This window comes from Macaca thibetana, chromosome 3, assembly GCF_024542745.1.
Source record: "Macaca thibetana thibetana isolate TM-01 chromosome 3, ASM2454274v1, whole genome shotgun sequence".
In the NCBI taxonomy this organism is placed as follows: domain Eukaryota; kingdom Metazoa; phylum Chordata; class Mammalia; order Primates; family Cercopithecidae; genus Macaca; species Macaca thibetana.
In genome coordinates, this window is record NC_065580.1 from 117854336 (window position 1) to 118431051 (window position 576716).

Genomic DNA, 576716 nt, shown 5'->3' on the forward strand with positions numbered 1-576716 from the left:
AAAAAATACAAAAAAAAACTAGCCGGGCGAGGTGGCGGGCGCCTATAGTCCCAGCTACTCGGGAGGCTGAGGCAGGAGAATGGCGTGAACCCGGGAGGCGGAGCTTGCAGTGAGCTGAGATCCGGCCACTGCACTCCAGCCTGGGTGACAGAGCGAGACTCCGTCTCAAAAAAAAAAAAAAAAAAAAAAAAAAAAAAAAAAAAGCCCCTCCTCTGCAGAGGGAGCCTGGAGGCTGCTCAGAGGCCGTTGCACAGAAATGAAAATGTACTAATGTGTACACACACACACACACACACACAATGGAAAATTATTCAGCTTTCAAAAGGAGATCTTGTTGTTTGCAACAACGTGGATGAACCTGGAAGACATTTTCATTAAAAAAAAAAAAAAAGAAATGCCAAGTTAGACAGACCAAAACACTAAATATGCTCAAGGATCAAAATATGACCATGACACTGTTGCCATTCTGCTCTGTTTTCTTTCAGTCTCCTTGTAAATGCTTTGTACAATGGTCCCCCCTCACCTGAGCAGCATAACTTCCAAGAACCGCAGTGGATGCCTGAAACTGTGGCTAGCACCAACCCCCATAGAAACTATGCTTTTTTCCTACGTACACACCTATGGCAAAGCTTAATTTATCAATTAGGCACAGTAAGAGATTAACAACAATGAATAATAATAAATAATAGAACAATTATAACAACATATGGTAATAAAAGTTATGTGAGGCCGGGCGCAATGGCTCACGCCTGTAATCCCAACACTATGGAGGCCAAGGCAGGTGGATCACCTGAGTTCAGGAGTTTGAGACCATCCTGGCCAACATGGTGAAACCCCGTCTCTACTAAAAATACAAAAGTTAGCCAGGCATGGTGGCACACGCCTGTAATCCCAGCTACTTGGGAGGCTGAGGCAAGAGAATCGCTTGAACCTGGGATGTGGAGGTTGCAGTGAGCCGACATAGTGCCACTGCACTTCAGCCTGGGTGACAACAGCGAGACTCTGTCCCAAAAAAAAAAAAAGTTATGTGAATGTGGTCTCTCTCAGAATGTCTTGTTATTTCATAATTGTTTCATCTGTTCTTGGACTGCAGTTGACTCAGGGTAACTGAAACGCTGGAAAGCAAAACGGGAACTACTGTACACATAAATAACATGAATATATATCACAATTTCTTTGTCCATTCATCTGTCAGTGGACATGGAGGTTGTTTTCATATCTTGGCTATTGCAAATAATACTGCAATAAAGTTTAATGGAGGTGAGGGAAAATTCTCTTCCTCCTCAAGTCAAGTCTCCCCAAGCCAGGTCTCCCGCCCTCTACCTGCCCCTACCTGCCCCAACCTGCCCCAGGAGGTGAGCTGCCACTACTGAGAAAGAGAGCCATCGCCTGCCTCCTGCCTTAACCCCAAACCAGAAACTGTCCTCCAGACTGTGAGAACTCTTCCTGTGTCCTTCCACCTCCACCAGAATCAGTCAGAAAGGGGCTCCTTTACCTTCCCCTTAGCCGGGGCTCCAACCTCACCACTCTTCACTCTTAGTTCTTCACTAAGTTCCTCTCCAAAAGACTCTCCCCTATAAATGTGTTAACTGCACCAACATGATCTGAGTACCCACAGACCGGATAGGTCATGGTGTGGGCTCCCTGTGTGTGTTTCTCTGTGGAATATTCTTTTTTTTTTTTTTTTAGACGGAGTCTCGCTCTGTCGCCCAGGCTGGAGTGTGGTGGTGCAATCTTGGCTCACTGCAAGCTCTGCCTCCTGGGTTCATGCCATTCTCCTGCCTCAGCCTCCCGAGTAGCTGGGACTACAGGTGACCGCCACCACACCCGGCAAATGTTTTGTATTTTTAGTAGAGATAAGGTTTCACTGTATTAGCCAGGATGGTCTCAATCCCCTCACCTCTCCGCCCGCCTCGGCCTCCCAAAGTGCTGGGATTACAGGCGTGAGCCACCGCGCCCAGCTCTCTGTGAAATATTCTTAGGGAACTGCCAGCTGCAGGATGCGAGCATCTTCAACTTTCCTAGATGTTGCCAAACGACTATGCCCCGGCTACATTAACGTAACGCTCTACCAGGGTGTTTGGGGTTTATAGAATTCTTATAGGACCTGTGGTCTTGGACACTAGCTAATCAGTTGATACAGAAATAGTGCCATGATCTAGGGGCATGCTTAGAATCTGAAAAGGTAGATTCTGGAGGAGAGAAGCAGTTCTTTGTACCGTACGGACAGACGTAAGGAATTCATTACCCAGGAGGTCATGTGGGTCGACAACATAAATAGACTCAAGAAAGATGAAGACACTCTCAGGACTGATCCATGAGCAGCCGGGTCATTAGGAAGAGCTGAGCTCCTCTTTATGCCTTCTGTGTTTATGTTTCCCATTAAAAACACATTTTCATTTAAAAAAAATTAGAAATACCAAGTTATATACAGTACAAAATTAAATCTGTCCAAGTATCAAAATACGACCACCAGTGCCATGTGTTTTTTGTCCAGTCTCTCTGCAAATGTTTGTTTAATTGAACCGTTGTATGTAAACAACTTAATAACTTGCTTTCTAATTCAACATTAGATCATAAATATCTCGCCAGAATATTTAAAATTCTTTGTGACCATTTGTAAAAGGTTTAAAACAGTCCAAAGACAGATTATTTAGTAGCATACTGTGATGAATAACTTTGTACTGTTTTCGTATATTTACAGTTGTTTCTTTTGGTCATTTAAAAATGTATATTAAGCATTTTGTTTTTGACACGGAGTCTCACTCTGTCACCCAGACTGGAATGCAGTGGCGCAATCTCAGGTCACTGCAACCTCCACCTCCAGGGTTCAAGCAATTCTCCTGCCTCAGCCTCCTGAGTAGCTGGGAGTACAGGCATGCATCACCATGCCCAGCTAATTTTTTTATTTTTAGTAGAGACAAGGTTTCACCATGTTGGCCAGGCTGGTTTCAAACTCCTGACTTCAAATGATCTGCCCGCCTCAGCCTCCCACAGTGCTGGGATTACAGGTGTGAACTACTGTGCCAGGACTCAGAATTTTCTTCAGTAAGATTTGGTGATATGGATTACTGGTTAAATGATCTAAACATCAGGTTAAAAGGCATGGTTATCTCTTATGGTTCTTAGTACATACTGCCTAATTGCCTTTGAAAATGGTTGTATGGCCTGGCGCGGTGGCTCACGCCTGTAATCTCAGCACTTTAGGAAGCCGAGGCAGGCAGATCACGAAGCGAGGAGTTCAAGACCAGCCTGACTTATATGGTGAAACACCGTCTCTACTAAAAATATAAAAATTAGCCAAGCGTGGTGGTGCAAACCTATAGTCCCAGCTAGTCGGAAGGCTGAGGCAGAAGAATCCCTTGAAACCGGGAGGTGGAGGTTACAGTGAGTCAAGACTCCAGCCTGGGTGACAAAGTGAGACTCGGTCTCAAAAAAAAAAAAAAAAGAAAATAGTTGTACCGATTTATAAGTCTACCAGCATCATATGTGTTTCCCTGATTTTACCAGTTTTAGGTATTATATTATTTTTAAAGTTTTGTTAATTTGATAGACAGTGAAATAACCTAATCACTTTAATGTTTATTCCTTTAATCACTAGAAGGGTTGAACATTTTCACATGTGCATGTTCCCTAATTCTTTTTCTTCTGTTGGGAATTTTCTGTGCCTATGGCTCACTTGTTTACAGGATCTTGTTAATTTTCATAATTTATATGAGCTCTTCGTGTAACAAAAATACCAAGCCGCTAACTGAACGCCGGCACTGTGGCTGAACAACAGCACACGTGGTTGGCGCTGCCGGTTGGCCTCACCCAGAGGAAAACGTCCATGTACTTCTTTCTGGGTCGTCCTCTCCTTCCTAGGGCTCTCTCTGCATCAGAGTCACCCTTTGTGAGCGGGGTCATGTTTGTTTTACTTTTCACAACAATTTATTAAAATAAATGAGTCTGTTTTTACTGACAGCCCACTTCCTCCCTTTTCCCCCAAGGAAAACACAGAGACGGCAGATCTGGCGTTGGCAAGGAGCTCTCCTGGAGCTGGCTGTGCCTGGAGACCCTCCGCAGCTTGTTAATCAGCCCCAAACGAGGTGCCAGCGCCCAGATCCCGGGCTGTCACACCGGCAGAGTCAGGTTACAGTGGCAGGGCAGCCTGGACAGGGAGCCCTGGACGCCCAGAGGGGTGGAGGTGGAGGTGGTGGGTGGGGGTGGGGGAGCTCTTCGTGCCTGGTTGAGGGGAATGATGGATGGAAGGGTTTAGGAAGAGATTAGTGGCTATGGGACGCGGAATGGCCTCCTTTCTGCGTGTTGCCGCACTTCAGAAAATACTCCCACAGGCTGGGCGCGGTGGCTCATGATTATAATCCCAGCACTATTGGGAGGCCGAGGTGGGCGGATCACGAGGTCAAGAGATCGACACCATCCTGGCCAACATGGTGAAACCCCGTCTCCACTAAAAATACAAAAATTAGCTGGGCAGTGCCAGCTACTCAGGAGGCTGAGGCAGGGGAATCGCTTGAACCCGGGAGGCGGAGGTTGCAGTGAGCCAAATAGTTCCACAGCACTCCAGCCTGCGTGACATAGTGAGGCTCCCAGTCTCAAAAAAAAAAAAAAAAAAAAAAAAAAAGAAAGAGAGAAAGAAAAAAGAAAATACTCTCACATGATCCTTAAGACCACCTTGTAAACTGGGCTATTCGATCCATTTCCTGGGTGGGGAAGCTGAGTCTCAGGGAGCAGGGGTGCATAGCCCACCATCTCAGAACCAGGGATGCGCCCAAGCAGGGACCTGGTCCAGCTGAGCCTTCTCAGGCCGGCAAAAGAGAGGCTGCACCAGGGCGATGTTCATAGGCCTGAGAAGACTGAAGCTCTGGACCCATGGTAGTAATATCAAAGGAAGACAGCACGCTGCAGCCGGCCGAACCCTAAAGTGTTCTGGGTGAAATTTCTCATTTCCAGTCCAAAAGTTTCACCCGTTTTGTATAGAATGAAGCAAAATAACTAAGAAATTCTGGAAAACTGGTTTTATTGAGGATAAACTTCATTCATAAATTCATCCATTCAGCAAATGATGATTTTTAAATGATACATTTTACAGTAGCACACAGTAATATTAACTTTTTGTGTATAGTTCTATGAATTTGGGCACATGTATAGATTTACATGACCACTATGGCAATCAGGATACAGAAATGCACCTGACCCTTAAACCCCCCTCACAATATCCTTCGGAGGTACCCCTACCCCAATCCTTGGCAACCACCGAGCTGTTCTGTGTCGCTATAATTTTGTCTTTTGCAGAATGTCATGTCAATGCAATAATACCTATTGAGACTGGCCTCATTCACATAGCATAATGTCTTTGAGATTCTTTGTGCTGCATATAGCAATAGTCCTTTGCTTTATAGAGCTGATAGCATTCCATTGTGTGGAAGTAACACCCTTTCAACCGCTGGAGGACTCCTGTCTTGTTTCTAGTTTTTGGTGATTATGAATAAGGCTGCTATAAACATTTGTGTCAGGCTTTAAATACCCTAAATTTCTTTAGGTTATTTCTTTAAGGTAAATGCCTAGTAGTGGGATTGTTAGGCCATATGGTAAATGTATACTTAACTTTATAAGAAAGTACCAAATTATCTTCCAGAATGGCTGTACCATTTTGTATTCTCACCAACAACATAGAGTTGTCAGTTGTTCCACACCCTCCCCAGCACTTGGTATCGTCAGTATTTATCCCAGCCGTTCTAATGGGTATGTAATACCCCACTGTGGTTTAATTCACATCTCCTTAATGGCTGATGATGTTGAACATCTTTTTATGTGCTTATTTGCCACCTGTAGTAAAAAGATCTGGATATTTTGGTGAAGTAAAAAGACCTGGGTACTTTGCTGAAGTATCCAGGTCTTTTTACTACTTTTCTTTTTTTTTTTTTTTTTTCTGAGACGGAGTCTCACTCTGTCACCTAGGCTTGAGTGCAATGGCACAATCTTGGCTCACCGCAACTTCTGTCACTCAGTTCAAGCAATTCTTCTGCCTCAGCCTCCCAAGTAGCTGGGATTACAGGCACCCGCCACCATGCCCAGCTAATTTTTAGTATTCTTCATAGAGATGGGGTTGTGCCACGTTGGCCAGGCTGGTCTTGAATTCCTGACTTCAGGTGATCCACCCGCCTCAGCCTCCCAAAGTGCTGGGATTACGGGTGTGAGCCACCATGACTGGCTGTCTTTTTACTTCTTTTCAGTTGGGTTGTTTGCTTTCTTTCTGTTGAGTTTTGAGAATTCTTTACACATTCTGGAGAAATTTGCCTGATTTGCAAATGCTGGTTGATGGTTCCCAGGTGCCAGAGCAGTGCTGGGTATGGAAGCTGTAGCCCAAGTGAAGATGGCCTGCAGGAGCTTCCAGACAGGGTTGAGGCCAGCCAGCCAGCCAGCAACTGTTACCTCTGAGTGGGCTGACAGCACACAGGCCATGTCTGCTGCAGACTTGGGTGTCCAGCATGACTTTCCAGATGAGGTGTTCCTGAGCCAGGGTTTATCCAAACTCCTTGCCCGGTTGTCTGTGGTTATTACACTTCCTTAGGTCCCATTGGTTCCTTACCCCACTCTGGCCAGGCTGCACACTCACCCGTCCTCCATCGCAGTGATCCACCTCTCACCTGGGCAGGAATCAGTGCTCAGCCCTTACCTGAGTGCACTGTCAACAGCACCCCACTCCATGTCTGGCTACGCCCGTCCTGGCACACTTTCTTTCCCAGGCTTTCTTCCCTGCCCGCACACCCTCCTGGTGCTTCTCCCACCTCCTCTGTTGCTCTTTCTGCATCTCCTTTGTAGGAGGCGACGGTCTTCTCCAGAAGAACCCTGAATGCACAACTGTACCTAGATTTCTGTCTTTAATCCCCTACTCTATTGTCTCTCACTCCCCTAGGTCATGTTGATAAGAACCATGTCTTTAAACATTAGGAATGTGTTTGGTTGGACCTCTCTCCTGCTTCTTGACACAGGCACCCAATAGCCTACTCTGAACCTCTGAGTGTCAAATGCGATGGCAAAGAGAGCTCCCGATTTATCCTGCTGAGCCTTCCCCAGCATTCCATAATCTTAGAATCAGATCAACTTCTGTGTTCTGTGTTCCTTCCGCCCCCGTATCCAGTTCACTCTGTGGGTTCTAATTCCACAACGCAGCTTGAATAGAGCCACAACTACTGCCCTAATCCAGCAATGGTCACCTCTTGCCTGGGCTACTGCAAGAGCTGCCTGTCTTCCTCCACTCTTGATTTTTTTCCAGCCAAGAGCCAGCGGCAACATGCATATCTGCTCTGATTACATCTCATTATACATGGCTTCCCATCATCCTAGTTTTTTTTGGTTGTTTTTTTTTTTTTTTTTGAGATGGAGTTTTGTTCTTGTTGCCCAGGCTGGAGTGCAGTGGTACGATCTCAGCTCACTGCAACCTCTGCCTCCAGGTTCAAGTGATTCTCCTGCCTCAGCCTCCCGAGTAGCTGGGATTACAGGCATATACCACCATGCCCGGCTAATTTTTGTATTTTTAGTAGAGATGGGGTTTCCACCATGTTGGCTAGGCTGGTCTCGAACTCCTGACCTCGGGTGAACTACCTGGTTGGCCTCCCAAAGTGCTGAGATTACAGGCGTGAGCCACTGCGTCTGGCCCCATCACCCTAGTATTCTTATCCTTTCCACGGAGGCCCTCTGTGATCTGACCCTGGCTAACCGTTCTCTCCTCCCATTTTTTCTTCTCCGTTCTCCCAGATCTTCATGCTACTGCCTCCTGTTTACAAAGTTTTTACTCAAATGTTTCTTCATGTTACTACTGTGGCTACCCTTGGGAAATCTCTATCCCATTAACCATTTTATCTTCTTCATAAAATCTGTAAGGTCCTGGAAGCATTCTCTTTGTCTGCTCGTAGACTTATTGACATGCCTCTTGCTTGTTTCTCCCTACTAGCGTGTCTGTTCTATGAGGCAGGAGCTCTGCTTGGTTCGCATGGCATCCCCAGCTGCTAGTACAGTGCTCCACATGCAGTTGGTGCCCAACACACACCAGGAAGAGACAGTGCCGCTGGTGGGTCCCAGTGGATTACTATGTCTGGATCCTGGGTAATAGGGAGGGGGGAAAGGAAAGCCAGGTTCTGGTGTGAAGGGCTTAAAGCAGAGTATGAAAGTCAGAATTTTATTATTGGAAATTAACTCTGGATACTGATTGGAAAATGGATTGGAGTGGCAAGATCTGAGGAAAGGAGACAAGTTAGGAGAAACTTATACAATTCCAGGGGAAAGGTTGTGCTGCTTTAACTGTAGTATTTGAAATAAAGACTAAGATGAGGGGGCAGAGTCCAGAAATAACAAGGAAGATATATCTATGGGATATTCTGGGTAAGAGATATGAAGTCAAGGATAACACCCAAGTTTCCTTCTTGCCAAATCAGGGTCACAGTGGTGCCCATCCCTGAGGGAGATGGCAGGAAGAGGGAGAGGATGAGTGGGCCTAGGAGGCAGGCTGGCGGGGATTCCCAGTGGGCGTGAGGGTTCCCAGCCAAGCAAGCAACTCTGCCCAGCGGCCCATGAACAGGAAGGGTTACTCAAGGGCAATTGATAGGTTATATATTTGATCTAGCTTGGAGGATATTAAATCTTATATTTATAGGGAGAATTTTAAGTACCTGATTCTCTTAGGGGGACAATACATTCCTTAGAAATAGCCTCTTCCCATATTCTCTCTTTTTTAAATTAATGGACTCATTTTTCTTTTTTAGCCTATTGCTGTGATTGATTACACTAATTGATTTTTGAATGTTGAACGAGACATGCATACCTGAAATAACTGCCTTTTGGTCACAGCATGTAATTCTTTTTATACATTGTTGGATTTGATTTGTTAATATTTTGATTTTTGCATCAATGTTTACAGGAGATATTGGTGTGTAGTTTCCGTTCTTGTAATGCTTTTGTCTGGTTTTAGTATGAAGGTAATGCTGGCCTCATGAAACGTGTTAGGAAGCATTACCTCTGCTATTTTCTGGAACACATTATAAGGAATTGGTGTAATTTTTTTCTTAAATGTTTAGTGAAATTTACCAATCAACCATCTGGGCTCAGCGATTTCTCTTTTGGAGGTTATTAATTATGGATTCAATTTATTTAATAAATATAGGTCTATTTGGATTATCTATTTTTAATGAGTTTTGATAGATTCTACCTTTCAAGAAATTGGTCCATCTAAGTTATCAAGTTTGTGGACATAGAGTCGTTCGTAATATTCTTTTACTGTCCTTTTAATGCTCATGGGCTATAACCTGTTTCAATCACACCACTAATTTTTTTTTCTTTGTAGGTGCTGCATACTAATTTGCTCTTTTGCTTGCCTGTTTCATAAATATTGATGAATACCTGTTGGGGTCAGGTACTGTGTTGGGGACTGGGAATCCCAATAGCTGTCTAGGGTGACTTATTGACATGCCTCTTATTTGTTTCTCCCTACTAGCATGTCTGTTCTATGAGGCAGGAGCTCTGCTTGGTTCGGTAAGCAGCCCACTGGAGAGTGGGCTTGGTGGTCAGGAAGGTATTCTGGAGCTAGAGCTGTTCTTTAGGTAAGGCAAATCTGGGTTTGCAGTTTTGTTCTTTGGTGTGGGGGTCTGCAAAACCATTGCAGCAGGTGGTTGGAGGGGCACCAGTGACATTATTAGCTATGGCTACTCTCACTTTAAGACAGTGACAGAACATTAGATTTACAGCAACATATATAGGGATAATCCAGTTTAATTGATTAGAACAATGCAGATGAATCTGCAACTGAAACGCTGGGTAATGGAATTATTGAAAGGGATAGGAAAGTTTATCTAATACGATTGACAAATGGGCTTCTTTATTGTACCTGTTGCACGTTTCCTTGGTTGTGAACAAAAGCACCACCAACCCTGTCTATATTCAGTGAAATGGGGCTTATACCAACCCTGGGGGCTCACAGAACCAAGAAGTCTCTTATAATTAACATGAGGTTGATAGTGGGCTGGATGGGCAGGACCCGAGGGCACAGCACTCTTTCTTGGAGTGAAACCGCAATCGTTTCCATTTCTTTGTACTGCCGTTCAAGATTCAAATTCTAGGGGGGGATATCCACTTGGGGGTGCGCTCACCTCTTACATAGGAGACAGTGGCATTTCTGATTACAGTCTGCCCGATTCTACCCAATGGCAAAGAAGTCAAACTGGATCTATGATTATTTCTTTAGGATATGGTTTTTATTTATTTATTTATTTTTAGTTTTTTAGATGGAGTCTTGCTCTGTCACCGGGCTGGAGTGCAGTGGTGCGAACTTGGCTCACTGCAACCTATGCCTCCTGGGTTCAAGCCATTCTCCTGTCTTAGCATCCTGAGTAGCTGGGACTACAGGCGCGAGTCACCACGTACAGCTAATTTTTTGTATTTTTAGTAGAGACGGGGTTTCACCAGGTTGGCCAGGATGGTCTCAGTCTCTTGACCTTGTTATTGGCCCGCCTCAGCCTCCCAAAGTGTTGGGATTACAGGCGTGAGCCACTGTGCCCGGCCTCTTTAGGATATGTTTAAGCAGGTATAATTACTGAATCAAAAGGAATGTCTGTCTTAGATTTGCACAAGGTTTTGTTGAGGGGTGAGTGTCATTTCAGAGTTTCCTGGGGAAACATGTTCACCACCTAAATGTTGGAGATAATTATGGCAAGTAGTATTTTAAGCTTTTGAGATAAAATAATAGTAATCGTGATGTAAAAGAATCCCGTCAAGCAGTGCTAGCTGTTCTGTTGAATTTCACTTTCCATTTTGAAACCAAGTATTTGAGCTCACTTTCTTGGAATTGGTTACTGTGCCTTGGGGCAGAACGGCACATAAAGCAGTCAATGTTGTATAAATATACTGCACAGCTTCATTGCAGAAACCTCATCTCGGAGGAGGCACAGGTTTTCCAGATTGAAAGATAAATTAGAGACGCGACAGGAGGTGGCCTTCAAAGATGTGGTTCTTGTGGTGGGCTATACCACAAGGAGCTAGAGCAAGCAGAGAAGAGCAGACGATTAGGAAAACATGGAGGGACAACTGGAAGAGAGAACACGTGGTCCTGGGGAGGACGGTGATGAGGACAGGGTAAACTCCTGTGGGCCTACCAAGAACCTCTAGGGATCTCTAGGTCACAGAAAGCTGCCCTCTGCCTCAGATGAGAAGTGTCCTCCCTGGAGGAGGCTCTGCTCATGAGGTGGTGTGGCTGATGGGCCCAGGTGACACCAGACTCTCTTGCTGTAGATACCAACCCAGATTTACTGGGGAAATGTACAAGCAGAATTGGCAAGAAAATTAGGTGCTCTTTCCTCCAGGAACTTATATAACAGGCTGGGAACAGTGGGGATAACCTGGGGTCCTGGTGGGAAATGGAAGCCATGCACACCCCTTTCCCACGGAAGGAGAAGGAATCCTCCACCCCTGCTTTGTGTCAGCGAGCCACAGAGGTGCCAGCCGGCTGCTCCTCTACCACCTCTGTGTGACAGGAGCCACTTCAGATCCACATTCAATGGTAAGAACCAAGATGAACAAGTTGATTGGAACTACAGGACTCTACTTCATTTCTTTTCCTAGAAAGGATTTGATTTAATGTTTATTTTTTTCTCAATTTTTTTGTTTCAAAGCTTATAAAAACATTGAGAGGCTGATACATGAATACCTATATAAACGTCACCTGATTCACCAAATATGAATGTTTTGCCATATTTGTGCTCTCTCTCTCAATCTCTTTCTCTTTGTCTCCATCATATATATTTAAACATATTTTTACTGAGAGATAATAATTGTACATATTTCTGAGCTACATGTAATATTTTGCCACATGTATATACAACATGTAATAATCAAATCACACTAATTAGGATATTCTTCACTTCAAACATTTATATTTCTTTGTGTTGGGAGCATTTCAGATCCGCACTCTAGCTATTTTGATACGTATTATAAATTATCGCTAACTGTAGTCACTCTACTGTGTGATCAAACACTAGAACTTATTTCTTCTTCTACTGTATTTTTGTACTCATGAACTGACCTCTCTTCATCTTTCCCCTCCCACTACGCTTTCCAACCTCTAGTAGCCCCCATTCTACGCTCTATCCCCGTGAGATTCACTATTTGTTTTTTTTTTTTTTTTTTGAGATGGAGTCTTGCATGTTGCCCAGGCTGGAGTGCAGTGGCACAATCTCGTCTCACTGCAATCTCCGCCTCCCATGTTCAAGCAATTCTCCTGTCTTGGCCTCCCGAGTAGCTGGGATTACAGGTGCCCATCACCATGCCCAGCTAATTTTATTATTTTTAGTAGCAACAGGGGTTTCATCATGTTGGCCAGGCTGGTCTTGAACTCCTGACCTCAAGTGATCTGCCCACCTCGGCTTCCCAAAGTGCTGGGATTACAGGCGTGAGCCACAACGCCTGGCCGAGATCCACTTTTTTAACTCCTACATATGAGTGAGAACATGCAATATTTGTCTTTTCGGGTCTGATTTATTTCATTTAACATAATGATCTCCAGTTCCATCTGTGCTGCCACAAATGACAGAATTCAATTCTTTATAATGGCTGAATAATATCCCCTTCTGCATATACACCACATTTTATTTATCCATTCATCTGTGGATGGACATTTTGGTTGATTCTCTATCTTGGCTGTTGTGAACAGTGCGACAATAAATATGGGAGTGCAGATACACCTTTGATATTCTGATTTCCTTTCTTTTGAATATATACTTAGCAGTGGGATTGCTGGATCATATAGTAGTTCTATTTTTAGTTTTTGGAGCAACCTTCATAAGTTTTCCATAGTGGTTGTACGAATGTACATTCCCACCGACAGTGTACTAGTGTCCCTCCTCTGCATCCTTGCCAGTATCTATTATTTGTTGTCCTTTTGTTAACAGACACTTTTAAAAATTTTATTTATTTTATTTATTTATTTTTTGAGACGGAATCTCACTCTTTCACCCAGTGCAATGGAGTGCAATGGCATGGTCTTGGTTCACTGCAACCTCCACCTCCCAGGTTCAAGCGATCCTCCTGCCTCAGCCTCCCAAGTAGCTGGGATTACAGGCATCCACCACCATGCTCGGCTAATTTTTGTATTTTTAGTAGAGATGGGGTTTCACTATGTTGGCCAGGCTGGTCTTGAACTCCTGACCTCAGGTGATCCGCCCACCTCAGCCTCCCAAAGTGCTGGGATTACAGGCGTGAGCCACCATGCCAGGCGGATAACAGCCATTTTAACAGGGCTGGGCAGATATCTCAACATGGTTTTGATTTGTGTTTCCCTGACGATTAGGGATATGAAGTCTTTTTCCACATGTGTTTTGGTCACTTGTATATCTTCTTTTGAGAAATGTCTATTCAGATCATTTGCCCATTTTTCAACCAGATTTTTTAAAATGTATTTTTTGTTTTATTTTTTCTGCTATTTGAGTTGTTTGCGCTCCTTATATATTATGGTTATTAATCCCTTGTCAGATGAGAAGTCTGCAAATATTTTTTCCAATTCCATAAGTTGTCTTTTCACTTTGTTGATGTTTCCTTTGTTGTGCAGAAGCTTTTGGCTTGATATAATTTCATTCGTCTACTTTCAATTTTGTTGCCTGTGCTTTTGAGGTCTTAACTAAAAAATGTTTGCCCCGACCAATGTCCTGAAGCATTTGCCCGTATATACATGCATATTTTTGAACCATTTAAAAACAGTGGCAGACATCATAACACTTCACCAGTAAATGCCTCGCCAAGAACATTCTGCTATATGACACGGAGCCATTATTATGCTTAATAAGAAACTTACTATTGATTCAAATGTTTTCCTTTGTCCCCAAAATGTCTCTTACAGATTTTTTTTTTAGACAGAGTCTGGCTCTGTCGCCTAGACTGGAGTGCAGTGGCATAGTCTCAGCTCACTGCAACCTCTGCCTCCCAGATTCAAGCAATTCTCGTGCCTCAGCCCTCTGCGTAGCTGGGATAACAGGCATGTGCCACCATGCTCGGCTAATATTTGTATTTTAGTAGAGATGGAGTTTCGCCATGTTGGCCAGGCTGATCTCGAACTCCTGACCTCAGGTTATCCTCCCACCTCAGCCTCCCAAAGTGCTGGGATTACAGGCGTGAGCCACTGTGCCTGGCCTTCTTATAGATTTTTAAAACACAAAATCCAATCAAGTGTCTTACGTTGCATTTGATTGTCATGTCCCTTTAATCTAGAACAATCTTCTCTATATTTCTGTTTTTCACTATTTTGTTTTTGTTTTTGAGACAGAGTCTCACTCTGTCACCCAGGCTGGAGTGCAGCAGCATGATCTTGGTTCACCGAAACCTGTGCCTCCTGGGTTTAAGCGATTCTCCTGCCTCAGCCTCCCGAGTAGCTGGGACTACAGGTACCCACCACCACGCCCAGCTACTTTTTGTATTTTTTAGTAGAGACAGGGTTTTGCCATATTGACCAGACTGGTCTTGAACTCCTGACCTCAAGTGATCCTCCCACCTTGGCCTCCCAAAGTGCTGGGATTATAGGCGTGAACCACCTTGCCCGGCCCATGATTCTGTTTTTAAACAGTCAAATTTTAAGCCAGTAAGGAGATCATTTATGGAGAAATCAACTATGTGCCAGGAGTTTTGCGTATCTTAGCACAATTTTAATGGTATATTTTGACATTTGTTTTCCAATTACCTACCTCACAAGAGGTAGGACCCATCAGGGCAAGAGTTATGGCGAAGAATAAACTAAACTCAGACCCTAAACTCAGTCCCTACCTTGGTGCTTACTTACCAGGCGGTAAAGACTGCTTGTTGTAAGAATGATTTCAGTTGATTCCTATAAATGATATACTACTATCTGATTTCCAGGGTGTGGTGGGGAGTACCAGATTTACCCAAAGTGCTAAGAACTGGTAAAATAGGGATTCATATCAGGACCTCTGATTACAAGCCTGAATCTGTTCAACTTGAAGGCAGCCCATCTTCTCAGAACTTTCGTTTCCCCACAGGGAGATTAAGGTATTAAACTATCTCACCATGAAGATGTATCGCAGTTCTTGATGTGCTGAAAGTCTGAGCATTCAGGAGCTCCAGTGGGATCAGGTCCTTAAAGCAGCATGGCCTAGAAAAGGACATGTCCAGACCCTGGCCTCCCATCCCAGCTCTAGCGTTTGCTGTCCGTGGTCATGGGCAAGATGGTAAACCTCACGTGGGAAGAGTGAACAGTATCTACCTAGTGGAGATGAAGGAGGAGAAAATGATGCCAAACAACCAGCATGATGCCCTGTTCAGGATGCCCGAAGTGCCTGATGAATGAGGTGGAGATGGGGGAGCCGTAGCCTATGAGGGCAAAGGGCAGAGCAGGCGAGGATGGAGCAGAAGTGACATCAGAAGAGTTAGGAAACAGCCAACACTTTCTGCTCAGTGAGAGCTCTTATTTCTTATTTAAAAAAATATTTCCAAAAACGAAGGCAAATGCCCTGCCTCCTGTTATGTGCTTTGGCCTTTGTTCCTCCTGGGGGCTTGCTGCCTCTGGGGTTCAGGGTATCTGAAGAGTTCAGACAGCATCGTTCAGAGCCAGTAGAGGACCCCAGATGTGACCCTGGAGCTCCACACTGTAATTTGCCCACACCATGCCCTGCCTGCCAGCTTCAGTCTCCGCCCCAGACTGTGGCTCAGAAAATACATAACAAAAAGATACTTGGCATAGTTCTGGAATGACCAGGTGGAAAGCTGAAACAGACTGACGGACTGACTTTTTCAATTCTCGTTAAAGAATTAAATGGATCAGAATGTGTGTGTCTTCCAAGTTTCAGGCAAAATAAAATAGATTACTTTTAAAAGAAAAAATATTTTTGGTTGCTAAGGCCATATATCTAGATCAAAACCATCCTGGCTTCATAAACTTTAAATTATTTTAGATTTCAGAAAAACATGCTTCAGTCTGATGGTGAGAAAATGGGAATTTCACACGTGTGCCTAATGCTATAACAAACTATCTAGAGAGAAAACCGTAATGATTCCTCCTGAGAATGGAGGTGAATGAGACTTCTTTGAAAGTAAAACCTACAGTGGGTGTCCCCACTAGACGAAAGAGAAGCCCAAATATATACATATATATGTGTGTGTATATATATGTACGTGTGTGTATATATATGTGTGTGTGTGTGTATATATATATATGCATATAATATGTATTTTTTTCTTTTTTTGAGACAGAGTCTTGCTCTGTCTCCCAGACTGGAGTGCAGTGGTGCAATCTCGGCTCCACCTCCCGTGTTCAAGCAATTTCTCCCGCCTCAGCCTCCCAAGCAGCTGAGATTGCAGGCCTGCACCACCATGCCTGGCTAATTGTTTTGTATTTTTAGTAGAGACAGGTTTTGCCATGTTGGCCAGGCTGGTCTTGAACTCCTGACCTCAAATGTTCCACTCACCTTGGCCTTCCAAAGTGCTGAGATTACAGGTGTGAGCCACCACGCCTGGCCACAGTATTTTTAAAGCCTGGTTGGAGAGTTGACTGGGCAGGAAACCACCTGGATATGCCACTGTAAAACCTCAGGCGGAAAACAAGGTGGTTGAAGCAGGTGGAGGCAAATGGTGGGTGGCCGGCAGCAGGGGTTGCTTCACTGATTGGATCTCGGGGGAGAAAGTGGCCAAGGATGGGAAGTCCAGGACGAACCGGGACTCTGGCTTGAGTTGTTGGATGGATGGTTGGGCCAGTCGCTGTCATAGGAAACTCAAGAGTTAGGGGGACACTTTGGGGGAAGTTACTTAGTCTTTTGATACCTTAGCTTCCTCTGCTGTAAAATGAAGAAAACATCACATACCTGACAGTTGAAATAAACATTGGAAAACTTTATAAAACATCTGAAAGTGCCAGGAATGGAGACTGTCATCAGAAATGCTTTTTCCCACTACGTGTCTCATGGCACTCCTGTTTGCAGGCGCGGCGGCTCCTCCCACAGCCAGGCACGCTCGCCCACACTGCATCAGAACATCTTGTTCCTGCAGGATGGCCCAGCCCTTCGCTGGCTGCCCTGCGGACCACGGGACGGATCACCATCACTCTCACCCACAAAGCTGCTGTTGGAATGCAGGCATTTGATGGTGTGTGGGAAGACAGTATTTTTACACTTTTCTCAGAAATTGGTCAAATTCTTTTTGCTCCTTGCTATTTTCCCCCTTCTCCCTCTCCCCTTTCCCTTTTCTTCATTCCAGCAATAGCTAGATCTCTACTACACCGGAGAAAGGACATGACAGTGGCAAAGCGAAACAGCACACAAGCAACAACAAAACTCCTGAGCCTGGCTGGCTTTGATTTCCCAAAGCAAATCAATCAAGGAATTAAGAAGGCATGAGAAACATAGAAACACACACACACACAATCTTTACTACCTGTGAGGAGGATTGTGAGGGAAAAAGAAAAATATACCCCTCTGTACCCCACGGGTTATGGAAAGAAGTGACAGAGGTGAGGAGTGTGTGTGAGAGAGACAGAGACAGAGAGACAGAGACACAGATAGACAGAGACAGAGACAGAGACAGAGACAGAGATAGACAGACAGACAAAGACAGAAGAGACAGAGAGACAGACAGAGAAAGACACAGAAATAGAAAGAGAGACAGAACAGAGAGAGACAGGCACAGACACAAGTGTCTCCTGAGGTTGGGCCTCTGAGTCCTGCTCGCCGGGGAGTACTCTAGAAAAATGGCAAGATCTCAGGGACCTTGGTGTGTAGATGACTGATTGCCAAAGCAGGAGCTCTGGTCTTCGGCCAGATACACCGAAGCAGCCAAAGAGTCAAGGTTCCCTCTGGGCCGTGCCCTGGGGGTGAGGGGTGTAGGAAGTGCTGCAGCTGGGTGTGGTGATCCTCTAGGGCTCAGGAGAAGTGACAGACAGAGAGCCCAGCAAGCACCCACAGCCTGAGCCTGGCGTGTCCATTGGTGTGACCAAGACCTGTATCGAGAAAGGTGAAGGTGCACAATGAACTCAGACTTTATCTGAAAAGGGGTAAGATCCATTTCAAAATTGGAAGTGGGGCTGATTTGAGAAAATCTATTTTATGAGAATAAACTGATGATGAGATATATTCTATAGATACGGTTTTCCTTGACTTCTAAGAGAACAGATACACAGAAGGTAATTAGTGAGTTAGAGTTGTCTTTTGATTTTGAGAAAATGATACGACAATTTATATTTGTCATAGTCTTGCCTTCTTGCTCCACCAGGGGTCACAGCTGACCTTACACATTTCGGGGTGTGGACACAACTTTACCACTCTTCCAAGGACCAATGTAAAGCCATCCTTTGCTTACTGAAGACTCCCCCAACCAAATCCACGTGTTACCTGTGCCTCATCCATCACTGGTTAATTACTCTGATTTAAAAAAAAAAAACCAGTGATTTGATGTTTCCAAGGAGCTTCATTAGAATGAGAAAAAATTATATTTACCAAGGAAAGGAGGAAATGGTTGAATAAAAAATATGACAAGTAATTTAATTTTAGGTCAATGAATGCTGCACTGTGATTCAATTCTGACACATGAAACAAATAATGAGATGATCAAGCCCTCTTCTTCCTTGCAGAAACCCGCTAATCCATATGAATGGTCTGTTGTTCACGAGCATCTGGTTCCCTTAATGACCTGCGGCCTGTTTACTCCATGGGGAGAATCTGGTCCTCAGAGCAGCTTCAGGGTCCACGCACATTACTGGACATCCACAATGCATCACAGAGTGTGGTGCAGCAGTATGCCACGTGAGGATTTTTTAATCCTCGAAAAGTTGGGTGAAGAGGATAAGGTTTTTCGTATAAGACTGCAGGCCTCAAAAAGTTGGAAAAAGAGCACATTTAGAGAGTCCCAGAGCTGGGATTTGAACCCCTGTGCTTCTGATTCTAAATTGCAAGTTCTTCCCACCACGCTCATGGTGACCTCTAGAAGGCGTTAGTGAGGTGGAGATGTACCCGGTAATCCTGCCAGTGTATCTGTGCACTGAGTCTCTATTGCTAGCTGTCCTTCTTGGCATCTTATTCAACAATAGCTACTATAAGGGGAGAAATAGTCTTATATTTTGCAAAAGAACTCATATGGCCAATTCATATATGGCCAGTTTACTTAAGAATGAAATACTGACTGGGCACAGTCGCGCATGCCTGTAATCCCAGCACTTTGGGAGGCTGAGGTGGGTGGATCACCTGAGGTCAGGAATTTGAGACCAGCCTGGCCAACATGGCAAAACCTCGTCTCTACTAAAAATACAAAAATTAGCCAGGTGTGGTAGCAGGCACCTAAAATCCTAGCTACTTGGGAGGCTGAGGCAGAAGAATCGCTTGAACCCAGGGGACGGAGGTTGCAGTGAGCCAAGATTGTGCCACTGCACTCCAGGTTGGACGGAGAAAAAAAAAAAGAATGAATTACCAGGCTCTAAAAACTTATCAGATTTTTTTTTTTTTTTTTTAAGACACACTTGATGCTAAGGAAATTGCAACAACACAATGTCCTAATACACTGTTGATAAGATTAAATTTTTTTTTAAATTTTTAATTTTTGTGGGTACACGATAGGGGTATATATTTATGGGGTACATGAGATGTTTTCATACAAGCATGCTATGTGAAATAGGCACATCATGAAGAATGGGGTATCCATACCCTCAAGCATTTGTTCTTTGTGGTATAAACAATCCAATTATACTCTTTTAGTTATTTTAAAATGTACAATTAAATTATTATTGACTATAGTCTCCCTGTTGTGCTATCAAATAGTAGGTCTTATTCATTCTTTTATTTATTTATTTATTTTGGTACCCATGAACCATTCCCACCTCATCTCCCCAGTCCTCTACTACCCTTCTCAGCCTCTGGTAGCCATCCTTCCTGTTCTCTACGTCCATGATTTCAATTGTTTTTGATTTTTAGATCCCACAAATAAGTGAGAACATGTGATGTTTGTCTTTCTGTGCATGGCTTATTTCACTTAACATAATGTCCTCCAATTTCGTTCCATCCATGTTGTTGCAAATGACAGGATCTCATTATTTTTGTAGCTGAATAGTACTCCATTGTGTATATGTACCACATTTTCCTTATCTGTCCATCTGTTGATGGACTGTTAATTTGCTTCCAAATCTTAGCTCTTGTCAACGGTGCTGCAACAAACATGGGAGTGCAGATATCTCTTCAATATACTGATTTCCTTCCTTTTGGGTATAGACCCAGCAGTGAGATCGCTGGATCATAGGGTAGCTCTATTTTTAGTTTTTTGAGGAACCTCCACACTGTTCTCCATAGTGGTTGTACTAATTTACATTCCTACTAACAATATACTAGTGTTCCCTTTTCTCCACATCCTCACCAGCATTTGTTATTGCCTGTCTTTTGGATAAAAGCCATTTTAACTGGGGTGAGATATCTCATTGTAGTTTTAATTTGCATTTCTCTGATGATCAGTGATCATGAGCACCTTTTCATATGCCTGTTTGCCAATTTGTAAGTCTTCTTTTGAGAAATATCTATTCATTTCTGATTTTTGATTTGGATTACTAGATTTTGATTTTTGATTGGATTATTAGATTTTTTTCCTGTTGAGTTGCTTGAGCTCCTTATATATTCTGGTTATTAATTCCTTGTCAGATGGGTAGTTTGCAAATATATTCTCCCATTCTGTGGGTTGTTTCTTCACTTTAAGAAGATCGTTAATTGCCTTAATCATTCTAAAAAGTGATTTGGCAAATAAGTGTTGAATTGTGTCCCCCAAAATGTCTGTGTCCAAGTCCTAATCCCTTAGTTCCTCAGAATGCAACTGCATTTGGAAACAGGTTTTTGAAGATGTGATTAAGTTCAAATGAGGTCATACTAAAGTAGAGTGGGCATCTAATCCAATATGACCAGTGTTCTTATAAAGAAGGGGAGATTTGACCAGGCGTGGTGGCTCATACCTGTAATCCCAGCACTTTGGGAGGCCGAGGTGGGTGGATCACGTGAAGTCAGGAGTTCAAGACCAGCCTGGCCAACATGGAGAAACCCCATCTCTACTAAAAATTCAAGAAAAAAAATAGCTTGGTGTGGCGCCGAACACCTGTAATCCCAGCTACTTGGGAGGCTAAGGCAGCAGAACCACTTGAACCCCGGAGGCAGAGGTTGCAGTGAGCTGAGATCGCGCCATTGCACTCCAGGCTAGACAACAAGAGTGAAACTCCATCGCGAAAAATAATAATGATAAATACATAAAAATAACAAAAAGGGTAAATTTGAACTCAGACCTGCCTAGAGGGAAGACGATGTGAAGAGACACAGGGAGACGATGGTTGTCCTCAAACCAAGTAGAGAGGCCTGCAACAGATTCTCCTTCAGCCTTTAGAAGGAGCAACCCTGCCAACACCTTGTTCTTAGACTTCTGTCCTCCAGAAATTGTGAGACAATACAGTTTTGTTGTTTAAGGCAACCAGTTTGTGTAACTTTGTTCTGGCAGCCCGAGCAAACCAATACAACAAAATACACACTGTATTGAGCACCTTAACATTGGCAATACCATTTGGTACAGGAACACCTTGCCTTTGGTTGCCACCTAAGAAATCATGCGTATTGACATGGAATTACACAAAAAGTATATTTAGCTAGTTTTTCTTCAACATGCTATTGCAAGAGGGCAATTCAAAAATCCTCCCAACTCCCAGCTGATTTCTGAAAGTTCTCTGGGAGCCTGCGCATCAGCCATCAAAACACAGCTTGTCATCTTTTTCTTTCCCTTTGGCCTCCTTTAGTGAAGTCAGCTGCCTGAGGCTGGGCAGAGGTGCCTGGCACTGCCTCTGGTTTGTGGGGGCGGTGTCATGCTTATTCTACTGGATATCACTGTTCCTGGGCCCTGCCACCGCTCTCAGCCCTGGTGCTGTGGATTCTGTTCATGAGAGGGGCTGAAGCCGAGCCTCCCTCTCAGGCCCAGATCTGAGTCTACAGGTCAGCTGGGGCTGGGGCCTCGCAGTAGCAGGTGGTGATAGAGGATATGTCATCATCGCAGTCACTGAGGACACTGGTTCTCATAGCCCAGCCTCTGTGCCTGGACCTCAGTTGTAGGCCTGGCCCCCTTGTGCTCTCCCTGATGAGAATCTCCAGGCCTTGAGCTACCTGACTCTTCCCAGTTGGCCAGACATGTCCCAGTGAATGATCATCATCCTGCTCGCATCTCATAGCCAGCCGATCAGTCTGTTCACCCTCCACCTACTCAAGTACAGAGTGGCACATCCCAAGCAACAATAGCATGAGAAATTCCACCACTTGGGGAGGGCAGACCTGGGACAGACTTCTTTCATTTTCTGATCTGCTTTTGCCAGGTGTCCTCTGTAGCAAGAGGCAGGACAAACAGTGAGGACTCCACCAACACTCACCGGGTGACCCCTTTGCTTTGGAAACTCACTCAGGGTGAAAGGAATTCCGATTTCAAATGGCATCTCTTTGTGTGGCCTGTTTGAGGCACCACACAGACCTTGCTGCAGCAGCTCTGTTGACCGCTGACCCTTGGCCTGCTAACTGAAACAAGGTGAGTATTTCTAAGGCTGTCCTGGCCAAGGGAGGACCAGAGAATAAATGTGGACCTATTTACATTCTCTTTTCCCTGAAGGTGATAAATGGCTTCCCCCATCCAAACCAGGCCCCTCTAGGGCTTTTATTTGCTATTCTGGTTTTAAAAGGCAGGCAGAGAATGTATTGAGTATCTTTCAACTGTTTACTAGCAGAAGGGAAAAGATCAGATTACCAGCTCAGAGTGATTCATCTTTTCTCCCAAATCAAAGCCATATGCACACAGAGTCTGTGTACACATTAGTTCATTTCATTCATTCATCTGGGTCAGGAGAGGGAGATCAGGGACAAAGGCCCTGCAGAAAGAGATGGAGGCATCAGGTCACAGACAGTGAGCAGCATGGGTCTTTTCTCTGCCTTCGCATTAGGACTTTAATGTTGTTGGTTTTTTTTGTTTGTTTTGTTTTGTTTTTAAAAAAAACAAAACTGTCTCTGATTTCTTGTCAGGTCACTTAATGATTTCTTTTCCCCAGGTTTCTGGTATAGGGGATGTTTTAATTTGAGAGAAGTTTCCACGTACAGAAATGCATTATTTGTCCGGGTGCGGTGGCTCACACCTGTAATTCCAGCCCTTTGGGATGCTGAGGTGGGTGGATCACGAGGTCAAGAGATCGAGACCATCCTGACCAACATCGTGAAACCCTGTTTCTACTAAAAATACAAAAATTAGCTGGACGTGGTGGTGCATGCCTGTAGTCCCAGCTACTCGGGAGGCTGAAGCAGGAGAATCTCTTAAACCCGGGAGGTGGAGGTTGCAGTGAGTCGAGATCACGCCACTGCACTCTAGCCTGGTGACAGAGCGAGACTCTGTCTCCAAAAAAACAAAAAAACATATTTATAACTTTGGAAACATTAAGCCTCCAACTATGAGAACCAAGATTCTTTTTTTTTTTTTTTTTGAGACGGCGTCTTGCTCTGTCACCCCGGCTGGAGTGCAGTGGCCGGATCTCAGCTCACTGCAAGCTCCGCCTCCCGGGTTCACGCCATTCTCCTGCCTCAGCCTCCGAGTAGCTGGGACTACAGGCGCCGCCACCACGCCCAGCTAATTTTTTTGTATTTTTTAGTAGAGACGGGGTTTCACCGTGTTAGTCAGGATGGTCTCGATCTCCTGACCTTGTGATCCGCCCGTCTCGGCCTCCCAAAGTGCTGGGATTACAGGCTTGAGCCACCGCGCCCGGCCCCAAGATTCATATTTAAAGGGAAATGTGAGGTAATTCTGTGACTCTTAGACAGACTGATGGTACAAAATGGGAAGCTACATCATCACCGATATTCTGAAATTATGGATGACTTCAAATATCCAGAAAAGCATAAAAACAACATAATGAACACCTATATTCTCACGCACAAAACTGTAACATTTTGGCAGATTTGCGTCAGTTTTTTTTTCCCCTTAAGAAACAACACACACAAGGATCATGGAAGCCCCTCCATGTTTCCCACCCTGTCCTTAAACTGACGTTTTTCATTCCCAGAATGACACTATATTAATACTACAGATGAATGGCTCCATAAACTGTATATAGCAAAGTACTGAACTTTTGTTGATTACATCACTCTCTAACAAGCTTTTTTTCACTGAACATTATGTTTTTGCAATTTAATAATGCCAACAGATATAGGTACATTCATTTAACTAGTGTATTGCATTTCATTTTGTTACCAAACCGAACTGGGGACACTCATCCTGGCATAGCAAAGCCAAACACTGACAGTGGGATTTGCAGTGAAAAAAAGTGAGGCATGTATAACAGGCACCAAGCAAGAAGAACCAGATAGCTCACGCTTAGGACCTAAACTCCCGAATGCCTTGAGTGTAAGGGTTTCTAAAGGTGGGAGGGCAGAAGTTACAGGCAAAGTCATAAATCAGTACATGGAGGTCTTACATTGGTTTGGCAAAAAATGGTGGGATATCTTAAAGTGTGGGGCGAGGCACAGGTATTGGGTAGATTCAAAGATTTTCTGCTTTGCGAACTGGTTAAGGGAGTGAAACTTTGTCTAAAGACTAGGGGTCTGCAGAAAGGAATGCTGAGCTCTGACTTGTAGGCATGACTTCCTCCAGACTGCTCAGGAAGAAATTCAGAGCAAAAAATGGCAGTCAGAGTTCAGTCCCCAGTTCCTCTGTTAAGGTGTATGTGCCAACAAATGTCATTTTCCATTTGGTGGGAGTCCAGGTTTCTTAAAAACAACTCAAGGATATATATTAAGATGTTGTCTTTAGTTTCTATGGGGAACCAAACATTTGGTGGCTCTAACTTCCTTGGCTATTGTCTTCAGCTATTGTTACCTTCTTGCTTATCAGGTTGCTCACTTACTCCTCAGGGCTAGCTAGGTGCCTGGAATTTCCCTCAAAGGAACTCAAGATTTTTCTTTATTTCCTTGCTTGGTTGGGAGGGTGGTAGGCCCCTCAAAGGGATTCCTCCTCTGTCTCCATTTCACGTGAATCATACAATTTAATCATGATGATAATGGATATTTGGGTGGCTTCTGTCAATAACTGTGAAGAGGCTGAGATTTCACTCACTACTTACAGATTCAAAAGTGAGGCTGCGCCGGGCGCGGTGGCTCAAGCCTGTAATCCCAGCACTTTGGGAGGCTGAGACGGGCGGATCACGAGGTCAGGAGATGGAGACCATCCTGGCTAACATGGTGAAACCCCGTCTCTACTAAAAAATACCAAAAACTAGCCGGGCGAGGTGGCAGGCTCCTGTAGTCCCAGCTACTCGGGAGGCTGAGGCAGGAGAATGGCGGGAACCCGGGAGGCGGAGCTTGCAGTGAGCTGAGATCCGGCCACTGTACTCCAGCCCGGGCAACAGAGCGAGACTCCGTCTCAAAAAAAAAAAAAAAAAAAAAAAAAAAAAAAAAAAAAAGTGAGGCTGCTGCCCCAGTTTCATGGATGCTGGCAGAAGACTTAAGATTTCTGAATCAGAGACAAAAGACTTCACTTATTATTCACAGATAAAGCAATGGCCAGTGTCAGTGTATTTGCACTGGTGCCCCAAGCCCTGATACCCACGGGGTGATGCAGAGACCCCATGACTCCCGCACATGCACTGGGTCAAGTCACAGTGGAGGACCGCTGAGCTAGGGCACCGCGTGGGCCCACAGCAGGCAGTAGGCAAGCCCTCTCCTTTGAGGTTCCTCCCTGCAACTACGACCCTGAAAAATGGATCCGGTAAAGAAGAGTCAAGGCTTTACAGTCTTGGTGCACCCAGTAAGACCTGTAGGAGAACAGTAAGCCTGTGGAGGACTATTTCTTCCAAAAGTTTCCAAGTGTTCGCTCTTACAGATGTATAAACAATACTGCCATTTGTCTCCTTGCACAGTACATCTAAGAAGCAGATTTGCTTCTTGCCAAATTGTTTCCCTCAGTGATTTCAAGAACTGACAATTCCCAGGCGCATATAGGAATTTTCTTGCATCTTCATTTCATGACTAACTCTTGTGTTGTCAGACACTTTCATTTGTGCTAAGCTGATAAGTGTCAAACGATGATGCAGGCTATTCATTATGTGCGTCCTTGATTACTGATGAGTTTGAGCAATTGTCATTTGTTGGATTGATTGTTCAATTTCCTCTTCTGTCCTTGGCCTTTTCACATATTTTGCTTTTTTTGGTAAGTGTATTCTTTTCAAACTGATTTTTTTGGTGTTTTTTGTATATCCTGTGTACTAATTCTTTGTCATTTATATGCATTCACAATATCTCCTTTCACTCTATGGCTTGTCTTCTCAATTTGTTTTTGGGTTTTTGTTTCAGAGAAAATTTTATAAACTTTAAATAATAAAGTTTATTTATTTTTAATTATTTTGCTTTTGCTTTTGCAACTTGTTTAAGAAACCCTGTCCTACTTATAAATAAGGCCATAATTATTTCTCTTATTTTATTTATTTATTTATTTTGAGACAGAGTCTCGCTCTGTTGCCCAAGCTGGAGTGCAGTGGTGCGATCTTGGCTCACTGCAGCCTCCGCCTCCCAGGTTCAAGCGACTCTCCTGCCTCAGCCTCCTGAGTAGCTGGGACCACAGGCGTGCACCACCATGCCTGGCTAATTTTGTATTTTTGGTAGAGATGGGATTTCACCATGTTGGCCAGGATGGTCTCAATCTCCTGAACTCGTGATCCACCCGCCTCAGCCTCCCAAAGTGCCTTATTTTTCTTTTAAAATATAAAACTTAGGCCAGGTGGGTGGCTCACTCCTGTAATCCCAGCACTTTGGGAGGCCGAGGCCGGTGGATCACCTGAGGTCAGAAGTCTGAGGCCAGCCTGACCAACATGGTGAAACCCCGTCTCTACTAAAAATACAAAATTAGTGGGCATGGTGGCACATGCCTGTAATCCCAGCTACTCCGGAGGCTGAGGCAGAATTGCTTGAACCCAGGAGGTGGTGGTTGCAGTGAGCCAAGATAGTGCCACTGCCCTCCAGCCTAGGCAACAAGAGTAAAACTCTATCTCAAAAAAAAAAAAAAAAAAAAAAAAAAAAAAAAAAAATATGAAAGTTTTGGTTTTTTTTTCATTTAGGTCATAAATACATGGGGAACTTAACCTCTTATGCAGGGTGACGTATGAATCTAATTTATTTTTACTTGAGGACAACCAGTCATCTCACCAACTTTTAGCGGATGCTCCTTCCTTCCCTGCGGACATGTAAAATATTCATTCCGTCATATCATATATCACTTTGCCAGTTGCTCAGGCTGAAAACCTTGGGGCTATCCAGACTCTCTTGTGCCTGACATCCAATCCATTAGCAAATCCTGACAGCTCTACCTTAAAACAGACTTTCTGAAGCCAGCCATTCATCACCCCCTCCAGCACTGCCACTCAGGGCCAAACCACCGTCACCTTTTGCCTGGACTACTCTATGGCCTCCTAATTAGTTACCCCTTCATCTCTTGCTCCCCTACAGTTTTTTGTCTACATAGCAACAGAGTTATGTCTTTTTTCTTTCTTTTCTTTTCTTTTTTTTTTTTTTTGAGAAGGAGTTTCGCTCTTGTTGTCCACACTGGAGTGCAGTGGCACAATCTTGTCTTACTGCAACCTCCACCTCCCGGGTTCAAGTGATTCTCCTGCCTCAGCCTCCCGAGTAGCTGAGATTACAGGCATGCACCAACACGCCGGGCTAATTTTTGTAGTTTTAGTAGAGATGGGGTGTCTTCATGTTGGTCAGGCTGGTTTCGAACTTCCGACCTCAGGTGATCCACCTGCCTAGGCCTCCCAAAGTGCTGGGATTTCAGGCGTGAGCCACCACGCCGGGCCGAGTTATGTCTTTAAAAATACATTTGATCGTGCTTTTCCCTGTTCACATTCAGAATAACATTCCCAATCTTACTATGTCTATAAGACCTCCTATGTTCTGGTTGCTGGTTGCAGTTTGCACCTCATTTTCTACTGCGCTTTCTCTCTCTCTTGCTGTGTTTCAGAAACACTTGCAATTCCTTGCACACTGACTGTGTTCCCAGTTCAGGCCTTTGCACTTACTCTTCCTTCTTCCTGCTATTTCTCTCCCCTCAGAGAGCTGTACAGCTTGCTTGAACCTCATTCAAGGTTTCTGTTCAAACATCACATTATCAAGAGGGGCCTTCCCTTTTAACCCTCTTTAAAATAGAGCCCTCTCTAATTCACTTAATTTTTCTTCATAATATTCACCACTGTCCACGATTGCAGTATATTATTTTTATTACTTGACCCACCCGCTAGAATGTAAGCACCCTGAGGGCAGGCATTTTGTTGGTTTTGTTCTTTGATCTATTCTCAAAGCCAAGAATAGAGCCTGGGACACAGTAGAGTTTTAAAACATGACAAATAAATGGATGAATGAATGAATGAGAAAGCAAAATTTTCCATCGGGAAAGATAAAATCTTTTGTGGTAATAGTTGCACTGAGTTGAGATCTAAGTCTTTCCATTTTGCTATCATTATAAAAATGATCTTAGCTATTCTTGGCCCTTTCTTTTCTCATTTGAATTTTATGATCAATGTATCAAGTTTCACATAGACCTGCATTGAAATTTTGATTGGAAATGCACTGAATTTATGCATTCATTTGACATGAACACCATCCATAAGTATGGGATGTCTTTCTATTCAGGTTTAAAGTTTTTCAATAAACATTGGGTGTTTTTTTTTTTTTTTAAATAAAAAGTATGCACATGTTTTCCTAGATTTACTAGGTACACTCATAATTTTCTTTTTGTTGTTGTTCCCCACACTGAATAAGATCTTTTCCTTTTGCATTTTCTAATTGTTGGTGTATAGGAACAGTATTCAGTTTTTATGTCAATCTTCTAAGAAGTTTTCTTAGTTGACTGTCTTGAGTTGGGGAGGAGGGTAGGCAAGTATGTCGTTTGCAACTGAGGACTGTTTGTTTGGTTTCTTTGTCTTCTATTCTTATCCTTTCTGCACCTTATTCCATTGGCTTTATCTTACTGATTGATTGCATTTTTTGTATTACATTGGTTTTCAACCTACAGGATACATGCAGAAATAGCAAACATCCATGTCCTGTCCTCTGTTTTCCTAGGGATGCTTCTAAGACTGTACTATTAAGCATGATGTCTGCTAATTTTGGAGGATAGCCATCTTGGTTTCCTTACACAGGTTTTATTATGAAATGATGTTGAATTTTATGAAGTACTTATTATTTATTTATTTGTTCATTTATTTATTTATTTTTTGAGATGGAGTCTCGCTCTGTCTCCCAGGCTGGAGTGCAGTGGTGCAGTTACTGCAACCTCTGCCTCCTGGGTTCAAGCAATTCTCCTGCCTCATCCTCCCAAGTAGCTGAGACTACAGTTGTGGGCCACCACGCCCAGCTAATTTTTGTATTTTTAGTAGAGACGGAGTTTCACTATGTTGGCCAAGCTGGTCTGAAACTCCTGACCTCAGGTGATCCACCCACCTCAGCATCTCAAAGTGCTGGAATTACAGGGGTAAGCCACTGTGCCTGGCCAAGTACTTTTTTCCTGTAATCTTTAATGTGGTGGATTACATTAACATATTTTCTGATGTTAAGTCATTTTTCCATCTTCAGGATAAAACCCCACTTGTTACCACATGTTAGTTTTATACACTTCTGAATTTGATTTGTGTTTTAAGATATTTGAAATTATGTTTATTAGTAAGATGGGTCTATCATTTTTGTATGATGCTTTTAAGTTTTTAAAAATCCAGATTATACTAGTTTCATAGAGCAAGTTGCTAAAGTTTACCTCTTTTTTTAATTCTCTGGGAGAATTTGTATGAGATAAAGAGATCTGTTTTTTGAATGTCAGGTAAAATTTGCTTGTAAAAATGCTTTAGAAATTTTGAGTACCATTAGATTTCCAATTCTATGTATTTAATGTCTATGGTTTACATTTCCAATTTTCCTTGTCAAATTATTTATATTTTCTAGAAAATGTCATTTAAGTTTTCAAATGTATTGAAATAAAGTTGTTCATGGGATTATCTTACTAATTTTTTAATCTTTATGATGTCTGAATTTGCTGTTTTATGCTCTTTTTTTTTGTTATTTTTCTCATTATTTCTAAATCAACTCTGCTAAAATCTATCTGCTTTAGTGTTCTTTCAAAAAATCATCTTTTGATTTTGTTGAGTTTCTGAACTGTTTCATTGTTTTTTATTTTTGTGCTTATATGTTTAAGTTTTATATTTCTATGGGGTTTTGTTGTTTGAGTCTCGCTCTGTTGCCCAGGCTAGAATGCAGTGGCCTGATCTCGGGGCAGTGGCGTGATCTCAGCTCACAGCAGCCTTCACTGCCCAGGTTCAAGTGATTCTCCTGCCTCAGCCTCCTGAGTAGCTGGGACTACAGGCACACATCACCATGCCCAGTTAATTTTTGTATTTTTGGTAGAGACGGAGTTTTGCCATATTGGCCAGGCTGGTCTCAAACTCCTGACCTCAGGTGATCCACTTGCCTCAGCCTCCCAAAGTGCTGGGATTACAGGCCTGAGCCACCATGCTGGCCATATTCCTATGTTTTTTATGTTTATTCAATTTATCTTCCTCTAAGTTCTTGAGTTGCATATTAAGTTATTTATTTTTAAACTTTCCTGGTTTTAAATAAATACATTTAAAATATAATTTTCCTTCTAAATACTGATTGAGATGCATCATATAATTTAGTTTGCATTGTAATTTTTCTCTGTAATTCATGAGTTTTTTCAGTTATTTAAAATTTTCAGTGATAGTCTGTTTTAAAGTTATCATTTTACCTTTTGTATATCTAATTGGTCACATTGTGGTAAGAGAATCAGTTCCAGAAAACATCAGTTTCCTGAAATTTTGTTCAGAGTTCTTTCTACAAGGTGTCATGTGAGAAACTCCTTTTCAAAATTAATGCTGGACTGTGAGCTCCGAAATCCACATTTGTTCATTCGCTGCAGTGTTCTGAGCAGCCTGGGCAGCGCCTAGGGGTGCATGCCCAATGGTGTGATGGCAGACAGCGTGTGTTTTCCACTGGAAAGCTCTCTGACAGCAAGGGCTGTGTCTGCCACAGTCTTTTCTTCATCTTGGCCATCAGCAGCTTAACTTCATGATTAATTTTCCTCCTGGGGTCATTTGCTTTTCTTTCCATGACTTTTTATTAACTACCGTGTAGTCTGGACATCCTTCTTTATATACTGTCTTGATTTAGTTTTTTTAATGGAGAGAGGCCAGGTAGAAAGGGAAATAGAAAAACAGAACTCACTCCCATTCACAATGAAAGTGTTTTTTATAAAAACAAAAATAAAGCCTTAAGCAATTTTTCCACTTGTCTTATATGTGACTGTACAACCAGATTCCCAGAAAATGTCCCTGTTTTTCTCATTCCTCTCCCTGTGGTGTGGAAACAGGATCCCAGGTCTAAAGGACGAGAACTCTCAGGGTGAAGGTTAAAACTGGATGGAGGGAGCCCAGTGGCATCGGCTGGCTGCACCCTGGTGGGTCACACAGCTAAGTTCAGCAAGAATAGAATTTAATTACATATTCTACACAATGGGATGGAATGAAAGACCCTTTTGAGGAAATAACAGTTTCTCAAAGAAGTGGAGAAATGCCCATGGGAGAAGCACACTCAGAGCAGGCACAGAGTGGATAGATTTCAGAAGGAATTTGGCTGTCACTGGTTGGAGGCCAGGCCACTCCCCTCTGAGCAGGCTCTGACAGCAAGGAGCTGCTAAGACCTGGATGTGTGGTGAAAAAACAAAGCGGTTGTGCAGAATTTCACAGTTAACAAATCACCTTAATACAAACAATCTCATGAACTCCTCTCATGCCTAAGGGAAAATGTTAATTGTGTTTATTTTGTGAAGTTGCATATTAACTCAGTTTCTCTGAGCCCAATGTGAGCCCCAAACTGTATAAAAACATGCATTCAGCCCCTCTACCACCTCTATGCAACTTTACTTGCTAAAAATGTGTGACATTCCAAAGTTCTGAAATGGCCAGGGTGACCTGTCATTCCCAACCATTGCTAGAAATCAACGTGACCCATGAGGACAAATGCAGCAATTGATACAATAACACCCCCATTTCTCTAGGTTTGGTTTGACAGTTCCTTTCACGCCTACCCCCTTGGGTTGGTTCCCTAATCATGTCCCCCTACAGAACCTTCTCCAAGGTCCACTTGCCCTACTAAGGACTCACATGGACTGTGGATTGGAGAGTCAGCCAGTCACTTACTCCCTGTGTGACCTTGGGCAAGGTGCTTAACCACCCTTGGACCTCAGTTTACTCATCTGTGAAATGGATGATGTGGTGAAGAGCGAATGAGCTGAAGTGGTCGCCCTTAGAAGATGCACTGGCACATAATGGCATTTCCCTTTCCATAGCAGCTACTTGCCCTCTTTAGCCTCTGTTTCTTGTGAAATGGGGTTAGTAAAAGCTGTGCCCCGAAGAGCTCTTGTAAAAGAGGGAGGCTTCTGTGGGAGGCAGGACAATCGCTCCTCCCAAACCTCCACTGCCTGACCCTCGGCACTTATGTTTCCTACCTAACAAAGGGGATAAGGCTGAAGATGGAATTAAGGCTGCTCGCCAGCCACCGTGAGATGAGGGATTATTCTAGATTATCCAGCGGGCCCAGTGTAACCACAAGGGTCCTTATTAGTGGAGGCAGGAGGCAAGAGTTGGTGTCAGAGCGATGGGATGTAAAAAGAACTCAACCTACCATTGCTGGCCTTGAAGATGGAGGAAGGGGCCATGAGCCAAGAATTGCAGGCGGCCTCTGGAGGCCAGAAAATGCAGAGAAATGGACTCTGCCCTAGAGCTTCCAGAAGGAACATTGCCCTCATGGCAGCTTGATTTTTGTTCAGTGAGACTCATTCAGACTTCTGGCCTACAGAACTGTAAGATGATACATTAGTGTTGTTTTAAACACTAAGTTTGTGGTAACTTGATGCTGCAGCCTAGCAGGGTGCCTTGCTCAGGTAACCTCCCATATGTGACGCTGTCACCATGTTCATTACCATCACCATTGTGGGCCTAAGGTATACAGAAGTGAAAGTTATCCCAAAGGTTCTCACAGTGGCTCATCCTGTAACGCAGCCTCATTTTAAGACTGTCTGATCTCCATGATATATCACCTCCTCATCCAGGCCACCAGGGCATGTGAGAAGAGCCACTCATGAGGCTCCTCAAGCGTGCTTAACCCCGTCAACCTGCGTCCTGTGTGCTATGGGAAAGGCAGCAGCCCGCCAGTGTTGCCTCTGTTGGGATTGGTTCTATCCTCCCACACAGAACTCACTGCTGGCCTTACCGCTTCCCCTCCTGAAACAGCTACCTGTAAAAAGGGCATGGGTCTTGCTTTCTTTATATTTTTCAAAGCTCTTTGAACATGGTGAGTGCTCCATGAAAGTATTTGGAATGAAAAAATACACGAAAAGAGTCTGTCAAAGCATAGCTGATGGAATGAAACAAGATATCACTGGATGAAGATGTATGTTGTGATGCCTTATATATTTATTTATTTATTTTTGAGATGGAGTCTTGCTCTGTTGCCCAGTCTGGAGTGCAGTGGTGCAATCATGGCTCACTGCAAGCTCTGCCTCCCGGGTTCCCCCCATTCTCCTGCCTCAGCCTCCTAAGTAGCTGGGACTACAGGCACCTGCTACCACACCCTGCTAATTTTTTTTTGTATTTTTTAGTGGAGATGGGGTTTCACCGTGTTAGCCAGGATGGTCTCGATCTCCTGACCTCGTGATCCACCCATCTCGGCCTCCTAAAGTGCTGGGATTACAGGCGTGAGCCACCGCGCCCGGCCTGTGATGCCTTATTACTTCACTGGGGAAGGGAGGAGTCTTCTCCAAGCCACCCACCCACCTGGCAGTCCTGGCTCATGCAGAGGTCTCCAGTCTGGATGAGCTCTCACTGTCCGTCAACGTGGAACTGGGGCAACATCCCCCAAATGAGTTAGCCTCCCAATCATACAATTTACTCCCTGAGGAGACCTGTACATTCTCAAATACATAAACGCACACAGAGAATTCGTATTAGCTTCAGTCAAATCAATGAGACAGAGATGCCATGTGCCATCAGGCACTGTGCTACATGCTTTAAACAAACTCTTTGAGGTGGGTTCCATTATACTCCCATTTTGCCCATGAGGTAGTTGTGGATTAAGATGACTGTGCACCTTGCTCGGTTTCTACATAATAAATGATTACACTGAAAATCTTTCCCAGGTCTGCTTGCCAGACGCTCTCCCCCTGTCCTTTCCCAGTGTGCAGCCCCAGGCCCACGGGGAGGCCACAGCACGGTGTGTTTCCATGATGCTGGAGGCACCTCCATCCCATCCATCCACTTCTACCCACGTCACTGATATGCACGCCAAACCAGGCATTTTGAAACTATTTAGAATCCAAAAATATAGCACGCACTCCAAACTTAATAATCTCCTTAGCTAATTCTGATCTGAGCATGTAGGTTTTTAAATGGATTCAAAAACAGCAGCCCAGATGACTTCAAAGTTCAGTTTGAATAACCATTTTATATTGAATTAGTACATCAGGAAAAATGAGTTATTAATCTAGCAAGATTCAATTGTTAAATTTACAAAATAAGGACTTTATTTCAAAAATCTTATTTAATTATTAGAAAGTTATCCTGGTCTCTTTCATCACTTTTATTAGACCTAAAAGAAATTTCACAAGATACAAGGCTTTTAATACTCAGATTCAGTAAAACAAACAAATAAGACAATACGTAACTCTAGGGAAACTGGCAAATGAACCATTTGGGAGAAGGCTGGAGTTAGAATCGTGTCCCACATCTGAACTCTCTGAATGGTGATTATGAGTAACAGTCTGATGACAGATGAACCTTGATTTTCATCCTGGTTTCCCATTTACTTGTTGCATGGACTGGAAAAATTAACAAAACTTCTTCGTATCTCAATTCTTCTCACCTGCAAAACCAGGAGGTCTGCTAAAATTGGCTGCTGGGTGGGTTAAGCAAAACGGGGTCCGTAGTGCCTATGCAAGGTACCAGTCTCCTCAGAAGTCCTTGATGTCTGCTGGTTAAAAAGAAAGAATGAAAAACATACTGAAACAAATTTCAAATCAACCTGATATAAGTAGCAGAAGGAAAAATAAATCAGTATTTATATGTCATTGGGATGAAAAAAGGTTCTATGAAGCATAATCCCAATGGTGAAAGCTGAGAAGTGACACAGGTTATGGATAAGGTTTGAGACATCTATAAAATCAAAACAGAAGTTCTGTCCTTGAGAGACAAGATAGCATAGTGGTTCAGAGCTGGATTCTAGAGCTTGTGTGCCTGGGTTCAATAGTAGCCTCGCCTGTTCACAGCTGTGTGACCTAGGACACATTATCCTCCCTCTCAGTGTCTCATTTTGCTCAATCTTCAATGGAGCTAATAATAAAATATAGTTCACAGGGTTGTCATGATGATTAAAGTCATTAATACTTCTGAAGAATTTAGAACAGTGCCTGACTTATGGAAAGTACTAATTTAAATAATACGTATAAAACAACATACACCAGCTCCTCAAACAGCATTGCTTTGTTCAATGTTGTTTTGTTATAATCCTGATGAGGAGAAAAGTTAGTTTTGTTATATGTTATTTCACTTAAAAATCATGATTTCCAGGTAAGTGTCGATGTACTCACTCTTACTACATATATAATATACACATACACATATATATGTGTGTATTCATATATATACAATTTGTTAGCTGTCAATATAAAAAATTAAAAGTAAAAAATAGACTATTTAACAAGTTTACATTCTTATTTTAAAGGGTATTGCAAAATCAGACAAAAGGCTAAATATTCCAGTTGAAAGCTAGGCCACATAAATGAACAGACTATATATATTAATATATTATATTTTTTATATATAGGCATATTTATATATGTGAAGGTCAGCAAACATATATAAAAATACTAAACTTCACTAACCAAAGAAATGTGAATTTCAGCAATGAGGTAAATAGTAATTTATCACATCAGTCTAAGACATAAAGGAAAGAGGATCCCCAGTATGAGCCACTGTTTTTGGGGGAAAGAAACCTCCCTCCTTGCTGGTGAGAGAGTAAACTGAAAAAATACTTCTGGAGGGCAACTTAAATTGAGGCCTAGCGTTCCATTACTGGAACGCTAAGCATGTGGGAATTGTTTACATCCTATTGCTCAAGGTCATCGCCAAAATCTGATTGCAAAAATTCAAAAAACTGCAACCTCAGGCATAAACGGGTTAACAATAATTATCAAAGTCCCAGCTTCAAAATGCATTCTGCCTGATCTTGCAGGGTTTTTAAATTTTTTGTTCCTAAGAAAATAACTGGACAGGTGAGCAGCTATTTGCTGTGCTGGTGGTCAAGCAGGCGCCAGTCTCTGCTGCCCCACCGCACAGTCACCACCGCTGAGAGCCATGTGGGATGGCAGAGAGAGGGTGACAAGGACCCCAGGGCAAGTGTGTGGGTGCACTGCGGTCTTAAGACTGCTCTTCTAGTTTTGCCTTATGGCCCTTGTTCTTCCTTAGAGATGGATGAATGTCTCTGGGCGAGGAAAAGGAATGACAGCCAACAAGTTTGCTCAGGATTACTACTTTTTAAACAGCTTTATTGAAATATATTTGACAGGCTGGGCGCAGTGGCTCATGCCTGTAATCCCAGCACTTTGGGAGGCCGAGGCGGGTGGGTCACAAGGTCAGGAGATCGAGACCACTTGGCCAATATGGTGAAACTCCATCTCTACTTAAAAAAAAATACAAAAAATAGCCAGGAATGGTGTGGGCACCTGTAGTCCCAGCTACTCAGGAGGCTGAGGCAGGAGAATCACTTGAACCCGGGAGGTGGAGGTTGCAGTGAGCCGAGATGGAGCCTCTGCACTCCAGCCTGGGCAACAGAGTGAGACTCCATCTTAAAATAAATAAATAAATAAATAAATGAAAATAATGTGTATATATATATCATATATATATTTGACAGATAGTAAACTGCACACACTTAAAATATACCATGTGATATATGCGTGTGTGTGTGTATATATATGTGTGTGTTATGTATATGTATATATATAACACACATATATATAACTGTAAAGCCATCACTATAATCAAGATCATCACCCCAAGTTGCCTCAGGCCTCTTTGTCACGCCTCCCTCTTGCCCAGTCCCACCCTCACCCTCAGACAGCCAGGATCTGCTTTCTGTCACTCTCTATTACTTTTGCATTTCCTAGAGTTTTCTATGAATGGCAGCATTGTGTAGGTACTCTTTTTGGTCTGGCTTCTTTCACTCAGCATAAATATTGTGAGGTTGTAACTATATTTCATATATTCAAAACATTAGGTAGAGATATGGACGCTATATTTTAAAAAGCAAAACTTTCAGAAACGAAAACTGCAATGTGTGAGAAAAATATGCTGCATGGGATTCAGGGAAGGTCAGATATTGCAAAAGACTCGTGACCTTGAGGATACAGCAATTTAAAATATTTAAAATGAAACACGGGGAGAAAAAAAGATGTTTTAAATGAAAAGAACACCAGTGAAGCTGTGGGACAACTTTAAGCGGCTTAATACACTTGCAGTTGAAGCCAGTGAAAGTGAGTTTTCTGATCTTGATGAAAACTATAAACCCCCAGATCCAAGAAGCTCAGCAAAAGCCACACACCATAAACATGAAGACAACTAAGACACCAAGACACATCATAATCAAATTGCCCAAAACCAGAGACAAAGAGAAAATCTTAAAAGCAGCCAGAGAATGAAGACACTTTATATACAGAGAATGAAGATAATGTGATGTGAAGCAAAAACCAAGAGAATTGCAAGAGAAATGAGCAAAGCCACACTTATAGAATGTGATTTCAGCACCCCTCTCTCAGTGATTGACGGGACAAGTAGGCAGAAAGGCAGCAAGTGCCGGGCAGACCTGAACACCACCATCAGCTAACTTGATCAAGGTGATATTTACAGAACACTTGGTTCAGCAACAGCAGAATACAAATCTTTTAAAGTTCAAATGAAACATCTGCCAAGTTAGATCATGTTTGGGGCCATCAAAACAAGCTTCAATAACATTCAAATGATTCAAGACACAGGATGTTCTCTGACCACAACAGAATAAAATTAGAAATCAGTTACATAAAGACATCAGGAAAATCTCAAAATACATACAAACTAAATAATATACTTCTAAATCACCCGTGAATCAAAGAATAAATCAAAAGGGAAGTTAGAAAGTATTTTTATCGGAATAAAAATGAAAACATATCATTTTCATTCGGGGATAAATACTAACGCAGTACTCTGAGAGAAATCTGAAGCACTAAATGCCTATATTAAAAGAAGAAAGGTCCTAAATGACCTCAGCTTTTATGTGAAAGACTATAAAAAGAAAAACAACTTAAACTCAATGTAAACAGAAGAAAGTAAATAATAAATAAATAAATAATAAAAATCAAAGCAGAAACCAGTGCTATAGAGAACAGAAAAAAAATAGAGAATATGAATGAAACTAAAAGCTAGTTCCTTGAGAAGATCAATTAAATTGATAAGCCTCTAGCCAGGACGATCAGAACAACAACAACAACAACAACAACAACAACAACAACGACGACGACGCAAATTGCCAATAACAGGAATGAGAGAGGTGACAACACTACACTTCTTACAGATAAGGGATAAAATGGAAATATTATGAACAACTTTATGCCTATACATTTCACAACTGAGATGAAGTAGAAAAATTCCTTAATGATATACATTACCAAAGTTATCTTAAAAAGAAATAGATAAGCTGTATAGTCCTATACTTATTTAAAAATTGAATTCATAGTTAAAAAGTTTCTAATAAAAAACTTCAACTCTAGATGGCATCTCTGGTGAATTCTATCAAACATTTAAGAAAGAAATAGTTTCGATTCTAGTCAAACCCATCCAGAAAACTGAAGCAGAGAGAGTATTTCCAAATTTATTCTAGGAGGACAGCATTATCCTGATATTCATATAAGATAAAGACATTACAAGAACAGTAACAACAAAACAAAATTCAGGGTCCCCCATTGTCACTGGCTGCTTCTCCCTTGAGGAATTCTCCTCCAGGTCTCTCAGCTCCAGCTCTGATGCACCCTGATTTGCTCTAGCAGCTGACTGAGCCTGGCCCCAAGCCTAGCGCATCTCCACACCTGTTTGCTCATTTGCTTTTACTGGATTGTGAGATGGTTGAGGAATTTTCTTCTTCATACCCCAGTGCTGAGAACATAGTAGGTATCTGGTAAATATTATAGGATTCAGTTTTGAAGCTGGGAGATAGGTTGAACGTAAGTGTTAGCAGAATCCAATTCAACCTGGAATGCTGTGATAAACATATGAAGTCTAACAGGAATAATAATTAAGAACTGTATTTATGACCACAAAATAAATAGCACCATTATGGAGAGAAAGGTACAGGAGCAAAGACATTGCTTAGCAATAAAATTTAAGGACGGAACAGGTTGGGAGGTGTTAAGACCTCCAAAGATCCTACTGGTTGCCACTTAAATTTTTTTTTTTTTTTTTTTTTTTTTTGAGAAGGAGTCTTGCTCTGTCACGCAGGCTGGAGTGCAGTGGTGCAATCTTGGCTTACTGCAACATCCACCTCCCAGGTTCAATTGATTCTCCTGCCTCAGCCTCCCGAGTAACTGGGATTACAAGCATAAGCCACCACGTTCGGCTAATTTTTGTATTTTTAGCAGAGATGGGGTTTTGCCACATTGGCCAGGCTGGTCTGGAAACCCTGGCCTCAAGTGATCCATCCACTTCAGCCTCCCGAAGTGTTGGGATTACAGGCGTGAGCCACCGCACCCGGCTGACACTTAAATTCTGACTATCCCAAATGATAAGTCTAAATTAATCATGATAATTCCATTTCACCAAGATTAATTTAGGAATGAGTTTGAAGGAAAATATTCTTGGGGACTTCCTGAAAAAGTTTCCTCATATCTCATGATAAGACCGAGGGAGATGGTCTCTTCCTTCCATGGACATTTCATCTCTGGATGTGATCCCTGGACCTGTAGCAGATATCCTGCAACCAAGCAGGGTGTCCTCCATCCTGAGGCAAAGCTAGCGCAAAGCTAGCACACAGCAGAATGCAGAGATGGCATCTGTCCCACCTCTCAACTTCTGGTTTTGTAGATAACATATTTCCTTGCAGTTTCAGTCAATTAGGGTCATGTTTTACATTATTTATAGTCAAAACCATTGTCAAAGGTTATAAATAATAATATAATTGGGGGCTGCATTAGTGTCAGTATAGTTTCCAAGGCAAGTGTGAAGCATGAGAAATTATTTGGTAAAAGCCATGCTGCTGCTATAACACAGAGCCCACAGATTCCTTAGAGCAAAACAGGATCAAGGTTTATTTCTCACATAAGCAAGAGAAAGTTGGCACAGTTCCCATCTTAGAAAGGCAGCTCTGCCATCTTCAGCACAAGGCTTCTTTCTAACCTTGCTCCAGGTATCTCTTACGCTTGGGAAAGAAAAAAGAGTGTGAGGTCGGGCGTGGTGGCTCACGCCTGTAATCTCAGCACTTTGGGAGGCTGAGGAGGGCGGATCATGAGGTCAGGAGATCGAAACCATCCTGGCTAACACGGTGAAACCCCGTCTCTACCAAAAATACAAAAAAAAGGCGGGTGTGGTGGTGTGCACCTGTAGTTCCAGCTACTCGGGAGGCTGAGGCAGGAGAATGGTGTGAAACCGCGAGGCGGAGCTTGCAGTGAGCAGAGATGGCACCACTGCACTCCAGCCTGGGCGACAGACAGAGACTCCATCTCAAAAAAAAAAAAAAAAAAAAAGAGCGTGAAGAGGTGCCTGCCCGATGCCTTCAGGAGCAAGTTCAGAAGCAGGGTACATTGCTCTCTGTAGGGGCTATGCGGAGCTGCAGGGGAGGTGGCCTCAGTGCCTGGGCAGTAGCTGGGGCCTGGACAAAGCTTGGGCAGTGAGGGAGAGACAGAGATGGGTGCTGGTAGCCATCAACATTTAGCACAGCACATATTTTTCCTAATCGTGGTACTCCTGGACTATTGTTTATCATTAAGAGTAGATGCAAGAAGTACAAACAAGGCCTGAGGAGAATCACCAGGAGCCAACCAGCAGATGAGGTGACTCAAAGCCACGTCATGGGAGGATGGTGGCGGTGGGGGTTGATGGGGCTTAGGCTGGGGAAGGAAGACCACCAGCGCTGCCAAGGCGGGAGGAAGAACACAACACTGCCTCACATATGTGAGAGAAGTGGTTAAATGATTAATTTTGATTCCGGGGAAAATTCCTTCCATCTGGTGGAGTTTACAGAGCAGGTTACGGCTCAACATCAGACGGAAACAAAAGAATGATAGGGTGTTGAAGTCACTCATGATTAGAATAAAGAAACGCCAGTGAGTCACTTGGAGATCATACAGACCTGGTGGCTCATCAAGGAGGTATTATAGCCCACAGACAGGTGAAGATGAAGAAAACATTTTCCCTTACAAACAATAATGCACCTGTATTTGATCTGCTGGAAAGGTCTTTGACCTGTGATTTACCAACTTCCAGTGTGCTTCAGTCTAGAGATAAGGGCAATTGAAATGAGACTACGTATTACTGATATATAGGAGAGTTGTGATTTTAAAAGTCATCCTCATCTTGTATGAGATTCTTAGTCTCATAAGAATTTCAATTTCAGGGCTGGGCTTCAGCACACGAATGTCTTCTCTGACCCAGCATACTGTGGAACAGGCTTGGACACTGACTTCCCACTGACCTCAAAGGCAGTGCTCTTCTTGAACTGGACTTACTTCAAATGCAAAGCAGAACTTTTTATTCTGGAAAGAATTGTGCCCACAGAACAGACACTGGCAATCACATCCTTTTTAAAAAACGATGTTCAGCTAACAGGTTGTTGTATTAGTAACTAAACTAGAAGCTCTTGTCCTATGGAGAGAATCTCAAGTCTTTGAAAACATATTCTCTCCTACCCTTCCCTCAAGTCATTTATCTGCTCTGAAGAATGCCAAAAACACACCACCGTGCCCTGCCCAGCGCCACACACATTTCCACTTATTTTTTAGGCTAAGCAGCAAATATGGATCCAAAAGTGGAAGAAATCAGACACTGCTGATGGCAGACGTTTTGCCAATAGGTCAGATGGCTGCATGGTTTTTATCAAGCAGGCCCCATCACCTGAGAGCAGAGATCAAATGATCAAGGTAGTGTGTGTGGACAGCTTTTTACAGCCACTGGCAGACTCAGTCTCCTTTGTCAGTTTCTGTCTGGGATACGATGCTGTTCAAAATGCTGACGAGCCTTTTGTGGTTAAATTATGCTGAAACATGGTGTGTTTTGAGGAGCAAGTTGTCAGCCAGCTCAATGATACCATCAGTGGGAGTGGTCCGTAACTCAGGCTCAGCTCCCATATCTCTGTGTCTTGGTCAGATTCTCTTCCACCCACATTTCTTGCTAGTATTCTCTACGGAGATATTTGGTTACTGATACAAACATATTACTCTTGTCCCAAATAACTCAGATGTTTTGAGCTTCTGAGAATGGCTGCACCTTTACAGAGTCTAAGATGACACAGGCTCTTCCCTCCACCCCTATTTGGGTTTTAGTCCAGCAGAAACTGCGAACATATGGTGCGGGGCCCACAGATGAGGCCAGAATCTCATTAGGTAGAAATCTGAGCAATTCAGGATGTCCAGCTACTGCAGGAGCTCAGATGCCTTCATGCTTTGGAGCTTTCATTTATAAAAGATACTTGGGGAAAGGATAAACCATGGGCTGGGTGGGAGAAAGGAGGTGTCCAGGAAGAGCACTTGTTATGCACATTTGTGACTGGACTATTCTCTTGTTTGCTAGAAAAATAATTAATATTTGCACTGGTTTTTAAGTTATTACCATTTTCAACTTATTGTAATTTTGTATGCTATAACAATCTTGTTACTGTTTAATTTTTTTTTTTTTTTTACTTTGAGATAATTGTAGATTCACACACAGTTGTAAGACATAATACAGAACACTCCTATGTACCTTTTACCAGGTTTTCCTCAATGGTCACATCTTGCAAAATTGCAAAACAATATCCCAGCCAGGACATTGACATTGATAGAATTAAAGTAAAGAACATTCTATCACCAAGATCCCTTCTGCTGTCCTTTCATAGATGCACCTAAGCCTTCTTCCTTCCTTCCTGACTCCTGGCAACCATGAACTGCTTCCCATGTTTATAATTTTGTCATTTTAAGAATGTTATATTGGCCTGGCGCGGTGGCTCGTGCCTGTAATCCCGCATTTTAGGAGGCTGAGGTGGGTGGATGGCTTGAGGTCTGGAGTTTGAGACTAGCCTGGCCAACATGGTGAAACCCCGTCTTTACTAAAAATACAAACATTAGCCAGGCATCGTGCTGTGCACCTGTAGACCCAGCTACTTGGGGAGGCTGAGGCATGAGAATCACTTTAACCCGGGAGGTGGAGGTTGCAGTGAGTCGAGATTGTACCACTGTACTCCAGCCTGGGTGACAGAGTGAGACTCTGTCTCAAAAAAAAAAAAAAAAACTTATATAAATAGAATAATATAGTATGTAACCTTTTGAGTTTGGCTTTTTGCACTCAGCATAATTCTCTGGAGATTCACCCAGGTGGTTGTGCGGATCAATACTCTTTTTGTCTTCATTGCTTAGTAGCATTCCATGATATGAAGGGACCACAGTTTGTTTAACCATTCACTCAGTGAAAGCTATTTCCAGTTCAGAGGTGTCACAAATAAAGCTGCTGTGAACATTCATGTGCAGGTTTTTATGTAAACCTAAGTCTTCACTTCTTTGGGATCTATGATCCAGATAATTTCTGGGCAATAATTTTCATGTTTCATTTTATAAGAAACTGCCAGACTATTTCCCATAGTTGCTGTACCATTTTACATTCCTACCAGCCATGTATGAGTGATGTGGTCTCTGCATTCTTCCCAGCATTTGGTGTTGTCACTATTTTTTATTTTAGTCTTTCTAAGGTATGTAGTGATATATCATTATGGTCTTAATTTTCATTTCCCTAACGGCTAGTGATAGTCACATCTTTTCATGTGTTTGCCATTTGTACATCTTCTTCAGTGAAATGTCTGTTCATTTTTTTTGGTCCGTTTTTTAATTAGATTATTTGCATTTTTACTGTTGAATTCTGAGGCTTGGCTTCTTTATATATTATAGATACTACTTCTTTGTTGACTATGTGATCTGCAAATATTTTCCTCTAGTCTGTAGAGGATTGTCTTTCCATCCTCTCAACAAAGTCATTTGCAGAACAAAAGGGTTTTTTTTTGTTTGTTTTGAGACAGAGTTTCAATCTGTCGCCCAGGCTGGAGAGCAGTGACATGATCTTGGCTCACTGCAAGCTCCACGCCTCCTTGGGTTCACGCCATTCTCCTGCCTTAGCCTCCCAATTAGCTGGGACTACAGGCGCCCGTCACCACGCCCGGCTAAATTTTTTGTATTTTTAGTGGAGACGGGGTTTCACCGTGTTAGCCAGGATGGTCTCAAGTTCCTGACCTCGTGATCTGCCCGCCTCAGCCTCCCAAAGTGCTGGGATTACAGGCATGAGCCACCGCACTCTGCCAGAACAAAACTTTTTAATTTTTAAAGTTCCAATTTCTGATTTCCTCCTGTTTTTTCCTCCCCCAAATTTGACAGTTCCATGTTTTGCATAAAGCATTCTTCGTGATCCATTTTGAATTACTTTTGTATATGGTATGAGGTGTAGGTCCAAGTTCTTTTTGTTTTCTTTTGCTTTTGGATATTCAATTGCGTCAGTAACATTGTCAAAAAATGCTATTTTTCCTTCAATGAATTGCTTCAGCACCTTTGTCAAGATGAGTCTGGCATATTTGTGTGAGTCCATTCTGGGATCTCTATTTCTGGGATCTATTCTGTTCCAAGGATCTTTGTCTCTTCCCCTCTGTCAGAACCACATGGTGTTGACTGCTGTGGCTGCATAGTATAGTATAACCACCTTCTGTGCAAGGCATCCAGTTCCTTCCCTCTCCACTCTGCCCTACCATCCAAGAAACCAGCTGCCTATGAGAGTTATAAATTATGTCACCCACAGCTTTTGAAAAAAGACACTCAACTTCTGCAGGGTGCAGGGTGTTGGTAGGTCCTTTAAAGGTCAGTGCATATTTCTCAACTTTAATAATTATATTTCCTTACTCCTGCCTGGCAACAGGACCAGGATGTTTGTCAAAAAAATGCAGTAACTTATGAAAGTAGAGACTGCAAGGAGGCCCTGGCAAGCACAAATCTCTGGAAAATTATTCAACTCAGGACAGTTGCAGCAGAAACTTTCCTAAGGTCTCTACTTTTTCAAGGACAAGGGCTAGAATTTCAGTAACACTTAAATTGATTCTAAACTAGCAAGAGAAGCCAGGAAGAAGGTCACCATGAGAAAAGAGTTCCTTCCTACAGTCCCAGAGATTTGTACAACCTCATTCTATATTTACTTGAATTCTGAAGATCAGATAGAATAAATTCCCACACCGGTATAGTGAATGATGACATTGGTACACCCATGTGTGCTAGCTGTAACTTGGATCCTCTGTCTTGCACTCAAGAAAAGCCTACTGGGATACTGGTTGAGTGAACATGGCTTTGTAATAGGGAAACCCTTGGATCTGCTCTAATTTTTCATCTCCTTGGTCCTACTTAAAACCAATTAATTGTCAAGCCTTTCAACTATATGTTGAGTAATAAATTATTCAAGACATAGCTAAGAGTGCAAAACCAGTGGGAACTGCTGTGCTAGATTTTACCAAAGATAGACACGCACTCCCAAACCACTGGGGAAATGGATTCGATCTTTACTAAAGGTGTTGTGCTGGTGACATAGATGAGGCATGTCTTTGGGATTATTACGTGATTTTATCCCTTGAGAATGAGTCACTTACCCAAGGAGGAGGCAACAGGAGCTCTTGACCTCAGAGGCTCTCCTACCTTCCTGCGTTCTGTAACTTAGAAAGCCAATGGGAGTATACATTCATAGCTATATAGTATTTTAGGGAAGACCCAATCGTATTTCTATTTAAAAGTACTATTTAAAATGGCAAAAAAATCATCTTTTGTTATTACTTGATCTTTTCCACAGTCAAAGAACTCAGATAATCTACTTGTTTTATAATTTTAATGATAATCAACATATACTAACATACAAACATCATTCTTATAAAAGCATTTCTAAATTAAGATCTCTATGGAGTAAAAAAGAAGAGTTTGCTAATTTTTTGAGTATTTTGTTTTACTTTTGTCAGATGAGTAAAATTAAAGTTTTCAAAAAGCTGGAGTTAATAGAAAACTATAATACGTGTTTTCAAATATTTACATTTGCTTAAATGTATTTGTTATGGATTGAATTGTTCTTCCTCCAGAACAAAAAAGGATGTTAAAATGTCAACCCTCAGTACCAGTGAATGTGACCTTATTTTGCTGATGACCAAGTTAAGATAAGGTCATTAGGGTGGGTCCTAATCCAATACGACTGTGTCCTTATAAAAAGAGAAAATTTGGACACCTAGGGAGAATGCCCTGTAAAAATGAGACTTACACTGCCCCAAGCCAAGGAGCTAAGGGAAGCTGGGAGAGGCCTAGAACAGATCATTCGCCAGGGCCTTCAGAGGGAGCATGGTCCTGCTGACACCCTGATCTTGGACTTCTGGCCTCCAGACTGTGAGAGAATAAATTTCTGTTTGTGGCACTTTGTCATGGCAGCCCTAGCAAACTAATACAGTATTTTACATATTCTTTTGAGAAATAATTGTAGTTTGCAAGACTCCAAATTGAAAATAGAAACCTCAAAAAGAAGCCAGCTGACAGTGTATTTTAGTCCTTGAGAATTCAAGTTTCTTGAACCCTGCTAGGAGACAATTTGGCTCAAGTAAATGGATTATGTGTTCACAGTCATACAGAAGCCCTGGTTTATATCCTTAGTGCCTCGAGTGCCATTCTAGCACACATCTAAATAAAAGGGATTAACAATAATATTTCAACTTCATTGGAGCTATGTCTGCCAGGAAGGAATGAATCAGCAGCCACAGAAACATTCCTGCTTGTGAAGTCATCCCAGGAAGACTTAGTATAATCCATGAAAGCAGAGAGAATTCATTTCACAAGGCTGTCTACTTCAACATTTCTCTTTAGGTTTTAAAGTTATTCTCACTTCTAATATATTAAGTATTTGTAAGCCATATCTAGTTCTTTTAAATTTAATTAGCTTTTCTCGTGATGTCCATCATGGGAAAAATTCCAAGACATACTTAGAAACATAGAAAAGCTTAGAAAAAACAGTAAGAACCATTAAAACAAATCATATCTCACAGCCATGACTCTAGCATTTTGTCATCTCTTTACTTGAGTAATACAATAGCTTCTTTTTTTTTCTGAGATGGAGTTTCACTCTTGTTGCCCAAGCTAGAGTGCAATGGTGCTATCTCGGCTTACTGCAACCTCCGCCTCTCGGGCTCAAGCGATTCTCCTGCCTCAGCCTCCCGAGTAGCTGGGATTACAGGTGCCCACCACCATGCCCAGCTAATTTTTTTGTATTTTTAGTAGAAACAGGGTTTCACCATGTTGGCCAGGCTGGTCTCGAACTCCTGACCTCAGGTGATCCGCCTGCCTCAGCCTCCTAAAGTGCTGGGATTACAGGCATGAGCCACTGTGCCCGGCCCACAATAGCTTCTTTTTAAAAGCGTTTCACTTGGAAATAATTTTAAACTTAAGAAAGTTACAAGAATAATTCAGAAGCATTCAGCTACCCTTTCCAGAGCCACCTATTAGAATTTTCCCATGCTTACTTTATTAGTTGCCCTTTTCTATCCATATACATCATCTACCACTTCTTTTTGCTCACTAACCAGTTCACTAAATATTTACTGAGTGCTGGGCTCTGTGGAAGCCACAGTGGTGGAGAGAAAGTCATGAGAACTCAGCTAGCAAGGGCAGAACCAGGATGTGAGAGCAGGTGAAAATGATCATTTTTAGTTAAGTCCAGGAATATACTGGTCCTTAACATACTGAATGAAGTCTGGGAATTATGGAGTGCATTCTTCCTGAGCATATTTCATTTGAACTTGATGTTTGCATCCTTACTGACCCCTCTCGGCTTCACATGAAGAAACACATCATAACATAGGTCCAAGTGGATACAAAAGTTGCTCAGGTTTTTGTCCATAATTTTGAGATTTGTATTTTCCAATTCCAGGAATATAATGTTTTCTGAGTGAACATAGTTCACTTTCAAGTCAATGTTGCTCATCTTTGGATCCCCAGCCTCTAGAATTGTGCCTGGCACAAAATTACTTGAGGAATGCATGAAACGTGAAACTCTTACTAGTCTCTATTAAAGCTATAGAGAGCACTTACAGCATGCAGACACAGACTCCTTTAACTCCTTTACCTCTCTCAGCGGTCTCATGGGAGAGGCTCTACTAGTGTCCTACTTTTACAGAGTAGGATGTAAAGACACAAAGAAGTTAAGTCGCTTTCCCATAGTCGCCCAGTCACGCTCCACAGTTGCTCCACCCTCAGACCTGCCTGACTTCCATGTTTATCAGCAGGAGTTGGGGCATCTCTAGGGCATCATACTTTCTGCATGTTCAGGCCAAGTTGATATTTCCTTTTTTTTTTTTTTTTTTTTAAAGGGAGTCTCACTGTGTCGCCCAGGCTGGAGTGCAGTGGCGCAATCTCAGCTCACTGCAACCTCTGCTTCCCAGGTTCAAGCGATTCTCCTGCCTCAGCCTCCTGAGTAGCTGGGATTATAGGCACCCATCACCACACCTGGCTAATTTTTGTATTCTTAGGAGGGATGGAGTTTCACCATGTTGACCAAGCTGGTCTTGGACTCCTTACCTCAAGTGATCTACCTGCCTCGGCCTCCCAAAATTCTGGAATTAGGTGTGAGGCACTGCGCCTGGCCAATATTTCCTTTTAAAAAGCCTCTTCTAGCCTGTTTCTTCCTCAAGGATTCAAACTTAGTGTTCAGATACATTGCATTATCCATTAGAAAATACTGGAGTCAATGAAGATTCAGTAAGTTTACAGGACCCAACTATAATTACAAAAACTTCCAGATTTGAGGGAGTTCAGTAAATTTCTTTGACAGTCACCTGTGATGGGGGCTACGTAAATGCATTGGGAAAAGCTAAGTATTCTAAATCTTCTCATTATTCTACAAACTGGCAAGTTAAGGGAAGAAGCTGAGATAAAATTCACCCTCTCAATGGCTTCCTGCTCCTAAGTAACACTGACCGGCAGAGTTCAGAGCACAAAGCTTGCTGAAAAGAGTGGCTGTGGACTGTGGCACGCCAGTCTTCACAAATTATGTTGGAGACCCCAAATGTGAAAGGGAACGCAGATTTTCCACGGTTATAAAAAACATCTCACCTTCCTCCTGGCAGGTAGGTGCTAAGGAATTACACTGAAAAAAATAAAGACAAAAACCCTCTAGGACAGACTCTGTGCTCTGAGGTCAGGCACTCTCCTCTGGATGTTCCTGCCTTACACAGTGGTATTCACAAAAGCAAATCAAGAGGAAGATATGTGGAGGAAAAACCCTTCTGACATCTCTAAATTGCATCCACTGACTAGTGGCCCAGCCAGCTCCTGTAAAGTGGTGAGTCATCGCAGTAGAGAAGAGGCCCGAGCAGGGAGCAGGGAGCAGGGCAAGAGCTCAGAGGTCCTTCTGCGCAATCAGCAGCAGCCCCCGGCTGGGAGCTCTCCTCGGGGTCCAAGGCTACATAGCTGAGAGGCCACAGAGTGCCAAGAACCGTTAAGGGGGCCGAGCTGGCAAGGGGGAGGAGGTGGGGGCTGGCAACTCACCGCATTTTGTTGCCATGAGTCACTTAAAAAGTACAAAGAACAGTATGATTTGTAGGTGGTTATTGATAGCTCCAGGCATCCAATCCTTCTAGTTTATAAAGATACAAATCTTAATTATTAATGGTTAAGATGAAGAAACAAATGCCTTGAAGTTAGGAAATTCAAACGAATTGTTTCCTCAGATCCCCTCACACAAAAGAGGGTCTGTTCTGTAAAGTCCAGTTTGCTTGGCCTATTCCAAGACCAATGACATTCCTGGTTCTTTCCCAGGGAGGCCAGCTAAACTCATGTTGCAGAAACTTGAGTTCTGTAGGCAGAAACCCACCTGGGAGCCAGGTGAGAGAGACCCACCCTTGGCAGCATTAACTTTTTGCCAAACATACTTTTGATAAATACCCCATAAAGTGATAGTCCAGAAAGCATTGTGTTTTCCTGTGGAATGAAACCAAAGTTAAGACTGCATTGCTGCCAAAAACGTCCCACTCACACACAAGAAGAGTAAGTCATAAGGGCAAAGACAGCACTTACAAGCCTCCAACATCATTTGAGGGAAATTCTTTTCTCAGCCATAGGAAATTAGTATAGATTACTATATATTATAACTGTATAAGGACTCACAATAGTGTGTGTTGTGTATATAAAAGACAGCCCAATTATATTATAAATTTAAAGTTCTTGCTAGCTCTATGAGCTATTAAATATATAAACAAATTAAGTGGGTTTGTAGGAAAGAGATGAGGCATACCCCTTTAAAATGCCATGGTGGGACTTTGTTTTCATTTTTTTTTTTTTTTTTTTCCTTTTTTGAGACAGGTTTTCACTCTGTTGCCCAAGCTGGAGTACAGTGGCATAATCATGGCAAACTGCAACCTTGACTTCCCCAGCTCAAGTGATCCTCCCACCTCAGTCTTCCAAGTAGCGGGGACTAGAGGTGTGTGCCACCACACCTGGCTAATTTTGTATTTTTTGTACAGACAAGATCTCATCATGTTGCCCAGACTGGTCATGAACTCCTGGGCTCAAGTGAACCTCCAGTCTCAGACTCCTAAAGTGCTTGTGTCGTAGGCGGGAGCCACTGTGTCCGGCCTGTTGTAGGACTTTTGAATTGACAATCTTTTTGTCCTTAACTTTAGTAGTAAAGGCTCTGATGTTGTATTATTAAATATAATACTGGCATTTAACTTGAGCTATATTCCTATTTTTTAAAAAAAATCACTTTCATTTTTATTAAGAATACATTTTAAAAATTAGGAATGAATGTTGAATTTTATCAAATGCAGCCATGGAAAAAATAAAATGATAGTTTTTTCCCTGTTTGGTGAAGGTTATTAATATAGTCTTATTTTATTTCATTTATTTTTATTTATTATTTCATTTATTTTTATTTTATTCATATATTTTTATTTTGTTTATTCTATTGCACAGGCTGGAAATGCAGTGGCGTGATCTCTGTTCACTGCAACCTCCACCTTCCAGGTTCAAAAGATTCTCATGCCTCAGCCTCCTGAGTAGCAGTGATTACAGGCATGCACCACACTGGGCTATTTTTTGTTGGCCAGGCTGGTCTCAAACTCCTGGCTTCAAGTGACCCACCTGCCTTGGCCTCCCAAAGTGCTGGGATTACAGGTGTGAACCACCACACCTGGCCTATATATATATATATATATATATATATTTTAATTTTATTTATTTTTTATTTTTTGAGATGGAGTCTCACTCTGTCACCCAGGCTGGAGTGCAGTGGCAGGATCTCGGCTCACTGCAAGCCCCACCTCCTGGGCTCACACCATTCTCCTGCCTCAGCCTGTAGCTGGGACTACAGGTGCCCGCCACCACATCCGGCTAATTTGTTTTGTATTTTTAGTAGAGACGCGTTTTCACCATGCTAGCCAGGATGGTCTCGATCTCCTGACCTCGTGACCTGCCCACCTTGGCTTCCCAAAGTGCTGGATTACAGGTGTGAGACACTGCGCCCAGCAAAATACCACAAGATTTTTTACAGGTATTGACAAACTGATTCTAAAATTTATATGAAAAGCAAAGGAACTAGAATAGCCTAAACAATTCTGAAAACGATGAGCAAAGTCAGAGGATGGACACTACTAATATATTTTTAATATTAAAACATTTATATCCTGATTTAATACTCATATGATCATGGGATATAATTTTCTGAATCTGCTGCTGGATTCTATTTGTTAATGTTTTATTTAGATTTTTGATATCAAAACTCAATAAGACTGACATTGACACTGTAATTTTATTTTTAATTTGGAATATTTTTGTCCAGTTTTTAGATTAATAAATTGCTTGTTTCATAAAAACACATTCAGAAGCGTTTCTTCTGTCTCTGCTGTGGCACAGTTTGAAGATTGTTCTGGACTTACGTGCTTCTTAATAGTTTGGTGTATTTTCTCTGTAAAAACATCTGCGGCTGGTGCTTTTGGAGGGACAGAACTTCAAATACTGTTTCAGGTTTCTGTCTCTACTCAAGTCAGTTTGTTGCATAATGAACACTGACTGATAAGTGTTCTCTCCTTCCAAAATTTTATAATTTATTTAATTTCCTTGAGGTTATTTTCTGTTTCTCATTTTTATATGAATTGTACTCACTCTGTTCATCATATTTAGATATGTTAGCCAATAATTTGTCAATTTAGTTGTTTGTAAAAAGAATCATCTCTTGGATTACTTCATTTTGCTGTTGAGTTCATTAAATTATACTTTCATCCCCTCAACTTCTTTCCTTCTGTTTTGTTTAGTGTGTGTGTATATTTGTGTGTGTTGTGAATTTTTCCAATTTGAGTTGTACACATACTTAGTTTACTTTTATTTGTTGTTGCTCCACATTACATACCATGGGTTTTCATCTGTCAGTGCTTTCTGCGAAGCACTAATTAGCAGTATATATGGTCCTTTGTTTTAATCCTATCATTAAAAAATAATATATACCTTATGGTTTAAATATAAATACATAAAATAATCTTTCTTCTAAAATTTTTAATTAAATTCTTTTTTTATGTTACAAATATAGTAAATACTATCCCATCTTTTTTTCCTCTATATAAATCCTCTATTTTATTCATTTATTTATTCATTTATTTTTGAGGTGGAGTCTCACTCTGTTGCCCAGGCTGGAGTGCAGCGGTGTGATCTCGGCTCACTGCAACCTCTGCCTCCCAGGTTCAAGCGATTCTCTTCCCTCAGCCTCCCGAGTAGCTGGGACTACAGCTGCATGCCATCATGCCCGGCTAATTTTCTGTATTTTTAGTAGAGACAAAGTTTCACTGTGTTAGCCAGGATGGCCTCTATCTCCTGACCTTGTGATCTGCCCGCCTAGGCCTCCCAAAGTGCTGGGATTACGGGCGTGAGCAACTGCACCCGGTCGAATTTAATTTTTTTTTTACAAAATTGGTCATTATATTTTCTTTTCTTAAAAATTATGTTTTTCCTATCATTTGCCCAATTTTCATATGCATATTTAAACGGTTTTTTATAATTAAAACAATAATAATAGTTGCTAAATACCTTAAATTATTTTAAATCACTTGGAGGTGACTTGGTTTTTGGGGGTAGGAGGTATCTGGGTGTCAGTAAGATTATCTTCTTGAAGTCCAGTGACTTTATTAGGGTGTGTTTTAGTTTAGTTTTTTTTTTTTTTTTTTTTTTGAGATGTGGTCTCACTCTGTCACCTAGGTTGGATCACTGCTCACTGCAGCCTCTACCTCCTGGACCCCAGTAATCCTTCCATCTCAGCCTCCTGAGTATCTGGGACCACAGATGTGTGCCACCACACCCAGTGAATTTTTTTTTTTTTTTTTTTTTTTTTTTTTTGGAGATGGGGTTTCACTGTATTGTTCAGGCTGGTCTTGAACTCCTGGGCTCAAGCGATCCTCCTGCCTTGGCATCCCAAATGCTGGGATTATAAGCATAAGCCACTACAGCCACTCATGTTCTAGTTTTCTTGTTTTTTTTGTTTTTTGTTTTTTTTTTTTTGAGACGGAGTCTTGCTCTGTCGCCCAGGCTGGAGTGCTGGAGTGCAGTGGCGCAATCTCCGCTTATTGCAAGCTCTGCCTCCTGGGTTCATGCCATTCTCCTGCCTCAGCCTCCCGAGTAGCTGGGACTACAGGCGCCCGCCACCACGCCTGGCTAATTTTTTGTATTTTTTAGTAGAGATGGGGTTTCACTGTGTTAGCCAGGATGGTCTCGATCTCCTGACCTCGAGATCTGCCTGCCACGGCCTCCCAGAGTGTTGGGATTACAGGCGTGAGCCACCGTGCCTGGCCCCCATATTCTAGTTTTAATCGATGTGAATCCATTTCTTCCCTGGGACACAGTTCCTTTTTAAATATATAGGTCTATATCTCTTTTCCAGTAAAGTCTTTTAAAATTATATTTAAACATTTTTTTTTTCTGTTCAAATTTTCTGGGCTTTTTTAGGGGAGACACTAATTATAGATACCCTTTCCATGTCTTATGCACAGTCTTCTGGGTCTGATTTCCATGTGTATTAATTTTCCTAAAATCAATTTTAACTTTTTTTTTTTCCCAGAATTTTCTCAAATATGTCATCCACATAGTTTATTCTCTTTTCTGTGAATCCATTTGCTTTATTTTATTTTCCATTTCTTTCCTCAACTCTGTTAATTCATTGTCTTTTTATTTCATCTTAGTATTCTTTCATCTTGACTTCAAACTGTCATTTCAAAGAAACATTTTTTTTTCCATTAATTTACCTTTTGTGTGGAGAACATCTCGGTTACAATTTTTATCTGTTGATGGCAAATGTTTTCAAAGTGACACTTCATCTTCACTTTTGGTCATTTGTACATACTGCTTTTTCCTGAAGCAGATTTGCATAGATCCAATAATTAAATAATTATTTATTATTATTATTACTTTTATTATTATTACTTTTATATATATTATTATATAAATTATATAAATTATATATATATTATTATATACTTTTATTATTATTACTCCTCTCTACATGTGGAAGTTCATCTTTTCATAAAGGTGTTATTCCCTGGGTTGTTGTGAATTAGGGCCAGAGAAGAGCTGGGGCAGACAGCTTGTAGCAGGTACTTCATGTTCTCCTCTGCCTTCAGAGAGCTCCTTCATTGCCACTCAGCCATGTGAACATGACTGCTATGGGCCAGCAGAGTATCTCTCTGGATCTCAGGGAAGTTACCACTGCAAGCTATTTATCGACAGGGCACAGCAATCATTTTTCTTTTTCACTATGTACCTGGCACGTGGTATGTCTCTTTGTGTTGATTTTTTTATAGTTTGCAAGTAGTGTGACTCTAGGTCTGTGAATCACCAATAGTTCCTCCTCTAGGCAGCCGCATCAACACACAGCTTCCTACAAAGATGGCTTCCTGCATGTTTTGTCCTTCAGTCCTCTGTCCCAGGAACTCTGTGGCATTGGGGTTCAGGGAGATTCCTCAAACTCTTTTGTGCGCTATAATCTTTTCTTCCAAACCAGGGGTCTTTTGTTGGTTCCTCCAGACACACTGTCTGACTTGGAGAATTCTGTGTGCTCTTGGAAATAGTAGCATCTGGGCCGGGCGCGGTGGCTCAAGCCTGTAATCCCAGCATTTTGGGAGGCCGAGACAGGTGGATCATGAGGTCAGATCGAGACCATCCTGGCTAACACGGTGAAACCCCGTCTCTACTAAAAAATACAAAAAACTAGCCGGGCGAGGTGGCGGGCGACTGTAGTCCCAGCTACTTGGGAGGCTGAGGCAGGAGAATGGCGTAAACCTGGGAGGCAGAGCTTGTAGTGAGCTGAGATCCGGCCACTGCACTCCAGCCTGGGCAGCAGAGCGAGACTCCGTCTCAAAAAAAAAAAAAAAAAAAAAAAAAGGAAATAGTAGCATCCTATCTCCTTTTGATTTAATTTTTACTGTTCTTGGCATCCATTGTTGGGATCACTGGTTATATTCTGGGGCAGATTTCTGTTTTTTCATTTCTGGGAAGATCCAGTTTCCGTTTCTGTTTCTCAATCTCCTTGCTGATTTCAGTTGTAATCAGAAATAAGGGGCAGGTAGATACTTATGCTACCATTTTAAACTGGAAGTCACATCATGCACTTTATTAAGTGGTTCTTTAGTTTTGGCCAGAGCATATCTTATCAGCAGTATGATCCCTAGAGAATATTTATGCAAATTGACCTTATAATTTGGAAAAACAAGTATTCCAAAACTCCTTTAGAACTTAAATTGCTATAAAGAAAATTGACATAAATAATTTTGCATGGTCTTACCTCAGTAGCTTGTTTACTAGAAATGTCCACCAAGGGACTCTCTTCTGCCCTTGCCTCCCCTGTGCTGTTGGATATGTTTTCCAGAAGAGGGAGTTGTAGGCTGTCGGACAAACCATTAATCTTCATCAGAAGTTCATCTAACAGATTTGCAAATTCATCCAAGTAGTAATTCTGAAGGGAAGAAAGTTAGATTAGTAAATGCATTCAAGAATCTCATTATCCCTCTTCCCTCATTATGCGAAGCATTTGGGGTACTATCTGTAGACAATATTGGGCTATGTTAGGAAACATACTGACCCTGCCTGCAGTTAGAAGACCTGGGTGCTAGACGTGCTCTTGTGTCTCTATATCTCAGTGCTTCGATAATACTGTACATATACATATATGCATGTAAATGCTACAGTTAATAATGCCTACATAAAAAATTATTGAATGGATTTAAAGGCAATAATGCATAGTGCTACTATGGGAAAATGAGGTCATTCTTTCATCCCTTCAACTAATAAGTCTTTATTGAACACTGTTAAAAAAAATAAGGCAATAATGAATGGGGAAGCACATGACAGAGAGTAAAGCCCTATCAAAATGTACAGTACCGTGATTTTTTTTTTTTTTTTTTTTTTTTGAGACAGAGTCTCACTCTGTCACCCAGGCTGGAGTGCAGTGGCACAATCTCAGCTCACTGCAAGCTCTGCCACCCGGGTTCACGCCATTCTCCTGCCTCAGCCTCCCGAGCAGCTGGGACTACAGGGGCCTGCCAACACACCTAGCTAATTTTTTTTTTTGTATTTTTAGTAGAGATGGGGTTTCACCGTGTTAGCCAGGATGGTCTCGATCTCCTGACCTCATGATCCACCCGTCTTGGCCTCCCAAAATGCTGGGATTACAGGCGTGAACCACCGTGCCCGGCCAATACCATGATTATATATGACCACCTTCAGAACCTCACTCGATGATGCTTAAATATCAACCGATATGGTTTGGCTGTGTCTCCATTCAAATCTCAACTTGAATTGTATCTCCCAGAATTCCTATGTGTTGTGGGAGGGACCTAGGGGGAGGTAATTGAATCATGGGAGCTGGTCTTTCCCGTGCTATTCTTGTGATAGTGAATAAGTCTCACGAGATCTGATGGTTTATCAGGTGTTTCTGCTTTTTCATCTTTCTCATTTTTCTCTTGCCGCTGCCATGTAAGATGTGCCTTTCACCTTTCACCATGATTCTGAGTCCTCCCCAGCCATGTGGAACTGTAAGTCCAATTAAACCTCTTTTTGGGGGCTGGGCACTGTGGCTTATGCCTGTAATCCCAGTACTTTGGTGGTCTGAGATGGGTGGATCATGAGGTCAGGAGATCGAGACCATCCTGGCTAACACGGTGAAACCCCGTCTCTACTAAAAATACAAAAGAATTAGCTGGGTGTGGTGGCGGGCACCTGTAGTCCCAGTTACTCGGGAGGTTGAGGTGGGAGAATGGTGTGAACCTTGGAGCTGGCAGTGAGCCAAGATCATGCCACTGCACTCCAGCCTGGGCGACAAAGCAAGACTCTATCTCAAAAAAAAAAGAAACAAAAAACCTCTTTTTGTCCCCAGTTTCGGGTATGTCTTTATCAGCAGCTTGAAAATGAACTAATACACTAATACAGTAAATTGGTACCAGTAGAGTGGGGTGTTGCTGAAAAGATACCCAAAAATGTGGAAGCGACTTTGGAACTTGATGACAGGCAGAGGTTGGAACAGTTTGGAGGGCTCAGAAGAAGACAGGAAAATGTGGGAAAGTTTGGAACCTCCTAGAGACTTGTTGAATGGCTTTGACAAAAATGCTGATAGTGATATGAGCAAAAAAGTCCAGGCTGGGGTGGTCTCAGATGGAGATGAGGAACTTGTTGGGAACTGGAGCAAAGGTGACTCTTGTTATGTTTTAGCAGAGACTGGTGGCATTTTACCCCTTCCCTAGAGTTTTGTGGAACTTTGAACTTGAGAGAGATGATTTAGGGATCTGGCAGAAGAAATTTCTAAGCAGCAAAGCATTCAAGAGGTGACTTGGGTGCTGTTAAAAGCATTCCATTTTAAAAGGGAAATGGAGCATAAAAGTTAAAAAAATTTGCAGCCTGACAATGCAGTGGAAAAGAAAAACTCATTTTCTGGGGAGAAGTTCAAGCCAGCTGCAGAAATCTGCATAAGTAGCAAGGATCCTAATGTTAATCCCCAAGACCATGGGGAAAATGTCTCCAAGCCATGTCAGAGACCCTCATAGCAGCCCCTCCCATCACAGGCCTGGAAGCCAAGGAGGAAAAAGTGGTTTTGTGGGTTGGGCCCAGGTTCCCCGTGCTGTATGCAGCCTAGAGACTTGGTACCCTGTGTCCCAGCTGCTCCAGCCATGGCTGAAAGGGGCCAATGCACAACATGGGTTGTGGCTTCAGAGGGTGGAAGCCCCAAGCCTTGGCAGCTTCTAAGTGGTGTTGAGCCTGTGGATGCACAGAAGTCACAAATTGAGGTTTGGGAACCTCAGCCTGGATTTCAGAAGATGTGTGGAAATGCCTGGATGCCCAGGCAAATGTTTTCTGCAGGGGTGGGGCCCTCATGGAGAACATCTGCTAGGGCAGTGTGGAAGGGACCTAGTGGAGCTGTGAGAAGAGGGCCACCATCTTCCAGACCCCAGAATGGTAGATCCTCTGACAGCTTGCACTGTGCACCTGGAAAAGCCACAGACACTCAATGCCAGCCCATGAAAGCAGCCGGGAGGGAGGCTGTACCCTGCAAAGCTACAGGGGCAGAGCTGCCCAAGACCATGGGAACCCACCTCTTGCATCAGCATGACCTGCATGTGAGCCCTGGAATCAAAGGAGATCATTTTGGAGCTTTAAAATTTGATCGACCTGTTGGATTTTGGACTTGTATGGGGCCTGTAATCCCTTTGTTTTGGTCAATTTCTCCCATTTGGAACAGTTGTATTTAACCAATACCTGTACCCACATTGTATCTAGGAAGTAACCAGCTTGTTTTGATTTTACAGGCTCATAGGCAGAAGGGACTTGCCTTGTTTCAGATGACACTTTGGACTGTGTACTTTTGGGTTAATGCTAAAATGAGTTAAGACTTTGGGGTACTGTTGGGAAGGCATTAATTGGTTTTGAAATGTGAGGACATGAGATTTGGAGGGGCCAGGGGCAGAATGATATTGTTTGGCTGTGTCCTGATTCAAATCTCAACTTGAATTGTATCTCCCAGAATTCCCGCATGTTGTGGGAGGGACCTAGTGGGAGGTAATTGAATCATAGGGGCTGGTCTTTCTCATGCTATTCTCGTGATAGTGAATAAGTCTCACAAGATCTGATGGTTTATAGTGGGTTCCCACTTTTGCATCTTGATCATTTTTCTTCTGCTGCCGCCTTTCACCTCCCACCATGAATCTCAGGCCTCCCGAGTCCTGTGGAACTGTAAGTCCAATTAAACTTCTTTTTGTTCCCAGTTTGGGGTATGTCTTTATCAGAAGTGTGAAAACGAACTAATACATCAGCCATGGAAGAAAGTGAGTATTCAGTGTGCAAACACCTGGTTTGATTTGTTTACATTCATGTCTGGGGTGACCGACTCAAACAATGCACCTAAGGCTCCATGGTTTGGATAGGAGTTTGGGTTTGATAGTAGGCACCAAAAGCAAATGACTAACTCAGGGGACAGAATACAGCATGTTTGTGTCCTGGGGAAGACCATAAACTCTGTCTTTCCAACTGTACAGGTCATTATAAGGCTATAGTGAGTTAATGCAGGAGAATGTGCTTGGTAATCTGTAAAGTGTTTTAGAATTGCAAGGGAAAATTCCATGAGTTGCACTATGATTGAGACTAATTCTGTGGCTTTGCAATGAGATTTGGCATGGAAACATACTCATGCTTTGATAACTGACAGCAAAGTTCTGCAATGAAACCATCATCTTGAGTGTGTGCTATCATACTCAGTAATCCAAGATCCCACAGCTTACGTGATACTCAACCATCTCAGCCTCTTCCAGCTTTGGTGTTTCCAGTCTCAGAAAGGTGAGGGTCTTTTCCCACATATAAGCAGTGACATCTTTAAGTCTCACAAGAGATTTACTTTGAAAATATTTTCTTTTTCGGGGCAAAGTCATGAGAAAACCTCTAAGCTAGGAAAAAGAAAAAAATAAAGACAAATTTCATGTTAGCAACCTAAATAAAGAGCCTCGTTAATGTGATAATCTATACAATGAAGATTATATCTGATGATGCTACTTTATGACCTTTTGGTAAAATAGTGATTTGTTGGTTAAAAAAAAGCAAAATCAGGAAAATACCTCTCCTGAATTGAACTAAATGGCAGTAAGATGATCTCAGCAATGGAAATTCATTGTATTATAAAGGTTGTTTTCAGAATCTAACTTTGAAGACTGAGATTATCAACGCAATGTACATGCCTGTATGTAAAGTCTGTGTCTCAGTTTCGGTGTCCCCTGGTGAGCCATTCTGAGCTGCGGGTGAGCCTCAGGGGAGAGGCCTGTGCCTGTGCCTGGGAAACCAGAAAGGGTCTTGGGTTCAGCAACCTGTTGTGCCCTCAGCGTGTGCTCTATAAGCCTCCAGGTGTTTTATTTCTTCACTGCAGACTGTAAGCTGTTAGCTCAAAAGCCTACTGTCACCAAATTCGAATTTTTACACATCCAATTATTTTAAAAATAACCCAAACAATTTTTTAGCCACGTAGAACCTGTCAGCTTTACACACCCTGCAAAACCTCAGGGGACAGCAGTTACCCACTGATAAGGTTATAAGGCCTCAAGCCGCCACTGGCCTCAGGAGCTTTCTGACCCAGAGCCTCCCCTCCATGCTGCCAAGCAGCATCCTCTAAGGGGTAAACTCCCTCTCTGCTGCCCCTCTCCCCTGAGATCTCCCTTGTTCTTCCTCCTTTATGGATTGTTCTTGGCCCCTACACTGTAAACCTGTGGACTGTTTCATAGCATGAGGGAGTTCCCCCACATGGAAACACTTCAAAACATTACCCAAATAAAGCTTGTGTGTGTTATCATCTCTTGTGGTCATATGTGTGTTCTTGATTGGTCCCCAAATCTCTCGAACCCCTCACAAAGTTTCAGAACTCTGCAAAGATGCTCAGGAGCCTGAAAGGGTAGGCCACTGGTGTGTAAGTCTGAAGCCTCCCGGCTTTACCAGCAAAACAGCCACGGGGGATAGCAAGGCCTGACTCTTGCACCCAGAGACCTCAATGCAATATTGCCTGCCTGTCTCAGAAGATAGCATCCAGGTGCCTAAGCATGATATTCAAGGCCCTTCATTCCTGCCTCTAACCATCCTTTTCAGCACATTTTCCACTTGACCTAGAACTCCAGCATGGCCCTTCCTGCATGCCCCCTGTCTAAAATGCTGCTCTCAGCAGTTGTCACCATGAGTGGAACTCCTTATCAAGGCTCCCTCTCCTGCTGTGTGAAGATTTCCTGGTCTCCTTAGGAAGAATAAATGAGTCTCTGATCTAAGTTTCTTGCTATTTGAGGACACTTCTAGTTAGGCTTTAAAATTGCCTATAATTGTGTAGGATCTGTATGCTGAGAACTATAAAACAGTGATGAGAAAAAAATCAAAGGCTACCTAAATAAATGGAGAGAAATACAGAATTCTAGGATTGAAAAAACGTAATATTATTAGGATGACAATTCCCCCCAAATTTGATTTATACTTCCACAGTAAGTTCAATCAAAACACCAATGTGATTTTTAAAAAAGATACTAACAAGGTGATTCTAAAACTTACATTGAAAGGCAGAAGAGCTAGAATAGCTACAAGCAAAACAGAATAAAGCTGGAGGACTCATCCATGCTACTTTAAGATTTGCCACAGTGTGATCAAGACCTCGTGGGACTGGCTAAAGGAAAGATCAATGGAGTAGAACAGAGAACCCAGATATAGATACACACAGTTGATTGCTTTTTGACAAAAAAGCACCTGGAGGCTTATAGAGCACATGCTGAGGGCGCAACAGGTTGCTGAACCCAAGACCCTTTCTGGTTTCCCAGGCACAGGCACAGGCCTCTCTCCTGAGGCTCACCCACAGCTCAGAATGGCTCACCAGGAGACACCGAAACTGAGACACAGACTTCACATACAGGCATGCACATTGCGTTGATAATCTCAGTCTTCAAAGCTAGATTCTGCAATTCAATGGAGTAAATATTCTGTAAAAAAATTGTGCTGGAATAATTGGATATTCATTTATAAAAAACAGGAACTCTGTTCCATACCTCACATCTTACATTAAAATTAGCTCAAAACACATGATTAACCTAAATGTAAAACATAAAACAATAAAAATTCTAGAAGAAAGGCCAGGTGCCGTGGCTCAGTCTGTAATCCCAGCATTTTGGGAGGCCGAGGCTGGAGGATCATGAGGTCAGGAGTTCGAGACCAGCCTGACCACCCTGTCTCTACTAAAAATACAAAACTAGCCGTGCGTGGTGGCACACGCCTGTAATCCCAGCTACTCAGGAGGCTGAGGTAGGAGAATCACTTCAACCTGGGAAGCAGAGGTTGCAGTGATCTGAGATCACGCCACTGCACTCCAGCCTGGATGACAGGTGAGACTCTGTCTCAAAAAGAAGAAAATTATAGAAGAAAATAATAGGAGAAAATATATGTGACCTTGGGTTTGGCAATTCATTTGAGCCAGGGCACCAACAGCAAAATCCATAAAAGAAAACATTGAAAAACTGGCCTTTATCAAAATTTACAACTTCTGCTCCGTAGAGATGCTGTTAAGAGAATAAAAGGAGAAGCTACATATTTATAAATCACATATCCAATTTAAAAACGGTATTCAAAATATAAAAATCGCCATAATTGTTTGTATATGCCAGTCTTCCCCTCTGGACTGTGAGCTCCCTAAGGCAGGAACTAGTTATTATCTTTGTTTCGCCATTGCCTAAATATAATGGGCATTCTTTAGATTTTTGTTGAATGAGTGAGTGAATGAACAAATGATGGATGGTGGATGGATGGGTGGACAGGTAACTAGTTTGGTGAGCAGGTGGGTGGATGGGTGATCAATGGATTTATGCATTCATGGATGAGCAAGAGTGGGGAGCTAGGATCACTGATAAAAGCAAAGGGCTTGGGCCTGAGTGTTGTCAAGGTGTGAACATGAACAATCACTTTTAGTTTCCCTCTAGCTACTAAACTAGAGTACCGGTAGACTTTTAAGGATTGTAGAGAATTTTTATCCACTTACAAAGCTTGAATATTCAATTTACTGCACTTGTAGTGGGCTCTACAATGTGTCAGAAACTACTGACACACCACACCAATATGCCTGCTAGGAATGTGGCTACAGTTCAAAAGGAGACCAAAACCAACAGCACAGGACAATGGGTGCAATGAGGAGGCATGCTCAGAGCCTTCGGGGCTCCAGGGGAGGATCGGTGCTGGCAGAGCTTCTGGAGGGAACACCACACTGACCCTGTGTGGAAGAAGAAGCTCTTCTTCCGTTGAAGGAGTTTAAGCCATGTATGACATGACTAGATTTGCCAGTGGCAGATCACTAGGAGGGCGTGAAACAGGGAGCCGTTCCTCCTTCGGCCCCTAGCCTGGAGAACACGTCCAGTGGAGGGTGGCTGATGGGAGTGCAACTCTGATAAGATGGAAAGACTGAGAAAAGGCAACAGATACCCCTGAGGCAGTGTGAGATTGCAGATGAAGTTCAAAGCAAGAAATGATGTGATTCAGTGCAGGGTGAAGGGGGCCAGGGAAGCTTCCTGGAGGAGGTGGCACCCTGGGGTGGCTGCTGTCGTGCTGGACTGTTCTAGAGTAAGGGAGAGTCAAACCAACTGTGTTTGACTGACCTGACCTCCCAGGGCAGGTGAGCTGGGCGGCAGGGATTCATTACCATGAGATCTGGCCTGTGTTGCCTGGCCCTGTCCACGTGGACCAGAGTGTCACTCCAACAGCAAACGAAACTTTTACAAACCATGACTTGAAAGTTGGGGACGTGTTTACTTACCATTCCAAAACACAATGTGGCAGAGACTGTTAAAAGGATGCCAAGGTAACAAGCCATGGCCCGCTGGTCAGACTTGGAAAGGCCAAGGAGGGAGTCTTTTTGGCTTCTGGGAAAATGAAATAGCAGCCCGGGGAAGGCGTCTGTGAAGGTACCAGGTGGTAGAGCCCACATAGTGAGCAGAAATCGGCGCAGGTGGGAGAGGGCAGCCAGCATCAGGGCCCCCGCCAGCTGCAGAAAGAAAAGCCAGAGAGCACTGACCTCATCACCTCTTCTTAGGAGTGGAAGACTCAACTTCCAAATGTTGAAAATAGAGACGAACTTGGAGGGGCAGTTTTGGGAGTGTGGATCAACCACGTCATCCCTGGTTTTGAACCCAAAAGGTGGTGTCGCCCTCTCACCCCTCTCCCAGGCCTCCCTCCTCCCACCCCACCAGCCCCCCACACTGTGGCTGGTCCTCCTCCTCCCTTTCAAGGGCTCTTCCTGCCAGTGCCACTCTCCTCTCCTCAGCTGCCTCCTCTCCTGTGGTGACAAGCAGCCTGCTCCCCTGGCCTTTGGGCCCCTTAGGAGGCCATGGTTGCCACGAGGAGGCAGCTCCCTCATCATCTTTATGTCCCCTGCACCTGGCCAGAGCTTAGTAAACTAAACCCCTTAGGAAGCATCAGGAGAGCTTTCCGATTTTGATGTAAATTTGGTTCAGGTTAAGTTTCATGGTCCTGGTTGTTCTAACAGACTGGGAACTTGGCCTGGGATCTAAGGGGTTGTGTCATTGGTATTGTTCATGCTTCTCACTCCATCTGTTCCAACCAGCTCTGGTGCTGACAAGTATTTTCTCAGCCTGGATGTCAGACCATCAGGCGGTTGTCCCATAGGTCCACACAGGACTGTGTGTGTAGACTGCGGACGGGCCTGCAGAGAGGCCCTACCCAGCTGCAGCTATAGTCACGGGCTGCGTTCTGTGTGGGTCCTTGCCGGATTCATGTGTAACCCTGGACAGGTACCCAAAGACTCCCCTATGAATGCACTGGGACTCATTTTAGTATTACTTACTCCACAAGTGAAATCAGACATCAGTGGAACTCAGAAGAAAGACAGCACAACCTATGAGTCTACAACTGGACAAACTGAGCTGTGTGGTCTCCCGGTCTCCTCTTGATGCCTATGCATCTATACTTGCTGCAGTTAGAATTCTGCTACTTAATTTGGACATAAATTATTTATATTCTGGGCTTTTGTTTCCTTACATAAAAGCATTTTTGCATGTTGGTAAATGGTCTCAATAATGACTAGTTCAATCGCTCCGTAAATTCTACACGTATATAATCTCAAAGGCCAGCAATAACCTTCAGGGCAAACATTGTTAATGCTTCTTCTGGAGGCAGAGGTTGGGCAACTGGTCGGTGCTCACAACAGTGAGTTAGGGCGTGGGACAGCCGGGTTCGAATGCCACTCTCTCTGACTCTCAGGTTTGTTCTCTCTGCGCTGGTTTGCTGAGAGTGTTCCTCCACTGCAAGGCGATTAAGGTTTGGGGAACCCCTTCCCTGGAGCAGGAGACCTGGTCTCGGTGTCCTGTGTGGCCTGGATGCTGACAGTCAGAGCCTCCTAACTCAGGGCACTTGGCCAAGACTCTCCCTTGGCCCTGATTGCAATTCTGTGCTGTACTAGGGCCTGTCAGGTTGGAGCAAAGCTCTTTCCCTGCTGCGACCAGATCGGAATCAACAGCGCTCCAGGAACTTCATCAGGGCTCCAAGCTGTACTCCAGACCTGTTGATGTGGGGCTTCACCCTCCAGACCAGACTTCAGGGCCAGCCCTGGATGAAGACTTGGCTGTGCCCTGGGGTTTGAGCCAGGCAAACCTGAGAAACTTCTAAGAAGAACCGTGCCTGCCCATAGATATCTTGGTTATGATAGTTAAATGAAGTAATCTATGAAAGGCCCAAAGTGCCATTCCTGGTACTTAGCGAAAGCTCAGTAGGTGTTAATAACTACTTATATTAGTCATAATGACATGCTGTTGTAAGGTATAGTACAGAGCAAGTGTTTCATAAGTCACGATCATTGTTGTCATGACCGTAACTTACTATATAACTATTGATATCAGTTATCTAAAACTGTAAGGCGTTAGAAGACTGGAATTCTAGACGGTGTTTACCTTGAGAGCAGTTTGTTTTTCCCTTGAGAAAGGCTGACAAGAGTACACAGATCAATGGTTTACAAGGGAAATCACATGATAAAGGGGAGAGTTCTTACCACTGCTACAAAGATGCTGGGGAGCGAGTGGCGCGTCATGGAGGAGCAGGATGCCATTGTGTTTCGAATGCCAGGAAGATAGATGCATTTTAATGTGAAAAGGAATAAGAGGATTCCCTGGAGCCATCGAGCCCTCTAAGACAGAAGAACAGAGCAGTCAGTGTGTCATGCCAGTCACTGAAAGGTGCAGACATATTCACAGCTGTCAGCCGTGCATAAAGAGTTCATTGGATTTGATGATGTTATATAGACCCATGAGTCTCCAAGGAACATCAAGTGCAGATGTCTGCAGAGGAGAATGAGTTGGAACTAAGGCTAAATACAAATCATAACGCATTTTGAGAAGTCCTGCTCTGAATTCTGGCCTGGCCATTTCTTTGAACACCAGGATGGAGCAGGTCTAGCAGGCACACACAGATGGGACTCTGTCCACCCCACATCTGTTCTCCCTGTCTGCGCTGCAGTCTACTAGGCTATAAGAAAATCATTACCACGGAGGGGGCTCAGAGAAGTATTTAGTGCATGCTTATTTCCTTCCCCTCGGTTACATGTACAGAATAGGGCACCAACACTTTCCAAGTAGGTTTTTAAAAACGTAATCCTCGCAAATATGGGAGGTACTCCCCTTTTACAGCTCTAGAGTCTACGGCTCAGATAAACAGTGTGAACAGACAAACATAGTACAACTGGAGGCACGGCAGACCCAGGGGCAAACAGCCTCCTGGACTCGTCCACATTCACAAGGCCTCTAGGAAGGCTCCTCCCTTCTCCCCTCCCTACCAGGGACTCATGGGGAAAGTACTTCTGTGTATGATCTCATATGCTCTCACCAAAATTGTAAGGTCAAGAGAAAAGAAATGACAGCTGGATGGTTTAAAATCTATATGGGCAATGAATCAAGGTTTTCTGTTTGTTTTATTTCCTCAGTAACTGGGACAAAGTCAACAATGACTTCTGACAACCAAAACCTAGAGAAGCTGTGAGTGGCTGTCACCGCTCGGGTTCCTTCAGAGCAGGCAGGGCCACACATAGGAGAATGGGGATGAATAGGGCTCTAGCCAGCACCAGCCAAGAGAAATGCAATGCAAGCTATGGGTGGAATTTTCTAGTAGCCACGTTTTAAAGAGTACAATTAAACAGAGTAAATGTATTTTATAATATATTTTGTTTAAATGAGTTCATGTCAAATCATATAAAAGAGCATCATGTCAATATGTAACCAACATAAAAATTATTGAGGTATCTTACATTTTTAATTTTTTTTCTTTTTTTTTGAGACGGAGTCTCGCTCTGTCACCTAGACTGCAGTGCGAGTGCAGTGGCGGGATCTCAGCTCACTGCAACCTCCCGCCTCCTGGTGAGTTCAAGCAATTCTCCTGTCTCAGCCTAATGAGTAGCTGGGACTACAGGCATATGCCACCACAGCGGCTAATTTTTTTTGTATTTTAATAGAGACAGGATTTCACCATGTTGCCCAGGCTGGGTTTTTTGTTTGTTTGTTTGTTTGTTTGTTTGTTTTTTGAGACAGAGTCTCGTTCTGTCACGCAGGCTGGAGTGCAGTGACGTGGTCTCCATTCACTGCAAGCTCCGCCTCCCGGGTTCATGCCATTCTCCTGCCTCAGCCTCCCGAGTAGCTGGGACTACAGGCGCCCACCACCACGCCTGGCTAATTTTTTGTATTTTTGGTAGAGATGGGGTCTCACTGCGTTAGCCAGGATGGTCTCGATCTCCTGACCTCATGATCCGCCTGCCTCGGCCTCCCAAAGTGTTGGGATTACAGGCGTGAGCCTGGGTGCCCGGCCTGCCCAGGCTGGTCTTGAACTCCTGAGGTCAGGCAATCTGCCCGCCTTGGCCTCCCGAAATGCTAGGATTATAGGCGTGAACCACTGCACCCAGCACATTTTTAATTTTTGTACTAAGTTTATGAAGTCCAGTGAGTATTTTACACCCACAGCACATCTCAGTTTGGACTATCCCCATTTCGAGTTCTCAATAGCCATCTGTGGCTAGTGCTGACTATTGGACAACACAGCTCTAAACTTCTGTGGACAGAGTGAAAGGGCCCCTTTCTTGCCCGCATCTGACTGATGGATGCCATAAAGCCTCCTGAGTAATTCACCATTATTAGGACTTTCATTATGGAACATCTGCTAGGTGCCAAGCTGTTCCAAGGATATGTTTGGATATGCATGTACAAATACACAGACAGACAGACACACACACACACACACACACACACACACATTCAAATCCTGGCAAAACCCCCAAGGTGTGTATCATAGTTCTACGTTATTAAGACTTGAAGAAAGTTAAGAAACTTGCCCAATGGCACATGGTCACAGCGGAGCTGGGAGTGAGTTTTAGGTCTGCTGACTCTAAAGCCTGTGCATTTTCATTTTCACATGCTCAAGTCATAGCTCTTTAATTCTGGGTGTTAAATTCCATCATCAGAAAGTCATTTGTGCTTATCTTGAAGATGACTCGTTCTTCCAGCACCTGGGATGCAGCCTACATCGAAGTCAGAGCTAAATTCCTCTAACTGTCTCTACAGAGAATAATTTGATGAACAGCACAAGAGGTGCCCACAGAAGTGGAATCAGGAGGGAAAGCCATAGTGTGGGCAGAGGCCAAGGTGCCAGAACAGAGATGGGCACACGAGGGCACCTCAGAGGACAAACATTGTCTACACTGCACATTTCCCAAAAGCTGGCCCTGAACACACAGCAACATAGCAATAGAGCTGAACGGTGTGAGATATAGGTTCCTGCCTTGAGCACTCCTGGGCCAGGACAGTGTGGAACATGTCCTCAGAGGGCCGTTCCATTGCATTAGAGTTCTGTGCTTAGGAATGCGGCTACCCAGGACCCCAAGACCAGAGGCCAATTCCAGTGCAGCTCCTATGTCAATGTGAGTGACCTTGTGCCAGCTGCTTAACCTTTCAGAGCCTCGGTCTAGAAGGGTGGCATATTAGTCCTGTTTCATTAGATGGTGGGATAGCTTAACATACACGTGATTATATAGAATTTAGGCAGTGCCTGGCAGGAGCAAACCTCAGTACATGTAGGCTCTTCTCAGAAGCTAATTGAGGAATTGGAAATTGGCACCTGCCCTAGACAGGATCCCCAGGGAAGAAGGACTCTCCCCACGTAAGTTTTTCTGGCAGGGGCAGGGAACATAATGAGAAAGATAGGACATCAAGGGGGAGAAAGGGATATAAGGATGAACTCACTTCCCAAGGCCAGAAGTCAGCAGGAGGCTATTTACTCCAGGTCACCAGGTCAGTATGTAGACCATATTCATGTTTGCCCTAATCATGCTTCTAGAAAACCTCTCCTGCCACATCAGGTGAAAAGAACATCCTACAAAGTGTTTCACTCTGCCCCACCTTCCTGAGGCCCACACCTGCTGGCCAATCAGTGACTAATCAGATGCTCTTGTAAGCTGTGCACTGAGAGAGAGAAAGCTGGCCACCATCTGTGGGCCTTTAAGCACAGGCTAGGCAGTGCCAGGTGTGTCGGCATTGCAGCCGCCAGGGTCATGCAAGGCCACAGTTACGTGGGTAAGCCACGTAACAGTAGGAAGTGGGTTGACTAGCAGAGCTATACTGTAAAAGGTAGACCAGGAAGCCTGCTGTCCGTCCCAGGGAGTGATGCCAATAAATTAAGCAGTTAGTCCTCATCAGGCCCTAATATTGGTAGCAGGTGAGCAGTAGTGAACAAACTAGATACATTCTCTATTTTGCAGCTTCCAGCCTTGTGGGGGAAGACAGTAAACCAAATAATTGCTTAATGCAGATTTCATTAGATGCAGATAAGTGCCTGCAGAACAGGTCCCTAGTTGGCCTTGGCCAGGCCACCTCTTCCCCTTTTCTTGCTTATAGTTCTCACAATAACTGTTGAATTTGCTAAGAATGCAACATCCAGAGATAAGGAGGAACTACATGGAACATCGTGGGCTCTGGTCATGTTCCTCTGAGAAGAGGATGCCCTCTAACACTTTAGCACAGCATGTTATGTTCCCCCAGCTTATGAAACTTCAGGGCAGGCGACTTTCCAGGCTCTCTGAACTGGTGCAAGTGGGACACTCATAGACGGGACTCTGTCGGGACACACACAGACGGGACTCTGTCCACCCTGGTCAGCTTTCCTGAGCTGGGGGCACCAGCTCACCATGCAGCCCAGGCTTCTGATGTTCCTGCCAATCTGTGAGTGACAGTTGCTTTGCTTTGCATGTGCAAGTGTTCTGTTTCATCAGACTCATGTATTCTTTTACTTCAGGAGAAAAGCCAAATCTTCCGCTTGGGCTCCTTTAGAACCTGTTTCTTTCCTCTAGCCTAGGGAGTTTCTCTTACTTGCAACAAAGTAAGAGTCTGCAAAGGAGGCAGGGACTGGGGCACTGGTGGAGGACGCAGAAGTGTAGCGGAAATGAGCCTCATCCTGCGTGGTTCTCCTTACACAGAGGACAGGAGCCAAGGGGTGAGAGGGAGGTTGTGGGGGAGATGGATGGACTGTGGGGAGAAGGGGCCTGAAGCTGGAGGGGAACTGGCCCTTGTTCTCTAGGTCGCTATAGGACTCACCCAGCCCTGGGGGTGGCCCTGGGGCCTTGACCGCCCTCTAAATGGGAAAAGGAGGGCAAGGGGGGTAGGGGAGGGGCTAGTTCTGAGGGCAGCAGGGTAAGGAAGCAGAATATGTGGGCTCATCTTCCACCACCACAGCACGGCAGCGTCCCATACTGTTGTGGGGGGATCCTGCCCCGTCTCATGGGCCCCCTCCCCGGGGCTCGTCCAGTCCCATCTGTGCTCATTTGCCTGCTTCTCCTCGTAGGAGCTCCCATCCTGTGGGGAACCATTCCCTGCAGGAAGGGCCGCCTAGGGTAAGGAGGTGCAGGGACTTTGAAACCAGACTTCCCTCTGTTGAGGGACCTGATGCTTTCTGTGAGCCTTGGTGTCTTCACTTGCAGAGTGGCTAATACTGCCTGCATTTATGACTGTCGCCAGGACGAAGAGAGAAAATAGTGTGTCTAAGCAAGTCAGCGCTAGCCTCCTTTCTCCACACTGCATCAACAACTGCTTCCTGTGCCCCTTACGGTCCCCTGGAAGCACTGGGGAAATTCCAGGCTCTTGAGTTCTGCTCCACGCAGAATCCACACACCCCAGTGTTCAAAGCACGTCTCAAGTTCTCCAGGCCCTTCACTGACTGTCCTGGCCAGTCCCATCTGCCAGCTCAGAGCATCATCTCTCAATATGGAACAAATCTGTTATCTCGCACCTTCTAGAGCTTGTGTGACCTCTGCCTTTTGGATGGCATCACAGTGCATGGCCTCTATCTGTATGGCCCTGAGCACACTATGTACCTGATTCCATGATGTCATAAGGGTGAGGTCCATAAAGGCTTGGCAAAGTCCTCTGTGAAACTGGTCAGTGACGTCTCCAGCAAGAGTAGCAAGGTGGCTGGAAACTGCATAGTAGGTGAGGCTCACTCCAACCATGGAGAGCTGCAACATCCAAGAGAAAGGCCCTCAGATGGCTCCTGAGGAAGGGCTTACCTGGCATCCCATGTGACATGCATTGTAAGTTACAGTGATGCGTTGCTTAACGACAGGGATGCCTTCTGAGAAATGCATCGCTGGCCGGTTTTGTCCTTGGGGTAACATTATAAGGTGCACTTACACAAACACAGACAGTCCCACACACCTAGGCTATATGAGACAGCCTATTGTTCCCAGGCTACAAACCTGTGCAGCGTGTTCCTGTACTGAACACTGTAGGCAATCGTACACAATGGTAAGTACTGGTGTATCTAAATATATCTAAGCATAGAAAAGATACAGTAAAAATATACTACGAAAGGTAAAAAATGGTCCACCTGTATCAGCACTTACCATGAATGGTACTTGCAGGACTAGAAATGGCTCTGGGTGAGGCAGTGAGTGAGTGGTAAGTGAACGTGAAGGCCTAGAGCATTACTGTATGCTAATGTAGACTTTAAAAACACTGCACACTTAGGCTACACTAAATTTGTAAACACATTTTTGTTTCTTCAGAAATAACCTTAGCTTACTGTAACCCTCTTACTTAAAAAAATTCTAATTTTTTAACTTTTTACTTTATAATAATACAGCTTAAAACACAAACACACTGTACAGCTGTATAAAAAATATTTTCCTTATATCCTAATTTCAAAAGCTTTCTTCTATGTTTAAAAGTTTTTTTTAATTTTTATTTTTAAACTTCTTTACTAAAAACTAAGATACAAACAGACATATTTAGCCTAGGCCTACACAGGGTCAGAATCAAGATGTCATTAGGTGACAGGAATTTCTTAGCACCATATGATCTTACGGGACCACCGCCTCGGCTGAAATTCGTGTGGTACATGATGGTGACTGTAACAACACTAAATGATGCCTGATCTCAAATGCTGTTTTGAGATTAACACGACAGAGGGAGAAAACTGCAATAATGTTAGCAGTAGCTAGTGCATCATCAATTTCTTATTTAAATTATTTTTTCAAGATATACACAGTTTATTGTTATTTTTCAAAAGAAAATGACACAAGAGAGGCTACCTCCAGCCAGTTCCTTGGTTTTCGCCAGTAGCTGAGGAAGCCCTTATCCATCATATGGTAGAGTTGAACACAGAGGTGGACCAGGCTGAGCGCCAGGAAGACCAGCTGGTGGAGAGAATGTAAACAAACAAGATCAACACGAATGCTGATAAATTGTTTTCTGAAGGTCTAAACCTGTGAGCGGCTCCCCTGCCGATCACCTTTGAGTAGCCAGGATGCAAGCCCATTTCCTGTTCTGCAGAGGTTTAATCCTAAACTTGCTCTTCGGTAGGCACTTGGGGTGGTTTGGTGCCTCTCCACCAGTCAAGCACTCACAGAAACTCCATGCCAGGGGTTAGAACCCGAGATGGTCTCTGCACTCAGGGAAAGCATGGAATACGGGCATCTACAGCCACTAGGTCTCCCGACCGCCATGCCGATCCTCCAGGCCTTCCTTGGCACCACTCAAAAGAGTGAGTTTCTGTGTACATGTGAAATAGATAACATACGAACTATATATGCATATATATTAGTTTTCTCAGCCAAGTAAAGCCTTCTTTTAAAGCTCCCTTATAAGCACTTTCTTAAAGTTCTCTACGTGGTTCTCTCTCCATTGGTGAGTTACCTGTTGATTCATGCCTTCAATCACTAACCCAAACTCAAATTTAGTTATGGATTTGCAAGTAACTGAAGCACATCAGCACGGCTTTATGCATCTTCTCTGTCCTCTGTTGGAGTTATGTGCCTTGTGTCCCATTGGCCTGCTGTAAGGAGCTACACACATAATCAGAGCAGGGTTCACTTTTGGGTGCTGCAAGGTGTTTAAAAGCAGTGCTGTGCTGTTCTCTATTGGAGCCTGAAGCAAAGAAACTATCAGGAAAACTGATCCTGCCGTTGTCTACAATTGCCATATTTTGTCCAATATGATGTTTTAATATGAATTCTGATGTTTATAAATATTGCACCAGAATACTGTTTGCCGTGATTACCAAGTATTTGTGGTGCCCCTTAAATTGGATGCCTAAGGTAAGTGCCTCACGTGTCTCCCCCAGGCAGACTCTGACCAGTGGCCCAGGCTCCCACCATCTGTTCCACCCACTCCAGCGCAAGCTGAGCTCTACGCAAATCACAGCCTTTACTGGGTCACTGAACAGTCCCTAGAGTCTAAAACCTCTTGGGACTCTCCTCTCTTCACTCCTAAGGCAAAGTAACCTTGACCTGAAGAGTCAGCAGGACTTAGTTCTTCATAGCAGAAAAGTCAGCTACAGGCAGAAAATCAGGAAAGTTCCCAAGGAATAACTCAGAGTGACTTCTGATGTTTTGGATTGTTCAGTGAAAATATGTGGACATATTCCATCTCACCAAGACCCTGGGTACTATGGACTGAAGTTTTGTGTTCCCTTGAATTCGCCGGTGGAAGCCCTAACTCCCAGTGTGGATATACGTGGGGAAGGGGCCTATAAGGAAGTAATCAAGGTTTTTTTTTTTTGAGACGGAGTCTGGCTCTGTCGCCCAGGCTGGAGTGCAGTGGCCGGATCTCAGCTCACTGCAAGCTCCGCCTCCCGGGTTTACGCCATTCTCCTGCCTCAGCCTCCCGAGTAGCTGGGACTACAGGCGCCCGCCACGTCGCCCGGCTAGTTTTTTTTTTTGTATTTTTTTTTAGTAGAGATGGGGTTTCACTGTGTTAGCCAGGATGGTCTCGATCTACTGACCTCGTGATCCGCCCATCTCGGCCTCCCAAAGTGCTGGGATAACAGGCTTGAGCCACCGCGCCCGGCCAGTAATCAAGGTTAACTGGGGCCCTGGTCCTATAGGATTAGTGTCCTTACACAAAGAGACCCTAGACAGCTCGCTCTTGCTCTCTTTCCCTGTGTATACCCACAAAGAAGAGGTTCTGTGAGCACATCGTGAGAAGGTGGCCATCGCCCAGGACTAGAGCCCTCGCCAGAACTTGACCAGGCTGGGATCTTGATCACGGAATTCCAGCCTCTGGGAGCGTGGGAAATAAATGTCTTTTTTTTTTTTTTTTTTTTTTTGAGATGGAGTCTTGCTCTGTTGCCCAGGCTGGAGTGCAGTGGCGCAATCTCAGCTCACTGCAACCTCCACCTCCCAGGTTCAAGCAATTCTCTTGCCTCAGCCTCCCGAGTAGCTGGGATTACAAGCACATGCCACCATGCCCAGCTAATTTTCATATTTTTTTTTTTTTTAGTAGAGATGGGTTTTCACCATATTGGCCAGGCTGGTCTTGAACTCTTGACCTTGTGATCTGCCTACCTCGGCCTCCGAAAGTGTTGAGATTACAGGCGTAAACCACCGCGCCTGGCCATAAATGTCTCTTTTCAAAGCACCCAGTGTAGGCTATTCTGTTATAGCAGCCTGAGCTAAACCCCCGGGGGAATTTAAGCATCAGGCCCAATTCCCCCGTGATGAATTTGGTACCTCAAGACAGCTCTATATTTGCCCTTGCCACACATGTGAGGATTGGTCTCCCCACTGGGGGTCTTCTTCGTCTCGTGCCCCAGCACTTAGTGTGATGCCTGCCACATGAAGAACATGTGACAAAGAGTGTGACGGGAGGGGTGGGTGGATGGGTAGGGAACTAGTCCTGTCTGGTGGAGACGCCCAGCCCAGGTGAAGCCCCATCTCCCTGTGCACCTCCAGTAGCCCAAGAGACAGGTCAGCTCACCTGGGGAAGCACGATGTGGTACTGCAGGGCTGAGTCACTGTGGAAGATGCTGAATGACTCCACCAGGGATGAGGGGACGAGACTCCCCGTAGGGAGGATCTCCACGCTCAGGGACACGCTGGTGAAGAGTTGGGTTGGAGGGTTATAGAGGGTGAAGTGCACAGACACAGCCCTGGTGCTGTGGTCAATCCATGTGCTGGCCCTCAGTCGAGACAGGGCTGTGTGGGCTTCGGGCCTGTAAAGCAGCACACACTGGGGTAGGGCAGGGCAGGGAGGAAGGCGCAGAAGTCCACTGAGGCTCCCAGCTGCAGGTCCCATGCTGGGAACACCCCATGCAAGACTTTGCAAGGACACACAGTGCCTGGGGCTTCAAGGAGCAGGACAGATGGCCCTCTGTATCTAAGGGACCTCATCAATAGCCCTCTGTCCTCTCTCCTTGCCCCACCCTCTTCTCTGCAGCAGCTCAGGGGACCCTCAGGCAGGAGGGACCTGGAGAACGGAGGCCTCAATTTCCCACCCCACCCCATGTGAGGCAGAGATGCCCAGTGTCTCTCCCCAGGGACTCTAGAATATTCATTTATTCTTTTTTTTCTAGAGACCCCATTGTTTGGAACAGACAAGCTGGGGGAAGGCAGTTACTAAATACTAATTTGTATTTAGTAACAATTAAATCATTTCCTTTTTAAAGAGTATTACTCAAAGGCACACATTACTGTAACTGTCTAGAGCTCCCCGTTGGTCTAAGACCATCCGTGTTACTACTGGGTCAGCACATCTCCAACCCAGTGTGAGGTGCATGCTGCTCGGGGAGCCCCAGGCGGCTGTGGGCAACAGTGTGCCTGGCTGGATGGGGCAGGCAGCTTGACCTCAGACCTAGCTGCAACATGGGGTCGTGCTTGTTACGCACTTGAACCTCCACCCCTCACCCTCAGGACGTGGGAAAAGTAGCACGGGGCCTACTCCACAGAGCTGGGTGAGGATTAAATGAGACCGTAAACACCCAGCTTGGCACAAGGTCAGCACGCAACAAATGCTCCTTATATTCCATGAGCTCCAGATGTTCTAGCAGTCACTTTTTGAAAGAACGTTTGCTCTGTGCTCTCCCACATGAAGGCCTGAGCCTGTGTGACGCTTCTATCATTCACAACAATGACAAGTCTTGCTGGAGCTCCTGGCAGTGGTGCGCTGACCTCGCGGGCCTGTCAGGAGGCTGCACCTGCTGCAGATGCACCGCGTCCAGCAGGCACCCGAGCAGGAGTGGCGGCAGCAGGCAGGATGAGCACCGGCCCTTTGAATCTCACTGACCTTGTTCTGCCCAGGCTGAGCACACAGTCCTTCCTTGCCCCATAGCCCCTGGGACCATTCAGGGTCATGTTTTGGTTCTCTGGGTCTATCAGGTAGGGGTTCTCAGGGCCTCCACCTTTGGGGCTACATGTAGGAATAGAGTCTTCAGTGGGTGCTGAAAATGGCCTGGGAGGCTGTAGAACAAACCAGCAGTCAGAAGAAGACACAGATGCTATTCCCAAGGCCACCTGCAATCCGGGATCTCCAGGCCTGGCCGCCTGTGAACACCTGCTCTGTCCTGCAACATGGTGCCCTTCTCTCCTCATAGGATCGTTCTGCAGCCTGTTTCATGGTTTACAGACTCTAGCTCAAGCTACAGGATCAAGGTTCTACCCATGGAAGGTTGGCGTCTGAGGTGTGTATGGGTCTAAGGCTTAGAGCACTTGAAGACTTCCCCATCATGAGATGCCAGGTAAAATGCCCATCCTTCTAATGGGGAGGGCACACCCTCCCCATTAGAAAAGGATATGTGAATATTCTATTTTTAGATTGTTTGATTAAAAATCCTAGTTTTGCCTAGAATGCCAGCCTCTAAGGCCAAAGAGTGAATTGAATAAATCTGCAGCAGAACGCCAAGGAAGAGGCTTTGGGAAAGGGTTCATAAGGGGTAAGGAAGGAAGGGCGAGGCTCGCCCTCTCCCCAGCCCCGGCACTGCCAATTCCAATCACCACCGAACTCTCCGAGAAGTTCAAATGATCTGCCAGGGTCCCGCCCCAATATTGCCTAGACTTCTCTAGTTCCATTTATTTTTGGGAGCAAAAGGAAAAGGAACATCTTACCTTGCATAAATGGCTAGGAAAAACTTTTAGTTGCTTAATTACAGAACTGCCTATTAGATAGCATTTTCCTCCAAGAGCTCCAGGCTGAAAGGAGAAAAAAGATCATGAGGACTGGGTGTGCTGAGGACTTCAAACCTCCTCATCAAGCCGCGCTCAAAAGGCGTGGGGATGCTCTGGGTAACTCCACCTGCTACCATAGAGGTCAGAGTTTTACTTTCCTTCCAACACCATTTTAGGGATATAACCAACATTCTAAGAAGGCAGCAACAACCTCCCCAGGCTTGTCCTGGAAAAGGGTTAACATTCAAATGATGTCCGTAACTTGCATCACACGAGAATGCTCTCTTTTATTTTTTTTGAAAGTTTCTCCAGCATCATAAACCCAAGAGACTATATAGAATACAACAAAATAAAATTAGAAATAAACTGCTCAAGGAATGTGGACAAATATATAAATATATTTCTCTCTCTTTTTTAAATTTAGAGACAGAGAAAAGCTCTGTCACCCAGGCTGGAGTGCAGTGGTGCGACCTCAGCTCACTGCAACCTCCACCCACAGGGTTCAAGCAATTCTCCTGCCTCAGCCTCCCAAGTAGCTAGGATTACAGGCACGTGCCACGATGCCCGGCTAATTTTTGTATTTTTAGGCTGGAGTGCAGTGGCATGATCTTGGTTCACTGCAACCTCCACCTCTTGGGTTCAAGCAATTCTCTTGCCTCAGCCTTGCAAGTAGCTGGGATTACAGGCACGCACCACCACACACAGCTAACTTTTGTATTTTTAGTAGAGACAGGGTTTCACCATGTTGGCCAGGCTGGTCTCGAACTCTTGATCTCGTGATCCATCTGCCTCGGCCTCCCAAAGTGCTGGGATTACAGGTGTGCGCCACTGTGCCCAGTGTATTTCATTTTTAAACGTGGGAAAGGGGTTGAAAATAAAAGATGAGCAAGGAATGGGATTATGCAGAATGCATATTAACTTTTCAGAACTTGGGATCAGCCTCACCTCTTTCTGGAAGCTTCCTTGCACTTCCTCTGTTTTGGTGTGGTTCTTGTGTTTCCTTGTCAGGGTAGTTAGCACACGGAACTAGAATCTTCTATTTCCTGACCTCGCACCCCATCAGCCTGAGGGCTCCTGAGGCTCTGCCATAGCCCCTGTGTCTATCTCAGGCCTGGGAAGCACAGGAATCTGGAGAACCCCTGTGCAGCTCAGCAGGGTGTAATGGGATGGGGCCAACAGGTTCCGGCAGGAAAGGAACAGGATGCTCTGCTGGGACCCGCTGGAGAGCCACTGGCCTTACACCTGCATGCTCATTCAAGAACCTACGCAGTGCTGCAGTTCAGTATTAGTGACTGTTTCACCCACTTCAAGATGGCTTTTCTGAGATGAAGAGGAGATGGAAAGCTCACCTGAGCCCCCGGCACACGGGTTGTTGGGGAGCCTCCCGGGTACAGGCTGTCCAGAAGTGTGGTCAGACTCCAGTCCCACCAGTCAGTGATGTTTCTCAGGCCACCAAAGGAGTTTCTGGCATTTCTTAATGCAAGAACAAAAATAAAAAGTTGCTTCTGCATCAACAAGAACATTTAAACGTGAGAAAAAAAGCATGTTTCCTTGCCAATTTTTCTCTCATTCAGATTTCAGGTACTCCGCAGGAATTAAACTAAAGCTGCCTGCAGCGTGAAGCGTGAAACCCTAGAACTCACTTTGCTCCTTAGTAGCAGGAGATAAGAGAGAATGGTGGATGAAGCACTTGTTCATTTGCTCACTCAGTCAGTCACTCAACAAACATTACCATGCAACTACTAGGTGTCAGGCACTCTTCTAGGCACTGGGAAACAGAAAATCAATTATCTGCCCTCCTATGGGGAAACAGGCAACAAATACGATAAATAAGCAAACATATACTATGCTGTGACAAATATGAAGGAGGGAAAAAAAAAAAGCAGGAAAGATAGGCAAGTGGTGGGGTGAGCAGGTGTTCAAGCAGCCATGGAAGGCTTCAGTAGGTGGTGACGTCCAGCAAAGACCTGAAGGTGAGGGTGGAGCCTGTGGTCATCTGAGGGAGGGTATTCCAGGCAGAGAGGACGGTGAGGGCTTCCACAAGCCTAAAGGGTGGGAAGGTGTGGGGGCCACAGGGCTGGTGCAGAGGGAGCACCGGGGCTAGGGTAGACAGGGGAGGCTCTGGGACACCCAGACCAAGACCCAGTCCTCTCTCTGCACTGACTGCCGACTGGGCGCAGCGTGTGACTGTGAGTGGCAGATGTGAAGGCACAGATGAAGTGCAGTGTTGGCACAAACACTAGTCTGTTTTCTTTCCAATTAACTTCTTTATTATGCTTACAAATAGGCTTCATTGTTTTCCACCAAGGAACTGATTTAAAGGAGCATTGAAATAATGTCAAATGAACAAAATTTATCATTTTTAGTTTGCTCAGACACTGCCATAAAGCCACATGCATAGGCCAAGGCTGCACACGGCAGCGGCAGGGTGTACATTTGGCTCTGAGCTACAGCCAGAGGCAAAAGAATAAAATCAAGTGTTCCTGAGAGAAAGCAAAGTACCTCTCACCTAACTCTAAAAACCTTTCTCATACATGGCTTCCCATGAAGAGTCACTGAAGAATGGAAAGGATGGGGTGCTCATCAACATGCCCTGAGCAAACAGAAATGGCTCTGATGTGGCTGTTTCATCCTGGTTTCTCTCCACAAAAAGGGGAGACCAAAATAGTTCTCGGGAAAAGGAATTTTGTCCTAAGGTGAGAAGAAGTTAGAAAGAAGTACACACAATTGAATGCCTGGTCAAGCACCAGATCCAGATTACTCCAAAGAATGAACACACTGTGAGTCATTCAGATGATGGCCATGGCTTTGGTAAACGAGGCCTGAGAGCAAAGCTGGGCTGTAGACAGCAGGCCTGGAGCTGACTCTCATTGTGAGAGCCAGTTTTGCACAACTCCTGCCAACTCCATGTTCAGTGATGTCACACTGGTGGTGTAAAAGACCATGGTGGTTCCGGGCACAGTGGCTCATACCTGTAATCCTAGAACTTTGGGAGGCTGAGGCAGGCAGACCACCTGAAGTCAGGAGTTTGAGACCAGCCTAGCCAAAATGATGAGACTCCATCTCTACTAAAAATACAAAAAATTAGCCGGGCGTGATGGTGCATGCCTGTAATCCCAGCTACTCAGGAAGCTGAGGCAGGAGAATCGCTGGAACTCAGGAGGCGCAGGTTGCAGTGAGTCAAGATCATGCCACTGCACTCCAGCCTCAGGGACAGAGTGAGCCTTCATCAAAAAACAAACAAACAAACAAAGCGAAATGAAACAAAACAAAAAAACCATGCTGGGAAGATTTACACCATAGAAATTGGTTGGCAAATGCTATAATTTTGCAGATAATTTAGAAAAAGTTTTTTTAAAACCTGATAGTCATGACAATAATTGGACAATATTAAAAAAATCAAAGACAAATAAATGTCATCAGTATATACAGTAATAAAGAGATGCAGTAGCCTCAACCAATAATCTATATATACTATAAATGTGTTCAAAAATTTCCATATGGCTGGGCACGGTGGCTCAGGCCTGTAATCCTAGCACTTTGGAAGGCCGAGGTGAGTAGATCACTTGAGGCCAGGAATTGGAGACTAGCCTGGCCAATATGGCTAACGCCCCGTCTTTACTAAAAACACTAAAATTAGCCAGGCATGGTGATGTGCGCCTGTAGTCTCAGCTACTTGGGGGGCTGAGGCAGGAGAATTCCTTGAACCCGGGAGGCAAAGGCTGCAGTGAGCCGAGATCACATCACTGCACTCCAGCCTGGGCAACAGTGAGGCTCTGTCTCAAAAAAAAAAATTTCGATAGCATGTATGAGTAAAAGTCTAGTGAATTAATTTATCTGACTGGTTTTATTTCCTTTTTCTTACAAAGAAATGATCTCTTATCCTTTCAAGTATTTGATCTTTATTGGTTTGTACATCTCTAGAACTTAATCTTTGCAGGTCTTTTATTGGGTACTGGTTCTTAACTCTGGACTTCTCTACAAGTTTTGTCAAACTATCAAATGCAGAGCAAGTTGGAGGCCTGCCAGAGCACCCGGAGGATGGAATGAAGCAACAGAGAGGCATCAGGAAAGGAGAACACAGATGGAGACACAGGTGGGAGGCATAAGGTGAGCAGATACATCTCTGCAAATATTCATGCCAAAGGAAAGAATGAATGAACCAGGGGGCAGAGAGATGCAGTGAAAGGGCGGGAGGGTAGGAAAGAGGCAAAGGATGGCTGGAGGTGAGTTTTCAACAGAGGAAAGTGTTGAGCTTCTGCTGTGGGAAGCAAGATGGTTTGACAGACAAACATTGTACATTTATAGCAACTAATATGCTCCATATTCTGTGTTTTTAAAGAATAAAGTATAGACATTATAGCCATGCTGAGTTTGTACCACTTTCGGGGAAATGGTATCACTTCTTGACACTTGCTTCCCTATTGGAATAACATCAAGAAACTAAAAAAGCCCTGAAAATAACCCAAAGCACCCAATGGCCAGACTGTAGACATCTCACGCCTCATTCCTGGCACATCCAAAGTGCAGGTAGTGAACCCAATGAGCCAGGAGTATTCTGGCCCTGTCTGTATTAATTACCACAATTACATAAAATAAGCCCACAAAGCTGGCTAAACAATGCAAAAGATAAAACCAGCTGCTTACATTTATGGCACTTGGATAGAACGCTTGCTTCATTGATTGGTGCTTTATTTGCTGGTTTATTTTTTGTTTTATGTATTTTTTTTTTTTGGAATTTCATGAAGTATTTCATAAGTCCAGAAACACTTCAAATACAACTTAAATATGGCGAAATCCAAGAATGCAATGACTTCTTAAGACATAAGTACTCAGTAGTCCAGTTCCCTCCCTTTACAGATGAAGGTGCTAAGTCCAAGCACTTGCCAGAGTCACCTAGCAACCAAACATGAGTTGGGGCCCTGATCTCTGAACTCTGTTTCATCCATTTCCCCTCCTGGGCTTACTTAGCTTCTCTATCTGGAATGCTAGTAAATGCCAAACCCTCAGTTGTTGATGTTTCAGGATTAGGTATTGGGGGTTAGGTGGTGAAATGGAGAGGGTCCACTTTAAACATTCCATTACCAACTGGGACACACAAATATCCCTGCCTGGTGGCCAGAGCACCCAGAGGCAGTGGGCTTTTGCATCCTTGTGGGAAACATAAGGTCTATGCAAATCCACAGGAGTTGTGGAGGTGGGCACATCAATCTCATCCGCACCTAAGATCTCACAAATATTATCTCAGCTGCGATATTTCTGATTTGACTATCAAGAAGCAACAATTCACATGAGAAATATGGCAAATGATGTTGACTTGTGAAATGTGAGATAAAAAATAAACTAGCAAAAGTCAGAGGTTTTTCATGTTTAGATTTCCATTTTCAGAGAGGACCAAAATTATCACTTTGTTTTGCACACAGCGCCACCTACTGGCACAGGCTTGCACTTGCACAGATAGGAGGGCTGAAAAGTTGGTCGTGGATGGAAATAACTGCTTGTTTCACAAATGAGGAGGCAGAAAATTCCACTTAATTTCACTACTAGAATGCTCAGCAGAAAACAAAAACAAAAAAACTTGGATTACTGAGCTACAGAACACCCAGACTCATAGCACTGGGACTTCCAGGACTTACCTTATGAGTGGTTCACAACGCTGACAAAGGGGACAATATCCATTAGCCATTATCTTGCTGCATATGAATAACCCTCTCTCTTACAAAAAATAAAGATAGATGTGTTCTGAAATAATTGATAAAAATTAAATGGACTTTCCAGCCACTCACTTCTGCCAAAAAATCTCACCAAAACGTATTTATATCAAATTGAATTACTTAGTCAAAGGCAACACACTCATAGAGCTGTTGCATAAATGCGTCTTTAAATATTCACCAGAGTAAAATAAGGTAACTCCTGGAACACACTGAATTATTGTATTTACCAGCATTGCAATCATAGCGAAGAACCAATATTATTTCATATCATGCACTTTAGAATTCAAAGCCACACTGCCTTGAAAGGACTATCAGACTGACTATTTGTGGCAGGTAAAAATAAAGCCTAACCATGGATTCAAGAACAACTCTCAACAAAAAAGGAAGACTACATTAAATGCACCTGTTGGTGACAATATGCATCCCAATTTTAGAAGCACTGAGACATGGAAAAGAAATAGGACACAACAAAATGCTATCATGCTTGCCTCTGCCTGGTGGCATCACGGAAATTTTTCTGCTTTTCACTTTTCAGTTCTGCTAGATTTACCTATGGTCAGCATCTACTACTTATAGAAAGAAGGAGGAAGTAGCAAATGAGTAACTGGAGAAATGATCAAGAACTTGAGAGGTGTTAGAAATTGTTTGAAGGCCGGGCACAGTGGCACACACCTGTAATCCCAGCACTTTGGGAAGCCAAGGCGGGTGGATCACTTGAGGTCAGGAGTTCAAGATCAGCCTGACCAACACGGTGAACCCCATCTCTACTAAAAATACAAAAAAATTAGGCGAGCGTGGTGGCACATGCCTGTAATCCCAGTTATTTGGGAGGCTGAGGCAGGAGAATTGCTTGAACTTGGGAGATTGCAGTGAGCTGAGAGCGCGCCATTACACTCCAGCCTGGGTGACAAGAGCAAAACTCTGTCTCAAAAAAAAAAAAAAAAAAAAAAAAAAAAAACCAAGAAAAAAAAAAGAAACTGTTTGAACTTGAATGTCAGTTATTATGAACTGCAACCATAGGCTTTGGCAGAAAACTGATGGCTCCAGCAAAAAAGAAACTGCAAGACCCTGTTTTGGTGCAGAACTTAAAATTCCTTGAAATATCCTCGTTTCACTATTTACCCCAAAGAAAATGCTAAGAATGTATCCAAAGTCTGCGAATGGAGGGGGTTTTATTAATACCAGGGAAATTGTGACAACCTTCCTTATATTTCATACGTGGGTTGTGAAATATGGGGAAGGTGCACACAGGCTATGGACTAGTGCAATGGCCCCAGATCTAGAGGAGTTACCCAAACCTCCTACCTTGTAAATTCTTTCCGGATAGCTTGATTGAGGGAGTATTCATCTTGAGAAAACCTCCCATACATTATACCCAAAAGCAGAAGAAGCATGAGGATGTCCATGGAAATGTCTCTGTAAGAAGAGTTTTTAAGTTAGCATCCATACAGACCCTGTATGTAGGTATCTGAATGTTTCAATCTGCAATTTTTCTTTTGAGATGGAGTCTCACTCTGTCACCCAGGTGGGTGCGCGGTGGCGCAATCTCGGCTCACTGCAACCTCCGCCTCCTGGGTTCAAGCGATTCCTCTGCCTCAGTCTCCCGAGTAGCTGGAACTACAGGTGTGTGCCACCACGCCTGGCTAACTTTTGTTATTTTTAGTAGAGACGGGGTTTCTCCATATTGGTCAGACTGGTCTCGAACTCCCGACCTCAAGTGATCTGCCCGCCTCGGCCTCCCAAAGTGCTGGGATTACAGGCGTGAGCCACTATGCCGGGCCAAAAGATTTTAAATGAAACTCGGCTTTTAAATCCCTGGGAGGAAATTTTTGTATAAAGTGTGAGGTGTGTGTTGGGGTTTATTTGTTTATTTATTTTGCATATCAATATCCAGTTTTCCCAGCACCATTTTTTTTTTTTTTTTTCCGAGACAGAGTCTAGCTCTGTCGCCTAGACTGGAGTGCAGTAGCACAATCTCGACTCATTGCAACCTACCCTTCCCTGGTTCAAGTGATTCTCCTGCCTCAGCCTCCTGAGTAGCTGGGATTACAGGCACCCACCACCACGTCCAGCTAATTTTTTGTATTTTTAATAGAGATGGGGTTTGACCATGTTGACCAGGCTGGTCTTGAACTCCTGACATCAGGTGATCCACCTGCCTTGGCCTCCCAAAGTGCTGAGATCACAGGCATGAGCCACCATGCCTGGCCCCCAGCACCATTTTTAAAAGACTATTCTTTTTTCATTGGATCATCTTTGCGCCTCTGCCAAAAAATCAGTTGAGCATATTTGGGTAAGTCTATTCCTGGGTTCTCTATTCTGTTCCATTGATTTGCATGTCTATCTGTCCCCAAACATCATGTTGCCTTGGTTTCTGCAGCTGTATAGTATGTTTTAAAGCCAGATAGTGTCTGTCCTCTGACTTCGCTCATCATTTTCAGAATTGTTTAGGCTATTCTAGTTCCTTTGCTTTCCATATAAATTTTAGAATCAGTTTGTCAATATCTGTAAAAAAGCTTGTGGTATTTTGCTGGGCATAGTGGCTCGAACTTTGGGAGGCCAAGGCAGGCAGATCACGAGGTCAGGAGATCGAGACCATCCTGGCTAACACGGTGAAACCCCATCTCTACTAAAAGTATATATATATACTTTTATACATATATATAAAAAGAGCCGGGCATGGTGGCGGGTACCTGTAGTCCCAGCTACTCAGGAGGCTGAGGCAGGAGAATGGCGTAAACCTGGGAGATGGAGGTTGTAGTGAGCTGAGATCGCGCCACTGCACTCCAGCCTGGGCGACAGAGTGAGACTCTGTATCAAAAAAAAAAAAAAAAAAAAAAAAAAAAAATCTTGTGGTATTGCATTGAAACTGCAGAAAGAATCAACACCTGAACATTACTGAGTCCTCCAATCAACGCACACAGTCTATCTCTTCATTTATTCAGATCTTCTTGACTTCCTTCATCAGAGTTTTGTGATTTTCAACATACAGATCCTGCACACGTTTTCTTAGACTTACGTCCATGTACTTAATTTATTTGGTGCTGTTGTAAATGGCATTCCTTTTTAAATTTCAATTGTTCATTGCTGGTACATAGGAATATAATTTACTTTTGTATACTGACTTGTCTTGCAAACTTGCTAAATTCACTTATTAGTTCCAGAACGCTTGTTTTTGTAAGTTATTTGGGATTTTCTGCATAGACAATTTATGTCATTTGCCAATAGATGGTTTTATTTCTTCCTTTCAAATCGATACGTTTTTAATTTCTTTCTCTTGCCTATTGCATTGGTTAGGACTTCCAATGATGTTCAATATGTGTGATCAGAGAGGACATTTTTGCCTTGTTCGTTATCTTAAAAAACATTCAATGTCTCTCTATTGATTGATGTTAGGTGTCGAGTTTTCATAAATACCCTTTATTAGTTCAGGGAAACTCTTTTCTATTCCTACGTCTACTCCTAGTTTGCTGAGAGGTTCTTTTTTTTTTGGATGAATTAATGTTGAATTTTATCAAATGCTTTTTCTGCCTCTATTGAGATGATCATATGGCTTTTCTTAGTCTGTTACTATGACAAATTGCATTAATTGCTTTTCTCCTCATGTCTCTTCCAGTCTATGGGTATCATCTCTATTTATTTTTGCTTCTTTGCAATCCATTTGTTGAGCATGTTCTCAGAGTCCTGCTTTTCGATGGAGGTGTCAACATACTCTTACGGTAAACTACAAGTTGGCAAAATCATTTCATCAGATTAAGATTGGACTGTTTTGGGTAGGTTGCCTCATAGATGATGGTGTTTTCCCACCAGCAGACACAGAATGTCTGATGTTTCTCTCTCCCTCCTCTCTTTTATGTTGACCACTGTTAATGAGCAATGCCTAGATTCATTACTTCATTAAAACTGCAAAAATGGTCAGGCTCTAATTCTATTGCCTAGTCCTCATTCATTAGCTGGAATTCCTCTCTAAAGAGAAATATCCCCCCTCCTGTGATGTGGTTTCCCAGGGGTACAGTTTGTATAGGAAAGGCAGACTTTCACTGGCTTTTATCAAGTTGGTTTCTGGGTGTCCACCAACACTGATCAATTACATTGCGGGTGTTGTTACCAGCTCATGGCTTTAGATAGATTTCATGAACTTCAATTCAGTAGTTTCTAATCTTGATATCTAATTACCCCATGTTTGACCAATCTGAACCTCTTTAAACTGGCTTCTTGGTCCTCTGACAATGACTCCAGCAGTTATTAATTGCTCCCTTGCTTAAGAAAGATTCCAGGCTCATCTTAAACATTTTCCATCACCGTCTTCAAATCAGGAATCCCAGTGACTCCTATTTCTTTTTGGCAGACCAAATCTAGGTGTTAAAAGTGTGTGTTGCTTCTGGGCTGTTTCTAGGTCTTTTCTTGCTGGAAAGATCTAGAAAAATATATATATATATTTTCCTTAAAAAAAAAAACCCACATGATTCCATACCTATACTTGCAATTCAAATTCAGGACTACAGAGTTTTGACTTCCTTGAACTCAGATCCGTACCTTCTTTCTCTCACATCAAGAATTCCACTTTTAAAGGACACCAGGAATGACAGAATTAGAAAATAACAGAATTCTTCATTTCCTTTACCGCACAATAAATCAACAATGAGAATAAAGATACTAACGCTCCACTAACAATACGATTGGTGAAAACAGCTTTAGGGTGTTTTCCCTTCGTTCTTTTCTGTACTTAGAGACTAGGCTTATAAATTCGAATTTTTAACCTTAACACAGATTTTTAAAAATCGTATTCCTTCTCTCCCCATAAGTAACTACTAATATTTCCTAAAGGTGCCTGGATTGCCTTTCCCTTGTTTTATTTAGGGTGAGCAGATCCACAGGCACGCATATTCATGTCCCCTTTCATTAAGCAGTGGGCAGCACAGCACGCCTGCTTTCCTCCACCCGGCTTCACTCCTGCAGTGACTCCTACAGGCCTCTCCCTGGGAGTCTGGAGGGATAGTCCTCATGCTTCTACATAGCTGGACACTACTCCACTGTGTTCCTGTCCCTCCAGCAAGACATGTGCGTTCTTTCCAGGCTATTCTCATTACAAAAGTTCCCACACAAATGGCTTTGTGCATGGGTCTGCTCATGTTTTCCTTAATGTGTCTTTAAGAGCGATTCTAAGAACTGGAGATGCTGGATAAACGGTAAATGAATCTATCGTTGTGTAGAGACTTCGAATTTCCCCCATAGTGGCCGTACCATTTTGCATTCACACCAGCACTGTGTGAAAGTCTCTATTTGCCATGGCCTCACTGACAGAGTATGCGGCCACATTTTTTTTATTTTCACAGTTTAATTTGCAATTCTCTTACTGTAAGTGAAAGAGCCATTTGAATTTCTTTTTTTCTGTGAACTCTCTGTTCACTTTTCCAGTCCAGTTTTAGGTTTTAAAGAGTTGCTGATCCCTTAGGCTGGGAGTGGTGGCTCATGCCTATAATCCCAGCACTTTGGGAGGCTGAGGCGGGTGGATCACTTGAGTTCAGGAGTTCAAGACCAGCCTGACCTACATGGAGAAACTCTGTCTCTACTAAAAATACAAGAAATTAGCCAGGCATGGTGGCACATGCCTGTAAACCCAGCTACTTGGGAGGCTGAGGCAGGAGAATCGCTTGAACCTGGGAGGCAGAGGTTGCAGTGAGCCGAGATTGAGCCACTGCACTCCAGCCTGGGCAACAAGAGCAAAACTCTGTCTAAAAAAAAAAAAAAAAAAACAAAGAGAGAATATTAAAACTTTGTTACAAATATTTTTTCTTAGTTTGTCGCTGTCATTTTATTTTACAAATTTATTTTCTTTTAATGTAGGAGTTATTTTTTTCTCTTCAAGTTTTATGTAATCCAATTTATTTTTATTTTCCCCTTTTGTGTCTGGATTTTGAGTCATAGGGAAGTTTTCCTCAGTGAAATCTTAGAGAAACTTAAGATTATGCCTAAGTGTATTTTGTTGTATTTATTTTATTATTTGCTTTGTTGAATATGGTCTTGTATTAAATCTCTGACTTTTGCTTGTATATAAATATGATATTGGTTTTTGTCTTTTAATTTTGTAACCTAATACTTTACTAGTTTTTCCTGTTTCCTAGATGCTATCTCTGGGCCTGTTCTGCTTGGTTTGGATGCTTCCCCCAGCAGTGCTCCAAGCCACTCCACCCCAGAGGGCTATGTCCTGGCAGAGCTGGGTTTGGTTAGTTCTGAGGGCTGAGCTGGCCCTCACTCACCTGTAAACGTGACTGTGCAAATTCCTCCCAGATGTGCCCACCACCCTCCCAGTGAACAATACCTACAGGAGCTTGGGGTTCTCCTATTCTCAGATACATCATGTACCCTATCCTTCCCTCCACCATGTTCTGTAGCTGCTGAGCTACAGGGTGGGTGCACTCTCTGGTTGGTTCCCACCTGAGTGCCTTTGGGGGTGTGTGTGGTGGCGGCGGCCAACTCATGTAATTTTGTTGTGCATGTTTTCTATGGGTTTTGTTTTTGCTATCCTAATTGCTCTATTTTTATGAGGAGATTTGGTAAGAGTAAAAAACTTGGCCACCGCTCCATCTTCCCGGAATTCCTCTCCCATTCTCCTTTAAATGTGACATCCTAACACAACCACAGCTCTTTTCCTTGGAAAGGGATGTGAAAATATTTAAGGGGAAGCTAATGGTGTGCCACATGGTATGAAGGGATTGTTTTTTAAGGAAGATGGTTGGAGGTGCTTCTATCACATGCCATTTTTTAAAAACTATCAGAAATTCCCAAATCCTTGACAAACTACACCAGAAAGATTTGCAGGAGACCGAATTTGTGTTTCGAATTTGAAGAGGGATTTTGGCTAGCATTTAGAGAAGGCTCCTTGCAGTGGCTGCCATCCAGCACCACCATGATTGGAGGGGGATGGTACCACTGAGAGAAATGTGTTGGAGGTAGAAGTTGGAGAGCTTTGCCACAGCATGATATTTATTAAGGTTTGTATTTTATCTAAAAAAATTTAAAATATGTTATGAACACCAGCTGTGCATATCTGAATATTAAATATTTTAAAATACCTGTCACTGGGCTAAATCCATGCCCTAAGAAGAGGTGTTGCATTTATCTTACAAGCTTCCACATCCCTGTGTGTCCCAGCTGGAGAAGCAGAAGCCCTAGACCATGTGCTAAGCACACGTATGGGTGGGATGAAATCCAACTGTGTGTGTGAATCTATGCTGGATGCATGAAGCTGAGGCCCAGAGGAGGAAGCTTTCTTAATCAATTTCTCATCATGGGCAAATTGTGGAACTGAGTTTTCTGACTTCAATTCTGTTTTCCACCTAAATGGTCTCCCATCTCCTGGGATGCACGTCTCGCGCCCTACCAGGAGGCTTTCTTAATAGCATCAATTTCTCATCATGTTTGGAACCTGAATTCCTCCCATCTGCTGGGCAGCACAGGCTGTTACATAGATAAGGATAGCTCTGGGGACAGCAAGGTGGTCCCCACCTCCACTCCCGACTCCTCGAGGAGAACAATCTCCCAGGAGGACCAGCAGCAGTGGGGCACCCCCTCCGAGAAGGGAGCTGGAGTGGAGCAAGCCCTCCCAACAGAGGCCGCCACCCACCTCAGGGCAGCCTGTGTGCGACTCTCTCTCCTCATCCTATCTCTGGTGACCCTCAGATGGGCCTTGGAGGGTGGATGTGCCCAGCGCAGGTGGCGAGCTTGTTGTCGGGCAGCCAAGACCTGTCAGGGACAAGAGCCCGGTGAGCCGTGGGCTGTCGGGTGGAAGGAGAGAGGCCCCTGGTGCTCCTGCCAAGCCAAGGAATGCGTCATTGCTGTGCTGTACATTCAGCCTGGCATTTGGGAACAAAGAGGCACTTTGTATGAATAACATAGACCAGGTTGTTGGGGAAGGGATCAGAGACGGGGGGTAGACCCATTTTTAAAAATCTGCTCATGTCCCAGGCAAGCTTTTTTGGCAGGGATTGCAGTTGGGCTATTACAAAGAGCTGCTGTACACGAGGGGTGTGTCTACTACTGCCAAATTACAGCAGCAATTATCTTGGGCACGGGCACAGTATTTTCTCTCAGAGACTTTCAAGGTATGAAAAAATCATTTTAAAGTATAGTCTTAGCAAGAAATGACCTTTCTTTTCTTTCTTCAAAAATCATTTTTACTTTTATACTCTGTTCATGCACAGGGCATAACAGTAGCCAGATAAATGAACTCATTTAGGTATTCATTCATCAACACACATTCACTGGATCAGGCACTGGGGACATCTGAGGAATCAGAGACAGTCCTTCCTCCTAGAGACTTGGGCTTCTAGGAACTTGACAGCAGGGATGCAAACAATATAAAGCTGCACATGCAGGGTGTTGGGAGTTAAGTGACTCCCTTCGGCTGTTGTGCCGTTCTGAGAAGGGAACATGTGTGGCCGAGAGATCCGTGGGGAGGCTTGGGTGTGGGGGGCATCCCGATTCTAAGGTGCTAATGAGCCATGCGTAGGTTTGGAGATGACACAGCCTGGCCCTCAGGATTAGGCTGAATTCATCTGAAGGAGCCTCACCCCCAAGGCTGGGACGATAGAAAGAAAATGAACAAACTTGCAGCACAGCAGGGCATAGCTGCCCGAGGGGAGAAGAGGAAGGACAGCCTTCGAAGCACAAAGGAAAGCTGAGATCCAACAGGTATGAGGGAACCAGGGCAATGCTGCTTCTCAAGAGCTAAGGTGCTGCAGGGCGGGGGTGCAGGAGGAAAGGGCAAGGTGGGCCAGGTTTGGGCCCCAGACTCCCCTTTATTGCAGTATACCTTGGGCCTAATTGTTTCACATCATCTTTAAATGGGGTGCAGTGATGCTGCCTAATTCATAAAGTGTTATAAGGAACAAATGATATGACAAATGTAAATACAATGTAGATGCAAAATAGCACAATGACTACATAACCTGTGTGCACCACCTATCTTCAGCAGCAGCAGCCCTGGTTTCAGGCAGGGCTGAGAGGCCTCAGACAGGTCCTCAGACATGAAGTTTATCAGGATCCTTTGCGAGGAGGAGGGCGGAGATGAGCAGAGGCCCAGACCAGGGTCTGACTCTAAATGAACTGGGATTGGGTCCTTGGTCATAAGTGACTTGTGATTATTACAAGAGTACAGAATCGCACATGCATTTCATGTGCACTTAATCAATGAGCCTGTGAATTTCTTTGCAGTGGCCAATAGACCTTTCTCTTCCTTCACATCATTCACACTGCCCAACAGAATGCTACACATACAATAGGCAAAACCGAATAAAAGAAGGAAGAAAGGGAGGGAGGAAGGGACGAAGGGATGAAGTCAGGGAGGGAGGAATGATGGGGAGGAGTACCTTTTCTGCGGGTCCACTGAAGGGCAAATGGCCTAAAAGTTCTCCAAAATCATGGCCAAGAATTAGAGTTCTCATTTGCTTCAGTATTTTAAAATATGCTAATTGTCTTGATGCTCTAACTTCTTTAGGATGGGAGTGAAAAAAAAAATAAGTCCTATGTGTTCATCTATCATATATGTGTGTGCAAAGAAACATAAGAAATTAAGACATCCCATGGGTCTCCAAAGATGCAACCCAATTTGAATTCAAAGCCTACATTCAGATATGAGTGATAGAACATAAAGCAGTTTTTTAAAGCTCAATTTGCACGGCATAGGTCATTTTTTTACTTTTTCAACCTCGCCTGCACAGTCAGGAATACTGCAGCTTGAAGAGAAGCGGAGGCGAGTCCAGGAACGTTCTGCCAATTCAGAGTCCAGATCCCTGGTAGCCTCACGTAAAGACTCAGTAAAAAAGTGGTTGTCAGCTCTTCTTTTCCAAGCAAAACCCAAGGCCATGAGGCATACCTGGAAGGAAAAACATGACAGAGCAGAGAGCCACCCTGTGCCCGTGTTCGTTCCACACAGAGCTGTCCCCCTGTCCCCTAATCATGAACAGGACTCCATCTCCCAGTTTTAAAGACACCAGTAGTCACTGCCTTGGATTCCCAGCCCAGCTACTCACCAGGTGTAACCTCGCCCAAGAGACCTAAATTCTCTGAGGCTCAATTTCCTCAAATGAAAAATGTGGGTTAAAGTGGTTCACTTCTCGAAGATGTTTATGAGGATTAAAGAACAGGCCCATGTGCAGCTTAGCACAGAGCCTGGCTCCTGGTTCTCTCTCACCACAATTGAAATCAGGGTATAAAGAAAAGTCATACACCACCAAAATGAAGCCTCTATTTCCCCTTCCCGTCTAGGTCCCCTCCTGATGGAAGGCACTTCTACCATGGAGGATGTTTCTTACCATAAGCGGCTGGGTGATGAAAACACAGCAGACCACGGAGAGGGACAGCAGGTGCAGCCACCGTACACACTGCTCCTGGCCAAACCTGCCCCCAGGGAAAGTGTGGTGGTCAGCACCCTCTAGGGCAGCAGGCCACCCAGCAGTCATTGCTGCCTAAGCACAGGGACACTGCCTGATGAGGGCCCATGGCCTCGCCATGGCAGGAAGCCAGCTGTGGGAGTGGTGCTGGACGTGGGCAGTGTCTTTCTGCTCATCGGAGGGGAACCCCTGTCTGCTAAGAGGACATTGACCTCCCTGAAGCTGCCGAGTGGGAAAGAGAAAGGAAAACCCAACAGGCAGATGGAACAGAGCACAGAGAGGGGAAGGGGGAAGAAAACAGGTTGGGCTATAATAATAATAACAGCAGCAACAACAACAAAGCTGGATGCCAGCGGGCACTCCGCTGGGGCAGGCATGATGCTAACAGGACAGCTTTCATATTTCAGCTGCTCCTCCCCAGGCCCTAAGAATTAAGCTCTCTGATGTTCCTATTTTACAGATGAGCAAACGGAGGCACAAGAGAGGTCTAAGTACCTGCCCATTCTCACAGAGTGATTCAACATCTACAGTTGAGATGGAAGAGACGGGAAGAAAGGGCCTTAGCTTTGTGGCTACTCTTTGTGGTTTATGAAGACGTGGGCCATGGAGCCACACTGAATGACCCTGCGGTCTCCGATGGCGAGTCCAAGCTGGACGGGAGCCAGAGAGGCAGCATGTGCCGGGGTGACAGGATCAGAATCTGTGACACATGCATCATAATCCCTGTCCCAAAGGCATATGCTTTTTCAAATGATGGGAGACCATGAGCAGCATATTCTAGCCAGAGCTCCTGGCTGGGAACTGGCTCCTCTCAGGAGCTCGGCAGCTGGTTCCTTCCTTCCTTAGGCGGGCGTCCTGCAGCTTCTTGTTTAATATCTGGACTCCATCCAGGCCTTCTGCCGTGGCAGGGCTGACCAGGCCAAGCCACCCATTGGGATCTGCATATGATTTTATTTACCCCAGGAGGTGGGAGGGAGAAATGAGGGAGAAAATAGCAATAGCGACATCTGGAGCCTGAATCCGATGAGTTCCCAGAAATGCGGGGATTTATTTACAAATGCGAGACTTTCCATCTGAGGACCTGAGGATGTTTGAAAACCTCTACAGCTTACCTGTAGCCTAGAAATCCTGTCCCCAAACTGCAGGCCAGAGAAGTGGTCCCACAAATGGCCCACACTGCAGAGCTCCACCAAGGCTGAGGGGCCCTCGACCACCAGGGCATTAGTCCCTCCAAACCACTGTTGGGTGCTGCGGAAGAGTAGGACAGAGACGAGGCAGCTTAAGAGACCTTGGCATCTCTATCACGCGGAGTGTGGTGGTGAATCTTAGGCATCAACTATATTGGGTTGCAGGGTGCCCAGGCATTTGGTTAAATGTGATTTTTGAGTGTGTTCGGGGTTGGGGGTGTTTCCAGGTGACATTAACATCTGAATCAGCAGACTGAGTGAAGCAGAGGGCCTTCCTAGCCACAGGCCTCCTCCAATCCCTTGAGGTCCTGAATAGAATGCACAGGCTGAGAACAAGGGAACTCCTGCCCGACTGCTGAGCTGGGACATTGGTGCTCACCTGAGGGTCTGGGGTGGCAGTGGGGGTGGGGAGCAGCAACTCCTGCCTCGCTGTGCCCTCAGAAGGCTTTTGGGGGCCTCTTTTTCTGAACAGACCTATGGATCCCCAACATCAGAGGCAGAGGGATCAGTTTCCATTTCAGACCCCAAACAACTAAGCAGGCTGACCTGAGATCTGAGGGTCTGCCCTGATTTGGATCAGGTCCCACACACCACGAGGGACAGGGCTGTGACTGGTCCCCTGTGGTTTTCATCCTTCCCTCTCTGCTGTGTGATTTCCCCAGGGCCAGGTACAGGACCATAGGGTTGCCCTATATAGCTCTTCATACCTCCAGGTGCAGCCATCTCAGCCCATTTTCTAGCGACTGCTCTTAGAGGCAGGATGCCACGTCAACCTAGGGCAATCGAGCACAACACCTTTCAACAACTAAGGAGCTCTTGCTGGGAAGCTGGTATTAGGCAAACCGAGGGACACTGGCTGAACATAAATCAAGGAAGGTGAGCTGTGACTGGGACAGTGGTGTCGTCCTGAGCCACACCTCCTCCAAAACCTCATCGGTGGCTGGTCTGCCAGTGTGAGCCTTGTACTCCTGAGTGCTCCCTTCCAGCCCAGGCCATGTGTCCAGCTTGTCTGGGAGGGTCGCTGGTCCTTGGGATGAGTTTCCCTTCTGATCTACTGCTGATACTTGTGCCTACACTGAAGGCTTACCCGCCTGAAGCCTGTTCACTCACAGAAAGGATCTTTTTTGTGCCCCACTGTGTTAGGTGCTGTGCAGCATGGGTCCAACCAGACATAGCTGCATGCACAGACCTTGCCAGTCACTGTGAACAAGCACCTGAATCCAGTACACAAGGACCTGGGCTGAGCTGGAGCCTCGATTAAACCATCTGCTCACGTACCACATGGCTCCAGGATCCCAAAGTCACACACCCCTGCCAGGCCAGGCCCACCACAGTCTCCCCTTTGCCATGATTTGGCTGCCCTCCTAGGATTGCAGCAGGATTCAATCTCCCTGGGCACGGCCCTGGTTGTTCTAGGGTAATCCCTGCCTCTACCAGTTCACTGCTGAGATTCCAGCATAATTGGAAGCTGGGACTATCATTCACTGTCATTGGCATTAAAAAATGCAAAGCTTCACATTCCAGAATACTTTAAAAAGGTTATGAGCATATTACTGACTTTAAAAAAGATCTGACCATGTTAAGTACCTGCCAGAAAGCACCAAGACTTTGGAGGAAAGTTGGACGCCTCAGTTTTGGGTGGGCCCATGCCTGGTTTTCAGATGAGACTAGAGTATTCAGTGACATTTGGCCCAACTGTGGCTCTGCTTGCCCCACCTCTCCCAATGGCGGCAGGTCTGCTGGACTGGCAGGAAGGGGGCTGTGGTTGCGAGCCAGTTACCTTGAGTACAGGGAGGGCAGCAGTGGCTCTTCCCCATCAAAGCAGTCCCGCTGTGGTCAGCCCCGTGGGCCTCCAGCTTAGGGGCTGGACAGGCTGTGCCATCATCACTTGCCGCCTTCCTTTGGGCCCTGCCACTCCCAGAGACAATGGCTGATGCAGGATGCTAGAATGACAAGGTCATGCCAAGGTTAATGTCTCCACAGACAGGGCTTCACACATGATGCTCAACAGTGGTGTGGCTTGCCGCCTTCTCAGAGGACGGGCCTGACATGGGCAGGGTGTGGTGCTCAGGCCTCTAAAGAATTCTGAGGGAGGAAGCACAGGCGGCCTGAGAGCCGGCTCCTTCATACCCCTCGGAGGACGGTGGCCGCGCCTGGGGAAATGTTGGTGGCCTAATAGCAGCTCCATGCGGTCAGGGTGATTGCACCTGGTTCTCTGGGAGGCACGACCCTGCCACAGAGGGGAATTCAGCCAAGAGCAACTGGTTGAACAAAGCCTCCAAGTGGGGAGGGCGCAGAGCTCTGGCATGGTATTTGGGGCATAGGGGGCACACTGTGTTTCAAGCAGCGGCTCGAGAGTACCACCCTCAGGAACAGGAGCGGCGGAGCTGCCACCAGGGAGTTAGAACCTGGCAAACCCGGCATCGTGTGTGCCCTCATGTGTCCCACAGAGCAGAATCCCACATAAGCAAAGGGGCAGTCACACCACACAGATCCGAAAAGCACTATAGCAATGGGGTACCGCAGCGGTGCCATTAGAAGCTGCCCTTCAACTGCCCCATGTCACAGGCTTCTTTGAGACCTGGAATAGAGCTCCCAGCACTGGGGCAGCTTCTCTGAGCCCCCTCCTCACAAGGAGGTGGAGAAGCTCACAGAGCGATCACCCCGAGCCTTGCTGCTCCACAGTGTCTCTCCCACGGTCCTGCCGGTATTTACTGAGTAGACACACGGGGCTTTCCGAATTCTGCTGGGCTGCGCTTCCTTCCTGTTTCAGGCCTCTGCTGAGACCCTTTCTCTCTGAGCCACCTGGACAGCCGGGCTGCTGTGGCATGTGTCCTGGGAAACAGACCTCCCTCTAGGGAGGACGGCCCCCAGCCAGCACAGCAGGTCTTGCATCGATCTTTTCTTGTGTCCATTTCACCTTGGGCCTGACCCATCCATGGCCAGACCATAGCCAAGGGAGGATGCCAGAGAAATCTAATTGCTCGCATTTCATGCTAGAGGATTAGCTGCTGCGCGTAATGGTTGATTTACCTTGCATGGCTCCTGTGCGTCTGGTATCCTTCGGCAGGAATTAGGACCTGATTCAAAAAAATAAAAGTCCAATGTATGATGTTTTGGGATCATACATTTAGACAGGGATATGTTTAATGATTAGCAGGGATACTTCTTTCTTCAGCAAATACTCTTCCTTCCTGACTCAGCCAGAATGAGTACTTCTGAGAGAACAAGACTAGAACGAGGACTTTTGTTGATGCTTCAGTCCTGGTATTGGCTTGGGCAACCCTCACACCCACTCGAGGCTGCCTTAAGGAAACATGGCAGCTTGAGAAAAATGTTTAATTAATAAAACAAATGGCACTAGCAACTAGAAAATGGATTCACTATCCATCTGACAAAGACCTACTTTACTTAGCTGGTGAAAAGTATTTATATATCACTCCGAAAAGAAAGGATTTTATAAGGTTCATATAAATGTGGGAAAAGAAAGTGGACAGACCACAGAAAATAAAATGACTTTTAAACACATGAAATGATGCCCAACATTACTCATAACAAACATAATGCAAACTGAAAGCAGAAGATACAATTTCTACTTAGTACATTGGTGCAAAAGGCACAGCCCCACGGAGAGTTTCTGAGAGTTTTAATACACATTTACCCTGGGGTGCCTCGGCCTGTGCTTCTCCTCTAGGCGGGCAGTGTGGCTCTGCTCGGGCAGGCCCCGGGGCTTCCTGCAGAAGGAAAGAGGTGGTTCACCAAGTGTGTTCCCCAGCAATGAAGGGGCTGCTCAGGAGAACAGGGCCATGAGGACAAGTCGCAGGTACCTTGCTGAGCCTGAAGAGCAGGGACAAGAGCTGGGCCCCTGGAGAAGCCAGGAGGGTACACAGGAGACCCACCCGGAAGGATCCAAGGGTGGGGCTGACATCCAACTGGGGTTGCAACAAACCAACAGCAGCCGTTACATCAACCTGATAGGAGTCCAACTTAAAACAGTCATGGTGTAATTACAAATATATGTAATGTGAATACATACATTACACTTAATAAAAGTGCTCTCTTCATGAACCATGAATTTTAAGTTACAATTCAATTGATTGATTGATTGATTGAGATGGAGTCTTGCTCTGTCACCCAGCCTGGAGTGCAGTGGCAAGATCTCGGCTCACTGCCACCTCTGCCTCCCAGGTTTAAGTGATTCTCCTGCCTCAGCCTTCCGAGTAGCTGGGATTACAGGCACGTACCACCACGCCCAGCTAATTTTTGTATTTTTAGTAGAAACAGGGTTTCACCATGTTGGCCAGGCTGCTCTCAAATTCCGGACCTCAGGTGATCTGTCTGCCTCGGCCCCGCAAAGTGCTGGGATTACAGGCATGAGCTACCACCCTGGCCACAATTCAATTTAAATACTGCATCATGTTAAATATCGTTCTAAGAAAAAAATAGATCTATATATAGAACTGATATGATGGATACAAGCAGAAGGAATCCAGCAAAGGCTTCTTATACCCCAGGAGTGAAAAAAAAACACACGCAATCATTTTGTTTCTTCTTATACAAATCCTTTTGGATTGAACAAATGCTTGCCACGCACCCACTCTCTACCAGGCACGTGCTCCATGGATTGAATCATGGCTACAATCCGGCAAGGCATCAACACCCACAAGGTACCAATGAACAGAGAGAAGTGGTCAGTGGCCCAACGTCAGACAACATGTCAGCCTCAAAGAAGAGACTGACCGTAGGTTTCCTCACCACGGGCCCTGGTCTATTTCCGGCTGGACAGAGCTGTTCCCTTCCTGCTACTTGATGATACTTGTTTATCCTCTTTTTACAAATTCTATGCATTGTTATTTTTTCAATCTCACCAATCCATAATTGTTATTGGATCTCTCTGATACCTGGTGTCATAAAGGAGCCACTATGCCTGGCTGTCACATGGATGGGTCGCTGGCCCCCTCCTCGGAAACGGACCTTGTCACCACATTCTCCAGGCGCACCACGACCCAGCAGTGAACCCGGTGGGCCAGGTGCATGAATGGCCATGATGTTGTCATAGTAAACACGTCAGTTTTCCCTCAGCCCACGTCCTGCTGTGTTGTTTTTCCTCAGGAAAGGGACGGTCTCCATTTTAACTGCCGACACTGATTTCGAAGTAATTTACTACATCTCATGAGGAACAATCTGACCAGAGTTGCCAGTGCAAACTGGCATCTTGAGGGAAAATGTGCCCATCAGAATGGCTCTGTGTTCTTTTGTCCAGAGGACTTGTTCAAAATCTAAATGAATTGCCAACTTAAAAAAAAAAAATTCAAGATCATTCTCAAAGACAACTGACTGCCAGGCTCTCTGGAAAAGTTCTACTGCTGGGCCTGGGCACGAGCTCCCACAGAGCAGCTGTCCACCGAGCCAGCAGAGTCAGGGCTGTGCAGGCCCACCCAGTGCCACACCGGGCAGAGCCCTCCTGCTCCTTCTCCGGTCCCCAGGCAGCCAGGCTTGCTTCCCCTGGTTTACACTTTTCTCAGAGGACTGTGAGCTTTGTTGATTTCTTAGGCAAAAAGGGGCCACAGTGTAGTCTGGGATCTGGAAGCTGCTGTAAGGAAAAGCAACGGCCCTCACCTGCTCTTGCCCTCCAGCAGCGACCAGGGCAGTGAGACACGCGTAGACGCACAGCAGGGTGAATGACACGGTGAGGCGTGGTGTGTGCAGGTAGCGGCTGGAGGAGGGCCTGCTGTACACCGACAGCCAGATGTGGAAATCCTCCAGGTACTCTGTGAACTTGCAATAGAAAAGCTGAAACGGAAAGCAGGAGAAGTGTTCCCTGACATGGGCATTTCTGTCAATAAAGCAAAGTCCTGACTGTTAAACAGCGATCTTCTGAGCAGAGACGGCGAGCTTTCTGGCTCTTCCATCCCAGCTGCTTAGCTGTGTATCAGGTGGGCCGTGGTGCAGGTAGACGGCACTGCACTCCCCACACTCGCTGGCTCTGCTATCCTGGCTGGTTAGCTGGGTACTAGGTGGGCCGTGGGTGCAGGTGAACAGCACCTCACTCTAGGCCTCTGGAAGCTGCTCCTCCTTCTGCCTCCTTGGCAGCCCCCTTGCTCCAGCCACACTCCCATCATGCTGGACTCTGGCCCACCTGGCCTTCCCCTGGCACCTCCTGAGCTTTGGCACATGCTTCTCCCGGCTTCACTTGCCTGGCTCTCAAATGCCTTCACGCCCAGCCTCCGGAGACCTTCTCTCCAGAGCTTCTGATCAGTCTCTCCTTGGTTCTCCTGCATGTTCCTAAGAGACTTCTTAAAACCCCGCCACTCTCAGAACTTTCCGGGGCAATATGCTTAATTTCAACTGGACTTTGAGTGCACTGAGAGTGGGGCTGAGTCGCCTCCACCTCTGTCCTCAGTAGCCCACAATGTCTGGCACACAGCAGGAGATGAGTTGCTTAGGAATCGCACTGAATTTTAAGTTCCAATTCAATTTTAATAATGCTTGGGGCTCAACATTGTTCTAGAAAAAACAAAATTATACACAGAACTGCAACTGCTCTTATGGAATATGAGCAGAGCACAGATACAAATACCAGAAAAATCAAGAATGTATCTTCTTTATGTAACTGGATTAGCCAACAAGCAATGCTCGATTCGCAGCACACACAAGTGCTTATACGTGACTAAGTTAATAAGCCTACGTTTCTCACAAAAAGCTGTCAAGCACAATAGCTTAAGGATAAGTGATGTATGTCTCCCATTGTTAACTACAGTTCCCGAGCTAAACAGTCATTCTCACAAGGAAACAATCATCTAAGGGGAAGCCCCAGTTTTAGATGTTGAAGAATTTCCACATGCTGTGACTGATTGAAAACTTGTTTCAAATCCTTTATGATCATGTTTCTTACTAGCTTAGCAATATCTCAGGCCTGAAAATGCCAAGGTCTTGAGCCTGGGCCTCTCATCAAGGCAGGTGGCAACAGGGCAGGTTGGAAAGAAAGCCTAGTGGCCTGGCAAGGTCCGGCGACACTGGGGACTGTCTGAGTTCACTGGCTCTTACCACTGTTTGAGACCCAGTTTCAGGAAGTGCTCATCAGGAACAGAGAGTCACACATGAAAGTTCCCACAATGTTGTCCATTACCATAATAAATGAAAGAAAGCTATACATGCCCAACAGGTCTTCAGCAAATGGTCATGCGCAGTGGGCCATTATACAGCCCTGAAATGATGTTTTAAAAATTCATGAAGAGATCTACTCTAAAATGTTGAATAAGAAAGTGCAAAATGCAGCCGGGCACGTTGGCTCACGCCTGTAATCGCAGCCTTTGGGAGGCCAAGGCGGGAGGATCATAAGGTCAAGAGATCAAGACCATCCTGGCCAACATGGTGAAACCCCATCTCTACTAAAAATACAAAAATTAGCCGGGCATGGTGGCATGTGCCTGTAGTCCCAGCTACTTGGGAGGCGGAGGCAGAAGAATCACTTGAACCTGGGGGGCAGAGGTTGCAGTGAGTCAAGATCATGCACCCCAGCCTGGCAACAGAGCGAGACTCCGTTTCAAAAAAAAAAAAAAAAATGATTATCACAATTGTATGAAATTTGTTTGTATATAGGGAAAGATGGAAAGGACATGCAAAAACCACAACTTCTATGGTTAGTTTGTGAGGTTATCTGTTATTTTGTCACTTTGGCCATCTCCTGCCATCCTGGCCATGATCACATCTGTACCATATCTGTAATTACTCTATTGATAGTTATCTAGGTTGTTTGGGACACACACAGGGCACTGAATAGTCTTTAATTACGGGCCTCTGGACATCACAGACCACCAGAACCATAAATTCCAGAAATTTACATTCTTATTACAATTACAGAGAAGCATTACTGCAATAATTAATAATTGGGAAGGGTAATTAATCCATGCTTGGATGGCCACTTAATGAATGTATCATTTAATATTTTGATATATTGGTAATTAACTAAGAAAAGAGGAATACACTTTAGAGGAGTTGAAAGACACAACTGTGGCAAGCGAAGCAGAGCCAGGTGCCACGCTCTGCCAGTCGGCCAGGTGCGCCATGAGAGGCCACCTGGAGGGGGCCTACCTTCCGGAAGCCGAGTCCCCCTTGCAGACAGGTGAGCTCCCGCTCCACGCGACCATCATGCCTGCCGGCAGACAGCCAGCACTGGGCAGGGAAGAACCAGCCCTGTCCTGTGCGCAGCTCCTTCACTATCACGTGGCTGATGAACCAGCCTGGAGAAGGCCCACGGCTGTCGTGCCAGAGGCAGATCTTCCTCAGCAGGCCCAGCTGGGCAGGAGTGCTGGAGGCACATACAGCAGCGTCTCATCAGCTGGGAGGGTGACAGTGTGGTCCTGGCATCCCATCAGCCCCAGTGCTCACCCTCAAGGCACTGATGGCCCACAGAGGGGGGATGGGACATGTCAAAGGTGACTGACATGCAGAGTGACATGTGAAGCCCCCTGGAACCCGACCAGAGGATGGGAGATCCCACCACGCACAGTGACCCTGCACTCAGGCCTTCAATACCCACCAGCTTTCCCAAACCAAAGTCACACAAATCTCGTTCATCTGTTTGTCTCTGGTGTGGATTAAAGTTAACCTTTTCTCTCTTAATGAAGACATAATACTCCAAACCAATAAATATCATGCATGAAATTTACCAGGAGAAAAAATAATTTAGTTCAGTCCTTTCATATTTTCTAAAACGCCAGGTGCTTGCATCCTATCTTGTTAAACTCCCTCTTTCTCCAACCCCACCATCTTTGTGACACCACGTGTCCTCGCTCTTCCAAACTGGGGACAAACCTAATTAAGGTCAGAAGGTTTAGTGTCATAGAAAACACTGATTATGAACTTTACTAATATGTAAAATCAGTAAGTCTTCTTCCCCCACCCTCCTTTCTTCCTTGCCTCGCATAAACCTATTGTTTAATCTACTCAGAATAACAAACTGTAAAAATACATCATAAAATTGTTTGTATATAAATTGATGCTCACTATTAGAGACCAATGTTATATAGTCTGTTTTGTATTTGTGATAAGGCTGCACTAATTCTGATTGGCCTCTCTTTCCCAAATCTAGCAGTGAAATATTTTGGAATACCTCAGGATAAAGGTGTGTCTGGAATTCCTTTCAAACAGGGGCTTCTCTGGACAGGAGAGCTCCTTGGTTTCTGACAGTCCGTTGTCACCACATAAAACAATGTACACCTCAAAACAAAGAACAGGGGTGGGAACTCAGGCTGTTTCACAGCAGACGCCATGCAATGCTGGGCAGGGCTTCCTCGCACTTTCTCCCAGCGTCTTACCCTTCCACAAAACCACCTGCATGGTGGAGTGCCACAGCCTGGAGCCAGGGAATGAGAGGACACGCCCAGTCCCAGACTTCCCTGGAGAGAGCAGAGGAGGGCCTTGAAGTGGAGCCTGGTAGAATTGGCCATTTCCTCACCTTCTTGATCTAGAAAAGCCAGATCCCAACTAGGTTTCGGGAGGGCGTTTGTTTTCTCATGAGAGCAGGAGAGCACCACGGTGGGTACGCCATTTTCCTCCCTGTGGCTTGGCAGGGAGATGCCAGAGCAGCCTAGACCCGGAGTAGGGTACCCATGCACCTGCAGGCATACCCTGGGGAGGCACACATCAATCTGGCTGGGCTTGTCATTCCTCACTGCTGTCTTCTGTCACACAGAAATGAACAATTCTGATGTAATGTCACTTATCAAACTTTCATTTAAGAAAGAAATTTCTGTTTCTGAAATCCTTCCTTATTCCAAAATGTATATTTTCTTTGACTAGTTTCTAAACTTTGTGTTTTCACCTTTCTCTCTCTAATGTTCTGGAGTTTATTTTTTGTGTGTATGATGTAAAGATTCAATAGTACCTTTTTTCTACAAGGACAGCTATTGTTCCAAAATATTTTTTAAACAGTGCCCCCTTTCCTGTGGTTTGTAAGACCTCTAGTCTCCCCCAGAAATCCCTCCTCAGTACCTCTCCTGAGGTCACGACATGATCTCAGGTACTACAGTTTCAAAATAAGCCTGAATATTGGGTAGGGAGTCCCTGCCCTGTTCTTCTCTTGAGAGTCGGCATGACTGGTATTGCAATTCTCTTGTATTCTTTTCCACCTGAATTTTAGGATCAGTTTTCCAAGTTCCACAAAACACCTTCCTAGAATTATGAATAGATTTAATTGGATTTAACCTGATTATGCCTTAGGTTTTCATCTGTAAAGTGAGTATATTAATAGAATTTCATTCACACTATTATTATTAATGTTATAGATTAATTTGGGAGAAATGACAAAGGAAAATTGGCTTTCTCATCCATAAACATAGCTCTTTAGATCTCTTATGCATATTGGGGATAGTTCTTTCATGATGGTCTTGTATGTGGGGTTTGATGAATTCACTTCTAGGCACCCCACCATTTTTTACTGTGACAAAGAGGTTCTTGTTTTCAACTCCATGCTATAAATAGTCATTGCTGTTTTATAGAGATTATTTTGATGATTTTTTCTCAATCAAAAATTCAGCAAGTTTCTTAAATGCTATTAGTGCTAATCATTAGCGTGAACTTGCTTCTTCATTTGCTGTGTAGACAACCTCATCCTGTGCGAAGAACCATCTCTTGGCCGGGAACGGTGGCTCAAGCCTGTAATCCCAGCACTTTGGGAGGCCGAGACGGGTGGATCACGAGGTCAGGAGATTGAGACCATCCTGGCTAACACGGTGAAACCCCGTCTCTACTAAAAAATATAAAAAACTACCCGGGCGAGGTGGCGGGCGCCTGTAGTCCCAGCTACTCGGGAGGCTGAGGCAGAAGAATGGCGTGAACCTGGGAGGCGGAGCTTGCAGTGAGCTGAGATCCGGCCACTGCACTCCAGCCTGGGTGACAGAGCGAGACTCTGTCTCAAAAAAAAAAAAAAAAAAAAAAACCATCTCTTTCTCCCTTTTGGAATCTTATATTCCTGTTTTATTTCTTGCTTTATTGTTTTTACCAGGATTTCTAGCACAATGATAAATTGCAGTGCTGACAGCAGACATCCCTTAGAAACCATCTAAAGCTTCACCACTAAATCTTCCTTTGTTAGGTTAAGAACATTCCTATGTGTATGCATTGCTCATGAATATATACATGTATGTTTATCTGATAGACAATTTAAATATACAGTTGGTAGATGAAGGGTTTATGGTAAGGACCACATAAGCTTTAAAAATGTGTCCCCATCTATCCTACTACACTGTGGCACCCCATCTCATTCATCCTCCCATCTAACTCTTTCTCATCCACACCCCAATCCTATGGATTCCATAAAGTAACCACGGTTCCCTTGGGAAATGGGAACGTGAGTTCCAAGGGTAGAGGGAGCCTCCCTCTCTTTGAGGGATTTGTGTTGCACGCACTTCGAATTGCACATGGCTCTGCCCAGGCTCCATTTCCGCCCCTGCAGACCTCACCTCCACAGCTCACCGCGGCACCGCTGCTCCACTGGGCCCAGTGCTGGACTATTTCCTCCTCCTCCACCGCATCCTGCTTCCCACCCCACCTTCATCCTCCACCAGCTTCTCTGGGACTGTCGTTTTCTGCCCCAAGCTCAGAATAGTACGTCTCATTCTCAGAGTCTCAAAGATCCACTCAGAGACAGAACAGATCTCCCCGGGCTGCTTTCCACAGTGGAGACAGAAGGAGAAGGGACTGGAACAGCGGCAGAAGGTGAAGGGGTCTGTTCTTCACCCTGACAGACGTGCAGGCTGAGGGAGGGCCCTGTAAGGGCAGGCAAGCCTTGCCTCAGCAATGAGATGGGCCTGCTGTGACAGGTAACAGACAGGGACGCCAAATCACCAGATCCTCACTTCTGATGCTGACATTGCTTAGACACCATCAAAGAGTACCCCCAGATGCTCGAGCTACCTTTGAGGTCAACCTGGCCGGAGCTCGGAAGCCGGTGTCAATGACGACCGCATACAGCTGGTGGCCTGGCAAGGGGGCTTCTTGCAGAAAGATGTAACCAGATTTCTTTTTTTCATGATGATCTACTTGTCTGCTTTTAGCAACCAAAAATCCATAAAGAACCAGAGAACCCATAATAAAAATACTGGGAAGCAAGTTTTCTGGGTGGCTATAAACGAAAGGAGAGATATAAAGAAAATTGCTCATGAAAATAGACATATAGGAAAAGACTGATTGCCACCCCTAACCCCTTATACACAAAAGTCTCTGCTGGGCTTCATTGATACGTTTTTACACTTGCTGGAAGCTGAATTGGGAGGGCTTTGAAGGCAGGGAACTGGCCCATGGTCCAGCGAGCAGCACCCCACAAGCATGGACTCCAGAGTCAAAGAAACCTTGTAATGGACCAGCCTCTGTACCAAGAGGCTGTGCCATGCTGGCTCTGAGGAACTTTCATTGTGAACTATGGCTAAGAATGCCAATCTCACTGCTATTGTAAAGATTAAGCAATATAAATACACACAATTCTTGAAACATACAAGTGGCATTATGTTTCTCCCTCTCTCCCTCTCCTGCTAGCAGAACAAGGCTAGGAGATGTTGGTGATGTTTTGGAGCCCCTGCCTGTGCCTCCCACTGCCCCTGTGGATGCTGCTGCTTGTTCCCTACCTGCAGCCTCCACCTACCTGTTCCCAGCCACCAACACTGGCTGGGGAGAGATCACTGAACCCCCACAGATCTGTAGAATGACGTTCATATCAAGCTGCTGTCCTGGGACTCTAACCTAACTGGAGTCTCATAGATTTCTGATGGGATCTCAGAGGGTGGGCACCAGGGTCTATGCCACATGGGGATGTTGCCCGCCCCATCCCCTGCCATTCTGCGCTTTGATTTCATCTGAGGATTGGGCTCTGTTCTTAGTTTCTCACCTGCCCTCTTTTTCCCCACCAGGATAGAGCCTGTTCAGAGCTTTGCCCCATGAGCTCTGCAGGGTGCTCACATCCTTCCACCTGGACAATACTCTGAAATCTTCAAGATTCTGGCCAGATATCCCACTTGCTACTGCCCCTGTAGAACTTCAGATGTTGCCTCTCCCTGGACACCTTCCAGAGCTGCTTCTCCCATGGTTTGCTCCAGCCCCAGCGATATCAATGCCGCAGATACCACGGTTGAGGCTGCTGTCCTCTGAGCCCTGATCACTGAATGGTCAGTGACCTTATCTGTATCCAGCATCTGTTGCATTAGCAATTAATGTCTTATTACTAATTATCTGATCCATCAACTAGTCTATGAAGTAATATGATTGATGAAATAATAAAGTAGAGCTTCCTATTACATGAATATAATGAGAAGAGAATTATTCATTCAGCAAATATTTACTCTGAGCATTGTATTAAATGTAGGGTGACACTGATAAATAAGACAGGGAAGGCTCCTGTCCATATCAGCTTAAACTCACTTCACCCATATCTGAGTCTAAATATAGCCATTTCATATAAAAGTGGCTATAAAAATAGTGTACATTTTAAATTTATTATCTAAAATGAGATACTCCAGAGAGAGAAAGAGGGAGCTATTAATAATTAGGCTATGACAGTAAACATAAACCAGGAGAAGCCCTTTAGGCAGTATTGTCACTGTAGATATCAAGTCTATCAATAATAATTGACCAAATTCACACTGAACTAAAACTAAACTTAAAAATACGAAAAGTATGTTGACTTTCTTGTGTTTATGAATCTCTCATCAGTGAATTTAAGTATAGAGAGACAAAATATATATGTATATATTCAACTATAAGAATATTTAAAGATAATTATAAAGAATATTTAAAGACAATTATCCACTAACACGCGTATTTCAAAAACACAATGATAGTAAGTAACATGGATTTCAAGCACCCCTGGAATTATATGTGGACATCCTGAGTGAACCATAAAACAAATAAAGTCTATGAAGTCTTTATGTAGGAAATAGAACTTACCTCTGTAACTTGGAAATATCACTCACTTCAAAACTGGCCTTCAGCTTCCTCCTTAGGAGACCAAATGCCGCAAGGCGATCGTAGCTAGGAGGGAAATGCGGATGAGGATACAGAATGTGTGGAGAGAGCAGCTGTTGACAGTGCGAAGGCATGTTGGTTAAAGGAATGTGAAAAGGAAGAAAGACTGCAATAATGATAACTTTATGACTAAGACCCAGTTTAAAAGATTCACCTGAAACCTAAGTTAGAAACGAGGGACTCTTCTTTTGTGCCAGAGTTCTTCACATCTGTGTGTTGGGATACATGGCTCCCATGGAGGCTGTCCTGAGACACAAGAGTTCAGAGCAGATGGCAGTCTTCATGACAGCCCTCCACAGCATGGCTGCAGCCTGAGGCTCTTGGGTCCCAGTCACAGCCTAGCTGTGCCACTAGTCAAGCTCTGGCCAACTTCTCTGCCTAAGCGCCAGTTCCTGGCATTACAAACATTCAACCCTGACAATCACTGTAAACACTGTCTCCTTTTTTAAAAGTACAGTCTATTTCACCCTCATTAGCTTGTGAGCAGGTCCTATGTGTTATTGATTTTTTTTTTTTTTTTTTTTTTTTTTGAGATGGAGTCTCGCTCTGCTGCCCAGGCTGGAATGCAGTGGCATGATTTCAGCTCACTGCAACCTCTGCCTCCCAGGTTCAAGTGATTCTTGTGCCTTGGCCTCCCAAGTAAATGGGATTGCCAGTGTGTGCCCATCTAATTTTGTATTTTTAGTAGAGATGGGGTTTCGCTATGCTGGCTAGGCTGGTCTCAAACTCCTAACCTCAAGTGATCCACCCGTCTCGGCCTCCCAAAGTGCTGGGATTACAGGCATGAGCCATCACGCCTGGCCTGTTATTCACTTTTGTACCCTTGGCTCACAAAAATGTGCCTATCAGAGAGTAGTTATGTAATGTAGAATGAATGACTGCATTAATGCATTTATCAATAATTTAATATTGAAGCAAAATATTGGGCCATTACCAGTAAGTTTGGATGTACTCCTAGAAATGGCATTAGATAAATTTAAGAGTGCAACATAAGAAAACATAAGAAAATCAATAAGCGGTCATGAATTGCACTGATATGGTATGATCTGGATATATTTGCCTCCTAGCAGGAAATCACAAAATATAGTGTCCTATGGCTTATTTAGAAATGACTATTTCTATTTCTAAATATGCCTAATAATTGTTTATCTCTCTCCTAATGAAAAGGTAAGGGCAACAAAAAAGAATGAACTGAGTCTCTCATAGAATTGTTAGTCAGCTAGAAGACAAATAATTTCTAATTTAGTGACATGACTCATATACCCAGAAATTTCTGAGGAGGCTGCTCATCTTTGCGCAGAGACTTTTCTTGCCTCAGAAAGCACACCTTCACCACCAGGCTGTGGAGGGTCCTCTGAAGATGAGGGACCCTCAGGGCAACATGGGGGCATGGTGAGAGCTGAGGGTCCCACCTGCCTGACTACAAACTGCATACTCAATGGATGTCGGCACTTCTGTGATAAGAAAACGGATGGGTTCATCTACCACTCATCCACTGACTCACGTCTTCAACACTTACTAAACACCTCCTGCATGACAGTCACCATGGGAAGGAGGAACACGAAGACAGTCTATAGAGCAGCCCCTGCTCCTTGGGAGCCCTCAGAGTGGGAGAACCAAGGCTGACACACGACCCGGCTACAAGAGAACTGACATAGGCTGGAGAGTTGTACAAACCAAGGGTGCTCCAGTTTCTTACGGACAAGGTTCAGGAAAGGCTCTGGGGGTTGGGCCAAACGCAGAAGACAAGACAGTCATTTACTAAAAATCTCAGATTCTTTCTCAAATGTGTCTATACCTGCAGGTCACTTTTTCAGGAGAAGTTCCTGGTTGTGGAGAGAAACGTTCAGATTTCCACTCTCTCTTGTCCCAAAACAGGCATCGGATCCACTGGAAATGTACCGTATAGTTCACTGCCTTCGCTAAATATTTGTTTGGAGGTTTTCTGTCATAATCAGCATCCAATAAGGATAAATAGCCTACATTGACATCTAAAAAGAGAAAACATAAATTAAAAATACAACCTGAGGTTTGCAGAAAAGCATTCTCCATTTTAAATGCAGAGAAAGTAGGCAGATAGGTGGGGACAAGGACTAGAGATGAGCAAGAACTGAAAGACAGCATCAAATTCTAGACATTTCCTGTCCTTGGAGCATTTAAATTTGGATTAAATCCACCCAGTCAAAGCTCCTGGATGCAGATATGAATTGAGGAACGGTAGAGAATTGGGAAGAAAAACAGTGTTTCTAGCATCCCTTATGTTCCAAGTGCCCCCTGACACCCTGAACAGGCCACCCCCGACCCTAGTGGGGATGGAAGAGGGTTGAGTCAGTTTCTTTAGCTGCCATTCAAGCCCACTTCCTACTCCTTGCCAGTTTGTCAGCCAGCCTGTGAAATTTTGGTATACCCAGAGTCTGAACCCATTCTGGTAAGGACGGCACAATTACCTGTGGAGTTTTAGCCTAACATTTTTTTTTTTTTTTTTTTATGTTTAGCCTACTTTTTATGTTTAGAAGCAAAAGTATTTAATACTTTATTTATTTAAAAATTGCCCCAAGACTTTTTAATAAATGGTGTTGGGACAACTAGACATTAGCCGTTTGTAAAAATATGGGCACCTCATACTATAAAAAATAATAATAAATATTAGCAAATCAGATATCTAAATAAAAGAGAAAAAAACAAAACAAACTGCGCAAGTACTGAGGAACACATGAATGACTTCTTTTATAATTTGGACGTAAGAAATAAATTTTGAACTATGGCTCAAAATCTAAGAGTCTTACAAGAAATGGTGGATAAATTATTATTTTAAAAATAGCCTAACATATAAAGAGCTCTTAAATATCAAGAAAAAACAAACTCAATACAAAAATGGGCATATACGAACAATTCACAGAAAAAAAAGTGGATAATGGTTTTAAATATATGAAAAAATACCCAACTTAATTCATATAAAATGCATATTAAAATGAACGTTTCTCAATTATACGACTGGCAAAACTCAACAGCTTGAAAATACATCCTGTTGGCAAAGAAGTGGGAAAACAGGCAGCGTCAGACACTGCTGGAGGTGAATGTGACAATACTTACCAAAATCACATAGGCATTTACTGTTCAACCCAGGAACAGCCTACCTAGGAATTAAACTTGAAGATACACTCCTCCCACTACATTTAATACAGTATATGCACAAGTCTTCCATGCAAATACATAGGAGACTGGCTGAATAAACTATGGTCCATCTATACAATGGAGAAGCACACAGCAGTTAAAAAAAAAAGATATTGATGAATAAATACATATGAAGTGATTTCTAAATATGTAATTTAACAAAGAAAAGCACAATGCAAATGAGTGTAAGAAATAAGGGGCAATAATGTGGGTATGCATGGGCTTATTTTCCCAAAAAGAAACATCAGAAAAACAATTCCCATAAAATTACAATAATCGAGGCAGGGCGCAATGGCTCACGCCTATAATCCCAGCACTTTGGGACGCCGAGGCGAGTGGACCACCTGGGTCGGGAGTTCGAGACCAGCCTGACCAACATGGAGAAACCCCGTTTCTACTAAAAATACAAAATTAGCCAGGTGTGGTGGCACATGCCTGTAATCCCAGCTACTCGGGAGGCTGAGGCAGGAGAATCGCTTGAACCCAGGAGGTGGAGGTTGTGGTGAGCCAAGATCGTGCTATTGCACTCCAGCCTGGGCAACAAGAGTGAAACTCCAGTCTCAAAAAAAACAAAAAAACAAAAAAAAATTATAATCATCGTTCTTCACAGAACTAGACAAAACAATCCTAAAATTCATATGGAATCACATAGCCAAAGCAATACTAAGCAAAAAGAACAAATCTGGAGGCATCACATTACCAGACTTCAAACTATACTACAAGGCTATAGTTACCAACACAGCATGCCAGTGGCATAGAAATAGGCATGTAGACCAATGGAACAGAATGGAGAACCCAAAAATAAGGCCAAATACCTAAAGCCAATTGATTTTTGACAAAGCAAACAAAAACATGAAGTGAGTAAAGGACACCCTGTTCAACAAATGGTGCTGGGATAATTGGCTAGCCACATGTATTAGAATAAAACTGGATCCTCATCTCTCATTTTATGTAAAAAATCAACTCAAGCTGGATCAAAGACGTAAATCTAAGACTTGAAGCTATAAAAATTCTAAAAGATAACATCGGAAAAACTCTTCTAGACATTGGCTTAGGCAAATAATTCATGACCAAGACCCAAAAGCAAATGCATTGAAAACAAAAATAAATAGATGGGACCCAGTTAAACCAAAAAGCTTCCGCAAAGCAAAAGAAATAATCAGCAGAGTAAGCAGACAACCAACAGAGTAGGAGAAAAAATCTGCAAACTATGCATGTGACAAAGGACTAATACCCAGAATTTATAAGGAACTCAAACAAATCAGCAAGAAAAAACAACCCCATCAAAAAGTGGGCAAGGACATGAACAGACGATTCTCAAAAGAAGATATATAAATGGCTAAAAAATATGTGAAAAAATATGCTACATCACTAAGTAACAGGGAAATGCAAATTAAAACCACAATGAGATACCGTCTTACTCCTGCAAGAATGGCCATAATTTTTAAAAATCAAAAAATAATAGATGTTGGTGTGTATGTGGTGAAAAGGAACGCTTTCACACTGCTTGTGGGAATGTAAACTAGTACAACAGAACCAACCTAAATGCCCACCAAGCAACAAGAGGATAAAGAAAATATGTTATGTGTGCACCATGGAATACTACTCAGACATAAGAAGGAACAAAACAACGGCATTTGCAGAAACCTGGATGGAGTTGGAGATTCTAAGTGAAGTAACTCTATTCTAAGTGAAGCAACTCTATTCTAAGTGAAGTAACTCAGGAATGGAAAACCAAACATTGTATGTTCTCACTTATACGTGGGGGATAAGCTATGAGGATGCAAAGGCATAAGAATGATATAATAGGACTTTGGGGACTTGGGGGTAAGGATGTGGGGGTAAGAGATAAAAGACTATGTATAGGGTACAGGGTATACTGCTCAGGTGATGTGTGCACCAAAATCTCACAAATCACCACTAAGGAACTTATTCATGTAACCAAAAACCATTGAAATAAAATAAAATAAAGGAAACAAATGAAAACAATTACCTATAAGGACTAGGTGAGAACAAGGTAGAGGAATAAGGCTGTTGAAAGATTTAGCTCTGAATACATACATCTTTAAATGTGCTTTAGACATTTGAACAATAAAATGTCTCACAAATTCAAAACATAAATTAATGTTAAAAAATGGGGCTGGGCACCGTGGCTCACGCCTGTAATCCCAGCACTTTGGGAGGCCAAGGAGGGTGGATCACCCGAGGTCAGGATTTCAAGGCCAGCCTGACCAACATGGTGAAACCCTGTCTCTATTAAAAATACAAAAATTAGCTGGGCCTGGTGGTGCATGCCTGTAATCTCAGCTACCCGGGAGGCTGAGGCAGGAGAATCGCCTGAACTCGGGAGGCGGAGGTTGCAGTGAGCCAAGGTCGCGCCATTGCACTCCAGCCTGGGCAACAAGAGCGAGACTCTGACTCAAAAACAAAAACAAAAACAAAACAAAAGGATAAAAGTAAGCCTTAGCATTAAGTACATGCAAAAAAGTGAACATAGCTGTATATAAAATGTATAGCAAAACCCCACAGAGAAAATAATTAATTCAACTAACTTTTGACTATGTGCTCTTACTGTAATATATCATGTAAGAACGTAAAGTCAAAACTAAACCGAAAAATCTAGAAAGAAATATTGAACTTTATCTGGTAGATTTGTGATTGTTAAGGGTACAGGTGCTGTAATTCTAAAACGATTTTATATATACTGTAGGATACAGCAAAGTGAATTTAGGTCATTGGAAACTGGCTCTCAAGTTCTCATGTTTTGGCAACTGGAATTCTCACTGTAGGAGAATGGGGATCTGAACACACAATGGGAGAAAGTAAGAAGGAACCCTGGGTGTTGGATTCGAATTAAGGCATTGTCATGAATGCATTTTACACACACACACACACACACACACGTTAAATCAATGATGCCCCAATAGCAATGAGCAAATGTGATGCGCAGTTCTTGTGTTCTAATTTCACTTCCCATCAATGAACCAAGCCTCACTGAGGACGTGGCCAGTTCCAAGGAAGGGCCGGCCAAACACAGGATAAGCCAGGACACCCTGGTGTCCCAGAAAGTTAAGAAGCACTTGAGGATCGTGATGTCATGTCAAAAAAACCTCAGGTAGCATCTTGGAGGAGCTCCCACTGGAATAATTTGTGCATCAAAAAGAAATATAATGGAGGTGAACTAAACACATTAAATTTTTAAGAAACGCTATGCACCATAGAGACAAGAGAGCAAGAGTAAGATAGAGAGAGACAGAAGCTGTTCTTTACTGAAGAATGCCAGCTAATTCATGGTGGAATTAGCAAATCATCATTTTGTAGCCTTCTGTGTACCTATATCACCCATGGATCCTTAAAATCACGGGGTGACAGTTTGTAGGGGAAGAAGATACTAAGATGGTCTCACAAGTATCATCTCTCAAAGGGGAAAATGGAGAGATTGGAGGTTCTTTCCCCAAGCAAATTACCAAGCTTAGCACCATCGCCTATGGAATATGCTGCCAATCATCTGTGAGCTGAATTTAATCATGAGGAAACAGTCAGGCAATTTCCTGAATGTACAACATTCAGAAAATAACTAACCTAAGCTCATAAAAAAAAGTCTGGAAAAAAAAAAAAAGGCAAAAATTGGGAGTGTGTTGTAGATTTTTAAAGGGACTATATAAAAACACAGCAACAAAATGCATTCATGAACTTTGACCTACTTCTGATTTAAAAATATAAAGAGCTATAGAAGGCATTTGGGGGGATTTTAAAAATTTAACTGTGGATTACAGAATAGATATTCTTGAATTAACATTGATTTCTTTTCCTTATGATAGTGTACTGAGTTTTGTAGAGAATGCCCTTGTTCTCATGAGATGTTTAAGTATTTAGGGGTGGTATGTCACAGGGCCTGCAACTAACTTTCTCTCCAATGGCTTGTCCTCCCCCTCAAAAACATCCCCCACCCACGTGTGCACACCTGTACACATGCAGATAAGGCAAATGAGGCAGAAATCAACAAATGGTGAATCTCAAGGAAAAGGATACAGGTATATGTTGTACATATTTTTCTAATTTTCCATCAACTTGAAATTACAATAAAAACTGAAAAAGAACACATGAAATGCAACATTAAAAAATACCATTGAGATTTTGAATTTGGTGAGCAATACAGTTTGATTCATTTTTAAAAGAAACAAATACTGGTTCTCAGAGGAAAATAACTATATCCCAATAAAAATGTAGAGACAGTGGGTCTGGCCCACTCACTGACAGTCAGAAGCCAGCTCCTCTCCAGGGCCAGGGCCTGTGGAAGTCAATGTAAAGCGCGTGTATGGTGAGTTGCCTGTGGGTGCCACTTCAGCCCACTGAGCTTCAGTTTCTTGCTTTTTTGGGGAGGCTCAGAATCCTAAGCCATCAGGGGCAGAACATGGAGAAGGGATGAGCTCCAAACTTCACACTCTGCCCCCACACTGCTTCAGAGGGGGTCCTGTGCCCTGTTGATAACGTGAGATACAGAGATGTCTCAGAAGTCCTGGGTCAACTCGGCGGTCAGGGAAGCTCAGCAGAGGTTAGTTTGAGGGAAGCAAGGCAGGAGGGTGCTGCAGGCGAAGACTCAGCCTGAGCACACACAGAGCCCTGAGGGTCAGGAGGAGGCAGGAGAGACCAGCTGGGGAGGGATGGGCAGGGCAGGGAGCAGCAGCAGCCACTGCGTCACAAGGATGGTGCTCACCATGGGCAGTTTCCATGTGGGGTATCCACAGTGGAGCAGTTTGTTTATAAGCAAGCAGAGAAAAAGGATTTTGATGTTTTTGTCATGAATAAAGAAAAACACCACTATACATACAAAGGTTATAGGGGATGTTTTAATCATGCCAACAGAATTGGAAAAGATGGCGCCTTGTCCACTGACCTTTCTGAGAAGCAGCAGGTATATAAATCTGCACAATTGGCTCATCCCAGAAGTAGATCTGCTTCACAAGAAAATCAGAGGGAGTAGGTTTCTCAGAGAACCTAGGAGATAAAAACGAAATAGGGATTTCTCAATTTTTTTCTTCTCTCTCAAAGATTTTAGTCAAATTTCTATCAAGAGTTTGCTCAATTTGTGCAAAATACCCTTGTCACTGCAAGGAGGTAGCCTGGGACTAAAAAGGGTCAATGTGCTTAATTCCACAACGCCACCAGGTCTCTTAGTAAAAACTCCTACATAACACTTTCACCCTGCATCTCATTAAAAACAAACACTTTGGCCGGGTGCGGTGGCTCACACCTGTAGTCCCAGCACTTCGGGAGGCCGAGGTGGGTGGATCACCTGAGGTTGGGAGTTCAAGACCAGCCTGACCAACATGGTGAAACCCCATCTCTACTTAAAAATACAAAATCAACTGGGCACGGTGGTTCACACTTGTAAGCTCAACTACTCGGGAGGCTGAGGCTGGAGAATCGCTTGGGAGGCAGAGGTTGCAGTGAACCGAGATTGCACCATTGCACTCCAGCCTGGGCAACAAGAATGAAACTCCATCTCAAAAACAAACAAAAAACCAAACCAAATAACAAACACTTCAGTAGCAAACAAGTACAAGAACGGCCAGCATAGTCTGTAGGAATAAGACAAACAGCACTGGCTACACGTGGTTAGGGAGGGGCACTGTAGCACACACACATATGTTTGCATGTTTGTATTAACTTTTTACCGTAAACTGTTTGTAGATAAAAGATAACAACACAAAGCTAAATAGTAGTCTTAGTAGTTAGACTCAGAAATTCCTCAGAACTGATTTAGTTTTTCTGCATGTGACTTAAAGAAATAAATTAAAATCCAAACTCTAAGCAGATAGCCACTTTTAGACATCGAATGGTTAGCTAAGTTGGCAGAATGAGGATCAGGCCAATAAGCAGAGATTAAACTGTGTGCTAAGGGTGGTGTGGACAGCGCCTGCATAAGATACAGCCTTGTTCACGAGAACCCTTTAATCTAGTTGAGATGCCCACCTAACCAACCAGGAGGAGTAGAACAGTGAGCATCTTTGCCACATAGACTAAACACACGGGGACTCGGAGAAGGAAAGTGATCAAGGCCCTGCCCATCCAGCCCTCCAGCCAACTCTGCAGACTGTTGGTTTCCATTAGCACCTTTGCTGTAGAATTTCAAAGAATCTTTTCAATAGTCACTTACCTTCCCAATAGTCAATTACCTTCCCAGGTAATTTATTAATTAACTGAGGCCTATACAAGTCTCGTGAACTCAACATCCCTGAGAAAAATAATTATTTTATCAAGTTTTCTTAGATATATAAATTTAAACACATTTTTTCCTTTCGGAAAAATAAAAAAAATCTAGCTCAGACCTATGCTGAGAGAATTAGATTTCTAAATGAGACTGTATGCATTATCACTAATAATTATAATGCTTCTCACTCTAATAATGTTAACAAGCAGGAATCCAAACTCAAAAACCAAAGTCAGGAAGCTTACTGTCTGAGCGGCAGAATAGATAACAATTTCTTTAAACAATAAGCCTTATTATTGCTTTAAAAACACAATTTAATTCACTGATTTTTTTTCACAAAACATTCCTAAGGACAATATGTCTTACTCCAATCTCATTCTCATTGTAGCTGTCACCATCTACACACCTTACTAGCAACATGACAGGAAATGCCCTTGTAACAGGTTTGGAAAATTCAATTTCTATCCGTAGAGATTCCTGCGGGTTTTCAGAAAGCTCAGTGAACTGATGGAGATTCACTTTATCCCGAAGCAATACAAATGCTGTTTTATTTCTCCTATTATCCTGTCATCAAAAAGAAAACAAGTTAAGCAAAATTTGCCTTTGGTAAAACAAACACATTAAAAATCAGCCAGCAGAGCCTAAGTGAAGCAGAGATACTGAGAAAGGCTCTCCTTACCAGGCCATCTTCCTCCCCAAACTCGACCATCACGGGTTTCCTTAGCCACTGCCAGTTGATGGGTCTTCTGCTGGAGCAGGTATAGAGGTTGAGGCCCACAACTCCACCAATCTTGGGGAACAAAGACCATCTCAGAGCAAATGACAGCAAGCAGTGGACTTAAGTGAGAAAAGCAGCAAACTAAAGTATCGTGGTGCTGTATTACACTTACATAAAATTGTATGTCTGATATTAGAGGTTAGCATACAAAAATAAACCAGTTTTACTAGTCAGGATGGCAGGATTGGAGTGGATACAATGCTTCATTTGCATCATTCTTATTAAAATCAATGATTTCTAAAGTATTTTGAAGTATTTTTTATTTTAAAAGCTATTACAAAAGAAGTATCTGCTCATTGTAGATAATCAGGAAGGTATAGAAAAGTATATAGAAGAGTGAAGAACAGCTTTTCTATAGTCCCATTGTTCAAGCAAATCATATTTCAGGATGTCGAGTATCAAATTTTGCTATGTAATAGAGTACATATTTGGCAGACAATTTAGTCGTCTGTATCTATATATAGAGAGATGTATACACACACACACACACACATATATATATATATTTTTAACACGGAGTCTTGCTCTGTCGCCCAGGCTGGAGTGCAGTCGTGTGATCTTGGCTCACTGCAACCTCTGCCTCCCGGGTTCAAGCAATTCTCCTGCCCCAGCCTCCCAAATAACTGGGACTACAGGCGTGTGTCACCACGCTCAGCTAATTTTTGTATTTTTAGTAGACACGGGGGTTTCACCATGTTGGTCAGGTTGGTCTTGAACTCCTGACCTCAGGTGATCCACCCGCCTCGGTCTCCCAAAGTGCTGGGATTACAGGCATGAGTCACCGTACCCAGCCTCAGTTGTCTATATTTTTGCAGTCTTCCCAAATTACTAAAATTCCCTAATTGACATAATATCAATTAACTGTATATGAACTCTATCCCCATGTTGAACACTTAGGTACATTTCTATTTGAGTTATCATAAATAATGTTGTTTTGAGTAAATAAATAAGACAAGACATCTTGCTCTGAACAAATCTTTTCTCATTTCCCCAGCATAGATTTTTACAAGTGTAACAGTGTAGGCCAGGTTGTTGCTGGATGCCTAGTTGACAAAGTGCTTTCCAAAAGGTCACACTGACGAACGCCATGGTTTACTCACTGCACCTCCACAAGCAGTAAGTGTTTTTAAGTAATTGCACTTTTGTAAGTTAAAAAAAATCATTTTAATTTGTGTTTTTTATTGCTTGTTAGTTTGAATTATTTTCATATGCTGATTAGCCATTTCCATTTAAAAAAGCAAATGCTGTAAAAGATGAGCATTTTTTGACCAAAATAAGATGTATCTCATTAATTTGTCCATACATCCATCAGACATTTGTTGGGTCACCAAATGAGCCACGTACTTGAGCCAGACTGGGCTCTGGGGCTACAGAAATATAGAGAATCCTTGCTCTCTGCCCTTCCAAACTCGCTTACGGTGACCCTGGGGTAATTCACAAAGCTTCCGAGTGGATGTCTACAAAATTGCCAAGTAGCTGGGACAATCCTCCCTGACTTCCCCATCCTCACATCCCCCTTTCACTGTGGTCCCCTGTTTCTCCTGACCTCCCAGGGAGCCAGGGGCCACCCTGCAGTTTCAGCCCAGCTGTGCCTCTCCGGTGAGCAGGGAGGATGGGGGTAAGCACTGCCATGTCCTCAGCAACCCCTTCTTAAGTGTCATTCAGGTATACTCCACATTTGATGTTAGAACCATATCTTCATTGATCTAAAGACAAGATTGGCTGGGCGCGGTGGCTCATGCCTATAATCCCAGCACTTTGGGAGGCTGAGGTGGGCGGATCGCGAGGTCAGGAGATCGATACCATTCTGGCTAACATGGTGAAAACCTGTCTCTACTAAAAATGCAAGAAAAAGTGAGCCGGGCATGGTGGCAGGCGCCTGTAGTCCCAGCTACTCAGGAGACTGAGGCAGGAGAATCACTTGAACCCAGGAGGCGGAGGCTGCAGTGAGCTGAGATTGAGCCTCTGCACCCCAGCCTGGGTGACACAGCAAGACTCTGTCTCAAAAAAAAAAAAAAAAAAAAAAGACATGATTGGCCACAATGCTTGCATAATCACTGCATCACATGCTGCAACCCCCCAGAGCCTTCTGTTCTCTAACAATGGATTAGAAGGCCTCAAGGAAACACCGAATGGGCCCAGTGACCCAGATACAAGTGACATCTAGTTTTGCCAGGAGTTTTCTGAAGAAGCTAATCTTCTAAGAGGAGTAGAGTCAGCAACATGTTCTAAGTGGCCCCTCTTGACACTCAGAGGGTGCAAACACGCAAAAATCAGGTGCAAATATGCCAACCTAGTCTCTTTTTTTGTCATTAAAGCCCAATTACTGCAAATTTGAAATGGTCATTAGAAGTAGCAGGTCATCTGTCAGCTTGTACCTGCCCAGGAGCTTGGCCCCCTGGATATGGGTTCTTCTTGAAGAGTATGAGCTGGCTAATGTAGCATGGGCTCTGTGTCTCCGCCCCAGCAGGATTGTGCCCAGCAAGGTCACCAGGTAAATGCACCTGGACAGATCCCAGGCTCTGGACAGAGCTCTGAAGGTTGTAATGAAAAAGCGTCCGGAACTCCATCTGCCCAGTGCTAACGTGGTTCAAAGGGAGACAACCCTGAAACACAGAGTACAGGGAGTGGCGTGTTTATAACACAAATGTGCGAACTGTCTTGAATCCAGACCAGGGGAGAGGGGAAAAGTAGTTAAAAAGATAGCCCATCTCAAGTTAGACTGGATGGCAGGAAGCAAGAGCGCAGGCCTTAGGACTCAGTGCTGGGTACGTAGGCAACGAATGTTCTTAAACACTCGTGAGTAATGGTGATGATTATTAGTAGGTTCAGATAGACTATTTACTTGCTAATTTCCCAAATGTTACAGTAGCCGTCAGTTAAATAAACCAGCAAGACTGGAGAGGGATGCTAAATTGGCAGGAGAGGAAGGCCAGAAGCCTATTCACTTACTTCTTCTTGAAAGCACTGGCCATTTCATAAAGTAAAAATAAAAAAATCTCAGAGACAATTTCCAAAGTTACCAGAGCAGAAATAAGTAAATAAACTTTGGCCTTTTTAAGCAGTTATGTATCAGCAGGGCTACTTTAAGAATTACTGTGTGTAATAAATCATTTGCATTACTTCACATCATTCCTCAAAAAAACCCCAGAAAGTATCCTGAGAAATAATGTTTCTGAGTCAAACATCCCAAGTATCCCAGATGAAAACCTACCAAAACAAAAAAGGATAAAATAGAAGCAAGGTTTCACTGGAAACCTTATACTATTACCATGAAATATTTAAAATTCAAAATGAAAGTCTCCAAATACGAAACTGCCACCCAGAAAAATAAACACAGTACTTCAGAAACTGATTCTGTTTTTGGTTTTGAGAAGCAATTACAAATACAGGTTAACATCCTGGGAGAGGGAAATAGTATTTTTATGGATGGAGAAAAAGTGTGACTTACCAACAATAAATCTGAGATAACCGTAATTCCTTCTTCATGTAGATAGCCTTCCTCCTTCGAGTTTCCTTGCTCAGAGACTTCCCAGATTCTACATATGAGACCGATGAGTTCAAGCCTCACTCCTTTGTCAACCACAAATGGCCCTGAGGACTGGCCCTGAGCAAGGAGCGCCCGGGTATATTTGAAGATGAGAACTGCACTCATAAAGCTTAGCTGCACGAACCAAAAAGATGTCAATAAAATGCTTCACGGAGTATGATGCATATATTCTTGCCTCTTTGATTATTATAAGGAATTAAAATGATTGAACTACGGGCCAAGATAACTGGATTTAAGTCCAGGTTTGTCTTTAGGTGATTATTGGCCAACTTCCTAAGAAACAGGTTGCTTTCTGATATTCAGTCTCTTGACCAAAGGAAAGTAAATGGCCTCTAATGATGTTACTTGGTTTAAACCCCAACAACCACTTGGCAAATCCCTTCACAAATTGGCCCCCACCTCCTCCCACAGCCTTCTCCCTCCCCATTACCTATGTGCATTCTAATCTCAAGCCACTTGAATCTCTTATTGTTCCCAAAGAATTGAGGCTTTTTCTTGATGGCCTAGAGATTCCCCTACCTGCAGTACCTTTACCTTCGTTTGGATTAGCAAAATCCATCCTACTTTTCTCTCTCTCTTTTCCTTCTCCTCTCTCTCTCTCTCCCTCCTTCTCCCTCTCTCTCTCTCTCTCTGTCTCTCTCTGTTTAGAGATGGGGTCTCACTCTGTCCCCCAGGCTGGAGTGCAGTGGCACAAGCGCCACTCCCTGCAGACTTGAACTCCTGGGTTCACAAGATCCTCCCACCTCAGCCTCCCAAGCGCTGGGACTACAGACATGCCTGGACTTATCTTGATTTTTCTGAACTCTTAATATAGTCCCCTTTCAAATCTACACAAAAGTAGAGAGAATAGTATAGTAGTATAATATGCCTATCACCCAACTTTAACAATTATTCACTTGAATATTCTTTCTTCTATTCTCTACTCAACTTTTAAAAAATATTTAAAAGCAAAAAGCAAATCTCAGGTATTATTTTTATCCATGAACAATTTAGTGTGTAGTACTGATAGATGAGCACTCTTTCTAAAAACATGCCCACAATGCCATTATCACATCTAACAAAACTATGATTCTTTACTATGTTTTTTTTTTTTTTTAATCTGATACAGAGTCTCGCTCTGTCACCCAGGCTTGAGTGCAATGGTGCGATCTCCGTTCACTGCAACCTCCGCCTCCAAGGTTCAAGCGATTCTCCTGCCTCAACCTCCCGAGTAGCTAGGATTACAGGCGTGCACCACCATGCCCAGCTAATTTTTGTATTTTTAGTAGAGACGGGGTTTCACCATGCTGGCAAGGCTAGTCTGGAACTCCTGACCTTGTGATCCGCCTGGCTTAGCCTCCCAAAGTGCTAGGATTACAGACGCGAGCCACCGCAGCAGGCCCTACTACATATCTTTTAAAACCAACCTCAAATGTCCACGAGACAAAGTCAGCTGCACCACTGCTTGTGTTTGTGCAGAATTTTGTCATTCTCCTAATCATAGGACTAAGCATATTTATTGAAGTATATCTGTTTGCAACTTCATTCATCGATGCTTAAAACACAGACTAATATTTTTCTTCTTTGTACCCTAGAAGCTCCTAGCAATTGCTAGATAATGTGTGTCCATGAAATGAAATTGAGATTCTGTTTTTTATTGGCCATGCTCATTTAACCACAATGATATCTAATGGCTTAGATATACCTTTTAAAATCTAGCTCTTTCACCAACAATAAGGTTACACTAGTTTGGAAATGCATTTAAACCACTATTAAAGGCCCTTTACATGAGGTAGCTTATCATGGATATTAGGACTTAAAATGAAAGAATAGTTTTTAAATTAAACAAATGCTTTAAAGAATATATTATGCCCACTTTCACAATGCCCACTTTTTGGACCAAAAATATCAGAAATGGTCACTTTAAGAGGACAATCATGTTCGGTTTTATTTCCCACTCTGAACTAAGAACTGTGGCAGAGCCTGGGGTTCAGAGACGCACGAGAGAGGGACAACGACGGGAATGATTTGCTATCTACCAGATTTGTGCTCTGGAGCCTCATGAGGGGTCATCGCTGGGAAGTAATTCCATTTTCCAGGTCCCTCAAGTCCAGGTGAGGCCATGTGTGCTCACCAGGGGAAGGTGAATGCAGCGAGGTGTGCACCTGCAGGGCCACACGGCTGACAGGCAGCATACCTTCTCCATGCGCCATTCCCCTGACTTAGGAAACCACAGAGTGGAGGTGTTGGGGGCACGAGATGGACAGGGCCAGAGTCCCTGAGTCACCACGAGGGAGACTACCCACTGAACACCTGCTATGGAATGTGTGCGAATGAAGAAAAAACATCTGTTGTATTCAGCTTCTGGGATTTCAGGGTTATCTGTTATAGCAGCTAACGTTATTTCAACTAAAAACTTAACTGTATTAAGTTTGTGTCTTAAGAGGCTAAGCAGTCTAAAGTTGGAAGACAGATGTACAAAAAGAAATTACAAATCAAAGGTGTTGAAGTGCTAAAACAAAGTCACGTACAAATCTGTCTGAAACAAAATGAACTCTGCCTTCAGATCTTTGTGAAGATTTCATGGAGAAAGTGGCATTTGAATCTACCCTTGAAGAGAAAGTAATATTTTTTCCAGGGGAAGAAGTAACCTGCTCCAGTTACGGGAAAACATACCATTTCAAGGACATAAGGGGCATCCCGAATCCTGCACAGCGAAGCTGCCTATGTTGGGTTGCGTGCACAATGAGGTGCAGAGAGTCAGGTAAAAATGTATGAAGTCCTCGTATGATACAAAGCACAATTGGGCCGGGCGTGGTGGCTCACGCCTGTAATCCCAGCACTTTGGGAGGCCAAGTCGGGTGGATCACCTGAGGTCAGGAGTTCGAGACCAGCCTGACCAACAAGGTGAAACACTGTCTCTACTAAAAATACAAAAATTGGCCGGGTATGGTGGCGTGCACCTGTAATCCCAGCTACTTGGGAGGCTGAGAGAGGAGAATCGCTTGAACCCGGGAGGCGGAGGTTGCAGTGAGCTGAGATTGCACCACTGCACTCCAGCCTGGGCGACAGAGCAAGACTCTGTCTGAAAAATAAATAAAGAAGAAGAACAATCGGATTTTGTCTTCAAACTACTAGAAAGCCATCAAGTATTCTGAACAAACAGATGACATGACCCGTTGTGTTGTTTATGAAGACAGCTAATCAGAACAGAGGAGAATGATGATGCTGTCCCACCTAGACTGGAGATTGTTGGAACTCAGCAGCCCTCAGTGAGGAGGGAGGAGGGATGGAAGGAGGACAGGGCCATCCAGCCACCTTTCCTATATCCATTCCCCTTCTCTCCTGAGCTTCTGCCATGTATCACGTATATGGTATTTCTGCGCCAAATAGGAAGGTCCCTGGTATCAGGGAGTTGACATTCCAGTGGGGGAAGACCAGCAATAAATAAATAAATGAGATAGTTGCTGTTGTGAAAATATTGAAGGAGATAGCCTGTAACAGGAAGGATGACTTCAGATGGTGGGTCTAGGACAACGTCTCTAAGAAAGCAGCATTTGTGCTGAGAGTCAATGAAAGGTCAACTCTTTGAGAAGTCAAGGGGAGGGCACTGCAGGAAAAGGATCAAGGCAGTACTCCTGGAGGATGGCTAGGAAGAGGGAGAAAAGCCAGGAGAGGAGGATAGAAGGAAAGAAGGAGCTAGACACTGCAGGTGCATAAGATGTTTGGTTTCTATTCTGCACACAATGAGTAGCCATGGGGAGTGCTGAGCAGGAGAATGACACTCACTGACTCAGGCTTTTACAATGACTCGACTGCTGTGTGTAGCAGGTATTCTAAGGTGACCTGAGAGGAGGCAGGGAGGACAGGACAGTGAGAGAACGTGCCAGCCTGGATGAGAAATGACATATGCTTGGATTCAGGTGGGGGGCAGTAGAGGTAGGAGAGATAGAAAGATTCTAGCTATGTGTTTGAGGAAGAACAGACAAGACTTCGTTATAAGTGAATGGATGAGGGGAAGAAAGGACTCTGGTGACACCTGGGCTTTAACATGGGATTCTGCATGGATGGCGCCGCCCTGTCCTGGGCTGAGGAAAGTAGGAGGAACATGGAGTTGGAAGGGGTCGGGGGAGGAGCCCACTCTGCCATGCTGGGTCTGTGCAGTTTTGGCCCATGTGGAAATGAGAGTGTATAGTTATACGTGTGTGTCTGGGGTGCTTGAGTCAGGTTTGGGTTGGAGGTGTAGGATGTAGAGTCCCTATCAGATGGATGTAAAGTGGAAGGAGTGGATGAGATCACATAGGGAGGAGGTATGGACAGAGAATCTAGGTGGCCCAAGACAAAGCCCTGAGGCACTGACCATGTAACTGTAGATGGGAGGAGCCAACAGGAGTCAGCCAAGAAGGCCAACCAAGAAACCATGTCATGAAGCCAAGAGAAGAGTGTGTCCTCCAAAGCAGGGTGAGCCCCACAGAAAGTCCCTGGGAGGGAGAGAATGGGGAGCAGAGGGTATCCAGTGGATTTGGCCAGATGGAGATCCACTATGACTTTGGCAGGAACAGCGGCAGTGTGGAGATGGAGATGGAAGCCAGAGTTCGATGATCTAAAATGTATGAGAAACCAGGTGTGGTGATGTGCACCTGTGGTCCCAGGTCCTTGGAAGGCCAAGGCAGGAGGATGGCTTGAGTCCAGGAGTTTGAGGCAGCCTGAGCAACCCAGTGAGACCTCATCTCTTAAAAAGACACACACACAAGAGGCAACAAGTATAGCCCACAGCAGGCTCAGAACTCACTTTTTAAATGCTCTGCTGTGAAGAGGAACATGAAAGTTAGGTGCAAGCTGGAAGCAGGTTTGATTTCACTGGAGGGATTTTTTTACAAAAATAAATGAGATTCTAAGCATGTGCAGGATCATTCAGCAGAGAGAAGTGGAAGCAGCAGCAAAGAGTGAAAAATGAAAAGAGATGAGCTCTGGAGAAGGCAAGGTGGGCAGGAGCAGGACTGTGCCACCTGCAGCCACGCAGGTTGGACATTGTCTAATGCTGGGGCACCCTTCACTCAGACTGAGATGAGGGACAATGAGGGGAGCCTGGAGGAGAGCTCCACACAAATAAAGGGAGAAGCCCATGCAGGGACTGGAGATTCCTTCTATGGTGACAGAGCATGGCCACAGTTAGATTCACAGACTGGAAGTAGATGAGAGAATGACGCGTGTTCTTCTCATCTCTCAAGCAGCAATGCAGGCATCAGCCGACGGGGAGGAAAGTGTGCCAGAGACTCAAGAAGAAAAGAAGATGTGACGAAGGGAAAACCCAATGCCATGTGTTACCAATAAAGAACAAGCCCCTCGCCAAAAGTATTCATAGTATGGACAGTATGTGTTCTCATCCATTTCTACTTTGGGATTCCAAATTTCTTTCTTTCTTTTCCTTCCTTCCTTCCTTCCTTCCTTCCTTCCTTCCTTCCTTCCTTCCTTCCTTCCTTCCTTCCTTCTTCCCTCCCTCCCTCATTCCCTTCCCTTTCTTTCTTCTTTCTTTCTTTCTTTCTTTCTTTCTTTCTTTCTTTCTTTCTTTCTTTCTTTCTTTCTTTCTTTCTTTCTTTCTTTTTCTCTTTCTTTCTTTCTTTCCTTCCTTCCTTCCTTCTTTCTTTCTTTTCTTTCTCTCTTTCCCTTTCTCCCTTTCCTTACCCTCCCCTCCCCTCCCCTCCCCTCCCCTCCCCTCCCCTCCCCTCCCCTCCCCTCCCCTCCCTTCCCTTCCTTTCCTTTCCTTTCCTTTCCTTTTTTGACAGAGTCTCCCTGTGTCGCCCAGGCTGTAGTGCAGTGGCACGACCTCGGCTCACTTCAACCTCCACCTCCTGGGTTCAAGCGATTCTACTGTCTCAGTAGAGTATTTCTCCCGAGTAGCTGAGACCACAGTTGCACACCACCATGCCTGGCTAATTTTTATATTTTTAGTAGAGACGGGGTTTCACCATGTTGGTCAGGCTGGTCTTGAACTCCTGACTTCGTGATCCGCCTGCCTTGGACTCCCAAAGTGCTGGGATTACAGGTGTGAGCCACCGCTCCTGGACTGGATTCCAAATTTCTATATTCAAAATATCTGAGATGGGCTTTGCTATTCAGATGAATTCTTAAAGGAAAAATAACATTTCTAATCTAAGTGTCAAAATATGATTCTGGACAGTATATTTTTCAAGAACTGATTATGTCCCTCAAAACTATATAAAATAGCAGTAAAATATTCTTGGGAAAAAATTGCACTTACCTTATTAGAGAAGCTCACGAGGTCCCTCAACATAAGAACAGAACCAATCATTTCTTCCTGACCGGGAGAAACAACAACAAAACAAAAAGAAAATGCAGGGAGAGGAAAATTAGGTTGTTTGGGTTAAAGTTACATTTTGCCTATGTAGAAATAGCACAGATTCCCTGCTTTTTGGCCAAGAGACCAGTTGGAGGCCAGACCTTCTGTAGAGAGACCATTACTGTGGTGTCCAGTTTTCCTGGAAATCCAGCATCTCTCCTCAATGTGCCCCCGGATATCCTCAGCACACCCCACCAGGGAACTGACACGAGGGCTGATGAAATAAGGCACAGAGCTAAGCAACATTTCTTTCTTTCTTTCAGATGGAGTCCCGCTCTGTCGCCCAGGCTGGAGTGCAGTGGCGTGATCTCAGCTCACTGCAGGCTCTGCCTCCCGGGTTCACGCCATTCTCCTGCCTCAGCCTCCCGAGTAGCTGGGACTACAGGTGCTTGCCACCACTCCCGGCTCAATTTTTTGTGTGTGTATTTTTAGTGGAGACGGGGTTTCACTGTGTTAGCCAGGATGGTCTCGATCTCTCGACTTTGTGATTTGCCTGCCTCGGTCTCCCAAAGTGCTGGGATTATAGGCATGAGCCACCACGCCCGGCCAGAGCTAAGCAACATTTTTAAAAAGGGTCAGGAAGAATGAGAAAAAAATTACATCAAGTGAAGTAATTGTAATTGTAATGAAATAGGATGTATTCTTTGTAGATGTGAATATTCTCTATTGACAATGATAAGATAGCAGTTGCAGAAATTCTGTGAGCAAGGACAGTCACATTTGAATACATGGTGATTTCTTCAGAAGTTGCACACAATCGTGAACTTAACTCTCCAAGATAAAATCAGACTGTTTTACATAAGTTGTACTTAAACAAACTTTAGCAGAATTATGTGTAACAATGATTGACTTGGTCATTCTCTCTTTTATAAACCAGCAGCATTCATTTGTGATATATATCAGCTGACTAGAGAGACCACAGCCATGTATGGGAACTGAGCTGGCTGGCCCTCTTGGTCTCATTTCTTGCCTGTGTTTCATAAGCATGACCACTTGCTAGTGAGCCAGCCAGCCAATCAGGAGCCTTGCCACTTGATAAAGGTTTACAGACACAAACTCACCCTCCTCTGGGCCATACCTGATCTACAAAAGCTAATTTGCATACTGAAGAAATTAATGCATCCTGTATTCGTGACCATTGGTGGCAGGAGGCAGTTTTGTCCTCCTTAGACAAACGACTCAGGATTCTGGTGATCACAGTGATGTAGTTCCTGATTTCTGTGTAACTCCCCATCAGCTGGAGGGTAGACAGGTTTTTCAGGCTGGAATTATACCTGAAGGAAACACAAGAGTTATCATTACCGTTCCAACACATGGCGAAACTTTTCACCCTGCCTACCAACAGTGGGATGGGATTTGTTGCAAAAATACCTCTTGGACAGGTCAGGGTAGAAAGAGAATGATGCAAAGGAGAATTGGTCTGTGTAACAGAAACTCTAAAAAGACACAGTAAGCCATAATATAAAATTTTACAAAAACTCCTTTTATCAGAAGTAAAAAAGGCACAAGAAACCAGCTACTAATATAGAAGCATCATGGCAAGTGAAAGAACGTATTCCAGAGCCAGACAGAGATACCACCGTGCTACAGCTGGCCAGAGTTTATGACTCCGGGTTTCAATAATTGGGTATTTATTTACTTATTTACAAATAGCATACTTACTTGCACTGGAAAAGATAACACAATATTGTGAAAAGAGGCCTATGCATGTGGTCAAAGGCCAGTTCCAGCCCTTGCTCTGCAATTTATCTGCTGTATGAGCTCAAGAGTATTGTTTAAGAGAATAAATGAGCCTCAGTTTCCAAATATATAAAATAGAAATTTTCATCTGGACACATCGCAGTGGGTCATTGCAAGAAGTAAATTAATTAGAAATCATGTTCTAATTGATTAGAAAATGCATCATGGGCTCTATACACATATGTTTAAGCTCACCCTTGACCACTAAGTGATTCGTGGAGACTAAAACCCTAGGAACCCAAGCTAAAGATAAAAAGAACAAATAAATCTGAGCAGAAACATCACTGGCTGCACAACGAGGGGAAGTATACTTCACAGAATTCATCTTGCCAAACTAATAAACATATAAACCAATGACCAAACAAGCAAAAACAATGACCACAAGCCCAGGAAAAGGAGGCAGGCCAGTCCCCAGAGTGGCTGCAACATATTATCTAAAATGTCCAGTTATCAACGAAAAATTATGAGACATCCAAAGAAACATTAAGTGTGACCCAAACATGAGAAAAATAAGCAGGCAATAGAAAATGCCTCTGAGGAGACTCAAATGTTGGATTTAGCAAGGACTTTGAAACAGCTATTATAAACATGATTCAAAGAATGAAAGAAAAACATATTTTTAAAAATCAAAGGAAATTAGAACAATGATTAGTCAAATACAGGCTATCAATAAAGAGATAGAAACTATACATTTATAAGTTATAGAGAGAACCAAATGGAAATTCTAAAGTTACATATATAATAATTGTAACAAAAGAGATGTTTAAAAGTAAATTTGAGAAAGAATCTAGAAACTTGAAGACAGAGCAATAGAGATTATAAATAACAGGAAGAAAAAAGTAGGAAGAAAATGAATAGCAACTCAGAGAAATGTTAAACAATTAAGTTCATGAATTACCTTTTTCTCTCTCTTCTTATTTAAAAAGCCATTCCATAAAAACATTTCTATAGAGCAGTACTGTCAGGCCCATAACACACAGAAATGTAATATAACAAGAACACAAAGGCCAGGCGCGATGGCTCATGCCTGTAATCCCAGCACTTTGGGAGGCTGAGGCAGGTGGATCACCTGAGGTCAAGAGTTCAAGACCAGCCTGGCCAACATGGTGAAACCCCATCTCTCCTAAAAATACAAAAAATTAGCTGGGTGTGGTGGTGTGTACCTGTAATTCCAGCTACTTGGGAGGCTGAGGGAGGAGAATCACTTGAATCCGGGAGGCAGAGGTTGCAGTGAGCCAAGATCATGCCTTTGCACTCCAGCCTGGGTGACAGGGCGAGACCTCATCTCAAGACAAAACAAAATAAAACAAAACAAAACAACAACAACAACAAAAAACACAAAGGAGGTGGGAATAAAACTATGTATTTTATTATATGTAAGAATAAAGAAATGACACTAGATGGTAACTTAAAGCCACAGGAAGACATGAAGACAAACAAAAATACTAAATAAGATTAAAATACATTAAAAGCAATTTCTAAAAACATATTTGTGCTCTCCTCTCCAGTTTATTTAAAAGACAGAAAACTGGCCAGGTGCAGTGGCTCACACCTGTAATCCCAGCACTTTGGGAGGCCAGGGTGGGCAGATCACCTGAGGTCAGGAGCTCGAGACAAGTCTGACCAACATGGAGAAATCCCATCTCTACTAAAAATACAAAATTAGCCAGGCATAGTGACGCATGCCTGTAATACCAGCTACTTCAGAGGCTGAGGCAGTAGAATCGCTTGAACCCAGGAGGCGGAGGTTGCAGCGAGCCAAGATTATGGCACTGCACTCCAGCCTGGGCGACAGAATGAGACTCTGTCTCAAGAAAAAATAAAAAGACAGAATATTTTATAAAACCATAATTATAACATTGGACTGTTGGGTTTGTAACACTGATAGATGTAACATACATAATAATCATGACACAAAAAGGGAAGAGGAAATGAATCTATAGAGGAGTAAAGTTTCTACATCTTGCTGAAATTAATATAAATTTGAAGTAGTTTCTAGTAAGTTAAAGTGTATATTGTAAGCCTGAGTGCAACAACTAAGAAAATATCTAAAATACATACTTAATAATCATTAAAGGAGTGAAAATGGTATACTAGAAAATACTTAACATAAAAGGAGGCAGTAAAGAAACAGAGGAACAAAGCAATAATAAGACATGTAAAAAATAAGCAAAATGGCGTGCATAAATCCATCCAACCACATCAATAATAATATTAAATGTGAGTAGATTACATGAGCCAATCAAAAGGCAGAGATTGTAAGACTATATACAAAACCAAGATTGAACTATATGCTGTCTACTGGAGTCTAGCTTAGGTCCAAGGATAAAATTAGGTTGTAAGTAAAAGGATGGAAAGAGACATGCAAACAGTAACAGCAAGGCATGTAGAGTGGTTATATCTATACCAGACAAAAAAGAAATTAGACAAAAACAGATAGTAGCAATAAAGAGGGATATTTTCTAATGATAATATAGGTAAATTCATCAGGAAGATTAAAAAATTGTAAACATACAGGGACCTAACAATAGGTTCCATATACATGAGCAATAATGGACAGAACTGAAGGGACAGACAGAAAACTCAAAACAATAATACTGTTAATAATGGATAGAACCATTAGGCAGAAAATCAACAAGGATACATAAGACTCAAACAATAATATAAATCAATTAGACCTAACAGACAGCCATTGAACATTGTAGCCAACAAAATCAGATACATATTCTTTTCAAGTGCACATGGGACATTTTCTAGAATACACCGTATAGTAGGCCACAAACAAAACTCAATAAATTTTAAACTACTGCTATTATACAGAGTATATCCTCTGACCATGATGGAATTAAATAATTAGAAATCAATGACAAAAGAAATTTGGAAAATTACAAATATGTGAAAAAGTAAAAAATTCTCCTAAATATTATAATCAATGGTTCAAAGAAGAAATTGCAACAAGAATTACAAAATGCTTTGAGATCAATAAATGAAAACACCAACATTCTAAAACACATTGGGTGCAGCTAAATCAGTGCTGGAAGAGAATTTAATGATATAAATGGCTATAAAGAAGATGCCAAATCAATAATCTAATTTTTCACCTTAAGAAACAAAATTAAAAAAAAAAAAAAAAAAAAGAAGATCAAAGTAAACCAGAGCAAGCACAAGGGGAAAAAATAATAATAAAAATTAGTGTAGAAATGAATGAAATAAAGAATAGAAAAACAACAACAAAAATCAATGAAGCCAAAAGTTGGTTTTTTGAAAACATCAACAAAATGACAAATTTTTAGCTAGACTGACAGACAAAAAATAAGAGAGAGAAAAAGAGATCACTTAAATTACTAAAATCAGGAATAAAATTGATCTTTACTACCATATAGAAATAAAAAGGATTATAAGAGAACACCATACAAAACTGTATGCCAAAAAAATTAGAGAATGTAGATGAAATGGAAAATTTCTAGAAAGAAACAAATTACTGAAACTGACTCAAGAAGAAACAGAACTCTGAATAGTTAAGATACTGAACTAGTCATTTCAAAATTTCCACAAAGAAAATGCCAGATCCAAATAACTTTGCTGGTAAATGTTTATAGAAGAATCACTACCCATCCTTCACAAAATCTTCCAAATATTTGAATGCAAAGGAAGCTAGGTGTGGCGGCACACACTTGTTATCCCAGCACTTTGGGACGTCAAGGTGGGAGGATTGCTTGAGCCCAGGAGTTCGAGACCAGCCTTGGCAACATGATGAAATTAGCTGGGCATGGTGGCATGTGCCTATAATCCCAGCTACTTGGGAGGCTGAGGTGGAAGGATGGCTTGAGCCTAGGAGGTCAAGGCTGCAGTAAGCCATGATCGTGCCACTGTACTCCAATCTAGAAAACAGATGGAGATCTTGTCTCAAAAAAAAAAAAAAAAAAAAAAAAAGGAATACTTCCAAATTGATTGGGGCCAGTATTATTTTGATACCAAAACCAGACAAAGACAACACAGGAAAAGAAAGACAACTACAGGCCAATACCTCTTACGAACATAGACAAAATTCTCAGTAAAGTACTAGAAATCAAACCTAGCATGCAGAAAAAGATGTATACATCATGACCAAATGGAATTTGTTCCCAGACTGTAAAAGTGATTCAACATCTGAAAATCAATCAATTTTATATAATTTGTGTCTTAGTTTGTTTGTGTTATTATAATAAAATACCTGAGACTGGGTAATGTATAAAGAACAGAAATTTATTTTTACAGTTTTGGAATCTGGGAAGTCTGAGATCAAGACACCGGTAGGTTCAGTGTCTGGTGAGGCTGCTCTCTGCTTCCAAGGTGGCATCTGTTGCTGCCTCCTCCAGAGGGGAAGAAGGCTGTGACCTCACATGACAGAAGGGACAGAACAACAAAAGGGGGCCTAGCTAGTTCCCTCCAGCCATTTTATAAAGTGACTAATTTCATTTATGAGAGCAGAACCCTTATGGCCTAATCACCTCCTACAGGCACCACCTCTTACTACTGTTGCATTGGGGATAAAGTTTCAACAGAAATTTTAGAGAGGACACAAACATAACAAATTAACAGACTAAGGTACAAAAAACATACAATCATCTCCATAGACCTAGGAAAAGCATTTAACAAAATCTAATACTTTTTTATAATGAAATACACACACAGGCCAGGCGTGGTGGCTCACGCCTGTAATCCCAGCACTTTGGGAGGCCGAGACGGGAGGATCACGAGGTCAGGAGATCGAGACCATCCTGGCTAACTGGGTGAAACCCGTCTCTACTAAAAAATACAAAAAAACTAGCCGGGCGAGGTGGCGAGCGCCTGTAGTCCCAGCTACTCGGGAGGCTGAGGCAGGAGAATGGCATAAACCCGGGAGGCAGAGCTTGCAGTGAGCTGAGATCTGGCCACTGCACTCCAGCCTGGGCGACAAAGCGAGACTCCATCTCAACAACAACAACAACAAAAAAAGAAGTACACACACAACAAACTAGGAATAGAAGAGAACATCCTCAACCCGATAACGGTTGTCTATGAAAGGCCTCTAGCTAATATTTATATGAAGTGATGAAAGACTGAGTGCTTCCTCCTTAAAAACGGGGAAGAAGACCAGGATTTCCACGCTTGTCACTCTGTTCAGCACTGAACTGGAGGTTCTAGTCAAGAGAATTAGGCAAGAAAAAGAAATGGAAGGCATCCAGATTAGAAAGAAAGAAGCAAAATTATCTCTAGCGACAGATGACATGATCTTATATACAGAACATCTCAAGGAATTCAGTGAAAAACCATTAACACTAACAAACACGTTCAACAGGGTTATAGGATACAAGATATTCCCCCCCAAACAGATGTATAGACTTGACAAATCCCTATGAAAATCCCAGCTGGCTTTTGTTTTGTTTTGTTTTTCTATCCCCTTCAGCAGGTGTCTGGAGCCCCAGTCTGCCCCAGCCAGAGCAAGGCTAAAGAGGCTGGCTGGCACCAAAGCCATTGTGCCATGCCTGTGCTGCTTTGTTTTTGCAGAGATTGGCAGGCTGATTCTAAAACTCATATGGAAATATGAGAGACCTGAAATACCCAACCTTGTAAAAAGAACAAAGTTAGTGGGTTCAGCCTTTTCAGTTTCAGAATTTACTACTAAACTATAGTAATCAAGGCAGCATAGTACTGGTATGAAGAGAGACATTTAGACTAATGGAATAGAATTGAGAATCAAGAAACAAACCTTTTAATTAGGTTATCAATTATAAAAATACAGATAACCTATATAAAAATGGGTAAAGTACTAAGTAGACATTTCTTCAAGGAAGATATACAAAGCACATGAAAAGATGCTCAGCCTCATCAATTACTGGAGAAATGCAAGTCCAAACCTTAATGAGATACTACTTCATACTAACTAGAACAGCTGTGAACAAAAGGACAATAACCATTGTTGGTTAGGATATCAAGAAACTGGAACCCTCACACATTGCTAGTGGGAATATAATGGTGCAGCCAGTATGGAAAACAATTTGGTAGTTACCGTATGACACAGTGTTTCCACTCCTAGTTACCTACCCAAGGAAAATGAAATCACATACACAAAAATTTGCACATAAATGTTCATAGCAGTGTGATTCATGATAGCCGAAAAGTGAAAACAACCCACATATTCATCAACTAATGAATGAATAAATAAAATATGGTATGTTCAAAAACAATAAAATATTATTCAGCAATAAAAAAGAATGAAGTGCTGATATATTCTACTACATAGATGAAACTCGAAAACATTCATTCATATGCGAAGCGAAAAAAGACAGTTACTTAAGATCGTATGTTGTATTTCTCACTTACATGAAATTTTCAGAATTAACAAACCTGTAGATATGAAACAGATCTGTGGTTGTCTGGGCTGGTGGGAGGAAGCTGGGTGGTGGGTAAAGGGAGTGACTGCCAATAAGTCAAGGTTTTCACGGGATGAGGAAAATTGTCTAAAACTAGCCTATGGTGAAGGCTGCATAATTCAATAAATTATTAAAACCAAGGAACTGCATACTTTAAATGGATGAACTATGTGGAATGTAAATGATATCTTTAAAAATGGTTTTTAAAAGAGAAGAAATTGAGGCCAGGCGTGGTGGCTCAGGCCTGTAATCCCAGCACTTTGGGAGGCCCAGGCAGGCGGATCACGAGGTCAGGAGTTCAATACCAGCCTGACCAATATGGTGAAATCCCATCTCTACTAAAAATCCAAAAATTAGTTGGGCATGGTGGCACGCACCTGTGCACCTGTAGTCCTAGCTACTCAGGAGGCTGAGGCAGGAGAGTCGCTTGAACCTGGGAGGTGGAGCTTGCAGTGAGCCGAGATCGTGCCACTGCACTCCAGCCTGGGCGACAGAGCAAGACTCTGTCTCAAAAAAAAAAGGAAGAAGAAGAAGAAAGAAGAAGAAAGAAGAAGGAGAAGGAGAAGGAGAAGGAGAAGGAGAAGGGGAAGAGGAAGAGGAAGAGGAAGAGGAAGAGGAAGAAAGAGAAGGAGAAGGAGGAGGAGGAGGAGGAGGAGGAGGCGGCGGCAGCGGCGGCTTTATAGGCTCTGAAGCACCTGCACAAATGCCATGCAAATATGAGTTAGCAGGAGTGCAGTGATAGCACCCGGACTTTTTTATTTGCTCCATCTTGAGAAGATGAGTTCCTGACACGTTTTTGACACTTGTTAACAACTTGGGGGACAGCCAACTCTGGAGGAAATACAAACAATGGCTAGGATGTCTGTGTGGCATTGTGTTACTCACAGGTCCTCGGCCAGACAGTCATTTCCATGGTAGCGGGGCAGCACAGTCACCACCACAGTGCACGGCTGGACCTTGGAGCCTTTTCCATCTGTGATTTCAGTGGAAACCATGACTGTGAAGGAACATGTCAGAAGAGGGTCATCTTGGACATGTGGGTTACAGAGATGCTTCTTCACACACAGCATCTTCTGGATGACTAAAACTGTGACAAGTGCTAGAAAAGGGGCCAGGTTCCGGGCCACAAGGAGCCCAGGGAGTGAAATACAAACTCGGCAATGGACCGTAAAGGCTTGGGGTTATAGTATGACTAGTCTCTAAATGATATATAGAAATTTAACAGGCCTAGAAAAAAGGCGAAGAAGAATTCTGACAGAGGGGACTTTTTAAAAGACCTAAGATCTGTTTGGGGGACCCAGGAATTCCTTCATGTAACAGGGGTGCAGGGCTGTAGTGAGGAGACCTGCAGATCAGGCTCAGGGTGCAGGTGATGGCCAGATAGTGAGGGTCACAGGTACCGTCATGGGAACCACACAGAAAGATTGACGCCCAGGTGTGCCCTGCATATCTTCATAACAACATTCTCAACCTGAAACCCAGTGCCAAGGATTGGGGACTTAATTTTGGAAGTCAGTGCTTCTCAAGATGTGGTCTACGGACAGTTGCAGCCCAATAGCCAGGAATCCTGTCTAAAAGCAAATTCTGGACTCCATCTTCTCCCCATGACTCTGAGTCAGTGGATACTAGGTGGGCCCTGGAGGCAGTAATTTTAACAAATACCCTTAACAGATAAGGTTGGTCCTATGCACAGACATAGAAAGTCTAAGAGAAGGAGCAGTTTTTAGGCAAGACTCCACTAACTTTGACAAGCTGAGTCTGTGCCATACTCACTCATGCAAAAGACAGGACAAGAAAAGGTGTGCATTATTTACTATATTGTATTTATTTTGCTTATGTTTGCCCCCTTATAAATTTTGGGTTCAGGTATTCATAGGAATTGACTGTACTGATACTGACAATTATAAACAAATACCATGGTTGTGAATGATTTGAGTAACATCACTAACCCTGACACTGCTCCGGGACTGTGACCTAAAATTTGGTCTGTAAATTTATGTTAAAAACCCCTTACTTCCAACACAGAGCTGAGGCCCTGGCCCAAGGTCCTTCTCCTGGGACATTTGCCCAGCCTAGGTCTCACATAACCCTGTATGCAGCTTGACTTCAAAAAAACTCAAGATCAAATGGAGTATAAAGTCACTGTGATACAAAGCAGAGCATGATTATGAAGATCTCAAAATGCTCTGCTCAGAAGTTTTTCTCAATATAATTGACTCGTATCTACAAGAAGGTGCAAGTATTTCTAACTGAAGGTGACAGGCAAGGTCTCACGAAGAAGGGGGCACTTCAGCTTGGCTTAAAGGAGAGGTGAAACTTAAATAAATCAGGTGAATGAAGTAGTTCAGACTTCAGGCTTAATAATCTTACCAGCCCAAATCAAAGAAACTTCTAGATCAGCGACTCTCAACCTTTCCTGCACGTCAGAATCCTCCAGATGTTTAAAAAATAAAACAGAAATGTAAAAAGTCACCACCCCCTAAGATTTTTATTTAACTTGCCTGGGGTTGTGCATGACAAGACACCTTCCTAAATGGCTGCATGTCTCTTATACTCAGTTGAAACCAGTTCCAAGGGACTGGGTTAGAAGTGACCACAACCTCAGGAACAGGGTCAGAGGAGAAAGTTGTCAACACTGGGGGATTCATTTTGTTTAGAGGTTATGTTACTAACATACTAACTCAACATTCATTTACCCCACATTTTGTTCCTTAGCGGAATACCTTGATTCGGTTTTATCTATAATAAATGCAAGATTCACCAGATATGACATATTTCTTTAGTAAATAAGAAATGCCCTGATTTTAAATATCTATATATGAAAAAACATTCTCTGGCATTTTATCATATACAGTATATTTCAGTTAAAATTTAAGATATAAAAAACTGATTTAATTTATTGATATTACTAATGTTCTTTCTGCACTAAAAGGTAGGTAGTCAACCTAAACTGAAAAGCATTAAACTGATCAAGGTGAATACATAATTTTATTTTCTAGACACAGTTCAGTTTTTGAAAACCAGGAAAAAAGGTTTAGAACTCTAAGTTGGCACAGCTAGTGACCCCAGCTGGCACCATGGCTTACCTTTGTAATTGTCCAAGTGCTCACCAGCTGGCAACACAAAATAATACTGGCTGTCTCTCCCATGGTACAAAGTGTGTTTGGAGGCGTTTCCTATCTGGTAACTAAATTCATAATGGAAGTCCTACGATCCAGGCCATGGGAGCAAAAATAGTATAAATGAACACACTGTGAATGACATCCCAATACACACACACGTGCCTGAGCCTTCATTGCACCAAGGATGTTCTTCACAGCCAAGAAGAAGGTGACAGGTAAGCAGCACTCCCAGCTGCCCAGAGCCCTGGGCCCTGCAGGGCTCTCCGTTCCCCGAGCCCAAAGGGCTCCTCGAACAGCACTGAGATTCTTCACCAGTGTCTGTGTCCTCTCCTTGCCCTGGAACCTCCCCACAGTCACAGATCAGACTGTCACAGCCCCCTCAGGGTGAAGGGCCCCAGCTGCCCTTCAGCTTCCCCACTGCTGGGCATCACACAGCAGGAGGAGCAGGAGGGAGGGGTGGGGCTGCCTCAAGGGAAGGCCATGGTCTGGGCTGTCTGGAGGACAAGGGTGGGGCTTCCTACAGAAGGGGTCAGGCAGAAGGGCAGGGAGGTCAGTGTCCTGGCTGAGAGGATGGAGAGGGCAGTGCCAGGGTCGCAATATCACAGGCTCCTGCCCTGCCTGCTCACCACCTGAGGAATCCATCTTTTTTATTTTTTTGAGACGGAGTCTCGCACTGTCTCCCAGGCTGGAGTGTAATGGCGTGATCTCGGCTCACTGCAACCTCCGTCTCCTGGGTTCAAGCAATTCTCCTGCCTCAGTCTCCCAAGTAGCTGGGATTACAGGCGCCCACCACCATGCCCAGCTAATTTTTGTATTTTTAGTAGAGACAGCGTTTCACCATGTCGGGCAGGCTGGTTTGCATTCATCTTTTTAAATCCATCCTCTCATTTCACCCTCTCAAGACCCTGAGCAACAAAATCACAATGGTCTTCTCCATGGCTCAGAGAAAGAGTGAGGGTAAGTCCGTGTTAGAGATGTGACCTGGGAGGGAAAGGGCCAGGCTCCTCTCCTTACTTTGGGTCACGTGCCTGCCTTTTTCTTCAGGGTAGCATTAACGGAGGCCCCTGCTCTAACCAGGCTTCAGGGCAGTGGATGCACTGCCACGTCTCCTGGTGAGCAGGCCCTTGTCTCTTTGTGAAATTCTGAACCTTCTCAACCAGGGGGCCACTTTGCACTCCTCTCATTGGTGGGTGGGGAAGTCCATTCATGGGTAACCAACTTTCCAACATTCAACTGCAGGCTGAATTCCTTCACAGGTAGGAAGGACGTCGCTGTCCATTCCTACAGCACCCGTGATTGCTGTGACTGCCAGGTGCCACTGTCTGGGGTCACTCAGGACAGACATGGGGTTGTCCACGTACCGGTTTTCCAGACATGCAGAAGACACTGAAGACGGTGTGTGCCTCCAGACCGTGGTGGGGTTGCACCTGACAGACCATGTCCCGCGGAGCCGGGTTGACTGTCAAGTATAGCTGAGTTTTACCCAGTAAGCCGTGCTTTGAAGCTAAAGAGAAAGATGAAGCAGGGGTTTCACCCATGATGGAGAATTACAGCAGCATAGGATTAAGTTTTTATAGATAAACCTTACAGCAGGGATTCTGAAAGTAGGGTCCCCAGACCAGCAGCATCGGACTCACCTGGGAATTTGTCAGAAATGCAGATTCTTGAGCCCCACCCCAGACCTGCTGACTCAGAAACTGAGACTCAGTGATAGTTTTCACATACGTTAGGGGATTCTGAAGTGCTGGGGTTTGAGAACCACTGCCTATAGCATTCATTAATCTAACAAACATTCACTGGGTGGGACAGGTACTATCCTAGGCCCTGGGGAGACAGAAGTGGCTCCCTACCTGGGAGACACATGGCAACCACCCAGACAGAAACCAAAGCCTAGGGGAGAGATGATGCTGACAGACCCATCACCCAGCAAAGCAGACTTTCTCCATTCTCTCGGATTCTTTCAAAACCTTAGCCACATACACACATAAGTACAGCTTAGTTGAATGTATAGCACTGATACAACTTTATATTTTTATTTATTTATTTATTTGAGACAGAGTTTTGCTCTTGTTGCCCAGGCTGGAGTGCAAGGGCACAATCTTGGCTCACTGCAACCTCTGCCTCCCAGTTTCAAGCGATTCTCCTGCCTCAGCCTCCCGAGTAGCTGGGATTACAGGCATGCGCCACCACGCCCAGCTAATTCTGTATTTTTAGTAGAGACGGGGTTTCACCATGTTGGTCAGGCTGGTCTTGAACTCCCAACCTCAGGTAAATTGCCCGCCTCAGCCTCCCAAAGTGCTGGGATTACAGGTGTGAGCCACCGCGCCAGGCCTATTTTGTTTTATTAACTATATTAATATCATAACTATTTTCCATGTTGACATAGAGCATTCAAAATCACTATTGTGAATAGCTGCCTAAGATTCCATGGAACAGATATACCCAAATATGCATAACTATTATCCCCAACAATTAAACATTTTGCTTATTTTTCCATTTTCTGTTATTATTGATCATCCCATAATGATTATTCTCATACATATAGTTTTTAAATGTTTAATGTATTTTTCTTGAGATGGATTATAGAAATGAAATTTACATGTCAAATGGTTTAAAATCTTGATGATCATCATCCTCATCATAACAGCAGGTACCATCTATCAAGCCTCTGCTACATACCAGATGCCCTACTAGACACTGTTCTTGTATTATCCTATCTAACAGTCGCATCAACCGTGGAAGACAGATCTCATAACAAAAGTAAAACCCAAGAGAAAAGGATGATGAATCCTGCCTGGCTGACCAGGGAAATCTCCACAAAAGAAGACACATTTGAGCTAGCAGTCTTGGTATATCAGTCTTATACTGGGCTTAGGAAGAGATGTGGGGAAAAGAATGGGCATTCCAGCCAAAATAACCAGAGAGAAAGACTTAGAGTCACTAGAGGGTCTGGTGTTATCCAAAGAGCATGGGAAGGGAGGGCAGCAGTCAGTGAGGGTGTGCAAGGCTGAGGGACAGGAGGCTGATGGGAGACCTGGAGCCTCAGTGCACACCTGGCAGCCAGCCAAGGACACTGACCAGGTCCGTGGGCCATGGAGAGGCTCTCAGGTGTCTCCTGCGCCAGTAAGGGATATGGCCCAGCTAAGAGAACTGTCTTTAAACTTATCACTTAGGCAAATTTCAGAGGTAAAAGAAAGAGGTCCAGCCAAAAGGCAAAAGGTATTTGTTGAAACCAAAGCAAACGCTGCCCGTCTTGTACCCGAAGCAGGGACCCAAGGCTAGTTGTTAAATGCTAAATGTGGAAGGGGCAGGTGTTTATAGAAACTGTGAGAATCAAGATGAGCCTCAAGGAATGTCATTGAGTCCAGCCCAGTCAGTTCTCAGGAGAAAGTGAACCTCGGGTTTCCCACTTGCATGACACAAGAGTTCACATAGAATTCAAGTTTGCAAATTCCTGGTGGGTTTTGACTAATGCAAAACTGTGGATGTTGAACCAAACCTATCCATAGATAAAAATTGTTGGCTGGGCGCTGTGGCTCATGGCTACAATTCCAGTGGTTGGGGAGGCCGAGGCAGGTGGATAGATCACTTGAGGTCAGGGGTTCGAGACCAGCCTGGCCAACATGGTGAAACCCCAACTCTACTAAAAATACAAAAAATTAGCCGGCCGTGGTGGCAGATGGCTGCAATCCCAATCCCAGCTACTCAGGAGGCTGAGGCAGGAGAATTGCTTAAACCTGGGAGGCGGAGGTCACAGTGAGCTGAGACCGTGCCTCTGCACTCCAGCCTGGGGAACGGAGTGAGACTCTGTCTCAAAAACAAAACAAAACAAAAAAAAATTGTTAAGTCCACTGTGCTTGTCATATGGAATGAAAACCTCTAGAAATGGGGGAAAATGTCTACCAGTTCCCCTAAACGATGATCTCAGATTGAGATAGGCATGGAAGTGCAAGAAGGAATGCAGAGCAAGGGTAAGAGGAGGCTAGGCGGTGAATTTCAATGAACATCAGCGGCACAAAACAAGCAATAACACCTTTCTAGGGTTTAAATAGAGAAAGGGAGAGAGATTACGGACAGATATGCAGGAAAGCAATCAACTTGTCCAGCTGTCTAGCATAAATAAGAGATATATGTAATTTTTTTTTTTTTTGAGACAGTCTTGCCCTGTCGTCCAGGCAGGAATGCAGTGGCACAATCTCGGCTCACTGCAAGCTCCACCTCCCGGGTTCACGCCATTCTCCTGCCTCGCCCTCCCAAGTAGCTGGGACTATAGGGGCCCGCCACCACGCCCAGCCAATTTTTTGTATTTTTAGTAGAGATGGGGTTTCACTGTGTTAGCCAGGTTGGTCTCGATCTCCTGACCTCGTGATCCGCCCGCCTCGGCCTCCCAAAGTGCTGGGATTACAGGCGTAAGTCACCGCACCCAGCCCTATATATAGGTAATTTTTTAAAAAGGCAACTGCTCAGTCTTTACCCTGATGTAGACCTGCACCCCATTCCTCAGAAAGAGTAAACTCACAGAGATTCAGCAGGACTCCTTCCCATCCTCTCATAAATGCAACTGACAATGTAACATACCCACAGATGCTTGCAGGACGTATGTCTCTCCACTGTTTAGAGAGTATGGCTTGATTGTCACCGTCTGTTCTGTAATACCTGCAGAAAAGACGTGGCTACATGGAAACGACAGTCAGTGGACTCAGGGACAGAAGTCACACAGAGTCCTTGGGAATGGGCTCCACTCTTCCCCCAGGGGTGAAATTAACATAGATACTAGTGAAACATGCCACTCCTGCTTGGAAAGTTGGTTGGTTAGTGCCTGCTATAAAGAGCCTCTCCTGCTCAACAGAAGCATTACTGAGGATGGTCCATCCATCCCTGGCTCAGGGACACTAATGTCCCAAGCAACAAGAGAATTCTGTTAAGATCTTATTTTATATGTTTATAATTATGTTCATGTTTAATTTGGCAATTTTATAAATCATACTATAAAGTATGATTAAGGAATTTTGAAGCTATTTTTAAGTCTGCAGAATACTGGTTATGGACAATTTTTAACCTGGGTGTAACTGCTGACCGTGGTGACTGGATTATTTCCTTAGCAGGGAGAGGCTGACCCCACACTACTTACCCTGAAAAAAGGAGAGATCCGAAATACAAGATTGATGATCTAAACATGGACAGTTTCTAAAATCACAATTTTACAATAGTACTTCCCGAAATGGTTCAAGGAAAGGGTGAAGGAAAAATTATCTAAAAATAGTGTGAAATCCAGATCCTCAAGAGGTCTGTAGGGATGACACAAGCACATGCATTACCACGAAAGGGGGCGATCCAACAAATTGAGCAAAATCAGCATGTCTGGGCTGGCAAAATACATTAGAAATTCAATTGCTCTTCAGGAGCAACTTCATTTTGATCAATTCATGTAAATCCTTGACCACCCTACAAAAGGCTGTCACAGAAAAGGCTGTGCACACCAAGGTGTCTGCACACACAGAATGTGCAGCACTTGGCAGCGCCCCTCTTCCCCTTTGGTCTGCACACAGGGAGCTCCTGGTAGCAACAGATGCTAACTTTACTTTTCTTAGAAGAGTCTCAGGCCATAGTCCATAGAGGAACAAGCACAAGTAGAAAAGGTACCACAATTCTAAATACTCATCTAATAAAATGAAAAGTTCAGAAGAAATTGAGGACTGATATCTAAAAGCTTTAGAAATATTGCAAATTGCAGGGTACAAAGAGGACATTCATACCTGAGGATGAATAGCCTTGGAATACTGCTCGGCTCAGCAGGGCCTTGCGCCAGTCAATCATGAGGACAGGCTTGGCTCTGCCTGCAGACAGGGAGGGGTCCACCAGGTTATCCCCATCTCCAGGGCTCTCCTCGGCACTTAAGCTAGGTCCTGATTCTGGAAAGCTGGTGTCCTTCGCTAGGAAGATAAACCAAGCCAATAGATATTAAAGAAAAAAAGTCATGATGATCTTAAAGCATTAGTGATTCAATGCTGATATTAATAACTATTTGTACTATTGCTGGATACTGCATATCTAATATAACGTCTTCAGCAGCTAAACATATTCAAGAGATGTACTTTGTTATCATGTAATTAGTGGACCAATGGCCTCTTCCCTCCCTCCCTCCCTCCCTCCCTCCCTCCCTCCCTCCCTTCCTTCTACAAGATTTATTATGGTCTACTAAGTCCAGGTACTAGTCTAGAAACAGGAGACACAGTGTGAACCAGATCAATGGTGTCCTTGCTATCTGGAGTTTAATAGTGAGGCAGTCAGAAAAATAAATGAGAAAACACATAAATAAATAATGTAAAGTCAGTTAATGAGGGAAAGCAAAGTGGGGTATGCAGAGGAAGAGAGAGGGGTGTGGAAAGGGAGTCTTTTTGAGATGGAGTTCAGGGAGGTCATCTCTGAAGACTAAGACTAGAAGGAGCTCTTTGAAGATCTGAAGGAAGGAGTTTCCAGATTGAGTAAAACCAAAATGCCTTGGGAATGATATTCCCTAGGGTTGCAGGGTGGGAGGGAGGGAAGGAGGGCAGGAGGAGGAAAAACGTGGCTGGAGGCATTGCCAAGGTCACATCATGCTGGGCGTATGGTCATGGGCTTTCGTCCTGAGTGCCCTGGGAAGCCACTGGAGGGACCTGTCAGGAGAGTGACAACAGCCTGGTTTGTGGTGAAAAGAGTCCTCTGGCTGTCATGTGATGAAATGACAGAGGGCAGCAAGAAGAGAAGCAGCGAGAGCAGAGGAAGGGTTCCTGCATGGTCTAGGCAAGAAGGAGTCGCTGCACTTCACTTAGGCTAAGGAGGCTCCTTTAAGACTTGAAACCAAGGTCACTGAAGCAAGATGTAGTAATAAAACACAAATGTTGAGGGGTCAGAATTACTCTTGTAAGGAGGAATAATTTTATAAATGCAATACAAAGGCAGATCTTTCTTCATTCATTCAGTTGTACTGTTTAAGCACCTACTGTGAGTATCAATGTGAGTCTCTACAACAGACCTGCATGTGTATTGTAAAGACTTTTAAATGTTCTGTATGATGATGTTTTGATATACTGAAGAACAAAATGAAACAAAAGTGTTCTGGTTAAGGAGAGAGTGCTTCTCCTGGGGCTGGGGCTAGCCAACTCTTAGAGTTTACAAAAGGCCCAGCCTGCAATGTGTCTTTGATTTGCAAACTGACCAATCCAGAACCACCCCCAACAAATCATCCTGGGCAACTAGAGACCACCCTTAGGCCTAGGATCTGCTGAAATTAAACTAACTGTTTCTAAACTAATCACCCAGCCCTGCCTTGGCCTTGCCGTTCTTTCCCGTGGAAACCCCAAAAAAGACCTTGGCTTAAGCACTCCCCTTGCTCCTGTCTGCTGCCTCCAGACCTCCCTGCAGCTTCCCCATGTAGCCCTGCATGGCCTGCCATGCCTCTTTTCTCTAGGACCTGGGAGTATTTTCTTTGTTTTTCTCTCCTCTATGGCTGCACCTGACTGACCACCTCATCCAAGAACAGCGTGACACACAGGAAGGAACGTGGGAAGGGCTGGAGAAGCCGTGGAGTTGGAAGCAGCTGAGGAGGACTGTTGAAGGAAACACTGCCGCAAATCAGAGGAATAAATCGTTCATTCATCATCCATTATTCCCTCGATAGATAAATCATTCACTCCTCAGCCATTTATCCATTCATTCATCAAATAAATCATTTACCTACTCATTTGACAGATAAATCATTCACTAGACATCCATCTCTTCACTAGACAGATAAATCAGTCACTCACTGATCATCCATCTGTTCATTCGATAGATGAATAAGTCATTCACTGATCATCAATTCATTCTACAATGTGTTTACTGAGTGCCAATATGCCAGGGACTGTGATCCATCTGGGAACATAGCATAAGCTGGCCATGGAAGCTTTCCTGGAAGAGCCCAGAGCAGAAGACACAGACACAGAGAGAGCCACTAAGTGCCAGGTGCCACCTACTTCCCAGAGGAGGGAATAAATACTGAGCTGGTGTGTGTGGAGGGGGGGGTGGTGGTGGGGGTGGTGGTCCTTACAAGACAAGCCTGAGGAAGACTTCCTAGAGAGAAATGGAGCCAGACCTGAAGGAGGAGGCTCGCTGAACAGATAACTTAGGAAGGACGTGGAGGAAGACATTTTTGGCAGACGACACCCCATGACCAAGGCATGGAAGAGCTGGGATGTCCACCCTTGGGTCTGGGGCTACTCTCAGGATTTTGGAGCATAGGGTCAGAGAAGGGCAGAAAGAAGGGAGCTAGAAATAAAGGTTTGGTTCAGACTGTGCCATGTAAGAGTTTCAACTTTTCCCTTGATTCCGTGGAGCTCTCAGTGGCTGTGTAATGGAGCAGGTGGGAAATCCAGATTGCAGAAAGGCTGTGGAGGAGAGCTGAGTGGAGAGAGGCAGCAGGCACAGAAGCACAGTCACCTGGCTGTCTTCCTCCCGATGGTATTGCTTCTTGAATATCACTGTAATAGGCTTCAAAATCTATATGAAAGGACAAAATCATAATGTTTCCTTTAAAAATCACAGAATCCCCTGAAATTAATAGCAGCTCCCCTGATGGGTCACATTGTCCTTAGTGTATTTCTAGACTCCATACATTGCTCTGTGGATTACAAAATACCCTCAGTGGTGGTGTCTTTCCTCCCTCACGACAGCTGGGCAAGGCAGGTGCCATTGCCCCAGGGCCCCAGGAGGAGGAGATGGAGCTCCAGTCGGTGTGTGGTTTCTAAGAATAACCCAGCGAGTAAGTTGAGACCAAGGCTCACATGTGGCTCTCTGCCTCCACATCCAGCATCCCATCCTCTCTTCAAGAGAGTCTTTTACTGTTCTTTTAGAGAAAATGTCTCGCTCTTTTCTTTTAGAAGGAGAGAAATGGACATAAGAATGCCCTGCTGCAAATGTCGCTTCCTGTCCCCTCAGCCCTCCTTTCCCAGCGGCAGAGGCACTCACAGCTGTCCCTCCAGCCAGCCAAGCCAAGACTGGGAGGCCTGAAGCACAGCTGAATTGACAAGAGCGTGCAGAGCATGAGACCACCATCACCCAAGAGTAAGCAGCAAAATCATACGGGGTCACCAGCTGGGGACAGTGTTGGAAAGACAGGTGCCAGGTCAGAGCTTTTCTCACTATTACCTTTTCTCTTCATTTTTTAAGTACCAGAATGGTTTCCGTCCCCCTGAAACCCAATGATAAAGTGAAACAATTGATCCCAGAGCAGGGGAGAAGGATGAGGAAGCCAGTGTGAAGCAAATGACTACTGTATCATAGACACTGCACACACGGGACCTCACTGCAGCCTCAGAACCTGCCGTGGGTTTGTCATTTTCCCAGTTCAGAGATGAGGAATCCGAAACTCGATGACTACTGCACAATTAGCAAGTGGTGGGTGTGAACCTGGTGCTCTCTGATTTAAAGGCCTGTGTTGATGTGATCTCATACCTTACCCACCAGATTCACTACTTCCAGAGGTAACTTTGGTGCCCAGACGAGAGGGATGACATGCAGGAACAGTGGCACTTACCAGAGAGGTGAGGGCTAGGGCTGTGGGTGGGCTGACTTCTCTCAGAGGGGCCAGTCATCAGGGATCCCTTGCTCTGTGGTCCTGGTTCTAGGTCTAGTGAACCTTCCTCTGGAGCCTCCCCCAGGACTGCAGAGTCCTCCGCAGCAGGAATCCAGTAGACTCCAGTCATGGGCTCTGTGGGGGTTCCCCTTGGAGCTGAAGGAGCAGGCTGGCCAAGGGTCACGAGTGAAGGTTCCCATGAGAATGGTGTGGTCGTTGCATCAGGATCTGCAGTGCCAGGCTCAGTGGGAAGCAGGTTTGACTGTGATGACTTTGAAATGGCACCGAGTCCCAGCGAGCCCAGCAGCCCCACTACTCTGCAGAAGGGAACTTAAGCAAACATTTGGCAGTGTTAGAATTTTGCAGCAAAAATATAAAACATTTGCTTAAAAAGTCTACAGACTATATAAGGATGCTCTGTTTTAAACAAATCTGTTGTGAATTTGAAAACCTACACTAAGAGATACAGGGCACAGAGCGTGGTGTTTGCGTGTTCTGTGTTGGCGTGTTGGCCAACAGTAGGAAGCACATGTATGGAAGTAGAAGGCAGGATTCACAGTGATTGCACCTGCGTTTGCTCTCCCAAGTCAGGGGGGAGGGGTCTGCTGAATCATATGCACTCCCAGGCATAACCTATTCATGGGTATTCTAGAAACAACTTGGGGTGCATGGGGTTTCTCTTAATCCTCACTCCCCTACCTGCCAGTAAGTGATTTGGTTTGGATGTTGTGCCCCTCCAAGTCTCATGTTGAAATGTAATCCGCAGTGTTGGAGGACGAGCCTGGTGGGAGGTGTTTAGATCATGGGGCGGATCCCTCACCAGTCACTTAGTGCCCTCCTCGCTGTAATGAGGGAGATCTTGCTCTGAGTTCATGGGAGGTCTGGTTATTTAAAGGAGCATGGCAGCTGCCCTACTGCCTCGCTCCCTCTCTCACCATGTAATGTGGCAGCTCCCTTTTGCCCTCCACCATGAGTAAAAGTTTCCTGAGGCCTCATGCGAGCACCAGGTTTCCTGTACAGTCTGCAGAACCATAAGCCAAAATAAACCACTTTTCTTTATAAATTACCCAGCCTCAGGTATTCCTTTATAGCAGTGTAAGAAGGGAATAATACAGCAAGTATCTAGTATAACAGTTTTCAAAACTGCTGTTAGAATTTATGATAAAGGATCAATAGCAAAGAAAAAAATGCCATGAGCATATAAATGACCTCTCAATAAAGCAAGCTTTTACTTGCAACCATGGGAGAACCCAATTCTTTGAGACATATCTAGGGGCCATGATTCACTTTGCTGAAAGTCTAACTACTGGATGTGTTTCTACTGCAAGTTCCTCTGATCTATTCAGCATGGGCTCTGATTCAGAAAAGTTTAATTTACCTAAAAGAATTTGGAATGCCTCTCTTGCCAAGAAGGGCACAATCCCCCTCTATGTCTTCATTTCCCTGTGGCCGCTGAGGCCAGCTGTACCCAAAGCTCTACTTGTGGAAGCTTTGTATGGCCTCACGGAGGGGATCTTCAAGAAACATGAAGGTCAGTGGGGGCTTGGCACCAGCTCTGTTGTAAGAGCTGGCTCTCCAGCTCAGAAATAAAGCTCCTCTGTTTGCCATTCAGAGCCACCTCTCTGATCACAAATATTGCCGAGTGAGAACTCATCTCGCTCCTGGTTCAGACCTTCATGTCCTGCAGCACCCAGTGTCCTGACACCAGTGCCTGGCACACTCCAACACATTGCATATAGCCCTGATACCACTCTGCGAAATAGTAGGATCCTCATCTTTCACCTAAGAAAACTAAACCTCAGAATTGCTTAAAGCCACCAGCTGGTAGTGTGGGAGCAAGGACTGGAAGTTTCTGCCCTGGTTCCTCTGCTCCTTCCTCACTGTGCAGCTGGCGCAAAAGACAGGCGAGGTTGTGAGGGACACAGCCCTCTGGGCGGTGTGTCACATCGCAGATCCTTCTGAACTGTGGCTTTAGCTCAATAAAACTGCCTACATGGATGTTGAGTGCAGCCTTCCATATCACACTGAGGTCAGAAGCAGCCCTCGAGTGTGTCACCTCTCCTGCTGGTGCCTCACACGTGTTCATAAGGACTGTAGAGGCAAGAGGGGCTGGGGAAGCACAATGGACTGTTCACCAGACAGATCAGACACACTGGGTCATACCAATTGTATTTTGCAACATTTTAGCATTCTCACATAACCCTGAGTTTTTACCTCCCACAACAAAATAAAGCCATCAATCCTTTTTACCTTCTATCCTATTCTTTTCTGTGGCATTGACTAAAAAGAGATCCCAGGAATAAGACAGATTCAGTATTTCACCGCAGTCCTCACACGTAGCTTGAAGGGAGAGTTCGTCATTCCAGTTGACGAAGGTGTCTTTAAAGCTGACCCAGGAGATGTGGATGAATCTGAAATATATAAATTGGCTTGAGATCTTAGGAAAATAATGTGAGGGTTCTTTGGTCACATTAATTCATGTTAAGCATGTTTAAATTACCCTACTTTGGATCTTAATTAAGGGAATTCAATAGCAATGTCACAGCACGTATGATGGCACATATGGAGTGGCCAACACTGCGCCATGCTCGACACTCACGTGATCTGCTCTAACACTGCGAGATCCAGTGAGGCAAGGACGCTGCCACCCTACAGAGTTCAGAGGGGCTGTGCAGCTTGTCCGAGTCACACAGCAGTGAGGGCAAAGCTGGGCCTGGCCAATGTCCCTCTGTTTCCAGAGCCTGGGCTCTGGCCCAGCTCTCCATACTAGAGCGGTTGCCACCACATGGCCCCTCCTCACTGCCTCGCCTCAGGGCTTGCTTCTACCAGCTGCAAACCCATCCCATCCAAACCCTCCCCATGGCCGTCCACCTTTGCGATTCCCATACAGCCTCAGATGCTCACAGAGAAAGAAGTCTCCACTGCCTCAGCCCCGCCTCTTCCCTGCGCAGGGTTGTGGGTCGTGGGCAGCTCACACATACCACGCCCACAGCCCGGCGCCCACCTCCCTCGGGCCTGCATTCCACGGCTGCCTTCTGTCAAGCCCTCTAGTCTCTCTGCTGACCCAGTACTTTCCAGAGTGCACTTTTATGGTTTTTCATGATATCAAGGGGGTGGTTTGGGATTTAACAGATTTATTTCCTGTGGGACTTAGGAAGGTTTTTAAACGGCCAGGTCGGTAGACACTCTGGGGTGTGTGTGGTACCTGGTGTCTCCCATGCAAACATCCTATACCCTGCACCTGACGGCCCACGTCTCAGACTATGGCCTCAGCACTCGGCTCCCAGCACAGGGCTGAGGGGCCATGGTGGGAGGGGGCCACACTGCATCCTCACCCAGCACTGGGTCCAGGCTGTGTGTATGTGTGAAAGGGTGCATCCGTGTGGGTGCACAGTGGGGTGGCAGGGGTGCGGACAGACATGGGCAAAGAGAGGTCCCTCCAGCCCACGGACCTCCTGGGGACATCATCCACACAGGCCTGGACCTTCCTGACAGGATCGAAAGATGTTCACTCGATAGCTTTGGCACGTATTGAAAGAATATTTTAAAATAAATTCTGTAATTATCTCATGAGTAGCAGAGGTATATAGTACATTACATTTTTGGAAAAAAAGTATTTAATCTGTTAAATTTAATGATTTAAATGTGCCCCAATTGTTGTAGCCTTGTACCTGGCATTTCTTCACTTTTAATACACATCCGGAGCCTCAAATAACAGTCAGTAGTCTGGGCCTGTGGGGACCCCTGGGCAGGGCTGTGTGACGTTGGAGCCCACCATGGCATGGCCCACTCTTATCTACTGAGCCTTACTTTCATGGCTCTAATCTTGAAACCCTGAATTCCAGTCCAGGGCATGACCTTCAAAGCAGTCTTTCTGATCTCTGAGGACAGCAGATTTGCTTCCTCCTCCAGGAAGCCTTCCCAAACCACCCAGCCCACAAATAGGACCATAGTAGCTGCCCAGGCCCCTTGCCCCTACCATCCATGATGGAAGCAGCTCGATCTACCTGGGGCCTTCCAGGTGACATACAGGGCTACAGGCAGACGGTCAGTCCCAGCACTGCTTCCTGGGTGGGTGCCAGCTTGCAGCCCCCTCAGGAGAGTGTCCAAAGCAGGTGGGCCTGGGCTCCTGCTCCATCCTTGATGCTCACTTACATAATGACCCAACCCCCTCAGAGGAGGAGGCTGTGAAACAGCTGCAACCCACGCACACCCCTGCACTTGGCTCGGTCCTGGTACCCTGTGTTTGGTGTCTGGGGGCTGCACTTCACCCATTGGTGCTATTCTGGCCTCAGTGCTACAGGGGTTCTGGGTTTGGGGCACAGCACTTCTTTGCCTCCGCACCTTTCACAGTCTCAGACATCATAACTTGGCCCACAATGCTGTCCCTTCCACCCTGTGATGCTTGGAAGGCCTGGGCAGCGGCCCTGAAACCCCTGGCTGGGAACTTGATGGCTTTGCCTCCTGGCTTCAGCCCCAAGCCCCAGGACAGTCCCCAATCTTTCGGGCAGGTGCTGTGATGGGAGGGTTCCCACTGAGGCTCCACTCGGAACCCCCGGCTGTGCCAGCTTTAGCTAGCTTGCTTGGCTGTCAGATGCTGCCTAGACGTCAGCCCAAGAGCGCAGACTGCTTCCCCAGCCCCTTTCTGAACAGTCTTCTCCTCCTCCTTTGCAGTGAGAATCCCGCATGGCCAAACTCCAAACTGCTTGCTGTGCACAGCAGATTCCTTTCACGGATGCTAGCACCAGGTGGGAGCAAACACCTGTGAGCTGAGCTGTGCTGAATGCAGGGCAGGTGGTACCTGAGTGCCGAGTCAGGGTAGGGGGACAGGAACACCCGGGCCTCAGAAGAGTTCCGGCCACCACTGGAGACCCTCAGCATCACAAGGAACTGATCATAGCTGTCACTGAGCCATTGTGCCTCAAAGGAAACAGTGGGAGCAGCGGCGTCCAGTTGGTGTGCAGTGGAGGAGTCGAAGCAGAGACGTGCTGGGGAGCTGGCCGTGGCGCATTCCCAGTGATACCTGTTGGAGAAGTCATCGGAGTGGCTGAGGGGAGCATCAGGCAGAGCCAGGGACTGCCCTGTGTCACTGCATGGGTTTTCTCCGGGTGAAGGGGGGACCACAGGGAACAGGTGTTGGGAAAGAGATATTGCTTCCCACATTTTCTCCTGTAAGTGAGGTGGGAGGTTGCAAAAGTGCAGCAGCACCACCAACAACCGGGGTGGGCTCAGGCCACCCCTCCCGACTCACTGAGGCCTGACTCCAGACAGCCTTGTTTCCGGCCGCCCCAGGCTTCCTACCCCTTCTCTGCGCACAGCAACCTCCTCTGCTCACATCACTGCCACTTCCCAAGTCACACAGCTGTGCTGCCCTCAAGTATTTCCCAAACACTGCACCCCACCCTCATGACAGCTCCACGTGACAGACAAGAATGCCATGTGAGCCCAATTTTAGGAAGAAAATGCATTTGGGAGGCCTCAGAGTGTTTCCCTGTAGCACAGCTAGTGAGGGGTCTGTGAGATGGACTTCAGGCATCTCTCCTCCCAGTCTCACCGTCTTTCTGCAATATAACAATTGCCACACCCAACGAGATAAACGTGGCTGCTCCGTCCGGGTCAAGCAAGAAGATGTCACCCCCAACCTTGAGCCAGCCTTACTCTAGCAGGGATGCACACTCAAACATGCAGTTCCAGCAGGGAGGAAACGCTGCCACGGAAATGTTCGTGGCTAGGAAGGCCTGGCTCCATCCCGCAGCCATAAGCCCTTTCTAGAGGTGTCACTTAAATGTGAACTGATATTGATCTTTTAAAGAGCATTTCCCTGTCTGGTGTGCAGGCACCTCATTCTAGACCTTTCTGTTTCCAGAGCCTGCATAAAGAGGCACTGTGATGGCTCAGGAACTACCCCACTCAGCAGGAACACTGCCTCCAGCTCACAGGCTGTGCAGAGCAACTGCCCCTGGGACTTAGCTGGAATATTCTATATTCCCAGGGAACAAATTCAGCTCATTTCAGCAGCCACACATGGAGCTCTTGTTTTGGGGGCACTGTGCTGGTGCTAGGGCATGGGGATGTGAAGATGAGTAAGACACAGTGTCTGTCTCCTTAGGTTGGGTGCAGGGAAGTCGGCAGATGGCTGAGGGCTTTCCCCAGAGCATGTGCATGAATCGAATCATTGAGTCCAAGCAGCCTTTTGCCTCCTCTCAACTCAAGAAACACCAAATCCCACACCTACAATACAGCAAATATGTGTGATCACAGGGGTTGGGAAAACAACACAACTCATCTATTGCTTTATAAATAAATATTCCCTGACTAGCTACTATGTTCCAGGCATGGGGGATATGTCAAATAAGAGCCCTGCCCTCCGGAGCAGTGACCATAGTAAGTGAGCAAAGGCTCCATGTCAGGGGTGACTACTGCGAAGAAAGATGCCATCAAACCAGGGCAGGATCTGTCATTTTGGAGTCTCAGCGGGGGCCCCACTGGGAAGGTGACATTTGAGCAATGAGTGAAAGGAAGGGGGTGATGGCAGACGTTTGGTGAACTGAGTGATGAGCTTCAGAGGGAATCCTTGCTGTAAAGAGCCGAGAGAGATGCAAGCTGGGTAAATCCAAGGAGGGGCAGGAAGGCCAAACGGGCTGCGCAGTGAGCTGTGGAGGCAGGAAGGGACAGCTGAAGCCGCAGCGGCTTGGGAGAGATCACGTCGGCCTCATTGGCAGTGTGAGGACGTTGGCTTTTACTCTTGAGTAAAAAGGGGGTGCTGGAGGGTCGAACTGTGAAGTAAAGTCTTCTGACTGTTTTAAAAGAATCTGTCTCCAAAAGGAGGGAGGGTGGGAGGCGGGTGAGGGATAAGAAATTACCTATTGGGCCGGGCGCGGTGGCTCAAGCCTGTAATCCCAACACTTTGGGAGGCCGAGACGGGCGGATCACAAGGTCAGGAGATCGAGACCATCCTGGCTAACACGGTGAAACCCCGTCTCTACTAAAACTACAAAAAACTAGCCAGGCGAGGTGGCGGGCGCCTGTAGTCCCAGCTACTCGGGAGGCTGAGGCAGGAGAATGGCGTGAACCCGGGAGGCGGAGCTTGCAGTGAGCTGAGATCCGGCCACTGCACTCCAGCCTGGGCGGCAGAGCGAGACTCCGTCTCAAAAAAAAAAAAAAAAAAAAGAAATTACCTACTGGGTGAATTGTACAGCATTCAGGGAATGGTTACATTAAAAGTCCAGGCTTTAACACCACCAATATATCCATGGAAAAAAAACTGCCTCATATCCCCTAAATCAGAAAGAATAAAAACCAATAATACTAGCAAAAGAACCCATCCCTGCCATGGAGACATGGCTGCAGGGGAGGATGGAGGTGTGGAAACTGGCCAGGAGATCTTACAGAGATAAGCCCAAGACCCTGGCAGCTCAAACCAGAATGAATGGGGGTAGGGGAGGCGGTGTGGAACTGATGTTTAAGGGAGGGCCAAAAAAAGAAAAGTAAAAGTAAAAGATGCTGCTAAAGATTTTGGCCTGTGGCCGGGCGTGATGGCTTAGGCCTGTAATCCCAGCACTCTGGGAGGCCAAGGTGGGCAGATCACTTCAGGTCAGGAGTTTAAAACTAGCCTGGCCAACATGGGGAAACCCATCTCTACTAAAAATACAAAAATTAGCCAGGCATGGTGGCGTGCATCTGTAGTCCCAGCTACTCAGGAGGCTGAGGCAGGAGAATCACTTGAATCCAGGAGGCGAAGTTTCCAGTGAGCTGAGATCAAGCTACTGCACTCCAGTCTGGGAGACAGAGTGAGACCCTACCTCAAAAAAAAAAAAAAAAAAAAAGAAAGAAAGAAGATTTTGGCCTGAGCAATGGGAAAGGTCCTTCTATGGGTGCAGAAGGCAGGCATGTGGCTGAGATGTCTCGAGGCTGTCCAGAGGGGGCGCTGTAGGGAGGCTGGGATTCACAGTCCAGAGTCCGGGGAGTGGTCTAAACAGAGAATCCCTGTTTGAGGCTATTGCACATGGATCATGGATAGATCCACATCAGGACCCTGGCTGAGGCCATAGGTGGGAAGGGGTGTGGATGGAGAAGAGGAACAAGGACTGAACTGGGGGCAGCCTCCAGCAACAAGAGACCCATCCACCTGGAGATGAGAAACCTGTGGAAACCAAGCCTTCCACACACCACGGCATCTCACCAACCAAAAATTTAATAATGGTGACACTCAAACCTCACGTTCCAAAACAGATCATTCTTTTTTTTTTTTTTTTTTTTTTTGGAGACGGAGTCTCGCTGTGTTTCCCAGGCTGGAGTGCAGTGGCGTGATCTCGGCTCACTGCAAGCTCCGCCTCCCGGGTTCACGCCATTCTCCCGCCTCAGCCTCCCAAGCAGCTGGGACTACAGGCACCCGCCACCACTCCCGGCTAGTTTTTTGTATTTTTAGTAGAGACAGGGTTTCACCATGTTAGCCAGGATGGTCTCGATCTCCTGACCTCGTGATCCACCCGCCTCGGCCTCCCAAAGTGCTGAGATTACAGGCTTGAGCCACCATGCCCGGCCCAGATCATTCTTTAAACACCACCTTAAAAAGCAACACACATTTTACTTCCACTCTTTTCCTCAATTCCCTTATATTTTGATTCTAAATAAAGCAGTTAAACTTATGAAAGTGGATACGCTTAAAATTTAAAACTATTAATAACCTCCAACATCCCCGAGCCTGCATTTGCAGAATGCGTAGTCTGAGTAGCCGCACAGCTGTGTGTGTGCGTGGTGCTCACCTGAGAGTTGCCCCAGGGTTGTCAGGGTCAAAGGACTCGGTCCCTCTGAGGACAATGGGGGATGAGGTGGTCCTGGAGAAGAACAGGTGTGTGCCCTCGGAGATCACACTGACAGGGGCCTGGGCTCGCACCTCCAGGTCCACACAGTAGTTACTGTACACCACACTGCCTTCAATCTGAACCTGCAGGGGCAAGGAAGGACAGGGGATGTCATGCAGGGACAAGCCAGGGACTCGCTGGAGAAACACATTCATCTGAAAATTAGAAAGGAAACTCAATGCATCCCCGGCTCCAACTAAAACAGTCATGCTAGTCAAAATAACCACTCTACTGTGCGACATGAGAGCTGTGACTAGAGTCCACAAGAGCACGAACATCTTCCTGTCCAAGCTTGTGTTAATGTACAACGTTGGGCATTTCCTAGCTTGTGAACACAATAGAGACTCTCCATGTGTGCACATTTTATAGTTTTTAAACCTCCTTCTTCCACAGTGAATTGTTCAGGCTCCTGGCTTTTGTGCAACTTCCTTCACCTATCTTAGAGCTGCTTCTTTCTAACCCGCAAACATATCATGGACTTTAGGAAGTGTAAATGAAATTTAAGACAAATACTTTTAAACCGAGGAATAGCGGAACATGTTATAAATAAAGCATTCACATTGTTCTTTTACAAGTTTGATGTGGCCAGGCGCGGTGGCTCATGCTTGTAATCTCAGCACTTTGGGAGGCTGAGGTGGGTGGATTGCTTGCACTCAGGAGTTTGAGACCAGCCTGCGCAACATGGTGAAACCTCATCACTACTAAAAATACAAACATTAGCTGAGTGTGGTGGCGTGCGCCTGTAATCCCAGCTACTTGGGAGGCAGAGGCACGAGAATCTCTTGAACCCAGGAGGCCCAGAGTGGGAGGTTGCAGTGAGCTAAGATCACACCACTATGCTCCAGCCTGGGCAACAGAATGAGACACTGTCAAAAAATAAAAAATTTGATGCAATTTGAAAAAATACAGTCTAATACGTGCTGTTCTTTCACTGGGTCTCAGCCTTGTTCACTCTAGATTTTCTTCAGATGCACACAGCTCCCTGCTGATCAGTCTCCTGAGTAGGACCAAAGACTACGGAACAGTTGTAGGATCAGAACTTCCATTTCCGCCTTCAATCTCTGCTTGCTCAGCCTGTCCAGCTCCAAGGAGCTGCTGAGAATGTTCCAAGTATATACAAAGGCTGGAGGAGGCACCAAGCGGCAAGCTGCTTGGGGAAGATGCAGGGATGGTCAGGAGCAAAGGAAACCTGAGGCTCTGACTGTGAGGTCAGAAACAGCAGAAGTTACCTTATCTGTCAGAAGGTCTCCAAGACTTAGAGAGACAGGGATCCCCTGTAAAGACACTGAAGACCACAGAGCTGGCTCCCGGCTCACAGCCAAATCTCCCTTGGAGCTCCCATTGCCTGGCCTGTCCCACAGGCTGGACACATCTTCTATGGCTTGTTGGGCTTAATTTAAAAATTACGTAGTTTATAAATTTAGAAAGCAGAGTTTTATTTTTTAAGAAAGGGATGGTAATCTGTAAGCAGGAAGTGTAGTCTCTGGCTAAAAAATTGAAAGTAAGTGTTTTGAGGAGGGAGGGAGGGGTAAGACAGGAATTTAAGTTGAATGGGTTATCCCATATTCACAGGATATAGGAGTTACGGATATCTATGGAAGAGGATTGTGTTTTTGTGTAATAAGTAAACATATGTATGTGTTTTATGTTTACTTTTGGGTGGAGATAATATTGGAATATATTATAATTAGGTTGTTTATGTTACAAGGTAAAGTACGGACATGAAGGCACTTAAATGCATAGTCTCTATAAAACTGGGCAGAATTAGTTTATGGTTGGTGTTTTTTATTAGGAAAAAGTTATAGAAATTAGTTTTTTGTTTAATTAAAGTTATAGTTATGGCTTGAGGAATAGGAGGGTTTAGTTAGTTGATGTTTGGTGGTTGTAGAGTTGTAATTGTTTTAATATTGCTTATTTTAAGGCTAGTGTTTGTTTAGTTGATAGAGAAAAAGGGAGAAAAATCCCGTGGCAATGAGAACCTAGTTTGTTTTTTAATTGTAGGACTGCATGATTTCACTCTTGCCTGGCATCACCTTAGGTCTTGTTTATAATTTGGTATCTTATTGTCATAAAGAGTATGTCCTGGCCAGACGTGATGGCTCACGCCTATAATCCCAGCACTTTGGGAGGCTGAGGCAGGCAAATTGCTTGAGCCAGGAGTTCGAGAGCAGCCTTTGCAACAGGGTGAAACCCCGTCTCTACAAAAAATTAGGCAGGCATGGTGGTATGCCCATGTAGTCCCAGCTACTCAGGAGGCTGAGGCAGAAGGATCACTTGAGCCCAGGAGGGAGAGGTTACAGTGAGCTGAGATTGCAGCCATTGCACTCCAGCCTGGGCAACAGAGTGAGATCCTGTCTCAAAAAAAAAAAAAAAAAAAAAAAAAAAAAAGAGTCTGTTCGGTCAGTCTTATAATCTCTATTTTAACATTAATGCTGGTTACTCGTGCCTAAACTGTGAAAGGGAGGGGGTGTAATGAGGCATATCTGACCTTGAGTCCCATTATGGCCGGGAACTCTAATTTTTAAAGGTTTTTCTGGGTCCCCTTGGCCAAGAGGGGATTTGTTTAGTTGGTTGGGGGCGTCTTAGGATTTTATTTTTAGTTTACAGGTTCTATCTACCTCACCTACTAGGTTGTTCACGAAAGTGTGCAAATACCTTATTTATCTCCAAATCCCTCCCCCAGCACACAGCCAGGTACAAATAGTGCTGTTTTCATTAGGAAAATGAAGAGCAGACTCACCCTCCTTCACTCGTTCAGTATTACAGATTTTCCTTTGCATTTCACCTTGGCTTCTTACAATTAACTACCTGTCAGGTCAGATGCTACCCATCACCCCGAGGTCCCCCGACACTGACCCTACTCTGCTCTCTATTCCCCGGCTGCCCCCTGCTTCAGCCTCTAGTGACTTCTCACCTTCACTAGCACTCTCCCAACATCCCATCCTTCAGTCTGTTTCCTACTTGTTCCCAATCAACATTTCCAAAGAAGAGTATACAGCCTGCTGGGAAAGCTCTGGATTTTCCTACAACCTCCATCTGAAGTAATGCTATGCTAAGCCTGGTCTGCAGCCTGCTGTCACTTGGCCCATCGTTATCTGCCTATTTCACAATGAGATAAGTACAGACACTGAGAGGAAGCTTCTGGCAACTCCAGCGTTTGTCATTGCTGTGGCATCCCAGCACAGATTGGGAGGATTTGCTTCCTCAGGCAAGGTCAGGGCAGTTTGGGTGCCAAGGAGCTCTGTGGCCAGCCACACAAGGCACCAGCTGGAACTGTGCTCAGTAGGACTGCGTGCCCCACAGCTTAAAAGAACAAAGCTCTTTCGCTGCAGGTATCCTGATGGTCCCTGATCCGGTCCCCGCAGTCTGGCCTGCCCACTATGTCATTTCATCCCAGACTCTCCCACCAGGGTCTGCTCACTATCCCTGGTCTTCTTCTAGCCTTTGGCAAGCTGCTGCCCCTCCCAATCCCTTTCTATGTCTGTGAACAGATTCTCTTTTCAGGACCCTCTTTCTTGAAGTCTACTTTTTAAAAAATGGCCTCTGCCTCTTTTAACGCGCATATTTTCACCATTTTTTCCAGCCAAAATGCACCAAGCACATGCTGAGAATCAAAGTGCCAGGCAGTCACTGTGAATGCCTCTTGGATGCCCTGCCCTCTGACTGTCATCCCCTTTCCTTTCTGGGTGATTGGCCCCTAAATGGTAGGCCACCTATTCTCCTTACATCCCAGCACCAGCACAGGGTTTATTCAAATTAGGTACTCAGGAAGGTTTTCTTATACACATTGGAAGGAGTTTTTCATCCATTGCTTTGCCAGCATTTGAACATCATTTGTTCTCTTTGGGAGAATAACACGTTTCTCTTAAAATCCTACCCAGATTTTTTTTTTTTTTTTTTTTTTTTGAGACGGAGTCTCGCTCTGTCGCCCAGGCTGGAGTGCAGTGGCGCGATCTCGGCTCACTGCAAGCTCCGCCTCCCGGGTTCACGCCATTCTCCTGCCTCAGCCTCCCGAGCAGCTGGGACTACAGGCGCCCACAACCGCGCCCGGCTAATTTTTTGTACCTTTTTAGTAGAGACGGGGTTTCACCGTGGTCTCGATCTCCTGACCTTGTGATCCGCCCGCCTCAGCCTCCCAAAGTGCTGGGATTACAGGCGTGAGCCACCGCGCCCGGCCGATTTTTTTTTTTTTTAAACAGCCTCCCTTTTCCTGGCTAGAACAGGTGTTGAATCACAAATGCTGAGCTCTTGCTGCAGGGCGATGGGAAGCATGGGTTTCACTGGGCCGGTAGAGCCCTAAGTCAGCGAGCTGACCTTGGCAAGGACAGTGTAGTTCCCATACTCCAGGGTGTGGCTCGGGAGGATGAGGGTCTGTCTGCGAGTGTCCACAGCAGCAGGGAGGGAGACAGGGAGCCCTTCAGAGTCCATCAAGTTCCAGGTGTAAGACAGACCATGGGAAATATCACAGAAGACTGCAGCTTCAAACGTCACCCCCAGCCTCACAGGCTGAGACCTCCATATCTAAGTATCGAGAAGAGAAGGTGTCTCATTAAAATGTCCACCACATCTAATGTACTGGTAACTTACCTGAAACTTAGTTTTAACTGTAGATCTCCAATTATTTGTTTGCATAATCACAAAATGGTATTCTTAGGGCTGGGCTTTAGAAAACACCAGAATAAATATTACATCTATTTTACAGACAAAAATAAAAGGTAAAAAAAAAAAAAAAAAAAAAAACCACTAAAATAATAAGTAAATATTTATGTACTCATGAGAAAAAACTTCCTATGCAGAAAATTAATGGAAAAATAGCAAAGATATCTGATATTTGATTACATAAAAAATTTAAGCTTCCAAATGTCAAAAATATAAATGTTATGCTCCTGGGTTTTGGTACCTATGTATATATATGTGTGTATATACATTTTTTAAATCAATATAATAAGAAAATCATTTGCAGTATACACAACAGATGTTTGCTTTCCCTATTTTTTTCTTCACTGAAATATTCTTAAGTCATTCTCAGAAATCATGACATTTAACCCTTAAATACTAAATATAATCTCTAAAAACTAAGGGAATTTTCCTACATAAACACAATACTACTATCTCACCTTAAAATTAATAACAATTTCTTAATATAATCTAAGCCTAGTTTATAATCAAATTTCCCTTATTGTTTCTAAAACACACCTTTGTGCAATTGTTTGATTTGAGATGCACAAAAGATCCTTTGTAAAAAAAAAAAAAAAAAAAAAAAAGGAGAGAGGAGAAAAAAGTTTTCTTATCAACTAGAACTATGAGGTTTCCTAAACTATAGTTTGGTCAGGAAAATAAGCATAAATGCTTAATTCCTTCCCTTAATTACCCACATTCAGAGTAAGAAGTTGGGGCAGGGCCGGGCGCGGCGACAGAGTGAAGACTCCGCCTCAAAAAAAAAAAAAAAAAAAAAAAAAAGAAGTTGGGGCAGTAGTTACTTTCAAAGGTGACCAATATGTTACTTGTGTCTGCCTGCTTGGTGGGAACAGGAGAAGCTTCTCTTTCAGCATAATTATTTTTAAAATATTAGCATTATTCATTCAATTGTAGATGTTCTCTTTTAGATGCTCCAAGTAGCCCATCTGGGACCTAGGGCACTCTCCGTGGCCTGGCTCTGGCAACCTTCTGATATGACCCTACTAGTCTTTGAAAGTGATGGGTTTGTTGCACTATTCTTTCTACTTTTATTTATGCTTTAAAATTTCCATAACAAAGAATTTTAAATGTAAATAGTAGCTGATACATATATAAAAAGCATATTTGCTCACTTGAATAAGCCAATGAGGAATAAGGTTATGGGGGAAAATATTAGTGTCTGCCCATCCACACCCCTTATCCCTCCCAGTCACTCTGTCTTTCTGAAGCTCCTCCACACCACCTACTTTGGGCTGGATCCAGATTTCACCTCAAGCATGGAGGAGCAAGCCAGGCTAGGGGTCCTCAGGATGGAGTCTCTGCCTGGCCAGGGAGCCTCCACCCTGGGGCAGACGCTGAGTTCAGGGTTTCCCCCTGGGGGGCTTTTTTTTTTTTTTTTTCCTGAAGATTCTATAAAAATTGGAAAGGGAAGCCTGGATGCAGTGACTCATGCCTGTAATCCCTGCACTTTGGGAGGCCGAGGCGGTTGGATCATGAGGTCAAGAGATGGAGATCGAGACCATCCTGGCTAACACGGTGAAACCCTGTCTCTGCTAAAAATACAAAAAATTAGCTGGGCGTTGTGGCGGGTGCCTGTAGTCCCAGCTACTTGGGAGGCTGAGGCAGGAGAATGGCGTGAACACAGGAGGCGGAGCTTGCAGTGAGTCGAGATTGCACTACTGCACTCCAGCCTGGGAGACAGAGTGAGACTCCATCTCAAAAAAAAAAAAAAAAAAAAAAATTCGGAAAGGGAAAAACCTGGAGGCAGCTGAGAAATGGGATTTTAAGAAATCTTGGTGCTCATTACAAATGAAAGTTTACGGGCTACCCTCTTTGGGTCCCCTCCCATTGTATGGGACCTCTGTTTTCACTCTATTAAATCTTGCAACTGCACTCTCCTCTGGTCCGTGTTTGTTCTGGGTTGAGCTGAGTTTTCGCTTGCAGTCTACCACTGCGGTTTGCTGCCACCACTGCGGTTTGCCGCCCTCACAGATCCGCTGCTGACTTCCATCCCTCCAGATCTGGCAGGGTGTCCGCCGTGCTCCTGATCCATGGAGGCGCCCATTGCCTCTCCTGATTGGGCTAGAAGCTTGCCATTGTTCCTGCATGGCTAAGTGCCCGGGTTCGTCCTAATGGAGCTGAACACTAGTCACTGGGTTCCACGGTTCTCTTCTGTGACCCACGGCTTCTAATAGAGCTATAACACTCACCGCATGGCCCAAGATTCCATTCCTTGGAATCTGTGAGGCCAAGAACCCCAGGTCAGAGAACACATGGCTTGCCACCATCTTGGAAGTGGCCCCACCACCATCTTGTGACCTCTGGGAGCAGGGATCCCCAGTAACATTTGGCGACCACGAAGGGACCTCCAAAAGCGGTAATATTGGACCACTTTCGCTTGCTATTCTGCCCTATCTTTCCTTAGAATTGGAGGAAAATACTGGGCACCTATCGGCCAGTTAAAAACGATTAGCGCGGCCGCTGGACTTAAGACTCAGGTGTGAGGCTGTCTGGGGAAGGGCTTTCTAACAACCCCCAACCCTTCTGGGGTGGGAGCCTTCATCTGCCTAGAACCAGCTTTCGTTTTCAATTTTCCTGGGGAAGCCGAGGGCCGACTAGAGGCAGAAAGCTGTCGTCCCAAACTCCTGGCATTAACTGGTTGAGATCATGGCGCAGCCAGAAGTCTCTACTCAACAGTTGCCCATGTGTGCTCCCCTACCTTTCCTTCTCACTTATACCTCCTGGGTCCTGACCACGACTTTCTTGAAAGTATAGCCCCAAAATTCTCCTTACCTCTGAATCTACTTCCTCTGATCCCTGCCTCCTAGGTACTAACGGTTTAGACTTTCATTTCCTCTAGCAAGTTGTATCTCCAAAGGGATCTAAGGAAGCTCTACGGTGCATCCTTAGGCATCTAGGCTATAAACCCAGAGAGTCTTGTCCCTGGTGTCCCTCCCGATTTAGGTATACAGCTCTCGACAACCCAGTAACCCATGGATGGGCCAAATGTATTCAGTCGGTAGCGGTAACTGCTTTGCAAAAAGTAGAAAAATAACCTTTAGAGGAAACCTCATTGTGAGCACACCTCACCAGTTCAGAATTATTCTAAGTCAAAAAAAGCAAAAGGTAGCTTACTAACTCAAAAATCTTAAAGTATGGGGCTAGTCTGTTAGAAAAAAGTAATTTAACACTCACCACTGATAATTCCCTTAACCCAGCAGATTTCCTTACAGGGGATTTAAATCTTAATTACCATACAAATGTCCGACCAGACCTAGGAGGAACACCCTTCAGGACAGGATGATAGATAGACGGTTCCTCCCAGGTGATTGAGAAAAAACCACAATGGGTATTCAGTAATTGACAGGAGACTCTTGTGGAAGCAGAGTTAGAAAAATTGCCTAATAATTGGTCTCTTAAAACATGGGAGCTGTTTGCACTCAGCGAAGCCTTAAAGTACCTACAGAATCAAAAAGACTATCTCAATCCTGACTCAAAAGGTTACCTACACGCTCTCTGAAATGAATTTGCATAAGAACTGTTTATGGGAATGCATCTTGATGGGGCAGCTGGGTTGTTATGAGATACTCAGGAACCCAGCCCAGCTCTAGGACTCACCCCTGAGCACAAAGGCAATGTTGGACATGCTGGTAAGGGACCATTAGGATCTAGCAGCCCGGACCCCTTTCTTTGTGGTCAAGAGAGGCGGGAAAAGGGGTGCAGGACTGCTACATCCGTGAGTGTAACTAATCGGATAAGCAGAGGTCCATGGGTGGTGATGCACCCTGGAAAGGAATAAGCGTTAGGACCATAGAGGACGCTCTAGGACTAATGCTCATCGGAAAATGACTAGGGGTTCTGGCATCCCTGTGTTCTTTTTTCAGATGGGAAATGTTCCCCCCAAGGCAAAAATGCTCCTAAGATGTATTCTGGAGAAGTGGGACCAATTTAACCCTCAGACACTAAGAAAGAAATGACTTATATTCTTCTGCAGTACCACCCGGCCACCATATCCTCTTCAAGGGGGAGAAACCTGGCCTCCTGAGGGGAGGATAAATTATAACACCATCTTACAGCTAGACCTCTTTTGTAAAAAAGAAGGCAAATGGAGTGAAGTGCCATAGGTACAAACTTCCTTTTCATTAAGCGACAACTCGCAATTATGCAAAAAGTGTGATTTATGCCCTACAGAAAGCCTTCAGAGTCTACCTCCCTAACCCAGCATCCCCCCAACTCCTTCCCCAACTAATAAGAACCCTGCTTCAACCCAAACGGTCCAAAAGGAGATAGACAAAGGGGTAAACAATGAACCAAAGAGTGCCAATATTCCCCGATTATGCCCCCTCCAAGCAGTGGGAGGAGGAAAATTTGGCCCAGCCAGAGAGCATGTACCTTTTTCTCTCTCAGACTTGAAGCAAATTAAAAATAGACCTAGGTAAATTCTCAGATAACCCTGATGGCTATATTGGTGTTTTACAAGGGTTAGGACAATCCTTTGATCTGACATGGAGACATATAATGTTACTCCTAAATCAGACACTAGCCCCAAATCAGAGAAGTGCTACCGTAACAGCAGCCCAAGAGTTTGGCGATCTCTGGTATCTAAGTCAGGTCAATGATACGATGATAACAGAGGAAAGAACAATTCCCCACAGGCCAGCAGGCAGTTCCCAGTGTAGACCCTCATTGGGACACAGAATCAGGACATGGAGATTGGTGCCACAGACATTTGCTAACTTGTGTGCTAGAAGGACTAAGGAAAACTAGGAATAAGTCTATGAATTATTCATTGATGTCCACTGTAACACAGGGAAAGGAAGAAAATCCTGCAGCCTTTCTGGAGAGACTGAGGGAGGCATTGAGGAAGCATACCTCTCTGTCACCTGACTCTACTGAAGGTCAACTAATCTTAAAGGATAAATGTATCACTCGGTCAGCTGCAGACATTAGAAAAAAAACTTAAAAAGTCCGCCTTAGGCCCGGAGCAAAACTTAGAAACCCTATTAAACTTGGCAACCTTGGCTTTTTGTAATAGAGATCAGGAGGAGCAGGCGGAACGGGACAAACAGGATTAAAAAAGGCTACCGCTTTAGTCATGACCCTCAGGCAAGCAGACTTTGGAGGCTCTGGAAAAGGGAAAAGCTGGGCAAATCGAATGCCTAATAGGGCTTGCATCCTGTGCAGTCTACAAGGACACTTTAAAATGATTGTCCAAATAGAAATAAGCCGCCCCCTGGTCCATGCCCCTTATGTCAAGGGAATCACTGGAAGGCCCACTGCCCCAGGGGACAAAGGTCCTCTGAGTCAGAAGCCACTAACCAGATGATCCAGCAGCAGGACTGAAGGTGCCCAAGGCAAGTGCCAGCCCATGCCATCACCCTCACAGAGCCCCGGGTATGCTTGACCATTGAGGGCCAGGAAGTTAACTGTCTCCTGAACACTGGCACGGCCTTCTCAGTCTTCCTCTCCGGTCCCGGACAACTGTCCTCCAGATCTGTCACTATCCGAGGGGTCCTAGGACAGCCAGTCACTAGATACTTCTCCCAGACACTGAGCTGTGACTGGGGAACTTTACTCTTATCACATGCTTTTCTAATTATGCCTGAAAGCCCCACTCCTTTGTTAGGGAGAGACATTCTAGCAAAAGCAGGGGCCATTATACACCTGAACAGAGGAGAAGGAACACCCGTTTGTTGTCCCCGGCTTGAGGAAGGAATTAATCCTGAAGTCCGGGCAACAGAAGAACAATATGGATGAGCAAAGAATGCCTGTCCTGTTCAAGTTAAACTAAAGGATTCCACCTCCTTTTCCTACCAAAGGCAGTACCCCCTTAGACCCGAGGCCCAACAAGGAATCCAAAAGATTGTTAAGGACCTAAAAGCCCAAGGCCTAGTAAAACCACGCAATAGCCCCTTCAATACTCCAGTTTTAGGAGTACAGAAACCCAACGGACAGTGGAGGTTAGTGCAAGATATTGGGATTATCAATGAGGCCGTTGTCCCTCTATATCCAGCGGTACCTAACCCCTATACTCTGCTTTCCCAAATACCAGATGAAGCAGAGTGGTTTACAGTCCTGGACCTTAAGGATGTCTTTTTCTGCATCCCTGTACATCCTGACTCTCAATTCTTGTTTGCCTTTGAAGATCCTTCAAACCATGTCTCAACTCACCTGGACTGTTTTACCCCAAGGGTTCAGGGATAGCCCCCATCTGTTTGGCCAGGCATTAGCCAAGACTTGAGCCAGTTCTCATACCTGGACACTCTTGTCCTTCGGTAAGTGGATGATTTACTTCTAGCTGCCCAGTCAGAAACCTTGTGCCATCAAGCCACCCGAGTGCTCTTAAATTTCCTCATCACCTGTGGCTACAAGGTTTCCAAACCAAAGGCTCAGCTCTGCTCACAGCAGGTTAAATACTTAGGGCTAAAATTATCCAAAGGCACCAGGGCCCTCAGTGAGGAACGTGTCCAGCCTATACTGGCTCATCCTCACCCCAAAACCCTAAAGCAAGTAAGAGGGTTCCTTGGCGTAACAGGTTTCTGCTGAATATGGATTCCCACGTACGCAAAAATAGCCAGACCATTATATACACTAATTAAGGAAACTCAGAAAGCCAATACCCATTTAGTAAGATGGACACCTGAAGCAGCAGCGGCTTTCCAGGCCCTAAAGAAGGCCCTAACCCAAGCCCCAGTGTTAAACTTGCCAATGGGGCAAGACTTTTCTTTATATGTCACAGAAAAAGACAGGAATAGCCCTAGGAGTCCTTACACAGGTCCGAGGGATGAGCTTGCAACCCATGGCATACCTGAGTAAGGAAATTGATGTAGTGGCAAAGGGTTGGCCTCATTGTTATGGGTAGTGGCAGCAGTAGCAGTCTTAGTATCTGAAGCAGTTAAAATAATACAGGGAAGACATCTTACTGTGTGGAATCTCATGACGTGAACAGCATACTCAATGCTAAAGGAGACCTGTGGCTGTCAGACAACCATGAGGAAAGTAACTAAAATCATAAATCCCCATGGCCCTCCCTTGTCATATTTTTCTCTTTACTGTTCTCTTACCGCCTTTCACTCTCACTGCACCCCCTCCATGCCACTGTACGAGCAGTAGCTCCCCTTACCAAGAGTTTCTATGGAGAATGTGGCTTCTTGGAAATATTGATGCCCCATTGCATAGGAGTTTAAGGGAAACCCCACCTTCACCACCCACACCCATATGCCCCGCAACTGCTATAACTCTGCCACTCTTTGCATGCATGCAAATACTTATTATTGGACAGGGAAAATGATTAATCTTAGTTGTCCTGGAGGACTTGGAGCCACTGTCTGTTGGACTTACTTCACTCATACCAGTATGTCTGATGGGGGTGGAGTTCAAGATCAGGCAAGAGAAAAACACGTAAAGGAAGTAATCTCTCAACTGACCCTGGTACATAGTACCCCTAGACCCTATAAAGGACTAGATCTCTCAAAACTACATGAAACCCTCTGTACCCATACTCGCCTGGTAAGCCTATTTAATACCACCGTCACTGGGCTCCATGAGGTCTAGGCCCAAAACCTTACTAACTGTTGGATGTGCCTCCCCCTGCACTTTAGGCCACACATTTCAATCCCTGTACCTGAACAATGGAACAACTTCAGCACAGAAATAAACACCACTTCTGTTTTAGTAGGACCTCTTGTTTCCAATCTGGAAATAACTCATACCTCAAACCTCACCTACGTAAAATTTAGCGATACTATAGACACAACCAACTCTCAATGCATCAGGTGGGTAACTCCTCCCACACAAATAGCCTACCCTCAGGAATATTTTTTTTCTGTGGTACCTCAGCCTATCATTGTTTGAATGGCTCTTCAGAATCTATGTGCTTCCTTTCGTTCTTAGTGCCCCCTATGACCATTTACACTGAACAAGATTTATACAAATATGTCGTAACTAAGCCCTGCAACAAAAGAGTACCCATTCTTCCTTTTGTTATCAGAGCAGGCAGACTAGGTATTGGCGTTGGCGGTATCACAACCTCTGCTCAGTTCTACTACAAACTCTCTCAAGAACTAAATGGTAACATGGAACGGGTCACCAACTCCCTGGTCACCTTGCAAGATCAACTTAACTCCCTAGCAGCAGTAGGCCCTCAAAATCAAAGAGCTTTAGACTTGCTAACTGCTGAAAGAGGGGGAACCTGTTTATTTTTAGGGGAAGAATGCTGTTATTATGTTAATCAATCTGGAATCATCACCAAGAAAAGTTAAAGAAATTCGAGATCGAATACAACGTAGAGCAGAGGAGCTTCAAAACACTGAACCCTGGGGCCTCCTCAGCCAATGGATGCCCTGGATTCTCCCATTAGGACCTCTTGCAGCTGTAATATTGTTACTCCTCTTTGGACCCTGTATCTTTAACCTCCTTGCTAAGTTTGCCTCTTCCAGAATTGAAGCTGTAAAGCTATATGTTGTTCTTCAAATGGAACCCCAGATGCAGTCCATGACTAACATCTACTGTGGATCCCTGGACCAGCCTGCTAGCCCATGCTTCAATGTTAATGACATCGAAGGCACCCCTCCTGAGGAAATCTCAACTGCACAATCCCTACTATGTCCCAGTTCAGCAGGAAGGAGTTAGAGTGGTCGTCGGCCAGCCTCCCCAACAGCACTTGGGTTTTCCTGTTGAGAGGGGTAACTGAGAGACAGGACTAGCTGCATTTCCTAGGCTGACTAAGAATCCCTAAACCTAGCTGGGAAGGTGACTGCATCCACCTTTAAACACGGGGCTTGCAACTTAGCTCACACCCGACCAATCAGGTAGTAAAGAGAGCTCACTAAAGGTAAAGAAATAGCCAATCATCTATTGCCTGAGAGCACAGTGGGAGGGACAGTGATTGGGATATAAACCCAGGCATTTGAGCTGGCAAGGGCTACCTTCCTTGGGTCCCCTCCCTTTGTATGGGAGCTCTGTTTTCACTCTATTAAATCTTGCAACAGCAAAAAAAAAAAAAAGAAAGTTTACTTTTGACATTATTTAAGTGACTTTAGTTATCATTAAAATTACTTTTCAATTACTTTTTATTGTTTCTATTCTAAATATGATATCACTCTAAGATTTGTCACAAAACTGCCCAGACTTACATGGGTTATAGCAAATTTTAATACTAGGATGCCAATTTTTAGCTCATTCATAATAATAAACATTAAAAAATACGAAATGCCTAGTGAGAGTGAGAGTTGGTCCCTCAGTGCCAACACATGTGAGCTGCTACAAGAACATCTCTAGGCTTGTCAAGATTCTGGGAAAGGCATTGTGTCCTTCAATTCTATAACTTGTAGTAATTATTCCTGTGAAGAGGCCATACACTTGCAGAACAACGTACAGACAGTGTAATTGCCAAGTTATTTGTAGTGATAGAAAACTGGAAGCTTAGCCAGGCACAGTGGCTCACCACACATTGGGAGGGAAGCCAAGGTGGGCAGATTGCCTGAGGTCAGAAGTTCAAGACCAGCCTGACCAACATGGCAAAACCCTGTCTCTACTAAAAATACAAAATTAGCCAGCTGTGGTGGGGGGCACCTGTAATCCCAGCTACTTGAGAGGCTGAGGCAGGAGAATCGCTTGAACCCAGGAGGTGGAGGTTGCAGTGAGCTGAGATCATGACATTGCTCTCTAGCCTGGGCAACAAAAGCAAAACTCCATCTCAAATAATAATAATAATAGTAATAATAATAATAATAAGAAGAAGAAGAAGAAGAAGAAAGAAAACTGGAAACAACAAATTGTCCAACCAGAGGACATTATAAAATGATGTATAATTCATATACATAAGATTTAACATTAGGACACCATTAAAATCATGTAATCAAAAGGCTGCTTAATAACAAAAGAAAATGCTCACACTGCAACCCAGGTTTGTGACAAACACACATACCACATATAAAAAGCCTTAGAAAAATACTGAAAATAAACACAGCAGACAAAAGTGGCTATTGCCTGCTGCCTGGATTTCAGATGATTTCATTTTTTTTTCCCTTATACTTTTGGAAAACATATAAAATAAAAAATGACTGGGTAGGGTCCTTCAGGTCTGTAATCCCAGAACTTTGGGAGGCCAAGGCAGGTGGGTCACTTGAGGCCAGGAGTTTGAGACCAGCCTGGCCAATATGGCAAACCCTGTCTTTATTTAAAATATAAAAATTAGCTAGGCATGGTGGTGCACACCTGTAATCCCAACTACTTGGGAGGCTGAGGCAGAAGAATCACTTGAAGCCAGGAGGCAGAGGTTATAGTGAGCCGAGATCATGCCACTGCATTCCAACCTGGGCAACAGAGTTCCCCCGCTTTCCACCAAAAAAAAAAAAGAAAAAACAAAATTATCAATATTGTTTTCTGTGTTTTACAGATAAGAAAATAAAAATAAAAATGTTTTACAGATGAAAAACTCAAGAAAACCACTCTGTCCCGTTTCCTAACAGCAGAGTCAGGACAGGAGCCAGAGCTCTCCTGCCTGGAGTCTGTGCTTTTTTCCTGCTGTGCCTTTTGCTTTAGTCCGTTTGCTGTTTGGGTCCATCTCTGGGTCTCACACCCAGAGAACACGTTCCCCCAGCATGCAGACCTCCTCAACAGTGTAGGTGCTCACTGGTCTAAAGGTAGGCAGGGGTCTTGCCTGTGTGAGGGCCAGGACCCTCTCCAGAATGCCCTGGGCACTTGGTCTCTGCATGCTGATCTCCACCAGCACCCTCTGGGGGCTGACCTCTTGGGGTCAGATGCCATAGAAAGCATTTTAGCAAATGCAGCTCAGTCACGCATTTTAATTACCGTGTGTCATTTGAGCACCTTTGCCCTGAAAAGGAAAATCTGCTCTAAATCACAGGCCTCAAAGGAATTAAAGAAAAAAAAAAGCAACCCTATTTTTTCTAACCCAGAATAGGTGTTCAACAGATAACCGATCATGTCCTTTCATTTTGGTGTTATATGTATTCAAATGTTTCATTCTCCTGAAAATGCTACAGTTCTTAGCACAGTCCCAAAAAAGAAAGAAAGAAAGAAAGAAAGAAAAGAAAAAAGAAAAGAAAAGAAAAGAAAAAAGCTCCTTAAATTGAGCTGTGCTGAATGTCAGAGTAATGCAGGCGAATAAAGAACTTATTCACACGCCAGACCCCAGAAATGACACCGTCTCCTCCTGTCCAGACTGGGGTAGCCTCCCTCCCCCGAGGGTCCAAGTCACCCACTCTGAAGCCCTTATAGGCACTCCTTTGTGTAAATTGCAGCAGGATAAACTGGACAAAGCCTCGCTTCATTCCCCAGACTCTCGCCACTCCAAACAGTGGTCCCAACTTAGAGGGAGGCTGAAAAAAGGCTGCTGGAGGATTTCCCAGACTCCGAGCCTACCTGAACTTTCTCAGGCCCCATGTTCTTAACCAAGGGTGGCTGGCAGGGCTCACACACGATGAAAAGTTGCTTTCTTAGGGTGGAGGCACTGACGTTATTGAAGGCAAGTACCTCCACTGTAAATTCTCCTTCCCTAGGAGGATGGAAAGCACGGAAATTAACAGATTTATATTGATGAACGTCAGGCTTTCATTCTCTTCATACCCACCCCTATCTGCAGAATTATCGTATTTGACAGCAAGTCATCCCAATGAATAAGAACAGAAGAGGCAAAGGTCACAAGACTGATTTCCACAGAGGTCTTTCATCAACTAACCAACAGACTGGTTCCCCAACTTGCCTGGGCCAGGCCAAGGACCAAACCCAGACTGATGTCACATGCTATATTCATCCAGGTGAGGAGTGTGTTGCTTCCTTCTTTGGGCAACCGTCCCCACAGCCGTGACCTGGCCCCCTCTTGACAACAGAGCAGATCTATATATTTTCCCTGTGTGATGGGTACCCCAAACCACAACTAGGGGTTTCTGGGGATGGTCTTCCTGTTCTATTTCTGCTCCATGGATCTGGTTTCTTGACCAACTTCTTAGAGTCCTACAAACTCAGGAAGGACAGGATAGATCCATAGCCTGTCTCCGGGGAAGGGGAGCGGGTCATAGCTGTGGAGGGATTCAGGACAGTTGGAGGTGAGAGCTGGGTAGTTCCTGACCCAGCAGGTGGTGCTTTACTAAGGAAATACATGGTTATTCTGCAAACGTTGCAACATGGATAATTACTTAAGACTTCTGAATTTGAAACAGAAAAATATTCCCATCAGAAGACCGCAAATTTGAGTTTGCAAGGACCAAAATATCACTTGCCATCCTGGAGCTCCAGCAAGAAAGGTAGGGCCTACTGATAAAAATGAAGACTGGATGGTTGTCTCAGGTTGTCAGAGAGCCCAGGGCACACTCTAGAGATGACAGTGGAAGCACCGAATAAACCATGTCACTTCCACAGGGCACAAAAGGGCTCCTGGAGCTACCGAGTACATCGCAAGGTACCTAGGCCACCATGTGCTCCACTGAGGATGCACCAGCATCTACAAGCCACTGCTACTCAATGCTTTCCTCATGTGAAACTCTATTTCTGATGAAAAAGTCCTGAATCCATAGTTAGTGATGGGGCCGTTCAGTCCCCACCAAAGCGTGGAGAGGCTGCAGTGTGGGTTCTCGTGGAAATCCTGCATTGGAGGAAGTTTACAATCTTTCCCTGATGCCGCTGCCTACATGAACCTAATTTTCTAGATACTTCTGCACACTTTGATACTTCCCTATAGCAGCATAAAATTTTGATGCCAGCCTGAGGCTCAGCCTTGGCCATGCATGTCTCCCCACTGAAAGGATTCGACCCACTTGGGTCCTAGAACTCACTCACCCTAGAGGCTCGGGTGGGAATGAGTGATCCAGCCAGTCTGCACCTTATCATAGCTCCGTGATGCTTTGTCCCAGGTACACAGTGGGCACTCAGTAAATGCAGAGTTAAAGGACAGAGTTCATGCTCTTCCATATGACATCAAGGCCCTTCACAATCTGCCAGCCTACGCTCATCTCACCCATCTATATATGTCTTGCCAATCACTCCAAACATCTCCTGTTGGCACCTCACCTAGCACCTTTGCCCAGGCCCTTGTCTCTGTTTGGGATCCTCTTTCCCATTTCCCTTTGTCAAGCTCCTACTCAAGGTATCACTTTCAGTGAGCCATCTCCACCACATCCACCACATCACAGGCCTCCTTTGCAGCCACAGCCCCTGTGCTGAAAGCATCTCTTTCCTCTTTGTCTTTCCCCTGGACTAGGAGCTCCTTGAGAGGCATGGACAGGTCTTATCTGTCTCTGTGTAATCATCTGTCACCTATGCTGACTGACAGGCAGGTCTCTATGTGGAACCCAACGGCTGATGCCTTAAGACTGATTCCCGCGCTGTCTGTAGAGAGCACTCTGCTGCCTTGCAGTGGCTCACCTACTGTAGACGTGGCTGCTGGAGCTGCTCCCCAGGCTGACGGTGCCATCCCCAAAGTCCCACAGGTAGGCAACATCGGTGCCGAAGTTGATCCGGCACTCAAAGGCCACACTGGCATTTACCAGAGCTGAGGAGGGGGACATGAGCCGATTGGCCACAATTTTCTTCTGCACCCTGATGACGTGGGGCTCAGAGACCACACTGCTGATCCTGTTGGAAGCCTTAACCATCACACGATACCTGCAGGATGGGGAAAGGAGGGCAGGGAAGGCAGATGGCAAGACAAGAACAGGGTCAGATCTAGAGGAACCGTCTGCCATACTTCAAGAGGAAGGCGGGGGAGGGGGAAGCAGCATTTAATTTGTAAGAACTACCAAAGTATCCAGTGATTTTCATCTTATTGAGGAGAAGGGGGTTGATATTTTTGACTACCCCCTCTTCATTATTTAATTCATTTCTCAAAGCAGTAGGGGTAAGCATCATTGCCCTTTCTTAGATGAAGAATTTCTTAGGTCATATGGGTGGCTGAGATAGAATTTGAACCTAGGACTGTCTGCTTCAAAGCCCTACACCGTTTCCCTTAGTTCAAGCTGAAGAGAAATGAACTAAATCTTCCCCTAAATCTTACGTTGAGTTTGCTTCACAGAAGGACCTAGTCACCCATTGTAATACAAATGTAACAGCCATAAGATGCCTTCAGTAGTGGCATGGTGATCTTCAGACTGAGTATAGGCTGCAGTACAAACAGCTACTCAGCAGGACTGCTACTTTTACTGACCATTGGGGGATGCTGAGTCTTTGTTTAATGCTTCTTGAAGTTGTCCTCACTGGTGGATCCTCTCCAAAATACCACTCAAATTCCAGGGGTATTGTTTCCTTGGTAACAGCTGTAAATGTAATGTCTGTGTCTGTGGCAAACACAGTTCCATTTGTGTAGACAGAGATGGCTGTGGCAAAAGAAAGGAAGGCGTAGCTATGTCAACATAAGAGGGCTGGAATCTCCAGAGAAACTAGTACCTCTGCTTTCCCACTTGGTCATGGGCTTGAGTGATGGTGAGGAATCTCTGATATGCATGCAGGTTGGAGGCAAGGATGCAGCTATGGGCACACAGTAGGCAGTGCTGGCCCTGGTTCAAAGGCCCCAAAGTGCTTGCACAGGAGGAGCTCCTAAGGCCAGAGGGCCAAGTCCTTTTGGGAGTCTGCTAGAAAGGGTGTGGCACATGGAGCTGGCAGATAACAGTCCTGATAACCCACCTTCCCATTCATTCAGATGGGAGCCTTAATGCCTGTGGTTTCAGAAAAGTCCCAGAACAAACAGCAGGTGAACAAAGAACCTGTCCAAGGACAAATGGGCCTCTCGGGCAGAGCTGATAACAAAACCTGGTGCTGCCTATGGTTTTCCTAATCCCAGTTGACCGCGCGAGGGAGGTTTTTGTTAAGCGAGGGAGGTTTTTGTTAAATCTGGAATTAAAACAAAGACATACACTGCATCCTATACCAGACAGTCACGCTGTGCCAAGCCTGGCTGTCACTCACTTGAGTCTGAGAAATAAAGGACACGTTATATGAAGGAATAGATGGAAAATGATGTATAACAACAGTGCCTAAAATGAGAAAAAAAAAAAGGAGATAAGAGAAAAAGTCTTAAAATTAATTCACTTTTATCATGCAACACACAGTCAGTATTTTTCATTTTTAACTTTCCCTCTTTGAATCTCAATAAATTTCAAAATTCTAAGCGTGTGCTCTGAAATCAGACATACCTGGGAAACATAAACTTAATCACAGAATTTCTGTCATTAAAATTTTCTTTGTATCTTTTCTCTATTTGAGAGCTCCCTACATGGTATTAAATATGTTAATTCCTTTGAAATATGTCAATTACTTTGATCGATGGCCTTGTTTTTAAAGTATTTCTCAATGTGTACACTAAGTAGTCTTCACTTCACAGGAGTTCTTAAATAGAGGTCTAAAGATCAGCCTCATGCATTTAAGTCCTATAAGATGTAAGATTGTGCATATATGTATATATACATGTACACACACCATACACATATCACACAAATAGCATATACACACATACATACCATATACACACCATACACAGCATATGCACCATACACATACACACCACATGTACACACATACCACACATACCCCCTACATACATACCACACATGCATGTACATATGTATGTGCATACATATGGAGGTGGATACCAAACACTGAATCAGATTCTGAAAGAGTACTGTGATGTCTAGGAAGATTTAGAGCAACTCATTTATCATAAAAGGATATTAAGAAAGGAGGGTTATTTGGCCGGGCATGGTGGCTCACGCCTGTAATCCCAGCACTTTGGGAGGCCAAGGCGGTCAGATCAGGAGGTCAGGAGGTCGAAACCATCCTGGCTAACATGGTGAAACCCCGTCTCCACTAAAAATACAAAAAATTAGCCAGGCGTGGTGGCGGGCACCTGTAGTCCCAGCTACTTGGGAGGCTGAGGGAGGAGAATGGTGTGAACCTGGGAGGTGGAACTTGCAGTGAGCCGAGATCACGCCACTGCACTCCAGCCTGGGTGACAGAGCAAGACTCTGTCTCAAAAAAAAAAAAAAAAAAAAGGAGAAAGGAGGGTTATTTATTATTACTACTGTTCTTCTCTTTATAAAGAGAAAATACTTGTTTATAACAGAGATAAAGTGGAATGAATATTCTGTCCATCAATGCATCAGAGTTTTTGAAAAATAAGTATCATATGACTAAAAATAGATATCATGTGATAAATAAATATCACATGGTCTCAATAACTATGTCTGAAAATTAATTCTGAGTTGATAATCAAAAGTGCTAAAGAAAAAGATACAGTTTACAGATTTGCCCAAGAACACCCTATTATGAATCTGTAGGGTTGGATGCAAACTTGGACCTTCCTATTCTAAATCCTGGTAGGGAACCACTGGAGAAACAAGAATTGTGCTCTTGCACTGGCTAGACGTGCTGCTTATTTATTCAGGGTTAGATAAGACAAGTCAATATGAATGACCGGCTGGCTAGTTAGGGTATGCAAACAGGTTAAAAAAGTCCTTCCATATGCATGTCATAACTTCTTGGATGGAGAGTTTCTCACTAGTCTGATTGTAAACAGGTACAGCCACTGTGTGGAACAGCTGGAGAGAATTCTTACATGGATGAGTTCACTGGGACTCATCCCTCCATTGGACCTCCCTTTCTCCTGTTTCTGGGAAATGTGACCCCATCATCCCATCCACGTAGGCTGCACTTCGGGAGTGCCACTAGCTGGCTCCCCATTTGCTCTGTTGTAAAGTGTAGGGACTCTTCTCTACAGTAATTGGCTGGAGTTCCCCATTTCCACCCCCACTGGTCTCTGAGCTTCTGGTCCCTCCCTCTACAAAACTGACATGAAGGGAATACCTTCCTTACAGGTAGCTGTGCGGATAAAGTGGCGTGACACGCGTGAGGTATTAGCAGTGGATAAGGTGGAATGGATATTTTGTCTTTCATCAATGCATCAGTGTGCACCTGGCACACTCAGCGAGCACTGGATTCTTTCTCAGTTCTGTGTTTAGCTCAAGGCCATGCTGTCTGACCAAAATGTCCCTCCAGCCCGTGCTGCAAGGCTCATCGTGCCTGCCAGCTCCCACTTCAGATATGCCCTGTCCCCACAGTTAGATAAAGTTCCTGTCTCCTAAAATCTCCCAGCCCCTTAGCCATGTTCCTTCCTAAGCATTTTTAATATCCTGTCTCATCCTGCTCCTATGCATATCTTAATGTTTTCACTAAGGTAATAGATCCCTTAAGATGAAGACTTTGTATGACTTTATCTTCGTGTTCCCCTAGAACACAGTATTCTGCAAGACATATTTTCTGAATTAGGGAAGAATGAATGAAGGATGTTGTATCGAATTTAGAACTGCTATAACTTGAACAATGTAAGTAAAGCAGAGACGCCCTGCTTCATTTATAACTGAGGGGTGCTTGCTCAGACTCCAAATATAGGTCTTACTTTTCTGATTCACTTGGGAGTCAGTAAAGACAAGCACTTCATCCTCATGGACACTGCTGGAGTTCATGAACACAGACACGGCCTCACGGCCAATCTCCACATAATAAGGCCCAAGCTCCACTTTGGTTCCATGAAACTCATTATAAATAACAGTCTTGAGCATATAGACCCCTTCTGGAAAAATAAGAAAGAATAGACATTTGATGAATTTTTAATAACAGGCATAACAGTTAACATGTGTAGAATGGTCATAATGGGGTGACTAATAGGGGAACTGAAACAGGAAAGGTGATCTTTCTTATCTCTTGTAGCAGCAGGATCATTTCACGGGCATGTGACCCATACAGTTGCACAGAGCCCCACAAGCAATGGAGCTATGTGAGTGATTTAATGCTCTTCTATCTTGAAATTCTTCATAATTATTTTCAGCAAGGGGTCCTGCATTTTCATTTTCCCCTGGGCCTTGAGAATTATGTTTCCAATCCTGTGCAGTAGGAAATATTCATAAGGATGAAAATAGATATTGGTTATCCCACAGCTAGACAAATAATACTTAAACAGCCAAATGGGAATATATCAAATAACTATGATGGTGGATGACAAAAATGGCCCCAAACCCTTACCCGTTTTCACACACTTACAATATAACTGTAATAAGACTCTGTGGTTCCTCTCATTAAGTGGTGAAGCCTATAGCTTCACCCCTCAAATCAGTGCTAATCATGTGGCCAATGGATTTTCAAAGTGCTTGCACATTGGGGCTTGCCCTCTCTTTCTTGTCTTGGGACCTCTCATTGTCACTGGGACCATGTCATTGCCATGTGAATAGCCTGGCCTAGTCTGCTGAAGGATGAGAGACACATGACTGAGTCCCCCCATGGCCCCAGCCGAGGGTCAGTCACCTCCAGGAGAAGAGCCACCTGGCTGATAGGTAGCTGGCTGCATATCTGTGAGTGAACCCCTGTAAGACCAGCTCAGACCTGAAGAACTCCCAGCAGAACTGGGAGCCGAATACAGGATTGTGTTTTAAGGCACTAAGTTTAGGGTGGCTTGTTAACATAGCAATAGACTACTGATACAATTCCACTGAACTGGAAAGACATTAGTAATTCTCTAACCTCAACTCCCTATACAATATTCTTAAACTGTACATTTGATCATGTCATTCCCCAGCTTGCAAAATGTTAAGTGATTCCTAAGGTGTCACAGGAGCAAATTTGTAGCTGAGCCTTTCCCCTTCAGCTGAGCTGGTCCCAATCACTCATCCTTGACTCCACCAGGCCCACACCTGACTCATCAGCCACACAGAACCAGCCTCCACTGCTCATATGGCCAGTCTCCATCACAAATATGGCCCTATGCACAGTCTTCTCTCAGTTTACAACGTCCTTCTTTGTGCCTCCATCTGGCCAACTTGCACCTACCATGAGCCTCTTTGAATGACCCAGGCAGAATCACTGGCTTCACCTGGCATCTGACCACGGAACGTGGGCCGGGCTTCCCTCTCAGACTCACTACATTCTCTGTCTTTCTTGTCCCCAAACCTCATCACAGAACACTTAGGACATACACAATATATGTTTACCAAAGGGCCAGTCAAGTTTACAGAATGGAATGCTGAAGCTTGAAAGGTTAAACAATGTGCTCTAGGCCTAGAATATCTAATGCTTTCTTAGGAATTAAGATAGTCATTTCTCTCTTCACTTGCTGCATCCAAATTATATGGAATAATATGTGGATCTACTAGCAGCATAATAAGAAGAAAAAAGGGAATGATTTTAAAGAGTAAAAGTCTATCTCCAGGGAAGAATAGTGAACATGGTAGCATGCAGGAGGATTTGGGAATATACTATGATAAGCAGAGGCCAGAGAAGGGTATCCTACTTTAAGCACAACTCAGATTAACATGTAGAAGAAACAGGTACACTTTCCCAAATTGTATTTTCATCTTGGAAGCTATATCTCAAATGTTGAGACACCATTCATAATTTTATTCCAATTTTCTTACAATACTGCTTCTCATAACTGTGTCCAAAATAACTTTGCACATGAATTTTATGACAAGTAGAAAGTGAAATAGACATCCATGCAGGTCATCCCATTCACAGGAACCAGAACTTAACTAAGAGTGTGCTATGTGTTGTTTCATGTCAAAAGGCAGATTTCACGACCACAAGTTAGAAAAGGCAGTTTATGTAATAGTTAAGAATGCACTCCATGGACTCAGAGGAATTTGGCATTGGAAATCTTTGTGACCAAATCTTAGGCATACATCTTTCTTTTTTTTTTTTTTTTTTTTGAGACGGAGTCTCGCTCTGTCACCCAGGCTAAAGTGCAGTGGCGTGATCTCAGCTCACTGCAAGCTCCGCCTCCTGGGTTCATGCCATTCTCCTGCCTCAGCCTCCCGAGTAGCTAGGACTACAGGTGCCTTCCACCATGCCTGGCTAATTTTGTTTTTGTATTTTTAGTAGAGACGGGGTTTCACTGTGTTAGCCAGGATGGTCTTGATCTCCTGACTTCGTGATCCACCCACCTTGGCCTCCCAAAGCGCTGGGATTACAGGCATGAGCCACCACGCCTGGCCAGGCATATCTTACTTTCAAGTTGACTTTTTTTGAGATGGAGTTTCACTCTGTCGCCCAGGCTGGAGTGCAGTGGCATGATCTCAGCTCATTGCGACCTCTGCCTCCCAGGTTCAAGCAATTCTCCTGCCTCACCTTCCCAAGTAGCTCAGATTACAGGTGTCCACCACCATGCCTAGTTGATTATTATTATTATTATTTTGTATTTTTAGTAGAGACAGGATTTCACCATGTTGGCCAAGCTGGTCTCGAACTCCTGACCTTAGGTGATCCACCTCAGCCTCCCAAAGTGCTGGGATTACAGGCATGAACCACCATGCCTAGCCTCAAGTTGACTTTAGACTTAACCCCTGATAGAAGATGTAACACCGATATAGGTTGGGTGTACACCTCTCCCTAATCTCATGTGTCGAATTGTAATACCCCAAGTTGGAGGTAGTGCTTGGTGGGAGGTGACTGGATGACGGGAGTGGATTTCTTATGAATGGTTTAGAACCATCCTTTGGTACTGTCCTTGCGACAGTGAGTGACTTCTCTAGAGATCTGGCTGTTTAAAAGTGTGTGGCGTCTCATGCTCTCTCTCTCATTCCTGCTTTCACTGTGTGATGTGCCTGATACCCTGTAGCCTTCTACTGATTGTAAACTTCCTGAAGCCTCCCCAGAAGCTGAGCAAACGTCGGCACCATGCTTCCTGTAAAGCCTGCAGAACCATGAGCCAATTAAGCTTCTTTTCTTTACAAATTACCTAGTTCGAAGTATTTCTTTATAGCAATTGGAGAATGGCCTAATACAAATACCAACTCCTTACTTCATTCATAAAGCAACAAAAGAAACCAATGAATATGTATCAAAGTTGCAGATGCTTAAAATTATTATAATAGAGCAAGTCCTGATGTGAAATAGAGATATAGTTAGCCTTCTACTTAACCTTCTAGGAGTTAATCCAAAAATAAAAAAGAAAACAGTGAATAAAAATAAAAACCCTTTCTCTTTTTGTTTAGTGAAACTAAGAGGTAGCTAGCATGTTCAGAATACAAAATGGATGCAAAAACTGCTAAAAGTGGCAAATATCAAGCATGCATGAGCAGGAACCATACTGAAGGAAGAAAATAGAAAACGTCCTAAAGTGAGAACTCAGTTGCCAAAGGGCTCAGTGGCTGTGAATATCAACACACATACATGTGTGTACGCAACACACACACAGACACACACACTCCACCTGCAGTTAGTTCAGAAAAAATGCAACTCTTTAAATTATGAGTAATGCTGGAAGAAAAAAAAAAAAGGAAGAAAGGAAGGAAGGCAGGAAAGAAGAAGGGAGGGAAGGATAAAGGGAGAAAATACCATTCGGGGCCGGGCGCGGTGGCTCAAGCCTGTAATCCCAGCACTTGGGGAGGCCGAGACGGGCGGATCACGAGGTCAGGAGATCGAGACCATCCTGGCTAACCCGGTGAAACCCCGTCTCTAGTAAAAAATACAAAAAAATAGCCGGGCGAGGTGGCGGGTGCCTGTAGTCCCAGCTACTCGGGAGGCTGAGGCAGGAGAATGGCGTAAACCCGGGAGGCGGAGCTTGCAGTGAGCCGAGATCCGGCCACTGCACTCCAGTCTCGGCGACAGAGCAAGACTCCGTCTCAAAAAAAAAAAAAAAAAAAAAAAAAATACCATTCGGCACATACAAGATACTACAAGAGTCAAGAGGGGAAATTCCAAATACTCATAGTAGATTAAGATGATTTATCAGAAAAACACTGTACACAAGAACAGGATTGAACAACTTGAGGAAGCATTATCTTCTGAGATGCAAGACCAGAGAGCAGAAATGAAGGAAACAAAGTCAACATTTCAGAGTATAATGGAGAATGGAAAGTGTGGAACACAAAAGAAGGCATGCGGAGGAAAATATAAGGAGAGCGGGCTAGATGAAAAAGGAAAAACAAAAAAGATTTGAAAAGACAAAAGAGAACTAATAGATGTATGCCAGTCTCCCAAAAAGAAAGCTGACATATTGGAATAGAAACAATGTAAAGATCTAATTCAAGAAATCTTTCCTGAAACAAAGGACACATTAAAAGGTACACCATGTGCTGAAGAAAGGTGACCCAGAGTGGCCAGCACTTAGACACGTCCTGGCAAAGCTCCTGGAGTTACAAATAAAGAAATAATTACCGGCTGGGCGCGGTGGCTCACAACTGTGATCCTAGCACTTTGGGAGGCCGAGGTGTGTGGATCACTTGAGGTCAGGAGTTCTAGCCCAGCCTGGCCAACATAGTGAATTGCCATCTCTTCTAAAAATACAAAAATCAGTCAGGAGTGGTGGTGTATGCCTGTAATCCTAGCTACTTGGGAGGCTGAGGCATGAGAATCGCTTGGACCCAGGAGGTTGCAGTGAGCCAAGATCGTACCACTGTACTCCAGCCTGGGCAACAGAGTGAGACAGTGTCTCAAAAAGAAAAGAAAAGAAAAGAAAAGAATTCTCTTGACAATCACAGAAAAATATTAATCGTTGAGGGGGGAAAAGAAGGCTGACCTTGGAATAACCACAAATAAGAAAGACAGAATGGAGAATTTCAGGGAGGCTTCTTCAGACACAGAGTGTTGGGGCCACCAGCTGAATTTCTGATTCAGCAGGTCTGCAGTGGGCCTGAGAGTCTGTATTCTAAGCCAGTCTCAGGTGGTCATGATGCTGCTGGGCCACAGTTGGAGAACCACGGTTACAGGAGAGAACAGAATGGAAAGATAACCAGATTCCCCAGGAAAAGAACATGTGTCCAAGGAGTCCAGAGTCAGCACACTGTCATTCCAATATAATGGCCGCAACAGTTTTGAATATGTGGGAACTTAGAGGAAGCTTATTCCATGAATCTTCCTACAAAATCTACTAGAGTGCAAACTTCAGACAACCAAAGAGGAACACTATGCCAAATAAAAGCCAAGCAAGAACTGAACCAGAAGTAAGACTACTGTGGGGAAGCAGGTTGATATGGTTTGGATCTGTGCCCACACCAAATCTCATGGCAAATTGCATTCCCCAGTATTGAAAGTTGGGCCTTCAGCATTGGCAGTGAGGAGGTGGGAGGTGATTGGATGATGGTGGCAGATTTCTCATAAATGGTTTAGTGTCACCCCCAATCCCTGCCACTTGGTACTGTCCTCATGATAGTGATTGAGTTCTCATGAGATCTGGTCTTTTAAAAGTATGTGGCACCTCCCCCCTCTCTTGCTCTTACTCCGGCTATGTAATGTGTGTGTTCCCCGTTAGCTTTCTGCTATGATTGTAAGTTTCCTGAGGCTTCCCCAGAAGCTGAGCAGATGCCCACATCAATGCTTCCTATACAGTCTGCAGAACTGTGAGCCAATTAAATCTCTTTTCTTTATAAATTATCCGGTGTCAGGTATTTCTTTATAGCAATGCAAGAACAAACTAATACATAGGTGGTAGGAAAAAAGGGTAAATATTTCATGTTCTGACAATGTAGAAATCATACAATAAACCAAATTTGGGGAGGGAAGAGAAGAAGAGGTGGGAGCTGTGGAATAATACAGATTCTCTCATAAGTAATTGCTGGAAATCAAAAGACATGAAGATTTAACAGAGCAACTAAGAAAGGTAAAAGCATATATAAGAGAAAAAAATGACTAAAACTGGTGATAAAGAAGAGAGGGGAAGAGGAAGATGAGGAATATGCTAATTTCATAATTGCTAATGGTAGCTAATGAACGAATATTCTAAAGAAACAGAGGGATAAGGACATTTTATAAATAAAAGGGGCCAACTAAAACAAGGCACATACCTTTCAAGTATCAGAAGGCTAACTCAGATGAACATACAAAAGAAAGAAAAGACTATTTAATGAAACGTATTTTAAAATGTACACAGGGCCCATACTGTAAAATATGACAAACATCTGTCATTTCAATAAAGACAAAATCACTAAACTCACGTATCTCAAATAAGAATGATCAGAATGATTCACACAGCAAAGCCAAGTCCATTGTAGAGAAACATCTAGGACAGTGATTCCAAAAGGTGGCAAATGAAAGAGTCTCCCAAATTGTGAGAGGCTGTGTGATGAGGTGGGAGTGATGCGCATGCTGCAGGGGCCTCCATAGGCAAGGCAGGGCAGAAGACACAAAGGAAGAGGCTTGGGCCACTTGGGTTGTTTAAGGAATTGGGATTTCCAGTGAAAAGGGTAAAACGGGGGTTATGTTTTCCTACTGAGGACAGAGGGCCAACCATGTGGGAGGATCACCCAGAACCCTGATTCTCAACCTCATCTTACCCAATCTTTGCCTCTCTCTTTCCCTCCCTCTCCATCTGTTTTCCTTTCTCTCCCCTTCGTCCCTCTTTCTCTCTCTGTTTTCTCCCCGCCAACATCTCCTCTCCCTCATCAGCCTTTCCCACTGGATGGTGGGGTGTGGTTATGAGGACCACAGAAGAGGGTGAGCAGAGGGGCTCAGCAGATAGCTGGAGCCAGCTCACGCTCACTGTATAGGAGAGACACGGGGCTGCAACTCCCTGTAACCTCCTGAGCAGCCATGGATTTTTATTCCTAACACTGACCACATTTTAAGCCATAAAGACAACATCAGGACTTAAAAAAAAGTTAAAATAGCAGAGAAAAGATTTGCTTATCATGCTACATTAAAACTAGAAATTAATAATGAAAGCAGTGCACAAAGAGGCCACATGGCATGTGAAAAATTTAAATGTAAATAATAACTAATTTAGCATCTGAGAAAGAAAAGAAGCTTTTATCTGAGGAATGCAGACCTCCTCTAAATGGTCAGTCCCCAGAGGCGCGTGGGAATGAGACAGCAATCACATACCACTTCCCTCCTTGGGCTAAGGAATCCTGTCTTGAAACTGCTAGCTAGCCCATGAGTGGCTATAAATTAGCCTAACAATGCCACACACAGGACACCATAGCCCATACAGTGTATAGCCAATCACTAATCAATGTCATCTCTGTAAACCAACGAAAATTCCTGACAAACAACTTTATATCAGCCCACTCCTTGTGGTGTCTTTTTGCTTTTAAAAACATACTTGTGACAAAGGCAGAAATAAGCTCATATCCAAGGTTACTGGGGTCTGAGTCTTCCTGGCAGCTGTTTTCACTTTGGCACAAGTAAACTTTTAAAGTCATGTTTTTTGTCTCTGCTTCTTTGTAGGTGGAAATGTCCAACTGAAAATGTAAAAGAAGAAAAAAAATACTATAAAAACAAAAAGAGGAAAATAAAGATAAAAGTGGAAATTAATAAACTAGGGGAAAATGTGGAATAAACAAAATCTACTTAAGAAACTAAGAGAGCTAGTTCTTTAAATAAACTAATGAAAATTTACCCAACCAATTAAGGAAAGAAAAAGAAATGAAACAAAATAAAATAAAAACGATAGAAGAAAATACAGATACCAATTAAAATAAAAGAATTATAAGAGCCTATTTTGCTCACCTCTATGCAAATAAATGTTAAAACCTGGATTAAATAGATAATTATACAAGAAAAAATAACTTGAAAGAAATAACTAGTGGAGAAACGGAAATTCTTAACAGATGAATTTCCATAGAAGAAATAGAGGAAGGTGTCAATGAGCTACTCCAACAGCAGTAAGAAGGAAGTACTAGTCCCAGAGGGTTAAAAAGGAAATTCTCCGAAATAGAATATATATTTCCGATGCTATTCAAACTGTTTCAGGACAAATAAAAGACAAAGAACACTTTCACACAGCACTGATATCAAAGACCAAAACTATTGCACAAAAATCAATGGCTAGAAATTGTTCTGCACCAGTCATTTGAAGGTGATCCAGTACCTATCTACCTACCTGTCATTGAGGAGAAAAGCCATAATGAGGCAACAGGAAAACTGGACTATTTTTCAAATGCATTTGCAAATGCCTTTAAGGATTTTGGCATTTAGAATCATAGGTCTTGCTGTTACCTTCTGAGTTCTTTCTAGGGTTGACCTATTCATTAATTGGAATTTGGGTTCTAAGATTTAGATGTCTTAGTCCACTTTTTATAAATAAATAAATAAATGAAGGGGGGATCACAGTGGACGGGAGGAAGGACTAGATTGCAGCTCCAACTTGGATGGACAGAGCAGTGTGTGGAGGCTCGCGTAGTGATTTTTGCTCCAGAATGACTGCAGGAATAAATCAGGAAAGCTGAGAGGACCCACAGACTCCCTGAAGTAAGTGGATTGCTCCTGCAGGACCCAGGAGACACCCCAAATACTGTGCTGGTATACATGACTGAGAAGCTCACAAATGGTTCATATCACAGTACTCTGTGCAGACAACCCCCAGTACCAGCCTGGAACCTGGTAGACTGGCTGGGTGGCTAGAACCAGAAGAGCGATAATTACTACAGCTCAGTTCTCAGGAAGCCACATCCATAGGAAAAGGGGGAGAGTACTACATCAAGGGAACAACCCACAGGACAAAAGAATCTGAACAACAGCCTTCAGCCCTAGACCTTCCCTCTGACAGAGCCTACCCAAATAAGAAGGAACTAGAAAACCAACTCTGGTAATAGGACAAAACAAGGTTCTTAAACACCTCCAAAAAATCACACTAGCTCACCAGCAAGGAACTCAAATCAAGAAGAAACCCCCAATTTACCTTAAAAAGAATACAGGAGGTTAGTTATTATCAGGGAGGCACCAGAAAAAGGCAAAGCCCAGTGTAAGGAAATCCAAAAAATGATACAAGAAGTGAAGGGAGAAATACTCCAGGAAATAGATAGCATAAATAAAAAAAATCAGAACTTCAGGAAACAATGGACACACTTATAGAAATGCAAAATGCTCTGAAAAGTCTCAGCAATAGAATTGAACAAGTAAAAGAAAGAAATTCAGAGCTCAAAGACAAGGTCTTTGAATTAACCCAATCCAACAAAGACAAAGAAAAAAGAGTGAGAAAATAAGAACTAAGCCTCCAAGAAGTCTGGGATTATGTTAAATGACCAAACCTAAGAATAATTGGTGTTCCTGAGGAAGAAGAGAAATCTAAGTTTGGAAAACATATTTGGGGCAATAAATGAGGGGAATAAACTTCCCCAGCTTTGTGAGACCCAGACATCCAAATACAAGAAGCACAAAGAATACCTGGGAAATTCATCACAAAAAGATCATTGCCTAGGCACATTGTCATCGAGTTATCTAAAGTTAAGATGAAGGAAAGAATCTTAAGAGCTGTGAGACAAAAGCACCAGGTAACCTATAAAGGAAAACCTATCAGATTAGCAGATTTCTCAGCAGAAACCCTATAAGCTGGAAAAGTTTAGTCAGTCTCTTCAAACGAAACAATTATCAGACAAGAATTTTGTATCTAGCAAAACTAAGCTTCATACATGAAGGAAAGATACAGTCTTTTTCAGACAAACAAATGCTGACAGAATTTGCTACTACCAAGCTACCACTACAAGAACTGCTAAAAGGAGCTCCAAATCTTGAAACAAGTCCTGGAAACACATCAAAACAGAACCTCTTTAAAGCATAAATCTCACAGGACCTATAAAACAAAACTACAATTTAAAAAACAAAAAACCAGTAACGAAGGTATACAGGCAACAAATAGCATAATGAATGGAATGGTACCTCACATCTGAATACTAACATTGAATGTAAATGACCTAAATGCTCCACTTAAAGGATACAGAATAGCAGAATGGATACTAGAACTTAAGGTATAATAATAATAAATAAATTAATTAATTAAAAAAAGATTAAATTAAATTTAAAAAAAAAAAGAAAAAAAAAAAAAAAAAGAATTCACCAATCAACTATCCGCTGCCTTCAAGAGACTCGCTTAACACATAAGGACTCGCACAAACTTAAGGCAAAGTGGTAGAAAAAGACATTTCATGTGAGCAAACACCAAAAGCGAGCAGGAGTAGCTATTCTCATACCAAACAAAACAAACTTTCAAGCAACAGCAGTTAAAAGAGACAAAGAAGGACATTATATAATGATAAAATGCCTTGTCCAACAGGAAAATATCACAATCCTAAACATATATGCTCCTAACACTGGAGATCCCAAATTGATAAAATAATTACTAATAGACCTAAGAAATGAGACAGACAGCAACACAATAATAGTGGGGGACTTCAATACTCCACTGACAGAACTAGACAGGTCATCAAGACAAAGTCGATAAAAAAAAAAAAAATGGATTTAAACTATACCCTGGAACAAATGGACTTAACAGATATGTACAGAACATTCCATCCAACATACACAGAATATACATTCTATTCAATAGTGCATGGAACTTTCTCCAAGATAGACCATATGATAGGCCACAAAACAAGCCTCAACAAATTTAAGAAAATTGAAGTTGTATCAAGCACTCTCTCAACCACAGTGGAAAAAAACTGGAAATCAACTCCAAAAGGAACCTTCAAAATCATGCAAATGCATAGAAGTTGAATAACCTGCTCCTGAGTGGTCACTGGGTCAAAAAAGAAATAAAGATGGAAATTTAAAAATTCTTCAAACTGAACCACAATAGTGACACAACATATCAAAACCTCTGGGACACAGCAAAGGTGGTGCTAAGAGGAAATTTCATAGCCCTAAATGCCTACATCAAAAAGTCTGAAAGAGCACAAACAGATAATCTAAGGTCATACCTCAAGGAACTGGAGAAACAAGAACAAACCAAAGACAAACCCAGAAGAAGAAAGGAAATAACCAAGACAAGAGCAGAACTAAATGAAATTGAAACAAACAAACAAAAAATACAAAATATAAATAAAATAAAAAGCTGGTTCTTTGAAAAAATAAATAAAATTGATAGACCACTAGCAAGATTAACCAAAAAAAGAAGAGAGAAAATCCAAATAAGCTCAATAAGAAACAAAACAGGAGATACTACAATTGACACCACAGAAATACAAAAGATCATTCAAGGCTACTTAATGAACACCTTTACACACATAAACTAGAAAACCTAGAAGAGATGGATAAATTCCTGGAAAGATATAACCCTCCTAGCTTAAGTCAGGAAATAATTAGATACCATGAACAGACCAATAATAAGCAGTGAGATTGAAATGGTAATTTAAAAATTACCAACAAAAAAACTCCAGGTCCAGACGAATTCACAGAAGAATTCTACCAGACATTTAAAAAATTGGTACCAATCCTATTAACACCATTCCACAAGACAGAGAAAGAGGAAACCCTCCCTAGATCATTTTATGAAGCCAGTATCACCCTAATACCAAAACCAGGAAATGACATAACCAAAACAGAAAACTACAGACCTATATCCCTGATGAACATAGATGCTGAAATCCTTAAAATACTAGCTAATCAAATCCAACATATCAAAAAGATAATGCACCATAATCAAGTGGGTTTCATATGAGGGATGCAGGTATGGTTTAACATACTCAAGTCAATAAATGTGATACACCACATAAACAGAATTAAAAACAAAAATCACGTGGTCATCTCAATAGATGCAGAAAAAGCATTCAACAAAATCCAGCATCCCTTTATGATTAAAACTCTGAGCAAAATTGGCATACAAGGGACATACCTCAATATAATAAAAGCCGGCTATAACAAACCCACAGCCAACATAATAGCGAATGGGAAAAAGTTGAAAGCATTCCCCCTGAGAACTGGAACAAAACTAGGATGCCTGCTCTCACCACTCCTCTTCAACATAGTACTGGAAGTCCTAGCCAGAGCAATCAAGAGAAAGGAATAAAGGGCATCCAAATCAGTAAAGAGGAATTCAAACTGTCACTGTTTTCTGATGATATGATTATATATCTAGAAAATCCTAAAGAATCATCCAAAAAGCACCTAGAACTGATAAAAGAATTCAGTTAAGTTTCTGGATACATAACTAATGTACACAAATCAGTAGGTCTTCTATACATCAACAGAGATCAAGCTGAGAATCAAATCAAGAATTCAACCCCTTTTAAAATAGCTGCAAAAAAACCACAAAACAAAAAACAAAAATCAAAAAACAAAAACAAAAACCACGTAGGAATATACCTAACCAAGGAGGTGAAAGACATTTACAAGGAAAACTACAAAACAATGCTGAAAAAAATCATGGATGACACAAACAAATGGAAACACATCCCATGCTCATGGATGGGTAGAATCAATATTGTGAAAATGACTATACTGCCAAAAGCAATCTACAAATTCAATGGAATCCTCATCAAAATACCACCACCATCTTCACAGAATTAGAAAAAACAATTCTAAAATTCATATGGAACCAAAAAAGAGCCTGCACAGCCAAAGCAAGACTAACAGCAAAAAGAACAAATCTGGAGGCATCATATTACCTGACTTCAAATTACATTATGAAGCCATAGTCACCAAAACAGCATGGTACTGGTATAAAAATAAGCACATAGACCAATGGAACAGAATAGTGATCCCAGAAATAAACCCAAGCACTTACAGCCAACTGATCTGCAACAAAGCAAACAAAAACATAGTGGGGAAAGGACACTCTTTTCAACAAATGGTGCTGGGATAATTGGCTAACCACATGTAGGAGAATGAAACTGGATCCTCATCTCTCACCTTATACAAAAATCAACTCAAGATAGATTAAGGACTTGAATCTAAGACCTGAAACTATAAAAATTCTAGAAGATAACATTGGAGAAATCCTTCTAGACATTGGCTTAGGTAAGGATTTCACGACCAAGAACCCAAAAGCAAATGCAATAACAACAAAGGTAAATCACTGGGAGTTAATTAAACTAAAGAGATTTTGCATGGCAAAAGAAACATTGAGCAGAGTAAACAGACAACCCACAGAATGGGAAAAAATCTTCACAATCTATACATCTGACAAAGGACTAATATCCAGTATCTACAATGAATTCAAACAATTCAACAATCCCATCAAAAAGTGGGCTAAGGACATGAATAGACAATTCTCAAAAAAAAAAAAAAAAAAAAAAGATATACAAATGGTCAGCAAACATATGAAAATGCTCAACATCACTAATGATCAGGGAAATGCAAATCAAAACCGCAATGCGATACCACTTTACTCGTGCAACAATGGCTATAATCAAAAAATCAAAAAATAGTAGATGTTGGTGTGGATGCAGTGAACAGGGAACACTTCTATACTGCTGGTAGGAATGTAAACCAGTATGGAAAACAGTGTGGAGATTCCTTAAAGAACTAAAAGTAGAACTACCATTTGATCCAGCAATCCCATTACTGGGTATCGACCCATTGGAAAAGAAGTCATTATATGAAAAAGATACTTGCACATGCATGTTTATAGCAGCACAATTTGCAATTGTAAAAACATGGAACCAACCCAAATACCTATCAATCAATGAGTAGATAAAGAAACTGTGATATACATATATATATGTAAAATGAAATACTACTAAGCCATAAGAGGAATGAAGTAATGGCATTCACAGCGACCTGGATGAGATTGGAGATTATTATTCTAAGTGAAGTTACTTAGGAATGGAAAACCAAACATTATATGTTCTCACTCATACGTGGGAGCTAAGCTATGAGGATGCTAAGGAATAAGAATGACACATGGACTTTGGGGACTCAGGGGGAAAGGGTGGGAAGTGGGTGAGAGATAAAAAGACTACTAATAGGGTGCAGTGTATACGGCTCAGGTGATGGTTGCACCAAAATCTCAGAGATCACCACTGAAGAGCTTACTCATGTAACCAAACACCACCCGTTCCCCAATAACCTACGGAAATAAATTAAAAAAAAAAAAAAACAATGCTAATTGAGGGGGCTCTTGAGCAGCCACTTGCTCAAGCCTGCTCCCACTCTATGAATTGTCTTCAATAAATCTGTGCCTACTCTGGCAAAAGAAAAAAAGGAATAAAAATAAATAAATAAAATCAATGACTAGATGCCAACACCATTTATGAGGAAGAACTATGAACAATATGTTAGAAAACTGAATGCAATAGCATAATAAAAAAAGTAATTCATCAAAATCAAGTGTTTTCCACCCCTAGGAATTCAAGAATGAGTCAGTAAGATATTGGCTAATATAACACATGAGATTTGGAATTCTAAAGAAGCAAAGAAAAATGTTATAAAATCAGCTTCACAGATGCTGGAGAGAATTTAACAAAATCAACAACTCTTATTTTCTTTAAGTCTTCATTAAGAGAGGAAAAGATGAAAACTTCCTTTACATGATGAATTATATCTGTCAAAAATCTAGTATCTAGTTTAATGGAAAAACATCACAGCCTGATGGGTTCTTCTTTCCCGCTGCCCTGAAAAAAGACTAATGAGACCAGCAGGTGTTGCAGCAAAGAATGTACTAATCACAGGCCTGCCGAGCAAGGAGAACAGGGAGAAAGTTCTCAAACCTGTCTCCCCCAGAATATGGAGGCTGGGGTTTTGTAAAAGTACTTTTTAAAAAGTACTTTCCCAGCAGGGTTCTGGGAAACTGGAACAAATGATTGGCTGAACAATTGGGAAGAAATCACAGGAGCGTCTCAAACTGTCTTTGTGCAGCTGAGTTCGTTCCTTGGCAGGGATGTGAGGGGTAGTCTTAGAACTAGATAGTGTGTCTTGATCTACTTAAATGTTAAATCTAAAAAATATCTCAAAGACCATATCTTTAGGTTTCACAATAGTGATGTTATCTATAGGAGTAGTTGGGAAAGTTACACATTTTGCAACCCTCAGTTACATGACTCTGGGGCAATAGACAACCTATAGAAACACAGATTAAGCAATGGCAGGTTATGGTTTAATGCCTACTCATTAGCAAAGTCCAAACCCCTATCATAATTTTAACCCTGCCTTATGAATATGGCTTTAATCTTCAGACAAGGAGGGTGCCAGTTTCCTTTGCCTCCAAGTTTAATGATAAACCAAATCCTTCTCATAGTTATATTGGCCTCTGCATTACAATAAGCAAGAAAAATATTTAGTCTGTGAATTTAGAAGCAAGATGGAATCAGTCATGCTAGATATCTCTCATTACTTATAATTCTGCAAAGGCATTTCAAAAACACTGGAAGGATCTTGAGACTGACATACCCATCATCATCTATCTCATTTAACACTGTTCTGGCAGTATCAGCCATTGTAATTAAACAAGAGAAAGAAACCGGAGGGGTCAATCTGGAAATGAGAGGTTGATCATCACCATTCATAATTAATATGTTTACATAGCTGAAAAACACTAAAGAATACACTTCAAGATAACTATAAACAACACGAGAATTAAGTGAAAGAGAAGAGGACTTAAAATCAACAGCAAAGAGCAGCAGCTTTTCTATATATGAATGACAACCAGTTTGGGGACAAAATGGGAAAAAAATGGAAAAAATATCCGTTTTACAATACAATAGTACAAAAAATAAAATATCATACAAGAAACATGTAAATTCTATATGAAGAAATGCTCAGGCTGGGCGCAGTGGTTCATGCCTGTAATCCCAACACTTTGGGAGGCTGAGGCTGTAGGGTCACTTGAGGCCAGGAGTTCAAGACCAGCCTGGTCAATACAGTAAGACTCCTGTCTCTATTAAAACAGAAAAGAAAAGAAAAAACAGAAATGTTTAAAATACTTTTAAAGAAAGATGCACGGAAAAATGGACAGGAACAGGGCAGTTCATGCAGGGGGAGACCCTTAAATATAAAGGCTCTACATAAATTAATTTATATGTTAAACATTTGTAAACGAAAAATAAAATTTTAAGCCCTCCAGCCTACTGAATGGACCCCTCCTTCTGGCCAAGGGCATTCCCAAGTTAACCTGAAAAATGAGTTCAGGCCATAAAGGGAAGGGAGGGTCAGACATTCAGACATGCCCCACAATACCCTCCCTCCCTTTGGAATTCAGGCACAACTGACCAGCATTAACATTTAAACAGAGGCCTTAAGAATGACAAAACAGACTTTCTGTAGCAATAAGATACCAACATGACAGATAGCAGACCATGAAAGAAATCAAAGTATTATTATTATTATTATTATTATTTTGAGACAGAGTCTTGCTCTATTGCCCAGGCTGGAGTGCAGTGGCATGATCTGGGGTCACTGCAAGCTCCACTCCTGGGTTCACACCATTCTCCTGCCTCAGCCTCCCGAGTAGCTGGGACTACAGGCGCCCACCACCACGCTCAGCTAATTTTTTTGTCTTTTTTAGTAGAGTTTCACTGTGTTAGCCAGGATGGTCTCGATCTCCTGACCTCGTGATCCGCCTACCTCGGCCTCCCAAAGTGCTGGGATTACAGGCGTGAGCCAACGTGCCTGGCCGAAATCAAATTATTTTAACCCAAAATATATTTGACACTTTGAAATCATCCTATGAAGAGAGGAGGACCCCAAATCAACAGCAAAGAGCAGCAGCTTTTCTATATACCAGTGACAACCAGTTTGGGGACAAAATGGGAAAAAATATTCCTTTTATAATACAATAGTGCAAAAAATAAAATATCATACAAGAAACATGTAAATTCCATATAAAGAAATGTTTAGGCCCGGCACAGTGGTTAATGCCTATAATCCCAACACTTTGGGAAGCTGAGGCTGTAGGATCACTTGAGGCCAGGAGTTCAGGGAAAATCTATGTTCTGCAGAGAATTCCCTTACCTTTCCAGATCTTTTCCTGATCCAGGACAGAATTAACTCAATCTGGCACCCTGTAAAGGCTGATAAGAAACATTTACAATCTATTCTTACTGAAGGCTGCTACCTGGAGGCTTTGTCTGCATGATAAAAACTTTGGTCTTCACCACCCCTTATCTTCACCCAGACACTCCTTTCTATTGATTCCAGGTCTTTAGATAATAACTTAACTCTTTCAACCAATTGCCAATCAGAAAATCTTTGTATCCACCTATGACCTGGAAGCCTCCTCCCACCCCCATCTTTGAGCCGTCCCACCTTTCCGGACAGAACCAATGTATATCTTAAATGTATTGATTGATGTCTTACATCTCCCTAAAATGTATAAAACTAAGCTGTAGCATGACCACCTTGGGCACAAGTTCTTAGGACCTCTTGAGACTGTGCCTCAGGCCATGGTCACTCATATTTGGCTCAGAACAAATCTATTCAAAAATTTTACTTAGTTTCATTCTTTATCAACACGTGATTTAAATAAAAATACCAATAAGATATTTTTATACTAGTCAGTATGAGTCTAAAGTTCATGTGGAAAAATAAACAAGCAAAAATGGCAAGAATAATGCTAGAGAAGATGAGTGACAAGGGAAGCCACCAGCAAATTGCCTGAGGGCAGAGATGAACCCAGCATTGGTACAGGCAGCACACCCCATCAGTGTGGCAACTGAATTCCAGCAAATGACGCTGAGCCGAATGGGTGGCCGTGCTAGAGAAGATGAGTGACAAGGGATGCCAGCAAACCACCTGAGGGCAGAGAGGAAGCCAGCGTAGGTAGAGGGAGCACGCCCCATCAGTGTGGCAACCGAATCTTCCAGCAAATGATGCTGAGTCAAATGGGTGGCCATTCAGGAAACAGTCAAATGGAATCTACAATGCAGGCTTTATGCCAGGATATGTATTCAAATGCATTCAGTATTTAAATGAGAAGACAGAATAATAAAAACTCTAGGAGAAACCATGAGAGAATTGTTCCATAAACTTAGAGTAAGGAAAGAATTTCTAACTACGACATAAAACTCAGAAACCATAAAATAAAGGGTTGATAAAGTATACTTAATAAAAGTTAAAAATTCCTACATGAAAAGAAAAAAAAACTATAAGTAAAACCAAAACACAAATGACAAATTGAAAAATAAAAATTTGCAATGTATACTAAACAGACAAATTTTCTTAATAACTAAAAGAGCTCATGGAAACCCCATATTAGATGGAACTGTGAAAGTGCTCTATTTGGTTGCATATGGTCATATACTGGCAGCTGACAAGGATGAACCTAATAAAATGCAAATTTTAATACTTCAGAAAGATACTGTTTTTACCTATTATATTGATATCTACATTGTTCACAGGAATGTAAACCGGACAAGAGTCCTAATCAAAAGCAATTTAGCAATAACTATCAATTACAGATGCACATAGCATTTGAAGCAATAATCTTGCCTTTCCATTAAATGACATACACATGTAATTATTCACTGCAATGTTGTTTGCAATATTGAAAGATCAGAAACAATTTCAATGTCCACCCGTAAAAGAAATAGCTGAGTAGATTTGGTCCATTAAATTAATGGACTACTCAGCAACTACACCAAAAACCAGGGAAGCCCTTTCTGTGTAGACAGGGGAGCCTGTCTAGATACGGATATGCATTTAAGTGAGCAAGCAGTGGGACATGTGCATGGTATACTTCCATTTGTGGAAAGGAGGGGAAACAACATTTATACTTGCTTATACACATAAAAGAAATAAGAAGTAGAAGGCAGTAGTTGACTGTGGGTCAATAGAAAAGGACTTTTTATTATATATCTTTCTAGAATGTGGGAGTTTACACCATGAGAACGTACATGTTCAAAAAGTAACTTTTAAAAAAAAGGGGGGCGTGAAGGTGCAGTAGCTCACACCAGCACTTTGGGAGGCCTACGCAGGCAGATCTCTTGAGGTCAGGAGTTTGAGAACAGCTAGGCCAACAGAGTGAAACCCCATCTCTACTAAAAATACAAAAAATTAGCTGGGCGTGGTGGTTCACACCCGTAATCCCAGCTACTTGGGAGGCTGAGGTGGGAGGATCCCTTGAACCCAGGAGGTGGAGATTGCAGTGAGCTGAGATTGGGCCACTGCACTCCAGCCTGGGCAACAGAACAAGACTTTGTCTCAGAAAAAAAAAAAAAAAGGAAGAAATAATGAAAGAAAAAAAAAAGAAAAAATTAAATCCGATCCGTAAGTGGTAAAATATCAGAACTCTCCACTCACCCTCTACCCCCAATCATCATCTCTAGGGGTTTAGTAGTTGTCTGAGTAGAATGGGTCCAACACTGGAATGTAAAGAATTTTTTTCTTACTTTGGTTGAGACTACAAAATGTTGGAAATTTTAGTGCAAAAGAATTCATATACAACACTGTGTGTGTGTATATGTGTGTTCATGTACTTGAAGGACAATTTGAGTAATTTTTCAATAGTTATTATTTTTAGAATTCTGCTTCTGTGTAGGATGAAGCGCCAGTACATTAGCTTTGGGACCTCAGGACAAATCCCTCAGCCTCACCACCCCTACCTCACAAGGCAGGTGGAAAGATTAAATGCGATGAAGTATGTAGAGTTGGTCACAGTGCAAAACACATTGCACAAACCCACCTACATCCGCAGTGCACCATTGAACTACTATTCTTAGAGCCAGGAAGCTTGGCTGAGTCCAGAGAAATGGAATGTGGTTTCTTTCTATTCCCAACACTGCCTCTTGGGTCTCCTAGCTCAGGATCTCCTTCCCAGGCTCCTGAAAAGGACACTGTGCACCTTACCTTTTGAGTACTGGTGGTAGGCAGTCACTGCCATTGCCTCAGACATGTTGTGTAGCCTCATTTCAACCCCAGAGCTGTCCCCAAAATCCATCATCAGACAGACAGCCTCTCCAGAAGCCATATGAACACGGAATCCCAGATTTGGAGGTGCCCGAGCTTCCATTTCCAGGGAGCAATCGAGAACAGAGTTCATGCAGTTATCAGAATTTTGAGCTAGGATGGCCACAGGAGGATGCTGAGTAGGGGGACAGAGGATCTCAGAACCAGACTGCAATGCCATGAAGCTGGGGGTGCGAGGAGTGCCGGGTGGAAGGCTGTGGGAGCTGTGGGAGAGAGGGAGAGGCTTCAAATTTCATGACAGTGGACCACACCGCCAGGTGGGTTGGGAAGGCAGAAGCCAAGCAGCCTGGGCTGGGTCCAACTAGCTAGAAGCCAAGTCTGAGAAACCTGATGAAAGGCTTCACTTCCACTGGTTCTCAGAACAGGGTCCCAGGGCCAGCAGCATCAGCATCACCTGAGCACTTGTGAGACATGAGAATTCTTCACCCACCCCAGACCCACTGGGTCAGAAACTGGGGTGGGGCCAGCAAGCCCCCAGTTGAATCTGAGGTCAGCAAAAATTTTGGAGTCACTGCTCTAGCTACATTACTAATAGTTAAAGGTAGAGTTTCTCTCATCACTGATTTAATGGACATGAAAGATGGTATCTCCCACAAGTCACTACTTCCTGTGTTTTTGCGAAAAGCTCCCCGTGAGGGTGGGTGCCATTCTTTCTACATTTCTCCCTAGCTCCTTGTGCTGCAAATCAGTTGGGGAGTTGGGAATAGTCTAGGATACTCGTCTCAGCTTCCAATCACACAGGACTTTCGTGATCATCATATATGTGTTAAAAGCTGGTCTTGAGTAAAGCATACGGTATTGGTACCATTACGTGGCATAAACGCAAGATTAAAGAAAGCAGGAAAAGGAAGATCATGGAGGTAGAAATGGCTTAAGTATCTTAATGGCCAATTCTCATGCTCCCATGTTTTTTTTTTTTTTCCTCTCCCAGTGTGCTGTGCATGTCCTGTTAAAAATACACACAGGCGGGTGGATCACGGGGTCAGGAGATTGAGACCATCCTGGCTAACACGGTGAAACCCCATCTCTACTAAAAATCCAAAAAATTAGCCGGGCGTGGTGGCGGGCACCTGTAGTCCCAGCTACTTGGGAGGTTGACGCAAGAGAATGGCATAAACCGGGAAGGCAGAGCTTGCAGTGAGCTGAGATCGTACCACTGCACTCCAGCCTGGGTGACAGAGCAAGACTCTGTCTCAAAAAAAAAAAAAAAAAAAAAAAATACACACAGCCAGCCAGGCACAGTGGCTCATGCCTGTAATCTCAGCACTTTGGGAAGCCGAGGTGGGTGGATCACGAGGTCAAGAGATCAAGACCAGTCTGGCCAACATGGTGAAACCCCATCTCTACTAAAAATACAAAAAGTAGCCAGGTGTGATGGCATGCGCCTATAGTCCCAGCTACTCAGGAGGCTGAGGCAGGAGAATTACTTGAACCCGGGAGGCGGAGGTTGCAGTGAGCTGAGATTGTGCCACTTCACTCCAGCTTGGGTGACAGAGCGAGACTCTGTCAAAAACAAACAACAACAACAAAAAATATACACAGTCAGACAAAGCCTCAGTCTCAGTATGTGATTGATAGGAAACATAAAGGCAACCAAGTGACATGGGTCCCTGATGGCAAACAGTGGCCAATTACGTTTACACCATCGTAACTTGAAAGTCACTGGACTTAACTGCAATGATAATTAAAGCAAACAACGAAGATACTAAAATCACCAACGATTAGGCATGGATGGCTCCAGACTGGGGATGGAGAAGTGATGCTGGCCTCCACACCTCCTTCACCTTACCTTCTGGGAGAAGTGGGAAAATGGGAAATCGACCACAGGGTTACTCACTGGGAGCTGGTCGTAGTGGGTCTGGCCACCTTGGTGGGGGTCTCCATCGTGACAGTCCCAGGAAGCAGCCCCATGGCTGTGTCCTCCGCACAGCACAGCAGTCTCAGGACACAGCAGGAAGCCTCCATCTTCAGGCTGCAGGGAGCTGCTGCAGAAGAGGTGCCCTGGACCTTAAAAGTTTAAGAACAGCTCAGGATTTATTGAATGGCCTCGTCCGGCATCAGTAGTTGATGTCCTCCACGCTCAAAAAGCCAATTTAATAAAGAGCCCCACTGCTGCTGAGGTCTCTGCTATTTGGGTGGGTGACCACACGTTGGCCCCATGCATTGGCGCTATGTCATGAGTGGTAGGATTCACACTTTCCAGCATACTAGCCAAGAAAGTGCCCAGCTGGCACCAGCTAGAACTATGAGACATGTTTGATCAGGAATTTCAGGGTTGCTTAGTATTGAAAGTTTGTGTTATCCCCTCAGCTAAGCCAATAGAAAATTAGTAACTTCATAAGGTCATCTATAACTCTATAAGGTTGTCAGCTGAGAGATGGCGCTCTTACAGACAGCAAAAATGTAAAGTCTATTTTCCCTTACTGTGGTGACAAATTTTAGTGATGCCTTCAAACTGCCTGAGCAGTGTCCAAATGACCTAGAAAGGCAAAATACGCTTCACTGACAAACTCTGAGGCCGCCTCCGTACGGATGAGTCTCCCAGATGCTCACCAGCGGCTTTCTGATGAAATTCAATGGCAGGGGTTAGATACCAACCTGGAGAAGGCCAGAGAATGTGCTGTCCGTGGTCCCAGTGGCACACAGCCGCCTGTGATGGAACCTGGGGCCACCACTGCTCCAGGCCCTCGCGATTATAATGGAAGGTTTGTGGGGAATTCTGTATGGGAAGGAAAGTGCAGAAAGAAAAGGAAACCCAGTCATGTTTCAGTCATGTATCTGGCTTATTTGATTACGAATCATGCCGTTCCCCAGGCTTTGCTGGAAATTCCCTTGCTGTGATCGCAGGCCCATTCCTGGGAGTCAGGCCCAGGCTGACCATGGGGATATGATGTGGTTAGAAGCCAAACCAGAGGGGCTGCTGCAGGCACTCGAGCGAGAAGTCTTAGGTAGAGTAGAGCTTATTAAACCATTGACTAAAATCCACGCCCACTTAGGACACTGCTTCAGACAGTTCACCCAAAGGGGCGAGTCACATACAAAATGTGCTCTGTCTGTCCCGTGGGGCCTGGACTCGGCTGGAACATACTGTGGTGCAGTGACTGAGGGGGCACCACGGGAGGCCTGGTGGCAACTACTTGCCTATGCAGTCAAAGCCTGGCAGGGAGGCAGGGCTTGGGAATGGGACTCAAGGACCGTGCCTCCGGCCAGCAGGGACAAGGGCCATTTAGCTGGTCATCTTTGTGTTCCCCTGTCATAGGACCCTGTTTTCAGCTGTTATCACCACCTCACCCTGCTGATGAGCCCCAGCGAGCCCTGCAGGAGGGAGTGAGGCACAGCGGTTCCTTTCTTAGCTACAGCTCCAGGCTCCTCCTCCGGAAGACCAGCCTGACTCTCAGCCTCCCTTCCCCAACATGGCTCCAGTGAGGTGAGTGTCTCTGTCTCAGGCTGTGGCAAGGCCAGGCCAGCATTATAATCCTGCATGAGAAAAATCCACGACGAGTATTTCCGATGCCTGCAGCCGACTGGCTCTGGGCTTGCTCTGCTCTGCAGAAGAGTTAAGGCACGCTAGGGGACACAGGCTCTGGGTCAGAGGCTGTGGAGCTCAGTCCCCACCTACACAAGAGTCACTATTCTAGTGCCTCAGCTGAGGCTCAGTGTCTGTGTCTGTTAACAGACACTGAGCTCAGAGAAGAGACCTGCCCTGGTGAAGAGTAAACTATTAGATGATAAGAAAGAAAAAAAGTTTTATCTGAGGAATGCAAGCCGCTTTACATGATCAGGCCCAGAGAGGCATTAAAATATGACAGCAGTTATGTCTCATTCCACTTGAGCTAAATAATGACCTCTTGAAGCCACTTGCTATGTGGGCTCTAAACTGACTGATGTGATGCCAAGTAGCCAAAAAATGCCATCCACCTTATAGTTCAACCATGTATAGCCAATCACTGACCAATGCTATTTCTGTAAACCAATGAGAATTCCTGAGGAACAACTTCTGTAATTGCCTCCTCCTCTCCTGAGTCGTCATTTTTTCTTTAAAACTTGAGCCTCTCGTTTGTTCTCTAAAGCACTTCCCAGTGTTTCCCATGCTGCAGTGCTCAACCTTGGCCCAAATAAACTCCCCATTTATTAACTTTGCCTTGGTTTCTTCCTTTAGGTCAACAATGTGGACTGCACTTAACCTCAAATCCAACGCAACGTCCTGGCCCTGGGACGCTCACAGTGACCACCATGCCACTGCCTGGGCCGCCCTGTTTGTCCCCAACCCTCTCTTCACCATGATCAGCCTTTGTGTATGGAGTACCCATGACATAACTAACTCCACCTTAGAAAAAGGCTCCATTTCTTTTCACAGGGCACTCTGCCAACAAGGAGATGTTTGGTTTAATGAACAAATCAAAAAAATAAAGACTGCATCCAATTAGATAAGGACACGAGCACACTCTTCCACTATCGGTTCTCACCAGAGGGCCCTGTGACCATACAAGATTAGGCGTGAACAGCTCCAAATGGCCATCTTAACTGCCACTTTCTTGTAGTCACTTGTGATGACAGCTTGGCATCTGCCGCCAGAGGCTCTGCTACCTTCAAGATTTTCTTTTTTTTTTTTTTTTTTTTTGAGACAGCGTCTCGCTCTGTCGCCCAGGCTGGAGTGCAGTGGCGCAACCTTGGCTCACTGCAAGCTCCGCCTCCCGGGTTTACGCCATTCTCCTGCCTCAGCCTCCCGAGTAGTTGGGACTACAGGCGACCGCCACCTCGCCTGGCTAATTTTTTTTTTTTTGTATTTTTTTAGTAGAGACAGGGTTTCACCGTGTTAGCCAGGATAGTCTCGATCTCCTGACCTCGTGATCCACCCGTCTCGGCCTCCCAAAGTGCTGGGATTACAGGCTTGAGCCACCGCGCCCGGCCAAGATTTTCTTGTAAGACTGATGAACCATTCGGCTCAGACTGGGACTCCTTTTGTCTTCTTGGCTCCCCCTGGACTGGTTCATTAACCTTTTCTCCTATCTCTTTTTCTTATTGATGCTAAGTGTTACTTTGTTTGCTGTGGAATGTTTAATCTATAACATTTATAGGTTAAGTATACTATTATGTATGGTTTGCAATACTGACTGACTGACAGAGTGGCATCAGCCTGTGTGCCCGCGGCTCTGATTGCCAAGTGAATGGGAAGTACTACGGAGAACTGCCTCCTCAAGAGCTCCATGTAGCTCATGGCTTTTGTGATTGAATCACAATCAATAAAAGCCTGACGTTGTGGAAAGACACAAACATGAGTGGACCTGGTTATCTGTAACCTTGCACTACTCATGACACTTCAGCTCTGGGGCTTGTGGTGCGGGGGCCTACACGCTGTCCACTCCGTCAGCTGAAGCCCACTTCCAGGCACTTCCAGCGGCATGTCAACCCGGCTCTTCTGTCCTCCGAGGGACATCTGAAGTCACTTCAGCTGTTCCTAATGTGACATATTTTTAGTCCAGTCATCATCCGAGTCACTTGCTTTCTATTTTTCCCCTTTATATCCCTTTAGTTCTTAATGTAGTGATTCTCTTTAGGAAAACAACAACAACAACAAACCTGCATGTCTTAGTTGTGTCCTGGGAAAAAAGAAAAAAAGAAAAAGGCACTCGTGTCTATCCAGATTAAGGTCCATGCGTGTCTGTGTCTTTCCACAATGTCAGGCTTGGATTGATTGTGATTCAGTCATAAAAGTAAAGGGCCTCAGAACAGGGACCGGCTTGGGGGTGGAGGGGATTGTGCTCAGGCCTCAGGAGACAGACACAAGAGTACCCCCACCAGGGTTCACTCTGCTCACAGCTAAGAAGGTCTTCTGTTGCTAGGAAGGAAGACCCTTTCCTTCTAAGCAAGCACACAGGCCAGAGGTTTGCTCACCCAAGCACTTCGAATTTGTAACCAGTGAGGGCCCAAGACAGACTGCAGCAGCTAAGCAGGAGGTGGGAGGTGGAGTCAATGAGCTGCCACACAGGGAGACCCCACCCCGCTCTTGTTTCCTGTGTGTATTCACAGGCCCTGCCTGCATTGCCAGGTTTCAGCAGAGGACAGGAATGACATTCCCGTGGCGGCACACAGGGAGTGCTGATTCCACTTGAAGATTTCTCTCTCATTGAACAGTTACTTGCACCTTAGCTAAGTCTTGAAATAATTTCTCAAAAATAAGCTGTGAAATTCTTCATTCGTTGACCCAAGCATCGGAGAAAATCATTCTGTTCAAGCTGCAAAGAATGAGTTTTCTTATCTGGGGCTCCAGGGGATGCACCAGTCTACCCACTAGAATCCAAAAGAAGTAAGAATTTCACACAGAGATGCTCTATCCTGAAATGGATGCTACACAGGGCCTCAGTCATCATATTTCCAGGGGACAGACAGACAAATCTGGCCATAAAAGGTAGGCTTATTGTTAGCAAAATGGAGTCCAAAAAACAACAGTCCTGGGCCCACACATCCAAGTTTCTGGGTCACAAACTGTCGGGGGGATCCAATTCTCCCCAGTACTGCTGCCAGCAAAGACTCGGAGACTACTATGGTGGGGAACACAGTCAGGTGTGCAGCGTGGGCTGCCCTCACAGCTGGCTGTCAAGGATTCTTCTTTTCCTAAATTTCCACCTAGGGGCTGAATCAGGTGCATCCATGGTCACAGGTTGGACTTTGCCCGTGGTCTCCCAGGGCACGGTGCCAGCTTCATGCTCTGCCCTGCCTCCTTTCCTGTCAGGTTTGAGGATCTTACAAATAAATAAAAGGAAGGCCGGGCGCGGTGGCTCAAGCCTGTAATCCCAGCACTTTGGGAGACCGAGACAGGCGGATCGCGAGGTCAGGAGATCGAGACCATCCTGGCTAACACGGTGAAACCCCGTCTCTATTAAAAAATACAAAAAACTAGCCAGGTGAGGTGGCGGGCGCCTGTAGTCCCAGCTACTCGGGAGGCTGAGACAGGAGAATGGCGTAAGCCCGGGAGGCGGAGCTTGCAGTGAGCGGAGATCCGGCCACTGCACTCCAGCCTGGGTGACAGAGCGAGACTCCATCTCAAAAAAAAATAATAATAAAATAAATAAATAAATAAAAGGAGCAATATTATAGCAGCAGATCAAGAGTAAAGATCAGGTGGATTGGAGGTAGATCAGAAAGAACTGTGATCAGTTTAGCTGTTCTTGGCAACATTGATGGGCCATTACCAGTCACTGCCTTTGAACAATAACATGAAGGGAAAAGTCGCATCAGTGAAAACAGTGGAACTGAATAATAATGAGGAAAACAAACATCTACATTTACCCATGTTTTTCCTTTAAGAAAGAAAAGTTACATTTGTTCTTTGTATCATTCAATGTTTAATTTCCATTAGAAGGAGTAAAACCATCGATTTCAGGTACAGTGTGACACTAGAGAATCCAGAAGAAGGCCAACTATTTTTTTAAATTATGCCTACTTTGAATTTTGTATTGTCTGGTGCTATTGTGTTTTTTTAAACTGCGGCGAAAAAAAAAATAACAAAATTTACCATCTGAACTATTTGAAGGCACAGTTCAGTGGTGTTAAGTGTATGCACACATACATGGTTGTGCAGTACATTTTTAGGACTTTCCTATCCTGCAAAACTGAAGCTCCGTACCCATTAAGCAACCCTCTGTTCCTCCCCACCACAGCCCCTGGCAACTACCCCACTCTCCTTTCAGTGTCTATGAATGTGACCACTCTAGGGACCTCGCATAAGTAGAATTATAAAGGATGTGTCTTTTTGTGACTGGTTATCTCACAAAGCATAATGTCTTCAAGGTTCATCGAATGCTGTTTTAAAGTCTGTATGTTATGCACCATAAAATAACCAATTACCATCATGTCGAGTGCTTGTACCCGGAAGGCTCACCATATTCCTTCCCAGAGTTCATAATGGAGACAATGACAATTCTTTTTTTTTTTTTTTTTTTTTTTTTTGAGACGGAGTCTCGCTCTGCCGCCCAGGCTGGAGTGCAGTGGCCGGATCTCAGCTCACTGCAAGCTCCGCCTCCCAGGTTCACGCCATTCTCCTGCCTCAGCCTCCCGAGTAGCTGGGACTACAGGCGCCCGCCACCGCGCCCAGCTAGTTTTTTGTATTTTTTAGTAGAGACGGGGTTTCACCGTGTTAGCCAGGATGGTCTCGATCTCCTGACCTCGTGATCCGCCCGTCTCGGCCTCCCAAAGTGCTGGGATTACAGGCTTGAGCCACCGCGCCCGGCCGACAATTCTTGTATGACATCACCTTGTACGGCTCCCAGCATTCGGGGGTTTGTCATACTACCTGGTCTACTCCAGCAAATTAACTTCAGAACACCATTCTTTTTTCCACCAATTTAAGAGCTGCATTTGCTAACCCACCCTCGGGCCATGTAGGAACAAGCATCCACTTTCACATCTGAGCAATTCTTTGTAAGTCTCATATCATTTGCATGTTCAGAAAAGCAAGATTTTGCCATGGTACATTGACATACCTATCAGCACTGTGATCACAATCCAGAGGCGCCTGTGTTTTTTCATTAACAACAGCCTGTGTTTTTTCATTAACAACACTTAACGCTGCTTTACTAGTTGTTTTCCAAATGTTCTGTAAGAAAAAATAATAAAATAACGTAAGAGAGCTGCTTATGAAAACCCAGTACATTTGGGAAAGTAACATTACTTCGTTAACAGAATAGCAGTGGACCCCTGCTGTGGACCCCTGCTGGGCACCCGGCGCTGTGCACCCGGCACTCTGCTGGGCACCAGAGAAGCAACGGCGAGGAAAGCAGACAGCTTCATCCTCCCAGGGCTTGCCTTCGGCCAGAGGAAGCCAAAAAGCAAACACGTAGCCATAACAGCATCTGCTGGGGGTCGTGCTGCAAGGGAATTCACAAACCTCCAGGTTGTCTAGTGTTAATTAATAGGTTCTTCAAAGAGCTCCTCACACTGTGCAAGATAAGCAGGGTTTCGGTGCTTTGGCTGCTGGAAGCCTTGTCTATGCTGGAGCCATCTGGGGGCAGCCCCTACTCCCCACCCTGGGGGTAGCCCCACCCCCCACCTGAGGGGCACCCCCACTCCCCACCCTGGGGGTATCCCCCACTCCCCACCTGAGGGCTACCCCCTCACTCCCCATCTGAGGGCTATCCCCTACTCCTCTGGGCTGGGCTACCCCTGCCTGCACTTCTTATCTGTGGAACTACACTCTGGAGCTGAATTAAGACTTTATAAGTCACACTTGCTTCACTGGCACAAACACACATGATAGGAAAACAATCCCTGATAAATTCCTGCTGAAACATGGAGGTGCTTTCGAGCTGTACTGTACATGTACTGTATTCAGGAAGAAAAGCCGAATTTCCCCAGATCCAGGAATACCTTCTGCCCAGAAGGCAATGAGGATGGGCTCTGTGATTCCCGGTCTTCTGCCTTTGTCTTCAGAGCACACCGAGGACAGTCACACTTCCCATCCCTCATAAGAAGCACGCGATTAGCACAGACCTCTAGAGAAAAAAAACCAAAAAAACAAAAAACAACAACCAGCAAACAGATTCTGAAGACTGCAATGTTCTGGGAAGGTGAGAAAATAAAGCTGGAGAAGCCCTCAGTTATACACAAGTTCAAAGCCACCCGGGCCTAACAACGGGCTGATCATGAAGATTGGGCTTTGGTGTCCTGCAGTGTGTCTTTTCTTTCTATTTCCTTGCTTAAACAATGTCTTAGGTGTAGCCCACACTAAGCAATATGAGGGAACGCACGACCACCAGCCACACTGACAATGAATGCCTGTTCCAGAAACACCCAGCGGTCCGGTCATAAAATAACGAGGGTCAAGGGTCCTGCTCAGTGGTGTGTAGTAGAGGGGGCTATACCACAGTCTGAAGGAGTGGTGGGGGAACTGTTGAACAAACAGGAAAACCATTAAAGACACTCCAAAGTTTATAAGCAGGATGTTCCCACCTGGGCAATCTGGCTCTGACAGTAGCGTGGACCTGGCTGATGTTCACTCCTCCCATCTCTGAGGGCTGAAGGCTGGGCAGTGAGCGGGGCCCGTGTCCACCCAGCTGGGAGGCTGAGGGCCCTGCCACATCCCAGGTCTGTGGGAGTAGCTGGAATAGGATCTGCGCACAGCTGACAACTGTCGCCGGCGATGACAGGTCCTTGAGTGTTTGTGATGCCATTCTCTCTACTCATGCGGATGTTTGAAAATGTCCATAATAAAAGTTAAAAGAAAATATTTCTGCTAGACCTGCCCCTGCACACAGCCACTCTCAGCAAGAAGCCAGGCGACTGCCTTGGGTGCAAGAGCTGCTTTCCCTGAAGCCCCCACCCCTCTGCCCTTCGGGGAGGGCCTTGCATCCCCAGGTAGGAGGGGAAGGAAGTGGGGGTGGCAGGTGAAGGGGAGACTGGAGCACCCTGCTGCTTTTCCCTCAGACCTGAGTTCCGCAAGGAAACCTGTTTCTGCCTGGCCTCCCTTAACCCCAGTCTCTTATTCTGGCCAGCTTTGCTCAGGCTAGAAGGAACCCAAAGGCCTGCAGGCCGCCGAGAGCAGCAGGTTCTCCAGGAGCTCCAGGCCAGGGCTGGGCCATCCTCACGGGGGGCGTGGCTTCCTCCCTGCACCCCAGCAGTGATGCCGGCAGGCAGCTTTCCCCTAGCCTCCCGGGACACTCTCAAGTTTAGCCTAGGACAATATCAAATCCAGTGTTAACACTGTGAGTCAAAGCCACTATTTACTGTCAAGAGTCCAGTGTACTAATATCTTGTGACAATAAAAGCTGAGAAAAAAGCAAAGGCTGTGCTTCCGAGGGTTGTCTAATACGTGATGTGCTGCAAGTACCATCGAGTGCCGTTGAGCGCCCATGCAGGTTGGATGCGCCAACTGAGGTAGGAAGCAATTTCCTGAACTGGACACATCTGAGAGGAAGAAATATTTAGAAAATGTTTGGGAATAAGCTAGAATAGTCAAGTGACTCATATTTCTCTGAAACCAATTAGTCATCAAAGTCACTGTGCTCAAATTATCTGAAAAAAAAAAAAAGTGGACATATCCCTAGAACAGAAAAAATTAAATAAAAAATCATAAAAAGTACACAAAATCGCAAAATTGAACAAAAGGAAAAATAAACTAAATGAGTGAAACTAATCCTGAAATTGGCCTAATTGTCCCACAGCACTGATATTTATAGGTTTTTTTGAATAAACATGGAAATCGACTCTCCTAGTCTTAAAACTTGAGACTTAACATCCATCTCATCTGAGTTCCTCCCTCGGGAAACCCAGGAAAGGGACCCACCAGATCCCTGCATCCAGCCAGGCCCCTCATTCCTCAGACTGCTTCCTCAACCCTCTCTTAATTTTTGTTTTCTTGCCTTCCCTGCTATATAAACCCCCCCATTTTAGTCAGCTGGGGAGACATATTGAGACTTTATCTTCCTTCTCCTCATCTGCAGCACCTGATAAAGCTTTCTTCCCTGGCAATCCTCGCTGTCTCAGTGATGATTATGCTCTGTACGTAAGCAGCGGCAGCAGGACATCAGGCAAACCCCTGGCATTTAGGTACCAATTCCACATGATCTTAACATAAGAATTGCAAAAAGAGTTGGCGTTGCATTGTTTCAACATTGATGCCAGGCACTCACCCACCTCCTGCCCGCCCCCCACACACTTCATTTAAATCTGTCTCTTCAGGAATGTAAAAAATTTTTAAATTTTAATTTTTCAAATCAGTTTCTCAGGTCTACCAAATGTGTAGCCTAAGTTGAAAACTCGAAAATTCCTTCTACTTAAAGGAATCCTGGCAATTACATTTTAGGTAACACTTTAGACTTTTCATTTTAAAAATTGAAAACAGAGATACTCTCTGTGTTAAGGAGGAGGAGGAAAGCCCCACACCTGTGGCCATGCAGACACCTCCTGTAACCTAAGTATCCCCTTCTGGGCTCTGGGAGGCCCCATTGTAGTCTCAGTCGTTCTCGAAGTGTGGCCCCCAGAGCTCCTCAGCCTCACCCCAGACCTCCTAAAGCAGAAAGTCAGGGGTGGGCCCCAGTGAAGAAGTTCAAAATATACCACCCTGGCATGTGGACTATTTAAGTCAGAGGCACTTACAAAACAGCAGGTTTAAGATCACTCTGACCTTCCTTCTGTTTCTTAAAAGCAGAAAATGAAATTCCCATGTGGAAGATGTCCTCTTTATACCAGGGAAATAAAGCAACATTCTTGTCATGGTGGCCATGCCTCCTTCCCCAAGGCCTTACCGACCCACAGTCCACCTCCAGGAGGGCTACAGCTGCACAGATGAAGACCCCAGGTCTTGTCAGTGCTCACAGACAGCTCACCACCGAAGGAAAGGCGGCAGGCAGCCTGGAGACACCTAAGGGAAAGAAAAGAACCAGAGGAAGATTACGTACAATCGTTTAATCACAGCCATCCTGTGACCACTCTTCCTTCCATATCCATATTTCTGCCACAAATGTATTAAGTACATAATTGGCTGCCAAATGAACAAAAAACAACGACTTGCATCTATGGTTTCTTCACTTCATATTTCCCAAACTCAGGGTCTGTTTTGGAAGATTAACTGAAATATAGCTCCCATCTGACTACTAAAACAGCCTCTGAACAGACCCATCTCTCTTCCTGCTGCCTCTAGGGCTTCCTGCCCAGATGCACAGAGCTGACCTTCCAGGGCAAGGCCTGGTGGCCCCCAGGGGTCCTCTTCCTCCTCCTTTCTTCCTGCCTCACTGTCCCCATTCCCACTGCTCACTCGCAGCTCTGAGAGCACATACTTCCAGCCCATGGGGATCTGGCATGCTGCAGAAAAGAAGAGCGTGGAACCCATGGCCCTGGGGAGAGACCCCAGCACAGACACACAGGAGGCACTGCATGGCATCCTCCCTGTTCATCTCCACAACAGACTTGAGAGGTTCCGTGCAGTTACTTTTTAAGATGCTGATATCATTTTGATAGTTGTCCCTGTGCAAATCTCATGTTGAATTGTAATCTCCAATGTTAGAGGTGAGGCCTGGTGGGAGGTGTTTGGATCACGGGGGCAGATCTCTCATGGCTTGGTGCTGTCTTTGTGAGTTCTCCGAGATACGGTCATTTAAAAGTGTGTGGCATCTCCTCCCCTCTTCTTGCTCCTGCTGTTGCCATGTGATGCATCTGCTCCCCCTTCACCTTCCACCACGATTGTAAGCTTCCTGAGGCCTCCCCAGTCGCAGATGCCAGCATTATGCTTCCTGTACAGCCTGCAGAACCATGAGCCAATTAAACCTCCTTTCTCAGTCTCAGGTATTTCTTTATAGCAATGCAAGAACAGCAATGCAGATGGGATCATGGAGGCCCAGCAAAACAAGTTAACTTAGCGAAGTTCACACCATCAGTGAGAGGCAGAGCCAACGTTTAAACCTGGTTCTCAGCAAACCCAAAGCTGACGTCAATTCTATGGCACCTTCCTTCAAAGCTCTCTACAGGTGTGCCTCTAGAGCTCAAGCTGCAGTTGAAGTCAGCCCCAGAGCTCTGCCCCTTGGCATAGCTGGCGACTTTCCCTCCCTAGGCCTTGGCAGCTGTCTGCTGCTCTCATGTTTGTCAGCAGAGATCACTGTGGGTTGTCATCTGGTCCCTGGTCACTCCCTTTCGGGCCTGTGGCTCCTTGGGTCCTGAGGTGTCTGTGTCTGGCACCAATCAACTTGAGAAAGATCAAGCGCAGTGAGTGAAATAGTCCTGATCTAAAGTGCGGGTTTCCCGGGTTCTGATCTTGATTCAGCCAGAAATGGATGGTGTGATTCAGGTTTCTCCTCCATGCCCACTCCCAGCGACAGGGCAATGGGAACCATCACCAAGTGCCTGGCTCCATGTAGGCTGCTGTGCTAAGGAGAAGGGCAGGCTCTACATCCACTTCTTCTAGACACAGGCAGTCACCTTTCCTCACTGTGTCAGTCTCCTTCACTGTTTAAGAGGAGCGACACACACCTACTTCACAAGGCTGCTGCCAGGACTGTCACTCCAGAAAGGGACGCCCTGTATTAGCTAAATGCTTGGTAACCAGCTGCTAAGGGTGTTCGCCTTGTTCTTAGATGCTGTGTTCCACCTTTCCCCTGAAAAATGCATTCAGCTCTTCAGAATTCTCTTTTTTACCCATTTTGGATGTCTATAAAGTCTATAGGATATCTACTTTATCTTAAACAAGGTTTCTACAAAGATAAAACTGGACAGTTTCACCAAATTTTTACAAGTCTGGTTCTTGATGCCCAAGAAGCCGCCACCAGAGGGCAGACGAGGACACTATTTATAGTTGAGGAAAGTTTGCAGGGAGGTGCAAAGCTGTATTTTGAAGATGAAGATGGTTGCTAGGTCAAAGGCCTCAAACTGTTGAATAATTCCAAGGATTTCCTTGTCTACTCTCAACTATGCTTGTCTTCCAAAGGCCAGAGAAATGAGAAAATAAAAAATAATAATAATAGAAAAGGGGACAGCTTTGGAATCATACAGACCAGACCAGATCAGACTTAGAGGATTTCTGCAATGATCTGGTGGGCAAATAAAATTGAGGAAAGGACCAACCTAACCTCTGCCCACTGTGTGTGCCTCACAGCCGATGGCTGTGAGACTGCCCGCCACTCTGGGCCCACACAAGGTTAGATAGCCCTGGCACCCACCAGGTTCTGAGACCCTCCCAGACGCCCCCACAACGGGATCACTTCCAAGTGCTACCCACAGAAAACACCAGCCCTGGTTCCTGGGACATAGTTGGCCCTTGAGAAGTAACTTTCTTCTCAGAAGGTGAAAAGCACATCCCCAACAGCGGTGTCCTCCACTCACAGAGGCGCCAAGGATAGCGCTGCAAAGCTAATATTCCTTGAGATTTCAGAAATCTTTTCAAATAAAAAAATGGAAGGGGGAGATAATTTAAATACAAGGGAGGCTGTTTTTCCTGGTGTTGGGAGGAGGCAGGCCCCCAGGCCCTGGCACAGAATCAGCACCATTTTCACAGAGGCACCTGGCTTCCTCTTAGTTAACTGTGGCCATTGGGGAATGGGATGATACTGATGGCTCAAACACAGTCTGTGATGCCTCAAGGGAACTAGTTGAGCCATTTGTTTGAATTACATGACAGATCTCTTATAATTCCTTAAGAGCGAGTCTTTTCCGGGGCTTGTTGGGGGTTGGGGGTAAGGGGAGGGAGAGCATTAGGATAAATACCTAATGCATGCAGGGCTTAAAACTTAGATAACAGGTTGATAGGTGCAGCAAACCACCATGGAACATGTATACCTATGTCACAAACCTGCACATTCTGCGCATGTATCCCAGAACTTAAAGTAAAAATAAAATAAAATAAAATAAAGTTTAAAAAAAAGTGAGTGTTTTTGAGCAGTTGGAAGATGAGAGCATTGGAGCTGAACTCTTATCTTGAACCATTTCACCCGCTCTGGCCAGGCACTCCTGGTTATAAAGGCAGGGGCAGGGAGGGCTGGAGCAGGCTCTGGGGCTAGTCCACCTCAGCACATAAGGGGCAGACACTTCCTCATCAACAAGTCGGGATGAAGAAGGATGTTTTGCTGACCAATATCAACAAATAAAATATTGGCAAGCTGGAAGCTGCAGAGACCTCATATTCAAACCAATTTAAAGTGAACTAGGCAGGGAAGCAGAAAAATGATGGTCTTTCTTGGCGTTCAACGTTGGGCTCTTACATCAGGCCCTCAGATGGAAATAACCTTGGACAGGCTTTTGCATGAAGGCTTTTCCTGTGTTCTTTTTACTGCCTCAACTAAGTGTTTAGACCAGACACTTTCACTCACTGTCACTGTAGGGATTCTGTTTATCAAGGTCCTCGAATAGGATTCCAACTACTCTACCATCACCATCTCCAAGGTAAGATCCAGACACTGTAACATCCTTGAAGGACTGTGCTAAGTTTTCTGCTGGATGAGTTTTAGAGACCAGGGAATGTAAATGCAAATCATTCAAGCTGGAAATGGATTGTGGGGGTCACAGGTGGAAGATGATAAAACTGGGAGAAGATGAAAAATCACACTAACACTCACACCACACACTCACACTCACACCACACACACACACCACACACATACCACAGCATCACACAAAATATACACACTACACACTCACACTCACATCACTCACACACCACACACACCACACATGCATACACCACACTCACACTCACATCACACACTCACACACCACACACATACCACACATGCATACACCACACACACTCACACCACGCAGCATCAAACACAAAATACACACTACACACTCACACTCACATCACACACCACACACATACCACACACACATACTCCACACACATCACACACACACACCACACACACCACACACGCATATACCACACACTCACACCACACAGCATCACACAAAATGTACACAATACACACTCACACATCACACACACACCACACACGCATACACTACACACACACCACACACACCACATAGCATCACACACAATATACACATTACACACTCACACATCACACACTCACATACCATACACGCATACACCACACCCCCACACACCACACAGCATCACACAATATACACACCACACACTCCCATCACACACACCACACTCACACCACACATTCAAACACCACACACACACACCACACAGCATCACACACAATATACAGACACCACACACTCACACCACGCACACCACACTCACACCACACACTCAAACACCATGTACCACACATACACACACCACACAAACACCACACACACCGACACATTACACACACCTCACACAGCACACACCATGCATCACACACACACCATACCTCACTCATACTATACCACACATACCCATACCACACACTACACACACAGACCACACACCACAGTACCCACACACATGTCCTATACCACACACACACAGAGACACTACAGGCCTAACTCCAGGAAATGAGGGATACAGCAGAATCACGAAAACCTCTTCTGTTTCTATGAACCAGATCAGCCACTGTCTTGCTTTAGGTGACTCAGGAAACCCCAAAAGGCTATGACTTCAGAAATGGGGCCTGGACACCAATTACAATGGCTAGTACGTGCATGAACTAGTTGCTCTGCAAGTACAAGATGTAGAAATATACAGGGGAAAAAACATCAAGTCAGCCACTTCCACTCCTCAGCTTTTCTTTCCTTTCTAAGGACAAAGGGGTAACTCCTTGCAATTTCCTGGCTGATAGGCGTGAAGGTCAAATTGGGCCAGTATCAAGACTTTGGGAGTCTGCAGGAGCACGGGCATTTGGAATAAAAGAAAAATGGGGTAACAAAAAAAAATAACAGAAAAAATTATAGCCAAAATCAGACAAAGCTTGGCAGCAGTGAGTGACATAAGGCAAAGAAATTTCCAAGCATGAATGTGGCCAACCCTGTTAACACGTGCAGCCTCACTTTCTCGTCTTGGTTTGCTTTGGGTTTCTTTGATAAAATGATGGTGACGGCACAAAGACAGTAAGCTAGCAAAGGCAGAAATGCTGACAGCAAGCATTCATCAAGGATACTGATTTTTATAACGACCCGTTGGAGTTTACAGATGTCACAACAGAGGTACTCAGATTTTCGGGATGAGAAATCTAGGTGTGAGGAGGTAAAGTGACCTGCAGTAGCGGGGTACCCCACTGGGCAAGATCTACAGGCACAGACTCCCATCACGTCAGGCCAGGGGACAGTGGGGACCCTCCCTGGGTTCTTACCACATCCCACAGGCAGGTCACCTTGCTGGCCCCATGCCCAGGAAAGGGGGCATGGAGGTTTGCACCATGTCACACTGCCATGAGACAGCCAACAGCAGAGCACACAGGCTGCCCAGCCTCAACAACACATGGGTGCTGGCGTGCACAGAGCATGGGGAAAAGGATTTAGAAATAAGACCCATGGGCCAAGACCCCATGATCTCTTCCTGTGCCAGGTTTCTCCTGGTCTCCATGCAAGGGACCTGGCAGACAAGCAGATAGCTTAACTTTGTCTACTACCGGGCAGCAGAAAGTCCTGTAATTTGGAAGGTATCCTGCATTTGCAGGAAGAGCAATCAGCACTTCTCATGACTGAAGGCATCCGCTTTGAGAAATCTTCTAAAAAGCCTTCAGGAAAAAATCCATTCTCAACACCAACTCCAACCTCTGAACTGACCCCGCTGGCCAACTGCACCCTCCTGGTACAGGCCCTCCACCTATGCCAGAGTGAGCCTACATCCTAGAGGTGATGACTTTTGAAAGAAAAATTCTGAATGCATACTTTAAAATCAAGCTTACCAAACCCTCTGAGAACAGTGCTAACTCACCTTTCCTGGTCACCAGGAATGTTTTGGGCTGCCTCCTCAGCCATGTCCCGTGCAAGCTGGTCATGAGTATCACAGTCAGCAGACCAGCTTCTTCCTACATCCTCTGGAAGACAAAGAAACAGAGCTTAATGCTTCCAGCTTCTGTACTTGTGACCCCTTATCAGGACACACATCAAACACAGAGGCAAAAATCCGAACTCCGGTAACATTTTCCCAATCAGAAACAGCTTTTGTTTTCTAATATTGTCAGACAAATTCCTTCCTAAGAAGTGTGCTTTCGACAGACGTGGTGGTTCATGCCTGTAATCCCAGCACTTTGGGAGGCCGAGGTGGGTGGATCACTTGAGGCCAGAAGTTTGAGACCAGCCTGACCAATATGGTGAAATCTTATCTCTACTAAAAATACAAAAATAGCCAGGTGTGGTGGCAAGCATCTGTAATCCTAGTTACTCAGGAGGCTGAGGCGAGAGAATTGCTTGAACCCAGGAGGTGGAGGTTGCAGTGAGACAAGATTGCACTACTGTGCTTCAGCTTGGGCAACAGAATAAGACTCTGCCTCAAAAACAAAACAAAATAAAACAAAAGTGTGTTTTAGGTAGGGATCTTTGTGGCTGCCTGAAAGACTGTACATGGAAGCTGAGAGAGTTCTGATAATTAAAAACTGTAACTGTCAGCTGGGCACGGTGGCTCACGCCTATAATCCCAGCTACTCGGGAGGCTGAGGCTGGAGAATCGCTTGAAACTGAGAGGTGGAGGTTGCAGTGAGCCAAGATGGTGCCATCGCACTCCAGCCTGGGCAACAGAGTAAGGCTCTGTCTCAAAAAAAAAAACAAAAACAAAAAACGGCGGGCGCTGTGGCTCATGCCTGTAATCCCAGCACTTTGGGAGGCCGAGGCGGGTGGATCACAAAGTCAGGAGATTGAGACCATCCTGGCTAACATGGTGAAACTCCATCTCTAGTAAAAATACAAAAAAAATTAGCCAGTGTGGTGGCGGGCGCCTGTAGTCCCAGCTACTGGGGAGGCTGAGGCAGGAGAATGGTGTGAACCCAGGAGGCGGAGCTTGCAGTGAACCGAGATGGCGCCACTGCACCACTGCACTCCAGCCTGGGCGACAGAGTGAGACTCCGTCTCAAAGAAAAAAAAAAAAAAAAACAAAGCTGTAACTGTCCACAACTGGACTGGGGAACAGGATACCTTCCAGAAGAGTAGAAGAGCATTCATATGGAAGGCTGGCAAGGCACGCCCTCGGTGCACTCTGTCTTCTGGCAGAGCCTAGGAATTATCTGGTTCCGAACCTCCTGCACCTCTCCTTGTTTGCAAATGGTTGGGTCAGACTGAGTTCTCTCCATTATGAAACATTTTCTCTTACATTTTTAAAGCATTTGTTAGTTGCCTTAGTTCTTTATACCAACATTTAAACCTTCATAGAGATTTGAGAAAACTTAATGTTTTACTCAGAAAACTAGGTAATTTTTCTCTCTGCTCTGAAGAGAGTGATACCAAGAAGAGTGGGAATGTTTTCAGGCACGAGCTCCTACTCAGATGGGAACAGGGACCCCTTAAACGATGATGATCCAAGCTACGGGTGTCCGACCTTGGATCCTGTGTTTTCTGGAACTTTGCTGCAGATGAGGTGAGTAACCAGAGCCCTGTGGGGGTTTAAGGGGCCTGCTGTTGACCTAACACACCTGTCTTTCCTGGGGCTTGCTGTCACCTCTGCTTTTCTCACACTGCCTTGGCAGTGCCTCTGGCTTTGTCCCCACTGTGCTTGTTGTGGGTAAATCTCAGATTTGGGGGAAATGCCTACTTTCCAGTTTCATTAGCAATACGCTTTCAAATGTGCTTGTGACCAAGGAAAGGATAAACTGCAACTGCAGTTTGTAAACGAACAAAATTCCTTCTTTCTGGAGCCCCTGCGATTTGCTCTGACACTTTCCTGTCAAATCTAAACAGAGTCCACTGGGTAAAGACACCTGCGCAACCCTGCCTGCTGGGCTGGCATCCATACCCACATGTACACCTGGATGCTCTGACCTTGTTGCTGCCCGTGCCTCCCTGTGGGGCTGGACATCCTGAGAACAGGGCCTACATTTAAAGTGTGGGATGTTTCTGAAGCCAGCAGTGCTAACCAAAGATGCCAGGAAATGAGGAGGAGCAAAGAAAGTGACATAATTGAGGGAAGAAAAATGCCTGCACTGCCCTACGTGGGAGGCAGTCTCATAGCCACTCTCAGCTTAAGTTACTTACAATTAAATAGAATTAAGAATTAGCTGGAGAAACCCCATCTCTACTAAAAATACAAAAAAAATTAGCCAGGTGTGGTGGTGCATGCCTGAAATCCCAGCTACCCAGGAGGTTGAGGCAGGAGATTCGCTTGAACCCAGGAGGCAAAGGTTGTGGTGAGTCAACTTCCTGCCATTGCACTCCAGATTGGGCAACAAGAGTGAAACTCTTGTCTCCAAAAAAAAAGAATTAGCTTTAGCTTCTCCATCATTAGCCACATTTCACAGGCTCAGTAGCGGACATACAAATTATACAATGTTTCCATCATTGCAGAACACCCTCGTGGCCAGCGCTGGGTTGGGCAGCCTCCGGTCTTTTTCCTGGCCCCTGTGGCCAGCATTGTGTCCTCAGAGCAGCTGCATCCAGACAACGGAGGAGTTCTCACTTCATCTACATTCTTGGGCCGCACTCCTCCACCTGGGGTTTGCTGAGCACTGCATTGGTACAACAGGGAGCACAACACAGAACCAAACTCACTGCTTCCCTCCCGAGGACAGAGGGGTGTGCCGCTTAAGGAGAGACGGATGCAGCCAAGCAAACTGGAAAACGTCAAGTTTTAAAAACTGCTTTAAGTAAAAATATTCTGAATGAAATTAGGTAAATGGCTTCCAAATATGGCCCATTTTAAGAAATCACTATCTAAGCTCCTGATTTAGAAACAAAGATTCGATCAGGATTTTGACTCTCCTTCTGACCTTGATGAAAGGAGGAAAGAAACACAAGCAAAATCGTTTCTTTGCACGAAATCAGTGTGCAAGGACAGAATCCCCCTGGCTGGAAGAGATCCTGGGGGGCCTTTCCCTTTGGCTTCATTGTTTTAAACAAAATCCACCTCCTTAGAATTTGTTTTTTAAGCCACACATTCTGTATTTCAGATTTAATACTTAGTTTCTAATACTGCTCCTTAGATCTAATAGCTCACTTAGTGAACCCCTGCCTTACTCCACAGATTTAAGGTGCTTAGCGTGTACATAGTTCAGAACGGATACCTGAAAGTAGGTAGCACTGCCTCAAGACTTTCAATAGTCAAAGTAGAAAAGCGAACACAGGTGTTTACACAGTTCACAGTGTAAAAAGGCACAAACAGAGCTGCAGTTTCAACAGCACAGGGTTCCTCTTCAGATGGAAACCTCGGCAATTGTTCTCACATGGGTTTTCATACTTAAAGATGTAATAGATGGCATTTAAGGATATTAGGTTTCAGATTTGGGAAATTCTACATTTGCAACTCAGGCAAGTGTATACATAAAATATACAAGGAAGAATAACACTAGAATGATGATTATCATGAGCAACCAACTTCGTTTCTCAGGTCTCAATGCAAGCCCAGGTTCTGATCATTATCATCTTATTATCTGCCTGCCTCAGTTTCTCACCTCCAAATGGAGCTTCCTGGGAAAGCACCTGGCCGGTCAGCATCACTTGACCTTCTCCTTGCATGAGCAGTTGCACAGGCTGACATGTCCCTTCCTAGCAAGACTGCCAGTCACTGTCATTTCCATTCTGTTCCTTGAGGCAGCTTGTGGACCTCTACTCATCTACCTTTAGATATTCTACATCTTTTTTTTATTACCACCCCATCGCCACCCCCAGCCCACACTCTGGGTCCCATCATACTCACGGAAACAAGCACAGTGCTTGGGCAAATTTTTGTAATTAATTATGGCGAAAAGAAAAAAATTGACAAGATCTTGGTAGAATGTCAAACTCACCATCCTTTGAGCTGGTCCCCAGAGCGGGCTGCACCAGGAAGAGCAGGGGCAAGGCTGCGATCAGCCCCCTCCAGCCTGGCTGCAAGCAGGCTGCTCCCATGGGGCTGCTGATCAGCATTCACACCAGGGGTGGCTGTGGGGAAGTGAGCGCAGGTGGAAAGCCCACAAATGCATCCTGAAGCAACGGGGACTGGTCTTGCTCCGCCCCATGGGCTGGAGCAGTGAGCCTTCCCTGCCTCCATTAGCATCTTGGGACAAGCAGCCAACCAGAAGCTTCCCCTGAGAAGCAAATCTCCTGCCCAGAAGGTCTGGGACCTTAGCCTCCCTTCACCCCAATATGCGTCTGGGCCATTTCCTCTGAGATGAGTATGTCCTAAGTGATGTTCATTTGCAGGGAAATATGTGTTAATCTATCTGTGAGGCTCAATCGTAGCTCCACTAAAGAAAAACAACATAGTTATTAAAGTATGATTTTGTGAAAAATAGCTGAGTGCCCTGTAATTTGCAGTGGGAGGGCATCATGGGACACTTTTAAAGCTACTGTCAAACTAGAAAAGACAAATTTACTGGGACTAAACACCCGGGACTAAACACTTTTAGTACACCTGGGACTAAAAGTAGGTACTTTGTCTTATATACATCCTCAATAATTTGAATTATAAATGGCATCTCTCTCTTCTATAGTCTTCCGTGCTTTCCATTGGCTTCAACATAAAATTAAGTATCCATGGCTTGATATTTAAACACCTTGATAGGCTGCCCCCAAATGCCTTGGGTCCTCTGGCCACTTGGAGTGTAGGGGAACATAACCATACCCTAATTGTTCTCTCTCTGCAGAGTCACATGCAGCAATTCCACTGAAGGAATGCGGTGATCGCAGTAGGAATCATCTTTCAGCACTACAGAGTTTGGTGATCACTTTGATTTTTCCCTCTCAAAAGTACGTTACAAATAGGGAATTGCCATAACCACCTTTGCATTTATCTTGTTCCAATGCAATTGTTAAGAAAAGCACAACACATGTATTATATGGGGTAATGTATTAGGTTCTGAAGCACATATTTTGAGCAGTATACAATTATCCGTATCATCTCAGCTTCCTTACCCTCACCCGCCCACCTTATTTTCATCAAAGTCTGTCCTTTCATCTGGAGTGGTTTCTCCACACTGAATATTATTTGATATAGACAACTGATATTTCATAAAGTATGAATAGAATCCTCTTAGGAAAGCATTGCTACTTATGTGAGCCCAGATCATATGATGGCACATGCCAAGGCAGACCCAGGACAAGTCCCATGGTCCCTGGGCATGGCCCCTCTCAGCTTCCCCACGGAGCTGAGCTGGAGCACCACTGTTTCTCTTGGTTATTTCAGACTTGTCCAGTGTGAAGGGAGGCCCACCTGTCACTTGGGACAGGTTAAGCCACTAAACATCTAAGAATCACACTGGGCATTTCTTTCTAGATTTAAGACTGCATGCTCCAAAAACTGGTAAAGCCCCAGGTAGGAGCTGCTTTGGGAAGGCCAAATTTGCACTAGGTGAAGTGTTAATGAGGAGGTCCTACATCCCATCAGGCACTTCCCTCATGAGGGCCCCTTATGTCCTCTGCCTCCTTGGCAGGGTTTATTTGCAAACAGTGAAAGAAGTGAACAGAGAAAAGTACAAAAACACAAGGTAGACACCCTCCACTCAGTTCTGGTTCTCACTTCCATCTGGTCATCTGTTTTTCTTCCCCTGTAAGGGGAGGATCCTCACCCAGAAGACTTCACTAGAATTTTCTCTCAATAAGGAAGATAACCAAACAGATAATTTTAAATTGAAACTAGTATGGTAAAAAGTGGTTACAGTGTGTATATATGTAGATTCCTTTAAATTTTTAAATAGTTTGAGGTTAGAAACGCAGGGCTGTCTGGTTATAAGGTTGGAGCTCGAAGGTCACTGGATGATGTCATGGTGTGCTGAGACACGCCAACCAAACCTCTATGAGCCTTGTAAGAGCCATGGAAGTCACCCAGTCTGCACTATGTGCTGCTGTGAACTGGCAACATCTGGTTAGCAGCGTATATTCACTGAGAAAAAAAGCCAATTTTCGCTTGTTTTGTTTTGTAAGGCTTATGTTATGGTTTGGGTGTGTCCCCTAAATTCCTCTTAGAAGCTTGGTCCTCTGCAGTGGTGTTGGGAGGTAGGGCCTGATGAGAAGTGATGAGGTCACAAGGGCTCTGCTCTCAAGATGGCTTAATGCTGTTTTTGTGAGAATGAGTTGTTATCAAAGACGGTCCGCCCCTCTTGCCTCCTTTCTGTCTCCTGCACACGCTTCTGCCTTGTGCCCTTCTGCCAGGGGACAATACAGCAAGGAGGGCTTTACCAGATGCATCCTCTTACCTTACGTTGGACATCCCAGCTCCCAAAACTGTAATAACTCTCTTTTCTTTATAAATGACTCAGTCTGTGGGAATCAGCTATAGCCAGACAACACAGACTAAGACCACTTATAAATGCTCACATTTTACACTTCCCAATTTAGAAACCTGCCAATGAGTCATGCTATTTTCTCTAATTCCAACCACCACAGGTGGTCAGCACGTTTAGTCACTGTTAGAGAAACTGTCTCAAGAGGCTGAATGACTTGCCCAAGACTAGGACCCTGGAAAGAGCCAAAATCCATTCCCAGGTCTTAGGGTGTGGAATTTAGCATCTTTCCAAGCTACATATGCTGGTTATGGTTTAAGATTGGTTCATTTTGTGCTACAGGCAAATAGGACCTAGATTCCAGGAAGGCAGCTACATTTTCTCATGCTACCTGTGGGGTCATCTTCCTTACTGTCCAGTGATTTGTGAAGTCCTCTGTGTGGCTGGTCTCTCCCAGAATCCTTTAGCCTAGAACTTAATAGGTGGTCACTCTGCCCTCACTGCAAAGACTTAGAGATACTGATTGATCCTCATCCATGTTGGGCCCATGGTAAAAAGAGATGACTCTGCAATGTGGTGCTACCTTATTGATTGAGACTCCAGTATTCTAAACCTGGCATAATACCAAAGTGACAAATAAAAAGTTTAATTTTCTATTTATGAAAATAAGGATGTGCTGTGAAAAGTCTGAAGTCCAATGTTCAGGAAACTGTAATTGCCAAGTGAATACGTAAAGCACTCAAATAACAAATATTTATTATTTAGTCCTTTAAAAATAATTTACTTTATTACAAAGATAGTAATACAATTTTTAGAAAATACATACATGTACAAAGATTGAAATAAAAAAACTCATAAATATCCAGATTTAAATGTCAGTGTATATCTTCCTGATCTTTTTCTATTATACTGTATATATCAGCATCTAACCTGCTTTTTTAACTATGTCATGTACATTTTGCCATATCAGTACACTTTTTTCTGTAACATTATTTTTTAGAGCATATCAAACCATAGTTTATTTCACTGATCCCCAATTAATTCATAATTAGAATATTTCATGTTTTTCCAGCATAACAGTTCTAGAACATCTTTGATTATAACCTTTGTGTAAATTCCTTTAAGTATTGAGTCAAAGGAGACACACATATTTTCAGGAATTCTGTATAAAATAAATACTAAACTAGACTCCAGGAAAGTGATATCAATTCACATTCCCAATAGCACTGTCCCAATGGGGCTAATTTATCTCCTTTTTAATCTCGGGGTTATTTCCAGTTATAACATCATTTTTATCTCTTGATTCAACAATTGTACTTAGAAGAAGCTCTAAAAATCCCAAACTGAAGCTTCCTTTTAGACCCTCCCTATTAAAATCCACATGAAAGAACAGAATTCAAGAGCCATCAGCAAAATGGAGGAGTTAAAGTTACTGGCTTCTGTCCCCACCACATAATTTCAACTAAGCAAATACCCAGTGGCAAGATTATTGCCCTGATTATCCCAGAAATTGAGAGTGAAGCTGTGACAACTCACTGGACCACAGAGCCAAGAAAAACCATGATCAGAGGGTAAAGAGAATGGTTCTGTTTGATCATGACACCCCTCCCCCAAGCGCACATAGCACCTCACTTGGAGAATTTCTCTGGAATCACAATTTCTACAGTGGGAAAAAAGAGCAGGAGGTGGGCATTCACCTTCCCCACCATTCTGAGACTTTTCACAGGGGCACACTATGGTCCTTTCCCACTGGAAGCACTGCAGGTGCCAGCAGGGTTAGCCTACTAGGTGTAAATTAGAAACAAAGAATGGGGGTGGGGCTTACAGCAATCAGCAAACAAATCACAAAGCCAACTGTAGGGAACCTGCGCTTAGGGCACCATTTGGCACTACACGGGCTGTAGCACTCACGGGCTTAAAGACCAAAAAAGACAGTGTGCTTACAATTTCTGGACAGACCTACTGTACAAGGACAATCACAGACAAAGCCAGATTGCAAAGACTGTTTATAAATACCTATATATTCAATGCTCAGATATCCATATATAACTACAAGGATGAAGGTCAGGGAAACATGATGTCACCAAACAGACAAAGTGCCAGTGACTGACTCTAAAGAGGCAGAGATACATGATATTCCTGAGATAATTCAAAATAGCTGTCTGAAGGTATAAAACTCACTGGTAAAAATAACTCAGGATGAAACCCTGTCTCTACTAAAAAATACAAAAATCTAGCCGGGCGAGGTGGCGGGCGCCTGTAGTCCCAGCTACTCAGGAGGCTGAGGCAGGAGAATGGTGTAAACCCAGGAGGCGGAGCTTGCAGTGAGCTGAGATCCGGCCAGTGCACTCCAGCCTGGGCGACAGAGCGAGACTCCGTCTCAAATAAAAATAAAATAAAAAAAAAATCAGGAACTGATAACCAAATGATGATGATGATGAACAACCTAGAGGACTGGTTGAATTCGTTGCTCAAACTAGAGAAAAACACTGTCCTACTAAATGATACCATTTTAAATAAACTGATTGGTCATTACTGTCAAGCAATTGAAGTAATTTGTCCAGATACAAATAAAGATGAAGGTTTTGCTCAAATTCAAGTGAGATTTAAAAGCTGAATTAAAAGCTATTCAAGAGTCAGATGACGCATAAGCGGCTATAGCAAACTGCAAGACATTTGCTTTTGTGCATATATCTTCTGCACAATTTGAAATGTCTCAAGGTAATTTCAAAAAAAGTAAACACCTTCTTCATAAAGCTATAAAATATGGAGCAGTACCACTAGAAATGCTGCAAACTGCCACGGAGAATTGAAACCTCCAAGAAAGGAGCTGCTTTCAGAGAAGCAAAAGAGTTCATCAACATTGACAATATTAACTACCCAAGAATCATTCTCTAGTTCATTGGACATTTACAGAATAGGAACATGCTGTAATTAGGCAATTAGGCAACAGAAAGCAAAGGCATCCAAATTGGGAAGGAGGAAGTTAAACTGTCCCTGTTTACAGATGACATGATCATAAGTATAGAAAATCCTAAAGACTCCACCAAAAAAACTGTTCAAACTAAAACACATTCAGTAAAGTTTCAGGATACAAAACCAATACACAAAAACTAGTATTATTTCCTTTTTTTGAGACAAGATCTCACTCTGTTGCCCAGGGTGAAGTGCAATGTTGCAATCACAGCTCATTGCAGCCTCAGCCCCCTGGGCTCAACCAATCCTCCCACCTCAGCCTCCCAAGTAGTTGGGACCATCACATCTGGCTAACTTTTGTATTTTTTGTAGAGAAGGGGTTTTGCCATGTTGCCCAGGCTGGTCTCAAACTCGTGAGCTCAAGCAACTCACCTGTCTTGGCCTCCCAGAGTGCTGGGATTACAGCCATAACACCAGTATCATTTCTATACATTAATAGTGAACTATTTGAAAAAGAAATCAAGAAAATCCCATTTACAATAGCTACAAATAGATACTATATATATATATAAATAAACTTAACCATGGTGAAAAATCTCTAAGATGAAAACTATAAAACACTGATGAAAGAAACTGAAGACATAAATAAATGGGAAGTTATCCTGTGTTCATGGATTGAAAGAATTATTTCTTAAATGTTCATACTGTCCAAAGCAATCTGCAGATTCAGTGCAATTCCTATCAAGATACCAATGAAATTCTTCACAGCGATAGAAAAAAAATCCTAAAATTCGTATGTAACCACAAAAGACCTTGAATAGCCAAAGCAATCTTGAGCAAAAAGAACAAAGCCGGAGGCATCATAATACCTGACTTCAAAATATACCATAAAATTAAAGTTATAAAAACAGCATGGTAGTGGTATAAAAATAGATAGATAGATCAGAGGAACAGAGAACCCAGGAATAAATCCACACATTTACAGCCAACTGATAATCAACAAAGGTGCCAATAACACACATTTATTGAAAAGAAAGGACAGTCTTTCAATAAACGATGCTGGGAAAACTGAAAATCCACATGCAGAAGAATGAAATTAAACCCTTATCTCCCACCATATACACAAATCAACTCAAGATGAATTAAAGACATAGATGTAAGACCTGAAACTATGAAACTGCTAGAGGAAACACAGGGGAAATGCTTCACTATATTTATACAGGCAAGAATTTTATGAACAAGACTTCAAAAGCACAGGCAACAAACGCAAACAATGGGCAAATCAAACTACATCAAATTAAAAGGCTTCTGCACAGCAAAGGAAACAACCGACAGAGTGAAGAGACAATCTATAGAATGGGAGAAAACATTATATTTGCAAACTATACATCCGACAAAGATTTAATATCTAAAATATAAAAGGAACTCAAACAACTTAATAGTAAGAAAACAAATAAGCCTATTTAAAAATGGGCAAAAGACCTGAAGAGACTTCTCAAAAGAAGACAAGCAAACAGCCAATGGATATATGAAAAAATGTTCATCACTAATCATCAGGAAAATGAAAATCAAAACTACAATGAGATATCACCTCAGTCACCTCATACCAGTTAAAATGGCTATTACCAAAAAGACAAAAGATTAGCTTTGTTTGGGCCTTTCTTGGAAAAAAAAAAAAAAAAAGACAGAAGGTAAGTGTTGGCAAGGATGTGGAGAAAAGGAAGTTTTTGTATGCTGTTGGAGGAAATGTAAATTAGTATCCCCATTAAGGCAAACAGTATGGAGGTTCTTTAAAATATTAAAAATAGAACTACCATATGATCCAGCAATCCCACTACTGGGTATTCATCCAGAGGAAATGAAATCAGTATATCAAAAAGACATCTTGCACTCCCATATTCACTGCATTATTCACTACAGCCAAGATATGGAAACAACCTAAGTGACCAACAGATGAATGGATAAACAAAATGGACATAAACACAATGGAGTACTATTCAGCAATAAAAAAGAACAAAATCTGGTCATTTGCAACCACATGGTTGAACCCCTGGAGAACATTATATTAAGTGAAATAAGCCGGGCACAGACAATGCACGATCTCACTTATATTTAGAATCTAAAAAAGCAAATCTCATAGAAGGAGAGTAGAATGGTAGTTACCAGATGCTTAGGTGTTTGAGGGCAGTGGGTAAGGGAGACCCTGGTCAAGGATATATAATTACAGTTGGATAAAAAGAAATGCTGGCTGTGGTGGCTCATGCCTGTGGTCCTAGCACTTTGGGAGGCTGAGGCTGGCAGACTGCTTGAGCCCAAGAGTTTGAGACCAGCCTGGGCAATGTGGTAAAACCTCATCTCTACAAAAAATACAAAAATTAGTCAGGCACAGTGGCACACACCTGTGGTTCCAGCTACTTAGGAGGGTGAGGCAGGAGGGCTACTTAAGCCCTGGAGTTTGAGACTGCAGTGAGCCGTGATTGTACCACTACACTCCAGCCTGGGGGACAGAGCCAGACCCTGTCTCCTCCAAGAAAAAAAAAAGAGCTAAAAACCAGAATAGGCAAATATATAGAGACAGATATTAGATAAGTAATTGCCTGGGGCCAGGAGGTATATGCTGGGGGAGAACAGAACAAGGGAAGAGAGAAAAATGAAAAATGATTACTTATGGTTAAGAAGTTTCTTTATTGGGTGATGAAAATGTTCTAAAATTGATAGTGGTGATGGTTGTACAACTCTGAGAACATACTAAAAACCACTAGACAGTCTATTTTAAATGGGTGAATTGTGTGATATGTGAATTACATCTCAATACAGCTGTTTTAAAAAGTACTGAATTGTTACCTCTTCAAAATGATGGATGCTTTGCTAAATTGGCAACATACACTAAGAACACGAATGTCATTAAACACCTTTGCCTAGTGGCTGAACCAGAATTCCAGCCCCAGGACTACTGTTGAGGCCACATTCTAGGTCCCCAAAAGTGGGCTCCTTCACACCAGGCACAGTTCCTCACTGTAAACTTAGCCTACAGAACTGACGGCTAAGCAGTTCCCTGCTGGGCCAAGGAAGCGCTGAAGGACGACAGGACCACTAGGATGCTAGCCAGGAGCAACTGGAATGTGAAATTCTTAAATGTCTCCAATATGGCACAGAATGACTTCAAAATTCAGCTGATAAAATTCTTGGATAAAAAGAATTGCTGGGTGTGGTGGCTTACGGCTATGATCCTAGCATTTTGGGAGGCTGAGGCGGGCAGACTGCTTGAGCCCAGGAGTCCTGGGCAACATGGCAAAACCTCATCTCTACAAAACAATATAAAAAACACACCTGTGGTTCCAGCTACTTGGGAGGGTGAGGCAGGAGGACTGCTTAAGCCCAGGAGTTTGAGACTGCAGTGAGCCGTGACTGTACTACTGCACTCCAGCCTGGGGGACACAGCCAGATCCTGTCTCCCCCAGGAAAAAAAAAAAACAGCTAAAAACCAGAATAGGCAAATATACAGAGACAGATATTAGACAAGTAATTGCCTAGGGCTAGGAAGTATATGCTGGGGGAGAGCAGAACAAAGGAGGAGAGAAAAGATGTGCCTACCAAAAGGACATGGGGTCCTCAGCCCAGGGCAGGCAAGGTATGGGACTGCCTTATTTTACCCTGGCATTTAGGACAGTACTCCACAAACCACAAATTCTTATAAATCACAGCCAGTAGAAATATGTCTCAAAATCCAGAAAGCTATTTAAAAGAGGTCTCAACACTTTGAGATGTTAGTCTTGAAATAAGTTAATTTTTCAAATTATATTCATTCCTCTAAATGGATTAAATTGCTATTTCTTGACCTGGCAAAATTTTACCTTGGAAGATCATTCAATAGAGCAGCACTGTGCCCTTCTCTAAGTCTGTGGTTTTGTATGGGCTCCTGCCATCATTTTTCACAGCTCTTTGAGGAGCAAAGAGGTGGAGGACTTGGTAGACACTAAGTAGCAAGTTGTGATAGGAATCAGAAACAGATACCAACTTCTTGAATCTCAACTAAGGTTTCTTTAGCCACATTCTACACAAAGATAAAATCTTAAGCCATTCATTAAAATCTTCAAAATTATGTGTATTTGATAATAAACATCATATAGAGCAAATGGTTAAGTCACTAATACCATTCTCTTTAACAATAATTTCAGTTTTATAAAACTACTTTCAGATATTGTTTCATTCTGTATCATGATTTTTAAGTTTTCTCACTACAGCTGGAATTAATTTTGTTACAACGAGGAGAAAGGGTTTAAAAATTAAAATGGTGTCTTCTAATTTTAAAATGTTAATTTAACAAAATATTCCACCCTATTTAAACATTATTAAACACAGGCCAGGCATGGTGGCTCACGCCTGTAATCCCAGCACTTTTGAGAGGCCAAGGCAGGTGGATCACGAAGTCAAGAGATCGAGACCATCCTGGCCAACATAGTGAAATGCCATCTCTACTAAAAATACAAAAATTAGCTGGGTGTGGTGGCACGTGCCTATAGTCCCAGCTACTCGGGGGGCTGAGGCAGGAGAATCGCTTGAACTTGGGACGTGGAGGTTGCAGTGAGCCAAGATCGTGACACTGGCACTCCGGCCTGGCAACAGAGCAAGACTCTGTCTCAAGGAAAAAAAAAAAAAACTGAACCAAGCAAACAAACAAAAAACCATTATTAAACATCAAAAGAACCATTCAAATACACTGGTTTTACCAAAAAAGATGAAAAAGCCAAAATATAAATTTTCATGTTAGCTAGTCTTCGATTTCTTCATCTTGTCCTAATCAACTTAGGCCTCAGTTTTGTAATGTGACATTAAGATAACGTTTACGGATGGGTGTGATGGCTAATGCCTGTAATCCCAGCACTTTGGGAGGCCCAGGTGGGCGGGTGGCTTGAGCCCAGGAGTTCAAGACCAGCCTAGGCAACACAGTGGGACTCTATCTCTATGAAAAATTAAAAACTAGCTGGATGTGGTGGTGCACACCGGTAGTCCCAGGTAGTCAGGAGGCTGAGGTGGGAGGATGCCTTGAGCCAAGGAGGTCAAGGCGGTGAGCCATGATTGTTGCCCTTCACTCCAGTCTGGGTGACAGAGTGAGACCTTGTCTCAAACGAAACAAAACAAGAAAATAAAAGATATTGTTGATCATGTCCACCTCCACAGGACAATGAGATAGAATTATAATAGGAAATATGATAGGTATGTTTCAGGGAGAATGAGCACATCTACCAGTACTGAATCAGCTTTGATGTTCAGAAACATCAAAGAAATATGGTCTCATCACCTAACACAGATGATACCTTAGAAGTTTCGTTTGTTTCTACTCTAAATAGAAGGGTCTTCTTTCCAGAACGACAGATCCGATGCACTGCGGAAGAAAGAAATATAAGGAATTACAACCTAAACCCAAAACTGGCCCCAGGAAGAAACTAATTGGAATGGCAGAAGGAGCTCCCAGCGAAAAGCTGTGTTGGCTGGGCCAGCTCTCCAGGCATCAAGAGGGGAGTGGACTCAGGTGGGCTTGAGTACTCAGCAAGAGACAGAGGGACCCCAAATGCTGCAGCTGTGACACCCCACAGCGCTCTGAGTAACCAAGGCAGTGGCAGCGGGGTGACAGAGGCTATACTTTCTGTCACTGGGCTCCAAGGGGCAGGAGCAAGCAGGGTGAACACACTGAAATGCAAGAATGACTGTGCGCTACAGGCCGTGCTGAGCTAGAGCCTCTGCCTGGAGGGAAAGTACCCAGCTCCCAGGCAACAGCTGCACGAATTCTGGCTACTACACCAAGTCTAAATACATGAGGATTTTCACAACGTCAATGAGAAATTGTTCTTTAAAGTCTGAATAAATAAATTCTAGCTTTTCTTTTCAATGTCTTAAAAACAAAACAAAACAGACATGAGTAACACGAAGTGATATGTTTATCCAACTGTGTGCCATTAAGTCAACTTTTAGTTAAAATGTTAGAGAGGGACAAATAAGTACAGTGTGTCGATGTGCGGTGCTGTGAGGACACAGACCAGTGATCAGAACACAACGCCTACGGCCTCTCCCATCCTGACAAAGTCTCTGCACGCCAACTCCCGCAACAGGGTGCTAGGACAGCGCAGGGATGAAATACTGAAGGGAGACGTCTTCGTGAAGCAGATCAAAATGCACCATCTTGTTATTCACAATATCTGGGAAGAGAAAAGCCATGATTTTAAAGACCTAGTGCAGCACACACATTTTGATATCTACTTTTTCAGAACAGCCTTCCCAGCCTGTGCCTCCTGTTTTAGGCATCTGTCTTCCCCGAGGCAGCTGTGGAGACCGCAGTCTGTCACTCTCACTGCCACAGCTGAGGCTGCATCACTGGCATTTAGGACAGTACTCCACAAACCACAAATTCTTATAAATCACAGCCAGTAAAAGTATGTCTCAAAATCCAGAAAGCTATTTAAAAGAAGGTCTCAACACTTTGAGATGCTAGTCTTGAAATAAGTTAATTTTTCAAATTATATTCATTCCTCTAAATGGATTAAATTGCTATTTCTTGACCTGGCAAGATTTTACCTTGGAAGATTATTCAATAAAGCAGCACATCTACCAGTACTGAATCAGCTTTGATGTTCAGCACTGGCGGCTTCCTGCAGCGAGGAAAGGAAGAGTGAAGTGGCCCAAGCCCTTGGAAAAACACCCAGCAGGCTGGCTTTCTGGCAAACCACATTCACCCACATCAGCATCCTTCTGCGGGCAAGAGCAGCTCCTCACCAGCGAGTGGAGGAACTGTGCTGAGAAGAGTCGAGAGCCAGGATCCCCCAACACCTGGGACAGACTGTGTCACACACTGCTGCATGGGATGGACCCCTGCATCTCAACAGTCCTGCCAATCCCGTGAGGGCCATGGGGGATGGCTAAAATCCAAGGCATCAGGCATGCAACCAAGCAGGGAAGTGAAGAGCACATGAGGGCGGGCAGGAGCACACAGTGTGACAACCACCCCGAGCTCGGGGAGCTGCAGCACAGCAGCCGAGGAAAGCTCTCCAGCACGTATGAGTGAGTGACAAGAAACCATGTGTGAGCAGGCTGCAGAGAGGCCAGTCCCAGGAGACGGGAGGTCGGGGAAAGGACCGGAGAGGACAAGCAGGGCGACAAGCATTCTTTAAGAGAGGTGGTGCAAGGGCACAGGAGAGGCAGAGACTGAGGGCGGCAGGACCTAGCTGGAGGAGGGGACAACTGATTCGACACCTGAAGGAGACTGATAGAGACAGAAAAGGGGCTTTGGGAAGTTAAGAAGGTATGAGAAGTTCGACCTAGGGTTGTTTTTTTTTTTTAAATTTTTTGCTACATCACAATTTGCTGGTCCTCCTTTCTCTGCTACACATGGGGACACCAAAGTGAAGGTTGAGAAGACACATGGCTTAGTCAACCACCTTTGATAAGAACTCTTCTGTGTTCCTCATCAGCCTTGGATTCAGAAGGTCCCCAAAATACCAAGTTCAAAGACTGATGTTGTGCAGCACAGGGACCCCCCAACCCGTGTTTCCACACTCTACATGGACGAGGAGTATTTCACCCTCTCACCATTCACACTGTGCTTGTCAGGACCAAGGGTCTGGGCATTGTATAGGAGCTTGGGAGAAGTGCAGCCATGAGGCCCAGCCCAAACTATGAACAAGGAGTCCCTTTACACGACCTCCAGGTGACCTCCATGCACATCAAGGTTCTGAGAAGCACCTTTAAGGACCCGGCACTGCCACACAGCTCCCACCATGCTTGGCTTTAGAAATATGACACCGTTCATGTCAAAGTTCCTTAAAAAGCAGCACAGGTACCTCACTCCAAAACTCCTCATGATCTGGCCTCATCTAGCTTCTCCATCTCTACCCTCAGAGCTGCTTCTCTGGCGGTATCTCCTTCTGTGCCCATCACTCCAACTGATGCCTTCCCCAATTCCCTAACACCCATTGCTCCTCCCATGGTCTCTTCTGATTCTCTTCATGTCTCTCGTTCAAAAGGGCTGGTCCTTGACATTGCCACCTAGAATGTTCTGTTCCTTCTCTACAGCACACTGCAGATCCGAAGGGGATGAGGTGCAGCGTTGGCCCAACCTCCCTCTCAGCTCAGCCTGGGAGCTATTCTACAAAACGTGGAACTTCAAATCCAGGCTGCAGTCGCTGTCATTTCAGTAGAAGGTGACAAAAATGCCTTGAAAAGCTCTTGGCAGGTAATGACCTTCTCATGTGTGGTCAGCAGATGAATAGCGCTGGAGCAGGTGTGTGACCTCACAAGACGGGGCCCAGCCAGAATCAAGAGGCAACTGTTAACCAGCAGCCAAGGGATAGATATGGGGCAGCAAGTGCAGGCCAGCGTAGCCACAGAAAGGAAACAAGGCATCACAAGGGAAAACTTAAATCCAAGCCAAACCGTGTCTGGCACTCTGAGTAGGTCAAATTAGATGGCCATGGAGAAGGTGAGATGATCTGCACCCATCTTCCCGAGGGCGTCTCCAGGTGCGCTGGCCAGCTGAGGCAGCACACAACCCACCTATCAACCAGTGTGGCTGCCGGCTGCAGGCGCTAACAGAGTGCCCAGGGGTTGTTTCTCTGCTGCCACCTTAGGTACTTCTAAATCCAGGAAAATTAAAAAACCCGACTGTCCTAGGAAGCTAAAGTCCACATAATTGAGCTTTTTTTTTTTTTTTGGACTTATGAGACTATATGCAATCTGTTAGATTAGAGTTGACTGAAGTATTTAGAATATGAAAGAATATGAAAAACAAAAGAGAGAAGCACACTCACTGCATAAGGCTTTTGTGGGATTTACTTGTTGTCCAGCAAGAAACTGTAGGAGCTTCCTAATATCTATGTGCACTTCAGCCATGTGTTCCACGTTTCTGTCTTGATGGGTGCTTTCAGAGGCTAAAATGATAGGAATGCGTTTAAATACAACATCTTCGCACATAACAGGAAACCTGGAGACACTTGCATTTTATCTGAATAAGTGATTCACTTCAGCACTGGTTTTAGCATCCTGGAGAAATATTGCAACTTGTAAATGTTGTCATTCATTAAGCATTAGGTCCTAACTATTTAAAATACTATGATAATTTCCAGGCATCTTTATTTACAGGGGACTTGAAATATAACTCAATCTCCCTCTTTAGGTCAAAGAAAATTGCATTTATTTGTACTCACTCACTATGTATTTTAAGAGTGAAAATATATACATTAACTAATGCAAGGCCTGTCATTCTCAAGTGCAATTAAAAAAAATCCTTTCAACTTCTGAGAAAGTACCAAAGGTAAGTCCCACCTTATGTTTATTAAAAGAAACAAAATCAGAATGAATCACTTTACACAATATTATCAAAGGTATAACCACATGGATTTCACTCTGCCGGAACAGGATGCTCTTAATTAGAAAGTAAACATTCCTTCCAACTCTATGCTAAAATCTGTGCTTATATTCAAGCAAACTTTAGTGACTTAATTCTAAACGTGACCAGGGCCGATTTTATTGGTTCTGGAACACCAATGCATCATAAAATGATTTTCTCATCATCCCCAGGTGTTTCTCCCCTGGTCCTTTGCCTGCTTTCCTGCTGAGGCAGCCCCTGCTACTGTGCAGCTGCCCACTTTCCAGCCATGATTCTAACCCCCTCTTGGCTTATGACTCACCAGACTGTCCAACCGTCCCCTCTTTCCCCACTTGCTGAACTGACTCTATCGTCCCTTATTACCTTGTATGAGATGAGAAATGTCATCAAGTGAAACAGTTTTGCATCTGCTACACTAATTTCTTACCTGTGGAAGTAACTAAAGGAGGAGAATATAAGAACAAATGTATCTACCTTTCTGAATCCATTCCAGGTGAGAAATGGAAATCTTTAGGAGTAGAATAGGAATTGAAGAGCTGGAAGGGATCTTGGAGGTTATTTAACTTGATCCAAATTCTACAGAGTATGGAGACCCTGCACAGATCGGTCAGCTACTTGGTGGCACAGCTTCTCCCCCTGGTGGCTAACTGCTCCACTACACCACAGAGATACGTAGTCCAATCTCAATTCCTTTGTTCTTTACCCAAGCATGAAACAAAGTCAACTGAATTTCAACCTTTTTACATTAAGAGACCTCAATAGGTAGGTTATCTGAAACAGTTAACTTATCAAAAGCAAAATATAACCCACTAGAACACTTACCTAAAGGAGGATTTCCAAGATCTTTAAAATGAGTTGTAACACATACTAATTCAGTTTCTATTTTCAAATTCAATTCTCCATCTAGGTTTGCTTCAATAACCTGCAAATTGAGTATTTTACATAGTCTTAGAAAAGGAAGACAAAAGGAAAAAAACTCCATGGGCAGCAGCTTTCACACAACCAGATGACAAAGTACCCTACAAAACCTCAAAACACCTCAGAGCGCCCTGAGATCCCCGTGCTATCAGCGAAAGAGAGAAGACAAGGCCCAAGAGCCAAGAACTCAGAAACCTCCCAAAAATCCCAAAGGGGAAGTCCCCCTGCCTGCCTCCCGGAATGGAGAACACAGTAAAGATGTGAAAACAGGTAGAACTCAGAGAGGACTTGCCAGGAGACTACAGCCAGGGCTCTAGGGAGGGCTGGGTGGAGCTGATGAGAACTCCCTCACAGCAGGAGAGAGTCCTGCACTGAGAAGGAACCACGGGAAGTAAGAGCCTCAACTGAGCAGAATGGGTACCTCAGGCAAAAAAAAAAAAAAAAAAAAAAAAAAGGAATGAAGCTTTAAAAGAACGAAAAAGAGGGACAGATCTCAGAAAGTCCTGGGGACGTGGTGAGGATGCATGTTTTAATATTTTATGGTTACAAAGAATAGAGAATTCTAGAGTCATTAAATTAGAAAATTATTTTGGTCCACTTTCACTCCTACAATGAAACTTCCTCCTAAAATAACCAGAAAAACCACCTACAACAGCAACAACAAAATGATTGTGGTTGACTTCCATATAGTAATATTCTGAAAAAAGAAAAATAGAAATTATAATGTCCAAATAGCACAGAAACTAAAGACACTCTGCAAACCAGATGCAGAGAGTAGCCTATTATTTCAAGACCAACTAAAACAAATGAACAATAATAAAAGCTATGACAGAACAACATGAATCAGAACTAGGGAAGCTCAGACATGAGATGACCAGACAGTATGCACATATGAAAACACAGCTAACAGCACAGGAAGTAATTAGAAACACAAGGAAAATTTTCAGAAACAGAAACTAGTTTAGAAGGAAGAAAACTAGAGCAAATAGGTGCCACAGAGAGAACAGTAAGAGAAACTGGGATGGAAAGGAGAAAAATAAAATTTACCAAACAGAAACAAAGAGATGAAAAGGATCTGACAGAAAATAATAAAGATGGTGGAGAAGAACCAAGCCCTCTGAGTGCCAGAAGAAAAAGAAAGCACTGGAAAATAAATGCTATCAACTATAGCTCAAAACTTTCCTGAAGTGAATGAAGAGTTGGGCCCACTTACTGAAGGGACACACCACACACCTGGGAAAATTGACCCCAGATGGTCAAGACAGTTGGATTTAAAGAAAATGGGAAAAATCCCCAGAGTATTTAGTCCCCACCTTCAAATGAATAAATCCAAGCTGTGAAACAAAATCAGAATGGAATCAGACTTTTTGATAGCAATAATATACACCAGCAGACAACGCAGTGCAGTGAGCCAAACTGACATTATAAACACATGATAACCAATGGAATCCTATTCCTGTGAGTCCTTTCTGAGTGATATGCTAGAGAATAAGCTTTTGAAAACCAAAAAATCATTGGAGAACTTACAGCATAAACAGTGTGAGCCTTATTTTGACCTTTGGAACCAAAACTAAACAATAGGAGTGAAGAGGACAGAATAATGTGTAGTAATAAAATTTTATGCTCTGATGATGTAGACATAATATAACCATTACAAAACAGGAAGGAGGAAAATGAGAAAAGAATGTGGAAATCAGTGTCTTATTTTTATAAAATATAATAAAACATTTGTCATAAATACACATTTAATATGACTATAAGGCCTTTAGAATTTCATGAGAACATAGCCATTTATTTAGAAAATAAACTCACATGTTGGAAAATGAAATTTCCAAATCCAGAAGGGTCTGGGGCTGCTGTCGGGTTACCAGGACTGAGGATGGCTGAGCTGAACTCCACATGCCCAGGCTACCAGACTTCTGCCTCTCCCTCACATACCATCAGGCGCCCCTCTTCTACTCCTGCTCTTGCTGCCTTAGGACTGTCTCCATAGGTCACAGGGGGCCTCCTTTCCTTTGAAGCTCCTCTCTACCCACCCCAGCAACCAATCAGTTCTTTTATTTGGATGAAACCTAGAAATGAAGCATATGCCACAGTGTGGTTTGAGGTTTTGCTAACCTATCCTGGTCCACTCCCGCACCTACAACGAAACTTCCTCCTAAAAGAACTAGTACATATTATTTCTCTTTTTGACATTGATATCTGCTCAATGTTAAAGCCTAGGAGGTCTCTGGAAAGCCCGTGTGTAGTCTGCCAGACAGCATTTTGCCATCTTGTACTATAAAAGTGTCATCTAGCAACTAGTCTTATTTAGGGCCATTCCATCCTCACAGTGCCACAGAGAGAAAAGAGAGAAGGCATCCTGTCTGCACAGCTCTGTATCAGTGTCCATGTTTAACTGAATACAATTTAGTGTTCCTTGTTCCTGTTCCTTAAAATTGGTGAACTCTGAATAGTTTTCATTCCAAAAACAAAGTTTTTCTAACTTGGGTGAGCTCTTATTTCTGAGTTTTTTACATTAATAGAAAAATAGTGCCCCAGACTTACTTGTTATATAATCTACTTTGAATGAGAAATACTCATTTTCAACCCTTTTCTTTCATTAATCCAAAAAACAGATTGTTATATTTCCTAACCCGCTTTCCTACAATCTGGAACACTAGGTGACTGAAATAAAATATATAAAACAATCTTTGTGAATATGCTGGACTGCTTACTGGGGCTCTGTAAGGTTAACACATGACTTATGCTCATTTGTTCCAAACAACCACACACCCAAGATCTGTAAATTCCCATTGTTTTGAAAAACAATGGTTTTAGATATAAATAAATAAATACTTATTCAAAAATGCAACTTGCAATGGTCCTAGATGCACTTCAGGCTTAAATGTTCTCTTGCATTTTCTTTGAATTCCTAAAAGTGTCAGTAACAGAACATTAGATTCTAACTCCCTCCTAAATGTTAACACCTGGTACCTAGCACATGGTGGCTTTGAGTCAATACTTATTGAAGAAATTAACAAACAACTAATTCTCCGAACACTGGTCACTCATGTCTATTTTATGATTCGATTATTTGGAATATGATGCACATCAACACACTTGATTTCTTAAGTATCAGGGTAAGATCTTTTCAATGATGTCCTTAAAATAGTCACCTATTGTTTACTGAATGCTGACTATACTGGGCACCTAGTAAAAATTGTCTCTAGATTTATAAAAAGTGACGAGGCCCCTGTCATAGCTGCACTGTTATCCCTATTTGGGGTAGTACCCAGCACTAGGGCACTCACTGCACAGCGCAGCCTGGAGCTGAACCCAGGTGTGTGGCTCCAAAGACTCCCCTCTTCCACATCATGACTCTAAACATAGACTCTCTGGTTTCCATCATTAAGGTGACCCTGCAAAGCTGTTTCTCAGATAACATTTGAAGTACAATATAGTACGGCACTGATATGGTTTGTTTTGGCTCAGTATTCCCACCCAAATCTCATCTCAAATTGTAATCCCCAAGTGCTGACGAAGGGGGCCTGGTGGTAGGTGACTGGATCACGGGGGCAGCTTATCCCATGCTGTTCTCATGATAGTGAGGGAGTTCTCATGAGATCTGATGGTTTTAAAAATGACAGTTTTTTCTGTGCTCTTCTCTCTTCAGCTGCCATGTAAGACGTACCTTGCTTCCCCTTTGCCTTCTGTCATGATTGTAAATTTCCTGAGGCCTCCTCAGCTAGACAGAACTGTGAGTCAATTAAACCTCTTTTGTTTATAAATTCCCTGGTCTCAGGTAATATCTTTATAGCAGTGTGAAAACAGAGTAATACAGGCATAAATCACAAAGTACTATTACGTGATGTGGTCTGAAGGTAGGCAGCATTGACATCCCCCAGGAGCTGGTCAGCAATAGTCTCAGGCTCCAGCTCAGACCTCCCAAATCAGAACCTGCACTTTAACCAGATCCCAGGGGATTCACACACATGGTAGAACTTAGAAGCAATGTCTTAGAACATGATGTCGATTCCCTTCAGTTCTTGCTTATTTTTCTGTTCCTGCATGAGTCACATACACAACCCACCCCATCAGTCACACTTCACATTTAATGAAAGGAAGTGACTGGGCATGTCTAATGGGAAGGTGGACATTTTTAGTGTGTTGAGTCTACCATTTTCCTTAATTCTACTGCCTGTAATATTCAGACACAGAATTCTGGATACCCAGGAAGACCTCATTATGTACTTTGCTATAGTAACTTGATTGATTATGTATTTTGCTACAGTAACTTGATCGATTATGTACTTTGCTACAGTAACTTGATAACTTTCCATTTAGTAATTCCAGATTGTAGTAGCCACTCCACAAAATGTCTGTTTTTTAAACTCCAAAAAAGAGAAAACAAAACACCTCTGATGATTCTAAGCTACCCTTCTACGTCTCTACTTTGCTGAATCATTTTCATTGAACAGAAAGAACAAACAAATGCCATCCTTCAATTAACCGCCCTGTCTTTTCTCTTCTGGGCCTCTTTGAATTTCTCTGGAAGTCCCCAGAGTATCCCTAGATGAAGCCAGCCTGACAACTGGATCGACATCACTGCAGTCACAGGTGACACCAATGTCGGCACAGTGCACACTGTTTCATGGAAAACAGATTTTAAATTAAAATGAGCTCTATATAGAATTTATGAAAGAAAAGCCTTGAGTTAGGTCCAACGACAGCAATGCTCTTAGTGAGCAGAACTCTAGAAAAAAACAGCCCAATGTACATTTTCTAGGCTTCAAAATACTTTTGTGATTTCAAAGACCTCTTGAAGCTAAATTTTAACACTAAAAATTTAACACTAAATTTTAACACTAAAAATTTAACACACTAAGAATGTCCACCTTCCCATTAGAGATGCCCAGTCACTTCCTTCTTTCATTAAATGTGACACTTACTGCTGCCTACCGAGTGGCAATCCCAAACTGGGCAGCTGGGACACAAAGATGATTAAGACGGGGTTTCCCTTATCAAGAAGCTGGTGGTTCAGGAGACCTTCAGAGATATTAGCAGGTGATTTACCATGTACACTGGACAGCTCAGCTCCATGCAGGAGGGGCTTCCAGAGGGGTGGTGGGGAAAGGTCTGTGATGAAGCATGAGAATGGCTAAGTGCCTTCCAGGGAGATGGAGAGAAGCAGCCATGTGCGAAATGGCAAAGAACTGAACAGAAAAGAAGAGGCATTGTCGGGGAATACCAGAACCCAGCCTGGTTCTGCAGGAAGGGTGTGGCAATACAACAGAGATGTGGCTACAGAGGTGGCCTGGTATACTAGGAAGATCAAAAGTTTACGCTTCATCAGGTGGACAGTGGTTTTTAAAAGATTCAGGGACATAACCAAGTGTGTTCTTTGGAGTGGGGTAGGAGGGAGCAGGGGGCGGGGGAGGGGCAGTGAATGAAGGAAGAACTCAGAATAACCCCAGGTATGAATGAGGATAATCTACGTATTTCCCACCACTGTCACACACTGTAACATTTCGAGCCACATGGCCATAGGAGACTTTCACAAAATAAACAGAAAATAAACAGAAATATAAAAGTGCCCCCTAGCTTGGTGTGAGGGGTGCTTGGAATAAAGGCTGCTATGGTGTGGCATACCTTTGTCCCTGGCTCACTGAAAGACATTTGGCATGCAGACAGGAAACTCCAAACTCACTGTCAATCATATCAGTGACTCATAGAAAAATATGGGCACATTAGCAGGTAAAAGATACAGTGTTCTGGCCGGGCGCCATGGCTCACGCCTATAATCCCAGTACTTTGGGAGGGATCATGAGGCAGATCACGAGGTCAGGAGATCGAGACCATCCTGGCTAACACGGTGAAACCCCGTCTCTACTAAAAATACAAAAACAAAACAGTAACTGGGCGGGGTGGCGGGCGCCTGTAGTCCCGGTTACTTGGGAGGCTGAGGTGGGAGAATGACGTGAACCCGGGAGGCGGAGCTTGCAGTGAGCCGAGATCGCACCACTGCACTCCAGCCTGGGCGACACAGTGAGACTCTGTCTCAAAAAAAAAACAAAACATAATGTTTCATCCAAAATGTAAGAGGAAAAACAGGCAGAACGGCTGAACAGATCCTTAATATACTATAAATATAAACACAAGGGATTAAAGGCAAACATAAAAGCTTTCCTCAGTGAATGAGACTTGAAAAGTACTGGAATAGGTTTCTAAATCCAACTAGCAATCTGCAGGTTCTCAGCACTAGGCCAGGTCCTCATGAGTGGGAACTCGGTTAGGAGGTGCCCATCTGCGTAGACTGCTGCAGGGTGAGCTAGAGCACCCACGCCACCCCACCAAATACTTCAGAGTTCTTTTCTAAAGAAGTTGTGACTTACAAGGTGATTGCTGATGTTTTTCATTTTTTCCACAACACTCTTCATAGTCTTCAAGACTGGTAAATAAATACTAACCTACAAAACCAATGAGAAAAAGCACAAGTATTAAAAATATTAATATACTCTAGTAATGACAAGGGCTCCATAACTAACTCTGGAACACACTGCATGCTCAAAAACTACGGGATACTATTTTACAATTTTCTGAATAAAGTTCTTTTAAAAATATAAAAAGAAAACCAATTCTATTTCACTAACTCAAGGATGCTCAAGCAAAATTAAAGACTGGAATGCCTGCCTCTGGCTACCTCAGCAACCATGTCCCTGCGGGCATTCTTCTGGCTCAAGAAGGAATAGGGCACTTCAGCTGAGATGCCCCTATATTGGTCCAGCGGGAATAAAACTCAGGCACTCAGCAGGAGGCCCTCCTCTAAGGGACATTTACATGTATGATTCAGGGGCCTTTTCCATGCTCTGTGCAAAAATACGGCAGAGAGTCACTGCATCACACCTGAGACTGTTACCAAGAGTGCTCTATAAAACAGGGGCTTTTTCGAAATCAGTGTAGAAGTCGTCTAGTAAAAGTCAAGTAATTATTTTACCCAACATATTTTTGTACTTTCTTCTTAAATAAATTGTGAGCAAGAGGAAATGGGCCCTTTGGCATCATCTTTACCTTCTGGGGTTCTAGGGTTAACCATCAGCATGACTGTTAACCCATATTAGCCCTAAACCATGAAATTCCTCTCTTCTTGGCTTTCGTGCACATCCAGATATCGCTCCTGACTGGCTGAGGAAAAGATCAAGTCTTGGAAACCCAAATTGGTGTCTAAGGTCAAGAATACTAACGAATACTAATTGTCCTCCAAAGTATCATTTCAGTTGTGTTTTAAATGATGTTGCTGAGTGAGACATTTTCTACATATAGGAAGGCATGACATTTCTATCATATGCAACATGTTTTAAGATGTTTTATGTAAATAACAAAAGGCAAATATTCTAATGTTTTCCTTAAGAATCCTTTAAAAATAAAATATACTGCAAGACTACAACTGAAATTAGAGAATTCAAGTCATGCCATTTAATGTGGGGTGTACAACAGGATTGCAGGCATCACCTACATCAGGATCTGGGACCACCGGTTCTTGCAAGTCCTTCCACAATTTCCTAGGAATCACCTTTATAGGGATGTCATGTGTCACAATGCGGCTACTGCTTGACATAGATAACTGCCAAGAAAAGAATTAATTTAAAAATATTTTTATGTTGTTAATATTAAGCAACAACAAAACAACCCAAAGACCCGAGGACAAAAAAGTTGAAATGCCAAATCTAAGTGGAATGCTGTCAATTTATTCACTGAAAAGCCATTCGACCAATATTGATGGTGCCAATATTTACGGAACAGACTCTGGGTACTTTCAGGAACTGGGAAGTGTGGTAAATAAGACAAAAAGGTCCTCAATATTCCAGTGGAACAAACAGATCAATAAAAATGCAAACAAATGAAATTGCATGACATGCTCATTAGAGTCGTGAGAAAGCAAACCACAGTGACCAGAGTGAGTGTGGGGGAGTTTCCTTAGACTGACGAGGTGACATTTCAGATACCACGAAAAGCAGCAGCCGTGGGAAGACAGGAACAAGGGGACAGGGTTTCAGGCTGGGGAAACAGCACATGTAAAGCCATGAGGCAGAAAGAAGCAAGCCTGCTATGTTGATGCAACCAAGAGAAGGCCACTCTTTGGGCATAGGACACTCAGGGGGCTGCAGTTTCTAAACAGTTAAAAGGCAAACTATATTTACTTCTAGGGGCTTCTATGAGACTCGCAGAACAAAATATCTTGCACTTTTGGACATAAAATATTATACGTTACTATCTTGCTTTTCCTTAATAGGAAAAACATACCAAACTTATGTTGTGACATGAAATACCCTAATTAGCTCTAAGAACTGCCTGACTGCAGAGTCGAGAGTTATGAAGAAAAGTTGGGTCGGGCGCGGTGGTTCATGCCTATAATCGCAGCACTTTGGGAGGCCTTTGAGAGGACGAGGTAGGTGGATCACTTGAGGTCAGGAGTTCAAGACCAGCCTGGCCAACATGGTGAAACCCCAACTCTACTAAAAAAATACAAAAATTAGCCGGGTGTGGTGGTGGGCGCCCGTAATCCCAGCTGCTTGGGAGGCTGAGGCATGAAAATCACTTGAACCTGGGAGGCGGAGGTTGCAGTGAGCCGAGATCGCACCACTGCACTCCAGCCTGGGTGACAAGAGAGAGACTCAGTCTCGGAAAAAAAAAGGAAATACGAACCTCATTCCATGAGTAACAAGAGCAACTCTGGGTTGTATGTGTGCGCATGAGGTTGTGTATTTGTGTGTTTGGAGGACAGCTGTGCACTAAATTCATCTGGCAGTAGCATATAAAACATATGTGTACTGAACAATGAGGGGCCATTTAAAGGTTATCAGAGCAGATGAGGCAGGGTAGGAGTGGGGAGAAAATGTGTCAACGGTGAAAATGCATAGAAACCATGATTTCTAGACAAGGTGACAATACCACTACAAGAAATAGAGAGGCTGGAAGTTTTATGGCTTGGAAAAAGCAGCAGTCTAGCCGAATGCATAGGATAACAACACTATTTTAAAATGAGGAGGAACTGACTCTAATGCAAAATATAGTTATGGACCAGCTCTTTAAATTTAAATAAACCAAATAGCTTTCAACAATATTTATTGCTAAAGAGGCTAGGCTAACTATGTCTATTCCTTCGAAGCCAAGACTTCTGTGGGAAATTTCTGAAACCCTGACTCTCCTACTCACCAGCTCCACGGAGACTGTGAGGCAGGGAAAGTGTTTATTAGTCAGTTTGATTTTCAAGGCTCTGGCATTCTGGGCAGTTTTCAAGGCTCGAGATAAGTTTTCCGATGTTAGCTCTAAATAAATCTCATTGTTTTCTGCAGAGACACCCTCCATTTGAAATTCGTTGAAGAAGTTCTCCTAAGGGAAAAACATGGGGGATGAGGCAGGGCACTTGTGGTCTTTCCAGAGACAATCTGCAGATTGCAGGCCTCTCAGAAGTTTTTGCTCACCTGTTCCAGCTCACACCACATGCTCACTCCTCCATTAGCCAGCTTGTCACAAAGGATGAAGTTAAGCTTATCAGGGCTGATGCGGAGGGTGCAGGTTTTGGCAAGCTTGGCTATCATGTTACTGATTCCTAAAGCAGGGGTTAAAATAAGGAATCACTAAAACGCACATCATGTATCCTAGAGACCAACTTATTTTACAGAATTTCTTGTTCATCATGGTGCAACTTCTCGGTGGAAAAATAACCACTTACATTGGTATCACACTGGAAAGTATGATGTCACGCAATTCTCCCAACAAACCCGGGGAGATGTACAGCATACATCATCAGTGCTCAAATAAAAAAACAGGCACCTACTAGTCATTCATTCATTTAACACGAACTTATTGACTACTGGGTACCGCAGTACAGAGTTCAATGCAAGGTTAGGCACTGTCAGGGTGGAGGGACGAATGGGGCCTTGAAGGAATGTCAATGCCTGATAAAGCCGTCTGTGGGAGCAGTGGCCGCTTGCTTTTAAAGCCGCGTGATCGGAATCAAGTTTCAGAAACGTCCCTTGAAAGCCGCCTTCACCCCAAGTGCCCTACGATCCGACCCGCGCACTCCCGGCCCATCATCCCGCGGCCTCCACCAGCACCCCTATGCCTGCCCCATCCTCCCGCGGCCCCTCCCGCGGCCCATCTCGCTGCCCCTTCCACCGCCCATCCCCGCTCTGATCTTCCTCCCCGGTCCCCACCGCGCGCTCACTGCTTCCTTCCGTTCCTCCCTCGCTCCCCTCCGGCCTCCCTGCTCACGTGTGAAGTGGTTCAGACAGGCCCCGTCCACGATCTTAGCCCGAAACCTCATGGCCGCGCCTGCCGCAGCCGCGACGGCCTCTGTGGGTAACAGATAAGTGTCGCGCCCTGAGTGTCCCGGCCCGGAAACACGGCGGCGCGCACAGTGGTTCCGCCCGGCTCGGGCTACCCGGCTCTTGCCAGGATTGCCTCCGGGCCACGCCCCTGGGGTGGTGGGGCCAGGGGTCACGCCCCAGAGAAGGTGGGGTCACGGGTCAAGGATCACAGGTCACGCCCCGAGGAGGTGGGGTCCCAGTCTCCGGGTATGCCTCGGCGCTCCGGGGTAATGTGGGATCTGCTTTTAGTGAGGCGGTGGCTTCAAGCCCCAGATTTGGGGAGGTGGTTCTGAGAATTCACGTTTTGAAAGAATTTTGTGACACCTACTCCAAGTGCTATTTAAAAATATCCAAATAAAATTAGTCGTTTATAAAGGTTAAACAATATTATCTTAAATATACCTCTCTAAGGTAGAGCAGCTTTAAACCCTCTAGCCTCCGATGACGGTACCGGTACTTTGGTATTGAAGCATCTTGGTTGATTAAGGTTCTGAAAACTGTTTTAAATGACTTTTTAAAAAATTTAACATATTACTGGCTAGTTGGTAAAGACGGGATGCTTAAAGAACACTGACGTTAAGTGGTAATTCTGCAGTTTGCCTCAAGATGAACTTTATTACATCCGATAAAATTCTTATTAGCATAAATAATGTCATTAGGTTTTTTTAAAAGGAAAGAAATTTTTTTTTTTTTTTTTGAGACGGAGTCTCGCTCTGTCGCCCAGGCTGGAGTGCAGTGGCCGGATCTCAGCTCACTGCAAGCTCCGCCTCCCGGGTTCACTCCATTCTCCTGCCTCAGCCTCCCGAGTAGCTGGGACTACAGGCGCCCGCCACCTCGCCCGGCTAGTTTTTTGTAGTTTTAGTAGAGACGGGGTTTCACTGTGTTCACCAGGATGGTCTCGATCTCCTGACCTCGTGATCCACCCGTCTCGGCCTCCCAAAGTGCTGGGATTACAGGCTTGAGCCACCGCGTCCGGCCCAAAAGGAAAGAAATTTTAAAGGGGGAAATGAAGCAACAATTGTATCTAATTTGGTTTTTCAAAGACTAAAGATTATCTATGTTAATTGTTATTTTTAATGCCCTCTGCAAATAGGAGCCTAGACCGTTGTCTTTAACTTGACATATAGAATCAAGACAATGCAGATGATGATGATGATGATGATGATGATGATGATGATTTTGAGACGGAGTCTGGCTCTGTTACCCAGGCTGGAGTGCAATGGCGTGATCTCGGACCTCTGCAACCTCCACTTCCTGGGTTCAAGGGATTCTCCTGCTTCAGCTTCCCGAGTAGTTGGGATTACAGGCACAAGCTACCAGGCAAGGTTAATTTTTTTTTTTTTTTAGACGGAGTCTCCCTCTATTGCCCAGGCTGGAGTGCAGTGGTGCGATCTCAGCTATAATCCCAAAGTGCTGGGATTATGGGCATGAGCCACTGTGCCAGGCCTAGATTATTTTTAAAGCCACATGCACACGTTATGTTTATTGTGGCACTATTCACAATAGCAAAGACTTGGAACCATCCCAAATGTCCATCAATAACAGACTGGATAAAGACAAGTTGGACATACACACCATGGAATACTATGCAGCCATAAAAAAGGATGAGTTCATGCCCTTTGCAGGGACATGGATGAGGTTGGAAACCATCATTCTCGGCAAAATATCACAAGGACAGAAAACCAAACATTGCATGTTCTCACTCATAAGTGGGAGCTGAACAATGAGAACACATGGACACAGGGAGGGGAACATCACACACTGGGGCCTGCTGGGGGGTGGAAGCCTGGGGGAGGGATAGCCTTAGGAGAAATACCTCATGTAAATGATGAGTTGATAGGTGCAGCAAACCAACATGGCATATGTATACCTATGCCACAAACCTGCACATTGTGCACATGTACCCTAGAACTTAAAATATAATAATAAAAAGGTGCAAAATACAAAAATTGCAGTTTTTGCCTATTTTAAGACTATAACATGAAGCAAAATTCTAATCTTCATTGTCACATGCGAGCGTTTACCAGACCAAACTTAATATATCACTTTCAAAGTTATGCCAACAGGTGGGGCAGAGTGACTCTCTCCTGTAATCCCAGCACTCTGGGAGGCGGAGGCGGGTAGGTCATCTGAGGTCAGGAGTTTGAGACCAGCCTGGCCAACATGGTGAAACCCTGTCTCTACTAAAAATACAAAAATTAGCCCGACGTGATAGCTTGTGCCTGTAATCCCAACTACTCAGGAATCTGAGGCAGGAGAATCACTTGAACCCAGGAGGCAGAGATTTCAGTGAGCCGAGATCTGCCACTGCACTCCAGCCTAGGCAACAGAGCAAGACTCCGTCACACACACACACAAAAAAGTTCTGCCAACATTTTTCATTTTCCCCATATGATCTGCAGGAAAAAAGCATGTTTTTAAATTTCCTCATGAATGAGTAATTTGAAGAATTGAACATCGCATTAAATAAAGTGGTTGCTAGTAGATAAATGAATATAATTAAAGAATGTATCTAAATAAACTTTGTAAACAATATTTTGTAACATCTTGAACTTTACTGTAAATTGCTTAATTTTATGTCGTAAAAACTGATAAAGCAATTTTTTAAACTTCCTAAGAAGATGTGATATACATTCTGCATTGATAAATGCGCAAATCATATAGGAATTTGACTCAAGAAATAGAAAATAAAGCTGCAGTTATCTTTTCTTGGAAGAAGAAAGGAATATTTTATGTGCTCTTGCAGTTTTCTTAAATAGGCTTAGCAAATTAATTCAATAACTTCAGAATTGATAATTAAACATACTGACACTACTTCTGTACTTTCTGAATGATTTTGAGGCAAGGAATGTGATCTCTAGAGATTTCTAGAAGCCCCATGTACCACTGAGTTTTCTAATGCAATGTATATTCATGTTCTTATCTAGCTACGGTAAATTGCCTTCTGACTTAAGAACTGCCGAACCTCAGGGGTTAGTAATTCAGTCACACAATGATTTGGGAAACGGTGTTGATGCTGTTTGTTAAGTTTGTTTAGTGGGGAGGTAAATGCCTTAATCTTGTATTAGAAACTGAAATAAATAGTGGTGCGAATAAAATGTCAGTCAGGATGCATGTAGTTGGAAGTAAGGGAAATAACCTCTCTACAGCTACAGATGGTCAATTCTGTCTAGGTATTTGGCCAGTCTCTTTCAGGTACTTACTTGCCTTCTCTAGTTCCTGGGGGAAGAGGCAGCAATTTGCAGCCCTGTTGTTAGCAGTTAATGTCGGAAAAATTACCCAAGGGAAACATGTGACTAGCTCAGTTGTTACGCATCAAATTTGAAAGGCAGTATTTGTCTTCTTTTTTAACATGAGAAAACTGTAAAATGAAGGAAAGCATACCCTAGAGGTGGCATGAGTGAATGTCTTTTGAGAATTGTACTTGTTCTAAGAGATGGGTTTTTGCTTAAGCACCTCTTCAAAGACTCTTTTCATCTTTAAGGTGTCAAAAAAATTCTTCAATAAATTCCATAGATACTTTTTTAAATGAACATTTGTGGAGCACATGAGAAGTGTCAGGCATGGTAGTAAGTGATGGGGATTAAGGAAGGGGACCAGCCCCACTCAAGAGGAGGGTGATCAACATTTGTTGGATGCCTTTAAAGCACTATCTAAATATTATTGATCAGTAGGATGAGATAGATAGCTCTCATTTTATAGCACTCTGCACTGATACCATCACTTAGATAACATAAACACCCATAAAATAAGCACTATTATTCCTATTTTATTTTATTTTATTTGAGATGGAGTCTTGCTCTTGTCGCCCAAGCTGGAGTGCAATGGTGCAATCTCGGCTCACTACAACCTCCGAGTCCTAGGTTCAAGTGATTCTGCTGCCTCAGCCTCCCGAGTAGCTGGGATTAAAGGCACCCGCCACCATGCCTGGACAATTTTTTGTATTTTTAGTAGAGATGGGGTTTCACCATGTTGGCCAGGCTGGTCTCAAACTCATGACATCAGGTGAGCTGCCTGCTTCAGCCTCCCAAAGTGCTGGGATTACAGGTGTGAGCCACCGCACTTGGGCTGTTATTCCCATTTTAAAGATGGGGACAGATAGAACTGGCAATGTTGGCCATGGCATGCCCTACCTCACACTCTTGGTGAGAATCTGCATCACTGGATTGCTGAGTGTCCAGTGACCCACATGCTCCTGCTGACTGGACCAGCCCTATTTACATTTGACCTTCAGGAAAACAATTGATAGTGTGGAAATAAATGAAGACCAACCAAATGGAACAGGCAAAGCCTATTTATTCAGAGTCAGCCATCATCACTTGCATTTCGGCAGAGACTCAAAGGCAGGCAGAGAACTAGGAATGTTTTATAGTGGAAAAGGGAAGGCACCGGGGGTGAGCCCTGATTCAGGCTGTTGGCCTGGAGAAGCTGAGGGGGCTCACCAGAAGGGATGCTTCCCACATGATTGTTTAGGGGAGGATATTTGCCTATCTCTAGTTATTCCTAAGTTGCAAGCAGGGACAAAAATTAGGGAATCTGCAAGTTATTAATCAAATCCTGGCCATTTGAGGTGAATTATTAGAGGAGTTGTTTGGCCTCCTGCATCAGTTGTTAGAGAGAGTTGTCTGTCTCCTACCCGGAGTGTGTCTCCTAGGTAGCAAGCCGGCACCCGGGCCGGTTACTGTAGAGAATGGCTTGGCTTTCTGGTCAGGTTGCTGCAGATTGTGGGCCAGAGTTCAGTTCTGTTTTCATATATGGTCTGGCCATTTGCATGTTCATTCTCTCAATAGGCTTCCAGCAACTTGCAGCCTGGGTAAAAAAAAAAAAAAATAGAAATAGAACTCAGTCGATTCAGAGTCCCCTTTCAGAAACTGGGAATAGGAACCTAGGGAATTGTAGTAATTGGGGAGTGGGAAGTATGTTGGTTCCCTATTGATGTGTAAGACACTCCCCCAAACATGTGACTTCACCAAGGATTTAGGATGTTGGTTGAGTGATTGCTCTGCTACTTTCACCTGGGCTCCCTAATGAGGCTGCATTTGGCTGAAGGTCTGCTGGGCTGGAAGGTCCAAGGTGGCCTCATTGATATGCCTGAGAGTTGGTGCTAGGATGTTGCCTGGGCACCTTGTTCTCCACTACATAGTCTCGCACCCTCCAGCAGGCAAGTCCAACTTCTTGACAAGGTGGTTTCTGGACAGCAGTCCAAGGGGAGAGTGGAAACCACAAGATCTTTAAAGGCTAAGGCACCGGAGCTCCTAGAACATTACTTCCATCACAAACTACTATTCAGAGCAATCCATGGGCCAGTCTAGATACAATGGACTGGAGAACAGACTTGCCTCAATCATTATCAATAGATAACTAATATACTCCCCACTTCCTGATTGCTACAATTTCTCAGGTTCCTATTCCCAATTTCTTCTCCTCCTCCTCATTCCTCCTCCACCCCCTCCTCCTCCTCCTCTTCTTCCTCTTCCTCTTCTTCCTCTTTCTCTTCTTCCTCCTCCTCCTCCTCCTCCTCTTCTTCTTCTTCTTCTTCTTCTTCTTCTTCTTCTTCTTCTTCTCCTCCTCCTCCTCTTCTTTTTCCTCTTCTTCCTCTTTTTCTTCTCCTCCTCCTCCTCCTCCTCCTCCTCTCTCCTCCCCCTCCTCCTCTCTCCTCCCCCTCCTCCTCCTTTGCAGTTTCACTCTTGCCCTAGCTGGAATGCAATGGCGCGATCTTGGCTCACAACAACCTCTGCCTCTTGGGTTCAAGCGATTCTCCTGCCTCAGCCTCCTGAGTAGCTAGGATTATAGGTGCCTACCACCATGTCCAGCTAATTTTTGTCTTTTTAGTAGAGATGGGGTTTTGCAGTGTTGGCAAGGCTGATCTCAGACTCCCAATCTCAGGTGATCCACCTGCCTTGCCCTCTCAAAATGCTGGGATTACATTCAACCCCTATTCCCTGTTTCTAAAAGATAACTCGGAATTGGCTGAGCTCCACTCTATTTATTTTTTTATCTGAGCTGTAAGTTGCTGGCCACCTACTGAGAGAATGAATTTACAGAGACAAGTTTTTTTTTTATTTTAATTGATAGTAGTGGCTGCATGACGACATAATGGGACGGGCCAATGCCATAGGAAGAGTCCCTCTTCAGGATCACACAGGAAAGCACGTTTTTGGTCATGCTATGTTTTGGATGTTTGTCCCCTCCAAATCTTATGTTGAAATATGATTCCCAATGTTATAGTTAGGACCTAATGAAAGGTATTTGAATCATGGGGACAGATACCTCATGAATGGCTTGTTGCCATACTCATGATAATAGTAAGTTCTAGCTCTATTAGTTCCCGTGAGAGCTGGTTGTTGCGAAGAGCCTGGCACCTCTTCCGCTTTCTCTCTCTCACTTCCTCTCTCTCCATGTGTCCTGCATGCCAGTTCCCCTTTGCCTTTTGCTATGAGTAGAAGCTTCCCGAGGTCCTCATCAGAAGCAGATGTTGATGTCATGCTTCTTGTATAGCCTGCAGAATTGTGAGCCAAATAAACCTTTTGTTCTTTATAAATAACTCAGCCTGACATGTAATAGAGTAATCCAGCCTTGAAATGCACTTTAAAACTTTTTTTGCTTCCTTTCTGATTTCAAAATGTAGCCTTGTACTGTGAGATTCTTTGTTTCTCTGCCTTTCCCGCCAGGCACATTGGTGCACAGCTCTTGCTTATCTAATTATGTGCTTGCTTAGAAATTCCCAGGACCAATTTTGAAACAAACCAGGCAGAGAGACCCAGCTGCAGAATCTTCCTGCTCACAGGAAGTTAGAAACATTGAGCCTACCACTACCATTCCAAAGGCAGGATGATGCAAATTGGTCTTCAGGATGGGTGATTCCTCAAGATAACCATCGGAACAATACAGGCAGCCCAAGTCCGGTGCGGTGGCTCATGCCTGTAATCCCAGCATTTTAGGAGGCTGAGGCAGGCAGATCACCTGAGGTCAGGAGTTCAAGACCAGCCTGACCAACATGGTGAAACCCCATCTCTACTAAAAATACAAAATTAGGCAGGCGTGGTGATGCAAGCCTGTAATCCCAGCTACTTGGGAGGCTGAGGCAGGAGAATTGCTTGAACCTGGGAGGCAGAGGTTGCAGTGAGCTGAGATCGCACCATTGTACTCCAGGCTGGGTGACAAGAGCGAAACTCTATCTTGAAAAAAAAAAAAAGACAGGCAGCCATGTACTCTCTTTTTCACTACTCTTGTAAGTTTTCCACACCTTTTTTCTTCTTAAAGCCCTTTACTCAGCCCAGAAGGCTGAGAGGGTTCATTTGAGGCTGAGTCCAGCTATTCTCTCATCTGCTAGCATTTGATCAATAAAAGCTGCTTTCCTTTTACCACACCTCAGTTCTAATTCTTTGACTTCTGAGTGGCCAGCATCTGGACATGAGTCAGTTACACAGGTATTTTTTTTTTTTTTTTTTGAGATGGAGTCTCACTCTGTTGCCCAGGTTGGAGTGCAGTGGTGTGATCTCAGCTCACTGCAAGCTCCGTTTCCTGGGTTCACGCCATTCTCCTGCCTCAGCCTCCTGAATAGCTGGAACTGCAGGCGCCTGCCACCACACCTGGTTAATTTTGTGTATTTTTAGTAGAGACGGGGTTTCACTGTGTTAGCCAGGATGGTCTCGATCTCCTGACCTCGTGATCTGCCCGCCTTGGCCTCACAAAGTGCTGGGATTACAGGCCTGAGTCACCATGCCCAGCCAGGTATTTCTTTATAGCAACACAAATGGACTAAGATAGATCAGGTGGCAAAAGTTGGAGCAAGCAGACAGCCTGAGCCAGAGCCGTTATGGGGATTTCCATGGCAAAGGCAAGGCAGGGAAGGGTGAACAATTTAGAACTGGCCCGTTTGAATAATGTTGGCAGACACTGGGCCTTAGGAGTGGTCTCTAGTTGTCTGGTACCTGGCCCTGGATGATTTAAGGCAGGAGAAATATTGGCTTGGCATGTGAAAGTTAGATAAGGAGGTAGTTGGAGCAGTTGGGTGAGCATATGAAAGATGTGTGATCTCTAAGAATTGGCTAGCCCTGGATGGGGCAATCTCTTCAGATTTGTATTTTAATTTTTTTTAACTTTTTAAAAAATTGGCCACTTAGAACTCCCTCCTCTCCCCAGACTTTTTTTTTTTTAAACAGAGTTTCTCTCTTGTTGCCCAGGCTGGAGTGCAATGGTGCAATCTTGGCTCACTGCGACCTCTGCCTCCCTGGTTCAAGCGATTCTCCTGCCTCAGCCTCCCAAGTACCTGGGATTATAGGTGCATACCACCACATCTGGCTATATTTTTTGTAGTCTTAGTAGAGTCAAGGTTTCACCATGTTGGTCTGAAGCAGGAGTTAAAAGAGAAAAACAAGTTTCCTGTACTTAACTCACTCATTCCAAGGACAGTGGTAGGCAGGGCCCTGGCAATACCTTGACAACACTGTCTGGAAAGTCGGAAGCCAAAGGACTGGGCTCCAGACATTCCCCCAGAGCAAGGTTAAGAAAAACAAATTTCTTTACTGTCGCCCCTTCCCCTTGCTGTAACTCATAGCTATTTTTATAAGCACCTGTATTTTGCAAGGTTTTGTAAGTTCCTGTTTCTTCTTCAATGCAGCTGCAAGGTCACAAGCTATGCTAAAGATTATGAGCCCTGTCACTGTTTGATTAACTGTCTTTGTTCTGTTCCTGTAAGCTTGCTTGTAAAAGTCAAGCCCTGTTTTTGTTCAGGGCTCAGCCTTTTGGTTGCGAATCTGCTGAGCTGGTGTGCACCTTAACAAAATCCTCCTGTTCCACCCATTGGTCTCTCTAGTCCTCTGATTTCCTGCAACAGGTCAGGGTGTTCTTGAACTCCTGACCTCAAGTTATCTACCTCCCTCAGCTTCCCAAAGTACTGAGATTACAGACTTGAGGCACCACACCCAGCCTCCCCAGATTTTTATAATGCCAAATCATCATAAGATATAGAAAAGAAAAAAGAATGATTGAAACAAGACTTCACCTCTGGATGGGAGGAGCAGCAGAGTTCCATTGTCAGGGGGCTTGCACGTGGGATGTGTGGAGGCAGGAGTATGTTGCCATTAAACAGCTCCCCCACTCCCAGGAACCTGGCTGGTATTGAACAGCTATACTAGTCATGAGTGCAACTCCAGAGAACAGCTGCCCTTGGTCCTATTCTCATGAGGTCTGGCTATATTTCATTTCCTGTCCTTGCATTTCATGATCTTTTGGGAACTTTGTAAGAACCCTCTCCCAACTACTGCACTAGTTGTAGGGCCTTTCTCTTTCTTATAACCAAAAATTCCTTTTCTAGAACACTCTTCAAGTTCACAGTGCTTGCTAGCTTTGAAATTGATTTTTAACTCACATCTCCTGATTTCAAGCCTGCACTCTAAATTTACACCACCCTACTGGAATTAATATCCACCACTTGAAATAGAATTCCATACTTTATTCCTCAACCTAAGGAAAGCCAAGGGAACACAAAGGGATGCCAGCATCATTACTACCTGTGAGAAAGCTGGCTTTGCCAAGTATTGGTGCATGTCATGGGTAATTGCTGGAAGGAGGCTTAGTTCAACTGCCTTAAGGAAAAGACTCTTGCGAACTGACTTCCACTTTGAAAGCATGGAAGCAATTCTTTATTTACCCCATGAGAGCAGTGGCTATTTGTGACTCAGAATGAATCCCATTCTAACCAGCCTACTGGCCCTTTCCATTGATTCTGTTTCCCCTTTTATTTCCATTTGCCTCTCTCCATCCTGCTATCCCCACTAATTGCCACCCGGACTATTGCAGCAACTCTCTCACTGACCTCCCCTGCCTACTCCTGGGCCTCTATGGTCCATTCTCCACATGCCAACCAGTGTGATATGTCTAAACTCCACTTCAATTATATCACAATCTTTTCTTAGATCCTCAATGGCTACAAAACATTGCTCCTCGGTTAAAGTCTAAAATCTTTTGTCTGCTTCCCTGGGTAGCACTGCCGACATTTTCCAGCTACTCCATTTGTCTGCTGCCATCCCATCACTCTTAAGCCATTTGTGCACAGCTCTTGAACTTCTAGTTCCTCCAAAGTGTCACACATGTGCCCCCATTATAGTCAAAGAATGACCACCCCTAGCACTGCTGCCACTCCCAGCCCCACTTCACTGCACATGGCTTTCATGGTTTCATAAAAAGCCACCTTTTCAATGAAGTGGTACGTTTTTGGTGGGCTACCTGTTAGCAGGTAGAAAACACACATTTACATAGAGAATTGTTTGCTAAAGCTTCCAATCTGCTTGGCAAAGAGACAGAAAGTAGGCTACGGCTGTGTGGCCACATGAACAGGAGGAGTTTGGAGCTTCCCTTAGCCCAGGGTCGCTAGAAGTGGACCCTGTATTCAAAAGGGTGATTTAGAAGGAGATGAGGATCATAATTTTGTGCTGGTTTTCCATGCTGAAAATGGGAGGGCTGGCATTACTATGCCTCATAAAAGGCACCCAGGTCTTTTCCATTTTCACACCACCCCATCATATCCACATCCTCAAGAGGATATACAGAGGCAGCACCCTGGTGTTGTTTTCTCTATCTTCATCTTTCCAGCTCCTGGGTGTTTCAGAAAGCCCACTGATTTTTCTCATATGACCAGGGGAATCTAATACAGAGGGTAGCCCGAGACCACTATCTCACAAATTGTTTTCCTGGCAGGGGGCTTCCCTAGTCTCCTGGCTAAGGTCCCCTGGTTTCGTGTGTCTCTTTCTTATTTTTTTCTTTTCATTACATTTATCACTCTTTACTTATTGAATATCTATTTTCTCCTTGACCATTGTATTAAAAAACAAAAGAACATGTCTATTTAAAATATCATGTAATGCCTTAATTGGCAAAATATTCACATGCTTTAAAAACCATGTTTTTTAAAAACATGGTTTAAAAACAAAATAGTATAAATATACAGTAAAACACTTTGGTCCTGCCTATGTGGGGACTTCCTCCTACCCCATTCCTACCTCTCTCATTACATTTCCTCCTGGGAAATATTGCTGATGAATAACATTTTATATATGGCATTTTGCACATGGTTAAGTTTTTCAGTCAAAGGATATATTCATCTTTAATTTTTATAGATAGGCCAAGTTCCCTCCATAAATGTTATACCTATTTGCATTCCTTCCAGCAATATGTGAGAGATCCTGTTTCCCCAAAGCCTTGAAATAAAACATTATCAAACTTTTGGATCTTTCTAATTTCATCAGTGAAACATGGTACAATATAAGTTTTGCCAATTTTCTTAAGTAAATAAGCTTGAATATCTTTCATATGCTTCTCTAGATGATCTGTTCACTGGCCATTTTTCTAATGTGTTACTGATATTACAATTGCTTTCAGGGGACTGTGTATATATTGGAAAGGTTGGTCCTTATAATGTCAATTGTGAATATTTTTTCCATTTTAAGTTTTGTTGGCCATGCAGAGGTTCTTGATTTTTATATAGTCGAATTTTTTTTCTTTTGTGGCTTCTAAATTTTGAGTCATATTTAGAAAGACATTCCTCTATTCAGTGCCATACAGGAATTATCCCAAGTTTCCCTGTTAATATTTTTATGGTTTTATTACCTACTTGTATATATTTTACCATATTGGGAGTTTGTCATGTTATAAAGTGAGAAATATGGATGGAATTTTATTTTCTTAATGACTAGATAATTGTCCCAAGTAATTTGTTTTTTCCCCCATACTCTTTTGAGATGCTACCTTTATCATACACCCAACTTCCACATACATGTAAATGTAGTTTTGGACTTGTTTATCTGTTCCATTGGTCTATCTGTTTGCCAGTATCATACAGTTTTAACTATTGTTTTATACCTATGTCATAGAGCTATTTCTTTTTGTTGATTTTTTTTCAGAGATTTTCTGGCTGTCCTTTTGCTAAGTTTATACTTCCATATGAACTTTAGAATCAATTTCATTTAAAACATACCCCCCTTTGGGTTTTTAAAAATATATATGTCTTAATTTTTAAAAAACTTTTTAATTGAAAATATCAAACATTTATAAATCTAGACAGAATAGTATAATGAAGCTCCATGGACTGGCAGCATCCAACTTCAATGATCATTTCATGGCCAATCATGAATTTTCTTATTAATTTCCTCACCTTATGTTATTTTGGAAAAGATCCCACATATACCATTTCAACTTTAAATATTTAAATATGTAAATAAAAAGTTAAGATTTATTTTATAAAGCATCATTGTAGTACCACAATCACACACACCTATAATTTGTTTTTTTCAGACAGGGTCTTGCTCTGCCACCCAGTCAGGAGTGCAGTGATCATGGCTCACTGCAGCCTCAAATTCTTGGGCTCAAGTGATCCTCCCACCTCAGCCTCCCAAGTAGCTGGTACTGCAGGTGTGCACCACCTAATTTTTTTTATTTTTAATAGAGACAGGGTCTCACTATGTCGCCCAGGCTCATCTTGAACTCCTGGAGTCAAGTGGTTCTTCCACTTTGGCCTCTGAAAGTGCTAAGATTATAGGTGTGAGCCACCATGCCCAGCCCAAATTATTTTTTTTAATAATAATTGTTTAATAGCTTGTAACTGTCCCATAAATGCCATATTTTTCTGGTTTTTAACTGAGATCAAGTTACATTTATAAATTAACTTAAAATTGACATCTTGACAGTTGAGATTTCCCATCGAAGGATATGGCATATAGTATATCTATCTTTCCATTTATTTTATTGAAGTCTTTTTTTTTTTTTTTTCCAGACAGGTTGCCCAGGCTGGAGTGTAGTGGCTCAAACACACCTCACTTGAAGCTTCAACCTCCCAGGCTCAAGTGATCCTCCCACCTGTCTCCTGAGTAGCTGCAACATGCAAGACGTCTGGCTAATTTTTAAATTTTTTGTAGGGATGGGGTCTTGCTGTGTTGCCCAGACTGGTCTCAAGATTCCTGGGCTCAAGTGATCCCACACCCTTGACCTCCCAAAGTGCTAAGATTACAGTTGTGAGCCACTACGCCTGGCCTTAAGTCTTCTTTTAGTCATTTACTGCTGTTTGGGATTTCTTCATGTAGATATTTTATTTTCTTCTTTTATTTGATGTTTATTATCTAAAGATGATAATGGATTTTGTAAGTTATACTCTGTAACTGGTTGTTGTTTTTATTTATGAATGATATTGATTTATATGTGGGAATTTTGCATCCACTAACTTACAACAGTTTTTCCTTGTTTGTTATTCTTTTAAAATAGACTCTATTGCATTTCAAGGAATTCATCAAATTATCTGTAAATGGTCATGGTCAGAACTCCTCACTAATTTTTACCTCTAATTTAAAAATTACTGGTTTCCTCTCTAATTGCGCTGACCAGTGCCTCCAGATCAGCACTAAATGATAGTGGTGATAGTGGACACCCAAGCCTGGTGTAAATAAATGAGTCAGTGAAGGCAAAGATGGTATTATGAGAAAGACTGATGATGAGACAATCTTCTTCTAAATACAAAATGAGTTTTCAGTGCTCTGACAACATGGAGCATCCTTAAAGACTAAACTATGGCAAGGATATTTAATTTACTTCCATATTTTTTATTAGTAAAATTTGTTTACTTTTTATAGGCAAGTATGAACCACTTTGAGGTTTTCTTCCCACTCCTAATTCTCAATTCCTATGTGTGCAGTATCATCTAAGAGAATAAGTGTTCTTGAATATTCTGGACATGTGGCATGACCTTCTGCACCAACTCTTCTAGATGTGCTTGCCTGGTGTGCCGTGGACCCTGAATCGATATAAACAAGTATACTTCGGGTGTCCCCAGTTGCTAAAGATGTTAAGTTTCACACATAATAAATATTCAGAAACAGCATGCTGAAAATAAAGAAAAGAAAATCAATGCCTCATAAAGAAATTCATCTCAAATAATCCCAATGAATACTGATAAAATTTTAAAATTATATACTCTTCTTTTTTTTTGAGACAGGATCTGGCTCTGTCACACAGGCTGGAATGTAGTGGCATGATCACGGCTCGTTGCCACCTCTACCTCCTGGGCTCAAGCCATCCTCACAGCTCAGACTCCTGAGGAGCTGGAACTGCAGGCACATGCCACCACACCTAGCTAATTTATTCATTTTTTGTAGAGACAGGGTTTTGCCATGTTGCCCAGGCTGGTCTTGAACTCCAGGGTTCAAGCAATTTAACTGCCTAGGCCTCCAAAAGTGATGGGATTATAGGCGTGAGCCACCACACCTGGCCTATATACTTTTTTCTTTTCTAACATAACTATTTTCAAATATCAGTCTAATGAGTGGGAAAATAAGCTACTGGAATAAAGAGCTTATGAAAAGATAAGTAGAGGGAGAGGAGGATAATATGGCAGCCAAGTGACCTCTCTGTTCCACTGTTTCTCCCTTCTACACTCCTTGCTGGCTGTGCTGAGGAGCAGGGGAGAGAGGGCTTGTTGTCTAAAAACCAGATCTATGAAGCCAACTATAAGAACAGATAATATGAGTTCAAATGCATATGAATATATAATCAAATATGAAACTCGACAAATATGCTCATTTCTAACATATATTATTGTTATATCTTTATTTTCTCACTATTTGGCCAAAAAGTGTCATAAAGGAGGGCATGCCCAAGAAGGCTGAATAGGAACAGCTCCAGCCTCCAGCTCCCAGCGTGAGCAACACAGAAGACGGGTGATTTCTGCATTTTCAACTGAGGTACCGGGTTCATCTCACTGGGGCATGTCGGACAGTTGGTGCTGGTCCGCGGATGCAGCCCGACCAGCGAGAGCTGAAGCAGGGTAAGGCATCACCTCACCTGAGAAGCACAAGGGGGAAGGGAATTCCTTTTCCTAGCCAAAGGAAATTGAGACACATAACACCTGGAAAATTGGGTAACTCCCACCCTAATACTGCACTTTACCAAGGGTCTTAGCAAAAGGCACACCAGGAGATTATGTCCCACACCTGACTCGGAGGGTCCCACGCCCACGGAGACTCCCTCATTGCTAGCACAGCAGTCTGAGATCTAACTGCAAGGCGGCAGCGAGGCTAGGGGAGGGGCGCCCACCGTTGCTGAAGCTTAAGTGGGTAAACAAAGCCGCTGGGAAGCTCGAATTGGGTGGAGCCCACCGCAGCTCAAGGAGGCCTGCCTGCATCTGTAGACTCCACCCCTGGGGACAGGGCATAGCTAAACAAAAAGCAGCAGAAACCTCAGCAGAGGTAAATTTCCCTGTCTGACAGCTTTGAAGAGAGCAGTGGATCTCCCAGCAAGGAGGCTGAGATCTGAGAACGGACAGACTGCCTCCTCAAGTGGGTCCTAACTGGGAGACATCTCCCACTAGGTGCAGACCAACACCTCACAACTCACGTGGCTGGGTACACCCCTGAGACGAACCTTCCAGAGCAAGAATCAGACAGCAAAACTCGCTGTTCAGCAATATTCTATCTTCTGCAGCCTCCACTGCTGATACCAGGGCAAACAGGGTCTGGAGTGGACCTCAAGCAAACTCCAACAGACCTGCAGCTGAGGGTCCTGACTGTTAGAAGGAAAACTAACAAACAGAAAGGACACCCACACCAAAACCCCATCAGTACATCACCATCATCAAAGACCAAAGGCAGATAAAACCACAAAGATGGGGAAAAAGCAGGGCAGAAAAGCTGGAAATTCAAAAAATCAGAGCGCATCTCCCCCTCCAAAGGAATGCAGCTCATCGCCAGCAATGGAACAAAGCTGATTGGAGAATGATTTTGATGAGTTGAGAGAAGAAGGCTTCAGTCGATCAAACTTCTCAGAGCTAAGGGAGGAACTATGTAACCAGCGCAAAGAAACTAAAAACCTTGAAAAAAGAATGGATGAATGGCTAACTAGAATAACCAATGTAGAGAAGTCCTTAAAAGAATTGATAGAGATGAAAACCATAACACGAGAACTACGTGACAAATGCACAAGCTTCAGGAACTGACTCGATCAACTGGAAGAAAGAGTATCAGCGATTGAAGATCAAATGAATGAAATGAAGCGAGAAGAGAAGTGTAGAGAAAAAAGAGTAAAAAGAAATGAACAAAGCCTCCAAGAAATATGGGATTATGTGAAAAGACCAAATCTACATCTGATTGGCGTGCCTGAAAGTGCCATGGAAAATGGAACCAAGTTGGAAAATACTCTGCAGGATATAATCCAGGAAAACTTCCCCAACCTAGTAAGGCAGGTGAACATTCAAATTTAGGAAATACAAAGAACGCCACAAAGATACTCCTCGAGAAGAGCAACTCCAAGACACATAATTGTCAGATTCACCAAAGTTGAAATGAAGGAAAAATGTTAAGGACAGCCAGACAGAAAGGTCAGGTTACCCATGAAGGGAACCCCATCAGACTAACAGCAGATCTCTTGGCAGAAACTCTATAAGCCAGAAGAGAGTGGGGGCCAATATTCAACATTCTTAAAGAAAAGAATTTTAAACCCAGAATTTCATATCCAGCCAAACTAAGTTTCATAAGTGAAGGAGAAATAAAATCCTTTACAGACAAGCAAATGCTTAGAGATTTTGTCACCACCAGGCCTGCCCTACAAGAGATCCTGAAGGAAGCACTAAACATGGAAAGGAACAACAGGTACCAGCTATTGCAAAAACATGCCAAAATGTAAAGTCCATCCATGCTGGGAAGAAAGTGCATCAACCAACGAGCAAAATAAACAGCTAATATCATAATGACAGGATGAAGTTCACACATAACAATATTAACCTTAAATGTAAATGGACTAAATGGTCCAATTAAAAGACACAGACTGGAAAATTGGATAAAGAGTCAAGACCCATCAGTTTGCTGTATTCAGGAGACCCATTTCACATGCAGAGACACATATAGGCTCAAAATAAAGGGATGGAGGAAGATCTACCAAGCAAATGGAGAACAAAAAAAAAGCAGGGGTTGCAATCCTAGTCTCTGATAAAACAGACTTTAAACCATCAAAGATCAAAAGAGACAAAGAAGGCCATTACATAATGGTAAAGGGATCAATTCATCAGGAAGAGTTAACTATCCTAAATATATATGCACCCAATACAGGAGCACCCAGATTCATAAAGCAAGTCCTTAGAGATTTACAAAGAGACTTAGACTCACATACAATAATAATGGGAGAGGCCAGGCATGGTGGCTCACGCCTGTAATCTCAGCACTTTGGGAGGCCGAGGTGGGCAGATCATGAGGTCAGGAGATTGAGACCATCTCAGCTAATATGGTGAAACCCCATCTCTACTAAAAATACAAAAAATTAGCTGGGTGTGGTGGCAGGCACCTGTAGTCCCAGCTACTTGGGAGGCTGAGGCAGGAGAATCACTTGAACTTGGGAGGTGGAGGTTGCAGTGAGCCAAGATCGTGACACTGGCACTCCGGCCTGGTGACAGAGTGAGACTCCATCTCAGAATAATAATAATAATAATAATAATAATAATAATAATAATGGGATACTTTAACACCCCATTGTCAACATTAGAGAGATCAACGAGACTGAAAGTTAACAAGGATATCCAGGAATTGAACTCAACTCTGCACCAAGCGGACCTAATAGACATCTACAGAGCTCTCCATCCCAAAGCAACAGAATATACATTCTTCTCAACACCACATTGCGCTTACTCCAAAATTGACCACATAGTTGGAAGTAAAGCACTCCTCAGCAAATGTAAAAGAACAGAAATTATAGCAAACTGTTTCTCAGACCACAGTGCAATCAAACTAGAACTCAGGACTAAGAAACTCAATCAAAACTGCTCAACTACATGGAAACTGAACAACCCGCTCCTGAATGACTACTGGGTACATAACGAAATGAAGACAGAAAAAAAGATGTTCTTTGAAACCAATGAGAACAAAGACACAACATACCAGAATCTCTGGGACACATGTAAAGCAGTGTGTAGAGGGAAATTTACAGCACTAAATGCCCACAAGAGAAAGCAGGAAAGATCTAAAATTGACACCCTAACATCACAATTAAAAGAACTAGAGAAGCAAGAGCAAATACATTCAAAAGCTAGCAGAAGGCAAGAAATAATTAAGATCAGAGCAGAACTGAAGGAGATAGAGACACAAAAAACCCTCCAAAATATCAATGAATCCAGGAGCTGGTGTTTTGAAAAGATCAACAAAATTGATAGACCACTAGCAAGACTAATAAAGAAGAAAAGAGAGAAAAATCAAATAGACGCAATAAAAAATGATAAAGGAGATGTCACCACTGACCCCACAGAAATACAAACTACTATCAGAGAATACTATAAACACCTCTGTGCAAATAAACTAGAAAACCTAGAAGAAATGGATAATTTCCTGGACACTTACACTCTCCCAAGACTAAACCAGGAAGAAGTTGAATCTCTGAATAGATCAATAGCAGGCTCTGAAATTGAGGCAAAAATTAATAGCCTCCCAACCAAAAAAAGTCCAGGACCAGACGGATTCACAGCCAAATTCTACCAGAGGTACAAGGAGGAGTTGGTACCATTCCTTCTGAAACTATTCCAATCAATAGAAAAAGAGGGAATCCTCCCTAACTCATTTTATGAGGCCAATATCATCCTGATACCAAAGCCTGGAAGAGATACAACAAAAAAGAATTTTAGACCAATATCCTGGATGAACATCGATGCAAAAATCCTCAATAAAATACTGGCAAACTGAATCCAGCAGCACATCAAAAAGTTTTTCCACCATGATCAAGTGGGCTTCATCTCTGGGATGCAAGGCTGGTTCAACATATGCAAATCAATAAACATAATCCAGCATATAAACAGAACCAAAGACAAAAACCACATGATTATCTCAATAGATGCAGAAAAGGCCTTTGACAGAATTCAACAGCCCTTCATGCTAGAAACTCTCAATAAATTCGGTATTGATGGAACATATCTCAAAATAATAAGAGCTATTTATGACAAACCCACAGCCAATATCATACTGAATGGGCAAAAACTGGAAGCATTCCCTTTGAAAACTGGCACAAGACAGGGATGCCCTCTCTCACCACTCCTATTCAACATAGTGTTGGAAGTTCTGGCTAGGGCAATCAGGCAAGAGAAAGAAATAAAGCGTATTTGGTTAGGAAAAGAAGAAGTCAAATTGTCCCTGTTTGCAGATGACATGATTGTATATTTAGAAAACCCCATCGTCTCAGCCCAAAATCTCATTAAGCTGATAAGCAACTTCAGCAAAGTCTCAGGATACAAAATTAATGTGCAAAAATCACAAGCATTCTTATACACCAGTAACAGACAAACAGAGAGCCAAATTATGAATGAACTCCCATTCACAATAGCTTCAAAGAGAATAAAATACCTAGGAATCCACCTTACAAGGGATGTAAAGGACCTCTTCAAGGAGAACTACAAACCACTGCTCAGTGAAATAAAAGAGGATACGAACAAATGGAAGAACATACCATGCTCGTGGATAGGAAGAATCAATATCATGGAAATGGCCATACTGCCCAAGGTAATTTATAGAGTCAGTGCCATTCCCATCAAGCTACCAATGACTTTCTTCACAGAATTGGAAAAAACTGCTTTAAAGTTCATATGGAACTTTAAATGCGGGATTGCCCGCATTGCCAACACAATCCTAAGTCAAAAGAACAAAGCTGGAGGCATCACACTACCTGACTTCAAACTATACTACAAGGCTACAGTAACCAAAACAGCATGGTACTGGTACCAAAACAGAGATATAGACCAATGGAACAGAACAGAGCCCTCAGAAATAATACAACACATCTACCGCTATCTGATCTTTGACAAACCTGACAGAAACAAGAAATGGGGATAGGATTCCCTATTTAATAAATGGTGCTGGGATAATTGGCTAGCCATAAGTAGAAAGCTGAAACTGGATCTTTGCCTTACTCCTTATACGAAAATGAATTCAAGATGGATTAGACACTTAAATGTTAGACCTAAAACCATAAAAACCATAGAAGAAAACCTAGATAATACCATTCAGGACATAGGCATGGGCAAGGACTTCATGTCTAAAACACCAAAAGCAATGGCAACAAAAGCCAAAATTGACCAATGGGATCTAATTAAACTAAAGAGCTTCTGCACAGCAAAAGAAACTACCCTCAGAGTGAACAGGCAACCTACAGAATGGGAGAAAATTTTTGCAATCTACTCATCTGACAAAGGACTAATATCCAGAACCTACAAAGAACTCAATCAAATTTACAAGAAAAAAACAACCCCATCAAAAAGTGGGCAAAGGATATGAACAGACACTTCTCAAAAGAAGACATTCATACAGCCAACAGACACATGAAAAAATGCTCATCATCACTCACCATCAGAGAAATGCAAATAAAAACCACAATGAGATACCATCTCACACCAGTTAGAATGGCAATCATTAAAAAGTCAGGAAACAACAGGTGTTGGAGAGGATGTGGAGAAATAGGAACACTTTTACACTGTTGGTGGGACTGTAAACTAGTTCAACCATTGTGGAAAACAGTGTGGCGATTCTTCAAGGATCTAGAACTAGAAATACCATTTGACCCAGCCAACCCATTACTGGGGATATACCCAAAGGATTATAAATCATGCTGCTATAAAGACACATGCACACGTATGTTTATTGTGGCACTATTCACAATAACAAAGACTTGGAATCAACCCAAATGTCTATCAGTGACAGGCTGGATTAAGAAAATGTGGCACATATACACCATGGAATACTATGCAGCCATAAAAAATGATGAGTTTGTGTCCTTTGTAGGGACATGGATGCAGCTGGAAACCATCATTCTCAGCAAACTATCACAAGAACAGAAAACCCAACACCACATGTTCTCACTCATAGGTGGGAATTGAACAATGAGAACACTTGGACACAGGAAGGGGAACATCACACACTGGCGCCTATTGTTGGGGGGGTGGGGGGAGAGATAGCATTAGGAGATATACCTAATGTAAATGACGAGTTAATGGGTGCAGCACACCAACATGGCACATGTATACCTATGTAACAAATCTGCACGTTGTGCACATGTACCCTAGGACTTAAAGTATAATAATAAAAAAAAGTGTCATAAACACTTGGTTTTACATGATATAAAATGTCTTCTACGTCACTTCAGTTACTCCCTGTGGCTAATTAAAAAAATGAGTATATATTTCATATGCCTTGGCGAGTTTCAGGGGATTTATAAGTTAACAGTTGATATTTTCCCCCATTGGATTAGGAGTTTTACTTGTATTATCTGATATTAAATCTTTATCCACTCTTCCTTTGAGCTTCTCTCTGCCTCTGTCCACTTCATATTGTACCATCATCCTCCTCCCCTATACTCAAGCAAGGTGAGGTAGTAACTATTACACTTAATAATATTCAGGGAATGGAATAGTTGAGAAAGAACCGAGAAATTAAATATATATATTATAAAAAAGTGATAGCAGGTGAGGAAGAATTTGACTTAGAAACTGGTTTTGCATTTGTCTGTCTTTTGCATTAAAATCCTTGTACGTACTTGGAGCTAAGAAATGAAGTTCAGATAAGCCTTGTGTAACTCATGCTTTTGTCATAATTATTTTCATACATCACTTTACAGGAAGCAATCCCAACAAATTTCTTCCAGTGATAGAGCTACTTATATCATTTCCCAGGGCACACATTACCTGGAGTTCAAATGTTTGAACGGTGGTTCCTGTTTTGTTATATATAAACTGACCTAGGAAAATTTCTTCTCCTTCACATTTTTTTGTGATGCCCTATAAAGAAAGCAACAGATATAGAGATTGTAATGAATGGATACAGTTGTGTTTTCAAAAGAAATAATTCACCAGATATCTCTGATGTCCACCGGGGCACAGTGCTGTGATCATGCCAGTACTAATCTATGCACCCAGAGGGCATTTAACAAGGGACCAGTGAGGCCAAAGGCTGATCACGGGACTGACTAGAAGGACAGAGGATGGATGGACACATAGATAGATAGATAGATAGATAGATAGATAGATAGAAGACAGATGAAAGATAGATGATTGATAGATAAACAACTGATAGATGAAAGACAGATACATACATGTAGAGAAAATCCCAGCATTAACTCTTGGTCTGATAACTGTATTTGCAATAAGCATACTTTGAATAAAATAAAAATGGGTCCCCATATTGAACTGATGTTTTCCAAAATGAGATAAACATAGGCCAATTGCTAGATTTTGATCACACAAATAATTTCCTCTAAAAAGTAAGCTTCTGTTGACTGATAAAAACACTGATTTTTTCTTTGTATGCAATTTCTTTTGTGCTTTTTGTTCTTCCTCTCAACCCTTCAAATTGAAGATTTGTGAGAGGAGAATGCACTGCTGCAAACTAATTCATTACGTGAATCTGAAGTTTATTGTTAGGTTCCTTAAATTGTAGTAACACAGCAAAATAAAGAGTACATTCGTTAAATCATTTTATAATAAAAATATTAATATCAAACTATAACTTTTTATTAAAAGAGTTGGATACATCATGGTTACATAATGTACTGACAATTATATATGTATATATGACTCAAGCCTCATATATTCTCTTTAGCTTGAGAGGAGTGCTAGTTTTATTTTTACCTTCTTTATCACCTCCTTTTTTTTTATTTAAGAAACAGATCTGATGGAATACTATGCAGCCATAAAAAAGAACAAGATCATGTCCTTTGCAGGGACATGGATGGAGCTGGAGGCCATTATCCATAGCAAACTAACACAGGAACAGAAAAACAAATACCTATGTTCTCACTTATAAGTGGGAGCTAAATAATGAGAACACATGAACACAAAGGGGAACAATAGACACTGAGATCTACTTGAGGGTGGGGGGGTGGGAGGAGGGAGAGGAGCAGAGAAATACCTGTTGGGTATTACTACTTACTGTCTATATAACAAACCTGAACATATATCCCTGAACCTAACATAAAAGTTAAAAGAAAAACAAACAAACAAACAAAAAAAAAACGGGGTCTGGCCATGGTGCCCAGGCTGGCCTCGAATTCCCGGGCTCAGGTGATCCTCCTGCTTTAGCCTTTTAAGGAGGTGGGATCACAGGAGCAGCTACTGCACCCAGCCCTTTTATCACCTTGTTTTGATTTTACTTGTTTCATAAATTCTCTAATGTAGAAGAAAATAATGAGAAGCAGTTTTTATTACTAAAGGATCCCTGCCTTTGGGATTCACCCATAAGTTTTCTAAACAATGAATATGTTCACCTTTCTGAGATGGAACTTAGCTGCTCAAACTCAACTTTTCAGACACCACTTGCAGGTGGTGCGGGCTTCTATGAAAGGACAGCAGCCCTTTGTTGTGAAACTCCACATATGGAATGTAGAGGCATTTGGGTGGCATGTAAGGCAGGCTGTTTAACCCGGGGCCCTCCTCCAGATGGGAAGATCAAATAATTGAAGTAAGGCATAAACCTATAAGGCAAAAGTGGGAGTAGACAGTAAAACCAAAAACCAAACCAAACCAAAACAAACAAAAACAAAAACAAAGAAAGAAACAAACACCAAAAAGTGAAGATGACCAAATGGCAGCTGGAGAGAAAGAACACAAACTACTCTGGCTGTAGGTGGAACCAGCAGTGCAGGACTTAAGCGGCAGGTTCCCAGAAAGGCCGGAAGAGGGAGTCCACGTGGGGCGGGGAGGTGTAGGGGAAAGGAGCCTGAATCTGCGGTTTAGCTGACAGTCATTTCAAAAAGCAGTTACAACCCCTCCACGCCCCTCCAGCCCCGCCTGGCCCAGCAGAGGGCTCTGTTCTTCCTCCCATCTCTAAGACCACTGCCGGCACCGCCCCAGAACCGCCCACAAGAGCATGACCCCTGCACAAAGTGGTGGCCCCGCGGCCCTCCTCTCCCCAGCAGTTCCTGGTGTAGTTGGCCAGGCTGGTACCTCCTGTGCACTGCAGGAGTCCTCTCAGGGTCAACTCTCCTGATGGCACACTTGTGACTCCCAACGAAATGGCCTGACCTGATGATTCCCGGGGCAAACTCACGACATATAAGCCCCATCGTGAGCGCAAACGTGCGCGCAAAGCTTCCTGCTGGCTTTGCACCGCCTAGCAATTCATGTGACAAGCATCACAGACAGGGGAGTAGAGCGTTGTACAGGAAACAGACCATACGCACAAGGGGGAAAAGGGGGGCTAGGAAATCCAGACCCGGAAGCGAGCAGAAGAAAGTGAGACAAACCTACAGTTAATATCTTCAGAAGCATAAGAGAAGGTACTGCCTTCATAAAAGAAAAAAAAATAGGCTCTAAAAAAGGGAATATGTATAGAAACAAGAAGTCTCAGAAAGTATAATCATGACAGCAGGAATGAAAATTTCCATAGAGGGGTTAAAATATGAATTGATATGATCTTCCAGCAGGTGGAACAAAAAACAGAAAAGGGAAATAAACACTTTTTAAAAATAATAAATTAGACAATAAGTTGAATCCTCAGGATGCAGGCATGAAATCCCATGACAACAGTTGTGCATCAGGCCTACCTAACAAGGCTGGAGCAAAACGCTGAGGGCGCCAGAGGGATATCTCGGGGAAAAAGAAAAAAGAAAATAAATGAATAGAAAATGAAGGAAGGGATGAAGAATGGAAGAAATTTATAAATTATCTCATGTGAATCAACATAATGGGGGAATATTTGTACTTCTGAAGAAGAATTTGGGAAAGTTTTAGTAATAGGAATACAGAAAAACTAAGCAAATTAAAGAAAAATAGGCTGGGCACCTGTGGCTCACGTCTGTAATCCCAGCACTGTGGGAGGCCAAGGAGGGAGGATCCCCTGAGCCCTGGAGTTTGAGACCAGCCTGGGTAACATAGTGAGACCTTTATCTCTACTAAAAGACTTAAAAAACAATCCCGTGAGTTTGAAGTTGCAGTGAGCTGTGATTGTGCCACTGTACTCTAACCTGGGTGACAGAGCTGAGACCCTGTCTCAAGAAAAAAAAAAAAAAAGTAAAGCAATTATTACAGTCAGAAACATAAAAAAATGGAAGAAAGTAGTATTTAAGTACACTAAATAGTTCAACTGAGAGCTGTTTTGTTCACATAGTCACCGTGAAAACATTGAGTATTGCTTGAACAAAAAGATAATATGGTCTTCTAGCAGTGCCTCAAATGTTAAACCTACATTTACCATGCTATCTAGGAATTCCAGTCTTAGGTATACACCCAAGCAAAACAAAAACTCATGTCCACACAAAAACTTGTACATGAATGTTTATTGAAGCATTATTCATAATGACCAAAAAAATGAAAATAATTCAGATGTCCATCAACTGATGAATAGATAAATAAAATATCATATATCCATACAATGAAATGTTATTTGTCAATAAAAAATAAATGAAATATTGAGACATACTATATCATAAATGAACCTTGAAAACAGTATGCTAAGTTAAGCCATTTGCAAAAGATCACACATTATAAATGATTCAATTTATATGAAATGCATAGAATGGTAAATTTATTGAGACAAAGTAGATTAGTGGTTGCCAGGGGTTGGAGGAGTACACTAGGGGAATAGGAGGTGATGGCTAAGGGTTATGGGGTTTCCTTTTAGGGTAAGAAAAATGTTCTAAAATTGATTATGGTGATGAATACACAACTCTGTGAATATACCAAAGCCACTGAAGGGTGTACTTTAAGTGGGTGAATTAATTGTTATGGGAATTATATCTCCAGAAACATGTTTTGTTTTTTAAATCAAGACATAAACATGTTGCGAGGATGGAAGTGCCATGGAAAAGATCAGTATACTCTTCACTTTCCATGAGAGGATGTCATAACTAAAACTGAAAAATCAAGAAGTAATGGTAAAAGCCAACATGGAGGCAAGTACCCAAATAAACATCTAAAATTGTTGCAAGTAGAAGCTCTGGGATAATGAGAATTGGAGATGTGGAGAAGTGGGACAAGGAATAACTATTTCTTTACAAACTTTATGGAAATACTTGATTTTTACATGTACATGTATAACTTTGATAAAAGTAAAAAAAAGTTGAATAATATAAATCATTTGGTCCAACTCTCTCTCTTTGTAGGTGAGAAAGCGAAAGTCCAGGAAATAAGTGACACAACTAGTTATCTGTACTAGTTCAGAGGACAGCCCCTAATTCCCAGCCAACCACCTTCTATCAGGCCAATCTGAATGACAAATTTAGATAGCTTCTTACATAGACAGAAAATTCCTTGGGTGCACTGGAGATGTTTCCTGAGGGAGACACCTTCTCTGAGATGTGCTCCATGGTAACAGCAGTAGGTATGATCTTTGTAGCAAGCTTGATTAGGGTATGACCCTGGGAACCTGGAAAAGCCCAGCAATTTCCAGGGTAGACATCCGGCTGGAAAGAAAACACTGAATTAATCTCTTAACTAGTTATGTGAATCCATTCCCACAATACTGATCAGCTAATCACTATTGACTGCAGATCTCTCTTATGCCTATAAAATAGGAAAACTCCCAAGACACCTCTAGTGTGGTTGCTTTTCCAGAGCACTGTATGCTCATATCAATCAGAGTCCTTTATCATATGAGCATGTTTTCTTTCATTGCTCTAACTAGACTGTAACCTGTTATAAGGCAGCTAGAGGGCATGAGTGGGGTGCTGGTAAGGCTAGTGATGGTTGTAGTGAGGATGATGGTGGTGACCACTGTAGTGATCATTGTGGTGATGATGGTGGTAATAATGGTGGCAGTGGAGGTGATGATGATGGTGGTAGTGGTAATGGTGATGGCAATGGTGGTCATGGCAATGGTGGTGGTGGTAGAGGTAATGGTGATGGTAGTAATGGTAGTGGTGGTGATAGTGATAGTGATAATTGGAGTAGTAGTGGTGAAGGTGGTGATAAAGGTAGTGGTAGTGGTGGCAGTGATGGTGGTGGTGGTGGCAACAGTGACATTGGTGGTGGTGATGATGATGGACATGGGGGTGGTGATAAAGAAAGATGGTGATGGAGGTGGCGGTGGTGGTGGCAGTGATGGTGGCTGTGGTGGCAGTGATGGTGATGGTGGTGGTGGTGATGGTGATGGACATGGAGGCTGTGATGAAGAAAGATGGTGGTGGTGGTGGTGACGAAGATGAGGGTGTTGATGGAGATGGGAGTGGTGGTGGTGATTATGGTGATAGAGAAGAAAAATGAGGTCTACTACTTTGTAGATATAAACTACAGACTGGAATAAGATCAATGGGTTTTACCCCTGAAAGTTCTAAATTTGCGACTAACTTCAGGTGTATGGATCAAAGTTGAGAGGTGCTCTGCTGTCTGTTGATGGCTACTGCCTTTAGAATGTAACTGAAAAGTTTGGTGGGGATCTTACTTGGAGATTTCTCCTGTTATAATTAGACTTAAGAACATGTGGTCTGAATAGCACTTAACACAGTACAGTACTGGCACTTAGCAGACAAGTACTTTCAACAAATGTTCGTTGAATGAAGTTTTCAATGGAAAAGTATGGTCACAGAATCAACTTACAGAAAAGACACGGAATGTATATGTTTTATTTGAGAATAAAATAATCTAGTTTACTAATCTTAAAATGATAAATAAGTAAATAATTAATCATAGTTTACTAACCATAAAATAAGACATAATTCATGCAGTGTACTGACTATAAAAAATGTAATGAGATGATTTCAGGTTCTGTAACAAGTTCGGACACTCTTATATTGCCTCTATTTTAAAATTAACATTTTCATGATAAATAATAAGCACAAAATTCTAAAATAGAAATAAGTGATTCTTAATTTAGCTTTACCTGAAGAATAATATCTGGAGGCATTTCATGATTTAGGAAACTTATCCCATGCCAGTACAATTTTGCTTTATTATTTTTGTAACTTTCTGAGGTCCCAGCTTCAATGATGGAGGCTCCTAAAATTATAAAATAAGTTTTAAAATAAAGAAACAACATACACCATTCAAAACACATCATTTGAATTTTAACAGTGTCTCTAGAAAATTATTACTGGGCAAATTATAAGTGAGGTAAAATTCATACTTAGGAATTGATAGGAAAAGTATGACAGTTTTCACTACCACTGAAATTTTGTCATTTTGAAGAAAACAAGTTTTCTCTGTTTAGTTTCACAAAATGTAAGATAAAAATTGAATTTTGAGGCAAGTAAAGTAGAGATGAGAACATTATATGGATTCTGTATCACCTAAAACGTACATAGATCTCTATATTTCAACAGCTCATGCGATAAATGAGACTTCCTGTCATCCCCATTCACTCAATAACAAAAAAAGCAGAAAACCAACAACACTCCAAATGTCCTTCAAGTTACATTTGCAGCAATTATGCAGATTCATTGAACTCAATTTTAATCAAATAAATATGAAATATACTCATCAAACATTATCCCTTCAGGTTACTTCATTTTAGAAGCAAAATGTATTTTATACATAAGAAATAAAGAAAATGCAAATGGCTTTTTCAAATTGCATTTGCATAACACACCACAACACTAAAAATACATGTGCCTCATCAAGTTTTTTTTTTTTTTTTTTTTTTTTTTTTGAGACCGGGTCTCACTCTGTTGCCAGGCTGGAGTGCAGTGGCGCAATCTTGGCTTACTGCAACCTCCGCCTCCCGGGTTCAAGTGATTCTCCCGCCTCAGCTTCCCAAGCAGCTGAGGCTACAGGCGCCCACCACCACACCGGCTAAATTGTTGTATTTTTAGTAGAGACGGGGTTTCACCATATTGGCCAGGATAGTCTCCATCTCCTGACCTAGTGATCCACCCACCTCGGCCTCCCAAAGTGTTGGGATTACAGGCATGAGCCACCGCACCCAGCTGATTATCCATACTTTTTCTTAGATGACACACTTTTTGAAATAGTAAATGAGTTCCTAGAGTTGCCAGATTTGGCAAATAAAAATACAAGATGGCCATTTAAATTTGAATTTCAGGTAAACAAAGAATAAGTTTTTAGTTGTAGTCATACAACTTTGGGATATATACATACAATATTTGGGATATATTTATACTAAAAGATTATTTACTATTTGTCTGAAATTTAAATTTAACTGGGCTCCCTTCATTTTATCTGGAAACCCTATGTGTACTTCGTTTTTGAAGGCTGATACTGACTGCCCACTCACTATTCCTACTCGACCAAGTGGCTGGACAGAATCTACACTTTCACCTGCTAATGTGAGGACTGAGCACCCCATCCCCATAATCCTTTCCAGAAAAAAATTAAAATTTTAGTGTTGTGGAATTTTGAAAATAATTCATATTTATTCATTTTATCATTCATTAAGAAATGTAAGTCAGCTTTATTAAGATATAATTCACATCCTAAACAATTCACTCATTCACAGTGTGTGACTCAGGGTTTTGTATTATATTCTTAGAGTGGCACAGCCACCACAATCAATTTTAGATCATTTAGTCAGCCCCAAAAGGAACCCATAGCAGTTAGCTGTCATTCCCCATTTCCCCCAATATCCCTCCCCAAGCTTTGGCAATTATTAATTTATTTTCTGTCCCTGTATGTTTACCTATTCTGGACATTTCTTTTGCTGCTCCCTTGTAGTCAGTCACAGTATGTAGCCTTTTCACTAAGGCTACTTTCATTTAGCCAATGCGTTTGAGGTTTATGAATGCTGTAATAAGTATAAGAAGTTCATTCCTTTTATTGACTGCAGGTTAATATTCCGTTGTATGAATGCATCTGTTATTCTTTGTTGATGGACATGGGGTTATTCTCAATTTTGGTGATTATGAATACAGTTGCTATAGATATTCTTGGCAAGTTTTGATGTGAACATGTTTCAATTTATCTTAGATAAATATGTAGAAGTGGGATTGCTGGGTCAATAAGATGTTATATTGAACTTCATAAGAAATTGTCAGACTTTGCCAGAGTGGCTGTGCCAGGTTACATTCTCACCCACAGTGTATGAGAGGTCCATTTGGTTCATGCTGTTGCCAGCACTTAGTATGGTCAGTTTTGTTCTGTTTGGCATTCTAATAGGTGTGTAATGATATAACATTGAGATTTTAATTGACATTTCACTAATGAATAATAATGTGAGGCATTTTTTCATATACTTTTTTGATATGCATATATCTTCTTTAATGAAGTGTCTTCTAAATCTTTTGCCTATTTTGTATCGGGTTGTCTGTTTGCTTAATTGAGGCTTGACAGTTTTCTATAAATTCTGGATTCAAGAATGTGTGTGGTTTCCGAATATTCTCCCCCAGCCTGTAACTTGTCTTTTCCTTCTCGTAACTGTTTTTTGGCAGAGCAGAAATTAATTTTGATGAACCCTGTATTATCCATTATTTTCCTTTTACAATCATAGTTTTTGATGTTGTGTTTAAGAAAAGTTTTTCTAACTCTAAAAAATTTCTCTTATTTTTTTCCTAGCTTTAAGTTTTATATTTAAGACTGTGACCCATTTGGGGTTAATTTTTACAAATTGTGGGTTTGGGGCCAAGGCATTTTTTTTTTTCTTTTTTTGCATATGAATGTCCACCTGTTCCAGCACCACTGACTTGCCTTTTTTCCGTTTTTCAAAAATCTATTCACCACGGGTGTGAACTACTTCTAGACTTTTTGCATTGTTCCATTGATTTCACGAGTACCACATGCTCTTGATTACTGTAAACTTATAGTAAGCCTTAAAATCAGGTAGTGTGAGTTCTCCAACTTTGTCCCTCTTTTTCCCAAAACAAATTTGACTCTTCTAGTTCCTTCACCATTCCACGTACATTTTGAAAACAGGTTGTCAATTTCTACAAATAATTCTGCTGGGATTTTGATTAGGATTGTATTGAATCCATAGAAAAGCTGGACAGTATTGTCATCTTAATGGTATTGAGTCTTCAAATCCATAAACATGGTATACCTGTCCATTTATTTAAATCTTTGTTTATTTCTTTCATTATTATTTTTTAGTTTTTAGCTCTCAGTTCCCACATTTTATTACCCTTATACCTAAGTATTTTATGTTTTTTACTGCATTTATGAATAGTGCTGCTTTTAAATATTTTCTAATTTTCTATTGTTAGCATATAGAAATTGTGTATATACCCTTGAACTTGTAAACCTCACTTATTCTAGTAGATTTTTTTGGTGGTTTTTCTACATAAGCAATCATGTTGTCTCTGAATAGAACCATTTTTATTTCTTCCTTTCTAATTTGCATGCCTTTTCCCCTACCCTCTGCCTTTCTTACTCTCTCTCTCTCCCAGTTTTTCTTCATTTCCCTTTCCTGCCTTTTGTAAATATTAGTTGAAATTTTTAATTTTTTTTTTTTTTTTTTTTTTTTGAGACAGAGTCTCGCTCTGTCGCCCAGGCTGGAGTGCAGTGGCCGGATCTCAGCTCACTGCAAGCTCCGCCTCCCGGGTTCACGCCATTCTCCGGCCTCAGCCTCCCGAGTAGCTGGGACTACAGGCGCCCGCCACCTCGCCCAGCTAGTTTTTTGTATTTCTTAATAGAGACGGGGTTTCACCGTGTTAGCCAGGATGGTTTCGATCTCCTGACCTCGTGATCCGCCCGTCTCGGCCTCCCAAAGTGCTGGGATTACAGGCTTGAGCCACCGCGCCCGGCCAAAATTTTTAATTTTTTTTAAATTTTTTTATTTTTTTGAAACAGTCTCGCTCTGGGGCCCAGGCAACGGCACAATCTCGGCTCACTGCAATCTCTGCCTCGCCTTGCGGGTTCAAGCGATTCTCCTGCCTCAGCCTCCTGAGTAGCTGGGATTACAGGTGTGCGCCACCACACCTGGCTTTTTGTATTTTTAGTAGAGACGGGGTTTCACCATGTTGGCCAGGCTGGTCTCGAACTCCCGACCTCAAGTGATCCACCCGCCTTGGCCTCCCAAAGTGCCAGGATTATAGGCGTGAGCTACTGTGCGTGGCCTCCATTTTGATTTCTCCATTAGCATTTGGATATCTCTGTGTTTTAAAGTAATTATTCTCATGATTACAACACACATACCTAGCAGCTCATGGTTTATTTAAGAGTTAACTTTTTATCATTCAAGTAAAATCTTTACATTTATAGATGCCCATTAAATCTCACCCACTGACTTTTCCTTTATGGTTGTCATAGTATTAAATCTACATATATTAGCCCTCCACCCCCGGATAATGCCATACATTTTTTCCTTTCAACAGCCATACATATTTTGAAGTACTTAAAGAAAAAAAATTACCTCATCTTTTGTTGTTGTTGTTTTGAGATGGAATTTCACTCTCGTCACCCAGGCTGGAGAGCAGTGGCATGATCTAGGCTCACTGCAACCTCCACCTCCTGGGTTGAAGCTATTCTCCTGCCTCAACCTCTGGAGTAGCTGGAATTACAGGCATGCGCCACCACGCCCAGCTAATTTTTCTATTTTTAATAGAGACAGGATTTCACCATGTTGGCCTGGCTAGTCTGGAACTCCTGACCTCAGGTGATCCACCTGCCTCAGCCTCCCAAAATGCTGGGATTACAAGGTATGAGCCACCGTGCCGGGCCACCTCATCTTTACTCACAGATGAGGCTGTTGCTCCTTCTTCGTTCTTTAAGTCCCAAGTTTCTTTTTGGTGTCATTTCTATTGAGCTGAAGAACTTCCTTTAGCGGATTCATTGGCAGAGAATTTTCTTAGTTTTTCTTCATCTAAGAGTGTCTTCATTTTGCCTTCATTTCCTGAAAGATATTTTCACTGGATCTACAATTCTGCATTACTAGATCCTTTCCTTCAGCACTTTAAACATGTAGTTTCCTTCTCTTCTGGTCTCTTTAACTTCTGGTAAGAAATCTGTAATAATGCATTTTTTTTTAGCTTCTTTCAAATACTTTTCTTCATCTTTGATTTTGAGCAATTTAACTATGATGTGTCTGGATGTCATTTTCCTTGAATTTATCTTGTTTCTGATTTGCCATGCTTTTTGAATCTGTAAATTTATTTTTTATTTTTTTAAATCAAGTTTGAGATGTTTTTGGTTATTACTTCTTTAGATTATTGTCCTACATTGGTCTCCTCTTCATCTCCCTCTGAGACTACAAGGATAAGAATATTATACCTTTTTATAGTGTCCTATACGTTTCTGAAGTTGTTTGCATTTTTTTTGAACATTTTTTCATTCTTTGAATTGCATAATTTCTTTTGATCTATCTTCAACTGCACTACTTCTTTCTTTTTAATTTTTAAGTTTGGGGTACATGTGCAGGTTTGTTACATAGAAAAACTTGTGTCGTGGGGATTTGTTGTACAGATTATTTTGTCATCCAGGTGTTAAGCCTGGTATTCATTAGTTATTTTTCCTGATCTTCTCCCTTCTGTCACCCTCCATCCTCCAATAGGCCCCAGTGTGTGTTGTTGCCCTCTATGTGTTCATGTGTTCTCATCATTTAGCTCCCACTTATAAGTGAGAACATGTGTTTTTGGTTTTCTATTCCTGTGTTAGTTTGCTAAGGATAATGGCCTCCAGCTCCATCCATGTTCCTGCAAAGGACATGATCTTGTTCTTTTTTATGGTTGCATAGTATTCTATAGTGTCTATGTACAACATTTTCTTTATCCAATCTATCATTGATGGGAATTTAGGTTGGTTCCATGTCTTTTCTATTGTGAATAGTGCTACAGTGAACACATGCATGCATATATCTTTATGAAAGAATAATTTACATTCCTCTGGATATCCTAGTAATGAGTTTGATGGTTCAAATGGTATTTTTGTCTTTAGGTCTTTGAGGAATCACCACACTGTCTTTCGCAGTGGTTGAAATAATTTACACTCCCACCAACAGTGTATTCCTTTTTCTCCACAACCTTGCCAGTATCTGTTAGTTTTTAACTTTTTGATAATAGCCATTCTGACTGGTGTGAGATGTTATCTCATTGTGGTTTTGATTTGCATTTCTCTTATGATCAGTGATGTTGAGATTTTTTTCAAATGATTTTTGGCCATATGCAGGTCTTCTTTTGAAAAGTGTCTGTTCATGTCCTTTGCCCACTTTTTAATGGGGTTGTTTTGTTTTCTTGTAAATTTGTGCAAGTTCCTTATAAATGCTGGATATTAGACCATTGTTGGATATAGAGTTTGCAAAAATTTCCTTCCATTCTGTAGGTTGTCTGTTTACTCTGCTGATAGTTTCTTTTTCTGTGCAGAGCTCTTTAGTTTAATTAAACCCCATTTGCCAATTCTTACTTTTGTTGCAATTGCTTTTGATGTCTTTGTCATGATATCTTTGCCCATGCCTATGTCCTGAATGGTACATACAACTTTCAGGCTGAGACTATGGGGTTTTCTAGATACAGGATTATGTTGTCTGCAAACAGGTATAGTTTGACTTCCTCTCTTCCTATTTGGATGTGCTTTATTTCTTTCTCTTCCCTAATTACCCTGGCCAGGACTTCTAATACTGCGTTGAACAGGAGTAACTTCATAGGCAATACCTAGGTTGTCTTCCTGGGTTTTTAATTTTTTAATTTTTTTTTTTTGGTAGTTTTGGCTTTTACATTTAAATCTATGTTCCATTTTCAGTTTTTTTTATATTTGATGTATGGAAGGGGTCCAATTTCAGTCTTCTGCATATGGCTAGCCAGTTATTCCAGTACCATTTATTGAATAGGAATACTTTCTGCAATGTTTGTTTCTGTCAGATTGGTAGAAGATTAGATAGTTGTGTGTGACCTTATTTCTGGGTTCTCTATTCTGTTCCATTGGTATATGTGTCTGTTTTTGTGCCAGTACCATGCTGTTTTGGTTACTGTAGCTCTGTAGTATAGTTTGAAGTTGGGTAATGTGATGCCTCCAGCTTTGTTCTTTTTGCTTAGAATTGCCCTTGCTATTTTTGGTTTCATATGAATTTCAAAATAGTTTTATCTAGTTATGTGAAGAATGTCAATGGTAGTTTAATAAGTATAGCATTGAATCTATAAATTGCTTTCGGCAGTATGGCCATTTTAATGATATTGATTCTTTCTATCCATGAGCATGAGATGTTTTTCCATTTGTTTGTATCATCTCTGATTTCGTTAAGCAATGGTTTGTAGTTCTCTTTGTAGAGATCTTTCACCTCCAAAATTATCTGTATTCCTGGGTATTTTATTCTTTTTATGGCAATTGTGAATGGGAGTTCATTACTGATTTGGCTCTTGGCTTGACTTTTGTTGGTGTATAGGAATGCTAGTGATTTTTGCACATTGATTTTGTATCCTGAAACTTGGCTGAAGTTGTTTATCAACTTAAGAAGCTTTCGGACTGAGACTATGGGGATTATGTTGTCTGCAAACGGGGATAGTTTGACTTCCTCTCTTCCTATTTGGATGCCCTATATTTCTTTCTCTTGTCTGATTACTTTGGCCAGGACTTCTCATACTGTGTTAAATAGGAGTGACTTCACTACTTTTTTTTCTCTATTTTTGTTTTTCTATTATTAAGCATATATAGTCAATTTTTATTTTAGATATTGTATTTTTCAGTTCTAAAATTCCATCTGGTTCTTTTTATTCTCTTGGCTGAGAATAGGTATCTTTTCATTCGTTTCAAGTGTACTTACTTTTACCTCATAAAGCATAATTATGCTAGCTGCTTCAAGCTTTGTGTGACAATTTGAACATCTGTGTCATGATGAGGTTGGCATCTGTTGTCTTTTCCCTTGGTAGTTGGTCTTATTTCCCTAGGAGTCTGCATGCCAAGTAATTGTGATTTGTACCCTAGACATACTGAATATTATATTGTAAGACTCTGAGTCCCATAAAAATCCACTAGGGAATGCTTTCATTTGCTTCATCAATCAGCCTAGAAATGTGAGTCCTCCCTCCTTTTATGGGTGGTGGTTCCAATCTCAATTCAGTCCTCAAAACCTTTGCTACAGGCCTGTCATGTCCATGTACCACTCAGGGGTTAGTCCAAGACTTGAGTCATAGTTTACATCATTGCCAAATGCTCAAAGCCTCCACTTTGCTGCTTTGAGTCTGTTCCCACGAATGGGCAGCTGAGAGGTGAGGCCAGAAGCTGGCCACAAACAGACAGGGGAGCAGGCGTCTTCTTTGCAGCTTTGCCTTCCCAGGCTTTCTCCCCACAATCTCTGGACCACAGAACTACTTTATTCTGCGTCTTTGGCTAGAAAAATGGGGCCTCTCTCAGTTTTAGCTGCCCAACCTGCTGCCACATTTGCAGCTCTGTAATTGCTGCCTGCCTCAGCCTACGCTGCAAGAGAAAAGAAAAGAAAAAAGGAAACTCCCACAGGCTCACAACTACAGTTTTTGGTTCCCCTCTTCCAACTGCCTGCTTTGTTTACTTTTCAGCCCACTCAGGTAGTTGCTTTTTGAATTTTGTCCAGATTTTTTTTTCATTGTAATCAGGTGGGAAGGGACTTAACAGGCTTTCTCCATCTTGGCCAAAGCCAAAGCAGAACTGACATTTGTTTCCACATCTATGGTTACAGAGAAGCCCGATTATCTCCTTCTTTTCCTCACTCTTCATGCGCTACTTGTGCACCTACATTCGTCATCATAGGCTTTTCAAAATGGAAGTTGTAATTACATCAATTGATGTAAATACATCAATACAAAGAAGAAAGCATTTAAAAAGTGTATCAGAATGCCAAGACCAAAAAAAAAATAAATAAAAAAATTAAAAAATTAAAAATAAAGAACTATGGTCCTTCTCCCATCTTACCTTAACACTCATGCTTTAGGGCATCAGGTTCGGGAAAGTTCTGCCCTCTAACTCACTCTCTCAAAAAACACACACTCTCAAGCCTGAGTAATCATGCTGTTCCAAATGCTCTCCAGTTCATGTAAGCTGGAAATTTATCTCCCTGGCATAAATTTGAGTATCAATTGATTAAAATTAGCATTACTATGTGTTTTATATTTCCTTTCTCCTTCTGTCCCTTTCTTCTTTCCTTCCACATTGTTCACTGAACACATATTGCTCATAGTCTATTATAGGCAGAGCATGGTAGAGAAGATTAAGGTTAATGATTCATAGCCTTAGCCCTTAAGAATTAATCTTAATTGAAATATATTAGGAACATTATATATAACCTTTAAACACTGTCATTTAATCCCTAATAATGCATTTAGATTGGTTATCATAGTCATTTTAGTATATAATAATGTAAAATGTCCTAATATTTTGTGCCTTTCACAACTTCACTGTGGCATCTTGGCTTTCTTGGTGGTTCTTTTAGATGCATGTTAATGAAGTTGCACAGGCTTTATTCCCTGGAACATTTGCACACAGAAAGCAATCAGTGACAACTATTTCTATTCTCTTCTTTATTATCTAAATTGATTAATTTCCCCCCTCTCAAGTTACCAGATAAACATGTTTTCCTCATAAACAAATGTAGAGGATAGAGACACTCCTGAAGTATTGTTTTTTTAAATGTTCCTCTTTTCACTTTTTCTGTACTCACCGGCCGACTTCAGAGCATAATCAGCCATCTGGACTTGGTCTTCTCTCAACTTTTTAAGTACATAATTGACCAAGTTTGACATTTCCTGTAGAAATTTTAGAAACAGTTTTCTGTTAACAATGTCTGCCAACTGCTTGAGTTTTGACCATTCGTTTTATTGATTTGGACCTAATTTGCAAAATTAGAATAGCAGTGAGCACCTATCAGCTGCACTCTGAGCCAGGCACTGTGCATGTGTCGTGGACTGACATCTTCACGGCTCCTGGGAGTGTCCCTCTCAGGGATACGACGTAAATAAAGCCAAAGTGTGTTCAGGGACTCCCACAAGGTCACGCAGCATGGTGGACCTACGGTCCCTTCTGAAGCCCTAACCACTGCATCACAGTGCCCTCCCGGTGAGGTGTGAGGTGAGGTTGTGCTGTGACCTACTGTGTTCCATCCCTCATTAGTGTCCTGCGGTTAGCAGTAAAGACTGAAAGACTTGAACATTCTAGAGTTACTTGGGAATCAAGGCAGTTTACACAGATTACATGATTACTTATATTAGACATTTTTCACTGACTCTAATTAATATTGGGTTCTGAAGGATGCTGTCATTCTAAAAAACAAAAACAAACAAACAAACAAACAAACAAAACCATAAGCACCCTAAGTAGGCGCAACAGTTTAAGTTCAAGCTGCCTAAATGTAACACCTTCACAGTGACAAGGATGAAATGGGGCCTGGCGGGCGGCAGGTGGTCTGTGTCAGATTGCTGCGTATTTCAAAAAGTAGACATTAGGGAAGAAAAAGAAAGTAGTAATGACAGCAGAAGAGAAAGAAGCAAAACAGAGCTCATGGTTTCCAACACAGTTTTGCCTGAATCTGATGCTGACTAGACTAACTGCATTAGCTACAAAGATGATGAATGCAAATCTTTTGCTATTTAAGGTATTTGTGTATAGAGCTCAGAGACTGTTCTTTCTTTCTCTCTCTCTCTTTCTTTCTTTCTTTCTTTCTACTGGAAAATAGAAGAGTTATTTATTTTGGTGTGAAGTAAGTCATATGCAATAGAATGTCTTCTCTGTGACACAGCATTTATGAAACAGTGGGTTTCTGTACACGAACCAAATATCAGTCAACACTGGACTTCCCATTGGGAGAAGAAGTGGATGTGACACTGGAAGGACATACTCCCCGTCACCCTGGACATCCTCACTATCCACCACCCCATCCCGCCCAACATGCTTTGCCTCATCCAGGACCTCCGTGTGGTCTGGGTCCTCCACAGGGTCTCCATGGGTGTTCCAGCTGTGATTATTGTCCGTACCATCCTTCATATCTCTAAGCAATGCCTTCAGGACATCTATTTGTTCAATCAAAAGTAGAATTTTATGAAAATTGTTTTCCAGAGTCTGGCTTTCCTTCCTGTAAAGGGAGAACCTCAGCATGAGAGGAAGAAAGTGTAAAGCTCCTGTTATCAGCTGTGGCTGGGCTTCGGAGCCTGCCACGTGATGAGGTGCTTTATATTGTTGAAGATATACATTCTTGAGTGAGGGGAGAGCAGAGCACACCCATTTCTCTAAAGCATCATGCTTCACTTAAAAAAAAAACCCGAGGCCATCCAGGAGTCACATGGCTGAGGGTGTCCTAGTGCTTGGCCGGGCTCTGCACAGGACGACAAGCAAGGCTCAATCAACCTTGCTGGTCCCCCAGCTGGGTGACATTACACAGGTGAATCCTGAATCCCACTGGTACCCTCCTTCCGACTGGGAACACCTTGCATTTCCAGTGTAGTACAGAGCAGTGGCTTTTGAACCGTAGCCTGAGTTCAGTGGAAGTGCCTTGGGCAAGGGGTGCTGGGGGATCCAGCCAGTGGGCAGCAACCGGTTACCAGATTGACAGCTTGAGCATGCAAGATTTTACTTCCCAAGAATGGGTTTTCTGTGTTTACAGTTTGAAAATGACTAGTAGAGAGAATAAGAAAATGTCAAGCGAATAGGTATTTCTTTATGCTGAAAAAGTATAAACACTACTTATCTAGTATTTTTCCCCATTTGTAAAACAATACATGCTTAAAATTGGGGAAAAAACAAGCATTTAGAAGAAATAAACACTGTTAAATTTTAATGACTTTCTACCAGTTTTTATTCCATGCAAAAAATTAGTAACAAAATAGAAATAATATTTATAATTTTGTGTCTCCACTACACTTCCAAATGATTAAACCTATTTTAGAATTATTTAAATGGCTTTATAATTCTTCATTTCATGAATATATTCCAATGTAGTTAACCATTGGTCTATTTTTCTTATAGGGTTGTTTTCCATTTTTAATTATCATAAATAACATGGAAAGCACACCTCAGTGTGTATTTTATTAAGGAATGCTCCATAGAAGTAGAAATATATAAAGGGGCAAGTAATTTTCTAAAGTACTAAAAATGTTACTGTTTGGTGTTTAAAATTTTAAATTATGTAGATGCACAAGTGAGAGGAGGCAACTTTAATTGGGTTGTTTCCTTCTTCTGAGAAATCCAAATAACAATAAATGTACTATTTTTAATACTAAACACAGCAGGAGTAGATTAATTCACCTCTAACCCTTTAATCTTTTCTATCTTCTTTTTTTCTTTTTCTTCCTCCTTTCTTTCCATCTGCATATATACATAGAGAAATGCTAAGAATGATGTCATTAACTATTAATAATAGTTATTTCTGGGAGTGAAATTTTGAGTTATTTCAGGGAGTAGCTTTTCTTTCTTATGCTTTTTTGTACAAAAACATTTCAGTATTTGAAATCACACCAAAAAGAGACACATAGCAAAAAAAATCTCACTCACTTTAAAAGTTCCAGTTGCTCTTTAGGCATACGAAGTCTGGCCTGAAAACAACAGAAAAAGATAAATCATTCTGAATTCTGCTTATTCAAGTAGAGTTTTTTTTTTTTTTTCCTCAGAAAGGGGAAATAAATAGCACGTTGACTCCTGATATATAGATGTGCTGGCTGGAACTCAGGAGCATCCTCTGAGTGGCCTGCCTCTTTCCCAGCCTCATCTGTACCTCATGAATGTATTTGAAGGAGATGAGGTAATGCAAATCTATTTAATGAGTGACATTCAACAGGAACTCTTGGTTGGGCACATCATTTCCTGTTTCTTAAGACTGTAAAGGCCTGAACACAGTCTGATGGGGAGGAGAGAGTGAGGTTGGAAGAGGAAAAAATAGAGGGAGGAGGAAGAGAGGGAAGGGAAGACAAAGGGGAGAGGCGCCCCTGGTGAACGTGGAAAAACCCAAGGAGCACGTGGCGACATTAGAGGGCATGCTGAGCTCTTTGGGCTTGTTCCTGAACAAGGAGGGAGACTCCCACTTACAAATAAGAAAGGGATGTGATTACTTTTGGGCTAGACTGGCCATCACAATCAGAAAATTGCAGAAATGTATCTAACATTGGTGACATGTGTGGTATAGATAGTCTCTGGTGTGGATGGTCTTGGTGGTTACCAAACTAAGACAAGAAACCAGGAAAAGGTAAAATTACCGTTTGGACACAACGTTTGCCTTCAGAGGACTTTCTGCTGTGGAGGTGGTCAGGGAAGACATAAACACTGGAGAGATAGAGGATGCCAGAATGCAGGCAGCACTCTAGTCTGCAGTACCAGGCTACTGTGCTGCCTGTTCCTCTCCTAGAATGGGGGAATGGCCTAGCCGCCTCTTCCTGTCACTGAGAAGACCTTGGGCCTGGGTGGCCAGCACCTCTATGTTCCTTAGCTCATCCTGCTGTGTGTCTTCCAGGCCCTGCCACAGATGACGGTGGTTGGTTGGGTGCTCACATTTTTTTTTTTTTTTTTTTTGAGATGGAGTCTTGCTCTGTCACCCAGGCTGGAGTGCAGTGGCACCATCTCGGCTCACTGCAAGCTCCGCCTCCTGGGTTCACGCCATTCTCCTGCCTCAGCCTCCCGAGTAGCTGGGACTACAGGCACCCACCACCATGCCCGGCTAATTTTTTTTGTATTTTTAGTAGAGACAGAGCTTCACCGTGTTAGCCAGGATGGTCTTGATCTCCTGACCTCGTGATCCGCCCGCCTTGGCCTCCCAAAGTGCTGGGATTACAGGCGTGAGCCACTGCACCCGGCTAAGGGTGCTCACATTTCAAATGCCCTACAAGTCATTAGCCTGGGAGCCTCCAAAGCCCTGCACTCTCTTCCCATCTGTCTTTACCCAGCATGAGACACACACACACAAACACACACACTCCACATACACACACTCATACACACTTATGCCCATGCTCATATGCACACATGCATACTCACATATGCACACATGCACAGCCTCTATTCCAACATGGGATGGTTGGAGAAGGTCAATAATATTATCAACAGAGGAAGGAGGGCAAAAGAGAGCACCTTGGGGCACCAATCTTGAAGGGCTCAGAAGCCAACTGAGTGGACAAGCTGGTGAGAAGGGGAGGACAAATGTGGAAGGGAGATCTCTTCCCCAGAGAATTCTAGGAAAAATAGTCAACAATGCCCATGAACGGATGGCTCCTGACATCCTTTCTTTATATCTGGAACTCCCCTACCCTGACATGTTTTACTCAAGTGATTTATCAATTAAGAGGCAGTATCTTTGACTACGTGCCAAGAAAATAATGTAGATCGGAGTGGAGGAATGATAAGTGTGAAAACGAAGTCTGACCCAAGCAACCAATTCCCTTGGGTTTAAACTTAAATCTTGGAGGATTCCCACAGCAGTTTCCAGAATTTTGTCTCATCCACATACTCTCCCTGCCAGGTTGGGAAGCAGACACCTCTGCCTTTAATGATCACTTTCTTGTAGCAACAAAGCTCATACTTCAGGTGCCCAACAGAGAACTCAAAGAGACCCTATGAGTTTCCTGGGGCTCTTGACACACATGACCACAAATGAGGTGGCTTGAAACAATGGAAATTTATTCTGTTGCTGTTCCGGAGGTCAGAAGCATGAGGTCAACGTGTCTACATGGTTACGCTCCTATGAAGGTCCTCAGGGAGATTCTGTTTCTTGCCTTTTCTAACTTCTGGTGGCTCTGGGCACTCCTAGGCTTGTGGCTACATCGCTCCAGTCTCTGCCTCTGCCTTTATGTGGTCTCCTCTTCTCCTCTCTGTGTCTCTGTCCTCTGTAAGTCTCCTAAAGAGATCCCTGTCATTGTATTTAGGATCCATCTGAGTAATCTAGGACAATTTGATATCAAGAAACTTAATTACATCTGCAAAGACCTTTTTCCCAAATAAAGGTCATGTACCCAGGTTCTGGGGGTCAGGAGGTAGACATATCTTTTTGGGGATCACCTTTCAGTCTCCTACAGTGATCATCAATGTGTTATCTGGGAAATAATGCTCCATCTTTATCCAGTGATTAGCCTGCTTTTCTGTTTCAAAGACTGGCTTTTTATCAGTTTGCTCTGCCCAAAATAGTGCCACATACTATAAATGTGTTGTATCTTGTATGGTGCTGTTGCGTCATGTGTGAGAATGGTGTCAGAATGGAATGTAGTGTGACACATGGAAAAATATTGCCTTACTTTTGTTCTGAGCAATTACACTTCTTATATGTTCTCCTCATCATTTTTATTTTGAAAAGGATGTGAATTCGGGAGCTTATCATTGGTAGATATTCTCACTTCTAGTTTTTCACATTGTGTTTGAGCAAGTTCCCTGTCAGTAGGAGCAGTGTTTTCAATTTGTTTCTTTTTTCTGTTCTAGCCATAAAATAACATATAGAAAACACTCCTCAATTAGTTTGCTGATAAATGAACTTGAGAGTTCCTTGAAAAATAAAATTTTTCACAATTTTAAAAACATTTTTATTTTGCCTCATTCCCAAAAGCATTTCAGGCAAGTTCTACTATAGGAACATATATAGTATAAGAATATGTAGGACAAAACAGTAAGTGAGGAAGTCAAAGTGACGATAAAATAAAGATTGGAAAAGTAAGGTAACGCAAGAAGGATGAGGTTGGAACCTACTCGTGCCTGAAATTCTTGAAATTTATTAGCTGTGGGCTATAAATTTGTTTCAGAGCATCACAGCAACCAAATGGGTGGGAAAGGGGGCAGGCCAATGACCAAAATTTACCACATCCACAATGTGAAAAAAGAAAATCAAAAGTGTTATAAGGCTGCTTTGTGTATAGTTGATGATCTTTCTGCAACATTTCTGGCAATGAGATGGGGGTTCAGTGTCCTAGGAACCTTCCTAAAACATCCCTCCCTGTAGGCTGTTGGCCTCATGACAAAGCCTACCTCAGGGAAAGCCTCATCAGATGTGAAAATGTCCAAAGCACTCATTAAGAGGACACAGCCTCCAGGGATATTGTTTTCAGCAACAAAGCCCCTGTGCCCTATCCTAACCATGGATTAAGGTAGGGTCTGTCTGCATGGGCTGTCAATTTACAGCCTCCTGAGATATGAAAGCATCAGGTAGAGGCTGGCAAAGAAATAGCCATGGGCAAAGCCCAGTCTTATTTGTTTTTTGTTTGTTTGTTTGTTTGTTTCCAGATAATGTTGACTGAGACCCAAAGCTTTATGCCTTGGAACATGGCTGAAGTAATTTGAACCAGGATAAATTCAATGATGTGTTAACAAATTTCTTACATGGTCATTAAAATTTTTTCTCAGTGAAGTCCCATAAGATACCTAATTTTAAACCATATAACTTCAAGGTGAATCCTACAAACTATAGAGATGACAGACTATGTCCTGCGTAAATAACTAAGCTTGCTGCTTAATACAGGTTTTAAGATAGAAACCAATTAAATATTGGAGTAAGAAATTTGAAGTCATTTGTCTTGAACTAACGACTGTGATTGCTATGGCTTGAATATCTATCTATGTTTCTTCCAAAATTCATGTTGAAACTTAATCCCCATTGTGTTGGTGTTAAGAGGAAGGGTATTTTGGGGAGTGATTAAGTCATGAAGGTATCAACCATGTGAATAGCATTAGTGCTTTTAATAAAAAGCTCAAAGGAAGTAGTTTAGGCCCTTTTTGCCCTTTGACCTTCTGCCACTTGAAGACACAAGAAAGCTCTCATTAAACATAGAATACTCATGCCTTGATCTTGGACTTCACAGCCTCTAGAACTGTGAGAAACACATTTCTGTTGTTTATAAGCCACCCGGTCTATGGCATTTTGTTATAATAGCACAAATGGATTAAGACTGTGCTGGTGATTTGAAAGTGGCATGTGACAATAAAATTTTGTTCTCAGTGTAGCAGTGAGCAAAGTCTTAGTCTGAATGGCAGGCCCAGTCTCAACAAAATCTGGATCCTCAGGGAGGACTATTTCAGCTCTGGAATATGCAGTGGTGTGACCACAGGCTGCCTTCCTTCACTGTGCTGATCCAGCTTCCTAATCTATAAATGGATTTAGTAATACTCTTACTGAAAGGTCATTTCGAGGATAAAGTGTAATATATATTTAGTGTTCTTAGGATCCCTTCTGAGGCATAATTATTACCATTATCCTGTTCTCCATGGTGGAATATGGGGCGATATATCCAGCTTTTTGAAAAGTAATATCAAATCGTTAGGATTCCATATGAAAACAAAGTCACCTAAAAATTATAAATATTCTTTACTTATTTTTCTTTTAAGGGTTTATCCTAAGTAGGTAATCAATGAGAGGCAAATTGATTAAGCCATAGGATGTTTATGTTTACAATATTTAAAAAATTAGAGACAATCCAATTGTTTAGAAATAAGTATTCATTGAAAATATTCATTGGAATATTTTATCATCCATTAAATGTCATTATAAAATAGTATCTAAAGGCAAGGGAGCATATTTAAAATCTATTACCGGCCGAGTGCAGTGTTTCATGCCTGTAATCGCTTGAGCTCAGGAGATTGATAAACAGCGTCTACTTCATGTAGCTTGGGATTTATAAAGAACTCACATAGAAATAAGTTACAATCAGTCTCCAGTGGTTTCTGACAGTGTGCTTGTCTATGTGAAAACCAGGTTAACACTGGTCAACAATTAAATGATCATAGTTCAACTTCAACCTCACGAAAAATACCGTCCTTAGAAACACGGCCATAGACATTTTATTTTATATTTTGAGACAGAGTCTTTCTTTATCACCCAGACTGGAGTGCAGTGGCACAAGCACAGCTGACTGCAGCCTCAACCTCCCAGGCTCAAGTGATCCTGCCACCTCAGCCTCTAGAGTAGCTAGGACTACAGGTATACGCCACCATGTCTGGCTGATTTTTTTTGTTGTTCAGGCTGGTCTTGAACTCCTGGAGCCAAGTGATCTGCCTACCTCATGCACCCAAAGTGCTGGGATTACAGGAATGAGCCACCGTGTTGGGCTGGCTAGACATTTTTAAAGGGTTGAATTTGCTGTTGAGTATGCTGGTTAGTCTAAAATCGGAAGGTAGAAGGGAAGGATGCCTTTTTAAAATGTGATTAGTCTCAGATTATTTATTTATTTATTTATTTATTTGTTTATATATATATTTATTAAGCCTCCATTTACCTGGGGACTCTTCTAGGCTCTAGACAAGCTCCTTGATCATTACATTTTAGTTAAAAGGGGAGAATGCAAAAAGAGAGCTGGTAAAGAAATTGACGAGTGTCTAAGATAAAGCAGGGGTCAAACTGGGATGCATCTACACCTGGATTTTGTCACAGGTGGTTTGGGTGGTCACAGAAGCCTGTCTGATGAGGAGACATTTGAGCTAGCTGGAATTTCAGAAAGAAACCATCCCTGCAAAGATCTGCAGCAGAAGACTATGGGCAAAGGGGCACCCAATATTCAGGCACTAACAGAACCTGCCAGATAAACTTATGAGTGTATTAGTCAGCGTTCTCCAGAGAAACGGAACCAAGCCAATGTATATATAGAGAGATTTATTTTGAGGAATTGGCTCAAGGGGCTAAGTGTGAAGTTTTCAGGGCAGGCTGGCAGGCTGGAGAACCAGGGAAGAGTTGATGTTGCAGCTCAAGTCTGAAGGCTATTTGGAGACAACATCTCTTCTTTCTTGGGGGATCTCATTCTTTATTCTTAAGACTTTAAAATGACCATGAGATGAACCCACATTGTAGAGGGTAGTCTTCTGTACTTAGTCTATAGATTTAGATGTTAATCACATCTAAAAAATACCTTCACTGAAATATCTAGACTGGTGTTTGACCAAACATCTGAGCACCATGGCCTAATCAAACTGACACACAAAATTAACCATCACAATGAAGCTTAGGCACAAATTGGCAATAATTGGAGCCACCATTGACCACTCTGCATGCTGATCTCTGCTTTTCTGGTGATGACCTAACTATCCAGCTTCAGTTCCCATGGGCTTGGTCTTAGTCTTTGATGTGAGGACCTCGTGGAGTAGGAGCTATCTGAGCTGACTCTCTCTGTGGGGTTCCCAGGTGGCTGTGCTTTTGTCTAAGACTGGGGTCTCACAGATTGTCAACATATGCAGACTGAGTAGCACGTTTGAGATGGGAGCTATCCCGGGCATCAACCTATGAACATCTAGGGAGGCCTCCTCACTGGACTGGAATGCTATGGGCATCATACATGTGCAGTCTCCTCCCTTTAGGGACTTCACATGGCAAGACACATTGAAATGAGGCAGTTGCTGGAGGAACTGGGAAGTAGAAGATTTCAGAGGCCCTCAGTGAAAAGGGTATGAAGTATGAATCTGATCAGTCAGGCCTGAGGTCACTGACTGGGGTCACTGCAGTCACTATGGGTTAAAAGGTCAGCATACTGGTGGAGACAGGTCAATATGTCTGTCCATCTTCCCACAGAACAGCAGTGACCTGGTCATAGCGTCTGCTGAAACCATCTTTGCAAAAATGATAACTGAGGGAATTATGACAGTGAAAGAGATAAGACCTATCTTACTCCATTGTGCTTCTAACCTTTAAGCTGTCCTTGTTCATTCCTGGGAGTAGGCCAAACTAACTTTGGGAAGGAATTCAGTTCATGGTTTGACTCTGAAACAAAATTGATAATAGTCCTTTCCTGAAAAGACCCACTTCTTTCTTGGGGACCAATCTGCCTTTTTAGGACCAATAAATTCTCTACAAGATTAGAAATTACAGTTTAGGGGTCATGCAGCCCCTGGCTCCAGGAGTCTGAACCTCCCCAAATTGTTCCTGGGGATAACATCACTATTGTAAAACCTGAGATCAGTGCTTTAGATATTTTGCAGACCCTGCACTGGATGGATCAGCTGACATCACCCAGACCGATAATCTGACTCAACCAGTTCTGCCAGCCCACCCAGGAACAGAAGACAGCAAGAAAACCTCACTTTGACCCTCTATGATTCCATCTCCAACCTGACCAATCAGCACTCCCCAATTCCCAAACCCCTACCTGCCAAATTATCTTTAAAAACTTTGATCCTCAAATGCTTGGTGAGACTAATTGAGTAATAATAAAACTCTGGTCTCCTGTACAACCGGCTCTGCATGAATTAATCTTTCTCTATTGCAATTCTCCTGTCTCGATAAATTGGCTCTGTCAAGGCAACGGGCAAGGTGAACCCTTTGGGTGGTTACACTGCCACCCTCCTCCCTCCAGTCTTCTGAGTTTCTGAGCGTAGGTGGGCAAGTCTTATTCTGGAATGCTGGGGGTGGGGTGGATCAGAAAGAGGACATTTAATGACTGGCCTCAGTCTAAGCCCACTTAGATCTAACTAGCTTCAGGATAAAGGGAAGTGCCATACTCCTGTCTGGTGTCAGGCAGTGTCAGGCAGAAGTTGATGATAAAGATTTATTTGCCATTTTATTTGTGCTTGAGATTCTCTTGGGGAACTGTGGAGAATTTTTAGGATGTCATAGCTATGAAGCTATTGTCTTTGTCTGTTTTCTGCTGCTATAACAGAATACCACAGCCTGGGTAATTTATAAACGACAGGAGTTTGTTTGGCTTGCAGTTCTGGAGGCTTGGAAATCTGAGACCTTGGCACTGGCATGTGGTGAAGATTCTACCATGGCAGAAGGATGAAAGGACACAGGAACATGTGAGACAGAGAGAGAAATGGGGCCAAACTCATCCTTTTATTAGGAGCCCACTCTTCAGTTGGGTCTTGCATTCCAATGATAATGGCATTAATTCAGAGCTCTTATGATCCAATCACTTTTTAAAGGTCCTACCTCTGAACACTGTTACAATGGCAATTAAATTTCGACATGAGCTTTGGCGGTCACAATCAAACCATAGAAACTACTTAATAGAATTCCATTTCCTATATTAACTTTATTAGATATTCTCATATAAAACAAAGATAACATATTGAAAGTTGAACTAGCCTTGTAGCATATTAAACTTCAAATGAGTGATATACAAAATGACTTAACAAAACATCACCTGATATTTATAAAGCCTTGAGCCATATTCTGCAATTATGGCATATAATTGTCTGGATTTCTGAGGAACCTCTGTTTCTTTAAGCCACTGATGACTTAGGAGTCCTGTTAAAGAAAAGACAAACTCTGATTAAAGAGTTTCTCTGGAAACATAAAATATTTTACATGTATTCATAAGAATGTCCCTAAACATGAAAAATATATATACTCTTAAGAGTATCAGATCCTTGGGTGACATCATGGAAAATGGTGGAATAGTACACACAAAAAATCAAGCCTCCATATAAACAATATAGCTGGTAAAGATTGACAGAATCAAATTTTTTAGAACTCTGGAATCTAATCCAAAGCCTACAGCAGCCAGATAACTAAGGATGGGGAGCTAGTTTCTAGAAACAGATCATGTGGCATTTTTGTTTACCTGACTACCATCTTCCATTTCCCAACCTGGTGGTGGCAGCTATAGGGACAGCATTTCACATCCCTTTAATATAGACCTTGTTCTTATACCTTGGCAATGTTTTTTTGACCCATCTAGTGGTTCCCTGAGGGGCTGGCACAAAAACTGACCTGTGTTTATTCCACTCCCATAGCTTTCTAGGAAGTGGAAATATCTATAGAAAGCCTTCAAAGACACACTGCCCAAGCCCAACTGGGACAAAAGACAGTAGATAATGGAAGTGGCAGACAGACCCAAAGGCCCATGAATAAAGAGGCAGTCTCCTGCTGGAAAAAGGGCTCAGAAGGACTGCTGCATCATATACTAGGAAAGAGAGAATGTAATGTGCATTTCTAGAACTGGATACATGTTCATAAATGACCTCAAGAAAATACTGGGTTGCACCTCTGGTGGATCTGTCGATTGTGTACAAGCAGGAAGTGAAGGCTAAGGCAGAGTTGTAGGTGGCCTGGCTTAGTCTTGAAGGAGTGTCCCAGCTTAGAGCCAAGCTGCAAAGACTGACAGAGTAATCTCCCTGTCTCTGTTTCTCTCTCTCTCTCTGGATTCAGGAATTCAAGGAAATATGTGTTAAATCAGTGGCTAACCACTGAGATAGTGGAATAGTAAACATATATGACAAGAAATACAGTCTCAAAAATAGCTTTGGGAGGCCAAGGCAGGCGGATCATGAAGTCAAGAGCTCGAGACCATTCTGGCCAACATGGTGAAACCCTGTCTCTACTAAAAGTACAAAAATTAGCTGGGCTTGGTGGCACTTGCCTGTAGTCCCAGCTACTTGGGAGACTGAGACAGGAGAATTGCTTGAACCCGGGAGGTGGAGGTTGCAGTGAGCCGAAATCATGCCACTGCACTCCAGCCTGGTGACAGAGCAACACTCCGTCTCAAAAAAAAAAAAAAAATTGTTTGAAAATATTACTAAACAAACAAGTGATTGCAGCCCTCAACATGCAACAGCAGGCAAACCCTGGGGAATAGGAAAATCTGATTTCTAGAGTTGTTAATTATAATATTAAAATGCTTAATTTACAAAATCACATGGCATACAATAAAACAGGAAAGTATGGCCCATTCAAAAGAAGAAAATGGCAGAAACCATCCTTGAGGAATCTGACATTGGAATTACGAGACAAAAACTTTAAATCAGCTATTCTACATATGTTCGAAAACTAAAGGAAACCATGGACAAAGAACTAAAGGAAACCAGGAAGATTATGTATGAATAAAATGAGAATATTGATCAAAATAAATTATGAAAGAAACCAAATATAAATTCTGAAGCTGAAAGAGGAATAACTAAAATGAAGAACTTACTAGAAGGGCTCAACAGTCGATTGAAGCAGGCAGATGAAAGAATCAGTTAACTTAAAGATAGAGCTATTGAAATTATTGAGTCTGTGAACAGAAAGAAAAAAGTGAAAAGTGAACAGAGCCCAAGAGACCTATCAGACACCATGAAGTGGATCAACATATGCATTGTGCATGTGTTGAAACAGGAGAGAGAGAGAGAGAGAGAGAAAGAGGCAGAAAGAATATTTGAAGAAATAAACAAAACCTATGGGATACAGCAAAAGACGTACTAGGAGGGAATATTATAGCTCTAAGTGCCTATATTGAAAAAGAGGAAAAACATACTATAAATGACCTAATGATGTACCTTAAAGAACTAGAAAAGCAAGAGCAAACCAAACCCAAAATGAATAGAAGAAAAGAAATAATAAAGATAAGATCAGAAATAAATAAAATTGAAATGAAGTAAACAATACAAAAGATCAACGGGACAAAGGTTTTTAGAAAAATTAAACGAAATTGGCAAACCTTTAACCAGATTAAGAAAAAAAAAAAAGAGAAGATACAAATGAAATTAGAAATAATAAAGGAGACATTAAAACTGGTACTGCACGAATTTAGAGGATCATTACTAGCTACTATGAACAACTGTATGCCAATAAATTGGAAAATCTGGAAGAAACGGACAAATTACTAGACACATACAATCTACCAAGATTGAACCAGAAAGAAATTCAAAACCTGAACAGACCAATAAAAAGTAATGAGATTGAAGCCATAATAAAAAATCTCCCAGTAAAGAAAAGCCGAGGACCCCATGGCTTCACTGCTGAATTCTATCACACACTTAAAGAAGAGCTAATACCAATCTTATGCAAACTATTCTGAAAAAGAGGAGGAGGAGGGAATACTTCTAAACTCATTCTACAATGCCAGTATTACCCTTATATGAAAACCAGACAAAGACACATTAAAAAAAAAAAAAAGAAAAGAAAAGAAAAGAAAACTACAGGCCAATATCTCTGATGAATATTGATGCAAAAGCCCTTAACAAAATACCAGCAAACTGAATTCCATAGCACATTAGAAAGATCATCCATCATGACCAAGTGGGATTTATCCCTGGGATGCAGAATGGTTCAATATGTGCAAATCAATCAGTGTGATGCACCATATCAATAGAATGAAGGATAAAAACCATATAATGGTTTTCAACTGATGCTGAAAAAGCATTTGGATAAAATTCAACATCTCTCCATGACAAAAACCATAAAAAAACTGGGTATAGAAGGAACATACCTCAATGTAATAAAAGCTATGAATGACAGACAGATTCATAGCTGGTGTCACACTGAATGGGAACAAACTGAAAGCCTTTCCTCAAAGACCTGGAACACGACAAGGTTTCTCGCTTTCACCCTGCTATTCAACATAGTACTGGAAGTCATAGCTAGAGCAACCAGACAAAAGAAAGAAATAAAGGGCATCCAGACTGCAATAAAAGAAGTTAAATTATCCTTGCTTGCTGATGATATGATCTTATATTAGGAAAAAACCTAAAGACTCCACAAAAAAACTATTAGAACTGATAAACGAATTCAGCAGTGTTGCAGGATACAAAGTCAATGTACAAAAATCAGTAGCATTTCTATATGTCAACAGTGAACAATCTGAAAAATTAATAAAGTAATCTCATTTACGATAGCCACAAATAAAATCAAATATCTAGGAATTAACCAAAGAAGTGAAAGAGCTCTACAATGAAAACTATAAAACATTGATGAAAGAAATTGAAAAGGACACAAAAAGTAGATAACTCATGTTCATGAATTAGAAGATAAATATTGCTAAATGTCCATACTACCCACAGCAATCTACATATTCAATGCAATCTCTATCAAAATACCAATGACATTCTTCACAGAAATAGAAAAAACAACCCTAAAATTTATACGGAACCACAAAAGATCCCAAATAGTCAAAGCTATTCTAAGCAAAAAGAAGAAAATTGGAGGAATCACATTACCTGACTTCAAATTATACTACAGAGCTTAGTAACCAAAACAGCATGGTACTGGCCTAAAAAGAGAGAGACAGGCTGATGAAACAGAATAGAGAACGCCTACAGAAAACTCATTTTCAACAAATGTGCCAAGACCACACGCTGGGGAAAACATGGTCTCTTCAATAAATGGTGCTGAGAAAACTAGATATTCATATGCAGAAGAATGAAACTAGACCCCTGTCTCCTGCCATATATAAAAATCAAATCAAAATGGATTAAAGGCTTAAATCTAAGACTTTAGACTATGAAACAACTATAAGAAAACACTGGGGGAAAATCTCCAGGTTATTGGTCTGGGCAAAAATTTCTTGAGCAGTACTCCACAAGCACAGGCAACAAAAACGAAAATGGACAAATGAGATCACAGCTAAAAAGCTTCTGACAGCAAAGGGTACAATCAACAAAGTGAAGAGACAACCCACAGAATGGGAGAAAATATTTACAAACTACCCATCTGACAAGGGATTAAGAAGAATAATATATAAGGAGCTCAAACAACCCTATAGGGAAAAAAAAACTAAATAATCTGATTTAAAAAATGGGCCAAAGATTCAAATAAACATTTCTCAAAAGAAGATATACAAATGGCAAACAGGCATATGAAAAGGTGCCTGTTTCATTGATTGTCAGAAAAATGAAAATCAAAACTACAATGGGATGTTATCTCACCTCAGTTAAAATGGCTTATATCCAAAAGACAGGCAATAACAAATGCTGGAGAGGATGTGGAGAGAAGAGAGCCCTCATACACTGTTGGTGGGAATGTAAATTAGTACAACCACTGTACAGAATAGTCTGGAGAATCTTCAAAAAATGATAAACAGAGCTAACACATGATCCAGCAGTCCCACTTTGGGAATATACCCAAAATAAAGGAAATCAGTATACCAAAGAGATATCTGCACTCCCTTTTGTTGCAGCATTGTTCACAATAGCTAAGATTTGGAAGCAACCTAAGAGTCCATCAGCAGATAAATGGATAAAGAAAATGTACATATTCACAGTGGTGTACTACTCAGCCATAAAAAGAATGAGATAATGTTATTTGCAACAACATGGATGGAATTGGAGATCATTATGTTCAGTGAAATAAGTCATGCACAGAAAGACAAATATCACATGTTCTCACTTATTTGTGGGAGCTAAAATTTAAAACAATTAAACTCATGAACATAGAGAGTAAAATGATGATTACCAGAAGCTGGGGAGGGTAGTGTTGAAGACGGAGGAGGTGAGGATGGTTAATAGGTACGAAAAATAGAAAGAATAAATAAGACCTACTATTTGACAGCACAATAGGTGACTACAGTAAAAAATTACTTAATTGTACATTTTAAAATAACTAAAAGATTATAATTGGATTGTTTGCAACACAAAGGATAAATACTTGAGGGGATGGATACCCCATTTTTCATGATATGATTATTTCACATTGCATGCCTGTATCAAAACATCTCATGCACCCCATAAGTATATATACTATGTACCCACAAAAATTTAAAAAATTTTAAATTCTAAATAAGAAAAATAATATTTAAAGAAATAATAGCTGAAAAAGTTCCAAATTTGATAAAAAGCCATGAATCTACACATCCAAGAAGCTCAACAAATTTCAAATAAGACAAACTTAAAAAGACTCATGCTGAAACCTATTATAATCAAACTGTTGAAAGACAAAAACACAGAGAGAATCTAGAAAGCAGAAAGAGAGCAATGCCTTGTCATATAGAAGGAAGTCTTCACTGGATTATCACCTGATTTTTTCTTCAGAAACCATGGAGGCCAGAAGAGAGTGCGATGACATATTTAAAGTGCCAAAAGAAAAAAAATTCTATATATGAGAAAACTGTTCTCCCAACTGAAGAGAAAACTAACATATTCTAAGATAAATAAAAGCTCATGGTGTCTCTACCACTAGACCAACCCTTCAGGAAATGCTAAAGGGATTCCTTCAGGCTGTAGTGAAAGGACATAGAGAGTAACTCAATGCCACACGAAGCAATCAAAATCTCCAGTAAAGGTAATAGAGAGGTAAATATGAAACCAGTATTATTGTTTTGGGTTTGTAACTCCTTTTTTAATTTCCTACATAATTTAAAAGACAAATTTATAAAGCATAAATATACATCTATGTTTATGGGTACCCAATGTGTAAAGATGTAATTTCTGACAACACAAAGAGGAGTAAATCCCAGTGAATATAGATCATAAGGAGGAAGAAAAAAAAAGAGGAGCAGAGCTGAATAGGAGCAGAGTATTTGTATTCTATTAAAGTTAACTTGGTATAAATTTAAACTATATTGTTATAAATGTAGGGCCTTAGTTGAAATCCCCATGGTAACCACTAAGAAAATATCTAAAAAAATATACAAAATGAAAGAGAACAGAATCAACACAGTACACTACAACAAAGCAATTAAACACAAAAGAAGGCAGTAAAGAAGGAAATGAACAAAAAGATAGAAGGTATAGATTTTCTAAAAAATAGAAAAATGGCAGAAGTAAGTCATTCCTTATTAGTAATTAATGTAAATGAAAATTGATTAAACTTTCCAATCAAAAGGCAGAGGCTGGCAGAACAAATTTAAAAACATGATTCAACTATATGCTGCTTACAAGAGATTTACTTTAGAATCAAAACTGATACTTATAAAACATGGCTGAAAGAAATAAAGAAGACCTAAATAAATGGAAGGACAACTTGTGTTCATGAATTGGAAGATTTACTACTGCTAAGATGGCAAAACTACCTAAAGCTGTCCACAGATTCCAAGTAATCTTTATCAAAATCCCAACAGCATGATACTGGATAATGATAGACATATAGACTAATGGGCTAGAATATCCAGAAATAAACTCACTCAACTATAGCCAATTCAGTTTTTGGAAAGGAGGATAAGGCATTCAAAGATGCCTATAGGGAAAGAGTAATATTTTTAGCAAATAGTCCTGGCACAACAGGCTTTCCACATGCCAAAAAATGAAGTTGGATCCCTTGCATCATATACAAAAATGAACTCAAAATGCGTCAATTACCCAAATATTAGAAGAGCTAAAACCACAAAACTCTTTAAAAAAGATTTAGCAATGGGTTCTTCGATATGACACCCTTAAAATTACAAACCTTTGTGTATCAAAGGACAGTATAAAGAAAGTGCAAAGACAACCCAGAATGAAAGAAATATTTTCAAGTGATATATCTGAGAAGGGTTTGGTATCTAGAATACATAAAAAACTCTTCCAACTCAACAACAAAAGGACAAACAACTTAATCAAAAATGAGCAAAAGACTTTAATGGACATTTCTCCAAGGAACACATACAAACGGTCAATAAGCACATAAAAAGATGCTTGACATCATTAGTCATTAGAGAAATAAAACCATGATGAAACATGACTTTTCATCCACCAGGATGGCTGTAATGAAAAAAAAAAAAAAAGGAAAAAAAAAAGTTAGTGGAAATGCAGAGAAATCAGACTTCTTGTTTTAATCCATTTGTGTTGCTGTAAAGGAATATCTGAGGTTGGGCAATTTATAAAGAAAAGAGGTTTATTTGGCTCACAGTTCTATAGGCTGTACAAGAAGCATGGCACCAGCAACTACAGCTAGTGAGGGTCTCTGGCTGCTTTCACTCATAGTGGAAAGCAAAAAGGAGCCAGCATGTGCAAAGACCACATGGTGAGAGAGGGAGCAAGAGAGAGTTGGGAGAAGTCAGGTTCTTTTTAACAATTAGCTCCCACAAGAACTAATAGAGTGACAACTCATTACTGCAAGGATGTAACCAAGTGATGCATGAGGAATCTGTCCCCATGACCCAAATGCCTTCCATTAGGCCCCCCCTGCAACATTGGGTGTCAGATTTCAACATGGGATTTGGGAGGACAGATATCCAAAATATAGCACTCCTCCTACACTGCTTGTGGGAATGTAAAATAGTGCAGCCATTGAGGAAAACAGTGTGGTGGTTCCTCCCCAGAAATCTCATTCCTAGGTATATACTTGAAAGAATTGAGAACAGATGTTCAAATAAGCACACGTACACACTTATGCACAGCATCACTATTCACAATAGCCAAAAGATAAAAGCACTCTAAATGTCCAGGAATAGGTAAATGGATAAACAAAATGTGGTATATACATACAATGAAATATTATTTAGCTACAAAAAGGAATGAAGAACATGCTAGGATATGGATGAACCTTAAAAACATTATGCTAAGTGAAAGAAGTCAGATAAGAAAGATCACACGCTTTATGATCTTTTTTATAACAATAACTGGGTTGAAACTTTGATTTTAATGCGAGATCCATGCCTTAAGTTGTCAATATATTAAAGAACAAATTTCCAGTGTGCTGGGGGTTGTGGATTGTGATATTTCTCAATATGAAACTACACACTGCACATTCTGCAATAATTTTTTGGGGAACTGTGTGATGAGCAACAGTCTCTGGTTGTCAAAACCTCCCAAGTGCAGTCACTTAAATTTAGAAAAGGTAAAATGTATAATATGTTTGCAATAAATATATTAGAAATCCTTAACTTTAAAGCAACATATATGACTACAAAATTTGCAAAAAGCAAACCACAATTCTAAAAGAAAAGAAGGTCCTTTCTAAATTTTCTATTTAAAAGCCAATATTACCTTTACAATCAGAAATAAAAAACAAACAAAAAAGCTTTGATAATGTGCAGGTCACCTCCAGCACTTTCCGTGGCATTTATTTACAAATATGAGTCATTCTGTTGAGATCTCTCTCACCAGGCAGACATATAGAGAAATGGTTTTTAAGGATCATTACTTAGGAAGACTTACCTACAAGAAGAAAAGTCAATGTAAACATTGTACTTAGAATAATCTTCCATGATCGAGTTACCCTAAAAGAATAAAAACAATGATTAGAAAAAGAATTTAACAACATCATGCATTTAACTTGGACTTTAGCCACTACTCCCAAGTCAACAAACTTAATTATTCTCATTCTTGCTTAATCTAGGTTGAGTCTATGAATTACTTTAATTTCCAATCCACTATTTTTTAAATCAAGAGATCATTTTCGTGATGATACACACTTACCAGCATATATGTGAGCACATAGATTTAGTCATACCTCTCGCTTTCACATATGCAATGCTTATGCTAGTATACGTCTATTTATATTCTTAAAATGCTTATAAGAAAAAAACAAAGGTGGTTTTCTAGAGGTCTCAAATGTAGAATTAGCTACGAAAAAAGAAAAAAAAAGAAAAATCAGGTTCTAATTTTATGGAAATTCGGTGTTAAGATAAAAAACTATGACAATTAACAAATATCTGATAAAATTCTTTGAAGTCATCATGACCTTTTTTCCTACTCTGTGTTGAAGTATAGTATGCTATACAAATACGATTTGTGTTCTTTTCTGTATAATTGTACAGCCCAGTGATGCTTCACAGAATGAACACATCCATGAAACCTCACCCAGGACTGGAAATTGAGCACACTCAGTTCCGTGGACTGAATTGCACTCCTCCTCCCAACACAAACACACACCACACACACATTCATTTGTTGAAGCCCTACCCTCATTGTTACTGTATTTAGAGATAGGGTCTTTAATTGCTAATTAAGGGTAAAAGAAGTTATCAGTGGGACTCTAAACTAGCAGGATTGTTGTCCTTAGAAGAGGTGGAAGAGAGACTAGAACTTTTTCCCTCTTTGTGCAGTCAGAAGAAAGGTCACATGGGGACACAGTGAGAAGGCAATCCAGGAAGAAAGCCCTCACCAGAGACCAAATCAGCTGGAATCTTGGACTTCCTAGCCTCCAAAACTGCGAGAAAATAAATTTCTGTTGTTTCAGCCACCAAGTCTGTGGTATTTATTGTTGCAGCCCGAGCAGATAAATACACCAAGCCCATCGGAAGCCCATCTTGTGCCCTCATCAACCCTATACCTCCCACCTCTGAAGGTACCTGCTCTCCTGAGCTCTATCCCCATTAAGTAGGTTTGCTGGGTTTGAACCATCTATAAATGGACCCATTCAGGTATGGGCCCTATCTGTCTGCCTCCTGTTCCCAGCCTTATGTCTGTGAGAGTCAACTGTGCTGTTGTGTATAGCTGTGGTTCATTCCTTCTTATAACTGTATAGTATTTCATTGTGTGAATATACCATGTGGTTATCCATCCTAACATTGATGGGTGTTCGGGGCTATGATAAACAATGGAGTTATAAATATTACTACAAGCAATGCAGCTATGAACATTCTTGTACATGGTTTTTGATGAAGACAAGTATGTATTTCATTTAAGTATATTCTCAAGAGAGGCATTGCTGGGTCATAGGATACATGCATAATCCGTTGCAGTAGATTTTGCTCAGTTTTACAAAGTGGTTGTAATGATAACCTTTTCACATCCAACCTTTTAAAAAGCCCTAAAGGGCGGATGGGGAGGGAAGCTAAAATGATCACATTAAACTAAGGTGAAAGTTGTAAACTTCTGGATAAAGTATTACAAGTTGGCAAACTAAAAATTTCTACTTAAAACATACGAAAAATCACATTAAGATGGATCATTTGTTAACTGTATTCACTAGAGTGGGCCACCTAATTCTCCCAGAACAGAATCTTTAAGTAGCTTATCTCCCCTACATAAAGCAGTCATGCCTATTAGCCATCCAAGAGTGTGAGACAGTGTGGAAAGCAACTAAGAAGAGAATTTTCTTAACTCTCTTCCCTCCAGGGAAGTATATTCTGAAACCTCTTCCTTTTAACTATTATTGGAGATGTGGAGAGCGGTAAGGGGTCCACTGTATAAAAAAGTTGTTCATAGGTCAATTGTGGTCTATAAGAGCTCTTCTGGTGGGCTGCATTAAATGAAAATTATCACATTACCATATTTACCAAAGATTAATTCCAGTGTTATTTTTTTTTTCTACTAGAAAACTTGCTGCCAGGCTCTGCATTGCAAAATTCCTTCGGTGCCTTCGCCCAGCCAGTGGGATTCTGCCATTTGGGGCAAGCATATTTTGTTATTACTGTGATTTTGAAATGCTGCTCTACTTGTACTAATAACTTTGTAGTATTCCTTTTATTTTTATTGACAGTTTTGTTTCTGTGCAAGTGCTTCATTGTTACCAATAGGAAGGTTATTTCATCACCATTCATAATGCAGATGGCCACCACGCCCAGCCAGGACATGGACACGCATCTGCCTCTCTGCTTCAAGGGCCTAATTGTATCATATGTCAAACCAACTGAATAATACAAAGTCCCCCACCCCATATACCTACCACTTTTCTATGGCAAATCTGGATGTTTTGCCGTGTTTGCTTCAGTGCTTTTCTAATAAAGTTTTTGTTTTTCCAGCAGGCAGCACATGGGCAGGGCGTTTTTAAATAGGTTTAGGGTCTTTGGATTCCCTGCTACAATAATCCCCACATATGTTCTCACTAGAGGAAACAGGGTGATTCACTCAAAATATGCATCCCCTACCAGAGTCTTTAGTCAATTATCACCCAAGAATGTAATAAATGCCCCTCTGTGCCCAGAGTCCTGAGCCCGGTGCTAAGCTCTGCATACCACCAAGACTATACAAGCGAGGCCAATGACAAAAAAAAAAAAAAAAGTGAATTATCTGGATGGTTTTAAGTTCCTGCTGCTGCGGCTCATTCTTTTAAACAGGATGGCTTTCCTTTCTTAATCCTTGTCCCCAGTCTGCTGTTATTAATCCAGATACTGTTGACATAGAAGTATTGTGATCAAGCGTAAGTACTGTGATCAAGAGAAACCTTCAAAGGAAACTATTTGGAAATGATTTTCTCTATAAAGGAGGAAAACACTGTCTGTCAGGTAACAGGTAACAGGTGAACAGGACACAAGTGACAGATGTAACACATACAACCTACAATTTCAGGCACACCATTCTGCCGTGTTTACCTACCCATTCGTATCAGGGTTTTCATCCTCTGATAGCAAAGTGCTGCCACTGGTGCTACCGCTGGCATCTTCAGAGCAACCTCTAAAAAACATGGCAGCCCTTCTTGCCTTTGCTTTTCCACTCATGATCCCCTACCAAAGAACAAACAGCTGGTAGGATGAAGAGCAACATTTGTCCTCATTCCTATTTTATTAAAAACATGAAGCTATACATACAGTTTTTAAATTTGTTTTGTTTAATGTCTTCTTCCTCCACGGGTGTTTCTTCTTGAAGAAGGAATTTTGTAAAGCTTCTGAGTCTTCTGTTGCATCATCCTCCGTGACACCTCATAATGCAGATGGCCACCACGTCCAGCCAGGGCATGGACACGCATCCACCTCTCTGCTTCAAGGGCCTAATTGTACCATATGTCAAACCCACTGAATAATACAAAGACCCCTCCTCCCATGTACTTACCACTTTTCTATAGCAAATCTGGATGTTTTGCTGTGTTTGCTTCAGTGCCTTTCTAATAAAGAAAATATCAGAAATATAATGGTAGACCCCCAGGTATCCTGAATCTCAGCCCTCTCTCTTATTTTCCACAGATAACTACAGCCTGAAAATTGATATACTCTATTCTCATTATTTTTGATACTTTACTATGTAAATGTGTATCTACAAATAATATTGTTTTCATGCTTAAAATGTAGACTAAATGTTATGCCACTCTTGGTTTTCTTACAATATTATCCATCTTGAAACATTAACTCCACTCAGTTTAATTGCTCTATGGTATTTCATTGTATATACATGACAGTTCATTTACCCGTCCTTCTATAGATGTATACTTATGTTGTTTTCAGTTTTTTTTGGGCAAAGAATAATGCTCATTGCATGTTGTTATATACACATCACAAGGTTTTTCTAAACATACACCTAGAAACAGAATAGTTAGGTGGAAGGATGAGCTGGTTTATTTGGGGCATAAATTCTAGGATGACAGTTATTTCACTCTCAGCACTTTGGAGATACTACTCCACGGCCTCGTGGATTGATTGTTGCTGATGAGAATTCTGTCTGATCTTCATTTCTCTTGTGTTTTTGGCAATTTCTCTGGTAGTTTTTAAGATTTTCTGTTTATCCATATTTTCCAGTTGTATTTTAGTGTATCCAGGTTTGATAGTAGTTTTTGTTCTTCCTCACTTATAACTCAGAGAGTCTTTTCAGTTTGGACACTTGTGTGTTTTTTTCAGTTCTGGACTATTTTTCAGCCATCAGGTCTTCAAATATTGCATCTCTGCCACTGCCCCAATTTTCTTAGAATGGTCCACCTATTGACACTTGTGTCTCCCCTTTACTTTCCATATAGTTCAACTGCTCCTTCATATTTGTTTTTGCCCTTTTCTCTTTTTACTTATGCTGATTTCTGGGTGCATTTGTAAGTGTTATTTTTCAATTTACTATCTATTTTCTGAGAGTCTAGATCTATCCCAAGAAACCCCCAAGTTTCTACTTTTTTACCTATTGGTCCAAAATTTGAAAGTTACAAAATGGTACACAGCAAATATGGCCTTTCCACCCTGCATTTACCTTCTAGCTGTTGGTTCCCCTCCCTCCTAGCATCTATGCTACCATTTATACTATTTCCTTTCAAAGATGTGATATGCATGCACAGTATGTGACATTGTATTATATATGTAGCATTTTATATGTATATTTATCTCTCCACATTCCTAATGGTAGCTTACTATAAACTGTGCTCTCCATCTTGCTTCTTTCACTTAAACATTTATCTTGGAAGTTTTTCTGATGGTTTGAGATAATCTTCCTCATTCATTTATGATTGAATAGTGTTTCATTGGGTGAATGGGCCATAGGCTGTTTAGCCTGTCTCATATTGATGGGCAGTTTGATATTTAAAATAATGTGCAATAGTAATCTTGTATTTAAGTTATTATCCATATGTGTGAATATATCTTTAAGGATATATACCCAGAGGAGGAATTTCTGGGTCAAAGTCTATGTGTATTTTTCAAGAATAAACCCGTACATATACAGCCAACTAATCATTGATAAGTTTGCCAGGTGTGCACAATAAGGAAAGGACCCTGTAGTCCCTTCAATGAATGGTGCAGGGAAAACTAGATATTCACATGCAAAATAATTAAATTGGACACTTATCTTACACCATACCCAAATATTACCTTGAAATAGATAAAAGACTTAAACATAAGAGCTATAACCTTAAAATTCCTAGAAGAAAACAAGAAAAAATCTCCTTGACATTGGTCTTGACAATGACTTTTTACATATGCATCAAAAGCACAAGCAAAAATAAATAACTGGAACCATATCAAACCAAAAACCAAGAAGCTTTTGCACAACAAAAGAACTTAATAGCAAGAAAACAAATAACTGAATTTAAAAGTTGGCAAAAGTCTTGAATAGACATTTTTTTTTCCAAAGAAGACATACACATGGCCAACAGACATATGAAAAGATGCTCAACATCATTAATCATCAGGGAAATGTAAATCAAAACAACAATGAGATATCACTTCACAGCTGTTAGGATGGCTATTATAAAAAAGATAAGTGGCTAGTGTTGCACAAAGTGGTACACGCCTGTAATCCCAGCTACTTGGGAGGCTGAGGCAGGAGGACTGCTTGAGCCCAGGAGTTTGAGACCAGCCTGGGCGACATAGCCAGACACCGTATTTTTAAAAATTTGTTAATCTTAAAACAAACAAAAATATGTAAAGATAAGTGTAGGCAAGAATGCGGAGAAAAGGTAACCCTTGTATACTGTTGGTGGGATGGAAATTGGTATACTCATTATGCAAAACAGTATGGAAGTGCCTTAAAAAATTAAAAATAGAACTACCATATGATTCAGCAATCCCACTTCTGGGTATATATATCCAAAGGAAATGAAATCAGTGTGTTGAAGAGATAGTTGCACTTCCATGTTCATTGTATCACTATTTACAAGCCAAGATATAAAAACAACCCAAGTGTTCATTGATGGATGAATGAATGTGATTTATGCACACGCGTGCGCGCGCGCGCACACACACACACACACACACACACACACACACACAAGGTGGGTGGGGGGTGGCGGGGGGAGAGAGAGAGAAAGAGAATGGAATATTATTCAGCATAAAAAGTAGGAAATTGTGTTATTTGTGTCCACATGAATGAGTCTGGAGGACATTATGCTAAGTAAAATAAACCAGACACAGATAGGTGAATACTGTATGATCTAATTTATATGTGGAGCCTAAAATGTCAAACCTGTAGAAGCGAAGAGTAGAACGGGAGTTGCCAGTGGCTGATAGGCAGAGGGAGTGGGAATGGGCAGATGTTGGTCAAAAGGTGCAGAGTTTCAGTTACCAGAGGCATACATTCTGGGGATCTAATGTACAGCAGGCTGACTACAGTTAGCAATATTGTACTGCATACTTGAAATGTATTGAGAGAGTAGATCTCAAGTGTTCTTACCCCACACACGCATACACAAAGGTAACTAAGTGAGATGATGAATATGTCAATTAGCTTGATTGTGGTAATTATTTCACAATGTAGATGTGTATAAAATTAACATGTACAACCGAAACATAGAAGTTTTGCTTGTTAATTATATCTCAATAAAGTTGGAAAAACTCCAAAATGTGTCATTTTCCTCAGGAAAAATTTCAAACAAAGAAAAAGGCCATTATTTTAACATGCAGAGCACTGCAGAGTCAAAAAAATCCAGTCTCTCTCCTGTGTGAAAGAAGATGATCTTGTTTCTCCAACGAGGTTGAAAACCCAAACTGCTATATAACATTGAAATACATAAATATATATCAGAAAAGAAAAGCTTGTCTTATAAATTACTCAGATTATCAGAAAGAAAGCACAAAATGTAAAAGCCCCTCCAGTTTGTGAAACCCTGGTGAGAGTGTGTTGTGTGTTCTAGAGGGAAAGACTGAACCCACAGAGGTGAAGTTTGGAGAGGGGAATTATACAAGGGTTTTCAGCTGCTTTAGATAGGAATAGACAGTAACAAGGCAGGGCAAAAGTGGAGAGATGGAAAAGCACAAACAGAAGATGTGTCCTGAAAGTTTAAATAAACCAGCTTCAGCCAACAACATGGGTAAACCAACAGAGACCAGGCAGGAAAGAAGGACCAGAGGGCTTTGAAAAATCCGAATTTGTACTCAAATACATTTTTCCTCTTCTCAAAAAGGTCATAAGCAGGAGATTATCTGCATATCTACAAGTAAAGTGAATAAAATTAGGCATAAAGTGAAAATATATGTCAGAGAAAGTTGGATCTTTCTAAATACTGAGGGCCATAATGTGGTAGAAAGATGATCATGTCATAAAGTATAGAAAATAAAGACATTGAGATATTCTCATTATAAATAAATTATTATTGTGTCATGTTTTAATTTGCATGGCATCATTACCTACATTCTTATCTGATCTGGTTTGCAAATATTTGTAATTTCAATCACACTGCAAAAGTCAAAAATTGGCCAGGCATTGGGGGGCTCATGCCTAGAGGCTGAGGCAGGAGGATACCTTGAGGCCAGGAGTTGGAGACCAGCCTGGGTGACATAGCAAAACCATTGTCTCTACTAAAAAATTTTAAAATTAGCTAGATGTGGTGGTGTGGGCCTGGAGTCCTAACTACTCCGGAAGCTAAGGTGCGGGAATCTCTTGAGCTCATGAATTCAAAGCTTCACTGAGCCATGATCACACTAACGCATTTCAGCCTGGATGACAGAGCAATATCCTGTCAAAAAAAATAAAATAAAATAAAAATAAAATAAAAAGTTTCTTCTAAAGAATGATAACACTTCATCATCACTCAACTTCTAGTCAAGAAGGTTATCAGCTAGGATGAATGCTGTACTCTTCTGTTAATCCAATGGAGAAATAAAGATGCTCTTTGGTAATGACAGCTCCAGTTATTATGATCAATTAAAAAAAATAACCTTCTTGACCAGGAGCCGTGGCTCATGCCTGTAATCCCAGCACTTTGGGAGGCTGAGGCGGGTGGATCACGAGGTCAGGAGTTTGAGACCAGCCTGACCAACATGGCGAAACCCTGTCTGTACTAAAAATACAAAAATTAGCCAGGTGTGGTAGCACGTGCCTGTAATCCCAGCTACCCCGGAGGCTGAGGCAGGAGAATTTCTTGAACCCAGGAGGTGGAGGTTGCAGTGAGCTGAGATCGCGCTACTGCACTCCAGCCTGGGCCACGGAGCAAGGCTGTCTCTAAGTAAATAAATAAATAAATAACCTTCTCTTGACCATACAATCGCGTAGCTAGAGGATGCCGTGACTTGCACAAACAAAAGCATTTGTCATGCTTGGCAATAACCTAAAAGCCTGTATATGCAGTGGAACAAACATTTGACATTGCAGTATGAAGTCTTGATTACTCATGACTGGACCACTGAAGATGCTTAGAATTTGTTATGAAATTATATTACAGCAGGATAAACCACAGAATTAGAGTTAATTCCTGCACAAAAACTATCTTCTCTTTAACCAATTCTGATATTACCTGTCTCCTGCTAGATTTCTAAGGCTATACTCATGTAACAGAAACAGACTCATGTTCAGTTCAAGTTGTCAAATACCCACTGTCACAAAAAGTCTTGATTTTTTAAAAAAAATTTCAACAAGAGAAAACCAAGGCTACTAACTGTTGCTGCAGTCGTTGGAACAACAGGATTTCTTTGAATGTTCTCTGCATCAACTTATCCCCTCAAACTCTCACAAGGGGTTACCGCTGGGTAATTAGCCCTATTATTTTTGCCAGGGTGGCATGGGGCTTTCTGGGTATCAAAAGTGTCTCCTACCGAACTGTGCCATAGCTGTTGGTGTCTATTGACCTCACCAAGCATATGCCAGATCGATAATCTTCATTCCCATGAAGCACCATTGGTAATATATTCATTGTACTTTCTGTAGACCTCAAAATCCACGCAACCAAAAAGTTCGCACTGAAGCCAAGTGTTTGGAGTTCTAAACACGATTCTATATAAATATGGTCAAGAGCTTTAAAAAAAGTCTCTCAACTTACAAAACAGAATTATTCCCGAAAAATGAGATATAAGGAAGAATGTTCACATTTTATCGACACACAATTTCCAAATACTTATTAGTCTTTAAAAAACGCATTAGATGAGAAATTTGCAAGCAAACTTGTCTAAAACTAAGGATTCCTTTACTAAGTGAACCATTCATTACTCCTGCATCTCATTAGTAAATTCTTTTTTTTTTTTTTTTTTTTTTTTTTTTTTTTTTTTTTTTTTTTTTTTTGTATACTGGTGGGGTGTTTTGTTTTGTTTTGTTTTTAGGGTGAGACAGTTATACTTTGGAAAACATGATGCATGTCCCCAATTTTTCTGGACCTCTCTGCAGTAACTGTGGTTCCCAGCCAGAGCGGCACGAGGACTGAGGCCTGACTCTTGCCTTGGGCCCACGTCCCCACGCCCCCACACCCCCACACTCCCACACCCTCACACTCCCACACACTCACACGCTTGTAACAGTAAGGCCCTGCTCCCATCCCCGCTAAGTCCCGCCCGGCTCCCGGTGGCATCGCCGCGCAGCCCTGCCCTGGTGCGGCTCTGGGCTCCGGGCAGTTGACAGGCGGTGCCCGCGCTCCGCTTCCGGCCCTGATTGGTCCACCGCTGCCCACCAGGCTTCCCCTATTGGCTGCCAGTGATCCCGCCGCGCCCGCCGGTTGGCCGTTCAGCCGTTGCCCTGGCGACGCCGATGTTGTGGTTCCGCAGCTCCCTGGGATTTTGGGTTTGGTTGGCTGCAGCCCGCCAGCCGTGTAAAAACTCCAACGCCGGGCGCCGCGGGCAGCACCCACGGAGACCGGCGGGGAGCTGGTGAGCCTGAGCGGGCTGGAGGACAATGGGGGCGCCCACAGGGGCCCCGGCCTTGTCCACTGTGAGGAGCTCACGGTGCGGGCAGTGCGCGCCGGGGCTGGAGGGAGGGGACCACCTTGTCGCCGGGTTGGGATGAGCACAGGGCGGGATCTCCCAGCCTGCCCAAGTCCCGCGGCCCCTTTGTTACCTGTTGTTTATCCTCTCTGTACCTACTGTATCCCTGGCGTGGACGTGCCTGTACTGAATACCCGACGTGACGTACCCCCTGCTGTGTGACCCGCACGCACGCATCTCTGCTGAATACCCCGCGTGAATGTGCCCCTGCTGTGTACCCGGAGTGCGTACGCCCCTGCTGTGTACACTGTGTGGACATGCCCTGCTGTCTACCTGGCGTGCATGTGTTCCTGCTGTATACCGGCGTGATGTGCTCCCTTCTGTTTACCTGGCGTCGACCTGCCCCCTGCTGTACACCCTGCATGGAAGTGCCAGCGCTAGGCGATCGCAAGGCGCCTGCAGGCGTGTCAGGTGGAGGCTTACAGACCGACCTAGAGGGGGCGCGCAGATTTTGCTTTTGCAGTTGCAGCTTCTGACAGCGGGTCAAGCAGGCAGCGTCCAGAGCACCTGCGAACACCAGGTCCGGCAGCATCTGTCTTTTCCCGCAGCGTGCAGCGCCTGACCATGAGGAACACGAGCAAGGAACTTCAGGGCGCCACGCACCGCTACGCTCCCTGCGGTGAGTGCGCCCTGAGCGCGTCCCGGCCAGAAAGAGCTGGGTGCGTGCACTCTGCTTACTAGACACACTGTGGACCCGTCGTCCTCTATGTGGGCTGGAGGGGGGTGTGAACGATGGAGGACCAAGTGATAAAACTAACAAGTCAAAGAAAGGCACAAACTGCTCCTGTGCCTGAGTGTGAAATCAAGACTTAAAGAGAAATATGAGTGGGGGAAGTCTTGTTTTTCTTTATTTTCAACAAGAGAGAACCAAGGCTACCTATCTTGTTCAATCTGGAGCAACAGGATCCCTTGGAAGTTTTCATTGTCATAGTTCAACCCTATACAGTTCTCACAACTGCATTCCTGAATGTTGACCTGGGAAGTTTCTTTTCTAGCTGAATTCCCTAGGTATTTCATTGAATCCCTAGACCTTGCTCCTACTTTAGACCCCAAGAAAGTTAAACATACATTCTGGTTTTAGTGTCTGGCTACAGGAAAAGGAATTCAGTGAGGTTCATGTCTTCTTATGTGCCAGGGTTTGAAGTGGAGGAGAGGGGAAGGAAGAATAAGTCTTGAGATGCTGTCATCTTTTTTCTTTTTTCCTGTTTTTTTTTTTTTTTTTTTTTTTTTTTTTTTTTTTTTTTTTTTTTTTTTTTACTGGGAAAGACTGTAAGAGGGTAGAGAAGAGGGTCGTGGGGATCAGCTGGGACAGCCGAGTTGGAGCTGGTCGGCACCCTGGAGCCAGCACATCTGCTCAGAAGTGAACCATATGTGGCCCTGCTGCATACTCTAAGCATGTTGCTAGCCCAGAGGGCTACCTTGTGACCGCTATTGAAGATAGTGTGGCCATGCTGGGGATTGGAAAGGGAACAGCACAGAAGGCCTGGCTGATTTGCCTTTTCCCAGTGGGCTCTGGAGCCTTTATGTGACTTCTTGGTGTCTTCTAGTGGCCTTGTCTGTATGAACAACACTAAGGAACACTAATAACTGCCAGGCACTGTTCTAAGTGCTTTATATTAATATATACTAACTCATTTAACCTCATAACAGCCCTACAAGGTAACATTACCCTCGTTTTATAGAGTTTGGAGTAATTTGCCCAAGGTCACACACTTTGTAAGTGACTCCACAGCTGTTAAGTGAGGCCACAGCAGCCTAAAGCAGGAGCCTGTGCCCCGCGGGTATGTGAGCATATAACACACTGCCTTGTGCCTTAGAGACCAGAAGAGCTGGGGGATCTTTAGTTCATCTCATAGACTGTCACAGACTGTGTTTCCTCACTGATGAAACAAGGGTACTAATATTTGGCAAACGAGAAGGCAGGGAAGGCTATATATAAAAAAATCTATATGATAGTAAATGATTGATATGGTACAAGTGCCAACAATATGTTTTGCATGATAAAAACTGTGATAACTCTTAGTCCCTTTAACCCTCTGTGTGTGTGTATGTGTGTGTGTGCGCGCGCATGAGGTGATCACGGTTGGTTCTTACTGATCCGGGCCCTCGCTCTCTGAGTGCCTCCTTTGCCTGCATTTAGAAATGGCCAACCAGATTCGAGTTCAGTGCCTGTTCACAGCTTCCAGTAATGAGAAGAAGGTAGAAGACACACTGTTCTCTGTGGATTAATTAGTAATCAAAACACAGAGTGGAAAAATAAAGCAACAATAAAATGCCTTCTCTCAAAAAGAAAATATTTGAACTGAATATGATCAGACTATGAAGCTGCTAAATTCTCCTATTCATTCTTAAATTGATTCTCTGTGATCTTTTGTGCAATTCTTTAAACCTTTTCCAATTTTTTTCTTTCCTTTACAAAACCATATAGTGTTTATTCAGCTATTTAATGTCCTTTAGATACTTAAAAGATTGTATTAAATACCATCCATTAAAAATTCGATGTCTAAGCTTTTAGCTTTAAAGGATGGTTACTTCTCATTTCTGTATGCTTAAATGAATCGATTTATTCAGTACTATTTTCCTGTGTGTCTACTGCGTTAGTCAGCATTCTCCACACCAACATAACCAACAGCATATCCATGTCTACCTTTCTATATACATACACATATATACATAGATAGATAGATAGATAGATAGATAGATAGATAGATAGATAGATTGAAAGAGAGAGAGAGAGATTTGTTTTAAGGAATTGGCTCACATGATTGTGGAGGCTGGCAGGTTCGAAATTTGCAGTGCAGACCAGCAGTCCGGAGACCCAGGGAAGAGCTGATGTTGCTGTTTGAGTTTCAGAGCAGTCTGGAGGAAGAGTTTCCTCTTTCTGGGGGAATCTCATTCTTTTCTCTTAAGACTTTCAATTAATTGCCCACAAAAAGAGTCAAACTCTGTAAAATATTTAAAGAGGTTTATTCTAAGCTGAATATGAGTGGCCAAGGCCTGTGACACAGCCCCAGGAGGTCTTGAGAACATGTGCCCAAGATGGTTGAGTCACAGCATGATTTTATCCATTTTAGGGAGACAGAAGTCATAGGAAGACATCAATCAATCCATGTAAGGAATACATTCATTCAGTTTGAAAAGGTGGGATAACTCCAAGTATGTGTGTGTGTATGTGGGTGGGAGTTGGTTCCAGGTCATAGGTGGATTTAAAGATTTTCTGATTGGTAATTCGTTGCAAGTTATTAACCAAAGACACAGAATCAATAGAAAGTAGTGACTGGGTTAAGATAAGGAGTTGCAGAGACTAGGGTTTTTGTTATGTAGATGAAGTCTCCAGGTAGCCAACTTCAGAGAGAGTAGATGTAAACATCTCTTTTTTTTTTTTTTTTTTTTTGAGACGGAGTCTTGCTCTGTCACCCAGGCTGGAGTTCAGTGGCCGGATCTCGGCTCACTGCAAGCTCCGCCTCCTGGGTTCACGCCATTCTCCTGCCTCAGCCTCCCGAGTAGCTGGGACTACAGGCGCCTGCCACCTCGCCCGGCTAGTTTTTTGTATTTTTTTTAGTAGAGATGGGGTTTCACCGCGTTAGCCAGGATGGTCTCGATCTCCTGACCTTGTGATCCGCCTGTCTAACATCTCTTATCAGACCTAAAAAGGTGTCAGACTCAATTAATTCTCTCCCGGATCAGGAAAAGAGCTGGAAAGGGAAGGGGATTCTCTACAGAATGCAGATTTTCCCCACAAGAGACAGCTTTTTAGGACCATTTCAAACTATGTCAAAGAAATCTATTTTGTGGTAAAATACTTCAGTTTCTTTCAGGACCTGCTATCTGTCATGTGATGCTCTACTACAGTCAGGTTGCAATTTGGTCTCTGATTGCCACTAACAGTCTGTTTTTTCAGTCTTAAGATCTCTGTTTTAATGATAATGCTGGTCTGCTGTGCCTGAATTCCAAAGGAAGGAGGGTATAAGGAGGCACGTGCAACCTCCCTTCCCATTATGGCCTGAACTAGTTTTTCAGGTTTACTTTGGAATGCCCTTGGCTGAGTAGGGGGATTCATTTAGTCAGCTGGGGGATGGGGGGGCGCAGGGCTTAGCATTTTATTTTTGCTTTACTCTGACTGGAGGAAGCCCACCCACATTACAGAGGACAGTCTACTTCACTCAAATTCTACTGTTTTTAATGTTATTTTCATCTAAAAAACGTCATAGACACAACTAAAATAATGCCTTACCAATATCTGGGTACCATGGTCCAGCCAAGTTGACACATAAAATTAGACATTATATCTACCCAAGAAGAGGATATTGTGTTAGACTCTGAACATACTGCCCCTGTGACAGGACATTCTGATAAGTGCTACTAAATACACCCAGTCGCTTGTGTCACATTAATTGCATCTCTTGTATCTGATATTCTTCCTGGGTTTTGTTTCTAAAGTTCTCAATCAGGTGTGATTTTTTTGTCTTATATTTGGGTATCTGGTTAATCAATTTCAGATTCAAATAGTTACCTAGAACACCAGGTGTCTGAATGCCCCGGATCTCTTCTCTCTGTGAGGGTCATCAATAAACACTGGTAACTCCAGGTCCCTGGGATTTTGCCAACTCACTTGACAGAAGCTCCCAGTAGGACTCCAGGGAGTCTCCTGGGTGGTCCCAAGCCAGTCTGCAGGGCCTGTCCTGGATGCCCTCAGCTTAAGGCCTTAGGGAGCCTCATGGCTTCACCAGGCCCATGTTCAGCTTCTCTGTCCACAGCCCCTTTCTGCATGGGCTCCACTCAGGAAGGGAAGAAGGACAGAGAATAGCTCTCCTCCTCCACTCGATTGTGCCTGGCTTCTTCATGGGACCTTTGACAATACAAACCACACAATCTACACTCCCTGTGTTTCAACTTGATCTTTCTCAAGGGAACCAAACCCAGTCACCTTAAGAATTTCTGAGTCTCCACCTGAGAAGTTTTTCCATAACACATAGGCACCTGTTTCCACCATTTTTCAGGAACCATCTAGACCTCTGGCCACCTTTCACTGCTCTCTTTGGCCTCAGGCATAAGCAAAACCATTATTATTGAAAACAGTAATTACACATTAATAATAATGAAAGGGACAAGGAGAGAGGGAGAAGGAGAGTGATAAGGTGAGATGAACTCTCACGTGGGGAGTCTGGGTGGAGGGAAGGTACTGTACTCGCTTGTGTGGAGACGGGCTGCTGAGCTGATTCTAGCACCCTTGCTCGGTGGACAGGTCTCTTTGACCACTCCCCAGTTCCGCCTCTTGTCACTTTTGTGCTAGTGGTAAATGTGTTCAAACAGCCTGTTATTTCTGTGACAGAACTTAGATTTCAGTATTTTTAGCATACTAAATTTAGCAAATCTTTGTCAACATTTAGCCATATATTCTACAGGCTTATCCATAACGTTTTATTTAAGTGATTTGGGATTTTTCAGGAATGTATATTTCCCAGCATAACCGGAAATACAGTTGTCTTATTTTTATGGAGGATTAGGAGAGAGAGACAGAGACCTAATGAGGCTTGGGTAACTCCCTGGGAAGCTAAAGCACCCATGAAAAAGGCTGAGCCCTCAGAGCTTTCCCTTCGGTTGGTGCCAGTGGTGGCATCTTGGTGGGCAGTAGAGACTGGATTGCATGGGTTGTGTTACCATTCACATCAGGAACTCAGAAGAGGGCATTTTCTTCCTTGCTAATAGGCTTCCACAGAGCCTATTAGGCTCTGTGGCCTGCACTACTCCACTTGATGGGGCTGTCTGCATAGACACTCTGGTAGAGAACTAGAGGCCACCCTGGCACACAGCAACAGCGTGGCCCTCTGCCTCTCTCCTCTATAGATTGGTATTACCATCTTCCAGTGAAGCGCTCTGAGAAGGCTGTGGATGCCCCACCGGCGTCCCAGATCCCAGGTCTCAGCAATTTGGGAGACTCACACGGCAGGGACCTGCCTGGGACTCGGAGATACTGGATAAAAGAAACAGATTCGGAATACGTGAAGCTCGCGAAACAAGGCGGCAGGCCTGGTGAGCCCCCGCCTGCCCTGTTCAATGTGGCAGCCTCGTGGGCGGTGAGGGGGGCGTTTGTTCCTAATTTCTTCCATATAAAAATATTACTATAGAGTCTACATGTTTAGCTTAGGGCCTTTGGAAATTTAGGTTAATTAAATAGGTGTAGGGATGGGCATGCTCTCCAGGGATGAGCTAATTTTTATGATGTTAGAATAAATAGGCCGAATTCACAGAATTGCCTGTGTAGGATATTTCTTCTGAGTAATGCCTTTGCGATGATCCAACCTTCCCTCACCCACTTTATATTCTTATTACAAAGAGAATCTCAGGAAGTTGCCTCCAAGAGAGAATCTGTCTTTGCACGCTACCAATTCTTGGCTAATTTTTGAAAAGGTTTTGTTTCCTGTTGTTTATTCTCATTGCGGCTTGTCCTTTGTATGAAAATGTTTTCGAAAATGAAAACCATAGATGAGTTTCAGTGTGATGTTGATGAGGATCAAATTTTGATACATGATTTAATTGAGAAAGGACTGCTTAATCATGCTAAAAACTAAGGTATTTGAGCTCAACGGAAATTACTCAGAGGGTTGGGAGATCACATCTAAAATGTCTCAGAGCCAGTCTTGGTGTCAGTGACTTTGAGAGACACTAACCTTTTTTCCCCTCTGGCTGCCATTACTCCTGTGGGGATTGTCAGAAAGAAAATGGGAAGCAAAATGGTGACATCTTTGCTTTAATATTAAAAGGTTGGACTAAACAGTTTGATGGACTAGGTGTGACACTCAGAGAACAGGACCTAGACATTTTTTCTTAGATTCACCTCCTCCTGCTGTTGTTTAAAAGAACATTAAGGGGACAAACTCTGAATGTCGGTAAATCAGATAAAAGAATTGCATCAATAGTAGTTTCCTGAATGTGATCATTGTGCCATGATTACGTCAGGAATGTCTTTTGGCAACATCCGCTGAGATATAGGGGGATGACTGGGCATTATGTCTGCAACACGCTGCCCAATGATTCTGAAAACAATAATGACAACAAAAATAATAATGAGAGAGAGGGATAGACAAAGAGAGAAAACATAACGCAAATATGGTAGAATATCATCTGGGGAGCCTAGGTCAGGGTACAGGGGAACTCATACTATTCTTGCAATGTTTCTGTAAGTCTGAAACATTTAACAATGAAAAGTGCTTTAAAAGTAAAAAAAAAAAAATGAAAAGTTAAAATTTTATTATTGATAGTAATAGGTCAACCAAAGTTGTCTGCTACTGTCATGGGCACTGTTATCATTTTGCTGTCCTTATTATCAGGAAAGTCAGTTCTTCCCACTCCCTGCTTTTTGAAACCAGAGGAGGGAAGTGTGGGGAGCTAGAAAGCAAGTGGGTGAGTCGGGAGCTGGCCTGGGCCTCTGAGAAGGACCCTGTACTCTCTGTGCCTCTCAGGGTTGGCTCCAAGGTGACTGTGAAATCTCCCAGGTACCTTTCAGGGGTTTGTATCCTACTTCCCATCTGGAAACCTGGAGGGGTGGCTTCTTCTGGAAATGGTGGGGGTGGGGTTAGGGACAGCTCCACAGTGGCAGAGGACAGTCAGACTGTCCTATGCTAGGAGAATGGTGTGGGGGTAGCTGAGGATGAGGGAGCCAGCATGTGCAGTCCCTGGAGACCTCAGCAGTGGAGGGACGGGCCCCCTCCAGGAACTGGTGGATGCTGGCCTGCATAGATGCAGCTCAAGACCAGGACCTCTGTCCAGATCTGCAAAGAGTGAGATGTGGGGAGGCATACAGGATTTCCTTTCTTGAGCACAAAGCAGGACGCCCAACTGTCAGCCTGTGCAGAGACAGGTGAGGATCAGGGATGCTCTATTAGCCCCTGGATCCCAGAGGCAACCCTAGGGAGACCTACAGTTCCCCTTGTAAATTGAGCCTATCACTGGCAATGCTGTGTGTCTGTGTAGGGGCAACGGGGTGTCTCACAGCCATGTCATTTTCTCTTTGAGATTTGTTGAAGCACTTTGCCCCTGGGACCGGGAAAGGCTCCCCGATGGCCTACTCCCTGCCAGACTGGTACATCCACCACAGCAAGCCACCGACAGCCAACCAGCAAGAGTAAGTATCTTAAAGCACTCACATTGTTGTTTATCTTTACAGGAAAAAAAAATAGCCCAATTTGAATTTTAAAAATACAAATGTCTAATACTGATAGTAAGCATGTAATATGACAACTTCAGGTTCTCTTTTACAATAGCCCGCTCTTTGAGGGATATAGCCTAAGTTGTCAGAAAACCAGAGTTCTGGAAACCCTGGCATTTTGTGCCACCCTAGAGTCGTGTGTCTTTGGGCTCCTTCTTGGTAAATTGCGCTGTAGTGTTACCGGCGGGTCTTTGTTCTTAGAGCTCCCAAGATGGTGGCAAGCCTTTTGTTCTCTGACCTGGGGTTCTTGGCCTCACGGATTCCAAGGAATGGACTCTTGGGCCATGCGGTGAGTGTTATAGCTCTGTTAGAAGCTGTGGGTCACGGAAGAGACCCTTGGAACCCAGTGACTAGTGTTCAGCTCCATTAGGGCAAACCCAGGCACTTAGCTGTGCAGGAACAACGAGGAGCCTCTAGCCCGATGGGGAGTGTCAATGGGTGCCTCGCTGGATCAGAAGTACAGTGGACACTCTGCCATATCTGGAGGGGTGGAAATTAGCGGCAGGTCTGCGACGGAGGCAATCAGCAGTGGTGGACGGCGGGCGAAAGCTCAGCTCAAGCCGGGACAAACACAGACCAGAAGAGTGTGCAGTTGCAAGATTTAATACAGTGAAAACAGGGCTCCCATACAATGGGAGGGGACCCAAAGGAGTTTGCCACTGCTAGCTCAAATGCCTGGGTTTATATCCCGATCATTGTCCCTCCCCCTGTGCTCTCAGGCAACAGATGATTGACTATTTCATTACCTCCTGCTTTTAGCCTCATTGGTATTTTAGTGAGCTCTCTTTACTATCTGATTGGTCGGGTGTGAGCTGAGTTACCAGTCAGGTGTTTAAAGGTGGGTGCAGTCACCTTCACCAGCTAGGCTTAGTAATTCTTGGCTGGCCTAGGAAATCCAGCTAGTCCTGTCTCTCAGTAGGACTGACCACATCCTCCTGACGTGGAAATAGCAGCCTATCCCAAAGGGTTCTCATTAAAGACAAAAGGCACTAGGTAAAGCTACAAATATATGAAATCCTAAATTTCTATGTTCACTATTGAGTTATGAGGAGCCATTGTTCCCATAATATTTGAAATGTCTAAGAAATTTCTATTTGTGGACATGCAAACTTTATCTCCAAAACCACCTCTCTTGGATTGAGAGGTAAAATGAAAAATCATTTCAGGCCATTTCCCCATTTTTTTGGGCTTGAAAATAGGACTACCATAGATATATTTACAAGTAGTTATCTGGTGTTACTTGAATGTTCTGCCATGGTCACAGTGCGGCTTTTGTCTTCAGGATTCTGTTTCCCTCTGTAGTTTAAAATGAATACACAGGGTGGCTCACACCCAGGTGGGTGGATCACCTGAGGTCAGGAGTTCGAGACCAGCCTGACCAATATGGTGAAACCCCATCTCTACTAAAAATACAAAAAATAGCTGGATATGGTGGTGTACACCAGTAGTCCCAGCTACCTGGGAGGCTGAGACCAGAGAATTGCTTGAACCCAGGACGCAGAGGTTGCAGTGAGCCAAGATAGCACTGCTGCACTCAAGCCTGGGTGACAGAGCAAGACTATCTCCAAAAAAAAAAAAAAAAAAAAAAAGAAATACTCTGTGCTAACAGAGGTTACATCAAAGTGGATGAGCTGAGCAAGAAGAGAGAGTCTTAGAAGGGGAAGCAGGAGACTGGGGGCACTCCTGCAATGCTGCTTGCGCTTGCAAGAACAGAGCAGAGCAGGCAGCCTCAGGTGAGAGTAGAGCCCGAGTACCCCAGGCAGATGTGGAGGGATGGGTTTCCTGAGCACCCTTGACCCTGAGCTCTGACTGAGGGGTGCCCAGTGGTCCTGCGGCTACTGGACTCCAAGCAGCTGTGCACTTTCTTGCAGCCGAGGGTGGCTCCTGCTCTAGCTGGGTGCCCTGAACCAACGGTTAATTCTTGGGGGGAGGTGGGGGCACTTCATGTCTCTGGGGTGCTCCTGGAGAGCGTTACCTCAGGCATGCCCCTTCCTCCTATATCCACACTTCCACATGGACTTTTTCGTCGCTTCTTTCTGCTTTTTCCTTCCAAACTGTTGGTACCCCTGTCCCTTTGCTGTCTCCTCCCACCCCATATGTCCTTACTAATTGTCCAAGCCTTCTAGTGATGATCTACTTTTGGGGCCTTCAGCGTTTTTCGTCCTCCTGGGACCTTGTCCTCCTCTGGACTGCAGACCACCTGCTCCAGGTCCTGGGACAGGCCGAGGATGTGAAGAGCAGGAAGCACAGGAGAAATTCTTCCTTCACTGAAAATCTGGGAACCCAGGAGCTACAACTTAACACACTTTTTAAAAAAAATTATCCCTCCCGTTGTTGTTTTCAACGCTCATCTGTCTCTGTGGGCTTTTTACTGCCCTCAGACTGTATCAGAAGTAGGAGGGCTGGGGAGAGGTGCCGCTTCTCACACCTGTGCTCCCTGAGCAACTCAGCCACACCCGTGGCTTCTCTTACTGGGTATCTGCGGCCACCTTCCAAGCCTGCATTTCCAGCCTCTGACCGCTACTCCCTGGCCTCTTCACTCGCTCTCTCAGAGGACCCCACCTCCTTTAGGTGCTTTGCTGCAGTGGTGCCCAGGACCCTACTCCTCAACCTTGCCCTTGATGCCCACTTTGCAGCTGGGCCTCTTCTCAGCATCCTGGAGCCCTGAACAAGTGCAAATGAGGAGCGGGACATGGAGGAGGGGAGTCGCTGCAGCCCCTCAGACACTGCGTTGGGGGGGTTGTGCTGCCGTGTCAAATTTGAATGCAGTGTTCTTCCCTGTTCAAACCTGGTTATGTGTACAGATGGTCCTTCGGGGATCTAAAGGCTGAAGCATTCCAGTGCCTTTGATGCCCCTTCTGTATGCGCTGTGTGTATGGGAAGACTGGTTGCTAGTTTAAATGCCCACATTAAAAATGACCATCCAACAGGAAACAGAGCATGTTATTATTATTTTAAATGAACATGATAAATGGTAAATGTTTAGGGGTGTTTAGTTAATTTAAGGGGTCAAAGTGGTAGATGCTATTCTAAAATAAATAATTATTTTAGAAGATATGTTTTATAATTTCATATTTTAGTATATCTCGTTTTACTAATGTCGAGACCTTGTGATTTCTGAGTGGCCCTCCTGGGAGGCAGGCCCTGGAGGGGTTGGTGTGTTGCTTAGCAGGCACAGGAGGGAAAGGCCTGTCTGTGTTTTCAAGGAGGATGGGTAGTGCTGATGTCAAGAGAGATGGAAGAGAAGAGAATAAGGGAGGGAGAGAAAGAGAAAGAGGGAAAGAAGAGGAAGAGGAAAAGAGAGAGAGAGAGAGAGCAAGAGAGGGAGAGAGAGAGGAGAAAGGAAAGGAGGGAGACAGAAGGAGAGAGGGAGAGGGAGAGCCAGCAATGGAGATGAAAGGAAGGGAGGGAGCTGAAATGGCTCTGAGCACCGGGCTATAACTGCTGTCTGTCCCTGCAGAGTGCGGGCTGTCTCCATGCCGGATTACATGGTTCATGAAGAATTTAACCCCGATCAGGCCAACGGTAGCTATGCATCCAGAAGAGGGCCCTTCGACTTCGACATGAAAACAGTTTGGCAAAGAGAGGCTGAGGAACTTGAAAAGGAGAAAAAAAAGGTGACGGGAGCCCATAAATAGATGGCATCTGCATCCGCTTTGCTTCTGTGGCCCCGAGTAATTAAGTGCTGTGATGTTAGCTGCTGGTGGCGTCTTACGTTGCCCGTGGCATCGGCCACGTGCTCTGTGTTTTAAGTTTGGATCTACTAAAAGGCAAGCAGCCACCATACTGTGGTCTTTCTTTTTCTTTTTACGAATAATGACTTTAAGAGGTAAGATTCCTTTTTGCTAGATGATTTACAGATAGTTAATGCTTATCTAGAGGAAAACTGGCTTAGCACTTCTGATCTGGCACATACAGAAAAGGAATTTTATATTTAGTTATCCCATTTCTGAATGTTTTCATTTATTTAAGTATTAGGCGTTTTCTGGAATACTCTTTGTTGATAATAAAGGAAGAGAAGATGAATTCTCTTCTTCTATGTGAAGTCCTGGTGGTGTATTTGATCGCAAAGGAGTGACTGGCCGTGCAGTGAAGGCTTCTCAGAGGATGTGTATTTTAAGAATGCAATGAAGAAAGTTGGAAGCAATCTTGAATTGGTGGCTCTGTTGTTGGGAAGTCTTGATCAGAGGCCCTTCTCTCCCCTTTCCTCGGGGCTGGAAGGAACAAGAGCCAGGCCTGAAGCTCTGCCAAGGGCTCAGTATTGCCTGGGGCTTCAGCACCATGTCTCAGATTAGTCTCAGTTCTTGCAACTCTGGGGTTTGTGAGTGAAACGGTGAAGTTCACATTACAAATAACAGTAGTGTTTGATACTGAGAATAAGAGTGAACACTGTTGTCACCTGACAGGTGATCATTTTGAACAGTGAAGAGAATGGATGTGTCTCAGCATAGGCGGCAGTTGTTATGAACTATCTATGCCTGATTCCTAGACTGTTGCCTCAGCATCTTGGTTTGAAGGGAAACCCCTCAGTTTATTTTGGGGACTTCAGTAGCTGAACACCAAGTAGAATGTCAACTGGCTGCAATGGGCCACATGCTTTTTCTTTAAGATCTCCATGTCCAGCTGTGATTCGGATTTTGGGTTGTTTCCGTGATCCGTGCAAAGGCACTGGACCTTTTATTGTTGTTTTTTGTTTATTTTTTTAATTAGAGAGAAGTTCTCTCTCTGTCACCCAGGCTGGAGTGCAGCGGCATTATCATAGCTCACTTACACCCTCGAACTCCTGGGCTCAAGGGCTCCTCTGCCACAGCCTCCTGAGTAGCTGGATCTACAGATGGATACTGCCGTAGACACTCAGCAAAATGGACCATGTTAAGAATCAGATCTATCTCTTAGTGTTGTGCAAGTGGCCAATTACACTGAGTTACAGCCTCTAGTGACAAATGAACCCTTGGATATTAACCATGGTTACAGCTCACATCTACAGAAATCTTAAAATGCTAAATGCTATATCACTCTCAAATCAAGTGGGGTTTCTAAGTTAGTATCCATTTACAAAAGGTGTGCTAGGGGCTGCACAAAGTTCCGAAGCCAGCCTCTCACTGTGGGGAAGGAGATAGGGTGACAAGCGGTGGTGGTTAAAGATACACATGCTGAATATTTAACAGGTAGAGGGACATGATGTTGGGTAAGGTGCAGGGGATGAGCACCGCATCGGGATGGACTCCGATTGCCCTAATAAGACAACACAATCACCACTTTGGTAAGAAGGTCACCTATGAGTGATGATCACATCCTGGGCGTGGGCCAGCTGACAAAGTGCTTCCTCAACTGTGCCCTGGCCCCACATGGGGCATGTGGTGGATGCTTGACAAGACTTAGGGCACATGTGTTGCCTGTTGGTTACCAGCATTCATGGGGGTCTTGCTCACCTACAGGGTGATCGGGGGATTTTGTTTCCTTTTTTTGAATAGCCATCTTTTCTTCCTGTAATTGTTAGTAATACCTCCATGGATTTTGTTTGCTTGGTTTGGTTTTTTCCAGTTTTCCTGTAGCATTTATTTATATTTCTTTTAATAAGAAATAATTTACATAGAGTGAAACCCACCTTTTATAGAGAACTGCTCTCCAGGTTTTGACTAAGATGTCCCTTGTGTACCACCACAGCCGTCAAGGAACATAGCAGTCCTGTCGCCCCCAGCATTTCTACACCTTTTTATGGTCAGCCCCTCACCAGACCCTTGCAAGTCCCGATCTGTTTTCAGTCTTTATAGTTCTTCTGGACAGAGCAGGAGCATCGCCATCTTGGACAAGCCTCTCATTCTAAAAGTTCACCTTAATAAAAACCGCCTAAATCCAAGGGGCATTAGCCTAACTGCTAAGGTCAATGAACCACAGGTAACATCTCCAACCAGAAACATTCAAACTCCTCCCTGACCAGAGACGTGGTGGCCCCTAAATAAGCTCCCTCCAGCCAGGAAGATTCCAGTCCCGAGTTAACCGCCCTCCGGGCTGAAAGATGTCTGCCCCGAGATAACCTCCCCTCCTCCCAGAGAGTTTCCAACCCCACCATGAACTTCTCCACACACATGGACATTCCAAGCTTCTCATAAGCCCCCTCACCCTAAAACCAATATATACTTTTAGTCTGTAAGAAAAAGTGCCCCTGACCACAATCGGCCAGGAGCGCCTCTCAGGTTTTAACTAAAGAAAACCTGTCTTTGACTGTCAAGCCGCATTTCGTGTTTCTTTCCTCTTTCTTTAATTCTTACACTTCCTTTTCCAGAATGTGAAATCAATGGAATCATACGGCGTGGAGTCTTTCCTGCTTCACTTCTCCAATGTGGTGTAATGCATGTACTTTATGCATCTGCATTATATACGCGTGGCCGTGCTGTTCCGAGTATCAGTAGTTCATTCATTTCTGTTGCTGAGTTTCATTGGCTGATCATGATACCATTTGTTTATCCATTCATTTGTTGGTGGACATCTGGGTTGCTTCCAGTTCTGGGTGATTATTACAAAAGCATACAGGTGCTTTTGTGAACATATGTTTTCATCCAGGTGTGGGAAATTCCTTCAGGACCAGGCTCTTAGCTGTTCATTGTTTTTCCTCCTGAGCAGATGGCATCTTTACTCAAATATAGAAACTGCTTTTGAGTTACAGACTGTCCCTTTTACATAACTATTTTGTTGAATGAGATGATTGCTGAATTATATTTTATTGTGACCATTTACAATGACCACATTGAAAGTCCAGCCCTACAAGCTTTGTATCTTTGCTACCATTGGTGAGTTTTCTTCTAGTTGTTGAGTGCTTTCCACTAACTCAGGGTTTTGCGTGTTTCCTCACACAGCTGAGGCTACCGGCCATTGACTCAAAGTACCTAAGCAAAGCAGACACCCAACTTGGCCCTAAGGACCCTACAGGAAGTAGACTCTCCTTCCCCCCCATGTAAGTGCTTGAGCTACGCCCGCACTGTCTGGACTGGGTTTGGGTTTGGCTTTCCGTCTTTCATCCGGTGATGACTGCGCCAGTGACAGCATCCACACAACTTCCCGAAGCCCTGTCTGCGGCCTGGCCTGGCTGTGCCTGTCGCCCCCTCACTGTGGTTTCTGTTCCTTCCTAATGTCATTTTGCCACTGTTGAACACATCTGCCCTTCCAGGTCATGCTTGCTGCAGGTTGGCAGTGTGGAGGCCCTGCTTCTCCATCAGGCTGTGTCCTGCCTGAAGCACCCGCCCCCTCCGAGATACCACCCTCACCATAGTTTGCTGGGGCTGCTTGTCCTGCATGTAGGGGCCACTAGGTCCTGATGTTTCTGTGTCCAAGTCCTGAACTGAGGTGTCTGCGCCTTGTAAGCGTGCTGGCTCTGTTTCCAATTGGAAGATAAAGCAGGCACACTGACATTTGCTGATCCTCCAGCTGGAGAGTGAAATCCCTGAGGCCTTAGGTGTCTTCTTACTCTCCCAGATCCAAGTTTAATGCTAGGATAAATGTTATTAATTACCTGACTAATTCTTCAAACAGCTTCTTGTCCAATGGGGAAAAAATAATCAGATACATTGCATTGTGACAAATGCCATGACAGCACCAAGCTAGACTGATAGAGAGGGGAATATACATGTATTCATATGTGTTTATATATATGTAAGTATATAGGTATACCTAGACATGTATTTATAGATGTGCAAGAGAGAGAACATGAAGCATTAGGAGTGGCTTTGATAACAAAGTGATTGGGCGCAAGAAATCCTCCCACCTCAGCCTCCCAAGTAGCTGGGGCTATACGCATGCACCACCACACCCAGCTGATTTTTTATTTTTTGTAGAGACAAGGTCTCATTATGTTGCCCAGGCTGGTGTCAAACTCCTGCACTCAAACAATCCTCCTGCCTCTGTCTCTCAAAGTGCTGAGATGGAGGCTCAGAGAGAACAGGTGGTGGGTTGCTACTGCTCGAGCTGAAAGCTCACACTACCTCCACCGTGGCAAACTGCCCTGTCACTCTTCAGTGTGGGTCAGGGTAAGATGTGAAGATGCAGTAGATGGTGAAAGGCTAAGCTAACAACAAGAAATGACTGGAGACAAACCTGTGTAAGAGAGTAAAATAGCAGCGGGTAACCATTGATAAGGACAAGAAAGAACCAATAAGAAAGTAATCATTTGTTTTTTTTTTTTTTGAGATGGAGTCTTGCTCTGTTGCCCAGGCTGGAGTGCAGTGGTACGAACTCAGCTCACTGCAGCCTCCACCTTCCAGGTTCAAGTGATTCTCTTGCCTCAGCCTCCCAAGTAGCAGGACTATAGGTGCCTGCCACCACAGCTGGCTTTTTTTTTTGAGACAGAGTCTCGCCCTGTCCCCCAGGCTGGAGTGCAGTGGTGCGATCTTGGCTCATTGCAAGCTCCACCTCCCCTCCTGGGTTCACGTGATTCTACTGCCTCAGCCTCCTGAGTAGCTGAGACTACAGGCGTCCACCACCGCGCCCGGCTAATTTTTTGTATTTTTAGTAGAGGTGGGGTTTCACCATGTTGGCCAGAGTGGTCTCGAATTCCTGACCTCAAGTGATCTGCCTGCCTCGGCCTCCCAAAGTGCTGGGATTACAGGTGTAAGCTACTGTGCCCAGCCCCCTTCCTTCCTCCCTTCCTTCCTCCCTTCCTTCCTTTCCTTCCCTCCCTTCCTTCCTTTCCTTCCCTCCCTTCCCTCCCTCCCTCTTCCTTCTTTCTTTCTCTTTCTTTTCTCTTTCTTTCTTTTCTCTTTCTTTCTTTCTTTCTTTTTCTTTCTTTTTTTCTTTCTCTTTCTTTCTTTCTTTCTTTCTTTTTTCTTTCTTTCTTTCTTTCTTTCTTTCTCTCTTTCTTTCTCTCTTTCTTTCTTTCTTTCTTTCTTTTCTTTCTTTCTTTCTTTTCTTTCCTTTCTTTCTTTCTCTCTTGTTCTCTTCCTTCCTTCCTTCCTTCCTTCCTTCCTTCCTTCCTTCCTTCCTTCTTTCCTTCCTTCCTTTCTTCCTTTCTTTCTTTCTTTTCTTTCTTTTCTCTTTTTTCCTTTTTTCTTTTTTTTGAGACTGAGTCTCACTCTGTTGCCCAAGCTGGAGTGCAGTGGTGTGATCTCAGCTCACTGCAACCTCCGGCTCTCAGGTTCAAGCAATTCTCCTACCTCAGCCTTCCGAGTAGCTGGGACTACAGGTGTGCGCCACCAGGTCCAGCTAATTTTTGTATTTTTTGTAGAGACAGGGTTTCATCAGGTTGGCCAGGATGGCCTCGATCTCTTGACCGCGTGGCTGCCTGCCTCGGCCTCCCAAAGTGCTAGGATTATAGGCGTGAGCCACCGTACCCAGCAGTTTTTTTGTTGTTGTTTTGTTTTGTTTTTAAAGGTAGTTCTGAGCAATCCATTACTATGAAGGAAGGGGGTGGTGTTTTCTTAGGAAGGCTTCCCAGTGAAATACTAGAATTATTACTAATTCTTAATTGACTATCACAAAGAAAGATTTTGGAAGCTGAACTAAACATGCTCTCATCCCTGTACAAGGGATGCTTTGACATGCACTTGTTACGCTTAAAAATGGAGACAGTGAGACAGACAGAGAAGCAGAGGGAGATACAAAAGGGCAGAGAGAGATAGAGGGAGAAAGAGAGAGGGAGAGGCAGAGAGAGAGGTTTGTTAGGTTTGAAGGGACAGTGACACCTATTTAGTGTGTTCACGGAATACTGCTTCTGCTTTATCATTAACCCTTGTGCTTAAGTTTCACATTACTTTTACTCTTTTTAAGGCCTGGTCAAAAAAACAGTTCACCTACCAATTTTTCCAAACTCATTAGCAATGGTTATAAGGATGAGTGGTTGCAGCAGCAGCGAGCTGACTCAGGCAAGAGGACCCCGAAGATCTCCAGGGCGTCAGTGTCATCTCAGTCCCCACGAGACCCGGAAGGTCCCCAGGATGCAGCGAGGCTCCAGGACGCAGAGGCTCCTGAAGGTCCTGAGGATGCCCCAGGTGAGGCACAGGCAGCCATCTGTGTTTACTGGAGGCTTGGTTAATTGTGATGCAGCAGCTGATGTTCTTATCGCATGATGCTTCTCGTAATGAGAAATGAATAACCCAAAAACGATGTGAAAACACCCATAGAAGTACCAAGGTTACAGATAAGCAAGAGGGTAATACATGTTTTGCTCTTTCCTCTTTATTCAAATGAATAGCGGAAGTCATGACTTTTGGGGTTTTACATTTTATTTGTCAAAAAGTTTGATAGTCCATTTGATATAACAAACAAATAACATACCAAATAATATCAACTTTTAATCTTCCAGATCCAAAAAATGTTGACCCTAAAATGCTTAGACTTTTGCATAAGCAACTGGTCCTTTTTGAGATCACTTTTTAAAAATTTTTGAAAATAAGTCAAAATTCAAACTTAAAATTACTCCATTATCTTAAACTTTGAATAATTTAGAACTTTCTCCATAATTAGATGTTCAAAGTACTATATTAGTTTTAATTTATTATAATATTTTATTTTATTTATTTTTTGAGACAGAATCTTACTCTGTTGTCCTGACTGGAGTGAAGTGGCACAATCACAGATCACTGTAGCCTCGAACTCCTGGGCTCAAGAGATCCTCCCACCTCAGTCTCCCAAATAGCTGGGAATATAGGCATGCACCACTACATGCAGCTACTTTTTTGTTTTTCATCAAGACAAGGCCTCACTATGTTGCCCCGGCTGGTCTCAAACTCCTGGGCTCAAAAAATTCTTCTACCTCTGCCTTGCAAACTACTGAGATTATAGGTGTGAACCACTGTGCACAGCCATTCATTTTTCTTTTTAATAGTACAGAAAGAATTCATCTTATTTTTTCAACACATCCATCTTAATACCTATTGAGCATTATGTTCAGTATCCACAGCTCTATTAATTATTGACCATTTGCTTCTGGGAAACTTGTTTTTACTCTTGAGGCTTGAGTTCTTTGATTAAGAGGAAAGATGGCGTGTTATGCCTCTTCAGACATTTCAAGTGTTTGGTGTGGTTATTTGTAAGTGAGGTCACTGCTTGCCCTTATTCCACACCCTGTTCCTTACTGTATTTGTTGAGCAAGATCTGCCACTTACTGGCTGACTCTCTCCTTTATTATCCTGGAGGATGAGATGGTAACAAGTTCATATTCAGTGTTGGTAAAAAGCACCCTATTGGCTGGGCACGGTGGCTCACGTCTGTAATCCCAGCACTGTGGGAGACAGAGGCAGGTGGATCACCTGAGGTCAGGAGTTTGAGACCTGCCTGACCAACATGGAGAAACCCCATCTCTACTAAAAATACAAAATTAGCTGGGCGTGGTGGCGCATGCCTGTAATCCCAGCTACTCGGGAGGCTGAGGCAGGAGAATCACTTGAACCCAGGAGGCGGACGTTGAGGTGAGGCAAGATTGCGCCATTGCACTGCAGTCTGGGCAACAAGTGGGAAACTCCGTCTCAAAAAAAAAAAAAAAAAAAAAAAAAAAAAAAGTGTGCCCTATTGAACTTTACAATGTCAAGAGTGTTTTATGACTTATCGTTGTTTTAAGTAATATAGAATTTTTATTAACTCTTTAAGTAATTATGACTTCTTTTAATACTTGGTCTGTTTCGTTAACCTGAACAATGAATGTACTTGTTTTTTATTACAGAGTCTTCTCACAGTGAGTATTTATAAAGTAACCTGCACCAAAACAAGACAAAAGTCTTACACAAAAAAATCGATGGACATAGTCCTGTAATCTGAGACTACAGCCTCTCGGCAGCCTGGAATGTCCTTCTCCAAACTGCATGCATTCTGACTACAAAGCCTGTGCCATGTCTGTTTTAAAAAAATCGGAGTTCCAGAAACATAACTTAGGGAGAGCAAAAAGAGGATCGCTTACACTGTTAAAACATGATTCTTCTTCTTCTTTTTTTTTTGAGAGGGAGTCTCACTCTGTCGCCCAGGCTGGAGTTCAGTGGCGTGATCTCGGCTCACTGCAAGCTCCGCCTTCCAGGTTCACGCCATTCTCCTGCCTCAGCTTCCCAAGTAGCTGGGACTACAGGCACCCACCGACACGCCCGGCTAATTTTCTGTATTGTTAGTAGAGACAGGGTTTCACCGTGTTAGCCAGGATGGTCTCGATCTCCTGATCTCGTGATCTGCCCACCTCGGCCTCCCAAAGTGCTAGGATTACAGGCGTGAGTCACTGTGCCTGGCCTATTGTTCTTTTATACATGTTACACAAGCAAAAACATACTTTAGTTCATAGGCACACACTGTATTACTCGCCATGTGAGAGTCATACTGGAAAAGGTAAGTAAAAAGCCATGGGAGACTCCAATTAATTTTTTAGTTTACTTTTTATTTTATTTTTAATTGACTAATAATAATTGCATACAACTATGGGGTGCAATGCAATGTTTTGATATATGTACACATTGTGGCATCATTAAATAAAGATAACTAAAATATCCATTACCTCAAATACTTATGCTTTTTTTTGTGGTGATCACACTTAAAATCTGTTCTTTTAACGATTTTGAAATATACAATATATTATTATTAACTTTATTCACCTTGCTGTGAAATAGATCATTAAAACTTAACTCATCCTGTCTAAGGGAAACTTGGTACCCTTTGACCAACTTCTTCTCTTATCCCATCAACTACTAGCCCATCCCCAGCACCTAGCAGCACATTCTGTTCTGCTTCTATGAGTTCAACTTTTTTAGATTCCATATGTGGCTGCAATTATACAGTATTTGTCTTTCTGTACCTGGCTTATTTTACTCAGACGAATGTATTCCAGGTTCATCTATGTTGTCACAAATGACAGAATTTACTTCTTTTTTAAAGGCTGAATAGTGTTCCATCGTGTATATACCACATTTTCTTTCCTTATTCATCTGCTGATGCACAGTGAGGTTGATGCCATAGCTTGGTTATTGTGAATAATGCTGCAGAAAATTTGCGAGTGCAGTTATAGCTTTGTGACATACTGATTCCATTTCCTTTGATATATGCCCAGCAGTGGGATTGCTATATCATACGGGAATTCGATTTTTAGTTTTTTAAGGAAGCCCCATAATGTTTTCCGTTATGGCTATTCTAATTTGCATTTCACCTTCAGTATGTAAGAGATCCTTTTTCTCCATATTATCGTCAACACTTACTTTTCATCTTTTTGATAATAGCCATTTTGACAGGTGTGAGATGATACCTCATTGTGGTTTTCATTTGCATTTCCCTGATGACAGTAATGTTGAGCTTTTTTTTTATATACCTGTTGGCCACTTACATGTCTTCTTTTGAGAAATATCTGTGCAAGTCCTTTGCCCATTTTTAAATTGGATTATTTGTTTTTTTTTGCTACTGAGTTGAGTTCCTTATATATTTTGGATATTAACCCCTTATCAGACTTATTGGAAACTTATACAGTTTCCAAATATTTTTTTCCTGTGCTGTGGCTTGTCTTTTTATTTTGTTGTTTGTTTCTTTTGCTTGCAGAAACTTTTTAATGTAGTCCCACTTATTTTTCCTTTTGTTGCCTGGGTTTTTGGTGTTCTATTCAAAAAATCATTGCCCAGACCAATGCTGGGGAGCTTGTTCCCTATATTTTTTTCTACAGGTTGAGCATCCCAAATCTGAAAATCTGAAATCAAAGGAGATGCTCATTCAAACATTTCAGATTTTGGATTTTTGGATTTGGGATGCTCAACCAGTAAGTATGCAAATATTTCAAAATTTAAAAATAATTGAAATCCCAAACACTTCTGGTCTCAAGGATTTCAAATAAAGGATACTCAACCTATAGCAGTTTTACAGTTTCAGGTCTTTTGTTTAAGTCTTCATCTATTTTGAGTTGATTTTAGCATATTAAATGAGATGAAGATCCAATTTTCTGTCTCTGCATGTGGATATTCAGTTTACCCAGCACCATTTATTGAAGAAACTGTCCTTTCCCTCATTGTGTGTTCTTGGCACCTTTGTTGAAAATTAATTGACTGTTAATGCGTGGGTTTATTTCTTGGCTGTATCCATTGATCTATACTTCCGTTTTTATGCCAGTACCATGAGGTTTTGCTTACTCTAGCTTTCCAATATATTTTGAAATCAAATAGCATGATTCCATATATCTGCTTTTTTTTTTCTGTTTGCTTAAGATTGGTTTGGCTATTCAGAGCCTTTTGTGGTTCCCTACAAATTCTAGGATTTATTTTCTATTTCTGTGAAAAATGTCATTGGAATTTTGATAGGGATTGCATTGAATCTGTACATTGTTTTGGGTAGTACGGACATTTTGACAATATTAATTATTCTGATCCATGTATGTAGGCTATGTTTCCATTTATTTGTGTCTTCCTCAATTTATTTCATCCATGTTTTATAGTTTTCAGTGTATAGGTCTTTCACCCCCTTGGCTAAATTTATTCTTAAGTATTTTTTAATGCTAATGAGACTGGGATTGTTTCCTTACTTTCTTTTTCAGATCATTTGTTGTTAGTACATAGAAAGCTACCAATTTTTGTCTGTTGATTTTGTATCTTGCAATTTTACTGGATTTGTTTATCAGTTTTCATAGTTTTCTGGTGGAGTCTTTAGGGCTTTCTATATATAAGATCACATTGTCACCAAACAGAATATTTCACTTGTCTCTTTATAATATGAATGCTTTCTATTTATTTTTCATGCCTAATTGCTCTGGCTAAGACTTCAGGTACTAAGTCAAATAGAAGTGGTGATAGTGAGCACCCCTGTATTTCTCCTGATCTTAGAAAAAAAGCTTTCAGTTTTCACTGGTGAATGTCAAATTAGCTGTGGGCTTCTCACGTATGGCCTTTATTGTGTAAAGGTACATTTCCTCTATGCTTAATTTGTTGAGAGTTTTTATCATAAAAGGATGTTGAACTTTGTTAAGCACTTTTCCTGTATCTATTAAGGTGACCGTATGGTTTTTGTCCTTCGTTCTGTTAATTTGGTATATCACATTTAATGATTTGCATATGTTGAACCATCCTTGCTTACCAGGGATAAATTCTGCATGATCATGTTTTATGATCTTTTTAATGTGCTGTTGAATTTGGTTTGCTAGTATTTTGTTGTGAATTTTTGCATCTATGTTTATCAAGGAAATTGGCCTGTAATTTTCTTTTCTTATAGTGTCCTTGTCTGACTTTGGTATCAGGGTAATGCTGGCCTCATAAAATGAGTTTGGAAGTGCTCCTTCCTTTTCAATTTTTTTGGAACAGCTTGAGAAGAGTTAGTATGAGTTCTTCCTTTACATGTTAGGTAGAATTCACCAGTGAAGCCATTATGTCCTGGGCTTTTCTGTGATGGGAGAGTTTTTTTTTTTTTTTTTTTTTTTTTTACCTGATTCAATCTCCATACTCATTCTTAGACTTCAGATTTTCTATTTCTTCATGATTCAGCTTTGGTGGATTGCATGATTCTAGGAATGTATCCATTTCCTCTAGACTATCCAATTTGTTGGTGTATAATCGTTCACAGTCGTCCTTTGTGGTCCTTTGTGTTTTGCAGTATCAGTTGCAACATATCCTCTTTCTTTTCTTATTTTTTTCAGTCTTTTCTTTTTTTCTCTCGTAGTCTAACTAAATATTTGTCAATTTTGTTTATAATAAAAATATTACTCTTACATTTTTGATCTTTTCTATCTTTCTTCTGCTAACCTTGGGCTTAAATTATTCTTCTTTAGGACCTCAAGTTAAATATACAAATGCAGCAGGTACAGAAGATCACCTTCATAAGATATGATAAGGGTTTTATTATTCTGCATTGTCTTAAGAAGATAGAATTTACTTCACCATTGACAAAATATTACATATCTGATCAAGGGACTATCATTTGATATTCATATAAATGTATAAACTTTATATTGCAGGTGTTATGTAATCTTTGTGTTTATATTATCAGCAAGATCTGTTTAATTTTGAAGAAACCTTTTAAGCTTTCAAATTAATGAAAGCCTAAATTAGCAGCAAAGCCCCTAAGAGCTGAAGAATCATCATGGGGAGAAGAGGATCTGCTCTGCTTAGTTTCTGGATAGCTGAGGCGGGTGTCACTATGAAACGCTTGCTCCCACCTCTCAGTATCTCTGATTTCAAGGCTAATGCTAGAGCTTTTGACATCCACACTCTCTCCACTGTCAGTCTGACCACCATTTTCCTTCCTGTATTTCATTTCCTCGTCTTTTTTCCTATTTTCCCTGCTGTCCATCATGGTTTTAACTTTATAAACAATAGGCAATTTAGAAAGTGCCTTTTTTTTCCTTCCAACTAGACATCTCTCCACTTAGAATGTGTTGCTATAACTTTCTGGAGACTAATCTTGTCAAGGCTTCTTATTTTATTTTATATTGTTAAGATAGGATCTTGCTCTGTTGCTGGGCCTGGAGTGCAGTGGTGCAATCATGGCTCACTGCAGCCTTGACCTCCTGTGCTCAAGTGATCCTTCTGCCTCAGCCTCCCGAGCAGCTGGAACTACAGGTGCATGCCACCATGCCTGGCTAATTTTTGTATTTTTTATAGGAACGAGATTTCACCATGTTGCCCAGGCTGGTCTTGAACTCCTGAGCTCAAGCAATCCACCCACTTCAGCCTCCCACAGTGTTGGGATTTTAGGCGTGAGCCACCACGCCCAGCCTAAGGCTTCTTCTTAATGTTTCTTTCCCTCTGTGAGACACAAGATTATTATTATTCTTGTTTATTGCAATTTTTTCTAGCTGTCCTAGATATTTTGACGTGCCCTAAAGCTTCGCATTAGGAAACTGGTACACTATTGTACTTTGAGAGGGTCAGCATTAATGAAGATTTCAAAAGACTTGGGAGCAGGGACACGTGCCATGCCAAGACTGACAGCCTGAGTTGCCCCACCTCCCTACTCGCCTTGCCCAGGCTGTGCTCATACTATTTATTTAATAATTCTTGTCAGTGTGCTTATGTCAGCAGAAACTTTCCACAATACACAGGCAAAACTCATGAATTAAACTGTTTCCAATGGGGCACTCTCTTCTAGTCTACCAGTGCAGAAGTTGTAGTCTTGTGTTTCCAATGTATGATTTATGCCAGGATCATAAGCTCGATTTTTCTGTAGACTCAGAAATAATCCTTATTAATAGGTACAGAACTATGTGTTTTCTTATATTTAAAATTAAGGTTTTTTAATTTATAGAAAACGTCATCTTTGTCTACTTATTTATTTACTTTGTGTTGCAGGCCCAGAAGAATCTGTATCTGCATCAACACCAGCAGAGCTCAAATAAATCCTGATGCAATATATATTTAGGATAATTTTAAAATGGCTAAATATGACATGACTATATTATAGCTATATTTCTGAGGCTCTTTTTGTATTTTATTAATATAGACTCTCATTGAATAATTTAACTTGTAGCAGATTTGACATTGCTGCATAGAAGGGGCAGGTGTTGGTTTTTGTTTCTTGCGTTTCTCTGGGATGTGAAACACATGGCTAACAAACACAACTATGGCCTCTGGTACCCTCTGCCCTGCTGGCCTGTTGATGTCCCAGTATCTCAGAACCAATCACTTGCCCCTGTCATCAACTAACATAACCTCCTACTGTGTGAACCACTCTTAGCGGGCATTGCTACTGGATTCTTGACTAGAGGAAACTTACAGAACAGGTGTTAAACCTTTTCCAATATTTGGTATTGCAATCTTTACAGAAATCATTTTCTAGTTACAAAAAAATTTAATTCCAGAATATGGTGATACAGTTTATGTTAAGAAAAATATTTTAATTTATTATGCCATGAATTTATTAACATTTAATATAAAATATTGTAACATTTGCTGTTTTTAAATGTTTGCTATTTTTTCATAAACTGAGATTCAAAATATTAAACATTTATTATTTTGTATAAACCTTTAAGTAAAAATATGCTGAGTTTTAATATTTAATTTAGTAGAATTAACAAAAACTCCCAAGCTGAATTACTTTGTTTTATAAAGTTAAATTGTTTATATTTAAGTAATTAGCTGAAATATAGTTCTATGTTTTGTATATTAATTGATTAATAACAATAATTTTATGTGGGAATGTTTTTAAAAAGCCAAGTAAAGCCACAGATATTTTAGCTTCTTTCCCAGAATAAACTTATCATGCATTTGCTTACCTAAAATTTAAGTTTCAAATTAGTTCTCTATATGAGACACTTAATTGAGCATATATATCTATATTCATTGATCAAACTGATATGCTACAGGAGAATGTATGCAATATGTAAAAAAATGCAAATGGCTGTATGCATTGAATAAAAATCATATGCAATTACAGTAAGAAGTTTGTTTTTTCCCTTTCCTATTCTCTTCCTTCCTCTATATGAATTCTTACCTCATTTCCAGACACCTCCCCCTTAATGAAATAGTCATGAGGAACAGATGTCAATAGTGTAGAACTCTTCAATTCTTTATTCAGATTATTATAGTAACAGAAACCTGTGGTTTAGGAAAAATGAGGACAAAATTTGGAGTAAGGACCAGTGATCAAATTTAGACTCCACCTACAGTAGCCAGTGTCGACCTAAACAACAAGCAGAGAGGCTGTCTGAAAGCAAATGGTATTTATTTGGGAATGAGGCAGTTCAATGTAGATATAGTAAACTATGCACATATAGTAAACTGTGCACATATTCATGGAGGTCAAGGAAGACAAAAAGAGAGAGGATTACATAATTGTTTTGATATAATTATCCTTGACTATAATGATCAATAATGAGGGTGATGCCACTCCAAGTTTGAACAGGCAGTGGCTGGACAGATGTCCTCACAGAAGTATTTTTTTATGTATGGTTGCAATACCCTTTGTTCAAGGTTGCAGTTTTATAGAGTCTTTTGTGATAGCTTTTGCTATTCTGTGCAATTCCAACTATATGGCATGCTGGGGATGGTAAAACTATGGCTACAGTAAAACTATCACTGATAGACGGGGATTAGGGAGGAAGAATGAATAGACAGAGCACAGAGGGAATTTTAGGCCAGCTAAACTACTCTCTGTATAATGCTACAATGGTGGAGACATATCATTATAAATTTATGCAGACCCATAGAATCTATAACACCAAGAGTAAGCCTTAATATAAACTATGAACTTCGGGTGATAATGGTGTCTCAATGTGGGTTCCTCAATTGTAACAAATGTATCACTGCTGTTCCAGGTGTTGACTTTCTAGTAGTTAATTACAACCACCTCAGCTAAATCTCCCCACACATCATTTAAAAATTGAGCAGATCAAATAACCAAATTGAGTAGATGTACCAATCTTTATACATCTATGATATAAAGACAACCACCAATGGCCCATTTCTTCAGCACAATTAAAAAAGAAAGGACACCATAAGCTTAAAATGACCTGTAAATAGACAAACATAAACTTCCAGCAGAGTCATTTCTACAGCTCCCACCACACACTTTACTGAAGATGAGGGAGGATCCAGAAAGACTCCAGAAAGAGAAGACAAGGTGCAGGTAAAACTAGCTGCAGAAGGAAAAGTCCCGATTATGTGGGAACGTAGTAAAAATGCATGGTGAAGGGGAAATCGAAGTGGAGAAAATGGAAGATTCTATCAACAGTAAGCCAAAAAAAATGGAAGGACACACAATTCCTTCCCTGTATGTATGAAAACAGCCACTCAAGAAAAAAATCTTTACATCTCACTACTGATAGAAGATGGCACAATTGAATCGTATAAATCATCCCAGTAGCCAACTCTATTCACAAAGTAAAATATACTAGAAGTATATTTTCTCTATTAAGAGTACAATAAGACAAAGACAAAAACTGAGAATAAAAATATTTTGGCTGATAAATATTTTCTCCAAAAAGTTAACAATGAAACACAAGATACCTCTATTACAACACTTCTCAAGCAAGCATTTACAGATTTTAAAAATGTGCACACAACAACAAACATACACTCTGGCTCGGAAGTTTAAAAACTAAGAACAGAAATTAATTCCATCATGTAAAAAAAAGAACAAATGAGAGTTTATTTAATTTCAAGAAGAAAAAGAATCAAAAGAAAAATTCTATTGGAAATAAGGACTATAAGATGCCCCAAGGAGAACAGATTAAAATAAAAATGTAATGTGGGTCATTGAAGAAAAGAAAGAAAAGAACGAAGAGATTGAAAATGAGATGAAATAGAAAGGATTAGAGGGAAATTTATTGAAATGGAAGACAATGAAAGAAGATTAAACATATGTATAATTGGATTCTCTGAAGAAGGAAAAAGCTATAAACAGTGGAACAGAACTAATATTTATAACTGCAACTCTAGAAAATATTTCAGAAATAATACTTGAATCTACATATTGGAAAGATCCACAATGTACCAGGGAAACTTATCTGTAACAATGTCAAGACATATTCTAATAAAATTATAAGATTTTATTGGAAATAAAATATTCCCAGATCCTCTAAACTAAAAGATCTAATAATTTACAAGGTCAAGCAAAATTATCTGGCATAAGATTTCTCAAAAGCAATATGCAAGGCAACATTAAAGCAGCATTTTCAAGAAACTCAATGAAAGAATATATGAACCAAGCCAAACTGTCCCTCAAGTATCAAGGCTACAGAAGAATGGTTTCAAACATGTAAGAATGAGCCTTTACTGAAGCACCAGCTAGAGGATGAGATTCACTCAGCTAAAAATGACTGAAGAAAATTCAGCAAAAGGACTACTGATGAGCACTTAATATAGTTAATTATGGACCTAAAACTAAAAGTGGGGAAAACATGAGAGACTAATATATAAATGTTCTATATTCTGACAAACTAGAAATAACATAACTAAAAATTTAGAAAAGGAAAAAAATCTAAAATAAACCCTTTGGTGGATAGATCATGCACAGTACTCAAAGAATACCATTAGAAACTGACAAAACAAATTGTAAAAAATTAAATAAGAAAACAGAAATAAGGGCACTAAGAAAGACGTAAGTTAAAAAAAATTACAGAAAGAAAGAAAAATAGTAAATATAATACTCATAGTAATTACAATAATGTGACTGAATTAAGACTACACCTGCAAGTCATATCAATAAATGTAAATGAGCTTAACTCATCTGTTAAAAGATCTTCATTTTGGTTTACAAAGCAAGACACAAATGTCATATGCTGGAGACATGAGACACATCTGAAACAAAGGATTCAGAAAGGCTAAAAATGAAATGATGAGAAAAGGCATACCAGGAAAACTGAAATAATAGAAAACACAGGTAGCAATATATATGTCATACAAAGTGAAATTCAAGCAATAAACATTACATGAGACAAAGAACTTTTTAATACTAAAAGCCAAAAGTCACAGGAAAGACAGTACAGTTATGAATATCTAAGTATCAAGTATAACAGAGACCACTTTTACGAGGCAGGAACTACAGGAAATGCAAGGAGTCGACTACTAATAGGATACTTGAACACATCACTCTCAGTGCAATTCAGATCAACCAGAAAAAGATAAGAAAGGTTATAGAAGGCCTAAGCAGTGTAATCAATATGATAGGTCTTATGGATATATATCAAAAGTTAAGATGTGATAATAGAATGTATACCTTCAAATGCATGCACAGAATATTCACATAAATAGTTGTTATAGTGGGACACAATAATGCAGAAATGTGCAAATACTACTCTGACCACAGCTCAATAAATCTGGAAATTAATCACAAAATCAATAAACTTAAAAAATTCCCACCAGGAAATTTTTGAAAACTTGCACAACTTATATTTAATGCCCTTGATGAAAGAGAAAGTACTAACCTAAATTACAAAATTTCTAAAAATAAATATAATAAAAATACTCCTAGTGTGGACCTATGAGAACTAGACCCAACACATTTATACAGAACACTACACCCAACTAAAGCAGAATGCAAAATCTTCTCAAGTGTACATGGAATATTCTTCAGGACAGAGCATATTTTAGGCAATAAAATACGCCTCAATAAAGCTAGTAAGATGGACATCATACGAAGTATCTTCTCCAGCCACAATGGACTGACACCAGAAATTAATAACAGGAAAACTGGAAATTTCACAAATATGTGGAACTTAAACAACACATATGTAAGTGACCAGTTGGTCAAAGAAGACATCACGGGGAAATTAGAAAATAGTTTGAGATGAGTGAAACAAAAGCACAATATGCAAAAATTTATGGGGGCCACCTTCAGTGGCTCACACCTTAATCCCAGCATTTTGGGAAGCTGAAGTGTGTGGATCACCTGAGATCAGGAGTTCAAGGTGAGCCTGGCCAACATGGTAAAATCCCTACTAAGAATACAAAAATCAGCTGGGCACAGCAGTGCATGCCTGTGATACCAACTACTGGGGAGGCTGAGGCAAGAGAATCGCTTGAACCCAGGAGGTGGAGGTTGCAGTGAGCCGAGATCACGCCGCTGTACTCCAACCTGGGTGATAGAATGAGACTCTGTCTCAAAAAAACAGAAAACAAAAAACAAAAAACAAAAAAAAAAACCACTTATGGGATGCAGTGAAAGCAATGGTCAGAAATTATAAATTTAGAAAATTTAGAAATTTTCATTATAAATTTAGTAATTTATAATTCCTGACCACTGTTTTCACTGCATCCCATAAGTCTTTTTAAAAATTTTTACATGTTGTACTTTTTTAATGTAAACAAATACATGAAAAAAGAATAAAGATCTCGAATCAGTAACCTACCATTACATTTTGAGGAACTATAAGAAGAATAAGCTGAACCCAAAGCTAGCAGAAGGAAGGGAATGATCAAGATTAAAGCAAAAGTCAACAAAATAGAGAATAGGAAAAAATACAGACTCAATGAAACCAAAGTTGGTTCTGTGAATAGATTAACAAAGCTGACAAACTGTTAGCTAGAATGACAAATGACAAAGAAAAAAAGAGAGAAAACTCATACTACCAAAAAAAGAAAAGAAAGTAAGGACATTGCTACCAACATTAAAGAAATTAAAAAGGATTATAACACTACGAACAACTGTACTCCAATAGAATTAGATAACCAAGATGAATGGCCAAATTCTTAGAACACTCATATTACAAAAACTGACTCAAGAAGAAATAAGAAAATATGAACAGATCTATAAAAATTAAAGATATCCAGTAATCAAAAACCTCCCAATAAAGGAAGTAGCCTTCACTAGTTACCAGTTATTAACAACAACCTTTCTCCAGCTCTTCTAAAAATCGAAAAGGAAGGAGTACTTCCTAACTCATGAGGCCAGCGTTACCGTGATCCCAAAGGCAGACAAAGGACATTGCAAAAAAAAATTACTAACCAATATTCCTTATGAATATAGATGCAAAAATCTTTAACAAACAGTATTCAAACTGAATCCACTAGCATATTAAAAGAATTATATGTCATGACCAAGTGGGATGTATCCTAACAATGCAAGGCTGGCTAAATTAATCAACCACATTGAGGGAATGAAAGGCAAAAAAAAAAAAACCCATAATCATCTAAATTCATCCAGAAATGTATGTATAGCATACATCCACAATATATCCAATATCATGGTAAACACTGAACATACCAGGAATTGAAGGGCACTTCCTTAACCTGATAAAGGACATTTATGAAAAACCCGCAGCTAATATCAAAATTAATGATGAAAGGCTGAAAGCTTTCCTTCTAAGATCAAGAATCAGATAAAAATGCCTGATTTTGGCCGGGTGCTGTGGCTCACGCCTGTAATCCTAGCACTTTGGGAGGCCGAGGCGAGTGGATTGCCTGAGCTCAGGAGTTTGAAACCAGCCTGGGCAACATGGCGAAACCCCATCTCTACTAAAAATATAAAAAAATTAGCCAGGCGTGGTGGCTGGGCGCCTGTAGTCCCAGACTTGGGAGGCTGAGGCAGGAGAATTGCTTGAACCCGGGAGGTGGAGGTTGCAGTAAGACGAGATCACGCCACTGTACTCCAGCCTGGGGACAGAGCGAGACTGCATCTCAAAAAAAACAAAAAACAAAAAACAAAAAAAACTCCGGCTTTTGTCACTCCTATTTCAACAATACACTGCAATTAGGGAAGGAAAAAAGAGGCATACCAACTGGAAATAAATAAGTAGAATTATCTCTATTTCCAAATGGTTCTACAGTTTGAGTATTGGTGTCTCCCTACTCCAAATTCCCAATTAAGATAGTATTTAGAGGTGGGGACTTTAGGAAGTCAATCAGGTCATAAGGGCAGAGTCCTCATAAATGAGATCAGTGCCCTTATAGAAGAGGCTTGAGAGAACCTGTTTGCCGCTTCTGCCATTTGAAGATGAAGCAAGAAGCCACCATATTTGAAGCAGACAGTGACTCCTTACCAGGCACTGAATCTGCTGGCCCCTTGATCTTGGACTTCCCAACTTCCAGAACAGTGAGCAATACATTTCTGTTGTTTATTAATTAAGAAGTTGAAGATTTTTTTATAGCAGTAGGAACAAACTGAGACAGATGGAATGATCTTATACAGTGCAGTATACAGAAAATCCTAAAGAATACACACACACACACACACACACACACACACACACCCCTATTATATGGCCTATGGCCAATAAATGAATTCAGCAAAGTTGCAGAATACAAAATCAATGCGCAAAAATCAGTTGCATTTCTAAACTCCAACAATGCACAATCTGAAAAGCAAATTAAGAAAACATTTCCATTTATAATAGTATCAAAAAGAATAAAATACTTAGAAATAAATTTAAATAAGGAGGAGACTTGTACACTAAAAACTGCAAAACATTACTAAAAGAAATTAAAGAATACAGAGTAAATCCAGAGACATCTGTGGTCATGGATTGGAAGACAATATTAAGATAGCAACACTCCTGCAAACAATCTACACACTTAATGCTATACTAATGGAGGTATAGTTGTACTGGCATAAGGAGAGACATATACACCAATGTCATAGAATTGCGTGTCCAGAAATAGCGCCATATGCCTACAGTCAGTTGATTTTGAACAAGGGTGTCAAAACCATTCATGGTGAAAGAATAGTATGAAGTTCTAATCCTTTAATTTTACCTTGGTTTTTCCTAATCCTGAAGCTAATCTAGGGGCTCCTAACCAAAAAGGGCATCTCATCATCGTATAAACGACACTCTTTTTCACTCTGGAGATTCCACAGGTTTTAGGAGTTGTGTGCCAAAAACCAAAGACAAAACCCAAGTATCTTTTAAAAATTATAACACAGAGAGTGTATCTGGAAAACCCTAAAACAGAAATAACAAAACTAACCCAGACTGTAAGACAAACCAGTATTATTGGCATATATGATTAATATGCAGAAATCTGCAATATGTTTTTTAATTGACAAATAAAATCATATATATTTATGGTATGCAACATAATGCACGTTATGTATACACAAACAATGGCCATTTAGATGATAAAATGGTAGAGAAAATTCCATTTACAGTAACAAAAAAGAAGAATAAATATTTGGGAATAAATTTATCAACAAGAAAATCTATATGAGAAAAAAATTTAAAACACTCCTGAAGACACAAAAGTCTTGAACTAGACATCCCTTGCTTTAGCCAGGATAGCAATATTATAAGGATGCCAGTTCATTTATAAATTTAATACAATCCCAATAAAAATATGAATAACCCTTTTAAAGTCAATACTAAAACCCCTATAGAGGCCAGGCTCAGTGGCTCACGCCTATAATCCCAGCACTTTGGGAGGCCAAGGCTGGCGGATCACCTGAGGTCAGGAGTTTGAGACCAGCCTGATTAATATGGTGAAACCCCGCCTCTACTAAAAATACAAAAATTAGCCAGGCATAGTGGCAGGCACCTGTAATCCCAGCTACTCAGGAGGCTGAAGCAGGAGAATCGCTTGAACCTGGGAGGTGGAGGTTGCAGTGAGCAGAGATAGTGCCATTGCACTCTAGCCTGGGCGACAGAGTGAGACTCCGTGTCAAAAAAAAAAAAAAAAAAAAAAAAAAAAAGGCCCTACAGAAAAGAAAATATGCAAGAATAGAATGAAAACAGTTAAAACGGAAAATCTACAAGGGAGACTAGGCCTACTGAAAAGTAAAACATACCAAAATGCCTTCATAATAAAACAGTGTGGTTCTGGCACATGAATGACAAACAGGCCAGTGGAAAAGATGAGAAAATAACACAACTACAGGCATAGATAAATACGTGTATAATAAAAGTGGCATCGCATATCGACCGAGAAAATAAAGTTTTTAATACATGGGACAAGTATACAGCCATTTGGATAGATAAAAGGAAAAAAAGAGATGCACACTTCACACCATACACAAGTAATACTCAGCATGGACCCTGAGAAGGCGTGTCATCAGTTATGTGGTGCCAGGCTACAGTTGCAAGCTCCTCATCTCTCAGTCAAGTGGGAAGGACAACAGCATTGCTAGGTCTTCTTCCAGTTCTGAGAAAAGGGAGTCAAAATTCATGAAACCTGACACTTGGGTCTCTGCCATCCCAGTCTAAATGCCCTGGTGAGAGCTTAATCTGTACATGACAGCAATCGTGAGACACCAGGTGCCATCTGGAGTGTGAGCTACCTGCAGCCCTTCAAGGGAAAACAGGATTCAGATCCACTTTTTAGAGAAAACAGCGGTTCTCAGAGCATGTTCCCAGGGGTGCTTGGGAATACCCAAGACCTGTTCAGGACTCTGCTAGGTCAGAACTATTTTCATAATAATTTAAAAACTGTATTTATCTTTTTCTCTTATTTTCTCCCTATATTCGGCAGTGTTTACTGTACTATATGACATATGATTCTATTTCAGATTAAATGCAGAAGCAGACCTGAGAATTCAACTGTCTCTATTAAGCTGGATAGTGAAAGAATTTGTAAAAATGTAGAATTATGCCACTCCTCACATGTTTTTTGGTTTGTAAAGATATTGTTCTGTTTCATATAAATGTTATTTATACTAATGTAATGGGTTAATTATTGTTACTTTAAAATAAATTAATAAGTAAATAGGCTAGATATATTAGTTTTAATATCTCATATAATAAATATCAATAGCTAAATACCTACATACCCATTTCTTTGAAGTCTTCAGTGATTTTTAAGAGTGTAAAGGGGTCCTGAGACAAAAACGTTGGAGGTCTGTTGAGTTACAGAAACTCAGAGAGGTTAAGTGACTTCCCTACTATCACATAGCATGTGTCAGACAGATGTCTGTCCACCTCTGGACTTTACGCTCTTTCGTTTCTTGTTTGACTGCGTTCCAGCCTTTGCATTACCCCACATGATACATGCAAATTGGATGCCACTTTTTAAAAAACCCTTACTTAAATAATTCTATTTTCATTTGGTGCAGTGTTTGTGCTTTGCCAGTGGAGTATAAAACACTTATTCTTTCCACTCACTCAGATCTGGAGTTGAAGTAGTTTACAGGACAAGGACACCAAGCTCTCCACTTAGGGTGTTACCTAGAAAGGCTTTCTGATATCTCAAGGTTGTGCAAGGGAAAGCTCACACCAGCATTTCTTTTGAGATAGACCTGCTTTGGACAGTCATCTGCCACAGGGTGAGGTGGTGTGGGACACAGAAGGCAACAGAGGAGAAATAAGCAGAAAAGAATAAATGTCCAAACTGCTTGGCAATGCACAGTGTATATTACAATGCACGGTGTATATTACAATGCACAGTGTATATTACATAGCTGTATATTACCCAGTGTATATTACATGTTATGTTACATATACACAGTGTATAATATATTATATATTACACAGTGTATATTATCGTATATTACACAGTGTATATTACATATTACACCGTATATATCACATGTAAATAGGTGTACAATGTGCAGTAGAAAGGCATGCACTTATACATGTAAAAAGCAGGAAGTATAGTTAAATCACTGTACTTACCAACATATCCTTCACTGTAGCTATCATTTCCACTTTTTCCTATTTTATTTTATTTTATTTTAATTTTTTGGGACACAGTCTAACTCCGTTGACCAGACCGGAGTGCAGTGACGCCATCTCGGCTCACTGCAACCTCCGCCCTCTGGGTTCAAGCGATTCTCCTGCCTCAGCCTCCTGAGGAGCTGGGACTACAGGCATGGGCCACCACGCCTGGCTGATTTTTGTATTTATAGTAAAGACAGGGTTTCACCGCGTTGGCCAGGCTGGTCTTGAATTCCTGACCTCAAGTGATCCGCCCACCTTGGCTTCCCAAAGTGCTGGGATTACGGGCGTGAGCCACCGCACCTCGTTCTATTTTATTTTGTTCCCTCCAAATCATACCTCATTCAAAGCTCAAAAAAGCTAAATAGGGCTGGGCACCATGGCTCACGCCTGTAATCCCAGCATTTTGGGAGACCTAGAAGAATCGCTTGAACCTAGGAGGCAGATGTTGCAGTGAGCTGAGATTGGGTGACAGAGTGAGATTTGTCTCCAAAAAAAAAAAAAAAGCTAAATATATTAATATATTTGTGCACCAGCAGGGGTCCAGGAACAAAACTGTATGTGCCATGGGGCTTGGTGCCCTCCCAGCATTGGCACAGGACTCAAAGAAGGCTGGTAACTGCTGAGGAAGTGGAGTGTGTGTGCGTGTGTGTGTGTGTGTGTGTGTGAGAGAGAGAGAGAGATCGAGAGAGAGAGAGAGACAGAGACAGGCAAAAATTAGCACTGTTAGCTACCATATGTGACTCTGATAATAATAACCCCTACACCCCTACATTTATTTTCCTTTGTATACTGGTGTATTTGGACAGCACATAGTATCAATCAGGGTTCCACTAGGGAATTAAATAATGTGTGTGTGTTTGTGTGTACCTATATGTATGTATGTGTGTGGGGTGTGTATACACTCCCCCACCCCCCACATACATGAATTAGCTAGCACCTTTGTTGAGGTGGCTGGGCAAGTCTGAATTTCATAAGGCAGATGATCAGGAAGGGTAGATAGGAACTCTCTGGTGCAAACTAAAGCTGCTGTCCACAGGACTTTTTGCTTCTTCAGAGGAATCTCAATTCTGCTGTTAAACTGTTTCAATGGATAGAATCAGGCCCATCAAGATTATCTAGAATAATCTCCCTTACTAAAAGTCAACTGATTATGGACCTTAATCACATCTACAAAATACCTCACAGAAACACCTAGATTAGTGTTTGACTGAATAACTGTGGACTAGAATAGGTGGCCTGGCTAAGTTGACATATGAACTGACCGTCAAAGCTCACAAAACTGAGCTTTGACTTGGATGAACAGCAACTCCCTTATATTGCTAGTAGGAGTATCCGATGGTTTGACCATGTTAAGAAATAGATATTATCCAGTAAAATTGACGATAGCCATATCTCATGACTCAACAATAATCCTAGAAATAGATATTATCCAGTAAAATTGACAATAGCCATATCTCATGACCCAACAATAATCCTAGGATTTCAAAACTTTTTCAAAAATGTTTTCGAAAATTTTCAAAATTTAAAATATTTCAAAAGTTTTCTTGACCATAGCTGATAGCTGAAAACAACAGCAGAATGGATAAGAAATAATGGCATATTTATATAATGAAATAATGTTCATCATACACAAAACAGAAATGAATAACAACCAATATGTACAATAACATATATAATGTCGGAGGAGAGAAGACAGACACAAACAAGTACTGTATGATTTCATTTTCTTAGGTGAAAAAGCAAAACTAAAGCATATTGTCTAGGATTTATAATAAAGAGGTAAACTGTAAAGAAAATCAAGAAGTGAGTTTTAGAAAGTCAGGACTGTGATTGCCTGAACATGAGGATGAATAGGGCTCGATAGGAAGGAGTGTGTCAGGGAACTGGAGCTACACTATTTCGGTTTTGGACTTTGGTTGTAAAAACAAGAGGGTATATTTTACAACAATTTGTCATGTTATACATGTGTGGTTTAGGTTCTCCTCTATATGTGTTATTTTCTTTCTTTTTTTTTTTTTTTTTTTTGAGACGGAGTCTCGCTGTGTCTCCCAGGCTGGAGTGCAGTGGCGCGATCTCGGCTCACTGCAAGCTCCGCCCCCTTGGTTCACGCCATTCTCCCGCCTCAGCCTCCCAAGTAGCTGGGACTACAGGCCGCTACCACGCCCGGCTAATTTTTTGTATTTTTAGTAGAGACGGGGTTTCACCGTGTTAGCCAGGATAGTCTCGATCTCCTGACCTCGTGATCCACCCGCCTCGGCCTCCCAAAGTGCTGGGATTACAGGCTTGAGCCACCGCGCCCGGCCTATTTTCTAAATTTAAAAAGTAAAAAAAAAAAACATGAAAAACAAAACCATAAAACCTTTGTTAAAAAAACATCCAGTTAGTTGAGCAACACAGTCGATGGGGAGTCTCACCAACCAGACATAGCCAGAGATGCAGTCTCCCTTCCAGACAGGCCTGGGATTCCACTCCCTCATGGAGAGATACTCAGGCAACTAGATGGCACTGGTGAGAGTAACATGAGACAAGGCAAGATAGATATTCAGAAAATGTTATGGGCATCATCTACTTTATAAAACTGTGTGCCTCACCTTGGGAAAGTTTGGGCTGCCAGTGGCTCTGGAGTGTTTCCAGGAGCACCATAGCCTTCCATCACTAGGTCTTTTCAGTTTTTGTTTGCTTGGGTTGTTTTGTTTTGTTTTGATTTTAGCAATTCTGGTATGTGAGAGTAAAAAAGAGAGACAAAGGAATGAGAAACAGTTGAAGCAAACAGAGCATGAGCAATGAAATGGCAGATTAATCACTAACATATCAACAATTATCTTAAATATAAGTGGTCTAGATACATGGATCAAAAAAGAGAGATTTGCAGAGTGGATTAAAAAAACAGAAAATTGGCTGGGCACAGTAGTTCACGCCTGTAATCCCAGTACTTTGGGAGGCCGAGGTAGGCAGATCACAAGGTCAGGAGATGGAGACCATCCTGTATAACATGGTGAAACCCCGTCTCAACTAAAAATACAAAAAAATTAGCCGGGTGTGGTGGTGGGTGCCTGTAGTCCCAGCTACTTGGGAGGCTGAGGCAGGAGAATGGTGTGAACCCAGGGGGCGGAGCTTGCAGTGAGCTGAGATTGCACCACTGCACTCCAGCCTGAGCAGCAGAGTGAGACTCTATCTCAAAAAACAAACAAACAAACAAACAAACAAACAAACAAACATAAAAAACACAAAAACCCAGAAAACTACAACCCAACTATATGCTATTTATAAGAAACTCACTTCACTTATGACATATGAAAATACAAAACGATCATGTACCACATAATAATGTTTCTGTCAATGACAGAGCTCATATACAACTGTGGTCCTATAAGGCTACAATACTGTATTTTTAATTACATTTTCAGTGTTTTTACATGTTTAGATACACTAATACTTACCATTGTGTTATAATTGACTGTGCTATTCAGCATAGTACTATGCTGTACAGGATTGTAGCCTAGGAACAATAGGATATACCATATAACCCAGCCCAGATATGTTAGGTATACCATCTAGGTTTGTAGAAGTACGCTCTATGCTGTTTTACAATGAGGAAATCATCTAATTGACTAATAGTGCATTTCTCAGAATGTATCTCCAGTGCTAATTGAGGAATAACTCTACATCAAAATTTGTGGGATGCAGCTAAAGCAATGCTGAGAGGAAAATCTATGCCCACATTAGAATTGAAGACAGGCTTCAAATCAATATCCTAGGTTGTCACCTCAAAAAACTATACAAAAGTAGCAAAATAAGCCCAGAGAAAGCAGAAAAAAGGAAACAATAAAGCTCAGAGCAGAAATCAATAAAGTTGAAAATAGAAAAACAGTAGAGGAAATCACTGAAACAAAAGTTTGTTCTTGAAAAAAAATCAATATAATCAACAAACCTCTAGCAAGACTGATAAGAATAAAAGAAAGAGGATACATACACCAATATCAATAATGAAATAGGGAATACTACAACAGACATTGCAGTCATTAAAAAGATGGTAGAAAAAAACAGTAGGACCAACTTTACCTTCATAAACTAAGCAATTTATAAGAAATAAATGAATTCTTCAAAAAGCACAAACTACCAAAAGTCAACCAAAATGAAATAGACTGCTTGAATTGTTCTATACCTATTTTAAAAGCTGAATTCATAATTCCTCACAACCTGGAGGTTTCCCACATGGTTTCAATGGGGAATTCAACAAAATATGTAAAGAATGAATGCCAATTTTACACAATTTCTTTTAGAAATTAAAGAGGAGAGAACCCTTTTCAACTTATTTCATGAGGCCAGTATTATCTTGATGCCAAAATGAGATGAGCACAGCATAGAGGAGGAAAGCTGCAGACCAATATTTCTTATAAATTTAGATTTTAAAATCTTCAACAAAATATTAGCAAACAGAATTCAAGAATGTGTAAAAATAATTGTATCCAATTACCAAGTGAAATCTATTACAGGTCTGCAAGGAGGTTCAACATTCAAAAATCAGTTAGTTTAGTGCAGTTTGCCATGTAAATATGCTAAAGAAGAAAAATCACATGATTCTAGAAACTGACACAGAGCATTTGGCAAAATTCAGCATCTATGTATGACAAAATCTCTTAACAAATTAGGAATCAAGAAGGACTACCTCAATTTGATAAAGAACATCCACAAAAAGCCCTACAGTTAACATATTTAATAGTGAAAGATGAAATGCTGCTTTCCTTCAACGACCGGAAACAAAGCAAGGATGTCCACTCTCACCCTTCTTATTCATCATAGGATTGGAAGGCCTAGCCACTGAAGCAAGGGAAAAAAACAAAATAAAAGGCATACAGGTGGGAAAGGAAGAAATAAAACTGACTGTATTTGTAAATGAGATAATTGTCCATGTAAGAATTCACAAAGAATCTACAAAAACACTCTTAGAACTAATAAGTGAGTCCGGTAATGTTGCAGTTTAAAAGACCCAGACATACAAATAAATCACTCTTCTATATATAACAATGAAGATGTAAGAATTGAAAATTTAAAACACAATGCCATTTATGTTCACTCTAAAGATAATGGACTGCTTTGGTATACACTTAACAATACATGTACAGGATCTGCCTGTTGAAAATTACAAAATGCTGATGAAAAAGTTTTTAAAAGACTTACATATATATAGAGAGACATACTGTGTGGATTAGAAGACTCAACATAGTACACATGTCATTTCTACTGTTAAAGAAAAAATATTATTCACGAAGCTTATTAAAGATAGTAGAGAGGCTTTATTCAGGACTTTTGCTACAGATATAGGCACTGTATAACTGTATACAGCTACAGATATAGGCACTGTATAACTGTATACAGCTACAGATATAGGCACTGTATAACTGTATACAGCTACAGATATAGGCACTGTTTACTGTATAAACCACTATGATGGGTTTTTACACCACTATGATGGGAGAGAGAGAGATCATGAAAGAACCTTTGCAAAAATTATGACAGTGAGAGAAACCTAATATACCTGACAACATCTTGCTTCTAGTCCCGAGGGCTGACTGTCTTCACTCATTCCTGCACATAGGCCAAGCTAACCGCAGGAGGAATTTAGTTTATAGTTTAAGTCGGAAACAAGGATAATAATAGCACTTCCCTAAAACTAAGCCCCTCCTTGCTCAGGGACTGAAAACGGGTGAAAGTCCATGAGATTAGGATCATGGGAAGAACCTGAACTCTGCTAAAATGTAGGCACAGTTTCTATAATTCTTTACTTCTCAAGAGTCATGTGGCCAGAGGTCACAAGATTGGTGACTTCACCAATTGCTCCTGTAGATAACATCACTATTGTAGAACCTAAGATTGGTTTTTTGAGATGGTTTTCAGATCTTTGCCTTCTGGCAGCCAGCTGACTTCATCTGGAGCCATGACTCAAGGCTCCACCTGGCATGTAGCCCACACGCAGAGGCCGGCTCAGTTTTTCAATCAGCACCACCAATTCCCTAGCCCCCTGCCTACCAAGTTATCTATAAAAACTCGTCTCTGAGTTTTCAGACTGATTTGAGTGATAACCCCAGTCCTTCTGCTCAGTTGCCTTGCTCTAATTCACCTCTTTCTTTACTGCAATACCGTGGTCTCAGTGAACTGGTTTTGTCTGTGCAACAGCTAGGACTAACACATCAGGTGATTACAGCTGGGTTCAATTCCTAATACAAGGATAAGTGGGAATTTACAGCCAAGGAGCTGTACAGGGTCAGTAGACAGAAAATTACTAGGAGGAAACATCTAGGCTAAGGGGATTCTAGCTAAACTGAATCAACCTACTTGCTGAAGACAAGGCAAAGTGATACGGTATCTAGGGCAAATAATTAGAAATTTGATCAGATACCAAGCATAGGGGACTTTTGCTAAATTAACTCAGCAGAATAATTGCTAAAACTCAACTAAGTGGACATAGACTATGGACTAAGGACAGATCAGGTTCTAGTCAGAAAGGGGACTCAGAGCAATCTGACTCAAGCTTGGTCAAAAAAAGAGAGCCTTAGTCACTACCCAAATTGATCTATAGGTTTAATACAATCTCTATCAGAATCCCAGTATGTTTTGTTTTATCTTATTTTTTTGCAGACATAGACGTGTGTTTTCGAAAATTTATGCTAGCTAGGTGTAGTGGCTCACACCTGTAATCTCAGCACTATGAGAGGCTGAGATCGGAGGATCACCTGAGACCAAGAGTTTGAGACCAGTCTGAGAAACATGGTAAAATACTGTCCATATAAAAAATTAAAAAATTAGCTAGGCATGGTGGCACACACCTGTGGTCCCAGCTGCACGTGAGGCTGAAGCAGAGGGATTACTTAAGCCCAGGAAGTGAAGGCTGCAGTGAGCCATGATTGTACTGCTGTACTCCAGTCTGGGAGACAGAGCAAGATCCCGTCTCAAAAAAATAAAAAGAAAAAAGAAAAAAAAAAAGTATATGGAAAGGGACAAGCCTTGGAATAGCTTAATATTTTAACAAAGAAGAATCTAACAGGTAAATCACTCTACTCTATATTGAAGTCTAGTACAGTGATGAAAAACGTACAATATTGACAGAAGAGGGATAGACACATACATGATTGGAACAGAATAGAAAACTCAGAAACAGACCCACACAAATAAGCTTAACTAAACTCTGACAAAATGCCAAAGCAATTCAATGGAGAAGGAAAGCCTTTTCGATCAATGGTCCTAGAGCAATTGGATATCCATAGGCAAAAAAAAAAAAAAAAAAAAAAAAAATCTTCACCCAACCATCACACCTAAATACAGATCATAAACTTAACTGTAAAGTAGAAAACTATTAAACTTTTAGAAAAAAACATAAAATGAAATTTTCAGGATCTAGGACTAGAAGACAGTCTTGACAACAAAAGCATAATTCACAAAAGTGATAATATATGAATTAAAAATTAAAATTAAATTGAAAATTAAGGCCAGGAACGGTGGCTCATGCCTGTAATTCCAGCACTTTGGGAGGCCGAGGCAGGAAGATCACTTGAGGTCCGGAGTTTAAGACCAGCCTGGTCAACATGGTGAAACCCTGATTCTACTAAAAATATAAAAAGTAGCTGGGCATGGTGGTGGACACCTGTATTCCTAGCTACTCTGGAGGCTGAGGCAGGAGAATAGCTTGAACCCAGGAGGCAGAGGTTGCAGTGAGCCAAGATCACACCACTGCACTGCAACCTGGGCAACATAGCAAGACTCTGTCTCAAAAGAAAAACTGAAAAATTTTAAAAATGCTCTATAACAGCTCAAATACATGAAGAGGATAAAACGACAAGCTAAAAACAGGGAAAAAAATATTTGCAAATGTGTATTCAACAAAAGACTGATATCTAGAATATACAAAGAACACTCAAATCTCAACAAGAATAACAACAACAACAACAGAAAACCCAAACCATTCAATTAGAAAATGGGGAAAAGACACGAACAAATATTTCACCAACGCAGATACACAGATGTCAATAAGCATCACAAGATGCTCAACACTGGCCAGGTGCAGTGGCTTAAGCCTGTAATCCAAGCACTTTGGGAGGTCGAGGTGGGTGGATCACGAGGTCAGGAGATTGAGACCATCCTGGCTAACACGGTGAAACCCCATCTTTACTAAAAATACACAAAATTAGCTGGGCATGGTGGCAGGTGCCTGTAGTCCCAGCTACTCGGGAGGCTGAGGCAGGAGAATGACATGAACCCAGGAGGCAGAGCTTGCAGTGAACCAAGATCGTGCCACTGCACTCCAGCCTGGGCGAGAGAGCGAGACTCCATCTAAAAGGAAAAAAAAAAAAAGTGCTCAATATCATTAGCCACCGGTAAGGGCAAATTAAGACCACAATGAGACATTGAGACATCACTGAACATCTATCAGAATCCCTAACATTTTTAAAAATGACAACATTAAATACTGGTGAGGATGCAAAGAACCTGGATCTCTCATAAATTGCTTTTGAGAATGTGAGATGGAGCAAGGACACCCCTCTTAGGGGCCTGCAGGTCCCCCACTCTTCAAGCATAGCAATAAAGGAAAACCCTGAGTTTCTTCAAGGGAAATTCTAGACATGTAGCTAGCCCTGAGAAGTACATAAGCAACCTGATAAGTAAGAAGGTAATAGTAGCTTAGAACAATAGCCGAGGAAGCTAGAATCACAGGATGTTTGGTTCCCCTATAGAAGTTAAAGATAATAGCTTCACATATGTTCCTGAGTTGTTTTTCAGGAACCCAGACCCCTACCAAATGGATCTGCCAGCACATAGACCTCAGATAAGGGGAACTGGGGACTGAACTCTGACTATCATTCTTCATTCTAAATTTCTTCCTGAGGGATCTGGAGGAAGTCACAGCCATGAGCCAGAAGTAACATTCTTTTCTGCTGACCCCAAATTTTAAAACAAAGCTTCTCTTCCCTAGCCAGTTGGAAATCAAAATATCTTTGAATTAACCTGTGACCTGGAAGCCCCCATTTCATAGCCCATCCTTTAGGCCAAAACCAATGTGTGAACTCCATGTACTGATCTAAAATTTTGCCTGTAGCGTGTGCTTTCCTGAAATCACCCTTGCCTTAAAAATCTCTTACCTGGCCGGGTGTGGTGGCTCATGCTTGTAATCCTAGCACTTTGGGAGGCTGAGGCGGGCAGATCACCTGAGGTTAGGAGTTCAAGACCAGCCTGTCCAACATGGTGAAACCCCGTCTCTACTAAAAATACAAAAATTAGTACCGCATGGTGGTGGGCGCCTGTAGTATCAGCTACTTGGGAGGCTGAGGCAGGAGAATCGCTTGAACCCGGGAGGCGGAGGCTGCAGTTAGCTGAGATTGCGCCACTGCACTCCACCCTGGGTGACAAAGCGAGACTTTGTCTCAAAACAAAAACAAAAACAAAAACAAACCAAAACAAAACCCTTAGCTGACAGGCATCAAGGAGGTCAGGACTTAAGTGTCAGCTGGCTGATGCTCCTTATTTGGTGCCTACAAACCTCAGTGTGGATAACTGGTCTTCCCATGCCAGGGGAGTGGACTCTAGTTCAGTTAGGTAACAGATATAAAACATTATAGCCACTCTGAAAAACAGTTGGGCAACTTCTTATAGAACTAAACATGCAATTACCATACCACTCAGCAAGTGCACTCTGGGCATTTATCCAAGAAGGAAGAAAAGTTGTTGCTGAGTTGTATGGTAGTTGCATACATGAAATTTCACGCCAGCTTTATTCTTAATAGCCTAACGCTGAAAACATCCTGGATGTCTTTCAACAAGTGAGTCGTTAAACTGTGGCACATCACGCCATGGAATATGGCTCAGCAATAAAAAGGAATGAACTACTGATACACAAACATGGGTGAATGTCTGGGGAGTTATGTGGAGTGAAAAAAGCCAATTTCAAAAGGTTACACACTGTATATTTCCATGTACGTAACATTCATGAAATGGCAACATTTTAGGAATGGAGGACAGATTAGTGGATGCCAGGCTTAGGGTTGGAATGGGTGAAGGGGAATTGGGGTGAGATGAGTGAGCTAAAAAAGGGCAAATGAGGGATCCTGAAACTGCTGAGGACCTTGACTGCGATGGTATCACACTGTGACAGAATTGTATAGAACTAAAGCCAGCACGAAATGAGTACAAGAAAAACAGGAAATCTGAAGATTGGTGGATTACGTTAATGCCATATCCTGGGTGTGACGCCCTCCTGTAGTTTTTCAAGACATTACTTCTGAGGGAAACCAGGTGAGGACTACAAGGGATCCCTCTGTGTTATTCCTTAAAAATTCATAATCAATTAAAATGCAATTTAAAAATTGCAGGGGTCAATGGGCTAGAATTTCAGGGATAGGGCTCTAGAAGAACCGGGGCTCAGGGAAGGCTCTCTGGGAGATGACTTTACGTTGAGACCTAAATGAGGAAGGAAGAGAAGATGCCTGCAGGGTGAGTGAACACTGAGTGGAAAGGCCTGGAGCAGCAGCAGGATATGTTCAGAGAGCAGGAAAGGAACCCGTGGGGACAGCTCAAGGCACCTGGATGATCTGACAGCATTTGTCTTCTCACAGACTCCTGGACATTTCCACACCACATGCTTTTTGGCTTCCTAAGTTGGATTATGGCACTTCCAGAAAATGAACAGTGAACTCCTTAGTAATTTAAATAACCATGCCTTTAAGGGTCATCTCTGCCAGGGGTCCCCAGTCCCTGGGCTGTGGACCAGAGCCAGTCCATGGCCTGTTAGGAACTGGGCTGCATACCAGGAGGTGAGCAAGCAGGTGAATGAGCAAAGCTTCATCTGTATTTATGGCCATTTTTCATGCTCATGTTACTGCGTAAGCTCTGCCTCCTGTCAGATCAGGGGCAGCATTAGATTTTCACAGGAGCATGAACACTATTGTGAACTGCACATGTGAGGGATCTAGGCTGTACGTGCCTTATGAAAATCTAATGCCTGATGATCTGTCACTATCTCCCATCACCCCCAGATGGCACTGTCTAGTTGCAGGAGAACAAGCCCAGGGCTCCCATTGATTCTACATGATAATGGATTGCATAATTATTTAATATTTCATTATATATTATAATGTAATAGAAATAAATGTACAATAAATGAACTGTGCTTGAATCACCCTAAAACCATCATCCCCATACCCCCTCGTCTGTAGAAAAAATATCTTCCAAAAAAATTGAGGACTGCTGATCTATGACATCATAGATGTAAGATTTAGCCAATCTGAAGTTTTTTAAAAAGCAGCAATATTGGCCGGGCGCGGTGGCTCAAGCCTGTAATCCCAGCACTTTGGGAGGCCGAGGCGGGCGGATCACAAGGTCAGGAGATCGAGATCACAGTGAAACCCCGTCTCTACTAAAAATACAAAAAAATTAGCCGGGCGTGGTGGCGGGCGCCTGTAGTCCTAGCTACTCAGGAGGCTGAGGCAGGAGAATGGCGTGAACCCAGGAGGCGGAGCTTGCAGTGAGCCGAGATCGCGCCACTGCACTCCAGCCTGGGCAACAGCGTGAGACTCCGTCTCAAAAAAAAAAAAAAAAAAAAGCAGCAATATTGAAGGTATCTCGGGGCACTACTATATGATGAGTGAGAGTTGGTGGGAAGAATCTCACTTTTCATATTTTGTCAAGAATTTGCCAGTTTTAATACATTTTTCCCTGACCCCAACCATCCTGCAGAACCATATTATTTCCCTTGGGTAGATGAGGAGGCTGGCTCAGATGGGTTTTGGTAACTTGCCGAGTCATCAGCTGGGGTGCGGCATGGCCAACAACCCCTGTGTCAAATCTCACGAGGAAAATGTCTCCATGGGTCATATGGTGTGCTGAGCCCAGTTCAGAAATGAACCCTTATTATTCCCTGGTGGAATTTGTGAAGAATTTCAGTCTGAGATAGTAGTTAAGAGCAAAACCAGTCAGGTAGAAGGCTGCCTGGAAAACTGCAGTGCAAATGGAGCTGTGTGGCAGCGAGGCATGAGACAAGGGTGTTTCCTAGATTAGATGGTTTCAGAGGCCCTGCATGAGAAATGCCACATCCTGCCAGCACCTCCTGTCCTAAAAGTGAAGACCCAGAGGGCAAGAACCAGTCAGCCATTGGCATCTGTCGGGTAGCTGGCTGTGACTCCTAAGTGTTTTGTGTGAATATCTCATGGCCTGTATCTTTTCTGTAAACATGGATATGCCTGTGCAGCCTCTGGGCAGCTGGAATCCTGTGGGAATCCTCCGCTTCCTTGGAGGCTAGCCATTGACTTTGAGGACTAAGCTCTGATGTTTTTTTATCTTGGCCAAATTCTTATCTAAGGGCTCTGGGGAGTCATGCCCTACAAACGGGTTTTTGAGATGGGTTTTATTTAACCCTATATATCGTGACTTACTTTCCAACCTGACTCTGGCATAACATTACGAGACAGGGAAGAAAATAAAATTATTTTATCCCAAAACATGTTTCTTTGCCATATCTTGAAATGGCCCTGCAAAGCTGTCCTTTGTGGGGGAAATTTGTATCTGTTAAAAAATCTCTATTAACATAGCTAGAGCTTTTTCTTCCAGGCTCTCCCAATTTTAAAGAGATTAAGTGTCTAGCACCTTTTATTAAAGATCTGAATAGGAAACATTTGTCATCTATTGTCTCTAAGGCAGCCACTGTAAGACTTCAAAGAACCTTGGTCTCTACAATCTTTTATCTTAACCTGAACATTTCCTTTCTATCAATCCAGGTCTTTAGACAAACTCAACCAATTGTAAACCAGAAAATGTCTAAATTTACCTATAGCCTTGAACCCTGCCCCCCATCCCGCTTTGAGTTGTCTTGCCTTTCTGGACCAAACCAATGTATTTCTTAAGTGTATTTGATTGCTGTCTCATGTATGTATAAAACCAAGCTGCACCCTGATCGCCTTGGGCACATGTTCTCAGGACCTTCTGAGGGCTGTGTCATGGGCCATGGTCACTCAACATTTGGCTTAGAATAAATCTCTTCAAACATTTTACAGAGTTTGACTCTTTTTGCTGACAACTAGGACAAGCAACCTGGGAAAGTGATGGCTTATTAGACTGGACTTGGCTGCCAGGGGAGTGGGCCTGCCACTGTGAGCCTCTCTGAGCTGGGGGTAGGTCAGGAGTCTGGGGTCTGAGTCATGCTGTAGTCTCACCACAGGCCCCAGGTGAATCAGCCTCTGACCTGGGGGCCTGGTTTGGGTTTGTGGTGTCTGAGTCATAGTTTGTGTGACAAAAGTACGTGCTCCGGTGTGGAAAGCAGGCAGAGGCTTTTCCACTCTATTCTATCTCATTGACAATGAAAACGCTAGCTGTGACCCACCACGTGGGTTTCATGACCCACGGATGGACCAGGCAGCTGTTTAGAAAACACTGCACCTGAACTTCTGCCCTCTCTGAGGGGTGTTCTAGAAATCTGTATGGCTGCTGGGTTGGAAAGAAAAGAGCAATTGCATGAAGAAGAGAAGAAGCCTCAGTTATTATCATCTGAGAAAGAAAACAAACAAACAAACAAACACCAAACACATTTCTTTTCCTGAGGAAGGTGAACCCCTTTAAATTATCAGGCCCAGAGAACATTTAGAAGGGAACAACAGTCATGGCTCACTCTCCCTTCAGCTAAATGGTTACCTCTTGAAGCCACTTGCTATGTGGCTCTAGACTGAGGCCAATTAGTCATAAGATGTCATCCACCCTATAATTCAACACTGTGTAGCCAATCACTAACCAATGTTATTTCCATAAACCAATGAGGATTCCTGACAACTCTGTAATCACCCCATCTCCTGAATTGTTCTTTTATCTTGAAAAATTTGGGCCTCCTTTTTGTTCTTGGAGCACTCCCCAAGGCAACTTGGAAGTGTGTCCTGGGCTACAGTTCTCAATCTGAGCACAAATAAACTCTCTATGTTAATTTTGTCTCATCTTTCTTTTAGGCAGACACATTAGCTTTGGGAGAATTTCAAATAGTTTGAAGTTACTCAGATCTGAGAAATCTCAAGGGCAGTGGGGTGTCACTGCCTGGTGTGGCCTGGCCTTCAGCCTCTCAGCCCCTCCCCTTCCCACCTCTCAGAGCTCAGGGCCAACTGTATTTCTGAAAGAGCCCAAAGGCCTTGTTGAGGAGCAGGGGGAGCCTGGCTGAGCCTGCAAGCCCTGGGTCCCTTCCAGACTTTCTTGCTTCTAGCAGCTGCTGCTCCAGGTGACCATCGGTGGGCTGCATTTGCTCTCTGCTTGCAAACATTGATGACACAGGCATTTTGAGTGTGGTTTAGTAGCGGCCCAACACAATTTTGTTTCCAGTTTGTCACACTGACAGGGTTTTAACCTGACAAATGTTAAACACAAATTATAGGAGGCCATTGTTTTGGATTAAGCTCTTGCACTAGGCCCCAAAAGACAAGACTAAAAATAAAAATAAACATAAAGTCACCCACGTTAAAGTTTCAGTTCACCAAACTATTACTGGAAAGAGGTCCTGATCCTGACCCCTAGAGAAAGTTCTTGGATCTCCTGCAAGAAAGAATTTGGGATGAGTCCACAGAGTAAAGTCAAAGGAAGTTTATTAAGAAAGGAAGGGAATAAAAGAGTGGCTACTCCATAGGCAGAGCAACCCCAAGGGCTGCTGGTGGGTACTTTTTACGATTATTCTTGAATATGTGTTAAGCAAGGGGTGGATTATTCATGAGTTTTCCAAGAAAGGGGCGGGTTATTCGGTTATTCCCTCTTCCCTTTTACAAGGGAAGCCTTAATCCTAAGGGTGGTAGAGCCAGGAAATATGTCAGAAGGAGTCGACTCAGAGACTCTTCATCTTGAATAAGAGATGGGTGAAATGAGACTGAGATCTGCTGGAGTGCATTCCCAGGAGGTTAGGCATCCTTAGTCACAGGATCAAATAGGAGGTTGGCAGGCTGGTATCACAAGACCTTGCTGATGAAACAGGATGCAGTAAAGAAGCCAGCGAAACTGGCCAAAACCTGCCGAAAACCAAGATGGTGAGGAAAGCTACCTCTGGTCATCCTCATTGCTCATTATTCACTAATCACAATGCATTCTCATGCTAGACGACACTCCTACCAGCACCATGACAGTATATAAATATCATGGCAACATCTAGAAGTTACTCTATATGTTCTAAAAGGAAGAATTCCTAGAAAACTCATGAATAATCCACCCTTATTTAGTATATGATCAAGAAATAACCATAAAAATAGCCAACCAGCAGCTGGGCGCCGTGGCTCATGCCTGTAATCCCAGCACTTTGGGAGGCTGAAGCGGGCGAATCACAAGGTTAGGAGTTTGAGACAAGCCTGGCCAACATGGTGAAACCCCATCTCTACTAAAAATACAAAAAATTAGTTGGGTGTAGTGGTGGGAGACTGTAATCCCAGCTACTCGGGAGGCTAAGGCAGGAGAATCGCTTGAACCCAGCAGGCGGAGATTGCAGTGAGCTGAGATGGTGCCACTGTACTCCAGCCTGAGCCACAGAGTAAGACTCTGTCTCAAAAAAAAAAAAAAAAAAAAAAAAAAAAAAAAAAAGGCCAACCAGCACCTCTAGGGGCTGCCCTGCCCATGGAGTTGCCATTCTTTTATTCCTTTACTTTCTCAATAAGCTTTCTTCTTTCACTTTTCTCTGTGGACTCACTCTGGACCCGAATTCTTTCCTGTGCAAGATCCAAGAATATTCTCTTGGGGTCTGGATTGGGACCCTCTTCCGGTAACAAAACTAAAACTAAGTTGTTAATCTACCTTCTGAGAAATCAACAGAGAGAGAGAGAATAGCCAACTTCCTAACCAGGCCAGTTTCAGTCTTCAGTATGAGGCAGGAAAATAGGGTCTGGAGGCAGGGAACATAAGGCCGATTCACACTTCAGCTATGACAGGAAATAGCCTCTGCGTAGGCCAAGTAAATGACTTTGTAACTTTGCGTCATCTCTTTCATTTACATAGCGTGTACCCCAAGCAGAGGATATTGAAACTCCCAAAAATTCTGGAATGGGGTCTTTGAGCCCCTATGCTCAGGCCCACTCCCACACTGTGGAGTGTACTTTCATTTACTTTTTTTTGAGATGGTGTCTCACTCTGTCACCCAAGGTGGAATGCAGTGGCATGATCTCAGCTCACTGCAACCTCTGCCGCGCAGGTTCAAGTGATTCTCCTGCTTCAGCCTCCCAAGTAGCTGAAATTACAGGCACCTGCCACTGTGCCCGGCTATTTTTTTTCTTTTTTTTTTTTTTTGTACTTTTAATAGAGACGTGGTTTCACTATCTTGGTCAGGCTGGTCTTGAACTCCTGACTTCGTAATCCACCTGCCTCGGCCTCCCAAAGTGCTGGGATTACAGGTGTGGGCCACTGTGCCCGGCCGTGCTTTCATTTTCAATGAAACTCTTCATTCCTTCCTTGCTTTGTTTGTGCGTTTTGTTCAATTCTTTGTTCAAGATGCCAAGAACCTGGACACCCTCCATGGTTAACAAGCCCACATGATAATAAAGTTCCCTCTGCTTTAATTCTTACACACAAAAATAGGTAGCCTGAAGTAACCTGAGGTTGACTAATCAGTTATTCTCTATTATTCGTCTCCCTGTCCCTGCCTTACAAGGAAAGTAATTTTGAAAAGACCCATCTGCTTTTTGATCTTCATTTCTGCCTTCTTCAGCCCTTCCTGTCTGTCTATAAAGCCAAATCCCTCTGCTCAGCTCATTGGAACACTTATTCTTTTCTATGTAATGACGCACTGCCAGAGCCTAGAACCAAAAATAAAGCCAACTGAGATCTTTAAACTAAATTGGTTATAATTTTGTCTTTTGACACAGGAAGTCTTTGGTATTGGTTTGATTTCCCCGCTCATGTGCAGCCTCTTGGAAATGAAGGTAAACGTAATGTCCGGGGCATGGGGGCTTACAGGCCATAGCTGTCAACCCCACGTTTTCTTTCTTTTGTTTTCTTTCTTTCCTTTTTTTTTTTTTTTGAGACGGAGTTTCACCCTTGTCACCCAGTATGGAGTGCAATGGTGCGATCTCGGCTCACTGCATCCTCTACTGGGTTCAACTAAGCCTCCCTAGTAGCTTGGATTACAGGCACATGCCACCAAGTCCGGCTAATTTTTGTATTTTTAGTAGAGACAGGGTCTCACCATCTTGGGGAGGCTGGTCTCGAACTCCTGACCTCAGGTGATCCATCCGCCTCGGCCTTCCAAAATGCTAGGATTACAGGCGTAAGCCACCACTCCTGGTCCAACCCCATGTTTTCTCAGGAACTGGAGTTCCCTTTAGGAAGCAAGTAACAGATGTGCTGGGCAGCCCGGGCCGCTAGGTCGTCTTCTTTCCCAGGCTCTGTGCTCTCACCAGAGTGCGCGTTCGGGAAGCAGGGAGAGGACCAGGAAAGACGTCTTAGACGGAGAGTGGGCACCGGCCGGGGAGAGGCGGGTCTGGCCGCTGGGGGTCAGAGTGCAGCGCCGGTGTGAGGTAGTTCTGCCACTTAGCTGCGACTCTAAATGAATGAGTCACTTCCCTTCTTCGGGCGAGCTCCTGGCTTTGCCCCAGCTGGGGAACTCCCAGGATCAGGAAGGTTCCAGAGAAACTCTCCGCGGGGGAAGCGGAGGCCGTCCAGAGAGATAGAGGGTACACACGGTGACAGTGCCAGCTCCACATCCCCGACCACCGGGCCAGGGCTGGTTCCACGCTGGCATTTGTCTCCGCTGGCCCCAGCCTCGGGGCCACCTCCAGACAGACAGACCGGGGATCCTGCCTGGCGGCGTGACCTTGGGTTACTCCTAGAGCCGCTTCTAGCCGGGTTTCCTCCGCCCCAGATCCACCCCAGGCTAGGATCACGTGGATAAGGAGATTTCCTCTATAGTAGGGGCGGTTTAATGAGTAACAGAACTGGCTGCTGGTTTTTGACAATTGCCCAACTGCTCCGCAGAGGGTAGAAGCAAGTGAGGGCGGAGGCTCCCGGCACCTAGGCGGGAAGAGGGTGGGAGGTGTGGAGTGGTGGGGGTGGGCGGGGTCGGAGGAGCAGAGGAAGGTGGGGGCGGGCGGGGCTTGTCAGCGGGATGGCCCAGGGTGCGGTCAGCCGAGTCCGCCGGCCCAGGGCAGGCGGGGCCTGAGCCAAGCGGTAACCCCAGGGTAGGGCGGGGCGCTCGCAGACTCCCTATGAGCTTCACCTCGCAAGGGGTTCCTTCATTCGAGTGCTCCGGCGCACAGACCCTCGCCCCGTCGTCCGCGAGCCTCCCGAGAGCTGCCCCTTCGACCTGCCCTGGAGCATAGTGTTTGTCGCCGGTGTCGCCGTGCAAGGATGGCGCAGCGGGTGTAGCGGGTCTCTGCGCAGACCGAGCGGTGAGTTCGCCGCGGCCCGGTTCCCGCCATTCTCTCTTCCCTGGAGGCTAGCCCATCCCCTGCCTTGGCGACTTGCCCACTTACCTGTAGGGGCGGTGACGGAGGCTCAGGCGCACCTTGGCTCTCAGCTGCGAGAAGGAGCAGAGAGCAACCCAGGAAGGCTGCGCGGGGAGGTTCTGGGGCCCATGTGTGCGGGGCAGGTGGGCATGGGGGGAAGCGCGCGGGCGGGATGCGCTTCCTCGGGTCCACCCCGTGCCCACCTGTGCCACGTCCCGGCGACCGAGCGCGCGGGGCTCCGGGCGGGGAGCCCACCAGGCCGAGGTGCTGCGAGGGTGGAGGCAGAGCCGGCAGGGTCAGGTCCCGCAGGGCGCAGGCGGGCGCTTCTCGCGCCCAAACCCGGGCAGGGAGTGCGGGAACCCCTAAAACTGTGCTGGGAGCCCCAGATGAGAGGAAGGAATTGGTGACTTCAGTGACCAAGTGATGTTTTGGTCCCCACCGCCTTTTAAAGGGAGAGGGGGTAAAATTTCATTTGGAGGATGATTGTTACGGGAGCCCTCAGTTAAGATGGAGTCAAGTGGCCATCGAGTCAACATTTAACAAAATGTTACCGCATAAAATATTGGCATCGAGTTATTTGGCAGCTCCGCAGAGAAACTTTACAGTCATATGCGTTATATGACATAATTTGCATGGGGAAGGAGGTCCCTTTACGATTCTTTTATATGGCAACCTGTTCTTGGACCTGACAGGGCCAAGAGAAGCAAGGAACTCCGCAGCTCGTCGACACTTCTCGACTCCTGTTCCAGTTCAGGGCTTGGTGAGGTGACTCGAGGTCGCGGGTGACTCGCTGGCAGTCTTCCTGCCCCTGCCTGGAACGCCTGGAGGGCCTCCCACTGCGGCTCCCACTGCAGACGTCTGTCCGCCTCCAGCCGCTGTTCTCTGACGGTCAGTTTCAAAGCAGCACAGTCTGGGATCCGGAGTAGAAAGAGGCCGTTTCCCGTGAAGGCCATGGAGGCAGTTTCCAGGCGCCTGGGTGACCTGTCTCTGCACTTCCGTCTCTGATTCTCCATCCCTGTTTCCTTTCCCCAACGTCCCCTGCCTGGCCTTTCCTTGGCTCATTTTCTACCTTCCTGGGGTCTTCTGGGTTGAAAAGACCAGTGGTTCCATTCATTGGCTGTAACCGCGGGTCTTTAAAAAACTTTGTGACTTCCTTGAATAGACAGAATGTCTTACTCTGGGTTTTTACAAGCTCTGCTGAGCCATTCCCAGGGCAGGCCTTTGTCTCTTCCGCCTTTCAGTTTGTTTGCCATCTGCATTTTGGCCCAAGCTTTCCCCACTTCTCAGCCACTCTTACATTATTTCTTTCTTCAGAGGCCACCCTGACCTTCTGGTCCTCTGCATTAAACCTCATCACCGCAGACCATTTTAATTCAGCACAGGTTTCTCGAGCACACATTTTATTCTTGGTTCCAATACTTTCAGCACTGGTGGGCATTCATGTTTCATTTAAGAAGGACAAATTAGTTTTTCTTTACATGGGCTTTTTGTCAAAGTGGACTTTTGTTGACCTTACTTATCTTAAAATTAATGCAAACTCATTGTAAAAAAACAAAACAAAACCCAAAACCCAAAAATCAAATATATAACAGAAAATGAAACTTCTAGGTTTTCCTCTTCCCTAAAGATAAACACCAAACATTCTTCTCCCTTCTCCGATCTCTCTCATACACATTTGCGTTTGAAATATGTTCGTTCAAGAAAGTATTTTAAATGTTTACAAACTAAGCTATTTATGCAAGTAACTTACCAATCTGATTTGAGTTTAATGGGTTAAAAGTAAAAAAAAAAAAAGTAAAAACATCTTCAGTTTTTTTTTTTTTTTTTTTAGTAAGCTGGATCTGGCTGGTAATAGGTAGGGGAACCCCAGCTGATCACTGAAAAGGCTCCTCCTCAGGGAACCAAATCCTGAGCCAGGTTTAGGATTTCCTTGGGAGGTAGAATCTGCAGCCCAGGTAAAACCAGCAAAACTCTCCTGTTATGTGGGGAGGGGAGTGAAGAGCATGACTTTCTAGAGAGGTGAGAGAAGACTTGTTGAGAAACTGAATTTCATTTCCATACGGAAGTTGGAGAACATTGTGGTACAATGTTAGGAGAAAGGTTTTCTAAAATCAGCCCAGTCTGACATCTTCCTCAACACCAGGGTCTTTTCAACTGGAGCATTGCAGACATCTGCAACTTTCTCTGCCTACGTGGGTGTGGTTAAATAGAGCCTCCCTGAGTGCAGGACTGAAAAGTGGAGAGAAGGTAGCTCTTGGGACACTCACACCCAGGAGGGGGGATGCTACAGGTACTAAGATTGCAAGGGGAAAGAGAGAGTGAGGCGGGCCCTGGAGCCCACTAGGAAGGAGCCAGTCGAAGGCAATGGCTGGACAAGGGAGCTGATTTCTCCGTTGATGTGGCCTTGGTTTCTCTGGTTCAGAGTAAAGAAAAGCAACCCAGCCTAGAGAGAAACATCCTTACTCTACAAGACCAGATAGGAAGTTCTGTCTTTGGTTGGGTTTCCTTTTCTACAAACGGGGTTGGATTCTCTCTGGAGAGCTTTCCAGGAGCCACTTAGCAGTCTCTGATTCAGTGTGATGTTCTCAGCTGTTGACCCAAGGGAGCTCACTTCTTAGCTCTTCCCCTGCCCAGTTCACTGGGGGGCTGCTCCCTCCCATTAGCTCCCTACCCCTAAAGACAAAAATAGCAGCCTGGAGGGGCCAGAGTTTTGGGGGAGGTTGTAAGAGGGCATGTTCTTCAGAGGAGCCACTCTTATGGGGGAATGTTCCTGCTCAACAGAAACTGGCCCTGGGGACCGGGACTCTCTGCCTGACCCTAAATCCTACTTTTTCCCTCAGTCGGTAGGTCTGCTTAATGGATCCTGAAGAAGGTCTGAAATCATGACCAGATGCCAATGCCCCAGGATCCTCCTGTAGGGCCTTTTGATGAGAAGCACTGCTCTGGCTCCTCTCTCCTCCTTCCACACATGTAGGGAGAGGTAGCTCTGCCTATTCATGAAGCTTCATCCCTACACTGTCCTTCATTTGGCCCCTGGTGAACCGGGGACCAAGGCGTGATACCTCTTTTAAAACTCATTCCCTTTACACTGGTGGTGTGACTCATGCCTGTAATTCCAGCTACTCGGAGGCTGAGATGGGAGGATCACTTGAGCCCAGTGATTTGAGGCGGCAGCGAGCTATGATTGCACCACTCCACTCCAGCCTGGGTAACAGAGTGAAACCCTGTTTATTTGTTTGTTTGTTTCTCTCTCTCTTTCTTTCTTTCTTTCTTTCTTTCTTTCTTTCTTTCTTTCTTTCTTTCTTTCTTTTTTCTTTCTTTTTTTTTTCTTTTTTTCTTTCTTTCTTCTCTCTTTCTCTTCTTTCTCTTTTCTCTTTCTCTTCTTTCTCTTTCTTTTCTTTTCTTTCTTTCTTCTCTTCCTTCTTCCTTCTTCTTCTTTCTTTCTTTCTTTTTTCTTTTTCTTTCTTTCTTTCTTTCTTTCTTTTTTTTCTTTCTCTCTCTCTCTTCTTTCTTTCTCTTTCTCTCTCTTTCTCTCTTTTTTTTCTTTTTCTTTCTCTTTCTCTCTCTCTTTCTTTTCTTTCTTTCCTTTCTTTCTCTCTCTCGCTCTCTTTCTCTCTCTCTTCTCTTCTCTTCTCTTCTCTTCTCTTCTCTTCTCTTCTCTTCTCTCTCTTCTCTTCTCTTCTCTTCTCTTCTTTCTTGTCCTTTCACCAGGCTGGAGTACAGTGGCACGATCTTGACTCACTGCAACCTTCGTCTCCTGGGTTCAAGCGATTTTCCTGCCTCAACCTCCTGAGTAGCTGGGATTCCAGGCATGCGCCACCACACCCAGCAACTTTTTTGCATTTTTAGTAGAGATGGAGTTTCACCATGTTGGCCAGGCTGGTCTTGAACTCCTGATCTCAAGTGATCTGCCAGACTTGGCCTCCCAAAGTGCTGGGATTAGGGGCGTGGGCCACCGTGCATGGCCCCTGTTTCTAAAACATGAAAAATAGTGTTGAATTAAAAAAAAAAATCAGCAACACCACACCTTATTCCCCTTCTTAGTGCTCCTTAGCTGGACTGCAGTAGGCTTTCCAAAGAAGTGTTGTGTAAATGCTAAGGGAAAATGAAAGCCTGGTGGTGAGATTTAAGGCAGCAATTGGAGGGAACATTTTTGCTCCACACCTAACAACTGTAATTTTCCCTGGCATTCAAGATTTGCTGGGAATGATCACTATATTGTGGTAATAATAAATCCCATTGTCCAAAAAGGGACCTTTTGGGTTTTAGCTTGGTGACAAGAGACTGCTGAGTTACAAAGGTGAGAACCGCGTCCTGGAAACAATGCCTTGACCTCAGGAAAGCAGCTCCACTTCACAACTCCTACTGGTATCTTTATGAGCTTGGATCATCCCGTAGACTCAGTGCTTCACTCTCCTCCTCTCGCCATGAATCCTGTCCACTCTGCAAGGCTTTCCAGGGAGTTGGGGGCCTGGCCATTACAGAGCATTCAGGGATTTGTTGCTTTATTAACTGAGTTCAAAACGTGAGTCTCACCCTCCTTCTAAGAGCTCTGGCAAAACCCTGCCCTTCTCCACACAGAGAAGTGGTCTTAGGGATTTCTGACTAATGAGCCCTACTAGAGTAACTGCAGGTACGCCACGTTTTTCCTTCATGGGGCTTTGCAGTGGAGGCAGGGCTGTGGGCTGACTCAGGTCAGCCTCAGTCCCTCTCCCTCCTATGGTGGTCCCCTGTCCCCACTGCCCCGCCTGGAGCTGGTACCTTTTCCTCACCTTTGACCCAATTCCTCCCACTCCCCTGGCTGTCCTTGAAAGCTAGAGAAGAGCATCTGAGAGTCTAGAAAAGTGAGGCAGAGGCTGGGCACGGTGGCTCACACCTGTAATCCCAGCACTTTGGGAGGCCAAGGCGGGTGGATCACCTGAGGTCAGCAGTTTGAGAACAGCCTGGCCAACATGGTAAAACCCCATCTCTACTAAAAATACAAAAATTAGCTGAACGTGGTGGTGGGTGTCTGTAGTCTAAGCTACTCGGGAGGCTGAGGCAGAAGAATTGCTTGAACCCAGGAGGCAGAGGTTGCAGTGAGCCGAGATGGCACCACTGCACTCCACCCTGGGTGACTCCGTCTCTATTGAGAAAAGAAAAGGGAGGCAGAGAGGTGTGGTGTGTTGGGTCAGTGAGTCTTGACTTGCTGGGCTGGGAAATTGGGAATAAGGGACAGGTTTTTGTTTTGTTTTGTTTTTTGAGATGGAGTCTCACTCTGCAACCTCTGCCTCCCTGATTCAAGCGATTCTCCTGCCCAGCCTCCTGAGAGTAGCTGAGATTACCGGCACCTGCTACCACACTCGGCTAATTTTTGTATTTTTAGTAGAGACTGTGTTTCACTATATTGGACAGGCTGGTCTTGAACTCCTGACCTCACCTGCCTCGGCCTCCCATAGTGCTGGGTTTACAGGCATAAAGGGGACAGGTTCTCTGGAGATGTGAGGTGCCTGTCCACTTAGGCTTTTGGCACATTGTCACCACCTCCTCTCTGAAACTAGCAACGCTATAAACACATACACATTCTCTTCTCTATTTCTCACACAGTCCACACACTTACATCAGGTGTGTAAGGAATTCCACTTCATTGCACTGACTTTCTACATATTAGTGGGGCTCTGCACAACCTTGGTTTCTACTGAGTGGATTCACTCCATTCTGTGATTTTTTTTTCCTTAGGGTCTTGCCTCAGTTGACAGAATGGCGGCCACAGGAGCCAATGCAGAGAAACCTGAAAGTCACAAGTAAGACTCCATTTCATTCCGGGTTGGGTTGGGTTGGGTTGGGTTGGGTTGGGTTGGGTTGGGTTGTTTATAGAGCATATGTTGTGCCACACAGTTTTCTAAGGACTTGACATATATTAACACATTTGATGCTTGTGAAAGAGACTGAGGCCTGGAGGGATTAATGACTCAGGAGGTCCGTAAATTAGATTGTTAAAGAACTCTGGGGTTGGGCGCTGGGGCCTCAGCTCTTGATTCTTAGGACATGTTTTTTCAGAAAACCAGGCAAGTCCCTGCTCAAATCTCTGTCTAGTAGGTTTTTCCTCTATGTGCCACTCTCCTTAACCAAAATCCCCTGCTTATCACTCAGCTCTGCCTTGGTTCTGAATCTTAAATGCCTTCTTATTTCTTTGCAGTTTGTCATACTTCTGATATGCTTGGCTTGACACCGCTTGTGTTTAGGCATTGCTAGAAAAGCAAGAATTTCTTGTCTTCATTCTGATTCCTATGTGAACTGTAATCCAATGATTATTCTTATTTTCTCACCACCCCCACCCCGCCCAGTTGTCTCCCACCTCTGCTGGGGTTACCTGGGCAGGCCTTCTGTCCTGCCGCCATGGCCTCTCCCCAGTCCTGGTGGCGTCTGACCTTGGCACCACCCAGGGTTGTGGTGACCTCTGGCCATCCTTGCTCTGGACTCCTGGTCCTTTGTTCCTCTGTAACTTCCCTGAGACCTCTCTGAAGTCTCACATGTGACAGGTGCATACCCAGGTCATAATTCCATATGGACAATACCCCTCTTCTCCTCCATTCCCCAGAAGTCCCGGTGTCCATTTTGGAGTTTCTGGTGCCTATGGACATTCCCTGCAGTGATTTTTTTTTTTTTTTTTTTTTTTTTTTGAGATGGAGTTTTGTTCTTGTTGCCCAGGCTAGAGTGCAGTTAGTGGTGCAATCTCGGCTCACTGCAACCTTCCCGGTTTCAAGTGATTCTGGTGCCTCCGCCTCCCAGGTAGCTGGGATTACAGGTGCAAGCCAGCACGCTTGGTAAATTTTGTATTTTTAGTAGAGATGGGGTTTCACCATGTTGGCCAGGCTGGTCTCGAACTCCTGACCTCAAGTGATCCACCCACCTCAGTCTCCCAAAGTGCTGGGATTACAGGCGTGAGCCACTGTGCCCCACCTCAGTGACTATTTTTTAATTGAACTAATAGTCTTCCTGGTACTTTCGGTCATTGACAGCCAAAAATGCCTTGTCCCCAGTTTCTGGAGCTCCCCTCCTCCCTCCTCCTGCTCATGGCTTGAGGTTGAGGCCCAGCAGGAGGCTGGTGGGGGTGGAGGGGAGTGGTGGAAATGAAGGCTGGAGAAAACAGGGCCGGCACACCAAGTGCCAAGCAACTCAATGCGGGCTTCCTCCCCTTCCCTCTGTTTAGTAATTATTTTACCCTCCCTTGTTTTATCATCAGCTATTTGCTAATCATGTTCCACTTGCTGAAAGGCAGTCAGGTGTAGCGCTCAGGGGTACAGCCTCTTAGGAAGGCTGTGACCTTGGACTTTGAATGGGGTTACTGATGGTACTTAGTTTATACTGAGAATAGTAAATGAATTGATATGTACTAGCTATTAATAATTTCATTTCTACCCCAAGTCAAAAGACTTCCATGAGTGGAACTGGATCGTACTCATCTTTATGTGCAGTACACCCAGCACAGGATGCTTGACTGGTGCGAGATTCAGCCAGCATTTTCTAGAGCGCTCCCTCTTCCCCTTCCCCAGAACCCCAGGCCCCTGTGTCTCCCCCGTCTCATTCTCTTCTTGTCTCCACATGTGCCTGTCCTAAGCTATTTGAGCAAGTTTATATAAAGGTTGATCCTGCTTTCTTTTCCCTGCTGATAAACTCCTGGAATCAGAAGCCAGTTTTCATTTCTTTCTTTTTTTTCTTTTTTTCTTTTCTTTTATTTTTTTGAGACAGAGTCTTGCTGTATCGCCCAGGCTAGAGTGCAGTGGCACGATCTCAGCTCACTGCAAGCTCTGCTTCCCGGGTCACACCATTGCCCTGCCTCAGCCTCCCAAATAGCTGGGACTACAGGCGCCCACCACCACCCCCGGCTAATTTTTTGTATTTTTAGTAGAGACGGGGTTTCACCGTGTTAGCCAGGGTGGTCTTGATCTCCTGACCTTGTGATCTGCCTGCCTCGGCCTCCCAAAGTGCTGGGATTACAGGCGTGAGCCACTGCGCCCGACCTCCTTTTTTTCTTTTATTGAGACAGGGTTTCGCCCTGTTACCCAGGCTGGAGTGCTGTGGTGTGATCTCAGCTCACTGCAACCTCCGCCTCCTGGGCTCAAGTGATCCTCTCACCTCAGCCTCCTGAGTAGCTGGGACTACAGGCATGCACCACCACACCTGGCTAATTTTTGTATTTTTCATAGAGACAGGGTTTCACTGTGTTGTCCAAGCTGATCTCAAACTCCTGGGCTCAAGCGATCTGCCCACCTCAGCCTCCCAAATTGCTGGGATTACAGGCATGAGCCACTGCACCCAGACAGTTTTCATTTCTTTCATCTCACATATTTCTTTTACATAGTAGATGCTCAACGAATATTTGCTAGATGAATAAAGTGATAGAATAAAGCGGAATAAAGTCACTTGAAATTATGTGTAGACTAGAGAAATATTTTTTTCCAAGTAGTATGTCTCTGACTTGTTCTTTTAAAATCCTTCAAAAGATAAATTGGGACATCTACTGGTTCATTATGGCACATGTTAAATTTACTTTTTTTATTTTTATTTATTTGTATTTTTAGACAGAGTCTTACCCTGTTACCCAGGCTGGAGTGCAGTGGTGTGATCATGTCTCGCTGCAGCCTCAACCTCTTGGGCTCAGGTGATCCTCCCACATCAGCCTCCCAGGGAGCTGGGACTAAAGGTGCATGCACCATGCCTGGCTAATTTTTGCATTTTCTGTAGAGTCAGGGTTTCACCATGTTGCCCTGGCTGGTCTCGAACTCCTGGGCTCCAGTGATCCACCTGTGTTGGCCTTCTAAAATACTGGGATTACAGGAGTGAGCCACTGCACCTGGCCACATTTTCATGTTTTAAAATCATTGCCTGTCTTCACGGTTACACCCTATTTCCTTCTTCTTCATTTCTCAGAATCAAGGAGAAAAGACAAGTATTTTATTTTGAAATATGTGACAAAGTGCTTAATCACATCCTGTTTTGTTATTTTGAAGCATGACTCTTAGCCCGTCTATGTTGTACTCTGTGTATTCCTAACATCCTGAAGAAGGAGAATGAAAATGTTACTTACATGAAAAATAGTTGTCACTAAAGGATCCTAAAATACTGTGGGGTGTGCGGATTGTCAGAATTTCAGATTGGCCTGGAGATCAAAAAGGCTTTCTGAGAAAAAAGTTCAAGGATGGTCCTTACCACACGTGATTCTGGATTTGGTCCCTTGATAAATGGCCTTGCCCCACATCCCAGAGTAGAATGAACCCTGATTCTGGAGACCGCCCCACAGCTTGTTAGGAAGAGGTGGGCTTAGGGGCAGGTGGGTGTGGCTCTGTGCTTCAGGCAGCCTGCTGTGCCTTCCTGAGCAGGGTTTTCAGCGGATTCGCTGGTGTAGTTAGCACAGTCTCTGGCTGCCCTTACAGGAAACAGTCGCCTAGCCCCCCCGTCCCTTTATACAAAGATCTCCCCGTGTCTGTGTATAACCTTTTGTACTTACGTTTTCTGTTTCAGCCTTTTGGAAATGTTCAGGTGTGAGCTCACCTGGGCCCCACTCTAGGGGAATTGACAGGAAGGAACATTTGACGGGCATGAAAGGAGGAAGTGGTCAGGTGTAGGCCACCAGTGTGTTTGCAGCCTGGGTGTCTGCTGTTGATGAGTGCCAGATAGAAATAGGGATTTGATAAAATGATAAAATAAATAAAACAGGATGGGTCCATCTCAACCTTGTTTTGCTTGTCTGCGGTGTGTTCCGTGGGATTCAGAGATAAATAAGATGTGGTCATGGCCTCCAGAAGTTTTTGTTGCTGGAGGTAAAGTTATTACATTAATTGTGTATATCAGGGTTAGAATATAGATAAGGTGTAGCAAGCATCGTGTGGGGAGAGAATGGACAATGTCTGTGAAGGGGGTACATCCCTTATGTAACAGTTATTTTCCAAATCCGTGGCAGCTGAGACCCTGCCTCTCTTGTATCTTTTTCTTTTCTCATGAGTTAGATTGAGGAGGAGACGTGACCAGGGGGTTCAGGGCAGAAAGTCAGACTCAGAAGGAAGAAAAAGAGGTCCCCAATTGCTCTGACATCAGGGTTCCATGTCTGCCTCGGTTTCCTGTAAGGGAGCCCGCCCATCTCTAGGACTCGGAAGGCATACATTGTTGAAGGAGGTGTGTTTGAGGCTGGCTCTAGGAGACTTTGACAGGCTTGAGATGGACTCATCTAGACTTGGGGCATTTGTTTTGTAAGGAAGGTTTTATTGGAACACAGCCACACTCACTGATTTGTGTGCTATCTGTAGTTGCTTTCACATGCCTACGGTGGACTTGAGAAGTAGCAGAAACCATGCAACCTACAAAACCACACGTATTTATTGCCTGGCCTTTTATGAAGAAAAGCTTGCTGATGCTTGCTGTAGACCAGCACGAGCCACATGTACATTTTCTAGCAGATAAACAGATGTCTTATCGTGTCACTCCTATTGGATATTGTACTGAGAAGACGTGGCTAGTGTAACAAACAAAACAAAACAAAACAAAAACAAATTGAAGGTATGCAGATGGGAAAAGTTATCTCTGGGAGGTAGGATTAGAGTTTGTTTTTATTTCTGTTCATATTTCCTATGGTAAACATAGTAGTTTTAAAATAAAGTCAAGTTTATACATTGAATGAACTTGATTAGAGGAGCAACTGGCTATACTCCCTACTCCTTGTATGGGTAGATTGAACATTTCCATCTGTGTACTTTTGTGTGCTCTTCTGATTTCATCCCTATTGCCCTCCAAACAGAGCCGTGGGAGCAACAGGGGCTAAGAGGAAGGAGAAGGGGGAAGAACAGAGGGGAGGCAAGTGGGGACCTTGTCAATGTTAGGGTTGTCTTATTTCCAGGGTTGGCCCTGCCCTTCTCCCACCATGAGCCTCTCCCACCATGAGCCTCGTGTGTGACATAGGGCACTTCTGTGATAATGGGCACTGATGTTCTATAAGCCTTCCACTTTCTTGTTTTTTAACAGTGATTGTCCCGTCAGACTTTTAAATCCAAACATAGCAAAAATGAAAGAAGACATTCTCTATCATTTCAATCTCACCACTAGCAGACACAATTTCCCAGCCTTGTTTGGAGATGTGAAGGTAAGAGGCCAGGTGTTGACACCTTGGAATTTGTCTTAAGATCAACCTCCCCCTATATTATGCAGGTAGACCAACCCACAAATGCTGGAGAGGCCACAGCTAACAGGTTTATGCAGACATAATGTTTACCAAAGTTTTGCAAATTTTTAACTTTCAAATATGTGAACCACCAAGTAAAACTATCCTAAGTAGTGCCAAATTGTTCCCTAATTCACCTGTTGCAAATTTAGAGCAGTCCCGCATTGCTTAACGCTGGAAATACGGTCTGAGAAATGCAGCCTTAGGTCTTTCATCGTTGTGTGGACAACGTAGAGCGTAACCACACAAACCTAGGTGGTAGAGCCTATTACTTGCCTCGGCCATATGCCCCTAGGCTACAAACCTCTATAGCATGTGAGTGTCCTGAATACTGTAGACAGTTGTAGCACAGTGATAAGCATTTGTGTATCTGTATATATCCAAACATAGAAAAGCTACAGTAAAATCATGGTATTATATAATTTTCTGGGACCACTGTTGGTATATGTGATTCCTTGCTTACCAAAACATCGTTACATGGGGCATGCCTATGTATTTGAAGCAATATATAAAATAAACTTCCTAATGCTTCATTGAGAGAAGAGAAAGATGTAAAAATTTCCTAGGGAAGCAAAGGATAGTAAATAAAGGTCATTGTATCTTGTTTGTAATATAAAATACATATTGATATTCTGTTTAGTTAATTGCGTTTAATGTCTTATTTTGCTTCATGCAGCTTCCAGTTAATTTTTTCTACAAAGTCTTAAGTTGCTTAGTTCTGATTTATCTTAACATAGGACTTTGAAATGTCTAATGGGTAAAGATGAACTGACATATAGAATTAAAAATCAAAATACGCCAGGACCCTGGAATCTAATGCTGCTACATGGGATCATAATTTAACAATGGTGTTATGTCTTATCAATCATCCTGTTCTTTGATAGTGTTGGTTTCCAATTGTGGACAACTTTCCATGTGCTTTTAATTCATTAAATTTTCATTCATCCTATTGAGTTAATTCACAGTGATTTTTATTCCAGACTATGGAATTTTCTTTTTTATGTTTAGAGAATAATTATTTTCTTTTATCTACAAACTTGTTTTTTTTTTGTTTTTTTTGTTTTTAATTTTTTGAGCTGGACTCTCCCTGCCCAGGCTGGAGTACAGTGGTGTGATTTCAGCTCACTGTAACCTCCCCTTCCCGGGTTCAAGCGATCCTCCTGCCTCAGCCTCCCGAGTAGTTGGGATTATAGGCACATGACACCATGCCCAGCTAATTTTTGTATTTTTTAGTAGAGATGGGGTTTCACCATGTTGGGCAGGCTGGTCTGGATCTCCTGACCTCAGGTGATCTGCCTGCCCACTCCCAAGTGCTAGGATTATAGGTGTGAGCCACCGTGCCCAGCCATCTTCAAACTCTTTAAAAACTTACTCACTGAAAACAATTTTTTTTTCCAAAACCAACATTTTCTTACATGACGTTCTGCAAATTAAAGTTTTTACTTCTCTGAGAGAGACCCAGCCAGAATAGCCATCACTTCCTGAGCCTCTTCTAGGCTTCGGCTGGCTCTTCCCAAGCATTGGCCATTTGGCACTCAGGTAACCAGGTGAGAGAGTGATCAGTAGCCCATTTTGTGGGGCCCTGGGAACACAGAGGGACAGTGAGGAGTTGCTCCCTCTGTTTCAAACCCAGGCTCTCTCCACAAGCTGCCTTCTACGTGACTGAGGGAGGCTGAGGATGCAAAGGACCTGGAATTACCTCCTCAGAGAGAGCAAGGGTCTGGATTCCTGCGTTTGTGGAGCTGACTGCCTTTTGATGCTTGGCCGCCCACCCTAAGCACTCACCAGGGGGGCTTGTTAAGGCAGATTACTGGGCCCCTTAGATTCAGCAGGTCCTGGTGAGGCCAGTGAACTTATATTTTTAGCAAGTTCCTTGGGGATACTGATGTTGCTGGTCTAGGAGCCCCACTTGAGGACCTCTGCTATAGACAGTGCACTAATGGGGGTCTCTCTTCTCTGGCTGCAGTTTGTGTGTGTTGGCGGAAGCCCCTCCCGGATGAAAGCCTTCATCAGGTGCGTTGGCGCAGAGCTGGGCCTTGACTGCCCAGGTAGAGACTATCCCAACATCTGTGCGGGAACTGACCGCTATGCCATGTATAAAGTAGGACCGGTGCTGTCTGTCAGTGTGAGTACCTGCCCTCCCTTGTGCTCAGTCTCTAGGCTCTGCAAGGCCCTGTGCCCCACCCCTCTGCACACACAGACAGCTGGTCCCCTAACACCTGTTTACTGTAAATGGCTGGGAGCAGGGTGAGCCCACAGTAGCTGGGATTCAGAGATTATTGAACCCGGGCTATTGCCCTTGAGGCTCAGTCTCCAGGGGAGATTAAGTACACAAATGCAAATACACAGCTGTGTGTCTACACAGTGTGAGGGTGGCAGCTGCAGGGAGTTAGAGTGCTTGGGGTATAGACGAGGGACAGTAGGGGGTGCCCTGCCTGGAGCAGGATGGAAGGAGAGCCTCAAAGTACCAGGCCTCTAATCCCCTCTGCCACCTCACAGTGAGTTACTTCAAAACACATTTTGATTTAAGCAGTGAGCATGGTGAACACAGAAATCTCCAGATTCTACCATAGAAGTCTTTTCATTTTTCAGTTTTGATTTTCTTTGTCAGGAGCAATATAAATGAACAGCTGCAGAGTAAGGAAAGGGAACCCCTTTTGCTGAGACGTGCATCCCTACCTCTCCAGTCAGCTGAGGACTCTAGCCGTGTCAACCAGCTAGAACACATCGGGGAACCAACGCATTATTCGGTTACTGATAATGTGTGCAAGCCTTTCCTGTGTGTAAGGCTCTGTGACCGATTCTAGCAGGGATGCCTCCACTGTATGGCTCTGCCACAGGAACAGCCCCTGGAAAGTGCTGAGGCCATCCGGGGAGAGGCATCATGGAAGATGTGACACTAGGGGGGGTGCTCTGAAGAGGAGAGCAGGAGAAGGAGGTATGCAGAGACCCCAAAGAGAGGAAAAGGCACAGGCAGAAGTACAAGATCAGCAAGGCATCCTGTGTCCAGTGGGCTGAGGAACCAGCTGATTACTTAGTTTGGCTGAAGCAGAGGGTGTAGGGAGAAAAGAGAAAGGAGATAAAACTTTAACCTGTGGCGGGGTGTGGGGGAATAGGGTGGGTATTTATGCAGGGATTCAAATGCTAGAAGGAGCTGTTTGTTACCTGGCAATAGCAGACTGCTGCTTCCCTGCTGAGCCCCTGGGTCCTCAGCTGTTACCTATTTGACAAATTGTGTCAATCAAATGGGGTTTTGTCTTTGACAGCTTTACATACACTTTAAAGTTTCCCAAAGTGTTACTGCTTCTTAAATGTGTATTTGAGAAGTTTATCTTCCATCACTATGACAATGGGCATGTTAGATTGAATTACATCCCTTGAAACGTCAACCAGAACATTGACAAAGTCACAACCTTGGCTTAACACGGGTGTTTCTCCCTGGTTCCAGCATGGTATGGGCATTCCTTCTATCTCAATCATGTTGCATGAGCTCATAAAGCTGCTGTACTATGCCCGGTGCTCCGACGTCACTATCATCCGCATTGGCACTTCTGGTGGGATAGGTAAGGTCTGCAGAGGGGCCTCTTGCCCTGTGAATGGATGAGGGACTGGGGCATGCCGAGGCAGCTTCTATGTGGTGTGGGATTAGAGACAAAGAGTTCCTTTCTTGGCTTGGTTCAAGGAAAGCTTGTTAACAGGAGGTGTGAAAAGAAGCTTGTTTTGTTGTTTTTGTCCAACCCGCACCCCAGAGCCAGGCAGCAGAAGGGCAGCACACCATGCATATGGGGGAAACTCATCCTTTTGGGATTACACAATTTGTGCCTTCTTGTCTGCTTGATTCTCTCTTATTCTTTCTAATTCGCCTTCTTCTCCATTCTCTCTTTTCCTTTGCTTACTTTTCTTCCTCCCTAATCCTGCAGGGATTTGAAGCACCTTATGAGAAAAGCCACAGGAAAATCAAAGGGGGGAAGAGAGAGGGGCAGTACGAACCTCAGATAAGTGTCCTTAAATTAGCTTAAAATGTCCCTGTCCTCAACATGTTTTAAAAAACAAAGATGGTTGGCCGGGCATGGTGGCGGCTCACACCTGTAATCCCAGCACTTTGAGAGGCTGAGGTGGGTGGATCACAAGGTCGGGAGATCGAGACCATCCTGGCCAACATGGTGAAACCCCATTTCTACTAAAATACAAAAAATTAGCTGGGCGTGGTGGTGCATGTCTATAGTTGCAGCTACTTGGGAGGCTGAGGCAGGAGAATCGCTTGAACCCAGGAGGCTGAGGTTGCAGTGAGCCAAGATCGTGCCATTGTACTCCAGCCTGGTGACAGAGTGAGACTCCATCTCAAAAAAAACAACAACAACAAACAAACAAAAAAACCCCACAATGATGGCAAAGAAAGAATGAGATTTAACGAGAAAGCAAAAGCTAACAAGTTGTTGAATTGTCTGTTAGGCAGATTTGTTTTAAATAAGTGGTCTCGCTTTCTGGGGTTCCAACCCTGTGCCATTCTTTCTGCTAAAAACTGGGTTCTAGCGATTCCTGCTCCCATCCAGGTGTTCGGAGCTCAGGGGAGAAGCCTGCACGTGCCCTAGAGAAAGTTGAGCTTTGACGCTGCTGGCTAGTCCTGTGTGTACTTGTTCCAGGCTGTCTAGGGCCTGGACTATCTAGGATTTGCAGCAATTCTAGAATTTAAGTGTCCTGACTTTGAAAGGGGACTTGCTTTAGACCCAAATCTTTTGAACATGTTATCTTGTCTCTTTTCTTTTTGTTATATAGAGAGATTGATGCATACAATCTGTGTTTGTATGACTGTAATTCCAAGATTAGTGAAATTGTCCTTAGGACAACACACCAACAGCCATGAGCCGTCTGGGTCCTGCAGACTTAGTCTCCAGTGCCGCCCACCTGACACTAACAGCTGTGCAGAGCGTGCTGGCCTCTGCCAGGAACTCTAGCGAATGGTTCTTGAGTTCTTGCTCTAGAGTGATTTTTAAAACAGTGATCAGATAATTCTGGAGGGAGTAGTATAGATTTTGAATTTTCTTCAATTGCTCTGTAAAAATGGAAAGAGCAACTAGGGATGAAAACCAAAAACCCCTGGACATAGTTGATTATAAAAGGTGATGCGCTATCTTCACAAATCCCAAAGTATGAATGGGTGGGGACAAAAAACCTCAAGATCTGGGTTGTGTTGGCAGCTGCTCAGGAGGAAGCTCAGGGCAATGGACAGACCTGAGAACAAGAGTCCCAGGCACTCCTAGGAAGGTGCAGGGGACATGGTGAAGATGGCAGCTGACACTGGCAGGGGCCTGTGCGTCCCAACGTGAGTGATGCTGGAATTCCAAGGGGCTTGAACACTCCAGGCCCTGTGGGTTCGCCAAGGCATCAGCCACGCTGTCCTTTAGCTCCAGCCCCGGTGCTGGGAGAAGCTGCTGCAAGGAGACTCTGAATTGCCCAGAACAGCCACAGGAGTAGCAAGGGAAAGAGTTCAGATACATGTGGGGAGCGAAGCAAAGGTCTTTGCAGTCGGCCATGTTTTTTAATGTTTCATGAAAACAACTGACTTGGGAGCTCTGGAAAAGATCTGACTTCTTGTTCCCTCCCACATGTTTAGGAAAACCAATTTTGCATTAAAATAAGTATCAGAAACGGATCATAGTTATTGTAGTCCCTGCAGGTTGATAGACAAGATACCATTGACCAGGTGGCTTATAAACAACAGGAATTGATCTCTCATACTCTGGAGGCTGCGAAGTTCAAGGTCAAGGAGCCAGCAAACTTGGTGTCTGGTGAGGGCTAACTTTCGGATTCGTAGAGCTCTGTTTTCTCCCTGTGTCCTCACATGGCAGAAGGGGCATGCAGCTCTCTGGGGTCCCTTTTATAAGGGCACTAATCCCACTCATGCAGGCTCCACCCTCATGACCTAATCATCTCCCAAAGGCCCTGCTGCCTAAAACCGTCACCTTTGGGGTTAGGATTTCAGCCTATGAATTTTGAGGGGGAAGCCAACATTCAGTCCTGATCCATGACAATGGTCAAATCCCATCTAAAATTATTATAACACAAAGAATAAGGAGCAGAGTAGTGTCCCTACAAGCAGGAAACTACTCCAGGAAGGCATGCCCAGAACACAGAAACTGGACCCTCATCATGCATCAATCTGAGAAGCAGGCCAGGTAGGTCAGGAGTTGGTCATAGTTCACCTGGGTTTAGGGTGTGGGACTTCATTATACTCTTCCAGTCCGCCTTTTGCTGGTTTACTTTTCAAGTATTTGCCTGAAATCTTGAATATTAACAAGGTAGGAAACAGGGATCAATGAAACACATCATGGTATATGGTTCAGTGACAGACGACAGTGGGAAATCGCAACGAATGGAAGCAAGAAACATGGGACAAAGTACCCGAAGGTTCCTGGCCATTTTTATTTTATTCTTTTTTTTTTTTTTTGAGGTGGCGTTTGCTCTTTTTGCCCATGCTGGAGTGCAGTGGCGTAATCTTGGCTCACTGCAACCTCTGCCTCCTGGGTTCAAGTGATTCTCCTGCCTCAACCTCCCAAGTAGCTGGGATTACAGACACCCAGCACAACGCCTGGCTAATTTTTGTATTTTTACTAGAGATGGGGTCTCACCATGTTGGCCAGGCTGGTCTTGAACTCCTGACCTCAGGTGATCTACTCGCCTTGGCCTCCCAAAGCGCTTGTGATTACAGGCGTGAGCTACCGCGCCCAGCCCTCTATGTTCTTCTTTGTGCCTTTCTCTTCCATAGTGTCCATAATGATCATGCATTAATTACTTTCATAGCTTAAAAAAAAGTGGAATGGGAAAATGGGTCACTGTGTATTTGAGAACAGTACTGGATGCTTCGTGTTTGGATGTGCGGGTGGATCTGCTTCTTTCCTCTATGTGCTCTGCTGTGTGCTCCCTGGCTGCCCCGCTTTTATTTTATGTTGTTTTACACCCTGCTTTTTTTGATGTCTGCTTTTTTCCTCAGGTCTGGAACCCGGTACCGTGGTCATAACAGAGCAGGCAGTGGATACCTGCTTCAAGGCAGAGTTTGAGCAGATTGTGCTGGGGAAGCGGGTCATCCGGAAAACGGACCTGAACAAGAAGCTGGTGCAGGAGCTGTTGCTGTGTTCTGCAGAGCTGAGCGAGTTCACCGCGGTGGTGGGGAACACCATGTGTACCTTGGACTTCTATGAAGGTGAGGCCGTGGATACCAGGAGGCATCCTTCAGCCAGGGAGCCCTGGTCCGTCTCCTGATCCTGCCTTCTCACTGTGAGCTGGGATTTCTACGTGCCAAGCTGCTGTCTCAGTTGCACCTCTCCCGTGGTGGCCATAATGACCCATTTGAGTGGACCTAGGCAGGACCTGGATGGGTCTTGCTTGTCCCTGTGACCTTCTGGGCATCGTGGCGCTGATGTGTTGTAGGAGCTTCTTACATGCATGTGGTTCTCATGTCTCCATGTGTGCCTCAGGGCAAGGCCGTCTGGATGGGGCTCTCTGCTCCTACACGGAGAAGGACAAGCAGGCGTATCTGGAGGCGGCCTACGCAGCCGGCGTCCGCAACATTGAGATGGAGTCCTCGGTGTTTGCCGCCATGTGCAGCGCCTGCGGCCTCCAAGGTAGGCGGCACTCGATGAGCCTCAGCATCCCTCCTTCACTTCTGCTCTCCTGGAGCCCCTCCCTGGGGCCCCTCCTCCTGGGGCACCCCAGTACCCATTTCTGGCTTCTGTCTCCCCTGCCCCCAAGTCACTTTCTGAACATACATGTCGTCCCCACAGCCCTGTGTTCAATGTCCTTTGATTGTCACATGACAAAATGCAGGATTCTCAGTGTCGTTGCGTAGGAAAAATGACAAAAAGGTTTTGCTGCCCCGTGAGGCTGCCTGCCACCAGCTCTCTAAAAAACTCGGCTTCCAAAGTGCTTTGACTTTCTGAATTGTGGTTCATCTACCCTCAAGGTACTAGCCACCCTTGAAGGCCAACTCACAGCTCTGCAGAATCCCCTTGTCACCTCACCCAAAATGTGCCTTTCAAGGTGGTGCTTGCAGCCCTGAGCTGGTCCTGGAATGGGGAATTCCTTTTAGAAGGAGAGGCACAAGAATAGGGGAGGGACAGGGCAGGGTGGTGTCAGAGAAGGAGGAGCCTTCCGAGCTCCTGGACCAGCGCCTTCCCTCCCGCGCTCCATCCTCTGGCCCCGCCTGACTGCATGGGCAGCCTGATTTCCTGAGGAGGCCGAGAGGCTGCTCCTCACAGCTCATGTCCATCATTCCGTCCCTGTGAACTGTCAGACCCCTGGCACCTTGCCTTGATGTGGTCTTTTCCCTTTGCAGCGGCCGTGGTGTGTGTCACCCTCCTGAACCGCCTGGAAGGGGACCAGATCAGCAGCCCTCACAATGTGCTCACCGAGTACCAGCAGAGGCCGCAGCGGCTGGTGAGCTACTTCATCAAGAAGAAACTGAGCAAGGCCTGAGCGCTGCCCTGCACCTCCACAGACCTGCTGGGATCACTGGCCATTAAAAGCACTGTCCAAAATCCCCTGTTGTGTGGACTTTGAGCATACTTTACACAAGAATCTAGAAAATCAGATCGCAATTAAGAGACAGAGAATCTTGGATTAACCACCTGGGAGATGCTCTTCCTTTTGAAGTTTCATTGGAGCATTTTCAACTATGTTAGCCTGATTTGGGGTTTCTTCAAGAACATTCTACCAAATGTTTGTGCTATTTCTAGGGAAAATTTTTAGACTTTAAAATTCTAATGGTAGTCAGATTTCATGTCACTAAATGAGAAATCTGACAACAGTGCTAGGAAACTAATTTCCTGATACATTAAAAAAATTCTATGCACCACTTGCAATGAGAGATGACTGAAAACCAATAAAACAGACAGCAGGGGTGTTTGAGAAATAATGCAAACCTAAATAGGCATATACACAGTTTCCAGGTTAGAGTCACACACATTCCCAAAACCATCCACACCAGCTTAGTCACATGACAGCAATCCTCCCACCCACTGTCCACACTGCTAATATCTTGATACAAGTACCTAGGGATGGGAAACGGGACACCTGGGCTCAAGACAGCTTGTCCTGTTGTTTCTGTCCCTGGCTTGTCAGCCTAGTATTCATTCCTGGCCTCACACTGACATTCTCAGACTCTGTGTCTCTTGGCTTCCTTTTGGGTTGCACCTTATAGTGGAGGGGAGAATCCAGGGTGGCCCCTCTGTCTGTCTCAGATGAGTCTGGCAGCAACTATTTCTTGGGCAGGCCTAGATCCCCAGCTCAGGGGCAGTTGGGTCTTTGGTCTTCACTGGCTTGTGGGTTGCCCGGGGTCCTGGCTGACTTCTCAACTCTCCCCACATCAGTGTGGCCACTTTCTAGTATTATTATTTCCTGTCCTTGAGATGGACTTATTTCCTGGTGGACTGTAAGGGACACTCCCACGCTCAGGGGCTCTGCTTAGCAGTTTGCTGTGTGACTTGGAGAGGTGTGGGGAGGTGTGTGGGGACCATGGTGTGGGTGCACGCATGTGGTCTGTGCACTCTTCAATGTGCCTTCCCTGTGATTCTGAGATTCAACCCAAATTGAGGGTCATTCAGCATCTACTGAACCCACATGCCCTTCTAGGTGCTAAGAGCAAGAGAGACCCTTGTCCCAATTAAAAACTTCCTTCCCTTCCATCTTCTCAAGCTCTAAGGTCTGTAATACAGATTTGCTTAGGGTGGAGAGTGAATCTCCTTCCATTTCTCCCTTAGCCTTTCTTGGTCCCTTTGTTGAAGCTGTCCAGGAGAAATTTGAACCCTCAAGGAGGCTTTAGGGTCCTGGGATGTGGCTGTGTGTCATCCGTGCACCCGGGGCAGTGTGCTAAAGGCTCTGCTCCTGGCCTCTCCAGCACGAGCTGCAGGGGCTGCACTTGCTACTGTTGTGCGCTCATCTGTCTCCAAATTACCAAGTGCCCCCAGACTTCAACTGGACGTCACCATGCCCCTGTGGGTGCAGGACCCCGTGTGGGATAGCCTTTCTCTTCTTTGACCAGCCAGACGATGTCTATCACCAGGCTCTGGGGCAGGCTGAGGATGCAGGTGCGGACCATTGCCCCAGATAGTAGGGGACTTGCAGGTTAATTTCTTCCACACCTCAACCCAGGGAAGTGTGGCCAGGTGGGCCCGCCACTTCCTAGGAGGACATCTTTGGTAAAGCAGAGAAAAAAACCACACACAGAATTTAAGGCTATAGAGGAGGCTGCTATTAGTAAGAGAAGGACTAGTTTCTTTTTGAGGTGTTTTGTCTCTGCACCGCCTGGAAGTCTGTCTCTCTGTGGGAGCTGTCGCAGAGCCTGTGGCCTGAGCGCCCTCCTCCAGGACAAGGCAGAAGGTAAAGTGACTTCTGAACATGAGATTCTTTCTACAGGTGTCAATGGCCAAGTTGCGGGTGTTGGCACTGCACTGCCCTCTGCTGGCTATGTGAGGTAGGGCACATCAGCCACCCCAGGTGGATTTAATGGGGTGGCATCTCTGACCTTATAGGTGAAGGTGAACCCTGCAGTCCCTGACACCCAGGAAATGCCGGTTGAATAACACATCTTGTTCTGATTGAGTAAACATAATAACTATACTTATATGACAACTGAACTTGTTGGATTAGTTTATGTCGGCCTAAAAGGAAGAAGCTGAGGCAAAACTGGTAAAAGTAGAGAATTAACTGGATCCAAGCTTGAGGACTGCAACCCGAGAACATAGATTCAAGTTCCCCTGAATGAACACTCTGATTAGCAGCACTGACAAGTGGATTTTTAAAGGCAAAAGGGACAGGGAATGGGCTGATACACAGCTGTCGCCAGGAATTCTCACTGGTTTACAGAAATGACATTGATCAATGGCTACACATTGTTAAGCCATAAGGTGTGGGTTATAGTGTTCAGTGTGGCATCATTAGGTTAATTTATAGCTACCTGTGGCAATAGCAAGCAGTTCCAAGAGAAGAATACATAACTAAAAAGGAGGAGGGATTGATGTCTTTTTTCTTGAGACAAGGTCTTGCTCTGTCACCCAGGCTGGACTGCAGTGGTGCAATCATAGCTCACTGCAGCCTTGACCTCCTGGGCTCAAGCAATCCTCCCACCTCATCCTTCCGAGTAGCTGGGACTACAGGTGCGCGCCACCCCGTCTGGATAAGTTTTGTATTTTTTTGCAGAGATGGGGTCTTGTGTGTTTCCTGGGCTGGTCCTGACCTCCTAGGTTCAAGCGCTCCTCCCACCTTGGCTTCCCAAAGCACCGTGATTAGAGACGTGAGCCACTGTGTCCAGCTTATTGTCCCATTTTAATGTCTCTCCGGGCCTAATAATTTGAAAGGCCTCAAATTCCTCAGATGAAAATTCTTTTCTTTCCTCATTCGGCTACCAAGATGTCCCTGGAGCCGACGTTATAAATGTCCTCACATGCGTGTTACTTGAATTCCTCAGGAGATGACCAGAAACTTGGTCCCCTTCCTCACCCTACACTGGCCACTCTTGGACTTTCAGGCCCTTGTGCCACGCTGCTACCATTGGCCTGCTGCTATCATTGTACCCTTGTGTGCGCTTCCCACAACCTGGGCAATGGCCCCTTCCTCAATGCCTCCTCCATTCCCAGCGCTGGTGATAAAGACTCCTCTGAGCAGGAATATAATGACGCCAACACGGTTCACTTTCGGTGCTTTCAGCAAGGCAGAGAGAATTAGGAACATAATTGGGATTGTTCTGATGGAACTAATTACCCCGGATTTCAAAAATTGTTGTCAGCGAGTTCACGCCATGTTTTCCTCTAGTGCCTCCCACTAATGTGAAAAGAAAATGTTAATAATTATCCAACCCCTTGTAAATTGGAAAATCAGCACGTCACTAGTAAGTTAGTCAATAGTGTACCTCGGGAAGCCCGCCACGCTCTTGTGTAAAAGGTTGGGCTTTGGTGTTAATTGCGGAGGTGGCCACGCTCCTCCTGCTGCCTCCTCGCGGTCCAGTCTCATCACAGTGATGACAATGGCACCCTGACCAGAAACAATGAGATGATGGTTTGTCTTTATAAATGACAATAGGGACAGCGGAATATGTTAGAGCATGAACTGTGCATCTCCCATACCGTTATCCTTAAACCTAGCACTAAGCCACGTTTTAAAGCCAGGTGTCCTTCATGTATTATCTGGTAATTCCACTCCTCCTGGGCTCATGTGGAGAGAACTCATGTGGCCCAGGAGACATGGCCAGGAATGTTCATAATCGCAAAGGCCTCAGTAGCAAAAGCCAGAAGTCTCCAAATATCCATGTGCTAGAGAATGGATGGATGCATAGAGTTTGGTGTGCTCAGATGATGGAAAACGGTGAAAATAAATGCAGACAGCTTCACCATCAGTACAGAACCATCTCAGGTAACATTCTAAGTGAAAAAAGCAAATTGTAGAATAGTACCTACAACATGATTCCATTTATATAAAGTTTGAAAATGGGCAAAACTAAACAATATCTTGTTTAGGATTATGTGCATTGCATGGTAAGACTAGGGGAAAAAACTCCAGCAGGGATTGAGAAAGTCCCAGTTGAGATCGGGAGTTGCCTCTCTTGGGAGGCAGGGTGCATTTGGGAGGACGGGGGACCCTCAAGGACATCAAGGATGTTCTGTTTCCTAGGTTAGGAATGACTTTCACATCTGGGCTTCTGGGTTTCATGGCAGCTTACTCACATTTAAGTACTCCTTGGTATGTATGTAATAGTAGAATAGCATCTAATTAATCACCACCCAGGCATTAGGCTCAACTTATCAAATAAGGAAGCAGTGCTAGTATAAGAAAATAGTACTGCTCTGCTGGTGCTTAGTAGTTTTTCAGTTACCACATACATGAAGGAGAGTGATTTCTGACCAATTTTCATGGAGTAGGATCAGCTCCGCATATGTGAGCTTGTAATAATGGCTAATATTTATTGAGCCATCATTGCCGGGCCGTTTGTGTGGAACTTCCATCAGCTATCCCGCCTGGCCCTCTCCCCACCGTGTTATCCCCAAATGCCAGATGAGGACACAGCCTGGGCTCAGGTGTGTGTGAGGGTTGGGACTGTGCGGCCACAGTGTGTTATTTACATATGTGCACACATACACACCTGTGCGTTTCCATGCACATCTGTGCACACACTGTCATACACACACAGCCACGCAGAAGTTTACTTACTAGGAAAAGAGTAGCACTCAGTTCTCTGGACTTCACAAGGAGAGGAGAACGCAGGCGTAAATGTCAGTCCTCTGCATCCTGGCGTAGTCCGTGCTGCAGTGGAGTGGGGTGGGGGCTGGTGAGAGTTCTCCTTTAGGGTCTCCTTCAGTGAGTGTTTTGTAGGAAGAAAATTTAAAAAGGGTAAAATCATGACTGCCATACAGATGTGAAATGAACATGTGTGTTATGGAAATAAAGCCATCCCACCAGTGGTAGGCCTTTCCATGTCCAGTCTAAGAGACAGAAAGCCCCAGTTATCAGAGGCTGGTGTGCTGAGACTCCGCGCGTGTGGGAGGGGACTATGTGGAGAGACTCTTACTCACATTACACCGTGAAGTGGAAGAAAAATGAGGACTTCTCCCAGATCTCCTTGAAGGGTGCCTGGATGTCTTTGTAACAGTCCCTGCGTGCCTCCCGAGGGCGCCTGAGTCATTTGGGTGCGTGTATTCCCAGTTCTAGGGGGCAGAAAGCCCTATACCTTGCATTATAAAATCAAAATCTCTCACCCGGCTGATTCTAGAGGCACCCTAAGGAGGGAGGAGGGAAGCAACTACCTCCCACAAGAGAAATTCATCATTTTACCCTTATACATGGGAAAGACGGTTTTTTTTTTGTTTTTTGGTTTTTTTTTTGAGACAGAGTCTTATTCTGTCATCCAGGCCAGAGTGCAGTGGCACTATCTCAGCTCAGTGCAAATTCTGCCTCCCAAGTTCAAGCTATTCTCCTGCCTCAACCTCCTGAGAGCTGGGACTACAGTCATGTACCACCACACCAGGCTAATTTTTGTAATTTTAGTAGAGACGAGGTTTGGCCACGTGGGCCAGGCTGGTCTGGAATTTCTGACCTCAAGTGATCCACCCGCGTGATCTGCCTGCCTTGACCTCCCAAAGTTCTGGGATTATAGGCGTGAGCTGCTGAATTGCACTCACCATGAGGGAAGCTGGCAGGTGCTGTGACCGGTTCTCAGAGGCAGTCCCAGTGGGGAGTGTCCACACGGAGCAAAGAACATGAAGTGCAGATGGAAGCAGAGCCAGCCTCTCAACAGGGCCCACAGGGGCAGTCAAGCCTTTCCAGGCAGGACAGAAGATAGTTCGCTGAGGACACAAACCATTTATCCATGCTGGCAGTTCTCTACGATTCCCAGGGTTGCAAATAGCTCCTGTGGAAGGGACTCCAGAAGCTCCGCAGAGGCACCTTGCAGAGTCTGGACAAGGCAGGGGCCCCTGTCGGGCCCCACGGCTTCCCTGGGCCAGAGGCAAGAAGACGTAGTGGTGGACTGCCTGGCTGGCAGGTTCCTCCCTTCACTCAACAGCAGCTTCCTTTCCTGCGAAATTCTATGTACCGGCCAGGGCCCTTGTGAAGATGGGATGAGGTCACAGGTAGAGGGGCACAGGTGTGAGGGGCTCATGAACAGACTTAAACTCTTCCCCAGATAGCTGAGCTCGGTGCCATTTGCTCTGGGACCTCTTTCTGGCTCCCATTTTCCTCCTATGGCAGCAGTTCCCTGAGGCCAGTCCAGTCTCACCTCAACCTCAAGCACCCCTCCTTGTGCCTGGCCAGTTGTCACCTGTTGTCTGAGGGCTGTGCCCCTGCGTCCCTGCCCTCCTTCTCACCGGGGACACAGCGGGTCCCCTCTTTCTAGTCCCACGTGAGAATCACTCCTCGGGGCTAGCTCTGGGCTTTGGTTCACATGCTGCACACCCTGTCCACGCCAGGCTGGCCTCTGGAAGGCGACGTTCTCACTGGGGACAGGATACGGGATAGTGTGGTCCAGGAAGGACACCTAGTCGGGGGGCTGAGGAGAGGGAGGTGGCGGTTGGGAGAAGGGCAGGACAGGCAGGATGGAAACTCTGTTGGTCCATTTGCACTGCTATACGGAAATACGTGAGACTGGGTCACTTATAAAGGAAAGAGGCTTAATTGGCTCACAGTTCTACAGATGGTGCAGAGAGCATAGCCCTGGCATCTGCTTCTGGTGAGGCTTACAATTATGGTGGAAGGGAAGGGGAGCAGATGTGTCACATGGGGAGAGAAGGAGCAAGAGAGACGGGTGCAAGTCCCAGATTCTTTTAAACCGCCAGATCTCATGTGAACTCACTCATCACCAAGCGGAGGGCACCAAGCCATTCATGAGGGATTCACTCAACACCTCCCAACAGGCCCAGCTTTAACACTGGGAATCACATTCAACATGAGATTTGGAGGGGACAATCACCCAAACTATGCCAGGAACAGTACTCGGGGGATGGTCCTTGTGTGTGTGTTTTGTATGTGTGCTTGTGTATGTGTGTGTCTGTGTGTGTTTGTGTGTGTGTCTGTGTGTGTGATCAAGATGTGGGTAGGACTGATTCCTTTTGAGGCCTCTCTCCTGGGCTTGCAAATGGCTGCCTTCTTGCTGTGTTCTCTATTGTCTTCCCTCTGTACGTGTCTGCGTCCTAATCTCCTTTCTCATAAGGACACTAGGCATATTGGATCAGGCCTGCCACAATGACTCTGTTTATTCATTCATTCATTCATTTACTTTTAAAAATAGAGATGGGGCCGGGCGCGGTGGCTCAAGCCTGTAATCCCAGCACTTTGGGAGGCCGAGGCGGGCGGATCACGAGGTCAGGAGATCGAAACCATCCTGGCTAACACGGTGAAACCCCGTCTCTATTAAGAAATACAAAAAACTAGCCGGGCGAGGTGGCGGGCGCCTGTAGTCCCAGCTACTGGGGAGGCTGAGGCAGGAGAATGGCGTGAACCCGGGAGGCGGAGCCTGCAGTGAGCTGAGATCCGGCCACTGCACTCCAGCCTGGGCGGCAGAGCGAGACTCCGTCTCAAAAAAAAAAAAAAAAAAAAAAAAAAAAAAAATAGAGATGGGATCTCAGTATGTTGCGCAGGCTGGTATTGAACTCCTGGCCTCAAGTGATTCCCCTGCCCCAGTCTCTCAAGGTGGTGGAATTACAGGGACGAGCCACCAAGCCCAACCCCAATGACCCCATTTAAATGTAATCACTTCTTTAAATACTCCGTGTAGACCACAGTTGCATTCTGAGGTCCTAGGTGTTAGGACTTTAATACTTGACTTTTGGGGAAACACAATTCATCTTATAACCATAAGGAGCTGGCACCAGGGCCTTGTGAAAACAGAGGCACATAAATATTAATAGTGTTGATCCTCCGTCTTTGATGTAATACAGATACATCCAGCCCTGGTCCCAAAATAAATGACCTTCAGTCAGAGGTAATTTTTAAAGTGTGCATTTCCCTAGGAGCAACCAATGTGTAAGAGCAGGCTGCTCAAAATTAATCTGGTTTTAAACAATTCTACCCACTTTGCTTTTCAACTAGAACATCATGACCCTTCCATATCACCTTTCCACTAACTGTGTTGCTGCCACTTACCAGGCCACCGGTTTGGGCTGGTCACCAGTAGACACAGGGCCGAGATTCCCTGTGTGGGCTGATCACTATTGGACGTGGGGCTGTGATTCTCCCTGTGTGGACTGGTCACCAGTGAACGCAGGACTGTGATTCCCCCTGTGTGGGCTGGTCACTGGTGGACACAGGGCTGTGATTCCCCCTGTGTGGGCTGGTCATTGGTGGACACGTGACTGTGATTTCCCCTGTGTGGGCTGGTCACTGGTGGATGCGAAGCTGTGATTCCCACTGCATCAGCTCGTCACTGGTGGATGTGGGGCTGTGATTCCAGTGCTGGGTAAGCAGATGCTTAGAGAGCTTCAGACCCTGGCACGGGTGATGAAAACTGACAATATGGCAGAAGATGAGAGAGGGTTCTTTTGGGAGTGGCTACTTTAGAATTATTGTTGGGGTTTATGATACCCAGTTGGTTATGGGGGAGTGCAGGAACAGGAAGCCTGTGGCTCCAGCAGAGGAACTTGCCAGATACATGGCAGAGGAATGAACTTGGTATGTGAGAAGGTCCCAGTGAAGGGGACTAGTGGTGTGGCATACCAGGTGGGTCTGAGCTGCTGAGAGAAGATCATACAGATTCCTGTAGACCACACATGACCCTGTAGACCACACAGGTTCCTATAGTCAGAACAGGTTTATGGACCACACAGGTCCCTAAACCATACGGGTCCCTTTAGACAGGATAGGTCACTCTAGTGCATACAAGTCTCTGTAGATCACATTTTCTTTTTTTTAAAGTTCACTGAAAAATGCATGCTACAGTTATAACCAAATTTTATAGCGGGAGGAAAAAAGTGAAACCAAGTAAAACCAATTGTAACAAAATTGAGAAAACATAGGCAGCCAAAATAATGGAAAATAACATTTTTCATGGTGCTGTCACATTTTTCATTGCAAATCTAAGAACTAAATCAATGTCCAAGCAATCACTTTTATAAGATTTCCATCAAGTTATATTTACTCATCTTATTCTTCAAATCCAAACTGTAATAAAAGCAAAACTTACTAATATTTTTGTGTGTATTAAAGCAAATTTGACAACAATGTTTCATATTCTGTAACTTTGCTTTGGTCATTATTTTAAAAATGACTTTCCATGTTTTTCTTACAGGGCCCAAAAGGCAATCCTGGCCCAGTGGTATGGAGGTCTCCATGTTTTCTATCATTTAGGATATAGGTCTTCGTTCAAGTTTGAAAGAAAAGAATCAGGAAAGTTAGCCTTCTTAGGTGTTCATCAGTTAACATGTTGGAGGTGACAAGCAGGCCACCAAAGAAATGCCAACATCCATCCTTTCCCTCCCTCCTGCCTTCCCTCCCTCCCTCCCTCCCTCCCTTCCTCCCTTCCTCCCTTCCTTCCTCCCTTCCTCCCTTCCTTCCTTCTTTCCTTTTTTTTCTTTCATTTTTTGAGACAGAGTCTCACTCTGTTGCCCAGGCTGGAGTGCAGTGGCATGATCTTGGCTCACTGCAACCTCTGCCTCCTGGGTTCAAGCAATTCTCCTGTCTCAACCTCCTGAGTAGCTAGGATTACAGGCACATGCCACCATGCCCAGCTAATTTTTGTATTTTTAGTAGAGACGAGGTTTCACCATATTGGCCAGGCTGGTCTTGAACTCTTGACCTCATGATCCGCCTGCCTTGGCCTCTCAAAGTGCTGGGATTACAGGCGTGAGCCACCGCACCCAGCCTGTTCTTTATTTTTAAGAGGCATTAGAGCTGATGTTGTCACTGCCCTTGAGGTTCGCCTCGTCCCATCAGTGTGTTTAAAATCATCCTGCGAGGGAGGACGGCACACAGAAAGCTCTGATAAATGGGACACTTTCTTTTAATAGCTCTCTCTTGATGACTGATTCTATTTTTAGATTGTGGAAGATAAATACTGACTGGAGAGAAATTCCTTAACATATCTACCACCTCCCCAACAAAAAAGAAAGGAACTGTTTCTCCGCTTTAAACCAGACCATATTTTCTTTATCCAATCCGCTGTTGAGGGGCACCTTGGTTGATTCCATGTCTTTGCTATTGTGAATAGTGTTGTGACGAACATACAAGTGCATGTGTCTTTTTGGCAGAACAATTTATTTTCCTTTGGGTGTATACCTAGTAATGGGATTGCTAGGTTGAATGGTAGTAGGACATAGGAATCTTTTGATTTCTATGTCTTTGGAAATCTGTTTCCTGATATAAAGGAGCAAGTTGAAGATAATGTAATTGGATACAGGTCAGCCCTTTGATATTACTTGGGCTGCAATCCAATTCTTTGAGGAATTACAAAGAACTGCCCTTGTCTCATAAATTGAGCCTTTACAAAAACAAAAATGTGACTCTGCAAGCGATTCAAAACCCATCCATCCTACTTATCAGCCCTCAAACCTCCTCTATTCACCTGGAGATGCATCAGGTACTGTAGAGTCAGGACCCTGGAAATGTAGCCATCCTGCATTTAAGGAAAGAGGAAAAAGTTTAAATAGTTCTAACCTAAAACTCTGATCATAGGCAAATGTGTTCCAGAACTCTTTCTTTGTTTTTGCCTTTTCTTTTTTTTTTTCCCCATAGGTTATTGGGGTACAGGTGATGTTTGGTTACATAAGTTCTTCAGTGGTGATTTGTAAGATTATGGTGCAGCTGTCACCTGAGCACTATACACTCTACCCTATGTGTAGGCTTTCATCTCTCGCTCCCCTCCAATCCTTCCCCACAAGTCCCCAAAGCCTACGTGTCATTCTTACGTCTTTGTGTCCTCATAGCTTAGCTCCCACATATCAGTGAGAACATATGGTGTTTGGTTTTTCATTCCTGCAGAATTCTTTCTTGAAGAAACTTCCATCTTTTCTCTTTGCCATTGAGGTGTAAATCTTCTATTCTCTCTTCTCTTGGACCCAAAAGCCATCTCTTTGAGACTTTCAGGGAGTTACAAACTTCAAGGAAAATTGTATTCTTCCCCCAAATTTAAGGGAAACAAAAGTGGGGTTAGGGGAGGCTATTAAGAAAAAAACTGGCAAATACAAATTCCTGAAGGTTTCTTCCACAAATATTGGTAAGAAGCTTTAGCCATCTGAGCAGATTTGTTTCGTCTTCCATAAACAACTTAAATCCAGCTATTTTAAAAATATAAACTAGCGAGTTTTGTATTATTGTATTGTATTGTAAAATTTTAAAACAAAGGCTATAAAATCTCTATTTGCATCTGTCTGTTTATGTATGTGTGTTTGTGTGTGTGTTATGTAGTATGATATTTTTCTACCTTTGGATGATATGAAATTAATATATAAAATCCCTTAAAGGCATTCTATTTAATTAGCTTGAATAAAATAAGTGCTTATATAAGTTTAGTATTTTTTTTATTTTTATTTTTTAAGATGAAGTCTCGCTCTGTAGCCCAGGCTAGAGTGCAGTGGCACAATCTCAGGTCACTGCAACCTCCACCTCCCAGTCCTGGTTCAAGAAATTCTCCTGCCTCAGGCCCCCAAATATCTGGGATTACAGGCATGTGCCATCATGCCCAGCTAATTTTTGTATTTTTAGTAGAGACAGGGTTTCACCATGTTGGTCAGGCTGGTCTTGAACTCCTGACCTCATGATCTGCCCGCCTTGGCCTCCCAAAGTGCTGGGATTGCAGGCATGAGCCACCATGCCCGGCCGATTACCTATTCTTAAAACTTTCAGAGATGTAGAAACGAGTCCAAATGTTTCTTTAAGTTCACATAATCTGTGATAATCTTTGGTAAAGAAAGTTTTAAGATTGCTGACAAAATAGAAGTATGGTTTCCAGAGTTGTTAGTATTAAATATAAAAAAGACATACACTCTTTTCTACCTAGTTTACTAGTCAAACAAACTTATGTTATCTCTATTAGATGTTTAAGATTACAAAGCTATAAATCCAACCTAAGAACAACATTAAGAACAAATTGCTTGATGCATGTTAAGTGTGGCAGTGAGGAAAACAAATAGAGAAGAACCATATATTTGCTGCTGTAATTTCCTAGCTTCTGTGATTTTTTTTAGTACTTGCCTGATATGTCAACAACAAAAAGTTAAATAATTTAGGATGATGGCTACTTTTGTTTAATGTCTCATGAAATTTTCATGAGCAGTACTGTTGGGAATAGGCCCCAAAATCTGGCCATTAACTGGCCCCAAAACTGGCCATAAACAAAATCTCTGCAGCACTGTGACATGTTCGTGATGGCCATGATGCCCACGCTGGAAGATTGTGGGTTTACTGGAATGAGGGCAAGCAACACCCAGGGCGGAAAACTGCTTAAAGGCATTCTTAAACCACAAACAATAGCATGAGCTATCTGTGCCTTAAGGACGTGCGCCTGCTGCAGATAACTAACCAGACCCATCCCTTTATTTTGGCCTATCCCTCTGTGATAAGGAATACTTTAAATTTATCTATAATCTATAGAAATAATGCTTATCACTGGCTTGTTGTCAATAAATATGTGGGTAAATCTCTGTTTGAGGCTCGCAGCTCTGAAGGCTGTGAGACCCCTGATTTCCCACTCTACACTTCTATATTTCTGTGTGTGTGTCTTTAATTCCTCTAGCGCTGCTGGGTTAGGGTCTCCCGGACTGAGCTGGTCTCAGCACAGTACAAATATAGTTGTTAAGAACAAGTAAATTACATAAATATAAGTGGGATTAAAAATGTACAAATGAACTATTCAGCAATGATTATGTTTTATAATATGTCTGCCTGAAAACAATTTTCAGTCTTTTGGTAACTTGCAACCTTAAGGTTATGCTAAATTAAATTAAGTCATAGATATTCATTAACTGTCTGGGTCATTCCTAAATAAGATAAAATATTAAAATGTTAATTACTAAGCAGAAGTAGGCATTTATATACTTTGTTTTCATGTGATATAGAGAGGGTAAATATATTCAAATTTATTAAGAAACAAGAAATTGTAATATGAGGAAATAGCAAATAGCTACAAAAATGTGAGAGGAATCCTTTTTTAAAATTCAATTTAATTTTTAATTTTTTTATTTCAATAGGTTTTGAGAGAACAGGTGGTGGTTGGTTACATGGATAAATTCTTTAGTGGTGATTTCTGCTACTTTAAAGCACCTGAGCAGTGTACACTGCACCCAATGTGTAGTCATTTAACCTTTACCTTCCTCCCACCCTTCCCCCCAAGTCCCCAGAGTTTGTTGTGTCATTCTTATGTCTTTGCATCCTCAGAGCTTAGCTCCCACTTATAAGTGAGAACATGCAATGTTTGGTTTTCCATTCCTGAGTTACTTCACTTAGAATAATAATCTCCAACTCCATCCAGGTTGCTGTGAATGCCATTATTTCATTCCTTTTTATGCCTGAGTACTATTCCATTTATATATATATATACACACACACACACACACACATGTACACACACATACACACACACCAACTTTTCTTTATCCACTTGTTTACTGATGGACATTTGGGCTGGTTCCATATTTTTGCAATTGCAAATTGTACTGCTATAAACATGTGTGTGCAAGTGTCTTGTTCATGTAATGACTTCTTTTCCTTTGGGTAGATACCCAGGAGTGGAATTGCTGGATCAAATGGTAGATGTATTTTTAGTTCTTTAAGGAATTTTCACACCATTTTCCATAGTGGTTTTACTAGTTTACATTCCCACTAACAGTGTAAAAGTGTTCCCTTTTCACCACATCCATGCTGACATCTATTATTTTTTGATTATGGCCATTCTTGCAAGAGTAAGGTGACACCACATAGTGGTTTTCATTTGCATTTCCCCAATAATTAGTGATGATGAGCATTTTTTCATATGTTTGTTGGCCATTTGTATATATTCTCTTGAGAATTACCTATTCATGTCCTTAGCCCACTTTTTGATGGGATTGTTTGTTTTTTTCTTAACTTGTTTGAGTTCCTTGAAGATTCTGGATATCAGTCCTTTGTCAGATGCATAGTTTGTGAAGATTTTCTCCCAGCCTGTGGGTGGTCTGTTTACACTGCTGATTATTTCTTTTGCCGTGCAGAAGCTTTTTAGTTTAAATAAGGCCCATCTATTTATCTTTGCTTTTGTTCCATTGGCTTTCGGGTTCTTGGTCATGAAGTCTTTGTCTAAGCCAATGTCTGAAAGGGTTTTTCTGATGTTATCTTCTAGAATTTTTACAGTTTCTAGTGTCAGATTTAAGTCTTTGATCCATCTTAAATTGATTTTGATATAAGGTGAGAGATGAGAATCCAGTTTCATTCTTCTATTCATTCTTCTACATGTGGCTTGCCAATTATCCCAACACTATTTGTTGAATAGGGTGTCCTTTCCCCACTTTATGTTTTTGTTTGCTTTGTCAAAGATCAGTTGGCTGTAAGTATGTGGCTTTATTTCTGGGTTATTGATTCTGTTCCACTGGTCTATGTGCCTATTTTTATACCAATACCATGATGATTTGGTGTCTATAGCATTACAATAGTTTGAAGTCAGGAAATGTGAGGCCTCCAGATTTTTTTTTTTTTTTTTGCTTAGTCTTAATTTGGCAGTGTGGGCTCCTTTATGGTTCCAATGAATCTTAAGATTGTGTTTTCTAGTTCTGTGAAGAATGGTGATGGTATTGTGGTGGGAATTGTATAGAAGCTGTAAATTGCTTTTGGCAGTATGGTAATTTTCATAATATTGATTCTACCCACCCACGAGCATGGGATGTGTTTCCATTTGTTTGTGTCATCTATGATTTCTTCCAGCAGTATTTTTTAGTTTTCCTTGTAGAGGTCTTCCACCTCCTTGGTAGGTATATCCCTATGTATTTAATTTAATTTAATTTAATTTTAATTTAATTTTATTTTTTGCAGCTAATGTAAAAGGGGTTGAGTTCTTGATTTGATTCTCACCTTGGTCACTGTTGGTGTATAGTGGTGCTACTGATTTGTGTACATTGATTTTGTATCCTGAAGCTTTACCAAATTCGTTTATCAGATCTAGGAACTTTTTGGATGAGTCTTTAAGGTTTTCTAGGTATAAGAACATATCATCGTCTAAGAGCAACAGTTTGACTTCCTCTTTATCGATTTGGATGTCCTTTATTTGTTTCTTTCCTCTGATTGTTCTGGCTAGGACTAGCAGTACTAAATTGAATAGAAGTGGTGAAAGTGGGCATCCTTGTTTTGTTCCAGTTCTCAGGGGGAATGTTTTCAATTTTTCCCCTTTCAGTATAATGTTGACTGTGGGTTTGTCATAGATGGCTTTTATTACTTTGCTAAGGGTTTTAATCATAAAGGGATGCTCGATTTTGTCACATGATTTTTCTGCATCTATTGAAATAATCATGGGATTTTTGTTTATAATTCTGTTTATGTAGTATATCACATTTATTGACTTGCATATATTAAACCATTCCTGCATCCCTGGTATGAAACCCACCTGATCATGGTGGATTTTCTTTTTGATATGCTGTTGGATTCTGATAGCTAGCATTTCTTTTTAGTATTTTTGCATCTAGGTTCATCAGAGATATTGGTCTATGGTGTCCTCTTTTGTTCTGTCCTTTCCTGGTTTTGGTAATAGGGTGATACTGGCTTCACAGAGTGATTTAGGGAGGATTCCCTCTTTCTCTGTCTTTTGGAATAGTGTCAATAGGATTGGTATCAATTCTTTCAATGTCTGATAGAATTCAGCTGTGAATCCATCTGGTCCTGGATTTTTTTATTGGCATTTTTTTCAGTTATCATTTAAACCTTTCTGCTTATTATTGGTTTGCTCAGAGTTTGTTTCTTCCTGGTTTAATCTAGGAGCATTGTGTATTTCCAGGAATTTATACATCTCCTCTAGGTTTTCTAAGTTTTTGTGTGTAAAGGTGTTCATCGTCGCCTTGAATGATCTTTGTATTTCTGTGGTGTGAGTTATAATATCTCCCATTTCATTTCTAATTAAGCTTATTTGCACCTTCTCTCTCTCTTCTTTTCTTAGTTAAACTTGCTAACAAACTCTCAATTTTGCTTATCTTTTCGAAGAACCAGCTTTTTGTTTCATTTATCTTTTTATTTCAATTTCATTTAGTTCTGATATGATTTTTGTTATTTCTTTTGTTCTGCTGGTTTGGGGTTTGGTTTGTTTTTGTTTCTCTGGTTCCTTGAGGTATGACCTTATATCATCTATTTGTGCTCTTTCAGACTTTTTGATGTAAGCATTTAATGCTCTGAACTTTGCTCTTAGCACTACTTTTGCTGTATCCCAGAAGTTTTGATAGGTTGTGTCACTATTATTGTTCAAAGAATATTTTAATTTATAACTTGATTTCATTGTTGACCCATTGATCATTCAGGAGCAGATTATTTAATTTCTACATATTTGCATGGTTTTGAGGATTCCTGTTGATTTCCAAGTTTATTCCACTTTGGTCTGAAAGAGTACTTGATATAATTTTGGTTTTCTTAAATTTATTGAGATTTGTTTTGTGGTCTGTCACATATATGGTCTATCTTGGAGAATATTCCATATGCTGATGAATAGAAAGTATATTCTGCAGTTGTTGAGTAGAATGTTCTGTAAATATCTGTTAAGTCCATTTATTCTAGGTTATAGTTTCAGTCCATTGCTTCTTTGTTGACTCTCTGTCTTGGTGACTGGTCTAGTGCTGTCAGTGGAGTATTAAAGTTCCCCACTATTACTGCTTGCTGTGTGTCTCATTTCTTAGGTCTAGTAGTAATTGTTTTATAAATTTGGGTGGTCCAGTGTTATGTGCATATATATTTAGGATTGTGACATTTTCCTGTTGGACTAGTCCTTTTATCATTATATAATGTCCCTTTTTGTCTTTTTTGAACTGTTGTGGCTTTGAAGTCTGTTTTGTCTGATATAATAACTACTCCTGCTCCCTTTTGGTGTCTGTTTGCATGGAATATCTTTTTCCACCCCTTTACCTTAAGTTTATGTCAGTTCTTATGTGTTTGGTGAGTCTCTTGAAGACAGCAGATACTTGGTTGGTGAATTCTTATCTATTTTGCCATTCTGTATCTTTTAAGTGGGGCATTTAGGCCATTTACATTCAATGTTACTATTGAGATGTGAGGTACTATTCTATTCATCATGCTAGTTGTGGCCTAAATATCTTGTTTTTTTTTTTTTTTTTTTTTTTTTTTTTTTTTTTTTTTTCTGTTTCATTGTGTATTGTTTTATAGGCCCTGTGAGATTTATGTTCTGAGGAGGTTATATTTTGGTATATTATGAGGTTTTGCTTTAAGATTAGAACTCCTTTTAGCAGTTCTTGTAGTGCTGGCATGATAGTGGCAAATTCTCTCAGCATTTGTTTGTCTGAAAAAGACTATCTTTCCTTCATTTATGAGCTTAGTTTTGCTGAATACAAAATTCTTGGCTGATAATTGTTTTGTTTAGGGAGGCTAAAAATGTGAACCTAATCTCTTCTAGTTTGTGAGGTTTCTGCTGAGAAATCTGCTGCTAATCTGATAGGGTTTCCTTTGTCGTTTCCCTGATGCTTTTGTATCACAGCTCTTAAGATTTTTTCTTGCATCTTGACATTAGATAACCTGATAACTATGTACCTAGGTGATGATCTTTTTGTGATGAAATTCCCAGGTGTTCTTTGAGCTTCTTGTATTTGAATATCTAGATCTCTAGCAAGGCCAGGGAAGTTTTCCTTGATTATTCCCTCAAATAAGTTTCCCAGACTTACTAAGCTAGCTTGCCTTTCTTTCTTTCTTTCTTTCTTTCTTTCTTTCTTTCTTTCTTTCTTTCTTTCTTTCTTTCTTTCTTTCTTTCTTTCTTTCTTTCTTTCTTTCTTTCTTTCTTTCTTTCTTTCTTTCTTTCTTTCTTTCTTTCTCTTTCTTTCTTTCTTTCTTTCTTTCTTTCCTTCTTTCTTTCTTTTCTTCCTTTCTTCCTTTCTTCCTTTCCTTTCCTTTCTTTCTCTGTTTTCTTTCTTTCTCTTTCTTCCTTCCTTTCTTTCTTTCTTTCTTTCTTTCTTTCTTTCTTTCTTTCTTTCTTTCTTTCTTTCTTTCTTTCTTTCTTTCTTTCTTTCTTTCTTTCTTTCTTTCTCTCTTTCTTTCTTTCTTTCTCTCTCTCTCTCTCTTCCTTCCTCTTCTTTCTTTCTTTCTTCCTTTCTTTCTTTCTTTCTTTTTTTTTTTTCTTTCTTCTTTCTTTTTCTCTCTTTCTCTGTTTCTCTCTCTCTTTCTTTTTTTTTGACATCTCACTCAGTGGCCCAGGCTGGAGTGCAGAGGCATGATCTCAGCTCACTGCCACCTCCACCCCCCAGTTTCAAGTGATTCTAATGGTTCAACCTCCTGAGTGGCTGGGATTATAAGAACCTGCCACGATGCCTGGCTAATTTTTATATTTTTAGTACAGACAGTGTTTTGCCATGTTGGCCAGGCTGGTTTCAACCTCTTGACCTTATGTGATCTGCCTACCTCAGCCTCCTATACTTAAATTTTTCTTCTTCCTTGGGAACACCAATTATTCTTAGGTTTGATCATTTAATATAATCCCAAAAACTTCTTGAAGGCTTTTCCATTTTTTAAAGTTCTTTTTTCATTGTCTTTGTCAGATTGGGTTAATTTGAAAGCCTTGTCTTCAAGCTCTGATGTTCTTTCTTCTACTTGTTCAATGCTATTGTTGAGATTTTCTATTGTATTTTGCATTGCTCTAAGTATGTCTTTCATTATCAGAAGTTGTGATTGTTTTTTATTTATGCTGTCTGTTTCTCTGGAGAGTTTTTCATCCATATACTTTATTATTTTTAAAATTTCTTTAAGTTGATTTTCACTTTTCTCTAGTGCCTCCTTAAGTAGCTCAATAATCGACCTTCTGCATTCTTTTTCTGGCAATTCAGAGATTACTTCTTGGTTTGGATCCATTACTGGTGAGCTAGTGTGATCTTTTGGGGGTGTTAAAGAACCTTGTTTTGTCATATTACCAGAATTGTTTTTCTGATTCCTTCTCGTTTGGGTAGACTATGTCAGAGGCAAAATCTGGGGCTTGAGCGCTGCTGTTCAGATGCTTTTGTCCCACAGGGTTCTCCCTTGATGTAGTGCTTCTCCCCTTTCCCTAGGGATGGGGCTTCCTGAGAGCTGGACTGCAGTGATTGTTATTGCTCTTCCGGATCTAGCCATCTAGAGAAGCTACCAGGCTCCAGCCTGGTACTGGGGAGTATTTGCAAAGAGCCCTATGGTGTGAATCATCTTCAGCTCTCTCAGCTGTAGATACCAGCACCAGCTCCAGTGGAGGTAGCAGGGGAGTGAAGTGGACTCTGTAAGGGTCCTTGGTTGTAGTTTTGTTGAGTGTGCTGGGTTTCTTGAATGCTGGTTGTGCTAGCAGTGAAGTTGTCATATGGACAGACTCAGGACCTCTGGTTTTCCAGGATGTTGCAGGTGGTGGAATTAGCTTCCTTTTGGTTGTTTTCTCCTTTCTTGGAGCAGGAAAAAATAATTTTATTCTGAAGGAGAATGACTGGTTGTTCTAGAATAGAAAAGAAGTAAAAACAGGACAAAAACTGAGAGGATATAAAAAAATATAAAAGGTTGTAGAAAATTTGCAAAAAAGGAGTTTGCATGGTTGAGCTGCTAAGATTGAGTGGATTTATCTATGAGTTAAAAAATGATAAGTCTTAGTGTCGAAAGGGGACTAATATAAAGCTAGAATGGCAATGTTTTTGCAGATTGTTAGTCTGCTCTTAAATTGTGAAAGGTTTTTTTTTTTTTGTCTCTGAGTAATCTCCCTAGAAAACGAAGATTTTTGTGTTTTATTAAAAATAATTTTCTGTGCTTTTTGTCTTTATCAGGTCTTTCATTACTTAAGAAAGCTGACTCTTCTCAATATTAGAAAGAGCTAGCTTTTTTTCTCACCTATGTAACTGTGTATATTTGCCTTTACAATATTTTATTAACACTTTATTTAAATAGCTAGCTAAGTATTATATAATAATCTGAGATTATATTCTAGGATCTGTGATCCTAATTAAGTATTAAAACCTTTTGATTTTTTTTTACATCTCAAAATCAAATTCTAAATGTGACCTTTTTTTTTTTTTTTTTTAAACCTTGAACTAACTGATCTTTCCTGGGGGGCTCCTGGAAAACCTTAAAAGATTTTTTTGCTCTTACAAAAAGACATATGTTAAACTACTTAGGCTTACTTGGTAGTTAAGTTACATAGAAAACATTGCCAAATAAGATGTGATGTTGAATTTTCTTTAAGTTATATTTGTATGGATATGTAATATTAATATAAGGTTTTCAGAAATTCTGTGAGGTCAACAAAAATTTGTCAGTACCCTAGCTGTTTATGACAGTCAGCCATAATGTTATCAGGTGACTGATAAGGACCTCTCTGATGGCCCATAGAGCCTCTATCTGCAATAAACGTACACCTGGAGTGAGCTGATAAAGAGAAGATGAGGCTTCCTCAGGGTTTGAATCTTATAGTGATCTAAATGGAGAACCTTTGTTAAAAATTTGTGACTTTAATTTAATAAAAATAAAGTGTCCAAGTAGTCTCTTACAATCTCTTGTGTAATGATTGCTTGTGGGACTCTGGAAGTATTGTTATAAATTGCCTATGTTGTAAATATATTGTTATCCTGGATTCTTTCTCCTACATCCCTAAGTTGACATCTTCCTAGTCAAGCTTGAACATGACTGTGAAGAAGCAAGGAAAAATGAATATTCTCTCTAGCCCCTTTATAGAGTGTCTGCTGGTCACTGGTTTCTAAATGACTTTGAATACCACTGCTGGTTGGAAAACTCTTACATTTAAACAGATTTCTCCACTACAGAACTTGTTAGTAGAACTTTTCATCTGTGAAATTGAAATAGAAATTGGGACCTACCACTGACGACTAATTAACAGTTGTATCCAAATAGGTTGGCATGAACTTGGAGGAAGGTCATCAGGACATTTGTGTGAAAAAAAATCTGAATGTCTGAGGCTAGTTTAATGCAAAAACTGGTAAAAGCAAATGCACTTGTATCTTCCCAGAGCTCTATTGTTAGTGTGCAAAATGTAAACTATTACTTTTTAAGTGTGTACAATTGTGAAGGTGAGAGATTCAGAGCTAGAGCATATCTCCAGGTATGGAGCTTGCAGATGACCAAGACAGAATGTGATCCTTCTTCAACCTGAGGGAGATACTGAGTAGAGAGGAGGCAGGTTGAATGTATTTTTCCAGATTCAAAACAGAAAAGATTCTGGTATCCAGCAGCATTTGGCTCAGGGTAGAACTTTAATAACAGGAAGGAACATTCTTTTCTTGACATCCACTCCTTTCTCCTTCCCTTTGCTGGGGAATCTTTAGTGAACAATCCAAAGAGGTAGACTGTATGGGCCCAGTGACATATCAACGAACACCTTCCAGAGGTCAATAATATTTTCAAGATGAAAAATGTTTGTCTTGAATTTTTGGTTTTCTTTGAAGAATCAGAAGAAATAAAATATCTTCCAGAGATTCTGTCAAAAATCTGGGAGTGAGTCCCTGAACCCTAGGGGTCTCACACTGTTAGCCACAATAGGTTGGATCTGAGATCCTGGCAGCAGGGTAAGGTGCTAGGGAGAAGAAGAGGGATATGAGAAATAGGGAGCATCAACTTTACATAATAAGCTTCAGAAAATATGATTAGGCATTGAGATTATCCAAGCACAAAGCTTGAGGATGGCCACTTGAGAATGCCGACTCCAAACCAATGGAGTCAGCATTCCAAAGTGGAGAAGTTATGGTTTCACATACGGATTTGTCCATTTTCATGCTGCTGATAAAGACATACCTGAGACTGCAAAATTTACAAAAGAAAGAGGTTTAATTGGACTTACAGTTCCAATTGTGTACAATTTGGTAGCTGAGGAAGCCTCACAATCACGGCTGAAGGCGAGGAGGAGCAAGTCACATCATACGTGAATGGCAGCAGGCAAAGAGAGAGATTGTGCAGGGTAATTCCCAGTTTTAAAACCATCAGATCTCATGAGACTCATTCACTATCACAAGAACAGCATGGGAAAGACCTGCCCCCATCATCTCCCACCTGGTCCCTCTCACAACATGTGGGTATTATGGGAGCTATAAGGTGAGATTTGGGTGGGGACACAGAGTCAAACCATATCAATGTATGTAAGCAGAGACGGAGAAATTTTACACTTTCCATGCAAGACCAGTGCATAGTGAGAGAGATTTTATTGGTTACAAATTACTGCATTCCAAGGAAGATTATTACTTTGTGAGGAGGGGTAGTGATCTGAGGGAGTCTTATCTCTGGTGCTGTTTGGTCTTCCTAATTATTTACAGGAAAAAAATGCAGCAGACTGTATAGACATACCCCCTGAAGGATCAGAATAATTTAATGTTACAACAGCTTTAAGTTCAATTATTTAATTTAACATTTCCCCCTTTTCATTAAGATCTTTCAAAGAAAGTATCGTAGATAAGCTCAAGTGGTTTGGGCTCCTTTTATGTTCAGGAGTTTAATTCCACATCACTAGGAAGGCTAATTCTTAGAGTGTCATGTCTCACAGAAGAAGGAGCTTGTTAGGCTCTAAAGCTGATAAGGTATAGGCTGAATTTAAAGCAACATGAAGTAAGTGGCTTTGAGACCTGAGTCAGGCTGCATGGCTACAACTTCAATTAATGCAATTCTTTGAATGACAATTATTTTAGTGTTTTTCAGTGTGCATCGACTACATCATGAACGGATGCCTCAGCAGCAGTAAAGACAAAAACAAGACAAAACAAAGGATTATAGTTTTGAGAACACGTAACAGCTTCTGCCACCAAATTCTCCAAGATCCAAACTAGCTGCTCAGCCAATCTTTTAGAGAGGATGTTGGATCTGAAAGATTAGTTTTTTGGGCTTCCATATCGGTGATTAACTTATTAATGATTGGATTCATCTGGGATACAGACATAATACTCGGTCTTTATGATAGCACAGGTTTCCCCCTGGGCTGCAGTGAGCATGTCTGCAGCCCTTCTCATAAGAGCAACGTCATTGTTTAATAATGAGATAGCCATGCAGCTATCATTTAGGGCCTCATTTTATATCGTTGGTTAGGGCCTCTACATGCCAAATGGCATACTCAATACACAGTTGGGCAGAAATATGGAAGCTAAATGATCATACTGATGGGATACAGAAGAAATCCACTGACATTGTAAATGAGGAAGATTTGCAGGCCTTGAAGGAATATTAACTGCTTAACCTTGTGCCCAGGCATAACCCAAAGAACAGCGTCCTAACCATCCTAGGTGTAAACGTTACCACAGATTGGTGCCACACAGCCAAGAAAGAGCCATTTAGAGCTAACCAATAAATACCCAGTCACTGTGTCCATTCAGGGGCGTGTCAATCAGTACTTTGTGATATACTGATGTGGTTAGACATCTCCTTGGTTATCCATCCCATATCTCTAGTGCTATTGAGCCATGTATCTTTGGTGTGATTCTTTCATTCCCAACTTAAATCTGACCAAAAGAGAGGGTAAACCAGCTAAAACAGTCCCAAATTTGTATTATACTATCCCCAAATTCAGTTGCCTTATCTCTCAGTTGGGTCAGTGCCAGCACTAAAGCTAACAAATTGGTCTCTTTTACTGAAATGCTCTTTCCGTGTGCTTTGCTTTGTATAATATTATTAACAGGCCAGTGATGCACGTCATCCTTTGTCATGCTAGTATGAAGCAGTGATCACTGGTCTTGAGAAACGTGGATATATTTCTGATATGCTATCTAATCTGTCTTTGGAAAGGAGATATCCATCATGGTAATCACCAGAACCACTGGAGAGGGGCATGAGGTCACATACCCAATAAGTGTTTTTCTGTAGTCTGCTAGCATAGTCCTGAGCCCACTGCAAGAAGAGGTTTGCTGTGGGCAATAGCTGTTGATAGTGGCAAGAAAGTCCAATAACTAGGGATATAAAAACAAGAAAAGAAATTTAGTGGGAACTTGCAAAGAAAGATATACTTCATCTACTAACGATTATTAATAGTAAGTGTTTATATAGATACAGGCCTAGTCCAGTGTCTTAGGAAAGCTGTCTATCTCAGATGTTGTCTTTTTCTCATTCTTGTTGGTTCTGGAGAATATTTTTAGATCACCAGTTGAGACAAAGTTCAAATTGGTGAAGTGGCTTTCTTTTTTTTCTTTTCCTTTTTTTTTTTTTTGAGACGGAGTTTCGCTCTTGTTGCTCAGGCTGGAGGGCAATGGCGCGATCTCGCCTCACTGCAACCTCTGCCTCCTGGATTCAAGCAATTCTCCTGCCTCAGCTTCCCGAATAGCTGGGATTACAGGCATACACTACCACGCTCAGCTAATTTTTTGTATTTTTTAGTAGAGACAGGGTTTCTCCATGGTAGTCAGGCCAGTCTCGAATTCCTGACCGTAGGTGATCCACCCACTTCAGCCTCCCAAAGTGCTGGGATTACAGGCGTGAACCACCGTGCCCGGTCGAAGTGGCTTTCTTTAAATGGGTGACATGAGTCAATTTCTTTTAGCTTAGTGGTATGAGGATTGGTTTGGAGCACCTGATAATTCTCTTGCATCTTGGCTGAAGGAAGTCTTTTAAAAGGTCTTATTTCTGATAGACAAAATCTCCGGGTTGAAGTCCATGGTCCTTGAATTTTTCATCCTACAGGAGGTCACTGTGGAGTCTTTTACTAAATTATAGTTTCTAGTTGGCTGCCTTATAAAACTGTTGCAATTATACAACATATTCTCTTTTAATATCATATATTCACAGTTTTCTGGGAATAATTTCATAGGTCTGCCTGTTATAATTTGAAATGGAGACAGTCGGGATTTACCAAAAGGGGTTGATTTTAGGTAAAGTAAAACCAATGGAACAGGTTTCAGACGAGGAATTCTACAAATCTCAGTATATTTTTACCAGTTGAGTTTTGAGTGTTCTATTTGTGTTGAGGGTTAAACTCCAACCTTTTTTCTTCTGTTGTCCAAATTTCTACCTAAGAGGTTTGGGGAGTCATGCCCTACACACCAAAAAAGTCTCCTCAGAGGAGCTTATTTAACATAGCCTGCTTTCCATCCTGACTCTGATATAACGTTACATGACAGATAAGGAAAGAAATCAAAATATTCTAACTTCAAATGTATTTCCTTGCCATATTTTGAAATTACCCTGCAAAGTTATCTCTTGAAAAACCTACATTCTGTAGAGAATCCCCTTTCCCATTCCAGGCCTTTTTCCTGATCCAGGAGAGAATCAGCTAAGAGTCTGGCACCTTTTTAAGTCTGATAAGAATCATTTACAATCTAGTCTCTTTGAAGCCCACTACCTGGAGGACTCATTTGCAAAATAAGAACCTTGTTCAGCTGGCCACAGTGGTTCACGCTTGTAATCCCAACACTTTGGGAGGCTGAGGTGGATGGATCACCTGATATCAGGAGTTCAAGACCAGTCTGACCAATATGGTGAAACTCCGTCTCTACTAAAAATACAAAAATTAGCTGGGCATGGTAGCACACGCCTGTGATCCCAGCTACTCGGGAGGCTGAGACAGGAGAATTGCTTGAACCTGGGAAGTTGAAGTTGCAGTGAGCCGAGATTGCACCACTGCACTCCAGCATGGGTGACAGAGCAAGATTCCATCTGGGGGGGGAAAAAAAAAAAAGGAACCTTGCTGTCCAGAACCCCTTATCTTAACTTAGACATTCCTTTCCATTGATCCCAGGTTTTTCAATAAAGTCTTTTAAACAATTGTTAATCAGAAAATATTTAAATCTACCGATAACCTGGAAGCCGCCCACACCCACCTTCAGTGGTCCTGCCTTTTTGGACCAAAGCAATGTACTTCTTAAATGTATTTGAATGAAGTCTCATGTCTCCCCAAAATGTATAAAAACTAAGTTGCACCCAAATGTTAATGGTGCAGGTTCTCTAGGTACTTGGCATCTTAAACAAAGAACTGGGCAAAATGCACAAACAAAGCAAGAAAAGAATGAAGGGTTTTATTGAAAATGAAAATACACTCCACAGTGTGGGAATGAGCCTGAGTATAGGGAATCAAAGGCCCCATTATAGAATTTTGGGGAGTTTCAATATCCTCTACCTGGGATACGCCCTATGTAAATGGAGAGATGAAGTAAAGTTACAAAGTCATTTACTTGGCCTACACCCTATGGAGAGGTTATTTCCTGTCATAGCTGAAGTGTGAATTGGCCTTATGTTCGCTGCCTCCAGACCCTATTTTCCTGCCTCATCTCCCCCTGAGAGATGTGATGAACCCAAAGTCCAAGGTCCTGAAGTTTTGTTGTAGTGTGGATGGCAAGGAAAGTCTTTCTCCAATGTTCTCAGAAGATTCAAACCATAAAAAGCCTTTTTACCCGGTGAAAATACACTGCAGCGTAATAATCTACTGTTATAACATCAGCCCTCTTGCATGGGAAAGCTTTACAACCAGAAAATATGCATCGAAAATAACAATCGAATGATCCCTTTAAAACGTTTAAATGACCCACTGGGTATTTTCTTTTTCTTTTCTTTTCTTTCTTTCTTTCTTTTTTTTTTTTTTGAGACAGAGTCTTGCTGTGTCACCCAGGTTGGAGTGCAGTGGCACCATTTCGGCTCACTGCAAACTGTGCTTCTGGGTTCAAGCGATTCTCCTGCCTCAGCCTCCCAGGTAGCTGGGATTACAGGCATCTACCACCATGCCCGGCTAATTTTTGTATTTTTAGCAGACAGAGGGTTCACCATGTTGGCCAGGCTGGTCTTTAACTCCTGACCTCAAGTGATCTGCCACCTTGGCCTCCCAAAAAGTTGGAATCACAGGCATGAGCCACTGTGCCTGACCAAATGTATGTGAAGCTTAATTGTTTTCCCAGGAATATGGGGTCAAGCATTGGTTATAAACATTTTAAACAATTTCACTGTCAGCTGGCTTAACATGAAAATCTGACAAAATATTTTCTTGGTATTTAATTAATTTTTGGGTTTGTAGCTTTATACAAGGAAATTTGGTTATTTCTGTGGTTTACAATAACTTAACATAAAAACCATAATTATAATTTATATCATATACTATTTTAGAAATCCCATACAATTTTGGAACATATGTTAGATTATTCACAAAAATATAACCTAAAGAAGATTGAACACCATTTTGGCAATCCCATGTACCTAAACACGTCAAACAATCCTGTTTACCTCTTCTCTTTATATTTTCGGGGCCTCTGATCCATCCTGAAAGTCAGGCATTAGGAAGACAATTTTGAAACTGAAGTTTTATTTTGGAATTCCATATTACCATAAATTATTTATTTTGCCAGATGATAACTCAGAAATTATAAAGAAGCAAAAACCTTTTATAATCTTTTACAAAAAGAACACATTCTACCGTTTTTACACACCTTGTATGTAAAACTGTTTGTAGTAGTCTTAAATGCATGTTACAATGGTGACTCTTAGCAATTTTAACTTTAGTGTAAAACCTAGTAAGTTATGTTCTGATAAGGTTTGACTATTTCCAGCATAGCTAGGGCATGGCCAACCCCACATGTACCTAGGCCTTACCTAGCAGGAAAGCAGGCGAGTTAAACAATTTTCAAAAACCAGAAAAGCAGCCTATGACCTTAAAGCATGTAGCAAACCTAATATTTGAACATAATTTAGACCACATATTTACAATTGGAAGACAATTGTATTTTACCAATAATCTTTAAAACCATCTTTTTTTTTTTTTTTTTTTTTTTTTTTTATGAGACAGTGTCTTGCTTTGTAGCCCAGGCTGGAGTGCAGTGGCATGATCTTGGCTCAGTGCAAGCTCCGCCTCCTGAGTTCACGCCATTCTCCTGCCTCAGCCTTCCAAGTAGCTGGGACTACAGGGGCCCACCAACACACCCGACTAATTTTTTGTATTGTTAATAGAGATGGGTTTCACCATGTTAGCTAAGATGGTCTCAGTCTCCTGACCTCGTGATCCATCCGCCTCGGCCTACCAAAGTGCTGGGATTACAAGTGTGAGCCACTGCCCCTGGCCCTAAAACCATCTTTATTTCCCAAAGATTGCCAAAGTCATGTGAGCTAAAAGGCATTACATTTTCTACATTTCTGACAAAATATTTGATTTAATCTCTTATTATTATTAAACCAATTAATTTAAAAGTTTACAGAGGAGATGAACAGTGACTTTTTCTTCACATTTAATCAGTTTACACAGACAGAAAGAGGCCAGAAACTGACTAGTAAGAAATTCTTACCCTTTTGCTGGCATGCCAGGTTTCTGGGTTCTCTGCCTGAGCAGCCCTGGCGGCCCTGGCAACCCTGCTTGACTGTATGCAAACAAACACATTGTCATGAATTAAGAATATTCACAAACAGTTTACAAATGTTGGAGAAATTAGGCAGAGGGAGAAATCTGACTCAAATTCTATTTATGAAAGTATACTCAGCCCATTTAAAGTATCAAGAAGCCTAAAATCCAAAAAGTTAGTTTATAGCTGGTGTGCTCCATCAATTCCTGCAGCTTGACAAAAGTAGCTTATGAATTCCAGGTAAATGAAATGAATGATGACTTGCTGGAAATGTGGAGGAAACAAAATAACTATTCATAGAACCAAATAAAAGCCTTCCACTAGAAACTAAAAAGCATCAGGGTTTTATATATATGGATACATAAGCAAAGCCAGAGGAGAATAAACAGCAAATGAATGAAAACTAGAAGCAAAAACAAATAAACAGAAAACCAATCCTAAATTTTCCTACTTAATTTACCCTGGAGGCTACAGTGTTACCTAGGGTCCCTGAAAACCCACATAATGAATATTTTATTCCTGATACACAATTCAATACCCTTAAGTTCACCAATATCATTATACTTCTGTGCAATCAAGAAGATGGATCACTTGAGGTCAGGAGTTTTAGACCAGCTTGGCCAACATGGTGAAACCCCATCTCTACTAAAAATACAAAAATTAGCTGGGCATGGTGGTGTGTACCTGTAGTCTCAGCTACTTGGAAGGCTGAGGCAGGAGAATTGCTTGAACCTGGGAGGCAGAGGTTGCAGTGAGCCGAGATTGAGCCACTGCACTCCAGCCTGGGTGACAGAATGAGTCTCCATCTCAAGGAAAAAAAAAAAAAAAGAAAAAAAAAGAAATCCTCTTTAGGCACATGACCAGTAAGTACTCTGGCACTATCCACACAAAACAGTAAACATAGTGTGAAACAATCCAAGTGTGTATGTGAAATTTGGCTTTACACTAAATCCAGCTTCATGTTTAACTATATTGAAAAAATAATTGCTAAACTGCCGATGCATTATACAATACTTTTTATTTTATTTTAATCAAGATTAAGAGATTTAATTATGAAAACGCTCATTAGCCAAATGTTTCCAATTCTGTATCAGGTTTTAAAGAATATTTTATTGTTTAAATTTTTTCCACATCTACTACATTGTTTCATAAATAACCTTTTCAAATCTGTAATTTGAGCTAATTTTTAGATAACTTCTGAATTAGGCAAAATTATTTTTTTTCCACTAATAACCCTGTCTGGCACATTTTGTATACAGAATTGCATGTTAATTAGAATTGTATCCCTAGTAACCTAAAACTTTAGCAAAACTCTAAAAAGCAAGAAATCCTGAACTGTTAGATATGGGCATTTATAAATAAGAACAATTCCATAATTTTAGAAACATATTTCCCTATAATTACAACTATTTCTTAATTGGAAATGATCCAAATATTAAATGAGTGTTAAAAATAACTTTAAAATTTTAATTTACAAAAAAAGTTTACCTAAAACATTTATCCCATGCACTGTACTTAATTTTTTTTTACTTTTAACAAGAGAGACATGAGACATCAATCAACTTTGTAAAATGAACATTGTAAAATGAACATTGTAAAATGAACATTGTAAAATGAACATTGATTCCGTCTGGAAAGGCAGGACAACTAGAAGCTGGGAGGGGGATTAGGGCTTCCAGGTTACAGGTAGGTGTGAGAGGAGCAGTTGCATTCTTTTGAGTTTCTGATGAGCCTTCCCAAAGGAAGCAACCAGATATGCATTTATTTCAGTGAGACTTTGAGTAGCTTGCTCCAAGCAGCTACCAGCTTGAATTAACACTGACATTTAAAAATATATAGCAAAGACAAACATAAAATTCAGACAAAATGTATGTTGACAATTCTGAAGGCATTTCTGTTTTTATCCCACCAATAATTTTAAAGCCAGCTTGTTTAGTAAAGGTATACTTTAAGTCACATGAACTTGAAAATTGCTTAGACTGACTGACTTAATTTATGAGTGCTCTTTTACTTATAAGCCAATTTGGTAGACACAACATATGTATAACAATAAGTGTACATATAAATAAACGCATCTAGACATGTATACACATACATAAATGAATATCCAATAGCTTGGAACCTTAGCCATGAGATAGCAATACACGCTTGCCAGTTTTACTTTGCCCCAATAGATAATCCAATGAAGGCTGTAAACCAAAATTTCAGGTAAAGCAGTCTCCATGGCAGTTTGATTTTTTTTTTTTTTTTTTTTTTTTTTTTTTGAGACCACATCTTACTCTGTCACCCAGGCTGGAGTGCAGTGGCATGATCTCGGCTCACTGCAACCTTTGCCTCCCAGGTTCAAGCCTTTCTCAGGCCTCAGCCTCCTGAGTAGCTGGGACTACAGGCGCCCATCACTGTGCTTGGCTAGTTTTTTGTGTTTTTAGTAGAGACAAGGTTTTGTCATTTTGGCCAGGCCGGTCTCAAACTCGTGACCTCAGGTGATCCACCCACTTCGGCCTCCTAGTGTGTTGGGATTACAGGCGTGAGCCACCATGCCTGGCCTGGCAGTTTGGTTTTTAAAGGCTCCTCACCAAACTCCAAAGATCACTGGGGCCAAACCATACCAAAGGAGGGCGTCACACGTGAACCAGGCCCCCTGCTTAGAACTGCAGCACAAAAGCCTGGATACATGCAATGCTATTCCACTTTCCATTCAATGGTAAACTCCAGATTCCAAACAATATTGGAGACAAACAGCATGGCAACTACGAGAGAAAATTCTAAGGAGGGTTAGTACTAGACCTCAGAACCTCTGATGAGAGCAGCCCCTTTGGGCAGGTTGACATCTGCTGGACCCCTGGGACCGTCTTCCTGTGGGGTCCAATCTTAGAGTGCCAGACATCTCTGGCCTTAGGTGGTGCCACATGCAGGTTTTCCCCTCCAGAGCCTACTATGAGCTTTATAAGAACAGCCATGAACTGTAATGTGAACTGGATGCTGGGTGGGCCTTTTTGTTCCTCAGTCAGTTGAGTTTGATAAGGGAAGAATTTAGCATAGGAAAAGAAGGTTGATGTCCCCTGAAACATGTGCGAGTTTGCTCCAAGCTGCACCTCATGTAGGGATCAGGGACAGTGCGTGGAAAATATTTTTAAAAAGTCCTTCCCCCTTTGGGGCAGGGCAATTGTAAATAGACACTGAAAGACTGAAAAAGAAAGAAAGGAAAAAAAATAAATAAAAAGAAAAAGACCCAGGTTCCTTAAGCCAACCGGAAGGTGGCAGTCAGGCTTCTCCACATGGAAAGCCCTTAGTTTCACTGGCCACGGCCAGAAACCTGCAGTTGCTTCCATGTTTATGTGCTGCCCACCAAGGGTCCCAAGTTGGAAAGGAAAAGAGAGACAGGGAGAGGGAGAGCCCCTGTATGGAGCAGAAAGGATAGGGAGATAAATGAATCCCAAACTTTGGGCTTACATCTTCCTCCTGGCTGGCTCAGCAAAATATGCTAATGGTGGAAGGTGTCCAGGCTCTTGATGTCTTCAACAAAGAATTGGATAAAATGCACAAACAAAGCAAGGAGGGAATGAAGGGTTTTATTGAAAATGAAAGTACACACTGTGGGAGCAGGCATGAGCACAGGGAATCAAATGCCCTGTTACAGAATTTTTGGGAGTTTCAATATTCTCTACTTGGGGTATGCCCTATGTAAATGGAGAGGATGAAGTAAAGTTACAAAGTCATTTACTTGGCCTATGCCTTATGCAGAGGGTTGTGGGGGATTGGTCATAGTGGTGGGAAAAACTATAGGGAAAGGGTGCAAACCTTCTGAAAGGTCAGAAGGTTCTACAGAGCCCCGGGGGAGAATAGCTGAAGGCAGCTGTTCTATAGCCCTGATGCAGGGGGCAAAGGGTAGGTACAAGGGAGTGTAGGGGAATTTATCATAAACAGGCTAGTTTACTTATGTTGACCAGGAACTGACCTTTGATCATCTGCATGCCTGACATTCTCTGATAGGGGAACAATAAATGTTAACTACCTATAGGTTGCATTTGCTCCAGGCTTTTGGCATTATGCCTGCACTGAATAAAAGCAAGCAGCTCCAGCTTCTTGGGGCTGCTCTCTAGCCACTAGAGCCGGGCAGTCCCCTAAATGCTCTTATACCGCATATCTGTGTCTGAGCACTCATTTCTTCTGTCGACCAGGGGCAGACCTGGCAGGAGGTGCCACGTGTGAGGAACGCTGCAACGGATCGCGACGGAACCTTCAAAAATGAAAGTGAAGTGATGGCACAGTCAATAATTGGTGCCTGCTGGGGATTTCCAAGTTTGAAGGGATTTTCAAGATATGCATTTCATCATGGGACAACAGTTATCAGCTTAACAGCAACAGTATATAAAAGTGTTTAAACCGCTGCTTAAAGCTAGCGAAGCCTTGCTCTTGGAGGCCCAATTAAGGGACCTAATGCAAACTGTTGTTTTCCATAACCCATGGTTCTCAGAAGAAGGCACACTAGACTTAAAGCTCTGGGAACAAGTGGGAAAAAGTCTTAAACAACATTATGTACAAGGACAATGAGTTCCAGTAACATCTTTAATGTTATGGGCCTTAGTTAGGAGTGCTTTGGCCCCTGCTTTACACAGAAGAGCCTAAAAGGGAGGCGAGGAAGAGTCATCATCTACTTTACTGCCTCCTTCTCCCGCAGCCCTGCTGTTACCAGGTAAAGGTGCCACAGAGGAGACAGATTTTCGCTGAGCCCCCTCCCCCAATTAATTGGAAAAAGACAAGGGATACACCACAGTTATGGGACCCTGTCTTAGGCAAGCAGCATTAGAAGGGGAGCTCTTGGCCTGCCCAGTGATGCAAGATCAAAAGGCAATCAGAGGCTGGGCGCAGTGGCTTAAGCCTGTAATCCCAGCACTTTGGGAGGCTGAGACGGGTGGATCACGAGGTCAGGAGATCGAGACCATCCTGGCTAACACGGTGAAACCCCGTCTCTACTAAAAAATACAAAAAACTAGCCCGGCGAGGTGGCGGGCGCCTGTAGTCCCAGCTACTCGGGAGATTGAGGCAGGAGAATGGCGTGAACCCGGGAGGCGGAGCTTGCAGTGAGCTGGGATCCGGCCACTGCACTCCAGGCTGGGCGACAGAGTGAGACTCCGTCTCAAAAAAGAAAAAAAAAGTCAATCGGGTACATGAACCCATTACTTTCAACACTTGTAAAGAAATAAGAAAAGGCATTAGAGAAAACGGAGCCACTAGCCCATTTATGAGAGGATTAATTGAGGCCATAGCAGACAACTATCATATGACCCCTTTCTGATAATGGCCACTGTTGTAATTTCTCCCCTACCCCTGACATGGCTCTCTCAAGATCCAATTTAGGTAGAACAGTGGCCTTCAAAGGGAGACAAGTTAATAATGATCCCATGAATTAGTTGAGGGACAATTAAAAGCTGGCCGTATAGAACCATCAAACAGCCCTTGGAATTCGTTCATTTTTGTCATTCCCAAAAAGTCTGGTAAATGGAGACTTTTGTATGACTTACGTGATATCAATGTTAATTTGCAACCTACTGGGCCCCTTCAACAGGGGGTCCCTTCCCCTGCAGTGATTCCTTGAGATTGGTCTGTAGTCATTATTGACTTAAAAGACTGCTTTTATACTATTCCCCTTGCAGAACAGGACAGAGAAAAATTTGCGTTTACAATACCAGCTATCAATAATGAAAGGTCAGCTCACTGATTTCACTGAAAAGTACTTCCTCGAGGAATGTTGAACAGTCCTACCATGTGTCAGTGTCATGCAAATCAGACTTTGCTCCCCAGTAGGAAAGAACTTCCTAATTCCAAGATCATCCATTATATGGATGACATCTTGCTGGCAGCCACAATGGAGCAATACTTTTGAGTTTATATGCCTCTGTCAAAAGGAATACACAGTTAAGAGCTTTAATCATAGCATCTGAAAAGGTACAGATGTCCTCCCCTTGGAAATATCCTGGATACATACTAACTTCCTGGTCAGTAAGACCTCAAAAGGTTAAATTGAATACTAACAACTTACATACCTTAAATGGTTATCAAAAATTACCAGGAGTTATCAATTGGCTTCACCCCAACTTGGGCATAACTACTGACAAATTACAGAACCTGTTTTCTATCTTAAAGGGCAATGCAGCCCTGGACTCCCCCAGGTATTTAACCCCTGCTTCAAAAAGAGAAATTGAGGAAATAGAGCAAGCTATTTTTCAGAGGCAACTAGATTGCATAGACCCACAATATTCAGTCCAATTATTAGTATTTCCTACTAAAACAAGATTAATAGGAGACCTTCAGATAGCACTCTCTGATTATGCAGGCCATATAGAACATCCCCTTCTCACTGATAGACTATTCCAGTTCTTATCTCATACTCCTGTAGTTATGCCTACAAAGGTAGTTCACACCCCCATACCTAATGCTTTAACACTTTTCACTGATGGCTCTGGTAAAAATGGAAAAGCAGCTATCTGGTGGGAACCGCATGACTCCCTCACTTGATCTGGATTTACTAGTACTCAGAGAGCTGAGGTTGGAGCCCTAATATTGGCCCTGGAAACCTTTTCCACTCAGTCCATCAATATTGCTAGTGACTCTGCTTACTTTGTTTGTTTATTGCAAAACCTTGAAACGGCCCTCATTAAGTCCACTCTTGAGCCTACCCTGTGCACCCTTTTTCTTTGACTTCAGCAATCACTGGCTCAATGAACACATTCTGTTTTTATTATACACATTCAGGCCCACAGCTCACTGCCTGGTCCACTAGTTCATGGTCATGATCAAGCAGACCTGCAGGTTATGACATCACTGCTTGGCCAAGCCACCAAATCACATTAATTTTTCCACCAAAATTGGAGAAATTTTTCTAAACAATTTCAGTTAACTGAAAGACTAGCTAAACAAATTATCCTGCAATTCCCAGATTGCCAGCTCACAGGCAAGTCCCCTTCCTCAACAGGTATCAACCCTAGGGGACTAGAACCTAATTAGTCATGGTAAACAGATGTTATGCATGTCCCTGAATTTGGAAAACAAAGATATACACATGTATCCATTGGTACCAGTTCCCACCTAATTGCTCTTCCTGGAGAGTCCAGCTGATATGTCATTAAACATCTTCTTCTCTTTTACGTTTAAGGGGCCACCCACAGAGATTAAAACTGATAACAGTCCAGTTTACACCAGCTCACAATTTCAACAATTTTGTCATACATGGAATGTCCAACATTCTATGGGTATCCCATATAATCCCTAAGGACAGGCCATAGTAGAACCTGCCCACTCCACCCTTAAAAATATGCTCAGAAAACAACAAAGGGGAAATATGAGTAAGGATCCTACAACACTATTGGCACGAGCCTGATTTACCCTTAATTTCTTAAATTTAGAGGATAAATTTCAATCAGCTATATAAAAGCACTTTGCAAAAATCACTCAAGATATAAAACCTTCAGTTTTATGGAAAGATGTAAATAGTAATGTATAGTGTGGTTCAAATGATTTGCTAACATGGGAAAGAGGTTATGCTTGTGTTCAGACCCCCTCAGGTCCTCTTCAGATTCCAGTATGAGGCATCAAACCTTACCATGGCGTGGTTAGGACACCCAACCCGGTACCAGAAATGAAGGAAATGACCCTGCAGGACCCACAGCCCTGGATAATGCAGCTTCCTCGGATGACACAGGCCCCGGACATTTTGCTGAAGAAGACAACTCAGGAGGCTGAGTAAATCCTGCTCCAGACACAGACACTTCACTCCAGATAATTTGTTCCTTGCTATGCTTTCTGTTGTACCTTACATCTCTCATAGGGTATTAATCTTTTTTAGTCTCTCGCTTTGCCTGCTCCCTGTACTTGCTACACTCTATTGGACCCATCTTCAAGATCTGCCTTTTTTCTGCCCTGTTACTTGGGCAGACACTCCCTTCCAAGCCTCTAACAATGTGATGGATTGGCTGGGAGGGGTTGACATACCCCAGCGGGGTCTCTCAGTAATGGCACACATTGGACTGAGGTGCCAAGTAACACTACATATCACTCCTTGATTGGAAAAGAATAATACTGATTATACTCATGTTTGTCTTATATTATTTACTGGTTCTAGGATGCAAAGCTGGAACATGAGCTGTAACTGCCACACCAGTCAAACCTGTCACTGCGCACATCTGTATGTTTCCATCAACAAAACCTGATGCAAACAAAACGAAATGAAACAAAACAAACAAACAAACAAACAAAAAACAGAAAAGGGGGAGATGTGGAGGATTGGTCAGAGTGGAGGGAAAAACTATAGGGAAAGGATGCAAACCTTCTGAAAGGTCGGAAGGTTCTACAGAGCCCCATGGGAAGAATAGCTGAAGGCAGCTGTTCTATAACCCTGATGCAGAGGGCAAAGAGTAGGTACAATGCAGTGTAAGGGAATTTAACTTAAACAGGCTTGTTTACGTATGTTGACCAGGAACTGACCTTTGATCATCCACACACATGACATTACCTGAAAGGGGAACAATAAATGTTAATTACCTACAGGTTGTGTTTGCTCCAGGCTTTTGTCATGATGCCTGCACTGAATAAAAGCAAGCAGCTCCAGCTTCTCGGGGCTGCTCTCTGGCCACTAGAGCTTGGCAGTTACCTAGCTACTCTCACACTGCATACCTGTGTCTGAGTTCTCATTTCATCCAGGGTCTGCGGGACAGACCCGGCAGAAGATATTTCCTGTCATAGCTGAAGTGTGAATTGGCCTTATGTTCTCTTCCTCTAGACCCTATTTTCCTGCCTCACAACCACCCTGTACACATGTTCTCAGGATCTCCTGAGGGCTGTGTCACAGGCCATGGTCATTCATATTTAGCTCATAAGGACTAAACTGCTTTTTTTTTTTGAGACAAAGTCTCACACTGTTGCCGGGCTGGAGTGCAGTGGCACTATCTTGGCTCACTGCAACCTCCACCTCCTGAGTTCAAGCAATTCTCCTGCCTCAGCCTCCCAAGCAGCTAGGACTACAGGGGCTTGCCACCATGCTTAGCTAATTTTCATAGTTTTAGTAGAGATGGGGTTTCACCATGTTGGCCAGGATGGTCTTGATCTCTTGACCTCTTGATCCACCCTCAGCTTCCCAAAGTGCTGGGATTACAGATGTGAGCCACCGAACCTTGCCATAAACTCTTGATTTTTTTTAATCTTGCCCAAATTCTTATCTAAGTGGTCTGGGGAGTCATGCCCTACAAACCAAAAAGTCTCATTAGATGGGTTTTATTTAACCCTATATATTGTGACTTACTTTCCAACCTGACTCTGGCATAACATTATGAGACAAGGAACAAAATCAAAATATTTTACCCCAAAAACATGTTTCTTTGTCACATTTTGAAATGTCCCTGCAAGCTGTCATTTGTGGGGAAAATTTGCATCTGGAAAGAATATCAATTAAGATAACTAGACCTTTTCCTTCCAGGCCCTTCCAATTCTGAATAGGTTAACTAAGAGTCTCACACCATTTAAAAGGTCTTAATAGGAAGCATTTGTCATCTATTGTTTCCAAGGGCAGTTGCTATGAGACTTCAAAAGAACCTTGGTCTCCACAATCTTTTATCTTAACCTGAACATTTCCTTTCTATTGATCCCAGGTCTTTAGACAAACTCAACCAATTGTCAATCAGAAAATGTTTAAATTTACCTATAGCCTGGAAGCTGCCCAGACCCCGCCACCCAATTTGAATTGTCCAGCTTTTCTAGAACAAACCAATAAACCAATGTATTTCTTAAATGTATTTGATTGAAGTCTCATGTCTCCCTAAAATGTATAAAATCAAGCTGCACCCCCAACCACCTTGGGCACATGTTCTCAGGGCCTCCTCAGGGCTGTGTCATGGGCCATGGTCACTTATATTTGGCTCAGAATAAATCTCTTTGAAGATTTTACAGTTTGACACTTTTCGTCAACATTCAGAATAAATCTCTTTGAATATTTTACAGAGTTTGACTCTTTTGGTCACCAGTGTGTTCCACTAATCCGGATGACTGGGGGCGATTGGCACAAGGAAAATGTTGTAGAATGGGCCATATTTCACATGCTGACTGGATTATTTGTCTAATAAAACGAGTGTCCCATACACTCATAAAATGAGTTCATTTGAGAGGAACTCCCAAAGTTGAAATTATTTTTTTCTAAGGGAATTTTACTTATGGCCAAAGGTTATGGTGGTAGGTGAATAAAATCTAGTTGCCGTACCTCCAAGCAGCCTTTAAGGAAAACAACTTGATAACTGTGTAAAGGTTTCCACGGATTATATTTCGGGCAGGGATTTTTACTCACACAATGGGTGGGTTCAATTGCTTGGTGGGTGACAGTTCACTTGAAGTGGCATTGATGTCTTGGGTAAATACCAGAGGTTCATTGTCTCACACCAGGGAAATCAAGGACTTGAACATACAAGAAGTGAGTTTAAGAGTGGAGGTTTTATAGACAAAAGAAAAAGAAAAGAGAATTGCTCTTTCTTGCGGAAAGAGAGGGGCTCCTGAATGGGTTTTCTGGACCACCGCATAGTGCATGCGGTCTTATAGGCTGGCTTGAGTAGGCAGTGTCTGATTTACATAGGGCCAAAAGATTGGTTGGACCAGGTGTGCCATTTACATAGCATGCAAAGAAGCTGGCCACCCCACCCTAATCTTTTATTATGCAGTTGGATTCTCTACCTGGCCAGTGCCATGTTGCCTGCTACTTACTGCACACAAGGTTGACAAAGAAAAGAGAAGATGTTGGGAAAACCAGCCCCACACCACCCAGCAGGTACCCTGAGTCCAGCGGAGACAAAGGAGTTAGAGACAGAATAAGAGTTTAAAAGGCGAGTCCTGGGGACCAGAGTGTCAGAGGCTTGCTCACGGCCCAGAGCTCTCGGGCTCCGCCTAATTTATTGGTTTACAAGCTCTTTGTTCTTGGGGCAGATGGGAGGGTGAGGAAGGGATGAGGAAAAGGATTAATCAGTGAAGGAGAACTCGTGAGTCATTCAATAAGATGTATAGCAGCGGTGGTTTCTGTGAATTTCCTTGAGCAAAAGCGTGTGTCTAAACTACTTAAAATCTTTAACTTAGCTCACGCCTGTAATCCCAGCACTTTGGGAGGCTGAGGTGGGTGGATCACGAGGTCAGGAGATCGAGACCATCCTGGCTAACATGGTGAAACCCCGTCTCTACTAAAAATACAAAAAAAATTAGCCGGGCGTGGTGGCAGGTGCCTGTAGTCCCAGCTACTCAGGAGGCTGAGGCAGGAGAATGGCATGAACCCAGGAGGCGGAGCTTACAGTGAGCCGAGATCGTGCCACTGCACTCCAGCCTGGGCGACAAAGTGAGACTCCGTCTCAAAAAAAAAAAAAAAAAAAAAAGTCTTTAACTTATCATTGGGACTGAAATGGGTGGGAGCAGGTTTCAGGAGGAGCCAAGACGTTTGATTATACTCCACTGCTTCAAGGGAGTGTTATCTCCCTGAGCAACCTGTGGAATGCCGCAGAGTGATTATGCTCTCAGGCATAAAGACATGAAGGCAATAAGAAGGCTTTTCTTCTCAGAGGCCGCCCATGGCTACCCATGGGTGTCTCACACAGGGGAGACCAACTCATCTGGCACCCTAGAAATTCTCTTTCCCACAGAAGATGGAGCCACCATGTTGAACATGCTTGGCCTGCAGGTAGCCTTTTCCTACAGGCACAGCTGCCGGCGTTCACCTGTGCAGGCTCCCAGCTTGCTTATCTATGTTTGCAGCTCAATTTTACAGGCTGCTCTTTGTTAAAGAAGAAATGATTTGACTGGGCTTGGTGGTTCACCATGGCCGAGGTGGGCGGATCACTTGAGTCAGGGGTTCGTGACCAGCCTGGCCAACCTGGTGAAACCGTGTCTCTACTAAAAATACAAAATAATTAGCTGGGAGTGGTGGCGTGCACCTGTAATCCCAGCTGCTCCGAAGGCTGAGGCATGAGAATCCCTTGATTGCAGTGAGCTGAGATCGTGCCACTGCACTCCAGCCTGAGCAACAGAGCAAGAAGTTGTCTCAAAATAAAAATTAAAAAAAGAAAGAAAGAAATTATTTTGGGGCTACTTTTTTTTAAAAGGAAAACCTTCCCAAGGACTCTTACCCTCACTATCTGCCTAAATAATTTCTTTTTAACTCCTGTGTCACAATGACCACAACCAAGGAGGATTTAACAAGGGGTTTTATTATTTGTAACAAGTAAGGAGGACACCAGGCATAGTTCCTAAAGCAGTGCTTCCCTGAGCGATGGTGGAAACAGGGCTTTTACTGGGCTGGTGAACTGAGTTATTGTATGTAGAGGTAAAGTAAAGGCAGTGCAGGTGCAGTTGCTGATCATGCTTCACAACACATGCATAGGAAAAGTTGAGTAAGCTCCTCCCTGGGCGAGGATTTTAGTATGGCCACGAGGGGAGTTCACTGAAGTTCATTTCCAAATCTAGCATCATTGGATCCAACTGGTTTTTGTTTTTCGGGTGCTGGGCTTCTTCATGGAATTCAAGGTGCAATAGTTACAAATGGGTAGTTTTTCACAGTGCTACCCCAAAACTGGGGACCCAGGGTTACAATGTGGCAGCACTTGTACACCTTATGAGCCACCGTTGGACCGAGTTTCCTATTACACTGTTTTCCCCAAGCAATCAAATGATTGAGGCTTCAAAGAGTTAAATCTTGCACATAAATTAAGAAAGATTACGGTAATTACATTGGGAGTATGGGTAGACCATTTGGTCTATACCATAGCCCAGTTTCAGAGGAGTGTGTTCCCCCTTTTGTTTCCCAGTTTTCTTTTCGTTTTGAAATGCCCTTGGCAAGGTAAAGCATTGAAGTGCTAGATATTACTTTCACAAATCCTCAGTGTGCTTTATATAAACTGCTTGCCTCCTCAGTCCTGTAATCCTTCCCCCTGTTTGTGATGGCTTCCTTCCTTCCTTCCTTCCTTCCTTCCTTCCTTCCTTCCTTCCTTCCTTCCTTCCTTCCTTCCTTCCCTCCCTCCCTCCCTTCTTCCTTCCTTCTTTCCTCTTTCTCCCTTCCCTTCCCCTTCCCTGCTCTCCCCTCCCATTCATCCCTCCCTTGCCTTTCTTTCCTTTCCTTTTCCCTTTCTCCTTTCCTCACTCCCTTCCTCCCTTTCTTTAAAAAAAAATAGATCATAATATATTTCTGTGACATTTAAACCTGTAACTTTAAAAAATTTAACAATGAATAAGTTATATCTGTAAAATGCCTCTAAACTTTAAACAATTGCTGAAAACTCCAATAGCATTCAGTTTAGCAAAGATTTAGCAAAACTGGAAGGATTTTTCTCATTTCCTAATACGAAAAGCCAAAAAAATTAACTTTGTAACTAATTAATAGACTTCAATTAAAATCTACTATAGAGCTAGAGTAAGAAATAGAATATTAAAAAATACCATCTGGTTGTTGAGAAGTGAAGGAAAAGGTCACTAAACAAATTGTGTAAACTCTCAAGTGATACAGAATAATAATGGAAATAGTGCCACCTTAATGAGGTCTTAATTTTCTTTAAACAAATAAGACAATGAAGAAAAAGGTGTGTTTTAAACAACTACCATTGAAGCAAAACCAATTCTACTGTTTCAAAAGATGGTTATCAGCTTTCCATGTCGTAAGAGCAGAAATCCACCCTCAAGTTAGAGATTTGATCTGTAGTTACCCTCGAAATGGCACCACCATAGTTTATACATTACACAGTTTTTCTTTTCTTTTTCTTTTTTTGAGACAGAATCTCACTGTGTCACTCAGGCTGGAGTGCAGTGGTGTGATCTCAGCTCACTGCACCTTCTGCCTCCTGGGTTCAAGTGATTCTCCCACTTGTAGCTGGGGTTAGAGGTGTGTGACACCCCACCCCGTTAATTTTTGTATTTTTAGTAGAGACAGGGTTTTGCCATGATGGCCAGGCTTGTCTTGAACTCCTGGCCTGAAGTGATCCACCTACTATGTCTGCCTCCCAAAGTGCTGGGATTGCAGGCATGAGCCACCATGTCCAGCCACATTTCTCAGTTTTTCTAAAGCAGATGTTTTAGGACTAATGGGCCAGTCCTGCCTATTCTCTAGCTGTTTGCTGAAATCATCAATCCTTTGATCCTTAGCAATCCTTAAAAGTCCAGACTATCTGAGAACCACTGGAGTTGACAGGGATGTCCTACAAAGGGGCTGGGAATAAGGGAGAGGGTTATGTCAGAGTACAGAGTTTGCATCATTGCCTGCTTTTTAATAGTGAGTGAGCTCTGTTTCCAGAGCCTCAGTTTACCTAAGATTTCTTGAAATGAGAAAAATCTTCATGCCCTATCTGCTTTGCAGGGTCATTGTGAAGATCAAGGAAAAATCACAAAATAAAAAGTATTTGTAGACTGTTTGACAAATGGAAGCCTACACAGGGCTCCATTGAGTTCTGTGATGGTGGGTACCTCCTTTCTCTGTGGTCTGGAAGCACCCTGTGTTCTCCGCTATTAGAGAATACCTTGTCATAGTGTAAATATTTAAATCTTCCATTTATTAAATTGTGAGTTTAAGGAGAGAGAACCATTTCCCTTTGCAACCAGTGCTTACCAGAGTGTTCAGAACATGGGAATCTATTTGATAACAGTTTGCCAAATGGGTGTGAGCAAGTCATTCTCAGGATTTAGCTGCAAGATACTTTTATTCAATATCACACAAAATGAATCCTATTCTTGCTACTCCCCAAATAATCACAATCTGAATGGCTTGTTTAGTGATAATTTTATTCATGTAAGAATTATTTATCATATGGCATAGAGGATGTTGTCCCTGGGGTGGGGGTAATTAGTGTGGAAAGTAAATGACTCCCTGATGCTTTTTGCTTTTAGGATTGAGTTACCTTGAATCACATGAGGTTCAGGTGTGTTCCCGCCAAGCAATTTCACTGCCCTGCAGGGAAGCTCGAATTCACGGGAAAGAGTTGAAGCAATTAGTCCAAAACAGTGGTTCGCAATGTGTGGCTCTGAAAGAACAATGTAAATATTACTCGAGAACTTGTTAAAAATGCAATCCTTGGTCCTCAGACCTAAGGAATTAGAAAGTCTGTGGATGGGACGGAGCAATCTACGGTTTAATCACCTCCAAGTGATTCTGATGCCCACTTGTGTTTGGGAACAACTTCCAAAACCAAGGAAATCCCAGTGAGTTCTCTGTTAATGAAGGTTCTTACCATCTCATCATGTAGGATGGTTTCATCTCCAGGTTATCATCCCAACTTCGACTGACTTCACAGTTAAGTTTATTATGTCACATTACAAGGATTCCAGATGGAGAGTGGATTCAGAATCACTGTGGTGTCGGATGGGGCCCCAATCCCATTTCCCGTGGTTCTCCTCACTCTGCCTTCCTTTGCGAATTGACTTTGTTTTTGTGCTTGGTAAATGGCCATGGCTGTTACAGATGTCACATCCAAAACAAAGACGTCTCATCTGGTGTTCTCTTCTTGACAGTTAGAAAAACTTTCAGTGAAGCTGCAGTTGAACACCTCTTCCTATGTGTCTTTTTGGTAAACACAGAGTCACATGGGAACTCCTATACCAGTTCTGTGGAAAGAGGGGGAGACTGCTTTGACAGATCAATTGAGTTTTGCTTTTTAATCTGGGTATTCTGTTCTTCTCTGTGAGTCAGTCCCATATGTCATAACTGGTCACCAGAACAGAAGAAGACTGAAGCTCTGCCTGCAAGTCTTGTTTTTGTAATTTTTTTTTTAAATTTCATATAGTTCAGTCTTTTGGATGTACTGTTCTATGACCCTTTTAAAAAACTTTTTATTTTGAACTAAGTATAGACACATGAAGTTGCAAAGATGACATGGAGGGATCCCATGTAACTTTCCTGTAGTTTCTCCCAGTGGTTATATCTTATGTAACTGTGGCATAATACCAAAATCAGAAAATTGACATTAGCACAATGTGCATGTACAGTTCTGTGCTCTTTTATCACACATACAGATTCATCTAACTGCAATCAGGATACAGAACTATTCTATTCTATTTATTTATTTATTTATTTATCTTGAGACAGAGTCTCGCTCTCTGGCCCAGGCCGGAGTGCAGTAGCGCAATCTCTGCTCACTGCAAGCTCCGCCGCCTCCCGGGTTCACACCATTCTCCTGCCTCAGCCTCCCTAGAAGCTGGGACTACAGGTGCCCGCCACCACACCCGGTTAATTTTTTTGTATTTTTAGTAGAGACGGGGTTTCACCATGTTCGCCAGGATGGTCTCGATCTCCTGATCTCGTGACCAGCCCACCTCGGCCTCCCAAAGTGCTGGGATTATAGGCATGAGCCACCATGCCCGGCCAGGATACAGAACTATTCTATCACATCAAACATCTCCCTTGTGCTAGCCCTTTGTAATCACGTGCAACACTCCAGTTCCTAATTCCTGGCAACTGCTAATATGTATTTCATCTTGATACTCTTGTCATTTTGAGACTATCATATAAATGGAATTATATAGTATGTGACTTGTTGTTCATTCGGTAATATCCTTGAGATTCATCTAGGTTGCATGTATCAATAGTCTGCTCCTTTTCTTTTTTTTTGACAGAGTCTCACTCTGTTGCTCAGACTGGATTGCAGTGGTGTGATCTTGGCTCACTGCAACCTCCACCTCCTGGGTTCAAGTGATTCTCTTGCCTCAGTCTCCCAAGCAGCTGGGATTACAGGTGCCCACCACCACGCCTGGTTAATTTTTGGATTTTTAGTAGAGGCGGGGCTTCACCATGTTGGCCAGGCTGGTCTTGAACTCCTGATCTCAGGTGATCCTGCCACCTTGGCCTCCCAAAGTGCTGGGATTACAGGCATGAGCCACTGTGTCCAGCCATCCATTCATTTTCATTGCTAAGTCATACTCTGGTATGGATGTAGGACAGGTTGTTTAATCATTCACCTATTGAAGGAAATTTTGGTTGTTTCCAGTTTTGAACTATTACTAATAAAGTTGCTATGAACATTCATGTACAGGATCTTGTGTGAACATGTTTTCATTGTTTAAATAAGTGCTCAGGAATATGATTGCTGGATTATATGGTGGATGTAGGTTCAGTTTTCATTTTTATTACTATTATTTTTGAGACAGGGTCTCACACTGTTGCCCAGGCTTGAGTGAAGTGGTGTGATCTCAGCTCACTGTAGCCTCAACTTCTTGGGCTCAAGCAATCCTCCCACTTCAGCCTCCTGAGTAGCTGGGACCACAAGCACGTGCCACCACACCCAGTTAATATTTTTTCGTTGTTGTTTTTTATAGAGACAGGATTTTGCCATGTTGCCCAGGCTGGTCTTGAACTCCTGAACTTAAGCGACCTGCCCACCTTGGCCTCCCAAAGTGCTGGGATTATAGGTGTGAGCCATCGCTGCTGGCCTGTACATTCAATTTTTTTTTCTTTGAGATGGAGTCTCACTCTGTTGCCCAAGCTGGAATGCAGTGGCATGATCTCAGCTCACTGCAAGCTTCACCTCCTGGGTTCAAATGATTCTCCTGCCTCAGTCTCCTGAGTAGCTGGGACTACAGGCACGTGCCACCACACCCAGCTAATTTTTGTATTTTTAGTAGAGAAAGGGTTTTACCATGTGGCCAGGCTGGTCTTGAACCCCTGACCTCAGGTAATCCACTTGCCTTGGCCTCCCAAAGTGCTTGGATTACAGGTGTGAGCCACCGTGCCTGGCCTGTATGTTAAATTTTTAAAGCAACTACCAAACTATTTCTGGAGTGGGCATACCATTTAGTCATCTCACCAGCAATGTATGAGATATCTAATTTAACTGCATCCTTGCTACCATTTGGTACTTACACTAATTTTTATTGTGTAGTGATATCCCAGCTTGATTTGAATTTGTATTTCCCTGATGGCTAGTGATGTTAGACATCTTTTCATGGTCATATTTGTATATCTTCTTCACTGATATGTCTCTTCATGTTTGAATTTGAAAAATTCAAATTATAGTTTTTTCTTTCATGAATTTTTTTTTTGTGTTGCATCACTGTATTCTTTTTTTTTTTTTTTTTTTTTTTTTCTGTGCTGATATCTTTCTTTTCTTCTTCAGGCTCATCATTGATCAGAATGTTAGAGTCTTTGGTATCGTTTCAGACGTTCCTGAGGCTATGCTTTTCTTTCCTCAATCATCTTTTTCCCTCTGTTGTTCATATTAGAAGATTTTTATTGCACTATCTTCTAGTTTCCTGATTCTTTAATTTTCATATACATTCAGTTATTGAGTCTCTCCAGGGAATTTTTTATTTCTGTTATTTTATATTTCACTTTCGTAATTTTCCATTTGGTTCTTTTTTTATAGCCACTAATTCTTTGCCAAGAATTAGTTTAATTGTTTCAAGAGTGTTTGCTGTCACCTAATGGAGCATGGTTATAATAATTGCTTTAAAGTATTTATCTAATAATTTCAACATCTGTATTATCTTGGGATTGCCATCTGTTAATTGCCTTTTCCTCTGAGAGTTATAAAAAAGGTTTTTCTGGCTCTTATGTATGTTGCATAATTGTGGATTCTCTCTTGGATATTTTAAATATTATGTTACAAGATTTTGGGTTCTAATAAAATCTTCTGAGGGAATTTTTTTTTTTAAGGCAGGGTCTCACTCTGTAGTCCAGGCTGGAGTGCAGTGGTGCTATCTCTGCTCACTGCATCCTTGACCTCCGGCAGTCAGTTGATCCACCTCAGTGGTCCCCAAGTAGCTGGAACTTCGGGTGTGTGCCACCACACCTTGCTATTTTGTTTTGTTTTTTTTTTTTTTTGTAAAGATAGGGTTTCACCATGTTCCCTAGGCTGGCCTCGAACTCCTGAGCTCAAGCAATTTGCCCACCTTGGCCTCCAAAAGTGCTGAGATTACAGTTGTGAGCCATGGTGCCCAGCCAGTTTTGCTTTATTTTAACAGGCAGTTAACTTAGTTGGGTTTGCTCTGCAAGTCTTGACCCATTTTCTTTAGGCTGTGCATTCAACGTTAATTTCAAAGCTGTTGCAGTACTGTTTGTCTGCTTTATATGTATGCCACCTAGGGGCCAGTCTGGGTCCTGGGGAGTGTTCAGTGTTGTAGTTCAGTTCTCAAAGTCTTTGCTATGTTGATTCTTGTCCATTCCATAGCTCAGGGATAATCTCAGGACTTTACACACTGATCTAAAGGCTCTTGTCTTTAACTCCCTCTATTCGGTGATGTTCCTCACACATAGCAATTCTTAGGGTCACTCTTTCCTGGTGCCCTAGTTAGGAAGCTGGTACTTTAGCGTTTCTGTGCTGTTGCATGCTTCCTACAACAGCGTCCACTTCAGGGCAAAGCAGCAAGTAATTGAGGCTGTGGGACTGCTATCACCACTGTCATCACTGCAGGAGTCCAGATTTGTTATGGGTGTTCACCAGACCTAGGGTTGGAAGACACGACATGGGAGTCCATATGCAGGGACTCTTTTGTAGGTTCTCTGGTGAGTGTAAGAGTGTGTGTTTTTATTTTTTTTTCTCCCTCGGAGCCTTTTCCATATGTCACAATTCCAGGATTTGGGTTGCCCTAAACTCTATGTAAGGCAATATGAGTGGAACCAAATTTTAAGAAAAAGGGGAAAAAATTTACTGCCATCTGGGTTATTTTCTGAGTTAGATTTCTCTGTCCAGTCTCTGTGTTTCTATTCACTTTTCAACATTCTTCAATAACTTTTTTTCTATACGATTTTAAGACATATTAGTTGCAGTATGTGGGAGATAGGGTGGGATGGGCTTAATCCATCCTAACTGGAACCAGAACCTTAAATCTTGGCTTTGAAGTAAAAAAGTCATGGTCCAGAAATAAGGCAGGATAATTTGGAAGAATATTTATCAAATTTAAAAAAATTTACTCCCTAGGAGTCTGGATACATTTGTCTAAAATACAAATGGATGAGATTATTAGGAAAAACTGAATGGAAATAGTTTTAAGAGGGGAGCTTGTACCCGTTGTACTCGTTTCCCCTACCATGTTATCTCCAAGGTGGAGACAACACAGCCCCAAATAGCACTTGGGACCTGAGTGTAGAGGAGGCTAGTGCTCCACTTCCTTCTGAAGCCCTGAGTGGTGAAAGCCTTCCAGGGAATCTGTGCTATCATGGCATGAGAGTGGTAGAATAGAGATGACAGGGGGTCACTGAGGCAGAGATAGTCCCACTGAGATACTCACGGTACCAGGGGATGTCAAAGAACAGCTGAGGGCTCTCTATGTCTTTGAGAAAAAGGGGAGAGAGGTCTCATGGTCAGGATAAGAAGTCATAGCAACAAAGGGTCAGTGGCCTTTGCTATGACAGTAGCCTAAATTCAAATGTGGGCATTTCAGTAGAGTCCAGCAGTGAGGTGGAGTGATGCCGCGGATTGCTCAGGACCATCCAACATAATGTTGGTAAGGGGAGAGATCAGACCTGTGTACAAATTTGGGAGCAGTGAGTGCATGAGTGGTATTTAAAGCCATAAGCTTGGCTGAGGTGTGGGTGAGATGAGAAACTGGCAAACACTGAGTCCAGGACACTCTGAAGTTCAGAGGATGGAAAGAGGAGGAATAAATGATAGCAGAGACTGAGAAGGTTGGGCCAGAGAGGTGGAAAGGGAGGCAAGAGAAAGTTGTGAGGAAGGAATGAAGTTCTGTGCCAAACACCACTGCTGGGGTCATGCAGGAAGAGGTTAGCTTTGGTCTGGCTCTTAGATGTGGAAACATGGAGCATGGGGTTCACAGAAGAAAAGTCAGTGGAGTGGTAAGGACAGAGCTTGACAGCTGTGGATTTAAGGTGGATAGAATGAAGAGTTGTGGATGGAAAGAATATGCACTTGATCTTAGCTAAAAGGCGGAGAAGCGATGACAGAAAATTGACAACTATTTTGAAGAATTCTGATGTTAATAAACAAAGATACAGTGCAGTACTCGGAGGAACTGATTTTTATTTTATGGTAGTGATCTTAGCGTGTTTGTGTGCTCATTAAAGGGAGGAAAACTGATGATCCTGCAAAGGGTATGAGATGCAGCCAGTGCAGCAAGAGGGAGCTGTCTTTAGGTAGGGACAAGGTGGGTCAAGCCATTGTGTCAGGAGGGAAGGCAGATGACCTTAGTAAAGATAAGCCAACCTGGTCCATTTGGTGGAGGGATTCTGTGAAAGTTTCATTCTAACTGCCTCTGTTCATTCAGTGAAATGTCAAGCCTTAGTTTTTGCATTTGTAAAATAAAACATGTAATTCCTACATATTTTATTGGTTTGGTGAGCATCACAGAGGGTTCATTTAAACATATTTTGGAAATCGCAAGACATTGTACAAATATAATCATTGTTATTGGCTTTGGTAAAGTTGTTCCCTCTCTTTGGTTATCGATGCTTTCTTCCTGAGGTCCTCAGGATTCTAGAATGTTGATTTGGGAGGCATCAGCTCCTCACTGCCCTAACCTGACAACAACTCCTTTAGGGTGAATTCTCTTCCCTTATCCGTACACTGAAGGAACGGTAATTTTTAGGTCCTATTGCTAATAGAATTTTAGATTTTGCATTATGATTCTGCATCCTATGCTTTCAAATTAGACCTAGAGGCTCTGACACCAGAGTAAACAGACATTGCATTTCATATTTTCACCTGGAGAAATACAATTTTACTTAAATGAAAGATGCAAGGAGCATGGTTTAAACCTCAGATTTCTCAAAGGATGAAAAGGAGAATTCTACTCAATGCCCTTAAAATCCTGGCAACTTTTCTTTCAATGGAGAAAAGTAATTGTTAGTAGATTTTTGAGGATTTCTTTTAAATTTTCTTAGCTCAGTGGACACTAAATAGCATTAAAAGTTGAAAACCACTTGTTTCAACTTTTTCAACTTGCTTCAGCTATCCATTTATTATCCTTTGAACAGATATTCTTCAGACAGAAGTTGAAATTATGTTTTTTTATTAGTGTAAGAAGGGAAACTAATTCAGATTAATGAGAAATTACAGAAATTAGCAAGAGAGAATTTCAGTGTCAGAAAAAAGTAAGTTATTTAAATGACCTTTGAGACGACTGTTTTCAAGATTTATAAATTACAATTAAATATGAAGCATTTGAATCATGAAAGTTCTTTAAGCTATGAAACTTCTAATTTCTTATTGCCTCTAATTTTAATAAAGCTTTTTAACAAAGAGGCAATTTTATCAGAAAACATGGAATATTTTACTTATAACTTTGAAACCACATTACCATAACCTTTCAAAGGAATCAGTCAAGTGTTTCTTGATCATCTCATACATTCAAGTCCATTGCATGCTCAACTGACAGTTTGCTGGGCTCTTTGGGAACTATTCAACTCTGACCAACTCAAGTTATGTTTGAAACTTATTCAATCCAAGCAGCATTAGACTTAAGTGTACCTGGGAAAGAGATAAGTTGGTTTTTGGCCTGCTGGGACTTTTGTTCTTCATTCCTTTCTTTCCTGGATTAGGCCCTCCTTTCTTCCTTCCCTCCCTGGTCTGTGTGGGGCTTCATGTACCCTTACCCCATCCAGTTCTCTAAGGAGTCAAACCTCCATTCAAAGAATCAAGTAGAATGGCTTCAGGGTGAAAAGATGGGAGGTGGTAGAGGTGCAAAAAAGAGCAGAGACTGGGAGCAAGTTTTGTTATTAGTCATAAAGCCAACTGTTACTTTTGTAAACCAATATGCGATGTCTTATGAGAAAGCACCAGTAGACCTGGAATTCTGATTTGCAATGACTGATGCATGAGGCACGTGGTCTGTCCTACACGGATAATTTGTGATTCTATAGTGAGTATAGAGGGACCAGTTCTCCTCTGGGGGAAATTCAGCTTTAGACATGATCTCTGAAAAGTTTCATCCTCTGGATCCTTTCATATAAAGACTTTTCTGTTAACTCCATGATTTTCTCAGTGCCTTTCAGGGTCAAATGAATTCCCTGATCTAGGTAAGGTGTGAGCATCAACCTTAAATTCCTTAGCAAGACTCATCTTCAGGCACCCAAATACAAGTTTAGGTTGCAGGTCCCCTTTTTAACTCCTTTGTGTTAGTTTGCTAGGGCTGCCATAACAAAATACTGCAGACTGGGCAGCTTAAACAAGAGAAAGCTATTTTCTCACAGTTCTGGAGGCCAGAAGCCCAAACTTAAGGTGTCACTAAGGTTGGTTCCTGGTGAGGCCTCTCCTCCTGGCTTATAGCCAGCCACCTTCTAGCTATGTCCTCACATAGCCTTTCCTCTGTGTGTGTCCACTCCTGCTGTCTCTTCTTTTCCTGTAAGGACACTAGTCTTACCACATTAGATAAGACTAACCTTATGATCTCATTTAACTTTATTGACCTCCCTAAAGGCTCCATCTGCAAATACAGTCACATTGGGGGCTAGGGCTTCAACATTAAATTTTGGGGGAAGGCAATTCAGTCCATAACACCCTCCTTTCCTTCTTGGACTCTTCTTGTGATATTGGTTTCATAGTAAATATCTCACTTCCTAATCACTGTTGAACTAGCAAATCTTCACTTTTGTGCATTATAGTAGAAGAGAGACTGATGACCTTTCTTTCATGGCTTTCTCCTTTGATTGTCATGGCTGCATTTGGACTTTTAATGCTTTCCTCTTTGCATATCATCCACTGAGCAGAGAGTTGTAAAAGAGGTGGTTGTTGAGGCAGGTGGCTGACATCAGGGAAGATGGCAAGAAGTGAGTCAATCTTGGGATGGAAGAATCTGGGAGCAGGCAGCATTAGGAGAATGAGGATTGTATTAAGTATTTAATCGCATTTCATCCATGGTGTTCTCTTCACATAGTACTGATTGAAACAATAAGGCTGTGGATGGCCAAGGTCATGCTGGTCATTAATTACAGGTTGGATTAACTACATGCTGTTCATTAACTCCCACCTGGAGGATTCCAGTGCCAGAACCTGACTTCCCTTGGAAATCCAGCCACTTACTGTGCCACAAACCTCCCACCTCCACTTTTTCACCACCCTTGGCTTCTCCTCCTTCTCTGCTTCTTTGAATGATGTCATCATTCATTCCTTTGTACTTTTTTCATGTCTCAGCCTCTGCCAAAGGCCCTTATTCCCTTCTCCTTGGACAGTTGTCTTCTTCCTGCTGGCCTTCCTGCCTCTAAGCTGTGTTAAAGGGGAAGTGGATAGTTGAGATGGTTATTTACAGAGAAAGGGAAGGATAGAAAGCAGGGTTCCCAGGATTTCCCATGGATAAATTCTGTCATCTTTCAGCCACTTGTGTCAGGGAGGCATGTTAGTGAGATGAGAGAGACAGAGAGCCGGGAGTGAGCGGGGGGAGAGAGAGAGAGAGAGAGAGATGCTTCTTCCTGATGACCATGGCAAGCTGGCCTCAAATCCTGACTCGGCCATTCCCCTAGAAGCTGATTTTTATGAACCATTTGGTGGACTATGTATCAATAGGATCAACAAGAAAAATACAACTTAATACTGCATATTAAAACTAGATAAATTTTAGTGTAGAAAACTTGTGTAGGTGATGGAAGAGCCGAGAAGCCAGACAGGCAGTGGTGAAGCGACTCAGGAATCGGCAATTAGGGCAATAAATGGCCAATGGGGGCTCCAGGCTGGAGGAGCAAGGGCAGGAGGTGGAATTGCTGAAACTCAGGGTCACTTATGCAGGCGGGAGCCCTGACAGGGGAGGGAAAGGCAGGGGGAAGAATGGAGGGTGGAGGAGAGGAGGCAGGGAAGAGAATTTCCCTAGAGAACTCTGCCATGCTGGCCGCTTTAACTCACTAACATCCACACACCACTGGCTTAGCTCAGGGCTGCTGGCTTCTGCTTACCAAGGAGCCCACCAGATGCTCTTTGCTCAGGGGGTTTTGCCACATGTGGGGTTCTAGGGCCCAGGCTGCTTCCATCTTGTTCTGCCATCCCCTAGGGCCTCTACTGGAGAGAGGAGAACATTACCTGACACTGAAGGCCCGGACTTGGAAATGACAACGGTATTCCCCTCACCTTCAGTGGCAAGAGTAAGCCACTTGGCCCAATGCAAGGGGGCTGGGAAGTTCCTTGCTGAGCGTCCCCATGGGCAGCGGCCCTGCACTGTGTGAGGAGAGTGCCATCCTAAGGGACATTGGCCACCTCTGCCTCATGGCTTGGAATACTTTTTTGCTTGTGAAGGAAACCAAAATATTTCACCCATATATATGTATTTGGACATATTTAGAGATAGCTATTCTGAAGGACTGGAAATACAAAAGTAGCAGAAAAGCTGTCCTTCTAGGGGAGAGCTGTATCTGTGGAGAAATTCTGCATCCCCCTTCTCGGGGTAAACAGAACTTACAGTGTCTTTTATCTACTCTGCCAGGCTGGCTGGCTGCTCCCTCAGGAATTACCTCCTATGTGTCTGGATCATATAAACTTGTCTGCAATTGCTTAATGTTGAGATGTAGGTTCCACATCAATCCAAATATGCTCTTCTGCTCTATAACATTTAAAACCAAATATACTGTCCCTAAATTAATCACTCTTACAATCCATTTTAGTAAAGATGTCTCAGGAAGCTGATAATACTGATCTACAAAATGCAACAACTCCTTCACACTATACCATTTGGTTTCAATTGTTAGTTGGTTTGCCCCTCCTTCATATTGATTATTTTCTTGGTAACCACAGGTCTCAGAGGTACCTTCTGTTGTCCTTGTATAATTTTTTCCTTTATTGTTGACTTTGAGGCTAGAATCCTGAGCTCAGATGGACCCACATCTGAACTTGATCCAGCTTCAAGTTCTGACTCAGCACCCTCTTTTCCTTTCATTTTAGCCATTATAGATAACAGTCACCAAAAGATAGAATATTTTGTTTTTTCCTTATTAGTTTACATTTCCTTATGTATCCAGTGAACCAATTCCTGGGGAGTAGGATCCATCTCTAAATTCCATTACTTTCACCTTTAGTAATTGATCTCAACATGGCTGTGGCTTTATAACATGAGTGACTGCCTGGCTACCCAGGAATCAAATATTCCTCATCCCCCACTCTTTGTCCTTTCTCTTCCCAAGCCACATGTTTCCATGAGTCAGTGCCATTCCAACAAATCCCACTTCACTCACCAATTGTGTAGAGAAAAACTTTTCTCAAACTGCATGTTCCCTCCACTCTCACACCACAATAGTGATCGAAGACACTAGCTAAGTGTCCTTTAATTTAGCTCTGACACTGTCTACTCAGATAGTGTCAGATCCCACAGGCTGAGGGCTCAGTCCCTGACACTGTCCCTCTGTACACACCAGTTACAAGTCCAGGCATCTGGAACTTCTGACTGACCAGATTTATGTTGGTGTTCCCATGACCCTCTCTTTGGGTTCGACTAATTTGCTGGAGTGGCTCACAGAATTCAGGGAAACACTTATGTTTACTGGTTTATTATAAAGAATATTGCAAAGGATACAGATAAAGAGACACACAGGGGAAGGTATGGGGGAAGGGGCATGGAGCTTTCATACCCTCCCTGGGTGCCACCCTCCAGGAACCTCCACTGTTCAACCGTCCAGAAGCTCACTGAACCTTGTCCTCTTGGGTTTTTTGGAAGCTTCATGAAATCAGCATTCATTCCCCCAGCATATAGGATGGGACCCTCTCATGGGAGGGTCTTAAGATCCACAATCAGAAACGCAGGGAAAGGAGGGCAGGAGAAAGTAAGAGTCCTGTCCCTGAGGCCTAACATACCCAACATTATAAGAAAAGATTGTAACAAGGGCTATGAGAGTTATAATCCAGGAACTGTGGACAAAAACCAATGTATATCATAACACCACACTGCCAAAATAAGTTTAATAAGTGAAAGAGAAATAAAATCTTTTCTAGACAAGCAATTGCTAAGGGAATTCACTACCACTAGACCAGCCTTACATGAGGTCCTTAAGGGAGTTCTAAATATAGAACTCAAAGAATGATACCTAATACTGTGTCTGGAGTTGGTTCCTTCCAGTGGGTTCTTGGTCTCACTGACTTCAAGAATGAAGCTCTGGACCTTCATGGTGAGTGTTACAGCTCTTAGAGGTGGTACTGACCCAAAGAGTGAGCAGCAGCAAGATTTATTGTGAAGAGCGAATGAACAAAGCTTCCACAGCATGGAAGGGGACCACAGTGGGTTGCCACTGCTGGCTAGGGTGGCCAGCTTTTATTCCCTTATTTGTCCCAGCCCATGTTCTGCTGATTGGTCCATTTTACAGAGCGCTGATTGATCCATTTTACAGAGCGCTGATTGATCCATTTTACAGAGCACGGATTGATCCATTTTACAGAGCACTGATTGGTCTGTTTTACAAACCTCTAGCTAGCCACAGAGCACTGATTGGTGTGTTTTTACAGAGCTCTGATTGGCGCATTTTACAAACCTCTAGCTAGCCACAGAGTGCTGATTAGTGCATTTTACAATCCTAACTACAGAGTGCTGATTGGTGCATTTTACAATCCTCTTGTAAGAGAAAAAAGTTCTCCGAGTCCCCATCCATCCCAGAAGTCCAGCTGGCTTCACCTCTCAATACCATAGAAACACACTTAAGTACATAGCCCACAGTCTCTATAAAGCAACGACACCATCAAGACCGCAAAGCAACCAGTGATCAACTTTACAACAGGATCGAAACCTCACATATCAATATTAACTTTGAATGCAAATAGTCTAACACCCCACTTAAAAGGCACATAGTGGCAACTTGGATAAAAAACAAGACCCAATCATCTGCTGCCTTCAAGAGACCCATCTCATATGTAATGACACACACAGGTTCCAAGTAAAGTGTTGGAGAAAGATCTATCATACAAACAGAAAACAAGCAAGAGCAGGGGTCGCTATCCTTATATCAGATAAAACAGACTTTAAACCAACAACAGTAAAAAAGGACAATGAAGGACATTACATTATGATAAAAGGTTGAATTTCATGTGAAGACTTACCTATCCTAAACATATGTACACTCAACACTGGAGTACCCAGATTCATAAAACAAGTACTTCTAGACCTATGAAAAAACTTGGAAAAATACACTACAATAGTTGCAGACATCAGCTCCCCACTGACAACATTAGGTCGTTGAGGGAGAAAACTAACAAGGAAATTCTGGACTTAAACTTGATGCTCGACAAATTGGACCTAATAGACATCTACAGAATACAGCACCCAACAGCTAGAGAATATACATTCTTCTCATCTACACATGGAACATACTCTAAGATTGACCACATGCTGGGGCATAAAGCAAATATCAATACATGTTAAAAAATGGAAATCAAACCAAGCATATTCTTGGACTATAGTGGAATAAAAATAGAAATCAATACCAAGAAAATCTCTCTAAACCAGTGGCGCCCAACCTTTTTGGCATCAGGGACTGGTTTTGTGGAAGACAACTTTTCCACAGACTGGGGGAAGTGGGGATGTTTTTGGGATGAAACTGTCCCACCTCAGATCACCAGGCATTAGATTCTCATAAGGAGCATGCCACCTAGATCCCTCACATGTGCAGTTCACAATAGGGTTCGCACTCCTACGAGATTCTGATGCTGTTACTGATTTGACAGGAGGGAGAACTCAGGTGGTAGTGCTTGCTTGCCTGCTGCTCACCTCCTGCTGTGTGACCTGGAGTTGGAGGGAGTTCGGGACCCTTGCTCTAAACCACACGATTACATTGAAATTAAACAACTTGTTTCTGAATGACTTCTGGTAAACAATGAAATTAAGGCAGAAATTAAAAAAAAATTATTTGAAATAAATGAAAACAGAGACATAGCATACCAAAATCCCTGGGATGTAGCAAAAGCAGTGTTAAGAGGAAAGTTTATAGTGCTAAAAATGCCTACATCAAGAAGTTAGAAAGATCTCAAATTAACAACTGAACATTGTTCCTAGAGAAACTAGAAAAACAAAAGCAAACTTCAAAGCTAGCAGAAGAAAATAAAAAACTGAAATCAGAGTAAAACCCATTGAAATTGAGACCCTAAAATCCACATAATGGATCAATGAAATAAAAAGTTGGCAATTTGAAAGGATAAACAAGACTGATAGACTGTTAGCTAGATTAACAAAAGAAAAAAAGAGAGATCCAAATAAGCAGAATCAGAAATGACATTGCAACCAACGGAGATACAAAAGACCCTCAGAGAATATTATGAACACCTCTATGCACACAAACTAGAAATTCTAGAAAAAGTGGATAAATTCCTGGGAACACAACCTCTCAAGATTGAATCAGGAAGATATCGAAACCCTAAACAGTCCAACAGCAAGAATGAGTTCCAAAATTGAATTAGTAATAAAAAACCTACTAATAAAAAACAAACAAAAAAACCCTGGACCAGAGAGATTCACAGTTGAATTCTACCAGGCCTACAATGAAGACCTGATACCAGTTCTGCTGAAACAATTCCAAAAAGTCACAAAGGAATGGTTCTTCCTTAACTCATTCTGCAAAGTCAGTATCATTCTGATACCAAAATCTGGAAAAGACAATGATAAAAGGAAAGTTCAGGTCAATATCTCTAATCAATATAAATGCAAAAATCCTCAATAAAATACTAGCAAACCAAATCCAGCAACACAGCAAAAAAGTTAATTCACTACAATCAAGTAGGGATTACTCCTGGGATGCAAGGATGATTCAACATATGTAAGTCAACAAATGCAATTCACCACATAAACAGAATCAAAAACAAAGTATATGATTATGTCAATAATTGCAGAAAAAACTTTTGATGCAATACAACATCCTTTTATGATAAAAACCTTCAAAAAGCTAGGCATCACATGAACACATCTCAAAATAATAAGAACCATCTATTACAATCCCACAGCCAACATACTGAATGAGCAAAACCTGGAAGCTTTCCTCTTAAAAAGTGAAGCAAGACAAGGATGTCTACTGTCACTAAACCTATTCAATATGGTACTGGAAGCCTTAGCCAGAGTAATCAGGAAAGAGAATGAAATAAAAAGCATCCAAATAGGAAAAAAAAGAAGCCAAATTATCTCTCTTTGTTGATGATTAATATGATTCCATACCTAGAAACTCCAAAGGCTACTTGTACTAACTTCAATAAAGTTTCAGGATACAAAATCAATGTAGAAAATCAGTAGCATTTCCATACACAAATAACATTCAAACTAATATCAAAATCAAGTATACAATCTCATTTACAATAGCCACAAAACCCAAAATAACTAGAAACACTCCCAACCCAAAGGTGAAAGAGCTCTACAAGGAGAACTACAAAACACTGCTAAAAGAAATTATAGATGACACAAACAAATGAAAAAACATTCCAGGTTCATGGATTGGAAGAATCAATATTGTTTAAAATGACCATACTGCCCAAAGCAATCTGTAGATTCAATGCTATGCCTATCAAACTACCAATGTCATTTTTTACTGAATTAGAAAAAACTATTATAAAATTCATATGGAATCAAGGAAGAGCCTGAATAGACAAAGAAATCCTAAGCAAAACAAAGCTGGAGGCATCACATTATCCCACTTTAAACTATACTGCATGTCTATACTAACCAAACAGTGTGGTACTGGTACAAAAACAGACACATAGACCAATGAAACAAAAATAGAGAACCAGAAATAAAGCTGCACACCTACAGCCATCTGATCTGTGACAAAGTCAACAAAAATTAGCAATGAGGAAAGCACTCCCTATTCATAAATGCTACTGGAATACACCTGCAATACCTGACTAGCCATACACCAAAGAAAATAACTGGCCCCCCACATTTCACCACATACAAAAACTAACTCAAGATAGATTAAAGATTTAAATGTAAGACCTCAAACTATAATAATACTAGAAGAAAACCTAGGAAACACCATTCTGGACATTGGCCTTCAGAAATAATTTATGACTAAGTCCTCAAAAGAGACTGCAACTCCCCCCAAAAAATTTACAAGTAGGGCTTAATTAGACAAAACACATTTTGCACAGCAAAAGAAACTATCAACTGAATAAATAGGCATCCTACAGAATGGGAGAAAATATTTGCAAGCTATGCATCTGGTAAAGGTCTAATATAGAGAATCTATAAGAAACTTAAACAACTGAACAAGTAAAAAAAAAAATTGTAAAGTGGGCAAAAGACATGAACAAACACTGCTCAAAAGTAGACATACGAAAGGCCAGTAAACATATTAAACAGTGCTCCACATCACTAACCATCAGAGTGATGCAAATAAAAACCACAATGAGATATCAATTCACATCAGTCAAAATGGCTATTATTAAAAAGTCAAAAAACAACAGATGCGGGACAGGCTTGGAGAAAAGGGAACACATATAGGCTGTTCATTGGTGGGAAGGTAAATTAATTCAGCTACTGTAGAAAGCAGTTTGGAGATTTCTCAAATAACTGAAAGCAGAACTATCATTCAATCCAGCAATCTTATTACTAGGTATTCATCCAAAAGAAAATAAATTGTTCTATCAAAAAGACACACTTATATGTTCATTGCAGCACTATTCACAATAGCAAGACATGGGATAAACCAAGATGCCCATCAGTGGGGGAACAGATAAAGAAAATGTAGTACACATATACCATGGAGTAGTATGCAGCCATAAAAAAGAATAAAATCATGCCCTTCACAGAAACATGGATACAGCTGAAGGCTATTATCCTAAACAAATTAGTGCAAGAAGAGAAAACCAAATACTGCATGTTATCACTTATAAGTGGGAGCTAAACATTCAGTACTTATAGGCATAAAGATGGCAACGGTAGAAACTGGCACTACTTGAGGGGCAGGGAGAGAGGGAGCAAATGTTGGAAAACTTAACTATTGGGTACTATGAACAGTGCCTGGTTGATGAGAGAAATCATACATCAAAGCTCAGCATCATGTAATACACCCAGATAGCAACCCTGCATCTGTAACTCCTGAATCTAAAATAAAAATTGACATTATTAAAAAAAAAGAACAGGAAAGAAACAAAACAAAACCTAACAAAAATGCTACCATCTCCCTACAACTAAATATATGCAACTAAAGCACAAACTAGAATTTTAAAAAATGCAAATACCAAACTCATAGCATTTCTGATGATGAATTTTGTGTCAACTTGGCTGGGCCACAGGATTTCTAAATATATGGTCAAGTATTATTCTGGGTTTGTCTGTTGGTGTATTTTGGATGAGATTAACACTTGAATTTGTAGACTGAATATAGCAGACTGCCCTCCCTAATGTAGGTTGACATCATCCAATCAGTTGAAGGCCTGAATAAAACAAAAAGGCTGATCCTCCCCAAGTAAGAGAATTCCTCCTGCCTAATGATCTTTAAATTGCGAACTCAACTTTTTTTCTGCCTTCAGCCTTGAACTGAAGCATTGGCTCTTTGTGGATATTAAACATTCTGGCCTTTAGATGGCACCGTTTGCTTTCCTGGTTCTCAGACTTTTAGAGTCTGACTAGAGCTAAACCATTGTCTCTCCAACTTGCTACACCATTATCTCCAAGTTGCTGACTCACCTGCAGATCTTGGGACTTGCCCAGTTCCATAACTGCTTATGCCAATTCCTTATAGTAAATTTCTTTATATATATAAATATGCATATGATTCTGTTTCTCTGGAGAACCCTAATACAGATTTTGGTACTAAGAACAATTCTGGAGGAAGAGAATCTTAAGGATAAACTTAAATAGGTTCTGAGGTTTCTGTGATTGAATCTCTAATCTGATTAGATTTAAAGACTATTGACTCTGTTTCTAGTAAAGAGAAAATTGGTGGTCCATGACATGATGTGGCAATAGAGATGCACAAAATATCACCATTAGATACTTCTAATCAAACACAAGAAGCAAGGGACTGGATGACCTTGTATTTGATACTTTCCAACATTTTTGTCAAACTCATGAGTAAAATGAGGTTGACTGGTTGTTTCTAATGTTGCTGGACAAAGTAGAAAAAGAAAAGGATGACCTTAGGGGTCAAATTCCCAGCTGAAGTGCTGTATAAATGACCTGAAAGTTTCTATGCGTGTCCCTGAAATAGACACTTACTTCCTGTAGCTGCAGGGCTGAGGTTGCAGAAAATCAAACCAGAATTTCATCTTGCAAGTGGCTGAATCACAATGCAAGTTGACTGCTAGTATTGCAGGGTGTCTACTATCAAAGTAAAGGCATTGACTTGGAGGGAATAGGGTGCTAAAAGTTGGAATGGAGATATGTGGGAAGACTTTAATGAAGCTAGAGACACTGAGCCCCTAAATAATATCTTCTTTATTACGTGGAAGAAGTCTCCACACCCAAGTGCAGGCAGTTTTTCCAGTCCTAGTGGAAGCAATCTCTTACCCCATGTCTGAGGAGATTAACCCTGCCTTGCCTAAGAAAACTGTAATGTCCTAACATGAGGCAGTTGCCATGCAAGGCACTTCTGCTTCTCCTCAGAACCCACCCCCACCACCATTCCTCTTTCATTTCAGACCTATAACTAGATTCAAGTCCCAGCAGCACCCAAAGGGGAGATATAAAGTGTAAGCCATGAGGAAGTGTGCTATACATCAAATGGACAATTTGAGTTTTCTAATGTATACAAGCAGAAATCTGGGGAATTGGCCGGGCGCGGTGGCTCAAGCCTGTAATCCCAGCACTTTGGGAGGCCGAGACGGGCGGATCACGAGGTCAGGAGTTCGAGACCATCCTGGCTAACACGGTGAAACCCCGTCTCTACTAAAAAATACAAAAAACTAGCCGGGCGAGGTGGCGGGCGCCTGTAGTCCCGGCTACTCGGGAGGCTGAGGCAGGAGAATGGCGTAAAAACCCGGGAGGCAGAGCTTGCAGTGAGCTGAGATCTGGCCACTGCACTCCAGCCTGGGCGACACAGCGAAACTCCGTCTCAAAAAAAAAAAAAAAAAAGAAATCTGGGGAATATGTGTGGAAATGGATATAAGGGTGTGGGATAATGATGGAAGGAACATAATTTGGATCAGGCCAAATTTGCTAATATGGGCTCACTAAGCAGTGATTCTGCATTTAATGTGGCTGCTCAAGGAGTTAGGAAGGACTCTAATTGCTTGTTTGTTTTCTTGGCTGAAACATAGAACAAAAGATAGCATTATTCTGGGAGTTTCTGTGAGGGTGTTTATAAATGACATTAACATTTAAGCAGGTAGACTGAATTCAGCAGATGGTCCTCCCTAGTGTGAGTGGGTCTCATCCAATTAGTTGAAGACCTAAATAGAACAAAAAGTCTGACCTTCCCTTAAGTTAGATAATTATTTTTGTCTGATGGCTTCATACTGGGACACTGGCTTTTTTTGTTTGTTTTCTGCCTTCAGACTTTATGGAAATACCAGCTTGTCCTGGATCTCAAGTTTCCCAGTCTTTGGATGGCAACTATACTATTGGCTCTCCAGTTCTCAGATCTTTGGACTTGGACTGGAACTATATCATTGGCTTCCTTGGGTCTCTGACTTGCTAAGTCACCTTGCAGATCTTAGGACTTGCCCACCTCCATGATTGTGTGAGCCTATTCCTTATAATCAATCAATCAGTCAATCAATCACCCATTGATTCTGTTTATCTGAAAACCCTAACACAGCATTGTTCCATGAAAGCAATGGATGAAATAATTTTTATGCCTCTGGCATAATTCTGGCATAGCAGCATAAAAACTGGCTGTTATGAACATAAAATGAGAAAAACCTTATGGTTGGAGGCTTTCTCTTATACTAGATTTTTAAAAATTATGACAATTACTTGTAATGTAAGGTGTTCTAGATGTTATCTGCAAAGAGCACCAGAGTAGCAATACTTAGGCAACCCCAAAGACCTTTGAGAAGTCACAGGTCAAGGGAGAACATCATAAGGGTATCAGGCAAATCCACTTATGGGTGCTGGGCCCCATCCTGCTAAGTAATGGCCTTCACTCTAGCGCTGCCAGTCATGTAACAAAAAATAAAATAAAATAGGCCTCCTTTAAAAAATAAGTTTACAAAATAATTGAGTCAATTTCTTTGCTGAAGCCTGTATTCCCTGTTTACTATTGCAAAAGTCATTTATCGAGCATTCACAGCTTGTGAAAATTGCTTTATGAAATAGAAGACCACAAGACTGCATTGCCTGAAATTCTTCTGACCACAACTGGGGGCAACAGGAACTCAAGAGGGCCTGGCTTCCAGGACTATGAAGCCACCAGCTGGTGAGCTGAATCCATCATGCCACTTAGAAAGTGCAAGTGTGCAGTAATCAAACAGGACTCAGAGGTAATCCACAGGCCACTTGCTGAGTCCAGTCACGTCTGCACCTGATACCATCTGAAACGTAGATCCTGATCCCTTTGGAGGAAATGGGTGAAGGAGAAGTATGAAGTGTAGGTGCAGTAGCAGAGTGGAACTTGATTCACCCATTCCCCAAACTCCCCCAGACACCTGCACTGCTTCCATCTCCTTCCCGTGAAACTCTCTGCCGTGGGACCACCAAAATTGAAAGATTTTGGCAAATTAGTATAATAACCAATGCTTCAGAAGAATAATGGAAAATTCCATCTAATTAATATCCAGAAAAAAAGAGAAGTAAATGATAAATGTGGGCATTACTTCTTGTCGCACAGATCAGTTGTGTGGGTTCTTGGAGAGGGAGGGCGCCCTCTGTGTGTATGTGTGTATGCCCAAAAAAGTCCCTGAAGGCAGCTTTCTGTAACTCAACCCTCTCGAAACACTGAATGGCTAGTGAAAAGATTTCTCAGCAGATGCAAAACAAGAGGGGACATCTGATGCCTGTTTTATTCAGTCACCAGTAATCTCTCTTGCATCACTCACTTTTGTTAGAATTGACTAATAGGCAACATGCCTTCGCTTGAGCCCAGCAGATATAAGCACCATCCTTACAGGCAGGCTTCCTGACTGAGAGCAGGGAGCAGCAGGCATGGGGCACGCCGGGCGCCAGTTCCAAGCCCTGCTGTGGAAGAATTGGCTCTGCAGACTCAGGAACCCGGTGAGTGCTTGCCTTGGTTTTCCATAGGGTTCCAGTGAGGTCTGAAGTGAGATCAGGGTCTATTCTTGTCTGCCTGCCTCTGCCTCCTGGCAGGTACAAACACCCACGCTGCAGGGAATTTGGGAGGGTTGGATTATTTTAAATCAAAACCTGTCCCAAGGGTCAAAGTAGCTGAACACTTTAATGACCAGCATGAAATAAAAGCTGAATAATTTATCAGAAAAGGGCAAATTTAGAAAAATTCTAAAAAACAAACAAGCAAACAAAAAACAAGTGGAATTGAACTATAATTTGTGTTCTAAGCATTCATTGTAACGACTGACCAGTGAATTCTCAGGTTTAAGGAACAAAGCATTGGTGCATTTAATGCATAAACAGAATGTTAAAGGTACTGACTCCAAAGCACAAGACTGCACAATGTGCCTCACCAGAGCAGGGCATGACGCGTCCACGCAGTGTTATCCTGTAGGGTCACAACTTTAGTGTTATAGAACTTATTTAAATTACATTAGCAAGGTTTTCTAAGCAGATTGGAATTGTTCAAATCAAACTTGTGTGAGTACTTAAGCAAATATCCTGTAAGTGTATGTTTTTATGAAATAGAAATCAATTGCTTATTATTATGATTAACTTTATTCCTGATGCTACTATATAAACATTAACACCTATAAATGTCATTTTTAGGAGAAGTAGATGTGCAGTAATTTACCTACATCATTTCTGATTTTAAGGTCTATAGTTAACCTACGGGATTTTTCTGCTGACAAATGCTTCGGTTTGAAGAGATTCAGTAATTGACATTGAATTACATTTTGCTGAATCTCAGAGCCAGAATATTCTATTTCTCTGTCTTGAAATAAAATACATGTTAAAGGAGATGTTTTCTTTTTTATGTGATCTTCAGGGTCAAAATAATTTCAGTTGAAAGTTTGTACAAAAGTTTTAAGTTCAGGAATAAAGGAGTGAGACGCTCTTCATCGATTGTTAATGTGTTCGTGTCTGTGTAGGTAGTTTTACATTTATAAACAGTGTATTTCATTGACATGCAAGTTTGTTTTAGGGAATTAGCCTAGTTTCCCATGAAAGAGTGTTATAGGTGGAAGTTGGTTCCCAGGCACTGCTCTTTCCGCTTTATGCTTATCAACCTCAAAACAGTTCGGTGACCGAAGTAGCCAGCCTGCCTACTCCTCCTTAATGGACACTTGAGTTTTAAAAAATTTTCACAATTACTTTTGCTGCTAAGGTAAACATCCTCATCAGAAGGTTTTATTTGTTTGATAACTATTTATTTAAAATGGTATCTCCTGCATCCCGCCTTTCTTTGCCTTATTTTTCTTTAGTATTTATCACCTTGTAATACAGTACAGATTTTCTTATTTGCCAATTGCCTCTGGATCCTACATTAGTATGTTACATTCATGAGAACTGGACATTTTCCCCAACTGGTTCACCAATATATTGTCCAGCACCCAGAACAGTGCCTAGCACACAATGGATGTTCAGTAAATATTTGTTGAATAAGTAAAAGAAGGAAGGAATAAAGCATTTATGCATCTCTGTTATGTGCCAGATAGTGGGTGAACAAGAAAAGTGAGTTCCCGGCCTGCAAGGAGCTATAGTCTGTTCAGACAAAAGCAACAAAAAATGCAATTAAATATTTAATGAAACCACCTCTTGGGATACATCCTACAGATGTCCTTGTACAAACGGGAAGTGATATTTTTACAAGGTTATTCATTATAGCAATGCCTAGAATAGCAACAGAGTGGAAACAACACAAGTGGTTCCATGCATGGAATTTGGAGCTGCCTGACTGGGTTCACATCCCAGTTCTGCCACTTACTAGTTTACTTTTTCAGGCAATTTCTTAACTTGGTCTTCTTCTCTGTAAAATGAAATTGTTTGTATTAAATGAGTTTGTACATGTGATTGCAACAGTACCTGGTATGGGAGCTATTTTCTTATATGGTAGAAATGGGTGGCCTCAGACATCTGTGGACATGAACTGTGGGCTGTGAGGGGAGGAGGCACAGGGTAACTCTCAGTTTGTGGCTTGCACAATTGGGTTAGAACAGAACTCCAGGGGGATAAAATGTGAATATGTTTACATATCTTAATGTTATTTCAGTGGAAATATTGAGGGCAAGCCCCTCTGGGTGAATGTCTTTAAACTGACCTATTTTTCACAGCATTCTCCCATTGTGTAATGATAATCTGTAAATTCTTTGTTTTTGAACTATGGAAGTGAGGTGTTGGCATGAACTGTGGAAAACCAAACTGCCCGAGTGAATAAATGGCCTCAAATATATGTTTATTTAGTGAGTAAAGCCAGGAACTACTTGTTAGATGAAGGAAACTTGTCTGTTTTTACATTTACTGGTTTTTTTCCTAGCTTTTTTTAAAAAAAATAATTGATGCATAATAGATGTCCATAGTGTCAGCACACATGTGATAATTTAATAATTTGTATCATTCATAAAGAGCAAATCAGCATATGCTTTTACATTTGCTTTTTAAAAATCTTTATTATATTTCATGATTATAGTTTCTTCAAGAAAATCTTATTATAGATTCAAACAAAAATTTAAAAAAATAGAATAAAGGATAAATAGTACCCATCATACTTAATACCTAGCCTTATAGATTGTTAAAATTCTACTATTCTTGGAAAAAATAGTTTCTTACCATTATTTTAATACCATTTATTTTTTCCTCTTGGTTTTTATTTATTATAAAAACAGCACTAAAACAAAAGATAAACATTTAAGGTCATCTAAAATTTTATTATCCTAATTAACTTACTTTTGTGATCTTTTCTTATCCTTAGGCATACACAATGCAATATTTTTATGTAATTAAAGTCATAGCTTTTTTCTCACTTAATATTGAAGCCTAACATTTTAAAAGTTGCTGTGTGGTCTTCTTATTTAATGGTTTTATTGAATAATAGTTAATCAGTTGGATACACATAATTATTTGACCATTTCCTTATGTTGAAGATTAAAGTACTTTCCAGCCCTTATTGTTATGAATAACATCATTATGCACAAAGGATACACCTTCTCCTGGATCATTTCTCTTGAATAAGTTTCCTGGGGAAGATTCTGGGTCAAGGTAAGGACACATTGCTTTTGGGCAGGTGGAGAGCAGTTGACGATGCCTCAGGGGAGTCCCCATGGATAGTTCCAGTGCAATGCCATCAACATTGTCAAATATTCAGTGGCTTCGAGCCATGCTTTTCCACGTGAATTTCTATTAATTTCTACATTTTATTCTAACTGTAAACCAATCTAATTCATTACTTATTTTACTTTTTATTTATTTTAATTTTAATTTTTTTAAATTGACATAATAATTGCACATATTCATAGGGTACATAGTGATGTTTCAATACAAATAATGTATGGTGATCAGATCAGGGTAATGAGTATATCTGTCATGTCAAATGTTTATTATTTCTTTGTGTTGGGGACATTTAATATTCTCCTCGTAGTAATTTGAAGCTATATGATATATTATTATTATTATTTCATATGGAGTTTTGCTCTTGTCACCCAGGCTGGAGTGCAATGGCATGATCTTGGCTCACTGCAACCTCCGCCTCCTGGGTTCTAGCGATTCTCCTGCCTCAGCCTCCCGAATAGCTGGGATTACAGGCACGTGCCACCATGCCCAGCAAATTTTTGTATTTTTAGTAGAGATGGGGTTTCACCATGTTGGCCAGGCTGGTCTCGAACTCCTGACTTTAGGTGATCCATCCGCCTTGGACTCCCAAAGTGCTGGGATTACAGGCGTGATATATCATTGTTATTATATAGTCATCTTACAGTCATATAGAGCACTGGAACTTATTCCTCCTATCTAGCTGTAATTTTGTATCCTTTAATAAATATATCCCTATACTCTCCCTCCCGCTACTTTCACCAGCTAATTCTTATCTTAAAGAATTAACAACAGCAACAACAAAAACAACAACAACAACAACAACAACAACAACAAGAAAATCATGTAAGCCAATGTAAGCTCCTTGGATAGCTCTTAGTTCTGCAGTCTATTTGGGTTCTCCCATGTTTTAATATTGAACAGAGCAGCTGAGCCTGTAGCATGTGTACTGTGGATGGCACACTTCCCCTAATCTATCCTTCAAATCATGGAGCAGTGACCATTCATAGGGTGGTTGTTGTCTCCAGGACCCTACATCTGTTGACACTTTGGATCTCTGTTCTGAATCTTGCCTCCTGTGACTGCTACTCACTCCTTTCCCTCCCCACCCAACTGGACAGGACTCTGATCCCTTACTCCATTAAGGAAAGCTGATACCCTGTAAGTGATATCAGCTTTTTGGGTTTGGCTGGCCAATTTTACTGAAGACTTGGGCTAGTGGAAGAGGGTTGAAGCATAGATTAATACAAGGACATCAATGTTTTAAAAAACTCATGGTTCTCTCCCAGCTATGGGCTGGAAGAGGATAATGGAAACAACAAAACTACACTGGCCACAGTTTTACTAGGAACATCCTTCTGCCCATGGAAACCACACCCCAGAACCCAGTGACAGATACCCAGATGTCCACCATACATAAAGCACCGCATTCTTTTTTTTTTTTTTTTTTTTGAGACAGAGTCTCGCTCTGTGGCCTGGGCTGGAGTGCAGTGGCCAGATCTCAGCTCACTGCAAGCTCCGCCTCCCGGGTTCACGCCATTCTCCTGCCTCAGCCTCCCGAGCAGATGGGACTACAGGCGCCCGCCACCTCGCCCGGCTAGTTTTTTTTGTATTTTTTAGTAGAGACGGGGTTTCACCGTGTTAGCCAGGATGGTCTCGATCTCCTGACCTCGCGATCCGCCCGTCTCGGCCTCCCAAAGTGCTGGGATTACAGGCTTGAGCCACCGCGCCCGGCCTGCACCGCATTCTTGATTTAAAAGGCCACAGTGATAAAATGCATACTTTCTTTTAGTTATGAATAAGAATTATGGCGTCACACCAGGGTTCATCCTCTGACCTGGCCTGTGGGGAATACGCGGAAGCCTATTAGAGTGTCTGAGTTCAAATGCCATCCCTCCCACCAGCATTAGAGAGACCTGAGTCAGCTCACCCAAACCCAGGCTGAATCCCTGCTGGGCTCTGCCGCTGCCCATCTACCTCCTAGTAATCTACCCTGGGGCTAGGGAGAGAGCTTTCCAAGATCACTACTTTGGAAATCACTTTTTTTCCTTTAAGATGTAAAGAAACATATTCTAAAGTTTCAACTACTTCAAACCTCAGGGCTTTTGTGTGTATATGTGTGTGTGTTTTTCTTTTCTAAAACAAAAACTCTCATTTCTTTGAGATTTTTGTCTATTACCGAAATCAGGTGCTAAAAACTGAACTTGGTGTTACAAAGAATACTTTTATTTGCAAACACTAATCCTGCTAGCTACAGTTTCTGTCTTTTTCTGAAATTGAAAAAAATTTATAGATATCAAGCCTCAGAAGTAAAGTAGCTCTTATTTCTTCTGGACATTGTTTTAGAGGTTGGATTTTTGCTGGTTTTGCATAGTTACATGTTATAGCTCATCAACTATTTGTTGTCAAATCTGATGCCAGAAAGTAAAAGGTGAGGTGAGGTGCCTGATCTCTCTCATAGTCAGAGTTGGGAAAAGTCTTTTTTTTTTTTGAGACAGAGTCTCGCTTAGTCGCCCAGGCTGGAGTGCAATGGCGCGATCTCGGCTCACTGCAAGCTCCGCCTCCTGGGTTCACGCCATTCTCCTGCCTCAGGCTCCCGAGTAGCTGGGACTACAGGCGCCCGCCGCCTCGCCCGGCTAATTTTTTGCATTTTTAGTAGAGACGGGGTTTCACCGTGTTCGCCAGGATGGTCTCGATCTCCTGACCTCGTGATCCGCCCGCCTCGGCCTCCCAAAGTGCTGGGATTACAGGCGTGAGCCACCACGCCCAGCCGGGAAAAGTCTTGAACTAACTAGTCTTGAACTGCTCCTGTGTCTAGAGGTCCTTGGGGTCAGGGCATCCTCACTAGCTGTGGGTCAGAAGTGGCGCTGGGGTGCTGCTGAGCAGCCACCTGCGAGCCAGTGCACTTTCTGCTCCACTTCTCAGCAGCGGCCCACACCCAGGGGCGCTCCATATACAAACCCGCTCAGCTGCAGACTCCAGCACTGAGGAACAAGATTGGCAGTGAGAGGCGAGAGGGTCCTCAGGTGGTGTGGGAGCCCTTGAACTACTCTCGTTTCCAGCACTTACACAGAAGTGACACATTTCTTGCGATTAGGCCACGCGGATGACTGACAAGATGGCTTCTTTGTCTCTGGCTGCAGTCATACAGCAGTGCAGGTGCGATGGAACTCCTGATAACTGGAAGCTCCCACCGAGGGCTCTTTCATAAAATGTAGAGGAATTCAACTTCTGTTTGGCTAGATGAGAAGATAAAGTTGATGATCTTCCCACTTGTCATTAAATCGGGAGCCCGTGGGATCTTGGGGCTTGGCCTGGGCTGCCCTGGCCTTCAGGACTCACCTTGCACTGGACCCTGGTAGGAAACGGCCTCACTGCAAGGCCACTGCGGGCCATTTGAGTGTTTGTCAGGTTTACTAAGAGCAGTGATCTAGGAAAAGCAGTTCAGAAATCGAATTAATGAAAAGCAAACCTCCCTTTATATATATATTTTTTGGCATGGGCTGGCCTCTACTAAGCTGTTTGGGGTTGGTTGGCCTGGTTTTCCCCATTCACAACCATGGTATCAGCAGTGCCTTTTCTTTAATTTCAATTGATCTTAATTTGCTTCTAAACCTTTAATTTTAGCTTTATTTTCCTCCTACACCCTCTCTCAAAGCACTAGTGATTGAATAAACAACCAAGTATAAAAACACAACTTTGAAGGGCAGTGAGGGAACTCCTTGCACAGTGAAAGCGTCTCAGCGTATCATTAAGAGTCTGGCTGTGCAGTAAGCATCTCTTTTGTCCTGCATTGTTGTCTGAGTTTAAGAATGTGAGAATAGTGGCTGGGCGTGGTGGCTCACACCTGTAATCCCAGCACTTTGGAAGGCTGAGGTGAGCGGATCACCTGCGGTTGGGAGTTTGAGACCAGCTTGGCCAACATGGTGAAACCCCGTCTTTAGTAAAAATACAAAAATGAGCCTTGCGTGGTGGTGTGTGCCTGTAATCCCAGCTACTGAGGAGGCTGAGGCAGGAGAATCACTTGAATCTGGGAGGCAGAGGCTGCAGTGAGCCAAGATCACACCAGTACAGTCCAGCCTAGGTGACAGAGGGAGACTCTGTCTCAAAAAAATTAAAAAAAAGTGGCCGGGTGTGGTGGCTCATGTCTGTAATCTCAGCACTTTGGGAGGCCGAGGCAGGTGGATCACGAGGTCAGGAGATTGAGACCATCCTGGCTAACATGGTGAAACCCCATCTCTACAAAAAAAACCCACAAAAAACTAGCCAGGCGTGGTGGCGGGCGCCTGTAGTCCCAGCTACTTGGGAGGCTGAGACAGGAGAATGGCGTAAACCTGGGAGGCGGAGCTTGCAGTGAGCTGAGATCCAGCCACTGCACTCCAGCCTGGGCGACAGAGCGAGACTCCATCTCAAAAAGAGAATAAATAAATAAATAAATAGTAAAAATAAATAAAATAAAATAAAATGAGAAAAAAAGAATGTGAGAGTATCCAGTCTTCTAAAGGTATGGAAAACTGACTGGATTTCAAAGACAAGTCACCCAGTTTCTCATTTACCAATTTGACTGTTAGGCTGAAAAGAGAAAATAATTCTCTCTAGGTTACTCTTTTGCTGAAATTGTTACCAGCATATTGGAGAGAAAATGACAAGATCATCAAAAAGCTAGGTTTGGGAGATTTTATTTAGGATGGTGGATTTACGTGGCTTCTGTGCAAAACGAAAACCAAAAATAATAACAATAAAACAAAGACTTATTTTCCCAAGAGGCTTTTCCTTCTTACTTGTGAATGCAGCTCTCCTTGGGAAGCCTGCAGTTCCCTGGCATAGTTATTTACTTTGGCCCAGATAGGCCAGGGTTTTTCAATTACAGGAAAGGTTTTAAAAACAACAAACAACAACAAAACCATCACAGTAACAATAATGTGAGAGACCAGAGGCAAAGGCAGCCTTAAGCCTTGTTTTTATGAGATTGTATTGGAGGCTGAGGCTGTTGATTGGGGAACTGGTCCTCGTGAAAGGCACATTTCTTTTTTCAATTTGGAACTCTGGGGGCTCTTTTCAAGGAAACCTTGCCCGAGGTCAGTGAGTGTCCTCTCCTCTCTCTGCTTCATTCCTGTCAGGGATGATTTAATCCTCCCCAGCTGCCTGCTGTTGGCTACGCCAGAGGGGTCCCTTGAGGGGTAGCACCTGTGCCTGGTCCTACCTGATTCTGGGGCTGTCCCGGCCAGAAAGCACCTGTCATCCTCCAGGTTTGAACTTGGAGCTCCTGGGAGAATTGAGCCTGTGTGTTCTTGTGCCTACCTACTTGGAAAATAACCATTCCTTAGGGATGAGAGGGAAGCAGCCAGGAGGTACGGTGCCCTGTTCCGGACCCACGGAATGACGTCTGAGTGGCAGCTCACGGGGGCTGCTACAAAAGATCCCAGATGGAAGCTAAAATAGCGCTGTGCTGTGATCCTGGCAGGCCCTGACAGTACACTCTCTCCTTCTGCACTTTGTCACATCGGCTGAGCCAGATGGTGTCAGAGTATGCTCTTTTTCCCTGCCAACAATCATGCACTTGAGACCAGGATATCAGTCCGATTTCACACACCCTGCATGACAGAACTTCTTACTCCCATTTCACAACTACAGAAAATGAGCCAGGAAGGGTGGTTAACTTGCACAGGCCCATTTGAGGGGAAGCAGCAGAGCTGTGCTGAGACTCGATTTTATCTGATGCCTGAGCCCCTGGCGCTTCTGGACAGGTTTCTCGAGTAAACAACACCAATACAGCACTCTGAATGTATCTGATGAAGATTGGAGCGGGTGAGCTAGGAACAAATGCCACCAGACTATGAGAATTAGGAAACACTCTTGCACATGCTAGGGGTGTCAGGAACTACTGGACGTATTGCCACAGCACAGCCTTGAACTCCGTGTCTACAACACACATTGGCATGGGTGGTGTGAATCCCAAATTCCAGGTGGGGTTAGGCGCTGCCCTTACTGCTTCTGTTGCGGGATTTCCTTGTTTCCGGTGGTAATTCGATTATCCTAACATACTATTCTTTTGATACATCACATTATATTGATGCTGGACATCTTTTTTTTTTTTTTTTGAGATAGAGTTTCTCTCTTGTCACCCAGGCTGGAGTGCAATGGCGCCATCTCAGCTCACTGCAACCTCCACCTCCTGGGTTCAAGCAACTTTCCTGCCTCAGCCTCCTGAGTAGCTGGGATTACAGGTGCCAGCCACCATGCCTGGCTGTTTTTTGTTTGTTTTGTATTTTTAGTAGAGATGGGGTTTCACCATGCTGGCCAGGCTGGTCTCGAACTCCTGACCTCAGGTGATCCATCTGCCTTGGCCTCCCAAAGTGCTGGAATTACAGGCATGAGCCACCATGCCCAGCAGATGCTGGACATCTCTTAATAAATTCTAAGCCAGATGTGGTGGCATACGCTTGTATTCTCAGTTACTAGAGAGGATGAGGCGGGAGGATTGCTTCAGCCCAGGAGTTCTAGGTTGTGGTGAGTCACGATCCCCCTCCAGCTCTCCGGCCTGGGTGACAGAGTGAGCCCTCATCTCAAACAAAACAAAATGAAATGAAACAAACAAACAAACAAAACCCACCACCAACAAAACAAAACCAACAAACAAAAAACCCCAGATTCTAAGTAGTAATATGGCTAAATCCAAAGGGAACTCGAATTACTAACCCTTTTTGGGTTCATGCCATCTGTTGACTGGCGTCTACTCAGAAGGGATGCACAGTTCATGTAAAGCCAGTCGATGCGTCCAGTGTTGTATTGTCCTTGACTCAGTGTGGTCTGTGCTTGCAAACAGTACATGTATTAAGGCTTACTTGGTTTTCTATTTTAAGGAGTTAGTGTAAGAATTAACTTTTTTCTCTATTTTTTCCTTCTATAACTTGCCCATCGAATTCTTTCCAGTTGTGTCATTAGAAGCCTGGTGATTACATGCATGACAAGTATTTCTTTGTTTAGTTATCCTCTTTTTTTCTTATTTTTAGTGTTCAGACTTGACAATTCGTATATCTTAAAATATCTTTTCATTTTCTTTGAAACATGTGTTTTGTAATTTCAAAACTGCTGAAATTACACTTCACTCATCCATAACTTTGATCAATTTTCTGCTCTCTTTTTGTTTTACTAAAATTAAATTTACCCTTTTTTACACTTTCATTTACTTTTGAGTTGTATAATGTTTTATCTTTTTTTTTTTTAAAGTCTCCATTCAAATAGCCTAATGTCATTGTTAAATCACTCTTTTTTACCTCCTTGTACATAAAAGGTCATTTTGTTATAAAATAAAAGTAGTAGGGCCTCTTTTTGGACTTCCCATGCCACTGCGTATATTTACATTTCTGTTTTGCACCAATTTTACATTTTTTAAAGCACTGAAATGTCATACTATGTTCTAATATTTTGTAGCATTAGAATTTTTCATAGCTCTTCTTTCTTCTTAGGAAATATTTGTTTTTAAAAACATGTTTACTTACCAATTATATTTTAGAGACATTTTGACTTAATAATTTATTCAATTGGTATTTTGGTTATATTTCCATTTAAATATAAATAGGAGCTTGGGATGAGAGCATCCTCTCACCATTCCTCTTTCCTCATTCCCTGGAGTCTTCTTGGCTGACTCCAGGGTGCCAGTGGAAGGAGTATACTGCTTGATGTCCTGTATACCTACCTCCCTGCTAGTTTCCTTGTGGCTGTGGCTTTCCATAGAGTACCTGCACTCAGCCATGGCAGAAAAAGCACTACGTCCTAAGTCACTAGTGCAAACATTCTAACTCGATCATCATAATTGTGGATTCAAAAAATGTCCATAAATGTATATATTTAGCTCCATTAAAAATAGTTGTGTTTAGCTGAAAATGCTATATCAATACCCTAACGATTGATGCTTAATTTCTAGTTTTTTTGCAATTGAAACAATATTAAAATAACTCTTTTATACCTATTTTAGATACTTTCTCAATTGTTTCCTCATGAAAAATCTATCAAATGAGAATCTTCGGGTCGAAGAGCATGCACATCTCACAATTTTAAAACATCTTGCTTACTTGACTTCCTGAAAGGTTATACCAATATGCATCTCCTTTCAGTGTTCATACTTCATTTTGATTATTTGTGTGTCTCCTTTGAGTACTTGAGTGGAGAAATTATTCCTCATTCATCTTTATAATGCCAAAGTCTCTAGCTCGATGTTTGAGAAAGTGCTAAATAAGTGTTCATTGAATGCATTTTGAAAGAAAAGCAATTATTTTTCAATAGAAAGCCAAAAAACAACGCTACTTCTCACAAAAAAAGAGAGAAAGAAGAAAAAATTGGTTTATTTCTTTCTATCAGTATCCAACTAACTAAAAGGTTTGCAAAAAGTTTACTTGGGGAAGGAATTTTGGACTTTGATGGAGAGACGTTTGGAAGCCTGGACTTCTAAGTGTAAAGGATCTAGGCAGATCAACTGTAACTATATTGCTATTTGGCACTTGGACTCTCTCTTAGCTTTGACTTGTGCTTTGTTGGAACCCCTTGCGTGAACACTGGACTGTGTTTTCCTGCAGTGCTTAACAATAAGAACTTCAAAATACATCTGGGAAAGTCCCCTCTTTTGAGAGGTTGGCATCTGGAGGCCCCAAATGCCCCAAAGAGACACAATAGAATTTCATGCTTCCTTCAAAGCCCTTTGTTTCCAGAGACAAGGGCAACAGACTAATTATGTGCTTTACTTTAGCTTCCTTGATATTCTAAACTTACGGTGTTTTCCTCTTCTCTCAGACAATGAGATCTTCTGGCTAGCTCCTCCCTTTGAAAGGCTCTCTTTCTTTCTTATTCATTTACAATTTTATTTTTGTACCTAAGCGTTTTATTATTTGTGGTTTTTAGTTGCAACCAAATCACATACCGCATGAGCCACTTGGAGGATTTAAAAACGTATTTAAACTCAGTTTGGAAATTGTTTGTTCAAGACAGATGGAAAATTACATATTTAATCTGTGGGCCTGAGCTTCTGTCCAGGTACCATCACAAATTAGTTCCAAGATATTGCACGAAATAATAACTTTATGACATGCAAGATGTAAAACTGGCACAGTATTACCTATCTCACTGGTTGTTGTGAGGATGAAATAATGAATGAGCAAGTGCTTGCAAATGCTCCATGGTTATGTGGACGAACTACTTAAGGATAGGGCTTGGTCTTCACGTCTGAATTCCCAGGAAAGCCTCATTCAGGAGTTGTGTATGGCTCTGCTTCATTTAGTTTCACAAGGACATTCATTCTATCCTTCTGGACAGAAACTAGGTCATGTTGGTTCACTGCTATTTCCCCAGTCCCTGTAACAGTGCCTGACGTAGTACACAATTCCGAATGAATGAATGAGTGAAAACACTTATTTTTATGGCTTTAGTACACCACAGTTTATTGATCTATTCTCCCATTGATGGGTTTTGCATGACTTCCAATTTTTTTTTCTTTCACAAAAACGATGAATGCTGTGTAAACACTTTTGAGCATTGAGCATACCGCTTGGTTCACGTATATAATCCCTTCTTAACAACTGTGTATTTGGTTAAATCATATGGTTTTCTTAAGGTTGAAACCAGTCTAATCTAACAAAATTAATATGGTTCAATTTACTACATGGTTATTGAATTATTGAGTTTAGCTTACTAATATTGTCAAATTGCTGTCCAAAGTTCCTGTTTATCCATATGGTAACTGACAATGAGTATTGTCAGACTTTTTACATTTTCCCGAATTGGTGGATATAAAATGATGATCTCATTGGGGTTTAATTTGCATCTGCTTGAGTACTACTGAAACTGCGCATCATATAAGGTGTTCATATTTTGCTCCTATCTGATCATTTCTTTTGATTGTGTTTGATTTTATCATTTCCTACTCATTGATTTGTAGGCATTTGTAGGTATTACAGACACTCCATTGTCAGTTATATATGTTGAAATGGATCCTTCTAAGTCTATGGTTGGTCTATCCACTCTTCAGATGGCTTTTCTGAAGAACAGAGATTTTAAATTTGTAAATAGCTTGTTTCTTTTGTTTATGATTTTTGTGTCTTATTTAAGCATAAACAAAATATAAAGAAAACTGTATGTTTCCTTCTGAACATTTTTCTAAAGTTTCTTTTACTTTTGGCTGGGTGCGGTGGCTCACATCTGTAATCCCAGCACTTTCGGAGGCTGAGGAGGGCAGATCACTTGAGGTTAGGAGTTCAAGACCAGCCTGGCCAACATGGTGAAGCCCCATCTCTACTAAAACTACAAAACTTTGCCGGACATGGTGGCATATGCCTGTAATCCCAGCTGCTTGAGAAACTGAGACAGAATAATTACTTGAACCTGGGAGGTGGAGGTTGCAGTGAGCTGAGATCGTGCCACTGCATGGCAGCCTGGTTGGCAGAGCAAGATTATCTAAAAAAAATAAAAAGAAAGTTTCTTTTATTTTTTATTGAGACAGGTTCTCACTTTGTCATCCAGGCAGGGTGCATCGGTGAGAACACAGCTCACTGTAGCCTCAACTCCTTGAGCTCAAGCAATCCTCCTGCCTCAGCCCCTCAAGTAGCTGGGACTATAAGGGCACACCATCATGCCTGAATAAGTTTTGTATTTTTTGTAGAGATGGGGTTTCTCCATGTTGCCTAGGTTGGAAGTTTTTTTTTTTTTTTTTTTTTTTCACATTTAGAGTTTTGTATGTGATGATGACAAAGACCTAATCTATCCCTGCCCCCTCCATCTCTACTTTCAGAATAACCAGTTTTATAGCACAATTTGTTGCAGAAGAAATTATTCTCCTTTTGATTTGTCAACCACCATTCTCGTATGTCAAGTTTCCAAATATGCACAGCTCTATTCCTAGGCTGTTTCAAAGGTTACTTTGCTTATTAAGAAACTAATAGCATGGTGTTTTAATTACTATTATTTTACATAGCTTTGTTATGTGAAAAGACAAGTTCTTTCAACCTGTTGATGAAAATTGTCTTGGGTATTTTTGATCATTGTTCTCCCAAATACATTCTAGAATCAGCTCATTAAGTATGATAACAGCAGCAAAATCAGAACAAGTAAAACAAACAAAAACCTTTTAGGAATTCCATTAGAATTGCATCAAGCCTATAGATCAATCTGGGTAGGATTAACATTTTTATGATACGGAGTTTGTTTTGTTTTTGACATGGACTTTCACTCTTGTTGCCCAGGCTGCAGCAGAATGGCGCAATCTTGGCTCACTGCAACCTCCGCCTCCTGGGTTCAAGCAATTCTATTGCCTCAGCCTCCTGAGTAGCCGGGATTACAGGCATGCACTACCACGCCCGACTAATTTTGTATTTTTAGTAGAGATGGGGTTTCTCCATGTTGGTCAGGCTGGTCTTGAACTCCCAACCTCACGTGATCTGCCCGCCTCGGCCTCCCAAAGTGCTGGGATTACAGGTGTGAGGCTCCGTGCCCATCCGGTATGGAGTTTTTTTTAATGCAGTAATGATATTCATCTGTTCATATATTTAGCTTCTCTTTGCTGTCTTTCAATAAAGTTTTATAATTTTCTTCATGAAATAATTGCACATACTTTAGTTAAAATTTTCCCCCAGATGCTTTATCTTTTGTTGATAATACAAATCATATGTTATTTTAAAACACCTTTTTTGATTAATACTTGCTATTGTGGAGAGTTATTGTGAGGTAGGTATTGGATTCTCCTCCTGTGAAAGTAAATTCAGAATTTTCTTCCTGTAATATAATATTGTAATATGGTGCAATTGTTGTGCTATATATTTTGAGGCTAAATTATTAAGTATACACATGCATTACATTATTATAGTTTTTTGGTATCAATCTTTTTGTTATGTATTAATCCTCTCAATCATTGATTGATATCCTTATATATTGACAAGGATAACAACATTCTGTGTCTTAAAATCTTTGTGTGATATTAACATAACTAATTTGTTTAATATTTGTCTACCATATCTTTTTCGTCTCTTTAATTTTAACGATTCTATGTCCTTATATTTTAATTGTATCCATTCTAAATAACATATAGCATTTTTTGAAATCAAATATATCAATCCCTCTCTCTATATATATATCACAAACATATATACATATGTATTTGCAAAATTTGTTGTTTAAAGGCCATTTTGTTGGTTGCCATTTTTCTTAATCCTACTTTTTTCTCTTAGAACTTTGTAAATATTGATGCATTCGCATCTAACGTGGAATGTTTTGAGGATATGTTTAAGGCCAGACTGAATTTTTTCTCTTATTGTTAGTGAGTTGCCTTCTTTTTTTTTGTCTGTCTAGACACCTGTAGTAGTCTTTGTTTCTGAAGTTCAATAGCTTGAAGTTTAATGGCCATAGTTTAACTATGACTTGTTTTATTTTTCTGAAATACAGTATATGCTTTCATTCTGCAGATGAAATCTTCTCTATTTCAGGGAAATTCTGCTATCTTATATCTTTGAGGAATAACTTCAAAAAATATTTTATTCCATTTGTTGGATTGTTTACTTTGGGGATGCCAATTTTCCTTATGTTGTATAGTCTTTGTTTTTCAAATATATTAGCTTTTGTGTCTTAATATTTTTGCCTTTAAAAGGTTTTTAAAAATCATTGTTGTTATTGTAAGCTGTTTCTTATTCCAAAAGTTGAAATTTAACTAGTATGTATTTTCTTTTTATGGTTTGTAAATCATTTAACATTCCAGTGATGATTTTTTTTTGTTTTTTGTTTTTCCTTAGATCCACAATCTCTTTTTTCACTTATTTGTTTATATCTTTTTTTTGAGCCCTTGTATTCTGAATATTTGTCCTTATTAAAGTGTTCTTCTTAATGAGGCACTTGTAAAGAAATTCTTCATTTTATTTGAGTTGTTTCTTATCCAGGCATGCTTTATAACTTTATTTGGTTTGCTTTATCTGTTTTTGTTGGTTTCTTTCCTTCCTAATGTTTAGATAGGAGCTGTGCACTTTGTTTTATTGCCACCCATGGTTGGGGAGTTCAGCCCAGGTATTATATTTGTTCTTGACTCTCTTTTCAATAAATCAGGGATGAGTTTTATTTCTCCCTCAATATCTAGTGTGATCCCTGAGCATATCCTGTATGCTCTAATCATCTATAGAAGGAGAAGATTGGAAATGGTCACGAGGGCCAGGGAGAAGAGTGAGGGAAATCATCTGAGATGCAATACAACCTTCTTTATTAGACCAGTTGGGCTCTGTGCTCTCCTTTGAAAAATTGTTCAACATTTTATGCCATGTTCAGTTCATCTAGTTGCGGAAATTGTTCTCCAGCTTTGGATTCTTCTCACATTTTGTATGTAGTCGTAGAGGCTTCCCCAAGAGTCAGCCTCATTGTTCACTTTCCTTGTTTATTTGATCATTCTCGGTAGCAGTTTTTCCAACTCCTCTATTAGAAGCAGGAGATAAGGAGACTCCTTTGGGGTGCTCATCTCCATGGATGGGTACTGGGGATAGTTAACAGGATTGTGAGGGGACTTTGTTATAGCTTTAGAGATTGTCACCTGAGTCCGGGTTGAGGCATGGTAAGCTTTTCTTTCTTTTTCTTTTCTTTTTCTTTTTTTTTTTTTTTTTGAGATGGAGTCTGGCTGTGTTGCCCAGGCTGGAGTGCAGTGGCCGGATCTCAGCTCACTGCAAGCTCCGCCTCCCGGGTTTACGCCATTCTCCTGCCTCAGCCTCCCGAGTAGCTGGGAGTACAGGCGCCCGCCACCTCGCCCGGCTAGTTTTTTTGTATTTTTTTAGTAGAGACGGGGTTTCACCGTGTTCGCCAGGATGGTCTCGATCTCCTGACCTCGTGATCCGCCCGTCTTGGCCTCCCAAATGGTAAGCTTTTCTAATCTGCTCTAGAAACATTTTTTCTTTCTTTCTTTCTTTTCTTTTTTTTTTCCGTTCTGGTAGTTTTTTTGTATTAGGCAAATACAAGTTTATTCCTGCCTCCTCTAATTTATTTTCTTTTCTCTCCCCCACCCCACCCATTTTGTCTGAAAGAAGAAAAAGTCTGTGAGGAAGTTTCAATGTATCATTCTATGCAGAAGTTCTTTTTGTGTACATGTTCATCTGTATGTATTGCTAATGTCTTCCCAAATGCCACTGTGGCTCAGCTGTGTTGACGGAACGATGGAAAGGTTTATGTTCATGCTCGGGCCACAGGGTGAGAGGAATGGGAGTGGAACAGGGATCTGGGCATCCACGAAATTCGTGGTGAGAAGTGCCTTGCGGATGGGAAGCGCCGGGGTACAGGACTGAGCACTTCCACACTCTGCTGGTTGGAGCTTCTCTCCTGGAAGAGTAGGAGGGCTTTGTGGTGGTTTGGTAGTGGGGGGGCATTGTTTTGTTAACTGCTAATAGGTTTACCAGACGGTTATTTTTCTTGAGAGGAGAGCCTGTGGCAGCATCTGCATCAGTGCCATTTGGATAGCAGAAGTGCCAGTTTCTGCTTCTGCTTGGGTCACTTCCTGGTGTTAAGAAGTCAGCACTGGACGATCTGAGATGTGGGAGATACGATGAAACCCTAGCATTAATCAGACAGCATTCCTATTTAACAGGGATAAGATTCAAAATGTTAAGCAAGATTCAAGGATAATAATGACACATAAGAAGAAAAACGTCACATAAAAATGTGATGAGAAAGGGAAGGCTGCCTTTGCACCCCGGAGAGAAATAGTCTTATGAAAGGGTGATTCACTCACGCACAATGGAAAATGACGCAGCAGAACTGGTGTCTGGCTGCTTTTCTCTTGAATGGAGCAACTTCAGACTCAGAACAATGAAAGATATTTTTTCACTTGTGCTTTTCAGAAGGGCCAGTGACCAGCTTGTAAACAAAACACTCTGAGATACTGTTTTTTAGGTTTAATTGGAATTCTGTTATTATTTCAAGATCCTTAGAGATCTCAACGATAAGATTTTCTTCCAATATTATTTTCATTTGAAACTAGAGACTGTTGATTTTTAAGACTGCACTGATAAATGTTTGTGATTTTAGAGTTGCTACTGACTATTTTAATTTGGCTTTGGCAGGGTCCTTTAAATGATGTTGTCTTGGTGTGAAGGGAACAATATCCGGATACTATAAATAATAGATCGATAAATTAATGGCATGAACGATTTAGAAATAAAAAGGCAAATATAAAATTGGAGAAAATATTTGTAATACTATAAGCCACGAAAAGGCTGAATTCTCTAGCTAAAAAATTAAATAGAAAATGATGCTTTTTAAGTCAGTAAAAATAAAGAACAACTTAATAGAAAAATAGGAAACTGGAAGAACAAAGAATTAATAAGCAAGGAATTATTATATGCTTAAATTATGAAAAATGCTTGATCTAAGTAATTAAAGTTATCATTATGTTTTTGCATATCAGCTTGACAAAAAATTAAGTTTGTTAATCCTAGGTGTTATTGAAAGTGTAATCAGAGTAAATGATAATTGGTTTAGTTTTTAATGAGGGCATTTTGGTTATATCCATCCAAATTAAAAATCCACATTAAAAATCATATACACTTTAGTGCAGTAATCCCATTTAGCAATGGTACCTCATGGATATACTTACAAAAGTCAGCCAAATATGTAAAATAAAACCTCATGAAGTTAAAAGTTGGGATTCACTGAATTGCATCTGCTTGATTTCATAATGTGCATTGGTTTTAGTATGTTGCTGTTCTGCTATCTGTAATCAACTATAATAGAGTAATATATTTGGTGGTTTTGGACCAAAATGCATGCTACACATGTGTCTGACTTTGATGGCCTTTACCTTTTCAAGAAAACTGTTGCAAACTTGAGCAAAATTTTCCTAGTTGTAATATTTTAATAGTGTCATGTAATGTAAAACATTTAGAAATACTCCTAAGAGAGTTTTCGATGTCAAGCGGAAATGCTTCTCTTCTAAGTAAATACCACCCTAATTGATTAAAAAAAAACAAAGAAACAAAAAAAAATCCTCATGATATCACTGGCCCCAAAGAGAAAAACATACAAATTTTCATGATGAAGTGATTGGTTAAAGAAATAAAATCCTACAGTGGAATATTATGTAGTCTTTAAAAGTAACAAGGTAGAACTATAAGTGCTGTTATGGAAAATTGGTTCTAACACATAATACATATACATGTATTTTGTAAATAGATAGTTTATCCTATAGGAGAATGGTTGTAATTTTTGTGTTCTTTTAAAATTTCTCAACCATACATATGTTTGTTTACATATTTATAATGTCAAAGGTTATATGAGTCTTGGGTCTATAAACCATTTTCTATTTTCTTTATAACTGCTTGTCTTAAAAATAGCTATCATATGTTATTAAAAATGAAAAAGAACAAAAAACCCAAGAAAATTATGTGTTTATTCTTCTTAATGCTATCAAGTTATCATTTAATATGAGGTATATTTTTTATTTTGCTTATGTATATTCAGTCAGAATTAATGATAGAATCTTCCCCCACCACCTCCCTACCCCAATACTCTTGTAACTTATTAATTTGTTACAGAGAATGACCAAAATGACTTAAATAAATAGTTATCTCCTGAGTGTCCTTGACCTTTCTTTATAGTTTAATTGTGGTCCCTTGAACCAGAGGGCAATCTGCAGACATTTTCTTTGTTATCAGAATGTGTGAAACTGGGTTTCAGGACTGTGTCAGAGAACTTTTTAATCATGATGCACTTTTTGGCACAAGAAATACCTCCTCATGGATTATTTCAAAGATGGTGATTTATTTTTAATTTTTAATTTTTTTTTGAGATGGAGTCTCACTCTGTTGCCAGACTGGCGTGCAGGATGTTGCGATCTTGACTCACTGCAACCTTCACCTCCCGGGTTCAAGCAATTCTCCTGTATCAGCTTCCCGAGTAGCTGGAATTACAGGTGTGTGCCACCACTCCTGGCTAATTTTTTTTTTTTTTTTTTTTTTGTATTTTTGGTAGAGATGGGATTTCACCGTGTTGGCCAGGCTGGTCTTGAACTCCTGACCTCAAGTGGTCCATCTGCCTCAGCCTCCCAAAGTGTTGGGATTACTGGTGTGAGTCACCATGCTCGGCCAAAGAAGGTGATTTCTTTTCTTCTTTAATTACACCAGGGATGGAAAAACTCTTTTCCACCTGTGTTTTGTCTTGATGGCTTTAGGCCACTCATCTGGTCACATTTAGATCTGCCTACAGGGAAGGATTACTGTAATGGGATATGACCATAGCAGTTCAAAGAATAAAGAAACCAAAGTGACCAGAAGTTCATGTTAGTTCAAAACATTATAACTGGGAATCTGAAAGAGTAAGACATCCTCTTCGGTGTTTGATGGAGCATTCTTAACTTGCAGATTTTTAGGTTTTTGTTTGTGCATTTGTTCAATAGCTTGCCTATTTTTTGTCTGGCTATAAACTTTTGTATTTGTAAAATGATGTCATCTGAATTCAGTACAAGATTATCCACCATAAAAAAAGTAAAGAACGATGACAGTAAAATTAATTTTATGATAATTGAGGCTTTTCTATTAATTTTTTGAGCTATACCTTATAGTTGGTGATTTTTTCCTCAAATGATTAAATTCCATGTGTCAATGGCAGTTCATTTTCTTTTAACTTTGAAAATTTAAGGTTGTACAAATTATTGCAATCATTTCAAGTAGCTCTTTTGTAGTCTGTGTCAAGAGATTTTACTCCAGTAATCTTAGTTTTAGGAGTTTATTCTAATTTTAAGACAATAATTCAAATGAAAGATTATTTATACACAAAATGTTCCTTAATAGAAGAATGTGTGAATTATGGCGTATTCATTAGGTAAGAATTTTATGCAACAAGTAAGCTGATAGTTATAAACCTCATGAGGCAATATTGAAAAATATGCATAAAAAGAAGGAAAATGAGAAGTGGATGCTACCACCAAAGCCAGCAAAATTACTATTTGGGTAAAAAAGTCAGAAACGTTAAAGAAATTAGAAAAATAAAAATAGTTGCTATGTTGAAGTATGGGAAATATGGGTGAAGTTATTTATTTCTTTAATTTCTCTGTCATAAGTTCTGCAATAAATAAAAATGTACAGAAAAAGGAAAGAAGCAAAGCTGGGTCTGATGGGAGAAGAACAAGGAGATGACACAGTCACAGATCTGGGTGCAATGATAAATAAACTAGGCCTTTTCTGTGGGATCCTGTCCCAAATGACTGTTCTGAGACACAAAGCAGGGATTACAATGACCTCCTTCAATAGACGAAAATATTGTAATATTTTACAATTTATTCAAGTGGTATTGTTTTTTAAAAAATTTTTCTAGGTCCTTTTCCTTGCTGAATTCTTCTGGCCTTGTATCCTGTTTATAATTCTGACAGTACTTCGTTTTCAAGAACCTCCCAGATACAGAGACATTTGTAAGTTTTACTTTTTATATACTTTTTGAATTAATCTTTGGAGAAAAAAACTCATAGCACTCTTTCTCGTTTTTTTATAAACTCTGAATGATGAGTAAAACGAATAGATAGGGTTTCATTATGACAATAACAACATATTTGGAGTATATGTCAATAAGCCACAATTTAGGCTTTGTCTTTTAAGAGTGATATTTACACAGGTTCACTCAATCTAGCACACAGATTTATTCTTCCAATTAAAACTGACACAGTTTGGGAATAGGTAAATAGCCATTATAAATATAGAAAGAGTAGAAGAAGTATAAGTGGGAGATGCAGTTCACTGTTTATCAGCATGATACTGATAGTAATGTTGATGGTGATGATGATGGTGGTGAGAAAATAATGATGCTGATGATATGATGATGATGGTGAAGATAGTGATGATGGAGATGATGGTGATGATGATGATAGAAATGATGATGGTGATGATAGTTATAATGGTGATGAAGATAATGATAGTGGTGATGGTGATGATAGAGATGATAGTAATGAAGGTGATGATGATGATGAAGATGATGATAGTGATGATGATGTAGATGATAGTAATGATGGTGATGATGATGGAGATATGATGATGGAGAGGATGACAGTGATGATGGTGATAATACTAGAGATAATAGTAATGATGATTAAGGCGATAGTGATGATGGTGATGACAACAGTGGTGATCTTGATGGTAATAAAGATGATAGTAATAATGATGGAGATGATCAGGAAAATAGTGATGATGGTGATGATGATGAAGACGATGATAGTGATGAGACTGATTATGATGGAGATAATAGTAATGATGGTGATTATGATGGAGATGACAGTGATGATGGTAATGATAATGGAGATGATAGTGATGATGGTGATGATAATGGAGATGATAGCAATGATGGTGGTGATGATGATAATGGAGATGATGGTGGAGGTAATGATGATTGTGATGATGATTACAATGGAGATGATAATAGTGATGATGGTGTTGTTGGTGATGATAGTGAAGGTAATGATGGAAATGATGATGATGGTGATGATAGTGATTACTATGATGATATTAACAGTTGTGATGGTGATGCTCTGATACACTATTACTGGTAACTTCCTGTGCCTCAGAAAAGTGGTCAGATGAACCATTTTGTTTATCTGCGTTGAAACCTTAACAAAATCACTCCTTGAGAAATAATGGCCTGCTTTGTCTCTATCAGGCTATACCACTTGTATGTATAATGTGGTTGACACTGTAATCATTACATCAGTGAGGGATTATTAAGTGTGGGATTTACCAAAATAGTGTGTCAGTTATATTTAGGTTTTACACATATTAGGACCATTCCTATCAGTTTGTCTTTGTTGTTTGGGGATTTTCCTGTGTGTTGCAGAATGGAAAAATGTAAAACCATGTGAGTAAAATAGCATTTAGGAAAAGATAAAAGCTTTTCAGGGTTTCTACTTTATTATTTATTTATTCAATAAATATGTATTGAGCGCCTTTTGTGTTTCAGGCCTTGCTGAGAATAGAATGGTGGACAAGGCATTTTCCCTCCCTTTACAGAGCTCATTGTAGGGCCAGACTATTACAATGCAGTGGGAAAATTGCCATGATGGGATTTTACACAGGGAGCCGTGTGAGCACACAGGAGGGATGGCCAATCCATTCTAAGGAAAGGCATCTGAGGCAATGTGCAACTTTGTCAGAACAAGGGAGTGCAGAGGAGAAATTGTTTAGGCAGGGCAGACAGCATGGACAAAAGCCTAAAGTGCAACCAAAAAAGGCAGAGATATGGCTGGAGAAGTAAGCAGGGTCAAATAAAGGGCTTTGTATGATGTTGAGGATGGTGAACTCTCAAAGAACATGAAGGAGCCATTGGAAGGTTTCAGGCAAGGTCATAATAAAATGAGCATTTAGGGGTCACATTCTGGATACTGGAAAAGGTTGAATTAGGGGTGGGTGGAAAGCAACACTACAGAAGGCAAGATCAACTTGTGGAGCTCTGGAGTAACCAGGCAAGAAATGGTTGTGCCCTGAAGCAGGGGGAAGAGGCCAGATTTAATGGACATGAAGGAGGGAAGATGGGCAGAAACAACTGTCTGGATGCATGAGGACAGGGAGGTCTTTGACTGGAACAGTTGAGTGGAGAGTGCACTCCCACCAAACTGACAGGGCACAGGACGTGTAGGGGATTTGGGGAGCTGTGCTCAGCATGACCATCTTGAGTCTGAGGGACTCTTGAGATTGTCAGGGTGAGCCACCTAATCAATCAGATTATGAATTTGGAATCACATAGATGAGGACACCTAAGAAGGAGAAACTTCCAGAATATAGGCCTCAGGAAGAGCACATTCAAGGGATAAACAGAGGAGACAATAAGCAGCAACCAGAGTGCTGGAAGGCAAACAGAGATTTGGAGTCTGCCTGGGAAGCATTGAAAGAAGGAGGCATGGCAGAGTGACAGGTGCTGTTGCTGTGTCCTGCAGGAGTAGATAAGGGCTGACAAGTTCTCCAGGGCAGTTCACTGGAGGGATAGGATGAGGAGGGCCAGGCTGCAACAGCCTGAAGAGCAAAGTGGGTGAGAAAAGGAAAGGTAAGTGATAAAAAAAAAAAAAAAAAAAAAAAAAAAAAAAACAAAAACAAACCAGGAGTACTATGCAGGAGAAATGGGCAAAACACGGCAAAAAAAGCTTGCATGCAACCAGAGGATAACATGGTATCAAGACTGATAAGAAGCCTCAAAATGATAGTGGCTAATGCAAAATTGTGAATGATTTAGTTGTAAATGATAGAGAGCACTAAGTCTGCCATCCAGTGTGGTACTAGCTCAGTCCTGCCTTATGGAAAGAGCAGCTTATGATGTTCCTTATCCTCAAAGTTTCCATCCATCCCTTAAACATTTATCAAGCTCTTGCTTTGTATCAGGAGTGCAGTCCAACAAAGATGTGGCCCAAAGAAACACTGGAAATATTTCCCAGAGGTATGCAGATGAGCTTTCCTACAGAAGGGAAGGCTTTGTCAGAGTCTCAAAGGGGCTCAGGAGTCAAAAGTGATCAAGGACTGCAAGTTGAAGCTCCATCAAGCCCCCCATCAGCTCTGTGGGGATGAGCATGGCGGGCAACTTTTGTGAACCTCTTCTCTATAAAGACAGCAAATTTCTCCTGGCTCCCAGGGCTGCTGTGAGGGCTTGGAGAGAAAGCCGGTCAGGAGCATGCACTCAGCACCAGGCCTGGCATGGAGATGATTTAAAAAATGCCCATCCCCCTCCCTCATGCTTCCCACTGTTTTGGGGTGACCTGATGTTACCATGCCAGGTCTTTAATCTTGGAGAGAAAATGTGTCCAGGGCTAAAGTCCCCAGTTTCTGACCCATTGAGCACTCTCTGTGGGGCCATCATTCCTGATGTGTTCCTGGAGAGAGAGATGGGACACAGAAGCCATGCCAAGGAAATGCACTCTCTGGGCACTGTTGCTGACCCCTGAAGTCACCACTGTGTGGAAGATGTTCTGTGTCTGTCCTGTTACAGGAAGAGCTGGCCCCATTCTTATGCTGTGACTGAGAAGGACCTTAGGAAAGGTGATGTGGGTTTTACAATTTTAGAATGAAGCCAAAGACTACATATATGGGTATTTTCACTAAGAATAAATAATCTTCCAAAGTTAAGATTATTTGCATAGTAAAATGAAATTTCCTGTTAAGTACCTTGAGAGATTAAAGCTTGAGAAGTTTTATGTATATGTCTGTCCCAGTAAAATTCTGTTTGTGCTGTTGAAGTTAGGCTTGTGATCACCTATGGTGTGGGCAGGCTGCACATGCAGGTGGACAGGCACAAGCCCAGGGCGCTGCTGCTTCCTCGAGCTACATATGAATGTGAAAACAGCTGCCAGGGCAGCGCTGCCTTTGTGTTCTCACTTTCAGGGACTGGAAAAGAGAAAAACAAGAAGCGGTCAGGGACCCTGGGGAGACCTAGGAAAGTGCTCCAGGTTTCAGACTGGCCCTGGCAATCCCGGGGTGCTGGACAGGCATCTCCGTTCCAGGCCTGCTCCTGGAGGTAGTGAGGTGCAGTAGAATGAATATTTGACCTGGAGTCATTCTTGGGTTTGTGTATGATTTGGGGAAAGACACACTTGTGATTCTCAGCATCCTCATTGTAAAACATGTTTTTAATTGTATTCCATGAGATGTCCAAGACGTTCACACCGGTTTACTTGTATTACAAGGTGGCCCAAAGATACAAAGCCAAATGTTTAGTCTTGGAGATACACTGTATCCCAAACTAGCATCCTCAAATTCTCTGATCCACTGAACACCTCACTGTGGTGACTTCCATTCCTGATGTGTTCCTCAGAAAAACAGGACACAGAAATTATGCTAGGGAAATACACCTTTTATTGCTAGCTGGGATATAACTCCAAATCCTTTTATGGTATATTATTCTAGAGCACTGAGCCATGTGTCTGCTAATAACTCCATTTGTTCCCTTAGCTAAAAACCTATTCATGTATTTTTCAATTCATTCATTTAGTGAGTGTCTTCTATGTGACAGGCATTGTGCTGAATGCTGGGCATAGGGAGTCTCTAAGTCCTGGATTGTCTCCCTGACCAAATTAGATGTGAGCGGTAAGGCTGTCAGCAGGGTTTCATGAGCTACATCGTATTAGATTATGATGGTTATTGTAGCTTTCTTTTTCTTTTTTTCTTTTTTCTTTTTTTTTTTTTTTTTTTTTTTTTGAGACGGAATTTTGCTCTTATCGCCCATGCTGGGGTGCAATGGCACGATCTCGGCTCACCGCAACCTGTGCCTCCTGGGTTCAAGTGGTTCTCCTGCCTCAGCCTCCTGAGTAGCTGGGATTAGAGGCACCTGCCACCACACCCAGCTAATTTTTGTATTTTTTTTTTTAGTAGAGATGGGATTTCAACACACTGGCCAGGCTGGTCTCAAACCCCTGACCTCAGGTGATCTGCCCACCTCGGCCTCCCAAAGTGCTGGGATTACAGGTGTGAGCCACCATACCCGGCTGGTAATCGCAAGTTTCAAGTTGTTGCAGCCATCAGCATCCTCACTACTCCCACTCTCCTGGTGGTGTGAAGGAAGGATATGGTTGGGGATGTGTAAACAGCGTGTTATCCACAGAGGTGACTATTTTCTAGTGACGTCTGTCCTGAAAAGTCCTATTCCGTGTAGAAAGACTTTTTTTTTTTTTGTATTACACAATATTTAACAACTATATTTAAGCATTCAGAATTCAACTGGCATTAAGCTTGAAGTTTTTGCTAAAACTACAAACTCCTACATTTTTATATGAGATGGGAAGAAGCATCCTTTTTATTCTTCCTGCTCACAGCTTGTTCATAGAGAGCCGTGTCTGGAAGCTTGGCTGTGCATCAGAGGTATTTCCACTTGGTGAATGGGGAATCTCGTGAATCCTGTAGCTATGGCTGCTCAGAGCCATTCTGCCTTGAAACATGAGTATTGACCCTGGAAGAAAGGTGTTAGATATAAAGATGTTTCATTTTGTTTGATTTTTTTTTGTCTGAGTCCTTAGATCTCCTTTAAATTAACAGCAAGGTTAATAATATAATAATATATTACAATTTCAACTCAACAGGAATTCCATGTCTGGTAGCAGGTATAGGGACTTATTTCTTCTTTGCATCTATTTCTAGGTTATTTGCAGCCCCGAGATCTGCCCAGCCGTGGTGTTATCCCCTTTGTTCAAAGCCTTCTTTGTAACACTGGATCAAGGTGCAGGAACTTCAGCTACGAAGGGTCGATGGAGCATCATTTTCGGTAAGAGAAGCACAAAGATCTTTTTCAAAAATCTCAGAAAGCTGACACGTAGGACAGGCTTCTGCTTTTTGTAAAGCCTCAATAATTTGGGATAGGTCAGAGATCATGAGAAGTATAGAAATTAAAGTTTTATTAAATTCAGAGTCACATAATTCTGGCTCCAACTAATGGTTAGCTTCCAGCAGGAGATCTTTCCACTGCCACCTGCAGGACTCACAGGGTAATAACTGATTAGCAAATGCTATTTGCATGTGATAATTTGTTTTCTGTAGGTTAAAATTATGACTTCAAAATTACTTGTCTAGCCAACTTTTCATTTTAGTGCCACATGCCCCTAGAACAATTATTTTTTGAGCTACCTACTGGGTTTTTTCTACTGTGCTATTAGTTGACCAGAATCCTGTCCCTAGCTGACAGCAAATAAAAACTGGGCAGTACTGCTTTATTTGTCGTAAACCACCTAAATGGACTACAGGACAGGTAAGTTGCTTTCTCTGAGTCTCTGAATGCTAAGCTATGCAACTGACACTGTAGTTGGCCTTAAAACTCAAGAAGAGAAGGAGAAGAAGAGACGAAGTGAGGGAGTTTCACTTGGGGGATCCTGAATTCCCTGGAAACTTATCCCAGGTGAAGTTAGGAAGGGAAGCAAGTGACTAGTTGATTATGAGAGTTTGCATTAACAGGTATGAATGATCTGAGTTTTATTTAATCTGTATTTACTAATATTAAATAATCTAAGATGTTTAAATGTAAAGCAAATGTTGACATATATGATCTTTATCCTCCACCTTTAAAGTTACAAGAGGAAAATTAAAAGTTTCCAGATAATTTTCGGCACATCAGGTACAATATTTATAAATGGTGTTGTTTTAGTTCATTTGGGCTGCTATAATGAATACCATAAACTGTGTGGCTTATAAGAAATAAATATTTATTTCTCATAGTTTTGGAGGCTGGGAAGTCCAAGATCAAGGTGCCAGCTGATCTGGTATCTGGTGAGAACCCTTTCCATAATAAATGACACCTTCCAGCCGTGTTCTCACATAATGGAAGGGATGAGGCAGCACTCCAGGGTCTCTTTAATAAGGGCACTAACCCTATTCATGAAGGCTCTGTCCTCATGATCTAATCACCTCCCCTATATCATCTTAGGGGTTACGTTTCAACATAAAAAGTTGGGCATGGGAGATGCCAACTTTCAGACCATAGTAGGTGCTTACTTTTTCTGAGACAAATCATATAGAAATATGATATAAAGAGGCTAATTTGAAAATACTGCAAAGTCATAACCCTGAAAAGTTCAATGGCCTTTTCTTGAATGTGTGGAGAAGGGAAATATACAAAACTGTTTTTCTTGGAAGCATTAAAAGAGCTTGAGACTTAGCAGAGTCTTTATTTCAAGTCTTCTTACCTCTCTTCCTTACTTGGAATGGGAAGTTTAAATGATGTTGAAGTGGAAAGGATACGATTTTGAGGCTAAACAATACTGGCTCTGTTACCTTTGGTTCTGTGAATCTGTGCAAATTAATTAACCTCTCTGAATCTGTTCACTCACTTTAAGTTTTGTGAATGTTAAAAACAAATACAGAAAACATCTAGCACAATGCACGGCACAGAGGCATTCAACCAATGGGAGTTAATAATAACAAATTCTTATTACTGTGGCTGTAACTATTATAAAAATACTACTTGAAGCCCAGGCGTGGTGGCTCACACCTGTAATCCCAGCACTTTGGGAGGCTGAGGCGGGCAGATCGCCTGAGACAAGGAGTTCAAGACCAGCCTGGCCAACATAGTGAAACCCTGTCTCTACTAAAAATATGAAAAAATTAGCTAATGTGGTGGCGGGTGCCTGTAATCCCAGCTATTGGGGAGACTGAGGCAGGAGAATTGCTTGAACCCAGGGGGAGGTCGCAGTGAGCCAAGATCGTGTCACTGCACTCTAGCCTGGGTGACAGAGTGAGACTCAGTCTGAAACAAACAAAAAACCCAAAATTACTTGATACCAGGAAGTAATCTACCTTTGTTTTCTTTGTGTTTTTCCACGTCAACATCCTCACTTCAATGTGCAGAAATTCAGGGATTATAAAAGCAACCTGGTGAGATTCTTCACCTAACATTCTGAGAGTGGTAGTCAGGTGAATAGTTCACCAGCATTGCAAAGCCTTTAACTTTGAGAACCAAGAATGAAATTCCCCACTTTGTCTAGTAGCGCCCAAGGAAGAGGTATAAGAAATACAAAATAAAATAGGGAAAGGAAATTTTTAGGAGTAAGGGAAGAGGGGAGAGGGAGAAAGGAGACAAGGAAGAGTGAAGCATGCTGTCAATAGACCTGGCTACTCGACTAAGTAGATTTCATGTGTTTTCATATTGGAGCAACTGTGGATTCAACTGAAGTTCAAACCCATAAATAAAGACTCATTCCTGATTATTTTGTGGTAATTGTCTCGGTTTAAAAACACCTGAAAGCAGCTGGGTGCAGTGGCTCACGCCTGTAGTCGCAGTGCTTTGGGTGGCCAAGGTGGGCGGATCACGAGGTCAGGAGTGTGACACCACCCTGGCCAACACAGTGAAACCTCATCTTTACTATAAATACAAAAATTAGCTGGGCGTGGTGGCGGGCGCCTGTAGTCCGAGCTACTCACGAGGCTGAGGCAGGAGAATTGCTTGAACATGGGAGGCAGAGGCTGCAGCAAGCCGAGTTTTCGCCACTGCACTCCAGCCTGGGCAACAGAATGAGAATCTGTCTCCAAAAAACCCCACAAAAACAACAAACAAACAAACAAAAACCAAAGATACAAAAACAAAACCAAAAAAATCTGAAAGCAAGTGTCACAGCTAATTTAGTTCGTAAGTTTCTGTGACCTTTCTAATTCCTTAGGTAAGTTCACTTTGGACATAAATCCCAGGTACCATCTGATGTAGTTTATGATTAGGAAAATCAGCTCCTCATTCCTGCTTTTGTTGGGGGGTTTCCCCTTCATTTTAACAAGAGGATTTCAGAAACATGAAGCACTGCAGGAAACAGAACTGGATATTCTTGCGAGTGTTAGTGGTCACTCCTATTTTGTTTAGTTTAAAATGCTTTGTAATGCTAATATGCCGTCTAAACCCGCCCCTCACTTCCCTTTCACTGTCTGACTACCTTCGGGAGGCTGATCGCCACACCCATGTCGGGGCACGCCCACCCTTGGTCTACAGCACCCGGTGCCTTGCCTTCTCGGCTTTGGTTGGGTGACCTTTCATTTGCAGTTTCTTGAAACATTTCCAGCCATTTCCTACTGGTCTCATTTGGTGGTCATCAATATTTTTATTTTTTTGTCCATTCTCAAACATGCCCAGATACCCAGAGGATCATGTGACCCTCTCTGCCTCTTTTGCAACAACCATACTGCCTGGTTCCTAGCCTTACTTGATTATCACCTGCTGCCGCCTCCCCTCAGCTTCTCAGTTTGCTTTTCACTCTCTTGACGCTCTTTTTTTTTTTTTTTTTTTTTTTTTTTTTTTTTTTTTTTTGAGACGGAGTTTTGCTCTTGTTGCCCACGCTGGAGTGCAATGACGCGATCTCGGCTCACCGCAACCTCCGCCTCCTAGACTTTCTTTGTTGTTGAGACAGAGTCTGGCTCTCTGCTGCCCAGCACTGCAACCTCTGCCTCCCGGGTTCAAGCGATTCTCCTGCCTCATCCTCCTGATTAGCTGGGACTACATTGCCCAGACCAATATCCTGGAGTGTTTCCCCAATGTTTTATTCTATTAGTTTCATAGTTTCAGGTCTTAGATTTAAGTCTTTAATCAATTTTGATTTTTTTTTTTTAATGTGGCAAGAGATAGGGGTTTAGTTTCATTCTGCATATGGATATCCACTTTTCTCAGCAGCGTTTATTGAAGAGACTGTTCTTTCCTCATTGAATGTTCTTGGAGCCTTTGTAAAAAATAAGGACTGTAATGTGTGGATTTATTTCTGGGTTCTCTGTTCTGTTCCATTGATCTATGTGTCTGTTTTCATGACAATACCATGCTGACTTGGTTACTAAAGTTTTGTAGTATATTTTGAAGTCAGGTAATGTGATGCCACCAGCTTTGCTCTTTTTGCTCAGGATTGCTTTGGCTATTTTAGGTCTTTGTAGTGGCATATAAATTTTAGGATTTTAAAAAATGGTTTTTTCCCCCCTATTTCTATGAAGAACATCTTTGGTATTTTCATAGCGATTGTATTGAATCTGCGGATTGCTTTGGGGAGGATGGACATTTTAACAATATTGATTCTTCCAATCCATGAACATGGAGCATCTTTCTAATTTTTGTGTGTCCTCTTCAATTTCTTTCATCAGGGTTTTATAGTTTTCATTGCAAGGATTTTTTACTTCTTTGGTTAGGTTTATTCCTAGGTATGTTATTTTATTGGTAGCTATTATAAACGAGATTGCTTTCTTGGTCTCTTTTTCACATTGTTCACTGTTAGTGTATATAAATGCTATTGATTTTTCTTTGTTAATTTTGTATCCTTCAACTTTACTGAATTTGTTTATCGGTTCTAATAGTTTCTTGGTGGAGTCTTTAGGTTTTTCTCAATATGAGATCATGTCATATGCAAACAAGGATAATTTGACTTCTTCCTTTCCAATTTGGATGTCCTTTATTTCTTTCTGTTGCTGGATTGTACTGACTGGGACTTCCAGTATTATGTTGCATAAAAGTAGTGAAAGTGGGCATTCTTGTTCCAAATCTTAAAGAAAAGATCTTCAGTTTTCCCCGATTCAGTATGATAGTAACAGTGATTTTGTCATATAAGATGTTTATTGTGCTTGACTGTATTCCTTCTATATCCAGTTTTTTGAGAGTTTGTATCATAAAGGAATGTTGAATTTTATCTAATGCTTTTTCAATGTCTATTGATATGATTGTATAGTCTTTGTCTTTTGTGTTTTGATGTGATGTATCACATTGATTAATTTGCATATGTTAAATCACTCTTGTGTCCTTGGGATGGATGAATTCCACTTGGTCATAATAAATGATCTTTTAAATGTAATATTAAATTCGATTTTGTCAGTATTTTGTTGAGAATTTTTGCATCTATGTTCATCAGAAGTATTGGCCCCTAGTTTTCTTTTTTGTTACTTTTTGTGTGGATGTCTAGTTTTGGTATCAGGGTAATACTGGCACTGCAGAACGAGTTTGACAGTATTCCTTCCTCTTCAACCTTTTGGATTAGTTTGAGTAGGATTGGTATTAATTCTTGTTTAAATGGTAAAATTCAGCAGTGAAGCCATTGTTTGGGTCCTGAGCTTTTCTTTGAAGGGAGAATGTTTATTACTGCTCTCTTATTACCTGGTAGTGGTTTATTCAAGTTTTGGATTTCTTTATGGTTCAATCTTGGTATGTTGCAAGTATCTAGGAATTTATTATTTTTTTCTCAGTTTTTCAATTGAAGAGAACACACAAAAAATATAAAGATATTCTATGTCCATGGATTGGAAGAATCAAAATTAATAAAATGTCCATACTCCCGGCATGAACCTGGGAGACAGAGCTTGCAGTGAACCGAGATTGTGCCACTGCACTCCAGCCAGGGTGACAGAGCAAGACTCTGCTCCAATGATTCTTTGTTGCTTTTCTGTTTGAATGATCTGTTCAATGCAAAATATGGGGTGTCAAAGTCTCCAGCTGTTATTATATTGAGATCTGTCTCTCTCTTTAGCTCTGTTAATATTTGCTTTTTATATATGGATGCTCCAGAGTTGGGTGCATTTATATTATTTTATTTATATTATTATATTTATATTACATTTCCCTGTCTGACAGGTCACATATCTCTGTCACTCCAGGATTGGTCACTGATGACTTATTTAGTTTGGTGAGGTCGTGTTTTTCTGGATGTTGTTGATGCTTGTGGATGTTCATTAATGGCTGAGCATTGAAGAGTTAGGCATTTATTCCAATCTTTGTAGTCTGGGCTTGTTTGTACTCATCCTTCTTGAGAGGACTTTCCAAGAATTCAAAGAGGAATAAATGTTGTGACCTAAGCCTGTGGTCACTGCAGCTGTTTCAGCACTAGCTGCTTCATTCCTAAGCCCAAGAATACTGCAACTCTTGGAGGCTCCCAGGTAATCAGCCTTGTTGGACTTAGGGAAGTTAAGAGAGCATTCTCTGGGTTACCAGTTGAAGTCTCTTGCTCTCTTCCTTCTGTTTCCCGTAATCAGAAGGAGTATCTTTCCACACAGGGCTGTTTGGAATTGGGGGAGGGGTGCTGCAGGCACTCCTATGGCACCATGTTGGATCACAACTGAAGCTCATGTTCTTCCTGACCAGTACAGTACTGGGGCTTACCTGAGACCCATGGCCACTACTTCCTGGCTGCTGCTGATGTTCATTCAAGGTTCAAGGTCACCTTACTCAGCAGGAAGCCAATCCTGCTGGGACTGAGTCCATCCCATCAGGGCAGCAGATTCTCATCTGGCCTAGATGTGTTTAGAAATGCCATTGGGAAGAAAAGGCCTGGAATCAGGGGCTTCAGAAATCTGCCTATTACTTTATTTTACAGTGGCTGAACTGGTATTCAGCTTGCAAGACAAAGTCCTCTGTAATATTCCTTCTCTCTTCCTCAAGCAGAAGTCTTTCCCCAAGCTCCACTGCCTGGAGTTGAGGAGGGTTGATGTAAGCACTCTTATGGCTACTACAGCTGGTATTGCATCGGCACTGCAATTCCCCTGCCTTCAAAACCAGTAGAATACCAGGGCTTATCTAAGGACTGCAGTTTTTGTGGCCTGACTGCCACTCAAATTTATTTGGGATCCCAAACCACTTTATCAGCCTGTAGTGAGGTCAGCCAGGACTTGGATACCTCTTGCTGGGGCACAGGATTCTCATCTGGCTCAGGGCTGGTCTAAATGCTCCCTCTGTGGGCACCAGTAGAATTCTGCCTTTTTTTGCATTCTATTGTGACAGGGCAGCGCTGACTTTCAGTACAAAGATTCACACTCAGTTTGCTCTCCCTCCCTCAAGCACACAGAATCTTTCTCCATGCTGCACTGCCTGGGATTGAGTGAGAAGAGGTAGGCAACACAAGACTGTCCTAACTTCTTCAAGGCCTCTTTCCATCTTAAATGTTATGAACATTAAAAAAATAAATGTGTGGACAAATATTTTAATTTTTCTTGGGTTAATACCTAGGAGTAGAATTCTTGGGATAAATGTTTAGTGTATGTTTAGCTATACAATATATGTCCAGGCTATTTGCCAAAGTGTTGTGCAATTTTATACTCCCAACATCAATACATAAGAATTCCAGTTGTTCCACATTCTTGTTAACGCTTGTTATTATGTTGTTCTCTTTAATTTTAGCCTCTATACTGTTGTATTGTGCTTTCTAATTGTAATTTTAATTTACTTTTTCTTCATCAGAAATGATGTTAAGCATCTTTTTATATGTTTATTGGCCATTTCAATATTTTTTTGAGGAAAGTGTTCGAATATTTTATACAATTGATTTTTTATTTTTAGTTTTATTGAATTCTTAGAGTTTTTTTTTACATATGCTGGTCACAAGTCTTTAATCATATGTATGCATATTATACATGTATTGTAAATATTATTTTCTAATTTATGCTCCATCTTTTGAAGAGCAGGGATTATTTATTTTGATAAAATATAATTATCATTTTTTCTATTTTGATTTGTGCTTTTTGTGTTTTTCTTTAACAAAGAAATATTTGCCTAATATTTTGGAAGATCATTCAGAATTTTTCCTGTATTTTCTTTTAATAATTTTAGCTTTTGTTTACAGGTACAATTTATTTTCAGTTTATTTCTTTCTATGGTGTGAGGTAACTTTTGAGGTTTATCTTTTTTAAGTATGTATATACAATTCTAGTAGCATTTGTTGAAAAAACTATTCTATTTCATTAAAATACATTGGGACCTTTGTTTAAAATCAATTGATTTGTTAATAGTATGAAGGACTGTTTTTGGACTCTCAGATCTGTAGGTTTAGTTTCACAACATCACAATATAGCAAGTATTGCAATAAAGTGAGTCACATACATTTTTTAGTTTTTCATTGCATATAAAATTTATGTTTATATTGTAGTCTATTAAGTGTGCAATAGCATTGTCTAAAAAATGTACACACCTTAATTAAAAGAACACTTTATTGCTAAAAAATGCTCATGATCATCTGAGCCAATCTTTTTCCTGGTGAAGATCTTGTTTTGTTGCTGATGACTGCTGACTGATCAAGGTGGTGGTTGCTGGAGATGGAAGTGGCTGTGGCTATTTCTTTAAGCAAGACAGAAATGAAGTTTACTGCATCATTGACTATTTCTTTCATGAAATATTTCTCTGTAGCATGTGATGCTGTTTTATAGCATTTACTTACAGTGGGACTTCTTTCAAAATGAGAGTCAATCTTCTGAAACTCTGTCACTGACTTACCAACTAATTTTATGTAATATTCTAAATCCTTTGTTATCATTGCAATAATGTCCACAGCATCTTCACCAGAAGTAGATTCCATCTCAAGAAACCACTTTGCTTGCTTATCCATAAGAAGCTACTCCTCATTCATTAGTTTTATTATGAGATTGCAACAATTCTGTCACATTTTAAGGCTCTACTTCTAATAGTAGTTCTTTTGCTATTTCCATCACATCTGCAGTTACTTCCTCCACTGAAGTCTGGAACCCACTCAAAATCATCCATACATTTGAATCACTATCTATGACTCTATAGCTTTATGAAATGCATTTCTTAAATAATAAGATTTGAAATTTGAAGTTACTTCTTTCTCCACGTGCTGCAGACTGGATGTTTGTTAGCAGGCATGAAAACATTAATCTCCTTGTACATCTTCATTGGAGCTCTTGGATGACTGGCTGCATGATCAATGAGCAGTAATATTTTGAAAACATTTTTTTTCTGAGCAGTAGGTTTTGACAGTGAGTTTAAGATATTCAGTAAAATATGCTGTAAACAGAGGTGCTGTCATCTAAGCTTTGGTGTTCCATTTATAGAGCACAGACACAGTTGATTTAGCATAATTCTTAAGGGCCCTAGGATTTTTGGAATGGTAAATAAACATTGGCTTCAACTGAAGGTCACCAGCTGTATTAGTCCCTAACAAGAGAGTCAGCCTGTCCATTGAAACTTTGAAGGCAGGCATTGACTTCTCTCTAGTTAATGAAAGTCCTAGATAACATCTTCCAATGCAAGGCTGTTTCATGTGCACTGAAAATTTGTTGTTTAGTGTAGACACTTACACCAATTATTTTAGTTAGATCTTCTGGAAAACTTGCTTCAGCTTCTTTATCAATGCTTACATCTTCACTTTGCACTTTTATGTAAGGGAGATGGTTTATTTCCTGAACCCTCATGAACCAACCTCTGCTAGCTTCAAACTTTTCTTCTGCAGCTTCCTCACCTCTCTCAGGCTTCATAGAACTCGAGAGAATTAGGACCATTCTCTGGATTAGACTTTGGCTTAAGGAAATGTTGTGGCTGATTTCATCTATCCAGACCTCTAAAACTTTTTCCATATCACTTTCTTATCATTTGTGTTTTCACTGGAGTGGCACTTTTAATTTTCTTTAAGAACCTTTTCTTTGCATTCACAACTTCATTAACTGTTAGTGAATTGCATTTATTAACTGCTTGGTGAAAGAGTCCTAGCTTTCAGCCTATCTCAGCTTTTAACATGCCTTCCTCACCGAACTTAATCATTCCTAATAATTAATAAACACGGGAGGCGGAGGTTGCAGGGAGCTGAGATTGTGCCACTGCACTCCAGCCTGGGCGACAAGAGTGAGACTCTGTCTCTAATAATAATAATAATAATAATAATAATAATTCTACCTTCTGATTTAAAGTGACAGACATGTGGCTCTTCCTTTCACTTGAACAATTAGAGGTCATTGTAGGGTTATTCATTAGCCTAATTTCAATATCATCGTGTCTCAGGGAACAGGAAGGCCCGAGGAGAGAAGAGAGATGAGGGAATGGTCAATCAGTGGAGCAGTCAGAATACACCCAAAATTTATTGATGGAGTTCTCCATCTTATATAGGCATGGTTTGTGGCAACTCCAAGCAATTATGATAGTAATATCAAAGATCACTGATTACAGAACACAATAGCAGATATAATAATAATGAAGATTTAAAGTATTTTGTGAGGATTACCAAAATGTGACACAGAGACACAAAGTGAGCACATGCTCTTGGAAAATTGGCGTTGACAGACTTGCTCAATGCAGGTTTGCCATGAACCTTCAATTTGTGAAAAATACAGTATCTGTGAAGGACAATAAAGCAAAGCATAAAAAAACAAGGTAGGCCTGTACACAATTCAATAATTGTTAGTTTATTCACAGAGCTGGGCAACCATCATCATAGTTAATTTTAGAAAAATTTCACCAACCCAACAAGAAAATCTAAATGTATTATTAGCATACGCTTCTCATTTCCTTCCAATCTCCCCCACGCCTAACCTTGGGCATACAACTAAACTACTTTCTGTCTCTATAGATTTTAGCATTCTGGACATTTCCTACATATAGAATTTGTATAAGTTATAGGCTTTGTTTGGTGAGTGACCTCTTTCACTCAGCACAATGTTTTTAAGGTTCATTCATGTTGTAGCATCTAAAATACTTCATTTTAAAACTGATGATCAACTAATATTCCATTGTATAGATATAGGACATTTTCTTTATCTTTTCCTCTGTTGAAGTACATTTGAGTTGTTTCTACTTTTAGGCTATTATGGATAATGCTGGAATATTCACGTGCAAGTTTTAAAAAAATGTATGTTTTTGTTTCTCTTTTGGGTATATGCTAGGTCATATGATAGCTCTATGTCTAACATTTTGAGAAACTGTCAGATTGTTTTCCAACGTGGCTCTGCCATTTTGCTCTCCCATCATCAGTGGTATAAAGGTTCAATTACTCCACATTCTCACCAATATTTATATTTCTGTTCTTTAGATTGTAGCCATCTAGGTGGATATAAGGAGTTATTCCATTGTGATTTTGATTTACATTTCCCTAATGGTTTATGATGTTGACAATCTTTTTATGTGGTTTTTGGCCATTTGTATATCTTCTTTGGAGAAATGTCTATTCAAATCTTTTGCCCACTTTTAATTGGATTATTTGTCTTTTTATTATAAAGTTGTAAGAATTCTTCATATATTTTACAGACAAGTCCCTTATTAGATATATGACTTCCACATCTTTTCCCCACCATTTTCTGGTTGTTTTTCCACTTTGTGATTGTGTTTTTGAAGTAAAAGTTTTTAATTTTCATGAAGTCCAACTTACCTATTTTTTTCTTTTGTTGTTTGTGCTTTTGGTGTCATATCTAAAAGGCTCAGCCTAATCTACAATCATATTTACTGCTATATTTTCTTCTAAGAGTTTTACAGTTTAGCTTTTACATTTTAGTCTATTATCCATTTTGAGTTGACTTTTGTGTATGGTGTGAGGAAGGGATGGATACAACTTCATTCTTTTGCATGTGAATATGCAGTTGTCCTAAAGGGTTACCTTCTATCTATACATTAGTTTTGAGAGAATTAATATTTTAAAAATATTGAATCATTCAATCCATGAGCATGATATAGCTCTCCATTTATTTTAGCTTTCTTGAATTTCTCTCAGGAATGTTTTTGTAGCCCTCAGTTCTATGTATATTTCATTAAATGTATTCCTAAGTTAATTTTTTTTGGTATTGTTTTAAACATTTTGATTTCTCAAAGAACTAAGAATAGAACTACCACTGTATACAACAATTTCATTACTGGATGTCTATCCAAAGGAATATAAATCATTATATTAAAAAGATATCTGCTCTTGTGTATTTATTGTAGCACTATTCACAAGAGCAAAGTTATGGAATTGACCTAGTACTGTCCTCCAATCCTTCCTCTCTGGCACAGATAAATGGGAGCAGTAATGTGAGTCAGCCATAACAGCCTTCTTAGGAGAATTATTTCTGCCTTTGGATCTACTTAGAAATAATTCTCATTTGGTAAGAATTTGTCCTTCTTGCCTAAGCAAAAATTAACAAAAATTGTGATAGAAAGAATAATCATATTGCTTCACATTCCTTGCTTATTCTTATAGTCCTTATGCTGAAAATGTGCATATCTCAGTATTAGTCTCACCATTGCCGTACCTCTTCATGCTTATTTATGCAGTGCTGGGTGCTGGATGATCCTCACACCACCCTATTAGGTGGGTAATATTTTGATCTTATTTTAAAGATAATCTCCCAAGTGTGACATTGTTTTAAAAACATTTTGACTCCAAGGGAGCTTTCATTGGGTCTAAGTTTTCTCATCTTCAAACTGAGGAAGGGACCTGAATAATGATTTCCAAGGCCCGATTCACTTCTGACAACCTCAAGTGGATCCTTCACAGAATTGCAGGGATATCTCTGGGTGCAGTATCGGTCGTGGCTCTTTGAAGGGGTGATTCTCAGTGTCAGTCTGAGGGCTGAGAAAGTTCAGTCATCTCTGCTCAGTGGCCTTCTCTTGTCCTCCCCACTGCAATCTCTTTTATCCCCCACCTTCACTTTGCAAGTCTTTTCATAGCCTGGCAGGTCAAGCACTACCTGATAAAAGTCTCAATAAAGACCTGTACTCAGAAAGGAGGAAACTACTGTCCACCCAAATCCTATTAAAGCTCTAAGATTTCCCTGCCGCTCTGGAATTCACCTTCTCTGTCTCACACACACACAAATTAACATTTAATCAAGGATTTTCTATGCATTTTTCTGCTATAAACATTTCTTATGTTAATGATAGTTCCTAATCTGGTCTGAAGGACAAATTGAGGTACTTTTGAGATAATAACTAGAAAAAGAACGTAAAACCTGCTCATTATTACCAGGGAAACTCATCTTGAATTACATTGATTTCTATAATCTGATAATTCTATGGTTTCCCAGGCGAATCTCATGTTTGGGTGAAGCAAGAGAGTTTGAATCATGGTTCACAGCTTTCAGAGGTCATTTTTAGCCTTTAATATGAGGCCTCAGCAGAGAAGTAGTTTCTTGTTGTGCTTTTGAAATTCTGATCCACTCAAGTTGAAGGCCACACTTAAAAGGTAAGATTTCTGGTTGGGCATGGTGGTTTATGCCTGTAATCCCATATTTTGGAAGGTCAAAGTGGGAGGATCACTTGAGGCCAGGAGTTCAAGATCAGCCTGCGCGATATAGCAAGATCCTCTTTCTACATTTTTTTTTTTTTTAAAGCAAAGCAAAACAAAACAAAACCAGGTGAGATTTCTGTTGAGTGTATGTAGCAACCACCTGTAGTAGAAGGCCATCTGAGCCAGTGCTCAGTTCTCTGGACTCCAGACCCAGTTTTGCTGCAAACAGTCTGTTTGCTTTTAGCAAATTCACTTTGTTTATCTGGGCCACATTTCCTCATCTCTAAATAGCTGACTTGAAAGTTATTGAATTTATTTTATTCATCAATAAATGTTGAACCTGCTTTGACTTCATTATAGATTGTGAGAATTAAGTGATAATATTTGTGGAAGAGATTTACTGTAACTCTTTGTGATGTAAGCTTTGTTATTCTTTCATGGTAGATTTACATGTTGACAACTGTTAATTCATTTTCACTATGTTCTCTAATTTGTAAAATAAAGGTGTGGAATTAAAAAACTAAAACATTCCCCATAATTGTCTCTGTCTCCTCCTCATGCAGAGATCATATCATGTCTGTACTGTTCACTGATATATTTATTCCACTGCACATCACCGATGTGCAGGGCATGCTATATAATATGTGTCAAATAAATTTTTTTAAAAAAGGTTTATAAACATAAAATGGCTGAGCTTTCAGATAATACAGAGAATGAAGACAATTTTCTAATTTTAAATTTGTGAAGATTTTTAAAATAACGATTTCTCTTTTGGATGAGGGTCAGGTAAAATGGGCTCTCAGGGTAGATGATGGGAGTGTAAATTGGTACCAAGTTTAATTGAAAACAATTTGGTATCACAAATCTTAAAAAATGCCAAGGAAACTTATTCTTGTCAAAGAGCTTCATTTGCAGTATTTATTCTGTTTAAAGTTTGTCTAGGTTCCAAACTACAGCTGACCCCAAGAAAGTCAACAACCTGGCCTTTTTAAAAGAGATACAAGACCTGGCCGAGGAAATTCACAGAATGATGAACAAGGCAAAAAACTTAAAAAGACTTTGGGCAGAAAGATCCAACACTCCAGGCAAGTAAATCTCTCATAACTGACACTACCCACTTGGACACAGCTTAGGGAGAGCTGTGGAGGCTGTGGGAACCTAGAATGTTTAAAAAACGCTGAACTCTTGCCTGTGCTAAGCTGTCATTGTGAGTCTTTCACGGATGAGGCCAGCACTTGTAGATGGTTGTGGAGGGTGGAGCTGCATTCTCTCTCCTCAACCCCCTGGGAAGGCACCTTGTGCCGTGCACACCCTGCACAACCTTCAAAGGGCTGCAGACCATCCTGACTTTGTCTCCACAGTTACCTTCTCACCACTCTGCCTACTCCTTTACACTCTTCGGCTGTTGTCTTCCTTTCTTGCTTTCTTATTCTGTTTTAAGAATCTGTCTCCACCTTCCCCAAACACACACACACACACACACACACACACACACACACACACACACACACACACAAATTCCCAATTTGTTTCTTCCTTCTTGTATATTTGGATTGGTCTTTTCCACGTAAGTAACACTTTAAGACTGGCCTTGGATGATTTATTTACTTTGAGTACAAGCCTTTTGGATTATTGGGGTAAATTATTCCCTAAACAAAAGCAATTTCTGTTCATTATAAAGAATATCCACATTATAAATGGCTTCATCTCATTTATAAATCTACAGTAGGGAAAGTTAGGATGGATAAAGATCTTAGAGAGTTTGGCTTACAAATGGAGAAGTTTGCACCTCAGAAATAGGCAGCCAGTTGCCTCTCTTCACATCCCTGAGTCATTGCCTACTGTGATATTTGTTAATAAATGGGGGCATTCAGTTAAATTTGAAATTTAAATAACAAAAATTTGTTACTATATGTATGTCCCAAATGTTACATACTTTGGTAAAAAATAATTTATTTCTAATCTGAAATTGAAATTTAATTGGAGGTGCTCCGTTTTAAATTTGCTAAATCTGATACTCCTAAGTATACAGCTCCAACTATAATTCCTATGTAATTTTTTCTTTCTTCATGGAGTATATACAAAACCATGAAATAAAGAGTTTGGCAGTAATATGAAGAATGCACTTCCCAAGGCAGATGGCATTATGTGATATTTTGAAGAGACAAAATAGCACCTTTGTCCAGGATGTGGCAGGGCTGGCCATGGCCTCCCTGAAGGCTGATTTCACAGTGGACCCAAAATGTATCAACAATAGACCAGAACGGTTTCAAACACCAAATGATGGAGTTCTTATATTACACTCTATTATGGGATCATTCTACTTTTATAAAATTTGATCTTCAAATAAGGTTTTTAACATGCTGTTGAAAACATAATCAACTTGTTTTGAGATGAAGTCCCCACTTTATTTCTAGTTTTCTATTATTTGAACCATTTTCTATGGTATATGTAACTTACAATAATCTGAAAAATTATAATTTCACTTTTTTCTCTTCAAGTTTTTCCTTCATGTTTTTCTTTTATAAAAATTTTCATTTATTCCCTCTATCCTATCCTGAATTTTTGCAATGCCCAGTGAAATTAGATACTAATAAAATAATACAATACCCTTTGGCAAATTGTGGAAATTTGGTTTACCAGTTAAATTTTTTCCATGAATATACTTAGATTTGGAAATCTACTATGATAGCTTTCTTCAGATAAATCTTATGAAGATAGATTTATTCTTCAATTTTGGTGTATTTGGCTTTTGGGCCAGGGCTCTTGAATACTCCAATTGACTTTAGAAGTAAAGTAGGCATTTAGCACGTGCTTTTTCATTGATGATTGAACTAATATCTCTTAAATCTTCTTTATTATAGATTCTTCTTATGGTTCCAGTTTTTTTTCAGTAAGTATCTTAACAATAGTTTGAAAATTAGTCTTCAGAGACAGAATGGTTAAGTTTACAACACTGAAGTTTACGTTCTCAAAGAATTATTTCTAATGACTTGACTTGTATAACAATTGTGTAGAAGCTGGATTTGAGAGAGCTAAGATCTTTGTAAATATGGTCTAAAAGACAAGTTTGAATTTTCTGAAGCAAGGTTCTGGGCCTGTGAAAAGCAGAGGTGAAACCTGAGGCCAGCAGGTGGTGGGCGATCCACAGAGTTGCTTTGTAAGATGGCTACAGAGTCTGTCTGATCCCAGGGATGGTCTGAGATTTGTGCTTGGTACATAAGCGGTGATTCCCTCGAGGCACGAAGCCCTCAGTTAAGGCACTAGTTATCAACAGGGGATGATTTTGACCTCCAAAGGATATTTGCCAATGTCTGGATGCATTTTTGGTTGTCACAACTGTGGACCAATGGGGAGGGTAATATTAGCCTCTAGTGGGATGAGGCCAGAGATGTCGCTAAGAATCTTAGAAAGCACAAGACAGCTTCTACAACAAAGAATCATCTGACCCAGAACATCAGTAGACCGGTTGAGAAATCTCAAGTTAAGGTGAAACCTTGACAATATTAAAAATTATTCCTTGCTCATATTGCAGCACCAGACACTGACTGACTGTACAGGGTTTTGTAGTAACATTGCACTAACAGAAGCACCTGTGTCTGTATCTGTTTAATTCTAAGAAAGATTTAGATAGCTCAAAAAAAAAAATGCCATAAAACCATTCGGAGTAAAGTAAAAGAATAGGGGCCAGCTAATGAATCCTGGAATGAAGCAGGAATGTCAGTGTATCCATTAAATAATGACACTAGCAAAGAGGATTGAACAAACACTCATCTTAACTAGGAGCTTTCTGATGCAACAGGTCAAAAGGAAAATATGGGACACACACACTCAAAATCTTACGAATAATGAAAGAACTTAAAAATAGAATAAAGCATCATTTAAATGATTACATTAGCATTTAAAAAAGAAATTATAATACCTGATGCTTGTGATATTGTAGCTTAGTGATAATCTCACATGGTTGTGACAATAAAAAAAAAGATATAATAATTTTTGGAAAAGCAACTTGATTTTTTTTGCCCCTGTAATTGTTCTGAAAATTAATGTTATGTATAATACAATAGAAATAAAAAGCTGTATGCATAAAATGTTCATTGATAATGATGGATAATTTGAATTTCCAAGATAAAGTGACCTTGATGGCCTTCTTAGTACAGTTACTTAATAGTAAGTATAGTATGTGGAAAATGAGTATGTTATTAGATCAAGTGCAAAAAACAGAGGACATTATCATATCCATTGTATGTTTGTGATGTAAAAACATTTCAGTACAAGGAGTGGAAGAAAAGTGGCTACAGGAAAGCAGTTCTATTTGTTACAATGAAAGATTTCTAGGTTGCTTTTTTCTTATAGAATTCTGATGAAGATGTTATACTGTTTGATTTTCACTGAGAGTGAAATGGCTATCTGAATAATCTGAGCAGAGGAATGGTGGGACTTGAGTTATGTTTTCAGAGGATTTCTTTGGACATTGCGTTGAGCAGAGACTGACAGTAGTCAGAGCGGAAGTGGGAGTCCATGTAGGGAATCAGCTCATTCTTCTGTGCAACAAATGGAAGTCTTTTAGAACAGATGCACAGTTAGTGAGGGAGGTAGTGAGATGCGATGGTGGTTTTGATATATTTTGGAGCTAAAATCAGTAGGATCTGTTGATGAATGTGAGGTAGGTTATAAGAGAAAGAGAAGAATCAAGGATGACTCTATGTGGTTTGACCTCAGTTACTGGAAAAATGGAGTGGCTGTTTACTGCGGGTGGGGAAAGACTGAAACAGGTTTTTCCGAGGGGAGGGGAGGTAAAAAGGAAATCAGAAATTGATTTGGGGGATGTTAGTGAAATATCCAAGTGGCATTGCCAAGGACATTGTGGGAGTTTCCAGCTTGGAGCTGAGATAAACTCTTTTGGCTGGATATATGAATTTAGAAAGTGTTGGTGCATAAATGACACTTCAAGGCCATCAAGGGAGAGTGTGTCGACAGAGCAGAGAAAGTGGACTGAGCACCGAGCACTTGCATTTGTAAAAGAGTGTCAAGCAAGGAGGAAGAAGTTGAGAAAGTGGGGTGTCATGGAAGCCCAGGAAGGTGATTTTCTAGGAGATGGGGATGATCCATTGTCTCAAGTGTGGCTGATTGATCATGTAACAAGAGGATGGAGAAGTGCTACTGGGAGTAGCAGCATGGAATTCATTGGTGATATTGACAAGAAAGGCTTTGATGGAATGATGAGGGTGAAAGCCTGATTGGAGTGGATTTAAAAGAGAGTAGGGGCACTCTAGGCTCGGTGGCTCATGCCTGTAATCCCAGCACTTTGGGAGGCCAAGGCAGTCCAATCACTTAAGGTCAGGAGTTCAAGACCAGCCTGGCCAATGTGGTAAAATCACTTCTCTACTAAAAATACAAGAATGAGCCAGGCATGTAATGGTGGGTGCCTGTAATCCTGTAATCCCAGCTACTCGAGAGACTGAAGCAGAAGAATTGCTTGAACCTGGGAGGCGGAGGTGGCAGTGACCTGAGATTGTGCCACTGTACTCCAGCCTGGGTAACAGAGCAAGACTCGGTCTCAAAAAAAAAAAAAAAAAAAAAAAAAAAAAAAAAAAAAAAAGAAAGAAAAAGAGAGAGAGAGAATGGGGGCAAGTAAGTGGAGACAGAGAGTGTATATGACGCAAGATGGTAGGCTGTGAAGCAGTGAAGCATGGGGTGGAAGCTGCTGGGCATTGCAGAGGTCTTTGGTGTCTGCTCCCACCCTGCTGGCTCCCTAATTTCTCCCCAGCTAAGATGGACAGTTCCCCGAGAGCTCAGACTCCTGGTCACAGGGGCGAACGTCAAACATGTGCTGAGAGTATTTTGCTTTCTGTTCTTCCTTGAAGTCAGTTCAGCTTGAGGGGGCAGGGGAGCTAACAATTTCATTGCAACCCACAGCTGGGGTGACCACCAGACTCACATTGCCTGGGACTGAGAGTCCCTTGTTCCAGAAAACATCTCAGTCCTGGGCAACTGGAGAAGGTGGGTCCAACTTCCCCCAGCAATGGGTCTATTCTGGGCAGCACCTTTGTTCCTGAGAGGTTTTGAGGATTCAAGCCAGCATGGTCTGTGGAGGCTCTTGATATCTGCGACTTTTCCTATCTCATTCTTTCCACCTCCTCAGCTCCTTCTTCCTGGTACCATTTCCTGAACAAGCTACCTATATACAAGTCCTTGTTGCAGGGGAACCTAAACAGAGACAAGAGATATGGATTTATTTTCCTTCTTTATTTCCTTTATTATTATTATTATTATTATTATTTTTAGAGACAAAAAATGCTCTGTCGTTGAGCTTCAAACTCCTGGGCTCAAGCCATCCTCTGGCCTCAGCCTCCCTAAGTATTGGGATTATAGGCGTTAACCACCGTGTGTGCGTGCCTGCCTTCCTTCCTTCCTTCCTTCCTTCCTTCCTTCCTTCCTTCCTTCCTTCCTTCCCTCCTTCCCTTCCATCTTTCTTCCCTCCTTTCCTCCCTCCCTCTCTCCCTGTTCAGTACAGATGGAACTATTCATTTTTTTCCCTAAATTTTTTCAATCAATGGTTGATTGAATCCAAGGATGCAGAACACACAGATATGAAAGACTGACTGTACTTCATTGTGTACTTCTGAAAAACAAGGTCATTCTTGTACATAACCACAGTACAATTATTAGAATCAGAAAATTAATGCTGATATAATAGAGTTATTTAACCTACAGACTTCTTCCAGATTTACCAATTGTTCTAATAATGTCCCTAACAGCAAAAGAACATCTTGGATCATGTATTGCATTCAGTTGTCCTGTCTTTAGTTTCCTTTGTTCTGGAACGGTCTTTCTTTGTCTTTATTTCATCAGGATTTTCGAGTAGATCACTTATTTTGTAGACTATCTTTCAATTTTGGTGTTGTCTGATGTCTGCTCATGATTGCATTTGGGCTTTTGCACTTATGGCAGGAATAGGTTGTGTTTTTTAAGATGGCAGATAATAACATGCTGATAGGAATGAAACAATAGAGGGGAAAAGAGAAGAGAGTTGCTGGACAATACTCTTGAGGGATGGGAGAGCAGGAGGACTGAGCTCAGCCTGAAGACTGAACCACTGAATTTGACTGGAGATGGATTTTTTTTTTTTTTTTTTTTTTTTGCCAGAGGAATATATGATAGACTGTGAGAGGAGAAAAGAGTTGAGTGGGTATGCCAGGGAAAGGTCATCCAGGGATGGACCAGGTGCATGAGGGCAATGGGGACAAGAAAGAGGTGTTGGCAGAATGGAATATGGGCCTGGTAGGGCTGAAGAGTCATTAGAGTTGGGGAACTGTAGAAAAGGAGTGGGGTTGGTCATCAAAAAGTGAGGTGCATAAAGTTGTAGATATTGATAATGAAAATCAAGATTTTGACCAGAGAAATGGGTGATTCAAGCAGGTGGAAGAAAATATCACTGGATGGAAGGGAGATCAAGTAACAGAAGGGATTTGAGGATCATTAGATATGGAAATTATTGAGAATGGTGGCTGAAGTCATGCTGAAAACATGGTAGTGTGCTGGAAGTCAGAACCAGAATCCTCCATAAATGGAAGGCGCTCATTCCGGGAGCTTCCCAGGACCCTGCTGAGTTCTGAGACCCTCTCTTCATTCCACTGAGAGTGGTGTGAGGAAGAGGGAGTGTGTCTTGTTTGGAGTAGCTGGATCTCTGGAGAAAGCTTTTTTTTTTGTTTGTTTAACTCTATGTCATCTGAAAGATAAATGCTGTGACTTTTATGAGTGGTCTAAAATGGAAGATTCACTTTTATTGAAGGAATGGGAACTAGGCGGTGAGAAGAGAGCCAGCAACTGCGGAGCTAGGAACACAGAGTGTAGGGGAGCTCTTACTGGGATGTCATGGAGCGTTGGGGTGTTTTTCTACCTAGAGAGAACATGCAGGCTCAGTGAGGCACTGGCAACCCATGTTCCTTCCATTTTTGCACTTAGCCATTCTTGGCATATAATAAGAAAGCCTCGGTTATCTACAGAAATCCAAAAGCTCTTTACCGTGGGGCCAGCTGCCTTTGCCTTTTGACCAAGCCACCAGTGCTCACTGAAATGTTGGGTTTTCTTGTTCATATTTGAATTACTCTCTTTTCTTTTATCATTTACATGTAAAGAACAGATCATTACATTCTTATCCAGGGTCTATGTCAAAGACTTTGTCGCTTCAAAAACTGTGGAAGTTGGTACAGCTTGTTACAAAAACTGGCCTTATTTTTCGTCTTACCCCATCCATACTTTTTCTCCCCCTTGTCCATATTTTTAAGCCATTTAAAAAAACCCTCCAACTGACCAGGATAGTTTTAACATTGTGTTCAACATAGTGGCAAATCTGTTTACTGTAGTGACGTATAAAGTGTGAGTTTCTACCAGGAGAACGTTTGCAATTTTGTACCTTTGCAGCATCTGTCTCTCTGTCTTATTTACTTTATTAATAAAACTCTAGAGGGAAACTTTTGGTATTTTCCCCCATCAGATGGATCTCAATAAGACCGAGGAGGTAATATTGAAACTGGAAAGCCTCCACCAGCAGCCTCATATCTGGGATTTTCTACTGTTACTGCCGAGACTACACACAAACCGTGATCATGTGGAAGACGGCATGGATATTGCAGTGAACCTTCTCCAGACTGTTCTGAAGTAAGTGAAAAAGAAAAAACTTATCTAAGTATTGATATGTTGTTTTTTTAACCTTATTTTTAAAATGGGAAATAAAAATTAGTAATTGTTGGATTTAAAAAAACTTCACAATAATGTTACCTTGAAACGACAGGAGCTTCTGCACCTCCACGTCTGTCCCTCATCTGTCTGTGCACATATTTTATATATGGGCAGTGATGTTGTTCAGAGCGTGTGCCCCCTGATTTAAAAAGTTAGTGCCATACTTTAATGTTTCATATGTTGTTATAGTTTATAAATGGCCATTTTTAATGGCTGCAGCATATATCATTCTGGTAAAGTACTATATGCCATAATTTACTTAATAAATTTGGCATTGGATTTTTGGGTTTTTCTAAGTTTTTCACTATTAGAGATAGGCTTGAGTGTAATAATTTCAACTAATTTCTTAAGAAATTATGCCATAGTTGCCCAAAATAGCATTCAGAACTGATAAGTTCAGTTGCTTCAGTTGTGTAATTCAGTGAACTGGACATTGGTCTCCTATGCTGGATCTGACCCCTATGTTACATGGGGTGACCTTTGGGAACATCCCTTCCCGTGGTGGGCTTCTCATGCTTTAATCAGCATGGCCCTCTTTTATAAACAATTGAATTATTTTGTGTAAACCCATTGTATGAATAATGGGTTTTATTATTTTTCATTAGCAAAGATTTATATTCTTTTCTGATTTTTAACTGTTATTTATTCTATCTGCCATTGGTGAGAGCAACCCACATTGCCCTTAGGCTAGGACAAAAAGGGCCCTGTCCTGGGGGCTATGCTTTGGGGAGGTCCCCACTGTGGCCTTCCCCGGACTGTGCCTCAGCTCATGGCTCAGAATGCCCATGGGGTGAAGGAGATGTGTCCACAGAGCCCACACACCCTGATTCCCTCTCACCCTGGAGTTCCCTAGTTTAATGGCCAGAGCCTGGTGAAGCCTCTTTCCTGGCCCCTCCTTCTGAGGGCAAGTCTTACCACTGGACTGTGCCTCCTCCAGCCCAAGGGTAGTCTAGGGATGGCTGTAGCCATTGGCAGGAGTGTAGGGTGGGAGGCATGGGTGTTGTTGGGCTTTGTAGGCTGGAGGACCTACCTATGCGCACTGAGGCCTCTTGAGGTACAGACCAAGCTGAGGATGGGGAGCACATAGGAGAGGAATGGGCTGAAGGCTGGGGCTAGGGACAGGTGCTCCCCAAACTCCCACATTCTGGTGCATAACTCTGAGGATCAGAAAATTCTAAATTTGAATGTAGCTTTCAAAGTTGTTATGAAGATCTATTTGCCAATGTAGGAAAATGGAACATATTTTGATAGTTAGTTAGCTTGATTTATAACTTAAATATTTGAACATATTTGAAATGCTTCCCTTTTTATTCTTGCCCAAAGCTCTGACTGTGTTAGCAGTGAACAATGAAAATAATTGGGCTATTCTGAGAGACACAAAATTTAAAATGAGAAGATACTGATGACAGTTGTTGAACCATATCAGCTTCAGTATAAATTGTATTTCCATATTTTGCTTCAGTGGCATGACATCAAGACAATCTGCATTCATAGAGACAAGTACTTGCAAGTGGTACCAGGTTTCAATGATATATCTTATAATCCTGGGATACTCTTCAATACACAAAGTTGTCATAAAAGATTTTTCCAGATGAAAATCTACAAGGAAATAATCTGTTTGGAAGCACAGCTTATGATTGTGTTGGTCTCATGTTGCTAAAATGCAGATATATTACAACTTCTGTTGAGTGCATTTTCTAATCTACAAATCTAAGCGTATTTACTTATAAAATAAAATATTAGTATTTTAAAAATAAAATTATTATCACATATATGTAGATTCTCCCTCACCAGAGCTCCTTGTTCTTTGAAAGAGTTTAACAGACACTGATCAACCCTTGACCTATTCAGATCCATAGGTTAAGACAGGGTGGAGGATTGAGGTACATGGTATTGCCCCCCAAATATTAGACTGATTATCTGAACTTGAAGCAGCCAGGATGACTGTTTATTTGCTTTTCTAACATAGCAGCCCTTTGCACCCTGGTTGGCCTTATCAGCTGCCCTATGGCAGGAAGAATCAAGGCTGAGTATAAAATAACATTTATGGCAGAGCCAATGCAAACTTGAGCTCTGTGTCAAAGGCAGAGTGGAAGATGGCCTAAGTTCTCAAGTGTTTCAAGAGAAGACCTTACCTCTTACATTTAGTTACTAATTCAGGGAGTTAGGGTCACATTAAAGCCACCAAGAATGCTGACATGTAAATGGTCCAGCCACATCTTGCAACAGCACTAGGGGCCCAGTCCATGGGATGTAAGTAAACCTAGAATTGATGCTACTTGTTTTGCTAACTACCCACTCATATTGCTTTTTGTTTTGTTTTGTTTTGGTTCTAGTTCCTTAATATCCCTAGAAGATTTAGATTGGCTTCCACTCAACCAAACTTTTTCCCAGGTTTCTGAACTTGTATTGAATGTGACCATTTCGACACTGACATTTCTACAGCGACATGGAGTAGCAGTCACTGGTATGGGTGCCTTGTAGCTATTGCTATATTTCAAAACGTTTCACTACTTAAATTCATTGACAGTTGACATAGAGCTAAAATGATGTTTGAAATGATTTAATTAAAATTTCAAATTCAAAAAAGAATCAATTGTTTCTGTTAATACAAGACAAAAACAGAATGCAAATTTGGAACTCAAAACTGAATTTGACTTTCTATCACTGTTGAAATTCTGCAGTCATTGCTAATATAAATGATATCTGAAAGTTAAAATTAACTGATTTTAAAATTCTTTGACTTTATTTCTTCTAATATTAGACCTATCACTAGTTCTGTGATTTTAATCTTTCCCTTCTCTAAGCTCCTATTGGGAGGAAATATTTTAAAAATGACAAAGCTAGTAAGAGGAGGCAGCTTGATGTGGACTTACAGAGTCCCTAACTAAATAAGCAGCCCTACTACAGGGGAGGGAATGGAATTATATAGCTCTTTTCTTGACCCAGGATATTTTTATTTCCTGAATTGCCAACTGAGCCTGAGAATTTTACTTTTAATTCCCTTCTTTTCTCTGTTTTTCTATCTTTGGCTGTTTCTCTAAGGAAAATACAGTGAGAGAACAACAAAGTTGGAATTCATCCACTCATCCATTCATCCATCCATTTTTCCATTCATCTGTCCATCCATCCACCCACACATCCATTCATCTATCCATCCATCCATCTGCCTACCCATTCACCCACGAAACAACCCATAAACCTCTTTATACATCTATCCATCAATTCATACATTAATCCATCCATCCATCCACTCACTCATCCATTCATCTATCCATTTATCTACCTCCCCATTCATCTACTCACCAACCCACCAATCCATTGATCTATGCATCCATCCATCCATCCATCCATCCATCCATCCACTCACTCATCCATTCATCTATCCATTCATCTGCCTCCCTATTCACCTACTCACCAACCCACCAACCCATTGATCTATCCATCCATCCATCCATCCATCCATCCATCCATCCATCCATCCATCCCTCCATTCATCCACTCACTCATCCATTCATCTATCCATCCATCTACCTCCCCATTCATCTACTCACCAACCCACCAACCCATCCATCTGTTCATTTATTTATTTATTCTCTCATTGAATAAACAATGAGCACTTCCTATGAGTCAAACACTTCCCCAGACAGTGGGAATAAAAAGCTGAATAACACGTAGTTCTTCAGTGAGAACCCATGGACACAGGAAGGCGAACAACACACACCAGGTCCAGTCATCGGCTCGGGGGAGAGGGAAGGGAGAGCATTAGGACAAATAGCTAATGCATGCGGGGCTTAAAACCTAGATGATGGGTTGATAGGTGCAGCAAATCACCGTGGCACATGTATACCTATGTAACAAACCTACATGTTCTGCACTTATATCCCGGAACTTAAAAAAAAAAAAAAGACATAATTCTTACTTTCAAGGAAGTCATGTTTAGTAAAGGAGAGAGATATGTCAATAATAAAAAACAAACAAGCAAACAAACAAAAAACAAAGACAACAGAGTAAGGATCTGACATCTGCTTCAGGAAAAGCTTCAAGGAGGAGTTTTGAAGGGTGATTTGGACTTTATCAAAGAGATGAGGGAGCATTTCTGGAAAGAGAGAAGACTGTGTGAGCTACTTGGGCTTGCTGAGAGCCGTGAATGTTTGACATTCAGTGTGTCTGAGGTACAGTGGGCAGTAGCAGGGGGTGGCATAGAAAGGGAGCTCAGGCCAAAATACCAGTGGACATGGGAGCAGTAGAATTAGATCTGCATTATAGAAAGACACTTCTGGGCAGGTGTGAGGAGTGGATTGGAGGCACGCAGGTCTGGGGTTCAGGATCCTGGGATCAAGTCTTCCATCAGCCACTTTCTCCTGAGGTCTCAGTCTCCTGAACTATTATTATTATTATTTGAGATGGGGTCTTGCTCTGTCGCCCAGGCTGGAGTGCAGTGGTGAGATGTCGGCTTATTGCAACCTCTGCCTCCTGGGTTCAAGCAAGTCTCCTGCCTCAGCCATCCAAGTAGCTGGAACTACAGGTGTGCACCACCACGCCTGGCTAATTTTTGTATTTTTAGTAGAGACATGGTTTTACCATGTTGGCCAGGCTGGTCTCAAACTCCTGACCTCAGGTGATCTGCCTGCGTCGGCCTCCCAAAGTGCTGGGATTACAGGCGTGAGCCACTGTGCCCAGCCCTGAACTATTGTATAATGAGATTGTTATACACAGAAATTTCTATAATCCCATTCAGAATTTTGCTGCTTCATGGAGCAAACTAACATAAAACTCTCTATCGCCCCAAATTCCACCTGTTGCTTCTTTCTTCTTGTTGCTTGTGACTCAGCACAGTGAGACCCACATAGAAAGGTTTTTTTTTTTTTGGTGTTTTTTTTTTTTTTTTTTTTTTTTTTTTTTTTTTTTTTTTTTTTTTAGCTTTCTGTAAGAGAAAAGCTAGTTCATTAATGTTTAACTCCATTTTCAGGTTAGATTTGTTCCACTGGCAACTATTTCTTATGCTGAGAACAAAACCCAGAGGGTGGTGCGAGATGAATAAAACACCTCATCGAAATCTTCCCAGTGACCTTAATTTAACAAACTCATTTAGAAGCTCAAGTTTTTGTACATCATCCAAATTACAACAACCAATTTGCCTTACAATTGAAAATGTAATTACCGTTAAGAATGTAATTAAAATAAACAATTTTCTATTAACTCTCCAGCGAGTCAAAGCTAAGGAACACGATTACAAAACATACTTTGAGAGGTAACTAAAAATTGTCTTCATGTCTCTTGTCTCCAAGATAAATTCTTTTGCCTGATGAGCCAATTCCAATGTGAAGAGGAAGGACTGAGTGGCCTCATGTGGCTTTAGGCTACTGGTCCAGTTATGTTATGCACTGAAACTGTTAATCTACACATTCTGAATTCTCTGTTGTTTAGCAACAAATTTCTGAATCAAAATTGTCTGTCACTTTTTGAGAAAGATTTTGTACTTTCATAAATATGCCACACTGATGTCACTATTTTTTCTCTCCTTTCTGGAACACTGTGAGTAATTCTCATACCTTCTGAGACTAGTGGAGATTAATAGTTACAGCTCAGCTTCGGGAGCCAGATCATTCGGGTTTGAATCGGAGGCTTAATCTAACAAGTAGGACTCTAAGAAAAAGGGGACAGTTACAGCACCTACCTCATAGTGTTGTTGGAGGACTAAGTGAGACCTCCCATGGTATATTCTTAGTCTAGGTCCTAGTACCTCTTCAACATACAATACATGCTTGTTTTAATCTCAGATACCAATCTTTTTTCCTCCCATGATGCCATGTAAAGGCAATCAGACTGGAAACAAAAAGTCTTGTATTTCTGGGATTTTCCCCATCTTTAATACCTTCCTGAAGTCCCCGTTCACTTGGTCTGTCTTTGTAAATGTCATGGATTGTGCTTTTTTTGTAGACCTCACTGCAATTATAAGGATCCTATGAGATAATGCATGTGAAAATGGTTTAATAGTGGCTGGCAGGTGAAGGGGCTCAGTCAATGAGTGTTGAATCATGATCTGCAACAATCTAGTTTCTAAATGAAGGTTCAAGGTTCAAACACAGCTTGAAATGTATGTGTTTTCATGTTTGCAGTTGCTGAGGCATACTCCCCAGAGATTTTGTTGTACCTTGAGAGTCTTGGATTTATATTTTGAATGTGTCACCTCTAGATAGTGCCATGGGTTTTTTGGGTAGCTCATGAATTTTATACGTTGATAACTTGAGTTAGGGGAACTTTTTCTTATGACTTCAAATAATTATTGGGAATATAGTTTTAAAGACTCCATAGTATTTTATGCTATGAATATACTATAATTTATCTTTTCCCTTGATATTGGACACTTAGTTGGTTTTCAATATTTTATCAGTATAGAACCTTTAAAATATTGTCACACCTTAATTTTTGTTCAGATATCTGATTAAGCTTCTTGAGAAAGATTTTTAGAAGTGAAATTATTGGGTTCAATGACTTGAATTTTATAAAGCTCTTGAAATATGTTTTAAAATTACACTCTGGAAATGTTGCAACCATTTGTGCCAGGGAGCATGGGACACTTCACCATTCTCTCTATAGCAGCAAGTGTTTATTCTGTTTGCTTTTTCTATTTGATGCCCCAATGGTGTTTGGTCTTCATTTGCTCTTCCTTTAGAGGTAAAAAGGTATTTTTTTCTGAATTACATTAGACATATCAAAATATTCAAACAACTGATGGTGTAAATCTTCTGTTGTTCCAGCAGAGCCAGTTTACCACCTGTCCATGCAGAATATAATGTGGGATCCACAGAAAGTCCAGTATGATCTCAAATCCCAGTTTGGCTTTGATGATCTTCATACGCAACAGATCCTGAACTATTCAGCTGAACTAAAGGAGGTACACACGCTTGACTGCTTCTCACACCGCTGGGTCTTTCCTGGAGACTGGATCTAGAGCATGCTGCTGGGGCAGAGTGAGCGGGTGCCATGGGAGAGGCAGCCAGACAGGAGAGTTCCCCTAAAACCCGAGCTCCTTACACAGAAGACACCCCTGCTGTCTCCAGCTTTTCTAGAAGTGTCTCTTTCCTCTTACCATGTAGTTTTATCCCAGAATGGAAAGGCAGCTTGGAAGTAATATGACACTTGATTGCTCTGGGAACTAGCAGTGGGAGAGGCCAGGTCGAGTGAGGGTGTGAGATTCTGAAGACAGCGCTAGTGGGGTCCAGGTAGGAAGATGGCGCATCCCCACCGTAGTGAGTGGGGATGCAAGTGGGTGAATTTCCAGGTAAAGAGATAATTTTCATTAGAAGAGTAGGATCTGTGGGTCATGAATGCCTGCTGGGTTCACCAAAGTTGAGCCTCTTCCCAAACTAGGTGAAATAAGGGGGTTGGACTGGATGATCCCCAAGACCCAGTTCACTGCTGGTATTGCTGAGGTTCTGGGAGGTATCTTTTAGTTACAGAGTCCCTTTTGTCACTCTGGCCCATTTGTAGGCACTTCTGCTTTGCATGGTGCAGGTCCAAGAACTATGCACCTGGAGCTTTGGTCCACAGACTCCACCTGCAGGGTTAGAGCATTTATGGTGCAGCTCCTGGGTCAGTGTTGAGCTAGGAATGTTTGGAGAGGACCCACTATCTTCTGTTAGGATCTCAGTCCATGCTGGGTGTGTAGATTTTGCTCACTTCTGTGTGAGTTCCCCACAACCTGGTCTTCCCAGATAGCACTTTTCACATTTCAGTGCAGCTAGTTTGTGTTCAGACTGTTGCTTTCAATATTTAGACTCTAGATCTGTGCTCTCAGTCTGGAGGGTTAGATGGTTGGGCTGCAGCCAGCAGACCCTCTTGCTGGTTTGGTGTTTGAAAAATCAGTTCTGCCAGGTAGGTTTAGGCTTCACCACAGTATACTAAATTTTGTGCTTCTTGTATCCCTAGCATAATTTTATTAATCATCTCACAATTTTATGAACTATCTACCTACCACAGGACTTGAAATTGTGACCCTTGGGTTTTCTCATGGATACTGATGTAGATGGAATATGAAACCCCAGTTGGTTGACTTTTATTCTAGTTTTCTCCATCTTTATGATCTGTTTTCTCATTATATTATAGTTTGAGTAAACTATGTAAAACTTTTACCTTAGAATGTTAAATATATTGAGATTAGAATTAAAAGGAAAATGATCAGAAAATACCACTGTGTATATCAACAAAGCTCCATGGAAATTGTACATCATATATGTAAGCTTTCTGTTGCTGCTATAACAAGTTACCCCCAACATAGTGCCTTAAGGAAACCCACATTTTCTTTTATCATAGTGTTCTGGAGGTCAAACCCCTGAAATGATCTCACTGGGCTAGAATCAAGGTGTCTACAGGGCTGAAGTCCTTCTTGAGGTCAAGGGGACAAACTGTTGTAGGGGAGGAAAAATTATTTTTTTCTCTATTATTCCATATTCAATGGCTGGAGCTCACGAATTAACCTGATAAAAGACAGATAAACAAGAGGAAAACCAGTTATTATGTAGGTATGTATGGGAGTTCACAAAGAGAAATATATAGATGTTCCCTGACAACCATTCTGTTTTTCACTTTCAGTACAGTATTCCATAAATTACATGAGTTAATAAATACTTTATTATAAAATAAGCTTTGTGTTAGATTATTTTTCCAATAGTAGGCTAATGCATGTGTTCTGTTCACAGTTCAGGTACGCTAGGTTAAGTTTGGTTATGTTTTGAGGTTAGGTGTACTAAATGTGTTTTTGGCTTATGATATTTTTAAGTCGTGATGGATTGATAAGGAAGTAACCTCATTGTAGATCAAGGATCATCTGTATTTTAAGGAAGCAGCCAGATGATTAAGGCTTATACACCACCCAAGTCAATCTAAACAAAGGAAAGGGGGTTTTGGGTTTCTAGGTAGCAAGGCAACTTATGGGAAGGTGAAAGGAGGAAAGGTACAGTGAATAAGTTATCTTGTTTTGCAGAGAAATCTCCCAGGTGATCAGAGTTATTTGGAGAAGCAGCTCTCTTTCTGGTAGGAGACATCTTTACAGATGAAAATTATCTTAATAATGTAAATTTTCCTTATAAATCTAAATTTCCTTTACCAAAAGGAAATTTATACTCTATTTTTAAACAGTCATGGAGTGGTAAGAAGTTTTCCCTGCCTCTGCTGGTTTTCAGTTTGTCTTTAGCTCAAAATAATCCATATGCCAAAGAAACATATTTTGGGGTGGCATATTCCGTTTTCTTGCTTTTTCCAGCTTCTAGTGGCCATCCACATTCCTTGAGTTTGAGCCCCTTTCTCAATAATCAAAGCCAGCAATGGCAGGTCAAGTCCTTCCCACATCCCATCACTTGGGCAGTGACATTTTTGCCTCCTTTCTCCAATAAGAACCCTTGTGGTTACATTGGGCTCACCAGGTTACCCACGATAATCTCCAATATCAAGGCCAGGTGACAAGCAGCCTTAATTTCATCTGCAGCCCTAAATCTCACTTGCCATATAACATAACATATTCATGGGCTCTTGGGATTGGGACATGGACATCTTGGGGACTATTGCCTGCTTCCCACCATTTGAAAGTGTAATTGCCTGCTGGGAGACTCAGCACATGCTGCCCTTGCAAGAGAATAGTCCTCCTCTTTCCCTGCCTCTGCTTCCCAATTTGGAAAATGATTTATCTAACCTCACATCCTCTGTGGAGCTCTTATGACCTCACTTCAGCCTCTGCCTCTACTCCTTCAACCTTCTATAATAGGGCATGTCCCAGGGAACCTGATGACTGCACATCTGCCTCTCATAGACTGTGAACATCTGAGTGGGGACTAGGCCTTATCTCTCTAACACGATACATGGTATTTTTGATTATTTTTAATTAAGGGAAAAAAACCAAAACAAAACATCAGGGACCCTGTGCTTTGACAGCCACAGGTTAATATTTTAAATATTGATCCTAAAGGAACCTAAAAGTGAACACATGGGACTAAAATTAAGCTTTTTGACTATTGCCATTGTTTAGTCAATTCAGGCTGTTATAAAAAAAGACCATAGATGGGGTGGCTTGTAAACAACAGAAATTTATCTCGTTGTGTCCTCACATGGTAGAAGGGGTAAGGGAACTCCCTGGGTCTCTTTTATCAGGGTACTAATCCCATTCATAAGAGTTTACCCTCATGATCTGACCAGCTCCCCAAGGCCCCACCTCCTCATACCATCACCTTGTGGGCTAGGATTTCAAAATATGAATTTTGGGAGGGGGGAGTCCACAAGCATTTAGACCATGGCAGTCATCAACAGAATCTCTTAAAGATGGCATTAAAATTGTTGTAGGGGAATGTGCATCATTATAACACAAACATAAGTATTTACCAAGCAGTGTTAGGGAACTGTGTTGAAGTTCATGTATAAAATAAAGGAGATTTGGTTCAAAAATATTAAACAGTTTCTGAACCAGGACCTCAATTTGAATCTTTCCAATTTTATCCACGTTTGATAATCAGAAAAGAAAATGTTCTTGGCAAAACAACTTTGTTAATCCAAAGTATCAATTAAACTGGGCTGACCCATGTTCACTTTTGGCCTGAGAATCAAAAGAAACAAGATTTGATGTCATTTCCATGTCCTTGGCCTGGAGAAACAGCTGTTCCCATTGTTTGCGGATAAAACTGAAAAATGTAACTTTTTTTTTTTTAAACTACCAAGTCTTCCCTCAAGGTAAATCACGTGGATATCATCACATATTACTTCTTCAATCAAGCAAATGTAAGAACTTTTACTATGGCAAGATTGTGGTGTTATTTTTAGAAGAGGAAGGTTCTAGGAAAGGAGCTTTACATCTAAATGATTTTTCATATTCTTGTCAGATTCCCACAGACAGCTCTTTGGAGAAGATGGTGTGTTCAGCCTTGTCCAGCACATCAGAGGATGAAGCTGAGAAATGGCGCTACGTTGGAGACTGCCACCCCAAGTGGTCAGAAGCCGAAAACTATCTTGTCCATGCAGTCAGCTGGCTGAGAGTCTACCAACAGGTGCTGTCCCCTGTCTATATGTTCTGTTCAAAGGTGTGTCAGTTTGAGTGTCCAAATCCATTCTCCTCCCCGACCCTGCCATGTTGCTTACTGTTGGATTTTATGTCCCTCCCAGGAAAGGGACATAAAATGGCCCCACATCCTGGCCATTGAGTGCACCTTGTCCCATGTGCATCAGCTGGCTCCAGCTCCATAGGCCTAGGCCCTCAACACTCATCACCAAACAGTCCATCCTAGGCTTGCACACACACACCTTGGCAACTCAGAAGTTCCTAGACCCATGCTCCGTTATTGGTGCATGAGATTGCCCTGGAGTACTTTGACCAGCTCTTTGGACGTTTGCATGCTAGCATTCAGCATCCTAGCACTTTGAGCTCTGGACTGGCCTTGTCCCTTCACTCTGGTTTTGATCAGAAGCTCTGTGCACAAACAGTGACTGTGATTTCAGTAACCATAATTTGACAACACGAAGGGAGGCTCTAGTCTGTCTTTACAGAGATGTTGGTGTGGGGCAGGGTGCCTGAGTGATTAGACTGCTCTTGGTCTCAGAAGCTCACGGGACCCTGGCTGTTTCACAGCTTTGTGCTTCTTGGGGAGGTTTTGGAGACTGTGAGGCAGAGCTCCCCTGGCAGTCACTTCCCATTTGTTTTATCAGGTTTTGCTGTCTCCGTCTAATGTTCTTCCTTAAAGAACACACCTCTTTAACTTTGTCCCCTGCTAATATGTGTCATGTATAAAGGCCAAAATCTCAAATAGTGGATAAAACATCATTAAAAATATATAGGTGTTGTTGTCTGCTTCGTGGCACTACAGTCATCCAGCACTAAAATAATCAAGGGACACTGTTGAAATGACCAGCATCCAATGGTCTAGTGGACACTCTTGCTTTGTGCATTATCTGGGTAACATAACTGGTTAATTAAGGCGTAGTTAGCACACATACATGCACATCAGGCACCTCCCCATGCTATCAGGCTTGGGCAAGAATGATCTATTTTTGTGTAATGTTGATGATAAACCACATTGCTAATTGACTTCAGTATCATCTTCCCCATGTCCATGTCATAAAATGGCACTTAGTAACTATGTATTAACTTTGGTGTATACTTAAAAATATGTAAATATATTTATGTTATCCTAAATATGTCCATTTATGTTTTAAATTATATTTCATTTGTTTGAAGGTGTATGTTATTCCCTTCTCTCTTTTCTTTTCTCTTTGGGGGAAAAAAGAGAAATAAGGCAGAGATTATAAAGTTGTGTGCCTCCATTGTTGCAACATGAAATCTTTAATTTCTGAGTAGAAATTAAATCATGATGCAATTGCTAACAGACATTTTAATTTACCAAAAAATAAAGATTGGTTGTCTGTCATCTACAGCGGTCTGTTAAAATTTCTTAACTAAATACTATTCTTTCCAATTTGCTGTTATTAATGCTAGTACTTTTGTTTCCGAATTTGTAGGTGTTTGATCAGTGGCAACAGGGTAGTCTGCTTCAGAAGACACTCACAGGCATGGGCCATAGTTTGGAGGCTCTCAGGAATCAGTTTGAAAAAGAGAGCAAGCCCTGGAAGGTGGTGGAAGCTCTGCACACTGTGCTGCTCCTGCTGAATGATAGCTTGGCAGCAGATGGCCCAAAAGATAATCATACATTTCCAAAGATGTAAGGCGCATTTCCCTGTTTGATTATTGATTAAGTGGATGATGCAGAATTTTAAAGAGTGCATGATGATACAGAATGTGTTAGGAACACATTGTGTAAAACTACAGCTAAACAATGAATTTCTAGTTAGCAAATGGGAAATCAGAGGCTTTCATTGTGGACCATCGCCAGGGTAGAAGTCTTGGCAGCACTCTGGATGCCTATTCAGAGGCTGCAATACACCGAATATGGGAACAATATTTGAGAAGATGTCAGTTTCCTGGATTTTAGATTTTATGTCTTTGGCATTTGTTTAAAAATGAATAAGTACATTTCAGAGGTATTTTTATGTACAGAACTACCTTACATGAGTAGCTCTTTTCCTAGAATCTTCCTCTTCTAAAAATATGTTTTTATATTTACTTAAAGATTTTGTATAGTTGAAGCATTTACATAAGGTCTAGAAATATTTTAGAAGTAGGAAATGATGGAACTTGTTTCTTCCTTTTTAAAGATAACCACAATTTATTCACCAAAATAGCCGACTAGATCTTTTCCCTCAGTAGGTGTGGCAGTTTGTAGTAACTTGAATCTTATTATCTTTCTGAGGTTAAGGTTCTCTTTGGAAAAGAACAATATGATTTCTCAATATTATCTCAAAAATGTTCATTTCAAACCAGGTCACACAAATTCTTGCTCTCTGTGTACCATGAAGGAGAGTTGTGATGACAGAATTGGATAGGACCATATTGTGTTATTATGATTACTTAAGAAATAGCAATTCTAAACACTTTGAATTCTTTCACATATTCTGGAACTGTTAGCAAACAGGATCTTGCTTTCAAAGGTCCTATTTCCTAACTTTTACTTAAGAGATGTTCTAGGGCATGAGGTGATGGTGCTAGAGGCAGCAATACAGTTCCCCATCAGAGCCATAGAAGCTGCAGGAGGATGGATGCAGGGAGCCAGCAAGGATGCCTTGAAGCAGTGATCTAGGCAAAGGGCAGGGACAAAACATCTGTCATAAATGAACAAATGCAGGGACATTGCATTGGGGATATTGAAAACCTCCCTGCTGGTCTGTTACTTAATGCACATTAATAGAAACACCACATTAAGTAATTATCCCACAAATCTCGAATGCCCCCTGGCACTTTAACCTAGGATTTTGCCTGCTCTGTGCCAGGCCAGGGGATTGAAGCCCCAGGAAGCTGTATCTGGCTCTTAGTCCTACAAAGATTGGGGAAGCTGAAGACTACACCACACTCTAGGTATGAAGCTAGGATAGCCCTCATTCTTCTGCCCACCTATATAATTTCCACACACTCTCAGTGCCAGGAAGGTGAGGCTCAAACACTGGCTTTGCTGTTCACCTGCTGTTTTTTTTTTCTTTGTTTTGTTTTGCTTTGAGACAGAGTCTCGCTCTGTCGAACAGGCTGAAGTAGGATGGCGCGATCTTGGCTCCCCGCAACCTCCACCTCTCAGACTCAAGCGATTCTCCTGCCTTAGCCTCCTGAGTAGCTGGGATTACAGGCTCAAGCCGCTACTGCCCAGCTAATTTTTGCAATTTTAGTAGAGAGAGGGTTTCACCATATTGGCCAGGCTGATCTTGAACTGCTGGCATCACTTGATCTGCCCTCCTTGGCCTCCCAAAGTGCTGGAATTCCAGGCGTGAGCCACCACACCTGGCCACCTTCAGCCTTCTTTACATCTTTCTGAGATTCACATGCACCCTTAGCAGAAAACTGTGTATCTTTTGTCATTAGCTTTGGTCCAAGAAACCCCATCTTTTTTTTCCTACCCTGTCTCCACAGCCAATTGTTCATATCTTTTTCTTTTCCTAGGCTGCAATGTTCACCCGAAAGAAATGGAAATCACACCAGACTCTCAGTTTTCTACTGAGTTCTTCATGTCATTACAGACTGCCTTTTCTTCTCCAGGTTCTGTCTGGTTCCTGCCCACATCCCTGCATTCGGGGTGGCTGAGGTGTGGGAGCTCTTCACCCAGGCTCTAGCAGATAGCCTGGATTTTGGCAAGGCGAGGACTCACAGAGGTGCCTCTGGGCCCTCCAGCAAGGACTCGCCCTTCAATGTCGCACGTTGTTGTGAATGTGAAGTGTCTGTTCACAGAGGTGGGGGGAATAGTCCCTAAGGTCCGGCCATGTGGTATCCTTGCTTGTCAGAGTTTAAAGAGACTTGACAGTAAGATCCAGGTTCCAAGCCACACAGCATTTCTTTTTTCCTTGGGGAAAATAAGATAATCTCTTTCTCACTTTTTAGTTCTTTCCAGGAGCCACTCTGCTTCCTTCTCAGTGTAACCCAAAGAGTCAGAGCAACGACTAACCTAAGCGCAGTTCATTCTGCAGGTGGCCAGTTCCAAAAGCCACGCTTCCAGCTTCACTATAGCACGAGGTGTCAGTATTCTGGTCAGCAGCCAGAAACCTTAAGCATGTGGCTGTGATGGAGCAATTGCTTCGCATTGTAGGGTGATGACTTGGGGATGGGTACCACTTCCTGCTGGTGTCTCATAGGAGAATTATCACTGGGACCTTGTTCGCTCTCTCTATTCCCTCTATAGTGGTCAGGTCCATCAGCTCTCCAGCTAGAGAATAGCAGCAACTATTTATCAAGCCTGTGTTCAACCCCAAATTATCAAGGTGCTGTGAAGAGACTGACCTCTATGACACAGAAGTCCAAATGGATGCCAGGCGCTCAAAGCTGTGGGATGGCTCCAGCCAGTAGAACATTTTGCTTGGGCTTCAAGTAGCTACATCTCTTTCTGCTGTTCTCTTTTTGTAGCTTGCCTCGTTTATCAAGGGTGAGGATTCCATGTAGTTGCTCAAAGACACAGAAAGCCTGGAGTCCCCTGCTTTGGGCAGTTCTGCCGCCCACAGTGTGACTTTGTCTTGCTCCTCCCTCTCCCATATTTATTTCCAATTTCAGGTTCTTCACATTATCAAACTCATTTTCTTTCCAGCTTCTCTTCTCAGTTATTTCTTCCATGTCTGGAGCCCATTAGTCTGACACTCCAGGGACTATTTGTATTGAGCTGCCTGGCTGGTCATTCTTCCTTTGACTTTGGAGAATCCTACAGGCATTGCCAATTGGCCCAAGTTGGGACCACTGCAATGGGTCCTGTCCGCCACCACACACCACCTTTATATTTTGAAACTTTTCTCAAAATATTTTTCTATGTCTCATTAACTATAGGCTTCAAGGCAAATGTTTTTAGATCCCATGTGAAACTTTATCATAACCCTCACTTCTTTTACACACTACTAGGAATATACTTTTCCATTTTGGAGTAAAGAGAATGCTTAATCCATATTCAGTACCAAAAGAATCTCCAAATCGGGTGACTCAAACAATGCAATTCGTCAAGAACCTGGTTGTGTGATGAAGTGTGACTTTCAGTCTGGTGAACACACTTCTCAAAGTAGTGGAATATTTTTGTTTGAATGGAATTTTTATTTCCCTAGTTGGCACTTTGAACTACCTTTCATTTTATTTCGTTTATTTATTTTTGCACTCAGATTACAGCATCTGTGGAAATTGCAAAGCTTGCTGCAAAACCTGCCTCAGTGGCCGGCACTGAAGAGATTTCTTCAGCTTGATGGAGCTCTCAGAAATGCGATAGCTCAGAATTTACATTTTGTCCAAGGTAAGCTAGCTCTGGTGTTCTTTGTCCCCGACTCACTAAGAGTAAACATGAAATTTATTGGAAAATGGACTTGAAACTGCTTGACACATTGTAAAGTTGGGAGATAACTTTGCTGGTGTCGTATGCATATTTATGCTTTGTTCTGATGCCTTCTAGGGAATTTAAAATACAACACACCAAGGCTAAATAAACAATGAGGGCACTGTGAAGAGCGCATCCTTCTGTTTTCCTTAAGCCCATCCTGTGGCCTATGACAAGCAGTGTCCTAGGGCTGGGTTGACTTTCACATTCACAGCAGCATCCATGGTTTTCAGGCTGGAAAGGGACCTTAGTGCATTGTGAATAAGCGAATCTTTTGTATTCTGTTCCTTCTACTGCCTCCTCCCACCGCTGCTCCTTGTGTCTGGTAGGGAGAGCGTGTTCCCCCTGGGTTTGCAGAATGCCCTTCTTTGAACTTTCTTGACTATGGTGAGCATTATTCCTTCGGCCCTCTTCTGAGGAAGTCGGGTTTGCACTTTTGCCCAGATGGGCTGCAGCCGTTTCATTTTCTCAGGGAGGAGAGGGAAAATGTGAGGGGGTTGTTGCTTTAGAAGCAAAACTCTTCTGTAACTGATAACCCATACTCACTAGTCTTTGGAAAGGATAAAATGATATTACAATGACTCCTGTTTTCCTTTCTAAGGAAGAGAAGAACATGTATAATAGTAGGTCAAGTTTTTAAAAATCCATGTTTTCAGGATCCAGTTTATTGATTCATGGCCATGTGTAGGAGTCAAGCTTACCTACCTTAGGTGAATAATGATCAATTTGTCTACTTTGCAGAAGTCCTCATTTGCCTGGAGACATCAGCTAATGATTTTAAATGGTTTGAACTTGACCAATTGAAACTGGAAAAGGATGTGTTCTTTTGGGAGCTAAAACAGGTAAAGCACAGCAAAGAGTTATAAATAAGCAATTTTAATAAAACATTCAAGAAGCTCTTGCAATATTCAGTTTTGCTCCTTTTGTGAATTGTGCCAGTAAAAAAAGGGAACAATATGCGGGTTTTCCAAAACCTTATGTTGTGTTTAAAATGTTTATCATTGCTTATTGTATTTGCAGTTCTTGAGCCCATGAAGAGGGTATCTAAGCCTCTTTAAATGTTACTCCTTCCCACTCTTATTAATCTTTTAGATGTTGGCGAAGAATGCTGTCTGCCCAAATGGTGGTTCCTCTGAGAAGGAGGTCTTTTTGCCCCCTGGAAACTCCAGCATATGGGATGGTCTCCAGGGACTGGTGTGCTATTGTAACTCCTCTGAGACTAGTGTTTTAAACAAGCTACTTGGTTCAGTAGAGGATGCTGTAAGTATTCTACCATCTTAGCTCTTCTAAGAGCACCAGTTTAAGATTAAATTCACCAAAGATGCTAAGATTTAACCTAGAGTTTTGATGAGGAAAGTTTTGCCATGAGCCCATACACTTAAAGGAAGCTGGCTCTCTGAACTTCAGCCACCCTTCAGTGCTGGCCCTTCTGTCTGACTGAAGGGTAATATGCCACCCGCCTGGCCAAAACCTACTTGAAATTCCTCAAACTTTCAAAACAGGCCACTTCTGCTTTTCTGGCTTCCTGGATCCTTGATCTGCTTCATTCTTGGCTGCACATGCTAAGAAAAGCAGAGGAGTCTCTCTGGTGATTAGTCATTCCCAGCAAAGCTGTGGCTTTGAGTGGTTTACAGGCTTTACAAGTCATGTTCCCCTCATGTAACTGCCCAGGACAATGGGCTACCCCTGCTGAGTGCTCAAGTGTGACTGCAGAATGTTGAACGATTTGTTTGGAAAGATTATTTTGTCAAGTTCCAGCCCATATTCTTCTTCCTGAGAATTAAAATTATAATATTTATATTTTTAGAGTTCATTTTTCTTTCTCAGTATTACCTGTAGTTTTATATCCTTCCTTATATACCATGGAACTAAAACCAGTGAAAGAATGAAACTAGTGAAATATAAATGATGTCACAGCAACATGAAAATTGGGATAGTAATTGAATGGTGTGCTTATTTCAATCAATGATTTCTTAGCATCTACTCTGGGCATGACGGTATGCTGAAGGGAGTACAAACATGAAGAAGACACTATATTGGTAGAGAAGGGCAGACAACAATGAGAGCCTTGGAGCTCAGCATTTAGGAGTCTTCCCAAATAAGTCAATGAGCCTTAGATGAGGTGTAAGATTTGGAAGCAAAGAGAAGTCAGGAGAGGATGCTAGGCAGGCAGAAAAGTGTATGTGAAGGGCTGGGCATGGTAGCTCATGCCTGTAGTCCCTGCACTTTGAGAGGTCTAGGTGGGCAGATCTTTTGAGCCCAGGAGTTTAAGACCAACCTGGGCAATATAGCCAAACCCCATCTCTACAAAAACAAAAACAAAAATTAGCCAGATGTGGTGGCACATACCTGTAATACCAGCTACTCAGGAGGCTGAGGTGGGAGAATTGCTTGAGCCCAGCAAGTCAAGGCTGCAGTGAGCCATAATCACACCATTGCACTCCAGCCTGGGTAACAATGTGAGACCCTATTAAAAAAAATGAAAAAAAAAAAAATAAAGAAGAATAGTGTATGTGAATGCATGCAGGCACAAAAAAAATTACCTGTTTGCAAATACATTTCTTGTGACTGGATGTCAGCTCTTTCCTGGCGGAAATCCCATCCCAAATTTCTTTTTATCTGTAAAGCCTAACTTGTAGTCTCATACAAAGCAGGGAACTATATATTTACAGGTTACATATACTTGAGATAGCCTTTCTGATGATGCCTGGGATACATATCACTAACAAATCACCCCAAAGTTCAGCGACCTAAAACAAAGCACATTCTTTTCTTTCTCTTCTGACTATGGGTTGACTGGGCTCAGTGGGGGTGGTTCTTCTGATGGCCTTACTGGGCATCATTCATGTAGTTGCAGTCAGTGGCTGTGAGGGCTGGAGTCTGGTTAGCTAGGATACTGAGATGAGGGCCTCTCACTCTCCTCTCAGACTCAAGATGTCTCTTCTCCAGGTAGCCTCTGCATATGGCCTTTCAGCAGGGTAACCAGACTTCTGACATGGCTATCCAGGGATCCTGCACACAGGGTCAGGCAAGGAGGGAGGGTAGAAGCTGCCACTCCTCAGAGAAGGTAGAACTGGAACTGGCACAATCTGGCACAATTCACTTCTGCTGCCTTTTATGGGTTTGTGTGAGCCAGATCTCAGCCTAGAGGAATTGTGGAAGGTGGTACTAAGAATGAGACTCTCAGGGGGTCTTGATTCACGGGCTACTTGTCACAACCAGCGAACACAGATAGCTATGACACTGTGTTCAGTGTCAAGCTATCAAGAAATAAAATATTCACTTTATTATTGCATTAAGTTTTATTTTTGGACTTATTAAGCTGAACATGAGTAAAGATTCAAGTCTGGAACTATAACTTAGATAATTACCATGCCATAGGGCATGATCTTTGATGTACAGTTTGAGTGGACCCCTTGTTAAGTGATACAAGGGAAAGGCCGCATCTCAAATACCCACATTTGAATTGATTATTTATTATAAGCAATATCTTCTTTTCTTGTTAAGGATCGTATTTTGCAAGAGGTCATTACTTGGCGCACAAATATGTCAGTTTTAATACCTGAAGAATATTTGGACTGGCAGGAACTTGAGACGCAGCTGTCAGAAGCAAGCGTTTCCTGTACTCGGCTCTTCCTGCTGCTGGGAGCCGATACCTCTCCTGAGAATGTCTTTTCTAGTGACTGTCAGCCCCAGCTTGTCTCCACAGTGTAAGTACATGTTTGTGGGAAACTTATAAACAATTGGGACATCAAAATGATTTCAACTGCACCTTCCACACAAATGATAAATCAATATGGCAGATTATATTTTGAATAGAAAGAGGTTCAATTTATTTTAAAAATATTAAACTACTGGTACTGTGGGAAAGCATCTAAAAACTGTAAAATATGAAATGATTCCCTTAATGTTTAACCACTGACTTAATCTTTCATTAGAAATTGAGGATCCCTGGTAAATCCAAGGTATGCATGTGATTGAAGTTCTTGTTTGTGTCATTACTCAGAAATCATGCATTAACTACCAAAAGGAAGCTTCTCTTGGGAGCTGTAACTGTACATAAAATTTGCCTTGTTTTTATTTTATGACTCTGTGACTTATATGTGTGATCAATTTCCATTTTCCTTGACTGCTAGGAAGTTCTTCATCAAATATGTCAAATAGGGAATATTTATTTTCTTAATCTTTAAGTTCACTTCCTGTTATGGTCTTTAATTTTCCTCTTTTTTTACTTGTTGACTTGTTCTGTCTTATATTTTATGTATTCTCATAAATTGCTTTCCTCATTTTTCAAGTCAAAGTAGAGGAGTGTGTAAACAAACTAAAAAAATTAGTAGAACTATTTCTACCACTTATGTAAGATTCTATTTCCTTACATAAGTGGACTGCCATGCATTTGCATATATTTGTTTTTAGAAAAATTTATAATGATCTAATGTCATCTGCAAGATCATTTTTAAATTTTAATTTTCTCTGGATTCTTTTTGACTGCAGGATATTTCATACACTTGAAAAAGCACAGTTTTCCCTGGAACAAGCATATTATTGGAAAGACTTCATAAAGTTTATCAGGAAGACTTGTGAAGTGGCCCATTATGTAAATATGCAAGACAGTTTCCAGAACAGACTATTGGGTAAGTCAGTAGCCTAAATTACAGGAATGGGGGATGTTTTCCCACTTTAGTGAGGTAACATAATTTCCTGAGAGTCTATCCTATTTAACAAAGAGGGGCTTAAAATGTGTCGCTCTCCACGCACAATTTGGCATTGTGATTATAATTTTTTCTCATCAATTATGACAAGATCTACCAGAAGTCCTGGTTTGACTGAGCCATGTTGTTCCTGCAAAATTTATAATAGTGACTTCTTTTACTCTCAAGACTGTCCTAGTTTGGGTGATAAATACTTCTATATGCAGACTAGTCATGATCCTACTTACAAGAGTCCAGATTTTCTGCTGTGGGCTTCTCACTTTACTTAGCATTAAGATTGACGCTCCCACTGGGGACAACACCCCATGATCTTGTAGAATGAAACACAAACTGCTTTTCTCTATACACACACTGAACAGTTCCAACACTTCTGTGACCATATGGTGTGGATTTGTTCCCCAACAAGCAATTCTCCATTTCTCCACTGATCATAATTGGGTATCCTACACTATCTACCTGGAATTAGCATCAGATCCTACAGGTTAAGGGCTCAGTCCCACACGATTGCCCCTACTTCAGAGGCCAACCCCAAGTTCAGGCTTCCCTTCTCACTTCTGATCAATTGAGTATAAATCAGGATTCCCATGAGCCTCTTGTTGTGTTCAATAATTTGCTGATACAAGTCACAGAATGCAGAAAAACAGTTTACTTCCTAGGTTACTGGTTTATTAAGCAGAAATAATTTAGGAACAGTAGATGGAAGAAATGCATAGGGTGAGGTATGTGGGGGCATGGAGCTTCTATGCCCTCTCCAGGCCTACCACCCTCCCAGCACCTCCATGTCTTCATCAACCTATGAGCATTCTGAACACTGCCCTTTTGGGTTTTTATGGAAGCTTCCTTATGTAGGCATGATATCTTAAATCATTGGCCATTAGTGATTGACTCAACCACCATCCCTCTCTCCCCTACCTAGAGGTTAGAGGGAAGGTAAGAGAATGAGAGGAGGGAGGCAGAAGTTACAGTGAGCCAAGATCGTACCACTGCACTCCAGCTTGGGCAACAGCGTAAGATTCTGTCTCAAGAAAAAAAAAAAATTCAAGCTTAACTTCCCTTTAATGAGAAAACATATTCTGAATGTTTTAATATTTTGAATTTGTTGAGATATGCTTTATGGCCTATATGTTCATTGATAAATGTATGTGCTCCTCGAAAGAATGTGAATTCTGTCATTGCTGGATAGAGTAGTTTATATTGTTAATTAGGTCAACTATATTAATTGTGTTGCTCAAATCATTCATATCTTATTTGTGTCTTATTTGCTTCTTTTATCAGTTACTAATACAAAATACAAGTAGATTTGTCTATTTTCTTTTTGTTTGGTCAGAATTTGCTGCATATAATTTGAAGTTATATTATTAGGTGCAAAAAATCTACAATGAATATATATTCTTACTGGCTGAACTCTTCTCATTAGGAAATGACACTCTTGCTCTAGAATTGTTTTTGCCTTAAAAATTGGCATAATCTAATAAAATGGTAGTATTAGTCCTAGTTGGTGCCCCAATGTTTAGCTGAAACACCACTTTAATTAAATTTATTATTAAGTATTTTTTCTTTTGATGCTATTGAAAATAGATTTGCTTTCCTTTACAATTGTTAATTGTTGGTGTATAGAAATGCAACTGATTTTTGGTTAATGATTTTGTATCTTGCCACTTTGCTGACTTAGTTTATTAGTTCTAACAGTTTTTTTGTGTGTTGAATATTTAGGGTTTTCTATATATAGGTTTACGTTATCTGTGAAAATAAATAATTTTATTTGGATGCCCTTCCTTCCTTCCTTCCTTCCTTCCTTCCTTCCTTCCTTCCTTCCTTCCTTCCTTCCTTCCTTCCTTCCTTCCCTTCCTTCCTTCCTTCCTCCTTCTCCCCTCCCTTCCCTTCCCCCTTCCCTTCCCTTCCCTTCCCTTCCCTTCCCTTCCCTTCCCTTCCCTTCCCTTCCCTTCCCTTCCCTTCCCTTCCCTTCCCTTCCCTTCTCTTTTTTCCCTTTCTTTCTCCTAATTGCTGTGGCTAGACCTTTCAGTACTATGTTGAATACAAGTGGCAAAAGTGGCATCCTTGCCTTGTTTCAGCTCGAAGTGGAAACACTTTTGTCTTTTACCATTGAGTATGATGTTTGCTACGGGCTTTTCATTATGGTTTTATTATGCTGAGGTAGTGTTCTATTCCTAGTTTGTTAAGTGTTATAAAAGGGTGTTAAATTTTGTCAAACTTTTTATCTGCATCAATTGAGATGATTATGTGTTTTCTTTCCTTCATTCTGTTAGTGTGGTATATTGCATTGATTTATTTTTGTGTGTTGAACCATCTTTGTATTATAAGAATAAATGCTACTTGTTCATGATGTATAATCCTTTTAATTAATTCTTTTTTTGCTGTTTAGTTCTGTTTTTGTTTTATTTTGTGTTTGTGTTTATTTTTTATTTTCATAGGTTTTGGGGGAACAAGTGGTATTTGGTTACACTAAAAAGTTCTTTAGTGGTGATTTCTGAGATTTGGGTGCACCATCACCTGAGCAGTAGACACTGTACCCAATTTGTAGTCTTTTATCCCTCACCCGCAACCCTTTCCCCCTTAGTCCCCAGAGTCCATTGTATCATTCTTATGCCTTTGCATCCTCATAGCTTAGGTCCCACTTATGAGTGAAAACATACAATGTTTGGGGTTTTCCATTTTTGAGTTACTGCACTGAGAATAATGGTCTCCAATTCCATCCAGGTCACTGCGAATGCCATTATTTTGTTCCTTTTTATGGCTGAATAGTATTCCATGGTATATATGTATACCACAATTTCTTTATCCACTTGTTGGTTGATGGGCATTTGGATTGGCTCTATATTTTTGCAATTGCGAATTATGCTGCTATAAACATTCGCTATTGAATTCCATTTGCTAGCATTTTGTTGAGGTTTTTGCATCAGTGTTTATCAAGGATATTGGTCTATACTTTTCCTTTCTTGTGCTATCTTTGTCTGGTTTTGGTCTCAGGGTAAAGCTGACCTCATAACATTTGAAAGTGTTTTCTTTTCTTCTGGAAGAGTTTGAGGAGGATTCATGTTAATTTTTCTTTAAATATTTGGTAGAATTTACCAGTGAAGCTGTTGGGGTTCTGGGATTTTGATGGTTGGGAGATTTTTTATTGCTAACTCAAGCTCCTTCCTAGTTATTAGTCTGTTCTGATTTTCTGTTTTTGTTTTTTCGTAAATCGATCTTGGTAGATCGGTCGCTCTAGGATTGTACTCACTTACTCTAGGTTATCTAACTTTTGATATGCAGTTGTTCATAGTATTCTCCAGTAATCCTTTTTATTTATATAAAACCAGTTATAATGCCCATTTTTGTGTCTGATTGTAGTTATTGGAGTCTTCTCATAGTTTTCTTTGTCAATCTGGATAATAATTTGTCAATATTGTTGATCTTTTAAAATAATCAACTTTTGGTTTTGTTGATTCTCTCATTTATATTTCATTTATCTCTATTTTAATAATTAGTAGTTCCTTCCTTCTGCTGGCTTTGGGTTTTACATCCTTAAGGCATGAAGTTCAGTTAATAATTTGTGATCTTTTCTTTAAATGTAAACATTCACAGCTTTATATGTTCCTCTTAGTGCTGTTTCACTTATGTCTCACTAACTTTTGGTGTGTTGTATTTTATTTTCAATTATCTCACAATATTTTTTAATTTCCCTTGTGATTTCTTCTTTGGCCTATTTGTTGGAGTGTATTATTGAATTTCCCCACATTTTTCAGTTTTGTTTCTACTACTAATTTCTAGTTTCATTACATTGTAATAAGAAAACACACTTTGTATTATTTAAATCTTTTAAGATACATTAAGACTTGTTTTGTAGCTTAACATGTAGTTTATCTTCGGGGAATGTTCTATGTAGACTTGAGAAAAATATGTATTATGCTGCTGTTGAGTAGAACATTTTGTACATGTTTGTTAGGTCTAATTTTTCTGTAATGTTCAATTTCTCTGTTTCCTTTTTCTTCTTACTGATGTTTTGTCTGGTTGTTCTATCTATTACTAATAGTGGGGTACTGAAGTCTCCTACTGTTATAGTAGAACTGTTATCTTTCTCTTCAATTCTGTCAATGTTTGCTTCATTTACTTAGGAGCTCTGATGTTTGGTGCATAGATATTAATAATTATTTTATCTGTTTTGGTGAATTGATTCTTTTATCATTATATAATGTCCTTCTTTGTGTTTTGTAACAGTTTTTGACTTGAAGTCTGTTTGTCTCATATTGGTATGGATGTCTTATTCTCTTTTGGTTACTATTTTCATGAAATATCTTTTCTCACTCTTTCTCTGTTGACTTATGTGTGTCCTTAGATCCAAAGTGCTTCTCTTGAAGACAGCATGAAGTTGGATCCTATATCTTCATCCATTATACTAATTTGTGTCTTTTGATAGGGGAACTTAATCCATTTACATTTAAAGTAATTATTGATAGGGAAAGACTTACTTTTACCATTTTGACATTTGTTTTTAGACTGTCTTACAGCTTTCTTATCCCACATTTCCTGCATTACTTCCTTTTTAGTGTGTGTTTAATTGACTTATGATTTGATTCCCTTCTCATTGCCCTTTGTCTGTATTTAGATATATATTTTTATGCTTTATAAAAGTTATGAAGATATAAACCAAAATTACAATAATAGGTTTGTATATTTGTTCATGTATTGATCTTTACTAGAAAACTTTATATAATTGAATGACTTTACATTACTGCCTAACATTTTTTTGTTTTGACTTGGAAGACTTCCTTTAGCATTTCTTGTAGGAAAAGTTTAGTGTTAAGGAACTCTGTCCGTTTTCATTCATATGAAAAAGTGTTAATTTTACTTCCACTTTTGAAGAATAATTTGTTAAATATGGTGTTCTCAGTTGACAGGTTTTTGTTGTTGTTGTTGTTGTTGTTGTTCTTTCAGCGCTTTAAATATGTCATTCAACTGCCTTCTGGCATGTAAGATAAGTCAGTTGGTAATCTTATAAAAGCTCCATTGTATGTTGTAAGTCATTTTTCTTTTGCTGCTTTTAAGATTCCCCCTTTGTCTTTGACTTTCGATAGTTTCATTATAATGTGCCTTCTTATGGGTCTCTTTGGGTTTATGCTACTTGAAGTTTTTCAACTTCTTACATTTGTATATCCATTTATTTTTCAAATGTGGAGTGTTTTCTGCCATTAATTCTTTAAATGCACTCTCTGCCCCTTTCTCTTTTTCTCCTCTTCTGCCTGTGTATGTTGGTTGGCTTGATGGTGTCTCATAAATTCTTTGGGCTGTGTTCATTTTCTTTTTCTTTGCTCCTCTGATTTGGTTGTTTCATTTGACCCACCTTTAAGTTTGCTGATTCTTTCTTTTGCTTGAATTTCTAAATTCAGTTATTCAATTTTTTAGTTCCATATTTTCTTTTGGGCTCTTTGTAAATACAGCCATGCATCACTTAATAATGTGGGTGCATTCTGAGAAATGCATTGTTAGGCAATTTTGCCATTGTTCAAACATCATAGAGTATGTTTACACAAACCTAGATGGTATAACCTACTCCATACCTGGACTATATGGTTAGCCTATTGTTCCTAGGCCACAAACATATACAGGTTATTCTACTGAATACTGTAGGCAATTGTAACATGATAGTAAGTATTTGTATATTTAAACATATATAACATAAAAAGGTAAGGTAAAAATATAGTATTATAATCTTACGGGAGCAAACTTCATTATGTGGTATATGACTGTAATCTCTGTCTTTGCTAATATTCCACTTTGTTTATAAACCATTTTCTAGATTTAGTTTAGTTGTTTTTCTCTGTGTTTTCTTTGAGTTCATTGGCCATATTTAAGGTAGTTGTTTCAATTTATTTATCAAGTAAGTCAGAGGCCTGCATTTCTTTAGCGGACAGTCTCTAGAGATTTATCTTGTTCCTCTGAATCATTCCTGTTACTCTGTTTTATTTTGGTATGTCTTGTTATCTTCTGCTGAGATTTGGATACTTGAAAAAAACTTCCACTTTCCCCAGCTTTTGTAGAATGATTTTGTACAGGGGAAGACCTTCATTGCCCAAACTGTTTTAAAGATTCAGGGTCCTTTTAAGTCTTTTCTAAGGATGTGTATTCCCTAAACCTAAATGTGTATTTTTATTCCACTTCCCTGCATACATAGTATATGCTTTAAAATATATTAATTTATTCAGTCTCTTGGTTCATCTCAAAAGCCTTGGATGTTTATTATATTCCTATGTCCATCATTGATCACTCCTAGCCACCTACAGGTCTGCTGACTCCCTGCAGCTCTAGCATGCCACAGTGACTGACTGCTGCTTTCAGTGGCCTCCAACCTGGCATCCAAACTATGCCACTTTTCTCATCTGTGCTCTACATCAGGCAAGATAGAAACCAGTCACTTTGGCAGCCCCTAGGCAAGCCAAATATTGCCAGCAAGTTCCATTTTATCCCTCGTATACTGAGGGAGGAACTTGGAATTGATACACATCTTCCTGACAGTGGCATATTGTGCCATGAAGGGGATGAAGAGTGAGTGAGAAAAATGTCACAAAATTTCACAATGAGTGTGACATTTTCTTGGATTATTAGGGATTTACTTGGTTTTCGCATCTTCTTAACTGATTTCTAGTGCAATGGTGCAATCTCATCTCACTGCAACCTCTGCTTCCAGGCTCAAGTGATTCTCCTGACTTTGCCTCCTGAGTAGCTGGGACTACAGGTGCATGCCACAGCACCTGGCTAATTTGTATTTCTTATAGAAATGGGGTTTTGCCATGTTGCCCAGGCTGGTCCCAAACTCCTCAGCTCAAGTGATCCACCTGCCTCAGCCTCCCAAAGTGCTGGGATTACAGGCATGAGCTACAGCACCTGGAATATTTCTTCATATTTATCCATCTTGAGGACTTAAGATGTATGGACTTATATATTTATATCGTCTTTGAACAATTTCATATTACTATGTCTTTATATATTTCTTTTACCTCAATTTCTTTTTTTTTTTTCTTATCAGGACTCTACTTATGTGTGCATGTGTGTGTGTCTGTGTGTGTTTGTGTGTGTTTCCCAAATGTTTCTTCTTTATTCTGTATTGTTCCTTCTTTTTCTTCAGTCTCTGTGCCTCAGTCTGGGTGGTTTTCTCTGATTTATTTTCTAGTTGAGAAATTCTCTCTGCAGAATGTGTTTAATTAAGCTTACTCCTTTAATTCTTAATTTCAGTTAATATATGTTCTAGAAGTTTCATTTTATTTTATAGGTTTTACTAAATATTTTATGCCTGATAACTTCAATAACTTTATTTTCTGGGTGTCGGTTTCTGTTGTATGCTTTTCCTATTTTTTCCCCAATTCTTACTGTTTTTTATACAACTTTTTTTCTTTTAAGAGGTAGAGTCTCACTCTACTGCCCAGGGTGGAATGCAGTGGTACAACCATAGCTCACTGTAGCCTCGAATTATGAGACTCAAGTGATCCTTTTGTCTCAGTCTCACAAGTAGCTATGACAACAGGCATATACCACCATTTGCAGCTAATTTTTTAATTTTAATTTTTGAGATAGGGTCTTGCTGTATTGCCCAGGCTAATCTTGAACTCCTGGCCTTAAGTGATTCTCCTGCCTTGCACACCCAAAGCACTCTACATACATCTTTTTATTAAATGCATTTCAGACATTACATGTGGAGATAGTGTCACACTCTGCATGATTTTTTTTTTTTTTTTTTCTTGCAGAGGTGCTTTAGTTTTGTTTCTGACAGGCAGTGAGAGTGGAGACATATTGCTTTAATTCAGTCAGGGATTAAACTATTTTTGAGCATGCTATGAAACTTTGTGAGAGCTCGATTGTTTCTTGTCTTCTTGTACTACTGGGGTGTAGCCCTCTGAGGGTACCAACCTAAAGTTGTGGTGTTTATCAAAGGCAATTTTTCCTTAGCTGTCTGTGAATTTCAGTTTCTTTCCTAGTCTTGTGAGACTTTTGAAAGTTATTATTTTCTCAGCCTCTCTTCCCTCATTTTTGTTTTGGAAACAATTGCCCGCAGTGGAAAAGTAGCTTCAAATGTTGGACTTCATCTTTCCTGTCTTCTCTCTTCCGTAATGTTAGCACACAAATTCCCAGTGCCTCAGTGGCTCTCTGATGCCTTAAAAACCATTACAAATATTGTTCTCACTTTTCTGGATGTTTTTAGTGGAAGAGTTGGACTACAACAGTCTAGTCTGCTACATACAGAAGTGTTTTTTTCAATTTAGAATTCAAAGCTGTCATGTCACTAACCTCTGAGTGAGAAAGGCTGTGCCTGTGACTCAGTAGTTCAGCCTTGAGAAGCTTTCTCAGCATGAATAGTGTTGTGGTAAAGAGCTTGAATGCTGGAATCAGACTAATTAGTTTCCAATCTTGGCTTTGCAACAGATTAGCCATGTGATTTGGTGGCAAATCCCTTCAGTTTCCTCATCTATAAATGTTTCGTAATATTAAAGGAATTAATACTTAAGACAGTATGTGATGATCCCATCACCTAGGTAGTGAGCATAGTACCCAATAGCTAGTTTTTCAACCCTTACCCACTCCTCTTTCCCTAATCTTTAGCTCCCAATTTCTATTGTTGCCACTTTTATATTCATATGTACACCGTGTTTAGCTCCCGCTTATAAATGAGAACATGTGGTATTTGGTTTTCTGTTCCTGAATTAATTTGCTGGGAATAGTGGCCCCCAGCTACACCCATGTTCTGCAAAGGACATGATTTCATTCTTTTTTATGGCTGTGTAGTGTTTCTTGGGGGTATATGTACTACCTTTTCTTTATCCAATCAACTCTTGATGGACACCTAGGTGGATTCCATGACTTTGCTATTGAGAATAGTACTGTGATGAGCATATGCGTGCATGTGTCTTTATGGTAGAATGGTACACATTTCTTTGGGTATATACAGAATAATGAGACTGCTGGGTCATAGGGTAATTCTGTTCTCAGTTCTTTAAGAAATGGCCACACTGTTTTCCACAATGTTGAACTAATTTACTTTCCCTCCAACAGTGTATAACTGTTATGGTTTCTCCACAACCTCACCAGCATCTGTTACTTTTTGACTTTTTAATGATAGCCATTCTGACTGCAGTGAGATGGTATCTCATAGTGGTTTTGATTTGCATTTCTCTAATGCAGTTGAGTATTTTTTCATATGCTTATTGGCCATGTGCATGTCTTCTTCTAAAAAGTGTCTGTTCATGTCTTTTCCCCACTTTTTAATGGCGTTGTTTATTTTCTGTTTGCTGATTCATTTAAATTCTTTATAGATTCTGGATATTAGACCTTTGTTGGATGCATAGTTTGCAAATAATTTCTCCCATTCTGTAGGGTGTCTGTTTACCCTCTTGATAGTTTCTTTTGCTGTGCAGAAGCTCTTTAGTTTAACTGGGTACTATTTGTCAATTTTTTTGTTGTTGTTGAAATAACTCTGATATCTTCATCTTGCTGTTCCCATGTGTGGAATGATATTGCCTAGGTTATCTTCCAGGATATTGATAGTTTTAGGTTTAACGTTTAAATCTTTAATCCATCTTGCATTGATTTTTTTATATGAGGTGAGAAAGGGATCCAGCTTCAATCTTCTGCACATGGCTAGCCAGTTATTCCAGCACCATTTATTGATTAAGAAATCCTTTCTGTATTGCTAGTTTTTGTGAACTTTGTCACAGATCGATGGTTTTAGGTGTATGGTCTTATTTCTGGGCTCTGGGCTCGCTATTCTGTTCCACTGGTATATGTGTTTTATTTTTTGTTTTTATTGCTTTACCAGTACCATGTCATTTTGTTTCCTGTAGCCATGTAGTATCGTTTGGAGGTGGGTAATGTAATCCGTAGAGCATTGCTCTTTTGCTTGGGATTGCCTTGGATATTTGGCACTTTTTTGATTCCATATGAATTTCAAAATACCTTTTTCTCAAATTATGTAAAGAATGCCATTGGTAGTTTGATAAAAATAACACTGAATCTGTGAATTGCTTTGGGCAATATGGCAATCTTAATAATATTGATTCTTCTTATCCATGAACATGGGATGTTGTTCCATTTGTTTGTATCACCTGTGATTTTTTTGAGCAGTGTTTTTTAATTCTCATTGAGGAGATCTTTCACCTTCCTGGTTAGCTGTATTCCTAGGTATTTTATTCTTTTTGTGGCTATTGTGAATGTGATTGTGCTCTTGATTTGGCTTTCATCTTGGATGTTGTTGGTTTGTACATTGATTTTGTATTCTGAAATTTTGCTGAAGTTGCTTATCAGATCTAGGGGCTTTGGGGCAGACTATGGGTTTTTCTAGGTATAGGACTGTATCATCTTGCAAACAAGGATAAAACTATCCCTGTTTGGAGACTTCCTCTTTTCCTGTTTGGCTGCCTTTCATTTCTTTCTCTTGCCTAATTGCTCTGGCTAGGACTTTCAGTATGATGGTGAATAGGAGTGGTGAGAGTAGGCATCTTTGTCCTGTTACAGTTCTAAAGGGAAATTCTTCTAGCTCTTTCCCACTTGATATGATTTTGGCTGTGTGTTTTTCATCGATGGCTGTTATTACTTTGAGGTATGTTCCTTCAATGCCTAGTTTGTTAAGGGTTTTTAAAATAAAGGGATGTTGAATTTTATCAGTAGCCTTTTCTGCATCTATTGAGATGATCATGTGGTTTTTGTTTTTAGTTCTGTTTATGTGATAAATCACATTTACTGATTTGTATATGTTGGACCAAATTTTCAACCCTGGGATAAAGCCTACTTGATTGTAGTGGATTAACTTTCTGATGTGCTGCTGATTTGGTTTGATAATATATTGTTGAGGATTTTTGCATCTATGTTCATCAGGCATATTGGCCTGAAGTTTTTGTTGTTGTTGTTGTGTCTCTACCAGGGTTTGGTATCAGGATGATGCTACCCTCATAGAATGAGTTAGGGAGGGGTCTCTCCTCTCCAATTTTTGGAATAGTTTCAATAGGGATGGTATGAGCTCTTTTTTATACATTTGGTAGAATTCACCTGTGAGTTTATTCATTTATTTATTTTTGAGACAGGATCTCACTCTGTTGCCTAGGCTGGAGTGAAGTGATGCAATCAAGGTTCACTGAACCCTCGACCTCCTAGGGTCAAGCAACCCTCCTGCCTCAACCTGCCTAGTATCTGGAACTACATGCATGTGCCACCACGCCCAGCTTATTTTTAAATTTTTTGTAGAGGCAGGGTCCTGCTATGCTGCTCAAGCCGGTCTTGAACTCCTGGACTCAAGCAATCCTTCTGCCTTGGCCTCCCAAATTGCAGGGATTATAGGTGTGAACTACCATGCCTGACCTTTTTAGTAGTCTTTTAAATTACTGATTCAATTTCAGAACTCATTGATCTGTTCAGGGATCCAGTTTCTTCCTGGTTTGATCTTGGCAGTTGTGTGTTTTCAGGAATTCATTCACTTTTTTTAGTTTATGTAGTTTGTTTGCATAGAGGTGTTTGTAATAGTCTTTGAGGCTTTTAAAAAAAATTCTTTGGGGTCAGTGGTAATGTCCCCTTTTTCATTTCTGATTGTTTATTGAGATCTTCTCTCTTTTTTTCCTTATTAGCCTAGCTAACAGTCTATCAATCTTATTTATTCTTTCAAGAAACCAAGCTGTGCACCCGTTGATCTTTTGTACGTTTTGTGTCTCTGTGTGTGTGTGTGTGTGTGTCTTAATTTTCTTCAGTTTAGCTCTGATTCTGGTTATTTCTTGTTTTCTGCTAGCTTTGGGGTTGGTTTGCTCTTTTTTTTTCTTGTTCCTTTAGATGTGATGTTAGGTTATGAATTTTGTATCTTTCTAAATTTTCAATGTGGGTGTTTAGTGCTATAAACTTCCCTCTTCACACTGCTTTACCTATGTCCCAGAGATTCTTTTCTGTATCTTTGTTCTCATTAGTTTTCTAAGAATTTCATGATTTCTGCCTTAATTTTATTGTTACCTGTAAGTCATGCAGAAGCAGATTGTGTAATTTCCATGCAATTTTATAGTTTTGAGCAATTTTCTTGGTATTAGTTTCTATTTTTACTGTGCTGTGGTCTGATAGTGTGTTTGGTGTGATTTTTTTAATTTGCTGAGGATTGCTTTATGGCCAATAATGTGGTTGATTTTAGAATATGCGCCATGTGCATGTGAGAAGAATGTGTTTTCTGTTGTTTTGTGGTAGAGAGTTCTGTAGAAGTCTGTTAGGCCCATTTTGTCAAGAGTCAAGTTCAAGTCCCAAATATCTTTGTTAGTTTTCTGTCTTGATCTAATATTGTCAATGGGGTGTTGAATTCTCCTTCTATTATTGTGTGGTTATGTAAGTTTCATTGTAGGTCTCTATGAACTCATTTTATGAATCTGGATGCTCCTGTGTTGGATGCGTATATATGTAGGAAAGCTAGCTCTTCTTGTTGGATTAAACCCCTTACCATTATGTAATGTCCTTCTTGGTCTTTTAAAATTATTGTTGGTTTAAAGTTTGTTTTGTCTAAAGTTAGAATAGCAAGCCCTGCTTTTTTCCATTTTCCGTTTGCTTGGCAGATTTTTCTCCATTCCTTTTCTTTGAGCTTACGGGTGTCATTGCATGTGAGATGGGTCTCTTGAAGACACATACAGTTGAGTCTTACTTCTTTATCCAACTTCCACTCTGTGTCTTCTAATTGCAGCATGCATAGTTTTAGCCTGTTTACATTCAAAGTTAATATTAATATGTGCAGATATGATTCTGACATCATGTTGTTAGTTGGTTACTATGCAGACTTGATTGTGTGGTTGCTTTATAGTGTTAATAATCTATATACTTAAGTTTGTTTTTGTGGTGCCTAGTAACTGTCTTTCATTTCCATATTTAGCACTCCCTTAAGTATTTCTTGTGAGGCAGGTCTTGTGGTATTGAATTCCTTTAGCATTTGCTTGTCTCAAAAGGGACTTATTTCTCCTTTGTGTGTGAGAGCCCTGTTATTCTTTCCTCAACTTGGTCTATTCTGCTGTGAATACTTGCAGTTGTATTATAAAATTCTTATAGTGTGTTTTTCAGCTCTATGAGATCAGTTCTATTCTTTCTTGTAATGGCCATTTCATTTTTAGGCTCCTGTATCATTTTCTTACATTCCTTACATTTCTTGGATTCAGTTTCAACTTTCTCCTCTATCTCAATGATCTTTGTTCCTATCCATATTTCTGAAGTCTGTCATTTCAGCCATGTCAGCCTGGTTAAGAACACTTGCTGGGGAACTAGTGCAGTCATGTAGAGGAAAGAAGACAATCTGACTTTTTGAGTTGCCAGAGTTTTTGCTATGGTTCTTTCTCATCTGTGTCAGCTGATGTTTCTTTAACTGTGGTGTAATTTGAATACAGTCAGTTGGCTTCTTTTCTGGATATTTTTAGAGGAAAGAGGCTTTGTGCAGGGTCTTTATTTGTAGTTGATGACAGTTCTGTTTTAAATTATTTGAGAAATTTCCAAACTGTTTTAAACTGTGGCAAAACTAATTTACATTCCTCCAGCAGTGTATAAGCATTGCCTTTTCACTGCAGCCTTGCCAGCATCTGTTGTTTCTTTACTTTTTAATAATAGCCATTCTGACTGCTATGAGATGATATCTCACTGAAGTTTTGACTTGCATTTCTCTGATGATTAGTGATGTTGAGGATTTTTAAATATTTTTTTTGGCCACTTGCATGTCCCCTTTTCGGAAGTGTCTGTTCATGTCTTTTGCCCACTTTCAAATGGGGTTGTTTTCTCCTCACTGGATTAAGTTCTTTATTGATTCTGGATATTAGGCCTTTGTTGGATGCATAGTTTTAACATATTTTTCCCCATTCTGTAGGTTGCCTGTTTACTTGGTTAATAGTTTATTTTGCTGTTGCATAAGTATTTAATATAGGATCAACATTAAAGTATAGATTCTTTGGTGTGTCATGGGCCATACAATTTGTGCCAGGTGCTTTAAAGATAAATCTTGTTTTATGTTTCTATAGAGAGAAGCACCACAACTAATGGGTGAGAGTTACAAGGGTCCAAATTAGCCTTCAAAGGTTAAATACATATTTATGTTTTTAAATTTGTTTTTAATTTGTATCAAATTAGTACATAGACACTGATGTCAAATATAAGACAAAATGAAAAACAGGAGTCCTCTGTCCCTCCCTCTCCAACCCTACTTTTTAAGAGGCAGACTCATTCAGTTCAGTACTTTTACCTTTTTATTTCTAACTAATATGCCTCCTCAACTAATCCTTGACATTTTATATGAGCTATTATTTTTGACTTTCCACTGTGTAAAGTGAGGACTGCTTCTCTTACATGCTTCTCATTTCCTTACATATTTCCCCTTTTACATCTTACCAATGTAGTTTTATCACATTTTTGTTAATTCAATGCTGCAGGCTTAGAGTGCTACGTCAATGATAATAGTGTTCGTTTCTTAATTTTGTGGGGAACCAGGATCACATATTCTTTCTTGCACACTGTTCTATTTTTCTTGAGTTAATAATTGGCTCATTATTTTCATTTGACAGTTTTCTATGCATTAATCACCAATTTAACCTACACTTGCCAAATCTGTACAATATTAACATGGTAAAAAATGTTAGATGACCTATAACTGTATAAATAACTTCTTCTGTTTTTCCTGTTGGCTTAATGCTCTAGGGTCTTCATGCTCCAATTGTAGTTTTGTGGTCCCCTAGAGCCGGGGGTTACTGTCTGGTGATTCTTTTACCTATATCCCTGAAAAGTCCCTACTCTGCTTTTCTGTGTTGGAGCTTGTTTTCTGGATTCTATGTTTTATCTTTCTTGGTTTACACTCTTGTTTTAGAGAAGCATATCTTCTAGAAACTTTTTCAGAGAACACTTTGTAGGTAAGTGATTTTTAGAGTTTGTATGTCTTAAAATGTCTTTTTTTTTCCCTCTCAATTTTGATTGGTAATTTAGTTGGACATAAAAACATAAATTTGAAATTAGTTTGCCTCATGTACCATGTTATATTGAAGCCAATATGCCAGTATATTGACTCTCTCAGTCTGAAATTTTTAGGTTGAGCTGATAGCTTTTAGCTGTGAGCAACCCTATTTACTCCAGTATGCCTGATAAATATTTTTATTTATCATATGTCATGTCTTCAAAAAGTTTGGGAATAACTTTATTTTAGTTTATAGGTTCTTGTTGATAAGATCCGTAGATAAAATTTCTAATGTTTTTTTTAATGTAGCTTCCCCACCCCCTTTTCCTTCTCACTGGTAAACTTTAGAATTCTTTTTTAGTCCAAATATTCTGAAATTGTATGAAGACTTAAGTTAGTATGATACTTAAAAATAAACATTTTGGAAAATGTTTTTGCATTATTTCTTTGGTAATTTCAAACCCTGCCTTGTTTTTTCCTTTTCAGAACTCCTGTTAGCCATCAGTTGAACCCCCTGTATGAATTCCTAACTTCTTCTGGGTTTTTCTTTTTTTCATTTGTGTGATCTTTTATGTGCAATCTTTCCTCAGTTTGTAATGATTCTAGACTGTTCATTCATATTTAAGAATAAGGCACTAGAATGGTGATGGAAAGTGCCATGTAAAAGGGGATGGCTTGTAAAGTGGAAGACATCATTCTAGGATAATCAGGAAGTAAGCCAACCTCCCATGAGATGATTCTCAGTTATTGGCGTAGTTGCACATCTTTTCTTTTAGGTAGTTCAATTTCTCCAAAGCTTACAAAATAGAATTCTTCAAATACCTGCTAACAACACACAGATGGAAAGGAATAGAACTGACTGCCAGCATTATGGGAAACAACAAAACGTGAGGTGACGAAAATATCACTGTTCAAAAATAACGGGTTAAATTAATCCCCACTATTTCCAGTAATGTTGTGACATCCATACCATCAATTGTGCCTATTACTGGAAGCTCTGTGTCAGTCTGGTTTTACTTCTTCAGACTAGTCAGTCCCTAGCTTTCTACTGACATAGGAGAGGAGTAGATGCCTGGCTGGGATGAAGAGAATGTGTTAGAATTTATTCTTCTCATAATTTTATCTAAACCCATCTGCATATTTTTAGTTCCACCTCTCCTGCTTATAGTCAGATGCTTATACCTCTAAGTCATGAGACTTTGGGGGATTCTGTGAAGGAAATTAACTTTACTTTCTTTTGATTTCTTCTTCTTGAAGTTTAAGCTTAAACTTTTCCTTCTCTTCTATGCTATATACTCCTTGTCAATTTGCTTTCTTCCTTCTAACTCTTTCTCAACTGCTGTTGTTTCCTTTTCTATTCATTTTATCTACATGGTTATATATTTTTATATTATCTACTCTCATTTCAGTGGTGTTTTGGCTCTTCTTTTCATTGGATATTCCACAGCTTGATAGGGGAGTCCTAAGAAAGTCAAAGCTGGTAGAAATATAGACACATTTAGAGGTATATGTCAGCATAGAGGTCTGGTGTACAGAGCAGATAACAATTTGAGTTGTTTGAACCAGAACTTGTGGAATGAGTGGAATTTGACAGGTAGCAACTGAAAGAAGAGTGTTCAAATACTTGCTTGATATAGTCTCCTCAGACACATCAGGCACACAAATCTTTCCATGTTGAACTTTGAAATATTATAGCTTTGAGTAAATGAATGTATCATCAGAATTTTTCATCATGATATAGAGACGTGGGTAAGGTGAGATGAACACTAACCAAAGTAAATCAAGAGACTATGTGTTCTCTTTTGCTTGTGTTGCATGTATCATGCACACCTGATTTGCTTACAAGATTGCTAGTCAAAGTGTGATACCTGGACAACAGTGTCAACATCATCTGGATCTTGTTAGATATGTAGAATTGTGGCCCCATCTCAGACCTACTGAATCAGAGTATGCATTTTAAGAAGATGCCTAGATGACTTGTAAGCACAGGAAAGTTTGAGAAGCACTGGCTGTTGTTACGCATTTATCATTAGGTTATACGTTCTTTATTTCCTCCTTTTCCTGTTAGAACAAAACAAAACAACTGCATATGATAAGAATGTGGTATAACAAAGACACCATTTATTCTAGTCAATATGATATCCTATGGTTACTTAAATTTATGGAGTGCAGTTTTATGATGCAGATAAAACATGAACTGTTTGGTGTTTTGACATGGGTTTTGGAAGCAGATGGACTTGGTAGCAAATATTGCATCTGACACAGATTCTTAATTACTTTTATCCGTGGTAAAATAAAAATTTACATAGTTTTCTTTACTGAGTTCTTATGAAGAGTAAATCAAATGATGTTTGTAAAATGCTTAGCACAGTATTGTAGGCATATGCAATTAATATTAGTATCCTTTTCTTCCTCACCAAAATGAGTGTCAATTTTGAGGCATTACAACCAATGGCCAGGGAATTTGATATGGAAGATTTTATTTATTTATGTACTTTGTTTAAAAAATTATTTGATACTGTTGGGCTTTTTAAATTTTTTAATTATTATGCCTACATAGTAGGCATGTATATTTATGAGTAACATGAAATATTTTCATACAGGCATGCAATGTGTAGTAATCACATCAGTGTTGACATATACATATATCCATAAAACTGTCGTTACAATTAAGACAGTGAACATCTTCATCACTCCCAAAAGCTTCCTCTCTATTGTCAATTCCGGCTTCCTGCCCTGTCACCAGGCTACCATTGCTCTGCTTTCTCTCACTGTATTTGAATTTTTATTTTCTAGAGATTTATATAAATGGAAATATGCAGTATGTACTTTTTTGTCTAACTTATTTTACTTAACATAATTAATTCGCATTAATTAGTTTGAGATTCATTCATGTTGTAGTGTGTTCATTCCTTTTATCACTGAGTACTCTTCCATCATATGGATGTATCACAGTTTGTCAGTCCATTCACACAATTCACAATTGGGTTGCTGACTCTTTCTGACTTTACAAGTAAAGCTGCTGTGAACATTCATGTACAAGTCTCGTTTGGAAATACACTTTCTTTTCCTTAAGATTGAAGTGGTTTGATTTTGTGGGAGTTGTATGCTTAGCCTTTTGCAAAACTCACAAACTGTTTTTTAAAGTTGCTGTACTCTTTTACACTCCCATTGGCAGTTCATGAGAGTTAAAATACCTCCACTTTCTTACCAACACTTGGTATGATCAGTCTTTTACATTTTAATCATTCTAATAGGTGTGTTTTGTTTATATGAGTAATAATTTTGAACACCTATCTTTTCATGGACCTATATACCATCTGTATCTTTATCCATAAATTGTATATTCAAATCTTTCCTACTTTTTAAACTGGATTATTTGTTTATTATTCAGTTTATAATTTTCCTGTATATACAGGATACAAACTCTTTATCAGACATACGCTTTGCGAATATTTTCTCCCAGCCTCTGGACTGTCTTTTTGTTCTTCTTAACAAAGTAACCCAGGAGCAGAATTTTAATTTTGATGATATTTCGGGTTTTTTTCGTTTTGTTTCTTAATAGATCCTGCTTTTGGTGTTGTAGCTAAGAAGCCTTTGCTAACTCACAAGGTTGCAAAGATTTTTGCCTATGTATTTTTTCTATAAGTTTAATAGATTTATGTCCTAAATTTAGGTCTATAATTCATTTTGTGTTAATTTTTGTATGTGGTGTAGGCATATACTGAAGTTTATTATGATTACTTTTGCATAAGGGGACCTAATTGCTTCAGCAAAATTTCTTATGAAGGCTATTCTTTTTCCATTGAATTACATTGGTATTTTTGTCAAAAAGTAGTTGTATGAATATGTGGGTCTTTTCCGGAACTCTCTATTTTATCCCGGTGATCTATTTGTCTATATTTATACCAAAATTAACTATCTTGGTTATCATAGCTTTATAGTAAAGCTTAAATTCAAGTAGTATTAGACCTTTAATTTTGTTCTTTTTTTAAAAAAAATTGTTTTTAGTTGTTCTAGGTCAATTTGCCTTTCCATATGAATTTTAGAATCTGCTTGTCAGTTTCTCAAAATTATGCTGGAATTTTAACCAGGATTGAATTGAATTTATAGATGAATTAAGGGAGAATTAGCTTTTTAATTATTTTCAGTGTTCTAGCTCATGGTATATCTCTCTCCATTTATTTTGTCTTCTTTGTTTTTCCTTAACAAATCCTTGTAGTTTTCATTCTAAAAGTCTTTCACATCTTTTTTTCAGATTTATTCCTAAGATTTTAATACTTGTAGTGCTTTTATAAATTGTTTGATTCTTAAAAATTTCAGTCTTCAGTAATTTGTTGCTCATATAAATGTATATACAAATATGCATTTAATTTTTGTATATTCATCTTGTATCCTGCAAACGTGCTAAATTTACTTTTTAGTATTTTTATAGATTTCATCAGATTGTCTATAAATCATGTTATCTGTGAATAAACATGGTTTAATTGTTTTTGTATGTCTTTTATTTATTCTTACTACACTGGCTATAACTTCTAGTATAATATGGAATAGAAATGATGAAAGGTAACCTCTTTGTCTTTTCCTTGATCCTGGAAGAGGAGCATTTAATCTTTGGCAATTGAGTATAATGTTAGCTATAGGTTTTCATAGATGCTTTTTATTAGGTTAGGGAAGTTTTCTTTTATTCCTAATTTGGCAAGAGTTTTTAATCAGGAATAGATGTCAGATTTGTCAAATGTTTTTCTGCATCTATTGAGATGATTTAAAAAAATTTTTTTGAATTTAGTTTTTTTAAAAATTCTAATCATATAGTAAATTGCATTGATTTTTTAAATGTTAAATTAACCTTGCATAACTGAGATAAACTCTACTTGATAAAAATAATTACCTTTTTTCTATTATTGGATTTAATTTGTTAAAATTTTGTTTACATTTTGAATCAGTTTTTCTGAGGGACAGTGGTCTTTAGTAGTCTTTTCTTAATTTGTCTTTGTCTTATATTGATAGGTAATCATAACCTCATAGAATTAGTTCAGAAGTAGTCTCTTATTCTCAATTTTCCTGAAGAGTTTGTGTTGGATGGGTATTGGATCTCACTTAAATGTTTGGTAGAATTCACTAATGAAGCCATCTAGGCTTTTAGGATTCTTTATTAGAAAATATTTAATTACAAATTCAATTTTTAATATAGGTTAGGGCTGTTCAAGTTGTTCAATTTAGTATCATAAGGGTTTTTTTTTAAATCTGTATTCTATTATTATTCTCTTAATTTGTATAGAATCAAATTAAAGGTGGTAACGACACCTTTCTCATAGACGATATTGATAACTAGTGCCTTTTTTTCTTGATCACTCTGCCTGGAGGCATATCAGTCTTATTATTCATCTTCTCAAACAACCAGCCTTTGATTTCATTCATTTTTCTTGAATGTTTTTATTTTTACTTCCTTGATTTCCACTCTTCTTTCTTTTTTCTACTTAGTTTTGGTTTAACTGACTCTTCTAATTGCTTTGCATGGGAGATGAGGTCATCAATTTGAGACCATTTTGTTTTCTAATATAGGTGTTTAGTGGTATACATTTGCCCCTAAATACTTTTTTTAGAGGCATCCCACAAATACCGGCATGTTGTACTTTCATTTTCATTCAGTTCAAAGTACCTTCTGTGTTTCCTTTTGATTTCTTTTTTTGTCTCTGAGTTATTTAGAAGTGTTGTTATTTTTCAAATATTTGGGATTTTCAAGAAATATTTCTGTTATTGATATCCAATTTAATTTCATTTTAACCAGTGAACATTCTTTGTAGGACTTTAATCCTGTTAAGTTTATTGGGACTTGCTTTATGGTCTGGAAAATGATCTACCTTTATAAATGCTCTATATGCACTGGAGAAGAATATGTATTATGTTGTTGTTGGGTGGCAGTTTTTTTATAAACAGCAATTACATCAAGTTGCTTGCTAGTATTGTACAAATCTTCTGCATCCTTACTGATATTTTGTCTTGAGCAGCTTTGAAATGTCTTGACTATAATTGTACATTTTTCCATTTCTTCTTAGATTTCTATTAGTTTTTGTTTCATGTGTTGTGAAGCTCTGTTGTAATGTTCGCAAACGTTTAGAATTGTTATATGTTCTTGATTGATACTTTCATCATCATGAGATGATAATTATGTTATCATGTGAAACCTACTTTGATAGCTTTCTTTTGATTAGTGTTAGGGTGGTATGCCTTTTCCATCCTTTTACTTGTGACTTGTTTATGTCCTTATATTTCAAGTGCATTTCTTGCATGTAGCATACAATTGGATCTTGTTTTATCCAGTCTTACAAATTGTGAGTTTTTTTGAGCATGTAAATTATACATTAGGTTGGCGTAAAAGTAATTGCTTTTAAATAGATTTGCCATACACTTTTGCATCAACCTAATAGTATGAACTAAATAACATAAACATTTATGTGATTAATGTTCCTTTCTGCTAGTTCTATAATTGCTGTCATTTTTGATTGATTGATTTTTCTCTCTATTATGGGTCATATTTTTCTGCTTCTTTACATGCCTGGTAGTTTTTTATTGAATTCCAAATATTACAAATTTTAACGTTGTTTTGTGCTAATTATTCTTGCATGCCTATAAATAATCTTGAAACAAATTGCTTGAAATAATTTGTTTCTTTAGGATCTCATTTTTAAGATTTGTTAGGCAGGACTGGCAAAGTGCTCAGTCTGATTTTAAATACTTCCCACTCCTGAAGCAAGACCCTTTTTTTGTACTGTACTCAATGACTAGTGAATTATGGATTATTTCAATCTGGCTGATAGAAACAAAGTATATTCCTGGTCCTGACCACCAGAAACTGTTACCTTTAATCCTTTTCTTTTTTTAAAAAAATCATTTATTATTATTTATTTATTTATTTTTTTGAGACAGTCTCACTCTGTCACCCAGGCTGGAGTGCAGTGGCGTGATCTCGGCTCACTGCAATCTCTGCCTCCTAGGTTCAAACAATTCTCCTGTCTCAGCCTCCCAAGTAGCTAGGATCACAGGCGTCTGCCAGCACACCCGGCTAATTTTTTGGTATTTTTAGTAGAGATGGGATTGCACTATGTTGGCCAGACTAGTCTTGAACTCTTGACCTCAGGTGATCCATCTGCCTCAGCCTCCCAAAGTGCTGGGATTACAGGCATGAGCCAGCGCACCTGGCCACCTTTAATTCTTTTGGGTATTTTTTCCATGGTCTCAGGTAGTTTCCTCAAATGCATGTGTTGATTATTACTCATCTGAATAGTCGAGAGAAGCACACTGCCAATTTCATTGCCTTGTGCAGTCTTCTCTGGCACTCCATCCTGTGGTTTCTAGCTGTTATTCAGAGTCTAAGCTTTTTCCCAAATCAGCATGTCCACTGGACTCTGGCTCAGTTCTCCTTCTTGTGCCATGGCCTGGACTCTGTCTTAAAGCAGCAAGCTGGCATAATCATAAGTCTCACCCTGTCATCTACTGCCTTTCCTGGATCAGTGTCTTACATTGCTCAATGGCCAGTGATTGGTACTTCATCTTGTCTGGAAGCACAAGTCAAATTAGAAAGATTCCTAATTGTCCTTTTTTTTTCTTTTTTTTTTAAACATTTTCAATCACATTAGGTGAACTACTCTAGCATTTTTTACTTTTTTAGATTTGTCTCTTATAACCAGTTTATAATTAATGTAGGAAATGTCTTTTCATTTAGCTTTTCCTGAGGAATCTCCTTGTTTTGAAGAAAACATGGATTGGAAAATCATCAGTGATAATTATTTTCAATTTTTGAATAATCTACTCAAGTCTCCAACAGCTTCCATATCCAGGTAAGTTATCAGAATTCAACTTCTAGGTCTTGATTTAATTATCATCTGAAGATAATCAAAATCTAATTATAGGATATATATTCTTTAAAATTTATGAGCCTGATTTAGATATTGACACAATCTTTCATGTGAGCTGTTCAATAAATATTTCTTTAATAGAATGTATGACTCAAGTTTCAAGTTGCTTAATAGAATGTATGAATCAATGGATTTTGAAAGGAAATACAGATTGTAGTAAGAAGATTTTCCTTCAATAATAACACGATTTGTAATAGATGCTCCAAAAATAAGGCATTTGTTTTTGAAAAATTGTCTTAGCTAGTTGCCTAGAGTTTAAACAGGAAATCAATACTATAGATTCTGTTAGTTTCAAAGACTCCTGGGAGGGAGAAGTGGTCTTTGGAACTAAATTTGTCAGACTATTTTCTGCTGTCCTATTTCAGCACATGTATTGAAATGCAGATTTTTATGTATGGTTATGAACAGTGTGTCCAGTTTAAAGGTATACTCTGTTATCTGTGGGGTGTGTTGGAACATGACGGGAGAGAAGTTTTGCATAAGAGCAGTAACTCTCAAATTTGAGAATGGATTAAATCTGTGAAGATCGCTAAAAATAAAAATGCTTGCCCCTTGCCCTAGACATAGGAAATTTTACTCTGTGTACAGGACCCAGGTTTCTGTATATTTCACACATTCTATAGGTGGTTCCAGTGCACAGCAAAGTTGGAGAACCATTCTGCTGTATCTGTCTAAAATGGGGATTAGTCATTCCTATGGAACTTCTTAAGCCCAGCTATTAGTAGGAACAGAAGAAAGGACAATGGGATGGACCCTCTAGAGAATCAATTCCTTGCCTATGTCAGATTTTTAATTCCTCTTTCCTGAGAGCCTCAGAAATTTAACAGCCCTGGAAAACCAGCACAAAACTAGTCTATTTGTGCACAAGGACACATTTAACTTTATATTTGTAGACTCATAGCAGTTGGCACAGTGTCTTTCATCATGGATAGTAGTAGATAATTAGATGTTGAATTAATGAATGAAAAATCATTGAACATTAAGCACAATTTATATTAACAAAGCTGAACTTGAAATGACAAAACCTGGGTGGTCTCCTAGTCATGCTACATAATAACAGCTTGAATCTGCCAATTAAAAAACTAAAAAGTTTCTTTTTTCATGAAAGGGAAATAATGACGTGTACTTCAAAAGGCTGTTGTAGGAATTAACTAAGATTGTAGTTGTGAAAGTGCTTTATAAGCTAAATTACTAAAGTAATATAAAAACATGTGGCAATAATACTATTAGTAGTACTACTTCTACTTCAATTTATTATTCTATTGCTACTCCATAACCCTCTCCAAATAAAGAAAGTTTTATGTTCTCCTCTATCAAGGCACAATGACTTGGATGATAATTAGGCATCTATTCTTAGGGAGGGCTGGATTTAGGCAAGGTTTATGTTGAATTCCTAATAGAACTTTCTCTTTCCTGATGGGATTTTCTTTTTTTTCCCCAAGGAATTATTTCAAAGAAGTCATTCTGTCCTAAAAATAACAACTAACTAAATTAAGCCTATATTTTTTGTATGGGGTGCTCAGATGTCAGCTATCAGGGAGGTAAACAGCATTTTGCCTTTGATAGGTCTTGTGTCTGTCCTATGTCAGAGAGTGTGTTATATAACAGGAGCAGAGGGTTAAAAAACTTCGGAAGTAGTTTACTCTTTAAGGCATAAATAGCCAATAAAGGTCAAAAATTCCTTACCCACAATTCTGAACTCTTACAAAGTCTGAAAATAGAGGCTTTTCTTATGGTTGATATCACAGCTCATTCAGCAGAGATTTAGCATGAACTGATGTGAAGCAGTTTCAAGAGTATTTTCTTGCTCTGCAAGATCATTCACAGGTCTCACTGCCGAAGTGTTAATATGTTGATGATCAGGGCTGCCCCAGCCCTCACTGAGGTGCATGAATACATATCTGATACCTGTACCATGCTGCGTTTCTAAAGGATGAACATCCTGAATTCTGAAACACATGTAACCCCAAGAATGTCAAAAGTGGATTTGTAACTTCTGAGTCAGTAGAAGTTAGTTCTGCAAGTGTGGGTTTCTATTACAAGAGGGGACTTACAGTGACTGAGTTGCTCTTCTGAGAACTCTGTATTTTAAAATTAAACACCTGGAAATAAATTACCCCATATATAATAATGAGTTTCTAACAGTAGGATGTATATAGTATTGTTGAAAGAGCACTGGAATTGCCTTCCAGGACAGGGAATCCCCACACCTTCCTTAAACCATACAGGCGTAGTTTCTAATGCACTCCACTATTTGTACTACCTTTATATGCTAAGACATTTTGAAATGGAATTAAATCCTAGGATTCTTCTGACATAAATAGCGAACTTGTCTTTAATAATCATACATATTATTGTTAAATATGCCAGGGGAAAATAATTAAGAATGCATTCTTTTTGGTAGTAGGAAACATTTTAAGCTAAATGTATATAACTTCATTGTGGATTTCTAAAACACTTCCAAATGCTCACATTAGTTTAATTTCTGTTGAAAAACATGTTGTCTATTAAATGTTTCATTTGTGTTTTACTATCAATAAGTGAGTATTAACTTGGAAATGTGATAAATCACATTTATTTTTTATTTTATATTAAAATAATTCTACTAATATTACAGGGCTTTAAATTTCACAAAGCACCTTCTAATGACAGAAAAGAAGTTGCACACCCTTGAGGATGAACAAATGAACTTTCTTTTATCATTTGTGGAATTTTTTGAGAAATTATTGTTGCCTAATCTTTTTGACTCCTCCATCGTTCCCAATTTCCATCACCTCCCATCTCTCACGGAGGATATTCTGAATATAAATTCTCTGTGGACAAATCATTTGGAAAGTTTAAAGAGAGACCCATCTGCCACTGATGCTCAGAAACTCTTGGAACTTGGCAAAGAAGTGAGATGGAAAATGCGAACTCTCGAAAGTCACTGGATAAGGAAGGAACCAAAAAATCTTTTGAGATTCCTGGAATTAATACTTTTTGAAATTAATCCCAAATTACTAGAATTATGGGTCTACGGCATTTCAAAAGGAAAAAGAGCTAAACTGGAAAACTTCTTTACACTTTTAAATTTTTCTGTTCCAGAAAATGAGATTCTGAGTACAAGTTTTAACTTTTCCCAGTTGTTCTATTCAGATTGGCTGGAATCACCAGCTATGAACATAGATTTTGTACGTCTAAGTGAGACTATAATAAAGAGTCTCCATGAATTTGGATTTTTGGAGGAGGGAGAGGTCTCAGAAGTTCTGAACACCATCTACACTATCAGGAATGCATCTGATTTTTTCTCAGCCCTTTCTGAACCTCAAAAACAAGAAGTTGATAAAATTTTGACTCAAAAATACCTAAATGTCTTTCAGGACAAGGATTCAGCTTTACTTCTGCAAATTTATTCTTCATTTAACCAATACATTTATGAATTTTTGAATATTCAGAGTAGAGGTTCTTCGCTGACTTTCCTTACACAAATCTCAAAACACATTTTGGATATCATAAAACAATTTAATTTCCAAAGCATCAGTAAAGCATTTGCATTTTTATTTAAGGCAGCAGAGGTTCTTGGGGGAATTTCTAATGTATCTTATTGTCAGCAATTGCTTTCAATTTTTAACTTTTTGGAGCTTCAAGCCCAGTCCTTCATGTCTACAGAGGGCCAAGAACTGAAAGTGATCCACACTACTTTGACAGGCCTCAAACAGCTGCTCATAATTGATGAAGATTTTCGTCTTTCTTTATTTCAATACATGAGCCAATTCTTCAACAGTTCAGTAGAAGGCCTATTTGATAATGAGTGCTTGATTTCAGACAATAAACACATTTCTTCCGTAAATTATTCAACAAGTGAGGAGGCTTCATTTGTTTTTCCATTGGCACAAATTTTTTCAAACCTCTCAGCAAATGTCAGTGTGTTCAACAAGTTTATGTCCATTCACTGTACCATTTCATGGCTTCAAATGTGGACTGAAATCTGGGAAAGCATATCTCAATTATTTAAGTTTGACCTGAATGTTTTCACATCTCTTCATCATGGTTTCACTCAGCTTTTGGATGAACTGGAAAATCATGTGAAAGTCTCCAAAAGCTGCCAGGGAATATTTCCCACACATAATGTTGCTAGACTCATATTAAATTTGTTTAAAAATGTAACTCAAGCCGATGACTTCCATGATTGGGAGGACTTCCTGGATCTCAGGGATTTTTTGGTAGCTTTAGGTAATGCGTTAGTTTCAGTTAAAAAACTTAACTTGGAGCCAGTGGAGAAATCCCTTTTCACCATGGAAACTGCCCTGCATCAGTTGAAGACATTTCCATTCAACACAAGTACAAGCAGAGAGTTTTTAAATTCTCTGCTCAAAGTTTTCATTGAGTTTAGCAGTACCTCAGAAAATATAGACAGAAATGTAGATTCGATAAATGACTTTCTTTCAAATAATCTCACAAATTATGGAGAGAAATTTGAAAATATCATCACTGAGCTAAGAGAAGCAATAGTATTTCTTAGAAATGTATCACATGATCGAGATTTGTTTTCCTGTGCTGATATTTTCCAAAATGTTACTGAGTCTATTTTAGAAGATGGCTTTCTATATGTAAATACCTCACAGAGGATGTTACGTATTCTAGACATGATAAATTCCACATTTTCCTCTGAGAGCACAATTAGCAGGCTGAAAGGATGCATTGTGTGGTTAGATGTCATAAACCATTTGTATTTGGTGTCTAACTCCAGTTTTTCACAAGGCCATCTTCAAAATATTTTGGGGAATTTCAGACATATAGAAAATAAAGTGAACTCTATATTGAAAATTATAACTTGGGTGTTAAATGTAAAAAAACCTCTTTGTTCATCAAATGGCTTGCATATAAATTGTGTAAATATTTACTTGAAAGACGTAACTGACTTTCTAAATATTGTACTTACTACAGTCTTTGAAAAAGAGAAGATACCTAAATTTGAGATTTTATTAGCTCTTTTAAATGATTCCACAAAGCAAGTAAGGATGAGCATCAACAATTTAACAACAGACTTTGATTTTGCATCTCAATCCAATTGGAAATATTTTACTGAATTAATTCTAAGACCAATAGAAATGTCAGATGAAATTCCTAATCAGTTTCAAAATATTTGGCTTCATTTAATAACACTGGGGAAGGAATTTCAGAAGCTTGTAAGAGGTATTTACTCTAACATCCTGGAAAATAATTCCTCTTCTAAAACTGGAAACTTGTTAAACATATTTGCCACCAGTCCAAAAGAAAAAGATGTAAACAGTGTAGGCAATTCCATTTATCATTTAGCTAGTTACCTTGCCTTCAACTTATCTCATGACCTCCAAAATCCACCAAAAATAATTTCACCTGAAATAATGAAAGCCATGGGTCTTGGGATTCAACTGATGAGGGATGTGTTCACCTCCTTAATGCCTGCAGTTCATCACATTAGTCCACAAAATACAGGTTATATGCAAGTTTTGAAGAAGGTAACTTCTGTCATGCGTACTCTTAAGAAGGCAGACATAGACATTTTGGTGGATCAACTTGAACAAATTAGTGCAAGCCTAATGGATTTCTTTAGGAATATCAGTAGTGTGAGAACTGGCAAGTTAGAGGTCAACTTGCTTGTTGACTTGATGAAAAAATTTGTAGACAGCTCGCATTCTTGGAATGTTAATCACCTGCTGCAACTCTCACGCCTGTTTCCTAAAGATGCTGTGGATGCTGTGGTAGATGTATACTATGTGCTTCCTCATGCTGTAAGGCTCCTACAGGGAGTACTTGGTAAAAACATCACTGAAGGCCTCAAGGATGTCTACAGCTTCATACTCCTTCATGGCATAACCATTTCAGATATCACCAAGGAAGACTTCACAATTGTGATAAAAATTCTTTTGGATATAATTGAATTAATATCAGATAAGCCAGATATTATTTCAGAGACTTTAACTTGTTTTCCTGTGGTTTGGTGCTGGAATCATACAAATTCTGGATTTCAGCAGAATTCAAAGGTAGACCCCTGCAGTGTCCATGGGCTCATGTCTTCTTCCTTTTATGGCAAAGTGGCCAGTATACTCGATCATCTCCACCTGTCTCCCCAAGGTGAAGATTCACCATGTTCAAATGAAAGCTCCCGAATGGAAATAAATAGGAAAGTGGTCTGCATAATTCATGAATTAGTGGACTGGAATTCTATTCTTCTGGAACTCGCTGACGTCTTCCATGTTAACATTTCTCTTGTGAAAACTGTGCAGAAATTTTGGCATAAGATATTACCATTTGTCCCACCTTCAATAAATCAAACTAGGTATAGCATCTCTGGACTTTGTCCTAGTGGTCCCATAAAGCAAGTTGCTTTGCAAATCATAGAAAAACTTAAAAATGTCAACTTTACAAGAGTTATATCAGGTGAAAATACTCTTGACAAACTAGCTAGTTTAAACAAGATCCTTAACGTTAATGAAGACACAGAGACATCTGTTCAAAATATTATTTTCTCGAATTTGGAAAGGACAATACAATTGATTTCTGAAGACTGGAGCCTAGAAAAAAGTACTCATAATCTACTGTCTTCATTTATGATGCTCCTGAATGCAAATCTCACAGGTAGCAGTTCAGAAGCATTATCAAATTTTATTGAAAAGAATGAAACAACTTACAACTTTGAAGAACTATGGCCTGAGTTTCAACAAATCGTGAAAGACCTAACCCAAGATTTTAGAGTCAGACACCTGCTCTCTGAAATGAACAAAGATATCAAAAGTATAAATTCAGTGGCTCTTCAAAACATTACTTTGCAATTTGCCCGTTTCCTGGAGATCCTGGATTCACAGTCACTGAAGACATTAGAAATTATTGAAGATTTTCTATTGGTCACAAAAAACTGGCTTCAGGAATATGCAGATGAGGATTACTCCAGAATGATAGAAACACTATTCATTCCTGTGACCAATGAGAGCTCAACTGAAGATACAGCTTTGTTAACCAAAGCTATTACTACTTTTTGGGGCTCTTTAAAAAATATATCTAGAGAAGGCAATTTTGATGTTGCCTTTCTTACTTATCTGCTAAATCAAGAACAGCTGACTAATTTCTCAGGTGTTCAGTTGCTTTTTGAAAACATCCTAATTAATTCAATCAATAACTTAGCTGGGAATTCTCAAGAAGCAGCTTGGGACTTAAGTGATACTGACCTTCAAATAATGAATTTCATTAACCTTATCTTGAACCATATGCAGTCAGAAACTAGTAGGAAAACAGTTCTCCCTCCGAGAAGCATAGTAGGTTTCATGGAACAACTTTTGAAAACACTCTTATCCCTTTTGCTAAAGGAAGATTCTGAGAACAAAATATCTCTTCTGCTGAAAGATTTCCACAAAGATGTTATTGCAGAGATGAGGTGAGTCTACTTTTGCTTTGTGTCGTATATGCAGTTGTGATATATCTCAAACTACTTTATTTTCTGGAGTATAGGCATGTCAAAAACAGTATTTGTATCTAATACTTTTGAAATATCTTTGATGTAAATTTGTCTTAATAAATATTTTATCGAAATGTCAACGTAAAAGAATTTTGGTTACTGTCATCTAACTAGTAAAATATAAACCCGGTCCAGGGTAATTAATCACATATTATTCTTACATTTTTAGATTATGAAAACAATTATGAATTCCATTTTGTATGGATCTGAAAAATTAGTTTTCATAGCTGTACATGCATATACAGGATTGCCATAATTTGAATTGCTATACTAACTGTCTAATCACCAACTAAGGACTTAAATATTCTCAACCCAATGAATCTACTGTGATGCTTGCATTTAGAGACATAAAAAGTGATAGTCACATTATCTTTTTTTCATATATCTTCAAAAATCTCATCTGAAGTTTGCCAGTGAAAAGGTTGGAGGGAAATTCCAATTTATTCCATGATGTCTGCTTTAGTCAAGTTTCAATCAGAGTAACAAAAACCATCAAAGGATTTAATCCAAGGAAATTAGCTTACACAATTTTGGGGGCTGGCTAAATAAGTCTGCAATCAGTAGGGCCGACTGTCAGGAAGGGAGGCCCACAGCAGGCAGGGGTGCCCCGGGCATGAGTGAAAGCTCCTTGTCCACAGGCGGTCAGGAAGGAAGACCAGGGGAAGGGAGAGCCACTGACTATGAATACCCAGCGGTGGTTTTGTACCTCTAAGTCACAGAGGTTCTACGTCCTCTTTCAGAGTTTTCCTGCCCACTCAGGACAGTATCCCTTCTGATTAAAGTTAACTGATAAGGAATTTTAACTCCATCTGCAAAATCTCTTTATAGCAACACCTAGATTAGTGTTTGATTGAATAGCTGGGAGAAGATGTATTTATATTACACAATGGTTATAACTCCCATCTATTCTCCGTCTCTCATGAAGGAATCTCCCCTATAGCCCACCCAGATGAGAAACATACAAGAAAGGGACTTCTGGGGCTATTACTCAGCCTAGTCACGTTGATACATCTGTCTAAGCAATTTGCTAGTACTCAGTACTTCTCAAGCTCACAAAAGTATAAATATGCTAACCACTTTTCAGAGACTTATCTCTTACATCAAGAATCACATTGTAGTCATTTTACCTTCTTTCCTAAGTAAAAGCCGTTTTAACCTTTTTCGTAAGCAAAAGTATGTGGCTTTTTAAGTTGCCAGGTTCAAAATACTGTAATAGAATTTGTTCATGAAATTCCTCACTGTTTTCATTTCTTGGCAACAAAATATTGAGTTTCATCTGAAATTATTTTAGCATGTCATCTTTTACACAGTATTATCCTCCCATGATGCTAGTATAAAACAAATAAAATAATATATATCACTCTATATCTTAATATTTCCACTGTTAATGTATTAAAAACAAAATTAAAAGTGTGTATATATATATATATATTTTTTTTTTTTACAGTTTTGTCCCAAAAGATAGAATTCTAGAAGTTCTGAAACTGGATAAATTTCTTGCCCTGATGAAAGAAGACAGATTGATGAACATTTTTTCAAGTTTAAAGGAGACTATATATCACCTAATAAAAAGTTCACTTATATTAGACAATGGAGAATTTTATTTTGATAGTCATCAAGGACTGAGGTTCATGCAAAATTTATTTAATGCCCTTCTCTGGGAAACGCCAGTGAAAAATGGGACTGAAAATACTACAGACTTTTTCACAATGGTGAGTCTGTTGTTTTTCCATGGGAATACGTCTGGGGACCTCTTCAAACTCAATCAGGATCTTAGGGCAGCTCTTCACCTTGTAAGAGAATGTTCAACAGAGATGGCAAGGCTTCTGAATACAATTTTAAATGCTCCTAATAAGGACTTCTATGCTTCGTATCCTACCCTCCAAGAAGTTATACTTGCTAATCTAACGGATTTGCTTTTCTTTATAAATAATTCATTCCCTCTAAGAAACAGAGCAACATTAGAACTTACTAAGAGATTACTTGGTCCTCTTTCAAGAGCTGGTGAAGAAAGTCGTGTCCCAGAACCCCTCTTAGAAATGTCTGGGACTCTGGTCATGCTGTTGAATGACAGTGCTGACCTGAGAGATCTTGCCACATCAGTGGACTCCATTGTGAAACTTCTTAAGCTGGTCAAGAAAGTTTCAGGGAAGATGGCCACAGTTTTTAAAACTCATTTTGTCTCCAATACCAAGGACAGTGTGAAATTCTTTGTCACTCTCTATTCCATCATGCAACAAAGTGTTCAAAATCTTGTGAAAGAAATAGCTACTTTGAAAAAAATAGATCATTTCACATTTGAAAAGATAAATGATTTGTTGGTGCCATTTCTTGACTTGGCCTTTGAAATGATTGGGGTCGAACCTTATATATCATCAAACTCTGATGTTTTCAGTATGTCACCTAGCATGCTGTCATATATGAATGAATCTAGGGACTTTTCTGATATTTTGGAAGAAATTGCTGAATTTTTAACATCTGTGAAAATCAACTTGGAAGATGTGAAGAGTCTTGTGGTAGCATTTAACAATGAAACTCAAACATTTTCTATGGATTCTGTCAACTTGTGGGAAGAAATTCTGAGTTGCTTAGTTCCTATAAATAACATCACCAACCAAATGGACTTCTTATACCCTAATCCAATTTCCACTCATAGTGACCCTCAAGATATAAAATGGGAAATAATTCATGAAGAGATCCCTTTTTTGGATAAAATATTATCACAAAACAGCACAGAAACAGGGTCTGTCTTGAAAATGGTGATTGGTCTCACCTTAGAAGCTCTTTGGAAAAACTTAAAGAAGGATAATTGGAATGTTTCTAATTTGTTGATGACATTTACTCAGCATCCAGATAACCTTTTGAAAACCATAGAAAGAGTTTTAGAGGCCTCCAGTGGAATTAAAAGTGACTATGAAGGTGATTTGAGTAAAAGTTTATATTTTGACACACCTTTGATTCGGAATATAACTCATCATCAACTTGAAAAAGCAATCCATAATGTTTCAAGTAGAACAGCTCTCTGGAGGAAAGGGCTTCTGTTTAACAACTCTGAATGGACAACTTCCACAAGAACTTTGTTTCAGCCACTTTTTGAGATTTTCATTAAAGCAACCACTGGAAAGAATGTCACATCAGAAAAAGAAGAGAGAACCAAGAAAGAGATAATTGACTTTCCTTGTAGTTTCAAACCATTTTCCTGTTTGGAGAAATACCTGAGAGGATTATTTGTATTGACTAAATACTGGCAACAAATCCCACTGACAGATCAAAGGTAATAAAAAGCAAGCCGAATTCACTTTGTTTTTTTCCCTACCACAGTAACTGTAAAATAGAACCATGCAGGAATTACATTGAACCAGGGTAAGTAGTTTTCTTGACTTCAACTTTACACTCTGAAGTTGGCTTCAACATAGAGCAATTCAAGTCCAGTCATTTTTCTCACAATTTGACTCATTATTTGGCATTCAAATATAATTATAATTTATTCAAATTTTATTCTCAGAAGCAAAAACCTCTTATTCTATTCACTCATCCCAAGACTAGCTGCATAAGCAATTTTTCTATTCATATCCTCTGGCAGCCAAGGGTCCAATGACTCAGTATACACACAGGAACATGAAGCTGCTTGCTTCACAGAAAATTATGCCTCCAGTTGTAGCTAACCACAGGAAAGGGCCAGGCAGCTGCTGGCTTCTGCCCTCTTTTGGTTCTGCCAAACTTCACGTGTTTGATCCACCTCCAAGCCCTCCCATCCCTGAATGTTATGTCAATAGAAACCTGTTCTTAAAAGCTCCAGCCTTGCTAGTTGTCATGCCCTGGAAGCAGTCTCTTGCCTTAGGTTGGAGACCCTGTGCCTCTTGATGTGCAGAGTCCCAGAGATGCTGCAGTGGTCCCTACCTGTCCTTTCTCTGGGTGACAATACTGTTAGGGTGGTCCCTGGCCTCTGTTTCTCCCTGCCTTCCTCTCTGGCCCACATGGAGATTGGAGATGCCATGTCAACCTTGGTTCATTTGCCAGGCAAGCTGACTTATTTTCTGTCGGTTCTATTACTACAGAGCTGTACCCTGAATCCAGTCATGTTCTATGAGTTGGAAAGATGTCTTTAGTTAGTGAAACAGGTAGCCACTGGCACAAATAACTATTGCTACCTTGGAATTTGACTGTTAGTTTTCAGAGCTTCCTTCCTCATCTCCTCCTTGCTTCTGATCTGAAACTATATTTTGCTTGATTTTAGTGCTCTGATCCCCAACTATACCCTGTTTGACTTTAGTGCTCTTCTCTGAATTGTCTTTTGAGCTGAGGTGGTCCTGGCAACCCCATTCTCCACGAATCTCAGGTTTTATCTCAAATTTTTCAGTTCTCCACAGAGGGAGTTTACACCTTAGCTCTTCGTACGGTCATGTTTTGACACCCTTTCAACATTTACCTTTGCATTTCAAAAGAATGGACCAAAATAAGAAAGAAAAGCAAATATTAAGCGTATTCGCCACAAAATTGATGCTTTGCACTAATTTGGGAGACCGAAAGTTTTCTAAAGGTCCAGACTGTGTTATCTGTGTTTTCTTATGTTCCTACGAAGAAAATATGATTATGCAGGGAGGTTCTTACATGTGTGTTATAACTTAGCCTACACAGCAGAAATGCACATTGGATGCACATTTTTACCCTTTCATGTCATTGTTTATATATTTTTTCTAAGTGTTGTTGAGATGCGTGAAGTTTTCCAGCAGCCTGTGAAGCCCTCAGAAGCCATGGAGATCCTGCAGAAAGTGAAGATGATGGTCATACGTGTGCTCACCATCGTTGCAGGTGGGCTGCTCATATAACAAATGCTCTGCAATTGCCCTGTGCCAGTTTTCAGAACTCAGGTGTCAGAGAGATGAATAGATTGCACTTGAGTTTCTTTTAGAACAAAGCACAGCCGTCTTAGTCTGGCAACCAGGCCTTGAGGAATCTGCCTCTCCCAACCTCATTCCCACCACTGGGTCTCTGCTCCAGCCAAATTGAACAGCCCCTTCCTGCCCCTTTGCTGGGCTTTCTGGTCTTTTTGTCTTTGCTCATGGAATGTGCTTCCCTTGTCTCCTTGACCTAAACTACAGCAATACTCTGTGGCCTAGAGCTGGGGTATCTTGTCCAGAAGTGTTCCCCCATCTCCTTTATTGGCAAAGACCTCGAAGAGACTTTGATCACATGCAGTACTGTACTGTCTTCTTTCTTACATCTCCTCCCTCTGCTGCAGTCAATATTTTTTGAAGATAGAAACTGTGTCATAACCTTCTTTGTGCATTTCCTGATGGGTGCTGAGTAGTCCCTGCAGTAACCTGAATTCCCTACAGCCATGACACTTATTGCTGGTATCATAGTTTTTGGTGTCTTCCTGCTACAGTCTGTAAGCTTACTGGGAACAGGATCAGTCTCTTGTTAAATTCTGTGTCTCCATAATACTCAGCACAGTGTCCAGCAATAGTGACTATATTGTAAATGAATTAATTCATCTAGTAAGATGATCCTTGCCAAATCCATTCCTGCACATTTCAGTGCAATCTCCTTTCAATGCCACTGCTGAAGGAGAGTCCCACGAGCCGCTTTAGAGGGTAACTGGAGGATCTTAGGGCTTTTCTGAAAATGTGAGTGTTGAATTTTAGAGCACACTTGAGTCCGTGGAATGGACCACAGTTGTTTAAGTGATTCACAGGTGCACAGAGGTGCTGCCATCCTCTGGCCCAGTCTCCTGAGCAGGGCTGCTCAGAGTTCCCTCAGTGGGCTGTCGGGCCTGAGTGCTCTGCCTTAGCTGATGGCAGTGGGTTTTGACAACATGAATCGAAGCCCAGAAGAGGAGGGGAAGCGAGTAGAAATGGGGAAGCTAAGGGTGGATCCGATCAGATCAAGAGGAAAAGAGAAAAGTGAGGGGTCATCTGAGTGGGGCTTACCTCCATATCCTGTGTAAGCTCCACCATGGTTGGCCCCAGACTCCCTGCCCCCTAGCTCATCTGATCCACATGTTCATTCTTCTACCTTCCCCTGATTTACTCCTGGATCATTATTATTATTTAGATTACTATCAGGTTGTTATATTATGATTTGTAGATTAAGTCTTATATCCTTTGGAAAGCTTTCCTTGACCTACCCTGTCTGGGGTCACATGGCCTTAGCTCCCTGTTATGGCTCTTACTGATGTGTGCTGTTCTGATGATGAACATGTGTCTCTTCTACAGTCGTGAGGACCCGAAGAATGTGCCTGTCTATTGATCACTCCAAACCTGGCACATGGGGATTAGAACATGGGAAATGCTGATTGACATTTGTTGAATGAATGAATAAATGCCAGGAGCCCTTCTATACTTAGGTCATGTTTCACTGGTATTACTAAATGTGAAAACTGTTCATGGGGGAGTGTTCAGCAATGAGTAGTGGGTGGGCAGTTGGCATACTCTGGGCCTATGTTGTAAGACTGAGCAAACTGTGGGGGCCTGGGGAGGATATCGTAGAGAAGAGTCTGGTTTACTCAGGAAGGGGCACAGTGGATGTATTCCCAACATCCACTATCAGAGAGGAAGGGTCACTGGCCCCAGGATGGTTAACTGGTGGGTATGGGCCACTGAGTCTGTGAGCCAGGAGTATGGACCAGCATCTGCTGGGGAGTGTTATGGAGAAGAAGTGAGCCTTGGACAAATCCAGTATGTGAAATCCATTTTTCAAAACTAACTCAAAGAAGATGAATTCTTCTTTGTATTGATAAGTGCTAGAAAGAAGCTAACGTATGGCCATGAGGGTGAGAGTGAGGGGTGGAGGAGAGGAGAAGACCTTGGGAGTGCAGCTCTGGGTAAGGACATTTCAGGTGAGACTTGCGCAGTGAGGATGTGTGTCTGCCATGTTCACTGTTATATCTCCCCAGGGCTTAGGAAACATCCTGACATAGATATGATAGGCGTTCAATCAATATGTGTAGAAGGATTGGATAGGTCAATGCATGAGGGCTGGCACTAGGCTGGGCACTTGTCACTATTTGAGTTAATCTACACAATCACTGATGGACTTGAAGCTAGTGTGCTGGGACTCGTGGTCTGTAAGGCTGCCTCCTTACTATCATGATAGACCACTTAGGATTACACACCGTCATGTCTGGTAAGGCTTTATTGCTCCAAATGTCTTCAAGGGCATAGTTAAACATGACTGTTACAATAAGTGATGTCGTGAAAAGTGGTGTAATGGAAGAAGCAGGCACTTTGACATTGAACAGGCTGAGTTCCTCGATTCACGCTAAGTGACACAGGGTAGCTACTGAGTCTCTGTGAGCCTTGAACAAAACATAGGGGAACACGTATTTCAACCTATGTGAGAGGATTAAATAAATTAAGTCACCTCCAAGGGGCTTGCCCTTAGGAGATGCCTTGAACATGCTAGTTTCCCATGCATCTCCCTGCCTGCCATTGGGAAAAGTACTTCTCAGCTCACAGAGCTAGTTCATAAGCAAAAATTGGTGATTTACAGACTGTCTATCACAGAGTTTGTTCTAATCTGCTCACTCACCTCTTTTTTTGAAATACAAATGGTTCTTTGAACAGAAGAATTGATTGGTCATTGGGTCTAAGAAACATGGAAAAGAAAAAACAGATGGAGAAGTGAGACAAGCTTGATTTAAAAATGAAACCCCAATTGCTGTGTAGGGGTTTTGCATTTTTTTTTTCTTTTAAGATAATCTGTATTTCCAATTAGATGTTATGAACATTGGTGATTAGGAATATTGCTTTCTATTGTCAAATAGAAAGCAATAACATGTTACAATCTAAGTACAAGTTAGGATGATCAGTACATGATTTCAGCATGTGGAATTGTGCTCAGGTAAAATTCAAATCAAACTTCTTCCTCGTTTTTGAATGCTTCTCTGGCATATTGAATTCAGCCATGTTTGAAGACATAATTATTTTGACATTTCACAGTCAGCTAATGTAATGGTTTTTAAATGAATTAAACATTAGTTAATGTATGAATTTATGTTTATTTTGCCATTCTGTGTTGCAGCTGCTAAATTAATATAGCATACTTGAGATTACATTAGTAACAGATAATTAATTTTTAATTTTTATATTTTATTTCAAGGAAACTCAAGCATAACTAACATTTAAACTGCCACCCCACTGTCCTTATTGAATTGTTACTCCATCCTGTAGAATAGGAGGGCAGTGACAGATCCCATAAAGTTAAAAGGATGGGGTGGAATTGACCAACATGGGTGCCTCTCCCATCATATAAAGGGAAGAAGAGTCAGGTCTGTTATTACTATTGTTGTTGAAAATGCACTATATTTTCATCATATCACAGAGTTGAGCTTAGTATCTCCAGTAGGAAAGTTGTCACTTTCCTCCTCCTGATCTAATGCTTTAAGGATGCCAAGGACAATTGCAGGAGAGCTCATACAACAGAAGGAACCTCAGTGGGCAGCTGCTTTAATCTTCCAGTTTCCCTAATCGACAAATTGAGGCCCAGAGAGTGAGAGTGAGTGTAAGTTTCCCAGGGTTTCAGAGTGAAGCGGTCAGAGCCCATTTCCAGTTGAAGAGACCTGAGAGGGTCCATGGGGCTGAAGGGAGGAGAGGGAAGGGGTTCAGAGAGTGCTGGCAGATCTGGAAAGCCAGAGTGGGTCTGAATGTGTCCTCGGAGCCAAGAAGAGGGGCCATAGCAGGTAGGAAGGGCTGCAGCCAGGGATTTGAAGAGGCAATGAGAGGTGGAGAAAGAGGGTACCTGGGAAAGTTGGAGGAGCCAAGGCTCAAAACCAGCTCTTGCTAGTGTCAAGACAGTTGTCAGGTGTCCTTGAGGGTGGTGACTTTGAGGACAGGCTTCAAGATGTGTTAGATGTGAGGCAGATGGAGACCAGATGGCCTGACAGCCCAGCACTGCGTCCCATGATCATATCATCCCTGACCTAACCTTGCAGGAATGCTGGGCATGGTCACTGTCAACTCCACGTTTCTCGTTTTACACTGAGCAAGCAAGGGGCTGACACAGCTCACAGCTTGCCTAATGCCATACATTATGTCAGCTGTTTCAGGGTGCATTCTCTGCTCTTTTAGGTTTGAAAAACATAACTTATAACCACATTGCTGTGTCTTTCCTGGACAAGAGGATACGTTTATGCTTAAAGATAAGTGCTGTGATATTTAACAGCACATTATCACCTTCATTTCAAATTTTAATAAGAGATTACTTAACAGACACATTTTACATTTCCTGCAATAAAGATATCTGTCTTCGAAATTGGTAAAATGAGATTAATGAGAAAAGAAAAACAGGGCGTCATGGTGGGTTGCTTCTGGAAAGCATGACTTTGGGTATATGGTATCTACTCTGCATTTTATGTGGTTGAAAACTGTTTTATTGATTAATAAATTTTATATTTTAGAGTAGTTTCATATTCACAGCAACCTTGAATGGAAGGTGCAGGGATTTCCCACATACCCCCTTCCCCACCATTGCCTCCCTCATTATCAGAGTGGGACATTTGTTATAGTTGATGAACCCTCACTGACACAGCATCATTCCGAGTCCACAGTTCACGTTGGGCTTCGCTCTTAGTGTTGTCATTCTATGGGTTAGGACAAGCATATAATGATATACATTCAATGTTATAGTATAACACACAGGGTTTTACTGTCTGAAGGATCCTCTGTGCTCTGCTCATTCATCCGTCCCTCCCCTCTAGCCCCTGGCAACCACGGATCTTTTTACTGTCTCCATAATTTTTGTCTTTTCCAGCACGTCATTGAGTTGAAATCATATAATATGTAGCCTTTTCAGATGGCTTCTTTCACTTAGTAATATGCTGGAACTGTTTTTCCTTCCTTCCTTCCTTCCTTCCTTCCTTCCTTCCTTCCTTCCTTCCTTCCTTCCTTCCTTCCTCTCTCTCTCTCTTTCTTTCTTAGATGGAGTCTTGTTCTGTCACCAGGCTGGAGTGCAGCGGTGCCACCTCGGCTCACTGCAACCTCTGCCTCCCGGGTTCAAGCAATTCTCCTGCCTCAGTCTCCTGAGTAGCTGGGATTACAGGCACCTGCCACTACACCTGGCTAATTTTTGTATTTTTAGTAGAGATGGGGTTTCACCATATTGGCCAGGATGGTCTTGATCTCCTGACCTCGTGATCTGCCCACCTCGGCCTCCCAAAGTGCTGGGATTATAGGCGTGAGCCACTACGCCTGACCCAGAACTGTTTTTCTAAAGGACTTTTGGGAAACAATTTATTATTAATAATTTAAGAGTCAGGATAACATTTTTTCTTTAATTAAAAAAAAGATTTTCTTTCTTTTAAAAATGTATTTTATTTTCTGTCACGACCAAGCATCTAGGAAGTGCGAAGCCCTGTGCTAGGTGCCACAATGACAGGAAGGCAGTGATAAGAAAAGTTGCTCGTGGTGGCAGGTCTTGTGCAGATGGATTTACCGTGCAGTGGGCGACCACATAGGGAGGTGAGCACACAGGCATCTATGCAGCAGGGAATGGAGAGGCTCTGCGCAGCCTGGGAAAGGTGGGTGTCTGGAGGCAGAGCTCTAAAAGATAGGTAGGTTCAGGAAGGGAGAAGTGGTGCCTTGTATCCGATGGCCTTGAGGAGACAGGAGGGAGACAGGGCATGAGTGCAGAGAGGTGGAGGCATCTGAGATTGTGGAAAGACTTTGGATGCAACGTGGAGCCTTTGCACAGATTCCTGTAGTGGGGGATCTCCTTTGAGGAAGAGCCCTGTGGCTCAAAGCATAAGGCAGATTGGAAGGGTGAGGTGGGAGTGGGACTGTTAAGAGCATAGCAGTTTCCTGGGCATGATCTATGGCTGCTGGACAGACACACAGATGGAGAGACATTGGGAGGTCACCCTGAGCAGATGGGGAGGTTGGTTGGCTGTGAGGACCAGGGGGAGGAGAGTCATGACTGGCTTCCAGGAAGTGACTTGTGAGGCATGGGGCATGGAGAAGACCACACATAGACAGTGTGTAATCCATCCTTCAAACGGGGGCACTTTTGAGAATGACAGAGGGCACCGTTCATAACCACGCAAGAATAAGTGAAAAGCAAGTCTGTCCTGGGCAAACTGGGGTGAATGAGTACCCCACTTGTAGGGGATACAGGGAAAGGAGCCAGTTTGGGGACGTAGAGAAAATTAATATTTACAAAATCAATTAGGCCCAGAAAACCAAAATCTTTATTTTATTACATTTGGAACTCAAAAGGCACAGCTTTACCCTCATCATCTGAATGTTCATCTTGATGATTTAAGGAATGTTTAGGAATTTGTATCACTTTGAATCTTTATAAAGTGATTTTGTGAGAGTGGCTAGTTCAGGAAAGGACTGTCTATTATTTATTTCTCTGTGTGTTTCCTCTGGCAGAAAACCCTTCCTGGACCAAGGACATTTTGTGTGCTACTCTGAGTTGCAAGCAAAGTGGGATAAGGCATCTCATTTTATCTGCTATACAAGGGGTCACTTTGGCGCAAGACCATTTCCAGGTTTGTCATCTTTAATATTTCAGAGAATTTCATGTTCATGACTATAGGCCCTTGCAAGGCAGTCAAGTTATTCAAACCTTGCTGCTTGGTTCTTATAACTACAGCAATGGTGTCACACACAGTCTTGTTGCAAGTCGGGCTCGCAGAATGACTGCTCATGCTTCCTCCCTCTTGGCCTCTCCCAGTGGTGTGCTGGGGTTGAGTGGCATTGATTTATGAGAGCTGATTGTTAAATTTTTGGGAATTTTGCAAGCTGATTGTTAAACATAGATATCATCATAATAAATAAATTACATAAACTTACGATGAAATAAATCATGTTAGAAACATAAGAAATAATTACTCAAGATTCATCACTTCCTAATTATTTTAGTATGTTTTGCTGTTATCTATCTTCCTGAGATGATTTGCTTTTGTTGTATCCACATGATGGAAATACTATGCAGTCTTGTGCTAAGTACAGTTTTTCCCATCTCTATGTTTAGTGACGTTATGGTGGCAGCTTGAACTGGGCCATGTGGGAGCATTTGCACCATGGAAATTGGCAAGTGCTCCAAATCAGATTTTTTTTTTTTTCTGGAGAGTTAGTTTTTAAATATTTACCAGCCCAGCACTGGCTCTAACTAATTGAATACACCGGCTAGTACCAAAAATTGATGGCTGAATGGGAACCAGCATAGCAGTTTCCTTTATATTAAATTGGACACATGCCCAATAGGATCCCATGTAGGGTCTCCAACTACAGCTAAGTCGGAGAATGTGACTTTTATTTGGGGCCCACTCCTTTGTCCTAGAATTAAAGACCCCTGGGCCCCTAGGCAGGCCTGATCTTCCTGACAAGCTTGGACAGTGGTGATGTCTTTCCAACAAAGCAGCGAAGACCTGTCTTTCTTCTAGGTCTGGTTCTGAATGTTGTTTCTTGCTTTTGTGATGCATACATCTGTGAGCATGAGATTATCACAGAAAGCAGAGAAATAGATGATGCCGAGGGAGATGAGAGATAGCCATGCCAGACTCCCACAGCACGGCAAGGGTGTAGAATGCCATGCCTTGGTGAAGTGTCAGGAGGGAGTGAGAGCTGCTGGTCCCTAATCAATGTCTTGTGGCCTTTGGAGGAGTTGTGCATGTCAGCAGGAAGCCCTGAGCAGTCCCTAGCAATGACTGACTGTACAACCCCATATTCACATTGATTTATTTAGAAGATCAAATTCTTATTTCCAGGTTGTGCAGATCTTTGTCAGATATTAAATGTGGATACAGAAAAAAAAATCCTCAGAGACAATTTTTTTTTTTTTTTTTTTTTTTGACATAGAGTCTTGCACTGTTGCCCGGGCTGGAGTGAAATGGTGTAATCTCAGCTCACTGCAACCTCTGCCTCCCTGATTCAAGCAATTCTCCTCCCTCAGCCTCCCCAGTAGCTGGGATTATAGGTGCCTGCCACCACGCCAGGCTAATTTTTGTATTTTTAGTAGAGACAGGGTTTCACCATGTAGGCCAGGCTGGTCTCGAACTCCTGACCTCGTGATCTGCCCCCCCGGCCTCCCAAAGTGCTGAGATTACAGGCGTGAGCCACCATGCCTGGCCCCTCACAGACAGACAATTTTTTAGTGGTAAGCGAAGGTTATAATAATAAAATAGTCAAGAGACTCCAGCTTTCAAAGCAACTGACCCAAAGACTGTATTTATAGTTCAAATTGTTATATGATTGTCAACAAGTCTGGCTGGTAACAGTTGAGTTAGTTTTGCTGAAGAGCAGAAGTTCCTGTCTTTAATGACAAAAATAGTATGTTGCTTACCTCAGGATGCAAAGCTTTTAGGATGGGTCTGTGGTTCAAGGGTTTTAAGTATGTGAGACTTTTAGAAATATGAATCTTTTTCAGGCTGTGGGATATGAAGTGCCCAACAGAGGTGGGCCAAGCGCACAATGCCATTTGTTAGTTTTCAGTATCTAAATAATTATTTTAAATATAGGTTTCTCAGTAGCAACATGGAATTCCCATTGAAAGAGAAAGTTTCAGCTGATCAAATTGATATGACAAAAGTTTTGGGGCTGTCAACTCCTTACCCTCTTCCACCCTTTGTTCCAAACAGTAAAAAGCAGCAATAAAGAGATGAATGGGCAGCAGAAATTAAATTTCAGATATGACAGCAAGTGCCCACTGTATCTCTTGGGATAAGCTGAGTTGGAGAATGTGGCTGGAACTTCAGGTTGGGTGGGGGCTTCCTACTGCCTCTTTAGATCTAGACCTTTGGGTCCACCTGTGCACATTTATCCCCTGTTTGCTGATTCCAGGCCTGATCTAGCCAGAGAAGGAGAGTCTGATGGGTGCTGCCTTTTACACATGGTGGTTTTACCAGATCCCAAAAGTATAGCCTGATGAATGTCAATCTCAACCTTTGTCCTAGATGCTTCTCCTTACCTGGAGCCTGGTACACCTGTGCTGAAGAAACTTGGAATTTTTCTTCCAGTAGTCCTTGCTACTGGGGTAGAATGTGCACTTTTCTACTTTATAATCCCTTGTATGTCAAAATTATTATTTTGTGAAATTTAAGAATAACATCCAGAGCAGGAACATTATAATTGCATTGAATGAAAATTAATTTGCATGCAGTTACAAATTATGAACTAGAGGTTCTTTGCTATAAGGGAATACTCCATGGCAGAGCCCTCATGCAATGGGTTTAATTCAATTTATGTTCTCAGGAGCGAGTTGGCCCCTAAGGGGATACTCACCTATATCTATTGTTCTGACCTAGTTGTATCTGTGCATTGGTATGCTACTAAAAGGGATCTCTTTGGAGCAAGAAGAACACTGAGCCTGTGAAATGCTTGGGTGAGAGAATTGGAGAAGGTTTAGAGAACTTCACACTCAGAAAAAAAACAAAAACAAAAACAAAATGCAGAGTGTGAAACTCCAAGGGCTTCTATGCATGTTATTAGAAATGTGCATGTAGCTTGGAGTCTTGAGGCTGGACCTAGACATCTCTCTGCCTTGCAGATGCTCTGCCTGAGTTTGCTGCCATCCTTTTCCTTTCTGCTTTGCTGTGGTTACATTCAGACAACAAATGGGGTCTGTGCACATTAGGGGCAGTGGGTGAGGGAGGAGGCTGTGTCTCCTGCGATAGAGCAGGCAGCGGAAACTTAGGTGAAAAAAGGAAAGAAGTCTGTATCCTTGAGCCCTGCCACACGATAGAAAATGGAGACTGGCTTGAGCTGACCGCTCCCTGTCAGACTCCTTCAGGTGTTACTGACACAATGCAGGGGTTCAGTTGCTTGGCAGGTATCAACCCAATGACCACAACCAAGGAGGATTTAGCAATGAGATTTAAGTAAGGAGAACACCAGGGATGGTTCCCAAAGTAGTGCCTCCGAGCTGGGGACTGGGTTAGGTTTTATCAACATCGTGTAATGAGGATCTGATTGACTGGATCCTGCCCTGGGTGATGCTAGAGTTCAATGCAATTCGATCCTGGATCCTGCCATGTAGTGTCCGCTTCTTAACTCAGTCCCCGCTCCTCAGTCCGAGCACTCCGGTTCCCGCTGTGGTTGCATACTGGTTCATCTGGGCATGCTCGGGTTATGTAACCTGAGGGTCCATGGCAACTGAAAAAAACTCGCAAATTTCTTACGTAAAAGTTGAACCAGATGGGCCGGGTGCGGCTAACATAGCAGACACCACTCCACCTGCCCAGCCCCTCAACCTCCACATGCGGAGTCTCACTCCTCTTCTCCCTGTCTGAGCCAGGCATTGACACAGACTCAGCCTCGCCCAGCCCCACGTCACTCAGCTCCCGGGACTTTCCCCGGGCTCCTCTCGCATCCTTCACCAGCTGTCTCCAATTGCATGCCTGGCTCCTGTGTGTGGCAGAAGGACCCAGACTGTGTTCAGACCCTTTCTCTTCTCAGTCTATGCTCACATGCTAGGTAATCTTATCCAGATTCATTTGCAACCTAAAAATTCCAATTACTTCCTGACAACTTCCAAATTTCCTTCTCCAGCCAATACCTCCCCTGACCTTCATGCTCGTGTGTTCAGTTGCATTCCCTCGCAGATGTTAAACAGGCCCCTCAACTCTACTCATGCAAAAAACAAAAAAAAAACCTCTTCATCTTTCCATGTAATTTTTCCCTCTCCTGGTGTTCTTTCCCTCAGATGCCAGGGACAACAACCCTGGCATACTTGTTTAGTCTTTCTTTCTTTTATTTTTCAGTTAGAAAACTCTCCCTTCTACCTTCCAAATGTTTCCATGATCTGGCCATGTTCCACCCCCTCCACCAGCACCTTTCTGATCCGAACCAGCTCTCCCTTCCTCCTCCCCTTGCCTCGATCCCTAATGCAGTAGCCAGAGTGATCCTTCCAAAACATCATCAGACGGTGTTACTCCTTTGCTGAGAGTGCCCAGTATCTTCCAGTCTTATTTGGAATTAGTGTCTGATTTCTAAGGGAGGCCACTGCTAGGTCCTGCTGTCTGGGGGGCACATCCCTCTCTCTGCCCTCCTAGGCACTCTCTTCTCCACTTCACTGGCTCCTTTGCACCCAGCTCAGAGCCTTTGCACCTGCTGCTCCCTCACCTGCAGTGTGCTTCCCTAATGATGCTAAGAAGTCCTTCCTCTTGCACCTACAGCACGGCCCCAACCCCACCTTATTTTCCTCCAGGTCACCTGTGACATGCTGACCAGTTTGCCCCTATGGCTGTCTGCGGGTAGTGTTCCTGCACTGGAGTGTGAACCTCATGGAGGCAGGAGTTTTGTCTCCTGTGTTCACAACTCTCAGTCCAGCACCTATCTTGGGCCTGGCACTTGGCAGGTGCTCCATAAGTATTTTTTGAATGAATGAATGAATAGTCCTACAAGATTTCTGTTCAAGTTCCACTCCCAAATCGCTTGGGAATAAAAGAAACTTATGAAATGAATGACAATAATAGATGAATTGGAGTCAAGAAGTTGCAGGTTTTGTAATAATCTATTGGCTGGTTTAGTTCCCCCCACAGTGAGATTCTGAGGTTTGGTTGAGGTGGTGGTGACAGTGGCACGAGTGCTCTGATCATGGATTAATGTTCATCAGTTCCTGAGAAGTCTTCACCGCCACTAAATCTACCTCAGCTGTGCCGGGGGCTCCATCTCGGGGCGGCCTCCAGAGCTCAGCTCCCAACCTTGACTTTTCAGCAGTCTTCACATTTCCTTGGAACATATATTTGTTAGCTCCCTTTGGTCCCTTGAATGGTTCATGATTTTTCTTTGCAAGAGAAACTGACAGTGGTTTTGAAAAAAAATTTAAAGTTTTATTTTGACAGAAATATTACCTAAGTGTTGACTTACTCATGATACCTTCCCATAATTGGTGCAACATGGAACTAGGCTTCCAATATCAGTAAGAATAGAGTGATATAAATAAAATGTGATGAAGCAAATAAATTCTGATGATGTAAACTAAAGTATTTATGGTAGAATAGCGGTGTCTAGGGAAAGTGTATAGATTCATGTGTATGTTTATAGACATAGATGTTATATGTTTGTGGTATTTTTCAGGTTGTTTTAAATTTTAAATTACCTGTATTTGTCATTTAATTCCACATATGGTGTTTTGCATTTTGTCAATTAATAGGTATTATTCTAAAGATTTTCTTTTTTGGCAAAATGATTGGTCTTTTAAAAAACTGATTGTTTCCAGGAAGATACTGATAAGATGTCCATGAAATCTCAGAGGTGGGGGCTGGTGATACGGAGGGTGGGGACCTAATTCTAGAGTCTTTCCAGATGTTCCCCAGAGTCTTAGGAGCCTCTCCACCTGCAGCGGGCAGAACAGGAGCCTCCCAGACTGCACTGCTGACCTTCAGAGCAGGGCAAATCCAGTTTTTATCCACCTCACATATGAATAGCCACATATGATTTCTTTTTAATCATTGTGTTTGTGGCTGTGAATTTTGAAAAGCCTAAATTTTCTTTAAAATTTTGTTATTTTCATATTTATTTTTAATAGTATATATTTAAAATGTACAACACAATGTTTAGATAAACACACAAAGTGACATGATTACTACAAACAAACGAGCATATCTGTCATCTCAGAGTTATCTTTGTGTGTCATGCGTGTGTGTTAAGAGCACCTAAAATCTACTTTCTTAGCAAATTTCAGTATGTAATACAATATTGGCAACTATAATTCTCATGCTGTATATTACTTCTCTAGGTGTGCCCATTCTACATAACTGCAACTTTATACCCTTTGACCAACATCTTCATTCCTCCCACGTTCATTCCTGGTAACCACGACTCTATGCTTTGTTTCTATGGGTTTGACTTTTAAAAAGTTTGACTTTACATGTAAATGAGATTGTGTAGTAGTTTTCTTTTTGTGGCTGACTTACATCACTTAGCTTATCTTCTGGGTTCATGCGTGTTGCTGCCAATGGCATAATTTCCTTCTTTTTATGGCTGAATAATATTTTATTGTATATAATGTCACATTTTCTCTATTCATTCATCTCTTTAGAAACATTTTGGCTGATTCTATATCTTGGCTTTTGTGAATAATGTAAATCTCTTTGGGATGTAATTTCATTTTCTTTGGCTTTATACCCAGAAGTGGGATTTCTGGATCATATGGTATTTCTATTTTTAATATTTTGAGAAATCTTCATACTGTTTTCCATAATGGCTGTAGCAATTTACATTTCCACCAACAGGGCACAAGGTTTCCCTTTCCTGCACACCCTCACCAAGTCATTATTTCTTGTGTTTTTGGTAACAGCCATCCTAACAGGTATGAGGTAATAGCTCACTGTGGTTGATTTGCATTTTCCTGATGATTAGTGAAGTTGAGCACCTTTTCTTTCACCTGTTTCCCATCTTTATGTCTTCTTTGGATAACGTCTGTTCAGCTTCTTTGGCCTTTTAAAAAATGGATTTATTTGTTTTTCTGCCATTGAATTGTGTGTGTTCCTAAGAACAGAGCTTCGGGAAGTTAAGAGCCAGGCCATTTGGTGGAGAATTGCATGTTCTCTTTTATATGTTCAAGAACATGCTGTCTTGCCTGGCTGGCTAGCAGCAGAGCCGGGAGTAAAATTTGGGCTTCTGTATTACCACAGCCAAGGGCTCTTTCTCCTACTGTGGAATGCACAGAAGCAACTGACATGATTGTTTGTTCTCTGTGTTTCCTGAGACTAATGATATAAACTAAAATCTTACAAATAAGTATGTGTGTTTCTAACCTATATCATTGCTATGTTTTCTAGGAAATTGAAAAGATATGGTCCTTGCCCAATCAGCTAAATTGTGAAAGTCTTGGCAAGAATCTTTCTAGCACCTTGGAAAGCTTCAAGAACAGCTTGGAAAATGCCACTGACCAGGACTGCACATGCCAGCCGAGGCTGGAGACAGTGCAGCAGCACTTGCACATGTACGCTCTGATATTCTTTCATGCCCTCCCCAGTACTTCCATTCATAGAGAAGATGTCTAGCACTTTTAAAATGTGAATTTCAGACAGTAGTCTGTACAAATACTCTTAATGTACATATTAATATGTATTCTCCAAACATCAAAGTTTTCCATGACAATTTTTGAGTGGTAAAATGTAACAGCAGCATTAATCAGAAGGCTAACTTTATTGGCGACCAAGATATTAGATAAAAGAATGTAATCCACAATGCTTGGTGGCAAATGCCTGTAATCCCATCTAATGGGAGGCTGATGTGGGAGAATCGCTTGAGGCTACGAATTTGAGACCAACCTGGGCAACATAGCAAGACCCTGTCTCTAAAAAGTAAAAGCAACAATAACAAAACAGTTAGCAGGATTTGGTGCAGTGCATTTTTGATCCCAACCACATAGGAGGCTGAGGCAGGAGGGTTACTTGACCCCAGGAGTTTGAGGCTGCAGTGAGCAGTGATTGTGCTACTGCACTTCAGCTTGGCTGACAGATAAAAAGCCTGTCTCATAAATAAATAAATAATTTCGATATGAGCAGGCAAATATTTTTCTTTTCTTTTTCTTTTTTTTTTTTTTTTTTTTGAGACAGAGACTCGCTCTGTCACCCAGGCTGGAGTGCAGTGGTGCTATCTGGGCTCACTGCAAGCTCCGCCTCCTGGGTTCACGCCATTCTCCCTCCTCAGCCTCCTGAGTGACTGGGACTACAGGCCCCACCACCCTGTCTGGCTAATTTTTTTTTTTTTTTTTTTTTTTTTTTTTTTTGAGACGGAGTCTCGCTGTGTCGCCCAGGCTGGAGTGCAGTGGCCAGATCTCAGCTCACTGCAAGCTCTGCCTCCCGGGTTTTTACGCCATTCTCCTGCCTCAGCCTCCCGAGTAGCCGGGATTACAGGCGCCCGCCACCTCGCCCGGCTAGTTTTTTGTATTTTTTAGTAGAGACGGGGTTTCACCGTGTTAGCCAGGATGGTCTCGAACTCCTGACCTCGTGATCCGCCCGTCTCGGCCTCCCAAAGTGCTGGGATTACAGGCTTGAGCCACCGCGCCCGGCCTGTCTGGCTAATTTTGTTTTTGTATTTCTAGTAGAGACGGGGTTTCACCGTGTTAGCCAGGATGGTCTCGATCTCTTGACCTCATGATCTGCCCGCTTCGGCCTCCCAAAGTGCTGGGATTACAGGCGTGAGCCACTGTACCCGGTGGCAAATATTTTTCAAATTACATTCATGTTTGATCAATTTTGCATAGTGTTCTGAAAGTGTAAAGCACCAGAAGGGGAAATAAGGAACTTTGAATTCTGCAAATGACTTTTTCACAGAAAGAATTATGTTCATCTTTCCCTGGCTATCCTAATTTCTCATACGTTCCATGATCTATCCTATCTATTCTTTTCACAGTTGCAAAAAACCATTTATTATGCATCTTCATTCCCCTGGTTCATCTCGCTTGGCAGG

The 576716-nt window shown here is 42.0% G+C and overlaps 6 protein-coding genes across 19 annotated transcripts in view; 3 read left to right on the top strand and 3 right to left on the bottom strand.

Moving 5' to 3' along the window:
- Window positions 1-34745: 34745 nt before the first annotated feature.
- Window positions 34746-223614, bottom strand: PKD1L1 (polycystin 1 like 1, transient receptor potential channel interacting). Its single transcript, XM_050784834.1, has 59 exons — window positions 223497-223614; window positions 219500-219602; window positions 213828-214010; window positions 213423-213538; window positions 210547-210671; window positions 209664-209776; window positions 203779-203899; window positions 203018-203187; window positions 201054-201383; window positions 188669-188835; window positions 181040-181213; window positions 178503-178622; window positions 177797-177965; window positions 177019-177258; window positions 175021-175153; window positions 163270-163476; window positions 158857-159038; window positions 154893-155114; window positions 152342-152502; window positions 150053-150421; window positions 148957-149016; window positions 146256-146432; window positions 145078-145155; window positions 141861-142003; window positions 140464-140584; window positions 138263-138374; window positions 130321-130516; window positions 129144-129200; window positions 122804-123016; window positions 121731-121958; window positions 119254-119364; window positions 118981-119138; window positions 117258-117358; window positions 110985-111177; window positions 109109-109192; window positions 107087-107294; window positions 104283-104389; window positions 103262-103478; window positions 100781-100960; window positions 98995-99099; window positions 98829-98901; window positions 98201-98247; window positions 96948-97110; window positions 95093-95228; window positions 93903-93987; window positions 93287-93463; window positions 91214-91332; window positions 84892-85002; window positions 79222-79345; window positions 77813-77896; window positions 76995-77167; window positions 75690-75924; window positions 73025-73129; window positions 71810-71950; window positions 66458-66592; window positions 64211-64438; window positions 60180-60341; window positions 56198-56368; window positions 34746-35093 (listed from the first exon to the last, which is right to left on the bottom strand). Exons 1-59 carry the CDS (start codon window positions 223612-223614, stop codon window positions 35028-35030), a joined length of 8907 nt encoding a protein of 2968 aa, XP_050640791.1. The 3' UTR covers window positions 34746-35027.
- A 3033-nt stretch (window positions 223615-226647) lies between these two features.
- HUS1 (HUS1 checkpoint clamp component) lies at window positions 226648-381017 on the bottom strand. 2 transcript variants are annotated; one of them, XM_050785547.1, is made up of 9 exons: window positions 381013-381017; window positions 249379-249457; window positions 248586-248713; window positions 248317-248493; window positions 246617-246724; window positions 245496-245570; window positions 239026-239125; window positions 237626-237745; window positions 226648-235021 (listed from the first exon to the last, which is right to left on the bottom strand). In XM_050785547.1, exons 2-9 carry the CDS (start codon window positions 249428-249430, stop codon window positions 234939-234941), a joined length of 843 nt encoding a protein of 280 aa, XP_050641504.1. In that variant the 5' UTR covers window positions 249431-249457; window positions 381013-381017; the 3' UTR covers window positions 226648-234938. The 2 variants fall into 2 exon arrangements, 1 of the variants encoding a protein (XP_050641504.1); XR_007724482.1 differs by lacking the exon at window positions 381013-381017 and having other exon boundaries at window positions 234138-234210; window positions 234863-235021.
- Window positions 263045-310299, bottom strand: SUN3 (Sad1 and UNC84 domain containing 3). 3 transcript variants are annotated; one of them, XM_050785537.1, is made up of 11 exons: window positions 310215-310299; window positions 310003-310130; window positions 306898-306959; window positions 298272-298375; window positions 289735-289775; window positions 288157-288319; window positions 286913-286997; window positions 277289-277404; window positions 275706-275873; window positions 271162-271254; window positions 263045-263345 (listed from the first exon to the last, which is right to left on the bottom strand). In XM_050785537.1, the coding sequence occupies exons 2-11, from the start codon at window positions 310122-310124 to the stop codon at window positions 263226-263228; spliced, it is 1074 nt and encodes a 357-aa protein (XP_050641494.1). In that variant the 5' UTR covers window positions 310125-310130; window positions 310215-310299; the 3' UTR covers window positions 263045-263225. The 3 variants fall into 3 exon arrangements, with proteins under 3 accessions (XP_050641494.1, XP_050641493.1, XP_050641495.1); XM_050785536.1 differs by having other exon boundaries at window positions 288145-288319; window positions 310215-310291; XM_050785538.1 differs by lacking the exon at window positions 310215-310299 and adding an exon at window positions 307159-307305 and having other exon boundaries at window positions 288145-288319; window positions 310003-310101.
- C3H7orf57 (chromosome 3 C7orf57 homolog) lies at window positions 316765-343635 on the top strand. Of its 3 annotated transcripts, none has more exons than XM_050785540.1 (9): window positions 316765-316883; window positions 317546-317616; window positions 322845-323030; window positions 325014-325122; window positions 328667-328823; window positions 332064-332161; window positions 335014-335186; window positions 336857-336868; window positions 342423-343635. In XM_050785540.1, exons 1-9 carry the CDS (start codon window positions 316765-316767, stop codon window positions 342467-342469), a joined length of 972 nt encoding a protein of 323 aa, XP_050641497.1. In that variant the 3' UTR covers window positions 342470-343635. The 3 variants fall into 3 exon arrangements, with proteins under 3 accessions (XP_050641497.1, XP_050641496.1, XP_050641498.1); XM_050785539.1 differs by having other exon boundaries at window positions 334966-335186; window positions 342423-342975; XM_050785541.1 differs by having other exon boundaries at window positions 316767-316883; window positions 317461-317616; window positions 334966-335186.
- Window positions 371204-391308, top strand: UPP1 (uridine phosphorylase 1). 5 transcript variants are annotated; one of them, XM_050785542.1, is made up of 9 exons: window positions 371204-371523; window positions 372273-372468; window positions 377299-377363; window positions 382579-382696; window positions 384741-384899; window positions 386223-386337; window positions 389766-389975; window positions 390250-390396; window positions 391107-391308. In XM_050785542.1, exons 3-9 carry the CDS (start codon window positions 377320-377322, stop codon window positions 391244-391246), a joined length of 933 nt encoding a protein of 310 aa, XP_050641499.1. In that variant the 5' UTR covers window positions 371204-371523; window positions 372273-372468; window positions 377299-377319; the 3' UTR covers window positions 391247-391308. The 5 variants fall into 5 exon arrangements, with proteins under 5 accessions (XP_050641499.1, XP_050641500.1, XP_050641502.1 ...); XM_050785543.1 differs by having other exon boundaries at window positions 372273-372446; window positions 377307-377363; XM_050785545.1 differs by lacking the exons at window positions 382579-382696; window positions 384741-384899; window positions 386223-386337.
- A 64175-nt stretch (window positions 391309-455483) lies between these two features.
- ABCA13 (ATP binding cassette subfamily A member 13) overlaps window positions 455484-576716 on the top strand; it is a 504903-nt gene continuing 383670 nt past the window's right edge. For 2 of the 5 annotated variants that reach the window (XM_050785549.1, XM_050785550.1), the window contains exons 1-21: window positions 455484-455628; window positions 477106-477199; window positions 482886-483009; window positions 497090-497241; window positions 499021-499049; window positions 504657-504820; window positions 507238-507368; window positions 511669-511802; window positions 515773-515937; window positions 517403-517602; window positions 521114-521241; window positions 522064-522164; window positions 522415-522582; window positions 524830-525032; window positions 525817-525956; window positions 548684-548798; window positions 551494-556269; window positions 557798-559624; window positions 561053-561162; window positions 567723-567841; window positions 575078-575241. In XM_050785549.1, the coding sequence (XP_050641506.1) occupies window positions 455560-455628; window positions 477106-477199; window positions 482886-483009; window positions 497090-497241; window positions 499021-499049; window positions 504657-504820; window positions 507238-507368; window positions 511669-511802; window positions 515773-515937; window positions 517403-517602; window positions 521114-521241; window positions 522064-522164; window positions 522415-522582; window positions 524830-525032; window positions 525817-525956; window positions 548684-548798; window positions 551494-556269; window positions 557798-559624; window positions 561053-561162; window positions 567723-567841; window positions 575078-575241 (9113 nt within the window). In that variant the 5' untranslated portion in view covers window positions 455484-455559. Of the gene's footprint in view, window positions 455629-477105; window positions 477200-482885; window positions 483010-495964; window positions 496112-497089; window positions 497242-499020; window positions 499050-504656; window positions 504821-507237; window positions 507369-511665; window positions 511803-515772; window positions 515938-517402; window positions 517603-521113; window positions 521242-522063; window positions 522165-522414; window positions 522583-524829; window positions 525033-525816; window positions 525957-548683; window positions 548799-551493; window positions 556270-557797; window positions 559625-561052; window positions 561163-567722; window positions 567842-575077; window positions 575242-576716 lie in introns of those variants that run through there. The other 3 variants (XM_050785548.1, XM_050785552.1, XM_050785551.1) reach the window with 3 other exon arrangements.

What these genes read in the sequence shown, in the direction of transcription:
- PKD1L1 (XM_050784834.1), bottom strand. Translation starts at nt 223,614, where the DNA reads ATGCTGATCAGCAGCCCCATGGGAGCAGCCTGCTTGCAGCCAGGCTGG. An exon ending in AGAAAAGAATAGGATAGAAG is followed by an intron (nt 150,422 to 152,341) that starts GTAAAAAGGATT and finishes TGTTTGCTTAAG; the next exon opens with TTCCCTTCTGCAGAGTAGTG. An exon ending in TTATGACATCATGGAATCAG is followed by an intron (nt 66,593 to 71,809) that starts GTACATAGTGTG and finishes CTTCTGTCTTAG; the next exon opens with AGGGCTCGATGGCTCCAGGG.
- HUS1 (XM_050785547.1), bottom strand. Translation starts at nt 249,430, where the DNA reads ATGAGGTTTCGGGCTAAGATCGTGGACGGGGCCTGTCTGAACCACTTC. An exon ending in AAAACATCAGCAATCACCTT is followed by an intron (nt 239,126 to 245,495) that starts GTAAGTCACAAC and finishes CTCAATTTGCAG; the next exon opens with GTTATTGAAGCAAACCTAGA. An exon ending in TCCCACAAAAGCCTTATGCA is followed by an intron (nt 235,022 to 237,625) that starts GTGAGTGTGCTT and finishes TTCTCTTCCCAG; the next exon opens with ATATTGTGAATAACAAGATG.
- SUN3 (XM_050785536.1), bottom strand. Translation starts at nt 310,124, where the DNA reads ATGAGTGGAAAAGCAAAGGCAAGAAGGGCTGCCATGTTTTTTAGAGGT. An exon ending in TTATGCTCTGAAGTCGGCCG is followed by an intron (nt 277,405 to 286,912) that starts GTGAGTACAGAA and finishes TTATAATTTTAG; the next exon opens with GAGCCTCCATCATTGAAGCT. An exon ending in CCAAGGAATTTTCTGTCTAT is followed by an intron (nt 271,255 to 275,705) that starts GTAAGAAGCTAT and finishes CTTTCTTTATAG; the next exon opens with GGCATCACAAAAAAATGTGA.
- C3H7orf57 (XM_050785539.1), top strand. Translation starts at nt 316,765, where the DNA reads ATGTTGTGGTTCCGCAGCTCCCTGGGATTTTGGGTTTGGTTGGCTGCA. An exon ending in CGGAGACCGGCGGGGAGCTG is followed by an intron (nt 316,884 to 317,545) that starts GTGAGCCTGAGC and finishes CTTTTCCCGCAG; the next exon opens with CGTGCAGCGCCTGACCATGA. An exon ending in TTGAAAAGGAGAAAAAAAAG is followed by an intron (nt 328,824 to 332,063) that starts GTGACGGGAGCC and finishes TTCCTCACACAG; the next exon opens with CTGAGGCTACCGGCCATTGA.
- UPP1 (XM_050785542.1), top strand. Translation starts at nt 377,320, where the DNA reads ATGGCGGCCACAGGAGCCAATGCAGAGAAACCTGAAAGTCACAA. An exon ending in TGGCACTTCTGGTGGGATAG is followed by an intron (nt 386,338 to 389,765) that starts GTAAGGTCTGCA and finishes TTTTTTCCTCAG; the next exon opens with GTCTGGAACCCGGTACCGTG. An exon ending in CAGCGCCTGCGGCCTCCAAG is followed by an intron (nt 390,397 to 391,106) that starts GTAGGCGGCACT and finishes TTCCCTTTGCAG; the next exon opens with CGGCCGTGGTGTGTGTCACC.